Source organism: Hirundo rustica, chromosome Z, assembly GCF_015227805.2.
Source record: "Hirundo rustica isolate bHirRus1 chromosome Z, bHirRus1.pri.v3, whole genome shotgun sequence".
NCBI lineage: Eukaryota > Metazoa > Chordata > Aves > Passeriformes > Hirundinidae > Hirundo > Hirundo rustica.
This window is the reverse complement of record NC_053488.1, coordinates 57380615-57903777: the sequence shown is the minus strand read 5'-3', so window position 1 is coordinate 57903777 and position 523163 is coordinate 57380615. Positions and strand designations below refer to the sequence as shown.

The following is a 523163-nucleotide window of genomic DNA, read 5'->3' as shown; positions in this document are numbered from 1 at the left end:
CCCCGGCCGGTCGGCGGGCAGAGCCGGCCGGCTGTGTTTACTTTCTCCCCCCCGCCACTCACGGCGCCCCTTTTCTAGGGGGGGGCGTGTCCGCCGGGCGGCCTCCCCGCCAATCACCGCGCTCCCTCCCCAGGCCGCGTGCTACTCCGGGCACCCCGCCGCGACCGCTTAAAGCGGTGATGCCGAGGCTCCGCTGGGGGCGGGACGGCGAAGGCGCCGCGGCTCCGCTCGCCGCCGGGGTTGGGAGGTCGCGCCGTCGGCCCGGCCCCGGCCCGGAGGAGCCGGCGGCCGCCTCGGGCAGGGGTCTGCGGCGGGGGGCGGCGGCGCCGAGCGGGTTAAGCGGCTCCCTGGAAGTCCTCCTGTCCCAGCAACGGGCCGGCCAATGGGAAGTGAGCCGGCTGATGTCACTGCCAGCGCCCCGCCAATCAGCGCCCGGTCCCGAAAGGTGCGCAGCGCTCGGAGGCGCGGCGGGCGGCGGGCGCGCGCTCCGGCCGCGGTCCCCCCCCCGCGCCGCCGCCGGGGAAGGGCGGGAGGGGCGCCGGGGATGCCCCGCCCGGGCGGGGTGTCCGTGACCCCGGCGCGAACCCCAGCTGGTTCCCCCTTCCCTGCCCGCGGCACCGGGACCCGCCAGATGGGGCTCCCCGTACTGCCCCGGGACGGGGGCCCCGGTCCTCGCGGGCAGGAGACAGGAGGACGGGCCCTGTGTAGGAAGCGGGAGCCCGCGAAAACCTCCCGGAGAAACGCGGTGGCGGCGTTAGGCGCTCCATCGCCGCGGCGTCATCGTTGAGACGGGCGGCTCCGTGAGGCGGGGCAGGGGGGAATCCTGCGCGCCCCCACGATGAGCGGGGCAGGTATCTCGGCGGCGGTCACCAGGGAAGAGTTTTAGAGCTGCATGATAATGTCTGCCTTTTTGTCAGTGTTGGCAGAAATGAAGGTCAGATTGAATTTGCCCTGTTCCCGAGTAAGTGCCATCCAGACTAAACGAATCCCTCAAATCTGTCATCTCTACCCAAATAACACGCCCCCGTCTCTGCCCCATCGAACGCACAAAGCTCATAGAATATGGTGAAAACGAACTGACCCTGTGCTCAGCCAGAGAAGGGTTAAAAATTGGCTTCTAGATCAAGCGCTGTTTAAAAAAAGGAAAAGAAGTTACCACCGTCTGTAGGCCAGCAGTACTGAGGTGTGAAGTATGTCAGTGTGTTTTGCTGTTTTCCAAGCATCAGAAGAGAGCACAACAGAAAGAATTTGCCTTTGAAATAATGCACGTGAGTCTCTCTACAGCATTAGGCAAAGTAACACAGGTGCCTCTGAAATCATCATCTAGATGGAGAGGCGCTCCTGTCAGACATAAGAGCTTTTCCCTGCTTTTGTGAACTGCATCCCAAGGAGACTGAATCCTGGCAGGCCAGGGTCCCTAACTAAATCTTGCTGTCCTCAACTGCAGGCCACATCTCCTTGCAAAAACAGACAGGGCCTGAATGGTGAAGAGCTTTATGGATTAATCTCATTAACCGTATGTGGAAATGATGAAGATATGGCTACTGAAATGAGGCAGTGTTGTTCTTTTCCTGCAGGAGATAAAAATTAGTGATGTCAGCCATTTTGTATGCTAGCACATTAGATCACTGCATGTAACCTCGAGCAATAATAACTCTTTGCCATGGATAATTGGCATCAACCTGAAATAATTTTATGTGCCGTTACTCAGAGAAAGAGAGAGAAAAAAAAAACAAAACCAAAAAACAAAGCAAAACAAGCAAACAAACCCCCCCCCCACACAAAACAAAAACAACAACAACAAAAAATAAAAACAAACAAACAAACAAAAACCCCAAACAAAACAACCCCAAACCAAAGTGCACAAACAAAACAAAAGAACTAGAAGCTAGGTCTGTAAGTGGATCATCTGTAGGCTGATGAAGATCAAAGAGAGAACATGAATAGAGCAATGTATCTAACAAGGTGGTCTTCAAGTCTCAGTCATCAGTCAGCAAGTTACTCTTACCCAGTTCTCACAGCATTTTCCCAGCTAGTCCAGCATCCGTTGGCCTCCGGTGCTTAAGAGACACCAGGCAGAATAGGAGGTGTGATCTCCAGGTCTGATAGGAAGGAGGAACAGAAGGTATTGTTGTTTCTTTACCACTAAAGCTGTTGATACATGTCTGGTTTCTGTATAGTACTGGTGCCTACAGCCTTCTGTTTCCTTCAGAGGAGCAACAGCATTTTACACAGAAAGCTGCATCCCTGGCTTGTTAATCTGGATATTCAGGATGTAACTTCATAAGTTGCATGTTTGACATCCTTTTTCACGGCACTTTCAGAGCTTCTTTGGCTGACAGTGTTCAAAAATTCCTGCTGGGAGATGTCCTTATCCACATTTCAGTGACATGCAAGTTGCTTCCCAGGTGACTTGCTTATTTACTTATTTTTAAGAGGTATTTACTCACATTAGTAAATACCTCTTACATTAATTTGTATAGTTCAGAGAGGAAAGTGTTAATAACAAAATAAAAGAGACATACCTTTTTTGTTTGCAAACTTGTTTTGTTCTAAGGTAACTCGTGGCTAGTTTAAAGATTACAACATAATCTGTGCCCAGTTCCACAATGAGGAAGCATACCAAGCTTTTAAAATAATCCCAATATGCTTCCAAGAATATACTGCCTTTTTAAGGCAATAGGCAGTATATTCTTGGAGGCATACATTGCCTTTTTTTCTTTTTTTCTTTTTTCTTTTTTTCTTTCTTTTTTTTTCTTTTTCTTTTTCTTTTTCTTTTTCTTTTTCTTTTTCTTTTTCTTTTTCTTTTTCTTTTTCTTTTTCTTTTTCTTTTTCTTTTTCTTTAAGTATCGAGTAGGCAAAACCCCCAAGACTCCAAGCAAATTAGGTCCAAATAATACTTAAAAAGCAATGCCAACAGCGTTTGCAAGAAGCCAACAACTACTTGGAAGGAGTATCAAAATGACCATGTCTGTCATCTGAACAGCAACACATGTGCCTGGAAATGGGATTGTGTTCTGAAACCTCTTTATCTCCAGATGATGGGGGCCCTCACTCAGATTTGACTGTGCTGATGATAATACCTTGATATGGTTTCAGAGCATGCATTTAGTCCATAGCTCAGTTTATAATTCACAGCTAATTTTTTGCAATAACGAGGCTAAACAAGGATCACAGAATCACAGAATTTTTAGGTTGGAAGAGACCTTCAAGATCATCGAGTCCAACCCATCTCTAATACCTCAACTAGACCATGACACCAAGTGCCACATCCCGTCTTCTTTTAAACACTTCTAGGAATGGTGACTCCACCACCTCCCCAGGCAAGCCATTCCAGTACTTTATCACTCTTTCAGTGAAAAACTTTTTCCTAATATCCAGCCTATATCTCCCTTGTCACAGCTTGAGACTGTGTCCTCTTGTTCTGTCTGTTGTTGCCTGAAGAAGGAGACCAACCCCCAGCTGACTACAGCCACCCTTCAGGAAGTTGTAGAGTGTGATAAGGATGTTCTCTTCGACTGTACAGATGAGATGTTAAACTTGACAGAGGGGTAGAAACTAGGTGATCTTTGAGGTCCCTCACAACGCAAACCACTCTGATTCTAAACCCACAACAGCACTTAGATAGAACCCTAACACCTTTTTGTCACCTGAGGGCACTCGCTTGTGCCAAATTCAACCCATGGTTCACAGCTCTAAACCAGCTTCTGATGGGCAGATATTTGCCCTCCATGCAGTCGTTGGGTACAGGAATGTAGCACATCTGGGTGGAGTCAGGGTGGAAGTTGTCAGTGGCTGCTTTTGAGGCAGCTGCGTGTTCTGTGGTCCAAAAAGACAGTGTGTGGACAGGAACTGTTACGGGGAGTTGTGAGCAATGAAGACTGTGACCTCCAGGTGAATGGGAAAGGCTCAGATAAGAGCCAGGGGCTCATGCTTGAGGGGAGTGCAGGGAGATGTTACAGGGGAAGTAGCAAAGAGAAGAATGAGATATGAGATTCAAGGGCCTGCAAAGAAGGTGAGTGAGAAGAAGTCTGTGTTTGTGAAGGAGAAGGACTCCTCTCACCAGAGGGTTGGGCACAGGTTCAGTGAGAGATGTGAGGTTCAGAGGAAGAAGAGCTATTTATTATTTCTGAGGCTTTCAAAAATGTCTTCTGTTTCCAAACCCAGAACTTTGCAGAATAAAAGCCATGCCAACTATCCTGTACTCCATGCTCCCCAAGTCTTGTGAATCCTGACACTGTGCCTAAAACTTTGCACCCTCTTTCTGGAGGATGAAGCTGACACACCCCTGGCAGGCACACTTGGAGAGACCTAGACTGTGGGAACCCTCAAATTTTTGCACCAAAAGCCAATTTATGTGATGACCTTTAGTGCCACTGTGGCCGAAAAGGCTTTCTTTTGAGGAGCAAATGTCTCATAAAGACAGTCTGAATCAGGTGCTCTGCTTCAAACTTTGTCCTGTTGCTTTTTGTGGGCTGTTCTATGGAGTACAGAGGTGTCTTCTCTGGTGGTCTTCTTCTGCCAAGACAAAATGAAGAAATTAATCTTTCTTCTGTATTAATATTTCCTAGTATTTTGAAGATCACAGGCTCTGAACCTTATTCCAGATTCCGCTTTGACTTTTTTCATTCTCCAAGGCTCATGGCATATGGTCCGAATGATTTGACAAGGTGCTGAGAGATTGATCAATAGTTAGTAATGGCTGAAATTATATATCAAGATAAATGGCCTGTTTGCTGATGTGTGCTCTTAAAGTCTGTGACCATGCTGAACATTCATGACTGATATTCTGGCAACATGACAGAATAGTAATTCAGCGGTCATATTAATATGAATACATTGTACTTGACATGTGTGTAGTATCTTTCATACCAATGCATGGCCCAGATTTTCTGCATGTATTATCAGGAAAATACAGCAACCTCTTCCACCCAACAACTGCCAAAACTCCCATTGTGAAGTCTGGTGTGGTAGGAAGGAAGTGCTTTAACCTTTAACCGGTCAGTCACTGAACACACAGAGCAGACAAAAAGGTTCTTTATGTGATGCAATAGGAACCTTCAAATTCAATTTTTGTAGATCAGAAAGATTCAGTGGAGTTGCTTGCTATATAAAGGCTCGCAAGACACAGTAAGTATTTGCTAGCAAACTGTCCTTCCATTTTAAAGGCAGTATTTTAATACAGTGGAAGGGCTGCTGATCGAAGACACTTCTGGCCTGAAAATCCAGGAATATGAGGATTATCACTCTCAAATTCAACTTCCTTTAGAAACAAGTATTGTGGAAACAGAGCAGTGCTCCTTTCCTGTTACTACTAAACATACTGCTTACTGCTTGGAGACTATGCTCTGTCCTTGTCTTTAACTTCTTCTGGTCTAATTCGGCCCTTACTCTAAATCACAGGATTGATTTGGGTCTTGGTCTTGCGGTCCTTCCAATACCTCTTGAATCGTGGCTTAACGGTGAGCAATCACCTGATCATGAACCTCTGTAATAAGGATGGCTGCCCTCTCCTGAATCTTATCTCTGCAGGTGGTAAGCATTACAGCCTGCTTGGCATCGGGGATCTGCATCGGTTTGTGTGCCGATAGTGCTGTAGCTATGGCAGCATTGAACTCAGCATGGGCTAGCTGCTTGAGCATGCACCCAGGATCCCAGATGGGTTTTAAAGCCTGCATCAGACACCATCCTTCAGTGTGCATATGGGTGTGTGAGTCTCAAGTTCAAAAGTAGAAAGCTAGACTAGAGTTAATTTGGGAACGTCTACCTTTGACTGTAGCAAAGACATCCAGTAAAAAATGAGCCGGCAGCAGAACGGCCATAGCATATGTGGGGAACGTGGACTAGAGGTCAGCCTCAGTTGGCAGCACTTGGTCAAAGCTCAATCAGGTCACTTTGCTGAGTGCTGTTGAATGCAGGGCTTTCAAAGCTTCCTAATTAACATTGGTGCAAGTGTTGGTGCAGCTCTGCTGTTTCACCCTGGAAGGCTGTCACAGGGAAAGGATGCTACGAGACAGGTAATAAGTAAGTACCGTCGGGCAGCTCATTCCCTGGATGAGGTGTTGCGAAAGAAGAGAAAAAAAGCAGAAAATGGGCGGAAAAAGCAGTGAGCTGAAGCGCAGTCCATGTGCTTCGAGGATAGTGCGAAGTCCTCGAGGGTGGAGAGGCGGTCAGTGCAGGCAGGGGCTCGTGACAGGCGCCGTCGCAGCCCCTCGGGCTCCGGGCAGCGCGGCCCGCAGCCCCGCTCCGCACTGCGGGCTGCAGGCGTACGTGCGGCGCCGGCGCGGTGGGGCCCGTCCTGCCATCGCCGCTTTAAGGCGCCGCGTCTGTGCGAGGGCCGCGGCGCCGGGTTCAGCTGAGGACACAGCCCCAGTTCTCAGAAATCCCCGCGCTGCGGGAACATCGCGCTCCGGTACGGAACGCGCTGCCCTAGATCGCGGGTGCCGGGCCCGCCCCCCGCCCGCCGCCCGCCCACGTGAGAGCCCCCCCGCACACCCCAGCTTCGGCCCCCGCCACACCGGGGCTCTGCGGCTGTTTTCCTCGCCGAGATCTATCGCTGCTATTTCATGTTATTGTTTTGTTTATTCCTTGGGTTCTGCTGCGTGGTGGTGTTTTTTTGTTTTTTTTTTTTAATTCACCGCGGGGAGGCCCCTGCAAGCAAACGTCGTCATCTTTTTCAACCCTCTGCCTCCAGAAAAAAACCCAAACCAATAAACCCTCACGTTATTTTATACATAGGTATACTTTAGATTACTCGTAGAAAAGAAAAATATGTAGCGTCTAGAATAAAACATGTTATATATGATCTACGATTTTAAAATACATACCTATATTTTTGTTTTATATTTCGTATCTAATAAATGTGTACCTGTTGTCTATATTATTACATATACACATGCATGCCTACATCATATTCATTTACAATAAATACAATATGTGCGTGTTTAAATAATAAACATGCAAAATGTATGTTACATTTAAATGTTTTATTGTTTTCGTTTGTTTATTTGTTTGTTTGTCTCGGTGGGAAGGTGTCCGAGCGAACCATCGGTCTGCGGGCGGGCTGGGCAGTCGGGGAGCGGGGAGCCGGCGGCGGACCGGGAGCGCCGGGGCCGGCAGTCCGCGGGAGCACACTTTTCCTGGGAGCTGGAGCTGGGGGGGCGGAATTACAGCCAACCGCGGTTTATTAATAGCGCCGCGCCCGCGCCAGTACGTGTGCGGCAGAGACACCCCACGCCCAGCGCCTACCCGCCATAGCCCATCCTCCTTCTCCCTGGGAAGGGGACGGGCGTCCCCGCCACTGGCTCCGCCTCGCCTCACCTCGGATGCCCTCCGCCGCCTCCATCTTCCTTCCTCCCGCTCCCGCCTCCTCCGTGCGCGCCTCCCGCACCCGGCCCCGACGGGAGGGAGCGGCGCCGACCCGGCTCCCGTTGCCCGCCGCCGGTGTCCTCCGCCGTCTCTCAGGGTCCCATTTTATTCCTTTCCAAAGTCTCCCGGTCTTCTGTGGGCTTGTGGCTTCCTTCGCTGAGTGCTGTGGATTTATTTTTGAGGAAAGTGGCGTTTCTCTGCAGGGGCACCTGAATGGGTTAAATCGAGCCGAGTTAACCCATCACTGAAGGACCTTCAAACTGAGATGGTGTCACATTAGCTCCTCAACAACCCGTTGCCAAAACTGAGATGTCACATTAACCCAGAAAAAAAATAGAGAACTTGCCACATTAACCCACAGCCAGGACTTGAGATGCTGCCAAGACTTGAGGCATCACCCTGCTGCTGCAGTAAAGCTGCAGCGCCCTTCTACCACGGCACCAACACCCTTCATGTTACTGTGTCCCTGGCCTCTGTGTATGCATCGTTCCTGAAACCGTTAATTTTCTGCAAAGCCAAGGCAGCAGGTTATTCTCCTTCAACTTAATCATCCAAGATTTTCTGAACAACAGGTCTTGACAAAAAGGTTTTAGGGTGGGTGAGATGCAGGGAAACAACTCAGAGAATGCTTGTCTTGTATACCCTGAAAATCATACTTATTAAAAAAAAAAGTTTTCACGTACAGTGTTTCAGTTATTTACCTAATTTCCTTCCAATTTATTGCTGTTTTTCACCAGGAGGGGAAAAAAAAAAAAAAAAAAAAAGGTACAGGGAGAGGGTGCATGGGGGTGAAGGGGATAAAGGAGAGATGGTGGGTGTTTTCTGACTTTACATTGGACTTTCCCTGATGTGCAAGCTGAAATTGAAGATGCCTGTATTTTTCTCCTTGGATGATTCTCCTGTGGAAGTGAGGATCTTTTGAAATCAATCTCTCACCACTGTGTTGCTACTACTGCAAATTCTCCAGCAGTGGGAATCCTGAAGCATTAGCGCAGGCTGGCTTTGGAGCTTTCTCCACTGTAGCACACGGGAGACATGCTGGATTGCTGTAAGAGTAATGGCAATTAAATTTACAATAATGTGTCAATCGCCACTTCTGCTGGTGTCACACAGTTCACTTGTGAGAGTTTCCCTTCGGAGGTTTGATTCTTCTTCAGAAGAAATTCTTCCCAGGCAAAGCGTCTGGGAAGCAGCTTTGCAGTAAGAGCCCGGGTGTCCTAGTGCGCACCGAGAGGCACAGACATCGGCAGTTCGCTTTTGTAAAAAAGAAGGTAAATGGTGTCCTGAGCTGCATTAGGAGCAGTGCTGCCGGCTGGTGGAGGGAGGGGATTCTGCCTCTCCCGTCAGCATTGATGATGTCACGCCTGGAGTGCCGGGTCAAGTACAAAAGAGACACGGCCATACTGCAGCAAGTCCAGCAAAGGGCTGCAGAGTTGTCTAGAGGACTTTTCCTGTGAGAAAAGACAGAGAATTATGACTGGAGAAGGGGAGGCCGTGGGTGGGTGGGCGTGTGTGTGTGGGGGGTGTGTGTGTGAATCTTAAAAGTGTATACAAATATCTGAAGGGAGGTCACACAGAACAATTGGTGCTGGGCACAAAACTAAAGCACAGATGGTTCCCTCTGAACACCAGAAGACACTTTTTCACAACGAAGGGTGACTGAGCAATGGCTCTGGTTCTACAGAGAAGCTCTGAAGACTCAGTTCACCAAAAGCAGCTGGAACGCGGCCCTGGGCAACAGGCTGTGGGAGCGTCTGCCTGACCAGGCGGTTGAACTACATCCCCTCCCCTCCAAATGTCCTTTCCGACTGCAAGCAGTCTGTGGTTCTGTGGACTCATAGCTGGACAGGTCCAGTCAATGCAGGTTCAGAGTCAATATTTGGGAATATGTGACAGAAAAAGCAAAGTGTTTAAACCTATGCCCTGGGTAATGCAAAATGTTATTGTATCCCAAGTCTCTCTGTGCCCAGACTTGCTGCTGTCCCTTTCAGACCCTGCAGCCGCAACACGGAAGGGCGGGGCAGGGGCTGAAGGTGCTGGGGTCCCTTTAGAAGTCGAGGCACTGAGCAGTGACTCTCTCCCTCTGTTCTCTTTGCCTCTTAGCTCTTTCCTACCTCTGCTCGCAACAGTGCCAGCTCTAGAAGCTGCATTTCACAATAAAAAACCGTTTCGAGTGGGTATTTTGCAACATCTGTCTGCAGCCGCAGCCCCGTGCTGGAACGAGCAGAGCAGCTCCACTCCATGTGGTCACGGCAGCCATCCACTTTTGCTTGTTAATAAACTCTTGTTTTCTGTTGTATCTAGTCATATTTGTTTCTCCTTTATGGTGGAAAGGGATTGGTTAAAACTAAGGGGAGGTAACTAATTTTAAAATGTCCCCCTCAAGTGTATTAAAGCAAGACAATATATTAACTTCTTTTCATAATTTTGGGTACTGTTGAGTAACATCCTCATGTTAATTCTTCTGTGCTTACTGGTGCTGGTGAAGGGGTCTTGTGAATTCTACAGCTCATGTCCCTAGTGCTATTTTGGCTTTTAGGATTTGCTTACTACAACTATACACAGCCTTTGCACGTGTAGTACAACATGAATGGAATGGTTCTTGAGTATGCCTGTGCTTGCATATTTGCACCATATCATCATAAACCATCTCTAGGGACAATAGCAAGACTAGAAAGATGTCTCTGGCCTTAACCCATTTTCCTAGTCCCATTATATTTTCTAAAATAAGATATCCCCATTAAAGAAAGTTTTGTCTTGGAAAGCTGTACTTTTATGATAGTAGGTCCTAATTTTATGATAGTAGGTCCTGTTTTGTAGGTTCTTCTGTACCAGCACAGGTTTTGTTTAAGAATCAGTTAATAATCTTAACTTGCTCTTTAACATTATCTTGACTGTTACATTCTCCCCAGTATATGAAAAATGCTGCTATAATCCCAGACTGAGGAAAATGCTGAGTTGTTTTCTTATTTCTAATTGGTTTCAAGGGGAGAGAGCTGTGGGTGTCAGTCTCCTCAGGGAACAGGAAATTATGGTTTTCTCTAAGGTCTTCTAGAAGGAGCCACATCTTCAGAACACGCCGGGGCTGTGGTACTGGGAGCAGATTGGGAGCTGGGAGAAGCCTTTCACTGACTCGATGGAGTAAGACTCCTGATTTCCAGAGAGAAGTGTGGCTAAAGGTAATTGTGTGATCCCTAGTATTTTCTGGGCTAAAATGTGCCAGTTAGTATGTTTTCTCTGAAAGCCTTTCCAAGGCTGCTGTTGCTGGGCAGACAGAAACAAGCTTTGGCTTCCAAGACAGTAAGTTAGGAGTGAGCTGCAGTGTGGGTAGTTAACACAGTGTTATATTAAAGCCAATCAGTACTGCTGGGGTGAAGAGGATATTAGGTTGTGCTGATTTGCTCGCATAACCTCTAGTTTGGGGCATCGGCTGTGCTGGAGCATGGCTGTACAGCACAGCCTGAGTTACCAAGCCCTTCTCTCCACTAAGTGTGGAACCTCTAGTGCACCTCAGAGCTCTACCCCGCCTCAGTTCTGTGAGAAGCACATAAATATTGTTGCACACAGAGCATGCAATGCTTTGCTGTTGCCTCCGTAACTAATTGGCAGAACAGGTTTCTGTCAATGCAAAAGAATTGAGACACTTGTCACTGCAGTTGCATCTCTGTTTGCACCAGAGTCCCCTTTCTCCTTTCCCTTTCCCTTTCTCGTTTCTCCTTTCCCTTTTTCCTTTCCCCTTTCCTTTTCCCTTCCCTTTTCCTTTCTCCTTCCCTTTCCCCTTTTCCTTTCCCTTGCCTTTCTTAAATCCACCCAGTAATTCCCATCTGTTCTTCCCAAATACTAGTGTCTGTAACAACGGAGGATCTCTGCCATCATAAATGCAGTGCAGGCTTCAGGTTCAAACGATTGTTTTGTGTGTGTATGACTTCCCCATGGTGGATCACCATGCACGTAGGCATTGCAGACTTGCCTGGTTCTGTAAGCAGAGGAAAAGAAATATGCAGATAATGACAAAAATGTTAACCAAGATGTCAGTTAGCTGAATTTAATTATGGGTTCAAGGACTTGGGCAACCAGATGGCATAAAAGACACTTGATTTCCACGGCATAATTTCTGAAAGGACATGATTCCCTTATGAATGTGTGTTCCTTCTTTCTAACGCATCTATTTACATATCTGTGCAAATATTTGTATATATTTAACTTGTATGAAACCTAGGAAGAACAGTAATTGGTACTCATAGCATTTAGTTGAGTGCTAACTATTTTTGTGTTACACATTTAACACTGAGTCAGACAAATGGCACATCTTGCTACGGGTTCAGAGCTCTATGACGAGGTCAGAATGTGGGACTTGAGGATTAGCAAGGTGCTGTTCAGCATTTCAGGTAAACCTTATTGTTCAAATGAGTAGCCAGGCCTTGGCTGGGTAGGTCTAGCTGACCATAAGCCAATTTGTTACTTCAAGATACACAGAGGACAAATCTTTTTAAAGACAGAATCAGACAGAAACACTGAGTTCATGGTGGCCTTATATTGTACAAATAATGGTGCTGACATTCAAAACCAAATAATTTAACTCCATATAACAGCTGTAGAGAGCTAGTTTTGGACTGAAGCAATGAGACAGCTACAAGGGATCTTTGCAGGGTAAATCAAGCAGTCCTTCTAGAACCATGTCTAACTTTGTCTTCTACACAAAATTCCTCTGTGAAAAAGGTGGTTTTGTCTCACTAATACCGTTGAAGGAGCAACTAATGCTGTTAGAAGTACAAAACTATTATGAAATATTCATTCTTATTCTTTGAAGGAGTCAGAAGAGACACAAAAGTCTGTTATTTAGTCTTTCTTAATTTTGTCTACTGCCATGAAGCTCTCTTCATTTAATGTGGCAGACCTGGAAAATTCTCCTTTTATGTTCCAGATTTACTCTGGCTGAGAACCTCCCCTCACAAGCGCATATGAATCAGAAATCCAGCTATGGGTAGCATATTTCTGCTTCAGTCACACCAGCCAGAAGCAGAATTGAAAATATAAAATATTGTCTAAGGGCCTGTAATGCAAACATATGTTTTGTGTGTTCAGTTTGGATTTAACATCATAAAGTCTAAAGACATTCAAGTATGCTTCTGCTGGTTGCAATAAAATTAGCACTTGCTTGCTGCCAGCATTGCACTTTAAGTCCCTTATAAATATTAATTTAAATTACCTAGCTTGCTAGTTAAGTAATTATCTGTGTACAGCAAGTAGTACTTCATGGTGTGCAGTGGTTGTTTAGCCCTAACTAGTATGTACACCTGCAAGGGGCTTATGGCCCATGATGCTGAATCTGCCAAGAACTGTTCAGATACATAATGCTTAGAATTCAGTATAAGATCAAATAATAAAGGTCCATTTCAGCCAACATCTGCCCATAGAGAAAACATTAAATGACTGTGCTGTCCCCCTTAATATCCATAATTCTGTATTTTGTGTGAGATTGTGAATGGAAAATCCATTTACCTGTTGATGTTTACACCAGGAGATGTGTTGAGGATTTCAGCATTCATTTCATCAAGTAAGTAAATATTTGTTATTCTATTTTTCCTAAAGCAGCATTGACTGATATTGAACGATAGCAAAGGAAATTTTAGTATTTATCCAGAAATTAATACATATTCACTCCCAGGAGGCCTCCCCTGACTATGAAAGGTGGGGAAAATGTTTATATGTGCACTTTTGTATATTTGTATGTACATACGACTTTGAGAAGCCCATTTCAACATCAACACAAATAGTATTCCTCCTGTTTTACATATAAGCATTTGCTGACTTCCAGCCTGCTGTACCAGAGGAGATCCACAGAGAACAACACTACTCAGCAGGCGCCAATAAGGACACAATCTGTGAACTGATTTTATCTGCTTCTCGGGTTGCTGAAGGTAGGAGTAGGAATTTCCCTAATTATCTTCTTCCCCTCTTAGATTATAAAAGAAACGTGTTTTATGGAATAAGTATTGATACTGGAGTGAATACAGAAAGAGTTTGTTCTTTGCAACCAATGCAAATTTCATTTTATTTTGATCAGTTTTTACAGACCTTGCAAATGCTCACAAGTGCCATTGGGAAGTTTGTGCATAGAAGATCACATAGTATCTTCGCCTTCTTATTCTGTTGGGATACAAACCTTGGGCTTTTTGGGACTGCAATCCACTGTTCTCATAATGCTATTCTAAAATCTTGACTTTTAGTTGTTATTCTTACCTTTGTTCATTGTCAAACTGCTTCAAAGTGATTGCTGCCTTTCTTAGATGAAATTATTTCACTGTGGAGTAGTCTGTCTCCAAGAATGTAAAAGATGTGGAAGCACTCTGATAAAGCATCATACCAGTTCAAGACAATTCTCTTCAAATTAGGTTAATATATTAGAACATTCACTAACACGACCTGCCTTACGTGTATTATGGTAGTGGAGCTCTAAATTACACATACAGTGCTTCTCCCGGCATGCAAGAATGTACAGCCTTAGCAGTGGTTAATGCCCCCACTTTGGGAACAGCTCACTCAAGAATTCTCTTAAAAGATGGCATATCACATCCCTGAGCAGCTTTCCTGTAGTCACAATGCCACAAGTTGATTACTTGATATTTTTCCATGAATTTTACTTGTTTTCTCTATTAAATACTGTGTGTTGCTGATGTTGTCACTGATGTTCAGAAGGATTTTTACTTTTGCACAAACATAGTACTATACTTAGAATTAGCAGCATTTAATTTTTTTTTTTCAGTGTTGCACAACGTTTATTTTCAGGTGATACAAACAATAAACATTGCTCTTGAGTTTGGTGGTGGTGTTTTTCACAAACAGCATTTAGTGAAAAATTCTTCCAGGACAAATATTAAACAGGTTCTGATTCTTTAAGTTAATCCCTTGAGGTATCCAGTTACCTGCTAGGGCCTAATAATTGCTATCAACAAGAGAGATGAAACGTTATGCTTTTTGAAAGAGGTTGGATAGATACATAATAACCATAAATCAATGTATTTTTAAACAACATTTTGTTTCAGTGAATATTGCTAACTGACCTATCAGAATAAGCAATTAATGGAACCTTAAAAATTAATATGAAAAGAATTAAAAATTTAATTTGAGCTATCCTTTTTTTTTTTTTTTTCTTTTCCTTTTTGAACAGATGCATTATCTCAAAATGCCAGCAGACAGTGACGTTCTTCAGTTTCTAAAGCATTACTTGCTCTAGAAGTAAACTTGCTCTATGAAAGTTAAATAAACCTCTGGATGGACTCTGTTACTTCCACAATATTGTTTCTGTTAAGTGGCTTATTTATGGAATTATTGACAGAGTTTGTCTTCTGCATGCTGTTTCATGCCACATTTTTTTAAAAAAACAAAATGCAATGAAGGAAAGAACTATAAGATATCATGAGGAAGAGGGCATGAGTATGCACTGCCAATTTATATTTCACAGATAGTTAAAATAAATAAATAAATAAATCCTGCAAATGTGTATTGCATCCCTGACCCAAACATATTTGCAATTGGCATTTGGAAAAGAAATATCCTTACAGAGCAGCAACCCTTGGGCCTCTGAGAGGCAGCCCAGATAAACTGGGAGTTAGCAGAGATCATGATATTCTTTCTGTATTGTGCCTTCCTGAGGAATCTCCAAAGACTTGAAGAGAAGGCATGGGTATTGTCATTTCATCCTATGCTGAAAGGAACTACTTACTCACAGGAATGGAATCAATTCTCAAACAGCATCAAAGTGTAGAGAAAGAACTGAAGAATGCTTTTAATTCAGCTGCAGAAATATCTAAGTATTTCTGTTGGAATTTGATCATGAGGTTTCAACTTCCAATCTTTTATGCTGAGAAGTACAATGGCAGCTTCCTAGCTTCCTCATATGGACATGGATTTCTCTGCACTAGCAACTGAAGACCGTTTCTTCTCTGTGATTCTAATTCCTGTAATTTCTAATTCTAGTCTCGTTCTGATCAATGTGGAACAATGCTACCTTTTAATTATTGATTTCCCCCCCCCCCCCCAGCTATCTCCTTATTCTTTAGGAATTTTGGTCCAGTCATTGACCAGAGCCATCATTACTCATCTGATGAGATCTTGTCAAAAAAGCATTGTTAGACAGTGCTTTTTATTAAAAACACCTATGTGCTTTTGATGCTCAAGTGGTTAGAACCCTTGTCTTTCCTGATCTGTGAGTAGAGATGGTTCTGCAGCACTGCAGAGCTGCCTTTGGATAGTTTTAACTCCCATATTTTGAATACTCCCTGCCACCATATTTTCTGTGCCTGTTGTATGTACATCCATCCCTTTTCATTCAACCATACACTCCATTCTAAGCCAGCAAGCTACTAAAAAAAACTCCTGATGAGACACTGAAACCAGTACCAGCAACACATCTTCCTTCCTGCTGGAGAAGACTGGGGTGTTTGATAAGCATGAAGCTTTATGCAGGCAGCTACAACTATAAATTGCCATTGGTTACTGTGGAACAAATAAGTGTTGTAACTGTTTAAATATGCTGCTCCTCTATAGCGAAGGATTTATGTTTCAAAAAGAAAGTAAAACCTAGTAAGTACTTGGTTTCACCCACACCTATGTGTGGATGCTGGCTAATGAACAAATTGGCTTGATTATGATATAAATAAGTGAGATAAAATGGTTGTGACCTGAGACCTAGCCCACTAAATGCTTCGGCTGTTCTATATTAATACTGTGCCTGTAAAATACTTAAACCTCTCACATAAATATATGTTTGTAGAGTTTGCTATTAATATGTAACAGAGTTCTTAAAAATCTCACATGCCCTTAACCAGTTTTCCTTACAGCTATGCAGGGAGTGCTGTGTCTGACATACACGCTGTAGAAATTTGAGAGGAGAAAAAAAAAAACCAAAAAACCCACAGAAAACCCCCAAACCAACCAACCAAAACAACAACAAAAACAAACAAACAACCCCTCCAACCAAAACAACAACAAAACAAGCAAACAAACAAAACCAACAAAACCCCAAACTAACAAACAAACCACAAAAAACCACCCCCCCTCAAAACTTAATTGCAAAGTACTCCATAGCAAAAATAGTTTGTAGCCATTTTGGCAACATTCATATGCTCATTTTTATTCCTGCAGCTAAGAATGAATATTCATGCTAAGAATTAATCTCCCTAAAACAGAAGAAAAGAAATGGAAGATTTTAGCATTTGGCTGAGCAAACTCCTACAGCTTTTAATGATCAAGGCAATTGCTGAGCAAAAGTGTTTACTAGGCCAGGGTATCTCACAGTGCACAAAAATAAATAAACAGAGAGGAGAAGGGAAACTGAAATGTGTCTCTGAGCATGCATTATAATCTATGTCATGTTCCTTTGGGATAACTGGTCTGTTTGTAATTTCTTACTGCGTTGTAAGATGTGCAAGTTGCAGTGAATATAATTCTATGTGGGTGGATAAACTATGGTCTAAATATGAATTGACACTTAGATGAACATTTTATTTCCCCATTCTTTCCTATTAGGTGTTTTAATTCATTATTCTGGGACAATAAAGCCTGCTAACCCCATTCTGATTTAGAATAAGACTATGGATCAGTTGAGACAGAACCATTCACAGAAAAATCCAAACTTCCCTTTACAACTCAATGCCATCAAGAGCTGCAGCTTTGCTGAAAGGTAGTAGTCTCACCCGTGTAATAGGTTGTTGCCCTTGACAGTGTCAGAATGGATTAGTATTTGGATATGCTTACAGACACTAGTGTGGGAGGCTTGTAAGATATTTATTTCCTGTCTGCAGCACTAACATTAAAGTAAAAAAAAAAAAAAAAAAAAAAAAAAAAAAATTACAGTCCTAATAGCTTTCATAAGCTTCCTCAGTATTTGTATACTGAGGCGAAGGAGGGTGTCCTCAGAGCACGAAAACCAGAGGCAGAGAAGCGGTTGTCCTGAGAGGGTATTAGTGAATAACAGAGAAAACACTGAATAGTGGATGAGAGGGCAGATTTACTGATAGGGCTACAGGATCACAGCCAACTGCTTGTTAAGACCTTATAGCTCAGCACAGATGTCATGAGATAAATAATCAGCCAAGCTATGGTTTTAAGGGGACTGTAAACCTAACTCTAACCCCCTTATTAGCACTGAGTAATATAGTGGATGTTCTTGTGCTACCAAGCAGTACTTGTGATCTCTACAGTCCTTCCCACCATTTAGATCGACTGATATCCACCTTAAAAGGCTGTATCATTGCACAGCCTCCCACTTCACCACTGTGGCTGCATTTGTCTCATTTCCAGTCCCGTTGGAAAATGCAGATTGATAAAAGATGTTCTTGTTTTGGAGTATCTGCTATATCCATGTATATATATCTCTGCTGGAAAGAGCAACAACTCTATTTTTCCTTTGTTATGCTGCTGCCACCAGGTGTTCTCTAGCACGGGGACATGATAAATGTATATATTTCTTACTTTGTCTCTATAGTAACAGACTGCTAAAGGAAGTCTGGGATCTCAGCCATGGGCATAGGAAAAATGGAGGAATATACCCGACCATCAGGAAAGAAAAGTCTTTAGATAAAGTGTTATGAATGGAAGACTGGAAACAGCGCATGTAAATTGAGATGATTTTAAAGAGTTCTTTGAGTTCTATTTTGTTGCATGAAAGGCAATTGAAATGTTTGGCCTCACTTCTTAGAGGAAAGAGATGGGCCTTCCAGTCTCAATGTTTGCTTTCATTGTTAATGCTTTACCACATCTCATAGTGTTGCTTTGTGGGTGACCACCATATGTTTTTCCTTTTCTTCACCCTTCATCTCCATCCCCAATCTACTCAATGCATGGTAGTGCAATCATACTTCTGAACAATTCAGATAATTCCTCAAATTTCTTGACCAGTTTGCTGATTTAAGCTATACAAGTTCAAACACCATTGCCTTACTTGTAGCATTCTCTGTGATCCAGCGTCTTACATCCACTTTCATTTACTAAGTGATGCTCTCATCCACTTCCCCACAGATCATCAGATCCAATTTAATCCAGCATCACCATGTTCATAACTAAATCCTATCCCCAACTGCTGCATCCACACTTCTAAATAACCTCAAGAATGGTCACTCAATCACGTCCCTGGGAAGCCTGTACAGTGGAACTGTGCTTTGTATTAGCATTTTTTAGCTACACACATATGTTACCACCTGGCGGTTTCTGGGCTTCAGCTGCATTTCAGAGTGAGTCAAATATGCTACAGCTTTATCTTGCCTTCAAAGTTCAGCATTAGGATTTAAGGAAACAACAGCAGAGTATGTAGCATATCAAATGTTTTGGCAGCCATTGAAACTAAAGTAAGAATTAGATAATTAAAATGATGAAATGCAAAGAATCCAAAGGCTCACCAAATCCTTGCTGAGAGGTAAAAGCTGCTTCCACTTGAGTTTTAGACAGTTATATGTTTGGCTGAAAAACGGATGTGAATAGTGAGACCTTGTTTTCCTTCTGTAGGCCATAAATGTCTTTCCTGCAATTCCAGCCACTGTGCAGGTTCTTGGAAAGTGTATGTGAGTTGTGTGCGCACATATACACAATTATGTAGGTTTGCTACAGTATAATAAGTATCGATCTTTGAATTTATGTTATGTGAAAGCAATAATTGTCTTTTATGTTCACTACAATTTGTTACCAATATATAAAAATTTTGAAACCCCTTGCATTTTACCGCTGTCTGTAGAACTGGGGCAGCATGTTAGCTACGGAAAATAAAAGACACAGAAAAAAAATTCATGAAATCATTTCTTTGAAGCTGAAATAAAAATATTGTTATGCCCAGAGATAAATTATGAATAATCGGATTCTGAATTTAATCTGTTCAGTTAAGGGGGAAGCATAGATGATTTGAGGAGGAATATTTTTCCATCTTAAAATGATCAAAGTATTTTCATATATTTGCAGAAATTGGTGGAGACATGACAGAGATGGGGGGAAAGGGTACCAGTTCAGAATAAATAGTGGCATCAGATGAAACATGGAACAAATAAGGAAAGAAATGGAAGGAACTTGTACTGGAAGTTATGCAAACTCCTGCATGGTTTTGTAGAAAATACAAAACTCTCAGTTTCTCCATAATGACCCAGGTAAGTCTGTAGGAAGCCAGTTGTTTTCAGTTTTCTTCTCTGCAGATATAAAAATATCACAATGTAAAATAATACATACACAAAAAAAAAATGTAACAACGGCCAAAGGCTGTTTTCTCAATCTGAAAGTCAATGCTATGCAGTTAGACTTTGTATATTATCTTTTGGTTGTAGATTTCATTATTAATTTCAAAGGTTCTCTCCGTCCTTTTTGAAACTCATCCACCAATGAACCAGAAGTTGAGTCCTGGAGGAGAGGAATGAAGAAACAATGTGTTCAGGCCAAAGATACATTTTTATAAGAGAAAGCAGTACTGGGAATGAGTAATGTTTGTTGATTTGTTAACATGCTGACAGATCCAGTAAGTTTAAGGCAAAGCTAGAGATAACTTTGTCTCCAACAGGCTCAATTTCCTAGGCAACAAGGAAACTGCTTACATGCAGGCACTGTAAGATTGAAAAGACAGAAAGTACCACAAACTTCTCAACACATGCTTTGGAAACTGTCCCTGTGTATAGAGCTGTCACCTTGCAGCCCAGAACCAGAGCCTAAGCCTGTTCCTTGTAGTAATCCACATGGCACATTGGCCTGAGCTGCATCTCTACACAGCCTCGTGATTGCTCCCTGCCTTCCCTATCAGGCACCTTTCGCCTGCAATTATTACCTACACCGTTAAGGACAAGTATCATTCCTTCTTTGTGGCTTTTTTCTACCTCTCAGCCTTCACTGTGGTGACCTCTGGTTTAATTTCCTTGGCATAACCTTACACTAGGAACAAACCGTCAGAAAAGTGTAGATCAGTTTTAGAGTCAGTTTGGCTTTCTGTAAGAATTCATACTTTTTTCATACCCAGGTTTCAACTAGAGGTTATCATGCAACAACAAGCCTCAGTACTCTTATGTATGTGGAATGCTTGTGGCTTTTTTAGTTCTCTGCATTTCTTGAGAAACAGGAAAAACCAGCAAGATTAAATAATGAGAGCACAGTACAAGTCTCACTTTCCTGCATTTAAAATGTACCAAGACCCAGTGACTGCTGAAGCGATGAGTCACCACAATTTACATATACAGGTCAGCAGGGAACGTTCTCTCACAGCTGAGCATCCCTGCTATCAACACTTTGCTACTCACATTGCAGCTGCCTCTTGGCAAATCCAGCCCAACACATATACATTCCTATTAGTGGTCCCTTAACCAGTGCTCAGGCGGCGTGATGAGGAGGCCAAACTTTTCATTGCTGGGAGGGGACCTGACCCACGCAGGACCTCTCGAGAGATGTACCAGGGCTTGGCTGGCTGCAACCCTATGAAGGAAAGAGGTGTTCCCCTTTTATGTTGTCAGTTCTTTTGGAGGCCAGTCAGAAATCAGTGGCGGACCCAAGGTGCAGTCTTGGAGTTCAGGTGCTGGTGACACGCAAGAACACATTATCTAGTCCTTGTACGAGCAGCGTTTGCAAAAAGGTGTTTGCGGAGGTGTTCCCACCATCCATCCCAAGGTCATGAACCTTTCCGTGGAAGCGGTTTCACTCTAACTGAAATCGGTGGAGGATGAATTGGGAAGGAAAGGACCTTCTGCACCCACCTTGAAGCGAGGGAGAATCTCAGCGCTCGCACCGCACATGAGGGAAAAGGGGCTGCAGCGGCGGCGGAGCTGGGCTGGCTGCGGGCGAGCGGAGGAGCCCGGGGTCCTGCCGCCGAGGGTTTATCACAGCCGCTCGAGTGCTGTGCCGAGTACACAGTATTCCCTTCCCGCCCCTGAACTGGGGTTGAACTTCCTCAGCCCGCTGGGGATCGCGCCGATGTCCTCCCGGGGGGCGGAGAGAGAGGCAGGCACGAAGAAAAGTAAGAGGGGTGGAGGGAAAGAGGTTCCAAAAGGATTTATTTCATCGTAAGTACTTAAGGTGAGGTGTTGTTTTGGGTTTGCTTTTTGTTATTGTTGTTTGTTTTGGTGTGGATATTTTTTCATTTTTGTGGATATTTTTTCCCTCTCTGTGTGTTTTTCTTTTTAAGTTGTTTGTTTGTTTGTTTTTAAAGGCAAACAAAAATATGTAAGGCAACCAGCATCCCCAAGCAAACATACTTTCAGAGAAGATGTAGAAAAAGAAAAAGACATTGCTTTTACAGAAATAGCTTTATGGCACTTTTGTGTTTTTTGCCTTCCTGCCATTGTTAAATGAGTATTTTTCCTTTACTCTTTTCCCTGCCCCAAACATTATAATTATGTTTCCTTCCTAAAGGAAACTGAAAGTGCTGTGACCCCATGTAAGATAGAAAAGGCCTCATCCCCACAAGTTGTTTTATTTTCTTACGAGTGCCTTTACAGCAGATGTCTCTCAGAGGTTTTGTGCCGTTGTGGTGCAGGTCTCAGGCAAAGCTGTGTGCCCAGGAGAGGTGCAGAGGAGCAAATCAAGACGTTTCAGCCAAGTTTCAGACTGTAGCAGGTCAATGTGTCAGCAGGCTCAGAAGCGTGGATGTGTTCTTTGGGACTGCATTGCTACAGTTGTCTCTGTGAAAGCTTTGTTAAAAAGGATTAGCAGCGCGTTTGGGTGTTTTCTTTGTTTAGTAAAATTCAGGTCTGTGCCAATCTTGGATCAAAATGAATAATAAATCTGGAGAGATTTTGGTAGATATTTAGTTTAAGTGCCTATATTTCATGCAAGCATCACAGCATTTGGAAGACTTTTTGCCTTTCTCTGATTTGGCTTCATTATGGAGAACAGAGAGGTAACCCACTCTTTACAATTGTTGTATGGTATTCTTCACTATAGCTAAAGTCACCACCTAGTAATTTTAATTCACTTTCAATTTATTATTCAGAGTTGTCTGGACACCATCTGCGTATTTTGGGTTTGTTGTTTTGGGTTTCTTTTTGTAGTAAATTTTTATTCATATTACTGATATGTTATCTCCTTAGTGTGTTCCAGTCCATTAACCACCTCATAAAATCCTTTACAAATATTGGTTTTAGCCTGTTCAATAGCTAAATAATGCAGCCTCTTGCAGTCTGCAGTTCAACCTGATGGAGCAAGAGCCTTTTTTCTCTTGTTTTACTGCTGCACTGCATTGAAAATAAGATGAGCCTCTTGCATGTCAAATGCAAAAACATGCAAAAAACCCACTCCACTTTAGAATTCTTTGGAGTCTTTCCTCTCACTTTGGAATTCTTTCCCTGTGTACTGTGAGATGAGTTTTGTCAGGTCCGCTTTAAAGTCTGTGCAGGTTGCATCCTGGCAGTTGCCTTTAGCAAGTGCAAGGGCAACCTCTCAGCTAGCACTTGCTGGAAGCCTTAGTCCAATAGGGGGTGGGCACACAGCAGCACCTTTTGGGCCTGATTTGCACCCTTTGACAGCTGAGCCCCAAAAGTGCACGGGAGCTGAAGCTACTGATGGAGGCTTGTTAGAGGCCTTAAGGCCATGCGCTGGTGGGGCCTGCGTGTGGGCCCTGCCTGATGCATTCCTTGGCTGCCAGAGCAAGAGGCTCCCACTCTGGTCCCTCGTTGGAATACATCTGTCTTCCTCATTCTCTTTCTAACACAGGATCCCCTTGCCTTTGTCCTTGTCCCACAGATATCCTTCTCCCTCTGCTTTTCATCCTTTATCTTCCAGCTGCAGTACCTTTTGGCTTTTCTCAGATGTTAATGCCTAGCACTGCACTGGGAGCCACTTCTTACGAATTCATGTGTCTGTTTCATCAATCTTGTGATTTTGTATTATCCACAGCCCTTTATTTTAAAGCTGCTTTAGGTGGCATTCCTCATGTTTACAAGGCTGCTGTGTCAAAACTAGGCCAAAAGTACTGAAAGGCTGCTACCTTTCTTTGAAACAGTAATTTTCCATGTGCTGTGGCCCGGGACTTATGACCAGAAATGACCATTGCCCAGGATGGGGTGACAAGTGGACTCAACACAGCTGGAGTGTTGCAGTGGCTGTCGATAAACCCTTCAGAGGAAATAGACGGGGAAGGAGTCGTGGTGGGGCTGCTCTCCTTGCTCATGGCTCTGCCGCAGCCCGAGCCGCTCCCGCGCTGCTCGGCACACTGCGGGCCGCCGGCTCTCCCTTGCACATCCTCGCGGCGCTCCGCTGACACAATTTTGCCATTTTTAGCCAAGTGAGTGGCCGCTGGATGTCACTGTTTGATCTCCGAGAGGCAGACACACGGACATTTTCCTCTGTCTCGAAATAGAGGAATTGGCGTCCTTAAGGACAAAACCAAAGAAACAAACCGAATAAACCCAGCCAGAAAGACGCAGCTTAGCGGCGCACCCCGGGACGGCTCTTTGCGGCATTCCGTCCTGCAAGAGCAGGTGATCCCGGAGCACCGGGGGACAAGCAGGGCCCCTGCTCTCAGAGAGGTGACACTGCAAGGCTGGGATTGCTGGCTGAACCACGGGGAACCTCGGCTGAGGTACTCGATCCGTTTCAGCTCCGGGAACTTTGTACAGTCAGTACACTTTAAAAAGTGATGAGGACTTCTTTACATATGCAGCACTGGGAGACGGTAGATCATTTTGGCACCGGCTGTGCGAGGGAGAAGCACAACATTGCTCCTTCCAGTCCTTTCTCGGTTAACTCCTCTAGCAGAAATCTTTGTGGCAGATACTCGGATTTCCACTTTGCCCGTCGTTTTCCCGTCTTGGAAGCTGCAGTTGCAGAGCGCTCAAAGATTGGAGGCGCTGGACTCAAGCAGGTCGTGCAACCTGGATTTGTTGCTCTGGCCTGTGAGATGTAAAAATTTCACACAATCCTACACTATTCAAGCCACAACACCTTCCCCTGCAAAGGCCTGCCCTGGCTTTAAACCGGTCCTGGGTGCAGAAAGGCTGAATAGTGAAAGCTTCTCTGCATGAAAATATTTCTCACCTCAAGGGACTTCTGGACATCTGTTGAGACAGGGAGCAACAGAAAAGGCTATCCTGACCACGTGCTGAGCACCTGGCATCTCTCTTGCACTGGGGAGTGCTGAGGAACCCTGTCCTTGGGGCTTGTTATTCAGAAGACGACATCCTTGGAGGATGAAGAGATATGGTAACAGTGTCCTCCTCATTTTTTGAATTTCTGGCACCGTTTTCTTGTGTGCCATAAGGCTGAGCACTCAACGTGTATGGAAGTCAGTGGGAGTTGCCTGCTGAGCCACTCAGCAGGACTGCAAAGATGTCATGAACTTATGCAAGGAGAACATTAGAAGGGACAAATCCCAATTAGAACTGGATGCTGGGGCAAAAGTGGGGACAAAGGATGAGGAAAAAGGCTGAGGTGCTTAATTCCTTCTTTGCCTCAGTCTTGAAACACAACCAACTTGGTTCCCTGGGCTTCCAGGACCCAGAGCTGGAAGACAGGAACAAGGAGCAGAACAAAGCTCCCAAACTCCAAGGGGCAATGATTAGAGTCACACCACTTAGACACACCCAGGTCAGTGGGGACAGAGGGAATTCACACAAAGGTACGGTGGGAAATGGCAGAAGTGCTCACCAAGCCACTTGCCATCATTCACCAGCAGTCCTGGCTCACTGGAGAGGTCCCAGGTGAGTGGAAGGTAGCAAATGTGGTGCCCATCCATAAGCTTGACTTGGGCCCTGGGGAGGTCAGGGAGCAGATCCTTTTCAGAGCCATCACACAGAACATGCAGAACAAGCAGGGGATCAGGGCCAGCCCACACAGCTTCCTGAAAAGCAGGTGCTGCTTGACCAGCCTGATCTCCTTTTCGGACTGGGTGACTCATCCAGTGGATGAGGAACAGACGGTGGGTGTTGGCTACCTGGATTTTAGTAAAATTGTTTCCTACAGAATTCTTTGGGAGCAAGTGGCTGGTGTGGCTTGAAGGGGTACCCCGCCCACTGAGTTGAAAACTGGCGGGTTGGCCAGGACTTGCAGCCAGCTGGCAGCCAGTCTCCGGTGGCGTTCCCCAGGGCTCAGTCCTGGGACCAGTGCTGCCTAACACCTGTGTCGATGGTCGGGACGAGGGGATGGAGTCCCCCCTCAGGGAGTTTGCAGTGACACCAAGTTAGGTGGGAGTGCTGATCTGCTGGATGGCAGGAAGGATCTCCAGAGCGCCCCGGACAGACTGGACTGATGGGAGGTGGTCATGGTATGAGGTTCAACAAGGCCAAGTGCTGGCTCCTGCCCTCGGGTCACAACAGTCCCTTGCAGCATTACCTGGGCTGGGGCAGTGGCTGGAAAGCTGTTCAGCAGAAAAGGGCCTGGGGGTGTTGGCCCACAAGTGACTGCACACAAGCCAGAGTGTGCCCAGGTGGGCAAAGCAGCTGCTGGCATCCTGCCTTGGATCAGCAATGGTGTGGCCAGCAGGTCCAGGGCAGTGACTTGTCCCCCTGTACCTGGCACTGGTGAGGCTATGCCAGGACCCCGGCCTTCAGTTTTGGGGCCCTCAGCACAAGACATTGAGGGGCTGGAGCAAGTGCAGAGAGAGGCCACAGAGCTGGGGAGGGGTCTGGAGCACAGGTCTTATGAGAAATGGCTGAGGGAGCTGTGGGTGTTTAGCCTGCAGCAAAGGAGGCTCAGAGGGGAGCCTATCTATCTATCCCTCTCTAGAACTGCCTTGGGAGAGCTTGTAGTGAGGTGGGGGCTGGTCTCTTCCTCCGGGGGAGAGGTGACAGGACAAGAGCAAACAGCCTCAGGCTGTGCTGGGGGAGATTCATTTTAGCTATGAAGAGAAGGTTTTCACTGAATGGTTTGTCAAGCTTTGGGATAGGCTGTGCATGGAAACACTGGAATCACCATGCCTGGAGGTACGGTATATGGAAGCTGCTTGGATTTGGCATTTGGGGACATGGTTTACTGGTGACTTGGCAGAGTTAGGTTCACGTTGCACTCAATGATCTTTGTGGTTATTTCCAACCAAAATTATTCCATGATTCTATTATTCAGAAGGACATTACTCTGGAAGTTACCTGAGCTTTTGTGCCTCTTATCCCTTGAACCTGGGCAGCATCCTGGACATTCTGAGAAAACAAGAGCTTTGTTCTTCATACTCTGAACCTGCAACCAGTTCTGATCAAGTCTCTGCACAGCTGATCTGGGTGAGGGAGTTGATCTTACAGAAAAATGGTATTTTCTGGGCTGTTGTTCTACTGGAGGGGGCAGTGATGTGATTGATCTCAGAGACCACAGCATGCGGGGTAGAGAGGAATAAGATTTTAAGTGAATTAGCATTTGACAATATAACTTTTGTTTAGTATATTTTGCACTGGTTTCAGCTTGGAAGAGACTGCCCACACAAGTGGATAGGCTTAAAACTCCTTTGAAAGTGTCTCCCTTATCAGGACCATAATCTCCCAACAAAGCATTTTTCCACCTGTCCTTCTGTTCCAATATACAAGAGATAAGAACCTTCTTTTCACAACATTCATCCTGGTCATAGAAAAGTGGACTGCAATCCCTCCTCTACATCAGCTTTGTTCATCAGCAAACATCATGCTTTGTTTCAGCATCTCTTCAGTTTTCCATCTGTAGGTGTTCTTGGGCAAAGCACTCTCAGTCAGGAAACTGTTAGAAGGTATTTCTTGAGCCAGAGGGTCCAAAGTTACCTTACAGCATTCCTATAGTGCAATTTGAAGAGTCTTAGGTAGAGCCATTATTGCAAAATGTTGGATATCTTCCAAAGTTCAGAGTGCTTTTTATATGATGTATTAAAAAAAAGGACACCAATGATATAAGCAGCTGATTTTCCTGCTCCCTTTTTTATCTCACACTTTTTGAGTTGGCTTATTTTTAGCCTCCTCATCTTGGAAATAAAAGAAAAAATAGAGGCAGGAAGAAACTGTTTAATGATTCCATAATGGACTCCATATATTGGCCAAGCTCCTTGTTGCCTGAGAAAATCATATGTCAAAGGTAACGGGTACGTCTTCCCCAAAAGATTTTGGGAGTACACAGGTAGTTATGGACTCCGTGCATCAGGCAACTACTAGGCAGATTTATCAATCTAACTTTTGTGACATAGTTGTTTTAAGCAGTCATTATGATAAGTTGTTTTTGAGGTCTAGTGCTAAATCATACTTCCTTCAGTTTCATGTTTGCCACCAGAACCATTGTAAAAGAAAAAGGACTAATGATGGTCAAAGATGGCACCAAAGATTTTAATACCCTACAACAGCACATTTTCACCCAGTCTAACAATCTGGAATTTGGGTGGGGTATTTCTAGTATCTATTTAATGAAGAGCAAAAGCTTAATGACAAGGAAACTCAACTATTGCATACACTCAAGCAGCTGAGCAACGACAAGACTCAGGTTTATTTCTCTCTCTGTTGGGGTTTAGGGTTTTTTTTTGGTTGGTTGGTTGGTTGGTTGGTTTTGGGTTTGTTTTTGGTTTTTTCCTATAGAATTTTTGCCCCTCATAAGTTGCTAAGAGACTAAATACTGATGCTTAGAGGGTGCTTGACCCACACAAAAGAAGTGACCAAGGGTGGGAGAAGTTCAGTTAAGTTTCAGGGAGGGAAAAGATCACTTAAGTTTGGGGGAGGGAAAAGCACAGTGCTGCGGGAGCTGAGTGTGCTTTTTCCGGCTCTTGGCATTTTTGCGGGGAGGACAGTCAGGCTGTTACTTTGCTGCAGGAGGAGTCCACTGTGGACATAAAGTCCGATCCGGGGAACTCTACCACCATCCATCATCTGCTGGGGTGCCCAGGAATCCGGAGCCCCCTTCGCCTGCCCTGTTGGAGCTGGGCCAGCCCCGTCCAGCTGTCGCAGTTTCTTCAGCACTGCTCACTTTGCCGGGACACCCCCCTTTTCCTGTCAGGACACCCCCCTGCCTGCTGGGGACAACCCACCGTTCCAGCCATCAGTCCCGGAGTGTCCCATTGTTCCAGCTTGCTGCTGTTGCGGGGGGGGAGGGGCGGGGGAGCGGTGGGGCAAGAGATCAGACTGCCCCGGGCTTGTGAAACAAAGCCCCTCGGTGTTCTTGGTTCTGTTTATTATAATTATTATTGCTGTAGTTGTTGGTTTTTGTCCTGTTATATTTACTAGTAAAGAACTGTTATTCCTTTCCCCATAGCTCTGACTGAAAAAACTCCTTTAATTTTCTAAATTATAATAACTTGGGAGGAGGGGATTGGAATTACCCCATTCCTAGAGAGACCCCGCCCCTCTCTAGCAGATACCTGTCTTTCAAATGGAGACACTCTCTGAGACACATAGGGCCACTTGTAATATATCCACTTCTGTATATAAATAATAAAGAAAAAATAAAATTAATAATAAAAATGGAGACTCTCCAGTATTACAAAGGCATACTGAGAATCCCTGGTTGCTAGTCAGTCCTTCTGAAAATCCAATACTCAAGTCAAAACAAAGTTCACCTAATTTTACAACAGGAAGTTGGATAATGTGATATATGTCCTAAAGTTAATTCGTGTTAAAAGATGTAAAATGTAACTCAACCTCTATAAGTTTTGTTTCTAATTCAGTATGCTTAGAGTTAACTCAGATGAAAACAGCCCGGCGAAGGGTACAGGAATTTCTTTTTCCTGAAAAGACATGGGAGGGACACGAGAAACCATGACTGGAATTACCAGAGGAAGGGACATGAGGATGCCTCTGCTGGGAATCATTAAGGGGAGAACAAAGACAACGGAAAAAGGAGATGAGAGCCCGGAGAACCAGATGATTACATCAGATTGACATCTCATCCGTCTCCTCCTGAAATTAACATCTTCACGCCACACCTGGACCCAACCATTAACGGCATTGTCCTCTCCAGCTGCCCTATTCAGAATCCCAGAACTGGAACATGAATGTCTAATGAGACTGCCTCAGAAGGAGGAACCTCGGAGTCCCGAGTTTCTCTCAGCGATCCAGTGTATAAAAAGAGACTGCTCCAAGCCAGAAATGTGAACTTGGGGGGTGACATACTGGCTAAGTGTGGTACTGTGTTCACCCAGCGCTGATCCCGGGCTCGACGCTGTCCTTTTAATTGTGGCTGTCTGAGACTGTCATTCTGTCTCTCAATAAAATTCCAAAATTTTGGTTTATCGAATTTGGTTGATTGTCTTTATTACAATAGTCTCAAAGTTATAAGTTCCTCTGCTTTGCACTTTCCTCAAAGATAAATTAGTTAAAGCAAGAAACCAAATGACAGCACTCAATCATCCTCACACCTCATATCTTCCTCCTTTTGCAATCAAAATATCAAAAATAGTACTAAATGAACATTCAGAAACATTGTTAGCAGCACCTGTTATTAACAACTGTGTACCAGTTTGTGTTCACACTGTGCCCAGTAGAATAGGCACAGACTAATTGAAATAGGATCCAAAAGTGCATGTCCAGGCTACTTAGCAGTCACTTAGCAGTAGGGATACACAAATAGCAGGTAAATCTTGATGAAAGAGAACATCTGACAGGAATGGAGATCAAGATCAATATTTTACTATCTAAATAAAACAAAACTTTCAAAAATAAACTCTACACTTAAAACTGTCTTCCCCTAGAAAAAGAAACAATAATACCAGCGGTATCTGAACAGTGTATCAAAAATGCAAATAGAAGGAGAAACGTAATATGAAGACCAAAACCCCACCTTGTTTAAGCCCAAATTGCTCAACAGTTCCTCCACTGAAGTGATGAAGTTACTCAAATTGGGCACATAAAAAACTAACAGCAAAACTTGGCACAAAAAATGAAATCAACCTGACCAGCAATGCAGTGGGATCAGTAACACTGACTATTTGTTCCAAAGAGACAACCATCTAAACTCACATGACTAGTAGCTACCTCACATTTCTCTTAAATGTATCAACCTTGCTTTTCTTACATCTTTCTACAGGGAAAAAAACAAAACAAAACAACAACAACAACAACAAAACAAACAAAAAACCCACTACAACCCAACTCTGATATAAAACACTGAAACTAGTGAAGCATAAAACATGAGGGCTGCAACGATTCATCACAATTTACATAGTAGATGCATGCAAGGTTTCATCTCCTTTCAACAGGCAATCAAGCTTAATATCCTTGATCTGCTCTGTGAAAGTTATGAACATCATGTTAAGAACATCAAGGCAAAACATTGCCACCACAAGAGTTGAAGTAATCAGGCCTGAAAAAAGAGGAGTGATAATCATCTTCTCCTCCAGGCATAGCAGCAAACTTAACGGATATACTTTTATTACCGCCATTATTGATGGCCACATTTTGAAATTTAACATCAGACTTCTAGAACCTACTTGTGCCTACAAATTATTTTAATTCATAGCAGATGATTAGCCAGGGCTATAATCGATGAAAAGGTAAGGGTAAACATCTTTTTTGCTTCTCCTTTAAGTCAACATTTTCGAGTAACTTCCCAAGAATCATCTTGGAAATAAAAGGAATAGAGCATTTACCTGTTGATGCACATACACAGATGGTACACTAAGCCAAACAGCAACTCATGAGGCCAACATGGATGTGCAGGGTGAACTCTGCTAGCCAGCTGCCACCTTTCCTCCTGGCAAAATTAGTTAACATTGGAAATGAGGGTGAGGGGGGCAGAGAGTGTCTGATTAGGCAGCTTTTAACGCCTGTAGCAAACCACTGTAAAGCATACCCCAAGCGTCCACCTCCCTGCAAGAAAAAATTAGGTCATCACAGAGTAATTGGAGCAGTGCATGGCACAAATTGACTTTACAATGCTACAGAGACCAGAAGATTTGGCCACAATCCCCTGGGACTCTCGGCCTCCTGAGTATGCAGAGTCCCAGGCACGCCTGTCTCCTTGTTACAGTAACCTGGGATACCTCAGTTCCCATTTCCCATCTGCTCCATCTGCATGTTCCCCTGCATGGCTGCCCATGCAGTGGCCAGCTGTAGGGCTCAAAGTTCAGAGCACGGCACCAGATTCCATCAGCAGAGTCACCAATGAGCGGAGCAGAACACTGCATGCCTGTGGTTCGCTCATCAGCACAACTCTCATTACCTGCCCTTGCGCTGCCTTCCCCTGAGCCTCACTTCAAGCAGGGCTCCGTGGTGCCAGGTCCCCGTCTGATTAGGCCAGTGTCCCAGTGCTCCAGAGTGGTAATGCAAGGCTCCCATAAGGCCAGAGTTTTCATTTGCTGAGAGCTCTGCCTCACCCCTGAGGAATCTGCACTGCCTTTTGTTCATAATATGTGCAATTAAACAAACTGAGGAGCTTCAACAGGTGAGGCTCTGGGGAGTTCACAGGTTGTTTGCTGTAAGTTGCATGGTCACTGCTGTCCTAAATGGAGCCATAAGATTAACCACCAATTCCTTTCAGTGAGGAAGAGTCTCCAAGGGAAAAAAGAGCAGCTGCCAAACCAAAGGCCCAGAGGTAGAAATGGACAGCTGTAACAGAAGTGTTGGGCACTAGTTAAGGAGGGTGCTTTAATGAGCTTGTACCTCATAGGTACAGACTGAGGTTAGAGGGTTAAACTGTGATTAGAGTCCCATTGCTTCCGTTGCCAGTCTTTGGGTCACAAGTGATCTTTACAGATAATTTCTTACCATGCTGTTGCCTCAGATACATTCATTTGCTCCACTGTCGCTACCATGAACCATTACATGTGGCCCACCCCACATGTGGCCTCAGTAAGTAGATTGTTGATAACCCTTCTCGACATAGATCTGCTTGATTTTGATGCACAGAAGGAGCACCATTTTGTTGAGTGCTTTACAGACCACTAACAATGCTATAATAGTTTTCATCTGCACTGCTATCTGCTATGGGCGTGGTCATATGTGTTTCTTGAGTTTTGTACCTGTTTCTGAACAGCTGAAAGGGTCATACCACTATCACATCTTCCCATGTTAGAAAAGCATTCTCCAGAGTACTCAAATCAGACTTCTCCCCTTCCTCTAAAACCACAGACATGCTCATGCATCTCTATGGACTTCTTACCTGCATTTGTTCAACATGCACCTCAAAACCCAAATGCATTTTTCCCCACATGAAATGTTGTTAGATACCCATCAGCTTTATTCAAACTCCAGAAAGAAATTAAATCTGACTCCTGCAGACAAATGGTTCCTTTGCTGCACTTACTCATCCCTAGAGCAATTCCATCTCATGTACAGTTTCAGGAAAAATCCTGTGGACAAAATGGTATATAATCATATAATTAAATCTGCTGAAGACACACACCTCAGGGTGTGTGCAATATGGGCACCCCAAAGTGTAGCCCATTCATATGTAGGATATAGAATTACAGCATAGATGGGGCTATGGCAGCATTGGAGCTTTGTGTTTGAGCTAACGGAGTGACTGGTAGAGGCTGGCATCACCTTCAGGGTCAGCAGTCAGTGCCAGGCCTTCTCCTTTCACATTTAACACTCGCAGCTGAACAGCTCCCCACCACCAGATCCCCGTGGCTGCCCCTGCCCAGCTCCCAGCCCCTCCTCCATCCATTCATCCTCTTCCCTACGTCCTGCTTCTCAGGTGTCAAAGAGGGCTGAGAAGAGGAAAAATGGTTCTATGAGCAATAGTTCTGTTTCTGAGTCTCAAGCAGATTACTTCAATTGCAAGAAATCGAATTGCTAGAAAGTGAAGGTTTTCTGTGTTGTCAAAAATCTGAGAGGGAATATGCCTGAAAGGACTCCTTCTTACCTTTTAATTCACATCAATTATATTTCATTCCTCTTCAGCCCTCCTAATCCTGATTTACCTTGAGATAAAAAGAGAAAAAAAATTAGTACAGTATTTGAATTTGTGTGCTGCAAACTCTAAAAGGAAATAGGCAAGTCAAAATTTACTTTGTAAACAACTTGTAATAAGTTGCCAAGACAAATCCAGTAAATCAAAATTTAGAATTTTATTTTGAGCCTTAAACACAGTCTCCGGTAGCCACAATTAAAAGGGACAGCGTCGAATCCCGGGATTTCGGCACTGGGTGAACACGGTAACTGACTGTCAGCCTGTTACCCTCCGTTCACAAACTGGGTCCAATACTGCTGGTTTTTATACAGTCCTCCGCTGAGAGCGGACCGTGACCGTAAGACTCTTGCTTCGTGGTAGTTTTATCCAGGGTCTGTTGAATGGATTTTCAAAGCAGAACAATGTCATGATTGCCATGTCTGGAGAAGGTTTGGAAATGTTAACATCGGGCCGGAACAGATAAGATATCAATCTGATTTAATCATTCCGTAGTCAGGGCACCCATCTCCCTTTTCCTTCCTTTTGTGCCTTTCTGCAGGATTGTTCCAAAGCGGTTCCCGGCAGGAATTCCTTGTGTCCCTCCGTGCAGTTTTAGTCTCAGTTAACCCTCTGCACACCTTTAGGTTTACTGATCTTAAACCAAACTTAAAGTAGATCAATTTTACATGGTATATTTTTCCATTTTACAGTGAATCAATTACATATAATGTTGCTTAACACAAATTAAGTTTAGAACATATATCACACAACTGAAATTAGTTTTAAAGACTTACACAACATTCTGAGTGTCCTTAACTCCTGCACTGTTGTGAAAGACCTATATAAAAGCCAACACAATATCCTGAGAAAAAAATAAAAGGTAAATTAATCTAGAAGTTACACCTAATACAGAAAAGTTAACTAAACAGTACAGATGGTGTTGAAACTGAAATAATCTTGTCTTTCTTTCATCAGCAACAATATGGAAAATTTTGTCAGAAGGAAAATAGGAATTTCAAATTGATTGCGACCTCTTTAATTTATGACTGGTTTTAATATCATAGCCCATACTGCAAGAATCTGATCTTGTCCATCAGCAGAACTGGGGGCTGCCTTCTCCTTTGTCTACTGCTGTACAAAATTATAAACTACAACGGGAAACCCCAGAATGGCTAGGGAGAGTTTAACTCCAAACTTGTTAATTAAACCATGACCTCACAAATTCTAAAATCCACAGTAGACAATTACCTGCTGGTCTGAGCCACATTTGCCTTACTGCCATTGCAGACTCTCAGTAGTGACCAACAATCAGAGGAGGAACATACGTGGAGCCCTGTTTTGAGGAGGCTGAAATCTGATCTCCCCTCATTGTCCTAAACCTAAGACTCCTCCCCTAAAATACCTGATAAAACCCACGAGCCTGCCCCTGCTCGCCTTCTTCTTCTTCACCCCTCTTCTCTCTCACTCCCTCCCCGGTCTGGGGTAGGGGGGAATAAATGGATTCTCGTGCTTACAACAATGACTTGTCTCGTCTGTTTCCCTGCTGGTGGTTGTAACCTCCCTGAACACGATGGTCACTGTTGCCACACGATGCAACAAACATATGTTACGGCTATGACTGCATAAACATGACTGCCATTCTCGCCTCTAGATCTTGTATTTGTTTCCAGTCTCATGCCCCTGCCTGTTCTCTGTTTCTCCAGTCAGTCATGATGCCAGCCTCCCCCACAGGCTGCTTTCCACACCTGGGAAGGACTTCTGAGGGATCTCATTAGTCTATCACAAGTCCTTTATCAATGCCTACAGAAGGCTCAATGCTTACAGAAAATTCATCTAGTCACGTTGTTGATGGAGTGGTGTGGTGCTGTCAAATTACTTCCTTCTACTTGTCTGTTCCCTACACTGCCTTATCACATTTGCTTGTTATATCCATGTCTGTTTTTGTAGCTGATACGTGCACAGGTGTTGCACAGATAGGTCCTCCTCCCCACCCTGGGCTCCTCACCTCTGTGATAACACAAGCACAGGGCAAGAATGGCAGCTCTGCTTCACCCAGAGACGTGACCCTGAACAGCAACAGCCTGGGATGCAGCTCTATCTCTCCCTGAGAGGATCCCGCTGGAAGCGGGGGCCCCGGCAGGGGATATAACCAACAGTTTGGGTAAATGACCTGGTATCTTGTTCTTGTCAGTGTAGTATTTGAAATAGACAGGGAGTTATGTTCTCCTGTTTGTCACTCTCAGAGGCGTTTGAGCACGAGGTGTTAGTTCAAGTGGTACTGGAGAAACCTGGGAGCCTAAAACAGCATCTTTGGTGGCAACACAAAGAAAGAATATCCAAATGTAACAAACCTAGGCATAAATCCATTAAGCATCCTGTTCTCTTTCAAGCACATTTTGTGAGCACACCTGCTCTATATACAGGCTGTATCTGATCCATAAAAGAGCTTTGTCTATTGTAGAACATGACAGTTATAGAGGTCCTAATGACTTCTTTTTGTTCTTGGAAAAAAAAGATACAAAATTAGTTTCATTTTCAGGAAGAATCAGCCTTTTATCTGCAGCTGCAAATTATTTAAAAGTTCCTCAGCTGTACTACATAGCAAGAGAAAGAAGGTAAATGGCCAGAGTTATCCTTCTGCCCTTTATCCACAACTTCCATGTGTCTGCTATAAAAAATGTCCTTTACAATGACTCTAAGTGGAAGATACCTTCCACCTACTGTCACTGTAAAGATATGATACAAATCTCATAGCTAGACTTGTAAAGTATTACTACTTTAACTTCTGCTTGGTTGAACTAATTCTAAAATAATATTAAAACATTTTCAGTGTTATCTGTAGCTGAAAGATTATTGGTGGGGGGGGCGGGGGGGGCGGGGTGGGGAGGGGAGGGAGGACAAAGTAGTTCCAGGTAATTGGAACATGATTTTGTATATATGATTTTGCTAAGCAAGTCAAAGATAATCGCCATAGTCAAACATGTTTAATTCAAAGTTCACATCATGACACGGATACAAAGCACAGTTTGTAAAAATTCCTAAGTTTACTTTATCTTGGCCAAAGATTTCAAAATGACATCTATATTCACATTCACATATTTGAGTAAGTTCCCCAATTTACCACCGTGAGCAATTCCTACTGATTATTTTGCAGCTTCTTCTCAGGATGAAGAACCCTTCAGAAGATTCTGCCTTGCCAGGCCTGTTAAGTCTGATTTCACATAGATTCCACAGAATACACATTATATATTCAAAAAACCTGGCAGAGATTAAAAACATCCCTATAGCCATATTCAGAAGTTTTAAAAAAAAAATTAAAATTACATGCTTTAACATTGTTCAGCCTTCTGATGCAAATTTGCATGAGTTTCCAATTAATGATCACAAAAGAAGTTTTCTGGAAGAGGAAGAATAGTTCAGCCAGACCTGTATGTTGTCATTAAGGCTAAAGCTCTCATGTGAAAACTAAGGCCTAGAGATGACTGTAGGGAGTGCAAGAACTGGAACTGTTCTGAATAAGCAATAAAAATGAGGATTAGTAAACCATTCTGATGGGCTAATTATATCAGAAGCTTTCATAAAGTTATCAATTATTGTCTGTCAAAAAACATGTAGAGAGAAAGGTAAAGCTCTACTATAGCCATATATTAAATATGTATGCACATATATTTGTATGTGCACATATACATTTAATACGCATATGCATATATGTTTAACATCTAAACTATATTTTTTGCATTCCAATACAAACAATCTCTATTACAAAAATGAAATATCTTACTGTCAGGTCTTAGGGAAATTGTTAACTTGGTTCCTTCAAACAAAATACGAAGTGGAGGGAAAAGAGCTGTAGATAGCCATCAGTACTGCACTTGCCTCAACAGGAGACAAGGATTCAACAGTTGAAAAAGCCAGAGAAAAGGGTGGAGAATGCTGTCATAGATGGAAGCACTGGACCCTTACCAGAAAGGAGCCAGATGACAGAGCAGAGATGCTCTGGAAGGGGAAGGACACTGTATTCACATCTACAAGTGGCATCAAAAGAGATTGCACTGTGTACTACCCCAGGATCCTGCACATCTGAGTTCACCCTGACCACAATGCCTCATATTGATATTATACAGCTGCTGCCTTCACAGACACAGATAATAGCCTCACTTCTGAAAAAGAAAATAATGATGACCTTTACGTTCATTTACATCTGTGGGCCTGCAAATAGAAACAAGGGGCAAGAGCAGGCATCGATCCTCTATCCCTTTCTGCAATTCACATTTCCGTTATTTTTACTGATGCTGTAATACATGGAAGGCACTGTTGCCCTCTCTCTCTCTCTCTCTCTCTCTCATTAATGTGGACAGCATCAGTTGTCATCACAACAGAGATTACTAACTCCAAGTGGCTGTCCATCCTGCTAACTCTACCTCCAACAAGGTAGAGAGCAACAAAGCACCGAAGGAGTGGTTCCCCCACCCAGATGGAGGCCCTGGCATTGGGAAAAATAACAGCTTGATGTGAGCAGTCAGCTGAGCCAATAACTCTCTCTACCTTGAAGAGTTTTACTCCATGTTAGACAGTAGGACCATTCTGGTTTTTGTGCCAAATTTATAATGCAAAGATAACTGAAAATGGAGAAAATATATTTGTCTGCAACTTTCTGACTGGGAAGAAATTTGACAAGATTGTCAGAAACGGTTGCAACCCCTCCCATTATTCCAAATAAAGTGGAACTGAAGGAAAATAATTAATAATGAGCTCTTCCACAGTGCTGCATATAGCAAGCCCTGAGCTGTTGGAGACTTACAGACTACTTCCATGGGTGCAAAATTTGGGACTTGATCCCCTTTTGAAAGAATTCACTTGGAGAAGAAATATTTTCCTTGTAAGATTCAGGTACCACAACACCCTAATGAATAAGACAAAGCCCTCTGAATTTAAAGAGCTATCAAGTGGAGTAATTAGGTGTTGTGCTCCTCTGAGGAATGGTTTTTCCTCTCAGAATCCCCCTGAAGCCTGTGCTATGTAGTTTAACCCTTCTTCCCTATTATACCTACTCCTGACCCTATTGGCTGAGGGCCAATATCTTTCCTTGGCCCAAAACTAGATATACCCCTGTCTCTTCCTGGTTCTCTCTCTCTCTCTCTTCTTGGCCTCCTGGAACATCACATCGAGAATAAAGCTTGGACAGAAGCCTGGGGGTGAGAGCCACTCTTTTGAAATCTTTATTCTGTCTCTATGAAATATATTTCCCTAAAACCCCTGAATAACTGAGCTAGCTATAGCCTGGGGAGAGGCTAGAGGGGGTATATTTCAATTAGGGATTAAATTAGTTACTGTCATAGCCAGTAGTCAGGACTAAACAAAATTATTATGACAAATAACCTCATCTATCTGAAGAATATAAGATCTTTGCAGGATTTGTGGAAATTGGGAATGTAAGAGTGAGACATTATGAAGTGTTGGAAAACTGAGCCTAGTTTCCAGAGCAAAAATGTGTGCAGAAAAGGACATGAAGGCGAGGCAGAGTTGCAATGAAACTCGCCAACTCCTACTGCAGATATAAAAACAATCTATTTGATGAAGAAAACCCAACCATCAGAAAATGCCCTTGTTGCAATTAGCAGGAACACAATGTAAAAACAACACATAACAGAACAAGAGTTCTGTGAGGGCATAGCCCTGTTTTAACAAAATTTCAGGAAAAACACAAAACATTTGATCCATAAACACATACCTAATATACTTATGTATATATTACATACCAGAAAGACAGCTGTGCCTTAAACCCTGATTTTATGTCCAGAATTTAAGTTCAATATTGCCTGGTACTAGAAATCCAAATCCATGTCATGGAGACCAATGTGCCTAACCAGAGACCCTTATCCAGCCCACTGATTAATTCCAGACCTCTGATCACCTAATAACCTGTTCCTCTCTACCCCGCATGCTGTGGTCTCTGAGATCAATCACATCACTGCCCCCTCCAGTAGAACAACAGCCCAGAAAATACCATTTTCTTGTAAGATCAACTCCCTCACCCAGATCAGCTGTGCAGAGACTTGATCAGAACTGGTTGCAGGTTCAGAGTATGAAGAACAAAGCTCTTGTTTTCTCAGAATGTCCAGGATGCTGCCCAGGTTCAAGGGATAAGAGGCACAAAAGCTCAGGTAACTTCCAGAGTAATGTCCTTCTGAATAATAGAATCATGGAATAATTTTGGTTGGAAATAACCACAAAGATCATTGAGTGCAACCGTGAACCTAACTCTGCCAAGTCACCAGTAAACCATGTCCCTAAATGCCACATCCAAGCAGCTTCCATATACCGTACCTCCAGGCATGGTGATTCCAGTGTTTCCATGCACAGCCTATCCCAAAGCTTGACAAACCATTCAGTGAAAACCTTCTCTTCATAGCTAAAATGAATCTCCCCCAGCACAGCCTGAGGCTGTTTGCTCTTGTCCTGTCACCTCTCCCCCGGAGGAAGAGACCAGCCCCCACCTCACTACAAGCTCTCCCAAGGCAGTTCTAGAGAGGGATAGATAGATAGGCTCCCCTCTGAGCCTCCTTTGCTGCAGGCTAAACACCCACAGCTCCCTCAGCCATTTCTCATAAGACCTGTGCTCCAGACCCCTCCCCAGCTCTGTGGCCTCTCTCTGCACTTGCTCCAGCCCCTCAATGTCTTGTGCTGAGGGCTCCAAAACTGAAGGCCGGGGTCCTGGCATAGCCTCACCAGTGCCAGGTACAGGGGGACAAGTCACTGCCCTGGACCTGCTGGCCACACCATTGCTGATCCAAGGCAGGATGCCAGCAGCTGCTTTGCCCACCTGGGCACACTCTGGCTTGTGTGCAGTCACTTGTGGGCCAACACCCCCAGGCCCTTTTCTGCTGAACAGCTTTCCAGCCACTGCCCCAGCCCAGGTAATGCTGCAAGGGACTGTTGTGACCCGAGGGCAGGAGTCAGCACTTGGCCTTGTTGAACCTCATACCATGACCACCTCCCATCAGTCCAGTCTGTCCGGGGCGCTCTGGAGATCCTTCCTGCCATCCAGCAGATCAGCACTCCCACCTAACTTGGTGTCACTGCAAACTCCCTGAGGGGGGACTCCATCCCCTCGTCCCGACCATCGACACAGGTGTTAGGCAGCACTGGTCCCAGGACTGAGCCCTGGGGAACGCCACCGGAGACTGGCTGCCAGCTGGCTGCAAGTCCTGGCCAACCCGCCAGTTTTCAACTCAGTGAGCGGGGTACCCCTTCAAGCCACACCAGCCACTTTCTCCCAAAGAATTCTGTAGGAAACAATTTTACTAAAATCCAGGTAGCCAACACCCACCGTCTGTTCCTCATCCACTGGATGAGTCACCCAGTCCGAAAAGGAGATCAGGCTGGTCAAGCAGCACCTGCTTTTCAGGAAGCTGTGTGGGCTGGCCCTGATCCCCTGCTTGTTCTGCATGTTCTGTGTGATGGCTCTGAAAAGGATCTGCTCCCTGACCTCCCCAGGGCCCAAGTCAAGCTTATGGATGGGCACCACATTTGCTACCTTCCACTCACCTGGGACCTCTCCAGTGAGCCAGGACTGCTGGTGAATGATGGCAAGTGGCTTGGTGAGCACTTCTGCCATTTCCCACCGTACCTTTGTGTGAATTCCCTCTGTCCCCACTGACCTGGGTGTGTCTAAGTGGTGTGACTCTTATCATTGCCCCTTGGAGTTTGGGAGCTTTGTTCTGCTCCGTGTTCCTGTCTTCCAGCTCTGGGTCCTGGAAGCCCAGGGAACCAAGTTGGTTGTGTTTCAAGACTGAGGCAAAGAAGGAATTAAGCACCTCAACCTTTTTCCTCATCCTTTGTCCCCACTTTTGCCCCAGCATCCAGTTCTAATTGGGATTTGTCCCTTCTAATGTTCTCCTTGCATAAGTTCATGAGTACTTTGCAGTCCTGCTGAGTGGTTCAGCAGGCAACTCCCACTGACTTCCATACACGTTGAGTGCTCAGCCTTATGGCACACAAGAAAACAGTGCCAGAAATTCAAAAAATGAGGAGGACACTGTTACCATATCTCCTCATCCTCCAAGGATGTCGTCTTCTGAATAACAAGCCCCAAGGACAGGGTTCCTCAGCACTCCCCAGTGCAAGAGAGATGCCAGGTGCTCAGCACGTGGTCAGGATAGCCTTTTCTGTTGCTCCCTGTCTCAACAGATGTCCAGAAGTCCCTTGAGGTGAGAAATATTTTCATGCAGAGAAGCTTTCACTATTCAGCCTTTCTGCACCCAGGACCGGTTTAAAGCCAGGGCAGGCCTTTGCAGGGGAAGGTGTTGTGGCTTGAATAGTGTAGGATTGTGTGAAATTTTTACATCTCACAGGCCAGAGCAACAAATCCAGGTTGCACGACCTGCTTGAGTCCAGCGCCTCCAATCTTTGAGCGCTCTGCAACTGCAGCTTCCAAGACGGGAAAACGACGGGCAAAATGGAAATCCGAGTATCTGCCACAAAGATTTCTGTTAGAGGAGTTAACCGAGAAAGGACTGGAAGGAGCAATGTTGTGCTTCTCCCTCGCACAGCCGGTGCCAAAATGATCTACCGTCTCCCAGTGCTGCATATGTAAAGAAGTCCTCATCACTTTTTAAAGTGTACTGACTGTACAAAGTTCCCGGAGCTGAAACGGATCGAGTACCTCAGCCGAGGTTCCCCGTGGTTCAGCCAGCAATCCCAGCCTTGCAGTGTCACCTCTCTGAGAGCAGGGGCCCTGCTTGTCCCCCGGTGCTCCGGGATCACCTGCTCTTGCAGGACGGAATGCCGCAAAGAGCCGTCCCGGGGTGCGCCGCTAAGCTGCGTCTTTCTGGCTGGGTTTATTCGGTTTGTTTCTTTGGTTTTGTCCTTAAGGACGCCAATTCCTCTATTTCGAGACAGAGGAAAATGTCCGTGTGTCTGCCTCTCGGAGATCAAACAGTGACATCCAGCGGCCACTCACTTGGCTAAAAATGGCAAAATTGTGTCAGCGGAGCGCCGCGAGGATGTGCAAGGGAGAGCCGGCGGCCCGCAGTGTGCCGAGCAGCGCGGGAGCGGCTCGGGCTGCGGCAGAGCCATGAGCAAGGAGAGCAGCCCCTGCACCGTTCCTGAGGGTCTGAGCCTCATCCCTGCCTCTGAGGGAGAGCAGATAGCTAAGGAAAAGTGTTTGAAATAAGTGTTTTTTCCTTACCTTGTGTAACACACGTTTTCCATTACGTCTCCTTCAGCTTTCGACAGGCTCTGACTTTCTGTTTAAATATCTTTAGGTTTGGGTACAGCTCACTGACACATCTCTGCCAAGTCTGGCCGTTACCAAAATTCAGAGATGGCAGTACTTAATGTGCCACACTACCAAAATGTATCTGCGATACTAAGATCTAGTCAGTGGGATAGAGATGTTCTTTCCTGTGCACTATCCTGTCAGGTTGTCCTGTCCTCAGAGTAACATTTGGAGGCACAGTGATCAGCTCTGAATGCATCTTTAAGGGAGGGGAGTTCCACAGAAATAGAGGTGTGGCAACCAGAGCATATATGGCACCACATTTGATCAATCTTCCTTCTATCCAAAGTGTTACTGTTTCCTGTACTGTGCATTCAGGGCAAAGAATGAATGACTTCTCCCAATCACTTTAGATCGTAACTTCTATTAAAACATCTAAGCATTTAAAAATTATTTCTTCTCTTAAAACATAAAAATATTTTGATTCCACCAGAAGAGAACAGAGCAGTTATTAAATGCTTCACTCTTAGTAGAGGCAAGATTAAATTCTTCACCTCTCCTTTTCAGAGCGGTTGTAACAAACAATGCATACTGTGCATTATTTTGTATTACATTTTAGTGTACAATTTGGACATTGCTAAATTGAATTCCAGTGTTAAGCTTCCACAGAACAGCAACTTGTGTCAGTATTCATCCTTTCTTGATTAACATCTTTCAATATATATTTATTTTATGCAACTTCTTCCAAAGCTAATAACTTCTTGATCTGCTGTGGCATTTTTCCTGCCAACACAACGCTGAAGCTGAGACCCACTGGATCCATCCGTCCATCCATCCATCCATCCATCCATCCATCCATCCATCCATCCATCCATCCATCCATCCATCCATCCATCCATCCATCCATCCATCCATCCATCCACCAAGAGGATGGCTTGCACCAATCTGTGATGCTGGTGCAGGGAAACTGAAGCATGCATTATACACCTTAATTTATCCTATGGCTAGGACTGCACTCTGAGACTTTGGAGGTGCTCTGAGGTGAGTAGGATCAGGTACTATGAAGAGAACTTGTTTTGCTGTAAATGTCCATGGTGCTGTGTTATCTGAAAATACTCAGACATTTTAGAAGAGATGGACTATGATCCACCTAACATAATCCTAAGGTAGGCCTAGTTTATTTTCTAGGCTTATTAAGGATCTGAATAAGTACACAAAATTTCAGATAAATATTTTAGTGACTGCAGTAGTAATGTAGTCCCTCCCTTGGTGTGATTGCACAGTAAGGAAGGAGAACTTCCCTGCATTGCTATGTACCTCTCACTGTGGCTGCTTTCTGACTTAGCTGAACTGGGGTGGGAATGCAGGCCAACTTCTCTGGTTAGAAAGCCAAAATATTTCAGGGAGAAAATGACCCATGGGGAACTGAGGACCAGGCTATGTTTTCTGTAACTTTGGCCCTTTCTTGCAACAGGGCAGCAACCACCCCTCAGATAAGACTGGGGCAAAGACACAGAATGTTGTTTTAGACACTCAGCAAAAGCCACTCAAACTTCAAAGCTCCCTGTCTTCAATGAATGGCAGTCCTGAGAAAGAATGAAATAAAATCTGATTAAGAAGTTTAACATCTCCTTCTTAGATACTTGAAATAAAGAACAGCTCTTCAAACCATTCCTCTCCTGAAATATGACTGATGTGTGCAGAACTGTTTTCAGTATCTGATATCTTTCTGATTAAATTGGATGTTTGTTTTCCTGTGCTTCTTTTTAATTTGGCTAAAACATGTTATTATCTCAGTGAAGGCTTATTTCTGGCGGCAGAAGATTCTGACCTTGGCAGATTTTGTGTCAGTAGTGTTTTTTCAGCATTTTTGTGAGGAAGTATCAGAGCTGGTTGTAGCTGCATGAAGAGGGAGATAATGATTTCTTGAGTAAGGTGAGTTGCCAGTTCAGAGTTGGCTGTAGCGGATTACTTGGTGTCCTTTTTTTCATGAAGCCTCTCTGGCAACAAGAGCAGGCAATACCACCAAGTTGCCATACAGAGGAGCACGCTTCTTCCATGCTTTGTGGATGCAATTTGGAGAGGCTCTGCAATTGATGCTTTTGGTCCCCCTTTGCTGGAATAGTAGCGACAAACAAAGAAATTACTCCCTCTTTTAAATAAACCTTTCTAGAAGTACTTCTGTCATCGTTCCAATATTGGCCAGAATAAGGGACATTGAATCAAACCTGATCTCAGAGCAGAAATAAATTGCAACATTCAAAAGGCCCATATGCAACATATTAAATATTTTGGTTTCCTTTAAATCCGTGAAGTTAGAACCGTGAGAGATCTTAGAGAAAAGCAACTGCCATTGCATCACTACTTTAATGCCTTGAAAGCAAATGACCATAAATAAATGCTCCAGCAAGAACAGATGTTTTGATCTACATCTCTTTTTTTTTATTGCAAAACAATTGTTACAGAAATTTCAGAAAGTTCTACTGTAGTATTTGCCAACTTCTTCTTTTTATTATTTTATATCTAAACACAGTCTAAAAGTGCATCGTGAATCCAGTAGACCTTTGGAAAGGACAATTTTCCCTAGTTATGTATATTTAGACAAATGATACTTGAAAAGGTTTGTATTAGTAGGAATTTGTTTAAAATAATATTTTAGTAATTTGTATCCCTTTATAAATGATTGTGATACACTTACAAATGATAGCCCAAATAATAAATGATTAAATAGCTATTAGTATAGAATATTGCAAACACTGTTCCAGACAGCAGTAGCAGCAAATAGACTCTTGTCCTGTACAACAACTGCAGTGGTGGAAAAAAGATATAACTTTAATAAAATTTTCTCCTGTGCTGGCATAAAACTTTGGATGTATTTCACATCCAATTCCCTCTTCTGTCCCTTCCCCTTCCCTCCCAGTTACTAAAATAAACAAGAATTATCCCTTCCCTGCAGCAGAAACAGCCACAATTTTATAATCAGATGCTTTTTACCTAACAGCCTTTTTGAAATAAGTATTGTGTGGCTCTATGAATGATTTGAAACATACAGCAAAAATTAAAAGGTTAGAGACTGTTTCACAACCAGACTGGCTCAATGGCTCCATCATTAGACTTCCAATTTGAAGATGATATAGTGTAATCCATGCCATGACTCAAAGTAATATTGAGTAAGAAATGCAGAATAAATCAATCCCCTGACAGAAGTCAGAGTATGCCACTGAAATCAGTGGATTTTCTGCAGATTTGCACCATCACCAGTAAGACCATAATTGTAGTCAATCACGGAGAAGAGAAGCCTGTGTGACCTGTAGTGTTCACTGTATGACTGGCTATAAAGCAGGGTGCAGAAACAAAGTCCCTCTACATCCAATACTACTGCTCCCATGCTGATGTGTGGAAAGGACAGTGAATGGGAAGGGTTTCACTAGGTAAGCAGTTACCCCCAATGTGTCACTTCTCATCCCTGTTTGGACTGTGATTTTATCAAAGGTGGTTGAAGGGAAAATTCATGCTAGGAATCCTAACTATTTTTTTTTTTTTTTAAAGATGATCTATACCTAGTACCTCTAGACAGAACTGAAAATGTGGACTTTATTGAATCAATTATGCATATTCGTGCAAAAATGCAAATATATTATCATTTTTAAGCAGGGGAAGACATTACAACTACTTAAGTATTCCAAGGGAAATCCAGGAAAAACCAGCTCACACTTTCCCTTCAGGTGATTATCAGATCCTCTTCACTGTTAAACCTGAGCAACATAACAAGACATTTATGCTTGTCTTGAAAACCTGCACCATAAGTTTACAGAGAATTTTGTATCACTGGCTCACTTTGATTACTTCTGCTCTCAGAACAGATACTGGCTTGCCCCCACTGCAGTCTTCGGACTAAGGCTGTGTGCTGCTACCAGCACTTTTTTTTTTTTTTTTTTTTTTTTTTTTTTTTTTTTTTTTTTTTTTGAGCAGTTATTCATGTAGTTGCATTTTCCATGTGCTGACAGTTTCTAACAAACAAATAATTTTCTTCTCATACAAAAAATATACCTAACTAAGACATTTATCCCCTGACAAAAGGCTGTCCTTTCTGCAAAAGGTACAAATCAGTTTCATTTTTTTTTTACCAAAAAAAAATCTATAAATGGAAAATTAAAAAAAAAAAAATTTGTAAAAAAAAAAAAAAAGTAATCTATATCTGGAACCCGGAGTTATTTCTGTATGTAGATGAATGGATGTTTTGGTTCTTCATTATATTTTCAAATTATCCCCTCACTGCCATTTATTAACTGGCACTTGTGCTAAGAAAATAGTGTAGCACCCGATCTCTTCCAAAAAAAAGAGAGAGCCAAATGTCTGAGTACTGCTGTAGGTTCGCATTTTGTGTTGAGTATCCAAATTTCATAAAATACAACTGTATTTTAAAAATAATAAAAAACCTCTTTGCTTAAGATCAAAAACAATGGAAATAATGTAAACATCCAAAAGTTTGAATTCATTCCTAACTGGATTCATCTTTACAGGCAGGCAATAGCAAAATGTTAAGTCTCCTAGCAGTCCAAAGAAACTCATGGAACAATGCATGCATTTTCTTTGACACAAAAAATGACTGGACTGTAAGGAAGAGAAAACACTTCAGTCATATCACACTGTCATTGTGAAAGAATAATGTGCTATGATACAATACCTAGGACAAGTGTATACCCCTACTGTAGAACAGAATCACTTAAACTGGAAACAACAAAATGAATTACTATAGGAAAATATTTATAAAATACTGCACACTGCTTCCTCAGTCAACCAGCATATGTAAACAAGCAGCTAAGCTCAGTTGGGTTTTAAAATATTATTGAAGTTCATTTATCTTATAATCTTTTGCATAACATGCCAGTTCATCTTTCACACCATCACAACCCATCTGTCACAGCCCACAGTGGCTCATTAGAGGTTTATACATCAGCTCATACAGACGTTTAAGTGGAGCTATACAAAGAAATGTGTGAAACATACCAAACTTACACACTGTGACCAGAAATGCATATTCCATATGTAAGATAATAATTGGATAGTAGAACTTAAAGTTTGATGCAACATGTGCTATTTTATTGAAGGTTACAGATTTACAAACAAGACCATGTAATGAGATATTAAAACTGTCCTGTAACATTCACTAATATTACCACATGTCACAACCATATATGTGTCTATTTCATAAGCTATCCTTTGATACAGAATACATCATATGGCACATGCTATAGCTACATGATGATGGATGATGAGATTTCTATCTCACTAAATGGTCATAATATTGAGAATGGGAAGTCTGGTACCATTGCAAGAAATGGGTGTTTTGTCATCAAATTCAAAAAGGAGCATTTTGATGCAATGTGCAAAACCCAGGTGAAAATAAAATAATCTAACATCCATCATAATATGTTCTATAGACACCACATTGTAGAATAAATGGGGAACATTCAGGAAAAGTAGTGTTCCGACATCTTGCATTCACACTTTTAACATCTGAATTTACATTTTATATATAATGGCAAATTTTAAGAGGTAAATAAAGTGTTCTGTTTGATTCAACCTGGAATGTGTGCTCCAGATCAATAAGGTGCTGTATCCTAAACATTTATACAGCTTCTGGGCTTGGTAAATTTCTTTACCCTGATGAACAAACCAACGGAATCTACCTTAGAGGAGAGCCCTATGCCTTGAACAAATTCACTAAGCACTATGGAGGAATTTCTAATCAATCTGAAATTCCTCTCAAGTAGACCGGTAATATGATGAAGATGAAAGAGTCCACAACAGTTTTAGCAGACATTCATAAAAGTAACAAAGAAAATGAAGAAAGAATATCCCCCTCTACTCTCCATAGATAGATAGATTTGGAGAAGCCTTAAGAAAAGGCTGCTAACAGAAGGTTGGCACATTTGAAGCATATTGTTAAACACAAGTTCCTTTGCCCTTGGGCATTTTGCTATTGTTCAACAATCAGCCTGCCACAAGCATGCTTCATAATGCACAGAAAGGTTTCTGACCTTTCTTGGTATCGCCATGTGACCGTAGGGCTGCACATGGGCTGCAAGGCAATTGCATAAACATGGTGTCATCGTGGACTTAGTTCACTGAAAGCCTGATCAAACAGAAGAAAGCAAGGAACAGGTTGGTGCAGGAGGTGTGAAACACATTGTTCTTAACATCCCCTTGCTGCATTTCCTTGTTTCCTGAACTTTCCAGTGCAGTGACTTGTTAACTAAACGTTTTCACCTTCTTTGCCTCTTTTCTTGAGACTGATGATTATTCTTCTGTCTGGATTAATTGCCTTTCGGACTTTACTCTCAGATGGTGCTCAGAGTCTCCCAGGGTGAGGTCTCAGTGAGAAAACATCAGCTTGTATTCTCAAAGCTGCCTTTGAAAGATAGTTCACATTTAAATAATGTGGAATATGTACCCCACTTGTTTTCAATAACAAAAAGGACCTGGTTCTACACAGATATTGGTAACTGTTGAGATATTTTAACTTTTAGAAGCACTACTGTCAACTTTTTAAAAGCTTAAAAGCTGTGCCATCATAAAGGAATGTGAATTGTTTTTCCAGTTGCAGTTTGTGCTCCTCCACCCTTTTCTGGTCTTTTGTAACTCTTCCACCTGTGACCACTGGACACAGTCTCATGGGAAGTTTGAAACTCTGGTTGACAATGTGGACCCTTGAAATGTGGGTGGAGTCAGTGGAGTTACAACTGTCTTCAGCCAAAGCCTGTGACTGCACTACTGTTCAGACACACTTTCTCCTACTAAAAATGCTCATTGTGTGGTATGCTGACGAACGGTGGATGCCTACTCACAACTGATGGCTTTTGCTGCTTACTGACACTTGCAGTTTCACTTTGGTTCTTCTACTTACCTTAGAAGCATATAGAAATTCTAGTGTTTTCCAGTCCTCTGCCAAAAATACTTTCCTTTAAGCAGCTTCAGTCTAATTACATGAATCTGGATTCAGATTTCTTGATAAATCCTGTATAATTTAAAAAGTCCAAATACAGCTATGTTCACATAAAAAAAAAAAAAAAAAAAAAAAAAAAAATGTGTGTATTTTTAGGTGTGGGAATGATGTGAAAAATTGGCAGCTTAAATGAAATAACAAGAAGAACCTGGTAGCAGCATTGTGGATAAATCTTCCCAATTTATATATAGAATTAAACTGAGCAGTGAGAATTGGACACTATCACTACGCTCTGCTCTGCTCATCCAATTCTTATTGTTTCACCACATCCTTTGATTTAGTGAGACAACATATTGATGGCAAATGTGGTAAAAAAATAAATATATACTATTCCACTTAATTACATTCATCCTGAGCTTGCCCACCTGTGCTAGAATCTAAAACACCTGTTTTATACAGGAAATCACCTGATATTTTAACATAAATTCTTCTTCCATTTAAGTTGCAGTAAAAAAGGCATTTAATTTCCCTTTCTGCTCTTGAAAATATAAACTTTCTGTGGCACTAGAAGTTGATACAAAAGGACACAATGAACATTTATAGTTGTTATTGTGTTTCTTCATTTTCATAAGTGTGGGATGCGAGGGACTTGGGAGACTTTAGGTTTGTTTGCTGCCAGTTCCTACAGAAATAACAAATGCTTTTCACAAGTCACCATTTCACAATGGTGACACAGATGAAAAAGAAGTTGTGATTGAAGTCCAGAGCATCTGTTTTGTACGTCTCTTTTTTGCCGGTTAATTCCTGCATCTTAAAAACTTGAATAATGATAAAAGGTCTTAGGGTGCCTTTTGAAAAAAGGCAGATATCTGGACCTAATAATTTATTTCTTCTGACTGCATTATATGGGCTTGTTATTCCTCTTGTTTACGGAAGGTTTTGTAAAGCTTTCATCCCTCCCTTTTTCTTAAGTGCAAATATCAGCTGGGTCAAGATGCAGTACCTCAGTGGTGATGCTGAGATTCAAAATGTGCTCCCTTGACCAGTCTCTAATGCCAATTGGACTTGACACGGGGTGATGTGAGGGTTTTCTTAAAATTCTGCTACGAAAAACAGACTGAAGAGCAGATGACCCTTAAACTGCTGGTGAGCTTTGTATAAGCCTAGCTGTGCTTGCTTTCAAAGCTGCAGAAGGCTCCTGCTCTTGATAGTCTCCTTGTGGACAGGCTGTCCCCACTGCTCTCTGGCCTTGAGGACTTATTCCTCTCCAAGGGGTTCCGCAGGCCCGCCGTGTTTTGCTGTCTGTCAAGTTTGTCACTGATGGAGTAGCTCTTTCGTGTGTGCTGTGCATATAATATGTTGGACTCCTCTGCAGAGTAGCTGTTGGCTCGCTCTATTTTTGGGAGTGGGATGCTGTTGGGCAGAACTGTTGTAGCATTGCTGTCTTGAGGAGATAAGGAGATTCCCTTCTTGTCTCTGACCTCAATATCCTCATGATCAGAGCTCGGGTGGGTTAGTTCAGCTTCTCTCTCTGGGTGGCAGCATCCCGAGTCTTCCACTTTGCCCCTGAGACTTCCAGGGAAGCTGGCCCTCTCTGCAATGGCCTGGGGAGCGCTCACACACCTCGTGTCTATGCAATCTGTAATACTTGTGTACTCTGCTGTTTTGACTGGGACACCAAGGCTGCTGAAGTAGCTTCGAGAAGGAGAGAACATGAAGCTGTGAGATTTCACAATTGGTGTTTCCTCCAGAATAAATGGAGTTGTAGCCAGGTAACGACTGCTTTTAGATCGCTCTAAAGCATGATACAAGGGAGGGTCTGAATCCCATGGGATTTGGCAGTCTGTGATTTGTGAATAGTCAGAAGAAAGTGCTCTTGTTTCTATCCCAGAGGTTTCCTCATAATCAAGACTTCTGCCAGAGATCTTTTCACCAGCTGTACTGCTGGTGTATGCACTATTAGTTAAAAGGGAAGGGGCTAAGTGAGCTGGCAGAGCTGTGTCTTCAGGACCAAGAATATTTATGGAGCTCTCGAGAGGTTCCGTGTCAGAATGCATCTCATCCATGGCAGAAACATAGATGTCTATACAAGATGAAGGTCTTCTGGAGTCTGGGGCGATTGACAAAGTGCTGGTAGGGGGTAAAGGAGCCTTTCCTTCTTTTGCTATTGAGTGGGAACTGATTGCCCGATGTAGGCTTGGAGATCTTTCCTTAAAAATGCTTTCCAACTTTTCCAACCCACACTTGTCCTTCAAATTTGTTGCATAGAAGGAGTGGCTTCGCATGCGGGGTGTGATCGTAGGTGATGTTGGGGACATGGACTCCTCTCCTGTGGGATCAATGCTCTCTTGAAGCTTGTAGGCATTTCCTTCCTGACTGTTGAAGCTACTCTGCCTCACAATGTAGGCTGCATCAGTACAGTCAGATGAGGTCCTGGATCGTATCTTAGTCGTCTCGCCTCTCTCAATGCCAGTCATTTTTTCTAAGGCAGTCACCATGCGTCCCATCATGTCTTCCAGCTGAGCAAGCCTGATGTCAACAGTCTGCAGAGAGGCCTTCATGCAGTGTTCTCTCTCATTTACTTCTTCCAGTCGCATGGCCATGTTTTCCACCCTTTAGAAAGAGAGGAATTAAATGGGTAAATTTCTGCAAAGCAGTGATGTTCAGCTAATAGGTCACCAAACCCATTGGAAACAAATATGTCTCAAACCCCAAAGGCAACATACACCACCACAGCTGCTTCAAAATCCTGCAGAAAGAAGTTTTGGGGAAAGAAAAAAAAAAAAAAAAAAAAAAAAAAAAAAAAAAAAAAAAAAAAGGGAGCTGCTCCAGTGGGTTAAAACCAGGGGCATCAGCTGTCTAATGCAGAGGAGGGTTTGGGTGTGTCTCATTCCAGGGACAGGAATTTATTACAAAAATGTGAATATGAATTACTCCCTCTTTGCTTTCAAAGCTTCTAATTAGGTTATTATGAACGAATAATATTTAAAGCAGATGCCACTTGATGTTGTCCCCAGTTGTGCCACAGGCAGGATCATCACAGTTAAACACAGAGCTAGGTGAAGCAAAGAAAGCAGGCAATGTGCCACAGAACAAAGGCACTTTTGTAATTGTTTTCCTAGGGTTTGGCCCAGATTTGCACTACCTAGTCCTATGTGTAACTAAGGAGATAGTTTCTTTGTTCTTTGATTAATTTTTATCTCAGATTTGTAGGAAAAAAAAAATCAGCTATTTTGTTGAATATATATAATATTGAGCTAAATATTAATGAAAACTGCAAGGACGAGAAATGCTGATCAAGCCAAATACAGCCTTCAACTTGGTACATGTGCTAAGATTGCTCTGTTACTATGACTGTGCTTTGGGTAGTCTGCGTTCATAGTTTAAGGATTGAAATGATGGATTTTAAAGTTAGTTTTCAGCTGCTATCATAATATATAAATAAAAAATTAGATTAAAATATTAATAAGTAATAATTGAATGTAAGATTAAGTATTTTAAATCTAATTTAATTTAAACTTTAGTATGTCTTTTCTAGACCATTGATCTATCACATTTTAAAATATTTTTGATTTTTAGGGAATTGTGTACAGATTTATGCCAGTGGCTTCTAACCACTTAAATTTTCAGATTTTTAAAATGTGTCTTCTGAAGGACTTCCAGAGTCTGAAAATTTTACATTATGAAATTGCCTGTAAATAAGAAGGAACATAATAAACTTCTATAATTATTTTCTCTGTTTGTAATCCCTGTGACAGGCTGGGATTTCCACTTCCCAACGAAGAAGTACTAAGAGCACCAAGTTTATGTAGTTATCTTTATCTAGTCTGATAGATTATAATTCTGGTTTTCCCCATTGCTGTAGACATAGAAAAAATATCAGAGAGGCAAAAGATAGCAAACGACACCATTTCCACACTCTTTTTCGTCACAGTCCTCTTACTCTCTTCCGGTTAGTGCAATTCATGCTCAAATATTGCTAGGCACACTGCCATAGTTAATAGGCACACAAATCAATGCCAGAATTTCTGATGAGGTAAATATTATTTTCTACTACTGCTAGATATTTTTTCAATAGGACAAGTGATTTGGAACTGACAACACCATAACCACTCTTATTTGCACACAAGGGAAGATTTCAACAAAGAATAGAATATTGGACAGCATTAATGCCTTGTTACCTAATGCTCAGGACTTTTGCTGGTAAAACACTGTTGTCTGACTACCTTGTGGTGATGAGCAGGAGAGGAGAGGAGAGGAGAGGAGAGGAGAGGAGAGGAGAGGAGAGGAGAGGAGAGGAGAGGAGAGGAGAGGAGAGGAGAGGAGAGGAGAGGAGAGGAGAGGAGAGGAGAGGAGAGGAGAGGAGAGGAGAGGAGAGGAGAGGAGAGGAGAGGAGAGGAGTGTGACTCAGCTTCCTACAGCAAGTCTCACATTCCTGGGAAATACAGGCTTTTCCCGTAAGTCTGTGAGTTTTGAAGGCACAAGCACAACAAATTAAATGTGCAGCAGCAACTGTATTGCTAGCATCAGTCTTCAATAGAAAAATGATCAAGTAATCACTGCTAAGAAATTAACTGATAGCTTCAAGGAATCTCATTCTACTCCCTATCGTTTAGGCACTAGTCTGTTTCTAGTTCTACCAGCTTCTCCAACAAAACAGATTAATGTTATTGCAAGTACAGGATGGAATTTCACAGTGAGAGCAGTTTCACATGGGAAGCAGTTGAATTTTCACTCATGTTATTACTTACATGAACTGCTATTTTGTAAGAGCAATTATACTTTTGAAATATTTATTAGCTAATAATTGAGTTCTTCATCTCACGTTCACATTCTATAATAACTGATCCAAGATGGTGAACAGATAAAACATTGCAATTTTAGGACTGTCACACATAAGGAAAAATTTTACTGGACAATTACAGCTCAGATTACATCCCACAGAAAAACCTTTCACCCTAGAAACAGTTACCAAGAATTGGAATTTATAACATCCTTTACAGATAACTGGATAATCTGGTCGTGGTCTTGCTGTTTTGTTGTTGTTGTTTTTGACATTGTTTAGATTTGTTCTTTCTTTCCTGCTTTGACAGCTGTACATAAGTGGAATAATTTCTAATACAAACATAGCTAGTTCTGTGAGTGAATCTGTCCATAGTGAGGTAAGTTTTGCGTCTCACCTTCACATGAGGGCTATGCAATGCTACTGAACACAACTAATGCATCCCAAGTAGAACCTAGAATAATACCTTCCTGGTAGGTGTTCATGTGTTTGTTCTGCCTTCCCTGAATGTGATCTAGCAGCTACTGTCAGTGGCACAGAGCATCAGACAAAGCAAAGAGAGACATTTGAGTTACATGGTCTGTTGGTTGCTATGGAACTGATGACAAATGTGATTGCATTGACAGTAGTGAAAAATATAGAGAGAAATGCAATAAGAGCAGTCTGGGTTTGGAAACCAGGGATAACCAGAGATAGGAAACTGAAAAATACATACATATGTTGTACACTTCATGAGCCCCAACTATAGAATTTTAGTCACAAAAGGAAAGCTTGAAAGATGATGGCCTCCTCCAACCCCGAAGATATTAGCTTAGTCATCCTTAGTTATATATATTGCATATGGTTACTCCAGAATGTTTAACAAATATTTATTCTATTAGTGATATTTTCTTGTATTAATTTGATATTCAGTTCTGTAATCATTCATCATACAGAACATCACCATGTTCTGGGAATGAACCTACAAGAAACATGATAAAATCACATCAGCCAAACACTGTGGACATAGGAGAATATGGTCTGGAGAAATACAGCAATAATCTGGTCCTTAAAATGTTTTAATAAATGAATTTTTCTATTTTACCATATTCTTGGGAAAATATTCTTGCGCTCAGTGAATAGACAGCCTGACCTATATTTCCTTCAGGAATAGTTTTAAATTAAAACACAAATTCAAAATAAGAATGCACAAGTTTTGCTTTGAATTTTTCTTCTCCATGCATATTCAGAAGCAAGAATAAACCTTTTAGCATATCTCACAATATCCATCTATGATGCCTCCTTTGCACCTGTGCTTTTCCTTGCAGCAGGACTTATTCAATGTATTAGAAACTGCCAAGCCACGCTAACAGAATGAGAAGAGAAAAAGAGGAGGCTACATGTAAAACACGCACCAAGGTGTGCTGCTGAAGCTCAAAAATTTCTAATAGTGAAACAAATGTGGACTTTACCAGGACAGTATTCAGTAATGAGGTCAGAACTCAGAACCTGGCAAAGATTTTATATTACTTGCAATAAGACTTTTTAATTATGTTTTGGGAGATGATTACTTTTGCTGGCAATAATTTTTGCTTATTTATTTTTAACTTTTGCACATTAGTTCATCAATAAGTTATTTAAAATAATTCTTTAATGGGAGTAAGGCACTCTTTTCAGAAGCAGACCTCTTAAATGAATGCTAGAATAAGGTTCATAAGTCTCTTTGTTGACCTAGGTTTATTTCTAAGACATCATTCATACTTCAAAATCCTTTTCAACAGCCACAAAGACTGTTGACATGAAAGTCACTTACAGAGATACCACTGAGCTTGTGATGGGTGATTGTGGAATGGTTTTATTTAAGTAAAACACAGACAGCAGTTCCCAAGCCTGTAACAGGGTACTTTGCCTGACATCTCTTGGTAAAGCAGTGCTGATTCAAGCAGCCAGCCAGTTTTCCCAGGTGCAGTGGTTTTTCCTGGCTAAGGAAGTTGAGTAGTCATGGCTGCATTCCCACTGGAGCCTAAGGCCACTTAACTCTAAGACCACAGAGAGAGGCCACCAGAATCACAGACCTTTCCTGCTGTCTATTTCATAGGTGGGTGGGCTTGGTAGGATCAGCCCTTTTTACCAACACAAAGCTATTTCTGTGCACTTCAGTCTGCCAGCTCTGAAATCAAGATAATAACTATGTCATCACCCACATGGATGCTGTCTGTACATGTAATTGCACTGCAGATTATAAAGTGCTGTACTAATGGATACCAGAGAGTACCAAAGATGGCGTACTAATATCTGCTCTAACCAGCTTATCTGCTTTTCAAATACTGTTATGATGTGACCCTTCTCCTTTTGAAATCAGCATGAGGTTTGGCTGGTATGAAAGAGTTGAGACATATTCACATGGAACAAATGCCCACTAAAGTGATTGTTTCAGTGGCTTCATGCCAGATCAAGAAAAATAGTGAAGCCTTTTTTGATCATATTACATGTCATTGTACTGGTCAAGATGCAATACAGTGATTAGAAAGGAAGCGTCTCCACAAAAGGTCATGATTTTCCCACTGCAATGAAGTGAATTTGTCCAACTTAGCTTTCCTCACAGGTCTCCAGGAGATTCCCCATGCATGCTTTGATAAATGCATTCAAGGGAAACACCTTGCAGCTTTTGTACTGCTTTATGTTTTTTCACTTAGTCCATAAGTTCATCTGATATGTATCAGTAACTAGATGCTACTTCCATGTGCTTGTGTGAGATCCCAGCTAGCGGGCTACTTTAGCAGAGCATCTCACCCCCCTCGAGAGCTTATCTGTTGTTTGTTAGCCAGCCAGATAACTCAAACAGGACAAGCTGTCTGGCATTTCATGGGATACGACCTTGTAAAATCACTGAGTGATTTTGGTGCCATGGTCACTGGCCTGGAATTTCCCAACTGCCAATAAAAATCTTACTGTTGAAGTGAGATCTGGCAAGCCAATCACTTTACAACTATAAAAGCCACACAACACCTTCACAAAGTAGAAACCTTGTATACATTTTTCTGGAAACCTATGGAATTTCTACTGTTAACGGGAACCTATTTTGTGGTTATTCCCCAGGGGTTTGTGGCCATTATCATCATTTCGGTGGTAAGTTACATTCGACTCCTAATCAATACTGTTTCTTTTGCTAGTTTTAATATAGGTACCTTGATACAGTGCACTGTTTCATACTGTTATGTTCATCTAGTTATTTTAGTTATACACTAAAGTAAAGTGGAGTAAGTAATTCTGATTAAGATTTTTCATCTGTTAGCTTTTGTCTGTTTAATAAATAATTCATTTTTATAGCAATATAAAAATACATCTGATTTGCCATCAGTAGAACTTGACAGACAAAGGCATTCCTTAAATTTAAACTGTTGCCAAAATATGAGGCTAAGGAGGGACTGACCTTCATTTAGACCCCTTTCTGTGAAGCAGTTTAAATACACAGTGGAGTTCTTTCTTCCCATCAGCGTCACAAGTCAGAAGAAGCAGGGCTTCTTTAATAAACTTTGTAGTTCTCACTCTCCCAGCAAGAGCTATTCCTCTGAGTTGCTTAGTACTTGAGGTCAAGGAAGACCTTATAGCTGACATCAAGTGTTCTCTGCTTTTAATTTCTGAATATGAAGCGTAAGGTAAGGGAGGGATCCTGTCTGGTGACATCAAATACGGAGACATCTGTGGTGTCCATTGTTACAAGAGAAGTAAGGAGATTCCTGAACTTAAGCAGACCAACAGGATGCCAGAGTGGACTATTCCAAGGTGAGAGTATAAACTGAAGCTTGTTGCAGGTGAGTCAGACAAAACATTGTCCTGCCCCAACACAGCCACTGACGACATAGCAAAATAATTCACTTACACCCAGGTCAATGCATCAATAAACAGGATCTCTTCTTGTTTTGATAACTTGTCTCTGTGACCCATTGAGGCTTGAAGCAAAACTCTGTTCCCATCTTACATTTCCCTTCCAGCGCTACCCTCTACTCCTGCTTTCAGGTACACCGGGCTTTGTATGCAGGGTGTGCAGCTGTTCCTCCTCCTAGCAGAACCTGGAGCACTTTGATGAACTCAGCTCCAAGTAGGAGCTGCTCAAGGGAGGGGAGCACTATCACATATGCACAGAGGTGAGGGAAGACAGTGACTGGTCCAGGCCCAGTTATGTCACACAGGGCTTGTTCCAACACTTTCTTCTTGAGCCTAACAGCATGCTTAGCTTCTTGCAAATGGAAGGCCTTTACGAAGAACTTCACTCAAATTTGCAGGATTTTCTGGTTCAATTTTACACCACATAATGCTAGCTTAATTGGACACATGACTAAACTGGTAACTCATGGCTTTAACATGGGTATTATATTTGGTCTGCTACAACAGGCTAATGACTGGGTGTTGGAAAAGAAGCTGTAGTCTTGCATCTTTGCTTTCTTTGCTCTGCATCTTGTTACTTGTGCAATGATAACTCTATAAGGAAACACTAAAGTGCAAATCTGGGTTTTATATATTTGAATGTTCCACAGGTTATAAAAAATAACTTTAGTGTTGTCATGGCTTAGGAATGATACTCTACAATTTAGAAACCATGCTGCCACTCCCCCTCTCCTGCTCCAATTGGAGGCACAAAAGGCCAAGTTTGAGATAAGAACAACTTACTGGAAATAGCAATGAAATAATAAAATAAACAGTAAGAGCAATGAAATTACAACAAAAGGCGGAAGGAGAAGGAGAAGGAGAAGGAGAAGGAGAAGGAGAAGGAGAAGGAGAAGGAGAAGGAGAAGAAGAAATTATTTACAGTGAAAAGGCCCTGACAACAGTACTAGAAATATCAGACTGTTCCATCTACCATGTTTTCTTGATCAGAAGGAATCCCTCCTTCTCAGAAGCAATCATTCCCCTGCCCCTGGCAATGACAAAAGGTGGTATCAAACAACCTCATGGTCCTCCCACCCCCTCCTGGCGACTGCAAAAATTTACCCCATCCTGGCTGGAACCAGAACAAGCATTTTAGATTTAAGATGACTTGACTGCAGGCAAATTGAAAGACCCAGGCATTCTGTTTCTAAAATATGTTATGTATGATACTCAGATAGCCCTGATTCCTCAAGCATCATTTAAATATTCCTCAGACCTATTATGAGATAAGAACTGCATTCAGCTGGGATGTCATTGCTGAAAGTCTTATTAGTGTGCTTGGGCCCAGTAGTGACCTCTGTACTCCAAAGGGTCACTGCCTGGATCTCTCTTACAGAGTTGGGGCTCACTACTCTCCACATTAAACTATTGGCTAAGGTAAATGGATTTTTAAAGAGCTATTTCTCTGTGAGGCTCAGGTGTTTGTTTTCACTTAGGATTCATATTCATGAACTTCACTCTGGAACAAGGTGCTTTAAGCTTTTCATTTAAATTAGAGATAAAGGCTCTTTTCCTATAAAATAGGGCCATCACAGAATGAAAAGGCAGACTGTTACGTTTTCATTTTCAAGGACCTACAGCACTTGCATGATACAGGGGAGGACCTAGCTAGATTACTTCTTATTTACAGGTCTTCAAATATACCAATTCCTTCCTTGGCCACCAAAAGAAAAGCTATACTTAGAGATTTGAACCTGCATCTCTGATTTTTCAGTTCAGTTCTGTGGTCACTGGACTATCAGAACAGAAGAAATAAAGGTATTCAGTTGAACCACAGACCAATTCATCTACTAATTTACTTTGAAGTATATGTAAATATTCCTCCTGTATATTTGTCTAGTCTTGTTTGAATGCATGTAGCCTTATAGCTGACATCATCAGCTTCTTTTAGACCTCACCATCTTTCAAAAACTTTTTCTGTTATACTACTTATTGCATTAAAAAAATAAAAAAATCACCCAGTTTCCGTTTATTTTGAACCCAGCATCCTGCTAAATTATTCTGTTCCTCTCCTGTACCTTGTTCTGAGTGTGACAGCAAATAATTGATTTCTGGTCGTCCTTTCCTTACACTCACAGTTATATAGACCTCCATAATTTCATACCTCCTTTGTCTTGGCCATTCTTTACAAGGCAGCCATTCCATGCCTTACCAATTTCCCCTCTAATATCCTTTTCTAAAATGTGTGTTTTAGGAGTGCTTTCATTTTCAGTAATGCAGATGATTAAATGATATTGTATCTTCTCTTCCTGCTCTGATAGATTTATTTCAAAACCAAATTAACAGTATGTTTCCCTGCCTACAGAAAACATAATTTAGGCACAGCTGAATCGGAGGCAGTACTGGAAGTTTATGAGGAAGAAGAAGCGTGTTATATCTGTGTAACTGATGAAAATGACAACTCACCTGTTCTGTTACTCGAATTAAAATGGAGTTTTCCAGGAGTGGAGTACTCACTGGTTCATTAATTTTATGAATATCTAACAGGATATTACCCTAAAATATTTATTGGCAAAAGTGTTATGAATAAAACACACACTCTTGTCCTCTAAAGCTGAGCTCAGCAGTGTTCCATGAAAGCATATGGGCAATTGACCTAGAAATTTTTAGGACTGATGGATTTGGAGACTAGCAACTTCCACTAAATTACTGTATTGCTTTTTATCTCTGTACATCACTGTAGGTGAAATGTCTTTTTCCGTTTAAAATCCATGTTGCTATTGGTCCCAATGAAACTAGTTTACCTAGCCAGGCTATCCTGAAACAAGGCTCGCTTTTTATCTGAATGGTTCACAGATAAACCCTAAAATCATGGTTTTCACTGAGGAATTCTAGTTTACTGTCCCATTTTTTTCTGACTACTTGTGCCCTGAAATTCTGGTTTAAGAACTGCTCTATCTGCATCACTTCTACTTTAATGCAACGGGATCTCTTTTACAAAACTTATCACACAATGATGTCAGCAGGAAGGGACCATAAAGATCATTCAGTTACAACCCTCCTGCCATGGGCAGGGACACCTTCCCCTAGACCAGGTTTCTCAGAGCCCTATCCAGCCTGGCCTTGAACACATTTGCTTTAGCAAAAAAAAAGAGAAAAAGAAAAAATAAACTCATCACATTTTATCACTTTACTTTTTAATTAAGACTTACAAAACTATTTCATTTCCTTTTTCAAGAAAAAAAAAGAGTAAGACTGGTTACAGAAACACATTTCCAGATCAACTTATGAGAACAAAAAAGGGCACCTTTCTGAAGTGACACGGATTCTTTCATCATTGGAGGAGTTGAACCTGTCATCCTTTTCTCTGAAATACTCTTCTATGCACTGCTCTTCAAAGTCATGGACCTTTTTCAATTCATCCTCAGTTATGAAAAGTTCTGTTGAAAAAATTTGAAAAATATGAATTTCGTAAATATTAACATGTGAAACTAACTACATTCTTGTTTGTGAAACTGAATTGGTGGCTTTAGTTATACATGATTCTGGAGACAGAAGCACTTAAGCAGGCAAATGATGAGCAAACGTGGATGTATTTTGATTACATGAGATCTAAACACAGCTGGTGGTCAGGTCCTGAACAGATGGTGAAAGCCAAAGTCTACCTGTAACCTAACAGATACATAATGAGATTAGAGGGCTACTAAGAAAGAGTCTGAGAGCACTGGGGTCTGTCTGATGTGGCAAGAACAGACATCTGCAGGCAGCAGTGTGATGGCAGTGGGAGGAGAGCTGTCTGGTTGCATCTCCAGTGCCACGCGTGCCACTCCTGCTCCCTCCTCGCAGAGAAGTGGCATGGGCTAATGCTGGGAAGGGATACACATCCCTTAGCTCCCTGCCTCTGGTGTGTACATTGGGCATGGTGGAGATATTCTGCCTTGAAGAATTAAATAGAGAAGAGGAAAGCATTATGAAAATAATCTGACAGGTTTTCCCTCATGATTATGGACTTCATTTAAAGCACGTTGAGGAACTACTCCTCAAGTCTAGCCAGAGTCAAAGAGAGACTGTGCCTTTTAGCATCTCTAAGCTTATCTAGGCAAAAAGTGTGCTCAGGGGAAGTATGTGCTCTTTGCTCTGTATTTTCAAAAATAAAGCTGGAAGTGTGATGGAGTGAGAAGAATTCCAGCAATAACAGACCTTTAGTAACAGCAAAACAAACCTCTTTGCTTTGAAGGAACAAACAGGGCAACAACCCCCAAAAAGTTCCAGAAAAGCACAGCCTCCTTAACATTGCAAGGAGAACGAAGGGTTGGGCAAATCAGGTAAAACTAACTTATTCAGGTAAGGTTTTTGCAGGTAAAAGCTGTTACTTTGCTGGGAAGGCTACCAAGGTGCTGGACTTAGACTTCATGAGTGTCAAACACCAGACATTATGAAAGGCATTATAAAGTCCCCTTTGTGCATTATCTGAGTCTTACTCAATCCATAGTCTCTCTCGTCCGGGTCACTTTCATGCTTCCTCCATCTGCAGCAGAGGTGTTGAAATATCATCGTCATGTGGCTGAAAATGATCAGAGGCGGTGGGAGAACAGGTCTTTCATGGAAGGTCATGATGAGCTGGTACCTTTGAAACTTCCAAACTTGGTTCGATATAGATTTGACTTCAAAAAATGTGTTACTAGAAGGCAAGAGGAGGAAAGACTGAAAATGGTTTTGGGTGCTTTGCCAATGATGATATGACAGTAACATTGCAAGATATGTTTCAATAACACCCACAAATATTTCCTTGTAACAAAAACAGGAAGCAGAACAAGAGTGAAGTTTGTGCCTGGGCAAAGCACAGAAGTGATAATTAACCTTTTTGAAGTACCTTACAATTGTAAATGTCTGCGCTGTACAATCCCTGAGTCTTACAAAAACCCGTTGAGATGGGGAAGTATTTTTACTCGTTTTCCCTACTGTGAATGAATGATGCCATAACTGAACCTTATTTGGCTTCTTCGCCCTGGTTCCCATTAAGTGTCTGTCCTTGGAAATGAGCACAATGTGAAAAACTTGGCATTTCCCTTGTTTCCTGGAGACAAGCCTCTTTTCCTCTCCCCCTTACATCATTGGAAAATATCTCTCAGCCAAAACCCAGCAGTCTTTGTAGGCTGTGAACAATGTGCATCCTCCCCAAGTCTACACTTCACAGTGTGTCACTCACTTGAAAACCGCAATGAGAAGATTCACCAAAAGGATGTTTGCTACCAAGAGGTAGCAGGCCATGATGGCAGGAACGATCCATGCTCCTGTCTTGCAGGGAGGTAGCTGGATTATTTTGCCATCTTCTCTGGTTTCATTTTGACCACAAGGTGCTGGGGAAAAAAATTAAAAACAAAAAATTGCAAAATGGCAATGAATCTTATTTTTTCAGTAGTTTTTGCAGAAATATTTAAATATTTATAATGGCCTGCCTGACAAGGCAACATCTTGCAAATAACATTGGCACTGACATTCTCCCCTCAGAAGTTTATGCTTGGTATCAATGATCGTACAGGCTGCAGTTCTTGTTATTGTGTGTTATGTGCCATGGGTATCAAGATATTTCTCTCAGGTCACATGCCTGGTGTGAGTAAGCTGCCTGTTTGCATATATAATATGGTAGTCTGGTGGTAATTAGTGGCTGTGAAAATGAAATTATTGAATTGTTTAATCCTAAAAAAAAGCTTGCGTATTATTTCTCTAATAGTGAAAACCTTGTCTTGTCTTTTTTTATTGATTTAGAGGGATATGATAAATAAGGAAAAGGAAGTCCATGAAAGTAAATTAAAGAGTAGACATTTATTGCTGTACAATGCACAGTCTCAAGCCCCTCTAAGACATACTCATAATGACTTTCTCCTATTAAGGGCTCTTGACTGCATGCCTAGTAACAGTGGGGGAGATTATCAAGCCTTTACTCTGCTAGGTACAGGGACACATATGCAGCAGAGATGCCACCTGTTTCTTCCACAAATACATTGGAATCAAAATGTTCTCAGTATTAATGTTGTAGAATTGAAGCAAGGAGAGAAAACATGGTTAAATAGTTTTCCCTGCTTGTGTTTTTAATATGCCTTTATGTGCAGTGATGGGTAATTTGCCTTTGCAATCATGGGTTCAGTTTATGTCTTTCTAGCTTCAGTCCTTGTGGTTCTATGTATCTCCATAATCAGCTCTTCAGGAAAATAATGGAAGCAGCAGATTACATATACAAACCATCTTAGTAAATTTTGCACAGCACTAGAGCTAGCTTACCCTCATCTCCATCAAAAAGAAGTTTAAGTGAGGAATTCCTCACTTTTTCCTCACTTAAGTGCTCAGCACTGGCTCTGACTTCATGGAAAATGAAGTTTGCTGATGCCCTATGTAAAATCTCATTGTATAGCAACAAATCCGTATTTCCAGTACCAACCATTGTATCTTCTCAGAAAAGTTCTTCTTAAATTTTTTCACTGGAACTTGACATTCACTTGTGGATGTCTGTACTGGTAATCATATTACATTATGTGTGATTTTGGTACTTTGTTTTGGGCACTACACATAGATCCTAGCCTATTACACACAGAAATATCGTGGCCATTTGGTATACAAGATTACACGATGTCTCCAAAAGTATTCAACTCACCGAAAAAGAAATTGCAAAGTCAAATACAAACAACACTGCTTTTTACCAGCAGCTCCATTATGCTTGGACACAAAGTGTTACAAGTCCTTCCTACTTATAAAAACACATTTTATTACTGGAGCAGGCTGAGACTACGCAATTCTTCATTTCTCAGTATGCATCACTTTGCAGATCATTTTAAGGCAGTGCCGCTCTATACTGCTCCAAGCAGCAGTTCCATTTAGACCACCATCAGGGAGGTGCTGTGACTGTGGGGCTCTCTGCTCTTAGCCTTCACCCTGCAGAAACAGCACCATTCAGTACCTCTTGCTATCAGCACTCAGTGGGAAACACATCTCTGTTTGTGTGGAAACATTAACTTGCTTATATATTGAGTCAGATGTACAAAGTCCAACACAACAAAGTACCAAAACCCATCATGATTTCACCAGTGATGAAACAATCACAGTATCAGCTGATGAAACCTTTGTCTTTCTTTGTGCTGAAAATAGAACAAACAATATCTCTTCAAGCAATGACAAAAACTTTGAAAAGCATTTTTTAAACCTGACATAAATGAGACCAAAAATTCAGCTCCAACCCTGCTTCCAACTATTATCCCCTCTCTTTTTTTTTTTTTTTTTTTTTTTTTTTCCCATAAAAACCCCATAGAATTTGATCTGGAAAAAAAATCAGTTAAGAAGACAAAAAAAAATTCTCCAGCTCTACTTGCTTACAACTGGATAATCTCTGTTGGTTTATGCCACTCAGTGATGGCCAAATTAGATTTCCTATGCTGGTATGTTCCCACAGTCTATTCTATATACCTGTTATGGTTCCTCTTGTCCTGAAGTTTTGCAGAAGTTTTTCTCTTTTGCATGTTCTGTTGTGGGCACAGTTTTTAAATAATACGGGAATACTAATTTCTTGCCTTACTTTGGAGAGTTAAGCCACCACTTAATTGTTACATCTTCAGCTGCATAAGGAAATGTATGATGTGTGTCCAAAAATGCGGAAGTCTGTGTTCCATGGCACATCACTGAACATCTTCTTTCATCTTTAAACTATGACAATTATTTTCAAAGATTTTTCCCCCACTATTAAATAAAGGTGTGTGCTCTGCCTCACCCCTGAGGAATCTGCACTACCCTTCATGTGTAACATCATTAGATCACTTTAATTATTTTTGGAGAAATGAAATAATTTTTGTAATATGTGCAGTTATATATTGTAATACATTTCAAAGCACAATATTAACATGTATGCAAACTTGACTTATCTGTTTTACATTATAGCCTTGCTCTAACAAAAACCACAGAACACTTAACTCTAGCAAAATGCTTTACTGAAGGAAATTCTGTTAGCATAACAATATGCTGATAACCTGACGCTAATCTCAGGTAACTGAAAAAATCAGCAACTCTGATACCTACAGGCCATTGGATACAGTTCAGACATTAAGTCCAGAGCTTAGGCTATAAAAAACCAGCAAATTGTTGGAGTTTTAATTTCAGTTATATGAATTAACTCCACTCAGCTTTCAAATATTGCATCCTGACTCCTGTAGATGTACACACTTTTTGCATCCCTTGTTTCCTTTTTCACGATCTCTTTCCATGCTTATTTTTCATTCCTGAGTCCCACTTACAGTTTGCTGCTGGGCTTTTCCTGCTACATACCTAACCCTTCCTTTTTCCTGTCCAGGAAATAGTTGCAAAAAACCCTAACAGTAATTCAAGCCTCTCTGGGTTTCAGGCCTAACATGGAGGCAGAGCTCAGGAAGAATTAGTTTCCCTGCTCTAATTACTGTCATGACATGCTCACTTCTACTGTGTGTTGTGGGGAGGGTTTGGCAAAGGATGCTTGTGAGTTTCTGTATCATGACTGTTCCCTGAGCTGCACCCTTCTCAAAGCAGGTGGGGGAAGTAATGAGGAGACAAAAGTGCATAATTGAACAGATCTGCCACAGAATAGCTTTTTGCCTTTGATGAAAACCTCTCCTACAAAAATGGATACCACTTTTACTATACAAGCTTACTTGTTTGAAATCACAAGAAACTGAGGAATGCTTTCCTATGTTCACAGTTCTAAATAAAGTAGAAGCAAATAAGTGCAACCAAATAAAAAACAACTTTTTAATTTTTTTTTTTTTTTTTTTTAATTCAAGTCTGGATATTTTTAATGCACTTTCATTATCCTATTTATGAGTATACCGGCACCTTCCAATTTTGACCCAAAATGAACCCAAAGGATGTGAAAGTGTTTTATAATTTCTGAATCAAATGTCTAAGCAACCTTACCAGGCTGGTGAATACTGAAAACCTCACCCCAAAAACACTAAGCGGCCTTCCTAAACTTGTTCTCTTCTTCACAGGTGGAGAAAATACAAGAATCTGTGAACCCAGAATTTCACAGAATTCAACAGTAGAAACATCCAGGGAGTTGAACTGTGTCTCATTACTTCAAGAAAGTTTCCTTAACTACAGCATCTTGACCTTCCATGTTACTTCTTGCCCCAGGCCACATTAAACATGACTTTGAAGGGTCTCACCTATCTGCTAGCATTTTAATAATAATTTATAGTAAATCCCTGCATTTTCCTTGTTTACTCTAATGCTTTCTTCCTCCTCCTTCCCTCATTAAAAATAGCCAACCAAACAGAATCCAAATTACAACACCAGGAATGCTAGATATGCGAATACTGATGCAATCCAGCCCACAGAGACTCTCAAAATTGTTTGCAGTCTGCGCAAAAAACTTATGTGCTACCTTCGTCTAATAATGTTAAAAGTATTGCCACAGGTATGATTTATTCTGTTTTGCACAGTGCTGCTCTGTTTGTTCTGATTCCAGAACAGTCCATGCAAATGACAGGCCTCGTAGGAAACTCCTATCAAGTAATGAAAAGCATGCATCCTGTAAGGTCATAAAGAGTTTAGTATATAACTTTCATTTGTACTAAGAAATTTTCAAGAATTATAAAACTCCAATAAATCTAACAGATTAAGACATTTAAAGAATTTTTAAAAAGTTTTTTGTAGTAATTATAGTTTCCTCTGCAGTTCATTGAATAGTTAGAACCTGTGTATAACGGTCCCTCATCTTCTGAAACGATTGCATTCTGGTTTCTTGATATTCCTCCAAAGAGAAGGGGGTCCCATCTTTTTCTCTTAAAATAGGTAGGTTTTTCCAAAACAGAAATAGACACAAGAAACAAACACAACTCAGACTGATCTTCAGATTCCAGGTGGCATGTGAAGTGCTGTCAGCTGGTAAGAAAATCCAGATGGAAATCCGACCTGTGAGACACTAGGAAAATCTGAAAAACTTCCCCAAAGCCATGTTGACTAACAGCAGGTTCAGTTGCTTAAGCCTTCTGAATACAGGAAAATGTGAGCTCTGATATTCATTTTCTAGAGATGACTGCCGTTTCCCAAGCTGGCATTTATTTCCTCTATCTACATGTTTTTTACCAACAAACTCACCTTTCCTCCTCAGTATTTCTTATACCCTTTTGTATCCGTAGTATTCTGGAAGGGCAGATTGTTTTGTAAGGTGAAAACAAAGTTCTTCACAGGTGAGAGTTGTGTTATGAATTTTCCTGGCTAAAACTGCCAGCACAAGTGCCAACGTGTAGTGAACCGAGGGAGAGATTTTACAGTGTTTGTGGGAAATCCACTTCTGGACAGGAATTCACGAAAGCAGTTACATGGCTGACTGCTGCCCCACAGATTCCACTAGGCAGCACAAGACTCAGATGGATTAGGAAAGACAGCTTTAAAGTGAGACAGTTGCATATGCCACCACCAGCTCCCTGATTCAGATTCTCCTTCCTCCCCCAGCTACCAGTGGATAATAATATATCTTTACTTAACTACGTAATTGCTATCAGTCTAATTTTTTTTTTTCAATTTATCAAGATCTTATTATTATTCCTTTCTTAAAATATATTAATTTTTAATTTCCCGACATTTAAATAATTCATAAATTTGAGTAGCTTACTGCTTGTTTTCAATTCTCTGGTTTAAGCCTTTATCTGAATCCCAAGAGTTGCTGACTGGGGTTTTCTAGGCCCAAGTCAAAACTCAATAGCTCAAGGTAGTTTCAGTCATTACTGATGTTTCACTTGGACTGATATTTTGGCTGGTTGGACTTTTCCATGAAGCAGCCTGACTATTTCTTGATCTTTACTTCCAAAGACTGTTTCATGTAATTGCTAAAACTTCCTGAGTAGACAACATGGTATGTGTAACCTTCTGTCCATGCCAGAACGGCTAAAAAGAATTAGCTGAACAGCTGGATATACTTGTGGGAACAATATGTTCTAATTAATAGTAAATGCACCTCCTTTGTTTATGGATCATATTCTACTAATTTCCTGCTCAAAGACCTAGAGGAAGACCATTATGATTGCACTGTGATAGTAAAGTCTATTTTTTCTAGTTATCCATTCCCCAAGCTCATATGGAGCTGGGCTGTGGACTTAATGGGTAGCTGTGACTGAAAGAGCACCAGGAACTCAGGATGTCTCCATTGCTAGCAGTGGTCACTCATCCATGTGTTACTGTCTGTGGTATGTTCAGCATGTTTTAGGGATATTCAGTGGTTCTCACTTCTCAAACTCTTGTCCTCATGCAAGAATTACTGAAGCCGGCCATTCTAGTTCTACTTCTTTTTGTATGAAGCACCTACTTAATATAACAAGGTTTTTATACATTTTTGTGGTCATATTATGATGAACTGTCAGTCTGAGAGGAACTGCTTAGAGAGTGGTTTTGCTGGTTTTGTTGACTTTACCTGAAAATTTGAACACAGAGCTAAAAGATTTTCTCTCCTTCCCCCCACTTTACAATTAATTCTTAGTCAGAAATTTGTAGGAATGGAGTAGTTATGGACGTGACTGATAATAAACACCACCACTGAATAACGTATTCATAATCCCAGAAGTGAGGATATAATCTGTCCTCACTTTTGAGTTGAAGATGAGATCACATACCAACAGGACACTATCACATACTCCAGATAACATGTTTTTCCTGAAAAAGTGATATGAATACAGAAATTAAGGGTAAAAATGCAAATATACACTGTTTTTAAGCAAGGCAATTAACAGTGTGTTGAAATAAAAATCAGAATAGACCCACTGGATGAAAAGGCTGCCAGCTGATGAGATGGATCCAGATATTGTGTCTAGTCAGCCTTAATGGCATGCTTCACCAATAAAATGAAAATAATTAATTAAATAGTTAAAATTAATTTTTCTTTAAAATGAGAATTAGAAAAGTTACAGTAGCCTACTTTTTTGTACATTTTTCAGATACCAGGATGATTTCCAGGAGTGTGGCTCAAATCAACATACCTTTCCATGTTCAACACATTTGCTGAAATTCAAGCCTGCCAATAATGTAGCAGTATTAAGCACAAAAATATAAACAAAGTCACAAAGCAACTTTTTTTTTTTTGGTTGTTAATATAATACTGACTAAAAAAGAATGTGCTCCAAGCCATAAAGTTAAATTGCAATTATGTAGCATAACAATTTTAGAACATGCTTATCTTATTTGAGAAAGTACAAATGCTGTAGCACTTTAACATGAGTCCAGTGGCTGATTTAGCTTAGAACAACATGGAAAATATAAATAACAGCAATTGTTTAAATAGTGAAAAAAAGTGAGCGAGTATACTAATAAAACTTTCTGGGTGTCCATCAGCTCATTGCAATTGTGTAACATCACCACCAACCATTGCTTGTGCTCCCAGTCTATTCCACAGATAACAGTTTTGAGACAACTGAGTTTCAGACAGACATGACATACAGTACATATTTTGTGCTGAAAGAGTGGCAGATTCTAATTCCCTGCATCACCTGCCTCTCAGGAAGGAGGAAGTAGGTGCTGCTTTTCATTTTGACATCATCACTTTTGCTGCAACTCCAAATCTCCTTGACACAGGCAGAAAAACAATATGTCTATATTTAAAGCTGGAGTTTAAGTCACAAGGAATTTTGCTTTCCCTAAGCTTCAGAAATAATTATTCTGCATCTTTTTGCATTTAAACACTGTGTGTCTAAATTACACAAGTCCTCATGCAAGGGTGTGCAGCCTGCCACCCTGTTTTCATACTTAAACACCCCTCAGTTTCTTAGGTTTACAGGCCCTAACCTGTAATCAGACTTTCATTTAAAGAAAACAAAACACTTTATTCAGCCAGTTGCCACGTTTGTTGCACCAAGGTCGTTACTTAGTACCAAATCAATAAATGGCCACTTGTAGAGGGACAGACATAATTCTGCTTGTAGAAGAAAGTTATAGTTTAACGGTACAAACCCTTAGCCCTCGAAAATATGCTTTCAGAGCAAGATGAAGTTTTATATCCCCAACCATTACACCTTTGGAATTGATGTATTTTTAAAAACAGAAGAGAAGGGAAAGGATAAAAATGAGGGAATTCCATAAAAAGTGAAACACAGTAAGAAATTTTGTGATTATAGGTATTTGTTTACTTCCTTGCATGTCATGCTGCCACTGAAAACCAAGGAGGGAAGCAAAGATAAAAAGGAGGTTTCATCTGTATCCACAATAATGATTCCATGCTAGCCAGGAAGAAGAAATTAACATGAAACTGCTGAAATATCTGCCATGGGATATGTATACATCTATTAATCTGAAATTATATTCAAGTGGGGGCATTATTTGTGATATAGATACATTTACCACTTTTAATCAGCTCAGGAAAATTAAACTTTTTTTTTTTTTTTTTTAAAATATATATATATTCCAACTTTGTCAATACTGAACAAACAGCACATAGATTTTGAAAGTACTGCCCTTCCCTAAGACGGTACACAGAATAAAATTAAATATCCTAAAGAGAGCTTTAATGGAAGCCATCTGCCATTGGAAAAGGTACTGACTTCCAAATGCTTCCAAGACTTACACATAATTAAGTAGGAATGATGAACATCAGTTACATGACAGTAGTTGCAAAAGATGACATTGTTTTTGATTCTTAGTTTGCTTATCTACTGCATTGTTTCCATGATCAGCTCTCTCTTTTGGTGGTAATGCAACAAAATTAATCAAACCATGGCACCACAAGATTTAATCTAAACAGAAAACCAGCATTTTCCTGATCACGTACCCCATGAATCCTGAGGAGATAATATATTTCATACTGGTTCTTTTCCTGTTTGCAATGGTGTGAGCATGGTCTTGCCTTCTAAAAATAAATGCGGCAATATTCTAAAAATGGATCTAATTATTAGACCCAAACAATTGCATCACAGGCTTTAGCTTAAATGTGGCACTGAGAAGGTAAGAGAGAAAAGAAAACTCATTGGATTAGATCCCCATGTAGTACAGGAGCTGAAATCTCAATTATTAAACATGATGTTCAATATAAAGTTAGAAAATAAACCAAGGGATGAGAAAAAAAAGTAACTTTTTGTGTCCCAGGTATACCCCCAAATGCTGGATACCTGGAAGGGGATTCTTTCCACCAATCTGGTAAAAAGGACACATTTATAACCTTTCCTATATGCATGATAATTTAGCATTACAGATTTCCAGTTAAATGATTGCAAAGTGATGCCAGAAGCATGTTCTTAAACTGACATTATTAGCTGAAAAAATACTTCTGCAGCCATTTTCTGTGTTGAAGAAGTTCCTCTACCCAGAGCCATTTATTGAGCAAACACACATGATCTAATAGGACATCATCTGATCACAGCTGGGTACCTGACTTTGGAGTATGAGAATCATAAACTTGCTTACGGTCTATCTGGTCTGCAAACACTTCCCCATAGATCATCCAGTAAGGCATGTAAAAAATGTTTTTCGCCAGCTTCCATGAAGGCTCCTCATTGGGGAAGAGAATTGCCTGTCTTGCCACACCAAAACTCATCAGAACCACCAACATGATGATGACAAAATACATCATGTCTATCATCTGAACATGAAAAAGGAGAGAAAGAGAGAGAGAGAGAAAGGGCAAGAATTAGAGGAAATTATTTATCCACATTGTTATTATTATGTGCTGCAAAATTTTCAAAAACAAATTTTGAAAAGCTGTTCTCATTTACACTTTTTTTTTTTTTTTTTTTTTTTTTGGACGTGGAGTGGTATTATTGTGTTCTTTGTTTTACCCAATGTCAGTTTTAAGGACAATTCAAATGTTATGAATAGACTTGAAAATACAATGTACCATCTGTCACATCAGTCACATCAAGAAGAATACATAGGTTCACTGGAATCAGCAGCCTGGTCTGGACAAGGGTCGTGAGATGATGTGTTGTTTATAGGTACCAAGTGGCAACTGTACATTAGCAAAAGGACTGACAAGGATAATTTTATTCACTGGTAGACATTACCTTAGAGTAAAGGGAGCTGCAACTAACATAAGGAGGAACGGGTGGCAGAACAGCCTGTTACTGCAACATATGGGACACCATGGTGGTAACCAGTGAGAAATGAAAGCTGTGATTACTGGCTGGGCTAAAAATCCACTTGGTTGAGGAGTCTGACAAATGCCGTATTAAATAAAACCCAATCCGATAACAGACAGTGAACTCTGTTCTTCTTCACTGTTGAGGGTCTCATTAGCATATGCCCAAGATTAACTAGTGCTTGCAAACAGTACCTTCCCATTCAAAATGTTTCTGAAAAATGTGGGACAGCAATCCTACAAGATGCTGAATAGATCTGAAGATTAGAAGCAGCACTGTTCTAGAAAAGGCCCTGAAGGGAGCAGAACAATGGGCATCAGGCAGGTACAGCAGAGATAACCCAAAATGAATGTGAAAAAAAACTGGGAGTAATGTAAAGGCTCTGGTAAGATCCCTTTAAATCTTACAGACTTGCCAGGTCTTTAGAATTGTTACAACTCCACTGTTTTTCACAGTTCTGGACATAACTTTGGTCTCTAGTCAAAAATCAAGTTAAGAATCCTCTAAACCTTATGACTTTTATTCCCTCCAGTCTCTGCATTTTCTGGCTCAGCTGAATTCAGCCTTCCTTGCAAGAGAGGTGTGAAACCAACCTGCACCTCAGCTGGTGGCCTTATGGCTCCACGGAACACTTGCTGCAGCCCAAGGGCAAGGCTGCTCCTGACAGGAGCTGCTGGAAGAGGGACCTACTTGCAGCAGATGGATCTGGCACTGCTGCAGGGCTTCTTTGATTTTAAAGCAATCTGAGGTCAAAGTAACACTGGGAAAGTATGCACCAGAGAAAACAGTGTTACAGGGTAGCAAAGAGAAAAAAGGTACGCTCATGTTTAACGAGACAGGCTGTAGGAGAAAAGCAGGGGTCAGATGAGAGAGGATCAGGAAGACGGAAAGAAGGAACTGAGGACAAGTGAAAAAAAACCAACCAACAAACAAACTCCACAAAAAAAACAGGGAAAAACAAAAGTCTTGAGGTTCATAAAAAAAGCAGGAAAGAAAGAAAAAAACCCCACCACCACCACAACCACCACCACCACCAAAAGTTGGGGACATGAGAGAGGAGAAGAAACGCTTTAAATAATTAGAACCCAGTGAAGTCAATCATCATCATTCCTATTTAATTCAGGGCATTAATCTCTCAAAAAATATTCCCTCAAGAAGAGGAATTCCTGATCATTCTACTTCAGAAAGCATCCTGAAATGGGAAAGCTGAATAATAATATTTACTTCTCACTGTTTTTAGGGAACAAACCTAGAGGTGAAACCTCATTCCTCCTTTTTCATCCGACCAAAGTTTGTTCCAGATGGCAATATATAACTTGATATGATGTAATGTAATAACTATTTTAAAATTTTGTGCGAAGTAATAAACAAAAATAGTATTTTGAGGCAATTTAAGGCAATGTTTTAAATGTTTGAAGTGTTTTTGATCAGGAATCATGCGGGTGTGACCTCATGTTGCAAGAAAAAAAATTTTAGTGCTGTTCTCTATTCAAGATGCACATTAGTTTTCTCCTCCTTCAGTTGGGTATCTTCTAAACTCCCAGTAACTTGTCTGAAATACAATAAAATACTTGGACAAGTTTCCACTGACTTTAATGAGCATTGTGTCAAGTCCTGCGGCCTGTGGTGTCAAATTACAATTGCTGCTTTTAGCAAGGCAACGGCTATTTCAATCATTCTGAAGAACTCATCAGTCACCTTAAAAAATTATAAAACATATTTTTTGGGAGTAAAATTTCATGATGAAGTTGGCTGTATTTTGACTTCTGTATTTCCAGAAAGGCTAAGAAAATGCAGATATTTCCACACATTTAAGGAACTGATATACCTCTGACTCTCTTGATATTCCACAGTCATTTAATTTCGTTCCTGAAATTTCCTAAAGGAAATTAAATCTATCACTATGCAAAATTCAGAAAAGCACAAGCACATTGTGTTACTGAATCAGTAGATAATAATAAGCTTGGCCATTCAGTTTCCTCCCTTGTATCTTCATCTTCTCTTAACCTATTTCATTTAAACCATTCAAGCCCATTCCTGCTCCTTGCTTAATTTCACTTGCATATTTGTTCAGAGTGGCCAGAGATAAAACTTACAGCTATTTTGTTGACTGCAGTGTAGAGGCAGGTGATGAGAAAGCTCCTCAACACTTGAAAGACAGAAGAAGCCATCCTTTTCCTCCTGAGTCTAAGACTTAAAATAGGAGCCCAAGAAAAAGGTCCCAGGCATCAAATATGGTCTGTTAAGGACCTCAGTAGCTGTGATGTCCTTACTCTGTAGAAATATGTATAACCAACTTGATGTCCTTCATAGTGCTGAACTGAACTTTCAACATCATTTGGAAGACAGAATGCAAGGAGGCAGAGACATGTGATTTAAACAAAAATACACAAGAGAGCTCTTGGAGCAGCCTAGAGTCAGCAGATGCAACTCCCAGGGAGTACAAGAGTTGGTTATGAGTTGAACAAGAGAGTAAGCTGGTCAGAAAATAGACGTGAGAGGCTGATCTCTGTAACTCAAACCTGTTGCGCATTGCATGTGTGGGCAAAGGGGATGAGTCAGAGTGGTTGAAAGTGCAAGGAAAGTTGGACAGATTATGAAAACCAAGCAACAGAAGGCACAAAATAGAATTTGCCTTCTTTAACAGCTGCCCAGAGCTTCAGAACAATTTGGCAGCTAAATTCAACACCCTTTAATGTAGATACTGAGCCCACAGAGGCTAGTGATTTTCCTGCATTTGTTTTCCACAGAAAGTAGAATGAGGTTTGATTTGTTGTATACAAGTGAAAGTGACAAATGAAAATGTTATTAATTTTAATAATTTCCTTTCTGTGTGACCTAGAAGAAAAAGAAACCACTCTTTTTACTACTGGTGGAGTTTGGCTCTGATAGGCCACCTGGAACACTGACTACTAGGAGTTATATACGGCCCCTCTATTATTGAACTGTTGCTCACACTGCCCGTATTAGCACCACAGTTCTGAAAATTTTAGTGCACGTAACGGTGAAAAAATAAATCAGAGTAAAAGGGTAGCTGTTTTTCACAAGTTTTATACACTGGTTATTGTGTAAGCCCCAGTGACCACCAGATCCACTGGCAGAAAGAGAGTCCAAAGGTAGCAGGAAAAAAGCCTGCTAAGACCGTGTATTCCCTTTGATCTGTATTTCTTTCTCTGGTCCTGCTGTCTTTTTACAATAACTTCCAACAAGAACTGTTGAGTATTTTCACTCTGGAGCTCTGCAAAATCTCATGTCAACCTCCTATAGGTTTTCTTGAAGGAAGGGCATTTCAAAATCGCCTTTCCAGGACAAAACAACTCAACGTTCATGTTTTCCCTCAATCTCTCCCCTCGATTTTTTTCCACTATGCTGTTCTTTCTTTGTCAAACCCACCACTGTGGCCTTGCAATACAAAGCTGGTAAATTGAGGAGATAAGACAATGGTTCCCTGTTTGGTAACTGAATGTATATTCTGCATTTCAGGTTTTTACCTGCTCACTGAACCTGTTGTGACTAATATCAAGGACATATTGTAGTCCATGCACTCATACATGTCCCCTTTGCTTATGATGGAGAGGATGAATGAAGCTCTTCTTTAAGGACCATCATAAGATAAATACAACAGACAGCCTGTTTGGACTTGCTGATTATTTTCACATAGCAAACAGACAGCAGTACTATTTAATCTACAGGAGTTAATATTCAGTTTACTTTTTTTTACTTAAAGCCAGCTTCAAGGTGCATCTCTTTAGAAAACCCCAGATCTTAAACCCTAAAATGCATGAAACAGACGTGATTTACACAAGAAAAGCTGGAAACTGCATGTGAAACATGGACACATGTATTAGCTACATGTGCAGATATCCAAATATTAGGGATGTGTATGTACATGCATCTGTAAATCCAGACATTTTCTTTAACTGAAACAAGCAAAATGCTGCTTAATTGAAACATTTCAATTGAAACATGAATATTAAAAATTGCAAAGGCAAAAGTCAAGCATGTGGAAACAAATGACTCTTGATGTCCTCATGTATGCATTTACTGTTACACAAACTGTTAATATTCCTACTATGGGTTGCACTTAGCAAATGGATTTCTCATCTCACAAGGACACCTGAACTTAAATGATGGAAGAGCATGTGGATGTGGCTCAAACTATAGAAGGGTCAGTCTTAAACGTAACCATTATAGTTTTGGACACACCATGACTATTACAACACATTGAGAGTCTCAGGGAACTACACGTTTGAACAAATTTTTTTTTACCTTAACAAACCAGCTTCCTTTATAATCACCAAATCTCTTTTGCACTTTCTGCAAATGAGGTGCAGAGGGTGTAGGGTGGCTCTGCTGTTGAAGAGTGATCTCAGAGAAAGACAAATGATACATCCTCTAACAGAACAGGAAAAATCTAATCCTCGATTCCGGAGGTTATGATTCAATAAAGCACTGATTTTTAGCCTACATGAAAACACTAACATGTTAAAAAAAACACTACAGGTAAATCTGCAGCAATGTCATTGGCTAATGACACTGAGCCAAGAACACACTGTCAAACAGAAGAGGTTTGCCAGCTCCTCTTACCATTTTCCCGATCATCATGACATAGGGCCCCAGGTATTTGTTCACGCCAAAGATGTCCAGCAGCCGGATATACCAGTAGATGATGTTGACGCAGTAGATCACACGTCCGTCGCTTCGGAGAGGCAGGTCTTGCAGACGGAGAACCATCCCAACAGAGAACAGGAGGATAGCTATGAGGTCGGTAACATTCCAGTACTCCTGGAGCCAAACTTTGACTTTTTGCAGCAGTTTCCCAGGCTCTGACATGAGGATCTGAAGGACAGAGGAAATGGAGAGGAACTGAGCAGTCTTAAAGTTGAAGAAATCTATAGAAAACAGATTGATATATGCCACACAGGCTACAACCAAAGCTGATAGATGCTTACCATCCAAGTATCTCAGGTACTCTCAGTTTTTTTTTTCCCCCAAAATCTTCAATTTCAACCATTTTTAAAATGTGCTTGTGTGCAAGATTCTTTAAAAGACAAAGTGATCACCCAGTCTAAAATCCTCATGAAATCAGAAGAAATATGTATATCTATTTCTGTTTTTCAGAAATGTTTTAACCCAACTTAGTCTTATAACAGAAGGCAAAACACAGAAAGATTTCTTTTAATCAGAAAATTCACATATAAAGAAGCTGTAGATTTAAAGAAAGTTATATTCAAATGTGTATCAAATGACCAAGGAATAATTAATAATCATAAAGCTGTGCATCAGAAATTTAATACAGAGAGGTACTAGATACTACTTGGGCCTGTTTTCAGAAATTAAGTTCCACAGCCAAGAATAAAAGTCACCAAAAAAATAATATTACCTTATGAATTTATTGTCATTATTCTTGCAAGATCATTTGTGAAACTTGCTTGTTTTCCCAAACTACCCTTAAAACTATTATTCAAGTGATTTCCATGAGTAAGTCCTACCTTTTAGCAAGTTAACAAGCTGTTGGGTTTTTTTCTCTATTTAGCCCAAGAACACTTGAGAAAAATCATACAGTTCCTCAAAAAAAATGGATGTCATTCTTGTAATTTGTTTTTGGAATGAATTTTAGGCTCATCTGTGAACAATTCCAACATCTGCTTAGAAATCAATTGTGACAAAAGTTCTTGGTAAACTTTTGTGGAAAGGAGAGTTTGACGTGAATGATTAGACAAAAATCAGTTCAAACAACTCCGGTCTGCAGCATCCCACCAGCTGAGCCAGCAGTGCATTGCCTCCATCAGTGTTGTAGAGTCCTCGTGTGGCTACTGCCACTGCTTTCCTTTCACCTCTGCTTAATGACATATACTCATGGGCCGCTCAAATAGTGTCTTTTCCTGTGTTCTTTTTATTTATATTGTAGCATTTACCATACAGTGTCAGAAACCTGTCTTTCAAACTTAAGCATAACAAGTCCATTTTAAGTCCAGTCTTCCAGAGCACTGGTTTCAGAATGCACAAACATAACTGGTAACAGATTCAGCCCAGGGGTACAAATGTGCTATTTCAGCTGAGGTCAATGGGACTCGCATTCACTACATTAGGGCTGAATTGGGCCTCTGGTGTCACTGTGGAATAAATGCACCTTTGGCTAAGTGAAAGAGGACAGCATTAGGTGGGAGAGACCATGAGGGGCAGGGTTAACAGAGCCTGTTTATAGGCTCAGGTTTATAGACCGAGTGCTACCTTAAATGCTCTGTCTCTGCTCTGTGTGTCTGCTTTGCACACTGTTGCTTGACAAATTAATAAAAATTTTTGAGTCACATTTTAAGGAATTTAGCAGACCTTTAAGACTTGTCAGAAGATCAGCCTGCACTTGTGAATGCTATTAAATGAGCATCATACTGAAGTTTGAACACAGAAATTTTGTGGGAGGAGAAGAAGGAAAGAAGGAAAGAAAAAAGGAAGGAAAAAAAGGAAAGAAAGAAGGAAAGAAGCAAAGAGAGAAAGAGAAGAAGGAAGAGAGAGGGAGAGAAAGAAAGACAGAAAGAGAAGGAGAAGAAGAAAAAGAAGCTGCTAATTTTAAAATTAAAGAAGATAGATATTTTTCCTGCTTTTTTGTAACAATTCATCTCCCCTTCTGAAAAAGAAGAGGCAATTTTATGATAAGCTCATTCATAAAAACGTACCCTGAGAAAAATAATAAAAACAGATATTAAAACAAACAAACAAACAAACAAACAAACAAACAAACAAACAAACAAACAAAACCTCAAACCCCATGCTTATTCCTTTTTTTATTCTTTCTTTGTTGGGGAGACCTTACCTCTCTCATCTTCTCTATTCCCAGAGTGAAAATGTATGAGATGACAATCCACTCCTGAATAGATGGCCAGCGATCCATTTTCACCAACACAATGTAGTTGAACAGCATCAAGTAGCCTATGTAGGCCAGCTGTAAAGAAAAAAATGAGTATCAATTGTCACTATCTGTACAACTGAGCTAATCTCTTGGATTTGATATTTCTGATTCTACCAGGGTTTCACAGACAAAAGAACAATGAAACTGTCCTGGGTTGTTTGAGAAAGCTCACATTAAGTCACATACTCTATGTAATCTGCAAAATACATGCACATATGTCCAGCTATATCTATCTCCTCTATCTCCTCAAAAGAAATTATTAATGCAGTTCCCTTGGATCAGCCCACAATCATGGAAATTCTAACACCACTGTGTCAATTACCCAATAAAGCTACATGAAGATTTCTCCCTCACCTGCTTCTAAAAGCATTTAATCTTCTAACACCCTTCCTTTGTGTTATTCTCCCACGTTCACCTAATATGGACTGAGTCTGGCATTCTGAGTCCCGATCTGAAGCATTATTAGAGGTCTTAGCCACTGTAGTACTGACGTAGCCTATAGTATGTTTCCTCTGCAAAACACTGCTACTCCTACACACACTGCTGCAGCAAGGAGCCAGGCATAGCCATTCATTCATTTGCCTTTTATTTTTTGCAATTTTTAAAGAGCGAATGTTCTTTTCCTTCCTAATATATTCACCTTCCAGGTTAATTTTTGATCCAGAGGGAAGAGTGAATTCAGTTTTTAGTTTCTTTCTTCTTCTGCATGCTGAATGTAATTAAATGGTCTCTCAGAAAAAGCCAGGTCAGGCAAATTGCATCATCAAATTCATAAAGTTCAGAGAAACCCCAGTGTCATTCTGCAGCATGGGCTGTAGCAAGAATGCCACTCTGGTTCGCAGAGGCCAGAATCCAGCCTCCTGTCTACTTTACCTTTCAAGCAGCAACCCTATAAGAAAATGCATCTTAAGGCTAAATGTTAAGTCAGAGAAAAGATGACTCAGTTCTGTGTATGAACATTTAGTCATTGTGACAGAAAGCTGTAACACATACATCTATATTTGAATTAAGATTTTATTTCTCAACTGTCTGCTGTTCACTGTTGTGTACATGGGATGTAAGCTGAAAGAACCTCAGAGGGCCTTGAGACTTTTGTCAATATTCTGCACATCACAGAATAGGGTTTATAGTCCTATTGTATTTGTTAGAGAATGCCACTTCCACTCTCTGTAAAAGCTATAGGATTCTGGATTTTGTTCCAGTTGCTGGCTGAGGACACCCAAAAGAATTTGTTCTATTGGCCGTAACTATCAGTATAGAGGAACCAGACAGCTGAAGCACTACTTCCTGCCTGCATAAAACAGAGGAGGAGATGATCTCATTTGTCTTTCAGTTTGTGAGGTATGATGGATTGCTATGCACAGGTCTGGAGGCTGCTCTTTCATTACAACTCCTAAAGGAAATGGAGAGCAATGTTGATACAGACCAACACTTAGGGTGATACTGGAGTCAGGCGAACCTCTGTCTGGGCAGGCAGAACTCTTCCCTAGTGGAAACAGCACCTTCTAACACAGAGCAAAAATCCAGGTGCAACTGTTACTTAACACTCCTCTTAGACCTTACTAATTATAAGGAAGTCTACTTTGATCTGCTTCAGCAGCCTTTGGTGAGCACTTGCAGTCAGTAGGGTGAAGGAATAAGGACACTGAGGTTACAAAAGTGACAGAAACTACAAGAATCTCACTGTAACCAGGGGGGTTTGCCTCTTCCTGGTTTTCCTTTGAAATGCTGTCTTTTTTTTTTTTTTTTGGTGGGTTTCTTTATGTCAGTTCAAACTTACTCAAAATTGTAAAATGATTTTGCTTGACAAAAGAATCTTGATTTGTGAGTAAAATTATACTGAAATGTCTCCACTTTAACCCAAGAAATAAGCCCTTCAGATAGTGAATGACACCCTTCTTCTCCCTCCCTACACTTCTAACTTGCTCTCACCTTCCAGGAGGCTACATTGATCCAACATTGTGGTCAAACTTCAGTTTAGCTGTTCATGCTGATGGAGTAGAGATTAGATTCTTTAAAAGTGCTACTACACAAGTAGCTGAACCCAGGTTTTTTCTTGTTTTTACCTGGCTTGACAAACAGCTAGGAGCTGTCATTGTTACCTTTGAGAAGGTACAGGTAAGGTAATTCTACCTTACCAGAAGAAACAAAGGAAAGAAGTGCCTACTGAGAAGTTTCAAGGGTGGACTGCACCTGGCCCTTCAATGGATGCAGTCCCATTCTATAGAAAATACTGGAATATTCATTCCAGTAGAGGACAAACGCGGAAATTGTACCAACATGTTAATGTTTCAAGGAGATCACCTGCCTCTTTTCTGGTTCATTGCAGTAATTCAATGACCACAAACTGAAGTGGTCCCAAAATGCAAAACTTAGGGCAAAGCTCTTTTGATGTTTAAATGGTCAGTTTTACTCGGGGCTCAATTCCTCTGCAGCTTTCCTCTTCAGAAGAGGTAGAAGCACAGCCTCTTACTTCCGCTAATATCTCAGTAAATGTGTCTTGGTTTTGAAAGACAGTTGTGTGCCAAGGAAAACTAGAGCCTCCCTTGGAATGGAGAATGTAAACCCCCTCCCCTATAATTATTATAATTTTGCAATTGGGGGCTTTCAGGCAGAGATATGGAGATAGGAGCAACACTTCTTTGCTAGCAATATTAAAAAACAAACAAACAAACAAACAAACAACAAAAAAACCCAAAACAAATGTAGTAGTACAAAAAAGCAAGCAAGGAAGCAAACAAAAATCCTGGGAAAAACTCTGACAGAGTCAGGGATACAACCCGGCACCCTGGTGGTCAGGGTGTTGGAAGCAGTCCAAGTAAGTCCTCCTGGAGTAACAGATGTGGTTCTGTGGAGTAGAGATGGTCCTGTAGAAAGTCCAGTGGTGACGAGATGGGTCTGGTCTTCCTCCAGGAATGCTGTGGAAAACCCGGATCCCTTGTGTCCTTCAGTCCCGGTTTCTATCTATCTAGGAACTGTTGGTTCCTCCCCCACTGCGTGGAGCATCTCACAATGGGATGATGGAATATGTCATGTCATTGGTGGGCCCTAATGGCCCATTATCAGAAGATGTGCCCCTGGAGGATGGAGGGTGGTGAAAGAGATAAGAAACACTGCCCCACCTGGTTTTAGTGGCTGGGCCGTTATCAGAAGGCATCCACCCCCTCCCCCCTGGAGTTACAAGAGGATAAAATGTCTCCCAAAAACCAGCTTTCAACAGCTGAAATAGAATACACATTTTTAAGTTACATAATCCAAGACAAAATGCTAGTTGTAGTAATGCCTGAAGATTTTGCTTTTTATGTATTTTTTAATATATTTTTATCTTTTTAGACTACTGTTAAATACTTATATAGATCTTTGTATTTTTGCTACCTTTTCTCTTAGATTTTAGAGTAGTCAGTTAACCTTCTGACACATTCCTGAAATACTCTTTAGTCTTATTCTTCAGAAGAAGAAGCCTGACAAGGAGCAGGCTTTGGTTTTCCAAGCAGAATCTAAGGAGGCACAATATGAAATGGGGCAAAGAAGCCCTAGAACAACTCCGGCGGGACAGTACCCAGGGAAAATAACCAACTGCTCTTCTAAATGGACAATATTTGTTAGTTATGCTGATTTGTTAAACTTATAAAAATTGTACAAAATCCAGTGCCATGTGAGCACATCACCACCAGGATATCTGGAAGCTTCCAAAAAAAGGCCTACTTTTTATTTTACTATTTTAACATGGTTTCAAGAATTTTCCTCTTTTGATATTAGGACAGTGGGAGTAGGCAACTGTACAAGAAGATCATCATCCTCTTCTGCACAAGAAATTTGTGGGATGAAACATTTGCATCATGGTTTCCAATGTAACGAAACAGAACAGAGTAGTTGACTTTTGAAACTGCTGCATGTCTACAGAGAAAGGCTGAAGTTGGTGGGGAGTTGTTTTTTGGTTTGTTTGTGTCAGTTTTGTGGTGGTTGTTTTTTTTTTTTTTTTTTGAGAAAAAGTCATCTACTGAGCCAAATGTTACTTACTCAAATATCTCATTTAACTCACTGCTTGTGTATTTGAAGAATGAAGGTGAATACAGCTATATAGTAATAGAGATAGGTAAGTGCAGAATATTCAAATTGTTTTAAGTGGTATACAATAGCCATAGTATCTTTTACACACATTTTTTTCGCATTCCACAGTCCATGAATGGAATGTAAAATTAGAATGATTTCTTTTGTGCCTGTGTATTTGCAAAAATTGTGATGGGTTCTGCAATTTTAACCATGCAATTTTAACCCTTCTCTGAAACTTGTTTTACTTTTAGTCTCCAGGAGTTCTCAATATACACAACAGGTCAAGCATGGCAACCACATTGCTCTCCAGGTTCAGTGTATCCAAGATCCAGTTTTAATAAATGACCTTGAATAAGACCTGCCTCAGGACATAAAACTGTACTAAAAAGTTTAAATGGAAATACAATATTGATTTCTCTCTCCCATTTATAAATTGAACTAACAGGGAAAGCCAGGATGCCTCTTTCGATTTGCAGTGTAAAGACTTTTCTGTTTGTGCATAATACACACTGCAATTGACAATGAGACTAGGCTGCTGATGAGTAGTTTCTGGGACTTACAGGCTTGATTAATGTTCAGTGGCCACCGAGTTGAGCAATAAGTTACTCCAAGATGTTAAACTATCTGCTAGTCTACAGCATCTGCTACAGTTAAGACTGGATGGATGTGAGTTGTTCTCAATGTCTTCAAGGCGATTTTTCTTGTAAGAAGTCACTTGCAGAATAATCCACTCTTTGTGATTTGCTTTGCTTTCAGCAGAATGATGGAAAATATGACTGGGAAAAACCATCTGAAACATGCAGCCAGTTCCATCGGGCTGAGGCAGGATGAATTCCAGTGTACTATAATAGAAGTATGTCTTGATAAAATAGTTTAGAAATCACTAATAATGGAAAATCTAGCATGTCCTCACACAGTTCATGGCAGTACTTCTTGGAGCACTTACAAACTGTTTCCTAACTTCTAACCCAAAACTGTCTGGGTTAGAATTTTTTGTTCTATTCAGCAAAGATTTGGAGGTACTCACACACATTTGAAAACTGTTACATTCCTTCTGCGTACCTTTTCCTTTTTTTTTTTTTTTTTGTTTAAACAGAGATAACATTCTCACTTCCTTAATCTTTCCCAAGCTCTGCAAACCTCTTGAAACATTCCTGTTTTTGGGGGTCTTTCAAACGAGTCCATACTTGTCACATGATGCAGAAGCTGAACTGGGATGGAATATTCAAGCAAAGAATACTGAAAGGATAATTTTCTGTGATCTTTTGAGTCTTATCCTTCTACATTCCAGCACAATTTGCAAAATAACTAATATTAACTAAATAACAACAAAAAAACCCCCCTAATCTCTACTCCATCATCCAAGTTTTGAATAAAAATATCACATAGCAACTGATACAGAAGAGAACTTAACGGCATCCTTTCTAATCCCTGCTTCCAGATTGATAATGAATAATTAATCTCTACTCTAAATTGTCAAAAAGCTTTTTATTGACACAGTAACTTTAATATAGCAGTTATTAATTTAGCTGTGAGAAAACCCTGGGAAGTTTTTGGTACTGTTTTACTGTAGTTGAAATACATGGCATAATTTTTTTCTGCTCCTTTTGGAAGGTCCATTTCTTTCTAACACAGGGGGAATATACTGAATTAACCTAATTTGTTCCAGAAAAAATGTACGGTGGATGTCAATCATATCTTTGATATCTTGTGGGCACTTGCAGGCACATTTTCTCTGAGATATGCTCCACCGACTGGTCAAAACAGAAAAAAATAAAAATGTTCCAAGGAAAGAAGTGCTGTTTTTTCATCAGTTATTAGATAGTTCATATTTTGCCTCAGACCAGCCTCCCACTGGGCTTACAATTGGAAGTGATCATATTTTGAATTCTCCTCTAGGGAATTCCTTGGGAGCACTACAGCAAACTGCCCCTTTCGATTTTTTTTTAAGAAAAACATACAAAATAATTCAAATTTTAGCCATTAACTTCCTGAATGAAATAGTAATCTTCAAAAGTCATTGAAATGTTTGCAGTGCTAGCAGACTTCCACCAAATATTTTATTAAACTATTTATGTCTAAGTCCTCCATTACATATAAATGTAGACATCAGTGAAACATGAAAGATGACCTTAATCCAGTTTCAGTATTTGCACAAACACTATTAATATGACAGGAAAGATTTCTTACAGTGTAAAACCAAAACTTCACGATGGGAGCATTGTAGAACTCGTAAATCTTTCTTCCAATGGGGATCATTCTATGCCTGCTCTGAACTTCCTCATCTTCCTTCTTTCTTGAGGATTCTCCACTCCCCCGTCCCAGCATTGCCTACAAGAAATGATATACTTGTATTTCTTTGTGAAAGAAAAATTGCACTTTTTTTTGAAATGTCAATAGGAAACTGTTCTTGATCTCTAGATAAAACCAGGTGATCATAGCTGGGCATAAAATGCTTTGCTTTCAAATTATGTTTTTTGCAGGAAGGTTTCTGTTTGATACTTTGAAAATGGAAAACTATAGCTTTAAACCCAACCCTCATCTTGAGAGTGGAATTCCTTACTAATAAACAAAAAAGATGTGGACAATATTTCTCCTTTTTGCTGTATGGACAGAAACAATTTTACCTGACAACAGCTTTTTGTGGTGTACTTCTATACAATAAACAGATGCAGACAGAAAACAGGTAAATTTTGGTTTTAAACAAGGAGAAGTTCATAAGACTGTTGAGAGGGAACAAGAGGGGAAAAGATGAGTTGGTAGTCACTGAACTAGAAGCAAAAAAGACAGTGGCACTTTTTAAGGTAATCACTGGACCTGTCCCAGGCCATGATCCCACAGTGAAGCTTACATGGATGTAAGAGGACTTACTAGTAAAGCACACTGCAGCAGAAAGGCCTTGAACTGAAATATCCATGTACATAATTGTAGCTTCTTCCATAGTGAAGTTCCAGGCTGCTCATGCATTGCCTTTGCTAGGCTTGATCTCATGGTTACCATTGCAATTCAGACCCACTGAGAAGCTACACCAAGCTCGAGAAACATAAGAAGTCCTCAGCTATGAATGCAAACCTAACAGTCAAAAGAAGGTAGTATTTTGTTTGTTTACCCTTAATTTTTATTATGAGCTGCAGAGAAGTGGAAGAACTAAACTACAATCACTGAACTTAGGCCTTAAAAAGAGTTCCTTTGTATTTGAAGTGTGATGTGACCTATTAAATGTTCATTCCGAAGAAATTATTTAGTGAACAGTAGACTAAGACTGGATTTTAGCTCACTGCGCCCTTTGCAAGTTCTTACTATTTAGTTTGTGGATGCACCTCTGGAATGCAGCACCCTGCACATGAAATATTTGCAAGAATTGAGACAAATCTAAGTATGCAGGGACTGCATGATGATGTATTTGTTTCAATGCCTCTATAATACTTTTCTACAAGTAGATGAAGGCACCCTTGTGCTTTTATGTTAACTGAAGCAAACTTTCACCAGCCATGAAGATAGCATTGTCCTCATCTGCAGCTTAAATGGTGGAAAACTAGTGGAACAATTAGATGCCAGACGTGTGGTCTCTCTATAAAAAGGTTCTTCTTGTCTCTGTATCTGTGGTCACAGATTCAACAGGATGTACAGCGCATACTTAACTAATTGGCTTCAGGTAAGCTAAATGATCAGGTTCTAGAGCCCTGTAGGAACTGGTGATGCGCTTCTCACATATTTAAAAGTAAGAATCAGAATCCAACATTTTTTTCCTTCTTTTTCCAGCTTCATGTGAAACCATTAATAGGTCTTTTTCCTGTGAAATAGTAATTTGTAATGATAAATTTTTTGTCATTGAGTGTAGATATTTGTAACATTAATGGGACTGCGCTTGGTCCCATACAACTCCTTCTTTTAATTTCATTTATGCAGTTAGTTTTTCCTCTAGTACTATTACTTTCCTTGTGGACCCTTATATTCCTGAATCTGAAAACACACAGATGTTGCTCTGCGCACTTTCAATAAAATACAACAAAGATTCAGGACAGAGGTATACTGCACTGAAACTAACCTGCTGGGACTGTCTCAAAAACTAAAGCCTGATTTGACCAAATTAACCCATTTCCTTTAGCTTTAATGTCAGAAGAATTTTAATTTAATTCCCATAAATACAGATAAAACATTACCTATTAAAAATTTAAATGTACCTCCTGTTGGCTCTCACAGAGCACATAAAATACCTCAGAAATCCATCAAGAGTTTTATAGGAAAGGAAAAAGACAAACTGGCTGTTAAGCAGAGGGGAAGGATTTTTATGGTTATGAAACTTACTGAATATAACTACAGTAGCAGAAATTGCACAACCTCCACAGAAGATACCATTACCTGAACTCCACAAAATCAAAATGATCTTTGGATCCATATCATTGATTGGGGTCTTTTTGGGGAAAAAAATGAATATGATCTGAATGCTTTGGGAGCACTATAGCCCAAGAAGGTGTTAATTTGTTTGCTTCCCTCTACTTACTGATGCTTTTTCGGGAAAACTGCCATCTGGAGCTACAGAGTTTTCTGTAGCTTTTCCAAAAGCTTTGTCTCTGCTGTCCTCTGGTGCTCAGGAATTTTGCAGCAGAATGAAAATGAATGCTGCCTGCCTTGACAAATGAGCAATGCCATGTTTTAGTGAAAGGGATTATTTTACAGAGTTCAAATCCTTAACCATTTTGCCAATTTACAAATTCTGAGACAGACTTAATTCTCAATCAAATGAGTGACTTGTGGATGTTTATATGATAATGCTCCTTCAATATCTGGATTTATGCTTCAGCTTATAAATTCCGATTTCCTGCTTACTATTGCTTTCTTCTTGATAACAATGCCATAATTTGATCTCGTTATGATTATTTTTGATTAATTCTATCATATAATACTACCTGCTCCCCTCCCCCATACTACAGATGGGGAATTTCTCTGAGATGTCTAGGGATTAGGTTTGACCTGATGTTCCTGACTGTTAATTACCCCTCAGTATTAAAAAATTGAAAAGCTTCCCCATTAGAAACATACAGAAATAACCTTAGTAACTATGTTAAATAGAATAATTGCAGTGCCAAATGTGAGCAAATGTTTTCCTTGGAGTGGGATGCAGTAGGGTGGGAACAACTCAACACACTGCTTTGTGTGGGTGACATCTCTTTCCCCAATACATGATTTTGTCCATGATTCACCATGAGTCATGCAAGGTAAGCTGACAGCAGGTCAATCTCATTGTGAAGTTCAGTACCACTGCATCATTTTAGCCCGAAGGGATTGATGTCCGCATAGTTTTTACAGGGAGATTTTTTGTTTGCGTGTTTGGTGGTTTTTTTTTTTTTTTTTTTTTTTTTTGTTTTGTTTTGTTTTGTTTTGTTTTTGTTTTTGTTTTGCTGTTGTTGGGCCAGATTTTGTTTTATGTAATTGAGGACTGTTTGCTAATAATGAACTATCAGGGAAGAGTGTTGGGTTGTACATTTTTGCATTTATATTACATGTTAACAATCCTACACTATGTTTATGTGTTTTATAATTAAATAATAGGCATTTCAGTCTTTCTGGAATGAATACAGGCCCTTCCAGTTTCATCCTGAATGAAATCTATATGCTATATAGAGACTTATTCCAGTTCACAGAGAAGTGGTGTGGAACTGATGAATAGCAGTGTAGGGACGCCTCGCACAGCACACCCCGCTGGTGTGTCAAAGTGCTGCCCCCGTGGTAGCTGTTCTAGGATTGGTGTTCTCTGCCCTGAAACACTGGTAGAAAAATGCTTTAATGTCTTTGATTTACAGATGGGTAAAATTAGATTTTGCATGTGCTTGGTGGATACAGTGAGCACAGAGGAACAGGACTAAAGCGTCAGGAGCTCAGTCATCCTGTCTGCTGAGCAGGGCAAAGAACACAGACTGTGCCAGGGCACTTATGTGGTGGGGGTGGTATGAAGGGTTTCCAAACTTCTTGAGGAAGGAAAAACCTCTCCTCATGCAGAGGGTCAGCACTTCTGCCTAGAGACCACCAGCAGTGCCTCCCAATTCTGTTTTCCAGGAGAGCTGAAGGGGTGCCTTGCTGCTGGCATGTGAGATGCTGTGGGAGTTGTCTTCCACTGGAAGGGTGAGTTGGGCCAGGGGCACTAGGGCATGGATCTTCAGACTTTTCTGTGTTAAGAACTGTATTTTTAGTGATATGGTTAATATCTGATTACTTCTTGCCACCGAGAAAAGGCTACACACACAGATGAATTTATGTGATCCCAGAGGCCAAGAGAACTAGCTTTGCTGTTGCTGAAAAGTTCTCAGACTAACACAGTGACGCTCTCGGAAGTCCAAACTTCCTATTCATTGTGGAAAATCAGAGCAAAATGAACAAAACGACAACAGAAATACCTTTTAAAGGACTTAGATGAGTTTTCCTGTGTTCTGAAATAAAACTATTTACCAGGGAGCTCTATTATCCAAACAGTAAGGCACTGAATAGGGTTAAGGATGCTCCTAGTTATGACTTCCAGAGTAAGGGTTATTCTGGGAGGAAGCTGGACTTCTGGGGTTCCTGACTGACTTGAATTTCAGCAATTAAGGCCTTGATTAGGACACTGTACAAATAGAAAATATTCCTGGCATTTAGACTTTAACACCCTTCCACTTCTCTGTGTTTAGTATTCAGGATTAATGACTGTGGTAAATTTCTTGGTGCCGAGAAGCATTGATGAGAGCAGTATTAAAATGTGTTTTTGTGCTATAAGCCTGTTTCTTAGCATCTAGGTGTCAAAGAAATGTGGGCCTTTCACTCTCATGTATCTGTTATGAAGTTAAAAGCAGGTGTGAATAACAAGTAGTTTACAGTGAATAAACACATCTTCATACTATATCCATATATTCAGTTACCCACCAGATCCTTTAAGAGGAGCATAAAGCAAATACATACTCGCATGCAGATGCATCCATGTGAAGACTTCACTGTTGCTGTAGTCTACTGATCACATTTTTCTGTGCAAATGAGGTGTAAAATAGGGAAAAGGTCACTGTGGCCTTGTACCTCATGCACTCTGCATAAGGTGTAAAATAGGGAAAAGATCACGGTGGCCCTGTACCTCATGCACTCTGCATAAGTGCAGTACAGAAGAAGAAACTGACTCCTTAGCCTGTCTTTAGTCACCCGGGCTTAGCAGTGCAAGACACACAGGAAATCAATGAACAGACCTTGCCTAGATGAGATCTCTTTGTCTTCATTTTAGCAGAGAGAATATGGGTGTAACGTGATGAATGCAGAGACTTGAGAAGCATTGATTTGAAATTATTAGAAAGAGAATAATGAAGATTATTTCAATGATATATTATTTGCCAGAAAAGGAACTTTGAGATAAAAATTAATTTTTAAACATCACTTTTGTTTGTTAATCTTTATGCTGAACAAAATTCAGGTTAGGTGAATGACTGATCTATTGATTCAAAGTTCATCAATGGATTAAACATTCATGACATCCCAGCAAAATAAATTATTAAATTTATTGAAGTATTTATAAGGTATCCTTAATGTATTAAAGGATACCCTGGCTAAGGGGAATCTTCACAAAGGCCCTTCTCTAAACATTTTTCAAGCATCGTCTGATCCACGGAAAGGAAACCTGACCTTTATGCCAGACCATTTGACTAAGGCTGGAATAACATGAAACTTCAGTCTAAAGTATTTTCTTATATTTAAAATATGTCAGGTGACTAAATGCAACTGCCTGTGGCATCTAACCATAGACATACAAAGATCTCTCTGCTACCAGTTCACCTCTCCTCACCACTGAGGGGCACCTGAGTGAAACAGCTGTGTTAGAAGTTCTACAGTATGGCATAGATTATGTGCAGAAATACTAAGTGAGCAGTGCTGTACCAAAAATATTGTTTCCAAACTTGCTGGACTTCACTGGAAGAAATATTACCTTATAGAAAAGGTTTCAAGTGCCTGAAACTTCACTAGAGTGAAACATTGAATTTGAAGGAATTAAGGGAGGTTTCATTGATGGAACAGAGCAATAGGACTGTCAGCACATGGAAGGGAGAAGAGGGGGAACATCTGAGGTTCATTTGGAACAGCAGATCCACTGCACACATCACTTGCAGCAGGAATCAGAAGGGAAAAAGTACTGTAGACAAGAAAGCAGGATCTGGGATAACTACAGTGAGATGGAAAACACATCTTCCCCAAATTTTTCCCCATTGCCAGGTAAGAGGCAGCTTGCAAAGTGCTTTGATTTGAATAAGCTCTTCATGAGGGGATCAGAAGCCAAGGGTTAGTAAACTGCAATCAATAGCTAATGAGCAGAGAATGCCCCATTTTTGCTATTCTGGCTTCTGGTCCTTCCCAACAGCCAGGTTCTTGCCTGCAAACGGGTCCTGTAGGTGGGTCTTGTGGGCTGCTCCTTCGGCTTGCCTGCATATTGGATCCTGTAGGCAGGTCCTTCTGCCTGCCTGCAGTCGGGGTCCTTTGGACAGCTCCTGCTGTTTGCCTGTGGGAAACAGTCTGGGTTTTTTTGTTTTTGTTTTTTTAACTTAACCAGGCACATCCCTTTTATGTCTTTGCCTCTATCCTGACCAACCAGAGATGAGTTTCAAGCCTTTCAAAGACACCACAATCAAACCAAAACAAATCCAAACCAAACTAGACTAAGGCAGATGTAATAGCTTGTATGATAACTGCTCAAACTAAAAAGTGTAAGAACAAGAGACAGGAGGTAGATGACTTGTGTAGTTTTCAGAGCTTTAGCTCTCTGATTCTTTGTGGTGTAAATTATTCTTCAAAGACTGTGTTACTAATACTGACAAGTCCCTGCTGACACAATTCTGTTGAGTTGTAGAAGTGGAGCTGTCTAGCTGTTTGCTAATGTCTTCAGTGGATTGAAAACTGGATGAGTGTTTGTGTGAAAGGCAATGACCACAAATACAAAAATAATTTCAGAGTAAGTTTTCATAATTTTTCTGGCCTGTTTGCACACTTTCTTACTCTCTAGTAAGCTTCTAGTTGACTTCTCTAGTGAAGTCAACTAGAAGAATAAAAAATCTCTGGCTTCCATGAATCTTTGGGCATTTCCAACGAAGATGAGCCCTTTTTCACCAGAGAGGTCATCTTTCATGACTGAGTGCTTCTAAAATCTAATTCACTTAGTTCAGATTCAGACAATGTGGGGTCGAATTGTGTCAAAATATGAGGATATTATAGCATAGCATCACCATGCACTGCTGTAGCATGAAGACAAAATGACAGCAACTTGTGTGGCTTGAGTCCCATGCAGGAGAGGGGAGTGTGAAGAGTGGTATCCTATCATGTACTATATTTAGCCATCAGATGGTCTGCAATGCCCACAGAGATAGAAATAACAAATTGATAGTGCTGAGGCTGATGATTCATTGTGAGCACTTACAGTGAGTTCCATGTCTTCCTCATCTTTTTCTTTCACTGGCTTCTCTGGTTCCTCTGGATCCTTCTCTTGAAGATGGATCTCATTGGCCTGGGTCACATAGGGCATATCATCTTTGTTCTTGAACTCCAAGCTGAGGATTGAAGGAGGAAGTAGAATTCCCAGAATTACCTAAAGCAATAATAATGATAACAATAATCATCACAGAAAACAGATTATGGTCATAACGGTTACTTGGGATCAAATGGAACAATCCTCTCAGGAGATTTAGGAAAAGAAAGATACACGTGCCTGTGAGTTTCTATTTGTCATTGGGGGTAATGTTACCAGAGTACTGAATCAAAGCGTGTAACTTCTACTAGTGTTGCTGTGAATGTTCTTGAAAGTTTCATCTGCTTGTGCATTACCAGATGTGTAGGGTTCCATACTAGAATATATTTACAAAATATTATATAAGGTCAAGAGCAGGTGTGACCACTTGGGTGTACAGACCTGCAAATGTCTGTATTTTACCTAATACAAAATATCATTATAAATGACACACAGAGAGTACTTATTTCTACAGAGAGGGTTAATAGCTCTCTGTGCCCATGCTTAATGCACACTGGTAGTAAAAGAAGTGTAACTATGTGTGAATCTGAGGAGATAAGGCAAAGCCAGCAAAGCAAATGACATACATAGATATACAGCCCCTTAGATTTTGTTTCATTAACTGGGCAGCTGTGTAATGGTCATGTTAATGCCACTTCTTTCTTTTCTGCCTTCCCTATCTTAGATGCAGGAGTGTAGAAACCACTAAAATTACCTTGTTGGGATATATAAGTAATGAACAACGCTTGGGTTAAAACATTAGTACAACTGAATAGATATCAGAGTAATACAAAGCAAAGTCTGTTTCACAAGCATGGTAACTTTTCCTGGTTATGCTACAATTTGACGGAGAATGATTTTCTTATAAATCTGTCCCTGAATGAGAGTGAAACCAGATAGTTAACTTCTTGGCAGGTAAGGGAGGGTGTTTGTGCTCATCATATCATCAGACAGCCTGTGTGCTGTTGAAATCAAAGTACACAATGAGGAGCAGTTAGTGTAAGCAAATGCTGTACCCAGCCTTGAAAAAGCTTCTTGCACTGCTCCTGCGCTCACAAAAAGATGGGTCCAGGGAGAGGGGGTTCCAGGCACACCAGGCTTCACAGAAAGGCTATTTTTAAGAGCTGGCAGGATTAACAGCTGCCCCTAACCCTTCCATTGGTGCCATACATCCCCAGCAAGAATCTAAAAAAAATATTTTCAATCTTCCTACCATTTAGCAGTTTCAAAGGGAAAAAACTGTTCCTGGGAAATAAACCATTACTCATGCTTGCAAATTTATTTCTTTGTCATGCTGCCTCATGTAGCATGTAGCCTGCTTTAGCTTTAAACAAGTTCTGCTAATGAGCTTCAATGGAATAAAATACAGACTATAAACTGAGTAAAGGATCCTTGTGAAGCCCTGGTGTTAGAAGAAGCTGAAAGGAAACAGAGCCTGTAGCCTTCGGTTAGGCATTATGAAATAAAAGGCTATTTTAGGGCGTAAGAAATATGTGCTGAAAAGTGGAATGCGTGAAGTAGGAAATCAGTTGCTGCACTGCCCTCCATGTACCTGGGTTGAATATCTTCAAAGCCAAACAGTGAACAAAGCAGCTGTCCCTCTGAAGGATAATAGGCCTGTGAGCTCAGGAAATGGTAGTAGGAATGTCTCCAAATGTGAGAATGTTTTCTCTCAGTAGCAGAACATGTGTATGCACAGGTCCTGCATAGGAATACTATCAGCCACTTGTTCTCATTCATCACTGTCACTGGATTAAGAGCCAGTCTGGAAGCAATGCATGTACTCCTAAGCATTCTTGCCACTACTGAACATCTTTTCACGTGGCAACATAGATGAGTAATTACCAATTTTCACATAGGCAATTAGTGCAGAAAAGAGAATCCCTTCACTGAAATATTTCTTGGCAATCTGGGAGGAAGAGGTATCCTGGGTATGTTCTAGCTGGTGACTGCTTTGGTGAAACATGCCATGGACTCAAAATTCATCTCAGAAGTTACTGTGCATTGTTAGCAGTTTTTTCAGCTGTAGAAGTGAAGCCTTAACAGCACTGAAAACTGAATTATCCTTTAGAACCTCTAAAGGAGTCCCTTTAGATGCCATCAGGAAGATTTGCAAGGGTTTGAAAGAAAATTTGTGCTGCCTATTTTGCCTGTTCTGGAGAAGGTTGCCAGATCAGAACCTTTCACTAATAGTTAATTCACTTACACTCCCTTTTCCTTTATTTATCTTTAAAAGTCTTGACTGACTCCTCAAGTATAAAGGCAAAGTGACACACTAACCTCCTAGCTCAATCTTAGTCTGATAAATGATGCCAGAGGGGACTTTAGGAAAGGGAATGAAAAAAATCTAAGCCATGTGCTTTGAATTTAGGCTTATAGTAAGCCCCAGCTGAAAAACTGAACGCAGGAAGAATATATCCTGCTTAATGTCACTGCAAATAAACATCTAAAATATGGTTATTCTAAAGAGTTATTACTGATTTGTGGTGAACCCTGTCACCATCTATTAGAATTCTCTGAATGTTAATTTTATTTTAAAACAGGAATGACCTTTAGGCCAGAGTTTTTTCGCATGCGGAGACGACCCATCCACATGTCAGTGAGCAGCATCTGGCTGCAAGTGTGAGCGATGAAGTCCCTGTGCTTTGCTGCCACTGCAAGCTGCAGGCACGTGGCATTGCTCCAGTTCTTCAGCTCATAGGTCAGCAGTTTCATTGCCAGTTGCTCGTCCTGCTTGTACGACTGGTCCAACAGCTCGACTGCCAACTGGCCAAAGTCCCTGCAACAGAGGGACATCCGTTCAGCACACACAGTCTTGTGCTCAAAACACATCTCTGCAACTGCCAGCCTCTGCAAGGGGCACATCACCTGCCATCATGCAAATCGTGATGTTGACTCTACAGGGAAACCCACATATTCAAATGTGAGTGGCTAATGTTAGGCATATAAATAAGTGCCCCAGCTTAGCAGTGATGAGCACCCACACCAACCAGCTGTCTGCTCCCACCTCCCTGCCCACCTCCCTGCCGTTTTCTAACTGAAATCCTCTGGTTATTTGCAGCTAAAGGGATTGCTTCTCTGCTGTTTGCCCATGGTTTCATGGTCAAGCCTCCTGCAAGAAGGAGTGTCCAATATCCCTTCTAAAAGCCTAAATTTCTAAGATTTTAACATCAGGAAAGATTCTTATTGAATCTAGTATCTTGCCTTGCTCATCTAAGCATAACCTCTTAGTTAATTAACACTTCTGCCTGAATATTATGCTCATAAGGATTTCAGTAATTGTTCTGCTGGGTATGTACCGAGTATCCTGACAAAGCACAGAGAAATGTTGCAATCTAACTCTTGAGGCCTGAGGGAGAACACATAAACAATATAGATATTTCACTGTCTTCTTGACATCTTCTCATTTCAGAAGTCATATTGCTAACAACTTTGCTTCTCTGGCAGGCAGACAGTTTGTTTAAAAGCCATTTAGATTCTCTCTAAGGGGGCTGCACTTCCCCTACAAGTTAGAAATGAAAGCAAGGTACAGATAAGAAAATTTCAGGCAGGTTCAGAAATCTCTCTTCCCTTTTATTATCTATTTTTTTTTTTTTTTTTTTTTTTCCACTTCTCCCCATCAGGAAAGTGTATGTGAAAAGAAATTCACCTGGAATTGTGGTTCAGCTCTTGGGATATGTCATCCACCATGTCATTTTCTGATGCTTCGTGGGCCATGGCCTTGCAAAGTTTGCAGGCCACCAGGGCTTTAGCCATAGCCTCTTCCCCGTGTTGCCAAAAGAAGAGGGCCATCTTCTGGCGTTTCATCAGCACAGCCCACACCATCAGCTCATGGAATGGGAAGGGAAAGTGATTGATCTCAGGGTCATCCATATCAATATCAACTTCTTCTTCTTTTTTCTTTGTTGGTTTTCTCCCTCGGCGCAAAGGGACATCATCCTGTGGGAATTGTAGAGAGTTTTTTCGTCAATGAAGGAACTGAATCAATTAACACACTTCATTGAAATCAATACCTAAGATGTCAAACATGTTTTCTGCAGGCCAGCCCATTCATCATTTTTTGGACAAAATATGTAACATAGGCAAACAATAAAAAAGGTATTGGTGCATACACTGCAATTAAGAAGACAGTAAACAGGGAAACAGAACCTTGGACTGTCTCTCTGGACTGCTCTTTCTCCCTAATAACAGAGTACAATCACACAATATCCAGAACCATTTTGGAAAAGCCACCATTAAAAAAAAGCGAAGAGCTCACTGCAAATGTAACATCTGCTGTAATGCATCTGCCTCTTTTCACCTCCAGAAGGTACATCTCCAGGGAATTTTCTGATCTGCTGAAGAGTCCTTTTATGCTTATTCTTGTGTTTTCTCACTATTATCTTCTTACAAAGGTAACAATCTCCCTTCTTTACTCCTATTCTACATGTTTATTCCTTCCTTCTCCATCCCTTTGTTGCTTCTGTTGCCTTTAGTTTCTTTCCCATTTTAGCCTTTTGCTGTTATCAGATGAGCTGACCTATTCTGTCCTGTGTCTCTGGATGGAAAAACGGAAGTGGTTGTATAAAATAAACAAACATGAAAATATTACTTTCCCCTTGAAGAACCGGGGTAGCCAAAAGTGCCAATAAAACTGAGATGACTTTGGCCTGTATAGAGATTTCTGCATCATTCTCTGTAAGTGTTTAATTTCTCTGAACATGCTTTTAAGTTAGATGCCATCTGTATGAAATTCTGCTTGTCCTTCCAGACTGAAACATTTTGTTTAATTATTTTTGAACAAAAACCCCAAAAGATCCACAGTTAGGGCAGAGCCCTTTTTTCCTTAGCTATCTCCTTGACTTTTATTAAGAACGTTTCTTAATTTTCTCCCCGTGTAAATAAGTCATCTGGATGAAAAATACTATTTATACTTTCATTACAGTTAATTTAAACATTATCTGGATACAGTTTATATTTGTCAAAGAAAGAAAAGACATTAAGATTTGCCTACCTCCATTCCCAACAGCTTCAGGGCTTTTGGCTGTACAAAAAAAAGTTAGAAAAATGTTATTTCTCACAGAATAGTGATGAAAAGGTATTTGTGTATACATATGTACAGGCACATGTTGAGTGATGTAGAAAATACAATAAAATATAGATAATATATACATAATGAAATATAATGTAGTGTAATGTAATAGTGTATATATATATACACACATACAAGCATCAATCAAATAATTACATATATGTAGTTATTTCAATCTTGAGTTTGACATTATTTCACCAAAACCACAAGAGAAGACATATATTTGGGTTCAGGTACTAATTACAACTGGTTAGGATTGTTCTAGCAAGAAAGTGATAGGTACTGCTGATAAGGCAAGAAAGGATTTCTTTGGAGTATCTCAGTGTTTTGGCCACTTGCTTGGAACACTTTTACTGACTGTTTTACTGTGGAGCTGTTCTGTGTGTTGGTTCAGTATCAGTGAAATAACTGCTCAAATAACTGCTTTTCTCAACAGAGTGACTATGGGAAGGAAGTCTCTCCCACCAGCTACAATCACTGTCTTTCCTTTCAAATGTGAAGAACCATAAGGAAAAGCATAAGGAAACAAACCATTTTAGGTAGTTGTCTGCAAACATTTCACAGAGCCATTGCTATTGATAGCCATTTATTAATACCTTCAGTGCTAAGTATTGATAAAATCTGAAATGTGAGGCAAAATTAGACAAAGAAGGAGCTACAAATCTTACTGGGAATAGCTGAACAGACTTCTGTTCATGCTGGATTGGGTCAGTGGCAATACGGATGACAATAAACAGCTTTTGTGTTTTAAAAAGACCTTACTTTGTATTCACAGTGGCATAACTTATCAAACATTGAACCCACAAAACTACTTAACACTGGTGTTGCTGTGAACCCAATGACTGCTGGAGCCACATTAAAAAAAAAAAAAAAAAAAGTTTTGAATTATGGTTTCTTTGCCATGAAAAAGCCTTTGCCCTGAAACCTTCAGCTCACAATCAGGAGATGGGCCATGAGATCGGAAATGCATCTAACAATGTAGAAGTTTTCAAATCTAACTCAGCAATTAGAATTACAGTATTATTGGTACAGGTCAAAAGACTTGTCTTTTAACAGCTGTGAATACTCATAATTACAGGTTTTAGAGTCAAAGTAGACTTTTTTATGTGCTGTTTTCAGCAAGGAAGCAGAACGCAACAATTTTTAAAATTAAATTAATAAAAACCATAGCTTGTATCAGTGTCTGGCTTGTGATGTATTATGGTGAGATAACTGCAATGCACATAATGGAAATGAATCTGTAGAATGAATAGTGTGTGCACTGGAACCCGGCAGTCTGGAACCAAGTAAGAAGCTATGGTAACCCCTGGCACTTGCTACAGTCATGAGGATGACAAATAACTTGGTTCTTACTCTCTTGGGCCCGAACAAATTGTGGTACAGTGTTCTGAACCGCTTTCGGGTGTAATTGCAGCGATATGCTCCTCCCATCAGGTACTCTATCACCAATCCAATATCAATCAGACTTATCCGATAATCAGGAGGCAAGTTTCCCTGCAATGAAAATATGGATGGTGGGAGAAGAAATGCTTATTACTGACATTGTTTAATGTATTTAAAATGATGTTAGAATAAAACAAATTAAATAGGTAAAATCAGGAATGTATTATTATGCTGGTTAATTAATTCACCTTAAAATAGATCCAACCGAAACCTGGATATTCTTGCTTGGAAAGAAGACATAAGTTAAATAAGAAGGTGAAGAACTTGTTGGAAGTAACAGAAGACAGATAATGTCAGTACACAGTACTCATATTCTTCAGCTGTGGAAACAAGGAACATGACTGCAGAAACAAAAGCATGAGGATCGATACACTTGAAAAATCAGTCACAGTTGTGGGACTCTAGTTCTGCAAGATAGCACTTTTCCTGCACCAGCTCTCACCCACAACTCATCCTGGCATCTCACATCTCTGCTGGCATCTCTCTGGACTGTGTCATCTGAACTGTCAAGGCATGGTGAAGTGACATCACAAAAAATCTTTTGTTCACATGGGACCTGCTCCTTCCTATTCTGCAGTGTTTCCTTCCCATGTTCCAGGAAAGCAGGGGCAGGAGATAAGATTGTTGTTACAACCCTAGAGGACTTACACAGTATGTGAGCTATCATTATTACTAGTTGCTAGGAGCAAGGAGAGCCTATTAGCATTCAGTTTTGGAGCTATGCTCAAAGGATACACACCCTTGCTTAAGTCTCACACCAAAAATGAGGAAAGCATCTGTATGTATGAAAGCTGCAATAAACAAAATATCTGTGGCTAATTATTTTGGGGTTTGTTTATGAAGAAAACTACAGGCCTAGCAATTTTTCTACATATTCCCTACTTGAGTACCTTACATATTTTACTAAAAGCCCCTCTAGACACATTATCTAGTTATGCAATTTACAGCAGAGCCATGGGGATTGTCTCACAAGAAATGAACTGAGTTTGTGGCAATGGTCATTAGGAGGATCCTGGAAAAGATGACTACATACTTCTCCTTCCATTTCTTTTCCTTTCTTACCCTCTGTTAGATATTTTTATATATCTATATCTAAATAGATATGCATATGTATGTGTATATGCATGTGTACATGTATGTGTATATGTATATGATGTCTATGTCTATGTCTATGTCTATGTCTATGTCTATGTCTATGTCTATGATGTCTTCAGCATGTAACATTTAACTTCAAAGGAAAAAGAATGACAAATATGTCCACATCTTACTGTCATTTTTATGGGAACCCCCTTGCACACATCTTCCTTCTCTTCACTTTCAAATCTGAAAATGGCATCACTAAGGTTATGAGTTCTCCAGTACTTCTGGGTTGCAAAACTATGAAGAGAGATTTCAGTACATATTGCCTCTCACTGCATACGAATTTGCTCTGAGTTAATGGGGCATTTCTATTCTCCAGTTGCGGTAAACCCAATGGGACATCTTGTGTGCTGAATTATTTCAGGCTGGGCTGCACTTACAGATGTGCCAGTCAAGTCTCTTGGGGGTCTCTGGCAATGGAGGAGCAAAACCCTAGTGTGGGCACACTTGCTCTTCCATTCCCTCCAGTGGAACTAAACAAGGTAAATTCTGATCCTTTTGCAGGAGGAAAGGATTAATGAGAAGGCAATGAACCCAAATGAAAATTTGCTTCCTTCTCTAGCTCACTGCTTCTGAATTGACTGGATGACAGCTCATGTTTCAGTAAGCATTCCCTGCTAGAAAAGAAGGCATGATGAAGCAAATTGTGAATAGATCACCTGGCTCTAGAGAAACTAAGAAACCGTTCAGATTTACAGAACCCTCTCTGTTCTGTAGGTCACTGTGCAAAAGATATGACTACAAAATAAAGGTGGAAAGAGAGAAAATTATTCTTCTGTGTCCTATGAATAGTAGCCTTGAAAAAAAAGGATTCCTCTAACAAAAATTTATTTAATATATTCAATATTGCAGAAGGACCAGAAATTGTACCTCTTAGCTTCACAGTTTTTCAGTGCACTGTAATAAATCTAATGTTCTACAATGATATACAGTATAGATTACAGTGAGCCTGTAGCTCTTTTTATGTTCTCATTAGAAGAAGGTTAGTAATTCACATGCAGCAATTTTATGATGTCTATCATGTCTTGCTGGAAATATCTGCATGTCTGGAGATATCTGGTTTCTCTAGAGATGTGCTTATTAGATTAGAGCAAAGAAACACTAAGGGAGAGCAGATGGATGCAAAGATCCTCCTTCCTCTTCTACTTCAGCCATGAAGAGCTTATTTACTGCCCTGCTACCATGCCACAAGCAGCATGCTGAAAAGGCTGAGGAGGGAGGGAGGGAGGTTGCGCTCTCATAGAGTATCATGCCCAGCAATCGGCTGGCATCCAAACGGACAGAAAATCAAGCAAATTTAGTGGAAAAAACTGAGCTGCCAACCATTTTTAAGTAATATCCTGTAGCATATCCTTTTGCAACCTTCCTAATCTTGTCTAATTTGATGGGTGGGGGAATTGCTATGGTTTGCAGGAATGTGTATTAGCTTAGATAATTTGGACATGGTAACATTTATACTGAACAGTTTAAAGAAAAATAACATCTAAAAATGAAATAAAAAATAAACCTCAAAATTTAAAAAATTAAATCCTTCTAGGTTTGTTTGGTTGGTTTTTCCCCCCAAATGTTCTTCTCCTTCCAGAATGCATAAAATGATAATTCTACTAGAACAAGGATGAAAGCATTAGCAGAAATGGGAGTTGCAGCTCCAAGGCAGGTTTGTAGTTAAACAGACTCCTTCCATCTTAAGGTCTTCTCTCAAACTGAATGCTTTAATATTACTAAGTGGCAAAAAACATTTGAGCAGTTAAGAAAGAACAACAGGCATCAGGGTGCTACACGTGTTACGAAGTGTGAGTTTCTTGATGCAGTTCTGATTTCTAAATTATCATAGAAGATTTAGATAAAAAGTTCTGGTAAAATAACTTTGCATCTAAACCTCCCATATAGTACTGAAACACTTCACTAAAGAAAACTCACAAATCCACAGCAAAAATACATATTTCATAAACATTACTTTTCCAAAGTAAGAAGCCCTAGTAAATAAAGCTCGACCATCCTTGTTAGAGGAGTTACACACGTGCCAAAGCATTCACTCTCTCAGCAGACAGCTTGAACCACCCTGGCAGTGCTAACAATGCATGTAAATGAAGCACAGTGGTGAAAGTGGGACAGAGTCACCCCAAGAACAACAAGAATTTGGATGAACTAATTCTAGTGCAGTCTAGGTGGTCAAGAATGACTGAGGAGAAAGTTTGATTTTGAGGTGAGATAGTTATCCTGGTTAATAATCAAAAAGTCTTTTAATGCTGGGACAAACTCCAGTGTTAATGCACTATTCTTCTCATGAAGAAATTTCAGGTTTAAACTGGAGCTAATCAGTTGTGGTACATTTTTCATTTCAAGTACATTTTTGCGTCACCACGTATCAAGCCTCTGAGTCTGCGTGCTGAGGAAAAAATAGTACAGTCAAAATTCTATATATTGCTAGTTTGTTCTTTGGAAATGCAGACATACAGTGCAGTCCAAAAAACCCCACAACTCTGGAAATGTAAATAACTTTGAAGTGGAATTGAGATCTGTTAATTAGATACAATATTGTGGATAAATGAAAAAAAATCCACCTGTTAATTTCTACTGCTCTTCATCTGCTAGTTGAGGCAGGGAAGGATTTTTTTTCTTTTTTTAAAATTTGTAGAGGACAACCTTCACTTGTAGACAGGGCATCCACCACAGCCAGGTTCTGATTTTTTCTGCTTAGCCTGGGTACATTGCTGGGTATGTCTATGGAAGGAAGCCAGATTTAAATGTGAAATTCTGGACCCTTGACAGGAGATGTCAGAACAGCCATGAGGCCAAAAATGCAGGCAGGTTGGCCTCACTATGTAGCTATGGAACTGAGAGGACTGAAAGGTGGTCTGAGGCAGAGTCATTTGTCTTGTTAATAAAGGCAAAATTTATGCACATTTTGATTACTGTAAATTCTTTAAGATTGTGTCTCCAGGTTTTTACAATATGCTGCCTAGGCTACCAGTCTTCACAGTAGTATTTGGAAATCCAAAGGGAAAATGCATTGTTGTATTATATGTTCACATGCATGTGTGTGTGTGCACGTGTGTCTAAATGCTGCCACAAATGGAATCTGATAATGCGACTTCTGTTCTAATTATTTGCTTTATTAAGCAGGCAAGATATTCTTTAAAGCAAAACAAAACACAAAACAAACAACACCCTCCTACTGATTTATACAGCTATATAGTACAATATTAGTAAATTACTGCTTCTGTGATTTTTAAACTTCCATTTTCTATCTGAGAATCCACAATGATCAAGATGCAAATAAATTTTTTAGCATACACATTTTTAAATAATGCAGGTTTTAAAATTGAGATTAACATGTTTTTCATATTGATTAGGTATTGTTTCAAGGTGGCATATTGCATACTTTTATATTTATAGTCTGTGATGCTGTAATTAAATCTGAGAGATTAGGTGTCTGGCATCAAAATATACATGAACTCAATCACAGAATCCCAGAATCACAGATTGTTTAGGTTGGAAGAGACCTTCAAGATCATCGAGTCCAACTTAGCCCTAACACCTCAACTATATCATGGCAACGAGTGCCACATCCAGTCTTTCTTTAAACACGTCTAGGGATGGTGACTCCACCACCTCCCCGGGCAGACTATTCCAGTACCTTATCACTCTTTCCCTGAAAAACTTTCTCCTAATATCCATCCTGAAAAAACTAGCATCATCAGTGTGGTCTTTCATGCTGTCTTTCATGCATGATGTGCCACTTAAAATGGTGATCTCTGTAAAGGATAATAAAAAATGTTTCTACAAATATATCAATGGTAAAAGGAAAGGTAAGGCCAACCTTTATTCTCTGTTGGATGAGGGAGGGAACATAGTAACTGCAGATGAGGAGAAGGCAGAAGTGCTTAATGCATTCTTTTCCTCAGTTTTCAGTAAGAAGACCACTTGCCTTCAAGACAACTTGGTTGGTGGTTGGTTGATGGCGTTAATGAACAGAATGGTCCCCCATTATCAGAGAACTGCTGAGACACTAGGATACTCATAAATCTATGGGCCCAGATGGGATCCATCCCAGGGTGATGAGGGAGCTGGCAGATGAGCTTGTTAAGCCACTCTCCATCATTTATCAACAGTCCTGGCTCACTGGTGAGGTTCCAGATGGCTGGAAACTGGCCAATGTGACACCCATTCACAAAAAGGGTGGGAGGAAGGATTCTGGTAATTACAGACCAGTCAGCCTGACCTCAGTACCTGGCAAGATAATGGAACAGTTTATACTGAGTGTCATCACACAGAATTTACAGGATGGCCAGGGTTTCAGGCCCAGCCAGCATGGGTTTAGGAGAGGTGATCATGCCTGACCAACTTCATCTCCTTTTATGACCAGGTGACCCACCTGGTGGATACAGGAAGGGCTGTGGATGTTGTCTATTTGGACTTCAGCAAGGCCTTTGACACTGTGTCCCACAGCACGCTCCAGGATAAGCTGGCAGCCCGAGGCTTGGACAGGAGCACTCTTTGCTGGGTTAGGAACTGGCTGGATGGCCAGGCCTAGAGAGTGGTGGTGAACGGTGCTGCATGCAGCTGGCGACCAGTCACCAGTGGTGTCCCTCAGGGATCTGTGCTGGGGACAGTTTGGTTTGATATTTTTATTGATGACATGGATGTGGGTATTGAATCTTTGATTAGTAAATTTGAGGATGACACTAAGCTGGGAGCGTGTGTTGATCTGTTGGAAGGTGGGATGGCTCTGCAGAGAGATCTGGAACAGTTGGATGGATGGGCAGAGTCTAACAAGATGAAGTTTAATAAGTCCAAGTGCCAAGTCCTGCACTTTGGCCACAATAACTCCCTGCAGCGTTATAGGCTGGGGAAGGTGTGGCTGGCTGGACAGTGCCCAGGAGGAAAGGGACCTGGGGGCACTGGTGACAGCAGCTGAACAGGAGCCAGCAGTGTGCCCAGGTGGCCAAGAGGGCCAATGGCATCCTGGCCTGGATCAGGAATAGTGTGGCCAGCAGGAGCAGGGAGGTCATTCTTCCCCTGTACTCAGCACTGGTCAGGCCTCACCTTTGAGTATTGTGTCCAGTTTTGGGCCCCTCAGTTTAGGAAGGATGTTGAGATGCTTGAGCGTGTCCAGAGGAGGGCAACAAGGCTGCTGAAGGACTTGGGAAACAAGCCATATGAAGAATGACTGAGGGAGCTGGGGCTGTTTAGCCTGGAGAAAAGGAGACTCAGAGGTGACCATATAACTCTGCAACTTCCTGAAGGATGGTTCTAGGCAGTTGGGGGTTGGTCTCTTTCCTCAGGCAGCGACTGACAGAACGAGAGGACAGAGTCTCAGACTGTGTCAAGGGAAATATAGGTTGGATACAAGGAAAAAGTTTTTTCTAGAAAGGCTGATAAAGTATTGGAATGGTCTGCCTTGGGAGGTGGTGGAGTCACCATCCCTGGCTGTGTTTACAGAAAGACTGGATGCGGCACTCAGTGCCATGGTTTAGTTGAGGTGCTAGGGCTGGGTTGGACTCATTGATCTTGGAGGTCTCTTGGAGGTCTCTAAACAATCTGTGATTCTGTGATCTGACTGTCAAATGCTGATGTGTACATTAAGAAGTTTTTTTCCAAGGAGGTATTTTCATTTAAACTGCTGTCAGGTCTGCTGACTGATTTATGGCTTGGTTGACTGGTAAGGAATCTGCTCAGTTGGCAGGGCTATGGTGAGCTGTCACTTCTCCTTGTGAACCCTGGCTGTTCCTCATTACTGGCAAAATGAGAAATACAGCCCCAGAGGTCTGTTCTTTTCAGGAAGGTGCTGAAGAGCTGCACCAGGCTGTCTGTTTTCAAAGCCCTCACGTATGTTCCTAAGACTGATTCAGTGTAGTTGGAATCACTGAAGATTTTAGATATTGACTGAAGAAAGAAAGATAAATTTATGGAAAGATAATCATCATCTACTAGTTAGAAGTCACCGTGGAAAAAATAATGTAATCAAATATAGTGTAAGTTTATCTAATGTCTATCCATACACATCCATAATTATAGATCATATTTGACTACTTTGATGCCTTTTCTTTCAAGAGTTTCTTTAAAAATACATATTTAATTAGGGGCTCAGAAAAAAGAGATTAATATTATTTTGTTACTAAAATACAATTTGCTATGCCTTTGAAGAAGGACTTGGAAAGGTGATTCTAGGGGAGAGGAGGTATTTGGAAAGGTATATACTTTAAAGCAGAAGACAAATTATGCTTCTTTCAAATTCTTATAGGCACATAAATAACTGCATATTGAGTAAAAAAATATTCTGGAAACTTGGGCTTCAGGAGTAGTATCCATTCTAAATAGTTTCTACCTTTACTCTGCTCAATCCAAGAGGATTTGTACATAGGTTCTTTTTGTAGGCATTTCACACTCTTCAATGGTCACTTAATACACTAAACATAATTGGACAATGATGATGCCATTTAGCACACTAACCAAAGAATAGCACCAGAACCTTCCTACACATGCTACTGATTATTCTGTAGAACTACTTAATAAAAAGGTGTTCTATGACACATTACTACTCTCCTCCCTTAAGTGACTTAATTCTACTCAGCTGTCACTGATGGAAGAAACCACTAAAATCCGTGCTCTTAGGGAAAAACCAAACCAAACCAAACCAAACCAAACCAAACCAAACCAAACCAAACCAAACCAACAAAAAAGGTCCTCTCCCTTTTCAATTTTCTATCTAGTCCCACGTACAGAAATATCCTTTCTCAAGTACACTACCCTTGAGGTCTGACTTACATAATATGCAAGGTTGTAATCTGCACATGCTTTGGGAGAATATTCAAGCTGATGAGGTGATTTGCAGACTCAATCTCCTTACTTGATCCGTATATTTAAAGGATAAGGGATTCTTATTTATTGCAGCTGTTGTAACTCGTAATCCTGAGCACATTGGTAAAGGTACTTGGTATCTCCTTTCTGCCACTATCTCTTTCAGTATTTCTGTCCAGCTCTTCTAATGGATTTTTATAATTCAAGATTGTTGAAATTAACATGACAAGGGTCAGGGGAAAGTTGCACTACTCTTTTTTTTTTTTTTTTTAATTTCTGCTGAGGATGATGGCTACAATGAACTATACAATACAGAATGAGGAACTGTTTCAACAAGCCAGGATACAGAACAAAGGTAACAGCTGTTTTACAGGCTCAGAAGTAAACCAGCAACACGGAAAGTAACTTTGACAACAGTTGCAGGTATAGAAATATACAAGTAACAGCATAAATCCACACAGTATGTAAGAGTCTATAATTATGGCAGCAGACACACTATTACTCAAGCGTCTAAAACCACAGAGAAAGCAAGCCAAATAACCTGCTAATTGTGCTTTGTATGCAAAAAGTTCATATTTGGAGCACACAAACAGGACATTCTGTACTGGCAGGAAGAAGAAGGCTCTGACTGAAAGCTCATGCAAAACAGAGATTGTATCTAGCTAAAAAAAAAAAAAAAAAAAAAAAAAAAAAAAAAAAAAAAAAAGGCATTATTTTCAACCTACCGTCTATTGAAGTCTTACCTTTTTCACGTCCCTGACTAGATGATGCAGAGTGTTGGATGGTCCATGTCTCTGCAAAGAATGAATGAAGAAGAACAAAACAGTTTGCACAAAATACAAGTGTTGAGATAAATTTCTCACCTTGGTAGTTTAGAAATCAGGCAGCTGAGAGCACTTCAACTGTACAGTATTATCAATTAAAAAAAAAAAACAAAAACACAACAACAAAAAACCACAACAAAAAACCAACCAAAACCAACAAACCCAAACAATTACAAGAGCATTATTTGACCTGTTTTCTTTTTCTGTAGAAAACTCTTCCCTAAGAAAACCCAATTAACCGCCACACTGGATGAAAACTGAAGTCGTGTGTTATCAGGTTAGGCTCCTGGCTTAGAAAAGCCAGCACAACCTCTGGGGAAGATTGGAAGCAAAACCAGCTGCTTTAGTCTCAGCCTTCCTGCACTCAGGACTTCCACTTCCACTGCTGGTGGCTCTGAGACACTCTGAGCCTGGCATTGCATTGAGATTGTCTCATCTGAAAGCCGCTGCCCATGAATGCATATGCATTTGAATGCAGAAATGCACAATCTGTGAATTTATCCAATCTTCTTTAGACTCCAGCTGTCATTGCAAAAATATTCTGCATAGGAGTTCCACAGTTTTGATACTACTACTACTACTACTACTACTACTACTACTACTACTACTACTACTACTATTATATCTTATTTTATTTTCTGCTTTGTTTTTTGACTGTTGCTGATATTTTAAGAGACTTTTATGAGAGGTCTTCTTGGTTGTAGCTGATGATGGATGAGATGACTACATATGTAGAGTCAATTTTTCTGTGTGTGCATTGCTCTGCACTTCCCAATGCTTAATTTTACGTAACCCCACCTCTGAGCATGATGAGATTTACCAGTGATTCTTCATATGCTGCTTCAGATTTTCTAAACTGCCTACAAAAATTATTGTCTCTTCTGTAGGTACCATTTTTCAGATCTTACCTAAACAAACTGAACAGCTGTGGTCCCAGGACCGAGTCTTCCGTAACCCTGGTCATAATGTCCTTTTGTGGTAAAACTGAACCATGTATTCCTTCTCCCTGTTTTCTAACATTCAAGTAGTCTCTAAACCAAAAACATCAGTGATCTTCTAAACCATGGCAGCTAAATTTCTTTAATAACCTTCAAAGTTTTAAAGTACTATCAGACAGTTCTTTTTTTTTTTTTTAAAAAAAACCCAAACAAACAAACAAACAAACAAACAAACAAAAAAAAAAACACCAAAACAAAACCAAATGCACAAGCACAACATTCTCCTGCATGGCGATTGCAGAAATGGCAATAGATAATAGATTTCTAAGGCTTAACATTTTCCTATAGAAGATGGGTAAACTCTTTGTTGACACAAAATTGATTCCCTTGACTATATTTCTATACATTAATCTATTTTTACAAATTTGCCATGGCAGAGATATGGTTCACTGGTTTGTAGCTTCACAGGTCACTCCTAGGTCTCATGCTGAAATATAGTATTTTTTAACTGGTGTTGTGATTTTTTTTGGTGCTAAGGCTACTATGAATGCATTTGATCATATAGTATAACAGGTAGTTTAGGCATTTCAGAGCCTTGGTCTTTTGGATTTTGTGCATGAAAAAATGTATGCTGATTTCTGTAGCAATAAATTTGTTCCAAAAGCCCTTCTTTTAGATGTAGAGCTGAAAACTTCTGTCAAACTTATTCCCTGTAAAAACTGGCCTTGGTACAAGAACTACAATACTTATCCCTGTTACAAGAAAGCTCATAGGCATTCTGTTCTTAATACATAGATGCTAGTCAATAGCAAAATGTAAGCTGACCAAGGATCAGATGGGAGTTTGGCATATATATACCACACACAACACTCACACATCTATCTATCTATCTATCTATCTATCGATCTATCTATCTATCTATCTAATCTATCTATCTACTTGTTCCTCTTTATTTTGCCCAAATTTAATAAATCCTTTTCATATTTGATATTTTGCAAGACTGACTTCTGGTCACCATCAGTGTGAAACACCTCCAGATAACGGCCCAGTGTATCAGCTTATGACAGCAAAGGCTTTGAAAAGTACTGGCAGAAAAAAACCTTTTTGAAAAGAAAAGCCCTATCACAGCCCTTCTACAACACACAAAAGTGGGAATTCTAAGAACTAGACAGTGCTTTAAGAATTTTTTCATAACACATAAGAAGTTTGAACTTTCTGAACTACTGCCTAAGTAGGCAGTAGTACTGAGAATGTTGGAATGTGTTTTGCATTTGAGAATTCAGAAGCAGACTTAACTTGTGCAGTTTTATGTTCATTTTAACAGCAAGGATTAAAAACTTGCAAACAGGTTTTTAAAAGTGAAAGATCTAATTTTCAGAACTCAATGTGGGCATGGGGAAGTCCTTCACTGTAACAGAGACAGTGATTAAGAGTTGGAAGATTTTCTGAAACAGCATTTTCAGGAGTCATATAACACCACTGTATGGGTCCGAACTTGCCATCTGCCTAAATCTTAGGTTTGTCATACTGGAATTACAATGACAAGAAATTAGCTGGCACTGTGTGAGGCTTATTTCATGTCTTACAAAATCCATACAGCAGCATGTTACATTATATGAGAGACAAACAAGAGAGACAATATGGACACTGAAAAATTTCTGCAGCAGGTGTTGACTGCCTGCTGCATCATCATCATGTCACTACAATAGAAGTGGAAGCTAGAACAGTGAATATAGAGACAGAAAATTTGCCTTAGGCTGGCCCTACCGTATTGTACAATTCCTCTAGCCGGGAGATGGTGAGAAAACGATGCATGCTTACTCCATTTTCTATGAGTAATTTCACAAAATCCACTCTGTCCAACACCAGTGCGTCCAGCATTGCTTGCTCAAGGGAGCCCACCTGCAAAGCAAGTGATTAATTGAAACTCTTCCTGGGCGTGGCACGCTACAGCCAGCTGGTTCAGTCAACACTAACACAAGCAGGGAACCCTGACAAAATTCTGAGGGTTGCTCTTCTATGCTTGAAATGGGATAATCATGGTTTTAATCTGTAACACTTTTTTCTGATTCAGGGCTGCATTTCAGAAATGAAAATCAGTGTGCTAGCTAAAATACTCTAGAAAAAACTGATTAGGACAAATCACTGTGAACTGGTGATCACATCTCTACCTTATTTACCATGTCTTTATTATCATTATTTCTTTTCCTGTCAAACATCTTATTTGTACTGGATATATTTGTTATGTGCACACAAAATCACTTTAATTCTGTTATTTCTATAGTTTTCTTCTGTTTGTGGTGTGGAGCCTCAGGGACATTTAAACACTGAGGAAACTGAAATAGCTTCATAATTTGCATTTCTTTGAAGGCCCAAATGCAAGAGGTCTTCTTACACAAAACCTCTCCTTCTTATCTCTTGTAGGTCAGGCAGAGTTAGAAGGATGAGATAATTTCGTCCAGCTTTTAGCTTCCAAAACAATTGCAGTTTGCAGAATTTATGCAAATTTTTGCTATGATGTGCCGATGAAGAGATAACAAAGAGGACAGTTCAGTGCCATGTTTTGACACATACTTATGCCCAATATCAAAACCAAAATTTTCTGTTCACTCAGTGACAGAAAAGGCAAGGATTTTTGTACTAGCTTTTAGGGGTAGCAAGATGCAGAAACCTACATTTAAAGCAAGGATACTTAAACAGAAGCTTTCCCCATTGTTATTATTTTTCCATGGGGAATTGTAAATGCTCATGTAATGGTAATGTGAAATTTTACTGACAGTGATGAAAAAAGTGTCATAGTAGTGACTATTGTGGTGCAATAGTCTTTTGAGTGAATAACTTCAGCTTTAAGGACAGGTAGAGATCAAGACCTTCTGTGTTTTGTTTTATATATATATTTGTATTTTTTTTTTAATTTAGGTTGTTTTGTTGTTGTTGTTGTTGTTGTTTGGTTTTTGCTTGTTTGGCTTTTTTTCTGTGTGACTTCTTTCGCTTCCTCCTCTGCCTGACACAGTATTTGATAACCCTTCTGTTTACAGCTCTACCACTCCTAAGAGAATCCATGCCCCTGGTGCTCCTTGGGAATGCTATTCCTGGGAACAACTGGAGCACAGGACGGTGCAGATGTGGAGCAGGCAGACCGATGCAGAACATCAGTAGGCAGAGAATTAACACCATCTGAGGTCTGGACCACAGCCCACCCGTGGTGACACTGCTGATCACCTCCTGCAGTCCACCTGACCTCAAACATTTGCATGGTGTATTTTTTATGTAAATTATTCACTTTAAATTTAGTTTTTGCATATAAAAGCATACTGCTTGAAGAGTAAAAATAAGTTTTGATTTTGCTTGAATTCATAGCCTAGTACTAAGACATAGCTGTACACTTGTTTTCCTCGGCTTGCAGAATCATACTTGGTAGCATCAATCTGGTACTTCCTGTTTTTTCAGCCGAATGGTTTCCTGATCTTAAAGCATCGCTAGATGTCACCATTTCCTTGGACAACAGAACACCTTAACCTCTGCAACTGTGCCTGCCTCCAGCAAGCTGAGATTGGGAACCGTGTTTTTGGCAGGACCCAGCGTGTTTGAAACCACCATCACAAACAGAGTGGATTTAATACTCCGTAGAGTTCAAAGTGTTTCCAATAGAAGATGTTGTGTATATATACATATATAGATAGATAGATATACTGTACCGGCCACTGTTGCCCATAAATAAAGATCTGGCTGCGGGCGATGTCTACTCTGTTCCAGGCTAGTGCTAGGCTCAGCTGGTCAGGAGCAGATGCATTAGCTCCTGTGCATACAGACAGGGGTGCAGGGGGAAACGAGGGGGAGAAAGAAACAAGACATTAGACTCATTATTCCCTTGTAACTCCTCTTTGTGAGAAGTCTCAGAGATGTCCATGTCGTTTCTGCAACTGATCTCATATTAAAACAAAACAAAACCTTCCATTACACTTGCTAAAAAAAAAAAAAAAAAAAAAAAAAAAAAAAAAAAAAATTAAAAAAAAAAAAATCTGGATCTGTTGTTCTCAGATTGTCTTGTCAACATTAATTATTTCCTCATATTCCCTTCAATATACAGCAGATACAGGCGATATCAGAAGAGGTAATTTGTGGTGAACTAAACTGGTTGTTTCCCTCCTATTGGATGGGAAGCAAGAGAACAAGCCAATATACAGATGGAGCTGCAGGAATACATGCACACCCACACATATCACGAGACACACACACACACACACACACACACACACACACACACACATGTTCCTCCAGCAACTGCAAGTAGATCCATTTCATACAGACACCACTGATTTCAGTAGCTGTGCATTTTTGGCATCTTATGCCTTCCAGCTTGGTAAGAAGCATAGGAATTTCTCCTCTATTGGTATGGAGGTGTTGCTGGGACAAATTTGCCTTCACATATGAAATACCCATGAAAGAAAGAATTCTATAAAGCTTGTGTCAAGGTATAATATATCCAAATTAAATGAGAAATTATGCAGACAATAAGATGGATTTGGAGCTGTTTGTTTTTGGAAGGGAGGGTATGTTTTTCCTGCAGTTTTAATGAACACGGTGGGATATTCCTGTCCTGCTGTGCTTTTTTAATATTTCACGGTTCTCAGCCAATTTGTAATAATAAAACAGCATTTGTGTTTCAATGTCAAAGGGAGAACTGGCCTGAATGGACTGATCAACCAAATAAATAAAGGGCCCTTTGACTTTTAACTACATATCTGTTTGCAGTGGTTAGGTGATTGTATAAAGGCTTATTTTTTAAAGACATCATACCTCTACTGTTATTTTGTCTTCATTAATTCTTATACTGATATCATGGAGTGAGGATAAATAATAGCTTTTCATTACTTCAAAGCATTTCTGTCCTCATTTCAGTACTATTCAAACCCACATAGTGTTCCAGTGAAAGTGGACTCTGAAACTGGAGGCAAGGAAAACATAAAGCTGGCTTCTGAAACTCCCTGTGGAGACCTTAATAAAAACCTTTGTAGAGCTTAGCCTATAGTTTAATTTCATAACTATCAACTTTGAAGTCAGCTTTCTGCTGCCATTGCAAATACTTGTCAATACCTACAATAACTATTTGAGAGATGGTGGATTTTGGATCATCCAAATCACATTCATACAGAAGTGAGCTCTGATAAAAAGGTGGACAATGCAGGAACAGAACAGAATTGAAACAAAAGGAAGAAGGAAAAAAAGAAAGTGAAAATACTTCTGTGACTTCTGTGGCTAAGAAGTATCAGGAATGCCCCTTTGCATAAGATACAACTGCTCATTGCTATGTACTGCAACCCAGACAAAACGTCTCACAAGAGACCTTGGGGGGGGGGGGCGGTGGGGTGGGATGCCAACAACATCTGAAACTTTCAGTTTCTTACACAACCAACATGCAGCATTCAAGAACAGAAAATATTTACCTTTGGGAAAGGCAAAAATGTCTCTACATTTCAACATCCCAAGATTTATTTATAAAAACAGAAAAAAATAATACCTGCAGTGAGTATGATAGTGTAAGTAAAACACAGAGAGCAAATAATGTTCTTCCCCCCTCCTGAAGCAAACAAGAGATGGTCTCATTGGACCTCCTACTTCCCAGTCATATGCCTGCAGGGGAAGTGAAAGCTTTAGCAGGGATTCAGGCAAGGCTTTTGGTGAGCCATGGAGGAGGCACATGGGTGAACTCTAAAACCTGGAGGCAGTGATGGTGATCCCACAGCCTGACAATCTCAGCTTCAAATCCTGATTTTCCTGCTGCAGCCTACAGTATAGGTAGCCAGGGATGCCTTCTAGTTAGAAATCATTTTGGATCAAGAGTGAATCAGATGGACTTGAGAAGGCAAGTGGGCTATTTACACTGCCCCCACTTCAGGCAGAAGTCAAGCTAAATCACCGAAGTTCCAGGTGAATAACTTCTGAGCCCTAGCAGGGAATGTTCTCTACTTTATGTCAACTGACCCTAGCAGTCCTGGGCCATTTCATGCTTTAGAAAAGATTCAGATAGTGGATGAATAGAGGGTCTTCTGGTGCATTTGGTCATAGGAAAGAACAGCTGGCTGGGGGCATAAGGTGGTGCCTGCTCATTCATTCACCAAAATTTTCTTTTGAGCATGCTCGTTTCTCCAGATACTGAGCAGAGGGGAAAGCAAGCCATGGTCCAGTCTGGGTCCTCCCCATCTCCCTTCATTGTATTTAAGGCTACCAGCAGCAGCCAAATTTTCCTGTTGGTACATATGCAGTCCCAGAGTGGGCCCTCTTCTCAGTGCTTGTTGCCATAATGTTTGATTTCATTGCCTCACAGAGCACTTCAGGTATCTGGCAGTTGAAAGAAATGTGTGGTTTCTCAAGGGGATGTTGTACTCCAGGTCTGAAGCTGTCTATCAGCTAGGATGTAGACTGGGCAGTATGGGTGTGCATGCTGGGGCTCTGGTGCATTTGGTTGGATGGGTGCTTACACAGTACAGTTTCTTGCTTCCTTCTCTATCCCATCTTCTCTATGGGGTTTTCAGATGAATGTGAGTAACACTGATATTACTTAAGAGGAGAAGGAAAATCAAAGCTATAAATGTTTGTACCAAGGAGCATATGGGCTGTGGATGCCTTTTAATTGATTTTATTCTACAATAGAAGTGATGGCCTTTGCCTCACATGAAAAAGGAAGTATTCAGGCAATTTTAGGTGGAGTTCTACCCACTATTAACAAGTATGAGTGATTCCACTCATATAAGAAAAACTCCCAGAAAAAACATGATATGGCCTTCTTAAGATACTGTCTCCTTTCAATCATTTCCTTGACTGCATTCAGTGCCACAGTGCATGGACTCATGTCAGTAGGAAGAATCCATAAAGTGATCTTTCTGGGGATGCCTGTCACTCATGAGTGTCACTGTAATGTGATCAAATCAAAGCCAAAGAATATTTGGGAAATAAATAAGTAGAGTTAATAACCCATTGCTTTGTATTATTTTAAATATCATATCACACTTATTGCGTTTAATAATGTTTTAGGTAATATGACTAACGTCTCTGTAATATTTACTCAGTATTCTGGTGTCTGGCTGGTTGTAACATATGCTACTCAAAAGAATGCTTTGAGACTATGTCAGCATCTGCAGTGTGACCCTTCCTTACATCTGCTCCTAGAAGAAAAGTTGCAGTTGGGATGCAATATATTGTTTTGGCAGTATTTTATCTTTGTATAGATATAGGTAGACTGCTGGGACAGCTGTTAGTTCCTGCAGATGTTAATTTTATGTTCTTAGTCTGCCATCCAGAAGTGCTTGCATAGGCTCTTCTGGTAAAAAGTCACACTGTCTACTCAATATTTTGGACCAAAAATGCAATACTCCTAAATGGTAAAGCCTGGGGCTATAAACCTGATGCTGTCTCCTCGGTGAACCAGGGTACACATCAGACAATGAGTGTTGTGCACTTACAGGATTACTGAAGAGCTTTTATAAACTTATTACTACAGCCTTGTACATACTGGCTAATGTAACCAATGTAAATCCCTAAAGGGTTCTCCTAGAATAGTCGATGATCTTGGAGCTCAGATATCTGGAAAGATTACATGAAACATCTACCTAGACAGAAATGGTTGTGGGATATCCATTTCCACAGTGCATTTAAACATGTCAGTGTCCCATTTGAATCAAAATCTAAAGAAAAGAACTAGATTAGGGAAAATAGCAAACCAAATTAACTTTTTGCTTTGTGTCTCTGCAGGTCTGATGTTGTCTCCTGTTTCAGCAGCTCTTTGGTGCAAAAGCTGTGTTTCCACAGCTTTTGCTACAGAATCATCCTGGCAATTATGAAACCAGTTTGCGATATAAAAGCAGATATAAAAAAACAAATACATGAGCAATAACCAGATAGCTGACCTAACTCTGAAACCTTTTTATGTCTGTGATTTCATGGTTGGCATACTATCCTTGACCATCTGATAGTTATTCAGGCTGTAAAGTATGCAGAGGCTTCAGCTCTGCATTAGCCTAACATGGCTTATCTCAGAGGGTACATGGCAGTAATATTGCTGAATGCACATACCACACAGGACCTCTTTCCCAGTGCTGACAATTGTACTGGGGAGGCTCCTGGAGCACCGTCTGAAACATGGCTGGTGCTAGACTACTCCAGACATTGCAACAACATTGTGAACTAGGATCTTTGAAGCCACTTCAAAGCAAGTATTTTTTCAGACCATCTCCATATGCTGTCTTTAAATTCCCTGTCATATGCCTTCTGCTTCACTAGCAGCTGCAAAAGGACAAAATCAATTATGGTGTGAATTCCAACTGTTCAAGTTAAGAGAGCACAAACAGTTAAAGTGTATTGATAAACTTGCATGCTATAAACTCATGCCTTTGGAAACTTACTTCCCACATTTTTGTCTCACAACATTAAAAAAAAAAAAAAAGAAATTTCAAACCATATGCTGTTGTGACATCCATGCAATGTAAATTGATAACCAGTTTGGATGCCATTCTGTAGTTTATTGAACATCATTTCCAAGAAAGATAGATCTTGCTGACTTGTGAAAACAAACAAAGAAATAATACGTGGTGCTGGGTTTGGGGCTTGTGGAATATGCTGTCAAGGAGAGCTCCTGAATTGACAGTGTGTCTGTATCAGAGAATCACTAGGTTGGAAGTGACCTCCAAGATCAATGAGTCCAACCCAGCCCTAGCACCTCAACTAAACCATGGCACTGAGTGCCGCATCCAGTCTTTCTGTAAACACAGCCAGGGATGGTGACTCCACCACCTCCCAAGGCAGACCATTCCAATACTTTATCAGCCTTTCTAGAAAAAACTTTTTCCTAGTATCCAACCTATATTTCCCTTGACACAGTCTGAGACTCTGTCTTCTCGTTCTGTCAGTCACTGCCCGGGGAAAGAGACCAACCCCCAGCTGCCTAGAACCATCCTTCAGGAAGTTGCAGAGTTATATGGTCACCTCTGAGTCTCCTTTTCTCCAGGCTAAACAACCCCAGCTCCCTCAGTCATTCTTCGTATGGCTTGTTTCCCAAGTCCTTCAGCAGCCTTGTTGCCCTCCTCTGGACACGCTCAAGCATCTCAACATCCTTCCTAAACTGAGGGACCCAAAACTGGACAAAAAACTCAAAGGTGAGGCCTGACCAGTGCTGAGTACAGGGGAAGAATGACCTCCCTGCTCCTGCTGGCCACACTATTCCTGATCCAGGCCAGGATACTATTGGCCCTCTTGGCCACCTGGGCACACTGCTGGCTCATGTTCAGCTGCTGTCACCAGTACCCCCAGGTCCCTTTCCTCCTGGGCACTGTCCAGCCAGCCACACCTTCCCCAGCCTATAATGCTGCAGGGGGTTATTGTGGCCAAAGTGCAGGACTTGGCACTTGGACTTCATAAACTTCATCTTGTTAGACTCTGCCCATCCATCCAACTGTTCCAGATCTCTCTGCAGAGCCATCCCACCTTCCAACAGATCAACACACGCTCCCAGCTTAGTGTCATCCTCAAATTTACTAATAAAAGACTCAGTACCCTCATCCATGTAATCAATAAAACATGAAACAGATTTAGTCCTAGCACTGATCCCTGAGGGACACCACTGATGACTGGCCACCAGCTAGATGCAACACTATGGGCCTCGCTATGCAGCCAGTTCGTAACCCAAGTTCTTAAGGCTGCTGTGGGTTTAAAATACATTAATCACAAATTTTGCACAGCAAATAGGCAGTGATACTTTGTGTTTCCAAACCCTTGTCCCACTCCTCCCTGACCAAATCACTCACACAAGGGTAGGATGGGTCATGATATGCTCCTCTTGCACTATAAAAAGCTGCAAATTCCTCATCAGGAAGACTGAGAAAAAGTTACTGCTAGTCACTCACCAGTTTCATACATTGCTCTGCCCCTTTTTTCACATAGTACTGGTGAGTAGGAAGACATGAATTCGTAAAATTAAATTTATGAATTTCAAGGTAACTGAGACCCAGTCTTGAAATCTCCTTAATTATTTTACTTATTACAATTATTATTTTTCTTTAATTTGAGAGAAAAGCAGCTGTGGGAAGTAAGTTTCCAATGTCATGAAAACGCCAATGCCATGAAAATTCCAACAGCATGAAAAAATAATTTTGATTTATTCTACCTATTACAAATAAATTACTTATTAAAAATCAATAGACAAGTGGTTCAGCATTGTTGCCTTAGACTTTGATGAAAAACACAAATATCCATCAGTCTAGTGAGGTATATTTACAGAAAGAGAGTATTTCTTTCAAGGTGGGCCGGAACACTTGTGCAATGACATGGTGTGAATAAGGATGACTGACTTGGCTGAGATAACACAGCTCATCTTTGCACATATTAATTAAAGACCCAATGGTCAGGAGGCTTATATGAACCAGGTGCACCTGATGAACCGGATCTTCATTGAATACTTTAATAATCAGAAAGTCCTGAGGAACAGGGAAGATGAGATACAAGTCTTAGTTCCTCTGGCTCATTTTTAAGCAAAACTGCCATCAGCAGATTTTCAAATCAAGATTCTCAGAAGCATGAAAGGAGATGTCAAAAGTACTTACACAGACTCAGGCACCGCCTGAGCTAACAAAAGCTTCATATGATGACTTGCACCTTTAACATGAAAAGGAAAGGAAATTTTATTTTACTAAGGGGCAAACAGCACCAATTAGGTAACTTGCAAAATGGATACTCCAAATCATGGAGGACTGCTCATATACTGAGATTGCAGCCACTAAAACAGTTGCTCATGTGAATACTGCAAAAGTGCATATCAAATATAAAACAATCCCTCACAGGCCTATGCTTTATTTTCTTCAGCTTCCAAGGGTCAGTTTTCAGAAGACTCCAGGGATCCATACTGGAATACAGACCTTGAAAACACATCTAGAAAAAATGGAATCACAACTCTAAGACATTCTTTGCCTTATTAATAGAAAACAAGAGGAATACTTTCAGAGATGAAAGAACAAATGTGAAGAGAATACCTTGACACTGAGGATAATGAAGGCTTCAGTTACATTTAAGATAAAAATGAAACCTGTAATTATATTATTTCCAAGGGACAAAAAGGAGAAATTTGGTGATGGATGAAATTCTTGATCCTTGTTTAGAATTAATTTATTAATTAATATAGACCAGTGCCTATAATGAACTCTAGCAAAAGCAAATTTATTTCATGCCAACATTTTAAGAGCAGAACTGTAACATGTAATGGCTTAGAAAGATGCAACAACCAGCCAAATTTAAGATTAAAAAACCAATCATCTCCACTCTGCAAGTGGAGGCTGAAAGGAACCCCACACTACTTCCAGAATTTCTTAGGAATGACTACAGATAACATCTTACTCTGACAATAGAGCCTTTTTTATCTAAATGGATGTTCTATAACTACCGAGGTAATCTGAGTTCTTTGGCTGTCTTCCTGTGAATACTAAACTTCTCAAGAACCTAGTGTGGGGATCGCCACTGGTATTTCTTGTGGCACATCTGATTGTGTAGAACCAAATTTCAGAAAGGAAAACCGGTGGTTGTTTAAACATTAAAGCTGTTTAAACATTAAAGAAAGAGCTGGATTAGATTAAAGCAGTTAGAGCAAGAAGAATACTTCAGTTTCACAGTATAGACTTAATCATCTTGATAGATATATCAATAAATGCAGGTTTCAGCACATTAGAGACACAAACTGGATTGATATAGACTCACTGTGGAGTTTAACTCTGTTACCTTTCAGTAGTGCTGTCAGGATAGCTAGATCAATATCCTGGTGTCCTTCTGATCCCATTCGAAAAACTGTGATCTGCAATGTTAATAGACAATACCATTATTGAAACCAGGGTAATTTAAAAAAAAAAAACCACAACAAAAACAAACCAACTTAAATGAGGGCACCATGACTTGTATCTTAAAATGTCCTGATGTCTATGAGATAATCTTACTTTATTTGCTGTATGAGAAGCTTATTAAAAAGGAATAACATACAGTATCTCTTGTGACATAAAATTTGCTAAGATAGAAATTGTATTAATCTTCATATGGAAAAATGGTGTTCAGTGACACTTGCAGGGTGAAATTAGAGATGAAGGAATGTTCCTGTATTAGAGTGACATTAGACTTAGTGTTCCCAACAGATTATGAGGAAGATTTAGGTGTATTATGAGTGTGGACCTAATTGCTGGTATATGACATAGAATAAATATTTTCAAGTGGTACTAGAAACTCATTCAACCTTACGATTCTATGTAGGAGAGAGTTTGATAAATAATACAAGAATTACGCTTCTAAGAAGTCTAGGAATGTCTTCAGCCACGTACGGTCAATGACCTATCGCTCTAAGTTATAGACTCTGAGGCAGTGAGGTGAGATAAACAATTCATAAGTAATAGGAATGAATATATGTGCAGCTGTTCTTTCTAGCCAGATTCATTCTTGGTTAAGACTGCATTGAAATATACAGAAGTGTAAATCCCCTTGTTCCTTTTGTTGCCATAGCAATAGCTTTTTTTGAACCTCTGCTTCTTACAAAGCAAGAGAGATTGCAACTTTTTACTTGTGCCTTTCCTTTACATAATTTTGATCTAAACATTTGTTACCCATTTTTTCTTTTGTCAGTATGGACTCCTCGATTCCTTTTTTCCTAGAGTAAGTGGCACCTTTAATTAGGAATTACATAAGCATTTTTTACATTCATATTGAGCAACATCTGTTTCCATGTTCCTAGATTCTTACTCATATAGCACTGAACAGCAGCAGTATCTGATATTGAGCCAACATCAGGGCAACAAGAGCTGTCTGCCATCACAGAAGAAGGAGGCATACGAAGTCCGAAGGACAAGGAAGAACTTCAGTGATAAGCTTCAGTCTGACAGCTGAAAAGTGCTTCCGAGCATATCCCAGGAAATCCAGTGCAGCCCTGTTTTGGCAACTATTCGACCTTAATTTGATCCTAGAGCTCCAGGAGTTTCAGAGGCTTTGGCCTCAGTGACAGTAGTACAGCATCCTAGAGGCTAAAAAGCAACTGGATAAAGTAATAGGAAACTGGTTTAGCTTATTTAGTCAATTGAGTTAGGTGATGCCCAAAAAAACTGATGTAAGATATTACTTATGTTAGGCAACCTCCTCAGCTAAAGTACACTATTTCCAAGCTAGATTTAATTTGATCCTTCAAAGCGTTCTCAATAGAAAGCCTCATACCACATACCTCATTCCTCATACCACAACTTCAGAATGGAATAGAATAGAATAGAATTAGAATAGGAATAGAAGAGTAACAGAATACATTATTTCAGTTGGAAGAGACCCTCAACAATCATCTAGTCCAACTGCCTGACCAGGGCTGGCCAAAAGTTAAAGCATAGTATTAAGGGCATTGTCCAAATGCCTCTTAAACGCTGACAAGCATGGAGCATTGACCACTTCTCTAGGAGCCTGTTCCAGGGTTTGATCACTTTCTCATAAAGAAATGTTTTATGGTAATTTTCCAATTTTTTTTCTATTTCCCTGATGACCAGTAATGAAGATTTCCCTGCAGACAGTCTACCCACAGGTAATATGAATAGAAATACACATTTCCATGTATGTCTCATCTCAAAACATAATCAGTATGTGAGGAGATCAGATTAGACCCTCTGCTGTACATGGTCATGATGTGCTTCCCATGCCACAGATTACAAACTTGGAGGTAGCATGAAATGGCAAAATGTCCTTCTCTGTCTTTAAGGCCTCAGGAGAAGCAGTCTGCACATTGGCAACTGAACATACTGAACAATGGAATTTGGAGGAGGAACAAACACCAGCTCAAACTAAACACAGGATCCGTGAACTCCCAGCTTAATAAAAAGTAATCACATAAATTGCGAGCACTGAACAACTTATCACCACAGGAAAGAAAATAGTTTTCAGACACTGGACCACATACAACCTTAAACTTCCAATTTCTTTTTCAACCCTCTTCTCTGCATGCATCAGAAAAATACCCATCAGAAGAACAAAGTATTGCTGAATTAAAAATAAAATGGACTTATGTAAATTAGTGACATTAGAATAAAAAGGCTGCCCTTCCACATCAACTACTGCTTTATTATTATTTTTAAAAGACCTAGCATAATTTAAGTAGTAAAATAAAGACAAATAATTGGGGAAAAAAGATAGAAATTGAAAGATTGGTCACACTCGCACTAGAATTATAATTTTTGGGTCATGTCTGATTGAACTAGAATTTCAGACAGAACCAAGGGAAAATATGCTACTTCATACAATCTCATAATCATAGGATATTTTAGTTCAGAAAAGACCTCTAAAATAATCCAGTTCAACTATTGACAGAACTGCCAAGTCCACCACTAAACTATGTGCCACATCAACTCATCTTTTAAACACCTCCAGTAATCTCCAGTAGCGGTGACTCAACCACTTCCCACTACAGCCAGGTCCAGTGCTTGACAAGCCTTTCAGTGAAGATTTGGTTCCTAATATCCAATCCAACCCTGCATCTGGTGCAACCTCAGGCTGTTTCCTCCTGTCCTGTTACCTCTTACCTGGGAGAAAAAACCCCTGATCCCTGCCTCACCCCAGCCTCCTTTCAGGCAGTTCTAGAGAGTGATAAGGTCTCCCCTGAGGCTCCTTTGCTCCGGGCTAAACACCTTCAGGTCCCCCAGCTGATCATCATCAGATTTGTACACCAGACCCTTCCCTAGCTCTGTTGCCCTTGTCTGGACATGCCCCAGCACATCACATTATCACAGAATCCCAGAATATCCTGAGATGGAAGGGACCCACAAGGATCATTGAGTCCGACTCCTGGCCTTGCACAGGACAGCCCAAGAGTCACACCATGTGTTCAAACTTATTGTCCTAATGCTCCTTGAACTCTGTCAGGCTTGGTGCTATGACTACTTCCCTGGGGAGCCTGTTCCAGTGCCCAAGCATCCTCTCAGTAAAGAACCTTCTTCTAATATCCAGCCTGAACCTTCCCTGACACAACTTTTGGCCCAAAACAGAACACAGGACTCAAGGCCTCAGGGACTGACCCTCACCTAAGGCTGAGCACAGGGGGATGGTCATTGCCCATGTCCTGCTGGCCACACCGTTAGTGATATAAGCCAGGATGCCATTGGCCTCATTGACCACACGGGCAAACTGCTGGTTCATGTTCGGCTGGATCTCAACCAAATGCTAACTTAATTTCAAAATGCTCTGAGTTTAGGACTTCAAAGACTCAGCTGGCACTGTGGGCTTCTGTCTTTTCTAGATGCACAGAGGCAGTAAGCAAATATGTCCAGCTTCTTCTTATGGCTTAGGTTTACTGTCACTGTCTACCTCTGCTTGCTCTCTGTGGCAGAGACACTCCTCCTGTTTGAGGTAATTGAACTTTTGTCCTGGCAGATACTCAGCAAGTAGGAGTAACTGAGGTTAATCCTATTGTGTGAGGCTATCGGTGAGAACACAGAACCAACCCCAGATAAACAGTCTGGCTGGAGCCTAGGCTGAAAAGCAGAACACAGTAGAAAATCTGAGTATGTATCAAACACTTTACACGATAAATATCTGCAGACAAAGGTCCGTTTGAGCTATCCATCCATAGCAGCTGGCTGGGTAGCATCCGCCTCTCCTTCAGAACAGATGCCTCTCACTGTTACTCCTTGACACTGAGAGATTTTTTACCTGGCACCAGATATAGATGGGTTGATAACAGACATTTTTCTGGAAGCATGCAAGGTTTAAAATACATACAGCAACCTTTAATTTCTGTAGTCAGAGGCAAGAGGAAATGCAGACATGTCTTAAATTATTTATGCAGAACTCACCCTTAGAAATATCTTCAGGTCTTAAAAACCCTGTCTGTTTTGCTGGAGACCTCTTCTGTTATTTTCTTTCCCCTGAGCTAACAGGTAAAGAATTTATGTTTCCAATAGGGTCATCTAACTCCAAGAGCCATTAATGTATCTCACAACCTGCCAGCACTACTTACAGTACATCGGTGGGTACCAGTGTTCTCCCTGCAGAGAACTGATAAGCAACACACTAAGGACATTGGCTGTAGCCCTGTTAGAAGGGGATACAGATGCCACTGCACTAAAAAACATGCTGTGCTAAGGGAAAATATCTGAGTCAGTAAGCTCTATTCCCAGCTACCTTCTTTTAGATAAGTATCTTCCATCTTGGTAGATGCAAAACTAACAGAAAATAAAAGACTTAGAAACCCATTTAATAACTCATTGCTAAGAAAAAGAAAAAGAAAAAGCTTTTCTTCTTTCAGTGAAGATAAAGTGCCTAAGAGCTTTTCACCTACCTACTGTAGACCCTTTAAGCCTGTCCTTGTGTTGTACCCCCTGGACAACTTTAACAGAAAATAAATACAGAAGGAAGAACAACCTACTAAGGTGTGCATTTGGAATCCAGCATATTTAATTAGGAAATAATAAACCCCAAGAAGCTTGTATTAAAAAGTAATATTTGCTAAGGACTCATTTATATATCAAAAGGAAACAAGGGGGTAAGAGTTGCAGTTTTAGTCAAACTACCACCAAACATTCTTCTGTATTGCTGTGAAAAACGTCTTGGATTATGCAACATAAAATGTGTATTCTATTTCAGCTGTTGAAAGCTGTTTTTTGGGAGATGTGTTATCCTTCTCTTGTAACTCCAGGGGGGAGGGGGCGGATGCCTTCTGATAACGACCCAGCCATTAAAACCAGGTGGGGCAGTGTTTCTTATCTCTTTCACCACCCCTCCATCCTCCAGGGGGACATCTTCTGATAATGGGCCATTAGGGCCCACCAATGACATGACACATTGCATCATCCCATTGTGAGATGCTCCACACACTGGGGGAGGAGCCAACAGTTCCTAGCTAGATAAAAACTGGGACTGAAGGACACAAGTGATCCCATTTTTCCACTGGATTCCCGGAGAAAGACTGGACCCATCTCGTCACCACTGGTTTTTCTACACGATCATCTCTGCTCCACAGAACCGCATCCGTACTCCAGGAGGACTTATTTGGACTGCTTCCAACACCCTGACCACCAGGGTGCCAGGTCGTATCCCTGACTCTGTCAAGAGTTTTTTCCAGGATTTTAGTTTGCTCCCTTGCTGTGTTTTTGTACTATTTTTTTTTTTTTTTAAATATTCGTAGCAAAGAACTGTTACTCCTCTTCCCATATCTTTGCCTGAGAGCACCTAATTGCAAAATTATAATAATTTGGAGGGAAGGGGGTTTACATTCTCCATTCCAAGGGAGGCTCTAGCTTTCCTTGGCATGACTTATTAAAGAAATATGGGTATTGATCTAGTATTGATACCCAACTGAGACGGACAAAAACTCTCTATCAGTTTAAAGTTAGAAAGTGTATGTTTATTATGACTTCGGGCAGTGTGCGGGATAGCTCCCAAATTCACACCGCAATTTACAGGTGATTACAGAGTCCTTTTATTTACAAAAGCATTGAATACCCAAAACACAAATGCATATTCATAACCCTGGTGCATCCCATTCCACGCTTCGTATGGTAATTAGCTAAAAAGCTATTGAGCATGTGTAGTTTGTTCTTTGAAATCAGTGGGAGGCCCTTTTCATGGGGAAAGGTCCCCAAAATGAGGAAGTAAAGAAGTCTTCCTCATTCTGACCTTTCTACTTTTCAATGCAAATGTGATAAATGAACCCATGGTAGGACTCCTATTTCCTGTCTTCGTGACCGTTCAATGGGTTTCTGGGCAGAGGAGGCCTACAATTGTCTTATGTTCCTAAAAGCTATTTATCAGTTTCTGTATTCTCCATTATAAACACAGCTAACCAAACAAAGTTGACAAGTAATCAGTTATTCTAATATGGAAGAGTGATCCCAAACCAAATTTCTCTTAGTTAATTACTAACTTTTAATTTCAGCAAAGCCTACCTATCTACTTTAGTGAATTTCAGCAAAGCTTATCTGTAACTAAAATCTTAACCCCTCTAAAAAGCCTTAATTCTCTGAAGTTTATGTTTCAGGCAGACAGCTGCCTTTCAAAACCAAGATAAAAAGCGGAGATTAGTTTAAAAAGAAATTTTATCTATGCTGCTCTGTTTCACATTGTAGCTATGAAAATGTTTCCTATTTTTCATAGGAGCATAATTAAATGGTTAGAGAGTAAAACTACCATTTACCCTAGTCAGATTTTTTTTTTTGAGCCAAAACCAAATTTACATCCAAAGAAGAAAAAAACCCCAAAATCAATTACTACGTTTTTTTCTGTAGGCATTTGGGACCACATTATTACCTCTGTGTAGCTGGTATTTTCAATAGTTGGTGTTAAACACAATTATTTTGAAATAATATTTTTTCTGTTCCACTGCTACCTCATCGGGTATTTTGGGGATGGTATTTTTCTGATATCCTCCTTTCCCCAGTGTTCACACTATTTATAGGCTTGAAACTACTTTTTCAGGTAATTTTCTGAGTCATCTCAGTGAGGAACTGTGATTTCTGCCAGAAAATATTTTTTACAAATGTATTTTTCTTCTTTGCAAATAATAGTAGAAGCTGGGGTTACGATTCCTTACAGACACAAAATTGTATTGTACTGCGCTGAAGAGATAGATCTTCAGAAAGACATACCTGAAACGGGCAAATGAATCATCAGTAGACGTTGCCCAACAAGCTGCAAAGCAGTCGTTAAGCAACTAGATTCTTGTAACTGGATTCTTGCTAAATGCCTTGAATCCCTTTGGTGTGCCCATAGTGATCTTGGAAAGTACAGTAGCGGATACTTTCAAAGCTGGGGGCAGCTGGACTCCTTTCAGGTGGAGGTACTTGGAACCTGACAGTCAAACTTTTGCTATAATAAATTACCTCTCATTTCCCACCACAAAACCCACCTAAGTAAAATGCATGAGATCTGCCCTTAAAAAAAAGATGCTCCGCTGCCCCCAATAACTGCCCCCCCCCCGAAACAACAAACCAACCTACCAACAAAAAGCTGGGAAGGTCTGCCTTCTACCTTATTGCAGATTTTACTGAACTATGTTCCTGTGAACAGGATTAACTTCCAGGAAAAGAAACTAGCTGCATCCTCATTTTGCCTATGAAAATATGGTAGGAAATCACTGAGGCAAAACAGACCTTCTTTGCAAGCATGATTACAGCACACTGTGATAACTGCCAACAATAATTACAGTCCAGCAGGGCAGAAACCTAGTTTTCAGGCAGGGCAGGTAGAAAGCAAGTAAAAACCAAGAAGACAGAGTAAAGAAGAGCATCAGGATAGAAAGCAAGGTGGGAGGAGACTGGAAAGGTGCTAGGGGGAAGCAGAAGGAAAGTATTATCTGACCTTGGATGCTACCAAAAGCACCTATTTTAAAATTGTTTTGCTCTCTGTCCATAATCTGTTCCATCCTTGTCTGACAGATTACTTTCTCTTTCTTTTTCTTGTACACAGTTTCTGGCTCAGCAGAGTCAGTTTAGCCTTATGTGTTTCAATAATTCTTCTATTTTTTTCTGCCTTCATGCTGATATTGCATGGAGCACCTAATGACAAAGTCAGGTAACAGTATTTTACCTGAGAGCAGTGAATACCACACAGACTTTCAGAAATTAATCACACACTGAAAGAGAGAAGAGGCAGAGACACATTGAGGAGAGGCAGAGACAGTACACTGCCATGTGAGATTTCCCAAGTTCTCTATGAATGTACCTGCAGGATCAGGTTAGACATATAAATTACAGCTGTCCATATGTAGTCCATAGCAGCACCTACCAACCAAAGGACCAGCAAAGACAGGGATGCCTTCAAAAATTCTGAGGAGGGAAGATGTTGTGAAACAGAATGGCTTGGATTGCAATACGTAACCAAAAATGTGTATTCTATTTGCCATCTGTTGAAACCGGTTGGGGAGGTGTTTTTCTTTAGCTCTTGTATAACCCATTCCTCCCAACTCCAGGCAGAGAGGGAGTGGGTGTCTTCGGTTTTTGGACCAGCTGTTAAACCAGGTGAGGCAGTATTCCTATCTCTTCCACGACCCATCCTCCCTCCGGGGGATATCTTTTGTTAATGGGCCATTAGGGCTCACCATATGACTGATATAATTACATTATCCCATTGTGAGATGCTCCACCCAGTGGGAGGAGGTCAGCATTCCTACCTGGATAAAACCTGCAATTCAGCACAACAGGACAGCCTGTTTTCCACTGGATTTCCCAGAGGAAGACCACACCCATCTTGCCACCACTGGACTTTCTACAGGATCATCTCTACTCCAACAGAACCACATCTGTCACTCCAGGAAGACTTAACAGGACTGCTACCAACACCCTCACCAGTAGGGTTTCAGGTCATATTCTCACTCTGTCAGGGTTTCTAGGATTTTTTCTTTGTTAGCTTGTTTGCATTTTTTTTGTACTACTACATTAGTGTTTTTTAATATTCCTAGTAAAGAACTGTTATTCCCATTCCCATATCTTTGCCTGAAAACCCCCTTAATTGCAAAATTATAATAATTTGGAGGGAGGGGGGTTTATCTTCTCTATTCCAAGGGAAGCTCCAGCTTTCCTTGGCAGACACCTGTCTTTCCAAACCAAGACACAGAAGGAAAATACTGTTTTCACAGGTCATAGGTGAGACAATCCCTGGAATGGCAGGAGCACTGCGACATTTTAGAGGACAAGAAACTGGCTGTAGTAGGTTGTAAGGATCCTAAGCCAAAAATTCCTGAATTCTTCAAGCTTGCTCTCAATAAATGTTCACCTTCTGTCCTGTACTTATCTGAGTGAAGTAGACCTATTGTTTGTGAAGAGGACAGGACTTGTGCAGAAGACAGACATAAGCAGTGCCAGTGCCCAGATTAGCAAGTTGTAAGACACAGAAGTTTGTTTTGCTTTATAGAATGCTTCCTAAGCCATCACACCTGTGTCACAGCTTCCCATATTCAGGCCTAGCTGGATAGATAAATGGTTAACTTCCATCAATATGAGATGCTATGCATTGGGCAATATGTACAAGTTTGTACTCCACATGGGCAAAGTTGATTTTACCTCTAGAATGAGAGGAAAGAACAACATATAATAAACACAAACTGTAAATTTCCCAGGCCATAGGATGGTAATGAATCCAAAAACTGTCTTGAAACAGTCTAAAGCAGTGTTTGGTAAAACAAATGACAGTTCATAAATATTCTTTCCTCCTACCAGAATATTCAATTCCTCTTTTCATGCCTTTACTAGCCAAAAAATGAGTCTTTCCCTCCTAACTCCCTCCCCCCTTCCTCTAGAATTTATTCTGAAAACTCCACAGAGATAGAAGAGCCTATTATGTTTGAGGTAATTGTAAGGTGCCAGGATTAAATCTGAATAGCTACGCAGCACAACACTGTACCTGGTATTTTTTTCTATAACATGTGAACTTTTTTTTTTTTTTTACACTACACTTAACCTCAACCACTTCAGAGTATGAAGAATGAGCTGAAAAATGCTCAGATTTTTAGCATGTATTTGTTTGGAGAGGGAAAATCACCAAAATTAGAGGGAGTCTGAGCTGCATAACTTCACAGAAAGATGTTTTACCCTGTGTCATGAAAGAGACAAGAGATGAAGAAGAAAAATAATTCTTTAAACCTCAAATTGACTGAAGATGAAGGGAAAAAAACCCATGACACCAGTGATAAAAGCAAAGGAAGCACCAACTGTGCTGGATTTACAAACTTAGCATTCTAAGAATGCTGCAAATTATTCATGCTTTTAGAAATGTAATTGTTTCTCATCATCATTTCATTATGACATCAGGAGAAACTATGTGGTGCCTTAAAATATATTTGAAGTGGTTTTTTTTTTGTTTAGCTACCTCCAGAAAAATTTTTAGTGTCTTTAAATTTCTCCTCTGACATACAAACTTTTCTTATGTATCTCAGTTACATAAGTCAGGAAAAAAAACTCTCCCTTTTCTAAAAAAACCACACACAGTTGTGAGTGCAACCTGATAGTCTCCTGTTTTAGAACACAGTTTGGTTCAGCAAAAATAGGAAATTGCTTTGAGAGTACATGTTGGCATTTATAATTTAGCTAGGCCTACCTTAATATTTCAGAGGAAAATTACCCTGAAAATAAAAATAAGCGTCTGATAAAACAAAACATTAAAGGAGGTCAGTTAAAAGCATTTCCCTTTTTCTTGGAAGGAATAATGCTATTTAACACAAGGGAAAAACTGCTTGATTTGGAGGCAAAACAAAGATCAAAGCAAGCAGGTGAGTCAGTGGTCATACCGCAGAAGAAGGGGGATGGCCAAATTAGAGGAAAATCAGAATAGAAAGATTAGAAAGAATTGTGTTTAGGGAAAAACTAAATTAAGTAGTTTGCTATTTTGAGGAGTACAGAAGAGAATTCCAAATGAGGAAATATGAGGGTGCAGATACAAGGGAAGAAGTTCGAATTTGGCTGAAACATTTTTAAAGTTTTTAAAGTTTTGAAAATTTTACACCTCCTTCTTCTTTTTGCCAGTACCACAACATTTCATGTTTTAATTTTATTTTTCATAGATTCAATGTCTAGTAAAAAACAGGGGGAAAGAAAAACAATTAGAGATTATAAGAAAGGCAGCAATTCTGCAATTGAGCCATCAATTGACGTAAGTTACTGTAAATGATTAGCTTTCCCTGTACTTGGTACCTTTTTTCCCAGGCTGGACATCTGAGATACCCTTAATGACTGAGAGAACAGATTATGGAAATCCCACAACTCTGTCTAATTTAAATTTTTTTTTATATTTTATGATGTGCAAATACACTTTAAGTCTTACAGTACTATGAACATTATGGAATAGAACATGCATATTTTCCAGTAGAAAAAATGACCAAAAATGTTTTGGTAGTAAACCCATTTCTTTTCCCCTACACAACAAGTTTCATACTGGTGCATTAGGATATTTCACTGCCCAAATAAACAGTCTCTGTGATTAAAGCCATCGATATATGAGTAAAAATAAATTGTAGGTCATAAAACATACAGGCAGAGTAATAGAAGTCAGACATCATCCCTTAAATCACTGGGCTGTGCACATCACAGACTGTGAAGGTAAGCAGAGATGTGATTTTGTGTAAATTTGCAGTGTAGAAAATAGTTAAGATCACCCAGAAAGAGAGTAATGGTTTTAACTGCCGAGATAGGCATTTTCATTCACACATTGGTATAATCCAAGGTCTTTCATTACCCTGAATCAGACAAGAAATGTGGAGGAAGTGTAATGTGGTTCACTTCCTGCAACTCTTCTAGTATAAAGAGAGTTTTTGGAGGTATTGGGAAGATACTGTCATAATAGATATTCTTCCGAAATATAGAAGTCACAAATTAAGAAGAAAGTTCATCACTGAGATGGATATTCTGTTACTCCAAGAAAACAAAAATTCAGTTTGGTCATTCCCATTGCTGCGTATCCTGAAAATTGCATCATGCAAGTCACATCCCTAAAAAATACTCTTTGCCAGACTTACATGCACACCTTTTCTAACCAAACTGAAAATGCTGACCTTAGAAGGAAGTATTGTGAGTTGATTGGGTGGCAACAGTATTGATGCTGGGGACTGTTACTTCATTAAACTTCAATTTCTAGTCTTCCTTTGCAACAGCTTTCAAATATTCTGACGGGACATAGATGCCCAGATTGCTTTGCTATAGATGATGCAGACATATGGCTATTCTGTATTGAGGCTGACAGTGTCATGACAACATGCAGAGACCAAGCAATAAAAATAGCCTCAAACCATTTGTTTCTTATCTGGTTTGCCAGTGAGACCAAATAGGCAATACTTGGAAAAGGCAGTTTACTTAGTGTGAGAAATTCCTCCAGGACAGTAAATTTGTATTTCATGCTTTATCCACAGAAACCCCGCACCACATATAGTGAGCTCCTCGTCTCTGACTGAGATATTACAGCAGTAATGAATGGGTCTCTGCACCCCGTGTGAAGCCACATAAAGGATAATTTTATTTTCTAAGAGAGATAAAAGAAATTATGACTTCCCAGACACAACAGTCTGGCAGTAGGAAAGGTTTCTGAACATTATCATAGAATATATAAACTACGTTGAACCCTTCCAGTTCCCTGATTGCAAAAATTGGTTTATATTATCTAATGTAGAGTTCTGCTGTGCCACCAAGTAATGCTTTGCCTTCAATTTCCTTATACAGAAAATTTACAGAGCTGTATAACTATTCAGTGTGCATTTCTCAGTATATCTGTTAATAGTGTAAATGGGGTAATGGATATTTTCACAAGCTTATATTTTTAGAGGGAAAAGAAACACTCTAAATTTTATTTCTGTAGCTGCAATTTTAACCACAAAATATGAAGGAAGATAGTAAGTAAAAAGACTGGTAGTTAGTTGCATTAGTATCTACCAGATAACTTCACGGTATGCACCAAATAAAACAGAAAATGTTTGCTTACTGAACGTAAGCAACAAAAGGAATATTTGTCTTTGCAGATACGTTAGAGATGTGAGGATGGCACAGCAAAACTTCAGGATGGACCCAATAACTAAATTGCACACTTCTGCTTCTGTGGTAGGTCTGACATTTTTCTAGTTTCTAAAAGCAGATGCCCTACCTCATCTGGGAGTAGTTGAAAAGCAGACGGTATGATCAAAAGCTTTTCCAGTGTCCAGTGTAATACAACAGCTGTCTTTGAGTTTTTTATGTTGGGGTTTCGGGGGATTTTTTTTTTTTTTTTTTTTTTTTTTTTTTCCCTTATATTGCTCTTTTTCTAGTGAAAGTCATCCTCTGAATTACTGAAATGAAAAAAAACCACTCCTAGGAGTCTGAGATTTTTATTTTCTGTGGAGTCAATCATTAACTTCAGCTAGCTTCATCTGCCATCTTGCCAGATGAAAACGCAAAATATAGTCTTAGTTCTTTACGAAAAAGAAATCAGGTGGGGTTTGCAGAATTAAAAACCAGTACTCATTTACTCATTATCTTAACACTTCCAGAGGTAGAACACAAGTACTAGATTAATCCTATTGATTTGTATGGGTTGCATAGGAGGCTTAACCTTCTCCAAAACTACTAGAGTTGCACAGTAAATCCTGAAGTGGATTGGCACATCAATTTGGACACAGAGGACAAACTGTCTTTAGTACACTTTATGCTGGAAATCTCACAGACTGTTTCCATGGGAGAAACAAGAGCTGTTTTAACAACCAGCCAGCCAGCAGTTACATTATGCTTTCCTACTCCAAATGCCTTCTGCCAAATTATATGCTGTTCATAGCAACTATGCCACAAGAACTACAGCTGACTTTTAGTGTTTGAGGAGACACCAAGCCCTCTTCAGCCTCCTCTGTAACAGAAAAAATTATATGAGCATTAAAAACATTAGCTGAGATGTTTTTAGTGAGGAAAAATTTCTTGGAAAAAACAGACCTAAATGAACTTCTAACCTGTGTGAAGAAATCAAGAGACAATATACTAGCAGATTCTTAAAAGTCCATCAGATTTAGCTAATATTTCATTCAGATCAAAGTGTATGCTTATAAAAATTTGCAACCAGCATATGAATTCACTGAGCCTGCACATCCAGCTGAAAAGCACAACATTTTTTGCAGCCAGTATATGATCAAGTCACGCTCTTCCCTGTATAAACTCTTCCAGAAACATGGACAGGTTTGCACATGAGCCTTTTCCATCACACAGATACGAAGTCATCAAAGATCAATAAGCTTTAATTGTAGTCCATATAGAAAAGAAACTGCAAAATCACTGTGAGAGACTGGAATGTTAACGGCTGATGATTCAAACAATCAACCATTTGCAAAAGCACAGGACACCTTGCTGATGATGCCCCCAAGTGACTGCCCATGTGCAGAGGAGGTGCACACACATCTCTGGACACTACAGCTGGGTGTTGATAAGGGAAAAGGCTGAAAGGAGGCAAATCCTGGGAGGTGGGATAGTGCTTTTCATCATGCCATTGTCCTTACACATGGCTCAGCTTCCTGTGGCTAACCTTCCCATGTAGCAAGCACCTGCTTGATGCGGGTTGTCTTGATCTCAGCTCAATGCAGTCAGTTACTATAGCATGACACCTGCTTTGTTTCAATCTGACAGCACCAGAGCTGCAAGTTACACATTAAATCACCTGGAACTACCTACTGCCATACACATCAGCAGCACAAAGCTGAAGTAAAGTTTCCAGTGTCCCTGAGCAGCCACCGTGATTGCCACAGCAACCATACACTGTGGTACAGGAACAACAGAGGACAGTAGAGGCAAGAAGAAAATATCTATTACTAACTGCCATGAGCTAGAGATGGGATTTTATATTTTTTTCTTTTAGTGGCAAACTAATCAAATTTTATCTCTTGCCTTTTTATGGGAGTGTGTTCCATGAATGAATGGATGCACACAAAATTATGCTCACTGACCACACTCTCTTTGTTGTTGTTTGCAATTCCTTCTTGTCATGGAGTAGCATGCAATGACACTACTAGTTTGCTTAATGTAGTCACTGAAACCTCAAATATTCAAGGAAACAAATTAAGTGGAAATGGCCATGGTAGTAATAAGAAAACAAACATAACCAGCAGGTGGTACACACTTTACTGCTGGAGTTAATGTGCCATTTTTTATTATGAAGGTGTTTATATTGAACCTATCCTGATTCACAACAATTTCCATTTTCTATTCAATGGATAAAAGATTAGGTGTATTCACTCTCAAAAGAGTATTTTGGAATAATTAGTTTTATGCCAAACATCCCTCACTGCCACAGATGTGGCTGTTTTCAAGGACACAGACCTTTCTGGCTTGCCAAAGTGACCTTTCCCAGTGAAGCTCCACAGACAGCTTGCTGGAAAACTCATTCTGGTTTCTGAGAAATTCACATCATGATTTGTGAAAAAAAGCACTCCAGCAATGTTATAAACAAGTTCTATTCAAATGATCTATGTTACAGTTACTTAATTGTTAAGTAATTCCTTTAAGATTGTTAATGCTAGTTCTGTTTAAAGAATTTGCCTTATTCCTGTTTTAATATTGATTAATCATCTTATTTACTTGTTTGTTAATTAAGAATTCACCTTATTACCTGTATCTCTGCTCCCATTCGTCGGATAGTGCCTGAATATGCAAATAAAAAGAACACTGGAATTCTGGGAATGACTCAAGAATGAGAGACTATGAAAAGCAGGGAACCAAAGTAGAATCCAGGACTGAAGTCGCACTTTAGACTAGTGCAAGGGGTAGGGGGGGGTCTGCCGAAGCAGCTTTATTTAGTCACCGTGACCTGAGAAGGAGTCCCCCATCGCTGGATGACCCCGATCAGCGAAGCTGGGACTCCCCGGCAAGGGGAAAAAGCCCGTGAGGGGTGTGGGAGTCCCCAGCTTCGCTGTGAAGCGAAGCTGTGTGTACCTCCTCCTCCGTGTTGCCAAGGGAGCAAGCAGGCTGTCCCCCAGAGCCAAGCTTGATAGTAAAAACATAAAAAGGAGCAAGTCTCTTGGCTCTGACTCTCTTTTTTTTTCCAGAACAAGCAACGTGCTAGTCCAAGCTGCAAAATGAAGCGTTCCCAAAAGAATAGACCAGCCTGTATTAGTCAGAAAACTCAGACACCAGATTTACTGTCTTTAAGGGAAAATAGTAAGAGTAATTTGTTTATTGAGACAGAAGTAAATACTCCGTTGAAAGCTGAAACTAGACTTCTGAGCTATTATCCAACACAACATGTTTTCCAGGGATGTTCTGAAAGTGGAGTCTCTTAGCCTGCATTCTGACTCCTTAGCTTTGGTGAGCCCTTATCATGGGTTGGCACAATTTTGTTTTCTAGATACAGAGAAATGTAAAATGTTTTTTACTGCCCTGACTGTGGAGTGGGTTGGGGGTGGGGGGGGGGGCGGTGGAGTGGAGGACAAGGAGCTATCAAAAAGCTGGCTGAGATATTGGCAGCTAAGTTAACCAATGAGAAGTGTCGGTGTGACTTTGGAGGAGACATTGAGACATTAAAAAACTAACCGTGGGAGATCAGTCTCTCTCTCTTTGGGGATCAGTGTCTTCCCCCAACAATCAGCCATGAGGTAGCATTGTGGCTGGGCTGCGCCGGGCCCGGGGTCGGGCCCCGCTGCCTCTCTGGGCGGCTGGGCCGGGCCTAGCCAGGCTTCTGCGGGCCGCTGCCTGCACAGGGAAGGCCTGAGCCAGCTGAGCCCCTTTCCCTTGCTTGCTAGCAGGGAAGAGGGGTGGCTGCAGCATGGCAGAAGGGGCCAAAACGTGGCCCAGCTTAATCGCCGCTGGCAGCAGAGAAAGAAAGCCTGCAGCTTCATAAAAACTCTGAGCCAAGCCGCCCTGGATGAGACTGAGGAGTGGAAAAAAGGGCATCTACTAGTTTCTTCCATCAGCACAGCTTTGTATTTTCTTCAGCTCCTGCAGCCTTGCGTGGTTTCTGCAAGCCCGAACTGATTTAACCTTTTTTTTCTAGCAACATGGAACTTTTAAAGCACAATTCTTCCTTAAAAGAAAGAAGAAAGAAAAAATAAGGGAACATAGAACAGACACTGCATGAAGTCAGTTAGATGAGAAGTTAAAGAACTAATTATATTGGAATAGGATTGAAGAAGTGGACATTTTTAACCAGACTTTTCTAAGGTAAATTATGAAGAAATAAACTGTTCTTTGCAGCATCTTAGTATTATTTGGGTAGAATGCTATTCTAATCAAAATTAAGGACTGATGTAATTGAGATTTATTTGGGAACTTTGAAGCCCCTGCTCTTGGGTTAAAAAAGAGGTCTCAGCCTTTGAGACAAAGATGATTTTAGACTAGAAGAAGTATTCGTAAATAATACCCCAGATACACTGAGAAGCTTTGCTGATAGAACATCACAGTCTGTGAAAACTCCGGGCAGCAGCAGATGTGTGACACTGAGAGCACTGGACTATTTTGTCTTGTGGCAAACGTCTTCATAAAAGATCTTAGAAAGACTCTTCTCCTTAAAAGCAATGAGTAATTATGTCTAAATAGTGAAACTGACTGAAAATCCTAATTTGTGTCTTTCCATGTTGTTCAATAAGAAAGTTAATAGTTTGTTAGAGGAAAGAAGTGTGTTTTAAAGTGTATTTCTGTTTTAGTTTAAGTTTTCTTTTTCTCTTTTTTTTTTTTCCTTCTCATTCTTTTAATATAAGTTAATGAAACTATTTTTGTTCATTTTTAAGCTTAAGCCTGCTTTGTTTATTTTTTCTCCAAATCTCTCCCTCCCACAAAAAACTAATACTAAACCCCCTACATTAATTGGTGTTTCTGCCTGGTTTTATGAAATTAAAACCGTTACAGCCCTCATGCACTTGGAATAAACTTCTTAAAAGAATTCTGTGTTAATGCAAAATGGAAAATCTCCATACATAATCTACAAAATACTATTTTACCCTTGTAATCTACAGCTATATGTACACAGATATGTGTACTCTACTCCATTTTAAATAGATCTTTATACCATTGACTTTGGTCATTAAGCACCTTGGTCCACATACATTTGTGAACAAAACTGATGCTAGTAATGTCAACTCAGATAAATATGTAATTTCATAAGAATTATTCATTGAATTGAGAAGTGAAATTTGCTGTCTTCCAAATCTAACACACCTAGATCACTCTTCTTGGTCCTCACCTACTTATTCATCTTCTGTACTTCATATTTATTCAACAAAAACTTTAAACTTAATCAAGTAAATGGAATATTACACATAATAAAAATAAAAATAATGGTGCTTCCTGGGCATACAATTCAGAGACCATTATTTAAAAGTGAAATCCAAAAATATCAGTACTTGAAAAATCTTATGATTTGAGAAAAGGGGTAATTTTTACTATGATTATGTTTTTTCCTTGGCTGCAACACTTGCATCAGATTTATAAAACCGATGACTGTTTTCATATATTTTAAGCAGGTAGAGAAGGAACAATTATTTCCAAGGAATTATTTTGTTCCTTGCATTTGTTACGTGCATTTTATTTTCGTTCTTCTCATCTGCGATTCAGCTGTATTGATGTACTTTACAAACATCTTCCTGCCTGTACCCTATTTGCACTCAATTATTTAGTGGCATAGAGAAATAAGACAAGCCTCTCCTTCACTGTCTACATTGTTATCTATCAATCCAGCAGCTGCAAAATCAGATAGGCAGGCACACTGACCACGCACATAAAGAAAATAGCCATGATCAATTTGGCTGCTGAGCTTTCTGAGACAATTTTTGCATCTTCCTTCTATTTTTTTGATGGGTTGATCAGACTAATGATGGTCAGTTCATCAAGCAGTGTTTTGCCTAAAATACAACCAAATCAGAGGGTCAAGCTTGAGGAAGGACAAGAGCTGGGGCCGATGTAGCAATGTGAAGCATCTGGCTTTGTAGGAATGGTGATGTCACCAATCACACCTGGGAATACTTCACAGCCTTAAGGTCATCCATTTCCTCTGGCTATGCTGCCTTCAGCACCATGAGCGCCGCCTTTCTTTTACATATATATAGGAGGTTGTGAGTTTTACAGGACACCATTAGCCTAGCAATCACACCTCAGACATAAAATCTTTCTAGCATGCCAATATTAGAATTAGTTGAATACAACTTAGGTACTAGTCAGAAAAAAACCTGTTCTAATGTATTATCTTTATATATGGTTAGGCTAGTGTTACAAATTCAAATTCAGAATACTTAATTTTGGGCACACCATCTCCTGACTAATAGCTCTTCACAAGATTAGTAGGTAGAGAACATCAGTGGTGACAGATGTTGCATCTGCAAAGATACTTGCAACAAATGCACAACCTTGCTTGAAGTAAAAATATTGGTGTGAATACTGCAGATGAAATCTTCAGAGCTATTTTTCAGTAGCAGGGTTTTGTTCAATGCCTGACTACTCATTCTGGCTTTAGATGTCTGGAATAATCAAGAAGTGCATTTTTCTAGTCTAAACAATGCAATTTCTGCCTCTGCTTTCTACCTGTCATTCCTGCTTTGTTCCTGTCTTTGTGCTCCTCTCTCCCTTCCTCCATCTCTTCCTCATTCTTTTCTTTTATCTTCTATTCATGTTTTTTATGTCTATTTGCAGAAAAGTGATTTACAAATATGTATAATAATAATGATGATAATAATAATTATTATTATTACTACTACTACTATTATTACTGCTACTGAAGTGGCCACAAAATAATTAATGCTATTGCCCCCAAAAAGTCACTCTGCTAATCACTGATCAGAAATGTTACAGCAAAGTCATTTTAGGGTGCCATCATCAACCTGGAGTTCCCAGAAGCTGTGACATGAACCAAACTCAAACCTTAGAAGAAAGATTAAATTATAAAATTGAAGCATGTCTGTCCAGTCAGTTTGTGACAAATAAAAGCCTCCATAAATGAACTGCAAATTTTTACAATGAGCTTTTTCTTCAAAAATATTTCTGCAAAAGCAGCCTCATTGATCTCCAAGAAACTGTTGAAAGATCTTGTGCTCTTCATGAGGATACAAGCATGTGCTCAAGGGAAAGCCTTGCCACTGCAGAACACAAGCCTCAGAAACAAGTTGCTTTCCTTTTATGTCACATATCTCCACAGTAAGGTAATAGCCCTTTTGATACTTCTGCAACTCTACGGCATCTCTAAAATCCAATCCCAGGGACAGATGGATAATTATGCCTTCTTCTGCTCTGTGGTTGCATGAGGTATAATTTTAGTCATGATATGCCTGAGGATGACTGAAAAATAATAATATCCATACCCTACTGGCTGGATTCTGTTCTGTCAAAGGAAATGTAGAGGAATTTACAAAAGTGAACAGATTTGTTACATTAACCATTTTAAATGAAAACATATTGGGTAAAGCAAACAAAAACACAGCATGATATCACTTTAGAGTCCTGGATAACAGAGATCAGATTTGTGATACCTTCCAACAGGCACATAAAATACTTGATCAAAACAATGCATTGAACTCAACATACCAGCTCCTTCTTCTTCATGCACTCCATGAGGATAATGAAGAGGTGCTGTGCCTGGGTTCGGGTGTATGTGAAAGTCTTCTGGATGGTAACTAGCAACTGGTCCCTCAAAGACTCGTTGATAAGTCTGAAATTCAAAAATAAAAGATTAAGTGAGAAAACAGGCTTGAGGGAACATTGTAACTTAATTTCAACTGTTTTCAGGGACAAAGGTCAAAAAAAAAAAGAGTCAACAGATCACTGAAGGTTGTTTTGGGCAGGTTTCAAGATCAGGAATTGCGGAAACCATAAGAAAAAAAATGGAAAACACTGTTCTAGGAAAACATGTTGAGTGTGCTGAGGTCCCTCATCTACGAAGTTTTCATATCAGTTCCCACATATTGCATGACAGAAGGTCATTCAAACTATCAGCTCTGTGGGATTTCCTAACAAAAACAAGAACCACACTGACAGTCTGAATTTGAGGGGGACCAACACTTCTAAGTTAACTGAAGACTGCTTTCTATCAGTGAGTTAGAAAAATTCAACTTGTAGTTAATTTCACAAAATTGGGAGCAATTACATTGTCAGTGGTTTTGGTTTTAGTTTGAGTACGTCAAGTCACCCTACTGATGCTACGCAGGACCTCATAAGCAAACAAACAAATTTCTCTGTTCCTCACTCCACTTAAAGAAAACATTTTGATTTTGGGCATGTTGATCTTCTCAACAACAAACGAGAGCTCAAGAGTACCCATTTTATATTTCTCCTCAGTGCTAAGGTCAGTACTTGCAAAAAGAGGCCCAACTAGTAATGGCACATGAAATATATAGGTACTTGAACTCTACCTCTTTATAACAAAAAGCCTATTCCTCAGGACTTTTCTGGGTGAAATATTTCTGTTCTCAGTGTCAAAATGACAAAACAGTGGGCTTTAATTTAGAATATGTATCCTTTGATGCTTCTACACTACAGTAGTTTTCTCACTTAAAAATTATAACAGTGCTTCAAGTTAGCTAAGTTGGAATATTTTATGGGATAAGTCATTCAGTGGAGTGAAAATAAGATAAACTTCATGTCTCATATTTTAGGGCAGAAGATAAAAAAAAATGTTTAGTCCTGCAGCAACTGTAGAGAAATATCAGAAGCGGCAGGACTCAAAAAGCCATTGTTAGCTTATGGCAGCTGCTTTGGGAGAACAATGACCAAATCCTTCAGTTTTGCATACTATTGGCTAAAGTTGCCTGTACTTCTCTGGAGGAGGCACAAATGAGACTGCAGGATATTCATTACACCACTGAATTTCAAATCTGATTTCATTATCTCATCTTTATACCTACAGCAAATGTTAGAAGAGGCAACAAATGGGAATGGGAAGAAGTGCATGGAAGTATATAGAAGATCTGGTATACGGAATGCATATGTTCTCTACCAAGTGAATTTGATTTTGGCTGTAAATATTCCTGTTGAATAGAACTTTGACTTCAAAAAGAAGCTTGGAAGGCATATGTCTATGTGTTTGGATTAAAATTAATCTACATGGGATATTAGACCATGCTGTATTTAGACTGTACTTTCTAGGCCTGGCTTGTCTTCTACTTTATCACAGACTCCCTTTGAGCAGTGAGTCTGTCTCTAGTCTTCCTGTTTTAATCTAGGAGCATTCTAGCCCTAGATGTACTATTTCCTGGGATACTGGAGAGGCAGCAATGTTGCATCTACTGCACTTCTTCCCTGCAGCATGACCCGACTCCCACACAGAAAGGCAACCCATGATGAATTAAAACTTCCAGCCCTCTTGGTGGACAGCGCTGGAGTTGGCAGCAGAGGACTTGCTGCGTAGGAATTATAAGAGAGATAACCTGACCTCCTGTACAGGAGCACGGATGTTGTAAGCACGTGGCGAAATGAAACAAGATGCCAAGAATACTGGTAGAAACGTAGGACTCTGTGCTAAAGAGAATCAACTTGGAAAAACTGATACCTGGCAAGTACTAATACACTTTGAGTGGCAGATTAGTAGGTTGTATATGATATAATTACTGATTTTAGGCTCTTAGAAAAAAAGTGTTGGAAATCTGGTTTAATCAAGTTTAAGCAAAATGGTGCTATCACTGTTTTTATAAGTGGGTCAGAACTGTGCAATTTTCCATCCTTCAAATCAGAAAGAAAAAAGACGTTATTCACAATGAACAAGTTTCCTAAAAACATCACCTGGAGAAGCTAAAAAGATTCATATAAATATATAATTTCCCTTGGAAACTATACATGGAAGTGAAATATATGCAAGTATGAAAATTGTATGAAAAAATACTTGGCCTTGGAAGGTCCTCAAAATAAAAATTTCAGAAAACATTTCCAAAGTTTCTACAATGGAAACCATCTCACTTTCTTACAATAATCTAATTTTCCTTAAAAAATGTGTAGAATCCAAATCTGAAATTTCATTTCAGAAATTGTCTCTCTTTCAGGCTAACACACACAGAAAGCAAGAGAAAGTTGCATTGAGTGAAAACAGAATTGTGTCCTGACCAATCACTCCTTTTCTTTCTTGAATTAAAACTCTCAGAAACTGCATAATACCATTATAGCATTAGTATAAGTAGCATGTAAAGCAAATGTCATGTGAAAGATATGGAATTTAAAAAACCCGAAGAATAAGTGCTTCCCTAACTACAGGGTAGAACATCTGTTGAAGTACTGCTGCTCACAAACTTCCTGTAGTCATAATTTGATTTATGCAGTTTTCCACCCTCACTAAATGTTTTTCTTTAACATCTTCTTGGTCTGCGAATGTACATCAAGCCTATTCAATGTCTTTGTTAGATCAAAAACATGAAGTGATTAATCAGAGGCATAAACAATAATAGCAATCTTGTGTGCATTGAAATCAGTTATATCAAGAATGCATCACTTTTATCCCTTAGGAGTCTATAAATGTTGGAAGGTGTTAAATCAAAGTTCCCAGTTGTATAACCAAGCTGACACAAACACAAATTGTTCCATGCTATTAAAGGCTAAATCTACGATGCAGACATCAAATCCAATTTGTGTTAAACAAGTAATTTCACAGAGTACTGTGAGTAAAACAACTGAGACCTGCGGGTTGGGTGATGATTTATGTCTTTGCAAACACCACCGCATTTCTTACAAATACAGACCTAAAGTACATGCTTTTTAAAATCATGGATTCCTAGTTTTAGATTCAGGGAAAAAGTGATGGACCTACTTTACCAGACTGAAATACTACAATTGTGACTTCCATCAAAGTCAGTGTAGACTGAATAGTGTCAGAAGAAGACAGTATTTTTACCATCTTTCTAGTGGGCTTCAGATCTAAAAATATTTTGTAACATGTCAGTAAAATTTTTTGGGGGAATTTTGATGGCATGATTCTCTGAATTACACTGACTTGACATGGAAAAAAATACTGCTCCCGCCTAAACAAAATGTACTACAAAACAACTGTGCAACCTGTTATTTTTCTTTTTTTTTTTTTTTTTTCCTTCCTCATGTAGTTTGAAACTGTTCTTTCATTTCTTAAATAAATAAGATATGCCCATTATCCTACCAGTCCAGGTGTATTCAGCTTTTTTTCTTTCCCTTAGGTTCTAGATTGCTGATGGAATTTGGGTACCTAATGTCAAAAATCTGTCATCTAAAGTAGAGCTATAGACATTTACATCTATTTTCAGAAAAAAGATTTACTCATAAATGTTGCCTAAGAGTGTGTGGATCTGTTTTGGTTGCTTGTTTGTTTTCAAAACATGCCAACCTTAGTTTTGACACATCAAATTATCAGAACTGAACTGTATGGCTCTCCACAAAAGTCATGACCTTGAATTTTAAGGAAAAAACCCCTTTCGTGGACTCAAGGAGTTAGTGAATAGGACCCCCTGGGAAACTGCTCTCTGCGCAGCAGAACTGCCCTGGGAAATTGCCCTCAAGGAGCAGAACAGAGCTGGTAGATCTCTATGGACACTTCCCGTGAAAGAAATAGGGCAAAGAAGGCAAGAGGGCAAGAGACCACCACGGATGAGTGGAGACCTGCTGGTTAAACTGAAAAAAAAGAAAAAAAAAAAAGAGAAAAAGGAGAAAATGCACCATCAGTGAGAAAGGTACAGGTAACCTGGGCAGAGTTTAGGGACATAGTTCAGTTATGCAGGATGGGGTTAGGAGGGCCAAGACAAAGAAGAAGCTGAACTTGGCAGAGGATACACAGAATAACAGGAAGGGGTTCTACAGGTATGTCAGTGAGAAAAAGAAGGCTGAAGAAAGCATTTGCCCCATTTGGTAAGCAAGGCTTGCAAACTGGCAATAATGTACAAAGAAAAGGCTGAGGTACTTGACAGCTCATGAAGAGATCAGAAGCATCCTTCTGGAGAAGGACTTGGGGGCCTGGTGTGGGAAAGGTGGGACAAGAGCTGACAGTGTGAACTCACAGCCCAGAAAAGCAATTGCATCCTGAGCTGCATCCAAAGCAGCATGGGCAGCAGGGCAAGGAAGAGGATTCTGCTCCTCTGCCCTGCAATGGTGAGACTGGAGCACCTCTCCAGTCCTCTGACTGTGAGGAAATGCTGAGAGAGTTGGGGATTCCCAGCCTGGAGAAAAGAAGGCTCTGAGGAAACCTCTGAGGAAGCCTTTAACATTTGTAGGGTGCCTGTAAGAAAAATGGGGACAAACTTTGTAGCAGGGTTGGTTGAAATAGAACAAGGAACAAGGCTTTTAAAATTAAAAAGTGTTGATTTAGATTAGATATAAACAAAAAGATGTTTACAATGTGTATGATAAACTGGTGAAAGAGGTGTCCCAGAGAACTGATAGGTGCCCCATCCCTGGCAACATTTGGGGTCAGGTCAGAGAGGGCTCTGAACAACCTGAAATACCTGAAGATGAACTTGCGCAGGGGAGGGGAGTCAGATTAGACGATCTCTAAAAATGCCTTCCAATTAAAACTATTCTATGTTCCTATGATTCACTGATTAGGATCAATCAAGAGAGGCCACTTCAAAAACCAGAACTGACAAAGTAAAAAAGGCAATACTCTGTTTCTGTCCAAGATATATCGGATGATTAAACAGTGAAGAAAAACTTTCTTCATTGCTTTGGCTGATGCAGAAGACAGATGACAACATTTTGGCCTACTCCCTCCTCAGGAAGAATATTTCTTTTAAGCTATGCCTAATATTTGAGGAGATAAGAGACATTTCACTTAATCTTTCAAACTCATGGGATGTGATTTTGTAGTGATCATTGGAGAAAGATCTGGCCTATGGTCCACCACCTAACTTGCTTAGCTTTCCTTTTCTTCAAAGATTTTTAGTAGCGGAATCATACGATGTACTAGAGAGTTACAAAGATTACGGTCTAACCCACTTTCAAAATGTATCATAGATTTAAAAAATGTAGCGTTCTCAAAATGCTTTGAAATACCTTCAAATAATACACTTCACTCAATGAATTGCACATAATCCGTTTCTAACTTTTCATTTTTGAATTTTTTTTCCCTATATATATAAAATATCAGTGGGATATGAAAACTATTCCCTGCCCTTCCTTACAGGAAGCTTAGGGGATTTTTTGTTTTAATTATGATTTGCACTCTGTGTAAGAAACATGACTAGAGGCTCTGCTCATATTTTCTTCCACTGGAATTACAAATAAGACACAGTTCTGCAAATTTGTGGACTGGCTGAATTTCTTACACATTTGCAAATCCACACATTTTGAATACTATGTGTTATGAGGAAAGACAGCAAATAAATGTAAACATTCCTTCACTGTATTGAAACGGGTGACTTCCATGTGCTTTTATGAGGAATCAGTTTCACTGCAGATCTTTCCTGGTAGTTATTCTACATAATTCTTCCTTGCCTACAGTTTATTGAATGGTTGTTTCTTCACCAAAAGAGAGATGAATATATTGACACTTTCAAGGTCAATCAAAATGACCTTCTTCTGTCCAGGTTTTGATTTGCAAAGCGCTTTTCTAGAAGAGAAAGGTAATGGTATAAAAATAGGCAATGTGAAAATAATTTCACAAATTAATTCAGACATGATTTGGATCCATGATCCCCTATGATGTGGTAGACACCACGGGGAATACTGAAGAACCATATCATACATTATGATCTCTTTTGCTCAAAGTGGAAATTTTCCGTATTTTGCCTATTACAAAAAAGCAATTTAAACAATATTCTTCAGATTTGAAGCCTAAAAATGATCCAGAGAAAGATCAGTCCGAAGGCAATCTTTAATGATTCTCATATGAGGATGCTTATTTAAAGCACAGAGAATGTTTGATATTTCCTTGTGAACATTAGGCAAGTAGTACATTTTTATGGCATTAAACTGAATTCTAAAGGGTCTCATACTTGCAGGAGTAGAAATGATAGAGTAGTTAATGAGCTATAAAATTCAGCTTGGAGACTGCATTCAAATACTACAAGTAATTTCTCATTCCATAAGGAAATATTTTTCTAAGAAGTGACATAGTTATAACCTAGTGTTTAATAGAATATCTCTGAGAATTAAAAGCTTCAAAATATTAATTTAAAGTTGCACTTTGAATTTGTTTTACTTTCAGCTTTTGCTTTTAAGCAAGTAAATGAAATGAAAAGGCACCCATCTTTGATTATACAATCCAAAATACTCCAGCTGTATGTGGAGGAGAGTTACAACCAAAGAAGAGATTTACTTAGGGCTTAGTAGGGACAATATTTACATGTTTATGATTGATCTTATGTTCTCACCCCTCAATGCTGTTCATCGTATTTTCAAGTAAAAGAAAAAATAAGTGTTTCAGAGCCTGGAAAACCTGACCTTTAAATCAAGGCCAACAGTGAAAAGCAGACAATAATTCTTTCAATTTACTATATGATGAATGTTGCATTTAAGATGCCTTCTTATTTAAGTCATACTGTGGACATAGCTTGTTTGTCATTAAAATGTAAAAGGTATCAGGAATTCACTCAGCTCTACTAAATTACTTCTGAGAATTTAATTTACTTGTACTGAAATGTAGCCACCTAATGCATTTTTAGAACTCTGTTTCAGACTTTTCCAGACCAAGGCAAAATTTAGTCTCTGATATTAAAGTCTTAATAAACTTAAAACCTCCTCCCGTGTTAGTTCTACATATCTGACACTCTTAATGCTGAAACCTCAGCCCAGTGGCCAACTGCACACATGTCTTACCTCCTCCTGAAACTTAAATGAGAGAGATGAGACAATGAGACCTCAACACTGATTTTCCCCCAAAGACATTTTTCCTTCAAGGTGTGCTTCACCATTCCTTCTGCTGTGCCCATGATGCCTCGCAGAGTGGCAGGCAGCACCTCCTGCAAGGCAGCGCGGGCACAGCTCTGGGCTGTGCTGGCAACTGAGGTTGCACTCACTGTGAAAATGTCTACCCAAAAATTGTCCTACGGGAGTGAAATGTCTGCCTTGTCATGAGGAAAGCCTCAAGTTAGGCCTTAGAAAGGCAGATTGAAGCTTGTCTCCTGCCTTTTCAAAGATGCATGGGCATTGGCATTATAAAGGGCTACTGCATCTTCATTAATAAAAGAAATCATTAATTTTTCTGCTATGCGGAATGTTCTAGGAAGAAAAATTAACAAGGAGGGAAGACTGGCACAACACAGTTCCTTGAAACCCAATACAAAAGGGCCTATTGGTCAGATAGGCAATTGTTCAACACATTAAATTTCTTTAAATTGGCATAACACTGATCAAAACTCAAACAGAGAGATGTATTTGCTCTCCTTCATCTACAGACATAGTTATTCTCCCCATGGAAACAAATTTTCAAATTAACTTAAAAGCTCACAGAACTCACAGCAGCGCTTAGTAGACATATGCACACATTCTTATGTATAGAAAATGAATCCTTGTTGGGCTGCTGTGAGTTAGAATTTAAGATTGTGCAAAAGCAGCACAATAATATAAACATGCAAGTGAGTTTGTTTCTGCCATTAATGATGTAAGTTTTAAAGTATTTAAATCGGGTACCCAGTCCATAGCAGCTGGAAGATATGTTGTGTCTCAGAGAGCACCTTGCTTCTGACAAGCAGCCAGAATTAAAATAGGTTTATGACTTGATAGTCTGATTGCACGGACTGCAGAATGAAACTTTGCATGCAATTTAGACATATTACATTGATTTAGAGTTTAATAAACACAGTTTTGTATAACCTACTTAGATTCTATCCAGAAGAAAAAGCTACTAGCTGAATTCAGCTAACATGGCAATTATTTGGTATTCTCCTCATAATGCTAAACACTATTCAAACATAGGTTAGAGAGGGGAAAAAAGGATCCAGTTTTTAGCTGAAGTCTAATGTATTTTGATAAAATATTTTTATGAATATAAAGATATTGTTTAACTTCTGATATTATTAAAAAATATCACTGCATGCCAGACTGATGTTTTCTGAACTAGGATGAACACATATACATTTCCACTAGCTAGTTTAGCAAATTTCACAGTTTGTGCATTTTATTTAGGGCAAAGTGAAGAGCATTTTGTAGGTTGATAATACTGCAGGAAACAATCTGGAATGGAACCCACACAAAAAGAAGACCCATAGTAAGACAGAATAATACCTTTCACAAAGCCAGATATGAGCGTCTGAGGTAAGAAGCTGCTCGTTCTGCCTCTATTGATACTATAACTTGCCTTTTCTACTGGCATTTTGTGATGATGAAATAGAATCACAGAATCATAGAATCACAGAATCATAGCATGGTCTGGGTTGGAAGGGATCTTTAAAGATTATCCAATTTCAATGTTGATGCCCAAGGGCAGGGACACTTTTCACTGAACCAAGGTGCTCAGAGCTTCATCCAATGTGGCCAGCAACAATTCCAGGGATGGGGCATCCACAGCTTTTCTGGGCAGCCAGTACCAGTGCCTCAACACGTTCACAGTAAAGAATATCTTACTTATGTCCTGTCTAAAGCTACGCTCTTTCAGTTTAAAATCATTGCCCTTGTCCTGTCACTAGAGGTCTTTGTAAAAAGTCTTCCATATAAACCCCATTTATACATTGAAATAAATTCATTCTCCTCCTGTATTTTCATTTTTTTATGATGATATCAGAGCACAGAAGAGGTAGATGTACATAGCAAATAAGTAGATATAGCGTATTTGAGTAAGGTTATGTGAAGTGTTATCAGTGAGGTCACTGAAAACAGAGAAATAACTTCTCAAAGATTCACTGAAATTCATATGAATAATCATATGCATCACACATGCAGTGCTGGACTAAGCATGAACCTGAATATAAAACAGATTTAAGTATCTGTAGAAAACTATCTCTGTCCCAGCAGGACTTTTAGGTTGAGTGAGTTCATTATGACATTTATTTCTAAAACATGTAATATTGCTTGGTCCAGAGCTCAATGTTTATAGATTTATATTTTATTATTTGCTTACTGTGTGTGTGAATACATATACTCCAACACATCCTAACGCACACAAAAATGAGTCCCAGGGAATCCTGATCATAAGATTACTGCAGCTATTTTGACAAAAAGCATGGAACAGCTCTTAGCTATAAGAATCTATGGGATTTTTGCTTCTACTTTTATGTTTTGTTCTAAAATAGTTAAATCTTCTATTTGTTATTTTCTGCTCTGGGCATCAGACTGAGTTCTGCTTTGGGAACTTCATAGAGGACAACGTCCATGGTCATTTCCGAACACCTGGAAACCCTCTGAGGGTACTTGTGGCTGTCAGGTAAGGAACAGGTTAGGGCAGTCACAAGGCTGTGCACCAAGACAGCTTCAGCATTTATAATGGACATGCCGCTACTCTTGATCTAGGATGCCTGTAATCTTATTTGCAACTGATCCTGTATGAGGCAGGGCTAAGCCCTTGTTAACTGGTGCCTGGGAAAGACCTATCCAAGAACCAGACCAAGAGTGTAGCCAAGCTTGTGCAGCAGCTTTTGCAAGAAGATGCAAAGAAGGGGTTCTCAGATTAATTTGTTCCATCATAAACAGTCTCAGGTATGTAATTTTCTCCAGGTCTGGACTAGCTGCCCCTGTCAGAGCAGAGGCTTTGATGTGGATATAGTTTTCAATGGTGGATGCAGCACTTCAAGTCCGAGGCTTCAGTGTTCATTCTTGATGCCAGGAGAAAAGGCCTTTTTTCCTGTCAACCTGTGGTCTTGGAGGAGCCGCACCATCAAGCATAGGATTATGTACTTAGTGAAAACAACAGTGTTGCCGGAAACAGCCCAACAAGATGAGCACTATCCTTAATCTTTCCCAGATTAGGACAATTTTGTGGTAAATTCCACAAAAACACGGGTGAGTGAGTCAGACATATGTGCACAGGCCCTTATCCTTACAGAGAATTTTAACCACTGTGTTACCTACTGGAAGGACAACACAGTAGAGCACAAGCAATCCTGGAAGATCCTGAAATGCATTGACAAGAACTTCCAGACTCAAGTAACAGAGCAGACAATGAGGAGAGATGTTGTGCTGGACCTCCTACCTGCAAAGAGGGATGTGATTGTCAAAGGCAACCTTGGCTGCAGTGACCTTGAGGCGCTTGAGCTCTAGATTCTGAAAGGAGGGAGAGGGCAAAAAACAAGTCCCAAGATCCTGGCCTTGAGATGAACCAATTTTGTCCTCTTTGGGAATCTTTCAAAGGGTCTCACAGTAAGACTAGATGGAAGAGTGGTGCAAGAAAGCTGGTTAATATTCAGTAATTGCTTCCTCCAAGCTCAGTGAATGGGGCAGGGGACCTGGTGACAAAGGAAATGGAAAAAGCTCAAGTACTCAGTGTCTTCTTTGGTCTCAGGCCCCAGACACTGGGAGGAAAGTCTGGAGGAGGGAAGTGGAAGATTATACTGTCACCAGTTCACGGATCCTGACAGTGTGTACTCACAAATGCTGGGGGAGCTGACTGATGTCATGGCAAAATCATAGTATTTGAACAATCAGGACAAATGGAAGAATTGTCTGTGAACTGGAGAAAAGCAATGGTCACTCCAGTTTCACAGCAAAGCAAGAAAAAGGATCCAGGGAACTACAGGCTTATCAGTTTCCCCTTGATCTGTGGGGTTGTGATGGACCATTTATTCCAGTCACATGGAGGAGATGAAGATGATCATGGGTAGCCACACTTGACAACCTGATAACCTACTTTGAGGAAATGACAAGATTGGTACATGAAGGGCAAGGAGTAGATATTTGCTATGTAGACCTCTCTAAGACCTTTGACACTGTCTTCCATAAGATCCTCACAGACAAGCAGATAAAGTATGAGATGATGGAAGAGACAATGAGGTGAATTGAAACTAGGTGAAAGGTTTGGACCAGAGGTTTACGATCACTTGAAAGTCAGCAACTTGTGGCATATTTCAGAGTCCAGTCCTGGGTTACATACTCACTGAGGATCTGGAATATGGGACTGCCTTTAGGCTCAGCAGGTAATCCTTCCTCTCTCCTTACTGCTTTTGAGGACACATCTGGAGTCATGTGCTTGAATATGCCTTCCTCAGTACAAGAGAGGGTTGCATATACTGAAGAGTGTCCAGCAAAGGGTCACTAAAATGATGAAGGGACTGGATCACCTCATATATAAGGAAAGTTTGAAGGAGTTGGGAATCTCCAGCCTAGAGCAGAGAAGGCTTAGAAATGAGGCTTTTTTAAGGCTTGTTTTTTTTTTGTTCTGAATACCTTCAATGTTTCACCCATATCAACAATGGAAATGGCCATGTGAGGTAGGTGTAGCTTTTGTACAGTATTATTAATAATCTCCTGTGCTCTACTCTACCACTGAATTTCTCTATCCACTATGGGTAGAGAAAGAGCATACGCTATGAAATGACTTACCCTCCTTCTTCAGAATATTTGTGACCAAAGGCAAGGATGTCAGATGCTCGGCCACTGCCATCACATATCACAACCGGAACAGGAGGAGTGTCTCGCAGGTACTCCAGAACAATGGAGATGACATTGGGACCTCCTTCCACAATAAGGGCCACCACTGGAACCCCTTGGCCAATTCCTGGAGCAAAAGAAAGAAAGAAACGAACCAAACCAAACAAAAACAACACAAAAAACCCAGCCAACCAACCAAATAAAAAACCACAAACACATAAAACAAATAAATAAATAAAAAAATGCAACAGTAAAGAAACAAAGAAACCGCAGAGCCAGCAAGGCAAACAAAACATAACAGAAGACAGAAAAAAAAAAAAAAAGAAAAATCAGACTGAAATGACTGCATTGTGACTACAGTGTTATGTTAGAGAAAATGTATTCAGTAATTCAGGTATTTTAAGGACAGATGGGACAAGTGTCGCCATCTCATCAGTTCCACTGCATAAACCAGTATTTTCTAGAATTATCTTCTGTTTCAAATGCAATAGTTATGTTTAAGTAGACCTTTTTTTTTTTTTTTTTTTTTTTTTTAAGATCAAATCTTGTTTTGAAATCTTAAAGAAGCTACTGCATTTCTTCCTCACGTATTCATAATCATGACTGGACTCTTGCTTTTAGTATAGCTTTTGCATGATATCAGCTTCCCATCATTGAGTCTTCCAATAGTTTTGCTTGCAGTTTCAAAATTACCTCTATGATATTTTTCCTGCTGGAAAATACTGTATGGGATCCACTTTGAGGTTGCAGCTGGGCAGCCCTTTAACCTTCTCTTCAATAAACTAAACAATTCTCTTGCAAGTCAATTCTATATTTGTTTTTCAGTTCCAGTCAGTCTCACAGTTTTTCTCTGAATTCTCTCCAGTTTTGCAGCATACTCCTTGATTTGCAGACTCCACACCAGGGACATTGCTCCAAAGAGAGCTGAACAAGTGCTTAACTAAAGGAGAGGCATCTTCATTTTATGCACTATTGGTGTAATTACATGAGAGCCCTCTGCAAAAGTTGTAACACCAACTGCCAGGAAAGTTGTGGGGATTTAGAGAAAGGCAATCTGATTCCAGGCTGGTGTTAACACAGCTGAAAAAGCTTTAATGGTAGTCACTTGACCAGTTGAGACTGGGAACATTCAAGAGGACTCAGGCAATAGAAGAAGTTGAAAATTTTCTATTAGCTTTTTTTCCTGACAAAAGCTTTTCTTCCTTTTCAAGTAGCTTTTTCTAAGAAAACCTACATGCATTCTGCACAAAATTCTGACATTTTACTGGAAAACAAAAATAAAAAGAGTGTCCTTCACTATTAATAGCTGGGTTGGATAAAGTTGCACAAAGCCATCTAACTGTTAATATGTCTGGTGAAGTTTTCATTGAGACAGTTGAATTCTCAGAAGTAAAGGTAAGCGTGTGAGCCTGGAACACTAAAATGTGGTTAGACTCTCCAGAAATATTCACAGATCAAATGATTTTCAATAATTTTAAGGACTTGAATTACTGTCAAAAATGAGATGAACTATTCTTTAAGAAAGAAAGAAAAAAAACCTACTTTGTATATATAACAGGAAAATATTCTAGGTGTTTCCTCAACCATTTTGAAGGAAACATTATGTTTCCTGAAGTGATTCTCAGCATGCCTTGTTATGCCTCTATCTACTGTTAGTCTGTGGCTTTTTTGTAATAAAGCTTAAGTAAAATGTGGGGTGTTTATTTACATGAAGAAAACTACAGGTAGAATTATGAAAGGTAGAATTATGAATGACGGAGCATAAGAAGGGTGATGTATAACAAGGTGATTAACAGAATGATTTACACAGAGATCAAGGATTAATTTTTTTCTAATAATAAGGACTTCCCTTAATTGCTGTTCTTCCCAATCTAGACACCTGCTAATAATATTAAAAAGTATTTTAGTAATGTGTCAGATTGGGTCTGGATGACATTGAGGATTAATAGAAATTGAGAAAGTTCACAATTTGAAATGCAAAGCTGTTTATGTGGTGTTTAATAAATATTTCTGTAAACTGGGAACTCATTAGGAGGAAATACTAAGAAGCTGATGACAAGAGAGCTGTCTTTGGTATAGCAAGACTACTAGGAAAAGTTATGATCCTGGAATACATACAGCAAAACATTTTCAGGAGGAAACACGGGCAATTCAGTACCATTGTGCAAGCCACTCAGGAAATTCCATCCAAAATACTACCTGTACTTGTGCTCAGGCTTGTTCAGAAAGAACAAACTGGAATGAATGGAGGAAAAAGTCAAAAGGAGTGTACATGGAATAAAGATGTCATCTTATGAGACAAGATTCAATGAGTTTGACTTACCTTCCTGAGTAAATTAAGGGGGAAAATACGCTATGACTGAATACCCTCATGACTTACAGCACATTAGAAATGAACACTTTTAGAGAGAGTTCAGAAGATTCCCAGTTATTAGAGGAGTGAAATCTTTACAGCCTTCTTGTAAGACTAAAAGGGAAAACTTTTCATATTGAAATGATGCTCTGATGCTCACTAATCATAATTACAGTTGCCTTATGTATCTCAAACTGTTCCTGAAGCAGGTTCTGTCCTTCTGCTGGAAGCCCGTTCACTCCCTTTGGTTTTAAGTGCTTCATTTGGAAGGATAACGGCAGGCTGTGAGGTGAGATGCTAAATGTGGAGGTAATACACTCCTTACAATGTCAAGAACATCATTACAGAAAGTTTCTTGCTCAAGTTGAGATTGTCAGAAAGGAGGCAGTGCCAAAATGAAACCTTGCTGACATAAAACTGGACTATAGTACCAGAACTGCTGTCTCCTTGCACACATCCAGAAGGTGGGTACTTTATGCCAATCACTACAATAGACAGTCGAATAAATCGACAAAGAAAACATTTTTCTTTCATGTGTTTTTGTGGAATTTACCAAAAAATTGCCCTAGTCTGGGAAAAAAACTAATGATAGCACTTGATGGGCTATCTTCAGCAAGACACTGCAGTTGCTTTCACTAAATAAGTACTCTAAAAGTATATAATCTTTTGTGTTTCACATTTTATTAACTGGAATGAGAGTAGCATAAATGCACTACATTGAAATATTGCCCAATCTGAAGCTGCAGAGAACCTTCTTTGGTACAGGGCAATGCATTATTATCAGGAAAGACTATCACTTGGTGTTGTCTTCCTAACACAGGAGAAAATACAATTAATTTTTACATATCTGAGTCCTTTTTTCTGTTTCCTAGAAGGTACTAAATTACATCTTGATCAGCTTTTTATTTAATATCCTTTGTAGATAAACCTTCTAAGTTCAGGTGAATTATTTTTAAGTATTTGAAAAATTATGGACATCTGATAATTACATGGAATATTTATTTTTAAATTTACTTAGCTGACCTTTTAAAGCATTTCTAGGATGAGCTTTGGTTTCAACAAATCTTTTTTTCTTCTTTTGGAAGATGGAGGAAACTTCTTGTCTAGAAGTACATCTGCAGGCTTAAATAGCTGTGAATGATGACTAATGCATGATCACTGTGTTGTTTACGATTCAGTTAACTAATAGCTCAAGATGGTAAATATCTGATTGCGAAACCAAGGGTCTTCCATCTTAAGAGCGGTCTCTGCATTTTTATTCGTCTTAAAAATAGTTTGTTAGACAGGAGACTTTTTTTCTCTCAGGTTTACAAAAGAAATATTAAGTTTGTATCCAATAGCAGGTATGTGTGAAACATCACATACTAACTGGCATATAACTTTTAATAAGCTCTTCAATTCACATACTAAATTCTTAATATTTCTGCTATAAATTCAAAAATACAGCTAGCCTCTCATGACTTCATTAATAGAATACAGAAAAATAAGTAATAATTTTCACTCAGTATAATGATTTATGCAAAAAGAAGAAAGTACCAAGGACCTGACTCTCATCACTATACTGATTTCTAGAACATTAACTTGTATTTTGAGTATTTCAGTAAGTATGGATTTTTGCAGGGTTGATTAGACTGCTTAGTGCTTCACAGTGTCAGGTATTGTGGATACTGCTGGTGAAATTAGACTGCAATATTGTGTGAAAGATTTATGTAGTCAACTTAAAGCTTCATTACTGTGTTATTGCCTTTGTGGTCAGCAGCAGAGCCGTGAGACTTTCTGACAATTGTGGTTCCAGGAACATATGTACACATCAGAACATTTTTCCCAATGTGCACCAAACAGCACTTCTAGGCTTTCCTTATTAATATACAAGAAACCCCAGTATTTTTCCCTTGACACAGCTGTAATGCATAAATATGTAAATTAAAATAATAAACTAGACAAAATGAATGAATTTGGAAATGGAAAGAAGGAAAGAAAAGCTGCATAATGTTTGTGTTACACAAAAAGGGACTAAAAAATATCTACCATGCTTTGCGGAAGCCCTATTTCTTTTCCCAGTTCTTGGAAAAACATGAATATTTTATACTGTGAGTATAGTTATAAATAATGTATAACCATCTTATAAATTATTAGTAATTCTTTTAGAGAAGAGCTAAGCATGAGTTACCCACATTTTTATAGTCCAAGAATTGAATAAAATGCTTCATTTATTACAAAGTGAATTTACTACTCATGTTTTTCAGCATGGTTTTAAGAGTAACTGCGACATCACTATGTTGTACACTATCCTTAAGTTCAGTCCTGAGTTCAGTCAAATAAAACAGAGGTTCTAGTTGACTAACCTGACAGAAATGTGTTCAATTTCAGTATCATAACGCTTGGTGGTGGTGGTAGGCACATCTGAATTGATTTCCAGCTGGCTGCCTTTGTTCCTTAACCAGGTCAGACATTTTGGTGTGAGTTGTCCTATGTTCATTTTCATTTCCTAGCTGGAAATTTTGACTGGAGAGTTTGGTAATTATTTGGATTTTTGTTGTGATGTTGGGGCCTGTCTGTGATGTGCATGTCGTACTGGAGGAGTTACTGCACAGCAGCTAGCACAGGAGTGGTGAACAGCTGGAAATGTGTGTCACATGTCATGTACAATGTGCAGCTGGACAGTAAGATCTCCAGAGGCTGGATACAATGGAGGAACATCAAGCTTAAGGTTACAAGTAAGACAGAGTCACTGTGGACATACCGAGAGAGGCCAAACTGCCCCAGAGGGAGAGCAGAGTACGCCTGCAGAAAACTTCACAAGGTACGTGAGCAGTCAACTGACAGCTCAATGTCTTTTCGTAATGCGTCACACACTGCTCATCTGTGCAACGTAGAAACAGGACTCTCAGCCTTCCTAGAAAAACTGAGCCTACCCTAGGCATGTACAGGGATGTGTGAGGCATCACTGAGCTGGAAGGGCTCGTCATGTCTTCAGGAAAGCAGGTATATTTGCATGATCAAGGAGCCTCTATGGTTTTGCATGGGACTACCCTTCAGGTCCACAGATTGCTAAATCTTCCTGGACCCAGGTGTACTGAAGATGGTGGGATACATAAATTAGCAGCTTTCTCCACTGGTCATCATACCCCAGGTTTGCATGTGCCTATCTCAGATAATGAGACAATAGACTCTTAGCAGTAGAAAATTCCTTATGACAGGCTTTAGATTTGTTTCATACCACTACTTGTGTACATCCTGCAAATGGTCTTTCTTGTGGGCAAGAGCTATCCTAACTGCAAAATTCTCCTAGGACAATGACTTCTGTTAGTGGTAAACTCAATAATCCCTTACTGACTGACAAATAAACAAATCCAAAAATACAAATCAACGGTACATCCATGTTAGAGTTCCTACAAGTGTTTGCCAGTGCACAGGGCATGGAAAGGCATGTAGATAGACCATTTTGCACAAATGCTCCACAGTGAAAAAAACCCTTTAACTATATCAAACAGATGACATGTTCCCAGGCTATAAATTCAACAGATTTTTTTATTCAACAGGGCTTTTTAATGTAAGGAGTGTTAATTTGAGGTATTAAGTAGAAAATCTCATTAATTGTCAGTGGACGATCGATAAAACTGTTGCAAAATTCACTAATACTGATGTGGTTACAAAAACTTTGGCAGCTTTAAACTACATTTTGATCAAGTCTGATCTTAGTTTTTAACTTCAATACATATGATGAACTATAATTTTTGAGGGGAAATTGACTAACAAGCCCTATTCATTCATATTTGAAACTCCAAAATAGCATTTCCTTATTATTTTTTTGAGAAGCTTAAGGGTGTCTTGAAACTCACTTTAGAATTTAGCGGTTCTGGTAAGTTAAAAAAAATAAAGAAAGTCCTTAGCTCAAGAAGTTTGTCTTGAAAGTCCAGTTTCTAGGCTATTGCTACGCTTCATGGGGCAAGCAGAGTATGCAGCAGTGTGATGCATTAACAATGGCTGAAAGAAACACCACAAAAAATCTGTGGCTTCCAGAAACATTTCAGTCCAAGTGTTTACACAGTACTTGGATATCCTAGTGCAAGCTACCTACACAGAACGAATAAACAATTAAATACGACCTGGAGTTTCAATAAGCAGAAGTCCAGGTGAAAGCCTATAAGATTAAGAAAAATAATTTTAAATTTCTCAACTGATATTCACCTTACAGTCATACAGAGTCAACAAATATTGCTCTTCAGCTCTTAATACAGTATGTCTAACCACAGGGTAAGTGATGCTTGGATACGTTTAAAATTGCGTTGAATTTACAACAGTTGTTAAAAGGTTTGTCCACACAAATGTGTCTGCTTTACCTCTGGACATCTATGTGGTACTGCCTATGGTCCCAGCTAGCTCAGAAAGGCTAAGTGATGACAGAGGACATCCTAAAATAATTTAGATGCTTCATATTAGGTTATACTGAAATAATATTACAACTCGGGTCTTTTTCTAGGCAGTTGTTTTTAACCTTTTTGGAAACACCTTCTGAAATGTGTATGACACCTTTTTGACTAAAATATCAATAGCAAAAGGCAAAGAGATAAGATCACATGTACATACAGTGTATCTGCGTGCTCCAGCTCTCCAAATCACAGCGGCTATATGTGTACCACTAGAACAATTACATTATTAACTACTAAATGATCATAACTGGAAAAAGGGGAATGGATCCTGCCTTTGCAGGATGATGGAAAAGAATGTTGGGTTTTATTACCTGGAAGTACAGGAACATCTCCCAAATGTCACATCTAGTTCAAACCTAATTTCACACAGCTGCACTTTTTACAGTCAGTTTTCCCTTTTCCTCATCCCCTGTCTCAAGCATATTCACTAGAGTAGAACATCTTATTCCAGGAATGGCAAAGATAAGATGGGTATTTCTTTTAATCCTTCAAGAACTGTTCAGTAACAAAAGGAGAGAAACTTAAAAACAAACAAAACCAAAAATAAAAAGAAAAAATAGGAAAAAAAAATATTAAACGTATTCTTTTCTGAACACCTTTAATAAATAAAGTTTCTTTTCAGAAATTAAGGGGAACTTCCATTTGTTTGGAGACTCATTACCAGCCCTATGTCTAGAGAAATCACACTGATCTGGTAAGCCAGTACAAAAAAGTCTAAGAATATTTGCTGTGCTCCTGAAATTCACAAAATTATAGGATTATGGGAATGACACACAACCACTACTAATAAAGGAAACCTTGCAACAATTTGACTTATTTTTTCTTTTCAACTTATTTTTTGACTTTTCTACTACAGGATTGTTGAATATCATTTGCTATAATTTCTTTTTTTATTTTCCCAAACACAATTTAAAATCACTACTATGAATTTTATTTTGTTCATCTTTGTTTTTTTCTTTGTAATTTTCATTCATTCTCCTTGGACCCTTTGTTATGCTCACTTCCATTCTGCATTCTTATCTTTATAATTTCCCTTTTGGTAGCCCAATCACATTTTCACTTCCTATCTGTCTCCTGCTTAATCCATAATCTTCTTTTATCTCCCCTTTTTAAAATTCTCCTCTTTCCTAGGAGAAAGAGGAGAATTTATGCCAGTCTGTTCACTTTTCTCTCCCATTCTACCTCGATTCTTTCATTCTCATTTTTAGTTGTTCAGTGCTTCTTCCTCACATCTCTGAATCTATCTACTGATGTATCTGCCATCCTGCCAGACCTGACATTGACAGACAAATCTGTGGACCCAACACCTGGAACCATAACTTTGTTTAAGAGTGGACTGATCCTAAAAACTTCTCAAAATTAAATCCAGCATGGTAACAAGAAAAGATTTGTGGTATCTTCTTTGATTTTTGTACTTATCTTTGCAGAAGGATAAAGAGAGTCCTCAGAAGAAACGTGACATGGGAAGAGCCTATGCAAGACTAAACCATGGGATTTGTGAGCCTCATAAGCGTCCAAATAACCACTCGGTTACCTTCTATACAATGGCAATACATACAGTTCAAAGCTGGTACTTCAGGTTCAAAGACATGCACACACACAAACACACGCGCACACACACACACAAGAATCTTTGTGGATTTCAGTCAAAACTTACCCTATCTGTCCTTGCAGAAAACTGCTTCTTAGGGCAGGATAAGAGGACCTAACTGGTTTCACTCTTCTTGGAGCTCATTACCCGTAGGCAATGGCCTAAGACACACAGGAGCAACTACAGCTTCAGAAATTCTCACATTCTGTCTGATCTTCCCTGGTGATTCCCTGGCTCCCTTTAGATAGCTTTCCTTTAGAAAGCTATCACATTGTAACATAACCAAATTCTACACTACCTCATGTTACATATTGAGGTGTTTTTCCTGGATAAATTTTGCTTATTTTTCAACATATTTGACTCCATGTAATCTCAGAAAATTATCCCTTATTCTCACCTGTTTTAGAAAACAACAACAGGTGAGATACAAACCAGCAGAAATTCGGCTGTAGTGGATTCATCCTAAAATAATAATTCTTAGTTTTGCAGCTTTAGAAATTCAATAAATCTAAAATGTCAAAAAATTAGGGAGCTGAAATGACCTGTACTTTTTTTCTTCTATATGAATCATATGAAAGCACATGTTTTAAACAAACTCATCTGTTTAAAGTCAAGTTTGTGAAAGGAATTTATAGATCCACTTGCATGGATCATTGTGTGCTCCAAGAATGATTTTTAACCTTGTGTTTTCTCAGCCCTTTCTGAGGTATCTTTGTCTCCAATGCCAGAGCAACAAACATCATGATGTTTTTCATGAAAAAAACCCAAGTTTCTAATCTGAAGCAAAATCTGAAACGAGTCAAAACCTCAAACAATTCTGGGTTTTACTGAAATTTCAAGAGAGTCAGATTTTCAACCTTGTGGCAGACTTCCTCTCCATAGAAAGCAGTGTGTACCTAGATCTTCCCAGCTATGTAGTTACGAAAATACATCTAGGACTGCACAGAACATGAAAGAAAAATCTGAATCAAATGAGAATTCCAATGCATTTGATGATGATGTAATGGTCAGAGAAGGTGCCAGTGATGACAGTTGAACGTCCCTTTGCCTTCCCAGCCCCCTTCATATATTCTCAGGCATAGGATGACAAAGGGAAGTCCACGGGTCACATGAACAGATAATGCTGACATATTAAACTGTCTAAACTGCCTTCTATACCTAATCAAATCAACCAAATTTATCCATCAATTCCTTACTCAGAGGTAATTTCTCCTCATGGGCCTACCAAAACTCAGCTACATTAACCAGCTCTATAAAGAAGAAAGAGTAAATACAAGGTCACAGATTCCAATGCCTATGGTCTGTCTGTTTTTCAAACAGCATATAGTGGAGGTAGAGCAAACCTTCAGCACTAAATAGCACATTCAGAATTAGAATAACTAGAGCATGATAATGAACAGTAAAATTCTGCACTGAGTCCTCTGTGGTCTGGGAGACAATTCTTCCAGAAATGCACTGCTCAAAAGAAGAGTATTGGTTTCATGTGGTGGATCTACACAGCCTAAGGATTTAGCATGGTCATCTTTCTCAGAAATATCAACATGCTTCAGTGTGTAGGAACAGACCTAGCAGTGTAAAGTGGTTCTTGTAAGCTTCAAAAAGGCTAAAGAGTATATGACTTAAAAGATTTATAATAGGTTGAAAACTTAATAAAATATACTAAAATAAAGCAAACTATTTCAGCCTTTTGGATTTTTTTGAAGGGGTCTATTTCCAGTTAAACACACACTGTCTCTGGTTCAACATTCTGGTTTCAAATATGTTTTTGGTTACATATCCATATTTTTATATTATTTCTGGCTCTCCTGGGAATGGAATTGTTAAAAATGCAAGAAAAGGGCTTTCTTTTCTTTGCCTTTTTTTCCTCCACATAACTGATTCCGAAGAAGAAGGTGGTAGCTAATTTTATGATGAGAAAGGAGTTTTCAATAGCAGAAAAAAAGTTCTCCCTCCATATCAGCACAGGCTGGACTCCTGCTGGCTAGGTGACATTATATATGCTTGTTATTCTCATTCCTCACATTAGTGAAGTCCTTTTGCTGCATTTCATTCTTTTCACCTGCCTCTTTCCTTCTCTGAGGCCATGTCTAATACTATAAAATGTCGGAAATCTAAAAAGTAAAGGATCATCTTTTAAACCATTGGAGGAAACATTAGATTTTTTTACATTTTAATCTATGATGCTAGCTATTAACTCCGATTTGAACGTCACTGCCTCACTGACTGGACTTCAACTATTTCCAAAGCAAATTTTAAGAATGTAAAATCTCTTTCAGATACTATAGAGAACAGAAAATTCTGGAAGTCTTCTGACCAAGATTTTAATATTTTGATGTACCAAGCCTTCAACATAAGCAAAATATCTGGATTTAAAAACAAAATGTCATTAGCATGTGGTCAGTATGTTTTCAAGGCCATTTGTCATGCAAATACCACACAAAGCTTATTTATTCTGCTCTTTGAACTGCTACTTTACCATTTTCTGACACACGCTTCTTACATGCTGAACAAAAATGTGGTGTAAGACATGAAATGTACATGAAAGACAGAAAATTACTCTATCTTTTACCAAATGGTTATGCTTACACAAGAACATGCTGTGAATGCATGCTATGCTGTGCTGTGGTGTGTCATGCAGTGTGTCACGTCCAGATTCTAATTCTGCTGATAAAATTATACACGTTCTTTTAAAGAAAAATGTACAACATTCTTATTAATTCACCTTTCATTCAAATTAAAAGTTTTCACATGTGCAATACGCAATGCTTGTTATATATAAAAATAATCTGTGTTCTTGTCTTGCTCCTCTGCTCCAGTAAGAGCATTCATATGAAGGAAAGTAAGCATTTGGATGGAAGTGCTTGGTAACTTGCTCTAAGCTCTTTAAGGACTTGAGGATATTTCAGTCGGCAATAACAAAATCGTTAATAGCAACAACTATATCATGCGAAAGGAAGGCCTTAGTGCAAACAGAAGGAATGAACTGCATATTATAAAAATGCAAACATGAGTGCAGAGCCAAAAGGGAGAAGCTTTAGGTAGGATTTTTGAAGATTCTGCAAGTACTGGTAGAGGCCATTTTAATGTAATACGAAGTAATTCTAGACAATGCTTGTTAATGAGGAAGCATTTTTCCGTCTAATCACAAAATTAGTGAAACCCATGGCATGTCAACCTATTGGAGAGACTTTGTCTGAAAATGATTAAGTTCTCTGGCCAAATGTATTAGCTGAGTTGCTACATTGGCAATTACTCTAATCTAACCATCTGTGGAGTAGCAGGAATGAATATTTTATGACTTGTAACTTCCAACGCACATTTTGTAGACTTTCTTTTATATTTCTGGTTCAGGGCATGACTGATGTGCCTATTGCGTTACTCAGCAATGTTCAGCAGAAATGGAAATGATGTACATCTTAGCAAATGACCAGGCCATTCTACAGCACTTTGGAAAAATTGTTTTTTATTGTCCAGGAATGTTATAATTGGAGACTTTGCAACAGACAATTTCTAGCAATGAGATGCTTCATTTATTTCCTTTCTCTGTTTACAGACTACATCTTCTGTTTGGTGACACATTAAGTTCTTGTTCTGCACTAGTGTTTTCACAGGAAGGGGAAAAATAGACTAGCTGCACTTTTATGCCTTGAGCGATCATAAGATATCCATTGATTGTGGAACCAGTGACAAAACTGGTGAAAATTGTTCTGCCTTTTTTTTTCTTTTTTTTCCCCCAAACAGCTTCTTTGGAAACATTTTTTCACATCATTTTCACCCATTGGAAAGAAGGTCTAAGCATACAATATTTTGTATAGGGTTGTAAAGGGTACAAAAAGTTTACAATGTACTGAAGACTTCCCATGCATCAGGGAAAGGAGAAAAAGAAAAGCAAGTCCATCTATGACTTCTGAATAAAACTTAGCATTGAAACGTAACACTTCCTAATTACTTAAACCAAGGAATACCGTAGATGAGATAAGACCAAGTACAAGAACTTTAGAAAAAGAATAATTAAGTGCTAGGTCTACAATATCATGGCAGACTATCTCCTGAGGATGGAAGCCTAATGACTTTTAGTTATTGTTATAAAGATAATCAATTAGACTACTTTATTTTAAACGGATTTTAGGTCTCAAAGACAGTAAGGACTCCTATGATATTTAGGAAAATCAAGTCCAAACTTGAAAAAATCCCACATAAATTGCAATTTTTCTGTGTTGATATTTAAAAAAAAAGAATTCCAAGGTAAATTATGGCTGTTCAGACTAAAACTTACATCTTTTGTTCTAATCAGATAACCACATCCTTACGTCATGGAGTCAGGGTTTCAATGGGCGCCCACATGAATGTGAGGCACCAGAATGCTCTTGGTGCACATGAAGCACGCTGGGTACTCGGGCTACATCAGAGCAGTGTGTCAAGTGTGGGCTTTTGCCCCATGCTCACTCTGTTCATCACTAGTGGGGCTGTAGCTGAGGCACTGGATTCAGGAAGGATGAGGAGAAACTGGAAAGCACTCAGAGGAAAGGTGCTAAGGTCTGCAGTGACCTAGAGCACATGCCTGAGAAGAGTTTGAGACAGCAGTGCTTGTTTAACCTTTTGAAAAGGAGTCTAAGGAGTTATCCTATAACTGTCCTACAACCATCTGCAGGGATGTTAAAAAGGTATCAGATACATTTTTTTCTTGATAGGGTGAGATCCTCTGAAAGGAAAATGTCCAGCAATAGCAGTTTGTGGGCTTCAGATAACACTGGCTAATTGTTGTAATGCGTTAATTAGGTTTATATTTCATTGGACTTGCAATGTTTTTTCTATGTACCTGTCCTCTGATCTGCCCATCCCCCACACTGAGACGTAACCCAGCCCTGTTCCTGCCCACGTATCCCCGATCGGGTGGTGCCTTCTGCGCCCTGCCCCTGGGACCTGCCCCTGCGGGGAAAAGCCACGGCAGGGGAGGGGCCGGGGCACTCGGGCACCGGTGCGCCATCGGGACAGTCCAGCTAAGCATAGCAGGACTTGGGAATAAAAGATGTAAAATCCCATCGGGAGCCAGAGAGCCAGACTCTCACTTTTGCCATCGGCGGCCGTCTAATCTCGTGGGGAAAACTACACGTGAATGGGTCGGAGAAAGTTTCTAAACCTTTTGCTGGAGTCTCTTTAGATGGTTGAATATTAATTATTGGAAGTTACTGGCTGAATGAAGCTACAGACAAACTTACTCAGCATTGAAAATACTCCTCTTTGAGAAGAGACTCAGACTAGGGACCTTCAGAGGTCTGTTCCAGTTTATGTGCAATCTGTCATTTTACAGACAGCTGTAGCTCTGTCTTGTGTTCAAGGCAGTGAGACAGAGTTTGGTCTCTTGAGCACCAGAAGCTGTTAATCAGAAATCAGTAAACTGACAGTGGTGGATTACCTCAGCCTCCCATGCCATAGATCCCTTCCTGCCGTGGAACAGTGTAAGCAGAGCATCAGAGGTGGAAACACAACTGCCTTCCAGGTACTGCATCTCCTTTTTGAGCTGGGGCATTTTATTATGCTAAAATTCTCTATACTCTTATCCTGAGAATCTTCTGCTCATTAATGCAATATTTTTTGAACAGGACGGACTCCATATTTCAACTTTCACATGAACTTTCGAATTAACCATGTAATGCTATACAAATAAACTCTATGGAAGAGATAGTTACAAAGATATCTTTCCTTCCTTCCTTCCAGTGTATATCTTCAAATGAACTCTGTGCCTTGAAAATTCTGCAAAAAGTCCAGGACCCAAAAATTTGTGTGAATTGGAAACCAGAAACGTTTCTGATCAGATCACTTTGAATATTTCCTTTTGATCTTGAAACATTTTCGGAAAAGTTCTTCTTACTTTCAACTTTTCACACTAAAAAATGATGCACTTTGAAACTACAGGACTTTGAGACAGCTTGAGGGTCACTTAAAGAGATGGTTGCTGGGCTGTGTTAAAATAGTATTCCTTTGTGAAAATAAGAAAAACCTGTGCTGAGCATTAAAGCATCAAATTTAGGCAACTGCACAACTGAGTGATTCTGTGCTGGACCTGCAGGCTCAGGGCCAGAAATGTCACCCTCTTCTTGAAAAGAAATTTTTTAGTTCCTGAGTATTTGCTGAGGACTAAATAAGAGCAAGACAAGTGGTAAAACCTAAAAAGGTAGTGGAAAACAGAATACTCAATAAAATATTTTCCTAGTTCATAGAGGGCATAATTGGAGATTCTTCTTCTTCCTATTATTGTTCCTGTTCTTATTTTTATTTTATAGTACACTTATTCAGGAAATTAGATACTGCTGAATGACTGAGAAAGATGCTGTATCAGGAACAAGAACAGATGATACTTTCAGAATTATCTGACATATTTAGTGACCTAATTTAGTCTTAAATTTTATAAAAGAGACTGCCACTGTCCAAGTCTATTTGAAGGGAATACAATTTTCTTTGTCTTTAATATATGAGGACACATTTAAAGCTTCCCTTTGTGAACAGTATGTGACCCCAAATATCCAGAAAAGCCATCACTGCACTGGAGAAAGACACAGTTAAAGCAAAGGAAAATAAATAAGAAGAAATGTCAAGCCAAGTATCTAAAACTCAGGCAGGCTTAAAAATAAGAATAAAATCTACTTTCAGCACTATTGTCAAGGGGCAGGCAGTGAAATAAAAAGCTATCAATTGTTTACAAGTTCCTAAATCTGTTCTGTTTTCTAGAGCAGACTTTTTTTTAGTGATTAAGTAAAAATTGCACTTTCTCCTGACTCTCCCACAAAGAAAATTGTGATGCTGTCAGTGTTTTCCTCCACTCCACATGCTTGCAACTGGAAGATGGTAAGTAAAGACATATATGCATGGCTGCACAGATTCCCATTTGGATAAAAATCCCTTGGCAGCAATGCCCTGTCATGCGCAGGATGGAGGATCTACATCGCTCTGCTATAAATAAAGGTAAAGAAAAGCATAAGAAATTTGCCATCTGTTTCGCTGACCCAGCAAGGCAGGTGGTCTTTCTCATCCATATGGTCAACTTCCTAATAACTAGAGGTTGGGCAGGATGCAGTCAACCTATTTTAAAGCATGGAAAAACAACATTGTAGAAACATTCTGGATGTCACTGAACCAAGATGTACAAATCTTACTGGCAGCCTTCTTTCTGAACAATTTTTTTTGCATTTCTATTTTGAGGAAGGTTGTGAGATCCAAGAATCTTTGTGTGTATAAGAGGGAGAGAGGGAGGAAGTGGTTAAATGGTGGAGGGTCTCTGTCACAGAGGAAAGTGAAAAGGATGATTACTTTTGTGTGGGGCATACTGCAGAAAGAAACCAGAGAAGAGAAATTCTTCCTTTTTTGTAGATGTTTGAGGAAGTTAGGCAAGCATTTGACTTGAACCACCAAACTCTGTGGTTTCATCCATCAGTCACTTTTTAAAAGATAAGCCTCTAGACCAAATCTGAATTAAGTTAAATCTCTCTAAAGAGATTTATTTTTTTAATATAAGATTTTGCCACCAAAATGTTGTGCTGTAAACTGGAAAAGCTCACACTTTTTTTTTTTTTAAATGCCTTCAAAATAACATCTATTTATGCCACAACTTTATGTATTTTTATGATACGCCATTTTCAATTTTGCCTTTTTGTTGCTGGTCAAACCAGGATAAGATTATACTATCTTCGTCTGCTAAGGAAGCTCCCAGGCATGCACCCACTGCTTATGATGCACACATTTTGTGCATTTCTACGTAGTGTTCCCTGAGAAAAAGCAATATAACTATGATATCCTAAAAACAATAAGCCTGTAGTGAGTGGAATTCATGCAGTGGTGTTGAAGGCTGTAAGTGGCACATCATTTTAATTTAAGCACAGATTATATTCATCATACAGAAAACTTTATCAAGCATGAGTAACATTCTAGGTTATGGTCACCCGATTTGGCCTGCCTGTAATTCCCTGTCATCTGATGTCTGAGAGCTAAATGCTTCTCCTAGTCTCATTCCAGTTCCACATGCCTGTGTCACAAAAAGTTTCACCATTCCTGAAAATTGCATGTTTAAAGAGAGTTATTAGCAGAAAGGCTGCATATGTTCACTCTCGAAAAACTAGATCTGTTTTCATTCCTAAAGAATTCTTATGGATGTACAATACTGATGCTTGTTTGTGAGACCAAAAACAGAATTGAAATGATGCCATTTTCAAGCATCAGGTGTGGGTACACTACAGAAATAATACTAATAATGAGATATCATATTTTATTTTATCCATGCAGAAGTGCTTACTTAGGTGACTATTTTTTTCTTTTAGGTAGGAAAGTGGTACATGAAAAGAAAAACAGTAACTTTGTGAGAAAAACTGGGGCTTCAGTCTGGTCATGAAGCGTTATCATCAGGGTTACAAAAGATGAAGTGGAAGGAACACCTAACCTCTTAACTCAGCTTCTGGCTTTGGCTAACAACAGCTGCCTAGGAGAAAGTAATAAAAACCGTGCAAAGGTATAGTAGCACTTCCATGGAACACTCCCACTGCCTATAAATATCAGTGTGTCTTCAACCTGCAAAACATTTATGACAAAAAACTCTCCCTTATGTTTTGTCACGCTTTATTTTAACTGTACTAACTTCACCTTATTCTTTACTGAATGAAGGAGAACCTAACTGTATACGGTTCTAAGGAAGAGAGGCTACCAAAGGCCTGAGTGGAATCTGAACCTTACCAAACATTGCTTGAAACTTAGCAGAAACAAATCCAGCTATTTGTGCAGTGTCTTTATCCACTGCACTCTATAACAAAATTTTATTATCTTTTTTCATCATTATTTGCTTTCCTTAGCTCATGGTCACCAGAGATGGCAGAACTACTCCCCCAAATATGCAGAATTACTGCTTCCTTATACTGCGTGGTTTTTGCAACTCTAAAGCAACACAATTAACAGGTTACTCACTTGTATTTATCTTCTGAAGTGAAATGTGCTTTTCCAGGTGTCTACGAAGCTTTACCTCTGCTCCATATTTACCAGTAGTACCATTGTCAGCCAAAATGAAATGAGAATGCATGCTGTTCAGCACTGTCAGCTTGCTCATGGGATTGGACATAGTCTGGTATGGTCGGACCACCTGCATTTTAGAGACAGAGCAAAAAGAAGGTACACTAAACAGAAAAGAGCCTCTGAACTAAATCATTTACAAGATACGAGCTGACAAGATGAAACAAAAGAAAAAAATCAAAATTAAGGTGTTGCACTTGAATATTTCTGTCTTTTACATGTTAAGTAGAAAATGACCTTAACACTGGCCTTTCAGATGCAGACATGTCTTAAAGGCTTTTTCCATGGTAATCTGTTTCAGTAGTATCAATGTCCACTGCTTCCTTCAAAATCCAGTGCTCCAAAGGTCTGGGTGACTATACACACACACTGTATACCCTCTCTGCTGCCGACAATCTAGAGCATTTCTGTAAAATCTCACCTTGCTCTGACCAAATTGTTTGATTCTTCCTTCACAGACCCCACCCAGCTTCATGCCTCTGCTGTTGGATCATCCAGAACCACCAGCACTGGAGACACACAAATACAGGTGAGTTCCAGTCTTGCAGATGTGTACACATTACATTCCACCACATTTTCAATTTTCATGGGAAAACTATTGGCACACTCATAGCATCAGTAAAAGGACAGTTGTTTGTGTTCACAACAGCATTAGAAAGTTTTTGTTCAATGGGGAGTTTGCTTCACTTCCTTTGATTTGATTTCATCAGGAGAAACTGTGCAGCAGACTGAGTAAATTGCCCCAGAGTTACTCCACTTGTATCCACCAGACAGACTAAATAATAGCATTGGGCCACATTTGGCTGTCAGCTGCTTTGGTGAGTGCCTATTGACATAATGAAGACTGTACTAACACAGCAAAAGAACTAGTGTTGTGTCAAGGCATCCTGACTTATACGTCAAATGTTTTCTAGCAATACTATTCCCTGCCTTTCTTATGTATGTCTTGTCTTTTTGGAGAGACAAAACTGAAAATCTGTAAAATGAAGCCCTAGAAATGCTGTAATGTTGTTAGAAAACTCGGCTGGGTTATCCTTCATTTACAAGGAATATTCTTCAGAGTTCTGACATGGTTCATTCTTCAGGCCTTGTGCTTTTAATGCACAAATAGGTACACTCAAAATCTGACATAAACGCTTGCAGACAGAAATACAATGTTATTAATTTATTCATAAGCTTTTCTCCCTCTGTAATTCTAAAGAAATCTCTAACTGAGATACAATTCTTTAAAAATACTATGTGTTAGTAATTCTTTAGCCAGAGATCTCTCTATATACATTATTTTCCCTATGTTTCCTTCTCTGCCTAATTTTGAACAACTCTTAGGCAGCAAGGAGAAATACACAGACTTCTTTTCCTGTTATAAATTGTCATGCAAAGGGTACTCTGTAAGCTCTTCATCCTGCAAAAGGGAGGGAATAGGTCTGAGAAGACCTAGAGGGCAGCTGGCCAAGAGCAAGGCAGTACACTACGCTCTGTGAGAACAGGCGATAGATCTGCCTCATATTTTTTTAATGCTGTTTCCTTTGGTGCCTCATTCATAACAATTTATTCTACAGCTGCATGTGACTTAACAAATATCAGTACACTCTAGAATGTCTTTAATATCTAGCTTCTGCAGATATTGCAGAAAGCATGTACTCCATGCCGCTGTCAGAAAGAAAAGGCAAGTTCTTCCTCACATCCCTAAGAATCAAATAAAATCAAATTAAAACGGAGATCTTTTAAACTGATACCCACCCCATCTCTCAAGAAATGGACAGCAGCAAGGCTTTACAGCAGAGGAATCCCTTGAGTTGCCCATTCATTGTATGAGTACAGGCCACTGTGCAGACAATTCTACTGACAGCTTGTGGTTTGTTCCTGAGAGCCACAGCTCAAAACCTTCTGTGTCAGCTTGATCTGCAGTTCTAATGAGTTGCAGTACAGAAGCCTTCACAAATTAACTCGGTAATGGAGCTCCAGGACAGATTAGAAGCCTATGATTTTGTTCTGCATTTAGCTACAAGTTGAATTACATTAATAATAAATTTTATGGATGTAAAAATGAGACTACAATTATTTTCAATTGAACTGTTCACAGCATGCACAGTTCAACATCTGATTTTTTTTTTTTTTTTTTTTTTTTTAAAAAAAAAAATCTCAAACCACACTGTTAGACTTTCCCTGAGAAAAGGATAAATAAAATCTTCAGGAAAGTTAGAACATCCTAGGCTTTGAGGTTACTTCCTTGAAGTTACTTTCTCTTCCACAGCACTCAGCAGATTTTTGATTTCTGACTCATGCTATTTCCATTCCTCTGTTCTTTTCAACCCCTTGCATTTTACAGGCAAGCTAAATAGTTGGAAAAAACTTTGAGTTTAAGCTGTCTTCTCATCCTCTTTTTACAGCCATGGAAGCATATGATGTTTTGGGCTGGAAGTGACCTTAAACGTCACCCAGTTGACCTTAAAGACCCCCACCATGGGCAGGGACACCCTCCACCAGACCAGATTATTCAAAGTCCCATCCAACCTTGTACTGAGAATAGGGAGAGTAGGGAATAATGTCCCTTAACATCTTCCTCTGCAGAGCTGAAAGGAATAATTTCTGCTCAAGACAGTCTCTCCAAATACAGCTTAATAAATGTGACAGCAGCCATGCTGTGAAGCAGTATTCATGCTGCATGGGCTGAGGGAATTCTGTCCAGCCCCAGCCCTTGCTTTTGCACCCTGAGGTGGCAGCAAACTGGAATGAAAAGCATTGTTGTTCTCCTCAGATTTCCTGTAGGCACATGACATTCAACATAGAGTCAGCACTTGCAAATTCTCTCAGGGTAACTCACCGTGACAATGAGCCTGCAAGTGCCCTGTGAACCAGTGCATAAATCTGAGCAGTCTATGTGGAGGCAAAGAATTTGAGACATGAAGTCAAAGTAGTGATGGAAAAAGAAAGAGATGCATGCTTTGCTTCTCAAGGAGTAGCAGCTGTTCAAACCAAACCATTTCTGCAGCCCTGCTGCTCCGGAGAATACCAAGGAAGAGAGTAGTTCCTGATTTAATTCGGAGGTTCCTGGAAGTATCATGGTCCAAATTCTCCACATATGCTACAACTATGCGAGTTCTTATCTTTGCCCCTGGTCTCCTACTGAGAATTAAACCCAAATGAGGATAGAACTGACACTGAAAGTAAAGACATGCTACAATGACTTAAAAATGTACTGTTTTGGAAAGGAGAGTGGTTCTGTGTGTAGGAAGAAACCTGTTTATAATCACTGTTTTCTACAAGACTGAACAAGACACTTTACTTTCTCAGTTCTATCAGAAAATATGGGGAAATAAGGCAACTAACTCCCTTGTGTCCTTTATTTTTCATTTAGAACCTGAGAGTGTTAAGAGTTGCACTATTTTCTGCTGTATTGCTTTTACAGTACTGGAGTAAGGCATGTGTCTTTAGGGATCTTTAATCATCACAATATAACAAGTAGCAAACAGCAACAATATTTCCTTTGACTTGGTCAGTTTTCCTTATGGTTCTGAGGAAGTCCCCCAGGATTCCCAAAGGCTGACTGATTTGGAAGGGCTGGTAAATATAGTTAAACCCCTCAGCTATGGCTTCTGGATCCATAAGGGATGGGCTGAGGCATTAGCAGAGGAGCACCTCTGCTGAGCACGCCTCACTTGCCATGAGGCGCAGGGAGGCTGCATGCACTGGGGCATGTGCAATGACCACAGCTCACCCCTCTGTACCCCTGTCCCCCCAAATTCCATGACTATGACAGTCTTCTGCCTCTATCTGATGCCGGAAGGGTGTGTATTTATAATTCTTCATTTCTGATCATAATTTAACTAGACATAGTGCATATAGGCATAAATCCACATTGATGCCAGAGTTCACCAAGTCTTTTACTACTGGTTGACTTTTCCTCCCCCTCGTATAATCCTTTGTGCCCTTTGTTTCTTGCTTAATGATGATTCATTTTATATGCTTATGGTACTATTTACATTTCCCTTCTCGGTTCATTTCACAGCATTCACCTCTAATGAGCCAGTCAGTATAGCACACTTTGATTTTTAAGAAGCTTCCAAACCAGTTTCCTCACCAAATGCTTCTAAAGAAACTGCATGCATTGAATAAGACAGAAAGTCCTTTGAGGCATAAGTAACTGAGGAACGCTGGGGGGAAGGGTGGGAAAACAGTGAAAGGGAAAAGGTAATTTTTGTGAAGACTCTTGCTAAGAAGAGTTAGTGACATAAATGACTACCTCAAGCTGTGTTATATTCCGTTCAACTTAGGTGTAAGGGATTTGTGATTAACTGGAGGGTGAAAAGCTTGCAAATATTTCAGTGGACTAAAGTCTTCATAAAGCAGCTTGATGAGGCAATAAAGTGGAAAATGAAATTCAATAACAGTAAGCATAAAGCAGTATCATTTACATGTGCATTAGAGATGGATAAAACCAGAAGCGCTTCAGCATTACATCAAGCCATTGATCAATAATTTTATAAAACTATTAGGGGCTGGGAGGTTGAGAGGATAAATTTTATTTTGTCTATCAAAGGCATATTTTGAAATATTTTTGTCCTTTTTGATGTCCTTGTAATTGTATCGTAACCCTACTGATATAATTGTGTCTACATTAATAGATGACCCAAATTAGTTGTAACTTTTTATTAAACTTTTTAAAATTTTCTATCAGATGATCAGAGTAAGTATTAATTCTTTTATGATTTAATCAGAAGTTTTGGGTTTTTTTAAAACTGTTTACTTTAAAAATAAAGTTACAGTACAACTTCTTAGTTTCCTGTTAAATTAGAAGAATGTTTAGAGGAAAACTTTGCTTAAAGGTATCAGAGGTCAGGGGAGCTGCTCCACTTGGCTGGAACACCTGGGCAATCAAGTTCTTTTTTTTATCCTCTTTTGCAAAACAAGACTCCAGATCCCCTTGAACAGGCAGTGACTACCTGAGAACAGAGATAGCTTTGCAACAGGAGAAAAAAAGTAATAAAGGAATAGAAATATTCCAAAATTCATGGCTAATTTTACGTTTTTCTTAACTTCTTCCTCTTATGTTTCCAGAACCTCATACCTAATCACTAAAGACTATTTATTTGAAAATGATGTGTACATTACATGCCTCTAAGAAGATACAACACATCCGTGTGCTTAGCTTTTTCTGCTAATTACCTTCTGCACTGCACCTCAGAAGAGCTCATCGGTGACTCAGAATTATGTGGCAAAGTCTGATCCTGCTTCTTTGTGTGCTATTAGAGTAAAAATCTCCATGCTAATACAGTTCTGCCTAACAGCTATACTTTCAGAGCGAATTGCAATAAAGTCCAGTTGGATTATTTTCTTCATAATCATTGTAACTCTTCTGACTTAAGAGATACTTGACTCTTCTTCCCCTTCCCAACTTGGTCATGGATATGGAATACAAAGAAGAATGAATTAGACTAATGAAGACAAGAAAGAAGTTCTTTATGCAGATTGAAAACTGTATCTCTTCCACTCACAGTTAGTCACTGGTTCTCAGACAGATTTCTCAGGAATGAAACCGAAGTGAGAAAAAACCAAACCAACAAACAAAAAAACCCCCCAAAAAACAGGTTCAGAAAAGCTTCAGGCAACAAATAACCAGAGTGGACAAACTACTCATGTATTTAAAATTAGGGAGTTAATCTTACTGCATTAGAGTTTTATAAGAGAAGAATGGTGTGAAAGAAAAGGAGAAACACCAGCCCTGTCGTTCAGAAAGTGGCTGAAGATGAATTATTTGAGGTTGCTCTTATCTAAAATACTCAATAGCACCTTTCAAAATTTCATCAATAATGTAATAATTCTAAGGAGGATAGCCTGCAATTTTGAATTCAACCAATGTATTATAGTATTGCTTAAAAATAAGCCAGATTTCAAGTTTTGCAATCAATGCTTCTTAAGCACTTTTCCATGTTCATAGAGTTCTAAGGATAAAGCTTTGATATATTTTCAAGAATAGCTTTTAATGAATTGCCCTTATAATTTATTTTTAAAGAAGATACAGTGTGGGAATTTTTTATGGCTGTCATGTCAAAACCCACCATCAACTCTAATGGAAAACTTCTGTATATATTGACTTTTTGCTGCAGACAATAATTCGAAGAGGAATTGCTAAGTGAGGGATGGAGAGGATAGGAAAAGTAACTGGCAGATTTATAGATACTGGAGGTCATCTATGGCTATATAGGTCTTACATCTTTGCCAATCAGATCCTCTTGGTTTTCCACAATCCCCCAGGGAGCGATACCAATGGTGCAGATCTTCCCTCGAGATTTTGAGGCATGATCTTTCAGGGCATCTCCAACATGCCGAATGACCCCTGGCAAAGAAACAGCATAAACCAGAAATTCATAATTATGTCTCTTTTATTCAATATCATATGGATTTAGTACAGACTTGTTTTTTAAGGGAATACCTATGCCTATCATTACAATTAAGTAAAGCTATGCATATATTCCTATTCTTATTATTAATTTCTGTGAATCTATTTTATTCAATCCAAAAAATTACTAAATTAAGTAATAAGAAAAAAAAATACACAGCTTTAGAAAGAAAAATGGACATACTGACTGTTGACTGCAGCTTTCTTATCTGCATGTCAGCACTGGTATATTTCCAAGCACAGAAAGAAGCATAGGAATTAATTGTGCTCCCTGCTCCCCACCCCCCAGCTCCTTCAGAAGTGCAGCTTGTACACAAATGATCCAATCAAGGATGGAAATCGAAAACATCATTATCCTACTCTGTGATAAAGCTATTTTTCCACTCTTTCCAAACAAACTCAGTCACCTGAGATAGCTTCCAGCAGGGTATTAGAACCCACCCTGGGAATCAGTGAGAAAACAGAAATTAGTACAGAGACAATGGCTGCTCTCCAGCACTCCTCCAAGGGCTGCTTCCTTACCCTAGACCTTTGGCAGTGTTTCAGTGGTATCTCAGTGCAAAAGACAAGTGTTATTCCTCCTTCCTTTTAATAAAATAATCTTTTGAAACCTGTCTTTAAACAAATACTTCCAGGATATCGTTGCACTGAAGCAGACCTGTGGGTTTGCTGCAGATGTTATCTGATTCTCAGTTGCAGAGTTTCTGTAGCATTAAAATGTCACAATTTCCAGATGACTGGAGAGAAATTACTGTCACACAATTGTTAGGATTTTGGTTGTAGTTTTGTGAACTGTAAATGACCCAGGGTAAGAAAACTCCCCACAACCTAACAGATCCTCTATGTCCTTGAGTCTAGTAATTCTTCCTGTGGTGGAAAGTTAAAGAAACTCCAACCCTGTACCTGCCATCAGCTATGAATTAAGCTATGACTCAACAGCCTAAAGGATTTAAAGCAGTACATCTGTCCAGACTGCAAAAATTTCTGCTGTTTAGAATAATCAGCTTTCAGCATGACATGAATATTCATAGCAACAGTCATGTTTATAGCCAGGTATGCTCTCTCTCTCTCCCACAACCCTGATTCTCAGTCCAACACCTGTGTTTCAGGACTTTTCAATTATAATTTTTCTTAAGAGAAATCCAGTTTTAAAATTTGTCTTCAACAAAAAAGACTGTACCAAGAAATTCTCAATTTTTATGATTTCACAAATAATTTTCAGCTATACAATTTGAAAACCTAGTCCCAGAGCAATCAACTGCTTTCCTCCAGAAATTAAAGACAACAAGAGATTACGGATATCGCAAAACCACTTCTGGAATTGTTTGTTCTTAAAACAGCAGAGAGCCACTTGAACTACATTGTTTTGTCTAGATAGTTTCTGATTACGGGAAAAAACAGCCCTTTTCAACAATATTTATGATGACTTTTCTGCTTCATTTTTATTGTTTTGGCATTTGCAACTATGAGGATTTGAAAAATGGTAGGAAGCAGTTGTGAGTTTGCCAAGTGCAAGTGCTATTGTCTGTCCTTAAAAAACAACAACAACAACAACCCCTGTAGTTTGATTTCTACAGTTGCTGTGGGGTAATCCACTGCATTAAGTGTACAACGTGTACATTTTTCTGATGTAATTTTAATGTAAAATTTATATCTGCCTGCCATCATCATGACAAGAGTATCTGACAACTAATATTATTACCACCACAGTGCACAGATCAACATTAACTTGATTTATTCCTTACTTTGAAGAGATGTGGGGCATATTACATTTGTGTCTATATATCTAACACACCAAAAGCTATGCCTCTTTGGCCTCTTCAGGGACCAAGCCTGCCAGAATAAGAAGAGTGTTTAGACAACACTCACAGACCCATGGTATGATTCCTGGGGCTGTCCTGTGCAGGGCCAGGAGCTGGACTCTTTGACCCTTGTGGGTTGCTTCCAACTCAGCATATTCTATGATTCTGTGCTACCTGTATTGCTGCTGTGATACAACTGAATACTGTTTTAAATTTGATGTGCTCTGGAAGCCAAGTCCCAGACTCCTATTAAGCATTTATATTCAAACATGTAGGAGTTGATCCACCATGCACTAAAATTAACACATGATAGAACGATTACATTGTTTTCCAGAGACAGTAAGAAGATACACTCTTACTAAAGTAAAAAAAAATTATAGGTTTGTTACTCCAACAATGAGAATGACATAAGAATTCACAAGTTCATGTCCTAGCTCAAAACTTTTTGCAATTCTCCCTAGAAGAACATTTTTGACTTTCCCCTGAATCTCTCCCCCTTTCTGCCTCCTTCAGGGAGTGTAACTGAGATGTCAAAGCCATAATTTTTTGTCTGGGGACTGATGTTTTGCAACTTATTGCCAAAGTGTACATGACATGCTGTCTACTAGTAGAGCTGAACCAGCTGCTGTCTTGGATCCCTAGGACACCTGTTTGGTGTATCACAGATGCTCTTTGACTAGAAATGACAGATATCACTCTTGATGAAAACGTAACAGCAAAAATTTAGGTTGAACTCTCTACAAGTAAGAAAGAATTTTCCCACCATATCCAAAACCCAGAATTTTTCTCCTTTAATACTTCGGGTCACCTGACTAAATGAAACAAACAACCTTTCTGGATGGAAGTGTTTTCAGTTTTGTGTATTAAGAGTTGGACTTTGATTAGTCCCTGCAGCTTACAGTTGATCTTATAAAGTCTTCCTCGGCGATATAATACGAATACCCTAATACAAAAGCAGGAGGCTTTATTTTCAGCTCCAAAGTGTGTTTTTTACAGTTTAGCAGCCTTTTATTCTGTTTTATACCCATTGCCAGGTTGGTTTGAACTTGGTATTTTCTTGTTTTCATATAGCACAGAAATGACAAAGAAAATAAAACATAGAATGGCTTTCTAATCTCATAATTCCTACTTTCTTTTTCCTTTTTTTTTTTTTTTTTTTTTTTTTTGGTGATAAAGTCTCCTACATGCCACTGTACTTTTACTTCAATGATGCTCTTACCTGTGTTTACTCCTCCAGTGAATATCCATGCTCCAGTTGTCATTGCAGCCTTAATAAGTCCTTTTCCAAAGACTTGTTTGAGTTTTGGCTGAAGTTCAAAATTCTGAAGGCCCCCGTGCACAGAGATGAGAAGTTTGGGGAGCTCAAGTTGCCACTCTTTGGTCATCAGATGCAGAAGAAGGTCAGGCTTTGTGTCAAAAGACACACGTACATACTGCAGAAACAAGAGCAATAGCAAGAGTAGAGAAAAAAAAGATTAGTTATACCCACTGGTTTCTAATGCATGTTATCAGTGCCAAATAGATCAGATTTTTTATGACAAAACCAGTAAACTATTTGCTAACCTGATGATTAGTTTCCTGGTTAAGAAACTAGGAATAATGGAACACATGGAATTCACAGGCTGGATAATTTTCTTTATTTAGGAAATTAAGACATTAAATGGTTCAAAATCTTTAGCAATGTTTAAAATATTAATGTCTACCATTTAAAAATGCAAAAGCTGGACCAAAAATGCAAGAATTCTGCCAAAGGTGACCTAGGTAGTCAGGGCCACAGCTGTGTATTTACTTGTACCTCATTTTCAAATGAATGATGTCAAAACCTCAAAAGGTAAGAAATAACAGATAGAAACTCAGTTCTTCAAGCAGACAAGTTTAAACTGAGCAAGACTACCAAACTGATACTTTCCAGATGAAAGACTGCTAACTATGTGATTTGTACAGGTTCATGATCTTGTGGAAGATTAAATCCTAAAAGGGCTGTGAAACAAATTCCTGCATTTCCTGTTGCTGGTTGTTCAGTGCTACACATGCAGCAATTTGTGCCAGGGGAGATCATGCCCATCTGTGTGTGCACATGAATGACAACTGCCTTCAAAATTTTCCACAGACCTACCATGTCACACAAATACCAGCCTCTCTCTGTTACGAGACTTTCTCCTGTTCTTTCTGTTGCTGCTTCACAAAACCTGTGACAGGGCAGGTGATACTTTTTTCATTTCTAGTTACATAGCAGAAACAGGAAAAAGTTTTTTTATAGCTGCTAAGATCTGGAAGGACCCTCTTAATAAAATAAAATTGGTTTCAGAAAGCATTCATCTGTGAAACTTCTGATTGAATCAATGTCTGTAGAGCAACTTCAGCAGTCTTTCCCTTGATGGGCTGTCAGCACAGACATCAGCTGTATACCATTGACTTCAGCCTGAGGAATATCTAGTCCTGATTTGTTTATTGTAACATGCCAGGTGGTATAATACCCATACATAGTATGTAATAATTTTGTCTCTTTTTGACACATTTAATCAGGTTTTTTTTTGCCAAAAGTTTGTTCTTTTTTGGCAATGCCATATGGTAATAAAGTGGATTCCTTTCTAGTTGAATGCAAAATAAGGACTTGACATTTTCCAGAGGAAACCGCTAATAGACAGTATGTTTTGCAACAATGGATTATTGCACAGTTACCATCTATTGTTATTTATGGAAGCAGAAGACTGCACAATTAGTTGGGGGCAGGGGGGCGCACAGCCAAACTGAAAGCTAAGCAAGAACTTGTGAACGCACTTTCACCCCCGTGCATCAGTAATGCTTTCTGCAGCAGCCAGGACAACTTGCAACAGCCACTGGACACAAAATACCCACAGTATTCACATCTGTCAAGCTTATTAATATAGATGAATTGCCTCCTCAGTAGCTACTCAGTCAATTTCCAGTGTGAGACAAAATCTTGTATGGCATCTGATTCCACTGACTAGATTGAGACTTTAATAGTTTTTAAATTGGGATTTGAGGGTTGTCAAAGTTTTGACACAGCAGATGGAGTGTATAAGAAAAATGATCCTTATTCCTTTTTTTTAATGTCTTAAGGGAGATCTGAGACTGCAGATCCTTACTGGAGGCATTCACAGACAATGTCCTTCATGGGGCCTACATGAAAACTCTTGGTCAAACTACGGAGTCTTTGGTTTGGAATCACTCCTACCTTACTCTGCTTTCTGCTTTTAGGTGAAGGAAGACTGCAAGTCTTAAGAAGATAATTAAGGTGAATTCATACTGGCAATGACCATACAAATATGTTGAAAACATGCCACTGCATCATCTGGGATGATATTAAGATGAAGGCACAAATAGCAGCAGATGTGTATGATCCAATCTGGACAGTGACTACCTTTTTTTTTTTTTTTTTTTTTTTTTTTTTTTTTTAATACCTCAGAACGTGTTATTTCACTGTTCTACCTTCTTAAGGCTATGTCTCTTATACATGAAAACCTCTGAATTCCAGTAAATATAAATATATAAAGTGAAGAAGAAAGAAGTATTTTCTTGTATTTATTTGAAATGTAGACAACTTATATTGGAAGCAACTCCTTTATTTTTTATAGCAGGCAAACCTCCTTTATACTCAGGATAATTTTACTTTACAAAGTGGAAATTTAAGGAAAATAATTATCTAAGGTTTTTTCATGTAAATTAAAATTTAAATCGAGTGAGATATAATTTACAGGTTTAGGAGTTTTTGGCAATGGTGCCAAACATATTTTTTCCAGTGCACAGAGCATTCAATTTTTATGACTATTTGAAAAATTTTTTGCTCTTACGGAGGCGATTTTTAGTTTGGCATACTTGAATTCATTCTTTTGCCATTACTTAATATGTTAGCTAGTAACTAAAAGAGAATTTTTCTGTCCTATTTTTAAGTTTACATTAAATTATAAATCACACCTTTAAGGCCACTTTTGCCTATAAAAAAATCTCATGTCTTCCAATCTTGTAATAAAATATTTATCCTGAACAGTTCTTGCTTAGAATGTTGCTAAATGCTGATGAGTATTTCTGCTGTTCCTGAATTCTCTTGCTATAGCCTCTGGAGGCAGATACAAAACCTGAGACTAAGCCAAACCACTATGCTGTTGTGCTATGAAATTCCATGCCTGGTGTATCCGTAGCTATAGAAACTATCAGTTCTAATGGGAAATGATTTGGCCCTTTCTTTATGGGAGAAGTATATGGACAGGATGCAAAAACTCAGTTTTTATGTGACAGCAAAGCAGGGCAAGTTAAAAAGCAAAAGTGCAGTTCTGAATCACAAAACCTACAGACTGACTTGATTGGCATCAATACAGAACATGAAAGGACAAAGCACCAAGCTTGGGCTGTAATGCTTATTTCATCCCTAGGCTAGCACAGTGGTAGCCAGCAAGAGTGCATTTATTGCCAATTGTTGTTTCATGTTTTTTGTCAACGTTCTCTAAAACAAACCTATGCCCACCATCAGTCAAACAGACACTTCCAAGTTTGACTCCAGTGCCCTGGGGCAAAAGTCAAAGTTCCTGAGAGATAGAATTGCTACTCTTTACTCAAGCTCAGCTGTCTCATTAAAGCTCTTGGTGAATGATTGCAGATGAGAGTGTCCATGAATAAATTAAAGAGACTCAGAATTTTGTTGTGCTTCTGAAATTAAATCTATTCAGACAATATTTTGTGATCTGCATTCTGACATTGATCCTGTGTTTCTTTTTGTTAACTTACTTAAGTTTCTATCACTACAGATATGTCTTCAAATTAAAGATTGGTTGCCTCAAAATGTGAGCCTCACCAAAAAAAAGAACCCCAAAAAACAACAACAAAAACCAAAACACAACAAAGCAAAAAAAAACCACCCAAAAAAATCAGCCCACCACAACAACCCCCCTGTCACCCTGGTTTTTCTGAGTTTTTTAAAGCCTTTTGATTGTTCATAAAATGGAGTCAGATCTTTTAGCTACTGCACAATATTAGGAGCAGTTTTCACTTTTTCCCACATGTGTAACATAAATACATCCTTTGTTTTTCATTCTCTGTCCTTTGTTTCCATATTTCTAATCTGAAAACAATTGTAACTGACAGTTGGTCTGGCCATTTGGCTAGGAGGTGAAAAACTCCAGAAGCCAATCCACAGCCAGACCCACAAATGTATAAAAAGTAAGAAATAAACAGGCAGAGGGGCTCTCGGCCTTGGCTCAGCCTTGAGCTGGCTCAGAGGAACCCTCTGCCCTGCGAAATCTCTCATCTCCGTGTGGTTGCTTTGCATTTCCCAGTCACACCCCCCCCAAAAACAACCCCTCCCAAAAAACCAGAAAACAAAACAAAACAACGACAAAACCAACAAGAACCGCCCCTCCAAAAAATCCCGAAACCAAAACCATGCAATTCTCACTGAATTTAAAAATCCCCATCCTACTTAGACTGAAACCAGATTGGTTCTGTATAAGTTATTTCTTTGTAACACCTTAAGGCCTGATCCAAGTCCTGCTAAAAAATCACTGAAAGGACCCTCATTGATTTAAATGGGCTTTGGATAAAGGTTTTTATGTGTTATTTCCTCATTTTCTCCATGTAGAACACCATCTTTTAAATTTTGTAAATATTTTTTAAGAATTAATTTACTATAACAGAAACAATCTTGTTTGCTGCCTTTTCATGGTTTTTGCAAGTTACAGGATTATCTTTTTTTTCCCTCTCAAAAGCCCTGATGATTTTTTGGCATTATTTTAAAACAGTTTTCATAAAACTCAATGCATTTTAAACCAAGAAAAATACCTTTTTCTGTGACTGACTTCCAAAGATCTTAAATAAAGTTTTAAGGATCTGAATATTAGCAACTTTGCCTAAGTAACTGTTAATGATCATTGGAATTCTACTGATGTTCCTTCATGTTTCTGTGCACCATAAGAAAAGCAGATAAAACTGAAGTAAGCTTCCTTTTGCAGCTGCAAGCATATTTTAGGATTTTACTCTGCATATGAAATGTATCATTGAAATGCATTCAGTGAGGAGGAATCTGTTTAACTCACCAAAGACTTTTCAAACAGCCATCTTCCATTTAACCCTGAAAACCCATGATGAAAGAAATTTCAATTCAGCAAAGAGCAATCCTTTAAAGAAGTTTATAGACAATCCAGGCACACCAGTTAATGACAGAACATTAAGGTTGTGTGTGTATGTGTGTGTGTGTAAAAGCAGACAGTGCAGAGAAAAATTGGTTTAGTTTGCTCACAAGTGCCGTGCAAAATGCATCACACCTTAATTGGAATGGAATCACTCACATTAGTTTGATAATTGCTTTCTGACTTAATAAAATGCTAGTATAAAGCTAGACAAGTGTGTTACTTCCTAAACTGCAGAGACAACAAGCATAAGGAGATAATATTTTATTAGTTTTCTTGTATTTTTATCAATTTTATTTGCAAAACCTATTAACAAAATTTATGTACATCCAAATACTTCTCACATATTTTTACAGTTATTAAATTTGAAAATCTGCTATAAAAACAAAATAAATGCAGACAAGAAAAACTGTTAATTGCATTTCTTACATATTAATGAGATGAGTCACTTGTAAAGAAAATATGAGATTGACAGAGATTTAAACACCATATAATCTTGTTGCAGGACCATCTGTGGTTGCATGAAATTGAAGGAAAGGCCTTTTTAATAGCTGATCTTGCTACTCAGTGTTACCTAATCTCAGGTATGTGTTGCTATCTAAATTTGTCCACAAATTATTGAGCTATTCACATTATTGATTTAAGGGGGATAGTGCAGTTGCACTGAAGATACTTTAACAACTGCATGGCATTAGCAAAAGTCATGCTGTTTAGGAATTTTTGTTCCACATGGCTGTGGAAATGAATTTAATGGTCCAGTCAGTTCTATTGACATTATGTAGGTCATCTTTGCTGGTTTTTTTTTTCCAAATTCAAGTGTTTTGTTATAATTTCAGTATAATTTTCATTTCCACAGCTAAAGATCTGTTTGTTGTTGCCTGGTGGCAACTGATATAATATTGTGTCATGAAAAGTATAATTATATTTACTATATATTTTGTATTAAAATCTAATTCTGTTACTTCAAATGGAGAAGTATTTATCTGCCAGTTTTACATGCACTGATCTGTTCCATTTGGTTTCCCAAATATAAATCTAAGGTTATGGCTCCTATTAACAAATCCCACCTAATTCTTTGTCGTTGAATTCCAAAAAAATTAATTTTTTTTCTGTTAGGACAAACCAAGAAAATACTACTCATTTTGGTGTTTCCCTTGCTTAGTAATTTTCATGTGTGGGCATCCATTTCAGGAAATAAAATAGGGAATATGTGGAAAATGTAATGCCATTTTTTTTCCCCTGAGGTTTTCCTTGATTTGGTCAGCTTGCCAAATCTTGCTGCTTTGTAAGGCTATTTTATAGCCAATAGGCACAATATAAACCTACCGTGATTGCCAGCAAAAAAGAGCTTGCATGCTATAGCGTTATATGGTAGCCAGTACGTAGAAAATGACTAACACATTTTTAGAAAGGAATATATCTATCATGTTTTCTCTCATTTATCTTTCTTCCCTTATCCACACTGATCCGCTTCTCTGCATTTGGGTTTGAGAATGTACAGTTGAACAAGAGTGAGACATAAACTTCAGAGAATGAAGGCTTTTTAGAGGGGTTAAGATTTTAGTTAGAGATAAGCTTTGCTGAAATTAACTAAAGTAGATAGGTAGGCTTTGCTGAAATTAAAAGTTAGTAATTAACTAAGAGAAACTCGGTTCAGGATCACTCTTCCATATTAGAATAACTGATTATTTGTCAACTTTGTTTGGTTAGCTGTGTTTATAATGAAGAATACAGAAACTGATAAATAGCTTTTAGGAACATAAGACAATTGTAGGCCTCCTCTGCCCAGAAACCCATTGAAGGGTCATGAAGACAGGAAATAGGAGTCCTACCATGGGTTAATTTATCACATTTGCATTGAAAAGATAGAAAGGTCAGAACGAGGAAGACTTCTTTACTTTCCTCATTTTGGGGACCCCTCCCCATGAAAAGGACCTCCTACCGATTTCAAAGAACAAACTACACATTCTTAATAGCTTTTTAGCTAATTACCATACGAAGCGTGGAATGGGATGCACCAGGGTTATGAATATACATTTGTGTTTTGGGTATTCAATGCTTTTGTAAGTAAAAGGACTCTGTGATCACCTGTAAATTGCGGTGTGAATTTGGGAGCTGTCCCGCACACTGTCCAGCGCCGTAATAAACATACACTCTCTAACTTTAAACTGGTAGAGAGTTTGTCCTTCTCAGTTGGGTATTGATACTAGATCAGTACCTATATTTTTTTAATAAGTCAAGAGTATTTCCAAGAGCTACTATGTACTTACTCCTTTTTATTCAAGCCTTATTTTATCAATATAATGTTTCTTTTTTCCTCATCTTTGCTGAAAAAGTTGGTGGGTTCCTTTGTCTGAGCAAATTATTGGCTTCCACAGAAAGCTTTGGATTTTTAAAGTTTTATTTATTATGGGAAAATCCTAGTACCTAGTAAATACAAAGGTAGGACTTTAATTTTCTATTAATAAAATGGCAACAACTAGTCAGACAACATTTTTGACTATAGTCTACCGTAAAATAATGGCTGGAAAGAAGAACACAAGGACATCTTCATGCTGCTTTCTGTGGCAGACACATTATAAAAAAATTCTTTAATCCATTTCCATTGAAATGGTTATGCAAGCCTCCTTATTTGTGTTTTGGTCTTATGAAAGGCATTTTTCTCACTGGCAGTAAGCAAGCACAAAACCCATTCAAGAGATATTTACTTAATTGTTTAATTTGAAGCACTTTTCCCATTAGTGGAATAATCAAATTTCTGGAGATTTAATAGATTTTTTAATGAATGAAGAATTTGTTTTATTTGCTTATTTTGGGTGGGGTTTAATGATTACAAATAGATGGCATGTGCAACTACCTGACTCTAGTCTGATGAAATGAATCTGGAGACTTTCCAGCAACAAATTAATTGTCTTTATTTATCCCTAAGTTTTAACTGCTTTTTTCGATTTCTGAGAGTTTAAGTCCCCTTTTCTGTTCTCTTTTTTTCTTTCTTTCTACATAGTTGATGGTTTCACTCCTGACCACTCTGTGACAATGTTTTTCTTTCCTTTACACTGACTTCTGGTTTTATCTCCACAGTTTCACTCCAATTGTACTTCTTTGAGCATATAGCATGAATCTTAGAGCACATCCTGTCTCTTCTGGCACTCTGCCAGGACATAGGAATCCCAGCAAAGATGAGAAATCCTCTAAGAGAATTGGTGTCAACAGCTTCCCTAAAATCTTCATCATTTCTTGGCTCTCCAAGACTACTTTTGCCTGGGCAGGGCTGTTTATTTCTTTAATAGAAATCTTCAAGGACATCACTGAAAAAGCTGTAGTGATTATCCCTTCTCATAAAACTGATTCATTGCAAAGAATAGGTATATGGTTAATAACATTCATTACTATATCTTTGGACCTCTGGCCTTGCAGATTTTTAGGTGGTTGGTTATAAATTGAACATATGATGGCTGTGATACTCTCAGAGAAACTACCTAATTTTCTGTTTCTAGGTGCAGCAGTGCTTTCTAGTTTCTAGCAAAAAAAAGCCATCCATCTGCACAAACAGAACCATTCAGTTGAGTAGTCACTCTAACTCCAGTACCTCTGTACACATCTGAGGAAAATACTTTGCCCCCACTAGCGTAGTACCTGAGATTTTCGCTGTCTCTAACCTCTGTTCTTCATGACAGATCGGAGACACCTGTTGGGAAGAATTCATGCACAGAAAACAGTACTGGATTGCTAGACAAGTTATTCTGCAGAACGCCCAGGAGTTCAGCTTCTGCCCTCACTGCCAAAGCAGTGTATTGGCCTTAAAGTGCTAGGCACATACTCCACTGTAATTCCCAAAGATCCAGGTTCTGCAGGTTAGATAAAATCAGAGAGATTGTTCCTTTCATGTAATATTAAAAAGGAGAAACACACATGTGGGTTAGTGTGTGTTCTGGAAATGTTCCTCCAAGTTAGTGGAGCAAAGCCTTGGTATCACTCCACAGTGAAGGAGTAACTTCTTGCTCAAGGGATTTCCTAGTTCCCAGATTAGACACTTCCTGCAGCCTCTTATTTCACCGAAATATGGACCATAAGTCTACCTGGTCTGTCTTCCAATACTTGTCTGGAGGACTATTAAAGGGAATTTTGTATGTTTAAAATTTGTCAGCTTTGCAGACACAGCCAGCAATGGGAAATCATAGTTGAATTCTAAAATTATTGAGGAGAGATGAGTAGTCATTGGAATAAAGTAAAGACAGCAGCACATTAATGTGTTTTCAGCCTTCTTAAAGGTAGCTCCTTTTATACTGCACTCCAGCTTTTACAGTTAATTTTGTTCACCCACTCTTTGGCACATGATACATAAAAACATACATTCCAGTCATACACTCAATACTACTTTATCATGAAGTTAAGAAAGAACGTTGTTCATTCTTTGTGAACGCTTACTTTTAGCTACCAGCATTATTTATCTAAGAGAAAAACAGGGTTACCATGGCTTTATTGGAGTGGCCTCCTCCTTGGAACTCAATGGTTCCAAAAGCGTCTGTCGGGCTGAGCTGCGTGTGCTTGTTGATAGACCACTTCTCCGACTGGATGTCATTACGAGTAAGCCTGGTTTCATTTTTCTCATTCTGAGTTACAGAGGCGCTTGGAGGTTGTCCAATGTGTTGACCTGTTAGACGCCCACAGCAACATCTATGACATTGAACAAACAGAAAACCTGAGTCACGTGCATGTATAAACTGAAGAGGGGAACAAACTGCAAGAAGAACCTAACCCCTTTTCAACTCTGCTGATTCTTTTCCTGAAGCCTTTATGTATGGAAACAACACTGTATATATATATATTACCTTTTTTTTCCCTTTTTCTTGTTTAATTTGGACTCTCCTGTATTTTAAAAAAAAATCATGCTTTGTTCTAAATATGTACAAAATGAAATTAAATAACATCTCTTTTCTTCAAGTAACATCAGGATAATTAATCAGCTTTAGCATGGATTAGCATAAATTTTAAATTGCTAGTTGAATGCATCTATTTGCATTTGTCAGTGTTGTGTCCAATTGAAGTAAATATTCAGTGGACTGAATATTGAGCTAAGAAGATAAAGAAATTAAACACAGATGCTGACCCACCCTTGATTTATCTTTTTTCTTATTAAATAAGTTTTGAAATGTAAACAAATAATTTCCACAGAAATCCATCACTCTGGATGTAATTCAACCACCTTCTGAACAAATCAGTTCACAAAATATTTATATCTGTGTCCATTATATGCATTTATATATAGAGAGATTTTTTTTTTAACTAACTTCCATTTTTCATAGAAGTAACATGCAATTACCTATGGGGGTCTTTGGTGCTGGGTATGATATGAACACATTCTCTCTTGTAAAATGCTCTTTCTATCCATGATTTCTGTGCCTAAAAAAGAGAAAGAAAATGCCTTGAGCTCTGTTTGCTTCGTATATACGAGTCATAGTACAACTGTAGAAAACCTTCAAACAGAAGAGAAAATTTCACTGACTCTTCAGATAAGCAGTGCATATTTTGCAGAGGGCAAACATTCCCCTAGAACTATGGTTCTCTTCTAGAGCTAAGCACCCCATAAGCTTTTAATATCCATCTCTTTTTCATTAGCCTGATGACCCTGACACTGTTACTGATATTCTCATAGCAGAGGAAAAAATCTCTGGCGAAGAATTAACTCAAACTCTAAACCTTTCAGCATGGCAGAAGAAACTTTACACCTATTCATTAAAAACACCTCTTTTTCCATGTCAGTGATACAGCCAAGCCAGCTCTAATTAAAGCAAACCTACAACCAAACCAACCAAATTACCCAGAACATTTTTACACAAGTACTGAGAGTGCTGTTTAACACAGAGGCAGAAAAGACAGTTTCTATGTGGAGAGCCAAAAGAAAGGAAAAGAAAAGAAGAGAAGAGAAGAGAAGAGAAGAGAAGAGAAGAGAAGAGAAGAGAAGAGAGAAATAAAAAAATAGGAAGATCAGGTTTTCAAACAAGACATGCAAGATTTTAATACATTGAGTCAAATAATTGACAGGTAGCCTCTAAAACAGTTCAGCGAAGCTATGTTTGCTCATAACACTTAAGCTCTTCCGCCACATATTCAGAGAAAAGCAGGAAATCTCTTGCAGCATGGCCTTAATTGTCAGATACACAAGAAGTCTTTCTAAACAGAGTTAGGTAGGAAAGAAAAAGGGAAACGAGAAAAACAAGCACAAAACAAAAAATGGAGATAATTTCAGAGTTCTGAAATATGTTTAATTATCTAGGAAATCCTCACTCCATATAATACGAGTTCTGAAAAACTCTCTAAAACATTCACACAGATAGAATTCTATTATTTCATTTAATAAGGAGATGACGTGAAGCTTTCCCTTGAAAATTAATTTTAAACAGATTAACTTAATATATTTAAATAATAAAATTAACCACTTAATAGCATAGCATAAACAGAACTATGAACTATGAACTAGGACAGAATTATCTGAGAATTAAGTAATGTGAGTTAAACTTTAAACAGTTTAAAGGAAATATGAGCATTTTGCCTCTATGAAAAGAAAATTTTTGGAATTGCCTATGTAACATTACCTAATTAACTGATGTTGCCTTTTACTGTGCAAGGATATATAAGTCATACCTGTTTTACTTTTACTAACTAATGTTACATCACTATCTAATTTTAGCTTCTTGTCAATTCAACCTGCATCTCATTTTCCAGAGCCCTCTGCTTCTGAAACGTGTGAAAATCACTCTGAACGAAAGAAATTTCTTGGAGTCAGTGAATGTCACCAGCACAAACTATAAAATAACATAACAAGAATTTCTAGCTACATCTAATGCTTACCAGTCCAAGTATATAGAATATATTCTTCTGCTTTTTACAGAGAAAGTAATTTCTTGCTGGATCTAGTGGTTACTGGTGCTATTTGGCAATATTTTATCTTTGCTCTCCTCATATTTTTATTGGAAATGTTTATTTGCTAGACTTCATATTTTGTAGGAATAGCAGATTCCTAGCATCACTTTTACAGTCAGAAAAAAAAAAAGGTCTCTTGAAACCATTAAATAAAACTGTATTTGACTGGTTTTTCTCACAGCAGCAAACAGGGTTAATGTATTATAGAAGGGTGGGCAAGATTTGTTTTGTTTAAAAAAAGTATAGTTCAATAGACAATCTGAAAGTTAAAAAAGTTTTACTTCCCTAAGAGAGACCTTGAGATTTAATTTATAATAACTTCTAAATATCCCTTATTAAATATATTATTATTTCCAGACTTTTTTGCAAACAATTTACCGTGGTTAATTTCCTGGCTACATAGAGCTAATATGTCTTTTCTAAAGGTGGTCACTAGCTAAATTTATCTCGAGTTCTAGCATGCAAAGATGCCATAACAGGTACTTCACTGAAATTTTTTTTTTTATGTATAAAAGCAAGCTTTCAAAACCCAAAAACCTGACATTTCAAATTTGTTTTTCTACTCTTCCTCATATTGTCTTTGCATGTGGAAAAAAATACAGATACATTAAAAAATAAATTATTAACAAAAAAAATTTATATTTGAATTTTCATCATATTTCTTCACAGACATTATTGCAAAATAATAGTCTGGTTTAAAATCTCCTTTGTTCACATCAGGAAAAGATACCTTCTAGCTTTTAGATCTCAAACAATATACTATCCTACCCAGCAGAGTTGTGATGACAAAATACGTATTTACTAATCTCATAATTCCTTGTCCTTCTAAATTTAAAGGAAAGCATCTGGTTGCACTGCCCCATGCCAGTTATCTTTTTGTAACAGATATAATTTGCAATGAACTATAAAGTTCAGAGATATAATAACTTATGCTACTTGCTGTAAAGTCTTCATAACAGAGTAATTTCAGGAAATCAACATATTCCTAACTAAACTTTTATAATGCAAATTAATAAAGTAATAAAAAGTTTAGAAGACCACAGCAAAGTATTTTCAAGACTAGTAGAGCAAGAGGCTTTTCTTCTCTTTCTCTTATTCCATAAATACTCCCTCAGTAACAGTTAATGAGACAATTTAAAGTCCACAGTGAATTCATAAAGTACGCGCCATACTTGAATTTAGTTTATTCATAGCTCAACTCCCTGGGCAAGTTTCTCTCTTTATTAACCTCTCTGAAAAATCCCACCAAGAACATTTTCTTTCTCTCTTTTCTTTACCTGAGTATCAAACCTGGCATTTAAGGCTGTCCTGGAGCAAATCCTGCTGCCCACGTTTCTCCACGGCTGGTCATTGCTAATAACACATTCGTGCCTGGCCAGGGTGCAAGGCGCTCGCTCTGCCTATGGTGCACCAATGTGAAAACCAGCAAAGCCCTTGCACCCATTAGCTGCTTGGAATGTGCTGCTGTGGGATTAGCCTTGTTAAAGGTTCAGTGGGCATTCACCCATGGCCCCACAACACCGCTGGGTTTGAACGTCTAATTTGATACCAAAAGAAAAACAAATCTCTTGAGAGCTTGGATTTAACTGGCACAAGCCTTGATGGGCTCTTTGTCTCTCTTCTTTGCCCCTGAGAAAGTGAGCTGGTCAAACTGTGATAAGATGCTCTGAGTTCTTAAGTTCAACTCAGGAAAACCAATCCATCAAAAGAAACACTGTGCTAAGCTGGAAGGAGCTTGAGGATATAGTAGAAACTGTTAAGTTCCAAAGAATGAAAGCAGTGAATTTATTGGACAACTGAGAGAAATCTATACACAGTTGAAATATTTTGCATATAATCAACAATGGCATTTTTCCAAAGAAACTGAGGTTTTCTCACTGTTGCCCACCACAATTGCTGTACTGTAGTGCATATAACTGTTCATAAACACAAATCTTTGTCTTTCAGAGACAAACAGCTGCATTGGTTTCATTGTAATTAAAAGCTGATAACTTTAACCAAAACTTGAATATTTACAAATTTAGGCACTACTTCCTTACTGTGCTCTCTTGATATTAACACTGATAAATGACCTTCTCATATGAACAACACATTAATATTTAATTTAGTACCTAACAATAACATAGGTTTAGTTATTTACTTCAAGAGTTTTCAACACCAAGTATTTTGACTCTTAACCCCTACCACCATTTCGCATTAGTTCCTCTCTACTCCTACATATGCCTTCATCCCTTTCTTTCCTTATCATTAAGGATGCATCTAATGGGTCAAAAATACTCTGTCCACCCTTGGTACTGATGAACACACAAGCACTACACTGTTCTGCACATACATTGGCTGTGATGGGCAAGACTGAGAATATGCATGAACTTTTAAACTTCTTACACCATCACACATATGGAGAAGGTCCTGCTAGGCTGGCTAACCCATGGGATTTCCTTTGACTCTCTTGCACAAGTTTTTGTGCAATACATAGATGTATTTTGTAAATATTAATGTCTATATTAAGAATGTACATATACATACTCTCTGTGTGTGTACACACACACAAACACACACACACACACACTCACACACACAAACACACATTTTCTTCCAGCAAACCTGTGACCTGTGAGGTTTCTGAACCAGAGTTTGTGTGCTTATCTCGTCAGATCTCTTAAACACAGGATGGGACCAAACATGGTCTGTGGAGAATGACAGAGGTGAAGTTGCAGCCAGGAAAGCAGCTAGTAAACAGTTCAGTGAGGTAAAGAATATAATGGGGAGTCAGCAGGTAAAGACAGCTTTTTAACACTAGGGAATGTGATTTGGTTGAGAGGGTGGAGAAGGAGTGAGGTGAAGAAAGGAAAGATCTCAAGACTGGATAACTAGTTAAAATCTTAACTGACTTTGAAGAGAAACATCAGTGTTTGAACCTGACAAAATTATGGAGATTGATCTTGGATTCACGTTTCAGCCTGCAGAGCAACATGGGGTAAAAGCCACATCTTTTGTCTTAAGAAATTGACAAAAGAAACAATGGTTATATTAATTCCCATATATCACCCAGTGGCCCTAGGATGTTTTATAGGTAGGGACTTTAGATTTGGGGAATACAGCTCTTGCTACAGGAAATTGAAACTTGCTTTGCTTGTTTAAAGATGCATTAGCTTAGGACTCTCTGGAAATGCAACCACCCTGCAATACAGACTTCAATTTTTTGAGGAGTAATAAAGAAAGAGTTAGTACAGAGAAAAAGCTATTTTTCAATGTTGTACAACTGCAAAATAGTGCTTTCAGAGGTGGATGCTACCCATTTCATGATATAAACATATATATTCTTTAAATCATCCACCCAGCTCACTGTTTATGAAACAGAGCTAGTACTGATTGCTCATGGGAAGTAAGGGTGAATATTTAAAAAGAGGTTTCATTGGGGAAAGAAAGGTGTTTAAAGCCTTTCTCTACTTTCCAGGGGGACAGAACAGCTGGAGGCAATGGAGGCAATAGAGTATTACTGGAGATTACAGTTACAAATTACAGAGAAGATTTAGAGGAGCATATGGTGTCGGAGCATCAGAGCTATTGCAAACTGAAGTGATTGGTATTCCTTAACCAAATGGGAACATTCACAAATTCCACTGTCTCTGCATAACAACCCTGTATCTGTAAACTTCTATAGCTACATCAATACAAAGGAAGGCAATGCTTCAGTTTAACCTTATTACAAGGTGTGCCTGGGATGAATTTCCAAGCCTCATTTCAACACTGTGCAATTATAAGCATTATTAGAACTTTTAAGTCATTCTTGACACATTAGAAATTCACCTGTCTGGACATTTACTTGGGAATCATTGGACTGTCCCAAAAGAGTTCATTTTCTAGCAGAAGTATCTAGAAGCATCTCAGAGACTGGCAATGTGATCTTTATCCACTAGAGCTGTACTTATATATGTTGTGTTCTTTTTCTAACAGGCTTCTCAAGCACTTTATCATTAGAGTTGTTACAAAAACAATCCTGAATTGTCTTGAAAATCAAGTTGTATTTAGTACAGAATAGGAGGGCATAGAACACAGACATTTATTTTTACAGTACGTTACAGAAATTATCTCCTAGCATAGTTTACCAGATGTAATTTTTACACTGTACTTAGAAGAAATAGAGTAATTTAAAAATAATTAGGAGCTTTCATTCAGTAGTTAATGATTTTAGTAATTATAGCTGACATTTTTCTTACTGCAAGGACACAGAAATGAAATGTTATGTCTCTGCTAATGTTACAGTGGAAATTTGCATTTATGCTTTATATAGATATTACATGGAACAAGCATATGTCATTATTATCCATGCTATTGACGGATTAACTGAAAGCTTAACAGATATTTTTAAAGAACTAGAGAGAATTATTAGATCCAAGATTGGTGTAGACATCAGGTTCCTACAGGCCTCCTTAAAATCTGTAGAAGTGTAAGGGGGAAATTTTAGAGAAAATGTCATTAAAATGAAGGATGGAGATATATATATATATATATAAAAAATATATATAAAAAGAACACTTTAAAAAAGTGTTTTCTTCTTATGGGTTTTAGCATACAAAAACAAGAATGAAATCTATGAGCTTCATTCATGAGGTTTCTTCAGATACATATTTATGATTTCACCGAAATTGCTGTGAGTTTAAAGTTATTTAAATAAGTAAATAAACATTTTCTCATATGAAAGCTTTACCTTATCTAGACCTCTGTTTGATCTCTACCAATGTCATAAATACAGGCTATTAAAAAGGGAAAACAATCTTTTGTTTTCAACAAAGAACAAAGAAGAAAACATGTATAATGCTTTCCCCTGAGTTTCTCAGCTAACAATTATTTTCTACTCGTGGACTTCTGTGTAGTTGTGATTTCTACATACTCTGTAACCCTTAATGGGATTTCTCCTACCAACTTGCCAGCTGATTTCTTGCAAGCTTTCAGCAATTTCACATCTTTCTCCTTGCTGCAGAGGGAAACACTTCCTTCTGTTTGTTTTGAACGTGAATCCTCATGCTTCTCCATTGCTGAGAGAGGCAGTGAACACTCAGTTCCCATCCATCCTCTTCATACCAGTCATGGTTTTCAAGATATTCTCTGAAGAATTTTATTTTCCCAGATTAACCATTTAGCAAGTATTTCCTCACGCAGAAACTATTTATTACCTTTTATCACCCTTGCTGCCCCTCTCCAAAACTTTTTCAACTTGACTGTTCCTTCTGGGAGGATTCCGAACTGTGCAAGTATGGTGGACTGACTACAGATTGCTTTTGTGGCAAGTGGACATTCAGTAGTTTGGTATCTATTTCTTGCCTAATAACTTCAATAAAAGATTGAGTTTGTTTTCTTTACCGTCTCAACTGAACACTGTGGTATACTTTCACAGAAGTATCTAGCTAAATCCCAATACCTCCCATAAGTGTAGTAAAGAATTTACAATACTAATAGTAAAGAACTGTTATAAAAATCAAGCTGTTTTAATCAAATCTTTATTACAGATCAGCAATGAATCTATATAAAGTTCTAATTTATGTTAAATGCAGCTTAAAAAATCATAATAAAAAATATACCATAGAAGTCTATAGCTGCACATACATCATTAGAAAGCCAAATACACAGGAAATATTGTTCTGCCACTCAACACTGGTAGATTATTTCTGTTTTAAACTACTATGCTTGTTTCTGGATTCTGAAAGAGTACAATATCATTCCTAACTCTCAAAACTAAGGAAGGAAAATACCTTTCACATTAAGCAAGTTCTCATGCTGTCTAACAAAAATCGTGAGGTTAAAATGCACACCTAGTAGTTAGGGACTGAATCTAATTCTGGTCTGAACAATTAGGTTTCTAAACTAGTCATTCTACCCCATAAAGGTATGACAGCTATAACGTTGTCTGCTCTTTCATTAGATTGAGGTGGTTTTGTTAGCCACTGAGTGGGTGCTGAGCTGATGAAGGAATTAAAATTGAATTATACATAGCTGCATGAAAGGGCCTGAAGAAATGAGGATTCCAGATGTTGCCCAAGCCTAAACATTCAGCTGGATCAACTTTATGTTCACATTTCATCTTATCTAACATGCCTGTAGTTACTCCCAAGTCCCTTTTGAGCCCCCTGAATAAAGCAGTCCCACAGGCATCCTTTGTCACAAGGCTTTGGTTGAGGCCATGGTTTCACCCCCTCCAGCCTAGCCACATCATGTCAGATGTCCTCAGACTATGGTAAAACTTCAACCACATCTGTAAGCTATTCTTGTAACTATCTTTGTGTCGGATTCATCAGTGTGTGCAGACTGCATTGGAAGCCTCCTGGATCATTCTTGCCATCTTTACAATGGAAAACATGAGTACTAAATTGCACAAGTCTTGCATAGATGCAGCTATTTCATTTTGTGTCCTACAACTTGTGTTTCTCATTTTTCTTCTCCTGATGCTTTAAGCACCAGATTTTACTGAATTCTGCCCTAGAGAACAACAAATAACAGAGAGTTATGTTTTAGGCATGTGCCAAGCCCATGTATTCTTTAGATTTTCATAGCCAAATGGTGGCATTGACAGGAGTACTTTTAATGCTACCTTTTTAATGCTACCTTTTTTCAAGAGTTGGTGGACATATTCTGAATTAAGTTACAATATTTCTCCCTTATTTTCTATTCAAATTGCATTATAAAGAAAAGCTTCAAAATTTGTTTCAGATGTTATTTTTTGTTATATGGGCAGTTGTGACCTTTGATTTCAGTGATACTTGAACTGAAAATAAATGTACTACTTTAGCTCTCTTAAATATTACAGGGAAAAGTTTAACAAAAGATGCCAGTGATTTATCACTTGAAACAAAATTAAATAAAATCTTAGGAAGTCTTAATAATGTCATCAGAGCTAAGTAAAACATTTCTAGCACATTATCAGAATGGATATCTTGACTTTGACTCAAACAGCTGTCTTTCGCCAAACAAGCTGCTGAGGAAGCAGACAAGTTTTTAGGTTTGAGAGCTTACATCCAAATCACAGCTATTACTCTGATATCAGCATAAAGTGTGAATGGAAAAAAAATTCAGAAATATGATACTTAAAGAGAAGTAAATGCTTTATTTTCAATTTTGTTATCTGTACCTTCTCACACATGGTCAGAACAAAAAGAGCCGATGCACCTCAGGAAGGAGGCAGAAGCCTCACTGAATAGGGGAAGAGGGAACAGCCCTCCAGCCTCTGCAATAGCTTCTGCAGCCAGGAACCCAGCAGCTCTTTCCCCCAAACCTCATTCTGGAAGGCATGGATCCTTCCACACCACTGCTTGAACAGCTGTTCCTCTCCTTCCACTGCAGACCTTCCTTCTCTCTTCCTTGTGTGACACAACGTGTAGAAAAATATTAGAGAATGTTCCAGAGCTGCTTGATAGAACTGCTGCCACGCAACTCTAGTGACCTTTGATTTTGGGCAGGGGTAAAGCAGAAGCAAACAAACAAAAAAAGTAAAAAAATTTTTCTCGTTACCAGCTGCATCAGCAAACACACAGGAAATCTCTCATAAACCTGGTTTGGAGAAACAAAATTTGTTCCCTGCACTAAGTTACATTTCTTTTAGAAAAACCCCCGCAAAGTTTGGAATTACAGTATTTTATTTCCTAGTTATTTTGGCATTATAGTATTTCAGAATTATTATAATCTAGGCTTAGCTCTATAGTTAGCATTTTTTCCCCTGTTAAGTCCCAGAGACTATTAATACTTGATTTTCCTGAAAAATATCCAAGTTTCAATTGTCCACCTAATGCAATGTTTTAGTTCAGCAATATGTAAGTAAACAAGAAGAACATGACTAAAGTATTTTCTAATGATTAAATTCCTGAATTAATCAGGAATATAGTAATAACATATAGATACCTTTTTCTTGCAAAAAGATGGTTTCATTGTATTGTCTACAGCAAATTTACAAGAATATGAGCATTGCTGAAGCAATGGGAGTGAATGATCAGTTTGAAACACTGTCAGATAAAGTCTGGTTCAGCTGTTGTGAGCAGTGTGAGAAACCGTTTCTTTGCATTTTGCTTATGCTTTAAACATACAATGCTGTTGTGAGGGAAGAGTGTACAATTGTGTGATGATGCAAGAAGCATATTTAAAATACTGTAATTCAGCAAATCTGAAACACTCAGACAGACCACCGCAGAACTAGAAACATTCTATACCTCTGACCAAAAGTTTATAGCGCTATGTAACTAAGTAGTTTTTCAAAAAAAGGCTTTAGATTAGATATTATTTTGTAACCTACATTGCTGCATCCATGTAAAAATGAGTAATGTGAAAACTAGTGGCATATTTATTTTTTTTAATCATATTCAGCCCATAAGAATTCTATGTCATACACACATCTGTGAGGGCCAAGAGATGAAGAAATACTTTTTTTTTTTTTTTAATGTCAAGGGATTTTCCTTATCTTTCTAGTATTTCTCAGTTAGAATCACAACTACATGAGAGAACTTGCAGGCCTTTGTCTACTACACTATAGTATTTTTCATGCAGGTTGATGCTCTTGCGCTGATCATTGCTCCTTTACTACCCTTGGCAATGCAACTTTGCTTTTTCCTTTTCTTTATCACCAGTCTGATTCAACTTCAAATGAAAAACAAAGACCACTGTAACTACTGCCGTCAACTCTTCTCCCTCTCAAATGAAAGCAGTCACACTACCAGATCCAAGAGCCCTTTAACATTCTGAAAACAGGAAAAATTTTCCAGAGATAGAATTAAAAAGGAAATAAATCTATCACATTTTGAGCCCAACTTTACATGTGCACAAAATGTAAGGTATTTTTTGCCATACAGCTCTGTGTGTACATTAATGTTAATGGTCTTCCTTGTGGACTGTGGAATTTTACGTTGTTCCTCAGCATGCACTTCCTTAATTGGCAAAGGAAGTAAAATCTTATTAGATGTAGTCAATGCGAGTTATTCCAAATGTTATATGACTCAATTATGACTGTAAAAGCACACCCACTTTTCTAAGATGCTTTAGTCTTACCACATTTTTTTCTTTCTGCACACATAAATCCATTATTCCTGTTTTCTGCTGATGTTTAGTCCTAACCACGTAGCTTAAGCAAAAGTAAACACATAGTATTCTTTAATAATAATCACCAAATAAGAATTTATAAAGTTTCATGACTTTTCTCCAGTCAATTATAAGGGTCAATTATAAGGAAAAGAAGAACCTTGAGGCTTAAATTCTTATTAAATCACAGACTAAGAAAAGAAGTCACCAAAAATATAAATTACACAGGTACTTTTCATATTTCTTGTTTGATCTGAACAGAGGGTCTTACCTTAAAAGGAATGTTGCAAAAAGAATCAGCTAGTATTTCTGTTTCAGTAAATTTGAAACTTGGTTAAATCTGCAGAGTTCCTTAAGGAAAACAAATTATATAAAATCTCAGACAGGATTATAATTTTAAATTCTTGTGTAAGAAATTACTTTGAAGGTGATCTATATCAAAATTTAATCATATTAATCATGCTGTGTTTGAACATATAATTAGGACCTATATTATCGATAACAGAAAATATTTCAGTTGGCTTTTCATTCTGTTTTAATTTATAGAATGAGCTTTGTTTGGTGTTTGAAAGACCTTCTTTCAGCCTGTTCTGGCTTTGATTTAACAATGTTATTAAGACAGTCCTAGAGTTTAATTTTTAATCCTTGAATTAATATTAGGATTAGAATTTTTCAGTGAACCTGGGTGGGCCTCATTAAATCTCAAATCCTGCAAATTCTTGCTTTTGGGCAACCCACAGTTTCATGACTTTGGAAAATTTGAAAGACTGGAGCCCAGCAATGATGAAAACAAGCCCCCCTGCTGTCACACTGCTACCATAGTTTCTTGTGCTTTTAGCAACAACTGGTAATTCTTTGTCCTAGCTTAGTTAACCAGCTGCCAGAAATTATATTAAAAAAAAAAAAAAAAAAATCATTCTTCTTTGGCATGTAATGTTCCTTACATGCAGTAACTCCTGCAATTGCATCTATATATGCATAACCACAAACCACAATTGGGGTGGAGGATGCCCACTACACCAACGTAGAAGTAAACAGCAAGCATGAATACTCTTGTTGAAGCCTTGGAGAAGGACTCAGACTCAAAGGAAAAAAAAACCCAAACCTGTAAACATTCATCATCATCTGATATTCCCATTCTGTGGGATGGAATCCCATTTTTTCTTTCTCCATAAAATTTTGAAACAAATAGTCATGGTAAAGGCTACTGATTGATGACACAATCTGCAGAGGATTAGGATTACTTTTGTACTGCCACAGTAAACAGCTTGGAAAGCCACTGAGAAGTCATTTTAACATGAAGACAGGAAGAAGACAACTGTGTCTACTTTTTGGTAGACCTTATCTTCTGGGGTTTTTTCCTCCAAAACCCAGTAAAATATTTTCACGTGAATAGGCAGATTTTGTGGAACAATTGCTTATGAAGTATTGAAATATTTTCTACAGGCTAGTCAGTCCATCTTCTGTGCCCCTCAGAAAAGCCAAATAACTTCCTTAAACCATTCTTGACCTCACTGCAACCTATGGGCCTAAGAAAATAGGCGCTGGTATGGCTTATGAATCAGCTGGTCAGTCTAGGTAGTCACAGCTGACTCTTCCTACTTGAAAGGTTTACAAGAGAAAGAGAGCTTAGATGATCTAAGATGGCTTAGATTCTGTAGTGTAAAATGTTAACACCACTGGCATGGACATCGCAACTTCCACCGTCACACCATGAAAGTCGGTAGGGGTTACTGAAGGGTTAGACAAGACTGCCAAAATTGCCATTGTGCTCATCCACTGATAACAGGGTTGGAGTTTAAATTCCTGAATTCCTAGACAGAAAGTGACTGATATGAAATCTTATGATAGGGAATTCATTTGGGGTTTTTTTAGGAGTTATTTCACTGAGGTGTTTGGGTGGTGGGGTTGTTTTTTGGTTTTTCTTTTTTTAATTTCTCCATTCTGCGAGACTTACTCTGAGATTTCCGGTCACAAAAATCATAAGCCTGTCTGAAGAACCGTATTCCTTGAGATGGAAACAGTTTGAAAAGTATGGTGGTATGGACCTTTCTTTGAATTAATACCAATCAGATATTGTCTGTTAAAAGACAATGCAGTGCTTATAGTAATAAACTTGAACTGTACAAGGTTATTCAGAACTATACACCCAAATACATGTAACTGAGGATAACAATCCCTGCGCTCTTCAGTGCTCTATGTTGAATGTGGCTTGCAATGTTCTAGAGGGTTCTGGAAGGAATGAAACATGTAATTTGTGATTAATAAGAGTTTCTGATTTTAATAAATTCTCATAGTACAGATAAGGAGAAAAAACAGTTAAGAAACAGGTCTTATTATTTGCAAAGTTGTAGGATGGAGGTCATTCACAATGAGAGCATATAAGCAGTTTTCAATTACTTTCTTATTTTGGCTTGACTCTGAAATAAAGACTTTGATGTAATACTTCTTTTTTTTCTTTCTTTTTTTTTTTTTTTCCTATGCTGAATATTAAAATGTACTGACTGGGAAGAAAACCACCCAAACCCTTTTTACTTTAAGGCGGCTTGAGAATTTTTTTCTTTTTTTTTTGTTTAAATCTCCTAGAATTTGATTGCACAGCACATTTCAGCTATCTGCCCCAGCTGGCCCCTGTATCAGGACTTTCTGATTACTACTTACACATTGTTTCATAGTGAACCCTTGAAGGATTTAATTTAATAGAGATTAGTATCTTTATTAAGCAGTGGTTAATTGAAGCCTCCTAGTTCTGCTAAATGTTGTTTAGTGAAGTGGATTAGTTATTTTAATTTTTGCTATCTCACACAAGAAAATAACATTGAGTGAAATAAATACCTTTTCAATTGGTACGCTAGGGGTGACATTACTACAGGGTTTTTACCTTATGTATTTTAAGCTGGCAGTTTTCTAATTTACAGAGGTACCCCTGGTTCAGCAAACTTACAAACTGTGTTGATCCAAAAACCCCTCTCTTAGACTGGTTTAATTTTAAAAAAGGAAAAATGAAGACCACCATCAAGAACACCTTATGAAATGTATGACCAAAATTTGTCACTGCTTTCTCTTTCTGATCCAAAGAGGGGAAAAAAATCAGAAAAAATGTTATGGAACATTTATAAATTTTGTTTTAAGTTTGATTGCTTCCCTAGGCTTTCCTGTGAATAGCTTTTTTATGTGACAATATTATCTTCAGTTGAGCAGCAATATTAAGAGAGATTATAAAATCTTATAGAGTGTCAGTAACTCATGAAAGAATATTAGTGACTCACTCAAGACCAATTTATGAAAAGATTATTTAGAAAATTTTAGATTCTAAATGAAGATGTCTGCCTCATTAATTTTACCTGTTGACGTCTCAAGGAATGATAACTTAGAATTCAATTAAATGCAATAGGTCATATCGATTTTACTGCACTGTTTGTACACTGGAAATTCTTGCTTAAAGAAGAAAACTAATTCTCAGTAAGATCTGGAGAGAGGATTATATAAAAGAAATTAATTCACCAAAAGCAACTGCATCAAAAACACCTAAAAAGTACTTCTGCTTCTATGAGAGTTGTGGTAACAAAGCAGCTCCTATTTTGTCAAGCAGAAGAATTCCTGCTGGGCTCCAAGGGGCCCAGCAAGGAAAGGGTCAGTTCAGAGTTACACAGGGATACTTCTGGTTGCTGTCTAGCACAGGGAGGTAAGAGGTTGCTGTGGTGGCTGTGTTCCATGGGCACAGCCTGCAACACCACCCTGGCTGCAGGACTCCAAGGAGCTGCTAAGTGTGAAAGATGCTCAGTACCAGCGTCAAAGAAAAAAATTAATAAATATGCTTATTTAGCTATTATTGCTGTTGTCAACCTCTTCTCTATTTACCATCTTCAATATACCTCCAAATAAGTAAACTAGTTATGGCAAGATAGGTTTCCAAGTTTAGAAGTTCATACTCTAAGAACAGTTTTTAATTTCATAAATGAGACTTCACACTAAGTAATCCTGGAATTAGTAACAAAAAGGTTTCAGTAGAAATTATTGATATTTTACACTGTTTTTGGACAGATATGAGAGAGGAAAGAAATACTATAGTAGAGATGACTTAAGTAGATTTCACAGGGAAATGCAGGAGGACCCAAATTTTAGTTCCATCTTTGAAAAACATTAGGTAAGGATTGCATTTGGCCAAATTTTACTATTGTTTCTGACAGGCAAAGCCATGGTAATCAGTGGTATAGCCTCACTGAAATGCAGAGACAAATTTGGCCCTGAACTTCTCTGCTTTTATGTCAATGCTGGAAATACATTATATATCAGACTTCATTTGTGGCATTTAGCGCTTTCTAGTGTCACTTCCTCGGGCCTTGCCAGGCAACGCTCATGGATTAAAGTGTAATCAACAGCACTAATCTGCTACTTAATCTCCAGAAAAGGGTCTGCAACAGGAGATATGACAACTCAAATATTATCCAGCTTGAGGAATTTACAGATTCACAGCATGAATGAGGGTCAGATCAGTCACACCTGCTTGAAAAGTCTGCAGATAGAAGTGACAGGTCAAGCCAGAGTGGCTACTGATGTGGAGGGAAGCCTGACTTCACTTCTCTGCAGCCCAAAGGACTGCACTGTAACACTGTAACACAACCAGGAATGTTACTCTCTTTCATGTTTCCGCAGCAATTTTATACCTTTTCGAAAGAAAAGAAAGAAAGAAAAAAAAACCCAAACCAAACAAACCCTTCATCTCTCAGGATTTTCAGTGCACCTGTCAGTTCATGATTATGCACAGAGAAAACACAAGAACTCATTGATAGTTTGGAAAGGTTGCAGCTCCAAGGCCACACATCTCTGTGTTAGAACAGGCACATCAGATGAGCAACCCAAATCAACAGTGGCAGTGAAGCAAGGAGATCTGAGGGAGGAGCATACTGTCTCTTTCAATGTCTCTAAGTGCCAGATGGAGATGGGTTTTCTCTACTCCTCCAGCTCTTGGAGACGTTGGAAGCTTGTTGCGGGGATGATGCTGGTGAAGGTGGCTGATTTCTACTTCCACGAGTTGGAAACTTTTCATTACAAACACAAATCTGATATAAATCTCCTATTTTCTGTGTTCATACTTGAATGTTACTAGAGGGCAAATCACTCATTTTCAGTAAGCATCTGCACTGTGCAAGCCTCCCATTCTTTAATTACTGATCTGCATGTTATAATATTCAAAGACCTCATAGCAGAGCAATCTTGCACATTAAGATAAAATGCCAACAACAGTAATTCAGTATCATGGCTCTGCATGTAGCATGTTTTGAAGCCTCTGAAAGCTGGGTCCTTCACCAAAGAGAAGAAATCTAAATGGTTTGCCATGAAAGTTCCCCATGGATTCTCCCAAGTGTCAGTATTTTATGGTTGTCCATGCCTGGAAAATGCTCAAGTTAAGGAAGAATCAGAAGCCTGCATTTATGAATATCACACTGCGAGCCTCAGAAGTACAAGGTCTGCTTGTGAAAAATGCTCATCTCTGTTATTTGCTCATATAATAGCTTGGTCAACACAGAAATTTTATGTGCTTCTTTGCACTAAAATGAAGTTTTTAAGAGCCTGAATGCTGCTGGACAATTTGCTTGTCCAAATAAAGGGTATGTAAAACGCAAACTGTGATACTGAAAAGTACTTCACAGTGTTCTTTGGTTTAGGCTTCCTTTTCAGCACACATAGCTGTATGCTATGATATGTGTTCCTTTTGTCTACATCATACAAAATAAAAAGTTAAGATACCTCCAAAAACTCCATAGCCACAGGGTAAGTCCAAAACCTGGAAGCTACGACCTCAAAGCTGAGCTGTCCTTTGCTTTAAATGTCTCTTTTTCACAACTTAATGAAGAATAAGACTGCTCTTATTCTTATTCTTATTCTTATTCTTATTCTTATTCTTATTCTTATTCTTATTCTTATTCTTATCCTTATCCTTATCCTTATTCTGTTGCCTTATTCTACAAGGCAATGCTAACAGGATCTAGGTCAGCCAGCTTCCTATATTACATTCATATCCAGACAACTAGTGAGCTAAAACATGTGCAAATTATTTTTTACAGGGAAAAAACTCACAAGCTTTAACAACAGAGAATAAAAAATGAAAGGATGTCACAGGAGTTGAAAACTAACACAATATGTCTTAAGTTTCTGAATATTTTATTCATACTGTTTTTCCATTTCCCCTGCAGCTTCCTCATCAATGTCTTAGGCCTCAAATATTGTGGGAAAGTATAGAGAAACAAAGAAAAGAGGTTATTTTACAAAGTCATATGCCCAACAGACTTGCAATTTTGTAATGTACATTTGCAGTGAGAACAATTTTTTCTCAGTATGCTTTTTCATGGTATCTTGACATTTTTACCACAAAGCGCATATTGTAATATTAACATTTTAGCTAACAGAGCTGAAGACACCAAATCAAAAATTTTTGGAGACCACCATCAAGCAGACTTTCCCTGTAACGATGGCATGGGAAAGAGTTAGTTCTATTAATAGAGAACAGGTTCTGCTTATCATAATTTTCCAATACCTGAAAAAAAAAGACACATCATTACACGCGCCAGACGGATCTTCCAGACAGTAAATTTGTGCTCAAGGCACAAAAGCAGAGCATTTCCCGGAACACCTTTCTGCTATGATGGGATGGAGCCCATTGGTGGAAAGCAAAGCAAAAAACTTTGCACTTCCTTTTCAAATGACCCAGATACTGGGTTACCACTTCCCATGCATTCCACAGCTGCTTTTTTCAGGGGAATAATGCTCTTCTGCAGAACACAGTGAACACGACAATAATAAAACCTACTTGCACCCTGTGCTTTACCAACTGCATTTGGAAGTGATTCTCTTTCCTAAATACCTTTCCTAAAGTTCTTTCTCAGCTGCAACCAAAAGGCTACCTAAAACTGGCAACCTCTTGTCACTGTTATGAGCTTTCCAAACTGAGTCAGAGTAGGTTTTTGAGTGGCAATTCCATTTATGTTTTTCTTAAGCATTTTCCCACTCTCAGTATCATAGAAAAATAACATCATCTAGGAATCTTTTAATAGCAAATTGTGTCCCATGGTATACTTTCAAGCAAGTTTATGCAGATTTCTCTTTTACTACTACCCATAAATTCAATTTTTTTTTTGTTGCAACAATGGAGAAACAATTCCCCCAGCAGTATGATGGATTTTTGTTTAACTGGAACTTTTTCATAGGCAAAAAGTTATTAAATGTACATGTCCTCCCTCCATAATTCTAAATCTACTCTGCTATCATTAATTTAAAATTTATCACTTCTATCTGTAGTTACACTGTACTTAAATACAGCAACTTTCATATTTTTAAATGGTTTATGTAACAACCCTTCTCTGTGCAGATATAAATCTACCAATGTTCAGTGTAAGCCTCAGATGTCCAAGTCTTAACATTTAAGCACAGACCACTTGATTATCCTTAGTTAAATGAATGCAAAAAGCAAACAATGAAAAAAACCAAATATCACAGGTTTGAAAAAGAATGTCCCGACTTATATCTATTTAGCTTTGTTATAACTGAGTGGGATTTTATTTGTGTTTGGACACCTATGGGTTTATTTGGTTAGAAAAAAACCCCATTAACTGCTATTAAAAAGTAAAGCGATAACACCTCTCCACTCCCTATAGTCCTCTCACTAAACATTGTCCAAAATGAAGACTCTTGAATCTGATGTAAGTTAAAAAATTTTGATTAGCAGGACTTGACAATACAAAGTACATTGTTTCACCCTGAAATATTTTATCAGTATTCAGAAGGCAAATACATATGCCTCTGTAAGGGCTGTTGCTGTTAAATGTAATTGTTTGTCATCAGGAAGACCATCTTGTTATTGACTTCAACAGGCTGAGAATCTGTGATTAAATTTTATATGGGGTGTTCATGGAACAGAGAGGAGGAAGACCAAGGCTGTGTTTACTAGCTGCGGTAGTTACACACACAACCCTATGCTACAGAGTTGAGTTGTTGTCAGAAATTAAAGTTAGCTATCAATTCCATATCTATCTCAGGCATTTGCATCCAATCTTTTTTTTTTTTTTTTTTTTTTTTTTTTTTTTTTTTTTTTTTAGGAGCTTAACTCAATTAGTCAACGTAAGCAATTAGCAATTAGTCAACATTAAAAAAAAAAAAAAAGGCTTTTTTTTTAGACTTAAACCAACATGACCTTCACAGACGTCTCCAGTGACTATAACCCACAGCTTGAAAAATACTGTTTCAAGTAAATACCTAAGGTCCTGACATTTTGCAGGACTGTAAAATGGAACAGTACAGGTACAGGTGACATGGAAGGCTGCTATATTTAGAATAAATTCTTCAAGACATGTAGCATCGCCAAACATAGAAAAAGCTATCACTGACTCATCCCCACCCACAAATGTTTACTTAAAAGCCTGAGAAGGACTTCCTAATAGCAAATCATTACCAAATGGCAACACATAGAGTGCAAGTGAACATCATGGAATTTGGGGGGTTTTGCATATTTATGTATGCATTCAGATTTAACCACAGATGATCGAACTATGTATTCCCAAAACATTAACTGTCATAGATTTCAGTGCACAAAGCAGGCAAGATTCTACCATTTCTTGACATCTGACATATTTCAGTTCTTTTAAAACATTAAGTTCATACTTAGCAATTAATCAGGATAGCTTCAGATATATCTTCAGCCATATTCTACAGCTATTTGTTCTGTGATACTAGCTACCCATTTCACTGCATGTTAAGAGTGTTCCATCTAGTGACTTGAATCTAAGCACAACATGAAAAGTTTAAAAATCTTAGATAATTCACTAATAATTAGAAAGCATGTAGAAATTGGTTACTGCTCACTCTAGTTTTCAAAACAAACACAACTTAGCAATTAAGATCAATCAAAAGACTAAAAAGTTACCTTAAGCCTTCAATCACAGATTTTCTTTTGTGACTAAATGTATAAATTATTGGAATCTGGATCTAAACACACTGAGTCAAATTAACTTTCAATCTCTTGACTCAAGTGAGATTTGTGTGCTTACACGAAGGTGACTCTGATCTGTAATACAAAAGACTCAACTATTTACCCATACAGCCTTAATATCTTGCAAAATTAATTTTCTTTGCTCCCAAATATACAAACCTTCTTACTGCTGTATTAAATCTTCCAGGCCTGTGCTACAATATGAATGATTTACACAGCCTTTGTGCAGGGCCTTTCAGGTAATCTGCTTGGGGGGGGTGGAAAAAAGGCTGTACGCATTTATTCTAACTACAGCCAGAAATTAATTATCCTTTTGTATTTGTATCAAGGGAGGAAACTGAAGGTTATTTTTAAACCTTCAGTGCTTATTTAATGTTGGGGTAAATGTCTTTTTCCCTATGGACTCTACATGTGTCAGAGCTGTGCTCCATGATTTCTGGTTTCTCACTTCCAGGATGTGTAGTAAACACATCATCACACTTTCAACACACTGCCAGAAAGATCCAAAGGGAAAAGTGGTGAATCCTGCAAGAGGACAACTTGAACACCATGTGTCTGTAACTATTTTTGGAATAGAAATCAACTCTTTTGGCTTAGGATTATGAAAAATAAATGAAAATCCTTTACTGAAGCTGGTTCAATATTTCAAGAAGCAACACATTTGGGATGCTTTAGCTCAGAAGTTTTAGTTCAATTTATTATACAACGTGACTACTACAATCAAAATGTTCTAAATTAGCTATCAAGGAGTTTTCCAGAAACCACAGAAATATTCTTAAAATTAGGTTTCTTTCCCTTAATGTTTTAAGAGCAGCATATAATAAGCAGCCAACACCAACAGAAAAAAAAAAACAAAAACAAGTGAAAAAAGAAGTTGTCCAAAGCTATCCTTCTACTGTGCCTTCAGAAAGCCACAGAATTCACACAGAAAATTTATGGAGAAGCAGTATGCTGTAGTAGCTATTTTACAGCTGTTGCAGCTAATTCACAACATTGCCAGAGAAGCAGATTTTTTTTCCAGTTGTATGGGATGGTTTCTATCCTGTTCTTTCTACTCAATTTCCTGTCATGTACAGCTGCATGACAGATCCTTGTGCTCTTGTGGCTGCTGGTCACAGGAGCCAAGCTGAAGGGGGCTTCCTCACATGCTGAAAAAGAAACTGATGCTTTTGTGAAAATGAAGTAATATAATCAGACCTCATACATCCTACCTCTACCCAGCAAATTTGGTGAAATCACAATGCTTAGTCCCTGTATAATATTTCTGCCCAGCTACACACATTTAGATAAATGGGTTCAAATGTCTAATGCTGTGCATTAAGATTAATTCAACAGCACACAAGACTTTAATGGATATAAGTCCTTCCCACTTCCCAGTATTTCCCTCCATCAATGTCCTCCAACCTACAATAATCTAACAAACCAAAGGACACATCAATTTGTTTTGCTGCAAATGAACTGTATTTCAAATAACCTTCTGAAAAAAACCTGATACTAATGTAATTATAGGGGCATGATCTGCTGCTTTAAGCTCTGAAATCATAACAAAGGCACTTCTTACAGTAAGATTTTATTTTAGTGTACCTTTACAGAGGTATGTATAGAAAAATTTCAACAATTTATTGCAACTTACTAATCTCCAGTTTATCATAAGTGCCTCAGGATACCACTGCAGCTCATATACACAGTGATACTATTTTTTTAACAATCTCACACTGAAAAAATTTGTGTCCTTCTCTTCAGATTACTATGCTGATAGGTAAAATTTTCACTGCAAAATGCAAAGTCTGTTATGGGTATGAGTGCTGGCCTTGAGAAAAGGAGCTAAGAAATAATATTAGCAATTTTGCTTCCAAAGCACAGTGAGCAGGATGTGTATCTGAACCATGCAGTACTGCTTCAGGCTTGCAAAATAAATTGTCACAGGCAAAACCTCATGTTTGCTTCTTTTCTGGCTTCAGTGGAGATCTGAGCAAGTTTACCACTGATAAAATAACTAATGTGATTGTCCAGCCTCTGAACAGGAACCTCCACCCTGAACTACGTAACTTAGAAAATAGTGGGGATAGCTGTAAACACTTTTTTCTTTCACATTCATCTTCCTCTCCCTATGTCACAAGACTATTTAATATAAACTCCACTATAAAGGAAGTATGTTATTGTGAGACATGGAAATTGTGTTAGAATTGAAGAAAAATTAAGAGGAAATGAGAAGAAAAGTAATCCAGCAACTGAAAACCTAAATGAAGGTATTAGGTTTTTAAAACCTACTTAGGCTTCTAAAAGCTTCAAAAAACAACAATTAATGGAGACTATTGAGTGCACTTCTAGAAAAGCTAATTCCATTACGAAGGATTGATATTGATCAAACAGATGTATAACTAGCTTTGCATACTGTGCATGTAGATACAGCGTACCAGTCACTTTTTAAAAAAATCCAAATGGTGATAGCTAAAAAGGAACATGCAAAATCTGACCATGGGTCTATTAAAAATGCTTAGGCATCTTAGTAAGTCAGCTAAATCTTCCTTTTTTCTTAAATCAAAACATGCTTTGAAAACTACAGCTGATCAAAGGATCAGGTCTTAAGCAGCAAATTATAAATTAGCAATTGTTGGAGAAGACCAACTGTAGACATGTAACTAAAAACCATTAGGTCAAATTCAAATCAAGACTACTGGAAGTCACTGATTTTATTTTTATTGCTGATTTCTTATTCAGCAACTTCAATTTTCTCTTCAACTTGGTTACATATAACAGCATGTGAAAATTGCTTGGTTTTGTATGTCATAAGTACATAGCTTATCTTTCTCATTCACATCTTCACAGGCATTTTCCACATGAAACATAGATATTAAGTGCCTCCATATAATATTATATCACTTGCTGCAAAGCAACTGTAAGTGAACAAGTGATGCCAACAATTGTGCAATCATGGGTTTCAAAATACGAATTTCACAACTGGTCTAATGGATCAGAAAGATGAACACAGATTTAGTAGTGTCACTTCTAATACATTATGGCAGTAAAGAAAAACTGAGCAGCTTATTTCCCACAGATATTTCCAAGCCCTTAGAAACCTCTGTTTGAACCATTTTTTAATTACCTCTGGCACAGACTTCAGAAAACTCTGTGCAGTCACAAGTAAGAGTATTAACTGAATTTTGCTCTGGTTCAATAACAGTAACTAGGATTCTCATACAACATAGGAGGCAACTTCGTGCGGTATGTACTTGTAGTGGTTTCACGTTCACTAAATTTTAGTCTTAGTACTTACTCTTTCTGTGGGAGAGAGACTAGGAGAAAAACAAAGCAGGCTTAACCTTAAAATTAACAAAAAGTTTATTAACATATACTAAAAGGATAGGAAAAAGAAAGTTGGAAAAAGCTAAAACACTTTTCCCTCTCTGTCATAGTTTTAATTTTAAACTGGGTGGAAACACCAATTAATGTAGTGGTTTCACGTTCACTAAATTTTGGTCTTGGTACTTACTCTTTTTGTGAGAGAGAGACTAGGAGAAAAACAAAGCAGGCTCAACCTTAAAATTAACAAATAGTTTATTAACATACACTAAAAGAATAGAAAAACAAGGAAGTTGGAAAAAAAATAAAATGGAATGAAACTTCAAAAAACCACTTTTCCCTCCCCTTACAAACTGTTCACTTTCTTAAAAAACAACATAAAGAGACAAAACTTGTAATTTTCAGTCAGTTTTACTATCTGACAATAGTCTTTCATCAATTCATTAGGGGAAGAGTCTCTCTTAGAGTCTTGGGTCCCGCTGACAACTTAGAACAGTTCTCTTGTGGGTTTTAAACTGTCACAAAAACAACCGCCTGGAGAAACCTGCCTTTGTGACCCTCCCAGGAGCAGTTTCCCAAGCTGCTTATGGGTCATGGGTCTTAGACTTTTGCATACTGGGGTTTCACCTTTTAAAAATGAATTCCCCTCAAAGTACAGAGATATCTTCTCACTTCTTCACTGGCGCAGGGGGCTTCTCGTCTTTATCTCTGTTTGAGCATCTTATAGAATATTACTTAGTTCATCACAAATACCTTTGCTTAAATCTACACACAAAACAGTCATCTCCCCAAATGCATATCTTTCCCATGATTTAAAGGAATGATCTAAATATAGAGTTCATTTCCATGGCTCAAGTAAGAATAGAGCAACCAACTCTTCAACCCTCTTTCTTAATAGTCTTTTTACTCCTGCTACTGACTTCATGCTGTTGTTCTTTATGTTCACTCTGTCTTTCCTTACTCTCTCAGAGAAGAGCCAAGCTCTGGAAGCTTCATGTTGCCAGGAAAAGGTTAAATCTGCTCAGAGTCTTTGTCTCTCTCTCTCTGTAGCTCGTAGTGTTAGATGTTCAAAGCTGAGCTGATGAGAGAGGAAAAACTCACACAGAAACATTAGAAATTAGAGCACTCAGGCAGTCCAGAATCACAAAAAAACCAGGCAAGATCATAAATGCCTTCTCAGCCCACTCCTCGGTGTAAATTAGGGTGGCCTCAGCCCAAATGGTGCCCATAGCTCCCATCAGAGGCCCAGTAGAGATCTCTCCCTGCTCCAGAGAAGTCTGAAGAAAGTGGCTGTTGTAAAGCAGCAACCTCTCCTTTCCCCCACCCTCCCCAGGAGCCAATGGAATCCGGCCAGGCCTCAGGCCAGATCCCCTCCAAAAAAGGGGGGAGCAGCAGGTCCAGCTCGATGTTACCTGTCTCTCTCTGGCCAAAGGAAAGAAGAAAAAGGATCCACCTACAGGAAATCAAGGGGTTTTATATGGTACTTCCCAAAGTCGTAGCCAACAATTTTCAGTGGTCAGAACACAGATGCCAATATTCCAACTAACCCTCTGATAGATCCCTGTCTTTTCTAAAGCAATTCCCAGGTCCTGACCTGAAGAATTATCCTACATTCTTCTATAACTAAAAAACTAAGCTGTACTAACCCATGACAGTACTGTTGATGTGAACACTAAATAATACTGGAGATTAGTTGAAAGGTCACTACTTTTCTTATCCTAGAGTTCCTAGTCTGGAAAACCCTGAACTATTTCAGTACCCATTGAAAGGAATGGGTGTTGTAGCCACTCCATGCCCTGTGGAACGAGTATTTCAGCTCTGACTTCTACCACTGTGACACAGCTAAGCCATCACAGAAACACTGGGTTGGAATCTCCCTACTGAGACAAGTTTCCACTTCCAGTGAAAATTCAGAGGACATGTGGCGGGAGGCTGCTATTCTACACATCAGACATACAGTTTAATTTCTCATCACATTTTTGGCACTACACATGGGCTCGTGGCTTTTCCATAAGAGAAAAAAAAACAAAAACAAAAAAACAACTTTTGTTCGATGATTTTCCATTGACCATGTTTCTGCAGCTTAAAGTAAGTGGAATAGACTATAATTTCATAAACTCTATAACAAAGTAACCTTATAAAGTTAGACTTTTTAATGCACTTTTTGCTAGCATTTTCCTCTCATCTTGGTTCTCATTCATTCCCTTCCCTATAAGATTACGCCTCATCTTTTCCTAGAACATTTTCAGCATATCTCTTGCTTTCCCCTTTCTAGATTTACTAGTTAAACCATCTACCTCCTCTTTTCATTTATCTCACACCACATTTGTTCTGCTCTTTTCTATCTTGTTCTGTCAGCCTCTGAGCTGGCAACACAGGCAGCTCACAGCTGGCTGAACACTGCTTCTACTCAGTGGTCCCTGGTCACTCCTTGCATCATTTCCTGCTGGCTTAGCAGGCTCCACTGAATATCTAATAGGCCACAAAGCAAAGCTTTTGCTGATGAATGCCACAGACTACAGTTTGAGCATTCTCCCCAACACATAGGTGGGGGTTTTTTTGTTTGTTTTTCCTCTGAGTTTCTTTTCAGGATTCTCAACTTTAATTTCAGGCTCTTTCACATTTCATATTGAAACCATTAGGCCAGAGGTATGCAAATTTGCTGTGATTTTATCATGTGTGAAGGACTATAAAGAGTAAAAGAATAAATGTTGTCTGCCAGCGATGCTGCCTCAGCTATCAGCAGCTTCCAACACACTCCATGGAAAACACACACACACACACACACACACACACACACACACACACACACACACACACACACACACGAGCACAGCTGCGCGGGCCTGGGTTGGTAGCCCATAGAACAACAAACCAATGTTGGCAATGTGAAATGACAGGACAACCAAACCAGCAAAAAGAACAGTGTTCTTGCATGGCAGTGATGGGGTTTTACTCTGGAAACGTGGATACCTATCTACAAACAAAACTTAATCATTGTGTAGAGGAGAATGTAACTCTCCTGAAGCAGACTGGTGGTTATGGTATGATGTAAATAACTTCTAGTTTTGAACAGCAGCTGTTGCCTAAGGTCATAAATCTAGACCTTCGTAATTGTAGCCTTCAGTCTCCTGACAGAGGCAAGACTATCACCATGAGTCTGTGCAGTTAAATATGAACCAGGGTTTGGTGACTGGGCAGCACACAGAAATCTTAAAGCATATCCAGGAATCACAACGTTACTCCTACAAAACATCGAAGACAAATTTTTAAGTATGCTGCAGTATTATGCTTCTTTAAACAACAGGCTCTCAAATGTCTTTCCTCGCCTCCCTAGGTCCTATTGCAGGTTTTAACTTTTCACACACGAAAATAAATAGCAAACCAGTGGTCTGTTTTGCTCTGTAAAAAGCTAATGGACTGAATGCAACTTGTGCTCTGGTTGTTTCTCTTTTACATTCTGTTGATAAGAGAGTTGTATATCAAATAAATTTAAAATCCATGGCTCAAGTGGCTTGGCACATAAGAGCTTGTACTTAGCGTATCAGTCAGAGGCCAAGATTTATAAACAATCTTTAAATACTCTAATAAGGTCAAGATAATTCTCCCACATGAAAGCAAAATCTCTTTACGTGAGGGCATTTCTAAATCAGATAAATAATTTTCTGAGGCTCTTAACGATTAAAATTTCAGTTACTTTTAAAACTATTTCCTAGCTTATATTTAAGCAGAGAAAGGACACATTTAAAAGTAACCTTAAAGAAAATTTGTTTAGTGCTATTGAGCTGATTTTTTTCTCAAGTTTTACATAATATTTGTCCTGTCTTTTTCTTCCTTCTTTTCTATAAAACATCGTATCATGTGCTGTTTGTTCCATTAAGGTGTATAACACAAATGCTCAGAATTGCAAATCAGATATGTGCACTGGATACTTACATTCAACTTTTTCTATTTCTGATAATTTGTCTTTTTTTTTTTTAAATTAGGTGCTCAGATTATATTCCCTAAAACACTCTTTCAGTCTCCCTGTTCATTTGGTAACAGGAGGAGCTGAAAACTACTTTGTTAGTTGGATTTATTTAATGAAATCATGTAATATTCCTTATGCATCCCAGTTTGCCTTTAATTACTAAGTGGCTTATAGTCACACAAACATAAGTTTGCCCTGTTTTTTTTTGGCAAGATAATCTTTCCATCTGTTGTATCTGAGTGGTCCTTTTTGCTGATAGAATTTAAACGGCGTATTTCCATGGGAAAATTACTGTGATCCAATTTTTTCACCAGCTTTCACCAGGGGTGGTATTTTAGGTAGAGTCAGAGGGGTTCAGTTAAATTAATCCCTTTAGAAAAACAATCTAGTGTTCAACCCAATCAATTTATTAGAGTGCCAAAATAAAAAAAATCTCCAAACAATCTGGGATTTTAAGTATTGTTATGGTTAGGTTCACTGACAAAGATGAAGGTGAGCACCGGGAAGGGATTAAATAAAAATGAAGTAATTTTTATATGAACAACAATCACAATGGATTATCACAGCTCTTCTGCTCCACTTTGCAGATTGTGATATACTCTCCTACTAAGTGAACACAACAGGCAGAGTTATGGCATTACAGAGTTGATGTTTTGAAGCAAAAATATTGCTTTTTGCTGTATAGACGATAGTGGACAATCCACTGCTGATTATTTTTTCTCCAGCATTTCTGTGATGGTGCAGATGCATCTTCATGTCTGCCAAACACAGCTGGGCAGGCAGACACTTATTTAGGCACAGGGCAGTGAGGGTTTCTATTACACAACAGGAGAAGAGCACTGTGTTAACAAAGAAGATCATCTGCAAAGAAAAGTCTTTAAATTCCAGAGGCAACTGTCACTTGTGTTCGAAGCAGGATTTCCATGGACAAGTAGTCCTTGGTCTCTTAAGAGATGTGTATAAAGAGAGCTGTTTGGTTTGATCCAACACAGCAGAAACACTCCATCGTGAAGCACATATATACAGAGTAAAAAGGAGAGAGAGACTTGTAAAGCCATTTTACTTTTGAGAGTATCTTGTTGAACACATTACCAGAAGAAACAAGATTGTAATAAGATAGTGCAACTTTAAAGTTCTCTATAATTTATATTTGCTTTTTTAATTTTTTAACTAGAAGACATCTTACGAAATAAAAACTGTGGCATCACCATCTTTGTTTTGTTTTGTTGAATCATTAGCATACTCTATTAGACTGCATATCTCACTCAAAATTTAGAATATGCTCCTTGGTACCAGTCTATTTATAGTCTCAATATAATTAGGCTGCTATCCTGCTGTGCTTGAGGCAAGTTAGTTCTATCTGACAAAAACAGGTGATTAAAACAACCCCCAGATAGCTCTCGTCCCACTGGTATTGTATCCTAACTGGGATACTAAATCATTTTGGCTCAGCAGCGAGTCCCTATCTTACTTGGACCAGAATCTCAAAGCAGCTGGTCTCTATGGCTGTTTACTTTCTTCCTCCAGGTAAGGACCATGTTGTCCTTTGCTCCAGACTGGTCAATACTATTCTGCCAGAACTGCATCCAGAAGTTTCACCAGTACTTTCACCTAGAGTCAGGAATATCAGTAGTAAAGCCTTGGGCCACCCTTTAGACAGAATAAAGGATGTTTCATATTACATTCTTCTTTGCAGTGAGTTTCTGATCCAAAGAATATAAAAGATTCTGCATGCTCCTTTAACTGCGAAATTAGTTTCTTAGTTACTGGGAACCACTTAAGACACTTTTGCTCATCCTTAGCAAGGACAAAATCTTTGCATTTCCGGCAGTTTGAGCTACTGGTTTGAGTCTCCTGGGAGTTAAACAGCTTACTGCCATATGCTCTAAAATTCCTCATTTGAAACATAGGATTTAATGGCTACAACAACAAGATGCATTCTGAATGGGATTGTTCTTCTTTAAGCCCCACTCCACACGCATTTCTGTGGTTAACTGAGGTTTAGATTTTTTCTCTTTACAATGACCTGCTTTTTTATCCTGAGATAAATACATATATGTCACTTTTAAAAAAGAATAATTATCAATTAAATTAAATTTAATTAAAAATTAAATCTTTCTCAGAAGTTATCAAAATATAACTGGAAGATATATTTGATATGATGATAGTGGTTTGGAGGATGGCTTTCAAACACAAGCTTTGCCTCAGGATTTTTTTTTTTGGCAAATAGATATAGGACCTAGAACTTATGGTATTGAAACAATACATAAGATTTCTTTACAAGATACAGTAAACTCTCCACTAAAAAAAAAATAAAAAAAAAAAAAAAAAAAAAATATATATATATATATATATAAAAATCCAGTAACTTCCTCCAATAATTTTCCGGTAACAATTTCAACATCCACTTCCAGATCTTCCCATTCACAAGTTCTTCAAGAGCAGAGTATCACTGAGAGTTTTTACCAGTACTGGCAGATCTGCAAACATTTTCACCCTTACACATAACCTCCTTTATTTCATCACCAGCTGAGTGCCCTCCTGCCCTCTTCTATCTGCCAGAAGTATATAAAAATAGATGAGGAACTGGAAACCATGGAAAGATTATTCCTACCCAGTCTTTCGGTTTTCTGTGCCATTTTGGTATGGAGACCAGAATCTCAGGCAAGACTAAAAAATAAATAATAATAAATAATAATAATAAAAAGAAAATTCTGAAAAAAATACTGCATAAAAGCAATTGCATAAAATGCAAAAAGAGAAATCAAGTTTTAAGCTGTAGTTGTCTTTATGAGATTTTCACTATCTGAAGTCAGGGTGTGTGATGCAAACACATTGCACATCATTTTCTGTGCATCTACTTTGTAGTATTTAGTCCTTTCTCTTGAAAAAATAAGTAAATTGTTCACTTTAAATATTATTTTTTGAATTTGCTAGTTGAAAAAATCTATCATTAGAAGTTATTGAAACAGTGGAACTCATATGCTGAGCAAATACATAATTTTCTGCTTTTTTAACTGAAAATTATAAGTAATTTATGCCTCACTAATTAACAGTGTTCTGAAGACTACGGCCAAAGCACTGGAGAAGAGTAATGTCCTGTCTTTCTCACTGTATATAAAAGAATACTGCTTGTGTTACCTAATCAATATAATACTTTATTAAAAAAAAAAAAGAGGCACTGAAAATTATATATGAAAATATGAATACTTTACTCTTATTTCTTTTCCCCTGTCAATGTGCTTATTGAGCTGAGAATGATTTGCCTTTCTTTCTTTGCATTTTCCATTTGCAAGTTCCACTAATATACACATCAACTGATGACAGGAAAACATACATGCATTATAGACAGTAATTTCAGAAACCATCAAGCAAAACCTTGTAGCTTGAAACTATTCAGGGCCTTATTTGTTTGATCTCTCCAATGATAAGCAGCAAAGAGCATTTGGAATTTGGGGTGATAAAAATATGGTCTTTAATAATAACACTTTATATCATCTACCGTAATTTCCCTTTCCTCCTGAAAGCGACATCCAAATATGAAAGTTTCTGAAAGAAAGGAACTCAAGAGGGCTGTTTCCTTTTCCTTATCATATCAATTTTACCTTATCATATCAATTTTCTGAAGTGATTAAAAATCTCCTACAAGCCATTTTCTTATCCAAGAATACTTTTAAATACCTAATTCTCTAGTCATCATGATCATCTACTACAGAGTAGTAAAGATGGAAGATAGTTCAGCAATATTTAGTCCAACAAACACTATTTCCATTACTTGAAGTGTAGAAGAAAGTAGAAACTTATTAGCTCTTTTTAAACTATCAAAATCAAAGCAGTCTTGTCGAAGAAGGAACATACAGGAAGCAGTATCTTCTGAAAAGCACAAATGTGCTTCTTGCCACTCACGAAATAGTGCTCGGAGCTGGTTTCTCTGGTTGATTTCTTATGCTACACTGAGCAAACGAGCTTGTTTCACATTTGTTCCTCAGTAAGCTGGGGTTACTATTTCTTGAAAGCATTACAGACGGGAGGCATTGTGTCTAAAGGGTATTAATTTAGTTATGCAATATTAATTGGATTATTAACAATTTAGATTGCACTAACTCATAGGACCACTGTCTGAAAACAGAATCTAGTTGCAGGCACTGCACACACAAATACAGGGACTCAGAGCTCTACCAAGTCTAGACATTGAACAGAAAGACAAGCAGATGTGGAGAGCAGGAACACAAGACTGCACTGACAGCACGAAATATCTGAAATTGATTTTGATCTATTTCCACTGATGCCCTAATATAAAAATTTATCTTGTAATCTGATATCTTTGTTAACAGCCACTGCCTGTTTTCAGCTACAAACCTGTCTCCCAAAACCTCTCGGATATTTCTGTCTCTATTACTTTTGGTTGCACCTTGCTTTCTCCTCGCTAGTCCCTGTATATATGACAGTTGTTTATTGTTACAGAAATTCCTTGCCTTAACAGATACACAGACACATCCTTCCACACAGTTTATTGCTAATTGCATATTTATCCTGTTCTTTGGCCGTGGATTTCTATTAGCTCAGCTCTTGCATGCTATAGAAGTATTCCTACTAGCTCAGCTTTCTTATGCTGTAAAAGATCATAAGTTGGACAAAGGCCTGAGGTTACAACCAGTTTTCAGGGACTTCTAGTATGATACTTGTATATTTTTAATGTTTATGCCCTGGGCATTTATATACAATTCTAATACACTCTTTTTTATTTTAACAAATCGCAGCAAAGGAAGAGGTCAGTCAACAGTAAGAATCCCAGAGGAGGCAGAAAATGTTTCACAGAGATACATCTGTGGCACTGCTGGGTCCTGTATCATGGGAGACACATCTTGAAATACGCCCACAAGAAATGCCATAAATATGCACTGATACATATGGCTTTTGAAATAAGCTTCCTCAATACTAGGCAACTTGGTCAGGTACAAATCTGCTCACCTGCCACACTAGGAGTGGATATGCCACAAGAAAGATGCATATATATTACATATTATACATATAGATATAGTATACATGTACTCCAAGAAAGGAATATTAAAATTTATAAAAATCTAGACACATCATTGGTTGCACTTGAATAAAGAGATTAAATTATGCTATCTTTTGAATCACTCCAGATGAAAGTAACCTAATAACCTACCCAAGTTCTAAGTTTATTGACTGTATTATCCTGAAAAGAACATGGAATCCAGATCATGACTGGATCTCGTATACGTTGCCCACACTAGCCCAGGGCAGTTTCTGCGACAAAAGATAGCTTGCTATGCAAGCATTACATGGATCTCATATGCCACTGTAGCAACAAATAGAGCCTAGCACGAGTCCAAGAAAGAGGCACTGTACAAGGCTTACTGAATATTTAATCATATAGTTATTTTTCGGTGCTTCTAGCTAAAAGAAACTCCCCTTTTCACCTATTACATGTGTTTCCTGCTAAATAGAATTGCCACTGAATGGTAGAGTCTGAAAAAGTTCTGTTGACTGGATATTTCAATTCCATGTCTTCTTCAGCCTTCCTTCTTACCAGGACAACTACAGAGTATTTTTTCTCGGTGGTCAGAAATTCATCTCCATTCACATACCATTACCATGTAATACTGAATCAACACCCTCAATTTAATCAGAATATATTTACTGAAACATGACTTTAGAGTTAAGATTTTAGCTAAGGGTTAGAAGCAATTTATATTGATCAAAATTAGTAAATGGTAGGTTAATGATTATTAGATGCCTAAGCTAGAGCTAACTGTTATATTATGAGCTTGTTTATAGAAAAAGTGGAGTAAGTGAACCGTCATAAGAACAGATTGAAACCACTAAGAACAATGGCCAGCACCTGGACTTGGTATCAATCAATCACAAAGCAGGGGACCTTGGATCGTGCCAGAGGGTCACAGAGACCTGATGAAGACTCTCCTGACTTCATCCTTTGAGACCACTGACTCAATTCGAGACCACCGACCCAATTCAAGAGAAGAATTGCGCACGCGTGAAGGACTAATAGCCTCATTTTAATACAGAACGGGGATGGGAGGTGCTGGGGTTATGCATATGTATTGTATGTAAGATCTTCGAAAATAAATAGAGGGCAAAGAGCCTTGTTCAGGGCGGCCACACCTTTCAGAGATGACTCCCCTGATGCCCGCCGGTGAATAAACATACCACTTTCTAACTTTAATTAGTTAGAGGATCCTTGTCCGTGACTGTATCAGTTTTCAATGACTCATTACAAACATCATATACATAGCAGAGAACAATCAGGTACTCTGCAGTGTTTATTTTAGGCTAACATGGATGTTTTATATTGCCCTCAGGCATCTCCTTTCTCCATTTGGCATATACGGCACAAAGATTCTTTGCTTAAGGAAGCTGAATTGTATCTCACATTTGTAATGCAAAGTAAAATCCATCTCCCGCCAGCAGCTGGAGGGAGGTAATGCCAACCATGTCCACTGCACTGCTGATGCCACATTTGGGGTGTGGGGTTCAGTTCTGGTCTCTTCAGTTTGAGAGAGACATGGACATACTAGAGAGCATATTCAAGGGCCAAAAAATTATTAAAGGACTGAAGCATCTCTCCTATAAGAAAAATCTGCGGGAGCCAGGACTATTTGCTTCTAGAAGAGAAGACTCATTGTCTTACCAATGTATATAAATATTCAAAGGGAAGGTGACAAGATGGAGCCAGGCTCCTTTCAGTGGTGCATATAGACAGAAAGAGAGGCAATGAGCCCTCACTGACATATATATGCTGCTTAAACACAGGAGCATTTGAAAAATGGAACAGGTTGTTCAGAGAGACTATATAATATCCATCCTTGGAAATACTCAGCCCCTGATTAGACCCAGAGCTAAGCAATCTGCTGAAGCTCACCATGCTTGAGTAGGAGAAATTGACTTCAAAGGTCCTTTCCAACATCTCCTATAATTCAATAAAAAAGATAGTATCTTAACTTCTGTTCATTGGTTTTTACTTTGCAAAGTGTCACACTTTCATCGTCTTGGCTCAGCTGCACAGGGTGTGTGGAGGCTTTGGAGTGACTGTCACTGATCTGCATAGATGCAGAGTGTGATATAATCTGCAGGGTGATAGCAGCTCCTCTATGCTATCACAGGGAGTGGTTTGTCTAGTAAACAGAACTTCTCATCTCTTGATACGAAGAAAACTGTGTAGCATAGTAAATACAGTTATAGTTCAAAGACTTCAGGCCACGTAACTGATTTTTATTCTTCTTTTTTTTTCTTTCTTTGACTTCACAAATACTTTTAGAGTCGTGCTGAATATGCATGTCTCACTTTATCCTTTTCCAGAGGTCACTGGTTGTATGCTATCACCTTTTTGGATAAAGCAAGAAATCATCCTGACATGATGGAGAAATCTTTGCAAGATTAAGTACCTCAGAATAAAGAGCAGCCTGAGGCTGTGGAACTTGCTACAGTCTCAGAAATTTATCCACGGAGGATCTAAACAAGGAAGAAATATTTGGCGGCGGATTGTGGCGGGAGGAGTAATAAAGGGCCAAGGCTGTGACTGACGAACAGGCAGTGGTTATCACGAGTGTAAGGTTATTCCACCATGGATCAGTTTAGGGGTATGTTGTTAGAAGAGCCAAAAGCCTGATAGCAGGCAGAAGTACAAAGCACAATTCAAGTGTGCAAACTCAGGTATTGATAGTCATGTTATCACTGAAATCAGTGTAAAGTATGGGATGTAATACAGATCCTGACCAAACACTCAAGCAGCGAGCCATACCAGCCTTCGGGATGGTTTAACTTTAGCACTGATATTAGCTAGCAGAATGCTCACTTGAGTGCATCAGTGTGAGTTGAATCAGCCCTTTTATTAGAGCATACAAATATGTAGAGTCTGAATTACAGGTCATCAATTTTCATAATCTTTCTCTTCCAGTGCTTACCAGGAATAAAGGCCAGCTTTATGTCTGGGGCTTGGAAACATATAAATGCATATCATTACCTAAGAAACCTCAAAACTGACTATTTACTGGCTTCAATACCTTCTTTCAGTTTTCCCTCATGGAGTTTCTTCTTACTGTGATATATGTCCTAAAGTTAATTCGTATTAAAAGATATAAAATGTAATACAAACCATATAAGTATAAGTTTTGTTTAACCTAGCATGTTGTGAGTTAACTCAGGGGAAGGTGGCTCAGTAAAGTACAGGAATTTCTCTGTCCTGAAAAGGCATGGGAGTGACACGAGGAAAACATGATTGGAATTACCAGAAAGAGGAACGAGAAAATGCCGCTGCCAGGAATCGGTGAAAGGGAACAAAGACGACGGAAAAAGGAGATGAAAGCCCAAAGAACCAGATGATTACATCAGATCAGTATCTAGATCGTCTCCGTCAGAAATTAACATCTCCACACCACACCTGGACCCAACCATTAACAGTATTGTCCTCCTCCGCCGATCTATTCAGACTCTCGGAACTGAGACCTGCATGATTAATGAAGATGCCTCGGAGGAAGGACCGTCAAAATCCCGAGTCTCTCTCCGCGATCCAGTGTATAAAAAGAGACTGCTGCAAACCGAAAATGTGAACTTGGGGGATAACAGACTGACAGAGTATGTTATCAAGTGTTCACCCAGCGGCGACCCCGGGCTCGACGCTGTCCTTTTAATTGTGGCTGTCCGAGACTGTCATTTTGTGTCTCTCAATAAAATTCCAAATTTTGATTTATCTAATTTGGTGAATCGTATTTATTACATTACTAAACTATTCCTTACAGAGAATTAAAAAAAAAAAAAAAAAAAAAAAAAAAAAAAAAAAAGGTTTTGCTGGAGCTTCTTTTAGGAAGCAAAATGTTAGCATCAAGCTACATGCAAAAAGCTCCATGTTATTACTCTGTTGCATTCACTATATTGAAACTCCTGGTATTTCAAGTCCCTCTGTTAGCACTGGAGTTTTGATTTATAGGTCATTGAGCATGGAGAATGTGGAGGACTTGCACAGAGTCTGCAGTGTAGCAGAGCTCTGCACTTGAAACTATTATCAGAGTTTTCTTTGTTGATTAAATGAGATCCTACTCATCACCAGAGTTTTAAGAACCTCAGCAGATTATTATGGCAGAGAATGACTGACAGTTTTGGTTGTGGGGATTACAGCTGTTATATGTAGGTGACAAATCAGGACCACTCAAAAGAAAGAAAAAAGGAGAGGCTGGAGAAAGATATCCCAGATCCTAAATGAGAACTTGGTTGTGATGACTACTCTGCTGACTGATAGTATCTATAGGATCTCATTTTACTCTTGGTTATTGTAAATCATGGATCCTGAACAACAGGGCTATGAACCAAATTATTTGTATTCACTTTTCCAAAGTAAAACTAGAATTTAGAGACTACACCAGTAGTCTCTAAATTCAAATATAAATTCTAAGTTCTAAATTCTAAAGAAAAACTCCACCAAATGTTCTGCAAAAAACATGAAGGTGTTTGTAGCCTTTGTTTTGCTAATAAGTATAACTTTTATCTCACTGCCAAAAAGTTGTACTAGGAATTTGTAAAATTGAGTTTTGAAGAAATGTAGGTCATTAATAATTATATATGTGTAAGCAAAAAGGGGAAAATTGTCATAAAGCCTAATTGCAATTCTGAATTTCTGTTTATTATTTTTAAGCACTTTCCACACCACTGAATGGCTGCATTACTATTTTTATAAAAAATATTTGTGATTGCTAAGTACCACACATTTTCACCTAAGTTTACACCGATGCATTTAAGCATGGGTCAATTCCAAGTCATAACAACCCTATTGTTCCTTTGTCCATGTACTAAAAAAGCTGCATCTCGCAGGGCAGACAAGAGAAGTACACTTTTTCCTTCACAATAGCTCTCTTCTACCTCCTTGTTGAGACTGCAAAACAGTCTCCCTCTGGAGGTGAAAGGCAAACTGCAAACATTAAAGAACATGCTTTCAGTACGTTACTGATGGATGAATAACAATATTGGATCTTCGAGTACTTAAGCAAGAAAATAACTTTTCTGCCATGCTGTTAGCAATTTTAACAGAAACAGCCTTTGGGGCCTCATGATACCAGTTGAACAGTACCCTCTTCAATTCATTTGAAATCCTACCGGTGCCACATTTTATTTTAGCTTTCATTGAGAAACATGCAAGCTTCCATCCTTTTTAGTGTGTTAATACCCATCTGATTGTTAAACTTAAAAACACATTGTTGATTTTTTCTGGAAATTTGCATTATTCAAGATTAGCTTTACAAACCAAACCCCAAGAAAATGTGGTTTGTTTTTGTTTTTTTTTTCCCCTCAAAAGGCACTAACCAAACACAAAAGATAGAAGACACTTCCATATTTTGCCACCTATTATGTAACAACATTAGCACATTCAGAAACAGTGAGTTTCTAAAGTTAATGCCAGTATTATTTTCCTTACTAACCTGTGATATGAATCAGTTTCAGTGGGTATGAATTACATTCCTTTTGTAAAACAGTGGAAATGGAAAGAGCTATTTTCTGTGCCTTCCAAATGCATGCAAGCCCTCAGTGGGGACACAAGGCTGGCGAGTGGATTGTATGAGTGCCAAGTTCTCCAGATGCAAAGTACACTGTGTGTGCTAGCAGACATCTTCAAACCTTCCACTGCCACAATAAACACATGACAGTGCTTAGCATGCGTAAAACAAGCCAAATTACACTGGTTATTTCATGTTCTCATACGCTTATCTCTACCATCCCATGACCCTCATAAGGACCAAATCTCATTAATATACCAATATGGAAATTCTCCTGCTTTGTGTACCAACTCGTGTACCCACGATGGCCTTCTCTTGCCATCGTCAATTGACAAGCCATTGTTTCTGTTATTTTTTTCTTTTTGTAATATTTTTCTGATGGCAAAGTCAATCACATTGGACTCCTAATTGACACAGCCTGATGCAGTCTGTGGCCCCAAGCAAACAGAAAAGTTCATAAACTGTGGTGAAGGGGAGATCAAAGTCTTCTCTGATACTGGGTAATATACTTAAAACACTAAGAAAAAAAATTGATAAATGATCAGTTAACTTGAACAACAAGAAGAGAAAAGATCTAACAAAATTCAAGAAAAGGAAAATCACAGAACTTGTGATCTGGGCCAATAGACACACTCTGGAGATGTGCCCCTGCTATGGCTGTGCCGGACAGATCTCTTGGTAGAAGTACACCACAGATCCTGCTGATGACAGACAGGTGCTTGCTTGTGTGCCCACAATTGCAGATTCAGGCTTATTACATTGGAGAGTCTAGAGGAGATCTCATAATCTGAAGTTTGCATTTCTTGATCCTGTACTGTCTCTCTATGCCACGCTCGTAGCCACTGCTAATGCCAACAACTTCCTGTGCCAGCAATCACAATTCCAGAATAAGTTTTACACATTTTAGAAATGGAGACATTTGGTAGGAGGACTTGAGGCTTTATAGTAGCACATCAGTACCTTGAACACACCACGGTTTGGGTATTCAGTCATAAACCGAGGGCACACGCTATCATGTAGCATTGCCACAACATGGATGGGTACATTCTCCAGATGATCCTGGTGAGAGGAGGTGTCAGCATCCTCATTTAAAGCCAGCATGATGAACATTACAGGGTCTATGGGTCCTCCCAGGACAGGCAGCAGAGCTGTGCCCAAATTTTGCCTAGTGTTCTCCCAAGGTCTGCAAAACAACAGCTGTTTTCAAACCTGCTGACCATCCTGAACATTTTAGCCACTGATCTGTACACTCCAACAGTGCCAAGATTTCTTTGGTAGGGTGAGAGCAAATATAGGCAACCTCCCAAAATATCATCACGGGTAGTGAAGTCAAGGCATTGGCCCTTGGCAGAAGTTTTCAGCTGTGCTGCTCCACATCCGAAAACTTTTAATTTAATTAACCATTGATTATTCAGTATCCTTGGGTCAAAGTAGTACCAACATGTTAATATTCCCCGTCCCTCACTCCCCTTTTTCTTTACTATTTTACCTCTGCTTCCTCAGAGTCAGGAAGAGATTCAAGCCACAGATACTGTTGTGTCACTTGGCAACTCACAGGGACAAACAGAAATCATGTGAGAAACTAAGCAGGAACATGTTACCATGGCTTCAGTAACATGTACCAGCATCTGCAGGAGACAGAAGAAAGAGCAGTGTGCTGCTTCTTGGACCATTTAGCATTAACAATCAAGTGAGCGACTTTTCACAGTCTCACCCCCATTCATGACAAATATATTGTACGTAGGGGATTGGTCAGAAGTTTGACTGAAGTAAAATGTCCAAAGTGTACATCACATTAATGCAGGTTCTCAGCACCAACTGCAGTAGCGCACCACACTCATTCTCAGGAACATCTTAGGAAGATTTCTCTGCTCAGTAGTTCCAGGATGATGTAACATTTTCTTTAGTTATTTTAAACTGCTTATTTAAGCAGATAGACAAACAGAAGCTAATACAAAATAATTTTAAAGCTTTTGCCTTTTCCTACTCAATGACCCAGATATAATCATACTTACATTATTTTGATCAAAATGTGTAGAAAAGTATATATGCACATTTGTTATAAATTCTCTTGATCATCTTAAAACTTTAAGAAAATTCTAGTCCTATGACACTTTTGAGTTAAATTATTCATTGAAAAACTGAGGAACAGTAACATTCAGTAAATAAATAAAATTTGATAATTAACAATATATTTACTCAGTTACATTGTTAACTGTATATATACGGTATTGTTATTGTATATATACGGTATATATATACATTACTCTCAGGCTAATTTTATTTTGCTTGGATAGACAGATAAGCACTAGGTAGGTGACCACATATCAGTTTTGAGATGCACATCATGTAACATCATTTTAACTTCTAGTTACTTTCGTGGATCAAATACCTTCACAACAGACATCTCAAGTTTGTGATATTGCTACAGAGGACTAAATAATTTTCTGAAGCACAGGTACAAAAGGTTCCTAGAGAATTACAACACTGTATCCACATTTTTGGAAGAAAAACAATCCAAATGTTCTCTAAAAACAGAAATAAACACTAATATCTCAAACATGAAATGTAGTTCAGAGTACAATCCAGTATTTTCCTCCTGAATTACAATGTCCAGATGAAAATATTTGAAGCATCTTGTAAGCAAAATCATTAATTATTGAACATCTTAAATCTTAATTGTTGTATTTACATAGCTGATAGCGACAATAGTAATTTTTATGCTATATATTGTGCTGCAAATATTCAGCAGCATTGTGCTTTCCTGAACAAAATAGCTGCCTTGACAGACATCAGAAATTGCTGACTAAATGGAGAAGAAAGCAAATTGAAATTGATAAAAGTAGATCACAGCTCACAGCAAACTGAAATTTAAAACTTGAAAAAACCTAAAAGCCAAAATTGAAATACACCTGTGAAATTGAAGTTAACAACACTCGTTTTCCTTTATTTTGAAGTTATCCACACTCATGTCAGGACCCTTCCTGACCACATAGGGTTTTAAGTTCAGAAGTATAGCATGCCTGAGAAGTAAAGCCACATAAGGATGACAACTGAAAGAAAAAAAGAAAGATTAACACTTCAGATGTCTTGCTTCTAAAAAGGGATCATATAATCTATCAGATATGAGCAAAAACTTTTCTCTCTAAGAAAATCTAATCATAAAAGTTTCTCCAGTAGCTGAAAGCTCAAAAAAAGGATTCAGTAAGTTTACTTAGCCAAGTATACATATCTGCAGATAAAGAATCAAAAGAATAAAAAATAAGTAGTTACCTAAATAAGTTTCTAAATATATTTTACCAAAACAGATCAAGTGACATCTTTATACAAGTAAGAATTTTGACCCATCAAGTACAACAACTCTCACCGAAGCCTTTTTTCACTGCTGTTGAAATGAGAGCTTTTGAATACTGGAGGACATTTTGTAAACTTAGTTGGCCGCTCTAGTATTAAGGCCTGTCCTGGGGTGACTTTATGATGCTCGTATCCCCAGCTGTCTGTTCTGTGTGTGTCGGATATTGTGTTCTGCACCTTTAAGACTGGTTCTGGGAGCGAAGGTGGGAAAGGAAGAAGCACGAAATTTGTTTTCCTAACTCCACTCACTCCTCCATATTCCTGCTACTGGACTGTGTTGTCTGCAGCATGGACAGACAGCGGGACAGAGATATCCTTTGCTTTTAGTTAGTTTTAGCTAGCTAAAGCAGAGAAATTCTCTGGACTGGTGGGGTTTTTTTTGTTTTGTTTTTTTTTTCTCAGACTGACTGGGGAAGGGGCTCCTTGGGTTTGCTTTTCCAGAGGGACCTGATTCAGAGTTTTCCTCCCAAACTTGCCCTAAACCTGGACAGGCCTGGAGTTAAAATAGGCATAATCTTCTCTGGTGAAAGCTTTCTTCCCTTTATTAATTGGATGGTAAATTAATTAGAATAATTTTTTTACTTTATTGACTCCAGCTGTATGGGATATAGAGCATATCAAGTTTGGATTGTTAAGTTGTTCTTTTTCTAATCTGTTTATGAAGATGCTTCTGACAAAGTTAGCTGGGCTTAGCACTATGCCTGAGAAGGCTGAGTAAGAAAAACTTTGGGAAGTTTAGATAAGAAGTCAGTTAATATGACACTAATTTTTCCCAGTGATCCATTTTTATTGCTTTCTGCGCGGCAAAATGATTATTTCAATGCAAACAACTGAACAACAAGCAAGCTATTTTAACCAGCACCACAAAAACACATGGCTCTGAAAATAAAATAAATGACAGTGACCATCTGCTGACACAGCCATTAAAACTAACCATCTCCTTCAGGCAAAATATTTTCAGATAATGTTATAATGGTTTTGCTGTCAAAGAGTGAGAAGAAATCCCTGGTCTGACAGGTAATGGTACAAAAAGGTGTCCTGGAATCTGGCTGACCTAATGTTAAAGCAAGAAGGGAAGGATTAAGGAAGGCCAACAGTTTCCTCTGCCTTCATTACCTCCTGTCTCTCAAATAAGATGAGGAAGGAGGTGAACATGCATTGTTTACCACATGAACCAGGATCTTTGTAAGCAGGGCTGATGCTAGCATGTGCTTATTATCTTTATGGAAAGAAAATATGTTTCTTCCAGTCCAAAAAAGATTAAAATCAAGATCTGAAATTTGTAAACTACTGTGAAACCAGAACATGAGTCTCTGGTCAGGTTAAGCCATAAAGACATCTTTAACAAATATGCTGAGTCTGTTTCATGTGGAATATGCCCTTCCAAAGGTATCAGTATGATCAAGGACTACCCAAAGGATCAATTTCCACTACGGTTATTAATTCAGCAATTCACCTCTATAAATACTTTCTGTTGTTTGTGGCTTTCTGCACCACTGGGGTATATTTTAACAATGTAGTGTTCTTTGCCCATATACTGAAAGATAATTTTACATCACTATTGTTATTACAGCAAAACAGATGGAACATTGTTTCCTGGTCCTAGAATATAAGTATTTGGACACAAGGCTTCTAATGTTGCCTTTTGGATGCCTTGCACATTATATTGCTTTCTATGCCAATGTTCTTGTTATGATTTATCCTCTGCGCTGGCAATATTATATTTAATCAAAAAAGGTTATGGATGCAAAAGTCTTGAAAATGACTGGCTGATTTCTGTTATCAAGGAAGCACAAATGTATTTTTCCAATAAAGCGAGCCTTACAGTCTTGTGTTTCTGTTTGACAAAGACTTGCAATGTTTTGCTTGTGTATTTTCATTTGAGCTGATACAGGCAGAAATAACCCATTATGACTAACTAAGGATTAAGATTGTCAGATCATGAATAGCAAAAGCACTGGCATTGATATTTTTTAAGACCATCAATTTCCTTTATAAGCATTTAAATTTACCACTCAGCATTTTGTTAGAAGCACATACTTCACTCTTTCTTTGTAGTAACCAACAAGTCTATCCATCAACCTAAAGCCCACTGTCAGCTCTTTTCTAGTTACTGATTAAGAGGAGGTTATTTTATTGAAAAGAATATTATAACAGGTATCATGGCAAGTGAGAGCAATGCCCAGGAATCCCTTTCCTAAAACAACTTTTGAAGCTCTGAGTAAAAGAGACCGAGCTGCTCCCACAGCACTGACATCATTGTTCTTAGGTTTAGAGAGACATCACTAAAAATGATGCCTTAGAGACACATTTAGAGCTATGTCACCCACCACCCAGGGAGGTGGTCACAGCACCAAGCCTGTCTGGGTTCAAGTAACATTTGGACAATACTCTCAGGCACATGGTGTGACTATTGGGAATGGTGCTGTGCAGGGCCAGGAGCTGGACTTGATGATCCTTGTGGGTCCTGTCCAACTCAGCTTATTTTGAGATTCTGTAATGGTTGTTGTCTCCTCCCTCACAGAAGCTGTTAAGTGGGGAGGGTGCAGCCCCTGCTGTGTCAGGAGGCCAGTGTCCATACCCAGACTTGCTCCACCACTCCTGGCACTCCACTGTGGGGCACCCCGCCCAGCTGTAGCTATGTTTCTTGGGGTGGAGGTAGCTGTAGCCAGTCAAAAAGTAAAAGAATGGCAAGAACTGAGTGCAAAGACTATAACAAAAATGAATACAGACCTTATCCTAAAGGCAGATAGTGCTTTCACAGGGCACAGACCAAAAACCCCCCCCAAACTAAGCATCCCATCTCAGACAAGAAATCCACAAAATTTGGTGGTAACAAATAACAAAACCAGGGATGCAGAAAACAGAAACCACTACCTGATTTACATTGCCCGTTTTCTTCTAAATCTGTATTTGGTATCTCAGAGCACAATGAAGCTACAAAAAAAACTTTTCTGGCAGACTGATGTGAAATCTTTTCAGTCTGTGTCCTGTCTTTCCTGAGTTTGCCACTTAAACACCATTGAACACTGCAGCACAAATGGTTTTATGATTGAGATCCCCAATGAGATTCAGTATAAAAAGAAAAGAAACATGATAAGTCAGTAAGAGAGGGGCAACTGTTGGCAAGCAGAGAAGCATAAGAGAAGTGAGGATTTGCCATCTGAGATCGAAAGGGCTATTTGGAAACTTCTGCTCAGGTACCAGTGGGTCCTCACTACTCTTCAGCAGATGGCACTACAGCCCTAGTGTTGGACTTTATATGTGACAGTCACTTGGACCCCCAGAAGAGAACTGCCTCCCTGTTTATGCATGTGGCTTCAAAAGGGGATTTCACACTTGTGATTGTTTGAGAAACAATGGCCAAGCAGAACTAATTCTCTCTATGAATGCAAATAGTTCTTAAATTGTAGAAGTCAGCAAATGTTTATAGTCAAACAAATTATCAATTATTTTGCAAATGTAATCTGTGCTCTATTTTAGAAACACATTGTGAAAATAGTGTCAGATAACACTGGTTATTTACTAGAACACTCTGTGAGCTGTCAAACAATATAAAAGCTCTGGAGAAAGAATAAAATCTCTTTTGACATATACACCTATCAAGACCAAAAAGCAAATGCAAATTGCATAGATTCTATTAGGGTCTTACAAGAAAATGACACTTTTAAAAAGAAAATAACATAGTCTACTGAGCAAAGAGAAAATGCAAAGAAGCATTTTTCTGCTAAGAGCAATAGGCATTACAATGGAAGAAAAAATCACCCTTATCTAGGGCAAGAACATGCTGCATCTTTCAGTGGTGAAGACAGGAAATTCCAAGCAATTGTTTTTAATTACATGAGGCAGCTCTCCCTGCATATTTTAAACACATTTTCATTTTTTTTAAAAGCTTGCTTCTTGAGGTAGATGCAACTGTTCACAGAAAATTGGTTCAGCTGACTAAAAACCTAATTCCAAAAACCCCGAACCTCTGGGTGTTCAGCACTGATTAAAATAATACTTTTGAATGCCACCTAACCAAGATCACTTGATATTACACAGAGAATGTGCACTGTGATTCATGGTAGATCATTTCTCTCACTCCCAGTTTAGTTCTTTGGCTGCTTGGGATTGCACTGGATAACTAAACTGCAAGACATACTGTAGATGCATCGACACTGACTTCTAGAAAACACAAAATCATTATTTGAGTGGCCTCCAAGAAAGTAAGAAAGTCAAAAACCCAACAACTGGTTCAGTTTCTTTTTATTTCATATGATTTCTAAATAAAACTCTTCACTTTCTTTTTCTCTGAGACTTTCATGGTTTTCATGTTTCTATAGAGACCAGACTCCCTAAAATGATGGAAGTAGTAGAGTTTTTATAAAATGCAAATTCCAAATTTTCCCCCAGTTCCAGCCATGATTTTAAGGGAAAAAAAAAAAAGAAAAAAAAATTACCCTAGATAAGAAAAGGAAAATTGCTAGTAAAAAGTACACTAGGGCAGTTTCCAAAATACATAGATGATCAAAGAAAATATATTAAGACGTGTACGTCAGAATCAGTTTAAAGTCCTAATAATAGCAGCATAAAATATGCCCTACATCTATACACTGATAAAAGAAGCCTTAGTATTCTGACATGACTGAAACACAGCAGATGCATTTCATAAAGGTCTACTAATCAAGTTAGACTTAAGGCAGAGATGCTTCTGCTTACACAGAAAGCAGGACAGGTAATTTTTCCTCCTTCACTCATTTAAATTTTAATCTGTTTTGCAGATTTTACCAAGCAGTTAGTATGAAGACATAGCTGAACCACATGAAATGCTCAGCATCAGATAATGTTAAGATACTTGCTTATAATCCAAAGCTGTTCTTTACTGCATTTCATGGTCCAGCACCCTCTGATGTGTTATTTCTTACTCAAACCCTCTTCACAGCAGGATTTCTATGATTAGCTTTCTACAGGGAGACTACTCAGAACGCAGGCTAAGTGCTGTTGATTTTCTATATATACCAGATCATAATCTGCAGAGACCTCAGCAAACTAGAGGGCTGGACAATCACCAACCATATGAAATTTCACAGGGAAAAGTGCCAGAATCTGTGCCTGGCACAGAAAGGGCCAGTCCTGGATGTATGGACAGACTGGGGAAGGAGAGGTTGAGGAGCAGTGCTATGGGAAGAACCTGGGGGTCCTGGTCAATGGCAAATTAAACATGAGCCAGCAGTGCCCTGGCAGCCAGGAGGGCCAAGTGTGTCCTGGGGGCATCAGGGACAGCATGGCCAGCTGGGGCTGGGATTGTCCCACTCTGCTCTGACCTGGGGCAGCCTCACCTCCAGTGCTGGGGGCAGTTCTGGGTGCCACAATGCAAGAAGGATATAAAGCTATTAGAAAGTGTCCAAAGCAGGGCCATGAGGATGAGCCGTATGAGGAGAGGCTGAGGGAACTTGGTTTGTTCAGCCTGGAGAAAAGGAGACTGAGGGGAGACCTCATTCCAGTTACAACTTTCTCACAAGGGCAAGAGAATGAGCAGATACTCTTCACTGTGATCTCTTCTCTGTCATGATCAATGATAGGGCCCAAGAGAATGGCCTGAAGTTGTATCAGGGGAGATTTAGGTTGAATATTAGAAAAAGGTTCTTTACCCAGAGGGTGATCGGGCACTGAAACAGACTTCCCAAGGAGGTGGTCACAGCACTGTGTGGGTTCAAGGAACATTTGGACAATACTCTCAGGCACATGGCATGACTATCGGGAATGGTGCTGTGCAGGGTCAGGAGCTGAACTTGATGATCCTTGTGGGTCCAGTCCAATTCAGCTTATTTTATGATTCCGTGATCTGAACTATAAAAGCAGGAACTAAAGCAGTGCAAGACAATGTGGTTTTGTTTTGTTTTTTTTTTAATTTCAACAGACTTCAACTAAAAAATGAGAAGAGTGAATTTGAGGTTAGGAAAATATTTCTGAAAGCAGTTCTCTTCCTTTACTCAGATGAACTCCTCAGAGCACACCAAATTTGTATAGGAGTGGGTATTTCTTAAGATTCAGCTTGGGCATTGTTTCTGATTACTAAGGAAACACAGCAGAAGATAAAGCCAACAGGAAAAATTCTCTTTCATAAAGGGCCACCTTAGCTTGCTTAAGGCTGTATTTTAGCTCCAGGTAATCCAGTTTTTTCAAATTCCATCACCAGGCTAGATAAATACAATTTTTCTTAACTCAAAACTAGCTAAAAGTAAAGCTGAGATTATTTGAATTGCCTAGTGAGCTCTCATTCTGAAATATGGAATTCACATTACCTATTATATTTCCTTCATATTCATTCTCACATTGCAATTACTTTCCATTTTTTATATATATATATATATATAATTTATTTATTTATTTATTTATTTATTTATTTATTTATTTATTTATTTTGCCTATTACTGTGGAAAGAATGGCATCTATTGATTTATGCCTGTTTATATTGCAGTTCAGGCAAGTATTTTTTTACAAGTGGCCTGACTTTGTTAGCTTTTTACTTGATTCTCTACCTAGATTAGAGGGCAAGCAATAAAAGGAGCTGGTAATACACTTACTGCATTGAGCTCTCACTTCAGTCACATATGTGGAGCTGAACCAGTACCAAGCCCAGTAGATGTAACTTTTTGACACTCTCCCCCACATCCAAAAATGTGCCTGTACATGATGATATTTAGTAGATTTTCTGCAGGCACCTGCTGATAAACATATTCCAGACTCAGGATGTATTTGACCAGAAAGGAAATTCACCTTTAACAAAGCACAGCTCTTCAGAAAAATAAACTCCCAAACACTACTTGAAGGGGCTAAAACCAGGAAGTGGTCTTGCCATGAAACAGTATAAAAAGGTAAATAGTAGTTTACAAGTTGGTACATGTTGAATGATTGTGTGGCTTTTTGCCAGTGGAGGGAAGTTTTTGAGTTACATAAGCTTGGCTGTGTCTGTGTTCTGAGGTACCTGAAGAATCACGTAAGTTTTTCTTTTTTATGAGATGAATGCCTTTAGCATCTGCCTTCAGCTCCTAGTACATTCTCCTTGTGAGAGTTTTCTTCTCACACACAAAGTCCTGTACCAGGATGAACAGAAAAAGATGAACAGAACTTGCAGCTTTACTCTTTAGAGATGTTTATCCATTTCTTATCTCAAGGTCTGCATGCTGTCAACACCTGGCTTAACGTGCTGGAAAACACAACTGGCAAGAACGCCAGCCAGAGAATTCCAAGGTTTTTAAAAGGTTTCTGGTCTAATTAACTCTTAAAATGTACTATACTTACAGTTTTGTGCCAATAATTGCTACCCATTTTCAACATGCACTTTCTGCATCAAACCCATTCTACCAATGTCATTGTGCCACTGTCACAGCAGAAAATGGAGAAGAAGAAGAAGAAGAAGAAGAAGAAGAAGAAGAAAAGAAGAAGAAGAAGAAGAAGAAGAAGAAAAAGAAGAAGAAAGAAAGAAGAAAGAAGTAGAAGAAGAAAGAAGAAAGAATAATAATAATAATATGATGATGATGATGATGATGATGAGACACCGCCCAAAATCCTCCATCTTGCTCTCATCTATCTCCATACTAAAAACCCAAAACTACAAATTTTCACCCAGTGACAAACTAAACTACTCTTTATTTCAAATCTTTGTTGCTTTTAATTAATCTCTAAATGTTGGAAGTTTTTCCCATGGACTAAGGTCAAAGGCAATGCTTTCCTGGGGTCCCAGCCAGGGTATCAGACCCCCTAGGGCAGCTCGAGGGATTTTCCACATGCCCTGGACTCCAGCACTCCTAAATAATCAAAAGACTGTTTACAGTTATGGCAGCACAGATTTCAGGACAATTAATAATCTGCCCAAAACCTGAATATCTTGTTAAAGGGTGAGTGATCACTGATCAAGGTATTCATCTAGTACTTACCACTAAAAGATTTGTAGGCCAGGTGATACAGTTATAGTATATGCTTATACTAAAAAATAAATTAAAAAAAAAAAAAATCCTATTTGCCTTGCTTATTTTTTAATAGATTTTAATAATTTTAGAAATATTTTCTATTTCTATAAAAATATTTAGAAATATTTTTTGTTGTAATGCATGAATTGAGTTTATACTGTGTTTCATCGGATTTGTAATGTTTTTTCTCTGTATCATGTGGTTTGTCCTTGCTCAGCAGTGCATCCCCCACACTGGAATGTAACCCAGCTCTGTTCCACTCCCACTTTATCCCTGATTGGGCAGTGTCTTGTCCCTGCCTCTGGGCCCTGCGCCCGGGGGAAAAAACCCCAGGACGGGCGGGGCCTCGCCTCTCTCTGACACCGGTGAGCCCCCGGGAAAGAGCTCAGCCAAGGAAGGGCAGGACTCCAGAATAAAGCAAATATTCTCCGGGTGAGAGAGCAAGCTCTTTCCTTTTGCCATCGGCAGTTGTCTGGTCTCATACAGAAATACCTCATCATACAATTTTTATGCAGAATAATAAAAGAGATAATTTATAAATAGACTATTTGGCATAACAAGACATAGAAAGCCAGTGAAACAGCACGACACATTCAAGAGCTTCTTTATATATTTATAAGATATGTATATGTGTATATAAATATTTATACCTTTATGGTTGTTATCTGGTAATTAAAGCAGTTAGTATGCCCTGAAACTCTGAGATTTCAAACACTGAAATAAAGCAATCATAGGCTTATAGGTTCTTCAAGTTTGGATGTTTAAGATCATCCAGTTCAACCACCAGCCCAGCACTCCCCCAAACCCCTAAACCACATCACGCAATGCCAGATCCTGATGCCTGTTGAACAGCTCTAGGGATGCTGCCTCCACCACCTCCCCAGGCAACCTATTCCAATGCAAGACTAACCTAACAGCAAAAAAGCACTTCCTAGCATCTAATCTGACTCTCCCTGGTCTCAGCCTAAGGCCATGTCCTCTGGTCCTCTCACTGCAGGCACTATAGCAGATATGGGCCCCCGACTCACCGCAAACTCCTTTCAGGGAGTTGTAGAAAGCGGTGAGGTCTCCCCTGAGCCTCCTCTTCTTGAGACTGAACAGCCTCAGTTCCCTCAGCTGTCCCTCATGAGAGATGTTCTTTAGTCCTTTCAGGAGCCTCCTTGCCCTTTGCTGGGCAGGCTCCTGCCCCTCAATGTCCCTTTTAAGGTGAGGGACCCAGAACTGAGCACAGACTTGGGTGAGGCCTCCCCAGTGCCCAGTACAGGGGCACAATCGTCCTGCTGGCCACGCTGTTCTTGACACAGGCCAGGAGGCCACTGGCCTTTTTGGCTACCCGGGCACACTGCAGATTCATACTGAGCCAGGAAAAAAAAAAAAAAAGCAAGACACTTGACAAGAAGAAATAAGTTTGTTCCATACCCATGGTTACTTCTGGACAAAATTCTTAACTTTGGCCATGCTACACAGGGCTATGGTAAAACTGCTTACTCTAATTTAAGGATAATCTGTAATCAGTAGGTACTTCAGCATACTCAAAACATGAAGACTAATTTTTTACCTAATCACAGTCTTCTATTTTCAAAAATTTTGAGAAGAAACAACCATCATTTTGCAAATCCCACCCCTCAAAAAAAATATTCCACCCTATCACATATGAGAGATACCCAAGAGCCAGTGATTATTTCTTTGTGGTGTCTCACTTGATGCTTCATTGCGGACAACAAACTGGATTTTTCTCAGAAAGCATCAAAACTGCTATGCTCTGTGAATATGATGATATAATGGACAAAATTTTATAGCATTGTGGGGTATTGCATGGAACTGCTTATGATAGCTGGAGTATACTCCTGCTTCCTGAACTTGAAGGAATAGAATAAGCTTGTCTCCAGGACAGTTCTATGCTACAAGTTAGTGATTTTCAGATGATACATCTCTCTCAGGCTATGTCCATTGTTGTCTCAGATTTAACATCCTATATAGCTGGTCTGTACCTGTGGCAGGCTCAGCACTCGAGGAGTGCTAGAGCATGACAGAAGTTTTTCCTGGAAAAATAAAATTCTGTGTCTACCTTGTAACAACTGATACATCTCTTCCTTTCGTTCAGTGTTCTCTTCTTGCAGAGTAACCAGCAGAAGGCTGAGCCATCAGTGACAGTGATGTGACAATGTATTTAAGAAGGAAAAAATGGCAGCACTACAGCAGATGTAAAAGTGAGAATATGTGACAGAAAGAACTCTGCAGACACCAAGGTCAGTGGAAAAGGAGGGGCAGGAAGTGTTCCATGCTAGGACAGAGTATCCTGTGAAGCCCATGGTGAGGAAGCTGTGTCTCTGCAGCCCCAGGGGGAGCAGATATCCACCTGCAGCCTATGGAGGACCCTATGCCAAACTGGGCGGATGCTCAAAGCAGACTGTGATCCCACGGGAAGCCTGCACTAGAGCAGGGTCCTGACAGGACCAGTGGAGAGCAGAGCTGACACAGGAGCTGGTTTGTTGGCAGGACTTGTGAAACTGCAAGTTCCCCATACTGGAGCAGCCTATTCCTGGAGGACTGACACCATGAGAGGGACCCACCACAGGGCAGCTTGTGAAGAACTTCAGCCTGTGGGAAGGACCCATACCGGTGAAGTTTGTGGAGGACTGTTTCCCATGGCAAGGATCCTACACTGTGGCAGGGGAACAGGGTTAGGAGTCTTCCTTGGGTAGGAAGAAGTGGCAGAGATAAGGTGTGATGAATTGACTTCAGACCCTATTCCCCATCTACCCGTGCTGCTCAGGGGTAGGAGACAGAGAATTTAGAAATTGCATTGAGTCCAGGAATAAGGGAGGGGTTAATGGAACCTACTTTCCTTTGACTGGCAAGAAATAAAATAATGTCCATGAGTTAAGCCTCTTTTGCCTGTGAAAGTAACTAGTGAGTGATCTCTCCATGTCCTTATCTCAAGTATAATGAGCCATTGGTTAATTTTTTTCTGCTCTATTCAGCTGGGGAGTCATAGAACAGCTTGCAAGGGCACTTGACATCCAACCAGGGTCAAACCAGCACAAGTGCACATGTGTAACACTAATGCAAACTCCCCCCCCCACCTATATATAGAGATTTTTTTTAATAAATAAATAAATAAATAAATAAATAAATAAATAAATAAATTCTAAACCCCCACATATTTATTTGTCATTTTATCTATATATATTTAATGAAAAGGTATTTCAGAATTTACGTAGATTCTTATTGAATTATGACAACATATGACGACGCTAGTATAGGAATAAAATATTTGTCTGAAAAGAGGAAAAAAGATTTCCTCCTCTCCTCCATCAAAGCAGAAACTCTTCTTTGCCAGAACGCACTCACAGTAGCTGAGAGATAAAGGCCCACAGCACTTCATGCAACCAACCCATCAAGGATGGAAGATGCTCCTTCATACTCATGTCAAGATATGCATTTTGAGAAGCTCAAGCCTAGTTTAAGAAATGGAGCTACCAGTTTTGCCAGAAGTATCACAAAATATGCCAAGGTGGACGAGATTGACAAGGATCATCAAGTCTAACTTCTGGCCCTGTACAGGACCATCCCCAAGAGTCACGCCAAATGGAAGATGATTCCATTACAAGAGTAACTAAAGCAGTTGCTCCTTTGCACACCCCATGTTACTGCTTCCACTGAACATGGCACAGTTACACAGAAAAACCCAAATGCATTTGAAATTTCTCAGTGAGAAATGAATGTGTGTGTGAAAGCTGTACAATGGAATCTTTTCCACCTGAAGGAAGAGCGCAGGATAAATAAGGAGATAAGTATATCTGGAAAAGAGGACACTGCTGTAACAGTGATTTGTCAGAAAGTGTTGGAGTCTGTGAAAACCTTGAATAAATCGAAAGGAAATGTTTATGGCTTTTTTTCCAAATACAATTACAGAAATAAAATTATCCAAAAGATGTACTTTTTTCAAGTAATTTCAGAACAAGACTAACTTCTTCAATAAAACTTCAACAAGAAAACGTGGAAATTCTCCTGACAAGACAGAATTATCCTATAAAGAAATATTTTGTGAAAAAAGAATTGCTACTGAGTTAACATTACCAACTGCTCTTACACTTTGTAGACATATGCAACTTACTGTATCATTGTGATTGTGGTTGGATGGCAGAAATACAGACCTTGGAATCTAAACCCTGCTAATCTGCCAAAAAGCCTTAGGCAAGCCTTAGGCAAGACTGCAAAATAATTGCAGTAGACAGGTTTATATATTTCTTTATAATATAGTACAAAAATATTTCTAATTAAAATACAGGATCTGAAGAATAATAAATTAAGTTTTGAGTTTTCCTTCTTGAAGACTGATCAAGCAGTATATTTTGGTGTAAGACATTTAAATCTCCTTACTCTTTTGGTGTGAGGGGAAACCTCACATAGCATTACACTGTATGGATCACTAATTATCTGTGATTTTCAGTGTAAGTTAATAATTAATTATTGATTTAGCTAATTCCCTGCTTAACTTAGGGCTACAATAATTTTGAATTAGCATGTTATAAACTACTACAGTAATTAAGAAAATTTTCAATTCACTGTATATATGTCCCTGAGGTAATTTTTGTGTATTTCAAGAAAATATATAATAACATAGATTTAAAAACCCTGATAAAATACAAAGTCCTTAAAATAACTAGTGATTGTCACATTCTTAATGGAAAAAAAGGGTACAATGCTTAAAGAAAGCCTTCCCAAAACCAACAAAAATGTAAGAAGTGGTGATAACTACAGAAAAAAATAGATATTTAGGAATTACTAATACTCTTCTACAGCAAAAGTGGCTTTTTTCCCCAAACTCTTCAGACTGAGTGGGAATGTAGTTTGCAGGTGGGTGTGGTGAATTTCACCTGCTATTGCCCTGAGACCACTTTTACCAGCAATCCAGTAGTCTTCCTCTCACCATGAGTATATTTTCTTTGTAAGCTATTGATGTAAAGTGGGCCTAAAATTTTGGAAAAATAGTTTCTTCACACCTAGCCCTTGAATTAATTATTTTGAAGAGCATCTGTTTCTCTGGTATAAAATGTGACCTGATGAAACTGGTAACAACAACAACAACCATCATCATCATCAGAATGACTTGCTGAGACTTTGGACAGTTTGCAAGGGGGATAGAAATGTAACAACAGTGTTACACTTCTGACTCTAAGAAGCACTAAATAATTTAGATTAATTAAGCCAATGTTGGCGTCTCTTTCCAATATCCTGAAAAGTAATCTAACCAGCAGACAGGTAAGAAGGGTATATCTGCCTTTACTTTGATTTGTCTTTTTACTGCCGTCTACACCAAGTCTAACAGAATAAAAATGAAGCCTTTTAAAAAAATTCTGCTCAGAAAGATATATAAAAAAGATATGATTTTCAGAGTATTTTTTATTAAATTGATGATGCTTTCATTTGAGCTAATTAAATATCATCAACTTAATGCAATGCAATATGTACAATGCAGTATGCCTTTAGAAGAGTAGGGTTTTAATACTTCCTTATTCTGTGCAAGATCTTACACTATGAAGTGTTTGTCATGAAAAAAAAAAAATTAAATGCTACATTACTGAAGAACTGTTAGACAAGTAATTCTAAATCTTGGTGAACACAATAATTTTGGAGTGAAATGTCTGAGAGAGGACCTCATCAGTGTCCATAAATATCTGCTGAAAGACTGTCAAGAATTGAGGCTCTTCTTGGTCATGTAATAAGACAAAAGGCAATGGACAGAAACTGATGCACAATATGTTTCACTTGCATATGAGGAAGACCTTTACCCTGCAGATGACTGTGCATTGAAACAGACTGCCCAGAGAGGCTGTGGAGTCTCCCTCACTGGAGATATTCGAGAACTGTCTGGACAAAATCCTGTGCAATGTGTTCTGGGATGGCTCCACTTGAGCAGAGGAGTCAGACTAGAGGACTCATTGTAGTCTCATCCTGACCCATTCTGTGATTCTGGGAAACTGACATTTCTGCTAAAGATCTCCATTGTACTGATCTTTTTCCTTTGCTTTTATTTATCTCTATAATTTTTTTTGTTCATACCTTTTCTTTTAAAGAAAGCAATCTGTTTTAATGAAATATGCCCCTTCCCTCACTTTTTCTTAGAAGTATGTTCATCACCAGAAAAGGTAAATATTAAATGTTCCTTTTTATTAGTATTGTACATTCAACATTGTTTCCACACTGTTCGGGGTTGTGACAAATTGTCTTTAATTTCTACACACAAAAGACTTTATTTACTTTTTAATATTAAATACATTTCATTACCAGCTGGCACAAATGCTCTAAATAAAAGATCCTTGGATTAAGATTAGCAGTAAAAGCAGTAAGAATTCCTTATATTCAGTGAGGTATGGTCTATTCCATTTGTTTCTGAGTATATTCCACTTACAGGCATGCTAACTCAATAAATGCTTGTAATAGCAGCTCCCTTTAAACTTTGATTCATTGATTTCTCCTGGCTATGGGTTTCATAGGTATTGTAAAATATGTTCATGAATAGTAAAGAAATTCTAAATGACTGTAAGTACTTGTTAATGTTGGCGTATTTTTCACTTGTCTGGAGGTTTGATAATCTTAAAAAATTTATAGTTCACGTGGCCTTGGAAAATACTAATTCAAACTATTTTGTATACCATAGATTATGGTTTTCCAAAGTGTTCTTTTGCTGTAACTACCCAGAAAATTCATCTGAAAGTCCATACTTAGATCCAAATCTATCCCTTTACAGAATTTGTGATAGTTATTTCTCATTTAAAAACCCTCAAAATTTCCTTACTTTTGATATCAGCTTTGGTTAAGACAATACACTTCAGTTTTTTCTGCTGATGTGTCAGTACCTATAAGAGCTGAAAATAATGGACAATAATGTAGACATGCTATTTTCAAGAAAATGTAACTAGAAAGACAAATGGATCTATGTTGTATAATACGCTATGTTGTATAATATGCAGTTTGGGAGGAAGGACACAAACTTATATCCATCCCAAGCACAAAAACATGCCAGGCAGGAAATGGATTGAGAGCAGCCCTGTGAAAAAGGACTTGCAGGCGCTCGTACACCAGAAGACAGACATGAGCCAGCATTGTCAGCCCAGAAAGCCAACCATGCCCTGGGCTGCTCCAAAAGCAGCAGGGCGAGGGAGGGGGTTCTGCTCATCTCCTCTGCTCTGGTGAGCCCTCACCTGCAGGGCTGCATCCAGCTCTGGGGCCCCCTACATAAGAAGGACATGGACCTGTTGGAACTAGAGCACAAGAGGGCAACAGCCATTATCAGATTCTTGAAGCACCACTCCTAGACAGGCTAAGAGATTTGGCGTTCTATTAAACCTGGGAAAGAGAAGGCTTCAGGCAGATCAAGGAGGATCTTCCAGTCTATAAAGGGGCCCCGCAGGAGAGGTGCTGGAGTCCAGGGCATTCCTTTGGTTGCCCTGGAGGGTTAGGACCTGGGCAGGGGGGTCTGGGACCCCAGCCCAGAGCCCAGAGCTCAGAGAGACACTGGATTTGATTTCAGTCCATGGGAGAGGCTTCTTGCACTGCAGGAAGCATTGCAGGCCACAAGAGTGTGAAAAATAGTAGTTTAGTATATCACAGAGTGAAAAAACAGTGGGTTTGAGATTTTTGGCATTGAAGTGAATGGGGCAAGACGGAGAATTTGGGGCGTTGTCTCCTTCTTCTTCCTTCTTGTTCCCTCACTCCATTTCTGCAGTGACGTTGGCACAAAGTAGTTAGTGAGGATTGAGTCAGAGTAAAGATGACCCTTTTGGTAATAGTGATAGACATTGGTAAGAAATAGTAAATAGAGAATATGTAGCAATTAGTATAAAAAATAAAGACAGCCCAGAGACAGGAGGAGTCACCAGATGTCCGAGCCGCGGCAAACATCTTGCTGGACACTGAGAAAATTGTAAGATAAGAAACAATAAACACGAAGCATGCAACCTTGAAGACTCTGTCTCTTTTATCCGTTTGGCTCAGAGCTTTGCAGAGGGCAAAAAAGACTCTAAAACCACCTGAATGCTGGGGAATTTAAACTCCTGCAAAGGAGCCCCTGACAGAGAGGTCACGGAATGATAAGAAAAGGGGGAGTGGCTTTAAACTGAAAGAGGCCAGATTTAGATTAGATATTAGGAAGAAATTCTTTACTCGGAGTGGGGTGAGGCTCTGGAACATGTTGCCCAGAGAAGCTATGGATGCCCCTCCCTGGAAATGTTTAAGGCCTAGCTGGATATGGCTGTAAGCAGCCTGGTCTAGTGGAAGGTATCCCTGATCATGGGAGGCTGAAGCGAGAAGGTCTGTAAAGCCCCTCACAATCCAAAATATTCTGTAGTTCTGTGATCCCTTACTGAACTACAAAAAAAAGATGCTTACTCAAAGTAAAAACCAGGAGCAATTTAAACTCTGCTGAAGAACCAGAACACTATTTCCTGTTTGCTTCTTTCCTCAAACAGCTTTTGGCTTCGGCTTTGTGAGCTTCTTTTATTTCCTTCTCTGAAACACCTTTAGGCTTTATGGATTCACTTTTATGTACACAAGCACCTCAGAGGGATTCAGCTGGATGAATACCACTGATTTAGTCCAAAAAGGGATTCCAACTCTTTCACATTCTTTTACAATTTTTCAGGCTGCCCGCCCTCTTATTTTCCACCTCATGCTCCGAGTTGACATAGTGTGAAAAGTGCATATAATATGGCTCTACGCAAGATATTTACTATATGTATTATGTTGTATTAATTGTTAATGTTGTATTGATGTTTTGATAGTATGGTAAATATAGTTTTGTAGTTAAAGTGTAGTTTTTGTGTGCCAACCACAGGAAAATGTAAATCTTTCAGAGAAAAGAAGAATTTCCTACTTCCTTATCAGAAGAGACCAACTCCTCCTGCCTCTCTCAGCCTTGAGAATGCCACAGAGATTAAAGGAAAAAAAGTAATACTAACAAGAGACGGTTCTTTGTTTGAATGGAGTTTATGCATCATGTATGAAATATATGAATATTCAACAGGCTATTGCTTTTAAGAGATAGTCCTTTGTTAGCAGGCATCCTTCTTCGGAGCTTTTTGCTCGGGGAGGCACCCAGACGTCTGTAACTTTGTTTTTTATTGTCTCGTATTGTCCTAACTCTAATTGTTCAATTTTTTACTCTAATTCTATTTTTATAACCACCTTATTTACTATAAAACTTTTAAAATTTTAAAAACAAGTGATTGGCATTTTTCACACATAGGAAAACCACAACACCTTTGTTTGTTTATGTTGGGTTGGACTCACTAATTAGAAAACCAAGGACTCAAACTAACAGCAAAATTTGACATCTCATCAAAATGTCATAGAAAGGTTCATGATCCAGATGTATATTAGAGCTTCCACATTTATCTAGAACTCAAAATGAATAAAGAATACAGGAGAAATGCAAAAAACCAATTTTCAACATATCATTTAACAGGAATATGTTACTGAGAAATGTTATCGAGTATTCAAGAATAGACACCAAGTGATACTTGATGTCTATATTGTTAATCAAAAACCATGGAAGAAAAACCCCCAAAACTACAGGCAGGATTATCTAAGTAAATGGTGTACAAAGGCTGTAAGATATTTTCCACCACTTTATTCTTTGTATTTAAAGGCTTTGTTTTGCTTAAGGCTGACAAGAAAAACAGCATTTGTAAAATATAGAAATTTGATGATTCTTAACAGAAATATTTCTGGGAGTAGTTCACAGCTGTATGCTTTGGCTTGCACCCAATCATTCCTCATCTCAAACAAGAAGTGATGGCCTGATTTTAAGGAAGAGCATTCAATGCAGCTGCCAGGAGAGGAAGCAGGGGACCACTCTGTGCCCTCTGATACACAGATGCTCTCTAGAACAAATGCATTCACCTTTTATACAATCTAGACATGTTCTGGCAACACCTCCTTTCCTATGTTAACAACACGACCAGCCAGAAGAGAGCAGAACCTGCTGCAGCAGTTGCTTCCCATGTCGGGGTTTTCTCACAGGGCTGGTGTCCCTGCCTGCTCTGTTGGCCTCACACCAGCTGTTTGCAGGCACAACAGCTCCCAGGCTCACAGGCAGGGCGCAGCCCCTGTGCAGGATCCGCTTCTTCCTGAAGGCTTCCCGTGAGAACATGGAGATGCCAGTTTTCAAAATATCCCCTCAAACTTTGCTGCCTCCTCAAAAGCCTCATGCAATATGCGCATACAGGTTTCCAGCTATGTGTCTGCTTCCAACAAGCTGATGCAGTTAGGACTCCTGCTTCAGCAAGGTCAAAATGCCACTCAGGCACTGTGAGTTCCCTCAGAGCACTGCATCTCACCCTGGCATTAAGCTACCAACAATACGCAGCGGCTGGGATGGGAAAGATAGGTCTGCTAGCAGATACCAGATGGATTTTAAAAAAGTAAAAGGAATTTTCCTTCTTTCCTGATAGCTTTCAACTCTATACATTGCTCTTTTTTTTCACAAATTAACAGAACAGATATATTCACACAAGAATGTTTGGTTAAAAATGCAATCATCTGAACAAGCTACAATTTATCACAAATCCCTAATGGCCTTGGTCAAAATTTCCAATGTGATGAACTCTTCAAATCACATTTAATTGCAGTGTTACCAGCTCAGTAATAGCACAATTGAAAAAGAAACTGCATGAACCCCTATATTTCTTGCCTGTCAGATTTTCAACTGTATCTACATCATTATCAATACTGCTATGGAAATATAGTGTAGAAACAAAGGGTGAAACAGCTTCTTATGGGGCACTGTTTTTTATGAAAATTAATTTAAACAAAATTGAGGACGCTAGCTTCAACACTGTGGAGTCTGGCCTTCAAAATAGTCTAAAATGCAAACATTCCTCCTATCTCTGATACAAGAATTACTAGGAGACAATGGATCATTTAATTAAATAAGACCAGAGAGGAGCCAATTGTCCAATATTTAAATGTCCTCCTTTCAGTGCCATGTCTTATAGTGCATGGAAATTGTTTAGTTGCTTTTAATGGCACATCAGTCTACTCTCAGAGGTAAAACAAGGACAGCCTGTGAGACCTACAGCTAAAGTAAAGATTTTTGAATACTGGACCCTAAAATAAGGCTGCAGAAAATGAAGTGCAAAGGTAAGTGTGCATTAGAAAGGGGATCACCTGAAGCCACTTCTCAGGGAATATGTGAAGGTGCCTAATATGGAATTTTATGAGAATAAATAGATTTCAAGCCTAAATGTTATGTTTATGTTAGGAGCAATAAGGGTGTATTACCTGAGGTCAATCAAAGATGAATATTTTGCAAAGGTATCTAATTTGTCTACTGGGTGCTAAATAATATAAATTATTTTAATAAAAACCTTGGAAAGATGTATGAGGAAGTTTTGACAGTAAATTTTCACTGACGACTTTAAATCTTTTGCTTAAGGACAGCAGAGCTATGGGAATGGAGAGATCTGAAGGTGAATAGAAGGCAATTCACAGATGCAAGCTCAGATTAAGTCAAGTAAGCTGGAAGCCGTTGGGCTAGTCTTCAAAATGTGACATTTTGCTTAGAAAAGAAATAAAAGTAATCACATATTAAGGAGTAAGAGTGAGAGGGAGGAACGAGATTATCTGCAGATCATAATTATCAGCACAAAAACCCCACAAAAATTCCATAAATTGCCAAAACTTACATGGTTTAACCCCAGTTCACAAAAATGTACCATGGAGTCACTTGCTAATGACCTGTGCTCTGCCCTATCTGCAGTGCAATGGGGAGGAAAGCAGGAAAGAGATAAAACACTTGGGTTGAGATAAGAATACTTTAATAATTGAAATAAATATAAACAAACAAACAAACACATTAATAAAATTATCAAAGTAATATTAAAAATAATATTAAAGAGAGTGAGGAAGAAATCCCCAAACTGTACAGGCAATGTACACTACACTTGGTCACCATTTGTTGATTGATGCCTGGCCTGGACCTCAACATGCAGTTTCCAGCCAAATCATCCAGTTTATATGCTGGGAATGACCTTCTATGGCATTCAATATCTCTCTGGTCTGTACAGGTCAGCTGTGCCGGCCCTGCTTCTCCCAGTTTTCTGTGTGCCTACCCAGTGGCAGAGCATGGAAACTCCTTGATTTAGGGTAAGCACTGCTTAGCAGCAAACAGAACATCAGTGTGTTGTCAAAATTATTCTCATACTGAATCCAAAACACACCACTAAACCAGCTACTAGGAAGAAAATTAACTCTATCCTGGCCAAAATCAGAACAGTGAGATAGGACACATCCCTTAAAACATCCTGCCTAGACCTCATTAGATTCCAGCAGAGTTTCTTACCACTCTGTTTTGATCAATTGAGATTGAATTTCAGGATCCATGATAACTTCTTTGAATTTATTCAAATAATGACCTTTAGTGTATGGTTATGAATTTCTGTAAATGAGCCTTTTAAAGATGTACATTTATTCATGCAAAGCCCTGGACAGTTTCTTTAGGGATAATAGGATAATTTTCTCTTCATTAAATGGGTAAAGTGGAATAAAATCAGAATTCACTGTGAGAACAATAAGTTTAAACAATTCTTTCTGAAATTATTTTTCATATTTACTCCAGCAAATTTTTATTATGGCTAGATATTGGCACTGTGTGAAGTTTACACAGCATCAGCAAAACACAAGAAGCCTTATGAATGAGGAAGTTACATAAATTATACTTTGAGAATACAAATAGCCCATGCACACTCACAAGAAGTAGAAGAGGACAGGAAGGAAAAATAACGACAGGAGCAGGGCTAAACAGGATTGCATAATATCCTAGTAATGCTACAGATTATTTAGATCTATGACTAGTCTGATGACATTTGCTACATGAAGAATGGTGCAGGAAAAGCCTCAGAAAAGGTACACCTTCAAGAAAAAGATGCTAAAAAAATAACATACATGAGTACTCTTGCTGGTTTGTGAACGACTTAAAGTATCTCTAATTAGAGTATAAGTGGAAAACCTGGTTCACAAAGAATCAATGAAAAGGGTAATTCTCAAAAGCAAAGACCTTTTTCCCCAAGCAGAGCATGCACTGTCTGATGAGATGTTTTTTGTGTTCAGGTTCTTTAAAAACAAAACAAAACCAAACCAAAACAAAAACAAACAAACAAACAACCCCCCAACAACAACAAAAAAAAGGAAAACAAAAAACAAAACACCAAAAACCCCCCAAATCCAAAAACAACAACAAAAACAAACAAACCCCAAACCCCAAAAAATGGAACAAGCAAACAGAAAAACTACAGACAAACAAAAGCAGAATACACATGACTACAATGCAAGATTTTTACAGATACCTATGGAAAACTTACTTACTAGATTTACTGGTTTTAGTCCAAATTCATGCAGTTTGAAGTAAGAAATACTTACTCCTTAAGAGAGGGACAAAAAGAATGTAATGAACTATAGCTGAGAACACTGAAATTTGTAGCCAACAGCTGGAACCAAGCCAAGACCCAAACCTTCAAGCCACGGAAAGTTAGTACTTAGCAGGCTTCTACTTGCCCTGTCCTCAGACCCTGTAGCGGGAGCCATTCTCTTGGTGGGATAGGTAAAACCTTCATGGCTGAAGATGTCTTGGTTTTAAGACTAAAATTTGATTAAACAGCCTTAGTTTGCACAGTTAAAATGGTGACCTATCATGAAAACATACAAATGAACTGAAGAAAATGAACTATGAAAGAAATGGATTTTGCAAGAGTAAACAGATTTGCAAAAGCAATACCAAGCAGAAGCTCTTGGACAAAACCCACAATTTAGTAATAAGGACTACAGCATGAAAGGAGCTGCATTTAGTGTCGCCTTCAATTCAAATAAACAAATTGTTCCCAAGGGATTGCAGAGCACTGATTTAAAATCATTCAGACAAAACTATTTAGGAAGTCCAGATTCTGCTATTTCTATATAAACTCATTTATCACAAAGTAAGAACAAATAAAATTTGTCTCCTTCCTTCCCCAACCCCCCCACCAAAAACAAAAAAGAAAAAAAAAAAAAAAAGAAAAGAAAAAGAAAAAAAAAGAGGTCTAACAAGAACTAACCAAAACTAAGCTTTCCTGGCAGCCTTGGGAAACAGTTATTTAGTAAACTGATGGCTGACTTCACAGAACAGCTGGTGATTGCAGGAGTCACAGTGTTTCAGATCTGCACATCTGGTTAGCTCTGATTTTCTCTAGGATTAATGCTGACATGACAGGGAACAAGCCTTGGTGACCACAGCCATCCTGTAGTTCCTAGGCCCTGTGTACTGATCATACACATTCTATCCCATAATCGCCTGGCTGAATAATGGAATGTGTCCTTAGAGAAGCACAGTCTTCTCATCTACAGCTCTTGTTGTCAGGATATTTCATAATATTACTGTTGATAAAGAAATGGTATTTTCCCCATGCTCCTAACATACATAATATTCTGCATTTAATAATGTTCTGCTTTTTTACCATCTGTTTCTTCATCAGTTGCCTTAAATGTATTTTAAAAACATCCTTTAGGCTCCCACAGATCATCAAACTTCCTTTTCCTAAATGCCTTCCAAGTTTGGCAATGCAACCTGCTATACTGTTTTGTAAAATAAAATAAACCAACAAAAAATAAAACAGCCCCCCCTCAACTTAAAAAAAGCCAAACAAATAACAAAACAAACAATCCAACAACTATCCTAACTGTCCTTTCCTAAAAGTTATAATCCTCCATTTATTATTTTTCAATTATTATTGTTGGTGGGATTAATCCCAGCAGAGAAAAACCTCATCCTCTATTAACTAGACATACATCTTTATACTCAGTAAACACAGACTAGAGTTATGTCCCTACTACCATACTTATCTGTCCTAGGTTACAATGTAAGATGTGCCCAAAGTATGTGTTCTATCACCATCTACATGAGCTGTTGAAGCTAGGTTGTGCACTGTTTCCCTTGCCCCCTCCCTCCAGACCATCTTCTGTTAATGGCCCATCAATGCCCTGCTGCATGACTCATAGATAACTCCCTCCAGGAGCTATCTCTGTTTAATGGGCAATCAAGGACCCACTGCAAGACTGATAAAATGTTATCAGCCCATTGTGAAATGCTCCGCCCAGGGGGAGGAGCCAAGCATTCCCAACTGGATATAATCTAGGATTTGGGACAGCACAGGCAGCCTTACCCACTGGATTCCCAGAAGACAAGAGCTACCAGACCTTTCTGCAGAAACACTGCTTCAACAAGACCACTTCACCTGGACTGCTACCACCACAGTTTCAAGTTGTATTCTGACTCTGTCAGTGATCTTCTGTACCATTCCATGTGTTTCATTTTATTTTACTTTTTTTTCTTCCTCTCCTGTTAAATTGTTTTTTCTGACTTAGAGTCTCTTGCTAATTTTGCCTTCAAGCCAGCACATCATCTCTCCCTCAGAGTATTACATTCTTTATAAAGAAGAATTAAGTGTGTATTAATTCAAAGAATCTTCAGATGTTTAAGAAAGAAAAATGGAAGTTTATGTGAAAAAATTCAGTAAAAAATTGCTTATACTTACCTCTGGGATTTCGCACTCTGGAACATTCTGATCTCTCACTTAATTGCTTCTGACTCACACCAAAAAAAAAAAAAAAAAAAAAAAAAAAAAAAAAAAAAAAAGGCAACAGAACTATTAGTTTTAGATATTAGTCTCTTTGTTCCAACCTTTCGTTGTTGGTTAAGAAGGATCTCATAAAGATTTGCAACTCAGTAGATTTACCTCCACATTTACACACATGAGATGTAAGTTGGGGGCTTTGAAGATTAAAGGCCACTGGGAACTTAAAACAGAACAACAGCAAGACAGGAAGACAGAGAAGGATTATAGATGCTGCAAAACATGCACTGCTTCAGTTCTAGAGCTAGTTATATCATCTCATCCAAAGCTAAAAAAACAATATAATCCACCATTAGGAGTAAGTTCAGCATGCACAATGTTTTCTTTCCACAGTAGTGCTTTCTGGGACTTGAAATATGCAATATGCTAATAAAACCAACAGCACAGTGCCAATAAGTCTAGCAGGCCACACACATGCTGCACACCACAAAAAAATAAGCTTTTTTCAAATTCTTCCTCTAAACTCACTCCTGTATTTTGGTATAGTTACAGATAATTGAAACAGGACAGAAAAAAAGAGTCATTGCTCAATGTACCCAAAGGCTAATGATTTTTCAACAGTTTTTAAAGAAATAAAGCAAACAGACCTCAAAACCAGTTGTTGGTTTAGATCAAGCATTCAGTGCGTCAAAAAGTTAGGATGGAAAGTTCAGAATGGTCTGAGACTGATTATCTCAATTACAACATTACCAAGAGACCTACCTCCAGTGATCTGAGTGAAAATTATGAAAGACAAGTATGACTCCAGTCTTCCTAAAGAGGCAGATTACCATAGCTGAGATTTAAGGAAGTTAATTCAGTCCTTTCGGTATTGAAATTGGCAGTAGGGTAATGCTGGATTCTCTCTCATCTTCCCCAAAGGAGCAGAGGGAGATGCCACCACAGGTGAAACAGTACCTCAGCAAGAGTTATGTTTGCTACAGGACAACCAAAGAAGCAGGAAGCAGCACACGCCAGCATTGAAAATATTCGTGCAGGCATCTGACAACTTGGAATTTCCCATTTACTGCCAGCTCGGTAATTTCTGTAAAAAGTCAATAATCAGCTTATTGTTTATAAATTGTTTTTTTCTGGTCAGACCTACAGACAAAAGCACATACGGACACACTTCATTTCAGAGCACCACAGTTCTTTAGTAGCAAGTAGAGCTGTCCACGTATGTCCTTGATACATTTCCCTTGATACAGAGACTAAAATCTGTAAGCCTGAACCACTGAGAATGACAAGATATTTTTCATTTTGAATGTATGCTTTTCTTTTTCCAGATACCAAACTGCCACAAATGATATTTAATATCAGCATTTCTTGTTTACAGCTAACAATATACATACTCACATTACTGCTGCCTCCACAAAGGAGGTCTCTTCACTGTCTCTTACCTCAGGCAAGACAGTGGCAAAGAGCAGGCAGCAGCAGGCTGAGCACTAGAATTCCAGTGCCGCACGAAAACTTCAATCTTATCATACCATACCTTTCTTTACATTTTTGATTCTTTATTGAAAACTGAATTAGAAAATTATAAATAAAATATAATCTTAATGAAGGGAACCAGAACAAGAGACAATAGCTTCAGTGGTGGAACATTAACAAGCAAGCAGCTAAACCTAAGGTCTTAAGGTCTGGCTACACGATCAGAAAAGTCCCAACTATCCAATGGAAAACATTCTCACTTCCAAGCCTCTCAAAATAACATTTTCTTTCTGCAGCTTCCATCCCAGTGAAGCCTTCTCTTTTGCTTTGAAAAGGCCACCCAACAAAGAGTCAGCCTAGAAGAATAATGCTGGTTGCAGGCCACAATTATTTCTTAATAAAATAAGCAAGCCAGAAAGAGCTGCACATGGTGAGAGTTATTAGTGAGGCTGTCTGAAATTTCTAAGTAAATGGGAATCACCTTTCAGAGGACAAGCAAATCAGACTTCATCTAAACCCATGCAGCCCTCTGCTATGACCACAACTGGACATAGTCAGAACTCTTGCAAAACAGTAAATGGCTCCCCAGAACTGTGTCAAGATGGTGTGTGACATAAATGCACTTTAGTTTCAGCAGAACCTGGTTGTTAACAGTCTACAATTACTTCTGTTTTTCTGTGAAAGATTTCCTTGGTAATTATGATCAGATGCCTGAACTGAGTCGCATACTCCAAGCACTTTTTTTTTTTTTTTAATTAAAGGTAAATACCTCCTTCTGCTAGAGCTGTTTGTTTATTAAATTGAGCACAACCACTGTGACAGTTATGACCTTCCTTATAAATATTGCTACAATATAAATTAGATCATAATTGTCATTTAAAGAATATTTCAGGGCTACCATTTTACTGTTTCCAGTTAGAGCCTTCTGTTATCACATTAAAATGTGATTTAAACATAAACTCACCTGAATTAAAAGACCTCTTAAAATAGTTCCAGAACCTTCTGCATGTTTTGGGCTAGAGCATCAAATAATAAAACAGTCTACAGTGCTGTCAGTGACATGGAGAATAAAAGCAGCTAGATTATATGAAAATTGGAAGGTCAGACACAAGTGAACTGTCTCCAATTGCAGAGTAAACACATGCCCAGACAGGTGTCTGATGAGCAGACTGTCACTTAAAATAAGTAGATGATGACATACAAAAGTATTGATGCAGAGCAGCATATACTCCCCCTCAAGGAAGCAACACCAGTTACTTCTGAGACAGAAACAGGAATGGCAGAATTGGACAGTTCACATGTTTTCCTGATTGCACAAAACTGTGCAATATCTTTCACCTGGGTGAAAGCTCCAATAAGCTCCAGTATGTACTAAAATCACTGTCTGCTTCCTTGGCTATCTATATAAAATGTCCAAAATAAGGAAATTAAAAGGAACCAGTTAACTGCTTGTTTAATAAGCACACTTCAAAATGCATTTTTGAGGGGATTACTGTATTCTGCAAGAATATGTAAATATATGTAACTGTCATCTATGTAGTACCTATAATAGAAAATTTACAACATGAAGAAGGGAGTGCTCCACTCACAACTGAGTCATTCTCAGAGAGACTGTGGTTTTGGCAGGTTTGCATTGCTCTTGATAGTCTCCATATAGACAAATAAAAAATAGGCATTTAAATTGTATGGAGGCAGTCTTGGAGGAATTCAGAGACATCATCTGAGCATCTGGAGATGAGGTTAGGAAAGCCAAAGCCCAGATGTAACTGAATACAGCATGGGATGTCAGAAGCAATAAGTAAAGCTTCTCTAAGTAGCTAGGTGAGTAGGAAACCTAGGGAAACTGGTGTTGAGCTTAGAAAATACTTTTCAGACAGAATCACTATTTACTATTTTTTTACAAATTGAATTATACACCTTTACAAAGTTTTTGGGGTGTTGTGTTATCTCAAATAAGTGTAACTTGGGTTTTGCTTTTATTCTTTTGTTTAAATTTGGATAGGCAAGGGTTCAAGCCAATGGTGGCTTTTTTATGTTCTAAGACAAGCAAATTACTATGGATAGGAAAAATGCAAACTTTCAGGTGGTGAATTCATGTCACATCAGTAACTACCAAAATTCACTGTACCTTTCTTATGAAAGTCATTTGATGTTTAGCAATTTTAACAAAATTTTAAAAACCACACACCATATTTACAGCATCATAGATTAAAAAAAAAAAAAAATAAAAAATCACTGTTTTGGCTTGCACTGCAGCATTTATGAAAAACACAACCCTTGAATTTAACATTTTCTCATTTCCTATGTATGTGTGTATGGAATATAAGTCTTGCAAGTCTTCGCTCTGCAATCTAATCCAGTAGATAAATCTCTTATGACAAAATTGAAATCAAATCTCCAAAGGGAAGCAAAGGAAGTCAGTTTTCAGAATTAATACTAAACACCTGATGCCCTTTTAGTTGATCAGTTACAGAACTTTGGAGTCTGCTTACATCGCCCCTGATTGTTCGTTTAGCCAAGATATACTCCCTGAAGAGCATTATAAAGATATAAGCATGTAAAGATCTTGCTCTCATTCCTACCCACAGCATCCTTAAATAATATGAACCTTTTGTCCTGCTGGCAAGGCAGGGCAGTTCTGGGAAAATATAGAACAGAAGTTTGACAGAGCATGTCACACTGTGTTCCCTTCACTGTAAGAGACTGCATTTTTTTCTTGTTAGTTTGTAAAAAATACACTACTGAGCTTTCTTTTCCCTTTAGCCTACTGAAAAAATGCCTCATCAAAACAAAAGAAATGCTCCAAAGATGAGAAAGGTGAATTACTTCTTTTTCAGATTCTGCATTTAAGGAGAACGTGAACATGACTTCAGGGAGGGATCCTTGTCCAAAAAACCCAACTCCCTCTTCTCCCCCTTCTGACCTGCCAGCAATATATCCTTTCAAAAACTGAGAGGGAATTCATCAGTTGTCCAACTTTTCATGTAGTTACTTTGCAAATGGAAAGCTAGTAACAGATTTAGTTAAGTTTTCATGGACACTTTTGTAGAGACCTGTGTACAAAACAATAGCAAATTAAACTCCATGAATATTGCCTCACAGCACTGTAACAAAAGAGATGAACAGAAAAGTCAGGGATACTATCCAAACCACACTTCTACTGATGACCCACCTACAATGATTCTTAATCATAAAGATTCCTTCATATCACAAATACATAGCTAAATAGTAGGCATTTATTTTATATTTGTAGTTAATATTTGTGAAGTTTTATCGATTTATCATCAGGATACTCAGAACATCAGGTCCAATCCCTGCTTATGTTTTAGAACTTATTATTTACTCCCATTTGTCTGTCCTCCCCAAATACTTTAAATTTATAAATAATCATTATTCAGTTGCATTCTTCTTTTGCTTGTGTCTGTGAAATTCAACATATCTCAATCAAGTAATTCCTAATTTAAACTCTTGTCAGGGAAAGGAAACTGACACTCATGAGCACAACCAAAGCTATGAATTTAATATAAAATTTGCTTAAAACTTTTTTTTTCTGTTGAAATGCTTTTTGCCTGGAGCTAAATTAATTACTTTCTTTTAGTGACATTGTTATTTCTGTTTTAATGCTTTCATATTGTTCATTTTCTAAAATTGAAAGTACAAGCACAGAACACCAGCTTTTCAAAGTAGGACTGTGCCTAAGTCTCTCTTCAGATGTTTCAGTCAAATAGCAGACATCTGTAAAACATCCAATATGGAACACAAGGGTCTTGAACGGCAAAGTGAAGACCTGTTGACATTTCACTGAATTTTTTGAACGTGGATCCTTTATCTTAGACACATCATGGATTATCCTAGCTCAGTTTCATAAAGAATGTTCTCTGCCGTAGAACTGTTTTGCCCATCTGCAACCCAAGTACATTTTCATTAAATAATTAAAAGCCTCTGAAAAATAAAATTAACCCTGCCACAGGCACGTGTTTATAACACACTAGATGCACTGGAAGGAAAAAAAAATCTGCTTTTGCCTCAAGTATCCACCTACAGATAAATTCTCTAGCAAATAATTTTAAGTGGGTTCACAGAAGATGATTTGAAAGAGGTTTTGTGATTGCAGTGTTATCTGTGGGGCCTGAAATACTGTAATTAACAGCTGTACTACAGGCAGAACAGACTTGGTTTCAATTTAACCAGCAGCATCTTACACCATCAATTTTATCATACGTATTACTTCAGGAAACTAACATAAAATATTACAGAAGTTTCTAGGAAATAAAAGTCATTTAATAAGTGTATCATGTGAATCAAGTACAACGTAGCCCTTCATGAGGTGTTGTTCCATGAAATACTTCACTAGATAATGTACACCAAATGAATAGTAAAAGACTGCAAAGGGGAAGTGAGAATTTTTCTCTTAGAGTAGATATAACCTGAAATTTTTGCATGTAAGAACTGTAAGTAAAATGTTAATCTAATCAAGCAACAATTAAAGCCTCTTTTCATATGTGTGTAAGCAGAACTGACAGATTCAATTTCATTCTTTTTTGCAAGATATTACCATGCTGAAAATGTCTGAAGATTGCTCCCAGTGCAATTTCTAGAGGAGTACATACAGTTTCTATTCTCATTAAACTTGATTCAGCACAATGAACATCCAGCTGCTGCTCTGCATGCAATGACTCTTGGGAGCATCCATGGAGCTAGCAAGGAAATGTCTACATTTTATTCTCTTCCTCCATTTAACAGTCTAAGCTCAGTCTTTTATTAAAATTGTAGAGGAGGAGGTGATAGATGTAAAAGTAAGCAATTGAATCAGCTGGTGGTAATGAATCATGGGACAAGATTATTTTTTTAAAGTCTTCTAAAAATTAAAAAGAAAAATCTGGAACCATGGTGTCTTAAAAATTAAAAATAAACAAACCAACAAAAATCCATCTGAAAACAATTCTTTTACCTCTTGTCTTTTTTTCTTTTTTTTTTTTTTTTCTTTTTTTTTTTTTTCATGATCCTTTGTACATGACCACACAAACCTTTCCTTGAGTTATTCCAATTTGAGAAAAGTAGTGAATAGGAGAAAGGGTCATGATGACCATTGCTTTGTCACTTCATTGTTTCTCTTTTAATTTATATGTCATCCAAATCTTCAATTAAAAAGAAAAAAAAAAAAAAGGGTTGGGAAATATTTCTGTCTGCAGGTTTTCTTTTTTATGTCCCTTATATATGACCTCTCCATAGAATTCCCTTCCATAACATCGGGTTCTCCATCTAGCTTTTTCTTTTACTATTTCCTTTGCTCATTGTCTCATTTCTTTCCTGTTACAACTTAATGCTTTACATTTGCCTTTCTGGACTTACGTTATTTGTGGATGCAAATATGAAGTAGCCAAATTTTACAAGCCTTTGACTGTATCTGCACAAATATTCAGTATCTGTCTGTGGAATTCAACAGAAACTTTCTTCAATGCTTTGATAATGGTACAAAATATCTGAAAATAGGAAGAAGCTCAATCCTTGAGTAAAAACCATCCTCATTAAATGATTTTTATTTGCAAATCAAAATGATAAATGTGTTTTCAAGGAGGCTAGTCCATTAATCTAGGTAATGGGAGGACTGAAATACATCAATCGTTGACATCCAGTCTTAAAACAGAGTAACAGCTCAGCTATTAAAGCAAAGAAACAAAACCCCACATTGAAGAAACAGCTCTTGGAACCCTGGCAGCTGGGAATTTTAGGCTTTCGGTGCTAAGAGGCACTGGACCTCAAGAAAACAGTACATTTGACCTGAGGCCATGGAACAGGCTTCCAAAGTTGACCAATAGCACTCAGATTATGGGTATGTAGTTGAATGGAAGAGTGTAATATAACAGGGTGGAAAACTTAGATTTTAAGGTTTTAGTATATAGTTATATATATATATAAGGCAAGATGAAGGTTTTAGGGCATAGGCTAAATTGCTCTTTTCTGCTTTCTTCTTCCTGGGTTTGGGTGGTGTATTGTAATTGGGTAGAAAAGTGTGCATTGCGGACCATGGGTGTTTGGTTATTGGGTTAAAAGTAAAATAATTTAGGTGTCCTATCATAATTGGACAATTTGTGCTTAAAAGACCTTGGAAAGAGGAAAGAGAAAAGAGCCATTTTTCACAACTTGTGAGACTGTAACATAGATAAGAATTAATAAACATCTGAGTCCGAACACGAATGCACCGCCCGAGCACTTAATCCCAGCTTGAAAAGAAGATGAAGAACCACGACACCCCAACTCCTCAGTTATTCAAAAGAGTGTAAAGGTGATTTAGACCAGATTTTGTCAAATGCAATCAGATTAAAAAAATGTTCACAAAGACCTATGATGGTAAAGCCACTTCACCTTGTTGCTAGAGGACACAAAAAGAATTATACTCCTACAGCCAAGTTCAGAGCAAAAAGAAGGGAAGTTTATTTACTTGACCTTGCTTATATAGATTCTGGACAATGACCAGGGATTGGAGAATAAGTCTGCCACCTCTCCACCCCACTGGCCACACTAGAAGTCTATCAGTTGTCCCTCATCAGAGAGGAATGCAAAAACAATCACATTGTTTATGTTACATGTGTGAGAAACTCCACTACAAAAATGCAAACAAATCAGAAGGCTAAAAATAATATGGCAACATCACTTCTCTAAATGAATTATTCAATTTCAATACCGTCCTCAGCCTTAATGAATTTGATTCAAAATTTATTGGTTCTTGGATGCTATGGGATCAGGTTCTCTAGGATCTTAACTTTGTATTCTCAGACACGCAGGTGTTCACTGCAGTCTGACATTCATCTCCTAGGTGGATGCACTGCAAGAACTGAGCTTGGTCTCTCACACTCACTTTTGGGTCAAATGCATGCAAAAGCCAGAACAAATAGGATAATTGCTGGTAGTTAATGAAAGAAGAAAAGAGCACCCCTGAATGCATTACCATCACCTGAACAAACCTTTCAGGCCCAAGGTCGTAGGAAACACCATTTGCATGCCTCGCCAAAGAACAAACATAATTCAGTGTCTGCCATCCTTCCACTCTGCAAACCCCAATATCTCTGTTTCAGGAGGCTGACAAGTACTTCAGTCAAGTACTTTATTTTCAGATTTACCATTTCCGTTGCTAGGTGTTGTCTAAACTTGAACCATTCACCCCAAATATCAGTATTGCTGATTTCCCTTTTCCAGGGGCTTAGAAGCTGCCTTAATTTTCAATTTTGTTGAAAAAAAAAAAGACAATCAAGGCATGTAAGTATTTGTTGGAGGCAACAATTTCAGTTGACTGCATGACTACCCTTTTGATCTAACTCAATTTAACAGGAACATCTCATCCAAGAATCTGTCAGTAGAGTGACTTTCCCTTATATTTATCTATTTCTTGTCAAACCCTCAGATCCTGTTGACTCTGAAACAGTTTCTAAGCTTAACATGAGGTACAGGATTATCATAAGCAAGTAAAATTCAGGTTCAGAAAATGTGAAGTCAATAAACGTGAATTTTACAATGGTCTCCAGTGTGGATACAGACCTAAATAAATTTTGCCTAAATCAATTCAGATGTAAGACGTTTTGTGTTCCCCTGGGAAATTCACTATTTCTCTGTTTCTTTCTTGTCTCCAACACCACAAATACAAAAAGATAAAGTTTCTAAAGGAACTGTAGTAGAAAGTATCTGAATAGATCTGGAGCTGGTATGTGACATTGCTGGATAGTCTAGAAACTCTTGAACTGTGCTATTATAAAATTTCCATTAATTTCAATCCTAGGCCTTCCAGAGACTAGAACGTAAAACAAGTCAGGCAAGTGTTCTTCCTATTTTTAGCTTGTCTTCTCAGACTTATGTAGTCAGGTTTTCTGTTCCCTATATCCAAAACTTATGACCCAAGTGACTGCATTTACCCACACTGGTCAACTTTAAAGAAGTCACAGAGCAGTGAGGTCCTAAAACAGCCTGCAGAGGAGAAGGAAGTGACCTCCTAGGTGTTGGCAATGGTAGGAAGAGTGCAGAAGCAGCACATGCGCTGCTTGGCACAGTGGGACCATTGAGAAGAAGAAAAAAAAAAGACAGGGAAATGCCCTCGAAAAAGTTTGAATTAATTTTTTCTTTATCTTTAAGACTAAAGTCAGCCACCACAGAAAGGCAAATCTGGAAAACTCATTTAAAGGCTTACAGAAACCGTTGCTTAAATGACACTGTTAGGAAAATAGAACAAAATGTCTACAGAAAAATGGAACAAATGTCCACAGGCAGGGAGAAAAAGAAACAAAATCTGGTTACCACAAAATGCAGATATCCCTATATCAAAGCAATTGAAAGTTATCTAACATCAACAAAGCATATAAAAAAACACTCCTTAGAAGCTTAAGATTGAAAAAACACTGTAGGATATTTTGAAGGTGCTATAATTTTGTGCCAAAATACTTTGTATCTTCATTACATATACAATGTCAGTTTCCCCTCTGTCAAACTGACAGCTCTTCTAACAGTAGTCCATTTCCTGCCCTCAAAAAATGTACTGTGGTGGGAAGTGTTTCAGAGGGGATCCCAAAAGTCTTCCAAGTATCAAAGATTTGAAAACCAATGACTGAGTGGCAAAATGATCCATGTACTGTTCATTATGAGGAGTTATTTTCGCATTGCTGTTTGCTTTTCAATCAGATATCTCAAAGGCCAAAGTTAAATGGGTAATGCTAAAAATAGGCAGATACCATGTTACTGCATCAAAAAACAGAAAAAGGGAGACAGACCTTGAGTAAATTTTTCTTTCCCATGGTAAGAAAGAGCATGACAACTTTTAAGAATGATCTCTAACCCCAGCTGCCAGAAGTGAAATACAGACAATAGAAGCATAAGCATTTATACTGCCTGACTGGAGACTGGAAGGTGATTTATCACCTTGTCAAGGTAACTCTTGATTTCTTCCAGAACAGGTGGAATATATGATTGCACAGTATTTTTGCTGTTGGATATACACTTTAAACTTTTACGCTTTTCATGGAGGGTGATTACAGAGCATGTCATATTTCATAATAAAATAAACAAGGACATTAAATTCTGTAATCATTAGGACATCAAAAAGTTACTAGTTTTATGCTTCCTGGGTCAGAACCTTCAGACTTTAATGACTTTCAATTGTAGACAGATGGGCAACCATGGATTGTTGTGACAGAGCAGAAAAGGTCCCATTCTTCTTTGTAATCTCAACGCATCCAGAAATCTATATTGCTTTTCTGCAGGATCTGAAAGCTGAAAAACTGTGTCTCCCGAAGGAGCTTACAGAGACCTATGAATGAGCAAAATCAGAAGGAAGAAGAGGATGGAATCAACTTTTCTTTAAACAGTATTTGTAAACAATGGGTTTTTTTAGTCTAAGTTTTATTATTTCCAGTGAGATCATATTTCTATAAGAAAAGACACCAAAAGCAGCATGGGTAGCAGAGCAAGGGAGAGGATTCTGCCTCTCTGCTCTGCTCTCATGAAAACCCACCTGGCAGTACCATGTCCAGCTCTGAGTTCACCAGCAGAAGGACATGTAAGGACTTAAAAAGCACAGCTGTCTGTCTAAACACTCTTAAGGACACAGAATGACTTTGCCGTAAGCACAGAACAGAACGACACAATGTCACTAACTCCAGGCCTGATGGAGGAAAGATCTGATTAGTCACTAGTGCAGCCAAAAATTCCTACTCTGGCAAACTGCAAAAAAAGCAGCTGCTTGTACACATATGACTGGTCAAACAAAGATTCCCCCAAGTTATGGGACAGACTCCTGAATATGCCCACCCCTAAATGCCTCCAAGAATACCTGGAACTTGGACTGCAAGTTAAGCCATCATTACAGGAACTTGAGATAAGATAAAGGCGGTACTGTCGTCAGGGTGTTAACTCAGACCTCAGGGAAGATTAACAAAGCTAATGAAGAATGTCTCACTGACAATGGACATAAATAATGCAGAATTTATGGGTCAGAAGGAAAGCAAATTCACTAACCGTGCTGAATCAGCTCTGACTGAGTAACAGGTTGTGTATTAAGTTAGATACAAGGAAGAAGTTTTTTACAAGGAAGCTGATAAAACACCGGAACAGGCTGCCCAGACCAGTGGTGGATGTCCATCCCTTGAAACATTCAAGATCAAATTGGATGGGGCTCTAAGCACCTGATATAGTTAAAGATGTTCCTAATCATTGCAGGGTGTTGAATTAGAACTTTTCTAGGACCTTTCCAACACAAATATTCTAAGATTCTATGTTTCTATGATCAGGAGGTTCCCTCAAAAAGATTCAAGTCTGTTTCTGGAGAGGCATCATTTGGGGTCACAAAGGAAATTCAGAATGTTTTTATTCCTCTTGGTTTTTCCTGAGAAACTTGAAAGGGGGAAAAAAAATTAGTTAACTCAGGAACACTTTCCAGACTGTCATCCTCTCATAAAGAAACAATGACAAACATAAAGTGAAGAACATTTCCCTCAAATCTTGGAGTCATCAGCTAGCAAGTCACCTCTAAGTCATCCATCCTTTTGATAAAAACTCTATTTACTTGGTTAATAATATCACTTTATCTCCCAGAATGAGACCTGGAGTCCCACAGAAACCATCTCCAACTTTTTTCTCAGTCAAAGAAGAAAAAAACTAAAGTTATTTGAACAACTCCAAAAGATTGACCTGGTTAACTTCAAATCACACCCCTGTTTCAGAAAGGTATTTGTTAACATGGGAATGGCTATACCCAACTGTCCTGGTTTGGGACAAATTTGGGAGAAAACCCCTGTATAGGATCCCTCTAAGGAAGCAAGCCCACGTGGCCCCTCCCTCCAACCGGTCCGGAAAAAAACCCAAAACCCTCTTTGGAGAAAAGTGGAAAAAACTATTTTACTAAACAAATGAAGTGCATACAACTATAAAGAATGAATAGCATGAAACAATAAAACCTCTCCTTCTGGAGTGAGATGGCAAACTGAGAAAGTCCTTGCCGTGGGTGTAGCTCGGCTCTCTCTCAGTCTCTCCTCAGTCCCAGTCCCTCCGGCGCTGCTGGAAAATGCCGAGCTCCAGGCCCCGGTGGGCCGCAGGTGCAGCCCCCAGTGCTCCCCTGGGTTTTCAGTCCAGAGCAGGTTTAAACAGTTCCAAGAAAAAGGAAAAAAACAGTCCAGGGAACTTCTCTGCCCTAGCTAGCTGAAACTAACTAAAAGCAAAGCAAAAAAATCTCTGTCCTGCAGTCTCTCCAAGCCTCCGCCGAACACGCTGTCCGCAGCAGAATGTGGAGGAGTCAGGCAGTTTTCTCAAAACAAACTCCGCGCTTCTCCTTGCTCTTAGAACCAGTCTTAAAGGCACAGGACTCAATATACAGCACAAACAGAACAGACGATTGGGGATACAGGCATCATAAAGTTACCCTAGGACACCAACCCACTCTAACCTTCTGTGATCTGGCAGGTTCAATTAAATCCTGCATGTATTGAAAGCTTCAAAGCATTTTTTGTATGTGTACAAATGGAAAAAAAATCTTTACTAAAATTATATAACTGTTTTGATTTGTTTTGTGAATGACATGATTTCTCTTCATGAGAAGTTAGGGCTGGTAGATTACATTTCCCTTGCTCTTCCTGCATTCCTATATTGTTTTCAGAGTATTTTTGCATTTATAGCTTGATATTATTTATTTTTGGAACATAAAAACTTTACATTTCTCTCATTGTTTACCCAATGTGGCAGTCATTTTGTTTCCAGTCTATCCAAGTAAAATATACTCAATCCTGTCTAGGAAGCAAATGGAGATTAAAGTACAGTCTAAAATTTCTTATCATTATTAAAGTGCATATCCTTTTTTCTTCACAAAAGTCAAACCATTCCTATTTTCATAATGAAAAAGTATTTTGACATGATTGGTACCTAAAAACCTCAAGCCAGTGACAGTCAGACGTCATCACAGTTTGGAGGCGGTCAGCACATGCAGACATGCCAACATAGCAGAAAAAGCTCAAAGCAAAGGGAGCTTCCACACTGGTCCAAATGAGGTCAAACTTAACAACAAAAAGCAAAATTGTCAGAGAACATTCTAAAAAGTTCACTGAGAAACATACAAGAGTGCACACTGCAGACATTTAACTCCACACTTGGATAAACACTGCCCTGGCTATGATCCCATATGGAGGGGAGCTTGGTACGTGAGTGGATGGGGAAGAATTGTGTGGATCTAACTTCTTAAAGTATCACAGAATTTGCATGAATTTTAATTATATACATAATAATTAATATTTTATAAGGCAATCTCTCTTAATAAAAGTGGTGTGGGTTTTTTGTTTGTTTGTTTGTTTGTTTTTTTATTTGGAATAACCAGAACTTACAGATATTACAGATATCTTAGTAGGGGCAGAGAAAAAGAATTATTCTACATATCTTTGATCCATCTGTGCATAGCAAGGGAGTTGGACTAGATGATCTTTGAAAGTTCCAATCCAAGCCATTCAGTAGTTCTCTGGACACTATACAAGTAATATATATCCTCTTTACAGCTTCTATTAGCTCAATGTGAACCCCTTGCAGGCAGTCTTTCTGGAAAAAACACCAAGTTCTAGAAGACAACACTTCAGTTTGTAAGACAATCAATCTACCTAAGAATTTGATTTGCAAAGGTCCATTATTCATGACTGCTGGTAGGCAGGAAAGTTATAAATAATGTAAAGAAGCCTGACGTCTCAATTTCTCAGTCCTACTCTGTCCAGATAGGGCACCACCAAAATCTTTCTCCTGAACTACAGGTCTTAAAAGGCTAGCAAGCTCTACCTACAATGTGTGAAATTTGTTTGGAGGTGTAAATTCAGTTGTCAGACATGACAGTTTTACAGTGGAAATAAGTGAGACTGGTGCTGGAATTTACTCTTAGTGAAGAAAAAAATTAATCTTGCAAGCAAAGAGAAAGGGCAAACCTAAAGCTGCAGACAGGTAAAAGGGTATGAGTATGCTCAAGGCGGAACTAAGGAGCTGCTGTGCTCTTCCAGGCCAACACTTAACTGTGTAGATTTAGACATAAAGGATGAAATTCTGCTCTACGCTCTATCCTTAGAAATGAACGCAACAAGCAGATTAAAACTGGAAGAGTAGATAGCTAGAATTTCTGGCCATTTTAAGTATGCTCAATTGTGAGAGTTGAGTGTTTTCTCTCACACAAAGTCCTGTACCAGGGTTAAAAGATTCTGTTAAAAGAACAGAACTTGCAGCTTTTTGGAAAACACAAGTGGCAAGAATGCCAGCCAGAGAATTCCAAGGTCTTTTAAAGGTTTCTAGTCCAATTAACTCTTAAAACGTACTATATTTACAGTTTTGTGCCAGTAATTGCTACCTATTTTAAACACGCAATTTCTGCATCAAACCCATTCTACCAACATCCTTGTGCCGCCTTCACAGAAGAAAATGGAGTAGAAGAAGAAGAGACACTGACCAAAATCCTCCATCTTGCTCTCATCTATCTCCATACTAAAAACCCAAACCTACAAATTTTCACCCTGTGACAAACTAAACTACTATTTATTTCAAACCTTTGTTGCTTTTAATTAATCTCTATGTGTTAGAAGTTCTTCCCATGGACTAAGGTCAAAGGCAATGTTTTCCTGGGGTCCCAGCCAGGGTCTCAGACCGCCCCCCCTGCACCCCCCCCCCCACCCCGGGCAGCTCGAGGGATTTTCCACATGCCCTGGACTCCAACATGCAACAGCTACTCAGTCCCTGAGCCTGTTGGTATGTGGCATATAAAATAACATGAATCTCATCCTCTCAGTATCTGTCTCTACCTGACGGAGCCTTTTAGTTTTTGATTGACACTTGGCATTTATCATACTGTTTGGACAGATCTAGTGACAATTTGGAAGGATATTTGCTGGGCTCTCTGTCAGTATTTCATGCACACACAGCAGACCCCATTAACACGGAATCAGAAAAAAAACTTCCCTTGAATGCAAAAAGAGAAACAAAATTATTTCCTTTCAATTAACTCCATCAATTTTTCCAAAGATTTTTAACTCAATTCATGTGACATGAAAATCTAAAGCAAAGGTTTATATGTTATTTACCAATGTTGACTTCAGGAGAAAATTGAACAAATTACATTATTTTATTCAGCAGTAGAAATGTATTTCCAAGAGCTCTGATCTATTCCAGGTTCTTGGATTTTAAACTTCATTTGGAAAACAGGAAAATCACATAAGTAAATTACAGTTAGCATAGGACAAATATTGTGTAAATGATCTTCGCACAAGCAGAAAGCCTACTCCAAGAAAAGTTAGCAAATGTAGTGAGAAGAAAGGTAGAATGTAAAGCAAGATCAGAAAATAATGTTCCAGGCTTTTTTCTGCAGTGTATTTTGGATGAAAAATACCTCATTCATATGATTTATATAATACATGACCATGGCTTGTATCACCCAGAAAATTTAAACTTCCAGTATACCTGATAACAGAGCCCTAGATCTGAATTAATTGTAAAGATAATGCCTGCCTGATTCATGTCACATTTATTTCAGTTCTAGGTAATGACAGAAATTTTAGTATATTTAGTGGATTCAGAGATGTGAAGAAACTAAGAAATTATCATACTTTACATCATTTTAGATTTTAACTATTTTAAGAAGGTAAGGGTTTTTTGTTGTTTGGGTTTGTTTTGTTTTGTTTCTTTGTTTTTTGGGTTTTTTTTAAGTTGTCAGTTTTCATTACTGACGGAAAGATCTGTGATTAAGTATGGAAGTTTTAAGATGAATGAAGGAGAGATGATTTTTTTACTTAGAAAGTGGTCAGAAGTCCTAGTTTAAAACTTTCATCATATAAATACTCTTGGTTTCCAATTTAGAAATATGTGTACGTAAGTACTGTTATTTATGCAGTTGTCTCATTTAGTTCAGTGAATATGTATTCACTTGAATGATTACATAATTAAGCCTCATATTTTTGTAGCACTTCACTCACTATACTATCACACTCAAAACATATATATTACTGTTTCATTTTGCCTAATTGCATTTTATGAGAATAGCCACAAGACGATTTACCTTTTTTTTGATGGATAGGTTGTCACAATACTTGTTCACACCACTAAATTCTATGAAACTTCTGGAATAGGTGAATGCTACAGTACTAAATTCTGATCTATATAGTTTTTAGTCCTCAGAAAATGTAAGGAAAAGAGGTTCGCTGGCTTACCCAGAAAGTATATCACTCATGCTGCACACTATATTTATAATTTCTACAGAATATTCTTCCTGTATTTACCTTTGTGCAAATTCATACAAAAAAACCCCCCAAACAAACAGCTGATGTTCTCCACTCTTTCCCCCCAAGGAAGTAATCCAAGTGCTTTCAAGGCACACAAGAACAAATAAAGAAAAACAGCATTTGCTGCCTTCCAACTGTACAAGGAAAACCTAACAGGGTTTTGGCTGTAATTCCTAGTTTTCTTTAAATCCTACGTGGCTTTTAAAGTTACTAATTTTCAGAACACTTCATTGTTTTATTTTGTGATATATTCTGGTTTTACTTATACATATCACATGAACTTAAAAAAAAAGTAATTCCAGAGTATTCTTTTCTAACAAGGTCATGGAAGAGAATAAAACAAAGAAAAGCCAGATGAAAATTTCTGAAGCTGGTAATATCCAGTTTTTAAAGTTTTCAGTATTTTAAACTAGGACAGTGAGTCCACATACTATATCAAAGGTCAAAATACATTTAACTTATTTACAGTTCAAAAGATGTTTATTTGGCAGCATAATCATTGGAGCAGCCTAACTATTTGTCACAGCAGCGATGTCTCGGAATATCTTCCTATTTTCTTTGGGTTTTCCACTTTTCAAATCATTGGTTGATAACAGTTTCACTGTCTCTGACAGTAAAATCTATCTTTTCTGTTCATTTATCTTCAGACTGTTCATCAGCAAGATCAGTTTATTACCAGTTGTTTGTAAACAAAAAATAAAAATAAAAGAGGACTATTAATAATGAGGAAATGTTCACATGTGAAGTGTATTTAGTGAATGTCTGTCAGAGCTGGAGGTCAAACAATAAAAACTCATTAACTGTCATGATAAAGCAAATGTGATGTCTCTATCAACAGAAAAAAGTGTAAAATAAAACTTATATAAGGTGTGTTCATGCCAAACAGCAAATAAAGAAAAAATGAAATACAGTTATATTAGATTCTGTACCAAACATGAATTTCAAGATCTTCATCCTAGGTCTGGAGAAAACTTGAACAAAATAATAATTGCAAAAATAATTTAGACAAAGCCAAGTAATAAGTAAAAAGCTCTTTTAAAAACACAGGTATATGAGGTATGCTGTTCCAAATGTAGGTTGTTGTTGTTGTTTGGTGGGAGTTTGTTTGTTTTTTGTTGCTGTTTGTTGTTTTTGTAACAACACGGATTATATCCGATTATTTCAACTCTTTTTCCCATACATGAAAGGGTGCGTAAAACCATTAGAACTCTACCTCTGCACGCATAATATTAATCAAGACATGAGCCTTGACATGATCACCTGCAAAAAATGTTAGAAAGACTTGGTTTTACCCCTGAAGTCTCTGTCTAAATAGATGGAGTTAGTGGTTTCACATTTTGCTAAATTTATCGTAAATCTTTTAATACATATTATGTAAATTTATTTGGACAGAAATATGAAATTTATGTGTGTTCTTTAAAAGAGCTCATTGTTCCTGTAAGTGAGAGAAAAGTCACTGATTTCTGAAATGAAAAGCAGTACAAGTGAGTGCCATGTAAGTTTACAGAAGGTTGCCAGTTCACATGTATTGCAGTTTCTGGTAGCAGTTACAAGATTTTCTTTCGGGAAATGTTAGAATTCAGATTTATTTACTGCTCTCTGTTGGCTTTGTGACATAAGTGGGTGTTGAAAGGGCATAGTTGTTCTTCATTACATCCTCAGTCCTTCTAAGAAGTGAGTGAATGATTTAACTAACTAAACCCAGACTGAGTATCTGCCTTGAATCACCTCTTGATTAAAATACTATCAATCACTCAAACCTTGCAACTAACGTAAAATAACGGAAATACTCCCTAAATTCATTTTGTTCAACAGTCCTGATTAGAAACTAATCTTCTCAGGTGAAATATGGAAACACGAAAACCTTGTGTAACTATATGCTGTGCTTCTATTAAAAACTGATGTCCTAAAAGGTAAGGGATTATCATTATGATTGCCAGCCAGAAAACTATCATTGGTCAACCAATGCTGTGAAGGATTATATGAACTGTAGGATTGAATGTGTGAATTTTGCAGTGTGGATGTTAACAAGTTGCTGTAAAATGTTTAAGTGAATTTCCTGTATATAATGAGTCATTTGCACACTTCAAGGGAAAGTCATGTGTCTCAATAGGCTGGAAGATCTGAGGACCCCACAGCTGAGCTCCAAGTGTACAGATTGATCAGAAGAAAAAGATCAAACGGAAACTACTCCACTGCTTTAAAGACCTGCCCCATACACCTCAAGAGGAAGACTCAAACGAATGAACTGTATTTGCATGTGGGGTCAGGGTCAAGGACGCACATTACTTTGCAAAGGAGGGAGAGAGAGTGAAAGGTGAATTTATACACTCAATGAACAGAGATATAGTGAGTAAAATGTATCAGGGTGAAGATGCAGAAGTAATAGGGGTGGCAGTAGGGAAGGGGGAAAAAACGGGAAATAGAACACAAAATTCAAGGAATGACACCTATTGCTTTTTGGGGGGGTTTTACAGTTCTGAGAGGTTAAAGTGTTTATGTTCAGGCATTAATACTGAATTAGGATGTTATTTTCTGAAGATCGAAGTTTAAAACGTAAAAATCAGTTTTTGAAAAACATATTTTCAAAGAGTTAGTCAGTATGTGTTACAAACCTGCATTGCCTCAGAAAATCAGACATGGGACTGCAGAACATAATTTTAAGGAAATCGTGAAAATTTACTGATATTGTTCTGCTCTAACCCCCCGAATTGCTCCCTCCACCCAAAAGAGAAAACAAGAACCTCAAAAAACCACCACCATCACTAAAAACCAAACCAAATAAACAAACAAAAAACCCAACAAAAGCATGCTAAACAAAAACTAAACAAACCAATTAAAAAACAAACAAACAAAAAAACCCCACCAAAACACACACACACACAAAAAAAGAAGAAAAAACAACCCACCCACAAAACAAACAAAACCAACAAATACTAAAAGGGCACCATTCTACAGGCTCCATTTCCCAGCTCTGTCTGATCTAACACAGTTTAGATTCTTCACCTTGATCCTGCCCAAACCAACCACCCTTCCGGCCAGAGCATGAAATCCCTCTTCCCCATCTATAAAGCATCTCCCCATAGATGATCTGGCCTGACTGAGCTTGTAGAGAATGCTGAGTTAGCCTTGTAAGGGCCTGAGATAAGAGCAGGATAAAATTATATCAATTAATCATCAGGCTCAACTGAGGCAGCTCAAATAACTCTTGCACCAGTAAGGGAGAAATGATAACTTTTGCTCAACTGCTTTCACCATTTTTGTGCCTGAAGTCCCTTGGAAGCACTGTAAATTCAGACATTTCAGAGGCACTTTTTTTTTTTTTTTAATAGAAGTGAAAATTGCTCAATCTCTATACTGACTGAAAGTGCACTGGTATTCCATGCAGAGAAAAGTTGCTTTTTAAGACTCAGGATTTGAAAACAGTTGGGGCTTTCTACATTTAAGTATTATTGTTAAAATTTAGAAGCCAGCACAGAAACATCCCCATAGCCCAGTGGCTACATAAGCTGTAACAGTGCTACACATATTTAATTTTGGATTCATGGACAGAAAGCGTTCATGTAAACATGCTACAGTAGGTGATTCTTGAGAGGAAGAGTGCAAAGAAACAAAGGTGTACTATATCTTAAACAGGCAGCAATGTTAGAACAAGGTTGCTTAAAGATCATTACAAAAATGTAAAACAAGATACTACAAAAGAAATTTGAAATTAGAAAGTCTGACAAGTATCTGTTACAATAAAATTAACAAGATAAGCAATTGGTTTCTATATATATAGTTGTTGTGGATCTTTTTAAAATTCTATTTTCTATGTAGAAACTTGTGCTAATTATGAAAGATGCCATAACAGGAGTTATATCCAAAGATCAGGAAAACCATTTAATAATCCTCTCCTATGACATGTAAATTCTTTCTCTGCAAGTTCTCCTACTATTTAAAGAAAAGGATTCTCTAGAATTAATTGCAAACATCATAGAGACAATTCAAATTCCCCTGTTAACGAAACCAATTAAGGGGGCCACTGTGTAATTTACAAGTATTGATTGACTGCAGCTGATTGAAAGTTCACAATTTTTCTGAGAAAAACCTGGGTCCTGATAGTGAGAACACTATAGTCTTTTGACAAGTATTCTTCAGAGTCTTGTCACCACAACCATAAGGAATAAAATTTTCAGTTTTTACCTAAAATCAGAGATGCTGTCTTGCATTTATGTTTTGGGTTTTTTTTTAACATCAAACATCCGTGTGTCATATTGAGAGGGAGGTGTAGACTGTGAGTTGTTGGCTACTGTGGCAATTGATCCAACAATAATTCATGAAAAAACACTGGCAACTGATATAACCAAAGGAAATACATCACCAAGTATTACTGTAGTAAAACAAACACCTTGCATATATCACATCTGACTGTATTTCCTCTCTGACACAATGATCGAAGAGGAAAATCCTGACCCAGTGCTAACAAGAGAAGATTACTAAATCATGCTTGGCAATTACATGAAAAGTCAAGACTGGTGTGTTTGTGATAGTACCAAGGCAACAAGTGGAAAGTGTACTCCCGAAATACAGAAAGCAAAAGCATGAAGACACTCTGTTGGAGAGTAGTCAATACAACTCTGCAGATAAAAATGTCTCAAAAATATGGTAAAGTCCTTTGACAAATTCAGTGATCAGTCAGTGTCTAGGAATATAGTGGGAAGTGCTGTGAAGCCATCATGTAATGGAAGGGAGTCCACATTCACCAGTGTTGAGGTATTAAGCAGACCCCACAATGTGGGAAAGATTTTAGGCACTGCCAAACCTCCTGTGAAATGACCTGGAAATGGGATGCTACACCGCACAGAATTATTTTGAACACACAGCTCCTAAAGGCATCTAGGGAATAGACACTGCAACACTGAATAAATTGGTAGTAAGATTGAAAGCACAAGTATGGCCTCTGATTCAGTCTTTCCAGAAAACAAATATCATCAGAAAGTCAAATAGAATCTTACAAGTCACTGGGAAAGAATATGAGTGCAGAACATTAAAAGTTATATAGCTCTAATTAGTAAATTTTACGAAATATATACTATACTAATAATAAAAAAATAGAGAATGACAACGAAGATGACTACAGGTATGAAATACTTTTATAGTACTACCTGGCAGAGGAGACAAGATAGCTCCCCAAATAAAGGGGGGAGAGGGTACAAAAGATAAACCCCAAAAACTTTATTGTGAACATCATTGAGATGTAATGGGATGGTAATTCCCTATTTCTCATAAAAGCAATTAAGGATTAATAATTTCACTCCAAGTGTAAAAACCTCCTTCAGCTAGTATTATTTAAACTGTAAACCAGTTTGATACAGTAATTAAAGGAAATAATTAAAGACAGATGCATTAAAAGATTAATAAAATTATAATTTAATGAAAAGGATCATTAATGTCTCTAAGCAAAATTATCTAAACCACACTGCCCTGGAAGATGCTCCTGACTGACCCCTTAAACTGCTGTCTATCACAAGCTTGAGGGATCTACAAAGAAAAATAATTTTATAGTTGTCCTACTTTTAATATCTTTTCCATTTGTAACTGCTGCTGCTTATCATTCTCACACAGAATATTCTTCCTGCAGACATTCAAAGCCAATTAGCACAGTGCTGCAGAAATCAAGAGATCTTGATGCCGGTTCTGACTCTGCCTAAGGGGTCTCTGTACAAACAACTAATTTTCTCCTTCAACTTACTGTGATTGCTGATGTGTGATCTGTTTTTTGGCTCTAACTCAGTTTTTTGTATAATCTTATTGCTTAGAGGTTTTTTGCCTATTTCATCTGAGCAGTTGTTACAACACCCTGTAAACTGTGGGACTGACCCCATTGACCGGTCCCTTGACTGGGATGTATTCATACCAAAATACTTAATGGAAATGCAAGAGAGGCTTCAATTTGTATTACTCTTAAAAGTCTTACCATCTGGTAAGCTAAAATAGCTAAGTATAAACTAAGAAAAAGTGAAGGGCTTTTTTGAAGGAGGATCACTCACTTCTAACTGTGTCCCTTTTGATTAAGGAAGAAGAGTTCAGAAGCCAGTAAGGGGCAAACCACAGAGACTGAACTGCTGGCCAGGTGAGTGAATAGCCGCACTCCCATTTTTATTTGTTTCTTCAAGTGTAGCCTTTCTGTCTAGCACTGTACCTTTTCAAGAACACCTGCATGTGCCAATATGGTGTGTGCTAAACAAAGTGTACTGTTAAGACGAAGATACCTCCTGAATGCATCACATCTTTTTTGAAAAGGATTGTTTCCTTCAGACTTTATGAAGTAATGAAAGCCATAAAACATGGATTTGTAAAGAGGCATTGACACACACATAGACATTTAAAATGCTTCTGCAACCTAGAAATACACAGGGAAGAAAGAAAGAAGGAAGGGAAGAAAGAAAGAAGAAAAAGGAGGGAGGCAGAGAGGGAGAAAGAGGGAAACAAGGGAGGGAGGGAAGAAGGGAGGAAGGAAGGGAGGGAGGAAGGAAGGGAGGGAGGGAGGAAGGAAGGGAGGAAGGACTTCAGAGCTTTTAGCAACACAAGAAATGTGTTCCAGAAATTCAGCACCATCAGTGAATTCGGACACAATAGGTAAACAACCTAACACAAGAATTTGTGCATAAAATAGCCTGAAGAATCTGAAAACTTTGCCAAATAAAACACTTAAATTTGAGGGGATCTAGCTTCAACAGCATGACTCGTGCTGTGGATTCTGCTTCAGCAGTACCAGGTGGTACCATGGCCAGTGTGGCTGTATTTCAGGGTCCTAAAACCAATTTAAAATGTATATAATATTCTTATTTTTTTATTCCATAGAATAAATTTTGCAAAAGAATATCTTGAGTGAAATTCAAAGAAAACAGAACAAAGAAAATATGAAATAATTTCCCCATTAAAACATGATCACTGTCCGCAAGTTTGAGTGAAAATATTTTTTAAACAAGTAAAATCTCTAACTTAATTTACTCAAAATTGCTGTACAGGTATCTTAATAACTATTTAAAAAGACAAAATCTGGCTTTGAACGCAATGTTTACTTCTCCATGACCGAACTGATATATTTAACTTCATTGTGCACTCTCTACTTTTGTTTTCAGTACTGTGTTTTTGTTCCTGCTCAACATCTAGGTGCTCACTTGCATCTAGCTTCAGTAGTTGCACATTTGTGCACTGGCGGGTACCAAATATGGAAGGATGCATCAAAGAGGTCTTGTGCTTGCATGAAGAGATGAGGTGAGCCCGGCCAAAAAGGGGTAAAGCAGTAGCCAGTGGTGGCGTAAACACTGCTGGGTGTGTTCTTGCTTCAACACTGTCTTATCACCAGGTTACAAGGACCTCAGGAGACTGCCTACTCATGGTGATAAAGAATGCTAAAACTGATTCTGAAAAGACTAAAGCAGGATCAGATCTATTTCAAAGGACTCACAACTGTATTAACTGATAAGAAATCTATGTTCAGAAAACGCATTTTCTATGCTAATATCCATTACTTCCTCCAGAGCCAAAATAAAACTGGTAAATAACAGCAGTCACGATGAGATCAGTGTAATAACACCAAAGCAAATAACATGCTGTTATCTCGGATGGACCTAAAATGATTAAACCAGAAGGAAGAGAGGTAATTTATTTATCTGTATATGAAATGCAACACTTTGAATATCTGCACACTAATCTTCTTTTCAGTACAAACCATTTATCTTAATTTTCATTTTTACTAAGCACTGCTTACCCTCTTGATGCTACTCAAGAGATCTACAGTAGAAGTACTATTGATGAAAGGAAATAATTTTTCAGCAGAAGTGCTGGAAGTTTTTGACAACTGTGGTAGGACTGTCCTTAAAATCTGATCATTTTTAAAAGATAGCTGCACACTCCCCACACTGAATAACTCATTTTAGATGTAAGATGCTATTGCAGTGATTTCCTTTTTCATTTGTAGTAACTCATTACCTCAAATTAATGAGTGGAACAAAAGCTATGCACTGTCTCTCATCCATTCTCTAGGTCACAAGAACTACAGCCGTTGATTGTGCCTCTTCTCTGCCTTCATTCTTAATCTGACATAAAATTACTAGAATGTAGTGTTTCTTGTGACTAGCAAATGTATATTTGAGGGACAGGGTAATTAAGAGGACTCCAGACCACATTTCTGATTTTTTGGAAGTAATATTAACCCTGATTAACTATTTCAGAATGGAATTATCTTTTTATTTAACAACTAATTTGTCTTCTAATATTTAATTTTTCTTTATTTTTGTGGAGGAACTAGTTAGCAAATGCAGTGATTTGCTTTCTTTTCTTCAGCTGTCTAATATAAGCTCAGACACAAATAACTTCTCCTTGGGAGAAAAGTAAGCATCTATCCAGGGCATTCAGCAATATTATACAAAGAATGTGTCAGAAACATGCTCTGTTTCCCTTTTTTGCTAATATGATGATTTGGTCCTAGCTGGAAGCCAAGTGCCTACCAAAGCCACTCTATCACTCCCCTCCTCAGCTGTGCAGGAGAGGAAAAACATAGGAAAAGGCTCATGGGAGAAGACAAGGACCAGGAGAGATCAGTCACCACTTGCCATTGGGGCAAAATAGACTCAGCTTGGGGGAATTAATTGAATGTATTTACTCAAACCAGAGTAGGATAATGAGAATTAAAACTAAAACTTCAAAAACCTTCTTCCACCCTTCCTTTTGCCCCAGGCTAAATTTCACTCCTAGTTTTTACCACCTCCTGCCCCAAGTGGCACAAAGAGACCCAGAAAGGGCTGTGATCACCTCATTATGTGTCTTCCACTCCTTCCTCCTCATGGGGAGGACGCCTCATATTCCTCCCCTGCTCCAGCACGGGACTCCTCCCACAGGAGACAGTCCTCCATGAACTTCTCAAATGGGAATCCTTCGCACGGGCTGCAGTTTTTCCCAAACTGCCCCAGTGTGGGTCCCCTTCCATGGGTTCAGTCTTTCAGGCACAACCAGCTCCAGCCTGGGTCCCCCATGGGGTCACAAGTCCTACCAGGGAACCTGCTCCAGCATGGGCTCCTCTCCCTGCAGGACCACAGGTCCTGACAGGAGCCTGCTCCAGCATGGGCCTCCCACAGGATCATGGCCTTGTTGAGGCACCCTGCTGCTCCAGTGTGAGGTCCTCCATGGCTACAGTTGGATATGGACTTCACCAGGGACTCCCATGGCTGCAGAGGCACAGCTGCCTCACTTGTGGTCTGCACCACGGGCTGCAGGGGAGTATCTGTCTGTCCTTCCCCACTCACCTGGGTGTCTGCAGAGTTCTTTCTCTCCTGTATTCTCATTCCTCTCCTCTGACTGCTGTTGCACTGCCAGTTTTTTTCTTCTTAAATACATTATCCCAGAGGTGCTACCACTGTTGCTGATAGGCTCTGTCTTGGCCGGCAGTGGGTCTGTCTTGGAGCCAGCTGCTGCTGACTCTAGGACACACGGGGAAGGCTTCTAGCATCCTCTCACAGCAGCCACCTCACTGGCTGCCCTGCTACAAAAATCTTGCCATACAAACCTAATACAGCTAGATGATAACAATATTTCATTATGGTCCTAATAAATGGATGATTATTTTCTCTCTCCATCTTAGATCCCTACTGCACCATGCAATGCATGCAAATATGAATATATAGAGCAGACTCACAGTTACCAGAAAGTCCACTGAAGGATCCCATCCTGACAGTTCCTAAATATTATGCAGGAGGCTACTGATTGTACAATTAAGCTTATCCAACACACAACTGTCCTTTTATTCCTCCCCCACTTTTATATAAGCTCATGACTTACGTGATTTGAGTCTTAAGAAACCAGCACCTCCATACCGTACACTCACACAAACACAACCCAAACCACTTCAGATGAAAAATTAAGAAAAGGAAACAGTATCACAGCTATCTCTGTGAAGCCACTGGAGTATGGTTATGGAAGCTGAAGCGAGATTAGAAAGTCACTGGAGAAGTATAATCAACTATAAAGTCAACTGTACTAGAAATGTACTGGAGGAGACTGTTACATGAGGACTTCAGGCAGGCAAAGACAGACCTAGTGAGGGAGTGAATAAGCTCAAAGGGAGGGTGATGTTTATTCCTTTTGAGGCTTAAAGGAAAAACAAGCATGTTGAAGCTGAGGAGTTTCAGCCCCACAAGGGGAGACTCTGCATGTCAATGCAGTTACACTTTGCCTTCTGTACTTTGCATATACCAAGTGAAGTAAGGGATATCTTTAAATTCAAGCTTTTCCTGGATTGCTATTTTTCGCATTGGAAAAAATAACAACTTGCTCACCAGTTATTTACCTGTATTTCAGTTGCAATTTTTAAGCCCCTTTAATTGATGGTGAAAGATAACTTCAGTTCTAGAAAGGAAGGATTTCAATATATCCCACTGATTTTCAATGCATAATATTCAGCCCAAAGAATGCTGACTTCACATTGTGCATAACTAATATCCTCGCTTACATTAATCATGGAATTATTAGTCTCACCCCAAAATCCTATGTCTACTCATAGCAAACATTAAAAATTACATTTATTTATTTATTTATTTATTTATTTATTTAACATTTAATTTACTTAGCACTCCTCAAACATCACTTCCTCGGCTATGCAACATGCCATACAATGTAATTTTGTGTCATTACCCTCAGTGATAAGACCCTATGTGTTTTGCATAGCTGTAGTGACTTTTGATTTGTGCTAGTAATGACAGATGTGACAAATACAGCCTTAGTACATACTTAATTTGGAAAATGCGTTGACATTTTTCATGATAAAAGGTTCTCTACAAACAGGGAATACTGCATGCAACACTACATTTCTGTCATGGCAATTATTAGGCTTACATTATTACTGCCTTAAATGAAACATGACTATTTTGCCACAAAATGCAATGAGAAAAAATTTTAGTCTGGAAGATTAGATTGGGCTTGCAGTCAGAAATAATAATCAGTGGTTACCATGTGATGTTTTTCAATTTTCTGTGTGACAAAAACAGCAGACTAAAATTGTTTTTTATAGTTTCCTGAGGGCATTAGCTCCCTCCAAAAATAAGGGCACTAATTTTTCTAGGCATACACGTAAGAAGAAATAACTGGTAAAGCGTGCCCAGGAAAGCCCATGACAATGGATCTATTATTTTAATGCACCATGTGCAAGGCAATAATTTTTGTCATAACTATTGTGGACCATTTTCCCAGTCCAAAAGATAATAAACCAACAGACACACAGATTTAATATTCAAAATTAATTTGCAATAGCCATTGCTTGCCTTGCCAAAAAGGCAGCTCACCCAAAACAGGAAAAAGAAATTTGACCCTCCAGCTGTTCTGAAGATAACCAAAAATAAATTCCTTTAAACTGAGTTGGGAAAAAAAAAAGTGTGACAATCTCCATAGAACTACAAGAAGCAGAAATAAACTTAACAAATACCTTAACTGCACACTCTGAATATGAATTTATATACATTAGTAACATGGGTGTCGAAGCTCAGAATTCTGTTTATATGATGTTTGATTTCACCGCTGCAATAAAAATTAAATTTCTTCTATTTATCTGCTAGCCTTACCTGGAAGAATGTTTTTCTATATATCTAATTAAAATAGTATTTTTTAGGAAAGTAATATCTCAAACAGATATACCCCTTCTATTTTCAATTCATATATCAATGAAATCTAAAATATAGTTTCACTTCAGACCAGTTGCTAAAATAAAATAGGTTATTTAAGTAATTTGACTAAGTTATCTTTTAGTCCTGACCTAGTTATTTGAATGACCCCATATTAATTGATTAGATATAAAGTGAATTACAAACTTGACAAATAGTTTCTTTAACAGGAATACATATCAGGTGAATTTGTAGGGTCAGCCTGGTAACAGGCAGTAATTTACATGTTAATTAGCAGCTGTTGGACAAAGAATAAAAAGGCATGAAATGTAACTGGCATATTGAGAATAAACAGATTGATGATGTTTCTTTGAAAGAGATAATGTCAGCTTTTCTCTTGTTCTCAACACACCAGAGTTCCTATTTTTCATTTCTATAAGAGTTTCCTCTCTTACCATGTACATTTTCCATCATCAGTTTACTCCCAAGCAATACAAAATAATTATCCATGTGTAACACAGCATTTATTTTAAGTCCTGTTCCCCCTGTATTTCCCTGTTGTCATCACTTTGCCTGATTTTAACAATTGATAAGCAGGTTTTGCTATGTATGTGATCTGTGGGGATTTGCTTCTTTTGGTAAGGGTAAAACCACTGTGTTGTTAGGAGACACACATGGCAACGACTAGATCTGACTGAAAGAAAGTAGTATTTAAGGACAGTTAAAGGAATAAGTAGCCTGTTTGACAGACCTGTATTTCTACTCTATGGATGGCCATTCCATGAGACACTCCTTGAAGAGTGTAGACACTATGCTCACAGCAGAGTGGATTTATTGTGGACAGATGTGGTCACATGTTGCAGTATCCTCTAGGGGAATTTTTCTCCTAAAGTGCATAATAAAATGGAAAGAGTAAAGCATCAAAGATCACTACTAGAACATGAACATAAAGATGTGCACAGACACACACTTACACATCTCATTGCAAGCTTTCAAAAGGTCTGAGTCAGCCAGAAAAAGGATCTTAGCCCTGTGAGGCTTTGATCACCAATCCAAAAATACAATCTGTAAATAATAATCAGCAGAGACATAAAGCAATAATAGCAACCAAAGAATTTCAAAGCAGTTCTGATGCCAAAATGATTTCATAGACACTGAACAGTTTTTTGAGCAACACACATTTGCCAAGATGTGATTTTCCACAGAAGATGCTAAGGAAAAGAGGGGGAAAAAAAAAAAAAAAAAAAAAAGGGTGGGGCTAAATTAGTCTAGTCTATACTTGGATTACTGCTACTTGCCCAGAGGATTGAAAAGTCATAAATAAAACGGGTCTGACTACTGGATGTCACTCTTGACTTAAACCTTAAACGTTATTACATTAACTGTGTTTCTAGCAAAAGGAAATTCTGGAAGCTTCTGTTATTGAATCTAAATTGCAACACAGCTGAACCTTCAGAGGGATGACTGAAACTGCTGCTCTGCCAACAAATTCCTGAATAATCTTACTTAGATCTTCCTGGATTTTGCCCCAGTTTCCCAATCTGCAAATCATTAGTAAAATGAAACCACTCTTTTTTTATCCCTAAGAGATAAGGGATTAAGAATAAGAACTAATAAAGCAGATCTGTGGCTGAGAAGCACTGTGAAAATACTGTAACCAATACATACACAATCTAGGAAACCTAATTTTTACAACACTATGGTAGCACATTGTGGTATAGTATAGAATGACAGAAAGGTTTGGGTTGTAAGGAGCCTTGGAGATCTTCTAGCTCCAACCTCCCTGTCAAGTGCAGGCACACCTTCCTCTAAGACCAGGCTCCTCATAGCCCCATTCAACCTGGCCTTGAGCACTTCTCCAGGAATGGGGCATTCAGTTTCTCTGGGCAACCTGTGCCAATGCCTCTGAATCCACACAGTAATGCCCTGCTTATGTCTAACCTTAAACTACCCTACTGCTGCTACTGCAGAAGTACTTTTCAGGACTTTTTAAGTACCCTTGTTTGTACTTTGACTACTACAGTACTTTCTGATAGGTAACAAGCACTTTTGGACAGCAGAGAGTCCCACTTTTAGTCAGGGTAGATATATAAAAGCAGAAATACGAAGTTTTGTGGAATTATGCTAATAGAGGTTTTTTTTAGATCTGATGCTTGTCAAATGAATATTTCATTTGACAATTGAAAATAAAAATCTCTATCATATTCAATTCAGTCACTTCACTAAATTTTGTTGAAAACTTAACAGTCACAATACCAGCGTAGAATTTTTGTGAGATTTACCAACGCTTACTTACTGGACCTTACTAGAGAACTTCTCAGAGAAAATTTCTCAGAGTGATTGCCCATTAGACTGAGGACCTCTATTTCAAGATGGTCTTGGATGGCAAATCAGCTGCAGGTGTTCCTAAGCAGGTGACCTTGCAGTATCAAAAACCACATCCCACTCTGTCTCAAGTCCTTGTTCTCACATATTTTAGAGCACCTCGCGTGGTAGTAGTTTACTATTTATCAATGAAATGGATTTTTTCCTAAAGAATCCAGGTTTTGTTTCTGTAGCTGTTCTCCACAACAAAAAGAAGACAAGGGAAAATCAGGTGGGGGGTCCATGGTGACCCTGCTGATTGGGCTCCTCAAGTGAGGGCAGGAGAACAGCCTGCCCCGCCAACAATCCTGAGATCCACTGTCACTGCATCCTCACAGAGGCTGTGGGACTGTGTACAACAGAACCATGGGACTTCATGTTGGGGAGAATGTTTTGGACTTGCAAAAGATTTATTATGGGATGTTCAGCAGAAGAACCAGGAGGGACGTTGTTGAACGGAGGGGAAATAAGCATGGAGGGGAGCCAAAAGAGCATGCAGGACAGCCAAAAAAAGGCAGGGGCTGGGGGGGTGTGGTGCTGAAAGGGTGCTAATCAGTGTGGTCTGCTTTGTCTTCTCATTAAACCCCATTTCTAATTCTTCCCTTGTGCTAGGGACCCTATTCTGCATGTGTCTGAGCATGGCAAATCTGCATGCCAAGCAGCTGACACGGAAAACTACTGATCATGGGGCCTCACCTGTCTGAAAAATCTACATGAAGATAACACTTCCCTCTTGCTTTCCCCCAGTACGGTAAAATGGAAAAGGCTTTTGAGAGCACTGCAGCCATTTACAGGAAAACTGACTTTAACAGTGTTAGTCTGTTAGAATCACAGGTATTTCCCCTTATTGCTTCCTGCATGCAAAAAGAAATTTATTGTCAATAAGCAAAACGAAGGGATGTGTAGTCACAACTCCATAACAGTTTTGTTTGTGTCAAAACCTCACAGTTCATTTGGGACCATTAAGAGATGTATCACATATAAAGACAAAACTCTAACGATGGTAGCACCTCACTTCCCAAGTAGTCAGTGTTGTCCTTCAGCATTTGGTGTCTCCTCCTACTTGCTGCTTACAGCAAACACACTGAATAATATGTTTGCTTAAAGCAATTAACCATGGCCTAAAATATGACCAAGCCTATACTAGCAAGCACCCTGCAGGTATTATTCAGTGGTCGTGATGATAACTGGGTTGAACATCCCAGTTAATGAGAAACATTGCGTAGGGTAAGTGACCAAACTCATTGGAACTAGAACCAGGAAAAATGGGCAGGAAGCCAGAGCTTAAGGAAAACCGGTAAAACGAAATACTTTTGTTACAGATCTTACCCACAGAAATACCAAACATCTGTTTTCTTCCATTTCTCATTTCCACAGAAAATTCTATTTAAATTTCTTTCTAAAATACTGCCAGTCCTACTTTTTCTGACAGCAACTTCTCAAAGCTCTGAAATGAAAATGTTAATATATCCTATTCACACTAGCCTTTTGTGAATGAAAAACTCCATAGTTTAAGCTTCTCAATTTCCTGTTTATTCACCTTCTCTTCTCTCAAAGTACAGAAATCCTACTATGTGTCTAAAATTATAATTTACTATGCAATATTAATAAGCAGTCAACTGGCTGATATTATCTGCCCCGGGTATAGTCATTGCACCTGATACATGCAAACAGTTATCTTACCTATAGAAACATATATATGCAAAAGTCCAAACTGGTTGAAGGTTTATCACTGATAGTTTGACCAGCTTGATTTTCCTAAAATCAGTCAAAACATTGTGTTTCTTTCTCATGGAACAGCAGAGATTTCCTATAATGGCAAGTTTACATGGAGAACATATGTAAATTTTGTCAATTTGAATTTTCAAACTCCTGGGCAATGAGACTGGTTTGCTAATTCAACATCAGAAGCAACAATAACAACAACAACAAATAAACAAACAAAACCCCAAACAAACAAACAAACACCCCCACCAAAACTCAAACCAAAACCAAAACAGACAAAAACCCCCTTCAACAACAACAAAAAAACCCAACAAAACAAAACCCCACCAACCAAAAAAGCAAACTAAAGAAAAAATAGAATAAATTCCTTTTCATCTATAAAGAAGAAACAGTGGAAGCTGCAGGGTGCTGCCACAGATAGTGTGGTTACTGCCTTCTATATTTCCTAGCTTCTACAGGATTCCAACAAGTGGACAACATGGAAAGCCACTGCTACTGCCACCAGGCAAATCAAGCATTCCAAGGCATGCATACCATTTCTGTGTCTTCACAGATCTAAACATGAGATAGATGTATCTGTAGAAAACATTAGAATTATGTCAAACTGGCTGTAAAACTTGCTTGTTTACACATGTGTTTTGGTGTCAAGCAGATTACTCAGACACAAAGATGGTGTACTGAAGCATCAACCTCAAATTTTACACTCGGTCTGGCTGAACACAAGATGGGATTTGCTGTATGTTTCAATTTGGGAACTTAATGGTTGTGGCTGGTACTATGAAGTTTAATTTAATATAAATATTATACACCTACCAATTAAGGAAAGGGGAAAGTCATAAACAGATCATCAGAAAACTCCTCAGTGTGCTAAAATCTAAGCAAGAAGTTGAGATGTAACATGGACTAAACTCCTAAATTGAATTCAGAAATGAATACATCGGCTGTGGAAAGAGATATAAATATATTTTCTGTTTCTATACATGATTACACTTCTATTTAGTGACTTATATTTCACTGCCAGCCTCTAATTGGGCTATACTGGTTTGGAGCTATTTTATTTAATACTAGTAGGAGGCATGAAAACAGAACTGGAAAAGAAGCAGGATCAGAATGTGTGTAAAGATTTTGATTCATATGCACTGGCTTAACATTGTGCTTAAATAAAATTTAATTAAATTACTGTTGCTAACAGCTGATTTTAATGCTATCAATAATGTAATAAAGAATGTCTTTACATAAAGCAAAGTACTTTTAACTCCCTTTGAGTAAACTACACAATGTTAAAGCACAAGCTATTTCCCATTCAAAAAGTAAGTTTTAGAAGATATTTTGTTATTTCTGAAGGCTAGTATCTTAGATTTTCAGGAAGGAAAAAATATCATGTATTGTTTTCTTTAGATCCCTGCTTCCTTTGATTAAAAAAAAAAAAAAAGGAGCCACTAAAAGCAGTATTTTGCTCAAAGAAAATAACTATTATTGCCATCACCTTCATCATATAAAGCCACAAAAAGAACAAAATAACAAAATCAGAAAAGGAGTACACTTCATTAGCATATTAAGTACTTTACCCTTTCCCACACCGACAAGGCAAGTATACTGCTATGGCCTAAGAAGGCTGCATTTCTACTGCTTAAACTGAAGAACTGACTTGTCCTGTAGGTGAACTCCTATATTACATTATAAAATCCACTGGCCAAAACCATATCCATCAAGTCTCATGCATTCAGAACAAGCATTATGCGAGTGTTTATCATCCTCCTCAATGCCAGTCAATGCCTTCTGAGTTTGGGCTGCCACAAATGCTGGATGAAACTTAAGCTCTCCCACTATTGCAGCAGTTTCAGTGCGGCATGAATCCTAGGAGATCAAGGTGAGAATCCAGAAGATCATCTACATATATGTGAAAAAATATTTCCTTAGTATTGGTGGGGTGGATACACCTCAATCCAACTTCCTCATACTACTGGGGGTGGGGGGCGGGGGTTGGTGGGCTTTTTTTTTTTTTTTAAGTTAGTTAGTTAGTTAGTTAGTTAGTTAGTTTGTTTTTAATTTTTTTTTTCTTTTTTTTGGTCTAAATCTGAAGTAGTAATACAGGTCCCAACTCGCCCATCCCATTCAAGCATGCTCCCAGTTTGAGCATGGGGAAGCTACGCTGACACTACGTCTCTAATATATGGGAGTCTGCCACAGCCCTGCCAGCCACCACTTGCTGCTGGTTTTAAGTATCCATTTGAAGCTAATTCTCCTATTACTAATCCTTTGAGTTCTAAAATTGTTTGAGAGAGAAAGTCAGAAGACAATTCTACACCTGCAGCCAAAGACAGTTTTTCATACATCAGTAGGAAAATGCAATTAATAACTTTTCATTATGAACTATAATGGAATTTTAAAAATAACTATTGACAACTTCCAGTTACAGGAAAACTCAGCCTTTTAGCACATAGCTATTTCTCATTTATATGCATAAGAACGGTTTATGGAAATCAGTATATATCCATTTTCTTCTCTCTTGCATAAGATTGTAAATGAGAAACAGTCTATGCTAATAATTTTTTGCAACTATCTTTGCTGGTGTCTGAGAGCTTCACGGACAATCAATTTTCACAAGACTTGTGAAATAAGCAGTTGTATGATCTATGTGCCAGAGACAGATTCATGCCAACATACATTTTATTTTGGGCACCCAAAAGAACAAACACTTTGGGGGTTTGGTTTTATTTTGTTTGTAGAACACTTGATGTCACAGACAAAGCTTTGCTATTTAAAACATACCTTTCCTTTGACTGCAGCTGCAAGGGTTTCACATCTCTGCCAAACAAAGCCTAGATTTTCAAGGCAGTTAGACAGATTCTATTTTGAATTAGTATCCCAAACATCTGTACCTACAGGGAGCCAATAGGCAGTCTCCTCAACTTCCAACAGTATTCTTAGTCCTATACAGTGCAGATATGAAAGAGAAAATCATAGCAAAAAGGGACGGTTGAAATTTGTAACACATAACATTCTCTCTTCACGTCGAAAGAATTATCTAGTATCTTCAGTAAAGAAAGTAATTGAAAATAAGTAGTTCAGTCACCCATTGATCTGATGATGCCAGATGAAACTCTTCTAAACACTTCTCAGATTAAGTATATTTTCATACAACACAGTAATTTGATTTGTCTCAGTGAGTATTTAGTCAAGACCTTTTCAACTCAGCCCAGAAACAGTGAATAAATTATATTAATTTGAATAATTAATATAATAATAAAAGACTAATAGAATAATTAATAAAGAATAATTAATAAAGAATAATTAAGAATAATTTGAAATTTAATGAAAGATAACAATTATCTACTGCTGGGGACTCCGGCATGTTTTGCCTACTCAACGTCTGTGTTGTTAGATTAAAATGTTCTTTCAGGCACAGACTGCTTTTATGCCTTATGCAACATTCTTCATGCTTAGCAAATAAGCAATATATGTTTTGCATATCCACTATTGGAAAGTAGTTATCACCTATTAAAGGGTAGTTTCTTTCCCTCTAGTTTTAAATGGCATAATAGAAGAAAGCAAGATTTAACTGTGATTCGTATTAAAAGAACAACTTTCAGTTCTTTATTGTGATATTTCCAGTTCATATTTAAGCTCCTGTTTAGAACAGGGAAATGGTTCATTTTCAGCTGCATTAGGTCTATTGAGGTAGAACAATTCAACTTGTAAGCTCAAAACCCAGCAATTTAGGGGCACAGTTCCACTCCTCCTTGCTCCACTTCCCCCCCCCCCGCCCCCATAAAAGCACTGTCTTTAAGAATGAAAAAAAAAATCAGATGAATTTCATGTGGCCAGCCAATGTGAAAAAAATCCTTTTTTTTTTTTCTCTTCTCCCATGTTTTGCAAACACAAGAAGGAATAGGATCACTGTTAAGCACAGACATGGAAATTAATTCCTGCTCTCATAAATTTTGCATAGGCAATTAAGTCATCCATGAGAATTGAATCTAGTGGGAGAAATCTCAAAGCTCCAAAAGCTTGGGATTTTTCTTTAAGGACAGAATAATGAATTCAGCAGTTCCTGCTGGGACTGTGATTACGACCAAAGTGATCTATAAATCTGTGTATGCGCAAACTTGTGAGAGCTACTGACTTTGGCTTGGGGCTGAAAGCATTTTATTCAATGGTGTTTTAGGAAAAACCAGACAAACAGCCAAACCAAGTCTTAAGTGACTTCTCCAGCTCTGTTGGTCATGGGAGCTAAGGGAAAGACAAGGAAAGCAAGAAACTTGTGTTCAAGACTTTGCTATGTTCTATTCTCAGGAAATGACTCAGGTCTGCTTGTTACATTATTTTTATATATACAGCATACATACATATACTCAGATAGAAATTTTCCATTTTCTATATCACAGAACTTACATACACACACACACACACCACATTTAAAGACTAATTTTTCTAAAAACTGATTTACGACTACCATAAGAGAGGAAACCAAATAGGAAGTAGCTGACAAGAACGTGTATATTGAAGAAAGTGCTGTAATGCTCCAAACTGAATTTGAGACAAGCTACCACTCTTATCATTTCTGGTTTTGTTCTTCTCACTGCTAAAAATTATAATCTAACAATAAAATCTTTTATGGGTGACTACCTTATAAGCATGTCTGTGACCAGGGAAAATGATGGAATCCATAGAAGAAAGAACATTTTTCCTTCCATATAATCTACAAACTGATGCAAATTTAAAACTCAGGATGGTATTTTTGGCTTGATTTCCTTTGTCTAAATTCAAACTCAAATGAATAAAGCTGCATATAAGATCTTGTAGAATTCTATACGTTACACTCAGGATCTGCCCTAATTACACTTAACACACTTCCCTGAGAGACTGCATGTGTAATTCAAAGGTGAACCAGGTTATTGTCTTAGGCAGATTTGCCACTGGCTCATTATGAAAACCATAAAGAATACTGTGACCTAATGGCAGTTGTACCAATAGACTGATGCAGAATGGTCTGCCAATACCCAAAGTTCTGTGCTCAAAAGAAGTAGTCTTAGGGAATTCTGGTCCTCAAATACTTCTCAAGCATTTTGTCTGGTTCAGCCATTCAGCCTGATTTTGGGGGGAATTTGAGTGACACTGGTATAATAGGTGGAACAAGACTGAATAGACTGAACTCGATGAAGCTAGGTGGTCAGACATAGCAATTACATCTATGTTTAATGCAAAGCATACAAGCTGAAAACTGTAAGAGGAGTTAAGAAAATAGAAGGGCCAGGGCTATTTTCATTTTAGAATCTGAATGGCAATTAGCAGTTACATAAATGTTACTTCTTTCTTGGTTTTGCTAGCTAAGTCAGTATTAACAAGGGATCCTGTTATTCAATACTCACATTAATCTACTCTGTGGAAGTTAACTTCAGTATTAGGAAGAACATGAAAAGCACAGTACAGGAGCATATGACATATGCTCAGCAGATAAGGGAATTGGTTTATGCAGACTAAAGAAGGTTAAAGGCAGGAGGTAACTGATGTGCTCCACAACAAAAAGAAACTTGTAGAAAAGACAGTGTCTGAGGTACAGTAAAAGGACAAGAGGTAGTGGTTGCCAGTAGCAATAAGCACAATTCCTAATGTACAAAGGTAGAAATATCCTGTTGGGGTCATCAAAATGAGGACCAAGTGCCCAAGCAGTACCTCTTTGAAGGTTCTCACAACTCAGGTGAGCAATCTGATCTTATTTTGAAATTTGTTTTGCTTACCAGGAGGCTGGGCCAGATGAGCCCCAGATGTCTACAGCAGTGAGGAACTTCTTTCTCATTATGTTCAAGACATTAAGTAAAGTTCTTCACACACATGCATCCAGACAGAGGAAAATAAAAAAGCCTGTGGCCCTGGAAGAAGGCAGCGATTCAAATATAGGTGCACTTCTCCAAATACCACTGGTAGCTGATACAAGAAAAGACATTCTACATGCCTCACATTCAGGATTTTTATCACTAGATAGCTTGAAATCCATACATGGCAGCCAGCATGGATACAGCAACACCACTAAGACTGGGGGTCGTGCATATTTAGTGTTGTATGAGTCTGGCTCAGCCTACCATACGGCTTCAGAGTAACTGTAAGAAATACAAGTTTTTACTTCATTGGGAAAAAACCAAAATCCTAAAAGGCAAAAATCTGTAGAGAAAACTAATACAATTGGCTAGACCAGCACACAGAAGCAATAAATGTGAAGACTTTTGTGCAAAAAATACATTGAACTCTGAAGTGGGAGCATTATTTCTGTTCTGTATTTTGCTTTAATGGGAAAGGCTTGAAAGTTATCTGCCATGAGGTGAATCACATTTTAGAATAAGCATAACCTATTGTATTGGATTATGTAACTTTAAATGTGTATTCTATTTCAGCTGTTGAAAGCTGGTTTTTTGGGAAATGTTTCATCCTTGTAACTCCAGGGGGGAGGGGGCGGATGCCTTCTGATAACGGCCCAGCCATTAAATGCAGGTGGGGCAGTGTTTCTTATCTCTTTCACCACCCCTCCATCCTCCAAGGGGACATCTTCTGATAATGGGCATTAGAGCCCACCAATGACATGACACATTCCATCATCCCATTGTGAGACGTTCCACCCAGTGGGGGAGGAACCAACTGTTCCTAGCTAGATAGAAACTGGGACTGAAGGACACAAGGTATTTGGTTTTTCCACTGGATTCCTGGAGGAAGACCGGATCCATCTCGCCAGGATTTACTCCACAAAACCACATCTGTTACTCCAGGAGACTTACTTGGACTGCTTCCAACACCCTGACCAATAGGTTGCCAGGTCATATCCCTGACTCTCTCAGGGTTTTTCCACGACTTTTGTTTGCTTCCTTGCTTGTTTTTTTGTACTACTACACTGGTCTTCCTTTTTTTTTTTTTTTTTTAATTTTATTTATTTATTTATTTATTTTTTAAAATATTCCTAGTAGAGGACTGTTACTCCTATTCCCATATCTTTGCCTGAAAGCCCCTAATTGCAAAATTATAATAATTTGGACGGAAGAGGGTTTACATTCTCCATTCCAAGGGAGGCTCTAGCTTTCCCTGGCAGACAACTGTCTTTCAAAACAGAGACACCTGTAATTGCAAAGCCTGTTTGTTTCCTTGTGCGAGATATGTTGCAAATAAAAATTTGGTTTGAATAGTTAACTGTACTTCTCAGTTGTACTTAACCGCACTTTTAAAGCTGTAGCTGTATTTATGTGAGTATGTGTTTTCTTTCACATATTTCTAAGGACTAATGATAACAACACTAAGTGTTGTAAAGAAGTAGCCAAGAATGCTGTATGGTAGCCTGTTTAGAGGGAGAAGAACATGCTTCACAAGGGAATCACATGGGAAGTGCAAGCTGAATCCAACCTAGTTTCCAGGTTTGCCATGACAGCAATTGCAATATAGCGGCATTGCAATAGCAATGTTATATTTAAACATAAGCTAATATGTTGTAGTAAAAAAACCAAACAAACCGAACCAACCACCACCAACAAAAAAAACCCCAAAATGCAAAGAAACTAAATCAAACAAACAACAAAATAAACCCCCAAACCCAGACGTGTAAGTGGGTGGACAAAGAATGAATTTTTTTCTCCTCATTGTCCTTAGTATGTGATAGGATTAGAGAGTAATATTCAAAGAACATCCACTTTTCCAGTCCCTAGTGTACTATTTAAGAGAGAAATATTTCAGATAGATTACACAAACTGCTGCTTATTTAGTAAAGACAGAATCTGAATAATCTCTTAGGAGAATCATCAGCTTTGATTTCCTTTCTGCTTCTAGAGGTCATTGCTTACTACCTCCTGCATTTAAGCACAGCAGTTTTGTACAGGGCCATTACAGAAAATTATAAAAGAAATCCGGATCCTCCAAATTCATTATCTCCATTTCTCCTGTCACAAAAGCTAGTAATCCGAGGAGGCACCAGATCTGCTCTCTGCATGGTACAGATGTGAAACAAGATGTTAAATATGTGCTCTATTTTGATGTAAAAATACATTACCAGACACAGCAAACAAAACATATATTCAAATTACGGGTAAAATACTAGTCCTTTATTCATATAGGAAATGTAGTTGAACTAAGAGCAACTATTCAAATATAATTGAGAACTATTTAAATTTTGTAAGCTTTTCCATTGCATGTGGCACTTCTTTCAGTTACAAGACCTCTGTAATTTATTTCTGGTGAAAGAAGCAAATCAGTTCTTGCTCTCCCCCAAATGCTATCTGTTACTAATTGCAATCCTTCCTTCCAATGCAACATTAAGAAGATGCAGGAAGCCCAATTCCTAAAGCAATTTTAATGCAACTTCTATTCTAGGCAATCTAATGACATTAAAACTCTCTGATGTAGTGTGCCAATAGATAGAGATGCACTATGCCTACTCTGGCTTCTCAGGGGGATGGAAAGCAATACAATATTGATGAGGTGGGATCTGGCAATGAAGAAAATTCCCTTTTTCTGAAGCAGCCAACTGTTACAAACTAATTCACAGAGCTAGTTCTCTTCTGACAAGTCCCTTCAGTGCAGCCTCCACTGAGACAGGAAGTGACAGGCTTAGGAGCTCTGTCTCCTGCACCATCTCTGCTAATGTCCTCATGGGCTACCCTGGCAGAAGATAAACAAAACAGAAACACTGATGTTACCTCAACATTGAGCCCAGACAACAATATCTGCAAGTGCTGCACACACACAGTTGGATTTTTTTTTTTTTTAATAGCAGGGGGAGAGAGGAATGTTATTAAAAAATTGGGTCCTGATTAACAGTGTAGGCAAGACATTCACTGAGGAGTCCCAGAAGAAGAGGGTCTCCTGGGAACAGAGAGCAGCTGTGCTGGCAGCTTCTCGCTGCTTGTTGCTCTGTCAGCCAGCAGTGGGGCTCCCAGGGCCAGCTGGAGACAGGACAGAGACATGGGCACATCTCTTTTGAGCAGCCTCCACTGCCAGGGCCACACTCCCTGAAGAGCAGAAGGCTGTTGACTGCAATATGAAATTGGAGTATGAGCTGCTGGTAGGGAGCTCAGGGAAATCACGCAGATGTTGCTGCCCTGGCAGGCAGAGGAGGGAGGAAAATGCTTCCTGTGTTACCAAGACAGAAAATCACTCACTTCTTCTGATGATGACCCGCACTAGGGGAGAGAAAGGAAGAGCACCCATTTATGGTAAATATGAAGTAAATATGAATAAATAATTTATATGTAATGCATTTCAATCATGTAAGTCTATGTGCAAAAAGAAGCAACAATATATAATAGTTTTTCCACTGCTTTTTCCAACCCAGTTGCAAGAACTTTGCAAATCTGACTCAAAAACCTCCCATGCAGAAACAATAATGCATGGAGAAAACTTTTATACACAACACCTATTCAAAATTAAGCTGCTCACCTTAGCAAAGGGTCACTTGAGTCCTACCTTCAGCAGGATGCATGTAGTCAATTCAATTATTCAATTACTGAACACTGTCTGAAACAAATTTGCATCATAACCAAAACACAGTTACAACTGAAGAAAAAATCTTCCCCCCTTTGAAAGAAAAAAAAAAAAAAAAGATAAAACCACAGCTAACTAGTTTTATAAGAAAGCCTAATTACTCAGATAAATGTTCACGAGAAGATTAGTCAAATCTATAAAGAGAACAAGTTGTGCTGGATGGATGGTGAAGGTCAAGTATTAAACAGAGGTGGCTCACTCAGTTTCATTTAGAATGTTTACTGCATTCCAAAACCCCGAGTTGTGATGCAGCTGAAGTTAAGTATGGAAAAGACATCTTGTGTATGAGAGTGATATCTGAACTAATTGTTTTGAAGAAGAGATTAAGATAAATGCTCATAAAGATCACAGATCATAAGTGAAAAAACCCCACTGAGATACAGGTGAAATTTAAATCCAGTAAAAAGTAACTGTAATTAACCAAAAGGATTTTTTCCTATCATATGGAAAACAAGAGTTAGGATTAGATATAGTTCAAAATAATTGTAGTGTTCACTCTTCCGTTAGACATGACTGCTACATATGCACATGATTATGCCTCTGCAATATGCCAGACATTTACCAGCAGGGTAAAGTTGAAACTTTTCCATTTATGTAAGATATTTGAAGAGTTGAGGAAGCAAAAAGGTAGAAGCATTAGTCAGAGACAGGATGTTGTTTGGAATGTGTCTTTGCTTTCTGAGATTTGTATACCTTAAGACAAAACAACTTGCACCTCACTTTTTACGGTCAGACTCACAATACATCTCCATATTCAGGAAAAATTTCACAAACACAACCTGTGCTCACAGGCAGAGAAGCTACACATTAGCTTTACCAAATGCATAGGATTGGCATCATCAGGTTAAGAGATCTCAAACTTAAGCCTCTTTATGCTCAAGTCTATTTAGGACATGTATACCAAAGATTCACTGCCTGCTCCAAACTTTCAGCATGACTCACTTTTCACAAAGAGCTGTGCCACATTGTTTAGAAAATGAAAGAAAGGAAAATGTAGGACTTCTATGAACAACCCTTTACACACTGAACAGTCGTTCCTAGAAATATGTAGATATGCTATTGATGAGAAGCTATCTGCAGCCTTAGCAATCCTCGGGGTACTCTACACCCAGGGATGTTGTAATCCACTTGAGCCTAGCTCTTGAGGATGTACAAAAGGAGATTTTATGCACAGCACTTTCACTTTCCTCAAATGCTGTGCAAGGTGTATTCAGTCTGTATTGCTGGGTGATTAAACACTGTGCTACAACCTCCACTGGTGTCCCAGTGGGTAAGGTACCAGTTTCTTCAAAAATGAAAAAAAGGAGTTTAAAACTAGGATAATGTCCTTCACTTCCCTGAGCAACCAAGAAAAGGTGTTCCTGTGGAGGGCATGATCCTTTCTTTCAGTGACTGAGAAGGAGTTGTTACTCCTGTGCAGTTGGTGAGGGGGAAAGAAAACTACTGCAAAGCACTCTAAGGACACCAGTCAGCAATAAGGTATCAAGCCAACTCACATGCATTTACATCCAAAATCTGTAACCTTCCAGATATAGTCTGGCCTTTAAGTTAATCAGTGCTTAGTACTCAATTTATTAAATGAAAATTTGTATTTCAGACAGTATTTCAAATGCCTAAGCAGTTGTGAGAATCTCTCTCACTAAAAGGCTCTGTAAAAAAGATCTTTGGAGACAGAGAAAAGGAATTTTTTTTTTAAGATGCACAGTATCTTTGTGTTATGAATGCCATGAAAGAATGAGAATGAAACACGTAAATATTTATGTAGCACAACATTTCTTGCCAAAAACCCCCTCAAACCTCAAAACCAAACAAAACACAAAAAGCCCCGAGATATGAGTGAAATCAGCAGAAACCAAGTATGCTGACTGTGGCTTGTGTTCTAGCATTTCTGGCTGCTACATGTTTTACATGCTATGAGAGATCATAAAAGATGCATGCACTTTTAACTTACATGAAGATCACTTTAACAGTGATTAAAGTGACCACTTCTAATTCTATCTGGTTCTGAATTTAATTTTCACTCAAGAAACAAACAGTTAAAATAGCCTTCCTGTTTCTTTGTGTCTTTGAAATATCTGTTTGGGTTATTTTTCATCAGGGACAAAATCATCACGATTTCTGTGCTAGTGATTTTTAAAAAGTGCCATCATCTTCTCTAAAATAATTTATGGATTTAGATGCATTAATTTCTGGGGGAAGTTAAATGATTACTAGGTTTGGGGTAAAAGAAAAGGGACAGGGGAGGAAGCAAGAACTTCCACAATAAAGGACCAGTGAATCTTAGAAAAAAAGGCCTGAAAAGCATCTAATAGCCTTTTTTTCCCTTGAGGCTTCTTTCAGAGATGGAAGAGAACTAATGCTCTGTAGAGTCTCCTCACACTACTGACTCACACATCGTATTTTTCTTCCTGGTACCCATGACAGAGACAAAAAGGCTACTCAGACCTTTCATTTGGATTCCAGAGTTTTGTCTGTCCCAAGTTTCCCTCAACTTCTTTTTGAAATGATTTTGGACTTTTTTTTTTTTTTCCTTATCAACTGCATGTTGCCTTATTTTGATGTTCCCAGATTTGTTTTCTATATACCTAACAATCATTCAGCAGAACAAAGATAATTCCCATCTAAGTCATAAAGAGAGGTCAGGTACTGAATTTTAAAATCCTGACTTGAAACACTTTTCCTGCTACTCTAACACAGCACAGCAAATGAGTAAGTGTACAAAGTGGAACAGTTGTAATGAGGAATTTGATTATTTATGGTCTTAACAGCTGTAGTCTTTCTGGTTCCACCAAACCTCAAGATCTCCTGGATTTAGTACAACTGTTCACAGTACTGCACACTGTGTCTGGTTTTGCTTGCAAAATCCTATCCTTCTTCCCACCTTCATGGAAGATGTTAACACACAATGAGCAGAGCAGAAATGGAAAGCCTGGATAATTCTCAAATGAGGTTCTTAGCCTGAATAACACTGAGATGATGTTTTACAATTTTTTAATGTTGTAAAAATAACATTATTCTGTCTGGTTGATGTTAGTTGGGACAATACTAGTTATAAGTTAGTATAAATTAACTTAAATTGTGAGGATTATTAATACATACTGCTGTATTAAATTCCACTGCAATTTGGCCTGAATTTAATGAACAGAGAGATGTGTAATACAGTATACAAGTCAATAAAATACAGTTTCTTCAGATAGATGGAAATAGAAATATTTGTGCATGTAGAAGGAATAATTCATGGCATATAATGAGTGGATGTTTCCCTTATTTTCCATTCAAACAACTTCAGCAATCAGCATTCTTCCCTACCATAGAGCAGTGGTTTATATATGAGTAAGAAATGAATGGGTTAGGGAAAATGACCAACAGGGAAGCAGGAATTTACAGCTGACACAAAATTGTCATTACCACAGTATGAGACTGTACATGGCTTTTATGGAAGCTGTCCGATTTTCTCTCTGCTATCAGCTCTGCTCCTGACATATCCACAGATGGCTATGGCAGTAACATTTCCAAATAAGAGGTCTAAGTCTTGGTTCAATATTGACTTACTCTATGCAATGTGGAACCTTTGAATAATCGAGAGACCAGCATTTGCTTTGACCAGAAATAGCTTCCTGTTACCTCAATACCATGTAAAATTTTGGTTCAGCTATGTGATCTATTATAAATTACTCTTCATTTTTTCTCTTTCTCCTTTCTGGTACACTAATTAAAAAAATATATAGTCTGAAGGCTTGTGATATAGCTAGTAAATATACTTCTCTTGCAGTAGAAAATGATAAGAAATCCCTTGAATTCTGAAGTCTAGTTGTGTGCTGTCAATTTTTTAAATTATTTTTTTCATTTCCACAAAAACAGGTAACCTGGCAGAGAGTCAGTATTCAAGTTCATACACTTAAATTGAAATATCTCTTTTAAACTAAATGCTCCATCTCTATCTAAAGTAGCTCAAAACTTAGCCATTTACATCAGTTCCCTGAAAACAAGTAATCAGCTTTGTCATTTGTTGAAACTAAGAAATAAAGCAATTTGAGTAACAGAACGTCTATTCTCAGGAAGCCATTTTGCTTTGTCTTCAAGCTGAAGTATCACCAAAAAGACTGTTTAAAATTTTGAATAAAACCCAAATTCAATATTGCTGAGAACTCTGTGCTGCTCAAAATTAAAGGGCATGTATTAAAAGAACTCTTCTTCGTCAACCTGTATGTATATGAAGAGAAGAATATTTATCTGACTCCAAGAATAAAAATCACACAATCATAGAATCACTCTTGTATGTGCAGAAAACTTGCCTCAAATTCCTGTCAAAGATTTAATAAACTTTCATAGGTAAGCTGTAGGTGTCAAAAATATGTCATAATATGCTAGCTTTTAACAAGAGCAGTATATTTTTATCCATTTCATCACTTTCCAAATTGAATGTAGTTCTGAGAAACCTTCATTCTGTACCATGAAACTAGAAAGCAAGGACTTCCTTCATGATGACATCTCCCTAGAGGAAGTCACAGTTCACTTCTAAGAAGGCCTGTGTTAAAAAGGAGGCTGCTTCACAAAACCTGCAAACAGAGTTCGTGGTATTTGCAGCAGTGTTAAAATCTCCATGTATATAGGAATGATGTGGAAGGGCAGTAAACAGTACTAGCAGCAGTAATCTGTCTAGATGACCCAGACTCTTCCACTCTGAGAGTACCGTGTTTTACTATTTAACTAGAGCAATGACAATGGAGAGAAAGCCCTGAGAAAGACGAAGGTGCTTCCAGTTTGTTTTGTCTTGCTTCTTGTATCTGGTGAAGTTAGCAGCATTCCAGTGCAGGAAAGCAAAAAAAATGGTTTCTACCAACTCTGAGGAATCTGTACAGGCTGTTGTAGAGATTCCCGGCGATTTTAACGCATGGACAATATTTTTGGGGACCAATGCTGATATTCTGAGGGCTTTGCCACTTGTTGTGTTTGAAGGTATCTTTGAAGCATATCTACATGCTGTTTTGATACTGAATTTGATATGGGTATGTTATGACACTTTCATGTTCCTTTGTTTCTGCATAGTACACGTACATGAAGGATAGCCATCTTCTGTCTGGTTTATTATAAACATAAATGAAATCTAAACAACTCAACAGATGTAAAGAAGTACCGGCAAATTTTGTGGTGAGGCAACAGATGATTTTTTGTTAAGGACTACTGCAAATTGAAAAAGACACTCATGATCTTTTTAGGAAGTACTGGTTCTATGAATATAGATGTTTCACAAAGTCTTCCTTATCTAAGAGCTAGGAAAACTGTTCTAGCTGATGTTTGATCTCAAAGAAATGACTACTAGAAATGGAGCCATTAACTACCTATAGAATGAAAAAAGTAATTATCATTTTGATACACTCCTTTAAGTATCCCTCACTTAAATTATATTTTAAATCCTGTTCTACATATTCTGCACACACAAAACAAGTAACCAACTTGAAATCTTAATTTCCATCTAGTTTGATAAGATGATATTCAAATATAATATATGTATATATATGAATGTTCTCAAGAGGTAACAAATTCAGGGATAACAATTCTACACTATCACAATTCTACACTTTTCCAAGTCAGTTATACAAAATCATACAAACTTGAAGATATTACAATTTGTTTTTTCCTCCTCAGAAAAGACACACAATAATATTCTATCTTCCAGAAGGAGAAACACACCACTATTTTGTTTACTTCCAGATGATATCCTTCTTGGGGCATGAGTCCTTCTTCTGACATCCAGCACTTTTGTTAGTTCCTCATGCACTAACAAGAGTAGCAATGTTTGAAAGATAACAATAGAAAAGACCTTACACTTTCTTACCAAAAAGAGTATTTCACATGATGTCTAACTCCCATGAACACCAACATCAAAGGAAGTTCGACCAGATTCAAAGAAAAAAGCATTCACCAGGCAAGACTGGAGGAGCAGAGGCCAACAAAGTTAAAATAGCAGACTGTTCTGAAAACATTTGTCTTTTTTCTACAGTCTATAGATACACCATAGTTGCAACAAAGGTTAGCTCACTATTAAAAACCTATATTCTGAAAAGAAGTCATTCAAATTGTTTGGCAAGGATCCTTAAATTATTATTATTATCCTGTGGATGAGAACAAATTCACTTCAAGACCACCAAGATTAACACCTTCTTTGTAAGTTCATACACAGAGGGTTTGAAATACAGAAAGATAGGCTTACTAAACAGATAATAGAAAAAAAAAAATATTTTAATAAATATTTTAACAAAATGTAGCAGCATATTAACAGCAACTTCTGTTAAAATTGGACCGGTACTAGTAGAGTGAGCATAAAATATAGTTTAAGTATTGTATTATGTTAAATTGATGCACAATGTCATTATTTTGAGACCAACCTCTGCAATGGTACTTTCAAGTGAATTATTCTGTAGATAGTACCAAGTTCCACAGTAACCACATACAGTTTACAGCTCCCCTGGAGAACCAGCTCTTTAAACATGTAGGGAAAGCAGCAAGGTTTCAGCTATGCTAGTCTGTGTGTTACAGTTTGGGGTATGAGTTATACAGACACCCAATTTCTGCATCTCTCTGTTTATTTCTTGGCACTTTCATTGCAATAATTTTAGATTCATTCATTCATGTTTGTACAATGCCCATCACAACGTCCTGCTGAACCATAGTTTTCATGCATTTTTACAATGTCAATGTTTGTAAAAATCACCTAGCATCCCAAACTGCATTTGGATGCCTGACTACAAATCTCAGCTCTCAAAACATACAGAATTCCCAAAGTATTCAGGGTTCTGGCAGTCCTGGGTACGCACTACAGGAGTGCCCTTAGTCACTCCCTCTCTTGCTCAGCACTTCCCATGTTTTTAGACAGATCTCTCACCTCACTCTTCAAGGATAGAAATGGAGTACGAAGGGCTCCAAATGCTGCTTCTGGGAATGATGGGGAGATGGGGGACAAAAAAAGAAAGAAGCATTTACCAGTGGCCAGCATTTTTCCTACTTTTCCATCTTTCCTGTAATCAAGATTTACAGAATCCTCATTTTTCTATCATCAGACAGAAAACTGTACCTGCAGTCTCATACTTCATTCCTAGTTATGCAGTTCACTCATGGAGGCGGGGGAGGAACAAATCTCCTTGGACGTACTTTCTAACACTGGGCTACAGTGTAATTTCTCCACCCTGTCAGGATAAAAACCCCACCTTGATAATCTTCAGATTTCTTTAGGGGGTCTAAAGCCCTTAGGCTATATTATTTCAAAAGGTGCACAGGAAGATAAAACCTGTGTATTACAGCAACACAGTGAAGAAACATTTATGTGTATTTGTAAATGGCTTCTGCAAATTCATATGGTTTTAGTGAAGGGTCTTTTCATTTTTTTAAACAAAAAGATTTACTGAGAATAGAAGTTTCAAAGGTAATATAATGGGTTGGCGCAATTTTGTTTTCTGGATATGGAGAAATGTAAAATGTTTTTCCCTGCCCTGACCGTAGAGTGGGTTGAGGGGGGGGAGGACAGGGACCTATCAAAAAGCTGGCTTGGATATAGGCAGCTAAGTTGACTAATGAGAAGTGTTGATGCAACTTTGGAGGGGACATTTAAAACTAATCTGCTGCTGACAGCCCCTTCTCTTGCTTTGGGGATCTGCCATGAGGTAACATCGCAGGCAGCCGGGCCGGGCCCTGCTGGGCCCCTGAAAGCCGCTGCCCTCACAGAGAGGGCCTGGGCCAGCTGAGCCCTTTCCCCTGCTTTGCCGGCAGGGAAGAAATCGGCTGCAGTTCGACAACGCTGACCATGTGCTCAGACTGCGGCAGAAGGGGCCAAAACAGGGCCCAGCTTTATCGCTGCTGGCAGCAGAGAAGGAAAGCCTGCAGCTCCATAACAACTCTGAGCCGAGCCGCCCTGGATGAGACCAAGGGGTGGAGAAAAGGACATCTACCAGCTTCCTCCATCAGCACAGCTTTGCATTTTCTTCAGCTCCTGCAGCCCAGTGCTTGCACGTGGCCTTTGCAAGCCCGAATGGATTTAAACCTTTTCTAGCAACATGGAACTTTTAAAGCACAATTCTTCCTTAAAAGAAAGAAGAAAGAAAACAAAGAGTACTAGGACAGACACTGCCTGAAGTCAGTTAGATTAGAAGTAAAAGAACCAATAATATTGGAATAGGATTGAAGAAATGGACATTTTTAACTAGACTTCTCTAAGGTATAAATTATGGAGAAATTAACTGTTCTTTGCAGCATCTTAGTGTCTTTGGGTAGAATGTTATTCTAATCAAAACTGAGGACTGATGTAATTGAGATTTATTTGGGAACTTTAAAGCCCCCACTCCTGGGTTAAAAGGAGGTCTCAGCCTTTGAGACAAAGATGATTTCAGACTAGAAGAAGTATACATAAATAGCACCCCAGATACACTGAGAAGCTTCAGTGTAGACTGAGACATCACAGTCTGCGGAAACTCCGGGCGGCAGCAGATGTGTGACATTGGAAGCACTGGACTATTTTGTCTTGTGGCAAAAGTCTTCATAAAAAGATCTTAGAAAGGCTCTTCTCCTAAAGTAATGAGTGGTTATGCCTAAATAGTGAAACTGACTGTAAATCCTAAGTTGTGTCTTTCTATGTTGTTCAATAAGAAAGTTAATAGTTTGTTAGAGGAAAGAAGCATGCTTTAAAGTGTCATTCTGTTTTAGTTTAAGTTTTTCTTTTTCTCAACTTTTTTTCTCATTCTTTTAATATATGTTAATAAAACTATTTTTGTTCATTCTTAAGCTTGTTTTATTTTATCCTCCTAATCTCTCCCTCTCAGAAAAAGAAAATTAATACTAGAACCCCTACATTAATTCGTGTTTCTCCCCAGTTTTATTAAATTAAAACCATTACAGATAAAAACTACCCAAAAGAAAACAAAAATCACTGCAAACCATACGGAAATAAAGGCATTAGTGTAGATACAGTTGTCATTCTATTTCTCTCCCTTTGAAATAATTATTTGTGTCCATGAGGTTTTAAGACAATGATGTCTTAACATGTTAACATCTGCAATATGCTTACTTGTCCATATGAACACTGCTGATGACCCTCCTGCCGGCCACAGTTTAAGATGATTTAATGAAAGAGAGAAGCATCTGGACTTGATTGCTTATCCAGTCTTTGTAATAACACTTTCACTACTGATAAACATGTAGTATGAATTGCATTTAAATATTGAACTTCCATACAGGTAAACTGCACAATTAATTTTAATGTTTTTAAAACATTAAGCAGTGGACTTTGAACTAAATCCTGCCATTTTCCAAAATCTACTCCTTTTATTTACCCTTTTATTCTTGCAGAAACCATCCTGTTGATCTGTTGCAGAGACACGTAAATAAAATGCTTTGTCCTTTTAAGAGACTGAAACTGCTGACTTAGTACTATAACGGAAGGTGTCACATACATCTGGATGACATTCTCAGACACCAGTCCACAGAAGAGCAGGTAGGACTAGCTGTAGAGGACTGCTTAAAAAAAAATATTAGAAAAAACCATTAAAGAATCCCTAATTTAAAAGATGCTTCCCAATGGAGGCTGAGAAATACAGTTGGCTGGTCTGAAAAAATAGACTAAAACCATTTTCGGGGATATTAAATGTCTGGTTCCTTTGCTCTTTATTGAACAGCAAAAAGATACTGATCAAGATGAGAGCAGGCACAGAATTTGAGTGGCAGAAACAGAAGCAGCTTACATCACGTACAAGGTTTGTGTGATATGACCACAAACTCCTGTGACCTGTTCTCTCTGCTCTGTCTAACCTGACCGGGGTCCTAAAGTACTGATTTACCATCATTCACCTATTGTTAATTTCCATTTAATAAACCAGAATTTAATTTAGTTTTTGGAAATTGCAAAGGTACACTACAAGGGAAGTAGTTCTCGAAATATAAACTCATCTCAAAAAAAAAAAAAAAAAGACATTCAAACCCTGATTGATGCTTCAACTACTCAGTGATTTATATAATAATCTTTTTTTTTAATTAAAAAGAAAATTTATCTTATAAATTCATTATGTTTTAATTATAATAAAAATTAATTAAATGACAAGATAACTTGTTAAGGCCTGGATAAATGGCAGGAATTTACCAGCATGTACGTATTGGAACACATAATAAAGACAGCTGATATAATAATTTAATATTGACTAGAAGACCCTTTGAAGTGAGGTTTCTCAGGAGCTATCATGTGAAGAGAGAGAGATCTCAGGTGTCTTCTGGAGTAGAAACACTTCATGAAATAACAATGCTTCCATCAGGATAAGGAAACTGCTTTCTGTTTAGGCCTACTGAGGACTGTAATGATGAAAAGATTTATGCTAGAAAAAAATATTAAAAGAGAAAAAAAGCCATAAAATGTAAACAGAACATACACTTTATGAGTAGAAGAAGCAAACAAATATTTTCTACTCAAATACAGCAGCTCATCATACGATGTATTTCCATAAGACAACTGAATGCTGGCTTCATAGTCAAATGTGAATATATGGAAATCAAAGTCAAAAAACCATAAGTCTCACAGAAAAGAATATGATCTGAAGAAATAATTCTCTACATTTCTATTGTAAATAAAGCACAATGTCATGGCAAAAACAAAAATCAGCTTTATAAATCTCATGTTACAGAGTAGACAAGCAAGATTGCCTAATTTATAGAGCTTACAGGAAAAAAAAAAAAATGCAAACTAGGAATGTGCAACCAAGTGCGTGTAACCTGAAAAGACAAGTCACTCAGGTGGAAAAGATGCTCTATAAGAGTAAACCATTCAATACAAAAGCAAATGTTCTGTATAAAGGAAATTTATGGATTTGCAGAGATTTGCATTCTTATAATGAAGGCAGAAGTCAATTGTCAATGTATGTCATAAATCCTCACATTGTGGGATTTTAGTTAAGATAATCAAACAAAAATGGGTTTCTTCAAGCAATGTCTCCTGATAGTCCATAGGGTGATAACAAAGAAATCAACTGTATCTTCATATAATGTATGCAACCCAATGAACTGGAACCACTGTCAGCCTCCAGAACAGCAATTAGCCAGCTGATCTGAGCAGAAGCACAGATCCTTCCTTACACATCAAGTGCAAGAGTAACCAAAAGTCCACAACCCTTGCCAGTTGAGATCAGTAACACTGTATTTGGACTAGATGTTCTCCAGGGCTCGGCATAGGGGCTAGCTCTGTTTAACTGTTTAAAATCCTTGTTAACAAGGGGACCTGGACATGGGCATTGAGTGCACCCTTGTGAGGCAAGTTTGCAGAGGACAGGAAATTGAATCCAAGCATTCATCTGCTAGAGGGTAGAAAGGCTCTACAAAGGGATCTGGACAGGTTGGATCAATGGGCTGATGCAAATTGTATGAGTTTTAATAAGGTCAAGTTCTGGGTCCTGTCCTTGGGTCACAACAATCCCATGCATTGCTACAGACCTGGGGAAGAGTGGCTGGAAATGTGCCCAGAGGAAAAGGACCTGGAGATGCTGGTTGACAGCAGCTGAACATGAGCCAGCTGTGCCTGGTGGCCAGAAAAGCAGTGGCATCCTGGCCTGTAGCAGCAAAAATGTGGCCAGCAGGAACAGGACAGTGATCAGCCCCATGTGCTCAGCACTGGTGAGGCCACACCTTGAGTCCTGTGTTCAGTTCTGCGCCCCTCACGGCAAGAAAGACATTGAGGTGCAGGACCAAGTCCAGAGAAGGGCAACAGAGCTAGTGAAGGGTCTGCAGCACAAGTCCTGTGAAGTGCAGCTGGGGGAAATGGGGGTGTTTAACCTGGAGAAAATAAGGGGGATGGAGGGAAGGACTTATCACTCTTTACAGCTACCTGAAAGAATTTTGCTGTGAGATTTGGTCTCTTCTCCCAGGTAACAAGTGACAGGACAAGAAGAGATAGCTTCAACTTTCACCAGGGGAGGTTTAGATTATATAGCTGGGGGAAAAAAAAAAAAAAAATCACACAAAGGAATGTGAAGCATTGGAACAGACTGCTCAAGGAAGTGAGGAGGCTCTCAGGCTGCTCAGGAACAGACTGCTCAGGCTCCCCTCAGGTGGAGTCATCATCCTGGAAGTGTTCAAAAACTTTGGGGATATGGCACTTGAGGACTACGGTTGAAGATGGTGATAGTGCTGGGTTGGACTTGATGATCTTAAAGATCCTTTCCAACCTTAACAATTCTATGATTCTATGAAAAGGGAAGTCAAAAAATTACGTCACTCTCAAAACCAGAGTTTATTGTCATTAAAAAAATGGAAGCTGCTTTGTCTTCACTAGTTTCACCCAAGCAACAATCACAACTGAATTAAATTTTAAATATACTTTAAATCAACAAAAGGTTAAGAATGCTTGTAAGTCCACTAAAATATCACATTTCCATCACATGTTTCCTGTAAAATAACACACAGCAGACTTGTGAGAGAAAAGATTTTCGCTAGTGGCTCAAAGTAATTTTTTTCAGTTGGACATAAATTATTTGCAGATAAATACACGAAAATGGATCAAATAAATTTTACAAAATAAGACTACATCTAATGAATCCCTGTCTTATCCAGACATAGAGACTGAAAAATTAGCACTATTTGAGTGTGACCTCAGCATAGTCTGTACAAGCACCTTCTCTAGTCATCTCTCTAGGATTTGAAGTAAAATTCCATAGAATCTGAAATATTGCAAGATCCATCCATGTCTGAAGATACCACACAAATGCATCAGACTAGCAATACCATTCTGAAAAAAGACAACTTTATGTCTGCATGACTTTACCTTATGAGAATTCTGACAACTGAGTATGTTACAACTTGTGTTATGTACAAGGCCAAAAGAGAAGCAATCAATATATCAGATTAGGCAGTACATTATCTATTAAAAAAAAAAAAAAAAAAAAAAAAAAAAAAACAAAAAACAAAAAAACAAAAAAAAAAAAAAAAAAAAAAAAAAAACAAAAAACCAAAAAACAACACAAAAAACACAACCAAAACACCACCCCACAAAACAAACCCAAACCCCCAACTTAATATGGTGCTACCCCTGAAACTGCCCAAGGACTTTATTTTTAAATCACCATTCATATTTCATCAACTTAATTCATTTTATGCATTCATATCCAAGCACAAGAGCAAAACGTTTGTGCCATAGGTAGAGGTAATCCAAAGTCTACAAAAGGACAGAGACAGAACTGTGGGACTAATTTCACCTAATTTCTGTTTTGCCATTATATGGCTCCAGTCAGGAAAACACTAAAGACTAAAAATTACAATGAGATGACATCGTACTACAAGAGTCAAAATCAGTCACGATTGCAACTGCAAACAGTGAATGTTTTCAAAACTAGGTCTCTATGCTGGTTGTACATGTACCTCAGTGAAATCATGACTCAGCACTTTGAGGACAGTTATTATTGCATTTCTTGGGGTGATATAACCATTTCCTAACAAAAAGTCATTCTGAAGAGGGTGACATTTTCTCTTAATTCTTTTTCCTTTATCAGGAATCTGATTGCAGCAATTATGAAATTAAAACAAAATTAGTGTTTCTCTTAAGATCATTTTGTTTATATCTTTTGTTTGCTTCTGCACAGATACTGAGTGTGATATACATGGCTTTCTTTTGTTAATCTCATATATATGTATTTTTGTGCGACTGCTGTAAGGAGCAGGCAGATTATTATTTGTAGTAGTACAGCTCTTTCATTCTGATGAAAATTTTAGTTTAATCAAGGCTTTGTAATTATGTAGATAATTTTTGCATTAAAAAAAAATCTAAAGTAGCTGTATCAGAAAATTAATTATTTAGCTAGAAACTTATACTTAGTAATATTTTATTTATATCTTTATTCTTCACAGCCTTGGAAAGAATAACTTATATTTATCACCTTTCCCTATGAATAGTAAAAAAAAAAAAAAAAAAAAAAAAAAAAAAAAAAAAAAAAAACAACACCAGCTGCAAAAATAAAAATTATTTCTATTTATGTGAACCATGTATTCTGTCACAACAAAGCATTAAGTCCGGGCTGAAATATGCAGGTGATTGGGTGAACTTTCTTATCAATGAAATACAGGTACATCAAAGCTGAAAAATATTTACTCCAAATTATATAGGTAATGTGCCAAACAGTGTATTTGCCTGAGATGTAATTGAGGATTTGTCCCAGGTTACAATGTAAGATGTGCCCAAAGTAGGTATTCTATCACCATCTACATGAGCTGTTGAAACTAGGTCGGGCAATGTTTCCCTTGTCCCCTCCCTCCAGACTGTCTTCTGTTAATGGCCCATCAATGCCCTGCTGCATGACTCATAGATAACTCCCTCTGGGAGCTATCTCTGTTTAATGGGCAATCAGGGACCCACTGCAAAACTGATAGAATGATATCAGCCCACTGTGAAATGCTCTGCCCTGGGGGAGGAGCCAAGCATTCTCACCTGGATATAATCTGGGATTTGGGACAGCACAGGCAGCCTTACCCACTGCACTCTCAGAGGACAAGAGCTACCAGATCTTTCTGCAGGAACACTGCTTCAACAAGACCACTTCATCTGGACTGCTACCACCATGGTGTCAGGTTGTATTCTGACTCTGTCAGTGATCTTTTGTACTACTGCATGTGTTTTATTTTATTTTATCTTACTTTTTTTCCTCTCCTATTAAATTGTTTTTTTCTGACTTGGAGTCTCTCGCTGGTTTTGCCTTCAAGCCAGCACAGGATTCTTAGTGATTACATAAATTAGCTGAACCTTATTTTTTTATGCTCCATCAGAAAAACCTACACAGTCCATCTAACTATATTAAAGTACTGGTTCAGCTCACTGGCTCACAACTTGTAGAATTACATTTGAATCATTAATGCTGCCTACCTTCCTCCCCTGAATTCTCTCTCAGTCAATTAATCAGTCTTAAATTTGTTGGCTCACACAATGTAAAAGCATCACAAACTAAGAAGCTACTGCCCTAGGTTCCCACTACTTTTCCTCAGTACAAATCCAAATATGGGTTTATAAAATACTGAGATGAATATGGTATTTCTTAAACAACAATTGGAAATGGAAATAATGACAGAGTACATCCCATTTAGTCATGATAAATGATCCAAACATTAAGAATCCAAGATTTTTTAAAATTTGAATTGTATCAGAACTGCTGTACTTTATCACACAACAGACCATATATTTACTAAGAAATATAGTATTTCTCTCTTTTTTCATCCAAATACAGAGTAAATTCAATCCTAATTCAATGCAATGAGTTTTTGTTTCCAGCTCCTGTTGAGAAAATAATTTAAGAAGAAAAACAAGATCTGTTTCTATTCTATTTTAATAATTGAAAGCCATTCCAAAATCATATGATCTGACCTTCAACAGATTACATATATCCATGTTTCTCTCAATTATTTTTGATTAAAACACTTCCAACTTTCTTGTGGTTTGACACTGGCTAAAAGCCAGGGACTCACAATAGGCCGTTTGTGGCTGTGCAAGTTTTTGTCTTATTCTGCTTAATATGAATTTTTATAATGGACTGCTCCTATGTACCCCCCGGTTTTCCCTAATGGTTTCTTCCCCACCTGCTGTTTATTATATAACTAGTTGTTATTTGTCAATCATCCCTACCCTCACCTGCCCCTGTCAATCCTCTCTCCCCTCTTGGGCACCCTGTCTATCACTCTGGGGCCCTTCCCTGAGTTCTGGAAAGTTCCAGGGAGGGCGCTGAGTGATAGGCTGGGGCCCGGGAGACTCCCCTCCCACATGTTGTGATTTGTCCCCAGTTATGAAGTTGACTCCCCCGTTACACCCCTCTGACACCCCCATTGGCTGACCTGTTGTCACCACCCCTTGGTCCTCCCCCAGTTATAAGCTTGGGTCAGAGCCCTGATCGGGGCTCTCCTGAGTGGGTGTGGAAAGGTGCAGGGCTCCCTGCCGGACTCCTCCTCAATAAAATACCAGCTATTTCCCCTCAAGAGAGTAGACTCTTTTCTGGTTATCACTGTCGTCTGAAATACCACCTAGTCCCGTTGCTGGTGTGGAGATCCAAGGCCCCACAGGGAGGACGCTGCTTGTCCGGTCCTGCAGCCCTGACCTTAGATGCGTCAGCCGCAGTGGAATGACTGAGCTAGCCTGCGGTCTGCGCCTCACAGGTGTCTCCGGGACACTGCGACAGCCATTCACTCATTCTCTGCTATAGCTGAGCAGAGTAAGGGGAAAGAAAAACAAAATGGCTTATATGGATTGGGAAGAAACACTTTAAGGACAAAATAGGCTCAAATTTAAATGGAATAAAGAAAAATTATTAACAGAATTTAAAGAGGATAATGAGAACTAAAAGAAACCTTTAGAACACCTTTTTTCTCTCTCCAGCTCTTCCTCCCTTCCCACTGACAACACAGGGAGACAGGGCGTAAGAGTTTCGGACAGTTTTTCCTTTGAAATCTTTCTTCAATTCACTTAGGGAGAGGAGTCTCATCTGCTATGGCTTGAGGTCCTTCCCACAGGAGACAGTTCTCTGAGAACTTTTCCAACATGGTTCTAATTTTCAGAGTAGCAGTCCTGCCCAACCTGATGTAATGTGAGTTCCTGCTGCAGGCAAACTACATTGCGTAGGTCATTTCAGTTCATGGAGTGTAGTCTTTTAAGGATAAAATGCTCTAGTTTGGAAGCAAGGCTCCTAGTTTTCTATTTCTGGAAGCAAGGGTCTTCTCTTTCTGTTTGGGTCCCCTACTAGATTACAGCTTTTCAGCATGCACCTGTTCCAGCATCAGCACTTTTTCTCATGGGCCGCAAGTGGGTCTCTGCATACTCCCATGCAGTTCATGACTTACAGGGAAACTGTTGTATTACAGTCCTCACCACAACTTGTAGAAGAATTTCAGCCCTGATATATAGAGCACCTCTCCCTCCCTCCTTTCACTGACCTTAGTGTCGCAATGTTGTTCTCCTCATATATCTTCACCTTTTCCTATTCTCTGACTCAGGAAAAAATTGGTGTCGCTAGGTTAGTTTATTATCAAGTTCTATCAATTAAAATGTTCTTATAGGGTTTTGCAGCTGAAAGGTCGACCTTGTTTGGGCTCCATATTGGGAAACTGATCTCCATGCCCCTCACTGTAAGCCACATGGTCCCCTCTGGCACTGGGTGGGCAGTGCAAGCCACTGTGGCACTGGCTCCATTCTGCGCCTCTCCTCACAAGTGCTGCCAAAAAGGAAAAGTCACTTCTGCCACCTCTGCCCTTCTGCTCACAGCATGCTGGCTAAAAGAGGTTAATCAGGCAAAGGTCACTGCAAATTGTGCTGAGATGTTGGCCCTGGCTGTATGGCCCCTGCCATACACCCTGTATGGTGCTGGCTGCATGGCCACTCCTGGTGCCAGAAGGTGCCAGAAGGGCCCTGGCCCCTGCATGAGGAGATGCGGGGGCCAGGGCCCCTCTGGCACCAGGAATGGGTGAAGGCTGGGGCCCTTCTGGCTCCCATGGAAAAAGTGTGTGGGAGGTTTTTATTCTTCTTAAATATGTCATCACAGAGGTGTTACCAACTTCACTAATTGGGCCAGCAACATGTCCATCACCAGAGCCTGCAGGGACTGGTTCTGACAAACATAGTAGAATCTTTGAGGAGCTTCTCTCAGAAGATGCCTCTGTGGCTTCCCCCACCCCCCTAGAAATCCCCTAGAAAGGCCATTTTAAACTAACACAAATCTTCACAAAACCCTCTGCTATGTGCTAAAGGGAAGAAAAAGCAGAGCTCAAAGTATCATTGATGCCCAAGGCCTGGTGAGTAATTGGTGAATGACTCGTAAGTAATTTAGATGGATAGAGCTGCATAACCTTAACAGGGGATTAAATTTCCATGTTTCAGAAGTGGGATTACCTCACTAGATCTTCTAGCTTTGGAAAAAATGCGGGCGTCACTACTTCAGTACTTCAGAAAGGATCCTCCAAGATCCTTCAGAGGGATCAACTGAGTTCGTACTTTGCTTTCTTTCAGGCACTAGTTCATCTTTCAAGGAGAGAAGAAGAAAGAGAAAGCAGTCTTTGGCCAACTGCTGAAAAAACGTAAGGAAGATAATTCTCCCAGAGCATTTGAAACCATTTTGGCTCATGCAGTCTGAGTTTCAGTATCTCAGTACAGAGCTATTAGCAAGCTGGAGACTTCTGAAGACTTTTTGTTCCCTGCACCGAACAAACAGACCTTTGGCAGACACAGATTTTATTTCATGTATCTGTACAAGACAGGATTGATAATTATACTTGTGATCTCCTACACTGTATGCCCTCCTTCAGATTGTACCCACAATCATTCTAAAGTGCCATGAGGCACAATCTACAAGGAGATCTATAATGGGAATATATTCAACCCAGTTGGAGCTGACTGACTCTTCCATAGCACCGATTTACTAATGCACAGTAGGCTTAAGAGAAAGTGACTTCAGATATTGGATGTATAACACCAGGAAATAAAAAATAAAGCCCACACTACAAATAGCAATTGATGGGTGTGATTCCCAGTGTCAGTACTGAAGAAATAATTCCTCAGGTTTTCAGAGATGTATCATTCATGTTTTCCTTTGAGAAAGGAACAGTGAGGTTGAAAATGAAGAAGAACATTGAATTCCTAATTTCACACCTGATTTCACTAGAAACACTTTTGCTTCTATTTTCCGTATTAACACCTTGATTAATGGTTCAAACACTGTGCAGATTTTTGAGAAGAAAACAGTCTAATGGCTGCTTAGCAGTTTACCCTGAAAATTTTGTCATATCAGTGCACTCTGCAAGGGGGATTATTTAGCCATAAAATTATTTTTACTATATGTTTTTCTTCATTGAAGACTAAGGAAAATAGAGCTCAGGTTTTAAAATAGGTGGGGTGGGTTTTTGTGGTTTTTTTGTTGTTTTGTTTGTTTGTTTTTTCCAAAGTCTGCTTTAACAGAGTGTAAATGTACAATTTGTACAAATCTGTAGAAATAAGGCTGTTTAAATTGTCCATCTAATGAAAATCAAAAGGGAACTAATGTACCATTCAGATTCCTCAGCTGCTTACAGTTCTTTTACCACTCAGAATAATTCAAGTCAGACTAGTCTACAAAGTCTCCCACAGCTCCCCTTTGTGCTCTGTTACTTCCTCCTCCAAAGAAATAATAAATAGATCTGGTCACTTTTGCGTCCCCATGCCAAGATTTTTCCAAGGCCTTGAGCTCTGATTGCCCCAATCACTACCCTGATCATGAAGGTGACTGTAAACTAGGTGTCAAGCCCACCACAGTTTAGGGCTGGAATGAGACCATTTATATTGAGATGACTGGGGACAATCTGATGGGGTGCACGAGGCCCCTGTCAGAGCTGCCTCTCAGAGCTTTGTGGCCTTTCAGTTTCCGCCCAGTTGTGTTTCATGTCAACCAACATCAACCACTGTCTCTGCGGAAGACAGCAGAAACATCCAAAGGAGATCGGAAACACATGAGATCCCAGAGCCTTTGCTCTTCACAATTCTGCATACCACTTCCTAGCACCCTTGCAGCCATGATTGCAGCAGCACAGCCTTGTAGTTAACTGACAATAAGGATCCTGGTGCTTCTCTCTGGGAAGGAGATAGATGGAGCCTGAAGACAAAACTCTACCCCAGGATGCTTAGGAATGCTTTCTCCAACATAGCTGTGAGTGGTGCCTTAGACCTATTCATAAAGAATCAAAAGAAGTCCTGCCAGAGAAAAGGATGGATAGCCTCACTGTGCGTCGCTGGGCAAAACAAGTAAATATTCAAACTGAAATGAAGTAGGTCACAGAAAACAAACAGCTTGACAGCATGAGGCTGATAAAAATTGCCAGCTCAACTGCTAGCATGTGCAAGAGTCAGAGACACAGCGACTCTCTGAACTTTGTGAAAGCTGCCAGTGGCAGCAAATCAGTTTCTTCAATTGTGATACAATGAGCCATCCCAACAAATTTGTAAGACACTCAGCTGCAAAGCCATTCCTGGAAAAACAACTCCAGAACATAACTGCAATGTAATGTGTACCTAGAAACCACTTTGCTTCATATCTACAGGTACATACAAAGTTTGTCACCTTCCTCCCTTGATGTATCTGCTGCAACCAAACACTGAAGGCAACTTCAGAAGATTCCTCTGACAAGTCCTGAACTCAAGAAGCTTCTATGATAATAGCCTCACAGTTGCAGTGCTGTTCTGCACTACTTAAGTGTTTAAAAATATATCTTTGTCCACATTTTAAAACAAAGCAGACACCAGGACATTCTCTTTGAAAATTAACATTCTTTGCTCCATTTTGAAAACTCAAAAAAAGTTTGAGTGAAAAATCAAATCAAGAAGGCACAAGTTTTAAGATTTCTCCAGTTATATGAGGCTTCTCAGGGCCACAAAACCTATTTCAGTCCCTACACATGCTTGTGATAACAACTTGTTTCCATTACTCTTGTCCTAACACTCACCATCCTGGAAAAAACTCTAGCTTCATCTCTTCTGGACCCTCCTTCTAGGTATATAAAAGCAGAAATATGATTTCCCTTCTACCTTCCTTTTCTATAGTTGCACAAACCAAGTGTTTTTTTGCATGGCATGTGCAAAACTCCCTGACAAGTTTAGTGGTTTCCACTAGAAAACTGGTTAACTTCAGAGAGTCCCTATGCCTCCTATTCTTGGGCACCTAGAACTGGACACAGCACTCAGATATGTTCTCAGAGACAGAGAGATGGGATTACTTCATACTGTCCCTAGAGTAATAGAATCTTTTAGATTTAATCACTTCCCTTGACCCCTGCTGTCGACTACCCTAACAGAGTACAGGATGCAACTGGTCCTCTTTGTTGAAACAGCATGCTTCTGTCTCCTCTTCCAACTTGCTGTTCGCTATGAACTCCAATTTCTACCACTGTTTCAAGTATTGAAAGTAAAATAGCAAATGGGAAGTCAACTCATGTTTTAATGTTTGTATAAATGATCTAGATGCAGCAGCCAAATATAATTCAGTCATTTGCCGACCATACTAAACTAGGAGGAGCTGTGAACACCCTTGAGGATAGAGAGGCCTTAGAGAGAGCTCTGGACAGAATACAGAGCTGGGAAATCACATTAAATTGAACAAGAGCAAGTGCTGAATTCTACATCTGAGAAATTAACATCCTGGCTTCTCATCCCAATCTAGGGATGAGAGGGTGGAGAGCACCCCCCCAGCAAGAGATCTGTCAAGATCCCTCAAGACAAGACTGAGAAGGAGCAGTTAAGGTTACTTTGTTCAGTTTGAAGATGAGGGGCTGAAGGGTGACCCCATTACAGCCCCTGGGCTTCCTCAAGGAGAGCATAAGATAATGGCTGATCTCTTCTCCCTGAAAAACAGTGACAGGATCCAAGGAAAGGGATTGGAGCTTCCTCAGAGGAAGTACAGATTGGATGTTAGGAATAGGTTCTTCACCCAGAGGATGGCTGGTCACTAGATCATGCTCCACAGGGCAGTGGTCAGGGCACCAAGTCTGTCAAAGTTCAATGACTGACTGATTAAGTCGTATGATTTAGTTTCAAAAGTTCTGCGAGGACCAAGAGTCTTGGAGTCAATGGTCCTATGATGCTTACAGGTCCCTTCCAATCCCAGATATTCTGTAATTTTATGATTCCAAGTATATGTGGATGAGCTAATTTTAGTTTAAATCAGGAATTATTAATCTACCCTCCCCAGAATGAGATTGGGAACCAGACAGCAAACAGCAGCAAGTGAAAGGATTAACTTGATTAGATAAATTTTCTGCAACAAACTGATATTAGTAGTACAACATTCTAAAATGTATTTGTATTTTTGTGATGAAATCGAGAGACATTTCTTTAATATTAAGTGTTCTATTTTCATCTGCTTTATTTTGTTTATAAAGTCTTGTCAACATTTCTGTTGCCAACTGACTTCAGGTTTTATTTTTAAATAAATCACTTCTATGAATGGAATTAAAAAACCCCTAAGTAATGAGAACAGAGATCTGCTAATATGTACGTTATCCAAAAAGATGGGATGTATTAATAATCAGTGCTTTAAGCATAATGTGTTTTAGCATTTATGTATTCACAGAGTATTCAAATCACATATCAACTACACAAATGATTTATTAGTATCTCATCCCATACTGAAACTTTTCTGTGGTTTTTTTTGAATACTGAAATAAGTATGTTGTATTTTGTTGCCTGTGACCTCCCAGAGAAAACTGAAAGTCCTCACAGCAGAAGGCAAGCGTTTTGATCGTTGATTTGGGTTTCTGAGAAACGTATCAAGTGTAACATTCAGAAGCACAGCCTATTGCATCATGGAAGCACATAATAGGAAACACAGAAAGATACGAAATTTTAGTGGAAATTTTGATATAGACCCATTATAAGTTCCTTATCTTAGCAATTTCGACTTCTTCAGCCTTCAGAAACAAGTTAACAGGCTGTTATTGCAAATTGGGACTGTTACTTCCAGAGTATGTTGACTCAGCAGTTTCTGCAAAACTAGTTTACATTCAAGGACTACTAATTCCAAGCACACAAAAATAAGGCGCTATAGAGCAACTTTGAGGATATTAATGGTAGCCTTACTCATGATGATACATAATACATGGTTCCAAAATGGGATTTTTCATTGGCAGACATCTTTTCTACACTATTCATACACATCCATTGCATTCAGCAGCATTGTGGTAGAAATGCCATGGGAGAAGAGACATGTGCAATCTCAGTTCAGATTGTGTTGCAGTATTAACCTTGTTTTGATTAAGGAAGAAAGTGTGAACTAGGGTCAACAGCCATGTCAGCAAGGCTTAAACTACAACTTGAGAGAAATCCTTCCTGACATGAAATGACCTCTGAGTTTCAAATGAGCATACCATGTGCTAAGAGTAGAATTAGGCTTGGGATGACTGCCACAAAGATTCTAGGTATCAGTGCTTCAAACAACATCACATAAAGTGATCCCATTGATACTGAATAAAATGCATTTTACAAAACAAGCCAAAGGAAAAGTCCACTATGCATTTTCAAAGCACCACGAGCTAACATTCCACCACTGATATGGTTTTACTATGATAAAATCTCATTTTCTGATTACATCAGTGCAACCAAGAATTGCCATGGATAGTGAACATATACTTTTTGCTCAAAGAAAATGAAAAAGCAATTTTTTTCTGTGATGCTTCTAATCAATTTAATTAATATTCCACACATTTCTCTTCAGATACTCATATTTAGCTAATAATATTCAGTAGTTGCTTCAGCTGTTTGCCCTCCTCATTTATTTTTAGAGGAGTGTGCATGAGATTTGATATGAAAAAAAAAAAAAAAATTGCAGCATTGGTTATCCACACAAGTATTTGCAGCAGAGAAAACCTGAACACACAGTCAGTCATGAGCCAAAATAACATAATGTGCTTTATACACATCCTCGAGTATTGAGCTTCTTCCCCTTCAAGCTTCAAGCTCTGCTATCTAGCAAATAAGGGTCACACCCTGCAAAAAATGGGTGCATCTCCATTGATACAACTGGATTTCAGATGAGTTGGAAATAAATTAATGGAAAATAACTGTGCCAACATATCCCATAGTGCCAAGATGCTAAATTTTTCAGATAATTTTGTGCAAAGTATTTGCTCATTTCAGTAGTTGCTTAAAGACTTCCTATTGTATTCATATCTGTGGCAGACTATAATATTGAGTGAAAAGTAGTCCTCGTCATCTTCTCTAACTCCACAGACTGATGCAGTCAGAAGCTACTTAATATTTTATCAAGTCATGTTTTAGTGAAGAGTTTTTGAAAGTTAAATATGACAAACAATTTCCACTACTTAGGAAATAGAAGTAACAAAAAGAAAATAACCTCATCCTTAGATTTTATATGTTAGTAATAGTGCCTGTCAGATTCTAAGATCAACCAGCCTGTGACAGCAAACAGCTGGACTGTGAGCCCACAGACTGCTGACCAACCTGATAAGCCCCGAGATGGCACTGAGGAGGAGGGGTTTGGCTACAGAGAGCAGATGCCAGCCAAGCCCTGACGACAATGTAAGCAGGCAGCTATTGGCCAGTGAGCTGGGTGGTAATCAATGACAGCCAATCAGGTTCAAACATGGAGTCTTAAATAGCCTACATAAGAGCTGTGCACGCCATCAAATTGTGCACTCTGCCACGTGAACGTCAGTGTCGTGTTGTCTCTCCATCTCCCTTGACTGCGACACCAACCCTTTGAGGAATTTACTATTCCCATTCTGAATAAGCTAAAATTCCCACAGTTACCATTAATAAGGAGCTGCACAGGATATTTTCGTCTTGATAGATCAGATTTTTATCTTTAAATTATTCTTAAGTAACAGCATGTATCAAGATAAAATAAGCTGATCACATTTAATTTCCCACTAGGATATCTGTGAAAACAATTTTTTGTTCCCCTCCCCTCCCCTGCCCTCCCCTCCCCTCCCCTCCCCTCCCCTCCCCTCCCCTCCCCTCCCATCCCCTCCCCTCCCCTCCCTCCCCTCCCCTCCCCTCCCCTCCCCTCCCCTCCCCTCCCCTCCCCTCCCCTCCCACGCAATTGTGTTAGAAGGCTCAAAATCATCTTTCTATTCCAGAGAAATACACATACACTTTGAATTTCCTCATTTGTATATAGTAAAGGTAGCACAAATGTTTGAAATTCAGTGTCTTAATAAATACTGTGCTGCCGATTGTCCCCCATTTTGAGTTTTAAAATTTCTTTGCTAATGTGGTCATTAAAAAACATTGGTTTTATTGCTACATGAAGAAACAAGAGTATTTCTGCTGTGCAAATAGAAAGGGACTGAGCTTTCCAAACACTCTCCCTGAAGTCATATTCTTAGTCAACTCATATTCTTGTAAAGTCAGTTAAATGAGAAAGATGTTGTAGGAAATTTAACAGGAGTGTTACTCAGTCTCTTCAGGACACTGAAAGGAAGGAGGATTGTGATACCTTTTGTTTCCTTATGAAACCTTCCCCAGTTTATAGAGCTAGGATTGGAATGGAAGACTGAGAAGTCATCTCACATAACCATGCTAGTCTTTTCAGTAAGATATCTGACATCTAGAGAAAGAGAGAAAAAGATGAGCAGCAAGGGGACTCTCAGTCTAACTTCTGTGGATGATGTGGAATAAATAACCTAATAACCTTTATTGGAAGATAATAAAGAACCATATATCATGGATCTATTAAACTAGCCAATTTCCAAACACCGCACAAGAATTTTTCAGCAGAAAAAGCTGTCACATCTGTCCCCTCTGCTCATAGTGACAAAACCAAGAAATCATAGACTTTAAGTGCAGCAAGAAAGATCCAGGCAGATGCCTCAGAAACATAGGGTCACTGAAAAGATTGCCTGTGGAGGTTACAGCTTTAGGAACTTAGAAAAACACCTTTAAGAAATCATGTATGTTGAAGCAGTACTAGTGGTAGAGTAGAATAAGCACGTCTCTTTTCACAGTGTATCTCAATTTATCCTGGTCTCACAGAAGAAAGTAAGTGTAGGACCTCTAAAAAATGGACACCATATTCTTATTTAAGACAATTCTGGATTTGAAATGAATAATTTAGAAAAGTACATGGCTTCCAAGAAATATCAATTTGCAGCCAGCAGTATCAAGGACAGTACAAAATTAAAGCCACCACATCCAAACCCAAAGGGATACCTTTCACTACTGCTCTACTTGTCTAACAAGCATTTTGAGCAATCTTGATACCTGATCTACCTACCCATTGTTCAGCCAGTTGACGTCTTTCTTGGCTGGCTCAGTCAAGTTGTAGGATTGCATGTAGCAATTTCATTGTCACCACTATTGGCATCATAACCTGGCACCGCTAGCTTCTGTGAGCATGGGCTAAGAAGATAAATATCTGAAAATCTCTTTGAGCAATGCAGTTCAGGAAAAGGGCCAGCAGAGAGGTAACCAGAAATGTAGGGAGAAAAAACTGAGAAAAGCTGTAGTATCATGTCTGGGTTGTGTAGATATTCACAGATTTAATGTAAGAGTGCACAATTTGCAACCAGAAAGAACACTGTTCATCAAATATGTTCTTGTCCTGAATAAGACACTACCTAATAATTTGAAGTACTGAATACAAAAATTGAATAGGAATGTATTTGGAAAATCCCTTCTGCTATTCAGAACACTAAGAAAATGCTACATTGCAATCACAGCAAAGTCAGTCTGAAAGGTCCCCAGGTTACCCTGCAATTAATTTATCCAATCCTTTTGGTCTCTCTTTTTACCTATAAGCAAATATGAACATTCAGCCATTGCACTGCAAAATAGCTGTGATATTTCATTACAACAGACCCAGTGGCAACATGGCACACCAATTCAATACACCAGTAAGTTAAAAAAAGGGCATCCTTCTGAAAAAAAAACCCCAAACGGATCCTCCCTAAATTCTTAATTATGATGGCTCAGTAAGTTGAGCCATCTCCTGTCTGCATTTACAAGCAATAGGTGAAGAAAAAGGTAAATGAAAAACAGTGTTTCACTCAACCACCTTCTCACTCATGAAAAGTCAGCCTGGTGATTTTTCTAATTACATAACAGAATACTGACATTTTCTTCAGGAACTTCCTTGGCACTGTTAAAAGCACTTTGTCAGACTGTTTCATGTCATTATATTAATTGGGTGATCAAAGATATTTTTTATGAAGTGATTTTATTTCATGCTTTATTACCAGCTTTCACATAAATTTCCAGAGAACCCCAAAAGCCTTTCTTTTTACACTGTAGCATAGTCTTGTTAGCAATTCAGGTGGAATAAAACCACTCAGCTTCACTTTGTGAAGCTTGTGCCCTGAATTTTTCACTTGGCACCCTCTCAAAAATAAGGAACAGAAGAGCAGAACAACATTAAAATATAATGCTCTTAGGACAAGATTCTTCTATAACACATTGTACCTGGAATCCCTTGATTGTATGACTTTTACACTTAGTAGCATTTTTCAATTGTTTTAAAAAAATACTGTGCTCATGTAGGGGTTTTAGTATTTATTCTCCTTTTTGTGGGAGGGAGAGATTAGGAGAAAAATAAATAAAGCAGGTTTAAGCTTAAAAATGAACAAAAAAATAGTTGTATTAACATACACTAAAAGAATGAAAGAAAAAAAAGTTGAGAAAAAGAAAACAAACTAAAACAGGATGACACTTTAAAATACGCTTCCCTCCTCTTACAAACTATTAACTTTCTTATTGGACAACATAGAAAGACACAACTTGAGATTTTCAGTCAGTTTCACTATTTAGACATAATCACTCATTGCTTTTTAGGAGAAGAGCCTCTCTAAAATTTTATGAAGAAGTTTGCTACAAAACAATATAGTCCAGTGCTTCCAATGTCACACATCTGCTGCCGCCCGTAGTTTTCGCAGACTGTGATGTTCTATCAGCAGAGCTTCTCAGTGTATCTGGGGTATTATTTATGAATACTTCTTCTAGTCTAAAATCATCTTTGTCTCAAAGGCTGAGACCTCCTTTTAACCCAGGAGTGGGGGCTTTAAAGTTCCCAAATAAATCTCAATTACATCAGTCCTCAATTTTGATTAGAATAGCATTCTACCCAAAGACACTAAGATGCTGCAAAGAACAGTTCATTTCTCCATAATTTACCTTAGAGAAGTCTAGTTAAAAATGTCCACTTCTTCAATCCTATTCCAATATTATTGGTTCTTTTACTTCTAATCTAACTGACTTCAGGCAGTGTCTGTACTATGTGTACCCTCTGTTTTCTTCTTTCTCTTAAGGAAGAATTGTGCTTTAAAAGTTCTCTGTTGCTAAGAAAGGGTTGAATCTGCCCGGGTTTGCAAAGGCCACGTGCAAGCACCAGGCTGAGGAGCTGAAGAAAGTGCAAAGCTGTGCTGATGGAGGAAGCTGGTAGATGTCCTTTTCTCCACCCCTTGGTCTCATCCAGGGCGGCTCGGCTCAGAGTTGTTATGGAGCTGCAGGCTTTCCTTCTCTGCTGCCAGCGGTGATTAATCTGGGCCATGTTCTGGCCCTTTCTGCCACTGTCCGAGCACGTGGCCCTGCACTGCCAAGCTGCAGCCGCCTCTCCTCCCTGCCATGGCAGGGGAAAGGGGCTCAGCCGGCCCGGGCCCTCCCTGTGCAGGCAGCAGCCCTCAGAGACCCGGCTGAGCCCAGCCCGGCCAGCCAGAGGGGCAGCAGGGCCCGACCCAGGGCGGCCCACCGCCTACGATGTTGCCTCATGGCTGATTCCAAAGTGAGAGAGGGCGGTCAGCAGCAGATTAGTTTTAAATGTCCCCTCCAAAGTCGCATTGACATTTCCCATTGGTTAACCTAGCTCTCAATATCCCGGCCAGCTTTTTGATAGGTCCGTGTCCTCCCCCTCAAACCACTGCATGGTCAGGGCAGGGAAAAAACATCTCACATTTTTCTATAGAAAACAAAATTGTGCCAACCTATGATAGTTCAGAACAAGTGCTCTTAACTTTTCTATTAATATACATCAAAATACCTAAAAAATATTTTTATTTCTCTGTAAATCTTGCATCTCCTTTCTGATAAGCAAGTTTAATGCAATGATTCACATATTATCAATTAAAGGCCAGTGGGAAATGGCACCATTTGGCACCTCTTGTAAGTAATCAAATTTGAAGAGGCTGAACCCCATGAAAAGAACAGATCAAGACAGAATCTTCTGCATGCAGAAAAGAAATGTAAAATCCTAGAGTACTTCTCTGATACCTCATCTTTGTCACTGTAACCTATTGACCATGTGGCACAGAGGAAGGCAAAACCTCAATGGATTATTTAAGATGAGGGTAGAGACACTAATGAAAGTTAGGTTAAGGGAAAACACTGAGAATAATATTGAGGTGCAGGAGAATAACCTGTAGCAGTTGCAGATTCCTTATTTTAAATAGCCAAGTACTTTTCTACTGTAGCTGCCGCATCAAGACTGAAAATTTAACAAAATTTTTAAAAAAGCTCTCATATGGTAGTGACATACCTAGAAAGAAAAATCTTTTGGTTTTATCCCCTAAAATTTTTTTGGTTTAAAATAAGAAACTTTGGATTCACAGAGCCCTTTCCAACTTGAAAATCAAAACATTTTTTTCCCTTTGCATGACATTGGTAGACAACAGTCTCTGCCATCAAAATAAAACTGATGTGTCTACCTCTTACATGTAGGTTTTTCCATGGAAAGACTACACTCTTTGTTTTTATCCCTCACTCTATTTTTTCTTAATTGGGAATATATCCTTTGTTGTGGAAACTAATTTAGTGCTACATCTCTTCCAAGTCAGTGGCCATCAACCCAAGTCATACTCATGGAACAGATTCTGTCAATAAGGCAAACAGTGAACAAGCTCTGATTTGCCCTGGATCACATTAAAAAATGTACACTGCACCAAAGAATTAACCACAGAGTACTTGATACAAAGTGGAAAAATAATTATAAACATCCACATTTCATTTCCTTTCAGAAGAAAAGAACTGGCATAATTTTTCAGAAAATCCTTATACATGAACATGCCCAACAGCCATATCAAAGGAATCAGCTCAGCTTACTGCTGATGAGAAGCATGACTTCAAGAAATAAGCAGATTTTTGAGAACGTGCAACCTCCAAAAAGCATATTATCAGTTCTTCAACCTCAGCTGCAAAATGTCACCACCATTATTTGGTTATAGAATATAGAATGGTCACTGCCATTACTTGGTTATAGAATGTGAAGTACTAGAGGCACAGCTGACAGTTGAACACAGTAATGCAAGCACACTTTTGCAAAGGCGTTGTGCAGCTGCATTGCAACACACATTGCGCCCCTGATCTGGGGTGTAAAATTATTTTTTCCATTAAAGTGGGAGATAGCAAAGACACAGCAATGCTCTAGCCCCAGGTCTCTTTCCTGCCATCCTTAAATGGTGAAACTGGTGGCACAAGGAGCAGAATGCTGAATATTTCTCTTTGCTGGAAACATGGCTTTTGTGCTTCTAAGGACAAATAATACACTCCATAAAACCTGTGAATCAGTATCAGAAACATGCAACATGTATCACAAAGGTGACATATACAACTACGTTCTTTCTGACAGGAAAACAGAAGTTTATCAAATAATTTCTTTCTGAATAAAACTTACATGCATACATAAAATTCATCTGTATTTCACACCATACACGGCATCCCATCGTACACAGAGGTGTGACTAGTTTTTCTGTTAGTGAATTTATAAAAAGATTGTCACACTGATTGATACTTTCTCCATGCCTGTGTGTCAGTCTGATCTTCAGGGCTTACCCAAAGGGAAAGCCGAGTGATGCATAGTGTTGACTCATTCATTATTACATTTTAACTCAGTAAGCTGAGTGCAGACACAGGTAAACTACTACCCCAATTTTAGTGTTGGTATTGTGCATACTACTTTCAAAAACATTTGGTATATAATCTCAGTAATGCTAACTGTATGAATTAGGATCTGTTTCAAGAACCTCAGTTTTTCAGTCAAGACTCAGTAAACCTGTCCTCTCATTTTGCTGCAGTTTGAAGGGTGGATGTTGCATATTAACTAAAATAATAATCAGAATTCTTATTTATTAAGCATAAGCTAGAAGACCTCACTGCAAACTGGACATCAAAAGAGTAGCATAGAGCAAAAAAACAATCTTAGAATTTTGACTGCTTAGTGTTTAAATTTTTTGCTCATTTTCTCATTGATTGTTAATAAAATAGCATAAAAAGCTTCTGCTACTAGTTTTGAAGACACACAATCTAACATTACCCTCTCATAATTATGGCACACAAATCCACCTTTCAGTTTTTTTAAAAAATGCTTTATTAAAAGTATCTCTTCTGAAATATAGGGCTGTTCCATCAGTTCAATAACCTTTCTTTAAAAAATTTCCTCAATCCTTTTGAGAAATAAAATTACCACTTAAAAATGCAACTTTCTTCTCTCTTACAATCACTTTTTCTCACAGTAGCAGCCTCAGAAATATAAATATTTACTGTTTAATAAAGAACACACTTCATTCTTCCACCATTCTGCAATATTCTTCACCCAATTTGCCAAATCAGATTTTTTTTAAATGATCCTGAAATAAAATTGTATTTGGTAATCAAACAGCAGTGCAATTTTATTTCATGTAAGCCATTGAACACTGTGGTGTTTCACCATATACCTTAATAAAGCCTGCCTGGTATTTCCCAGTCTTAATTCCTGCAGACACCTTCTTTATGGACATAACCAAACTTGCAGTAGCAGGAGAAATATTGTCCACCCTTTTTATTCACATATATCAGCCCAGTGAGAATCTCACATCAATGTACATTCAAAAAACACTGTGTCTCATTCCAATGAGCTATTTTTCAAGATTTTAATTTTCTTTTGGGTTGCCTTGTGCATTCTTGGTAGGGTGATTAAATAAACACGATTAATAAAAAGAAGACCTGTTTTTTCATTTAGTATGAAATTTACTGTCTGATCTTTTTATCTTCCACCAGTTCAGGAGCTAGGATAAACTACTGTCCAGGTCAAGGAAAAAGTTCTTACTTATTTGGTAAAGCTAAGGTGTAATTTTTGCCAAGCTGTATGTTGGAGAAGAATAGCCAAAGCATTTCCCTCAGTGTTTCTTTCTTGCCCAGTCAATGATTGATTCTGGCACTGGGGGAAGTCATTCTCACCCAGTGATTGGCTCTGTTTTCTTTCCTCTGGTCCTTCCAAATTTCCTGCCTTTACAGGCCTACTTATAGACATGCAAGCCAGATTCATTATGAAAAAAAAAAAAAAAAAAAAAATTACTAGTCTTATTAAGAAAAAAAAAAAAGTAGGTAAACTGTTGCTTTTCAAATATTTCATAAAGTATTTCTACACTTTCACATCTATAAATCTGTGGTGTTAAAACTTATCGCATATTACAGACACCTTTTTAGTTAGTCCTTTTCTACTCTGTTTATTTACTTATTTATTTTTCTTGAGCATATTGCTTGTTTCTTGATCACATAGCATGTCTTATATCTGTTTCAAGCAGAAGTACATCAACTGCAGCCGCTCCTAGAGCACACTGCCCTATGAGTGAAGTCTTTAGCATGATGTCATTCATTCATTCATTCATTCATTCATTCATTCATTCATTCATTCATTCATTCATTCATTTTTTAAGAACCCAAAACATTGTTCTAAAATGTAAGGGTTCTTTAAAACTAACCTGATTATCTCAGGAGAATAACAGTTCTGCACAAAACCACCTGCTCTGCACTAAGCACTTCTTAGTCCTTACTTCAGACAGGGAGGCATTAGGCAGTGTGTTAGCATGTTTTAAGCATATTGAAACTACAAAAAAATGCCAGCATGGAATGTGCTACAGGAAGCAACTAATTAGAGGAAAAAAATGGAAGCAGTGAAGGATGAGCCAATGATACAAGTGGTAAAAATCTTCTCCAATAAATTGTTTCAATCTGTACTTCCAATGCCGCTCCTAGTACTCTATGTGCCTGTCAGAAAATGAAAAACTGAGAAAACAGGGTTATACAACTATACCTAAACACTGAGGGTATTAGTGAAGTGGGTTAGAACAGAATACATGCCTGGGAGAAAAGCAAAAGGAGCAAAACTGGACGCATCTACAAATTTAGCTTATCTAAATTAAATGAGACCACTGCAGCCAGAGCTCTACCTAACATCAGTTGATGCAACTGAGTACTGCTCATCCATTTCAACAGGGTGGAACAAGAACTTAACATATATACTTAATGACTCCTTTCAGTACCTATTTAAAAAACAGTAATTTCAAGACAAAACAAAGAGCCTTGCCTCCTAGTAGTTCTAGATTTCAGTGTTTATTTAGATCCATCACTATTAAAGCACTGATGCTACATCTAAAATTGTATCCACAGAATAAGAACTGTAAACTTTTCATTGAAAAAACATGGAAATAATTGAAAAGTTCATGCCCTTTATTAGGAAGGTCCAGGTAATATCACTGTGAATTTTTGTGTGTTGTTAAAGAGGAAATCTGCTATGTCTCATTCTTACAAGTTCAGGAAAAAGCTTATCTTGGAATTTAATGGTCATTTAGTTTTGTTCTGGTAGACTAAAGTAAGTAATGAAAAAGACAGAATAGTGTTTTACATTTTCTTACTCTAAATTTACAGTGTACATTTGAAATAGATTTTGACAATGCTAGATAAAGCATATCATAATAAAAATATGCCATAACATATCAGGCTTTGCAGTGTATTTTGATATTGTATTTTGTTATTGTAGAGCACTGTCTGCAGAGAAAAGCTGTGTAGGAAAGGATCTATTGAACGTCTACTTAGAAATAATATTTCATTAGCCCTAAGACCATTGGGAACTGAGCAGTTTGAAAAAATGAGCTTAGATAATTGCACTTGCCTTTCCAATGTTTTTGGATTTAGAGGAACAACTTTCAAGTAGTAAAAGAAAAAGAAAAGTTTCTTTATTTTGGGAAGAAAAACATGAAATAGAAAAGAATATTTTGTAAGGAGGAAAATACTTATACTCCTCTGATAATTTAATGCTGCTGTTACTACAGTCTTTCCTTGATGACAGGAGAATTTCCTCAGGTTGGCTGATGGAATTCAGACAACGGGCCCCTGTTCCTATGTCAGTAATTTCCTTTAAATACATTAAATAATAAAAGATAAAGAGAACAGACAGAAAAATAAGCTTTGAAGATGCTGATACATGCATTTCCCTCTCCAGTCAATAAGCACTGCTCATGAGCTGAGAGAGCAGCCAGAGTTCCACCTTTGCTGTGGTCTTTCCCACACCTTGCACACCCTCAGCACAGAGCTTGCTTATCTCTGGTTATTTTCCCTGCTCTTTTTAACTCTGCAGGGTCCAGTCACTATCTTTCCCTAATGGGCTATAGCTGTAGCTTCAGAAAATCCTTTTTTAATAATCCTGTTTTAATAATGAATAATAATGTTCATCCTTAATAAGCAATGAAGAGAAACCATAAACATGGGGCAACATTCATCCACCAAAGAAAAACTACTGCAGATTACACCCCCTGATCCACAGGTATTGAGAATGACAGTAAAACTCCCCACATCCGAGTACTCACACTTTGGCAAAATTATGTTGTTCTAAGAGCATCAGACTTGTAAAGTTTGCATACTCTTATGAGTGCTTCTGGAGCTGGGGAGGAAGCCTTTACAAAACAATCAACACCACTTTCTGTTTTTTTTCTTTATTGGTTATATTTTGATTTTTCAGAAATCTAAGTTTTATCCTTCTTTTGTTCTTTGGAAATGCTCACAATTTACCACCCCAGCAGCCATACATCTAGTTTGGAAAGAGAAATATTTTTCAACTGTAGCCCTTCCTGTGAGGATGTGAAAAGTAACCTGCTAGGATACACAGTATGGTCACTTGTGAATCATATATACAACAATTATACATACAACATATGTCTGCTAAGTGCAATGTCATACGCTATACTACTGCTCAAGCGTCTTGCAGTAGTAAGAACTGACCTAATTTCCAAGCTACTCACACAAAAGCAAATGGTTATATCAAACGTTACCATCTAAAATACTGTCAGACTAGCCTTTCTTTATCTGGCTGCATATTAATTTCAAAGCCAAACTATCAAACACTATGGTGAAATGAGATAAATATTATAATGAAAAAACATTTCATAAAACAAAGCCTACAGGGAAATTTGTATATTGTTTAAAATTTCATTGTACAATCCAAGAACAAAGAAGACTTTTCAGGTTAATGAAACCTATTTTTTCAGTTTAATGTAACCTGTTTTTCATCAAAAAGTTGATTCAAGATATTTTCCTTTCCAGCTGCAAATGCCTCCAAAATGGTTTCAGTGGGGCACATGGTAGTAACGGTACTTTGCATGCTGAGAATGAGTCCTCCACACTATATAATATAAATATAAATATTTTTTTCAAGCATAAAATAATTATTTCCTTGGACAGGACATTTAAAAACACTTTTAAAAGCACCTTCAAAACTGTGACGCTTAGTTTAAACAAATAAAAAAATCAAAAAGTTTCACTGATGCTGTCTGCACTACCAGTCTTTAACTGATCCTAGGTACAGCTTTTAGCAAACAAAGGTTTTTGGTTTTGTTTTTGTTTTTTTTCCCCCCCACATATCGCTCCACTTGCAAGTTGGTCAGAGTGGTATTGGATCTTCAGGTAATGCCTAGGGGCTAGATAACCCAAAGAACAGATAGCAGAGGGCGGCTCACAAAGGAACACTCCTTAGAAACAGACACCTTCTTTATCCCTGGAAGTTCACAGCTTGGTAAGACAAAGCAAATTGAAGCACAGATGATATCCACTGTCCCTTACTTTCTTTTTTACCCCTTTCGGAGACCTTTATCGGCAGGCAAACACACTGAATAGAGTACAGACGCACAATATCGGTACCTTCAGGTGCTCAGAAGCGGTTTTACAGGTAGCAGGCAAGGTAATTAATAGTAAAGTTGGGACTATTTCTAAATTAACTTTCCAGCAACAGCTACCGCAGCCCTCCAGGAAGGTGCTTAGCGCCAGACACCGGTTCTCGAACGCAAAGCGGGCTCTCACCGTACCTTAAGGAGTCTGACAGAGGGGAGGAAGGCGGCATGGCACAGCTTCCGGATGGTCCAGTTGAGTGGCCGGGGAGCCTCGGTCTGGTTCATGACTGTCCGCAAATCCTACCGGGAGATCAGCCGCAGACCTGACAGCGCCTAGCGCGAAAGCCGCCCTCCGGGGCGCGGGCATCCCACGCTCGGCGCGACCCGCCCGCGATGCCGCAGGGCAGAGACTGGGCTCGGCTGGGCTGGCTTAGGAGGAGCTGGGTTAGGATGGGCTGGGCTGGGCTGGGCGCGGGGGGGCCGTGGCAGCCGCCGAGCCGCCTGCATGGAGCAGCAGCCTCCTGCGCGGGGCCGGCAGTGCCCGTGCATGCCAAATGCGGCCGGAGGGATGGAGGCGATCCGCCCGCGTGGGGCAGGCAGCTCCCGGCGCGGAGAGGGGCAGTCGGCAGGAATACCGGGATGCAGCCGCGAGCGGCCTTTCCCGCCCGCCTCCGGGAGCAGCAGGGCTGGCCAGGCTCGCAGCCGAGCCACCTGCCTCACTCATGCGCTTCCCTGGGCCAAAAGCAGGGCAGAAGGAAACGAATTTAAATAAAGCAAGGGAGGGGTACCTGCACTTTCTTTCCCAGAGCATTGCGGGGAAAGGGAAACGGCATGAGGGGAGGTGGGGCCAAGGCTCAGACAAGAGAGAGGGGGTGAAAAAATTCGCTCTTGAATTACTGATAACAATGGCTGTAGGAAGCATTTAATTGATCTGGCATAGCAGCGGTGTGCTAGTGGCAAGTGGCAGTGGTTAGAGGCTGTACTATAAGAGCATGAGGGCTAACATATGCATCCTGGCAAAAAAAAAAATGCCCCTCAGACAAAGCCAAACCAATTCAGCTTGTTTGAATATTAAATATGTGCATTAAATAATTCTATCAAAGACATGAAAACACATGAAGTAATATTGCGCGGGACATTCAAGCATGGCAAAGCATGTTTGGAGCAGTAGGGCAGTAAATGGCCTTCCCAGGTAATGGAGGAGCAGGTTTTTGTGTTTTGGTGGGTGTTTTTTGTTTTGGTTTTTTTGTTTGTTTGTTTGTTTTGTTTGTTTGTTTGGTGTTTTTTTTTGTTTTTTTTTTTAATGAAGATTTCATGACGGAAGAGTTAGGAGGTGTAAAAGAAACATTCTGTAAAGCAATGGTGACTTTTCATTTTGCCAGTAATTACTCAGATTTTTTACTCAGATTATGGATGAAAACACCTGCTTCTTCTTTCAGTAAAGTTTAAATCTGTCATAACTGAGGTTAGGAAATAAATGTTCAATTTACTTGGCTAGGATTCACTGATCTGCCACTTTCACATTTCATTTTAATCCCCATAAAGTACATATATTTCGCCTCTATTTATAATTTATTCTTAGTATTGTACCTACATTCATCAGTAAAGATGAATAATTGTCCAAATGGGGTGCAAAGAGATGGAGACTACTGCTTCTTTTGAATATAGGCATACCAATCAGCTCCTCTTCACTGTAGCCTCTCAGGAACTGTATAAAGGTTCTTATTCAATGCCAGTGGTGGATTCAAAACTCTTCTGCCCATAAAATTAAGTCCAAGAACAAAGTGCAAGACTGACTGTGCACCAGAAGAGGTCTCACTTGTTCCAGCCCACCGTACATGGCAAAACTATAGAACCTCAAATTTACAGGGACTAGACCATGAGCTGTCTGTAGAATGGAGTGGGTAGGACACCAGGGGATATAACTTAGTGACAAAATTTGTGCAGATGAATTTCTGGTTGTGACCGAGCAGCTAAAATTTTAAAATTACACATATTTAAATGCATCTTGTTTGATTTCTGAATGTTTTTTTTTTTTTTTTTTTTTTAATGAAAGGAGAAAAAACCCCTTGCATTTATGGTGGAATTAAACTTGAGTAAGAAAATATGATTATCTGCAACTGCTTTTCCAAGGCTGTATAAAGGAAAGAAATTAAACAGGTAGAAAAAAGCAATCCTGACTTAAAAGAGGAAGGTGTATAGCATGATGACTCTATTCAGCTATAAAGGTAATCATATCAAATGATTAAGCTTTTGGGGTTCATAGTTCAAAGAAAGAAAAATCAGAAACAAGAACTCACAACAGTCAAGACCATGGCCTTCCCCTATCCCACACTCCCTGAAGTAATGCTTAGAACTTTTTCTGCCTTTGAAGTTCAGGAAAGAGTTGAAAGAATTTCTTGGGAAGGTACCATACTCATCATTACCATGTCCCTTTCATGCCCGCTTTGCATTAGGCATCTGCTATAAAACAAAATGTTCAGCCTGTGTGCTCATGTCAAAGAAGACAGAGGAGTCATTGCATACCACCCTTCTTTTCAATGAGTAGAGTAATAGCTCTCTCAAGATGCTAGAGACCTAAACACAATGAAGAAACATAACGGATAGCTTTAATATACTAAAAATAGTGAGCTCAATGTATCTTCTAACTTCCACAGAGCTTCCTGTCTTTGAGATGGGTTCTATCATTGCCGCCTTCTACAAACAATACCTTAGGGATGAAAGTTGTTTTATGCTGCAGTGTTTAATACACACCAATCCTTATTCACGTGCCTGTTTTCCTTGGCTTTGTACCTTGTCTGATCATTTGTACTTGTACAAAGTGAGTGCAAGAATACGAACTTCTGTCAGTGGCAGTGAGGAAGCTCTGATGGACAGGATAATATCATGAGATAGGAGCTTCACTTCCACCACAAAATCCTTGGATGTCTTTGGGAACCATTTAAACTGCTTGTCCTTAAGGCCAAGCCTGAATTAGTTTTATTTTTGATGTATGTTTCTTTCCTATAATTACCAATACTGGAATGATTTTGAGGCTATTAAGTGTAAATACGAGGAAACTGAAGCAAGGAGATCTCTTTGAATTCCCAGCACACCCCCACTTCCCTACCGCCATATTTGGTAAGCACAGATGGTGAGGATATGGAAAGTGCAGAAGGAAATTCAGAATTCCCGCCCGCCCCCCCCCCCCCCCCCCAGAGATTCTGACAACAATGATTAAAAATAGTAGTGAAATATTAGGAATATTATTGGGGGGGGGGGTGCGGTGTTGTGTGGTTTGGGGGACTTTTTGTCACTTCAGTGAAAAAGTCAGTGTTTGAATCTCATATTTCTGTTGGAGAAAGCAAGTGCTCAGATCAGATCAGCTCCTACAATCTGAGGCCTATTAGGTGATGCAAAGATGTAGCAATCCTACTAGAATTTAAGACCTGCTTTGCCAGATATAAAAGACAGAGGTGCCACTTTCATATTAAATCATTTTGTCCTTGAAGCATGCTCACTGCACCATCAGTATTCACCTCTAGTTCTTTGTCTCTTGTGAAGGACCACCCTTGATACCACAGGAAAGCAAAGCAAATAGAAGACAAATTCCACTGCTTCCTGCATCACTATTCTTCTTAAATCTATTGTTCATGGCAAACATCTTTTTTGACCAACTCTTTTTGTGTTCCTGCAATCTAACATGACAATAATTCTACACTTAGAAACCCCTGATACAGTAAAACTTAATACCTCTGGAAATGCTATAGGATGAAAATTTTCTGAGAAACATATTAACACCCAGACCACTCTTCGCATATCAGAAATGTCCAACACTTTCAACCTGAGAGCAAAATTAAACAAAAAGGTATTTTAAGCAAACGTCAACACTACACTCCCATCCAAGTAAGAATTCCTTTATGAAATAAGAGATACTGTGTAAATGAAAGACAGAAAGGGCAGGACCAGTAAATGAGAGAGATGTGTTGGTCAGCATGGTAGAAAAATTCTTCTATATGGCTACTGTCTACTTGTGGAGAAACATCAGGCAGAAGAGTTTTCCCATGATATCACACCTGTTTTTCCCATGTACATCATAGAGCAGAATCATAAAATTAGAATAGTTTGGTTTAGATGGGACCTTTAAAAGACATCTACTGCAACATCCCTGCAATAAGCAGGGACACCTTGAAGTAAATCTGGTCAGAGTCCTGTCCAACCTGACTTTGAGTGTTTCCAGAGATTCGGAGTCAACCATGACTCTGGCAACCTGTGTCAGTATTTTACCCCCCTCATTCTAAAAAACTTCTTCCTTATATAGATTGATCTCCTTCAGTTTAAAAACCACAGCCCCTTTTCCCATCACAAGAGGTCATGATAAAATGTCTGTCCCCATCTTTCCTATAGGCACCTTCAGGTGTGGGAGACTGCTGAGAGAGACTGTCTGCTAGGAGACTGTCTCTGTGGAGCCTTCTCTTCTTCAGGCTGAATAACAACTCTCTCAGCCTTTCCTCACAGGAGAGGCTCTCCAGCCTCCATCTTTGTGGCCCTCCCCTGTGCTGGCGACCTCCAGAACTGGATGCAGGACTCCAGGTGGGGTCTCAAGAGAGCAGAGCAGATGGGCAGAATCCCCACCCTGGCCCTGCTGGCCATGCTGCTTAGGATGCAGCTCAGGACACAACTGTTTTTCTGGGCTGTGACTGCCCATGGCTGGCTCTTGTCCAGCTTCTCACCCACCAGCATCCCCAAGTCCTATTTTTGCCAAGCTGCTCTCAATTTGCTCATCACTCAGCCTGCTTTGATACTGGGGCTTGCCCTGGCCCCGGTGTAAGGCCTTGTACTTGGCCTTGTTAAACCCCATGGCCCTGCTTCTCAAACTTTTCGAGGTCCCTCTGAATGGCACCCTGTCCTTGAAGTGTGCCAACTGCACCACTCAGCTTAGTGTCATTTGCAAACTTGCTGAGGGTGCACTCAATCCGGCTGTCCATTTCATATTTAAACAAGACTGGTGCCACTACAGACCCCTGGAGGACAGTTCTTGTATGGATGTTGGTCAAAAAATTGATCACTACCCTCTGGATGTGACCATCCAGCCAAGCCCTCATCCACTCAACAGTTCACCTATTAAATCCATAGCTCCCAAATTTAGAGAGAAGGATGATGTGGGGACCAAAGGCCTCAATACATCTTATGTGAGAAGAAAAACATTTTCACAGTGTAGCTAGAGAGCTGCTTTGTCAAGGCTTCCTTGCTCTCAGACCAAAGGGCTTGCACTTCCCAGGGGGATAGTGAATACTAGAAAAAATAGAGCTACCCACGCATTTAAAAATAGAACTACTTTGCTTGCAGTGGCCATGATGGGATTACACACAAACATGCTGATGGCGGTGCTAGTTCTTCATAACACATTTTGGCCATCTCCTAGGTTTGTGGAGGGAATGGCAGGATGGCAACAGAAAAAGAAATAATTTAGAAGCTTTTGTTTCAAAGTCAGTGCTAAAAAATCCTTCCATTGGTATAGGAAAGAGAGTCTCTTAGTATCCAGTCACTTTGCAGGTCTATAAGCTGAAAAAAATTGAAAAGTACATCAATGAATAGAAGGCTACACTAATAACAGCAAAAGAGTTTTTTTCAACACAGTCATATTTCAATTTACTTATGTCCATTTCTTGTGATTTCTTGCAAATCAGAGGATAGAAAGATAAGTTTCTGTTATAAGATTTGGATAAACTACACTTAATTTTATGCCTGCCATAACTTCTTAGGAGACACAAATTTAATTGATGCTTAACTCAACTGATAATTAAATTATAAAATTAATCCACTTGTCCCACATCTTTTCTATTCTTTGCATGCCTGAGGTGGTTTTTCTGCTGTTATCTCTGCCAAGGTATTTTACAGGTCTTTTGCCACATGCTCAAAATTCCCTCTTCTTCAGCCACAGACACACATACTAATGTAATGTCTATATATTTATTAAATAATCTGCTATAGATGAAGACAATTCCATAGAGGATTTCAAGCATATATGTAAACATTATTGTATGTAGCTACAGATCATTGTATGTAGCTTTAAAATATGTATTTTGGCAACTGACTGAAAATCCAAAATAAAGGGTATTCTTTCTTTTATCCCAAGTTTTATAAGGATGTGATGAATATCAAAGGTGATTATTTTATATGCCTACTACCTTGAGATTTCCTTTCACAGATCTGCATCTAGCCTGGAAAAGCACCTAGATGGGCTACCACAAGAGATCTCAGAGGTACCATAGCACACTGAACTGTGGAGAACCAGGGAAAGCAGACTTGTGAGAGAGCAGGTGAACTGGGCAGTGCAGCACACCCACTGCTCCCTTGTCAGAAGTATTTTTCTAGAGACCCCATTTGATGGTTCCCAGTTCCAAAATACACAGTGGAGGAGTCTCAAAGTCAGACTATGGACTGAAAATCTAAGTTTAAACAGATAGGTCACGAGGAGCCTTCACCATTTTTTGTGGTTTCACTTCTGCAGCTACTGATAATTTGCACTACTTTACCTTCAGTAGGTCTCCAAGTATTACACCTACCCTTAAATATTGAAGTTGTATCTTTGAATGGTGTTTTACACCAGAAGTTCCTCTTTAATTGAGGGCTAAAGCCTTTTAGAGTTTATCTTTGGAGCAGGTTAAGACACATAGGGATGTAACACTTATATTTTGGGACTAGAAATGTCCATGGTTGATTGTTACTTAGGTACAAATACCTCATTTTAAATTGCAACCTATCTTAGTTTAAATAGAATTTCAAGTGTAGGCAAGCTATCAGTTCTTTAACCTCTGCAGCATATGACAGAAATAAGGATGCTCATTTAGATTTATGTTTGTGCTAAAAGTCTCTTTCCATTTTAGCCATTATGTTCTTATCTGCACTGTTTAACTTTGTGTAAATACTTTCTCAGTTTTGACTTATAACATAATTTTCTTTATAATTTCCCATTCAGATATCAAATTTACTAAGTTATTGTAGTTTAATGTTTTCTAGTCTTGATTATTTTGCCAGAGAATATGCAGAAAAAAAATGCAGTACTTCATGAGACCAATTCACCCTGACTGTTACGCCTTTCAATGAAGACCCTACAGAACAACTCTCTTGCACTTCTGTACTTCACTTGACTCAGGCAGATGCAGTATATCCAGCAAGGGCAACTTCCTCACTTCAGGTCACAGTACTGCAGAACTGGAAAACAATTTACTACCCTTTGAATGCAGCAATTAATTAAAAAAAAAAAAAAAATCTTTAATGCCTTCTGCTATGGGGTTATAAAAAACCCCAAGATAACAAAATTATATTTTCCACAGATACTGCATTTCTGCAACACCTCACCCCCACAACTTCTGCCCTCCTCCCAAAGGTGAGGAACCCTAGTGGATACACCAGCTCTGTTGTTTCAGATGGATTGAGCACAGTGTTTCACTACTGACCCATTTGCTTTCCTGAGTATGCCCTTTCACTATATTTTTATAATTTTCAACATGCATCAGTGCAGACAGCTAATCCTGCATTGCCTTCAGTACTCTCCCCAGCTACTCAGTTAGCTGTGTACCACTGTGCATGCTGGTTTGAGGAACTAATATGTCCAGCAAGCCCTTGTGGTGAAGGATCTCTCTCTCAATAAATGGTTCAGTCACCAAAACTGAAAAGACTGCAGAGAGGCACCCTCACACTTGTGAAGAAACACCCCAGTGGCTGATAGCCCAGAAGAGACACAGCAGGCAGCATGACAGAAGCAGCTGCAAGGAAGACTGCCAAATCAATGTAACACAGACATATATACTACTAGCAGATAACAGCAAAAGGACCTGGTAAAGAGATGAAATTATGCTTATTACACAGGTACTATGAATTAACTAACTGTATACTTGAACTTCCACTAGGAAATCCTTCACAGAAATTTCAGCCTCAATTAAAGAATAAAGCTTGACTAGAGTTGTAAGTAATTTTTCCACACACATTTTGAGTAGCAACGTCTTCTACTAGGCAATAAGAGGACGATTTACAGAGTTGGTGATCCTCTGCATCCCCTGAGAAATTTGTGATTTTCTTTCACTGAATAACACATGAAATTGTGTAAGGCTGAGCTCTTAATGAAATTAAACAAATGAGGAATGTCAAAATCTGGACAAATATACTGCAACAAGCACTATTATTCAAAATTACATTTATCTTCACAAATAGATACAAATTACTCCAGTGGTCTACTTTAAAATAAACTTTCAAACTGATTACTTTAATTGGGTCTATTTTCACCACTTTCTGGATTTTGCTTTGATTTATTTCTAAAGTCACATACTAAGTCTACATATATTCTTGTTATATCCTGGTCTCATGAACACCTCCAATTCTACACCTACTTTTTCCCTGTAACAATTATAGGCACATCTGGACAACAACAAACTCTGGATGGTGTTTTCCATATAATCTGTTGCAATTATTACGTATTTGCATACAGAGTTTCACTGGGAAGAAACCAAAGCTTGGGGGCTTTTAGACTGATCACTGATCAAAACTGTAGGAAGAGTAGTCAAGGCCTCTGAAGACAGTTAATCTGGTTTCCTAGCCAGACACAACAGATGGGTGACATAAAAAATGCCAGATGAGAGCAAGAGCAACCACATCAATTGTATCAAATAAGATGTAGTCTCAGCTTGAATTTGTCTAACCACTTCCTGAGACTGATTTTTTTTTTTTTTAAATCAGTTTTGTTATAGAATTTGCACCCTTTTCCTTCTCAGATGTAAAGTGTAAGGTAGTTCCTTGATCAAAAGAAACCACAGAAATTTAAAAAACAAACAAACAAACAAACAAACAAACAAAACCCCCCAAAACAAAACCAAAAAACCACCAAAACCAGAAACTAGATCTTCATTGTTACCTTTACATTGCATCATATTTGTTTCACAGTTTATAGACAAATTAAATCAGTCCATTTGAAAAGCCATCACTCATACACCAAAATATCTGCCCAAAATGTGTTAATTTTGATGTCAATTTTTAAGTTGTTTGTGAACCCCCATATACTAAGTGAATAACAGCAACAAACCCTTGTTCAGGCAGTTCTAAACTCTTAAACCAGACAGCAGAGTAAAATATAAAACTGCTCTACAGAAAAATCCTTTTTTTTTTTTTTTTTTTTTTTTTTTTGGTACAGCACAACTAGTACTACTCATGACAGACTAACTACTAGTTTATTTCAAGGAGACAAGTTGCCCATACTTCACTTCTCCAAAGAAAATACACAAAAGTATTGAGACAGAAGAGCAGAGTCCACAGGAACAGGAAAACAGGGCAAAAGAAAATGGAAGAGGATTGTTTTTTTAAAGTGTCACTCAGTTATGCAACTAGTCTTTGCAATAGCTTTAATTGAGCATTGTCTAACACTGCACTGTGCTCGCGGCTCCCCCATCACTGCTATAAAATTCTAGCCACTCATACCAATACTTAAGGGACAGATTCCACTGGCAATATAAAGCTGCTGGAAGGCTTTTCTGGAGGAGCTTTTTTGGCTTACCTAGCAAGACTCTGACAGGTCAATGTCCCCACTGTAGACTGTTTTGTAACATCCAACTGGCATAGCATGTTTGTTATTTTTAAAGTGCTCTGATATTTGAGTCCCATCATTTGTACAACTTCAATGATCCTATTGATACTTACAAACCCTTATTAATAAGATTTTCAAATCACCTGCCAAGACGACACATGCATATTGTATTTTAGACTCCTCAGTACTAGAATCTGAAAAGTAAATTTGAGAGAGAGCAATTTCATAATGTAGTAATGCCATATTTTATTTTATCAAACAATGGCTATCCTGCCAGCCTTAGCCAATAATAGATTCTCTAGAGGACTGTGTGATTTCACCCTCTCCTTCATTTTTTTAGCACTTTCTTAATATGCTAGGTCAGAAATATTGGCTCTGTGATTTATGGCTTAGTCCCAGAAGGCAAACAAACACTTTCTTCCTGTACTGTTGGCACTAAACTTGATGCTTCTATTGTGTTTTGTATAAAGTGTCTGCTGTATTGAGGACACAAGTCATGAATTATTTTTCAGATTTATAACAAAGACTTTCTGATTCATCCATGGCTATGATTTACATATCATTTCACTGCAGCAGTTAAGCTAATTTAGAAGAGAATAATCTGAAAACTGTCCAACAGACATAAGCAAGTTAGAAGTTCTCAGGAGAAAAACCTCCTGGAAAATAATAATGAATAGGTATTTGTATCAACATCTTTGATAACCATTTTTCAAAATTATTTTATGTCTGATATAATCTTCTAATAAGTCAGCACGTGGGATTATATTTTCATAAGTGAAATTTTTAGGAAATTTTTAGTTAACAGTATTTCTGTGAAAGGAATTGCACAAATGCTAAATACAATCTGATTTTCTACCAAAGTTCATGCAACAAGCCAGAGACAAGAACATTTATGTACTCTGGGGAAAATTGTGACATTTTAGATAATTCATAATATTTTGTGTTTATTCTATGGAAATCCTCCATTTATCATCTTTAATGGCTTGGGGGGGTTGTTTTACTTTATATTAATACACATAAAATTTCAGACCTCTGAACTAGCATCTTCTTTATTTTCTGTTTTATCAAAATCTACTGATAAAATGTGTTAAAATAATAATTTGTTTAGTACACTTTTATGACTATTAATTACTCCCAGCAATCTATATTTCCTTTTTAAATTATGGGGGTTTTTTTCTCGTTTGTTTATTAGAGGCATATAACTTTGTGTTTTACAATTACTAGTAACAGAAAATCACATATGAGGGCATTGCTCCTTGCACTACTGATGCAGCAGAGAAGAGGGAACAAAATGGAAGACGTCTGATATAATCTGATATGTCTTATACCAGAAGGTGTCTCCTGACTTGGAAGTTCCATGAATTATTTTGTTTATCCAGATATATGTCATAATCACTGTATTTATTTTAACTAATGTGAGAGAAAAATGCCAGCTGAATGGGGTTTTTTTTCAATTCTGAAAGCACTGCTTAACCCTGTGCTAGGTAAAAAACTCTAACTTTCTAACTGGTGATAAACAGTATATAAATTCCACTTCAGGCATACTTGGTACCAAGACAGGGTAACATAACTGAGAAAAAGCCCAGGGCCCTTATCAGCCATTTTGACATCCACATAAACCTTCTTGTTAAAAGACATTTTGAGATAATGAAGAGGAAGAAACAGAAATGTATTGAAGTGCAATCAGAATAAATAATGGCCTTGGTTATATACTACATCTTTTTTTTCTTTTTTGAAAATTCTGCTAAAAATAAATTGTCAGACTCCTAACATATTTATAAAGGAAGCCTTCTCATGTGTGTATCCATGACAACCTAGATTTATATTTTGAGCTTTGGAAAGTTGTTACAGCACAGCTTACATAAATTACTTTGAAGAATGTAGCAAGATAAGATGGTTTGCTACCTGAGGTATTTTATTTGGCATAATATATAATATTTTGACTACATTGAAGCAGAAAGAAAAGCAAAAGTATTACGTAATGGTTTGAAGCCAATTTTGCCATAAAATAAACCTATTTTTATTACAAGAAAAAATGAATAAGCACTTTATGTCAAAAAACAAGAAAATTGAAAAAAAAAATCACTGAAGGCTTAGCAATTGAATATTAGCATATCATAATTAGGAAAACAAAGAAATGTAGCAGAAATGTGAAACATACATTGCCTGAAATAAACAAAACTTCTATTTACACTAGTGTGTCTCCTACTGGGATTCCATCTGGACTGCTTTGGGCACAAAACCTATTATTTTCTCTCTTTCTCTTACCTTGGGAAAGGCTCCTTTCACTAGACTAAGCGTTATTAAAATTTATTTTCTGTTACACGTTTTCTTTTTTGCATTTGACTTGAGAGTTGTAGTATATTATTTATATAATAGATTAACACAGTAAACAATTTCCAACTACAGCATGGAAACAATAGGAATGTAGTTCAGAGATTTTTCCAAAACAAATATCAATGATTTCCCTAGCATCTTGTTGTCAAATAAATGCATTACCTACATTGGAAAGAGACTTTGAGTGAACACAGATATAGTCACATCAATAATTGTCCAGTACACTGCTAAGAATTCAAGTGGTGTTAACAACTACAGTCTCTACGACCTTCTTTTTCTGAGCAGAGCCCACAGCTTTAGATTGTGAGACAGGAAAGAAAAAAAAAAAAAAGGCAGACAAGTTCGTAACAAAGACTTTCCATTTTCCTTGAGCTATCTGCTAAGAGAAAAAGTTCTTGACCTCAGAGACACAATGGTTGGGTGACACACCATTTGTGACATGGGTAACCTGGCACTTATATCCAGACCCACACCACCACCCAAGGGGCTCTGGTCATGGAGGATCTCCAGTGGAGAAGTACCCAGCTGAAGGCTACCCAACAAGATTAAAGTGAAATTCAACACTTCTATAAAATGCAGCAGCACAAATTCCTTCTGAAAGCCCATGACTGAAATCCAGCCATGATGATATGATGATATACCCTGAGATTATCTCAGTTAGTTAAAGAATGATGCTAAAACCACCAAGGCTGATCCCTCTATAGGCCATTCTCATAAGAGTTAGACGTGATGAACCTTGTGGAACTCAGAATATTCTGCAGTTCTGTGACAGAAAAATAACAGAAATTAAGCTGGTATGGGGATGGCACAAGCTTTCCAGCACGGGTTCCTGAAAGAGAGCCAGTAAGTGAGAGGGTAGTTTACCCTGCATGTATTCCCAGCTGGTCAGTTGTGGTCTTCTCTGGCATGTTGTCTCCTCCCTAATTTCCTCATAGATGGGAAATTATTACTCTATGATTCCATTTTCTTGGCTGGAACAATGGCCAATGGCAACATAATAGTCCTGAGGGTCAGAACCTTTGCTCTTTTTTCTTAACTGTATTAGGACAACTTGAGGGCTAATTTTCTTCATAAGACAAATTTAGTTTTAGGCACTTGCATAAATATTTCTGCGCACAGTTCATGCAATTTAGAAATACTGCCAGAGTCTCAGGTAGTCAGAGAAAATACTTTTTTGGGAAGGATTTCATAATGAAACATCATTATAAACATATAAATTTTTCACTCAGATTATTTTTCTTTCATAGTACAGAACATTATTCTCTACAGTGTAGTATTATGTTTTAGGTAATGAAATATCATTTTTACCAACCAAAACATTCCACCTAATACAGTAAAAATTTGAATCTGCCTTCAGTTTCAGTTCTCCATGAGAAGAAGAAAATGTGCAGTAAAAATGCAGTGCCTTAATCAAAAACCACAGCATGAAAAATATCTTTTGATATTTTGTTACAATAATGTGCAAATAAGTAAGATCCCATGATATGTAACAGAAGGTACTTGAGTGATTGATTAACCAGAGAATGACACTACATTTTAACTAAAAATCTTGGGAATGCGGCTACTTTTTGCACGTACAAGATGATCTGATGTCCTGCGCTGCCTCACCATGACTGAAGCAGACACCTGTGCCTATAAAAAAAAGTTCATCCTTTCTTAAAAGCCTGAAAAAACATATAAAGAGGCATCACAAAGGCCATATTTGAACATAACAGTATTTGAATTTGTTATTAGTCAGCTAAAATCAAGTGATAAGTAAATTTACTGTGGTGAAAAAGTTATGCATTGCTGTATATTTGGTAGTTTTAGAACATTGTAATTCAATTTCCACTCTTCATATTCTCAACGGTAGGTTTATCATAGCTGATTAAATAATCTTTTCCTCTGATAGCCAGTAGTTTTCCATGGAAATTAATTTGTGACCCATTAAATATATTACCTAACATATGCCCATCAACCAGCACAATTGATGTATAAGGTTTTTAGGCAGACAACAATGGCTTAAGGGCCATCATGTATAAACACTTATGACAGTTAAAAGCAAGAACAGACGCCATGCCATGCAAGTTCGATGCTACATAAAATTCTGTGAAATTTAAATGCATTAATTTAAATTATCAAGCAAACTTATTTGATGTGTTTCCTCTGGTGTTGATTAAAGAGTACCAGGCAATTATACATTAAGAACTGGAAAATCAGACTTTTGTACCAATATCAAAATACTAAGAAGTTACAGCTATATCTCTTGTCTATAGTTATCCTCTATACTGCAAATGAAGAGCTTTTCCTTTGCACTATTTCAATGATAAGAAAAAAATCACCTTGTTTTGAGGGTTAAGTTTACTGTAGAATTTTTTCCCCCTCCCAAGTTCCTAGGAGACTAAATGCTGAGTGCTTAACCTGGACAAAAGAAGCTGATAACTTAGTTTGGGGGAGGGAGAAAAGCTCCCGGAGAGAGCTGAGGGTGGGGGGTGTCTCGCGGCTCTCCTTCCGCGGGGAGCACCGATTGGGCCACGGCTGGCTGCTGGAGTCCACGGGTAACGGAGGGGTCTGGCCCTGGGAATTCTACCATCTGTTGGAGCGCCCAGGAATTCAGAGTTTCTTCGCTGTCCTGCTGGATTTTGGGTGAGCCCGGGTCCCGCCGCTGCGGCTTCTCCGGCACTGCCACCTCTGCCTGCCAGGACACCCCGTGCCTGCGGAGGACAGTCCACCGCGCCCGGCTTCCAGCCATCAGCGCTGGAGCCGCCACCGTTTGCCCTCGGGGTTCTTGGTTCTGTTCTACTATTGTTATAATTGCTGGGTTTTTGTTTTTTTTTTTGTCTGGCCTGTTATATTTACTAGTAAAAGACTGTTATTCCTTTTCCCCATAGCTCTGACTGAAAAGTTTTGGGTTTTTTTAATCTTCCAAATTATAATAACACGGAGAGAAGGATTTGAATTCCTCATTTCCTGGAGAGGCCTGCCTCTCCTTAGCAGACACCTGTCTTTTCAAACCAAGACACCTTGAAAATTACAAATTTTTGAAGACCACATTGAAATATTGTCCCTGTCTAACAGTTTTTATGAAGCAGTCTTGAACAATGCCACATCATAAGAGCTGGTCACAATGAAATGTAAAATAGAATTAAGTGCTATCAGTAAAAATTTCAGAGCCCAGTTTTCTGCTTTGGTGCTGCTTTTCCCTGTTCATCTCAGCTAGAAAGACCAACTTTGTGAAGTCACATCTGGCTCTACTTGAAATAGTTGTTAGTTACAACTAATCAAATCCAATTAAAGAAGGAAGAAGACCTTTTTCAAACAACACTGTGGGAAATTACTGGGGGTTAGGAAATTATGGAGGAAAATAAACTTGCTGCTGCCAGTTGGAATGCAGTTGGCATACCCAACCTCCCAGACAGAAGACAATTTATCGGGTCTAAATGGACGGTGGAGTGGAGACCCCACAGCCAGGCTCTGTCAAAACCCTTGAGAAGAGGGAACTCAGTGTCTTTTCCTGCTGAAAACCCTCCCAGCATCTTAAAACCAAGAGAGAGAAAGGGAGATGTCCTGCTCTTGAATCAGCAGCTGTGAGGAAAGTCACTGACACAGGTCCCCATCATGGGTTTATCTGTAGTAATGTATTTCCACACCCAAGCAGGTGTTTCTAGATAAGGAAAAGAATTTCAGTTTACCTTTGAACATAAAAGGGAAATGGACTAGAATCTTCTGTGATACTCTCATTGTGATTGGTCCAGTGCCAGCACAGGGGCACTGGTTGGGCTTAGAAATGTCTCTCAACACCTGTACCTGTTTCTACTGACAGCAAGCCGAGTTGTCCCTCCTAAATTGTTAAGTATTTATAAAGGTGCACAAAGGAGCTCAAGTGCTTTTTGGGATGTTTTAGCAAGATGTCAGGGGCTTCTCTGACACCTGTGCTCAGCTTTTCTGTTGTTTCTGTATTGTTTGTTATTTCATCTTTATTAAATCTTTTGCTTTACAAAACACACCTGAAGAGCTATCTCACAAAATTATTTTGATCCATTCTGAGAAGTGCAGGACACCCTCAGAGACGGATGCATTTACACGGGGCTCATAACACTCTGGCCATGTGTTAAAACTGTATCAGTTATCTCAGGTGCCATCCTGAGATATCTGCCCTCAGGGTACAACCACCTCTCACTGGGTAAGATATCTGACAGCCAGCAATGGGTAAAGATTTGGAGAGGCAGGAGGGAGAGTGTCCCTGAACCACCCTCTGATCTACTGAACCGTGCAGTGAAGGGTCCTCACAACAGGATGCTGACAGACTGGTCAGGCACAAGGGCCGAGGCTTTCCTGGGACACTGATAAATAATCACATACTGAGGGTTTGAATAAATCTCCCCTTTTCATGTGACAGTAACACTGCATACATTAATTGCTATTTTTTAGCATTTAGGATGACTTTCAAGAAACAAAATAAAATATTTTTAAATCTTATAACTGCTTTTGAAGAATCAATAAGCATATATTTCAATATATGGGGAAAAATACAAAACCTGCATATGTAGTTAGACTTGACAAACATAAAAACTTTAATGGGATAGCTTAATTTCTTAAAGAAAAATCCATATGCCTGATCAACTGGTCAAAGTTTTTGATAATTTCCCCAGTCAATTTTTTTTTTTTTTTTTTTTTTTTTTTTAACATGGGCATGTTGTGATAGGACAAGGGCAAATGGTTTTAAACTGAATTAAGGTAGATTTAGATAAGACATTAGAAGATAAATCTTTACTAAGAGAATGTGAGTCTCTGAAGCAGGTTGCACAGAGAAATTGTCAATGTCGCATCCCGAAAAATGTCCAAGGCCAAGTTGGATGGTGGTCTGAGTAACCTGGTCTAGTGAACAGTGTCACTACACATGGGAACTAAATGGAATAGTTTCTGTAATGATTTTTTGATAAACATTCATTCTCCAAAACGCTCTCTTGCTGTATACCTGTATAAGCAGCATATTCAGTGCACTGAATAAGCAGGCACAGACCAGGGCCAGCAGGTTACCCAGAGCTCCATACATGTAATTCTCACTGTGCTATCAGACAACTCTCTCTGCCTTTGCACATGCATCTTATCAGTGTCCATGTATTGTGTGTGTGACCAATATGTTTAAATACTTCCTACCTTGATCGCCATCTACTAAGGTAGTTTTTCTGGACTTTTCTGGATTTGCCCACCAGTCTGTGTGGCCATGGATTCCTTATAGCAAGACTTACTGGTAAAAACTAAAGCAAAGAAAACAGCAAATTTTCCAGCTCCTCTGTCATCACATTCTCTGCCCTATTCACTAGTGGGCTCATACTTTTTCACTTCTTCCTTTTTGCAGATACATCCATAAAAGTCTTTGTTGTTAAATTTCTTCACTGGATTAAATTCCAAATGGACTTCTTTTCCATCTCTATCCCTGCATGCTCAGAGTGTGTCTCTGAATTTCTCCAGGACCACCTGAACCTACTTTTGCCTCTTATGGACTTCCTTTCTTGTGTCTTTTTCAGAAATAACTTGTTGATTCATGCTATCTTTGCTTAATTCTGTTATCAAGAAGTCATTAGAGCACTCTGGAAACCTCCTGGATTACTCATGTTTCCTGTGCTGCTTCTCCAGCACATGTCAATGTGTTTTGTGTCTCTTCTGAGGACCAATGCCTATGAACATGAGTTTTCCACTCAAGTTCGAAGGCAACTCTAAGTGATAAGGTCCAGTGTTGAAGAACAAAATTGTTCCTGTTGATGAAGCTGACAGTTTTTACAGAAGGGAACTGAGTATTTTCACACCTTCAGAATCTGCAGAGGAATACTTGAAGATAAACATGCACTCCTTGGCTCACAGAAATAGTATCTGAGTAGTTTGCCATGAGTAGTTTGTTTCCTGCCTTCTGCTGTTGCAGGACCATAAACTCTAAGATGAGATCGAGTCAGGTGCATTCACACAGATGGAGGCCTGGTTGTTCTTCTTTTGCAAACTAAACCCATATTTTGCAACTGGTAGCCTTTACACTAAGTCCATTTCAACTCTTGAAGTGTTTTGCATAGGAACATTTTTGGGTTTGGCTTGATTTGGTTTGGATTTCAGCAACTCTAGGTATTAAAGAGTGTGCTTAGAATGGTCAAATTTTTGACAGTGGCATTTTACTGACTGTAAATTTATATTCATACAAGCTTTTCATCCTGAAAATTAACAACACTTAGCAATTTCAAATTTAAATTTTTAAATGCCCTAGTCATCTCATGTCCCCTTTCTTTAAAATGTGGACTTGTACATAGGATATGAATGTTTTGCATAGCAACTGCATGCCATAGATAGTGAAAGGAAATTAATCCACTAAGTAAATTCTTTTCCATAATCCTTATAATTGGAAGGTAAACAGCATGCAGAGATTTCCTCATGGAAATCCTCAGGAATGGTGACAGTAGAGACACAAGAGATTGCTCTGAAATGTACAAGTAACCACACAGTAGAACTTCTACTTATGGCTTGCACACAAGGTTCACAAACCTTCTGGAAGACTTGATTAGCAAAGGATCATTGCAGCCATGCTAAGAGCTTTCATAGGTTTCAGTATGACCACACAGAGACTGCTGTGGTTTATTAATTAGCAGCCAGGTAATAAAGACCAGGAGGATTTATGTGTTTTGACTTTTTAGAGGAGAGGAATGAGGATAAATAAATCTAAGTGAAAGCCTGTAGGCTTACCATTAAAATTAAGGACTAGTTTAATAAAAATGTGGGTAAAAATAATATTGATGATTTTATTCACATCAGAGCCCTAGCTAAATTTTTATTATTGTAGAGCTTCTTCAGTTTGTAATTCTCGAAGAGTCACTGAGAGTGCTTTGTAAAAAGTGGTGGCTTGCCTTATATATGTTGTATATACAAATGTATTTAAACTGTACCTCTAATCAGGAAATGTCATTCCCACACCATTCCCTGTGCCAGTATAGCCTGTCTGGCACAGCAGCAACAGCATGTACTCTCAAGGACCTGTGTGAGCACTGTGCCTGCTTACAAGATGCCTTCACCCACTATAATCCTGCAGGCTTGATTCAAACATCTGTTTTAGCCCTGGATTGTATTCTATAAGTAAGGACTTAATGGCTGATGAATTAATGGATGTGAGGAAGAATGTGAGTTTTGCACTAATGAGAAGTGATCACCGGTAGCAGCACACAGGTTGGTAAATCAGTGTCTATGGATGAGCTAGCTTTGCTGTATTGCTGTGCATGAGGATGGCAGCACATGAGCAAAGTCAGACTCCAGTGTGAGCCTGTTGTTCAGGGGAAAATCACAGAATCATCAGTAACATTGTTGGGGGTTGGGTTTCTATCCTTTCATTCCTTTTACTTGTGGAATTTTTCCCATTGAGTTGCTGGGAAGCACTGAGAGCTGGGTGCTTGAGATGGTGGGAGGTGACCAGGCCTTGGGGGAGAAGTGCCTCTGGTGGCACTCCTCTGGGTTTTGGGAGTTTCTCTAGGAGGGGCAGAACTGCCATGAGAGTGGGGCAGGTGGGAGACAGGGCTGGGGCAGCTGCTGGCTCTCTTTCACTCTTGATTTTTGAGAAGGACAGTTGGAGCCGTTGCTTGGGAAGGGAATTCATTGCTACTGCCAGAGCCCCAACCAGAGCTGCTGCTTCTGCCATGGGGTGAGCCTCTGCTTGTGAGACCAGCCACTGAACTGGAGCTTTATTAACACCTGCCTCATTAAAACGGGGCCCTATCCCCATCTTCTCTGGTGCCTGGGATCCTGGGTTCGCCCCGCTCTGCCCTGCTGGGAGCCAGGCTGCCACTGTCCTGCCCCCACTACTTCTTCGGCACTGCTCTGAGTTTTTGCTGCACTGTAGCACTGCACACCTGCCCTGCTGGGATGTCCTGCATTTCCCATTTCCAGCCACAGCTCCAGAGTCTCTGATACATCTCGTCTACCACCCCAGCATTTTTGTTCGTTACTGCTGTTCCAAATCCTGCTGGGGCACCACGACTGGCTGTCCCAGGGGGTTTGTGAAGCAAATCCCCTCCTCCATCCCTCCCCATCTCGGCCCAGCCGCCATCACCGCGCGCTCCCTCAGCCCGCGCCACAGCGCCCCCTGCAGCCGCGGGGGAATCATCGCACCCGCCCTGCCCACCGGGAGCCACCAGCGCCCCTGGTGGTCGTGAGTGGAACTGCACCGAAGGGGAAAGCGCCTGCAGCGGAGAAGGGCTCACTGGTTCTGTTTGTTATAATGGTTGTTGGTGGTTGTTTGCTTTATTATACACACCAGTAAAGAACTGTTATTCCTATTCTCATCTCTTTGCCTAAGAGCCCCTTAATTACAGAATTATAATAATTTGGAGGGAAGGAGTTTGCAGCTTCCGTTCCCAGGGAGGCTCCTGCCTCCCTTAGCGAACACCTGTCTTTCAAACAAAGACAAACGTGTATTTAATGTTTCATGAATAAGGAACCTAGGAATGTGCTAAAAGGAGAATTCTGAGTCTACTCAAATTTTCCCAAATATTACCTATTTAGCTTAGTGGATTGATGGTGTCTAAATAGATGAAATGAATTGCCTCCTGAAATATAATTTTTTTAAGATTTAGAATTTAAATTATTAGGTGTGAGATAAATTATGGATGTATCATTAATTCTTTCTCTGTAAAATAAAGCAAAGGTTTTTTTTGTTGTTTTTTTTTTTTTTGTTTGTTTGTTTGTTTTTTTTGTTTGTTTGTTTGTTTGGTTTTTTTTACATCTACAATCTTATTTTTATTTTACCAAGATGGGAAAAGTGATTGTGATTTTTTTTTTTTTTAGGGAGATCAGTGTATTTAGGAGGTCAAGAAATGTGGTAAAAGAAGATGAGTGGGTTTACCTCCAATTAACTTTAGTTACAGGAAACCTAGGAGACAAAAAGCTATCCTCAGTACTACACAGGACATTATTGAAAATGTTGGTAGTGAGAAGCTTTTGAAGGGTGGAAAAAGCATATTTTGATTTTGTTTCCTTGATGAGGAGAAAAATGTAAAAACTTCATTAGGGTAAAGCTGAGAAAAGTCTGCATGGCACTAAGGGATAAAAGAGGAGGTAAGAAATAAGAGGGCATCTTTAAAAAGCTGAACTCATGTTTGAAGGAGACTAATAGGAATGGTTATAAACTCTGGCAGATTAAAAACAAGGCATCAAAAAGAGAATTTGAGAAGCCCTTGCAGAGAGTATAAATAAATAAATAAATAAACAACCTTATTTAAAGATTTAAGAAATGGGGTTTTTTTATTTTTCCCCCCAGTTTATCTGAAATAACTTCTTCCCATAACTACAATCAGCTGGCATATAGCTGAGAGAAATTGTCCAATTAATTAATACTGCGCTATGTTCATTGGCAGAAGCTATTTAAATTATCAGAGTAATAAGTTTGTGCTGAATAATCAGCTTGACTTTGCATTATTTTCCAACTCTGTATCTTGAGCAGACATCTGAGTATTCCCAGTGTGAACACATTCTCTACAAATTCTACAACACTGATCTTACAGTGATAGAGAACATATCAAATTTAAAGGGTGACAACTGAAAAGTGGGAATTTTCTGTGAAATCACAGATGGGAATTACAAGACTATGTGGGCACCATGTTGATGTGCACACAGATATAAAGAGCATAAGAACAGAAAAACAGTCAGACTAAAAATATCCTACATCTGCTAAAGGCAGTGCCTATAGAACAGTGTAATAGGGCAAATACGCTTAGAATGGTGAGGGGTGATAGTGTCCTAGAACCCTTACATTTACAGCTTCCTAGATTTGAGATGGTGCCTAAGTTCTTAGCAATCCTGAAGGTGGCTTCTGTTCTGTGAACATTATCCAGTCTGCAGCCAAACTCATTTAGCCTTTCTGTATTAGCAGCACCCTTCAGAACAGATTTGTGAAAATACTTACCACAATCCCAAAGGGCCAGGGATCAGTTATGTGAAGGTACTTAAAAACCCTTACTATGACACTTAATAAGTTTCAATGAATAACTTAGAAAAGCCTTAGCTTTGTAAAAATTGGGAAGAATCTGCAAAGAAAAGCAAATTATTATTTTCTTTTTATGCTTACACACAAATATGTATTTACATTAAATACTATGCAGCATATATATATTCACATCCAGCATTGCTAACATCTTAAAAAGTTATTGTCAACTAAACCTGGAATCTAAATAAAACTGCAGAAATACTAATTATGAGATTCTAGAAGAAAATCCTTCTGAAGAAAATTCTTCAGAAAAAACTTCTTTCCTTCTTTAAGCACAATTAAGGAGAGTTTACAGCAACTTACTCTTCATCCCACTGCTGATTACATGGTTTCAGAGCAGCAACAAAAAGATGATAACCAAAGGCCAACACTAGAGTTTATTGAAGCTGGGTGATTACTCCCTTCAATTTAAATAGGCATTAAAAAAAACTTATGTCCTAGGTTACAATGTAAGATGTGCCCAAAGTATGTATTCTATCACCATCTCCATGAGCTGTTGAAGCTAGGTTGGGCGGTGTTTCCCTTGCCCCCTCCCTCCAGACTATCTTCTGTTAATGGCCCATCAATGCCCTGCTGCATGACTCATAGATAACTCCCTCCGGGAGCTATCTCTGTTTAATGGGCAATCAGGGACCCATTACAAGACTGATAAAATGATATCAGCCCATTGTGAGATGCTCCGCCCAGGGGGAGGAGCCAAGCATTCCCACCTGGATATAATCTGGGATTTGGGACAGCACAGGCAGCCTTACCCACCTAGAGGACAAGTGTTACCAGACCTTTCTATGGGATCACTGATTCAACAAGACCATTTCATCTGGACTGCTACCACCACCACAGGGTATCGTTGCATTCTGACTCTGTCAGTGATCTTTTGTACTATTGCATGTGTTTTATTTTATTTTATCTTACTTTTTTTCTCCTATTAAATTGGTTTTTTTCTGACTTGGAGTTTCTCGCTGGTTTTGTTTTCAAGCCAGCACAACTTAGGAGGAGCAACACAGCTCAGAATGTCTGTAATTTTATATCCCTCTGTAGGTGCAATTTGGAAAGAAAGCAAATTTTCAGTTTGCCCAGGTCCCCTTCAGCAACTTATTTTGATGAGTGAACAGGATAATAATTAAGTTTCTAATGTTTGTGCTCTATACCCCATTTCTTTTGGGAATTATGATTTTCAGACATTGTGTCCAACAACATAATGCCATTTCTATGTGTAAGGCCTCACTCTCCTTGGTCAAACATCCTAGAAAATTATCATAGAACTGATTTGTTAAAAATAAACATACTGCAAAGTCTGTCTTAATCAACAGAATGTAAATTAGAATTTGTATGGAAGAGTCTGAAAGAAGCCTGCTAGCATGTATTAACATACTGTCTTAATAGTAAAATTGTGGCTTTTAAGCCTCTTCAGGTCAGGAAACGCAATTCACTTTGCATCACTGAGAAATTTAAAACAGTGCAGAAAATCGGAATACTTCTCATAGAGGAGAAGGATGCAGAAGTGTCCTGGTGCTACCTGGGTGGATTTTAAGAGTGTGATGCAGAAAAGAGAATTGGTTTATACATCACTACTTAGGAGACTGCTTCCTTCTCCATGATGTATTACAATGCGATATTCAGTTTACAGGAACCTTTCTATTTCTTTCCCACTTCATGAAGAGAGCTGGTTGGCATTGTCAAGCACTCTTTGCTTTGACAACATACTTAACCGAAACAGATTGGAATGTCTGGCTTACTGAGTCTCTTCCTGTGCCATGAGAGGCTTCTTTAGTTTATGGAGTATTTTTCCCTCCTTCCATTGGCCATCCAAATGGTCTGAAACTGCATTAACACTCAGAGGAGTAAGGCACTTGAAGATGCCTTGTAAGCCAGTATTAAAGGATTTGAAACCCTTAAGTCTCCAGGTTACTTATTACCTGACCTGTGGTAACAAGCAAACTACTTTAGCAAGATGATTTTTTCTTTGTAAAGACTTCATGCTGTCCAGTCCGATGCTGATAGTATTTACTTATCTGTATGTGTGTGTCTGTATGCGTGTGCACAAATTGCATTATCTACATGAAAATAAATATATTATACCTCACTGAGTGAAAGTGATGCCATGGGACAACCCTAAACTGGTGCACAATTCTACAGCTTCTCTTCAGCTCCTTCCTTCTAGCTCAGCATGGACAGGATGAAGAGAGATATAGCTATTACTTTTGGTCTATAACAAACACGGGTGAACCAAAAAAAATGTTCTCCTGCATAATCCTGTACCTCATATTGGGGTTCTCACAGAATTACAGAACCACAGAACATCTCAAGTTGGAAGGGACTCATAAGATTCACTAAGTAAAACTCTCAATTACTCACAGGACTCCTTAAATCTAAATCATATGAGTAACATCATCCAGATGCTCCGAATTCACTGTTTCTATTATATTGGTATTTATTACAGAAACACTGAGTTGAACTAGCACAAAACTAGTTTTATTCATACAAATATAGCCCTTTATGATGGAAGGAACTTATTGTGTATATGCCATACAAGTTTCACAAGAGCAGCAACTAGAAAGATTCAGACAACCTACTGTGTCTGTAGGTATTTTGAGATATCTGGTATATATGTGTGTGTGTGTGTGTGTGTATGATTTATATTCATTAAAACTTAAAAACAAATACCATTAGGAAGTTTGATTTTTTGAAATGTGCATGCCAAGCACTTTTCACTGATACATGCTAATCAGCGTTATGGACAAGTGCAAGGACTGCAGAAACACTTGTCAGTACTGAACATTTCACTGCTCAATAGTAGTATTTTCAGCATTCTGTACCTTCACATAAAAGACTGAATTTTCTCCATAGCAAACGTGGCAAATAGGCATGCAAATAAAATTAATGAAAAATGCTTAAAAGTGTGCTAACGCTTTTGAAAAGAGAGCATAGTCTTAATTGATTAGTCTGGGTTTTTAAAACAGAAAAAAAATGGTGTACAGATTCTATGGCAGTTAACACCTCCATCAGAAGTTCATAGAAACTGTTCCCTTTGATGCTTGAAAGCCGAGTTGGAGACAGTATCTGCAACCTTGCTAAATTGGATTACCCCCAATAGAATACTCTGTTCCCAAACACAGGAGCAGGAGAGTTGAGGAGCAGTGAGTGGCAGGATTTTCCAACCCATTGGAGAGACCAGCATACACTGGATATGACTTATAAAGTATTAATTAGCATTTTCATATGCGAGAATGAGAAAAGCTTCATTGTATTCTTCTAATAACTTGCATTATTTTTCTAGAAAAATATTCTTGTTTACCAAAAAATACCCAGGAAATTGATGAACGTAAATATAGGAAAGGTAAGAAGGAAACTAAGCAGATTATAATAGACTGACAACTGAAAGATGTCAAACAATAAAAATGTGTACAAGATAAATTATATTTGAGACAATCATATTACTCAGAAGCTACCACTTAGGATCTACATTATGTTGAATCCGTATTGTATCATATTTCAGCTCTAAATGTGTAATTAGCAATTTGCTTTCTCTCTCTTATGTGCATTTATAATCTTGCTCTCAACAAGACATGTCAAAGTAAGTGGATCAAAATTTTTTTTTTTTTTTTTTTTTTTTTTTTAAGGGAAAGCAGCAAGTTGCATGTAAGCCTCACCACTCCACCATTCCCCTTGTGCTGGCCATCTGAAACATGTAACAAGAATTTTTTATTATTTTTTGTTAAAAGCCTAGCCTACTGCTGGCATATTACACAAAAATGAAACATAAAGAAATGCTAGTAGGCTCATCCCTTTTTCTATTTTCATTTGTGCTTGTTAAAAAAAAATAAAAAAATTTGCATCTCAATGCAACAGAATTCTGTTTGGAGTCTACTTCGGTTTGTTGTTGTTGTTGTTTTTGTTGTGCTGTGCTAATTGCAGCTGGGATACAATTAATTTTCTCCAGAGCAGCTTATATATGGATCTATGTGTTGGGATTTGTGCTGGAAACAGTATCAATAATGGAAGGATATTTTAGTTACAGCTGAACAATTCTTACCCAGAGCCAAGAATTTTTATACCCTTCACCTCCACTCTAGTGAGTGGACTGGCTGTGCACAGGAAATTTAGAGGGGACACAGCTGGGACAGCTGATCTGCACTGACCACAGGGATATTCCAGACCTTATGGCATCATGCTCAGTGTATAAAAATGGGATAAGAAGGCGGGGATGTTTGCAGAGCTGGCATTTGTCCTCCCAAGCCACTGCTATGCATGATTGAGCCCTGCTTTCCTAGGGATGCCTGGACACTGGTCTGCCCATGGAGAGTGGTGAATGAATTCCTTCTTTTGCTTTGCTTGCATGCACAGCTTTGTCTTAACTTGCCTGGTAAACTGCCTTTTATCTCAAGCCATGAATTTTTCCACTTTCACACTTCTGACTGTCTTCCATGTCCCACTGGGGAAGACTGAGTAAGGGGCTGGCTGGTGTTGAACTGCTACAGGTGTCTAAATTGAAGGGAACAAAATAATTTAGGAACACTAAAGTGGAACTGAAATTTCAGAGTACTCTTTCTCTCTTGATCACTGGTGCTTAGATGGCCAACAGTATATATAATAACACAAACAAGGAAATGTACAGAAAAATGTTGAATTAGAAGGGAAAACCACTTGATTTTTATGACTTCAATTTTAATGGTAAAGGAATCTAAGAGAATTTCTGAAGGTAATTTAAAATACCATTTTATTCTAAAAGAATGGTTTGCTTCATTTGTCTAACAGATGTCTTTGACAGACATCTATGTAGACTTTGTCCGTACAGATTATCTGCAGCTATTCAGAAATACAACTTGTTCCAGAGAGGTGTGAAGAAAGCAACACTCTCCTCTGAACTTCCTCCCTGCAAGGAAAATTTTCTTTCTATTTCTAGTCTGTTTCTGGTTCAGCTAGCATTTTGTTTGAAGGCCATTTCTAATTTTGTCAGGTCTAGATGGCCTACATTTCCTTTAAATTTTTTAAGAAGAATCTAGCTGAAAGCATTTAATAATTAATATGCTTAACTTTCTTTCCTTTGGAGATAGATTTCCATGGGTGACTTTAGCAGTCACCCTTTTGGCTCTTGAAACACACAAGCTACTGTGAAAAACAAACAAACAAACAAAAAAACTTCTTGCAGATATCCACGAACAAGAGCATTCAGATCTCAGAGTATAGCCAGGTATTTACTTATCATCTTTCACTGGCTGAGTCCTGTTAAACAATATCGGTGCCCTAATTACAAAAACTGCTCAAGAGTTTTTTATAATTTATGGATGATAAAAAAAGATGGATAGAAGATAGATTTTTGGCACAAAATTTGTTGTAAAAAGGATTATTTTATTTTCTGAAGAGAAAATCTGCAAGATACACATTAATCACTTGGTAATTCCTTAAGTGAAAAGGAGAACTAACACAAAGGCAAGAGTCCCACGGTCATAACTTCTGGCTTTTGCCCCCACAGAAAGGTAGGACCTCATTAATTTTATTGTGTAAAATTAAATCAATGCAAAGTAGCTTCCTGCTGCCTTTGTTCCCTGATAATATGTGGGATGGCATATTCCTGAAAGGAGTAAGAACTTTCATTACACCTGAGAAGGTTATATAACAGAAACCAGCCTGAACCAGACATCATGATTTTTATTTACAGTCTTTGAGAAGTTTAACTTTTCACTTTCATTAGTGACACATCACCGATACTGGCTCAAACTAGAACCCAAATATTAACTTGTGAAGTTAGGGAACATTGCACTGTCCACACATTCTGTGGATGAAGTCTACATAAAGGAAAAAGAGATCTCTTTATGCAATGAAAGATTTACAAGTTGGCACCAATGAACAGAAGGCAGTCACTGAAAGATTTTATCAGCCATCCTGGCAAGACACTTGGTGTTTTACCAAAATTGTGCTTACCACTAAGTACAAGTCACTGTTTCAGATTTTAAGGGTATGGTAGGCAGACATTAGAGCTATCATATTATTTAGGTGCACATGTTCCACATAAGCACAACAAAAATACCCCACTACAATTCTCATGCATTGGACGCTGTCTACATTGGAGTGGTGGGATAGAAATATGAGTGAAGTCTGTGTACAAGTTCTTTTCCTCAGGGCATCTTGCAGCATTTTGCCAGCTTCCACCTCCACAGCTCTCTGCCACCCTCAGCAAGGCAGCTCCAGTGCATCTCAAGCATCACATGCAGTCCCTGGAGGTTAGGGAAGAGTGTGGTACAGCAAGTCAGAAAACCAAGCTAATGTCAGGACCACAATGGAGCCTGGGATAATAGCAACAGCGTCCTAAAGAAATTCAGGCCTCTGTTTTTAAGGACAAGTATATTTAGCTGTTTGTGTTTTTCCTTTATGTGGTGTGAACATAATTTTTACAATAACCTGCTTATACTTGAACATTATACATATATTGCCTTTTAATAATATGGCAGGATTGTAATTTCTAAAATGGATGCCATACTGATAATTAGATTTTTAAAGATGTCTTCTTCTCTGTCTTCTCTTATAAATTGAATCTGAATTCACAAGAGGAAAAAATGAAAGATGAATACTGAGACAGCAACTCAAAGTGAGTTTAATTCTGCATCTGGGAACATTTCTGTTTCATTCCAGCTAGAAATAACATTTTCCTATCTGTTCTGAAAATCTTTATAATGTGGTTTCCAAACTCTTTTCAGTGAAAGATGTGGGTACTACTTATTACTATGTATGATGAATTAGTGAGTGAAAGGAACATACAGCTCTCTGATTATCATCTCAAGAGTTCTTTGCTGTTACACCTTTTTTCCCCTCTGCACAATAACTTTGCTCTATATGTCTTTTATGAAGTTATAGGACTTACTGCTTGGATTATTTAGGATTATTTTATGTGAAGTTGGCTGCAAAGAAGGCTCTACTCTCTACTTTCCCCACTGAAAACAGAGCTCAAAGCCCAGCATTTTATCACCAATATCAGATAAACAGGAAGTATTGGACAGCCCATAGTAAAAAGGTAAGAAAATAAGTGAGGAGGCGGCGTAAGTAGGCTCCACAGAATTATAGTACAATTCCAAAATGAAAAATTGTAGCATACAAGAATCCAAGCTACAAAGCTTCCTTCCAACAAAACTAGCCACGTTATTTATACTAGTGGTTGACAGCAAATGGCAGTGAGGAATGCAATTTACTTCTTTAGATAGCTGTGTAATCTCTTAGTCTGAATTCTGATTATGCTAACTGCGATCCTACATAAGTTTGCCTTTTTGTTGTTGTTGTTGTTGTTTTGTTTTTGTTTTCTTGTGGGGAGGGGGGTTGGGGTTTTTTTAAGCTTCATGGAAAACTGTTTGCAGTATTTCAGTTATGTGTGGAGGAGAAATTATTTGACTAGTTCCTATTTTATATTTGACACTATCCTTCTCAAAAAAGAAAACTTCTACAAACATTTAGGAAAAAAATTCCACTCATGTTGTAAAAAAGGGTTTACATTTTGAACAGGCTTCAATGCAGGATGAGGATGGTACATTTTGTAAAACTTTGAGAAGGTCTTTCACCATTCTATTAAGAAGGGGAATTAATTTTTCCCCTTTAGTCTTTGTATGAAGTCATGGAGTTTCTTTGGGGTACCTTGTCCCACATTTTCTTGAAACACAGGTCTGCATTTATGGCAACAGCATACACAGCAGAAATTCTAGTACAAATAACATGAAAAGTTCCCTAATGCTATGCTATAAACAAAGCCCGATGCATTCATTTTTAAAGCATGAAGACTAATAATGCAGGAGGTTTATTTCTGCGGGGAAAAATACACTTTAAAGCTAAATAACATACTGAGTTAGAAAGAAAGAAAATATTACTGCAAACAGTTCAGCCTATCTGAAGTGATTTAATCTGTTGGAACTAGTAGTAAATGTACTTCCACATTTTTTATTTAGAGGGAAAACTATTAACTTTGGTCTCAGATGGCATTGAAATCTCTCCACAGCTGAAATTATTTAGCACATTCATCCATAGTGAATCGTTATCCGTACGAATCCGTATCTGATTTTCTTGCCTCCTCTAAGCCTCCTTCTGCTTTCCTGTTTTGCTCAGTCCCTAACTTATAGGTCTGAGGCTGTCCTACTCTTCTTTCTGTGGATATATGTAGGAACTAGACATCAGGAAACATTCAGTGGCATTTCCATGGTTTGCAACATGCATAATACACTGGAGATTATGCAAGATTTACTAGATAAACACAGGCTTCTGCTATAATTTCCTAATGAATATTATAAGTGATATTTTGAAGAGTTAATAAAAAATTTTGATATTGTTTGTATTCCTGTAAGAATACCCTAATCTCTGGGAAGTTTTCTTACTTTGCTCCTTCACATTGGTACCACAGATATCTACAAGAAACCCCTCCTGACCTGGAGGAAGCAAGCTGGAATCCATGCAGAAGGAAATATTGCCGATTCTGAGTCAGTAAATAAGCAGCTTTGCATGCAATCTTTCAGAATACAAACCATTTGCTATCATTTCCTAACTGTGTTAGAATTTAGTATTTATTGACATTATTATTCTAACATCCTTTGCTTATGAACAGAAGTTGATACTGGATTTGGGGATTTAAACATTATCTTCTTTTTTTGGATATTGTAGTATGGTTCTGATGTTAATATAGTTTGTCAAATGCTTTCAGTTTTCAATGCATAATTAGATGTGAATCTATTGTTATCTCTATTTACTAACAGCTCTGCTGTAGTGTAATTTTCTCTCTGAACATTGAAATTAAGGAGGATTACTGTCAATGTTACAATACTGTTATATACCCTCACTGAATTCCCATGACTAACACTGTATGAGACAATCTGACTGCTTAGCTGAGAAATGGCCACTGAGCAGTGAAACTAATATTCACCAGGGACACTATTCTTCAATAAATGACAAGCATCAAATGGATCAAATGTATCTCAAATATTAAGGCACTACCTTTTGCTTTGCAAATGTTTCTGAACAAATTATGGCTACACCTATTAAACAATATTTCAATATTAAATTAGACTTAAAATTTTTATATTCCTAAGCCATCCCCTCTGTAACTCATAGAAATTACCCTTTAGGCAGAGACTTTCAATAAGAATTACTGTAAATCAAACAAACAAATGCTTTGGACTGTGGTTCCTCTAACCAGTTCTCTGTTCACTTGTTTGTTAAAATCAGACATTTTACATGTACATTTACGTGTACATCAGCTACATGTAAGTAGCTAGGTTTTCACATTTATTTTTAGAGAAAATATTCAACATGAGGTGGTGTTACACTGACTGACAACCAATGCAGGTTGACAATCTGTACTATCCCCCTAAAACCTGCCCCCAGAATATTGTCATTTTGTCATTGGTAAAAAAATCAGTTATTGGTGTTTAAATAAGTGAATTCTGAATTTTGTTAATAGTTATCTCTAAATGAGCTGTGCGTGTATTAGCTATACATTAAAATAGATCGGCAAATTAAAAGAACACACACTAATGAAAAACTAAGGAAAGATATAAAAAAGATACAATCTTCACTCAAGTGTACACTGCTTGAGAAAAATGAGATGTGTAAAATCCTTTCACCTCATCAGAGAACTCTATTACTTCAGAGAAAAAAGCACCCTTGTGATGCAATAAAATCAATTGGGTTTTTTTTCTGTACAGAGCTTTATTACTTAGACCATTTAGACTACAGCATGTCTAGGACATGAAAAATTGAACCAAATTAATTTTCTTAACATTTGTAATAGCAAGTAATTGCAAACACATCATGTTGTTCTTTCTTTATAGATATGTTTCAGTTTAACCAAAAATGCATCTAAGATGAAGGGCTTTGAATCACCTGTAGTTTTGAATTCTACCCAGAGCTTTATTCTAGCCAGGAACTGAAAAAAGTAATGGAAAGGTATCCATTCCAATCTGCCACTGTGTTAGGCTATTATAGGTGCTGTTAAATTGGATTCCATACAAAGCTGAATTTAGTGTCCCACATGACAAAGCAAATAGCTGCAAGTTACAAATAGCTGCTTTAAGAGATTTATTTCAAGAAAGTGCTAGTAAGAAATAATACTTCACTGATGTTAAATGTTTCAAGAGGGCAAGACCACCTAACAACAAAACATGTCAGAGTTCTATTATAGAAAGGATCACCCAAGATACTTAGAGAACAAATTCTAAAATTAAATGTTTTATTTAAAGCAGATTGATGAAGGATGCAGAAAAAAAATTACAGTGACATTTGAAAATATAGATATTTTTGTCATCCCATGACTTCATTAGGTTATTTTAGCTGCTATTTATCTTAATATAATTTGGATTACTGACACAACACAAACACCAAGGAACTTCTGCAATTTTTTTCTTCTCCAACAATCTCTGTTTAGTATTCTAAGGGTAAATCTTCACCAAGTATCAGCACAACTTCCATAGGGGACCTTTTCTGCTACTGTCATGCTCTGGGCTTGAAAGGAATCCTTCCCTTTTGGTCCTGCTTCTCAGATTCCTAGTGAACAGCATCTTATGACCAATCACGACCAAAAGACATTTACCCAATTTTCACCACACCTTTACTCATGTGCCAGCATTTTTCTCTCTTTCATTCTTCTCCATCATCAGTTCTTTCAAATACAATTGCAGAGTCATGTGTTTACAGGTAAGACGAGATAGGAAAGGAAGAAAGCAGATGACACAAATGCTAAAATTCTTTATTTATAGTTTTCCTTTTTAAGGAATGGATTGCACTGATTTCATTTGCAGCTTTAGAAAGTGGCAGAAGCTGGAGCAGTAGACAGGAGGCCTAAGAGAGCAGAGAAAAGCAATAAATTTTATGGGAATATTTAAATACGGGCTTAGTGTGGCAAGGAACAGACTCAAGGAAGTCACAGCTCAACTTCCAGTCCCGTTGTCGATATCTATCACTCTGTTCTGCAGCCTCATCACACTCATATTCCGAAATTTCTCCTTACAGATACTGCATCCCTGCTACCTCCCCTCAAAATCCTGCACTTCTCTCTGTTCTTCATTGATGAAAGGAAGATAAATTAAATGTGCACCTGTTAACTTCTAACCACTATGCTTTAATTGTTACCCACTCTTTCAAGGCACTTCAGAGCACACTTGCCATACTCAAAAGCAGAATGTCCTGCATATTGCTCTGGCATCAGTGGCATTCCACTCAAAGCGTTTATCATCACTGTGGCTCTTTGATCCTTCACAGGATTGAACTTCCCAGTGTGACCCTCTTCTGTACAAAAACCTTAGTTAATCAATACTCATAGTACGAGAGCTCATGCTGCACAAATACCAGTATTATTTCGTGGTGAAGCAGATGTTTTAAGAATTCACATAGCAACTTCAGGGAGGATAGTTCTACAGCTTAACTTCATTTAAAAATACACTAAGAAATCCTCAAATAAAAATATGCATATCAAAAAATGTATTACTAAATGTACTAAATTTTATGCTGTATCAGCAACATAAACTGCTTCATAACAGACAAAAAATGGCAGAAAGAGAAGCCTAGACACCAATTTAGTAACTACCTATTTTGTGAAGCATGACACTTTCAAAGAAACCCCAGACCCTCTATACCTTGAAAACCTTTCTTTTTCTGGTATGTGTTATAAACCAATCACAGAATTTAAATTTAAAAATCAACGTTTGTTTCCCCTTAATGTATTTTTTCTTGTATTCCATTATTTAATGCACAATTTTCTGAAAAAAAAATTTAAAAGTGGAAATATTTTTACTTTCACTAGTGTACTGTCAAACTAAAATACAATAACCAAAAATTAGAACAATTAAAAGAAAAAATATAAAAGCAATTATTAAATTGGAAATTAAAACACATTATTATTTCTGAAAGAATATTGATTTTACTTTTTTTTTCCAAAGAAAACAAAAGAAAATGTATCTTTTTTCTTATCTTGAAGAATGAACAACTATTTTAGTGCTGCCTGTGGTTCAGGAATTCTTTTCTTCTACAATCAAGACATTCTGTCATCCCATGCAGAACCTCATTCCCTGGGAAGGATTTAGGTCTAATAAGTGATCTTACTGATCTGTTTCAGGACTTGCTTATTTAGCAGTTTCTTGAATATTGTAGGAGGCTTACATTAGCTTTGAATGTCATAGGGAAAGAATATGCAGAAATACCCGTGAGTATTGAACTTCAGGGTATTGTTGAATTTTATACAGTTCAAAGCTCATTTTTTAATAACTGGGTGAATGCTTTGGAAATGAATAGTGAAAACAGCATAAGAGGACTGTAAAAATAAAATTATGATAATACTTAAAACAATAAAAAACATTTTGTGATTGCTTATTGTTAAAACAAACAAAAAAGAAACAAACCAACCCTCTATATTTCCTCCCTGAGGGACAGTGACTTGGTTACAGCATTCATCTCTAGACAAGAGAAATAAATTTTATCTGCACACATTTCTCTTCAGCATTTGAGGGAGTGGAGGCATTTATGAAATTTGAATCATAGTGCTCTGAATGCTGAAGTATGCTGAGGTGCAGATAGAAGCTCCCACTCTACACGCTATTGTGCACAAACAGTGCAAGGCAGGTAGTAATCCCACTGGATTGCTCAGTGGGAAGATCAGCAATGCCCAGTCACTGACCCCTGTGTCAGTATGGTTAGCATAGCAATGGCCTAAGTCCCTGACCATGCTGGACATGTCCCTGACCACTGGCTTTCCAGATAGAGCAATCCACAGAGCTATGAAATAGATTAACTTGTAACACTACATCTATGCAGTATCATGACATAAGCTGTTAATACAAATGAAGATTTTCTCCCATTTCTTGAGATATTTTAGCGTGCTGTTGAAATAACTCCTGCAAGATTTTTCTCACAATATGTCCAGTTGTTCTGCCAACATTGTATCTGTGTTCATTATTACTTAAAAAGCCAACCCACTGAGGTAGCAAAATTCAAGTCTGAAGTACTGACTATTTGTTTAGAAGCAACCAGAAATTATGGAAATTTAAGCAGCAGCAGCTCCTCAGAGCATTTTTAAGTAGAAAACCTCTTGCTCTATATAATACACCCACATTTTTTCCATACACAACTCTAGAATAAACAGCGATTTTGTTTATATTTCCTGTAACTTTCCAGGCAGCAGAATCCCCATGATATTTTGAAATTCTCCATCATCTAAGGCAACCCTTTTAAATGCAGTACCAGGGTGACCCAGACTATGGTTATAGCTTTACCTCATGAAGTTGCACTGGAACTTCCTGAGCTTAAAGTCCATTTATCCAATTTCTTGCAAGGGCTTTTTCAAAAAGCTTTGACAGGTAGCTAAAGTAACAGCCAAATATGAAAACACCCATGGCTCTGTTCCTTCTGGAGCAGCTACAGAAGTTTCACCAGGAGCACATACCAGAGGAACTGTCAGCAGCTGGAGGTAGTGGGTAATATAATTTGGTATAGCAGCCTTCAGAACAGAGACTGGCAATATTGCTACCATAGCAGAACTGTCTGCCCTAAGCTCTGCTACAAACCTCTGCTTCTGTTTGTCACACTGTAGTGCACCAGAAGTGACAGTACAGTAACTGTATGTCACACAGGGCACTCTGACCAGAGTATGCCCACCTACCCTAAATGAATATCCTTTAGAAGATTTCTGAAACCAATTGGATGTCAAAAAGAATACAGGTGAGCTCATGGGTATACAAAATTGTGCCTAAAGGACTTGTCATTTTTTTCACCTTGATGTCGCCATCCTCATTAGAGGTTGTTACCTGTCCAAAGAGCTTTTGTTTTGAAAACTGCAGAGAGTTAGGCTCCTGGTATGAGGTATTTTTTCCTGAACTGACATTTCACCAGAACATGTATCCACAGGGCTGTTCTTTAACTCTGCCATTCAGTGTTTGTGTTCTGTTTCCTGGAATCTCTAGAATGTTTTTCAAAATATAGATGGTGAAAGCTAAGCTGGCAATTTTAGAGGCCTATCCTATAGCCAAGGTGAGATGTAGCTCTGTTCATGGCTTAGACAGAACTTGTAAAAGAAGGAGAGCAACCTTCTTATGCAGAAAGCTAGTGATATGATAAGGGGAAATATTTTAAATTAGAAGAGAGATTTATATTAGATGTTAGAAAGAAATTCTTTACTGTATGGGTAGTAAGGCACTGGCACAGATTGCCCAGAGAAGCTCCATCCCTGGAAGTGTTCAAGGCCAGGTTGGATGGGGCTCTGAGCAGCCTGGTCCAGTGGGTTGCACTCCTGCTCATGATGTGGAAATTCAAAAGAGATGATGTTTAAGGTCCCTTCCAACTCAAACCCTTCTATGTTTCTATGACTCACATCAAAATTATTCAGACTGTGTACCTAGGTAGCAAAAGACAAGGAAATTATTTTTAAAAAATACCAGGAAAGGCCATTAACATCTCAATCTTTCCAGGACACTGAAGATTACTAATGGCTGCCATAGTTAAACCCAAATATACTTATCACAAATCAAAAGACATATATGGGAAAGCTACCAGGCTCCCTTTCTCATAAACAAATTACAATCAATATGGTTCATTTAGGAGTGGAAAGCTTATGTCCGGTTAGGAAATGTGATATAGAATGAGTAAGAGGCTCAGCTGGGTTCATTAAAAGCAGTGAATCAGACCTGGCTCTCCACAACTTACATATTTTTCTCCCTTGCTTGACTCAGCCGAGTCTAGCTGGCCATTGGAAAATCTGTAGGATAAGATTTTCAGGAAAACAATAATTTCAGCTACAAGTTGCAGCTGGTTAAAGCTGGTTGTTCAAACATCTCATTTCCTCTGTCAGCATTTAGTTTCAGATATTGTAGATGTGAGCTTTTGGGTTTTTGTCTCAATTAATTGCAGTTACTATACTTAAAATTTTTGCTGCCTTTTTTTTTGTTTGGTTGGTTGGGTTTTTTGTTTTGTTTTGTTTGTTTTGGGTTGTTTGTTTTTTTGTTTGTTTTGGTGGTTGTTTTTTTTTTGGGGGGGGGGGTGATGGTTTTTGTTTGTTTTCCTGTAAAAATTGGCCCAATAACAAGAAGTAAATTAATTGTCCAGAGGGCATAGGTTTTAACAATATCCTGCCAAGTAGAACTGTAAAACTAAAAAACAAAAACCAAACTAAAACAAAAAAAAACACCCTCCAAACCAACCAACCAACCAAAAGAAACAACAACAACAAAAGAGTTATATATTTTAAGGATCTTAACTAAGATGAAGAAAGATCCTTAATACTGGTTACATACAGTGACAGAGATGAATAACATCCCAGAATATCAGAAAGTCAAATTAGAAACTTTACAACAATCATAACAGTGTTATTGTTAATAAATATATATTCCCCTAACCCAGAGAAATAATCTGAAAATATTTGAAAATGTATGAGGAAATGAAGGCCATATGGGTTTAAAACCTCCTTGCTACCATTTTGCTAGCAAGTTTTGCTAAAATGCATAAATTTTGCACATAACAGAAATGGTGGCACTGGCTGAAAACTCAAAGGATTATAGCAAAGTTCTTGCATTAACAGCAATCTAAACTACAGCTATAGGGTGAAGGAATAATAATGATGTGTCAGAAAATACACCACTGACAATTATTCATTTTAAGTGTTCTCATTAACAAGGTTTGTACCACATAAATAATTAATTATTGCTGAACACGTTCAAGTGTTTAAAAATTCACCTATGGAGGTTATTTAAAAACTGGATGACTACAGAACTCCCAATTAAAAAAACCCAACCAAACCAAACAAACAAAACCCCGAAAACCCCTAATGACATTATAAAGAAAGCAAATTCAGTAGGCAAGGCCACTTTTTAGTGAAATAGTTAATCTATTGTTCCATGTGTGTATTCCTGTTAACAGCACAAGTAGTAGCAATGTGAGCAGCAACAGAACAAAAGTATACTTTATTTATCCCTAATGCTGCCCTATGGAATGTTTTCTTTTAAGGGATAGATAGCAAAGCAACAAAGTAGCAATTTTTGTTAAATTAAGAGAGGAAGAATGGTACATTAGTGATAACAAAAGCCACATCCCAGCAGATCACCTTGGCTGTCTTTGCAGTCAATGAGAAAAGAGTTGGGTTTTCTAACACACGAAAAATAAGATTTTGGAGGATTTCCCCACATGTGCATTAGATGCTTTCCAACTATATAACAGTAGCCTAGCTGTGTAAACTCTTGGTCTCTACAGTATTGATAATACTTGTGCAACTTTTAAAAATCTGTAACTCTCTGTATCTACCTATCATATTGTAATAAAATGTTTTCAGAAGTCAGTTCTTCTGGGTACAAAGATCATTAGAAACAAAAAAGACCTGAGGCTCAAATCTTTCAGAAACCATGTTAAGACATATATTTTTGTATGATGATGCATCCCAGAGTCTTGATGCTATTAGCTGATGTCAAGACATCCCCCAAAATATAACAGCAATTGTTAATGACATTCAGATTTTCAGCTTGCTGTATATAAATACGTTATAATCACTTTCTTCTGGGTTTAAATACTTTTTTTAAAAAAATCCCTCAAAACCTCATTATCTAAGATGACAATTTAACTTTTTTTTTTTTTTTTTAATCCCTTTTGACATAGTTTGCCTAATGATTTTTTTTTCCAGTTCTCAAACCACATCCATCGGTATCACCTCCCACCATCATCTTTTTCAGAGCAGCAGTCTGAGGTGGTGGCTGATTTCAGCACAAGACTCCTTGCACAATTCATCATTCTCTTCCTGCACCAGAGAGAAGAAAGAGATGATGATGCCTTTAACCATACTGTGCTCCTTCTACACTGTGCAGAGGCAAACAGCCTGTGCTTTGAAGCATGTCAAAGGACCTGCTTGGTGAAATGCAGTGATTTTTATTTTTTCCTCCAAAGGCTCTCCTCACTGAACATTTTATCCCACAGTCTAAACCAGAATTAGTCTTTCATGGGACATTCATTTTGTCGTGATAAATTTTTGACTTCCCTCTTAGATCTTAGTGAAACGCTCTGTCTCCATTTTTTAACCTCAGTGAAATTCCAAAGCTTATTGCTCATATTTTTATACCAATATGCTTTTTAGAGAAAATTCCTCAAGTATTAATAATGTACTTTCACTTATTCTTCTTAGTTTGAACTGAACACCCATGTAGGTGCCAGTAGCTTTGGAACTATCGCTGCTAAATTATTTTCTGGCAGAGTAAAGGATTCCAGCATCCAGTGTCATGGCATTCTGGGGAGATTTCCAAACTAGGTGAAGTGTTTAAATTGCACCGTTCACTGAACATTTTTTAATTTCATTTTTGTCTTGCCAGCTTATATTATTCAGACCTTTGAAAACCAGACAGATGGATTTCTAGATCTAACTGGTGGACCAGTAAGAAGGGAAGACATGGAACTGTGCTAAATAGGTGCTGAAGTAACCTCAGAGCCTACAATAATATATCAACCATTTTTCCATTCCAGCTGGGTGCTAGGCACCTTTACTGGACTGTGTTGCTCTCACACGGAATTCTTCTCTGTACTTCCTTACTCTACACCCACACTCCTTACCATGAATTTCTCTGGAAGAGTAGAGGAAAGGATACTTCCTATATTCGCCTTGAAAATCAATCAAATAATCACAAATTAGAACCTGGAAAACAGGAATTAAGTGAATAAGTGGCCTTCACACCAATAAGTTGTTCTGCTTCTCATATGACTTAAAGTGCTTTCTATCTTTTAAAAATAATTATGCATATGGTTTCTATGACAACCAACCCAGATTCCTAATTAGCTTCCCTTGGTACTACTACTACTACTACTACTACTACTACTACGACTACTATTACATGAAGTAATCATAATCATAATCATAATCATAATCATAATCATAATCATAATAATTTCCTGTGGGTGGATTAACCATGTCTATGCTCTAATTCAAAGCCTGACTTGTCCTGGATTACATACAGTATACCAAGAGCCTCCAGCTTTGGAGAGCTTTTTCCTTCCAAAGCCTTTCTCCCTGTCTGGTTTGGAAAGAGGCTGGCAGCTGAGAGATGTTGCAGCAGCATGGAAAGCAGCTAGAAAACAGCCATAAGGTGAATTTATTCGGGTTCAACAGGAAAATTAATTCTAGTCATATGACCAAACATTTATGGATCCTAAGGGAGAATCAATATTTCCATTAGAGAAGGTTTCTGTGTGATTCCAAAATCTGCATGATTCCTGCCTTCAAGGTCTTGTGTATTACCAGGACAGCGACAGTATCACTGTTTTATTTTGGTCTTGTATCTCACATAAGAACATTCAGCAACTTTAAGAGTTTGAGCTGCAACATGGTAACAAAAATCCACACACTGTTCTATATAAAGTCCTTCAACTTCTTATGATAAACTTGTTTAATGTCCCCTTATTCAATGATAACAGTAAAATTTCAGTCTGTATGCTTAGCTAGGAAAGATTATTTTGTTGCTGGCTTGTGGTATTGTTTTTGTTGGGGTATTTTTTCTGAAAAATGGCATAAAACACAAGCAAGACTTTTCACTTAGAAATAAAATCAAATTATTTAGGAGAAATGTGATGAGGTCTTAAAATGTGAAAACTCAGTAATTATCAAGTGAACATTACTGGACAGTAAATTACTAAAGTATGAGTGATCTCACTGGAAAGTTAATAGAAATACGGCTAGTCTAGATGACCTAGTGGTGTATCTTTTCTCCTGCTTCTAAAGCCTGCGATGGTAGGCTGAAATCTTTTCCTGAGAGAGACCTATGAAACGTCATTGATTTCTTGTATTCTCTCTCAAGTGCTTGATACAACAACACCACTGAACTGGTGATGCAAAAACCTAATTCTGAGCAGTTCTTAAAAAAATCCAGATATTTCCCTTATGCCTTCTTGTTCATTTTTTTTCTCAAATGATTGTTTTTGCATGTCATACATCTGTGAACATGTGTTTTTCCTTTAGAGGTCTCATGTTGAATGGAGGTGAATTTTGATTTGTGTTTCACAGTTAACCAGTTCCACTTTCCTAAACCAGTCTTAAACTTTGCATCCATTTATATTCATTCCTAAATCATGAATTACTTCAGAGATTATAAAATGTTAATTATGACTGGCATAAAAAAAATAAAGGTACTCAATGAAAATTTAGAAATAAAATCCTTAAAATAATTTACTTTTTATACTTCTAAATGGTCATAAGCAGTGCTGCTATTTAAAACCAACCTATGATGTTCTCAAGGCTTGGATTATACTTTCCCCAGGTCCCTCTAGAAACACTTGGATGTATGTTTAAGTTGCACTTTATAGTGCAACTTATATTCTGTATTTCAGGGTGCTCCATAACCTGTGCCATTCTCCCATCACCACCACTGCCACCGTCTTGTTTTTGGCAAGGATGGGGTTCTTTCCTTGAAAAAGCCTTGAGGGGGCAGAGCCTGGAGCAAGCATGGGGGATGAAGCAGTCAGGGTGAGATGCTGCTGGCTGTGAGTTGAGTGACATTTTCCATGACAATTGGCCTCTCTTATTTGAACACTTTAGTTATTAATATTGATGCTGCTATTGTTCATTTTCTTATCTCATTGGCGCTACCAATGAATTGTTCCTATCTCAATGCCATGATCTTTGCCTTTTGTGCTTGCAGACACAGGAGGTGAGGAGGGAAATGGAAGCAGGTGACTGGCAGTGTGGTTTGGAGTCTCTGGGCAGGGGAGAAGTAGAGGGGAGCATTAAATTTTGGGGAGGTGTGTACCATTCCTAAAACAAGACAGTCACAGTACTTTCTGGACATGGCATGAAGAGTTAATGATAATTGCTTAGAACATACATTTCTTCAAGGATACTCATATCAAAACTTGTTTTCAAATAAAATGATGATGCTTACTGCATAGGCAGTAACTTAAAAAAAATTCCAAGAACTTTTTCTCTTATTTGGCCTCTCAAAATCACAATTTTTTCTAAGCCTCATCCACCTTACAAATTGATTGAGACCTTCCTTCCACCATCACACAACTCCAGTGAGAACTGAGAAAAAGAAACCTTTGAAAAATTGTGGTTTTGTAAATCTTTAAGAAAAGAGGACTAATCACATGACCTCTCAATGTCACAGAAAACAAGAATTTTTCAATTACTTGCATAGCACAAACTGTGTACCTCTAGTTCCTTGATAAATCAGAAACACATCATCTTGGACTGCTATTCAAATTTCATTGGAATTTACCATGAAATTAAATCATTTATTTAACACTAGTGAGGATAATTTGAAGATTTTTATTCTGCTTTGTTTTATGCTCTGCAAATTTGAAATTATTCTCGCTACCATATAAACCAAAAAGGAATTTCCTTCTTAATGTTGGCTTTCCACCTGCAGAAGACCATCCAGTGCAAGCTAACTCTGCTGTGACTTATCTGTCAGTGAATTTGTCTGGCTTGGGTCATACTGGATGATTTGATCTTTTCTATCACCACTCTAAATTAAGCAAGCCTCAGTATTCCCAACACCTTTGGTGACATTTGCATGCACTATTTCAAAAGCATGACACAGCTTCATTGCAATCAAGAAATACTCATAGACACCCCTTAGTGCTCTCAGTTATTTCATTGCAAGTAGAAACTAATAAATTAACCTTAATCATCATCTTAAAGAAACCTTAACCTTAAAAGTTGAATTTTTTTTCCAACAATACTCTAAATAATAGATTATTATTAGGTGAAGGAGAAGTTATTTATCCCATACAGTATAAACCAACTCCAAATAGGTTTTCATGTGGGATGTTCCATGTAATTAGGATTGGATTTGTCATGCTAAAAATATTAGCATATCTTACTTGGAAATTTAAAAGTATTTTTGTACAACAATCTTTAAATATTAGCTGGGATATTATAAAATGAAACATAATTCCTTCTGATGGTGGTTGTATCCAAGAATTTTAAAAACACTTGAATCTGACTCATGTCAATATATCAAATCAGATACGTTTTCTGAAAAATTGGTAAGGATCCTCATTTATCATGTCCACTTAACCTGTATGCATAAGTTACATCACCAGGGTTTGCTATGAGCTCAAAATGATACAGTTTGTAATTACCAAAAGCTTCCATCTGCCTTCATATCTACTAGAAGTGCATCCTTTTCCACCATGCCCTGGTTCACAGATAAGCTTAATCTGAGCTGTTAAAACCAAACATCTCTCACACATTCCTAGCACATGGGGGTTTGGTTTTGACACTTGAGAAAGTAATTTGCTGCCTTTGCACAGTAGTCTTTTCTACTTCAGCTTGAGAAAAATATCACCTTCTGTCTATGTAAAAGTAGCAAAAATAAGTACTTGAACAGGAGGCTTCAGGAAATAGTGTTAATTAAAGCAGTATGTTAAAAAAATAGTGGCACAATATCAACGCCTACTAAAAGAGAAAACAAGAGTTTGTGAACACCATTTCCCCTTTATTTTCTGGAGCTCATTTACAGCCTGATTATCAGCTGTAAATGAGCAGCACGCAGCTCACAAGGACTGAGAGCTGCAGCTGGGTATCCAGCATACTTGAAAATAAAGCTGCAAGCACCTTCCTTGTGCTCTTTTTATCTACTCTGAAATCCAGGTCTGCTGCCACTGCTCTTTTTACTTCTTTGAAGAAATGCATTTTAAAGATAAATCTCTAGAAATTCATTAAATATATATTTCTTGGATGAGTTTAATAATTGAGCTTAAGAGCAATTTTGACATTAAATTCTTGGAAAGGTGCATGCTTACCTGCCTTTTTCCTGTTTGAGGGTCTTATTTTAGGCTGAAATACATCAGAATCTTTTAAACTATGTAATATTTTGTGAATTATGTTATTTACAAATATTACTTAGTTTAAAAAATGGTTTGGGGCAAAGCAACAACTATTATTATATTTTTGTTATATTGTATGATTATTTATTTTTTGTCAAGACCAAAAATAACCAGCTAAACTTTTCATATGCAGAAAATATTTTCTAGTTTTTACCTCCTCTAGGGGTGAGAGGCGGTGAGCTGAGTGAGTCATAGGTGCAGAAGCAACCAGAATTAAAATTTCAGGGAAGTAACCAAAGGAGAGGGGAGACGTACTTTAAAAAGTTCTGAAACATCTGCTGACTAGCAGTTTCTCAGTAGTGAAAACGAAGGAAAATCAACGCATTTTATTTTTTTATTATTTGGAAAAATCAGGTTATTGAAGCTCAATACATTAAACAGAATGGTTTTGCATGTTAAGACACATTATTTCCACTTTTTAAACCCATATCTTTGACATAGAAATATATCACGGAATTTATCTAGTGCATGTCATAATATTAATTCCAAATTCTGCATCTATCATTTAGCTACTCATTATCATTCTACTTCAAAATCAACATGAGAGTCACAAGACAAGGGATTTACTATTCAAAATATTATAGCTCTGTAATAGGGCCACTGCAGTCTAATGAACTTGTACATCAACACTGAGATTCATTCTAAGAAGTTGAAAGTAACAGTAAAAACCATCACCATAAATGCATCATTCATTCAGCGTGGACATTGTGGAATATCTTAGATCTGTACCGTGTTAAGTATACCCATTAATATTGTATTTCAACATTTAGCAAAAGTAAAACTGGTTACTAGGAGCCAGATTAAAAAAAGAAATTCCACTAAGACCTCAACACAAAGCCCATATCAAGAAAGGATCAACATTTTCTTGAACATACTGCAGGGAAAACAGAAAATCAAACTTGGTTTAAATTTACTGAAAATTTTCAGTCTACCTAAAAAATATTACATCAAAAAATTCTTAATCTACTTTATTGCTGCACAGACATCTACAGAAATAATGATCATGAGTAAAGAGTTTTCCGGCTTTAATTCTTGTTGAAATAAGTATCTGGTTAGATGAAAAGGTTTACCATAAGTCTTAGACTTTAAACTACAATTTGAATTTGTAAACACAGCTGTCTGATATTTTTGCCATGAGTTAAAATGAAAATAACAATGCTCAGATATTACTTTTTTTTTTTTTTTTTTCAAGAATTAAAAATTGGAAACTCCACACTGTCCCAGGAAGACTGTAAGGCTTCCTTTAATTAAAAAAAAAAAAAAAAAAAAAAAAAAAAAAAAAAAAAAAAAAAAAAAAAAAAAAAAAAAAGAGGAATAATAAGTGAACTGTCAAATTCATATTTTCAACAACTGTATTCCCTGTAAGGCTCTTCCTTTTTAAACCAACTTGTTGTTGTTGTTGGCCACTTTAATTTGGAATGTCTAACCAATTTGTAGGTTTTTTCTGGCAAATTTGTGGAGTTCTGTTAGAACAGCAATAGACAAACAATTTCAAGATGTATCAGTATTTTTTCCTGACTTCCTTACTGTTTTCAGTGCATTATCCACTGACCATTTCAACTCCCTATCATTTTCTCACCCTCCTTTGCACCAAAACACTCAAGCACCTTCAGCTAATGCACAGGAATTCAGGTAGCAGATTTTAAAGTAGGAAACACGGATTGAAACAAAAGTCATAGCATGGAGCGAAAGAAACATGGGAAGCTTCACAATGTCATGGGGAGCTTTAAACAGCAGACAGCAATAATCAGGAAGTGTACCATTGCATAGGATCCTTAAAAAAGGATACAAAATTTGGGACTGGAAAGTCTCTTGCATACAGTAAGACAAGCTTACACAGCAAAGCAGATGAGAGTTTCAGACTTCTACCTCCCTGGATTTACACCTCTCTGTAAACAGAGCCACACAGACCCACACTACTTAATCCAACGTCTTTTCTCACTGGGGGATATGAAGACCATAGGAAGAGGCCATAGGAAGACCATTGACCTTAGGTTTCCCCTAAGGATCTTTCAATCCTCTATCTGCAGTAATTTGAAGAAAACTTGTTCAATTATCTCCAGCTCAAAACACTATCAACAGGGTTCTGAGCTGGAGATAATTTAACATGCTCTCTTCAAATGTTTAATCCCACTATGCTCTTAGGGAAATACATCACACCCACTGTCCATCATGCCTGAAACCTATGAGCTTGGAGTTTGGTTTTCACAATTTCATGTAATCCATTTGCTTCCAACTCAAGACAAACTTACTGTCTCACATCAATAAACCTTTCAGATCCTAGCAGCTGTCCATCCAGTAGTTGTACCTTAAGCACAGCATAGCATTGCTATGTTCATGACTGGAACACCTTTTGTCATACTTAGGGGGGTCAAACACTCGCATCCATGCTCAAAGCCTTAAGGCTCAAAACCCCTAAATCTGCCCATTTCCTTCAGAATTATCTTTTTCCAAGAAAAAAAGTCTGCCAACATTTTACTTTTTTTTTTTTTTTTTTTTTTTAATTTTCATTTTTTAAAAACCCACTAATTTCTAAAGTTGTAAATTTTCCCCCATTTCTATACTCAAAATGTCACTTCTCAGGTCTTTGGAAACTGAAATTTTATACAATATTGAGTGGGATCAAAAGAAATCAGTATTATTAATTCGCTTGTTAGCTATGCCTGGCCTGAAAACTTAGAATGTGAATGGAGCACTCTGCACTCATGAGTTAAAAGATATTTTACTTGACAGTAAAAATATAGTCTATGTTAATACATAGTATTGTCAGTATATACAACAAAACTTATTTAGTAAAAATGGGGTTCAATGTTGTGATTAAACTCTTCAAACTCTCAGACTTAAAAAACAAGCAAAATGGCTGGGTTTATGAGTCTTGTAATAAATTGAAGAGGAGCTACTGGTACTTTGCATGCCTAGGGAGAAGCTAGATTATCTCTACCATAGTAAACACTTCTGCTTCTTGTGTGCTCGTCCACTCACAGGCATTCACTGCCTACTGCATAAACTTAACAGACTTTGATCTCTTGATCTGCTTCAAGATGCTAGCCTTCTCTCTCCACAGAACAGCTCTTCAGACATTTTTCTATTCTTTGCTTCTTTGCAAACATGGATGTACCTTCTCCCTAAAAAAATAAATCTGCTCCTTATTCTAAAGCTCCTTTGCTGGATTCTTTAAATAAGTCCTTATACCTCTCCTGTGCCTAACCTAACTGAATTTGTTCCATCAATATTCTAGGTTTCTCTTTTTCATGTTTTTAAAAATAATAAATTCTATTAATTTCACTTTATTATTTCACTCATTCACTTAATCTTTTCACTCATTATTATAGCTTCAATACCTTTAACTTAAGTCTTGTGGTGTTAGGGCTGGGAGTGGGGATAGAACAATGTGTTGGCATGTATTTGAATAACTATTACCAAGATCTGTGAATGGTGATTTTAAGCAACAACTTAATAAAAAATGCAACAAAATAAGAGCAGGAAAATGGGAAGGATAGTACTGATACAAATCAGCTAAAAAAGAAATAGGACAAAAATCAAAGAAACTGGGAAAGAAATTCAGGGTACTGTGAAAAGAAACAAGACATGACACCAAAGCTCCTATTCCCCTATATTGTTAATTCTCCTATGAAAAAAAATTAATAGAGAAACAGACTGTATTTTTTTTTCAGCAGAAAATTCAATGAAATATAGTATTGTTTCTTTTGAGACAAGAAGATGAAAATCAGTAGCTCTAAAGGCACAACTGCAGCTTCCAGATCTCTATTTTCTTATTTACCCAGAGGTGTGTGGATGGAAAGGATTACAAAGTACATCCTAAGCTTACAGTAAGGACATTTATCCATGAAATAACTCCTCTTTTTTAATGATCTGAAGAGGAAATCTGGCCACATAATGATTTTTTTATCTCTGCTTGTTCTTTAAAGTATCTTGAATATATTTACTAGCTTGAAGTATTATTTTACATCAGGAAAAAAAGACAGGTAAAATGTCTAATTGTATCTATCCAAATAACAGAGAGACAAGAACATTGTTCTGATTCTTGCCTAGGAAGTTCTCAGCTCCTCTGCACTAACATAGACTTTATCTGTTAAACTTGTAGTATTTATTTTGTCTTTAATTCATGTTGCAAACAGAATGCAAAAATGAAATGTTTGTATTATATTAATAATAGTGATACATGTGCAGTAGACACAGATACATCATGTTCATGTCATGCCCCAGCTTTTCCTGAAACAACACATCACTTTGTTTGGAGACTACCCTGTTTCTTGACTTGGTGGTTCATCATTCAAAATTTTTCTGTGGAGTGCAGCAGGCATTTTGCTGGCACAAAATCTAACATCTACCAAGTGGAAGTTCATGCTTGGCTATGAAAACAAAATTAATTTCCAATAATTCTGTTAAAAAGAGGAACAAATTATTTCATAGGTTGATTGCAAAATTGGGTACATCTGTCATTCAGCTGAATGTATGCTAAAGGATGCACCCACTGAGATCCTGACGGAGTTTCTTGATTCATAAGAGAAACTCTGTAGAGCAAAGTTCAGAGTCTAACAGGCTCTTGTGACAGCTGAAGAAGGGATCCACCTCTGCATTGTATCATTTCCCTCCTTCCACTGAGAAAGATGTACATCTCATATATCATCATTAAATTGGTAAAGTACCATTAAATCAGGACCTTAATATATGCATAAATATGTTCAGTGGACTAGGACACTGAACACACTAGACCAATGCTCCTTTGGGAGTTGAGAAAGAAACATGATTAAGCAGCAGAAATCATGCTGGAGAAATCAGGCTTTATTGACGTGCTCCAACTAAAGACTGGGATGAAATTATTTCTATTATATAAGAGCTCCTGTGTGTTGCTTACTATATTTTCTCAATTTTCTCCTAGATATATAATAGTGCCCTAGTGCTCCAGCCATAGAATAAAAGTCATTTTATGATGACCAACAGAACAATACAAAAATATTTATTTAATTTATTTGATGTAAAGAGAATGCTTTGGGTTTTTCTTTTGCATTTTTAACTTCACAGCATTTTTATCACTTGCTCTATCAGTACTTCAATGTCTAATAAAAGTAAAGAACAAAATTCCATAGGTATATCTAGAGTACTGAGAAAGTATGAATGTGACTTTTTTAACAGAAATTTTTAAGCCACTAATATCCTGCTAAGCATCAACTCATTCCTCTTATTTCCACAATAAATGCAAGCATCAATTATGTTAATGAAATACGAAGGAGAAAAAAAGATAAATTAGCATTCAAGTCACAGTTATGAAGAATCTCAAACTACTTTGAGTATCTTCCCTATTCACCTAGCCTCAGTAACGTATATAATAACAAATGCCCATTTTTTCCACACATAAGCCACCTGTTAATAAAAATTGTCTGTTTCTCTAATGAAGTGTTTATAGCAGTTCTTGCTGGTAAGAAGTGTATCAATAGCAAAGACATTAAATTCTGTATTTCAGAGAGCATCGTGAATCCTAAAATGTTTCAAACTGTTTCCACTTTCCTGATCCCCACCAGCAGATGAATCCTGGTATCATGTTTTACTGGAAGTAATCTTGACAATAATTTACTACTAGAAACACTCTAAACCCCAGGTCACTAAAAATTTTTAAAATGGGAACTAAGTATGTATTAAGCATACATCCTACACAGAAAGAGCATTCACCCAGCATTTTTGTCACCAGTTCTTTGAACCAGTAAGTTCAATTCTAAGATCTCACACTCTGTCAGTTTCTTACAGTTGATTCATCTTTGTACTCTGAAAATAACATCTTAGTGGCAACTGAAATGTAATTAAAACATTTCAGCATCTAAGGGAAATATAAAATGGCTGGCTAGAATGTAGATGCTTAAATAAACCCACCTTACTGCAAGGGATTTGAGGTGTACGTAGAGTTCAGCTTTTCAGAAAACTTAGACAAATCCTCTGTAGCTCAAGTGACCAGAAAGCACATCATCCATGAGAGGACAAATTTTAAAATGCAGAATACTTGGGGACAGGTGGAATATGTTTGGTTTGGGCTGGGTGGGCTTTATTGTTGTTGCTGTTGTTTTGGGGGGGAGGGGGTTTAATATAAATAGTTTATTGTATCTTCAGAGTGAAAAGTTGCAGTAAACATTTTTTAAAAAATTAAAGAGTGAAAGCCATGAGCCAAAGCAGATAATGAGCTGATTAAACTAGCCACATCCCTTAAGTATGAAACTTGAGAGAAAGCCTTAAGTTTGTTTTTCAAAAAAAATTCCTTTCCTGTAGCTTGCAATTGCTAATGGGATGATTCTATCATCCCTGTGCATAAATAAATAATGCCAATACATTACTTTAGCCCCTGAAAAGGGCCAGGAAAATATAATTAACTCAACAAATGCTGTAGCATATTTAACAAATAATTACATGCTACCTGGGCACATTCAGTATAATTTTAGATTTCCCATAAGTTATCTATTGTAGCTTTATTCAGCCTTGATATTTTCCAAGGTTCAGAAAACAGAAATTTTAAAAAATTCAGAACCTTCCTGAAAATATAATCAGAGCTACAAGTGTCATTAATTGAAAATCAAAATGTACACTTAAAACCATTCAGAAGTTGGCCCATCTCCCAAAATTTGACACCTGCAAATTTGAACAATTTTGGATCTACACTACAGCAAAAATATGTTCATAAATATTTACAAGCAATGTGGCAGCCATGCACAATATATTCATTATTTAAAAACAATTTCCTGCGCAGTCCTAATGCTAGAGATACTAACAAAAAGGGAGTTTCTGAACATTTTAAAATATCTTGCATTACAATAGTATCCACTCAAACCAAAATTTTTACACTAACCCATTGTTTCTTTTAAACAAATGGTGCTGATTTTCCTGAAGGAGTATCCTTTTCTTTAGTTTAGCGTTTCCGTCCATCTTGTGTTTTAAAAATGCATTTACGCTGTCTTTCAAAAAAAACTAAGTATTTTTACTGCCTTGTAAAATCACATTTTCTATCCATGAAAGCAAAATATCTGTTGAATAACAAAATAATAATACATCTGTAGAGGTAATTGTTCCATCTAAAAATGTGTTTACATGCACTTCACTTTTGCTCTAGAAACTGTTGCACCACTCCTCTGTCCTGTGGATTGATGCAAGGACTGATACAACTTGGACACCTGACTACAATTTATCAGCACTGATCGTGAATGTGGTATTCATAACAGAGGTGGTGCATAGGTTCTCTCTGTGCATGCCAGTGTCTGTCCTAACAGCATCCTGTGTAGGGTGGCTTCCCCCAAAACAACTCTCCTGCTTGTGAAACAATACCCATAAGAATATGAGATGTAAACGAGTCCTGCTAATGCATAAATATCTCAACTAAGGGGGCTGAATCCCATCTAGAGAGGGAAAAGTGGGCCATGACAGTAATTTTACATGCAATTATATTGAAACCAACCAGAATTGCACCAGTGCCTTGCTATTCAAATAGATGCATGCTGCATTTAGAAATATCAGAAAAGGATATTTAGTTCAATTTCCAGTATGTATGTGAACAGCAGCTCTTTCTTGAATGAATCACTGCTTCCTGGAAATGCATATATGACACAAAACATTTATTTCTGATTTTAAATTGTCAGCAGAGTGGCTTCTGGAAACTTTTATATTTTGCAATGGGCAGTGCTCTGATTTTTCCAAAGATGTGTTTTTATTCGCTGTAAACTTGCCATCTTTCAACCACAACTCATGGCATACATGCCTTTAGAATATAACATCTTACCTAGCCTTTCCTGACACTTGTCAAATCACCTCCTAACTGTCCTCTTTGAGCAGCTGCTGAGTTGATCTTTGTGGGATGCCTTCCTGACATAGTGTATTCACTATGTCTTTAATGTCACTCTATATTCTAGGATGGGGGAAAAAATCCTCTGCAAGAAAAAATAGCTGGTTTTGACAAGGTATTTTAGTTCTTAGTTGGGTTGGTACAGCATTTGTTTGTGCATATCACTCTTGCAACATCAGATTTTGCTCCTCTGTTTTTAACTGAATCATATGAGCATACAACCTGCACTGCAGCTGAATTATGGAACCAGAAAGCTAAGTCTCAATTGAAAGAGACACTTCCCAAGCCTCATGAGAGCAGCCACTCAAAACAGTCTGTACAAAGTAAATTTTGTCACCAGTTTTGAAAGTATTTACCCACAAATCCTGACAGCTGCCAATATTGAAGCTAAGCTTCAGCACACATCCTTGAAGCATCACACAAAGACTGACTTTTCAGTATTGCAAAAATATGCATTTATGTGGGGAAAAAAAATCCATTATGTCAGGAATGAATCAAATATACAAAATTGCTAAAAAGAAAGCAGGCAATACTTGCAAAAGAACCACATAAAAAACCCAAGCAGCCCTAGGCCTAGGCACCTGTAAGATTCACTGCAGAAATGCGACATTCACTAAAGTCAAGCCTTACATGTAAAAAGGTAAGATTTTTGGGACAAAGACTATGGTCTTCTGACTCTAAGCACAGTCATGCAAAGCCCTTCACTAAGTGCCAGTTACCATAAAGTAACAATGCTGTCTCGAGCTGCTTAATATAAAATTCTGTTCCTAAAAGTATAAAAGCAGTCGAACAATGTCTGCACCTAAGAAAGCCGTTTAATTTCAGAAAGGAAACAGCCTTCTGCAAATAGGCACTCCTGTGACCAGCAAGTTAAAGTCTCCTACAGCGTTACTTATGCAGATTTTGTAAAGAGATGTGAATTTCAATGAATTTAAAATACAGTAAGACATTGAACAGAGAAAACTTACTAATGTAGCAGATAAGGATCTAGTAAGACACTCATCTGAGGATAGTGTTTCAACGTCCTTCTCTGTAAAAAGGCTTTCTAATATATGGAATAGAGCCTACTTGAATAAATAAACTGCAATCGGTTTCTGAGTGCGCTTGGTTTGCTTCTTTTACTATCGTGTTATCACTTACTATTTAAGTCATATGAAACATGAAAGACATGAAAATGCAAATGATGCATTTTCTTCTCTGCATATTTTAAAGGCATTTTTAATTCCCTAGTTTCTCAATTATTAGCCAGCAGATAAAGATCATGAGTTTCTTCCTCTGAAAGGCACCAGAAAACAGTAGGTAATAATTCTCCCATGAATTACATTACAGCAATTGTTGGATCCCTGTAAATCACAAATTGTGTCAAAAGTATGATACAACTAGTTTTGTATGTCCTATTTATTTAGCAAAAGCATTATTTATTCTGTTTTAATAGGGCAGCACTCATCAGTTACAACACCCACAAGGGACTTTACAACCAACATGAAGGAACATTTCAAGGTTGTAACAGCAAACATGTTTGAACATGATAAAACAAAATTTGATGGGATGCATTCAGGGCATCTTGCTATGAATTAGTGCATGAAAACATGGCAGAACAGAAAAGGCTGCCTGAAAGCTCCTTAGCTCTGCTGCTTTCCAGAATATAATTCAGTATGGCAACAGACAGGGTTCATGGAGACACTGAAGTGCTGCAGTCCTGTGTGGGGCATATCAAACAGCATGATAGTAAATGAAAAGACTAAACATAAAGCAGTTGCTAGAATAAAGCTATTTTTTCTGACCTTTAAATACAACGCCTTACACAATGGGTTGATCCGGATTTCTTTTCTATGCCCCTTTTTCACAGGGAGCTCTCAACTGATTCCTCTTAATGTTCACTGCTATGTATAAACTTCATATGGTTCATACTTTTGCATTGTGAGATTGCATTAAAAATACTTATTATGGTTTTAAACTCTGCACAGTAGATGGGAATTCAGTAAACATAAAAGTTTCCCAAAGACTCTAGAGTATGGTTTAAATCCTTGAGCTTTCCTTTAAAATCTTACAAAGGAGGAGAGTTCAGACCACCAAGTTTATACAACTACCTTATTAAAATCCCAGATTTTAAATATTGCTCTTTTACCCTCAAATACTCAAATATTACTTTTCTGTTTCTCTTTATGGCAAAATAGTAGAGCAGTTGCAGAACAACTGCAAGAAAAAAAAAAAAAAAAAAAAACCTGCAGAAAACCATGGAATAGACATGGAATAGACTATAGACTTTCACAGAGGATTAAATTATAAAATTCAATTCACTGACTGGTATCCCTGTCTCAACAGAAATGTTATTTTTCTATTGTATTAAATGGTTTATTAGCTGGTAAAAATAAAGCAAAACAGATTAAATTCTGAATTTGTTTTTTGGAAACTCAGCATTTCTTCTTGAAATCTTTATACAATTTCTGGAAAAAGAAATCTACCATCTAAAAATGGCAGTAAAAAAACCCATACAATTTTACTGGACACAAACAAAGTTTTAGAAATATGGGGATGAAGAGAATAAATAGCAGACTTTATTCATCTGTGCTGAAGAGTCAGTAACAGCAGAAAAAGAATTGGTTACAGAGAGCTGACATCACTCCCAAGACACCTCAGTAATGTCAAAGGAACAGACAGGAAGGCCCTGGCCTTCAGTCCAAAAGCTCCTTGTTTTATACAGCACCTGCCACAATGGAAATGGTGACCTTGAGTGCTGCAGCAACCCAGCCAGGAGGAGCAGGAGAAGGAGAACTGAAAGCTCCAGCAGTGTAATTCCTGGAGGCTGCCCAGTGCACCACCACTTCTGCCTGTTACTGCACAGAGGGCTGCATGGAGGGATGGAAGTTGTAGCTGGGGCTGGAGCACCAGGTAGTGGGCATGGAAAGCTGAATACAAAATAGAAGAGTCATTCTTGCCACAAAGAAAATTGCCAGGTCATGATGCACACGTTCCACAATGGAGAAAGCAACCAGACAAAAATAAGGTAAATCACTTTAGATATTATAAGAGACTGGATTCGCCAAATCTCATTCAATTGTTTGAAGACTGGAAATGCTGCAGATGCTAGACTACAATCCATATATTAATGTATTAAGTTACTCTGATCTTATGACTAAAATGATCAGTGACTGAATTGCTGATTCAGTCAGCTTGTTTAAATTTTTATTAATTAATGCGTTCAATTTATTGAAACTTTTTGCTTGAAAGCATTCCACTGAGGCTTCATAATAGTCCTCTGATTTCCTCAGGTATTCTCAATTATGTTGGCTATTCAAACATGAAGAGATGCAGTTGACAGGTTCATACCTCTCCCATTAAGCACGCTGATGTGTCCTTGTTAATAATTAAGGGTCTTTGCTTTCCTCTGCTTCTAGGTGTAACACATAGATCATTGCAGAATAGACCATACTTTAACTCTTAAGGAAAGGAAGTCACAGCCATGATTACTCTATGAAAAAAAATACCCCGTTTCCAGAAACAGAGGTGTGCTTGTGGGTTAAAGTTTTACTTAGTGGCTGAAAGGAGTTCTTCTGTTCTGTTTTTTAAAGGCAGGTGATCAGTCACCAAGTTCTTACACTAGACTTACAGATTACATTAACCTTACAGACCACAAAACCATAGAAGGCTTTTTACCAATTATTTTTGTATTCTAAACCCCTGGCTAGCTAAATATACTTTACATAGAGGTGAACCTGAAGACACTTGGCACAAAAGTGTGGGCTAGAAAACATCAAGTGTTTCGGCCTTGTTCAAGCATAAAGAAGGCAACAGACTTAAAACCTATGCCAATTTACAGCATCTTGTAAGTTTTATTTCTGCTTCAATAACTACTTTTTTTGTGTGTAAGAAGAAGTCCCTGAAAGCAAACTGCATGTGACATTTTTAACACGCTTATTTGCTTAGAATACCTACCTTGAGTAGCTAGCAAAATGAACATTTAAGGAAGATTAATTTCACACTGGAAATGAAATTGCTTACTATCTTAGAGACATTTTAAAAGCACACTTAAACCAGTATAAATGTGAAGGCAAGTGATACGTTGAATTTCTGTCTTTGAAGGAAGGGGTTTTTACATTTCCCTGCAGGTAAATAAAAGAAACACTGATGTATAACTAATTGATCCTGCGAATTTGAATTTTAAAAAACTAGGCTGAATTTAGCACTGTAGCCCATGGGTCTTGTTAAAATCTGTGTGAAGACCTAAGCATCATCTTCCCATATCTCAATGGGCTTTAAAGTTGCTCTGATGTAATATTAAACAATGAATAAAATGATTCTTTAACACAAGAGTATTACAAAAATAACTCCACAAGAAGAGCAGAGCTTTGAGATGAAAGCCATGCACACCCTTCTTGTGCACTTTTGCTAAGAGTCAGAGCCCATCAGTGTAAATGGCTTGTGCTCACAGGTATGAAAGAGGAGCCTGAGTGTCCTCCTGCCTCCAATTTTAGGGAAGCAGAAGTTCTTGCAAAGCTGCTGCTGTAGAGCAATATGCCCAAGAAAGATCCTGTGTGCAAGGTTGCAAAACTTCACTCAGTTATGCATAGGGTTAACCTACAGTCAAACGTAGTAAGGGAGCAGTATAGATTACCAGGGAAGCCAAGGCAAGGGAAGAGAATTTCTTGCTGCCTCTGAAGGGAGGAAAGAGCAGACATAACTTCTCTCTCCAACATCAGCACAGGGGGGCTTCTCTTGTGTATGTGAAGGGCTCCAGTCATCTCTCAACTGCAGGTGACTGTCATTAGGCACCATCAGCTCACCTGCCCACACAGCTAGAGCAAGGTGTTCTACCAGAGCTGGGGGCAGGACGTCTCGTCACTCTGGCCAGACAGTGCTGCAGCAGGGAGGCTTTGGGGTCTTACTCCTCTGGTCTGCTTGTTAGTACCCACAGCAGTTTGCAGGAAATCAGGAAAGTGAGGACAGTGAGAAGAAGTGAAGGAATTAAATGTAAGAGATACATCCTTGAAAAACCTTAGACCCTTCAAGAAAACCAAACCTAAATGCTTTTTCAAATATTTGTGTCACTGAAAGGCTACACTTGTAAAAGAGCCTTTGCCTTCTTATCTGTCCTAGTACTAGAAGAGGTTTTATTATGCTTACTGTTCAATGTAGATGATAAATAAGCAAGTACACAGAGGCTTTTCACACCACAATAAGAACAGTACACAGCATGCTCTTTTAATAAACATGAAATCTCTTTGCTAGTCCCAGAGAATTCCTCACAATGTCCCTGACCCTCACAGAAAGTGCAATACAAGAAACAGAAGAAACTTCCCCTCAAGCAAGACTACTCTATAGCCAACAAAATGTACATCATCCAAGTTCTTTTCCGAACATTATCTTTCCTGGCCTCATTAAAAATCTCAAATTCAAACACTCTTAATTGTTGTTTTTTCTGCAAACAGAACACAGGCTTTTAGAGATACCGTGGCATTAAATGAAATATTAAAATAATCTGCTTTGTGTGAATCTGCTCTTTAAAATCCTTGCACCTGAAATCAATGGTAAGGTGCCATCCAGTGGCTGAAGGCAGCACAGAATTACCATAAAACCAGGGGGAGGGTTCAACTACAAGGACATCTAGTGGCAAGATATCAAACCGGTTGAACAAGTTTTTGAAAATGCAAGTTAAAAAAGGACGTTTCAATAACATTTACTTTTAAATTTAACTCAAGTACAGGTGATTCCACTGTATGACTGAAGATACACTCTGCTAATTCTCTTGTATCTTATTTCTCTTTCATAAAATAACATGATATATCATGTCATCCAGAATTATAAGTAATTCTGACTATTACTTGCAAAATAAAGCAAAAATTCTTTTAAAAATTATTCTAATAACCATATTAGAATTGGAATTGCTTGTAAAGCTAAGTGTCATATAAACTGGTTAAAGGTAATTTACTTGGTTCATGAATCCTCTGTGGTCTCACCCAGAATCTTCCTTTGTAGAATGCAAGTAATAGGAGGCTTTAGAATATTTTTTTAAAGATATTCTTAAGGATTGGCATATTTTATAAATTACCTTCTTACAGGATCACATTTCTTGCATTTTTATATATTTTTCATATTATTTCTTCCATTGCATAACTTTCATTCTGATTTCTAATAAAAGCGAGGGGAGGTGGAGGGGAGGTGGAGGGGAGGGGAGGGGAGAGGAGAGGACAGGACAGGACGGGACAGGCTGAGTTGATGCCATGCAAGTATTGCAGATCCTGAGAATATCATGCCCAATGAAAGCTCATCATGTGTGCAAGAGAGAAAGAAGAAAACAAAACCCTTTACAAATGCTCCATTATGACACAAGGCTTAGATCCTACTTACTTCAAGTATAAAATATCAATATTGATTATATTTTATAGCAGCACAAAAGAAACCTGACCAATACTGATCCTAGAGAAACAAAATGAATAAGGGCTTACATTTTGAAAAACCTACTGGTGAAATGCCAAAGTACACTGAAAAGCATTTTTAAAGATAAATATTAGCTGAAGAAGAGAGTGTTTTGTCTTCACTTATAGACTTGACAATTTGTACAAAATACATATACATTGTATTAACCACTACATGTCTCTGAACTGAAGATCTGGTTCTTCATCAATAAGAATAACACTTCAACACGTTACACTGCTGAAATGCTGTGCAAATAAAGAAATTGTAATGAGGAAGTCGAGGAAGTCTATGCTTTCTTGCCAGAGATGTGGCATCACTGTCAGCAGCCCCCAGTGACCCAGTGATGTAAACACAGACCAATTCCACAGGTGCAGTGATTTACATTTTGGAATATGGGAGATAAGAGGAACAGCACATAGTTTGTGAACCAAATCCTGCAGGAATCATGCAGTTTCAACCTTAAGTCTCAAGTTTGTAAAAGCATAGGAGTAAGAAAATAATCTTGTTGAAAAGTAAGCAATATGAAGAATAACAGATAACCAGTCACTGATGTCCACACTGAAAAATAATATCCATATACATGCACAGATTTTTTTCCTTTGGATTTAATCCAAACCAAACTGCATATTTAACAAATCCAGGAAAAACACCCAATAAACTGTCAAAACATGCACATAAAACCAATGGGGGAAAAGATCAACATAAGAACAAAGGAGTACCAGGGGTGAGGAGGATGAAAAATACAACAGGAAATACAATTTTTAGCACAAACACAGTACATCCTACAGTTTGGCCATCCTAACTACCTGATATCAAACAACAGTTCCATTCTAGTAAGCTGGGGTTTGTTTAGCATTCACAGTTCTACACAGCTAATATTTTAGGAGCTTTGAAGCTGTATTATTGCAATTAATGAATCACCATTGTAGAAAAACAATCTCATAAAAACATGGTCCTTTTATAAGGGGCTCACCTTTAATACAAATGCTTAATTACAGGACTTCAGACTCTGTATATCTAACTGGAAGTGCACCCTACAGCAAGATTTCACAGGTAAAGAAACCTTAGCTGTATTAAAGATACTAAAAGCATAAAAGGTTGCCAAAGGAACTTGATGCTAGACCCCTTCCATCATCTAAAAGCTTTTCTGTGGACCAGTCTTTGATTGTGGCAGATGTTCCAATCTGTAAGAGCAACTTCTCTTTATAGAAGATCAAACTATATATAAATAAGGTAGTTACCTGAAAATCAGCTGTGTCAACTTCCATGAAAGTAAAAACAGCAGAGGTAGCTGTTTTTTATAATAAACCATTAGTTTCACTTAAAGAAATATTCAAGCCTAAGTACCATTCATTTAAAGAAACAAAGGGAAGGTAAGAGAAGAGCCACTGCTGGCCTTGTGCAAAGCATTTGGCACTGTCCTGCACCTCTGCGTTGGAGAGGTGTGGGTTTTCAGATGGACCACCCAGTGAATAAGGACTGGGTTGGATGGTTGCACTTAGAGAGTTGCAGCCAATGTTGCAGTATCCAGAGAGCAGTGATGAGCAGTGCTCCTCAGGGGATGGAACTGGGGCTGGTGCTGTTTAATATCTTTGTCAGCAGCATGGACAGCATAGCATGATCCACACCACAGGGAAGGAGGGAAGAGATGCCACTCAGAAGACAAGCTTGAGATGCAGGTCTGTGTGAACTTCATGAAGCTTAACAAGACCAAGCACAAGGTCCTGCACCTAGGCCAAGGCAATTCCAAGTAGAAGTATAGGCGAGGCAAAGAATGGATTTAAAGTGCACTAAGGAGAGGACTTTGGTGGTTTTGATAGCCAAAAAGCCTGACAAGTCTCAGCAATGCACACTCACAGCCTAAAAAGCCAACTATACCCTGGGCTGCAGCATGAGTAGTGTGACGAGCAGGGTGAGGGAGATGATTCTGCCTCCCTAGTTTGCCCTTGTGATACCTTGCTGGAGTACTGCATGCAGTTTGGGGGATCCCAACATAAGAAGGATGTGGACCTTCTCAAGTCAGTCCAGAGTTGGGTTACTGTCGTGGGCTTTCCCCGACATTCAGGTGGTTTTAGAGTCTTTTGCCCTCTGCAAAGCTCTGTGCCAACCGGAAGAAAGAGACGGAGTCTTCAGGTTCTGATTTTTCAAGGTTGCATACTTCGTTTATTGTTTCTTATCTTACAATTTTCTCAGTGCCCCACGAAAGATGTTTGCAGCTGCTCGGGCATCTGCCGACTCCCCGACTCCGACTCTGACTCCTCCCGAACTGGGCTGTCGTTATCTTTTATACTAATTGCTACGTATTCTTTATTTATCATTACTTGCCAATGGCTATCACTTACACGGAACAGGTCATCTCTACTTTGACCCAAGCTCTTTGAACTACTTTGTGCCACCATCACTGCTGAAAATGGAGTGAGGGAAGAAGAAAGAAGAAGCAGAAGACAACGCCCCAAATCCTCCATCTTGCCCCCATTCACTTCAACGCTAGAAATCTAAATTTACTGGTTTTTCACCCTGTGATAAGCTAAACTACTATCTTTCACACTCTTGTGGCCTGCAATCCCTCCCGCAGTGCAGGAAGCCTCTCCCATGGACTGAGATCAAAGCCAATGTCCCTCTGGGCTCTGGGCTGTGGTCCCAGACCCCTCTGTCCAGGTCTCTCACCCTCCAGGGCAGCCAAAGGAATGCCCTGGACTCCAACAGGTAACAAAGATGTTCACAGGGCTGCAGCACCTCTCCTACCAAGGCAGGCTGAGAGCCAGAGTTCTTCAGCCTGGAGAAGAGATGGCTCTGAGAGACCTTAGAGCACCTGCCAGTACCTAAAGGGGGCTACAACAGAGATGGAGAGAGATGTTTTAAAGGACAAATAGAGATGGGACAAGAGGGGAATGGATTTAAGCCGAAGCAGGGTGGATTTGTATAAGATATTAGGAAGAAATTCTTTACTGTGAAGGTGCTGGGGCACTGGCACATCCACAGAGAAGCTGTGTATGCCCCATCCCTAGGAGTGTTCAAACCCCCAGACTTGGGGGTTTGGGAAACCTGGTATAGTTGAAGATGTCCCTGCTCATTTGTAACTAGCAACATATTTCCAAAGTTATTTAGACTGGCTCCGTTCCTGAATTCCAATCCGTGAGTCAAAGTGCATTAAATGTCTTTCTGAGACAGAAAAGCTTAATTTCATTCCTGTAGCTGTGAATTTGGAAATTAAAATACTGAGAAAATGGATATAGTAAGAATAATTTAGCACTAGTGATAGTTCTAAATATATTTCAGTATATTAAATTGTCACAACTGTATAATTTGCCATAAACAGGTAGTAGGTGCTTCCTAAAATCTTTCCCTACAAAGTGTTGTCATCAATTGATCTACAATTCATTACCACACACAGATGTTTTTGGCATGAAGTGCAATGCACAGACAGTATGAGGGGCTAAATATCATAAAAACCTTGAGAAAAATTTAGAAGAGAGTGGGTGTATTATTTTCTGACCGAAGCTTAAAATAGGAAGATAAAATCTGGTTGTGAGGCATTTTGTCAAAAAACAAAATTCTATTTGCATGATAACAGAACAAGTTGTTCCTTCTGCCTAGCATGTAACACCTACCCAAGTCTCTCATATGGAAATTGATTTCGTATTTTGCTTCAGTATGAATTCAGAAAAAGCTAACTTTGAATTTTCTTTATGTAGAAGCTGAAAACATTTATGCCGCAATTTCAGGTTTCTTTTCATTCAATATGAATGACTTTTTTTTTGCAAAATATTAGTCACATAAATTATTTATCTTAAGATATCTTTGTGAAAAAACCTTGAATGTTGAAAAGAGTTGGTAATTGTGTTGTTCAAATGTCCTAAAAGTAATAACAGAACTAAAAAAACCTCTAGGACAAAATTTAAAAAAAAAATCCTAGGAGTGAGTAACGTGAGAAAACCGCTTAAAAGGCAGTCTAAACCCATATGTTTTAATTCAAAATTGGCTACTGATTCAAGACCATGCTGTATAGAGTGAGTCATGATTTCTTCGATGACTTGGGTATTCCTCAGTGTTTTCATTTTCTGTACCCTCAGCACTCCTTTGTCCTATTTATTCAGATTTTTTTTCTAAGTTTTCTATATTCAGGTCTCTCATCTCAATAATCCTATTTCCTTGATCATGGCCTCTTCCAATTGTAAAAATGAGCTAGCGGTTCTTAAGTTGTCTAAATCATCTTCCAACCTCAGCCCAAGAATAACACAGAACACATGTGACACAAGCATGGAAAACAGTTTAACATCAGAAACACCACCTTAGAAGCTGGTGGTGCTTTAAAAAATTGTATTGTAGGCATAGAAATATTATTTGTGGAATAGTCATACTATTCAAATTCAGAGTTTCAGAGGTTGCCAAATTTTACAGGAAACCCATATTCATTTTCCAGTACTAATACCTATCTAATTCTCAGATAGGTCAATGTTCAACTTCACTGTAAATAGTTAGGACAACAGAAGTTAAATATGTCATCTCTACACTTCCACAGAATGAGATACAAAAAGGTAAGAAAATAAAATAGAACAGCAGACAAATAATGCACTTTTCTAGCAGCATACAGGCTTTTCCCCAGCAAAAATAAAAGGAAAAATCATCAGGGACCTGTTTTCAGATCATAGCTTGAATTGGATGGAGGAACAGGATGAAAAGGGAGGATGGGAGGCAACAATTCACACATTCTCTCCCTAATTTCCACTTCTCCAAAAGCCATTACCAATCAAACAGAAATTCAGTATGACCAGGCACCAAGTGGTTTTTTGCTCACTTGGTTTTATCGTATGTTTTTCACAATAACTTAGCTACTTACTTATCAGAAGATTTTCAAAATCTACAGAGGAAATTGCACAAATGAAAATATTTTTGTGGAAGATTGTGAGAAGTGGTAGGAAAGAGGAAAAAAGAATGTTGAAAATTACTGAATTAGTGGGAATTATTCAGGGACAAAAAAACCCCAGTGTTTAAAGCAGAAGAGCCCATTTTCAAAGATTTCTGTGATTTTCAGACATGTAGAAGTATCTCTAGAAATACAGTTACTGGATTTAATAGAGAATGAAAGAATTCATCTAATTCTAATAAATAAAATTCTTCATTTGTAATAGCATATGATTTTTTGATTCAGTTATTACTGTTTGGATGGGTAGTACTAAAACCAATAAATGGTGCAGATTACAAAAGGAAAAGAGTCACATGGACATACTTTTTTCTCTTCACGAAAAAGTATTGTTGGTCTGCATTTCCACCCCTCAGAAATTCTTATAAAATTCCTCTGGCTGTAACTAACAGTTAAGAAACTTTTTTTTAATGGTGGTGTAGTCGTTTCACATTCACTAAATTCTGGTCTTAGTACTCACTCTTTTCTGTGGGAGAGAGACTAGGAGAAAAACAAAGCAGGCTGAACCTTAAAAATGAACAAACAGTTTTATTAACATACACTAAAAGAAGAGCAAAAGAAAGTTGGGAAAACCCTAAAACAGAAAGGAACTTCAAAAACACTCTTCCCTCCCCTTACGAACTGTTCACTTTCTTGCAAAACAACATGAAGAAACAAAACTTGTAATTTTCAGTCAGTTTCACTATCTGATAATAGTTTTTCATCAGTTCTTTAGAAGAGTCTCTTAGAGTCGTGGATCCCACTGACAACTTAGAGCAGTTCTCTTGAGAGGTTTTTAACTGTTACAAAAACAACCGCCCAGAGAAGCCTGCCTTTGTGACTTCTCCCACTAGCAGGTACCCAAAGCTGCTTATGGGTCATGGGTCTTAGACTTTTGCATACTGGGGTGTCACCTTTTAAAGATGAATAACTCCAAAGCAAAGGATTCTTCACCTCAAGGTACAGAGCTATCTTCTCACTTCTTCACTGGCGCAGAGAGCTTCTCATCTTTATCTCTGTTCAAGCATCTTATAGGATTAATATTACTTAGTCTATCACAAACAGCTTTGCTCAAATCCACACACAAATCAAAACAATCATATCCCCAAATGCATATCTTTCCTATGATTTAAAGGAATCATCTAAATATAGAGTTCATTTCCATGGCTCAAGTAAGAATAGAACAACCAACTCTTCAACCCTCTGTCCCAATAGTCTTTTCACTCCTGCTTTACTGACTTCATGCTGTTGTTCTTTATGTTCACTTTATCCTTTCCTACTCTCTCAGAGAAGGGCTAAACTCTGGAAGCTTCATGTTGCTAAGAAAGAGTTAAATCTGCTCGGAGTCTTTGTCTCTCCCTCTGTAGCTCCTGGTGGTAGGTGTTCAAGGCTGCACTGGTGAGGGAGGAAGAACTCACAGAAACATCAGAGATCAGAGCACCCGGGCTGTCTGGAATCACAAAAACCCAGGCAGGATCATAAATGCCTTCTCAGTCCACCCCTCGGTGTAAATTAGACCTCGGCCTGAATGGTGCCCATAGCTTTTATCAGGGGCCTGCAGAGATCTCTCCCTGCTCCATGGAAGTTTAGAGAAAGTAGCTGTTGTAAAGCAGCAACCTCTCCTTCACCCCCGCTTCACCTGGGAGCCGATGGAATCCGGCCAGGCCTCAGGCCAGATCCCCTCCAAAAAAGGGGGGAGCAGCAGGTCCAGCTCGATGTTACCTGTCTCTCTCTGGCCAAAAGAAAGAAGAAAAAGGACCCACCTACAGGAAATCAAGGGGTTTTATATGGTACTTCCCAAAGTTGTAGCCAACAATTTTCAGTGGTCAGAACAGATATCAATATTCCAACTAACCCTCTGATAGATCCCTGTCTTTTCTAAAGCAATTCCCAGGTCCTGACCTGGAGAATTATTCTACATTCTTCTATAACTAAAAAGCAAACTGTACTAACCCACGACAGGTGGTTATTCTGTTTTCAATGTTTCTTTAGTAACATAAAAAAGGATTATAAGACAGAAGGGAAACAATCCAAGAAGACTAATCCACCAATGTATTTTTAAAAAAATCCTGAGTATAGTAGTACTATCATTTCAGAATATTTTCAACACCTAAAACTGTAACAGCAAACAAATGAGATCTTTCGTATAGCCATTCAGTAACATACACTTCATTCTTAGGCCATAATTATATTTCTTGCTATTCACAGGAATTTTCAATATTATTCAGAATACCTGAATTAATTAAAAGTTAAGTGCTGATTTATGCTCCAAAATATTTATTAAACTTAATGAAAGTCTTCTAGAAAATAAGGAGAAGAACAGAAGCTTTGAAGCCCTTGCTTGTTCTCATATTAGAATGCACTTTAAAATGAGTTGGCTCACATGCTTTGAGCCGGCAGCTGGACTAGCAGACCCCTTGAAGTCAATGGCAATATTAATTATCCTATGATCTTATCTACAATCACATACATTTGTTGCATGTTTATCAGTGAAGTCTCTGAGCATCTCCTTTCATATATCTCTTGAAATAACATCTGATAGAAATAATAATAATTTTTAAAAAATCTTAAAATAATGGCTTTGAGATCTTAAAACTTCATAACAGGAGATTTGGGCCTCCTTGATAGATGGAGATGCATCTCATGCATCTCTCTGCAAGACAGATGTGCAACTCATTTTTAGCACTAAGTAAAATAATACTTTCAATTTCTGCTTCTCTTGACATAAAGGTTTATATTCACTGATTAAAAAGTAGTGCTGGCCAGAAATAGAGATTATTCTCTTTAGCTAGTCTTCCCAGACATAAAATATGTTTTACTTAGGTATTTGTGTCACTATTACTGTAACCGATATTTTAAATGAGTGAAAACAATTGCTGCTGTTTCCCTCCTATGACTTAGCAAAGTAGGTGAGTGGAAAGATTTAACATTCTCAGTAGAAACATATGACCTTATATTTTTATGAATGTTACTCTGCATTAAGTCTACATATTTTGTTTGCCTACTATTAGTTGTTCTGTACAGTACAATAAATTAAATAGACACTGTTCACCATTTCAGTGACATTATGTAGAGTGCAAAAAATTATCTTGTACTTTAAAAAAGTCAGATATTGTTAATTATATGACTGAAAAAATATTTTAATTAAAATTAAATAACTTAAAATAATGTAAAAATTCCAAGAATTGCATTTCAAAAATTCCATTTTAATTACTGCTGATATAGTGTTATATATTCAAACTTGGTTTATATTTTTAACATTATTCTTGGAAGTTTTTGTTGTATTATGGTTGTGTTTTTCTGTCAAAAGTTTAGGTTTTATCTTTACTGCAATGCTAAATATATTCTCCACAATATTCAGTTCAGTTCATAGATTTTAACTGTGTGTTGTTCAATAGCCTGTTGGTTATTGCTAGTTTTGTATTTTAAGTAATAACATATACCTTTAAAATGAATTTAGATTCACTTTGTATAAGTCAATGAAACTAAAATGTGTTGATATGAAACATTAGATTTTGCTTATTTGTTGAAGCCACTTGTTACAAGTTTTTCTGTAGATTTTTATAGCTAACATTTTTGATTAAAAGATGTTATTAATTTTATATATATTTTATTCTGACCATTTATTCCATCCAGAAACACTTTAAAAATCAATTTAGTGCTTTTAAAAATTTCAGATGGCTCCTCCTCTCACCTTCTTTACACCCTGATATCTATGTTGCAGGAAATAAAAGCAAAATTTGAAAGCTTTTAACTTTTCAGTTAACATTTGATGCTAACAGATGTTTCCAGGCATAGTCTATCAATCTTACACAAGACTGTTTTTTGGTATAAGCAGAAATCTAAATTTTAAATCTATTCTTTCTGTAGAAAATCAGAAAAATTACAGAATTTAAAATGAACACAGGCCTACAAATTCGTGTACACTGAGAAAAAGAAATAGCAATATTGTGATGGGGACTTCAGTGCTTTGATGGCGTCTTAATATCAAATAGCAGGGTTGACTCATCTATGGATGGTCACATTTCTGATGGTTCCACCTGCAGTGCCTGTTCAACATCTCTATAAACTCAAGTACCCAAAACCTCTCTTAGAAATAGATCCTTTCTATCCATTCTTTTATTGACACTCACATGGGAAAAGCTCCTGTTCTTTGTTTTAAGCAGCCTATATGTACAAACTTTCTCAACAAGTTCTCCCTGAAGGTAGTTGTTGATTTGTGCCTTATGTGGAATTTTACATATTACTAATTTATAGTAACTGTGATGAGTATACTGACTTATGACCAGTGGGAATGATGCAGAGAAAACAGAAAAGATTAAGGTTAGTTAGTAAAAGGAATGAGAATTGGGAACCAGCAACTTCAGTGTATGAATGAGAGAGGTTTTACCTTGTGTTTCTCAGCCACAGCTCTGAAAATGTTTTAGAATAGGCTGAATGTATCACTGTCATAAGGTCTTCTTCTGTATCCTTACTTGCAGCACCACTGTGAGTGGGGTGAATTTCCAAACGGGATAAGGAAGGGAGAGAATAGCTGGAGAGGCCAGCAGGAGAACCATGACATTCTCTGTCTGCTGATGCAAATGTCATGAAACATTTCAACAACTGGTTCATCAAAGTATCCTCAGAGCCACCACTGGAAACACACCAGGAAGGAACCTCAGCCAAAAGACTTAGCGACTGACTAGCAATTCTCCACAAGATTTTTCACCTCTAAGGAATCTTCTTGGGATATAGGGTTTGACTGCAGCTGAGTCTGGTCACAGGTCAAGAAAACAAAAATGAGAGTCACCAATGTCAGAGCATTCGATAAAGTGTGACTATGTCAAGACTGTTTCTGAAATACTGTTCCCAGATCAACCAGACACACACATGCTGCTGAGTGGGTTTCTGCTAGAAAAGAGATTTTTCAACATCAGCATATCAAAATTAATGTCTCCAAAAACATTTAACTCCAGAATTCAAAACACAGGTGAGGAGATTTCTGAATATATCTCTTCTTCATGCAATACAAATATGAAAAGAAAAAAAAAATAGGAAAAAACAAAGCAAATGTTTAAAAATCCAGCTTGTATGTCATTAAACCAGCCATAGTACTGATTTTACAAAGTATATATGCTTGTAAAAGTTAACATTTACTACAAACTATATACATAAGGTCTACTTTAATGCTCTGAAGAAAATGAAAAATTGTAATTAATTGTGAGCAGTTTCTACAGATACCGTTCTCTTCCTTAAATCTTAAGATAAACAACGTAGACATCTAATTTCTGGAAATAGGTTGCATGATATTACATGAGGAAGTTAACATAGAAAATTATCTGCCATTGTGTTTGATAAGGACAAAGTGCTGCAATTTCTAGCACTGCAGGTTTTCAAGGACGGGTAACTAGGCTGTTGTAGTATGTCACAGAAATACTGAAAGAGTACAATAAATTAAAAGTTTTATCTTAAAATGTAGAAACATTTTAAGCCATTTCTGTGGAAGAAAAATATGACTTCTGGAGGATCCTTTCCAGGAGCTAAACCAGGAGTTTTCTACAATATCACGTCTACTGAGTACAGGACTGAAAGCATCATTTACACAGCTTCACAAAGGAGGTCTCCTGCTGACAGACAGATCCTCTCTCAAGAGCACATGAATTTAACATTGGATGTAACTTCCTGTGAGTTTACTCTACAAGAAAAAATAAAAATACTGGGCTCATGCACGTTGTAAGACTAAAAGTTCAATTTATTGAATAGTTAAGGGCTCCTTAACCCAGCAATGAAGAGACGACTATGTAGCAAATACCTCCTCCAGAATGTGGTCCTGGTTTTCTTTCCTTTTTATTTATAAATCTTTTTAAAATGTCTCAACCTTTCTCTTACAGCCTAGATTTAGCAAGTTTGTCAGAGACCTGAATATCATATCTCTTTGTTTTGTCTCTTAGTAAATCATTCTGCCTGAGTTTCTGCCAGGAAAGATCAGGCGCAGGTAGGTGTGTGGCAGAACACCAATAAATAAAATAATGCACTGTGAGTTGTTTTGGCTTGAAACTAATTTGTACGTATACACAGTTTTCAAAAGACTTAAAGCAGATGGTAAGTATTCTTTAAGAAGTTTTTTTTTACTAATATATGCACTTAGAATGTAACCAGGCAGCAACGTGAAGATCACAAATGCACTTTAAAATACTAAGAACAAATTATGTGCCTGGGTGGCAGCATCCCAAACCCAACTAAAATCAGAAGTGCTCTGGTAATCATGAAAATTTCCATAGGTTTTACAATTCTGATTTTAGAAGACCTAACAAGTAACATCAGACAATTTACTAAAGCTTCAGCAATAGAAGAAAATAGATTTGTTTAGTGGCTGGCTTGTTGGCATCCTAATGTTTGAAATACTGGGGATTTTTTTTGGTTTTTTTAGGGGCTTTTAACCATCAGCTTTGACCCTATGACTACTCTCTTTGTTCCCATTTGCTACATGCTTACCTCCATTTTCATAGCCATTCATCACAAATTTCTTTACTACTATATTCTTTATACCCATCTCTCCTGATTCCCATCAATGTTTTCTCTTAAGACATCAAAGAAGCACCCTTGTACCCAGCCAGTGATGCTTTCACAGGATTCTGAGACTTTCTGCACATTTTTCTGTACACATACTTGCTGAGTTTGCTCTACATAGAGTAAATTCTGGAGTGAAGAGTCACACTCTGGCTATAAAAACCACTAACAACATAACAAAAAGGAAAATGGATTAGCAAAAAAAAAAAAAAAAAAAAACCGAAAACCAAACCAAACCAAACCAAACCAAAACAAACCAAAACAAACCAACCAACCAACCAAACAAACAAACAAAAAACCCCAAAAAACCCACCACAAACCACCCCAGAAAACTACCAAAACCACCAACCAAAAAAACCCACAAGGTTAGTTCTGAACTTGCACAAATGCATAAATACAAACACTTATATTTAAATGTCTAAGCAATCTTCAAGTTCAGTGGCATAACCTCTATTTTAGCAAGGTGAACAATTGTGATTTTAATTAAATGAAGCTTTTTTTTTTAAAGTGGATGTACTTGTGCATATGATTTGGAGATGTGGTATCCCCCTGATGGCAGGCTCACTCTGGGCCAGCAGGGCCAGGGTGCGGACAGCAGATGGATCTTACTGGACTGCTGACAGGTGCCACCTCCTCCAGCACAGAGAATGTGTGTGGGAAGTCCTACCTGCCAACACAGGTACCGTAACACCTACAGCGAACCATCCTGGTCTACTAAATAAGTTTTATCCGACCTACAAGAAGTGCAGAGTTGAACTATATTTAGCTGAATTAGTCATTTATGAAAGTGAACAAATTGAAACACATTTGGAATTTTGGACTCCAGTCTGAACTCTTATCATCACATCAGATGGCAAAATCACATTGTGGGAGACCTTTTCAGTGAAGAATGGAAAACAGTCTGCTTTACCAGTCTCTGAAGAAAGCTTTGACAGATTGTTTTTAAAGTGTTCCTGGAATACTGCATTTAACCTTCCACTGATGTTTTAGGCAAGCTGTCTCTGTTTCTACTAAGACAGCAGGATGTAAAGTAGCAGCAAAAATAATTTATAAACATAATTCAACTTTCACCTTGCCTATATGGATCAGTGTATTTTCTCAGTACATGTTGTGCCAAAAAAACCCAAACAACAACAACAACAACAACAACACCCCCAAACCCACCAAACCCAAAAGTGCTTCCATATTTATCTACATATGCAGAAAACTTCAAAGCAGAATTACAAGTTTAGAAACTATTGGCAGGAGACATCTGTTATACCATCTGCACAAAAATCGAAGATTTAAGTCCACCTTTCTGAAGCAGAGCATTTCTCTTTCCTTTCAGGCCTTATAAATCACTTATATCTTAGTCAGTGATAATGACATCTCACCATAGAATAATATAATTTTAACCCAAAAGCATATTTTAATGACAGGGTGAAGAAGCACTTGAGTAGACTATAGTAGCACTGATGTGAGAACACCTTCTGACTATGGATTCTACTAATATAATAGCTAGAAGCAGGAAAAAAAATTAAAAGTGGATTGCAGCAGTTTCTCTATAGCCTGAATTCACTTTCTATATTGTCATCCGCAGCCTTCCTGTTGAAGTCCTTGAAGTATCAGGAAGAAACTGAAATCCTCAGAAAACAGCAACCAGAAAGATGAGTAAAATCAAAATAGCAAAAACTGGAATAAAAATGGATGTTTGTTGTGCTGAAGCAAATCAGGTATTTTACAGAAAATACTGAAAACAAGAAGAATCTATACAATCAGTGACTTTATGAAAGGCTGTATCATCACTTATGGACAAGCTAAATAAAGGAAATACATCCAGTTCATGAATGAGGAAAAGAGTCCACTCAAACTAATATATTGATACACCATGTGTCAAAGGGCATATAAAAAATGACTTATAGGAGGTTAAGAGAAGTATTAAATCTTTTGATTTATCACTAGTTATGAGCAACTGTTCATTACAGTTGCAAGACAAGAACTGTTGGGCTCTTCTGGGCACAGGGAAGCTTTCCACAGAACAGAGAAAAGAGAGTAACCTAAGAGAATTCATTAAAGAGGCAACATTTATAAAATCATTAAAAGCTAGTAAACATCTTTAAGTTTGTATGGCATTGCTGCAGCTGATGTGCAAGGACACAGATAAACCTTTGATTACCAAAGTGAACATCAGAAGGAATCCTTTTTATAAGTTCCTGGAAGCTCTCAGGTCCAGTTCATAATTGGATTAGAACTAAACTGTTCAGATAGAAAACACAGCAGACAAGAACAAAAGTGTGCAGACCACTGTGTTGCCATACCCATCACCAAATTGCTGATAAACCCACGTCTTTTCTGGTTTCTTATAAAAAACCTAAACCAAACCAAAAAGCTCCAAACATACTCAACCAAACCAACAAAGTTTTATATATTGGTGCCCACCTAAAATCACTTAAAGAAATGTGCCTGCCAATGAAGAACTACCAAGCAGTATTTTTAACTCCTGGTGGCTTCTCTGTTATAAAAGCAATTTTATTATTGGATCTAGCTTCAGCATCTGGTCTTGTCAGCAGTCTTCATATCAGACCTGCTTTTGAGCTGGCAAGAAATGACCTATCAGACATCAGTTCCTAAAAAATTGACAAAAAACTGTTGATAGTTATGAAGTTACAAGAATCTTCGGCAATACAGTAAGATTGCTGATGAAGAACTGGTACTGAACAGAGCTGATTAGGGTGATGATCAAGAAACTAATGTAAGCATGAAATTGCTATTCATCTCTAAAATATTTCCTGTTACTAGAAGGAAGTCTCACAGTGGAAAGCTGTGATGTAATGAGCCTGTGATTTGCAAAAGAGAAATTATATTCCTTACAGTTCATTTAGCTTGTCCAAGTAGCAGATACGAGTAAATAAACTGACAGTACCTCTGAATTCACAAAGGGGGCCCTAATTTTTCTGTGTTTGTTTATTTGGGTTTTTCTTCCAAAAGAGACTGGTAAAGAATTTAAGGGTATTTTAGTATTATGTATAATTTTAGTCTTATGAAGAGTGAGTTTAGTATTATTTTGGACCAAAGAGTGGGAAAAGAACAATAAGAAAGGTAGTATTTAGTTGACCAGTTTTCATGTGGCAAACCAAAATATTCTGTTTCTCTGCATCAACAGCATAGTATTATCTAGCTCTCCACAGGAAGTCCAGTGTTCCTTAGGATTTTTTGTGCTGGCATAAAACTGAAAAATTTCTGGATGATAGTTAAAGTTAACCACAACCACAAAATTACATGCCAGCACCTTAAGGCTGTCCTTTGCATTTTCTTGCAAAACTTGGATAAAGATCTATCATCAGCCTCACAAAGCAGCACCCTTATGTGATAAGATACTTAGAAATGAAGCCATACTGACAAAGGTACACAAAAAAAGGAAGACATTACCTGAGCCATTTTAATAATCAGATTTATGAATGGAAATGGATTTCATTATGTCCCCACATGTAGAGAGTTGTTTGAAGTGACAACAACCTATTCTAGTGCTTAATTATTTTCATGTCAAAGACCTGCTAGTAATACCCAGATAGAAATTCCCCTTAAACAATTTGTGTTTGTTATCTTCCATGCTGGCAAAGTCCAAGTAATAGCATATACATTTGTTTGCATCTTACATACCCAGAAACTTTGAATGCATAAATCCCCCAATTTTTTGGCCAGATAAACTCACTGAAATAATTTCTGAGTTAGGACCCACAACAATATATATTACAGATTATAGCTACATCAGGAGTCACATTAGTTATTACTCTGAGGTGTGGACATGAAAGGTAAATCCAAAAAGGAGCTGATCTCTTTGCCATGTTAGTAGGAGTATGGGTTTTCTTGCAGCATTATGGCTGGTAATTACTGATAATGACTGGAACAAGTAAAACTTTCAAGTACTTCAGGATGTAAACTTCATTATTTTTGCAGACAGATTAAGAAACATATCTGTATAGATATTCTCTCAGATGTAAGGAGAAAACAAAGATATGTGCAGTGGAATCCTTGAAGTCTGCCTTGAAGTGGCCATGGGGGGACTATGAACATGAGCTTTGCTATAGGAAACTGACTGCTACATGAAAGCTTGTGCAGCTGACATGTTTTGTAAACTACAAGTGTATGATATTTTTTTGATTCTGTGAAGCAATTTGTATTGTATCACTAAAATAAAAGTGCATTTGAGATCTGAGGTGATGTCTACTTGCAATTCCAGTTACTTAGAAAGGTGAGTCAAAAAAACTTGCAAGTTTTCAATATTCTCAAAATAAATAAGTAAATGGACTAAATCCATTCATTCAAAACAAAACTGAAAGTTCTAATTATATATGTGTTAATTTTTTTATTATTATATTGTGCATATGCTCCTTGCAGTGCTACTTTGGTAATAGCTAATGCAAGTTCCGGCTCTGTGTAATTAATTACTGGCTGCTGCAAATTTTCTTTGTTTGTTTTTTGATTGTTTGTTTGTTCGTTGGGTTGTGTTTTTGTTTTTGTTTTTTGTTTTTTTTTTTTTTTTTTTTTTTTCATTTTAACCACTAGATGTCTCTAGCTCTATTCACGATAAAGGCGAACTAGCAACTAAATCTACTTGGGAACACTCCAGCCGTAAAAGCAGAACCCACAAGTTTCTTGCTCTGACTCCAATAGCAAAATCAGTGTTCTATATGAAAGGTGCTATCCTGTTTTTTTAAAACAGAAAAGGAAATTTAAAATACTCTGGCTGCAGAATAATTTTTAGCTGCTAGTAAAAAAGAACAAGTGTGTCCTGCAAACTGAGCAAAAATTCCAAGGCTACCAGTAATTCCATTCACCTTTTAAAGCTGATCCTAATATGAATGAGAGTCTAGATCACATCATTTCCAAACCAAATTATTTTATGCTTCCAAAATATATGGCATGTAAACATTGCCAGTTAGATTCTTATCAGCTACCATAGTCATCCCCCTATCTAAAATGTGAAGCATTAATAATTGGAGGAGCTCAGAATGACATTTAAGTTATAAATAGCTTGACAGTTCCCATATAAGGAATATTTATGCTAAACAGGACATTCAATTTAGATGTATGAAATTACTATACACACAAAACTCTGATTAGCCTGAAAGGAGGACTTTCTCAAGAGAAAAAATAAAAAAAAAAAAGAGGGCAAAAGATAAAAAAATTTATTTAACTGTTACTATGAAACAATCAAAAATAAAATATAAGCTGAGTAAAGGGATCATGTAGCGGAAAAGTATTACAAAATCATCATTTAAAAATATCAAATCATCAGCCAAAGCCCCCCAAACCCCCAAAACCCAACTAAAAACCCCAAATAAACAACAACAACAACAAAACCCCCTGAGTCGGACTCTCAAAACTGCCTTGTTCTTCCTTTTTTAAGGCAGCAGTTGAGACAGGAATTTTCAGTGCCTTCACATAAAAGTCTGTCTATAATTTTAATGCTTCAGAAAAACATTAAGACAACACCGAAGTGAGCAGACTAGATACTCAGAATATTCTCCCCAAATGCCTGAATTTTTTTATTTTTTACCCTCGGTTTTCAAGAGAACTTGTCTCATTTTATGGTGCTACTTCATGACACAGCATGAGGTTGGAGAAAAGCATCTTTTTAATCCTGGATCCAATAGCTGCAGGTTCATCACATCATTAAGTGTGTTTTGGTTTTGAACTTTTTCAGTTCCAAAACAAATGATTTCCCTTCTGACGTGACTTTTAGATCTGTCAGTAGGTGTAAAGATAATAAATAAAATAAATAATTATTTTTTAAAAATGGACAAAGAGGTACTGTACATTTTTGTCATAATTATTGAAGAAGCAACAACCAATTATACGCAGTACTGAAGCTATGCTATAAATCGAAATTTATAACACACACACAAAAATTTAAAATTTAGAAATTAATAAACACAAAATTTACGAACACAAAATTTACAAATACTCTGGGAAACATCTGCATGTTTTTTATAGCTTAACCCAGGTTTGCAATTCTAGAAATAATGGCATTCTACCAATGAACTGAATTTTTCCAAAACATACTCAGATCTTATTTTGAAAGCCAGAGAGTAAAATGAGGTAATGTATTTCTAGTAGGCTATACTATGCAGAAGACAATGGACAATTTCTTTTGGATTTGGAAGTTTTGCTCTAAAATTAAATAGAGGACTATTTCTTAAATTAAATAGGATCATCACTTAATGCTAATGTCTGATAAGTTAAATAAAAGTAATTATTCAGTGTATAATGCAGACTATTAGCTTGCTAAAAATTAACCAGTACTTATCTGTGCTTTTAATTTGTCCATCACTAATATTTATGTACTTTTACTAGAATACTAAATTTTAATCTGGACAAATAAACCAACAAAAAATTTAACTAATTCTAGAAAAAGCAAAAGAAATCAAATTCAGTTCATGATTATCCTGATGTCATATTATATAAACCCCCAAACTACGCAAAGGCCTTCACAGCAGGAGCAGTCTTTCCAATCTTAAACCTCTTATTACTTACAGCACTACTGAAATATCATGTCAGAGAGCAATGTACAATAAAATGTAGTGCATAGCAAATAAGAACATTTTAAAGCATATCAGTGTTGTTAACAAAACAACACTCTACCTCACAAAACTTATGCAAATATTTTCCTAAATAAAATTAGTTGCTGAGCACTCAGCTTGAGGGTGATTCACTTCTGGCAGGCATGACACTACAGAACAAAGATGATGTCCTCAAAGGCATAAATTCCCTCCATGTGTTACACATCATGGTCTTTTAAAAGCAGCATTAAAATACAAAAGTATGGCCTGCACACAGATCAGAGTGCGGCAAAGACCACTATTGCAAGGGTCATAGATCTCATGTATATTTACACGGTTGTTGCTTCTTGGAGAAGAAGAAGTGGAACCAGGGGAAAAAAATCAAAATAATTTAACAATGTCATCTGCTAATGAAAGGAAAGTCCATTCTGAAGGCACGTCTGAGATTTCCTGAAACATAGAGCATGAACACCACGAACATTTCTCTTGCTGTGTTTTGAAACACAGCTATCATTGTGAAACTATCAGAAAGAGTCTTGCCCAGCAGTTTTTAAGAGTAACAGCATGCAAAGATACCCCTCTGCTTGAAGGATGTCTTCAAAAACACCTATGAAATGTCACAGCAGTCAGACAAGCCCCAAATATTTGGAGAGAAGGGAAAATTGTGTGTATTTTTTAAAGGATAAAAAGAGGACCCTATGAACTACTGACAAGCTCAGAAACTGATTAAATAATAGAACAAATATTCCTGGGAGACATTCGAAACATATGGAAAACAGGGAGGTGACTAGAGAAAGCTTACATGGCCTTGCCACTGGCAAATGACATCTGACTAAGTGACTGCACTCTATGACAGATTGACTGCATCAGTGGACAATGAAAGAGAATTTACCATACACTCAGACTTCTTAAAGGCCTCTGACATGGTCCCACACAATCTTCTTTCTGCTAAATTAGAGAGCCATGGATTTGATGGGTGAATTATTAGATGCATAAGGAACTGGCTGAATGGCCACATCCAGCGAGTTGCAATAAATGGTTCAATGTCCAAATGCAAACTGGCAATGAGTGGTGCATACTGACACCAATACATTTTAAAATCTTCATTAGTGACATGGACAGTGGGCCTGAGCTGCAGCCTCAGCAAGCATGCAGATGACACAAAGCTTGAGTTGGCACAGTTGATGAGTTCAAGGAGAGGGATGGCATTAGATGGATCTTGGTGGACCTGAAAAGAGAAAACGTGTGACCCTTTAGAGGTTAATCAAGGCCAAGTGTAATGTCTGGTGCCTGGGTCAGAGTAATCACCAGTTTTAGCACAAACCAGGGAATTAACTGATTGAGAGCAGTCCTGCAGAGAAGGACTCAGGGATACTGGCAAGTGAAAAGTTAGATATGAGCCAGCAACGTGCTCTTGGAGTCTCAAAAGCAAACCTTTTCCTGGGCTGCACAAAATGGGAAATCTGGTGAGCAGGTTGAGAGAGGTGAATCTGCTCCTCCAATGTGTGGTCATGAGACTCCATGTGGAGTACTGAATCCACCTCTGGACTTCTCAGTACAAGAAAGACGTCTGTTAGATTGAATCTTACTCTTGGGATAAAAAGCTGCAGCAGCTCCCTCAAAAGAAAGGGTTGGGGTTATTCAGCCTGGGAAGAGAAGGCTCCAGGGAGACTTTAATGTGGCCTTTAAGAATGTACGAGGGAACATAAAAGAAGGACAGAGAAAGATATTGACCAAGCCCTGCAGTGATAGGATAATGGGGAATGGCTTCAAACGGAAAAATGAAAGGTTTGGATGAGATAGGAGGAACACCTTTCCTACAAGAGTGGTGAGGGACTGGCACAGGTTGCCCAGAACAGCTGTGGATGCCCCATCCCTGGAAGTGTTCAAGGCCAGATTGGATGGGGCTCTGAGCATCCTGATCTAGTGGAAAGTGCCCCTGCCTGTCATGGGGGTTAGACTCCATGGTCTTTAAATGTCCTTTCCAATCCAAAGAATTTCACGGTTCTAATTACCCCACAGAGTTTACATGAATCATCATCAGCCCTTGAACTCCACATTTAGGGGAATAAAGCAACTAGATGTCCGTGACTATGCAATATTATACTTTCCTTCTAGATATCACTATTACATTAGATCTGAAATACAGAAAACTCTTCTGTTTCTACCCTAACAAAAAGTTCTAGTTAAGCAGATGTGAAATTTGTTACAGTGACACGAAATTCGTTGACAAATGTCTAATACTTGGAGAATACTCTTAAGAAAAGTATACTGCAATTCCACATTCAAAATGCAAATGAGCCTGAAGAGCTTGATTAAAGTCAAGCACTCTGTGTTATTTCTCTTCTAATAACGTAAGTGTTCAGATCACTGACTAGATTTAACCTGAAATTTTAATAAGATATCTTTTCTTATATTCTAGGTATTTGCTTCAAGGCACATAATTATGTTTTCATCAGGAAAGAAACAGAAGCACAGCAAGTGCCTGCACATTAACTATAATAACATATAACTTAAATTCTATTGATTATATAAATACTCATAAAGGATCAACAAGCTTCTAGTCAATGAGTACCTCTTACATATTACAGTACAAATCTCATGGCACATTAAAGTGCTATTGTGTCATTCAAAACAAAATCTCCTATGCGATGGCTGCAAATTAGACTTTGCACAACACCTATATTTTAATCTAAAGATTTAAATAAAATTTCTTTTTATTTCAGCTAAGATTTTAAGTGAGATTAGGTGTCATGCTCTAGCTTTAACTCAAACTAATTTATTTCAGCAACCAAAGGAACAAGTTCTTTGACAATAATAGTATTGCTGCGCTCTGTAAATTGAACTAACAGATGACAAGTGGGGAATAAAAAGAGCTACAAACAATGTAAGGAAGGTTTCGATTTTAAAAATCCAGTGAGATTAAGCAAGAAGGGGCAACAGGGTGGTGAGATAATTAATTCCTTGGGATTTGAAGTCCAGACAACTGTTTCTGTTTATCTTGATATATCCCCAGGACAGTTTTTCTTTATTTTGATTACAATAAGTCTTCATGGAATGGCTGAAGATAAATTCTTTGCACTAAAATCCACAATTAAATTCCAAGGCTTATTTTGTCTGTGCTGTAAACACAGACTAAGCCACTCAGCCCAAATTTAAAGTCAATCATGTTGTATCGCTTCTCTGCTCTGACATATTAAAACACACAGACCTTGGTCATTTTATGTGTGTCACTTTCAAAACCGCTGTCTTAGACTAGATTTCCAATGAATTGCTTATGCATAAGGACACAGAGTAAGGCTAATGTTGGACACAACCATAATGCTTTGGTTATCTCTGACTAGCTACAAAAGCTTTAGGGGAGGTACGTACCTTAAACCAAACCCATAATACTTTTGTCTTTACCTTCCTTGCACTACACATCAGTTCCTGCAATGTCTTGGTTTTACTTTCGATGTTTAGAGTAGATGCTCTTGGACAATGGGAAAGTAGGAAATGTGGCTGTCGCTATACTATGCTGCTCTGTGAAATACATGAAATAAAATGAAAAAAAAAAAGTAAGAAAATAAATGTCTTTCAGTCACAGTGACAGTAAATATTTATGCAAGTAATAAATGCAATGGACTGAAAGGAAAATGCATCCATGTACATCTAGGCATCTTGCCTAGTTCACACATTAGATAGTGTGTTTTCTCCCTCACTAGATTTTAATAGACGTCATTACAATTTTTCACACTTAGGGGACACAATCCCATTAAAAAAGGTGCTACTTCACTGAGGTATTCCCAAACAATTAACATAATTTATATGAATATTAATATATCCTTTATATTGATCAGTACATCTACAATATTATGAATTTAATTTTACCAAGACGTGTGTCTAAAACACATCTGCATATGGAGCCAATAAACAACAGATTTTGGACTCATTCTGCTTTAATATTTGAATTTGTAAAATTTGAATTACATGGGCTGCCAAATTTCCAAATTCAGGCAACAAGACAAATTGTCAACAACCCCAATACCAACAGGTAGAATAATATTTAAATCATTGTGCATTCACCACTGTCTAGGCCACCTAGAACCTATGTGACCCACATAGCTATGAAAGTACAGGGCTGACTCTTCCTTTTATATTGCATTTTCCTGTAAAAATCAGCAGAGCCAAAAGTCTGCGTACCCATGAGCCTTGCTGGAACACAGCAAAAGATTCGCACATCCCATGAAATCTTGGGCCCTAAATTACATGCCCAGGTTCCTTATGTTTGAATATGGAATAGAACCACCCCGCCACTGTTCTTAGCCCTCAAGATGGGCTGTATTAGCTGTATTTCGTTTGTGCGGCAAAGCTTTAGTAGCAGAAGAGCTAATGAGCTCCAAGGCAGGCTCACCACTGGCCATGGCCCAGATGACCAGAGATGAATGCAGCACCTCTGTGATAATATGTTTAAGAAGTGGGGAAAGTTGCTATGTACAAGCAGTGAAAAAATGTGAGAAGAACAACTCTGCAGATTGGTGCAGAAGGAGGGGAAAGAGGTGCTCCAGGTGCCAGAGCTAATTCCCCCACAGTCTGTGGTGAAGGCCATGGTGAGACACCTGTGCTCCTGCAGCCCATGGAGGACACAGCAGATGTGGACTTGATTGAGTGACTGAGTCCTGGAGGACTCCATGCAAGAGCAAGTGGATGCCCAGAGGAGGCTGTCACCCCATGGGAAGCACACGCTGGAGCAGGTTTCTGGCAGAACCTGTGGTCTTACCAGAAGGGGAGCCCAGCCTGGATCAGCTTTGCTGGCAGGATATGTGACCCTCAGGGGACCCGCACTGGATCAGCCTGTTCCAGAGAGACTTCCCTATGGGAGGGTCCCACACTGGAGCAGTTTGTGAAGAACTGCAGCCTGTGGGACGGACAAAACTGGAAAAATTCATGATGGACTATCTGCTGTGAGAAGGTTCTTGCCCTGGAGAAGGGGAAAGCATGAGGAGTCCTTCCCCTGAGGAGGAAGAGGAAACAGAAAACATGTGATGAACTCGCCACAACCCCGATTCCTTGTCCCTCAGTGGGGAGGAGACAGAGGAGATGAGGAGTAAAGGTCAGCCCAAAAAGAAGAGAGGGGTGGAGGAAACGTATCTTTAAGATTTGTTTTTATTTCTCATTATTCTACTCTGATTTGATTGGTAATAAATTAAACTAATTTCCCAAATTCTAATCTGTTTTCCCCATTATCTGTAACTGGTAACAGCTCTCTCCTTTCCTTTGTCTTGGCCCCTGACCCTTTCATTGTATTTTCTTTCCCCTGCCCAGTTGAGAAGTAGAAGTGACAGAGCAGCTTTGATGGATACCTGGTGTCCAGCTATTCCAGAAATAATTTTTTTTCAGTCCAAGTGAAATGTTCTTTTGCTGTTTTCTACTATTGTAGTTACTGAGGGAATCTACAGCCTTTTAGGATTTAAGGCAAATCAGCATCTGTCAGAGAAGCAAGTTGTTATCTGTTGCATAGCATTTAAATAAAGCTGCAAGATGTTTATAGTTTATTATAACATGTATTTTGGATGCAATTTGCTACACACACTTCTTTTTGAGATAAAATTCAGTTTAAAAATGCCAGCTTATCCAGATATTCTAAGCTCGGAGTTTTCATTTCATAATTTAGTTTATCTGCTGCTTTTATAGCAATCTAGAATGGAAGGGAAAATTATAACGTAGACAAAGAATCATATTCATTAAGTTATCAGTTGAAGACAGAACTGTTATTACAAGACTTGGATCAATTCCTAACCAAGACAACAACCTAATATATCAAGTGAGTCATAGAATCATTGAGTCCTAAAATAACCTGAGCTGGAAGGGACCCTTCCACCAAAGTCCGACTCCTGGCCCTGCACAGGACTACTCCAAAAATCACACCATGTGCCTGGGAGTGTTGTCCAAACACTTCTTGAGCTCTGTCAGGCTTGATTCTCTAACCACTTCCCTGGAGAGCTTGTTACAGTGTCCAACAGCCTCCGGGTGAAGAATCTTTTCCTAATATCCAACCTAACCTCACAGACAGAGCTTCTGACCATTCCCACTGGTCCTGTCGCTTATCGCCACAGAGAAGAGATCAGTGTCTGTGCCTCCTCTTCCCCTCTTGATGCAGCTGTAGACTGTGATGGGGCCTCTCCTCAGCCTCCTCTTCTCCAGGCTGAACAAGTGACCTCAGGCACTCATCATAAAGCTTCCTCTCTACACCCTTTACTTGGGTTAAAAAAGCGTCAGTTGCTCTTCCAAGAACTGCTCACTTTTACTGAGGCAGGTTTCTGTCTTAGGTAAGACCTATCTGTTCCCCATACTCTTTCTCTGAGTTTGACTGTGGTTGTCCAGTTTTGAAAGAACCAGGCTACTGCAGGTGTCCAGCGCTCTGAACTCAAACCCATCTCATCTCAGTGAAATTCATCTTAAACTGAGGTGGTCATCTGACATTGTTGCCACTTGTTTGGTTGTTTAACCAGTTAACTTGTGGTTTGGAACTATGACAGACTGTGTTAACACCAGGCTAGCACTACATTGTTTCAAATCCAGAAAGGAAGGAAACACATTGGGGTCACATGAATACAAATTCAGACCATTTGCAAGTCAGAAATAACAGAGTGAACTAATACTTGTATGGTATACAAGTGTCCAGGTCTCATAAACTTGAGACAGGTATTAGGCATGTTTAGACTGCTGTATCTTCTGTTTGCTAGAGACAGTGATTGCACTGAAACGTGAAAAAACTTACTTCCCAGTAAAACTTCCTGCAACCCAGGGAGAGCCAGATGCCTCACCAAGTCAGAGATGGCGCATGTGACTGTGAAAATGATTTAGGTTAATGCAAATAGCTGCGAGTCACACTGGAGGCTAGCACGTCGCCAAGGCAAAAAACATAGGAAAGCAATAGGAAAGCAGCACCTTCAACTTTTTTTGTTTGATGTATGGTAATTTTAGGAAAAAAAAAAAAAAAAAAAAAAAAAAAAAGCTCCTTGAGATAAATATCACAGCAACATCTCTTGTCTCTTCACATACTATTTTTTTTTTTTGTAAAATTGCTCTTTCTGTTACATTTTTTCATGCAACCTCAAAAACAAAAAAACTCAACCAAATCCTCCACTCAAACCAAAAAGGAAACCATGAAACCCCCACATAAAAAAAAAAAAAAAAAAAAAAAAAAAAAAAAAAAAAAAAAAAAAAAAAAAAACCCACACACAAAAACAAATCCAAAAAATAACCTTATGAGCTAGACTGGAATGTTGAATATTCTTTTAAAAATTCAATACATTTGTGGAATGCTATTCTTGGAGTGGGAGAAGCTCTGTTTATATAAGGTTTTCCACCTGTGCATAATCTCCTGTTAATTATTCCTCATAATTTCAATTAATATATGGAACACTGCAGCTGTAGCTCTCAAGATCCAATTTTAAGTAAATACATTAGATGCAGCCATATTATGAAAGCTGCCGTATTGTTGTTATTTCAAATACATTATCTTAAACCAATTAATTTGCTAAATTATTACCTAAATTTATCTAAATCTGCCACAGACCTTCAAAGGGGATTACATTGTCCAGACTGCAGAATTCATCATAAAGAAAAAAAAAAAATCCAGAGAAAATAAGAATGATAACAGAGTTAATAGAAATATGAATAGGTAAGTTGTTTTAATCCACAGACTCTTACTTTTGCTATAGAGCATGGCTTTCTTTGAAGACAGCAAGCATGAGCACTGTTCTCTAAACTTCTGATAGGGCAACAGGGTGCAGGTGCCTCTACCAAAATACATTTGCATGGACTTGACTATATTGTCCAAAAAAATCTTAAATGTTCTATAGACTAGTAAAAAACTGTATCTGCTTCAATGGTGATCATGTAATAATTACTCAAAGACTTGCTTTGTAATATTTAACAAGCTTAATTTGTGTAATAAAAGGCTCTCTCTGGCTGTAAAATAAAATATTCCTTGAATAGTGGTATCTGTGTCTCAAGAGCTAAATAAATGAGGTCATTTCTCTCAGAGCTGTTCTGTTAGGCTGTGTGCAAGCTCACAAATATATTTTGTCCATTTATATTTAAAACATGGTTTTTATTACTATAAAAATGGTATTTTTTTTGTTTGTTTTTAAATAGCCCTTTCCTCCGTATAAATTATTAGCTCATATATAGCTAATGAATTCCCTGCTTTAAATAGGGCTTCATTATTTATATGTTTTGATGGTCCCAAGTGAAAACTTAATCACTGTATATAATCCATCCCTACATTCAGGAAAATAACTCTTGCTACACTAATATATTCACGAGAATCTACCTTACATTTACAGAAATCTACATTAAATAATAATAATAATAATAAAAATTTCTCATTTTACGAACTATTTCCAGGCTTTATTTCCTTCAGATATTCAATATGGAATCTTTTTTCATTATTCATGAAGAGTTCCTACATACTTCATAACGTGTGGAGAAAGAAAAATGACACTCCAGCATACACTTCAGGGTGTTTAATTCTATTAGATATTGAAAAGAGTGTTTGGATTTTCTCTTCATTTAGTACTCATGCACATTCAATATACCCATAACTCCTCTGCTCCACCAGCTTCATACTTTATGGATGATATATAAAACAGCAGAACCTGTCCAGGAAGCTGAACAAACTTTTTGAACCAAGATGCTTTTCTGCTCTTCCAATGTCTGTTCTGTATTTTTATAACTTTCTTTCTGTAATTCCTCTTCAGTCAATAATGCCTAGCTGTCATCAAAATGGAACTTCATCTGACAACTCAAGGACCAAAACATGCCATTATGTCTTGACCTAACTGTCTTAAATTTTCTAGCTGGAAAGAGGCAAGAGGGAAGAGCATTGCACTCCTTAAAGATATAGCTGGATGTTTCCAGAGCAACAACAGCAATTATTGGCTGGGGCATAGATACAGATGAGCCTCTGTCCTAGGAGAAGGCACAGAAGCATGAAATGAATGAGAAGTAATTGCACCATATCAGAAAAGTAATACCCTCCCCTAGACTGGAAGTACAAAATAAGAGGAGTCTTTTCTTTTGATTGTGGTAAAAGTACATCTTACTGGAAAAAAAACCCAAACAAAAATAAACCCAAAACCCTATATTTCCTTAGTAAAATCTATTTATAGAATAGATATAGAATATAGAATAAATATTTATTACATTACAAAAACATTTGTATTGCAGAATCTAAATTCCCTGTTCTAGTTCAGAAATCTCTTTAAGTTCTCAAAGATGCTGAGAATTTATTTAAATCTCTCATTTTCAACCCATTATGTACGTGAGCTATTAAATGCTTATGACACAGGATAAAGAGAGAGTAAATATACATCAGGATATGGTTTTGCTCTTAAATGCCTAACTTCAACTCAACAGAGATATTTCATGGGTTATTGCACTCTCTGTGCAACTGGCAGTAGGGGAAGTATTATGTGGCTAGTTTGGATTGACTCAGCAGGGATGAGGTACCCAAAGAAAGAGGCAGGATTTCAACTCACTGCAAAATTTAACAACCTTGTGCCATACAAATCCACCTCCCTCACTTATAACAATCCACAGGCAGGTAAATCCTGCTTGGGACCTAAGTGCATGGTCTACTAACCTACTCCATGTGTCAACATTGTAAAGAAAAACAATAATGAAATACAGATAGGGCTTTTTTTTTTTTGGTGGTCATGGTGCAGCACACACAAAAAAAATCTACCTTCAGCACTGGCCTGGTGCTGGTTATGACCTGAGTCCACTTACGAAAGGGTAGCCTTCCTGCCAGGAAAGGCGGTTCAAATGGTAGGAGTGTAGGAGGGTTATTTTTCTTTTCACTGTTGTGGTTTGACACTGGCCCAGTTCCAGGCACCCAAAAAAGACACTCACTCAGCCTCTCCTACCACTGCTGGGCAGAGGAGAGAAAAAAAATCAGTGAAGGGTTCATGAGTTGGGATAAGGACCAGGAGAAAACACTCCAAGGGCAAAACTGGCTCAGCTTAGAAGTACGAAGTTAATTTATTGCTAGCAGAGACAGAGAAAGATAATGAGAAGTAAAATAAGCCCTTAAAGAACACCTATTTTCCCCACACCCCCCTCTCTCTTTCCTGCCAACAGTGCAGGGAGACAGGAGAGTGGGGGTTTGGTCAGTTTGTCATCTGAGGTTTTCTTCTGCTGCTCCACGAGACGAGTCCTTCCCCTGTGAAACTGTGGGGTCTGTCCCACAGGAGAGAGCTCTCCATGAACTTCTCTGATGTGGGTCCACTCTCACGAGCAGCAGCCAAACCACACCTGCTGCAGCATGAACTGCCCACACAGGCAGACAGTGCTCCCCAAAGTGCAGCCCATGGATCTTTCTTTCCACGGGGTGAAGCCCTACAAGGACAGGCTACTCCAGCCTCTCTCTCCACTGGGGCTTCCACTGGATCACAGCCTCCTCCAGGCATCCACCCACCCTGGCATGGGCACCTCCCCCATGGGCTAGGGGTCTGGATCTCTGCACTCCCCCTGGATCCCCAAGGGCTGCAGGGGCACAGCTGCTTCACACCACTGCCTGCAGAAGAATCTCGGCTCCAGTGCCTGGAGCTTCTCTCCCCTTCCTTCTCCACTGACCGCGGCGTCTCCTTGTCGTTTCCCTCACATGTTCTCACCTCCTCCTCTTCTCTGACTAGAAGAAAAAAGCTGTAATTTGTTTTGATTCTCTTCTTAAATCTGTTATCACAGAGGTGTTACCAACCTCTCTAACTGGCCCAGCTTTGGCCAGCAGTATGTCCATCTTCAGAACCATCCAGGATTGGCTTTGGATATGGTGGAAGCTTCCAGCAGCTTCTCACAGGAGCCACATCTGTGGACCCCCACTACCAAAAACCATGTCATGTGAAACCAACACATTCACCCATGCCATGTGTCACTTATTTAAATAGTAGACTATTACTATAGCAGTCTACAAATCTAGGTGCAGGCAGCCATGGAACACACGTATGAAGCCAAAGTGTTCTACAAGAGGCTAGGTAAGGAAAAAAATCCAGAATTATTAAGAGAGGAAATGTTTTATCTAAAAAATGCTTTGTTGGGAAACTATTGCATCTACAGGAAGTACTGCTGAAATTTTTCAGAAGAAACTGTTTTAAAGTGTTACTGTAAAAAGTATTCTCTCTCACATTAACACTTTCTGATTCAAAGCGCAATTATCCAGTACATTATTTCACTCCACAAGAATGGTAGTGAATGTAATGAAGGCACACCTCACCTCATATTTGTAGAAATTAAAATTCTATTAATCAAAATTTTATATCCATTTACTAAAGAGACACACACATTTGCACTTCTCACAATGTAATGTTAAGTTTGAAATCTGTATCACTGAATTACTCAAATAAGAAAAATTCACATTTTAGTTTATACTCCTTTAGAGCAAGGATTTCACTTTTTTGGGGATTATATGATTGTGCAATTTGGAGTCAATGGAGACCTTAAAAAATATACTAAGAGAATAACATTCTTCTTCTGAAAATATGAATTCCCCAAAACAACCCTGAGAGAACAACCATCAGAGCAAACACTAAGGAAGAAAAAATTTGAAGCCAACTCAAAACTGAGTAAAAATTCCTGGCATCTGAAACAATATTATATTAAATAGAAAATTTAATCAAATAAATTGAGTCCTACAATTAAAATTTTCTATGTTTTAGAAAATTAATTTGAAACACATACTTCAAAATTTTGCTTTCATTTTATCCATGCATAGAATTAATATTGTAGCTGTTGCTCTATTGTCTGACTTGACCACTTCAATCTGATCATGATATCATGTCTTTGCTGAAGTGTAACGAAAACTGAATGCCAAAAGCTGAAAAGAAAAGAATGTGGTCTATTATTCCAGGTAGAAGAGAAGAACTGAATTTAAAACTATATGAAAAACTTACACAGGGAAAATGTATAAATATTTATTTTAAACTTTAGAACCTATCCCATCTACAAACACTATTCTCAGCTTAGGACTAGCTCACCAGTTTTAATAAAATAAAGGTAAATCAGGATTGGTGCCCTGGGATAGAGATAATTTTTTCTTTATAGCTGGTACAGGTCTGTGCTTTGGATTCAGTGTGAGAATAATATTGAAAGAAACAATGATGTTTTGGTTGTTGCTATGCTGTGTTTATTCTAAGTGGAGAGTTTTTCAAGTCTCATATTCTGCTAGTGAGGAGCTTCACAAAAATATGGGAGGGAGCATGGCCAGGGAAGGCAACCTGAACTGGCCAAAGAGATATTCCACGCTACAGAATGTCATGCTCAGTATATAAACTGGAGGAGCTACCCAGAAGGGAAGTAGATTATACTTGGGACAGGCCTGGCATCACTCAGAGAGTGGCAGCTGTATTGTGCGTCCCTTCTTTGCATTATTATTTACAACAGAGATTTTTCTCTCTTTCTCTCTCTCTCTCTCTCAATTTTTATTATAATTTTCAGCAACAGCAGCAACATTACTACTGTATTTTACTTTGTTTCAATTATTAAGCTGTTCTTATGTCAATGCACAGGTTCTACAGGTTTTTTTATTCCAATTCCCACCCCTCTGGGGTGAGGGGGAAGTGAGTGAGTGGCTGTGTGGTACTGAGTTGCTGCAGTTAATCCACAGAAGTTGGGTCAGTCATCTTTCCTGTCTGTGACCCTGTCCAACAATACACTGGATTGGGATAATTTTATTTTCAGACCCTGGTCTATTCTTAGTGTTGCCACAAATGCAAAAAGGGTCACATTATCTGCAGCTGTAAGATGGGGCATGCACTGTGCATGCATGCATGGATGGCCTCATGGCTCTTACCTCACTCTACCAACCTTGCAGAACAAAACAAGGTAGTGGCACCTGTCTCAGACTTGACTTAAATTAAGGCTAGAAAGAGAACTTAATTTTATTGCACACTCACCACAAAGCAGAAGTTCTCTAAAGTTTCTAAGACCCCAATTATACTGGCGTGTGTCCGCCAGGCAACACACCATCTGTAATACAACACCTAGCATTTAAGTATGAGATTAAAATGGTAATTTTCCAGCTGTTCTCCCTTTCCAGGTATTTGCATATAAAATTTACATAGATGATAAAGAAATTAGGTTTCTTGAGAAAGATCAGTTTGCTTATTTACAAAGATTGGAGACTCAGATTATAGGAAATTATTATCCTGGAGTTAATGTTCCTTCATTATTGTTTATACTCTGTAATGTGAACAACACGAATTCACTGTAAAATACAGTATTGCCAATTTTAACTCAAATAGTTGATTAGGTATTTTACATTATAAAAAACCCCAAACCAGACCTGAAATACGTGCGGGGAAGAGGAGGTTGTTTTAGAATGCTTACTGCCACAACACTGAATATCTTCAAGGATATCCCTGAGCTATGAGTTAATATTATGTGAGCAGATTAACTTTTACACCATTTCAGCCCACTTTTGAACTATTAGTCTTCAGTAGTCTGTACACTGTGGCATTTCAGAGGCGTAAAAAGCAGCCATTTTTAACATTTTCTGTCTCATAACCTGTTAGTGAAATACTAATCAATTTGGCAGTGTTCTACTATGTGTCTTTCACATAGTTCTAATTAACCCTATGTCTCAAAACACAGATTTTGGAGAAAGAATTCAGAACATTAATCTAGCTAAGCATGAATCTATCTCTTTCCACTGTACAATAATACTGTTATACATTATTGACTACAAATAAAGACAAATTCAGTATTTTCCTCAGACTTAACTCGCATATCGTGGGACTACATATTTTCTTAAAATAATGAAAAGGAAGATAATTCAGCAGGAAGTGAATAAAGTAATGGATAGCTACATCACATTTGGGACTCCTTAGAACAAATTAGGAGACAAAACATAGTAAAGATAATAAATTTAACAAGTCTGTCATAGAGTCCTAAGTTGCCTGAGACCTGAGTGGTGAAGTACTTCTAAAAATTTGTTATTTAACGCAGAATTTGGGGGATTATGTGGGGTTTTTTTAAAGCTATACTAAAATATATATGTATTATTTTCAAAACAAACAAAGACAGGTTATGAGGCTGTCATAACTTAAGGTTATGAAATGATAAATTTAATTTAAACTGTATTTTGGGGGAGAGGGGAGGTGTCAAGGGATATGCCAGATGTTAACAACACAACAGAAATTCAGAGAATATATGCATTTCAATTAATACATCACATCAAAATCCATCTATTCAAAGCATGTGGATTTCCATGAAATTCTGACTGATACTAAAACAAAACAAAACAAAACAAAACAAACAAACAAACAAACAAACAAACAAGAACCCAAACAGCCCCCCCTCCCCAAACCCAAACAATACAACAAGAGATCTCTTAGTAAATATTTTTGTTGTTGTTGCTTTATTGTTATATTGGAAACAAGTTATACTCCGATAGGTTTTTATTTTCCTCATTTTCAGTCTATGGGGACGTTCCCCAAAACAAAAAGAATTCAGGGTAGGCTCACATACATAAACTGAAAATTTCTGAGGAGGGGATCACTGTGGGGAAGGGGGTTGTTTATACATATATATCAGAACCTTCATTAGCCCAGAACATTTACAACATCACTACCAGCTGCTATAGAAGTAGCTGTCAGTCATAAAACAAAGCATTTTGGACTTCAAAGAAATCATTATGCTACACAACCAAAAGTGTACTTCAAAGAAATTGTTACACTACACCAGAAAAAAAGAGAAAAGACCTAATAAATTCAGTGTGCCAGACATACTTTCTTTCAGCACCGTCAAGCACTGTACAAAAGAAACTTTTGGTCTGGCTATCAGCAGGTTACCCAAAATCTTAGCTATTAAGACAAAACTTTATTGCAAAGTGACTGTTTTAAAGATGAGTCTCCCAGATTGCCCTAGAGCATTCCAGTAAGGTTTTGCTGTCAGCAGACAGGTCTCATCCTTTGTAGGACCTCACTGCCCCTCTATAGACAAAGAAAACTTCTGCTGTTGCAAAGCATGCTGCCTTGGCTTATCTTCCTCCCAGAGATGTCACCACCTACAGTGACCTACTGAGGGCCTTCAGAAACTCTAGTCAGGGTGGGAAAAAAAGTTTCAGATGTATGTTTTCATTTTTGAACAATTCTTATGGAATTGTCATGTTAACACTTAACTTCAAATTTTCAAGAAATTAAGTACGAACATGTTAAAAACTATGTTTTCTAATTCAGTGAAGAAAATGGAGTAGAATATAGACAACATAATCAGATCCTGAAGGGGTAGGGTGTAGTATGCATGCACGTACATTCCCCATTTTAAATGCACTCACTTGTTTTCAAAACAGCATTGATACGGAATTTCCAAAATCCCAGGATGTTTCAGTAGGTATCTATGGAAGATTTTTTTTTAAACATTTTGGGAATTCAGTTATTTATCTACCTGGACAGACTGTGAAACTGATGAGTAAGAGCCAAATTTATTATTCTGTTTAGACATGTTTAAAGGGAATAACAAGCACATCTAAACATAATATTAAGTGTATACACCACTTGTTGAGACACATACCTGGCTCTCTATGAAGGAGGGTGGGAAGAGGAGGAAAATAACATAAGGAATAAGAAGGCAAGATAGCTAAATTTTTGCACTTACACACTTGTGGAGGTAACTTCTCAGACAACAGGAGGGAAGTGGGTGGATAAAAATGTTAGACAAGACCCAGAATAAACAGCATAATCAAAATAGAGCAGGCGTATTAGGAGACCTTTGAATTTTAACAAGAAAAGGCAGAGAAACAAAAGGTGAGTATTGAATAAGGCTTGTGAAAACTGGATAGGGCAACAGATCTGTGGGTGAGCCACAAGCAAGAGCATGCAGTGAGCTACTTGTATGCCTACCCAACAGCTGAACAGCCTGAAAACTGGCAAAATGGGCAGGAGAGAATCACCACGAAGACTGATGCAGAAAACATGCACTAGTAAGGACCAAGGCTTTAGATTTTAATTACTCTGAAAGATTCTGACTACAGGAGCGGCTGATAGTGCACTGAAGAGGGTGGTAAGAAGATCAGGAAGAGGCCCTGAGCTGGAATACAGAAAAAGACACCAAAATGAAAATGTGACCTGTGACAAGTAAATTTACATTTGTTCTGTGCTTTTTGGTACAGAACAAATGTAAATTCCTCTGAACTCCATACATTCTGTCAAATTCTGCAAGAATTTGAGATGAGCTCCATATTGCTTTTACTTGTTCTACCTTGGAAGGGTGTGACTAAGACAAAGGTTCACATAGGGTACCCCTCTATACCTTTCCCTTCCTTCTAGTACATTCCACCTTTCCATCTGTATATCATATTTTTTTTTTCACCACAAAGCACTAAAGGGATCTTGGAAGAAAGAATGAAGAAATTGCTTGTGGAGACTTCTTGCTATTTGTGACATCAAAAATAGAAGACTTATCCATCTAGTGTTCAATTTGGGATTTTTCAACATAATTCAGGACATTCACATAATTACTCTATTCCCGTACTGTGCCCAGAAGACCTTTATCACAGAAGAACTTGTGTCCTGACACAGTAGAATAGAAGCTTGATTTTGTGAAGTATAAAAAACTATTTACAAAAGCTTTGGAGGCTTGGTTTTCACTGATTTGCACCATTGAAAGCAATTGAACTTCATCTTCTTGTCCTGATCTGAAAGAGTTTACATCAACAGGTACATGATAATTACATTAATAATGAATAATTACATAATATTATAATTTGTAACATTGGAGATTTTACAGTGTGCAGATAAACACTTGTACACATGCACATATTTACACACAAACTGAACTATATGTAAATTAGCTGAATTTAAAACCATGCATCAGTACAGCCTCATTTTCATGTAATGTCAAGCACCCAAGCTCAATGAATTCCTAAAGTCTAGGAGGTCTGTTCATGGTCTTACTTGAATAAAGACTCAAGCACAGACAGCCCTTCAAGCCGCTCTTTTTCTGTGGAGGTATTCCCTTAGTTTCAGCTACTCTCTTTCCAACTCCACTGAACTTTGTAGACATACCAATAAAAAAAAAAAAAAAAATTCAGACTCTAGAAAGAGAACTGACAAGAATAGTTATTATGTGGCTATTTTACACTAAAAGAAGACATATATTTAACAAATAGGCTACTGTACTCACAGGGAAAATATAGTATTTTCTATACTATAGAAAATCACTTAAATCTACAAAGTCTTAATAGCCTAGTTCTCATTTAGTCCAAGCAAATTATGTTCTTAGAAGTCAAATTCTATTAGAGAGAGATATCAAAGCATTGATGCCCTCTTTTGTGAACAGTGAGTGCTCCATGCGACTCTAACATAGCCAAATACTGTCAAGGAGGAGTTTCCTCCCTCTGGACATCCATAAAATATTATAAGCACAATTAGCATGATGCAATATCGATAATTGTCTCTTGTTTTTTACAATACAAGATCATACTGAAAGTAGTGCTAGAGCTAGAAGCTGAACACACACAGTCACACACACAGATATCATGCCAGCTTGCTTTGCATAAGAGCTTCCTTCTCCAGCTGTTTGCTTTTACAAAATTCCATTGCATCTTTATATTAGATGACTATTTCAATTTCTTCTTCTGATAAATTCAAACAAATATTCTAAAGAGCTGTTAAGGTCCAAGGTCTTGCTTCTTTTCTGTATACAGAGCACCATTTTAGACAGCCTGGTCTTCATCGATCTACTTGTTATACAGCTTATGTAATGATACAACCAGTGTTTGAGAACACTTGTCTCACAGTGACAGCCTGCTCAAGGCAAGGCTAGCTTTAAGGCTATATCAAGTAGCCTGGAGACTTGCATTGTCAGGTTTCTTATACTTAGATATCCACAAAATTATTCAGGGATCATTAAACCCCATGTTTTTAAATCCTTACATCACATTATGACTAAAGATTAGGAAGGTATGTAAGAATGAGAGCTGCAAAGGAACAACCTGCACCTGTTCAAAACCTTGAGAAGCGCAGATGTCTTGGGAGAGACTTGGGTGCTTCTTGCCAAGCAGTAACTATGATCACATTTCCATGCTTACTTTTCAGCATGCTACATTTTCTTTGAGAATCCACACTTCCCCCTTTTCCTGCACAGGTCTCTAATTCCCCTGACTTGCCACAATGGTTTCCTGTTCATGCTGGTTCTTCACAACATATGCCAAGAAGCAGGCATGAAGTTCCAGGGTAGGACATCCTGCATGAGTCTTTCCACTGTATCAATTAGGCTAAGAAAACGGACAAACAGCTCAAGGTACCCGGTCACTGAATATCAAACAGTGACAACTTCCTTCTAAGAACTCACTTTTAGCATGACTAACTACCTCACAGGTCTCAAACAAACTGATTTTATCAAATCTAATCTGATTCAATTTTTTATTTCCAGCAAGTGTAATGCTTTTAAACCTCTAATAAGAAATGTAATACAGCAGTAAAAATATTCCCAACATTCCTTCTGAGCTCTTGTTTTCATCCAAATTCTTCAGCAGAAAAAATGCTATATATTAGAACAGTATTTTCAGGGCACAAAATGTAAAGATATACATTCTTTCTTCACAGTCTATGTCTGATGGGTTTGTTGTCCTGACTTGTATAATGAATTGAATATTTTTGGCCATTTTCCTTTTAAATATGCTTGTTCTCTCTGAAATTCAATCATTACATCCACTGTGGTAAGTACCCAGCTTGTTCTGCATAGTATAAAGATGAGTGGACTACTCAAAAGATTTTTCATAGCTACGAATAATTTTTAGTTTAGTATTTAAAACCTGTTCAAAAATGCCTCATGGCTGACTTGCAAATGGATCACAGAATCAGTGAGTGGTGTGATATTTCATTTCAGAAATCTTTTGAGGAAAAAACCCAGCAGCATAGAACAGTATTAACTCCTGAAAACGGACAATGACTTCAAAGTTTAAGTTTCATTGAAACGCAGACTGCATTTCACATAAACCTAATACAATTCCGTAATTATGGGACTGATAAAGTGAACTGAATTGCTGCCCTACTAGGAGAGACTGAGGAGGGTAGAACTGTTTGTTTATAATGGAGAAAGCTGAGGCGAGCACATCTGGAACTTAATATGCCCTTGATGACACAGGAGAGTGCACCTATGTTTTTAGTTTCTCCCTGACCAGCCTTTCCCCCTGCATCGGACAGAAAGGGACCTGCTGGAGAGCAGCTCTGTGGAGAAGGACCCGGTGGACAACAAGCTGTCCATGGTCCAGAAGAGGGATCTTGTGGCCAGTGAGGTCATGAGTGCTGTGTGCAGTTCTGGGCTCCTCAGGACAAGAGACACATGGAGCCCCTGAAGGAGGTCCAGCAGAGGGCACAAAAGATGATTAAGGGATTGGAACATTTCACAAGGTAAAGCTTACTGGCTGGACTTGATGATCTTAGAGGTTTTCTTCCAGCCTAAAAAAATTCTACAATTCTATGGAAAGCTGAGAGTCCGGTCAAGTTTAGCTTGGAGAAGGGATGACTGAGAGGGGATCTTACGAATGTCCATGAGTATCTGAGGGGAAGATGTCAGGATGGAACCAGGCTCTTCTCAGTGGCACCAAGCAATGGCACAGAAGACAGCAGGCAGAAACGAATGCACAGGAAGTTGAAGAACATGAAGAATTTTACTGTGCATGTGAGGATGCACTGGAACAGAATGCCCAGAGAGGTTGTGGAGCCTCTCTTACTGGAGATATTCAAGAACTATCTGGATAAAACCTCATGAAATGCTCCTCCATATTTTTTTTCCTGGCAGTAACAAACAATTAATTTTTTTTTCTTTCAGCATCAACATTAAATGAGTTCATAAAACCTCTTCCCTCAAGAAATCTGACTTCAGTCCTGTGTTTCTTGACAGTGGTGTCACCTACTTGTGAGAAATTTTGCAAAATTAGAGAGAGACGTCAGCTGTTCACCGCCACTAAGTGGAGCTGGATAACAATCACAGACTACATGAGGAACCAGAGAAAAGTCTGAAGTAAACAGGAAGGTCCAGAGTCATCCAGCTCATACTGAGCAAGGAATGATGTATGTGATCCATGTCACACCTGTCTGAAGCAGTAAACAGCCAAGCAGTTTCAGACGCTGGAAAGTCACTGCCGAGAAGAGCACTGTCTCCACAAACTCATGTTGTCCCGCATGCATGTGTCATACAGAAAAGAGAAAAAACATTTCCTCTACATGGGTTATCTCAGTCTATAGAGGTCAGCATTTTATTTCAGAAAGTTTTCACAACAGTTTTTAATAAATCTAATAATGGCACACTAGTCTAATCTGCAGCATGGACATATCCTTTGTTAACATAATTCCTCAGGTTTTTTTTGTTTCTGACTGTGATGCAAGATTATTTTAAGAATTCATTAAATCAAATACACTAGTTCATTAAAAGTAATATATTTAGGAAGCAATAGGAGTCAAAAGGATAAAATTACCTTCAATATTCAAAAAGAATTTTTTTATAAGTGACTGAAGCATGGCTGAAATACATTAGGAAAATAAGTAATTTTTTAGATGTAGAGGTAACAGATTTTAAGTAGATGCTTGTAATTGCACTCAAAACTATGGTATCACCTGAGAAGTAAACAGATAATGAGAACTGAGATGTTACATAGAGACTGGTTAAAACATGGATATGCAAAAGACTCAGTATCTGTAAAACAATGACATACATACATTTAACCAATATTCTCAATTTTTCCTTTTTAATAGTGTTAATTAATCAGGACTTCGAATGTACTTCTGTAATCCACTACATCTTCACAACACTTGTGCCAGAGGACAAGAAGCTCTAAAAACCTATATAAAAGGTTAAACCTTCCAACAACTTTGGGATGATGTTCATATATTGTTAAACCAGCGTGGACTCTCAAAATTGTCCAGACTGACCTCAGCTGTTCCTCCTCTGCTGCACCAGAGGTGTACCACATGGGTGGGAACTGGAAGGGTGATTTTGACAGTAGCAGAGGTCTCTTTGAGATTAACAAAATTTAGATAAACTGTGCACTAAGAGGGCAAGAATGATCGCATTTATCTATATGACCAACTTTGGAAATACTTAGAGAACGAGCAATTCAACTGGCAGAAAAATTAAGTTTCTCGTTTCTTACAGCAGAATGTTATGACTCACCATTTAGAGTTGATTATTACTCCTAAAAAGCTAAGAACATATTCTGCTCCTACTTTTAAGGAGGGGAAGCAAGAATATCTGCACGGCAGTGACATTTAAACAGTAGGTTAAACACCCATCAATGCCTGAGGGAGCACATCCTAGCACATTTCCTATGCTAGACAGGACAGAAAATCAAAATGATCTCTCAATGTGATCTCACAATTAATTTTCATTACGAATATGCACATCTCCCAAATATAGTCATTAAAGTCACCACTAATTCTAACAAAGGTGTTGATGAGCATCACAAAAAGCCAACAGATTTCTGGAATGCAACTTATCTATTCATATTTTGGGGGGAAAAGATCAAATTCAAAACTGTTATTCTCGCCCTGTTGGAAGAAGATGCTTGTATTTACTTGATCTGCTGAACAGGATTAAATTCCATTCTGGTAATTAGATGGTTCATTCTCAACTATATCACATTTTTGAAAAAATATCACTGAAAACAGGTGTTTTCCTTTCACTGCCTTAATCACTTAGACATGCGGAGATGTCTGTATTAAAGTTCTTTTTTTTCCAGTGTATCATCTTCTTTCTTCCACATTTGTCAATTGAGTTTTATATAATTTTTCTAGGTATTATTACAGTTATTGTGGGCTATTGAAGCATAATTGAGTGAAATCTAATAAAAGAACTCTTTCTGTCAATTTCACTGAGATGTGGCAACTTTTGATAAATAGGAGTGAAAATCACTATCAACCTTCAAGATACTTAATAGGTATTTTTGCTCTTACTGTTTTCCAGTTGTGAATATTTGCTGTCTCAGTATTTTCAATTGAAATTACATAATCCATCAGAATGAAGACTCACTATGGAATTCAAACACACTATTTCTGCTAAGAACAAAAGAACATTGAAAGAAAAGATAAATTTGAAATTGTATTTTGTATTTTTGAGAAATAATTAATTTTTGAACAGTCCAGAGTGTGGTCTTTGAAATATGAAATTTTCTTCTCTGCAAATAAAGGCCACTGAATCTTAGCTTTTCTGAACTTGGCCCAACATCTGCAGGAATTAAAAACATAACTTCATGAATCTTTGCCAACCCAAGGCAGCAACTGCATTTCCTCTTGGTTCCGAATCCTGTCAGTCATAACCCAGCATGCTGCTTTGATTGATGCAAGAATGTGAATGATATCCTCTGACAGAGCATGGATTTCGTCTCCCACAAGGGAGTTCCTGACTTCTTTTAGTTTCCATGGGTGCTGGAAATAATTTAAAATGCCATCCTCTGTGTTGTTTATTTTCCCCATGCCTAAATACAGTCTCCAAAGCATTTCTAATAAAATATCTATTCCTACATGCCCAAAATTTGAAAGTGAACTCAAGAAAGCTAAAACAAAAATTAATCCAATTCAGCTTTTTTGATTCAAAAGGGACCTCTGTTAGACAGATATAATAAGCCCATGAACCACTCCCATGGTTTTAATGGACTAATTCAAGATTTTCAACCAGAACTGTATGATGAAAAACTGTCTTGGCCTGTAAAAATATGCATTTAAACATATAACATGTACACTGTAACACTTCTTTGAGGGCAGTACTGCAGACTTAGTGCTGTCAGAATTACATCCTGACCATACTGCTTATCAATGTTTAAGTGCCTTGAGTCCCTGCAAACGTTGGAACAAAACAGAAAATAGATTTAGTTAAACTGTAGGTGCTTGGCAACAGATTTCTCTCTTATGTGCAGGCACTGCCAAGCACATATTTATTTTTTAATCCCCAGAATACCAAATATTGTACAAATACTAGAGGGCTAATTTGTTCTTCCCAACAGAACAGAGGGAAATCCAAGAAATGGTAGGAAACAAAGAGCTACATCATTTAAATAAATAAAAGTAGGCATTGGTCTGTGTATCTATCTGCAAAGCTCTAGATGGAGAACCATAGATACAGTTAACTACAGTTAAGTCTGAATGCTTGAGGACTGTTCTGCTGAACTAGGATGAATGTATGAGATACTGTGGTCATAGATGCAGGGAAACATTTGTAGGAGAAACTGCTTGCCAAATCCTCACTCATGATGTGAAGAGATAAGAATGATTGAAAGTAAATAGGCGTAATAAGAAGATAGAAAAAATTGCGCATGAACTTGAAGGTGGTTCATTTAAGCATAAAGAAGTAGTGAAAAATATTATCAACCCTCACCACCACGCCCTCCCCACTTTTAAGCTGTTGAACTACATTTGAACTGAAAAGCAGGATTGATGTGAAATCTGAGCGAATCACAAAATATAGAATAGGAAGTGCTGAAATCAACAAATTTGCCAAAACTTTTGGCAGTATTTCTGAGAAGAGTGGAATTAGCTTGTGCAATAAGGTAAACCTTTTGTATTACAGTCCTGAGAAAGAGCATGATGACATAATTCACAAAGGTTCCCCAGTTTGTCAAATTGTTGAAATAAAGAATTAGCCTGCTTTTTTTTTACTTAAGCACACTGCACTCAGGCAAAGGCAAAGAAATAGAACAAAGAGTTTTCACTGATAAGTAGTAGGAATCAAATTCCCAGTTACTTAAGTATTCCCAGGTGGTCTTAAATAAAATGCTAAACACTTATGAAAATGAGACACTGTAACTACTACATTTATAATTGAACTGAATATATATTTTCAGAAGAATGTGACATTTTTCCATGAAGATACAAATAAAAAATACCTAACAATAGCATTTTAAATATGTAGGAAAGTGTGTGTTTTTAATAAATATGTAGAGTGTATATATACTTTAATATAATTGCCCTAGATAACACAAGCAACTTTTACCAGACAAATACTACAATACATTCTAATTATAAAATTAACAATGTGTTAAAATGGAAAATCAGAACAAATTCCCAGTGTGTCTGTACAGAGGTGACACTCCTCTATGCATATATACTTATTAAAGTGGAATGAAGAAATTTGACTTGTCATCTGACATGAAAGTTCCATTTGTAGAAGCTGTCAAAGCAATCATTAAGCACAGCAATTTTTCATGTTTTCCACATACATTGTTTTCCGTATCTTTCATTTTGACAATATGAATTGAATAATATGTGATTATATTTCTGATTATACTATAACCTCACACATATTTATTAACAAAGTCATCACTATATAAGCACACATCAACATTCTATTTGATAAGCACTTTGGAGTTCCAGTCCTCCCTCAAAATACAAACGAAGGAAATTGCCTTTTTCACATCTTTCTCAAATTTCCAAAAGGACATGCTGTTTTCCATCATTGCAATATTCACCTGTAGCATTAAACATTACTGTGTAATCCAGTTTTACAAAATCCACCCACAAAAGAGGCTGCACACACCCAGCACATCTCAAGAGGATAAGCCTTCTACATTCCTCAGTTTGCTGTGTTAATGTCACTTACGACTTTCCATGAGGGCTTTACACTGCAAGTGACATGTATGTATAAATGAATACATGTACACAGCATCACCTCCTGATGAAACTGATGATAAATAAACATCAGAAAATACTAGTCCTTTCCTTTGCAAGACTGAGTAATCTTCAGTGCTGATAATGTTTCCTCTGCAAAGTGAAAGAATGATATTTTTAAAGTTATTTTAATGATCCTGCTGTACTCTTGAGGACATTACATTATAACTGAAGGTTGGTTGGAATTATTTTACTTACTAGTTTAATTGAATTTTGCTCAACTATAGATGACATCTGAACTTTTTTCTCTGTATTCAACATAACAATGTTTTATATATATATATAAATAATATATATATTTATTTTTATATATTTTTTATATATATTTTTTTTAATATACATAAATAATTTTTATTTTCTACATCTCCATGTTTCAAATTAGAAGAACAATTTTTTTCCCCGTGTATTTAAATTGGAGGTGTTTTTTCCCAGTGCCTTCCTCATCACTCATGTCTACATCAGTGCATAATACAATCTTCAAAGAATAACAATGACAACTGAAGGGGGGGAAAAACCAAACAAACACCCCCAAAAAACAAAAACAAAACAAAACAAAAAAACAAACAAAACCCCAACCTTTTGAGAAAGTGATAGGTAGATAAGAACTGTTTTTTAATTATGTCTTTAGTTTTCATTTGGCATCTTACCACAAAATCAGCCTGCAGAGTGTAGTGGATGAGCAGTGTTACTGGGACTTTCCTGCTTTTATCAAAAAGGAGAATGGAGGTTTGGAGTTCTATGCAACCATTAACATATGCAGAGATTAAGGACAGTGTATGCCCACAATATTCTAGGGGAAGGGGGAGAATACAACACTCTGCTTAGAAAGGTGATTAGCTACAACTCTCTTCTCATTACCAGTCCGATCCTTGTGTATCACAAAAATAAAAAGCAATTGTGGGCTCCCTGCTATGACTTACATAAGATATTCTTTCCTCTATTTCAGTAGCTTCCCAGTAACCAATGAAGCACAGCAGTATCCTATCACAGCAATGCTGAAGGGAAGACAGCAAGCAGACAACGAATTTTCTTTGCTACATATTAATTTGAAATAGAAATTTAAAACCCCCCAAACCTACACAAGCATCTAGGAAACTATGTTCCTTAGCATAAAAAAAAAAAAAAAAAAAAAAAAATCCAGTATTTCACTTCAGTATTTCAGTATGAACTCTTTGGTCCATTGTTTAGTAGCATTTGCACATAAACCAAAGCAAATATTTTCTGTCAGTTCTGAACTTCAGTTGGCTTCAGTCATCCTGTACCTCCTATAAATGCCAAACACAGTAGCTTTCCCATCAAGATGCTACTGCCTGTCTTCCAAAAGCACCATGAGAAGTGAAGATAGAACCAATATATTCTATGAAAGTGGTAACTTCAAAAAAATTAGGCTCAATTGACGTGAAACCTGACATAAGATTAGAAAATGTCTAATCTTCCACTCTGATTGTAAAAATACCCAAGACACAGAGCAACATCCTTCACAGTCTTCCTCTGGTGTTTTTCGTTGTTTTGTTTTATAATCTCCTTTATATCAAGAAGCAAGCCTGAATTACAGAACCTACATGATGCTGTTACAGAAGGTTCACAGCTGTTCTATGAAGACAAGTTGCCCCTCAGCTGTCAATGAAATGAAGGAATGGAAGAGGAATGAACTGGAGCACTTTAGCACAGACAGGACACGATTTTCTTAATAGAAAATCTGTCACCTAAGTAGAGGTGCATAAGGAGAGACAAAAACCTGCCAGTGATCTTGGAGAGCACATCATATTTTAGTTCTATAAAGCTTGACACAGCCACAGCTCCAGGCTTAAGCTGCTCCTGGGAAAGCTACTCTAGAACTCTGCTCTGACACCAAAGTTCTGATACAGCAAACCTTCAAAATAACCAAACCCACCCACCCCCAAACAAACACACAAGCAAAACCAAACCAAAGAACAAACAAATAAATTACAAAACAACCCCAGTCATTTAGTGTTAAAACACACCCACAACAAACAAACAAAAAATCCCCCAACAACAACAAACCGTATGTTTTTCAGTCTAGAAACCTAGGTGAGCTGAATCATCACTGCCACCTCCAGAAGATGGCACCAGCCACCTTTATCATATTTCAGAAGAGTATGTTTTCACTTACTACTGTCTTCATTAATGTACACAAAACCTGTCATCTTCACTGACTCATTTGTAGAAACTAAGTAGGCTGTAAATTGTTTGCCCAGCTTACATCTGCTTTGTAATGATTTACTTGTTTTGTAGCATTGGGTTTATACCTCTAAAATGCACAACATTTCAACTGACATTGTAAATTTTTCTTGCAATAATGTCTTTATAAAAACAGAATAAACCAGATATCTCTTAAAAGTATGTGTATTTTGTTAGAGAGGACAAAAAAATTTTTCTTAAAAATCATAATATAACCATAGCACTATTAGGAAAATATTTGCTTTGCCTTTATGGAAATAGACTGTATAAAATATCAGTGGATTAAAAAGATATTATTTTCCCCACAGATTACAGTAAATTGCTCATAATTCTGAGTATTGCTTCTAAACCAGAGATGGAATGTCATAACTAAAGTAATGACAATAATATTCTTTTTTGGGATTATTACTGAAATGTCTTGATATTTTTGCTGGATAGAAAGGGCACTGCAATCATTATTTTGGGGTCACATTTGCAATTCTAACTTATCACAAGCCGGGATCATACATGATCTTTGAGTACATGTGTGCCCCACTGGGGGGAAAAAAAAAAAAAATAATTGCAAAAGTAACCATACATATGCAGGAAAAATTTTAAAAATCTACAAATGTAGTTTTTAAACTACAAAAACGTTCCTTCATTCACTAATTGTTATATGAATTCAATGCAGCCACAATGTTATTTATCCCTAATTTCTCCCCTCTCCTTATAGCACAGAGATACAGCATGAGTACAAACACCTGTCTGCTACAGTATCAAAGCTTTACCCAGCTTGCACTGCCCTATTCTGCCCTCTCCTTTGCTCCAACACTTATTTCTGGAAGGTTTCAACATTTCTAACCAACATATAAAAGACCTGTCAACAAAGTCAAACAACAATACTTAAATACATCCTGGATGCAGTTGCCAATACATGCTGATACAAAGCTTCAAGAAACACTTGCAGCTTAGTATACCTTCTTTGGGTTCATTAAGACATTATCTTCTTCCATTGCTCACTAGTGTACAGATTAACATGGCACATACTATTTTGTCTCCACTTTCTTATATTTCACACTGAGGTTTGGGGTAATTTTTTTTTTCCCCCCCATTTCGGCATTTGCCATCAACATACTGCTCTCATCACAGCCATTGGAGGCCCCTGACTGAATGGTTTTCTTTTTCTCCATGATTCTCCTGCAGACCTGCCAGTCAGCAGGTTCCAATATTTTATCGGAATAAAGCCTGTGAAGTTACATTTTTTTGCTTGCGCAAAGGCTCTTGAAGCTGGAGAATGTGTTGGCCCCTGACTGTAAATATCATGCCCAGGACACAGCTCTCAGTCTGCAAATGTAGGTAGGCTCCAGACCTCTCAGGAGTTACACAGGGTAGCTCCCGACAGAGTCAAGATGTTTCTTCAAAGATGCCGGAAGAAAAGGAGCACAGAGGGAGGGGTGGGGGTTGCAGGGCTCCTCTGGCGGCCAGAGCGGTGGGCCATAGTGTAATCCATGAGAGCTGGATCGGGAGTGGAACTTCAGTAGCAATGGTCACTGCAGGCTGGCAGCAGTGCCCACTGGACGCAGACATCTGCTTTGTTGGAAAGCCAACACCAACGTTTCCAGTTCTGCAAGACTGGTTACACCTAAAATCTTACTTCACGGTATACTGAATTTGCAATGTGTGTTTTGTGTAAGCAAATTGCCATGCAGTGCACACAGGCAAGCACTGAGTATAAAAGTAGCCAGGCATTTTCAGGCAATTTCATTTAGCTTTGAAATAATGCCACAATGAAAGATCAATGCAAGAAGAAGGTAATATAAATGACAGGATTTATTTAAAATGGCCTAGTCTAATTTCACATACAATTGTACAAATTAATGCTATTCAACGCAGTACAATATTTTCTTTTCTTCACCAGGAGTAAGAATCACTGAGTATTAGAATCTCACTTTAATTTTCAAAGAATGATAACTCATAATACAATATTGCTCATCTTCAAAAGAAAGGAAGGAAGTAACCTAAAGGCTTCCCTGGAGCTTATCCCAAGAATTTGCAATTAATCTTTCACTGCAATTTAGTCAGATTGGTTTAGAAGTGCTTATTTGAAATTAAGGGGAGCAGACTTTGACTTCTAAGAAGAAAGAAAAATAAAGGCTGCTAAGAAACTCTTCTATTAAATACCTCTCAAACTGAATTACAACATACTGTTCTGTGTAAATTACTGCTAGACATGCTTTTTTCATTTACCTTTGCATGAGCAATATATTAAAAAAACCACCCTTGAATATCCCTCATCAAAACCCACATATTTGATTATATTTAAGGATATACCACCACCACCACCACAAAAAAAAAAAAAAAAAAAAAAAAAAAAAAAAAAAAAAAAAAAAAAAAAGTTGTTCCACTATTTACCAAAAGGAATTTTAAATCACATTTCAAATCACATTGACATCAAATGTTTAAATGTTTTCATACCACGTAATTATGAATGATGGCCTGCTTCAAGGAAAACAAAGATGAAAAAGCCTAGCTATTTCATATAACCTGATGTAGTTTAAAAAGCAATAAAATTACAAAAAAAAGTTACTGCACTGGTGTGCTACTGACAGAGAGAACAAATCTCCTTCGTAGCCTGTAACCTGAGAGCTCAGAAATTGAGTAGATCATAAAACAGGGCCATCTGATCAGACGGTCAATCTCCTGCAATGTCTGAATACCATTAAGAATTTCAGTGGTTGGCCAGCTGCTTCAATTACACATTCAAAGTCTTCTGAGATGACAGGTGATGTAGGATTTGTGCTCAGCATGGAGTGCAGTAGTATCTAACAGACAGAGCTGAAGATATTAACAAAATTAATTCATAGAAACACATTACTAACATCATAGCATGAAACATTTTGAAACATTTTGAAACATTTTGAGAAAGGAATTGAAGTCATTTTCACGCAGCAATTTAGATCAAGGCATCTAGGTTTTTCTGCTCAGACCTATTTGTCATTAGGTGAGATGAGGGGCTGACAGACGAAATGGGCGGCCTCAAGCAAGAGGGACCCCAACAAGCTGCAGAAACATGCAGTTTCTGCACCCTGCAATGTATCTTTTCAGAAAATGCCATGGGGGTTCTGGTAGACAAAAAAACAAAGACCAAGGTCATCCTGAGTGCATTAGGAAGACCACCGCCAGCGAGTGAAGGGATGTGGTCCTTTGCCTCTACTCAGCGCTGGTAAGGCTGCATCTGGAACACTGTGCTCAGCTCTGGACTCCCCACTACAAGAGAGACATGGAACCACTGGAAATAGACCAGCAAAGGGCCATGAAAATGGTGAAGGGCTTGAAGCAACTGTTGTCATACGAGGAGCTGCTAAGAGGGCCAGGCTGGAAAAGAAAAAGCTCAGAGTGATTTTATCCACATATAAAAATACCTGATGAGGTGAGAAAAGAATGTAGGTCAGGGCTTTTCTCTGTGGTTCACAGTGATGGGAGAAGAGGCCACAGGAACACATACAGGAAATTCCACTTTAAAAGAAGAAGCCTTTTCAGTGGTGATGATGGTTATAGACTGGCACAACTTGCCCAAAGAATTTTTGCAGTGTGTCTGTCCTCTGAGATATACAAAACCAAGTGGACATATTTCTAAGCAATCTTTTGCAACCGACCCTGTTCTGACCTGAGGGTTGGACAGCACAACTTGCCCAACACCACTGTGGGATCTCTCATGATGAATTTGGTGCCATTTCATGATTATTTATGGATGAATAGGAACAAAAATTGCTTCTGGATAAATCTTTTGAGGGTCCTTTTGCAAGCTCTTAATTAGGAATCATACTGAAAGAAGTTCAGTATTGTGAAAAGTTAGTCCAAAGTCAACTGGGACCACAACAACAGCCCAATTTATTCAAGGAATTTATCCAGACCCCACAAAATCAAAAACTCCCTCTCAAAAATGACAATTTTCCATACCATGTTTAGGAAACATGTTCAAAATTCAATGTACATTATGCAGAAGCTATTTAAAAAGTCCTTAAACAGAGATGATTTTTTTTTTTTTTTTTTTTCCAGGAAGGGAAACAGCTCTAATCTGGTAGTGTTAGCCTAAAACACTTGTCTCCTCTGCCTTTACTGTGAGTCCTGTGGTTTGAGTCATGAAATGGCAGAAAAGATTAGGAACAGAATCTCATGCTCTAAGTAGAGCAAGTTCATAAAAAAAGACACAAGGGCCTGTCATCTCCCTTAGTAGGGTCCTTCAACCCAGAGACCCTTGGGTTATCAGCAGAGGAAGTCCATGCCGCAACATAGCTCAAAGTAACTCTTCCACGAGTTCTTCATGTGGGAAACAGCACATAAATTTACAGCAGGGAGTTTGGTTTCTGGCACGCCAGCTTGCAGAACGAAATTCAGAAATTTTTCAGGGGCCCAATCTGTTCAGCTATAATATGAATGACAGGCAGGACTGTCTAAACACATCTGTGATTGTGAGAGATTGTGATGAAAATCATGCCGTCACACGCCTCTTGCCATGTGCTGGGTTGAGGGCTGATGATCCCAAGGACTCTGGCAGATTAGGAAATCATAAGAAAGAATGCAGAATATGCATATAACTAAGTCTCTTCCCCTTGGTTTTGATATGGTTCAGTGATCTGACTACAAATTTATTGCTGTTTTTTTTTATAAATAGGTATATGTTTACATTATTGATATCCCTTTATAGATATTAAGATTAAGCCCTGAAAAAGAACAAACCCACAAATTACACAAGGCACCTGCTCCATGTTTAGATTTTCGTCTTTTCCTGGAAGGGTGCCAGCATATTAAATCTTCTAAAATTCTGCCCCCTCTGTAACATAAATAACACATATTATCATACTCCAGAAAGAAAAAAAAAATGTATTTAATAATTTGGAGTGAGGGAAAAAAACCCACAAAAACAACAAAAAAAAAAAAAACCAAACCCCCCCCACAAAACCAACCAAACAAACAAGTAAAAACAAAACAACAACAACAACAAAACGAAAAAAACCCCTACAAAAACCACAAAGCCCCACCTCATCCCTACTGTGGTACTGTTTTAAGTGCTGTTTTACAGCACTCTGCTTGGTGAAACTGCCCATGCAATCTGACCTAATCTAACGTTTTTCTATGCTATATCTTTAGTGTTAAGCTATTGGTTTTCTTCATTGTTTTGGTTTGTTTTTGCTTTTGCTATAAATACACATGTGCAACTAATTCAGAATTTATTTTCAAGGGATTGTGTAGTTGGTGTAACTTGATCATCTTAAAACAAACCAACTAGAATTGCATTTGGTTTTTTTCCCAGTATTGGAACATCAAATTTATTTATTGACAGGACTGAAACAATATTTTCCCAGACTTTTCATTCATAGTATCACAGAATGGTTTGGGTTGGTAGGGACCTTTTAAAGATCACCTCCTTCCAACCCCCATCCTGTGGGCAGGGACACCTTACCTAGACCAGGTTACTCAGAACCCCACCCAGCCTGGCCTCGATGCTTCCTTATTTAGAGGTGTCTTTTCACTATCTGATCTTTTTAAAACTTGCATCCTGGCAGATGAGTTTCCGTAAGTTGATTCTAAAATCAGACAGATGTTTTTCTTAATCCCAAGGTAATTCAGAGGGTTACATTAAACTGCACAATGCACTGATGAGTTTTTCTTTGCAATTAGCCCTCAAGGGACCCTCTGCACTGGAGATGAGTGCTACCAGATTAATATTTGTAAGCACTTATCAACAGTGCTTTGAAACACCCTTGCATAAAACACTATGCGATGTATTTACTATGCTGTATTTACAGCAAAAATATTAAAGCTAAGTATGTAACAACATTTGTAAATGTTGAATTTTTAATTGACTATATTTTATGACTGCAAGTAGATGCAGAGAGGAAAGTTAGGAAAATTAGGAATACCCTAACATTTGAAATCTTTACTCCAAATTATACAGTAGCTTGATGCATATAAAACAGAGAACATATGTATTGAAATTAAAATAGTCATAGAAATTCTGAAGACTCCTATACAGCTTTTGAAACAAGAATCTTAGACTTTCCTCGACTCAATTAGATTATACTTTCATGCACTAATTGATGCTGTTTCTGTCCTTTGCCCATTCTATTCATTCAATTAATGCAATTCTATCTGACGTTTCTTTAAATGCTGACAATTCCCTTCAGAGCACAAGACTAAGAAAAATATTTAAGAGGGAGAAATGTTGTAAGAGAAATAGTTTTGGTTGGATATTTTCATGTTCAGTGTTGGAAGAGTGTAGTGGTGTGAGAAAGAGACCACTGGGAAATCATGTAATCCAACCTCCATGCTCAAGCATGTCCCCCAGGATTTCTGAGAGGATTGTCCTCCCCAGTATTGCACAAATCATACAGCGATATCCATGCAGCAATAAGAACACCCAGGGAGTGTCTTTATCTCTGACAACAGCCAGTTTTTCTGTTAAAGCCTGCTGAATTTAAAAATCCTCATGTAGAAATGTTTTCACACAGTGGTCAAAATTATTGCTGTGCCATTGGTTAACCTGAACCCTGATATGAAATCTGTGGCAGTGAGTCACATGCCAGTAAACACTGCCATAAGGGGGGAAATAATACAATCTTACAAACTGTAGTTTATATCTAGGAACAGTATAGATATGACAGAGGTGACCATAGGGAAGCAAAGATGCAAATAGCATTTCATTTAGAATACAATAGGGAGTAGAACCTGGAATACAGTTTAACTTCATCAGGCTCTGGAGACAACTTCCTGAAATGCTAGGTTCCCCTACCAGCCACAAGGGCTGCACAGGTTACTTTCTTCCCTCTGGCTATACAAATAAGGTAGCTTCTATGAGGGCAAAACCTGTAAATTATACTGATTGACATGTGTATTCGGCGTATAAAAAGACAGTTTTCTACTTGTCATTTATACATACCTTGCCCCTTTCATGAAGACTTTGAAACACTGCATAAAAATAGAATGTAAGACACCTTCCAATGTTATCACTTCTCAACAAGGAGGAGGCACTATGGCTAGAACAGATTATATCTGGCTACACAGTACTGATGTGTCCAAGCTTCTTATCAGGTCACAGAACTAAAAAAAAAAAAAAAAAAAAAGTTGCAACCCTCTGGTAAGTCTGTGGCTCCTCCTTAGCACTTAAATTTTAAAAAACAATTACTGTTAGGTGTGAGTGACTGGTCTGTGAAAACAGCTTTAGGGATTTGCAGTGGTTCCTCCCGAGTACCACTGCATATCCTCTGCAACATCTAAATTACAGCATACAATTAATTTCAAGGTGGATTCATGTTGCGCAAGATGGACATATCAAGGTTTTGCCCACTTACTTAAGTTTGGTGTTACCATGCATTGTCATAATGCTCTTCTTTAACTTGTGCATATAAACCTCCTTTGCCACTTGAACTGCTCATATCTTCCAATTTCAGCTCTTTCATGTGCCCCCTCTACAAAATTCTTCTCCTACTTCCCTGACTAGAATGACTCTGGTCTCTTCCCAGGAACCCTCACACACACAAAAAAGAGAATAAAAGGAAATATTACCCCACAAGAGTGGATGGTAGCCATCCTCTGCTAGCTGAATTTTTGTCAAATGCATTCAGTACTTAAAACCTTTGTTTTATTATGAAGATTCAACTAAGTTGTCAAGCTGGGATCACAAATGACAGTGCCTGCCTTTACAAAGTCTAGAAATTTATGTAACAGCAATGTCAAGCCAAATATATGTCAGGTTTCAGGACTATTTTTTAATTATAAGTTATTCCACAGTAAGCAGAAGACTTGGGAGAAAAGATACACATATGTGGGAGTTTTTAGACATTTTAAAGCAAATGACAATCAAAAGGCTGCTTGAGGAACATAAATGCCATACCTCATCATTGCTGCGGTCTCCCTAGTTCTTTAATAAAATTAAACTTCTTATACAGTTAAATGCAGGACTAAACTTCAGTACTGCTTTTAGCTGGTAATCCTGAGACACCCAGACACCCAAACCATCCCCCCCAAAACGAAAAAAAAAAAAAAAAAAAAAAAAAAAAAAAAAAAAAAAAAAAAAAAAAAAAAAAATGAAAAAAAAAAAGAAAAAAAAAAAAAAAAAAAAAAAAAAAGTCCCCTGAGTTTTTCATACAGTTGTGCAAAAAAACCAAACCAAACCAAACCAAAACAAAACCACCAAAAAACCCCCCCCAAAAAACAACACCCCAAAACAGCTAGCTGCTTCCATTACATTTAGGACTAATAATTTGAAGAAATCTGGCACAAATTAAGATTGTTGGATGGACCAAACAGACACCTTAGATAAAAAAGGACAGATTTCTGAATAAAGGGGAAGCGTCACAATATTTTTTTTACTCTTCTAACTGTAATAAAACATTTGATATGACATGTAGCAAGAGATTAGATAAACTATGGGAGATAAATTTGTTAAAGAAAGTCAAGACTACATGAAAGGATAGTTATGAATAAAAATGTATTAGACAAGAGGAAGATTACAAGCAGGTTTCCTCTGTTATCATTCTGAAGCCCAGTCTGAGCTTCATAAGTTGCCTTCATGTAAAAAACTGTTTCAGCATTGCCAGTCACATTTTTCAAGGACAGAATTTTGGAAAATACCAGTGCACTGAAGCACCTGGATGACTAACCATATTAGCCAGCAGAAGAAAGATCATTTGGTAGTACAAAGGGCAAGATTATAAACTCAACAGCTGTTGAGTGACAAGGGGGATTAGAGAATAAGACTATATGCCACCAAGTCCTAGGAGATATCAAGAAATATATCCAGGGGGGAGAGTAATTTTGAAATTCTGTGTCATAAACTGTACATTTATGACAAGAAAATAGGGTGGGGGATGGAGAGAGGATTTACTTATTTTAGAGTAAAACAAAGAAGAGCTGTTGAGTGGGAAAGACGTCTGAGGAATGGAGAAGTTGACAGAGCAATGCAGAGACACGTCCCACAGTTTTAATGAATTTTGCCCCCTTTTGGTTTCAGGGCAGACAACTGGAAGTAGCTGAGGTTTTGTCCACATTAAACAAGCTCTCAGCAGGTGATCTCTAGCAGGTCTCTAAAGGACATTTCTAATCATAACAGGCCTTTCCTTAAACTGATCCTCCAAAGAGGTGAAAACGTGGTTGTGCAAAATGAGCTCTTGGGCCTATGATGAATCACAGTGTAGATGTTAAAATTACTAACAGCCATGACTAAATTTGCTAAAGCATGATTACACTGTTAGCTGTCATCTGGAAAGTGACAAGTAATTTTCTAAGTCCCCTCTAGATTGTTACTGTCTGCATCTAACAACAAATAAGAGTTGGGACTGCATTTCTCTCATGCATCAGCCCTCGTTGTTTTGGGATATCTAGTACAGCTCCATATATTCAAGGATTCACATGCTCAACACAATGCTAGGAGGTATTTAAGACAAAGGCAAGTTTTGCACAATGTAGACTGTAGATTCATGTAGTGTAACTATATTAGCTCATAAAGTACAGCCAAAGTCAGAAATGGCAAATAATTGCTGTTTTTCTTTCTTCTGAATGTTTAGATTTTACTGCTATTTGCCTGACCACCAACAAACTAGTTTTATGCTTCCATTCCAGGTACTATCCTGGCTAAGCAAGAACAGCCCAACCCACTCGTAGTAACACACTGAGACTGCAGGTAAAGAGGAACCAAAATTCTCCAAGTATCATGGCAGGAAAACTGTGGAGATGACAGTACACTGACAATAGCCTGTATTACTCAGGGTAAATCAAGAGTTGCTGTGGTCACACACAGAACTTCATGAAATAGATCACTGCCATCTGAGAAATAAGCTCTGTCACAGAAGAAAACACAATGAAGCTCTGCAGGGGTCCAGCACCTGTACTACTGCGGAACACTTTTAACAAGTGTTAACTTGTTAACACTTGAGCAAAAAATTCAGAAGAAATGATAGGTGAGAAACTGAAATCACATTCTGCACATAGGTCCCTTGAAGCACAGAAGACTAATATTTGTTCTTCCACACTGCTTAGACAGATTATTTCTGCTCTCTGAGGACTCTGCTCAAGGCTTATTTGCAAGTCAGGAGCTGTTTTCCAACAAGGCTGCAACAAAATTATGTATTACTATGGGCTGTAATCTAATCTTGAATATCTGTGCGTGTGAATCAGTTCTCATGTGATGCTGTCAAGTAGAATTACATTTCAGTGGAAAATTTTATGCGATATGCAAAAATCAGATATATACTTCACTGTACACAAATAAAATTCATTTCAACAGAAAGAACTCTGATTCAGAATTTAATAGCCTAAATATTTGACTTGAAGCATTGAGTTCTTTTTTCATTGTAAAAAATTTGTTTCTAAGTCCTCCTGCTGCCATAGGTAGACTGTAGCCTGTACAATTTATGCATGTCTTAACTGTGTGTTTTTCTACAACAGTAATGAATTTTATTTTTTTTTTGCCAATGTTCTCCAGACACATCCCACAGTGTCTGGCGAATGGATGACTGTGTTCAACAAAAAATTTCGGTTCTCTCTGTGGAGAAAAAAGAAAATAGCCATGAGATATGCCCTTCAAAATATTTTTTTTTTTTTTTTTGTTTCCCTTCTTTCCCAGAAGTTATAGTACTTTTTTGAAAGGGAAGACCTAGCTATATGTTGAGAGCAGATTAACTGGAATTTTTTTCCTTCTGTTGTTGACATCTGCTTACAGGTTCCAAATTCAGTAGAGAATTCTGTCAAATATTTCTAAGGCTACAAATGAAAAATTAATAACAGTATGTACCAAGAGTAACTTTTTCTTCAAGCACTTTTTAAAAATAAGTTATAAGTTGTATATTCTTCTGTAACATTTACACAGTTTAGATTTACTGACTTTGAGACTTACAAAAATCATCTTTGAATTATTATGTTTTAAAATATATTCTAATTATTATTCCCTTTCCTAATTTCATCTTACCTCTGCAGGAGTAACAATTCAGCAGTTCAATTGTGACCTCTCTTGCAATGAAATAAGGCAAAAGATTAGGCCAGAATTTCTGACCTCTCACATTCCTGGTACCATGCTGAAGTAGACAAGGAAAAGAAAAAGCATATGGTCATCTACACAAAAGTAATGTGAAACTAATGGTGTTTGCCTCAAACTTTAAACTAACTGAAATTAAGACTATAGCCATCATATCTCAGAAAAAGTCTTTAAGAAATCAAAAGATCAAGTGGCCTACATTACTGCAACTCGGCGTGAAAAAAATTTAGAAGAGATATTTTAAATGTCCTATTTCTTCCATATTACATCAGCCCCCCAGGAGTTTTAGAGTGAACAATAGGATGCATTCCTAATATACCAAGTCATTGCTTAAAATTTGGGAATGAACAAAAGGTTTCTTCCTCAGTGAGAACTATAGCTGTCCTGTACTGTGACTTTTTCAAGAATGGGACATGTATGAAGGCCCAGAGCAGTCTAAGTGCATCAGATGCCAAATGTACTACTCATACACAAGCTGCTTTTGAAAACATTTGTTTTCCAGCAGATCTACCATGTATGTGCTAGATTTCTTATCTGCCTGTGCACCCCAGATACACTGGATCCCTGAATGGAAAAAGAGCTGTGGGGTATCTAGAAAATATCATTAAAAAATCAAGACATTCCACTGAACACCGACAGGAGCAAGTGGAGTGCTTTCCAGGTAATACATGTTAGCTATACTTTGCATATCCACTTAATTATGCACTGAATCAGCTGTTTGTCCATTATCAGCCCTTAACATGAATTTTAACTGTTGTGTGCATGAATTCACAACCATCACACTAAAAGTATAACAGCTGATTCCAGCAGCATCCATATTTTAACACCTGATTTACCTCATAAAATTTGAGATTTATCATCTCGTCCCTCTCTGCCAGCAGAGCATTGGTTTCTATTTAAGGGGAGCATCAAGATCCAGAGGCCTGGCAGGTACAGCAGCTGAAGTTCAGCCATTAATAAAACAAATCAGAAAAATATATAAGGACTTTAACAGAATGAACCTGAGACCATACTCTCAGTGTTTTGGTCTGATTATGATGGTATGGGCATTTAATCTACTCAGATTACTGGAACAATGAAAGATCCTCAATTTTCTCAATTTGACTTAAATGATCTTTCCTTTGGCATCCACTCTGTACTGACATTAGCAGCTGTTAGTAGACAACTCATCTCAATAAACAACCTAGCAATGAACCATGATCTCCCTTGCTGCCTGTAGTAAGCATTGCATGCAGCAGGATCATTAGCACAGGGGGCACAATCAAACATGGTTTTCTAATGCTACATTATTAAGTGAAGCAAAGCACTCTTATAAGATGGAAGGGTTTAATTTTTTATTTTAGATTCACTGGCAATAGGAAATTAAAAATATTTTAACCTTTATGCAAATGGAATACACCTTATATTTTCTGTGCAAAACTGAAAATTACCTTCAAAATCAGGACACGAAATATTAACTATGAGACTAGTTCTATCAGAGACTATCTTCGTTTCCACTCAGAAGTGAGAGTTACTTACTATCCTGTTACAATGTCGAATGAGCAGCTAGAAGTGTCCTTATACCAATTTGTCATTACATTTTTTTAACATTTTCCAGAAGCTAAAAAATAAATAAACAAAAGAGAAAAAAGCCAGAGAAAACACATACTTGGACAGGCACCTTTTTAAAGCCTTGCCTCCAGCTGCAACATTAAATGGCCTGTTTTATGTCATAAGACCCCCCCCAACTAGGCATAGAAGTACCAGATAGTCTCACTAGCCCTTTCAGTTCTGGCAGGTGGAGTCTGAGACAACTCAAAGCTCCAGCCCACACCTCAACTTGCCCGACTCAGAAAGAGCCAGGTACCAGTCTGAGCATTGTATTAAATACATTGCTGTTGCTAAGAAAAAAGAAAATGAAACAAAAGAGGAAAGGCTGTGAGCAGGGGGGGGAGGGGGGGAAAGGTGGGTAGGAGATATTGAGTCACTTGTGGCAAGGAGACATTGCTTCAGGCATCCTGTACTTGTCTATAGATAAAAAACCCAATTAAAAAGTGGGAAGGGACCATCAATGTTTTTCAGTTTAATAGCACATCTGCTTATTCCTCAAAAATAGCACAATATAAATACATCCTTGTGACTCATCTTTCAAAAATAGTTTGTATGAATATCTATATACACACATTCATACACATATATATATGAAAATTGGAGTGGAAAGAGAAAAATATCCATAGAGATGGTAGTCTCAGTGTTGCAGAAAGTCTGAAGGAAAGAATAGGACAGCTAACTCATGCAAAGAGAACAGTGCAGGGAAGGTACACACAGATGAACCACAAATTTCTAAGAAAAACCTGACATTTTAAAAATACAATTAAGTCCTTAAATGTGCGACTGATCTATGGAAGGTTCAGAGAGTCCTGCAAGTGACAAAAAAATGAAATGTGGAAAAAGAGGTGATTATGGTGAGAAAAGGAAAGCACAGGAAAATTTTGGTGAGTGCAAAAAAAAGCAATCTACAGAAGCTGGATGAGCTGCATTTTTTCTTAAGCCAAATTAACTCATCATGCATAGGAATCTGATTTCCTCTTTGAATTAGAAACCTCTCCAAAAGTATACAGCAGTAAGCATCCCTGTTTCAAAAAATCCAGATTAAACAGCTAAGGCAAACTTCTGCTTTAACAGACATTTTATACAAAGTTGCTACCTTGCTATGGCTCTCTCATTGAGAGAGGCAATGCCAAAGAAAGGGCAGCGATGTACTCAGTAGGTTATAGAGATTCAAGTAGTAACTTGTGCTTATATCTCTGTCATTGTTTATTTGGCATGCAATGATTACCTTGAGTCTGCAAGGGAAAAAAAAAAAAATCCAAACCAACATCTCTGTAGCCTAGAAGTAACTTGTTTGTAACAATGAGAAAAATCCTTGATAAAGCAAAATCACACATGTTTCCTTACTGACTTAAAATTCAAACACTTATTTAAGAATCTACTAATGGGAGGATTTTCATTGGTTAGGTTTTGAATAATATCCTTCCATGATATTTTTGCAATTTTTCTAGTTGTACCCTTTGTAAAGCACGGCAGAAAACTCATGTTATTAACAACACTCTGTCTCAGCTAATGAAATCACTTTCTTCTGCACCATTAAGACTGTTGTGCGTTGCAGCCCACCTCTTGTATTCTGCATTTTCCTAACTAAGCAGCTTAGATTTTCAGCAACTGCAGGCAGTGTAACTACCTGTAGTCTGAGTAATGTCACCCTAGCTGGAATGTGAAATGGCTCCTATACTGTCACACACCGACACAGACAGAGGAATAAATCATTACTGCTGTATTTGCTTCAAGACGTGCCTGATGCAACAGAGTGAAACAAGGTAACTCAAAAGTCCTCATAGTACTCCAGAGAAATAACTACCTTAACTTTTAGTAAGGTTGCCAAATCTACTAACAGAGAACGAGCTAAGGAGCCTGCATTCTTAATGGCTTGTGTAAATCTATTTTATGAACCCACAAAAGCTTACAGTATCCCTAGCCTCTCACATTTTTACATTTAATGGCTTTATATACTCAGCACAAGAGCATATCTCACCAACTTCAAACACATTGTGTCAAAAATGAATTTGAGAATTTTTAGCTCTTGTCCACATGGACTGAAAGCTCGAATTCCAATTTGATTGTGTTTTCATAGAACATAATATCTGTGTTCTTCCATTGTCAATGTAGGAGATTGACAGATATCTTTTAATACTAGCTTTTAAAATAACTCTAATACCAAAACATTAGCAAAATATTTTCTTAAAACCAAAAAGCACATCTAAACCCAAAAGGTTACAATCTTCAAAACAGTTATATTGAATCAAATGCAGCCTTGTCGCAATTTTGATAACCAAATGGGAGAATAAATAAGCTCATGGTATGAGGTGAATTTCACTGCATCCATCTTCGCTGCTAAGCTCATTAAAGTCTCACTTGCCTGCCTTATTGCCTCAATAACTTTCCACTTGCCTACAAGCTTCATTCACAATTTCTGATACTACTACAGCCTTAGTTATTTCCTAAGACAACTTTTTGAGGCACAGAGCTTCCAACTGGGCCCTTTGAAATTCTGTCATTGGGTCACACACATTTCCTTTTCATCTATCCAATTCTCTTGAGAGACCACTAGTGAAATTACCTAGGAGCACATCTGACTGTTAAAAACTTCTGGTGTTAGAGAAACCTTTAACAGCAAAAGTTGTCTTATATTGCAGAACCAGAAAAATCTGAATAAGTAAGTTACTACAGATTTTGACTCTCCATGATAACCATCTTCAAAATAAAAAGCAAAAGAGCAAATAGTGAAACATATTCTAACCAATCAGTGTTTCCAATTAGAAAGTAATATCAGCATTCCAGGTTAGAGCGACCTTAGTTCTACTTTTAAACTGCTTAGCTGGATCTCTACAAATCTATGGGGCCTGATGAGATTCATTTGATAATACTCAAAGAGCTGGCTGATCCATCACAAAGCCTTCCTTGATGACCGTGGAGTGGTCTTGGGAACCCAGAGAGGTCTCAGCTGACTTGAAACCTTGTTCTGATTTCCAAAAAGATCAAGGAGGAGGCCTCTGGAAACAATAGGCTGTCGGTCTCACTTCTGTGTCTGGTAAAACCATGGAAAAGATTATTCTGGGAGGGAGGTATTGAAAAAAAACACTGGGAGGGCAACACAGCCATCACTTACAGACAGCACATGAAGGGGGATCTCCTGCTTATCAAATCTGATTTCCTTATACAACATGGTAAGCCGCTGAGTTGATCTAGGAAAACCAGTAGAAGTAATTTTTCTGGACTTCAGCAAAGCCCTGGAAACTGTCTCTCCTTCTAGACAAAAATGTCCAACATCTAGCTGAATGTTACCTGATGAGTGAGCAATTGGCTCGTGGGTTGGGTGCAAAGGGTTGTGGTGAATGAGGTGACATCAGACTGGAGTCTGCTCATTAGTGAGGTTCCACAGGGCTCCATCCTCAACCCACTACTCTTCAATGTCTTGGACATGGGATTCAAAGGACTACTGAGTTTACCAGTGACACTAAACAGGGAGGAGGTGTTGATCCCCTTAAGGGTAGAGAGGCCCTGCAGAGAGACATCAAGAAATTGGTGAGCTGAGCAATTATCAGCCACATGAAATTTAACAAGTGCTGGACTGCATCTAGGATGAGGCAATCTTGGATGTACAGGCACACTGGGTAATGAGAGATGGGAGAGCAGTCCTGCAGGAAGAACCTGGGGGTCCTGGTCAGTGGCAAGTTGAAGATGAGCCAGCAGTGCCCTGGCAGCCAGGAGGGCCAAGCGTGTTCTGGGGGGCATCAGGGACAGCATGGCCAGCTGGGGCTGGGATTGTCCCACTCTGCTCTGAGCTGGGGCAGCCTCACCTCCAGTGCTGGGGGCGGTGCTGGGTGCCACAACGCAGAAAGACACATAGGGCTGTTAGAGAGTGCCCAAGGAGGGCCATGAGGGTGGTGAAGGGTTTGGAGAGGAAGCCATGTGGGGAGTGGCTGAGGTGCATTGGTCTGTCCAGCCTGGAGAAGAGGAGACTGAGGGGAGACCTCACTGTGGCCTTCAACATTCTCTTGAGGGAGATGGAGGGACAGGCACTGATCTCTTCACTCTTGCGACCAGTGAGAGGACTCAAAGAAACATGAAACCGTGTCAGGAGACACTTAGGTTGGATATCAGGAAAAGGTTTTTTACACAGAGGGCTGTTGAGCACTGGAACAGGCTCCCCAGGGAAGAGGTCACAGCACCTAGCCTGAGCTTCAGAAATTTTTAGGAAATGCCCTCAGGTACATGGTGTGATTCTTGGGATGTCCTGCACAGGGCCAGGAATTGGACTCGATGATCCTGATGGGTCCCTTCCAACTTAGTATATTCTATGAATCGCTCAGGGGAAATATTAAGAAATAAAGAGAGAATAAATAGCTGTAATGAATTAACATATCATCAGAGGATTTTTCTTATTACAGTATTTCTAGAGAGCGAGCACTTAAAATCAGGCGATAATAGGTAGAAAGTTTTCATTTGCTTGTTTATTTAGACAAAATTTCTATTTTTTCCTCCTTTCACCTCTGCAGTCACTGATTTCATAACAGGTCAGTTTTTCTGCAATTCACAGCAAAACCAAAAAATTGTGACAGAAGATTACCTATCTTGAATACTCTCCACAAAACACTTCCATTATGTCATTAAAGCAATTATGTTATCTAAAAGCAAAAAGAACATAAGAATACCAGGAAAATAAATACATGTACCAGGAAATAATAAGACTCTGCTTCTTTCCACATTCATTTTGAAATGTCACAGGATTGTTGAAATGCTGCTTCATCAGAATAAGTAAATTATATGTCTGGAAAGAGTTGCTTTCAGCTATAAACACAGAAAGCAGGTTATAACAGGACACATCTATTACTGCCCAGACTGTTAAACTATGTTATGCAAGTTAAAATATGCTCCTGCTTTCATAATCAATATTACCATCTCCAACAGATTAAGAAGTACTTCTCTGTATTATGTTGTGATGAATACATCTAATAAGCCTCAGATAAATTCCAAAAGCCTACATACATGCCTCACAGCATCTGTGTCCTATGACAAACACAAAGCCATAGAGAAGGAAAAAAAATTGTGAAAATCAAAACTGTTTCCTGATCTAGACAGAAGTTTTCATGCTCCTTGTCACAGGTCTAGAGCTTCCTCATCTCCTTACAATGTTTTTTGTGTGTTGTTTTGTTTTGTTTTTTTCCTTGCTCCTAAGTGTTGTTCATAATAATTTAAAAATATTTCTCTTTTTAATTAATTCCAGTATTTTCAAACATCTGACCCAGTGTACAGAAAGATAACAGATAAAGCATCCTACAGGAAAGCAAGCCTTCAGAGTCCTGCTTTGCCTTTTGTGGATTGGTCATGGACAAAAGCACCTCTACATCAGCAGCTCTCAGACGCACAAATTTATCCACATCCAGCATAAAACTACAAGTGCTCAAGATTTAAAGGATGTCTATTGATTCTGGATATTCTGGAAATCTCTTAATAAAAAGGGAGGCCAACCACCATTTAAAAATCATCAGGCCCCAAAGAAGTAAATGAGATAAAGCCAGAAATCCCCAATTATAAATAATGTTTAAATTCTGCTAATGGAGTTTGACTCCATCATTCTAATTATTAAACCACAACCTTCTTTTGAAATACATGTACTTTCATTTCAGATACAGAATATGCTATACATTAATAATTAATGATTAGTATCTCCATAGGAAAGGAATAAAAAGAGCAAAATAACTTTAGTCTTTGGTATTTTCTTACATACCTTCAGTATAATAATCCCTTATGTCTTTTCAGGGGAGAAAAGCAGATGAGAATTGTGAAAATTGAACTACTGTTTGGCCTTGTTATTTTAATGAGCATTCATTTCCCTTCTTCATTTGGTTTTGGATTTTTTTCCCTGTTTTTCTTATCTTTAGTGCTAAACAATCACCTTATAGCTCTGCAGTGACTTGCATCACATATGACTGCAGTCAACAATATTACCCTCTGCTCTACCAAGTGCTCTTGAAAGCTAAAGTCATAGAATTAATTAACATGGAAGGGACTTTCTGAGGGCTGTCTTATACAAACATTTTCCAGAATTATTTAAATCCAAAATCTGAATTTTTTCCTTCATAAAAAAAATTCAACTATTTCAAAGTCACTTCATACTACCAATAAAGGTTTATGAACGTTTACCCATCATCAGGCAGTACTAGCTCCATGTCTTAGAGAACACTTTCACAAAAATGTTAACAAGAAAGCAAAACCATTTTCATTTCTGATAAAACTCTGATCCCTAAAATCATAATGAATTACTAACCTTTAAAATCACATTACTTAACAGACTAGTCCACTCATGCACCAAAGAAGTAATGCACAGAATCTAACTTTTTTTTCCCCACCACCAAAAGAAATCAACTATTCAGACAAGTATTTAGGACCAGTCTATTGTAGGAAGATTCTTGACAGGCTTTCTCACTGGAGGCCAGCTGCAGGGAGACACTGAGCAATATATTCAGGAAAGTTTCTTAAAAAAAAAAAAAAAAAAAAAAAAAAAAAAAAAAAAAAAAAAAAAAAAAAGCAACCTCATATTTAGGTTCACAAAACCTCATTTTAAGTGAAGCTTAAATAGTCATAATTTCTAGCTTTATTACTAAAGCATGCAAATAAGCAGTGAGGAAAAATGTTGCTCATCCATGGCACACAGAAGTAAATGTAGAAAAAAACCATGAAAACACTCTTCTATATACTAGATTTTAAAAAACAAACAAAAAAAAAAAACCCCACCACTTTATTGTTACAAAAATCAAAAAGAAAGAAGCATCTGCCTAAAATAAAAGCTAGAGAAAATGTACAATTTGTCATACGTGACAATTTTTTCATGGACAGGATTAGTTAGTCTCCCTTCTACTACCAAGAAATTAAAAAAATTAACAACAAAAAAATATTTCCTGCAAAGACAGTAAAACTGAATCAGTAGTAAACTTTATTACATCTCATCCGATGAAAGTCCTACAGCAGCCCATCTGACCTGCAACCTGCACAAACACCTCTTGTAGGATTACTTTGCCCAAGCCCTCACCTCACCTCCCACTCATACCACTGACAAAGATTTCTGGTTTCCAGTCTTATTGAACCCTTTGTTTCTAAGCTTTCTGGACAACAAAGCCACCAGGAGAGTGTTCTGTGTTTCTGTGTTCAAAGATAATGAACCCCTGCTTTTAACTGCCTCCTGCAAGCTGAATTCTCTAGCAAGAGTAGGCAGCAAGGAGCTGGGGCTGGACAGGCAGGCTGATGCAGAGAGGGGTGACCTCCACCCAAGAAGGAGGGTGATCAGCCAGGCAGTGTGTTATTTTCCGTCTTACAGTATTAACAAAGCTGGGATGTGAAACCACCAAGATTGGAAAAAGCTGACTTTCCCCAGGCCCTGGCTCCAGCACTGCTCCTCCCCCACCAGCACATCATCCCTCCAAGACAATAATGTCACAGCCCAACTACAAAAGCCTGGCTAGAGCAAAGGCTTTCACCTCTCTCCTCTTATCCCAATTACATCACAGAAGGCATGAGGGCAAGATGCGGCATGGCTGACCCTTGGCAAATCCTTGCTGGCTGTTTCTTGTCACTGTCAGCTCCTTCATGTGCTCAGATGTGGGTTTCAGGAGGTCTTCTTCCTTGGTTTTACCTCAGACTGATGGTCAGCTCCTCTCCTCCTTCCGCAAAGTCACAGAGTCCTCCTTCCACGAAGTCTGCAGGGGCCTGGCAGACATGGTTGCTGAAGATCTGCCTTATCCACGACCACTGTCACTGCATCACCTTCACCCATAGGGATCCTGATAGGAAGGCCATTGCACATCAAGGAGGCAGTGATATACACACCAGGTAATCTGAGTACACCCTGGCCTGTGCTGTGCTGGACTGCACATATGACTTGGCCTTCAAGCTGCACTGTGCCACACTAATTCCTTGGTCGCAGAACAAGCTCGTTTTAGGATAGAGGCCTGCAGACAGCTCCCCCTCATCACCAGCAACTACAGCACCTGCACCACCTTGCCTTCATCTAAAACTGCAGCAATAAATTCTTACAAGAACATTGTTTCTGCTTGCCAGCAGACAACACAAATATACTTGAGCTATTGTGTGGGGAAAAAAATCATACAATAGCTAAAATTAGCAAACAAGTCAGCCTTGTATGGACAGGGTCACAGTGTGCTGCTCAAGGACCATTCAGCAACAAAATGTTTTCTTTAACCTCCAGCAATCTCTTGGATGGCTGGTGTTCTGATGCATTATGTTTTCCAAAAGAGGATGGAAGTCTGTGTCTCAGACCTGCCCTCAGTTTGTTCAGAGAAAGCTCCATTTGCTTCTTTACCCTGGTCTGTGACCTGTAACACATCCCAACACACTCAACAAACCCTGACTCACAAGGTCTTCGCAAGGGTCTGAGCCCTACACATCTGAGCTGCCCCTTCATATGAAGAGCAGCCCTATTCCTCCTCTTTCCTGCCTGCCTCTCCTGAAGGGCTTGTCTCCATCAATCACAGCACTATCATATCACAAGTATCCCAGCAATGCTGCTGTTCTGGCCATAGGCTGAGGTCTCTCCCCTACTGCTCAAATCCCAATCAGTGTGCAGACAGGTACACACCCTGCGCCTTATTCTAACATGTCCAAGCTCTGCTTTGTTCCCCCCAAACCCGGTATTTTTGCTTTGTGTCCTTACTCCACCATTTTATCATACAACTCCAGGCTACAATGTGGCTCCCAAGTCACTGCTAGTTTAACAGTCTCCTCAGCAGACTGGCCAGCCTCATGGCAAAGGTGCTTTTACTACAATAAATGAGAAAAGGAATATGACATCTGATTTCTTGAATTCATAAATATGAAATTCAGATGTTGAGCTAAATTTTGTTCAATCTGCTCCATGACAAAACTGAAATTCAGCTCTTCACTCAATGGATTACACCTGCACTTATGATGTTCCTCACCCACCTACACATAGTGCTGCTCTGCCGTAAAGGGAGCTGATTACTTCTCATCAGTAATTTGTACTTGGCCCATCTGATTTTCAGCATCCAAGACCAGACCAATGACCTGGTTCACAGCTATAATTTCACTGGCACCACAGTAAAGTAAGGTTTTATTTCATATGTTTGTATGTTTCTCACTTGTCATTTTGTATCTGAGCTACTGTAAATATCCTGGGGGAAATTTACCTCAAAAGCAATTTAATCTTTGAACAAAATGGAAAAAAAAAAAAAAATCTGCTGTGACCAGAAACTGATCCCAGCTGTTGGCAGAGCAGCCAGTTATCTCAATTTTTATTTAACTAGAACACTGTGCAGCATCTGCTTAAAATGGGTTGGAAAACTCAAATAATTCAGAGGCTGTAAGTACAAATGACTCTCAAGATCTCGGCAGAAAATGTCCAAACAATTCCCTTTATGGGTGGAAATTCAGTGTGATCCAAAATGTGATCTGCTGGTTTGCATGGCAAAATTTTTATCAGTTTGAGTAGGGGGGGTTTCACTCTCTTTTTTCCTTTCCAGAGTTACACAAGCAGGTGATGGAGAGAGGGGGGAAAAAAACCAGAAAAGACATAATTTCTATAATAACTATAACCATACTTCAGTCATTCAGCGTGTAATGCCCTTACTCAAAATGAAATCAGTGTTATTCTAAACAAAGATCGCAGAGATCATTTGGAGCCAGCCACATGTGTGCTCTAGGCAGTGTTGGCTCTTGCAAACCTTTTCTATCTCAAATATTGTTCACTTCTTCAGCTCCCAACAAAGTAGCAATTTCTCTATCACTCAAACACTAATATCAAAATGAGGCAGATAAAATTTAACACCCCCCCCCCCCAGCCCCTTCCTGACCATTTTGGTAAAGAAATAAGACTACCAATTATTCTTAAGGAATTAACAAAGTAATAAAACAGCAGCCAACTCTTAGAACTATTCAGTAAGAATGTAACAAGAAATTAATAAGTGTGAAACATCAGTATCAGCAATTTCTACAAGTGTGTAAAGAAAAGGAAAGCCAGAAAAAAAACCCAAACAAACAAACACCTCAACAAAAAGTACACAAGAACATCATCATTTGTACCAACACTGACACCCAAAAATCCTCCTCAGACAAGTGACAACCTTAAAAGAGTAAACTGTGGCAGACAAGCAGAAATTACCAAAAGAAAACTACAGTCCAGGGGACAAGGCTGGAGGAATGAGGCCAAACCACTCATGTTAAAAGGACTGAAATACTACACTTTTTCTTTTTCCCCGTGCCAGGGGTAGTGTGGGTGCAAGTAGGAAGGAGAAAAAAAAAAAAGGAACTGGTGGGAAATGTCATAAGAATTAGTATGTTCTGCATTGCTTTGGAAAATGGTGAATTATTCTTAGTGTTGAAATGTGATTTTAGAATCCTATTCTCTCTCTCAAAAACAGACAAACAACCCCCCCCCCCCAAACAAACAAAAAAAAATAGTTTGCCATTCTTGACAAAAAAACATGTTTCAAAAAACCTGAAACAATTTTTTTTAAAAAAAAATTACCAAACTAAAAATTCAGAATCTGGCATTCCCATCTGTCCTGCACTTTATGAAGTTTAGTGGGTTTAATGTAATACAAATTCAGTAACATAAAAAAACACCAATATAGTAGTAATTTAGAGAAGAAAACAGGAAAAAGTTGCTCATCCTTCCAGAAAGATTCTGGAACAGCAAAGATTAAGCAAAGATTAATACAACCTTTCAATTCTGCCGAAACACTTGCAACCTGAATCTCATTCAGGGTTCTGGCTGGGGTAAGAATTCATCTCAGCTGTAAGCCACAAGAACAACTTTATTTAGAACAACAGAAACACCACAAGCATCCTCCCCCCCCCAAAAAAAAATAACCAAAACACCCTCCCCTCCTCCCACCCCCCAAACCAACCAACACCAGCCCTCAACTACATTGTGCGTTTTTCTGATGAGTTCTGGCCATGTAATTCTTACTGGGCTTAAGCCATCTACTGCAAAAAGAAGTTAATGTTTAACTAAAAACAGCACTCCAACACCCCCACCCTAAATTATAGTATTTCAATCTACAGCATGGCACAGATGAATGCAATGCTACGCCTGTTCTCCCTCCACAAGATAATATTGTTACTTTGTATGATGCTTTCTTGTTGCCATGACATCCTTTATACTGTACATCACTTTACCCCTATATTATTTTCCCTATTGACATTCAACCTGTGGTCATTTTACTCCCAGGTCAAAAGCTTATAAATATGTGTTTATTTTCAAAATTATACATTTGCTCTATTGAATAAGGTGTATCACTCCAGACCTTAGAGAGTGTGCTTTAAGTAGGAACACACAATGCTGTTTCTAAGGACTAGAGGACTGAGGTTGTTCTTGAACAGTGAGCAGTTCTTCCAAAATCTGTGTTGGTGTGTGTTTGTTCAACACTTACCCAAAGGATTCTGAGCCCAAGGAGACAGACCGTCAAGCACTCTAATAAATGTCACTCCTTCTATTCGAATGCTCAGTTTGTTCTCCCAATTTCCCTTTACGCCCGGTCAAGATGTCCGTTTCCCTAACTCGTAATCTATGCTGTAGCATGCACCTCCATTAAAATTGATGGGTTCTGGATGAGGTCTACACAGCCCAGAGACTCCCGGCACATTACCATCCATCTGCTGCGGGCAGATACGCCAACACCCACCCAAGAGGAAAACCTCTGGTTCCCAAAAAACATTTTTGCCTATATGCCTTTGGGTCTTTCGCTTACGATTTCTGCCACTCAGCTGCACAATGTGAGCACGAGTCGCAGGCAGCTACTTTCCACCGCGCCGGCCGCACTCCCGGCGGAGCGCAGCGAGCCGAGCTGCTGCTCCGCAGGGAGCGCACGGAGAGAACCGAGACGGAGACTCGCACCTGTTAACAACTACAAAGTCAGGCTCGGCGCGAGGGAAAGGCGATTCCTCCTCCCAAAGAGCAACAGGTTGCTCCTCACCAGCCCCCGGAGCGAGCAGGCGCCCGCCCGGAGCAGCGCGGCCGCGGTCACTCACCGCCAGCGCGGGCGAGGAGGGTCCGGTGCGCTTGGAGCCGCGCCGGGAGCTCAGCCGCCGCCAGGACTCGGCCAGGCGCCCTCGGCCGCCGCTCGCCGCGCCCTCGGCGGCGCTGCCCCGCTCGGCTCTGCCGGGGCTCAGCCGCCGCTGCTCCATGCCCGCGGCACGGCTGAGCCCCGCAGCCGCCCCGGGCCCGCCTCGGACGCTTTATCGGCGCCGCCGGGCGCGGCGGAGGGGCGGGCTGGGGCGGGCAGGGGCGGGGCGGCACCGCCCGGGCCTCGCAGACCGCGACTGCCCCTTAACTAAGCACAAAACCCCCCGAAGTTTTAGTCTGCAGCGCCAGTTGGGAAACAGGCACAGGAAGAGAAAAGGACAGGTGGGTGTGCTGTGCTCGGACATGACAAGTTATGACACCTGCTCCTCTCCCGTCTAGATCATGCCAAAATCGTGCCAGGTGCCTTTTTCTAAACACACTACGTTAATAGTTCTAGGGAAATAAATTAGCAGTTTCCCTATAATAAAATACGTTCATTCTTAATGTCTAGCAGCAGAGAAGCGAACAGCCTCCACTGTAAGCCAAGCGTTTTACTCTCCTGTTCACACTTCAGGGGATGAAAACTACATGTCAAGAAAAGTTGGCATAGAACCTGTTGTACTGTGACACACCTTTGGGGGGCCTGCTTTTCTTTCTTAAGATCAAGAAGGAGCATCTCTGAAATGAAGTCTCTCTACTTGTAGTGAAAGGGTTTCCTGCAGCGTTGGTCAGGGTCCTGATTCATTTTGCGCTTCCGGGCACTTAAAAACAAGCAGAGGGGTTCATCATCTGTGCGTGCTGAGCGCAGGACACGGCTGCAGTGCCACGGAGGAAATCTGCCTCATCTCTGCCCTCCGAACTCACTGCTAATTTTTCTTCCCAAAGCGAGAGGATGCTCAAGTCCCCTCTGCTGAAATAACAAGGCAGCTAATCTCTGTTTTCCAGGCGTGATTAAAAACACAGTGAGTGTTTTGCAGGTATTAAACCATTGATTTGCATTTATGATTTAACCCTTCTTACAAAGATTTTTAAAAAGATCATTTTACTGACAAAAATCAGACATATCCCTGCTCCTATCTCAAGTAGCTTAACTTTCTATTGTAAAAAGATGTTATGACATTGAAATGAATTATATTATCCTAGTTATATCTTATATGATTCATGAAAGCATATATTTTCTTCACAGTGTAACTAATGTTATAATATTAAACAAGAAGTCTAGGTCAGTATTTCCAAAGAACATGTTAAACTCCTTATTAAATATATGTTGGAAGCAAATGATTAAGGATTTTTTTTTTTTTTTTTTTTTTTTTTTTTTTTTTTTTTTTTTTGGCTTTAGGTAGTCTAACGCTCTGCAAACCCCTAATCACACTCCAGACTTCCATTCAGTGAAGACAGGTATTATTGGGAAGGTCTTTTCCAATACCTGTGACTATAATAGCAACTTAATTTGGGTAAATTATTTTTCATTCTGGGTGAATGATTGCTTTTGTCTTCATTTATTTCTCTCTGAGGCACATCAGCATTTGGTCAGCTTTTCTGATTATATTAATTAGCTAAAATAATTTTAATGTTATATAAAGATTAATAGAGTAATAGATTAATCTGTGGATTAATTTCTCTGATGTCTCCTCCATCTCTTAGTAGTAACTATCAAATTTTCCAAATCCAGTGTTTTTCTTTAAACATTCTTTAGAGGAATCTAGTGATTTTTCAAATCCCATAAATATCTGTAAGCAAGCTAAAAAGTATAATTACATGAAACTCAGAAGACATGCTCTTACAGATTCTTGTTGGGAGAATGGGGAACAAGAATCTCAAGAAATCAGAATAATTAAAGAATAGAATAAAAACATATTTATGTTACTGATTTGTCACTAGTCTTGTTTAACACTTTGCCAGCTGGAATATGAAGTATGCTGCCTTCATCTCTTTAGCAAATATAGCAAACCCAGTAAAAAAAAATAGAAAGGCTATTTTAATAAGATACAAACTGCAAACTAAAATAGAACAAAATCATAACCAAAAGCAACTAAACTTCAGTAAGTTTAATATACAACACAGGTCATTTAAATAACATCAGAAAGTCAAATTGTGTGAAAAGCAATTCACACATCAATAAACAAGAAAATATAGTTTTTCTCTGATGTTAGGATTAAACTTTTAGCAGAGATAACAACTTCCTTCTTACTTCTGTCCATGATTAGACTGAACCTGACAATTAAAGTGCCATGCAGCTTTGTATAAACTGTCAAAAGTTTCAACTTGTTGCATGATCTGACAACTTTTAGTGCAATGCATTTGCTTAAAGACCTGTTCACAGGATTGTTTTCCAACACCTATACACATATTTATACACATGTACCTCATACACCACAAGGCTGTTCCACATACGCTTCTAGATGCTGTTGTTACGATCTTTATCAGTATACTGTATGCCTGAAAAGAAAGTATTTTCATCCCTAACAGAGAAGGAAATGACTGCAAGTTATGAGTACAGTTGCCTGATATCCTCATTTCAGCCCTTTTTATTCCACCCACAAACTTATCCTTTACAGTCATTCACTAGTATGTTCAAGTATTTATCAAGAGCTACATGAAGGAATGTCAATAGGTGGTAATAGGGTGGTGACATTTGCCTGATTTAGATCTTCTAGCTGAGCAGAGTCCAAGACCTACTGAAGTGTTCGGAACAGTTTGAACCACTAAGAGGCTTGGGAGCAGTCATTCAAGGCTGATGAAAAGCTTTCTTTTCACTTCCCATTAACAAGAGAAAAGTTATAGGGTGATTTATGCTGGAAGGGGCCACTGAAGGTCACCTAGTCCAAGCCTCTCCTTAAAATAGGTTTGTGTAGATCAGTTTGTTCAGGGGTTTGTCCAGTCAGGTCTTGAACTGAAGATTTCATTGCTTCTCCAGACAATGTTTCAGCGCTTAAGCATGGTCTCAGTCAAAAAGCTTTCCATTACACCTAACTGGAATTTCTCATGTTCCCACCTGTGTGTGTTTCCACTTGTTCCTTCACCTTATAATTTCATGGACACCCTGGCTCTGTCTTCTCTACACCTTCCCATTCAGCAGTCAGGGGCAGAAATTCAGATTCCCAGTAGGTTCTGTCCTTGAGACTGGACAATTTTATGCTCCCAATCTCATCAGTCATATGGTTGAGACTCTCTGCAAAGACCTGGAATTAACCTCACATTTTTCAGTCCTGGTGCTCATGGAGGAGGTTCAGCCATCCCAATATCTGCTGGAGACACACTATATCCAGGCACAAGCAATTCCTCATGAATCTGCTTAAAAGAGTCCTGTAGGACAAGCACCTGAAGTTCAAAGGCATCGAAGAGAGTTGGTTGTTACTCAAGGAAAGAAAGGATCAGCTCCCCCAGGCTCCAGAGCAATCCATCCTTATGACAGAGGAAATCAGACAAAAAAGCCAGGAGGCCTGCATGCAGACTGGGGCAAGGAGATCAGGGCGAAACACAAATGTAAAAAATAATGTACAGAAGGTGAGCACAGTGACAAGGAGCCTGGGAGGAATCTAGGGATCCTAGTACAAAGGGGTGACATGTTCATAATTGTGGTATAAGAAACAGAAAAGCAATCATAAACACCATGTGCTATTCCTTGCTGTATTTCTGAGAACACTTTTTGATATTCTCTTCTGTTAGTGAAGAATTTATTTGTATGTATATAGGTGTACTTTAGGTGTACTTAGATTGCTGTCACAGCAGCGCAGGTGCTGCCAGAATTGTTACTGAGAGTCTTGTGTCATCTTTGGACTGTCATTTTTGCAGCTTTGCCATTGCTGTGATGTTGTAGGGCACAGGCAATTGACTTTTGGGTTTTTGGGTTTGAAAGTACTTCTGCCTCAAACTCATGAGACTCCTTTTCAAATAATACAAATAATAATACATAATACAAAAATACAAGTTTTTCAAAGGCCAAATACTCTGCCAAGCTTTGTTTTCTTTTTAGTAAACAAATTCCTCAAAATTTCCTACTTGTACAGGAAAAAATCCCAAGAGCTGATGTAAATGATTCACTTCCCTTAAAATGGGAAAAATGTTGTTTCTTTCGTGTATCTACTGCTAAGAGTGGGCATACACCTCTGCTTTTTATAACCTGCACTGCGGTAGATTTTTTTCTATTATCCAGTTTACAGAATTTTAATTAATTTAATTTGATTTTAATTTACACTGAAATCAAAATCTGGCAGGAGTTGCATTCAGAAGTTCTGTACTAAAGTTGTGGCATACTGTCCTTATTTTCTAACACAGAGGTTTTTCTTCTCTTTTTATACCTTTCAATTTTGTAGAGAGAGAGATATGTCCTATACTAATACTTTTTGGTGGATGCTAATAAAATTCTTGTTTACTTCAACAAAATCATGTTCTGAGAGTGGCAAAATACAGCTTTGATTTTGGAAGGAGTGACCAGCCATAACTTGCTTGCACAATGAATGAACGTGATCATACACTTTTCTGCAAGTGCAACAATAGAATCAGCCTTGAAAGTCACTTAGAATTCACAGTCTGAATGTGTCATGAAAATACCTCAAATTCCAGATTTTAGGTCATAAAGCAATTTTTATTGAAATTATTGGAGATTACTACAGTACTATTTGTTATCTAAAGCACAAATCAACAGCAGTCTCTGGGTTTTGAAAGTTATAGTTGAAATATTTTAAATTAAATATTGTTTGTATAATTGACAGAAGAAAAGTTGTAAACTAAATAGGCATAGTCTTCTTGCTACAAAACAGATTAAACATTGGAAAAAAAGGATTAGTTTTTTGAGTTTGTTTTCTTCCATTCAATGTGAAAGATGTGGGTGTAGAGCTTTATTCTACCAGATCACTAGAAAGAGAATTTTGTATTTTTATGTTTATCTGAGTCATCATCGTAGGATAATGGACGAAATAGAAAAGCACTCTTACCAATTTATATCTGGAAAATAAAGTTAAAGTGACCTCTCGTGTGTCACAGTAACTTTAAAACTGAATCAGGTATTATTAATGTCTATTTTTTAAATTGTGTCTAATGCCTTAGCCACTTGATCATTCTTGCCTCGCAGTGTTTAGGCACCCTTGGCACTGGGAACAATCTATGTTTTCTGGGTCACCACTGGAAGAAGCACTATAGAACATTGGTGATTAATAACTTATTTTTCTAAGCCATGCCTGGTCACCTCATTGAAGCATGAAAGGACAAACAATGGGAAAAATTTTATGGTTTCTTAGAAGCCTTTAGTATGGTGTTTATTCAAGTGGAACTCTCTCCACACCGGGTAGTCATTTTGAGCACAGACAGCAAGATAAAACTTTCAACATTTAAGTTTTAATTACACTCAGTTTTTCTTTCTCCCATCTGTTCACATCAAAAGTTCGCAGTCTCCACTACAACATTGTCAGAAACATTTGCAATACCTTAGAAAGTGAGCAGACACCATGAACAAATACTCCACGGTATTTTTTCTAGAGCTGTCATTCATTATGGAAAAAAAACAGGCAACAAATTCAGAACAAAACAAAGAATTGCTCAGCTTGGATTTTAGCTTATTTTTTACATAAACATTAAAATGAATATTCATTTCAAGACATATTTGGCACTTGGTAGTACAGCATTTCATGACACAACATATTTATGCTTAGACCATGAAACTTGCTTGTAACCCAAGTGAACAATTTTTTGTGCCAATACAGATGCTCATTCTGCCTTCAGGAGAGGGGCCTTTAGAGGTCGGATATGTATAGAAGCAATGTTATTCTTAGGCTTCATGCCTAAGACAAAATATCAAGATACACCTTGGCATTTTCGCAATATTTGAATGTTTGTTTAAAATATGCAACAGTCAATTAGTGGAGAAAAGTAAAGAAGTCAATATAGCAAGTCATCAAAACAGAATGATTGGAGTTGAAAGGCGCCTTAACTATGATGCTGGTCTGCATCACAGGTCGGGCCATATTATTAGATACAAATGTCAGTAGTTTTTCTTCACCAATATAAAACTTCAAGAGAATAAAGAAAGTAATAGTTTTTAAAATGACACTTTCTTTAAACTGCAATTACAGTTTATCTTTATACAGTTTATCTTTATACAGTTTATCTTTATACAATCATTATAATAAGTCATGCTTTCACCAGCCAGTTGAATGATGATCCTAGCCTTAAACAATTTTGTGTGAACGCAAGTGCACCGTATTTAATCCTCCAGTCACCAAGTACGGCACAATGGTGTAGTGGGATTAATCTCAATACAATTACTTCACTTTAAAAATCCAGGTCAGTATTTGAAAACTGAGTGGGTTTCCTCAGCATATAACTTATTCACCCCGTATTGTTGCCTAAAAGCCCCAGGCATATTATTTTGCCATATGACCAACATGGAAAAAAGATCTGCAGCTGTGAGGAGTAGTTTTCATGCCTCTCCTACACTCTATCCTTGAATTAATTCCTCTCAATTAAAAAAAAAAAAATCTAACAAACTCAGATGTACCTGTGCTAATTTATCTCTATTGCTTTTGCATCCCACTCTTGTAATTATATTTTTGTAAATTTATGCGAAGATTTGGGGCACACTAGCCTCAAAAAAGTGATAATGCTTGACTCCACCCTGTGATCGTTTTGGGTTACTGAATTAATTGTGACACTAATTGTGAGTAAGAGATTTTTGATTACTATGTAGTTGGCTGTCAGGGATAAAACACTAAAGACCTAGTGGAACAGAAGGGGTGCCAGGTGAATCTATCCAACACTGGGTCCTTTCTCCGATTTTTCATCTCCATTTCCCTTTTAGACTATTAATGCCCCAAATCATAACTGGTTCACTGTTCTGTTCCCCCTGTAGAAATCTATCATATAAATGCTTGAATAGCAGAGCACTACACAATTCAAAGAAATATATGCAAGCAAGGAAGTAAAGTTTTCAGGAAAAGAGAGAGAGGGACAGTATATTTTGATTAATTTTTCAGGTTTTCCTGTACAGTGTACAGAAGTTCTCTGGTCCCTGCAAAGCTTTTTCAATTTTTTTAAGGAAGTAGAGACATTCAGTTCAAAAGTTCTGGAAATTTTGAAGGTAGTCCTAATTTTTTTTTTTTTTTCTTAACTTTTCTTTATATCTAAAAGGGAATTTCTAGCAAGAGGCGCCTTATGGCCCTTTTCCACAGAAAACCTTCCAGTGCAGCAAGTTCCCAAGCTTGAATGAGGTATATATTTTTCTGATAGATAGAACTGGTTTATCTTGCCCAGGAAAGTTATTAATACCCCTTTTTATATAACCACATCATAGTCTTTATCCATCACTGTAGGTTTGTCTTCATTCTTCTAGACATTCCACTGCCAAGCGCTGGAATGGCAGTGATCTGAGAACTGATTCATCTGGCTACCAAGCATCAGTCTTTGCAGAAGATAAGCCCTGAAGAGGATCAATATTGAAATGATCCAGCTATCATTAGCTATTAAATCTATATAAGAGGTATTTCATCATCTTTTAATGTCATTCTTACTTCTGACACCTGGCAGATGGGAGTTTAATAGTTCAGATATTATTCACATACATAAAGATTTTGACTTTTATTCAGTTGACCATCGTAACATTTTCTTTCAAATAAAATGAAGACCTTAGCCCAGAAAGCACTGGACTTACTCTGAACTTCAAAGTCAGTAGGACTGTGAATGATTTTTATTGAAGCTTCATGAAGTACTGCTGAATATGCAAGTACTGCTACGTGGACTACTAATGTGTCAGCTATTAATTGTTTGATTTTCACAGCAGCAGTGTTTTAGAAAAGAAATCTGGTCCTATACATTGCATTCATTAAAAGTATTATTAGATACAAACCCTGAATACAAGAATTATTTGCTGTGCATGAGTAAGTTTACCTCTGGAGCTGCATGCATGCTTAAATAGATTACCACTTGAACATTTGCAAACTTTTGCAAAATAAACCCTCTAACATTACTCTATTGTATTCATTCCTTTGATTATAGCACTTTGGAGGAATTTAAATAATTAGTAGAAGAAAGAAGTATTTTATGCATCTGTCAAAGCCAAGAAAGAACCTATTGGTATAACCTGTTTGTAGTTAATAATCTATCTATAAACCTTAAACTAGTAAATGTTACGGTGCAAGAAAAAGTTGTTGGTCATTCAATGCAGTTAAAAGTAAAAAGGTTTTTTTAGTCTTAAGCATAAAGACTCAAATTTTTTTCATGATTGGGTTAAAAAAATTTAAAAATTGATTTCTTAGACTTTATTTCATTAGCCTATACAAGGTATCTTACATAATTAGTGATAGATATCTTTTTAACTCCAATAGTAACTTGTGAATTCTGGAAATAATAGTTACCATGGTACTCATACTTTTTTGGCAGTTTAATTCTCTCCCATATTTGGGACTTCTGTGTCTTTGAATATGATCATGTACTCAAAAAGACTGATGAGTTATTTTAAGAGGAGAATGTTTGCTATCTCCTAGCCTTCTTTTCTACTGAAGTGACAGTCACTGTGATCTTAGAGCAGAGATATGTGTTACATTAAAATACAGGTGAATCACGTTTTTACCTCTCCTTATGACATAGACTATGACATAGTAGAAAGAAAAAACCCAAAGTTATCCAGTTTTCCACCCCCCACCCCCCCCCACCCCCCCCGCCCCCGCAAGTACTTTGCCATTTGGCACTGTAGATTTTTAACAGAAGTATTAAAGCTGGTGTAGGTATGAATGAAAATACCTGCAGGTCCCCTTGGACCACACACATCTTGGTGCTCGCAAGTATGTGGGTGGGTGGGTGCGTGTGCGTGTGTGTGTGTGAGTGTGAAAAAGAGTGAGTGCATGAAGACCATGAGAAACAAGTGTGAATACATAAACCCAGCTTGCCTAAAGTTTTCATAAAGAAATATAATATTTTCTCACTAAAAGATTTAATTCTGTGTTATCTTGTACTACTTTTCTTGCAACATGTATGCATAGATAGTGGAGATTTTTGGAAAGTGAGAAAATAGAACTTGGAGTCCAAAATTCCCTGTAACCACTTGGTGACCTGGGCTGGAAGAAAAAAGATAGAGGAGACAGACTCTGTGCCACAGTCCTCCACTATAAAGGCTACAAATATGGTCATCTTTATTTTTTGCTAAAACTTACCTCGCTCAGCCAAGGAATTTTAGTGTTTAAAATGAGAAGTCCATATGAGTATAAGGATCTGGTTCAATGTAGATATAAGGAAAGTGGCACAAGAGTTTCTGGTAGAGGATGGAACAAAAGGAGCAATTAATTTTTTTACATGTGTGGAGCTATAAATGTACAGTGTGAAAATTTTCTTCTAGGGAGTGCCAGAATACAAAATACAGAATACAGAATACAAAAAGCTGAATACAAAATTCATTACTTAGGTTATATATATATATATATATATATATATTATATATATATATATATATATATATATATCTCCTAAGTTTTATATATATATATATCACTATCAATAGTTCAGAGTTAACTATCAGGTCCTCTGAACTTAGGTTTATATATATAGGGATATCCCTATATATATATTGCCCTACATGTCCAGAGCACAGCCAGCATACCACTTCATGACAATTATGGAGACTGTGGGGAAATATTGGGATTTATTCCTGCAATCTCCTGCCAAAATACAGATGAGAGCTTGTGGTAAAAGCCATGATTAAACTATGCCAGCTTGCACTGACATTGGAATCCATATAGCAGAAGTTATTTTTGAAAATCCATTAATCACAGATGATAAAGCTGCTTTTAAGTTTGCTGAATGAGTCTGCTAAATACAAATAAAAATTTACAAATACAATTATGCTTTTATTTGACATCAATAAAAAAAGTTAACAATGATTTGCATAACTCCCAAACAACTTCTACAGTATTTTTTTAATTAGCCACCTGCTCTTGTTATGTATAACATCTATTTATGACTCTGCAGTTAACAGTTTTGGGAAGTAATAGTAGTATGCAAAGCAAATAATTTAGTCTGACCTCTTCTGATCCCCATCAGTCCACATATAAAAAATCAGTATGTTGATTTGATAACCTGCTGAAGCTCTCAAAAGGTAAAAAACCTACCAAACACATAAAAACCCAAGCTACTTTATTATGAACACATTTTTTCTATATACTAAAGCAAAATAAAGTCATACAAATACATTGTTCCTCTGCACACTTGTTGTGCTGTTGCAACAGACTCAGTATCCAGAAATGTTAAGCTGTTACAAGAATATGCATAAAAGCGGTTATGTACATAACTTCCAGAAATAAATTTAAAATCTAATTTAAGCATATTAATAAATCAACAACTTTTGACATGTTTCTAGTCTAAAGGTCAGGTGAATTTATCAGAGATTTATTTGAAAATTTATTTCCTAAGTTCTTTGTTAGTGTAGAAAGAACTACATACTTCATTTGTTGTAAAAAACTACAGTGTAATAGTATTTTCTTAACTTAATGACTACCAGTACATTTTGTAAGTTAAAGAAAAAAATCTAAACTGCTTACACCAAAATTCTCATTTATGTTGATCATGTTTTGAAGAAGGAAAGAGCTTTTAAGAGAATTTTCTTAGAAACCTGTGGAGAGTTGAGGAGAGGAGAGGAGAGGAGAGGAGAGGAGAGGAGAGGAGAGGAGAGGAGAGGAGAGGAGAGGATGAGGACGAGGAGAGGAGAGGAGAGGAGAGGAGAGGAGAGGAGAGGACGAGGAGAGGAGAGGAGAGGAGAGGAGAGGAGAGGAGAGGAGAGGAGAGGAGAGGAGAGGAGAGGAGAGGAGAGGAGAGGAGAGGAGAGGAGAGGAGAGGAGAGGAGAGGAGAGGAGAGGAGAGGAGAGGAGAGGAGAGGAGAGGAGAGGAGAGGAGAGGAGAGGAGAGGAGAGGAGAGGAGAGGAGAGGAGAGAGGTTATGGTGAACATTAAGATACTCTATCCACACAGACTACAAAACTTCTGCCATATTTTATAATGCTGAAAGAGGAATGCAAAAAACTCTGTTCCCAACATGTTTTTTGGTACTAGTTGAGGGTGACTTAGTAATACAGAACATTTTCAAAAATTATGTTAAGTTTGGTTGGAATTGAAAAACATGCAAAAAATGTAAGAAATTTAAGCCTTCCGTAATTAGATGCTATGGTAGGTTTCTCTGTTACTGATTGTACTGGAGAACTTGATACATGCCAGAATGCATCTGAGACTGTGTTTGATGTGCAGGCAAACGTATTTCAAAACTGACAAGTGTCCAGATGTCTTATACAGATATTCAGTGTACAGGTTTGTGGGGGTGAAGCACCAGCCACTAACAGGGGTTTAAAGATCAGATTTAAGTGCTTTTTAAAATAATTTCAAGACGGTTGGATTCTTCCTTCTTCTACAACAAATACTCCTTTTTTAATTTTTATTTGTTAATTTAGAAGAAAATTAACTTTGGAAATAAGGCAAGAGGAAGACAGTTACTACCTTCAGTACAAAAAAAAAAAAAAAAAGACACGCAAAAGGAAAATAGGACATGGGAGCTCTGATGACTTGTGCTGTGTTTCTTCTGCTGAGCCTGTTTACTGGTGCAAAACAAGCAGTGTAGCTGCTTTTCTTAAATGTGAAAACTTCCCATAGCCTTCCCAAAAATTCTTTAGGGGTGAAATGCCTCAGTAGAGGGCACCATATTGTGGCTTTTAGTTGAAATAACTTACACATTCTGTTTTCAGTAAGTTCAGTAAATTTAGTATAAGGGACGGTTCCTGCAATCTCCTGCTGAAGCAAAGAGAAGGACATTCCGTCCCTCCTGCCCCAACAATTTGTATCTCTGGAAAGTCATTACATAGATGTCTTTTATTACTTAAAAGCTCTGGGACTTACTGAGAAATGACATAGAACACACTTTCCACAAGAACAGTTAATGTCATTTCTATGCCTCAGCTCTCCTCTTTTCCCACCTTCCTCTGTCTACAGAAAGTTTCTTTGCTGCAGGATGTTCATATCTACATCAGGGCTTGGGTGAAATTAAAGCCCCTAGTGACAGCACAGAGTCTGACTGACATCAGCAAGGGGCATTCACTAGGACAGTGAGAGTAGACCTCAAATGGAGAACTGTTTAGGCCAGGCCGAAACAGTAGTCAGCATGGGAATTGTTTTGTACTTACTGAGCTACTCTAATTTAACACACTTTTCATTTGGAATCCTTCAGCCTAGCTCCAGTATTTTTGTTGTTGTTGTTGTTGAATTCTTCTCTGAAATATTTTTTTACACTGATAGAGCACAAAATCTCATCTTTACATCCCCCACTCTTTTGTATATTTAACACTGTGTTCTTGTAAGATCTCTGCCCTGTCTTGCAAGGACTTAAACAAAAAGAGTGAATTAAATAAATCTCATCTATTCTTGAATTAGAGAGGAAAGTAAATATGTCATCAGTGCGCTCTATGCTTCTCATCCAGCTTTAGGTACTGGAGGACAGCAACCCTTCTTGAAAGGAACAAAGAGCTTTTGTTCCTCACTAAGAAAGATGAAGGCAAAATACCATCTTAGAATGACTTAATATGACTTAACAGTTACTAAGAAGATCAGTATCACTAAATTTATCTAAGAAACTCCCTTTTCATTCTCAGAAAAATACATTATGAGAGCGCCAGTTGCCACAGTCCACTTTCTAGGGAAAATATCCACTCTGTATACTTTGATACCTCCTGGCTGAGAGAAACATTTCTCACAGAGGTTGCAGACTCTTGCCTGCATTCTTTGGGTCACATTCTGTAGGGGACATTTACACCTGGATCAGCACGCATATGAATGTATCTCTTTCAGGGTGATCCCTTCCCAAACCAGTTGCTTTTAAAATTTATCATTCCATATTAAAGACATTGAATATTTAATGGCCTTCTGGTAATCTGTTTTCCTCATGTTTGTGCATAAGACTCACCAGCAAGTATGTTTCAGGAAAAAAAGGCTGTAAAAGATGTCTCTGGGCAAATTAAGCAGCAGCTGTACTGAGTTTACTAAGATAATTCTCCCTCATCAACATAAATTTAGAAAAGGATATTGCAAAATATAGGTTCACTTGTCTCATGATATTAAAATTGAATAGAATACAAACATCTAAGATAATTGAAGTATCTGAGCAAATCCAAACCTGAAGAATCCATTCATCCAAACAGATGAGGTCTGAGTTGGTATGACCTCTCCTCTCCCTCCCTCCCCAGTTCCTTTTCATTAGTAAGATCTTTATTGTAGCAACTACATACAATCATATTTTCTTGACCTCCAGCACAGATTAATCCCAGGCACAGAGTAAGTGAAGCCTATCTTAAAACTCATGAAAGACTAAAAAGAAAATTTTGCAGCTGGTTGCTTAACCTTAAATGCAAGTCAAGTGTGATTACTTTGACAGTTAGTGTTAGAGCAAAAGGATGTATCAAACAGTTTAAAAGTTTTTTTTGTTGTAACTGGGTAAAAATTGCAATTGTAGGTAAATCACATGCAACAGCTAGCCGAAAAGGGCATTAGAAAGGCATAAAAATTAAATGGCAGTGGAAATAACAGTCTGGTACATTATGACATACACCTGCTCCAGCATTGTGATTTCCTTTCACTCAGGATACAGTTAACTGGCCATTATCAGTGATACAGTACATAAAGAAGGGGAGTCACATCTCATGACACTGGGAAAAAGGCAAAATTATTATTTTAGCATACTAGCTGCTTCAGTGAACAGTAAAAACATTACTTCTATGACCATCCAAATCTTAGAATGGTGTAGAAGGATGGATAGGATGGAGTAGAAGGATGCAATATGCCAATATCTTTACATAAGAGAAGTCCACTGCGTTTTTTTTAAACAAGATTTTAGTGCTTCCATATCATTTCAAGTGACTGCAGCAGCACAACCCAAAATTTACTGTGAAAGGAAATCAAGAAAACAGGTCCCAATATGCATCCTTGGAGCACATTCTTAGGCTGAATTTCAGCATGTGGTCTCTTATCCATGATTCATGAAGCTGGCTTGCCATGAGCACCTGTTTTTTCAGCTACAGGACATGGTAAATGTACATCAATTTGATTCAACTTTACCCCCTTAATGAGGGCTAAAAACACCAAGGACATATTCTGCTGCCTGTAAGCACAGACTGCCTGGTAATTAACATGGCTCAGATGCCTGACAGCAGTTCTGAAGGCACAAATGACAGGATCAGTTCTCTGACTTAAAGCACTGGAGGGCCTTGATGCATGGTGTATGTAGACAGGTGTTTTGAGCTTTGGTGCTTTGTTATAGTGTCAGCAGGACAGGTTATTCTAGAGGGGCACACCAGCATTTGTGGTCTTGGGTAAGCTGGTTATGTTACAGCACTGATTTTCTTTGTCTCTGTGATTCCTAAAATATGACAATAAATGGAAAATTCTGTCAACCTGAGGTCTGCTTTCATAGACATGAGTTGTTCCTTTTTTTTCATGCCAGAGGACACCCTTTCTCTCCTCACCTCTGCAGCGAAAAGTAGAGGGAACTTTGGTAGCTCACTGTTTGGATGAGCAGGTTAAACTCTGTGTGGGCAGTTACAAGAAATATTGGTTCTAAGAAATGCTAGAGCATGTTTCTTCCTAAGACCACAATGTTTACTCCTAAGTAAAGAAAACCTAAAAAGTGGGGTTTTTTTCCTAAGCAAAGTTGCATGGAAAATAAACAATGAGTCAAATCATTAAAAAAACCTAAAAGAACTGTAGCTAGCAAATGGAATATTGATTCAGGAAATATGTATCAGTGGAAATGTAAATATGTCTCCCCATTACCTCCAATCAGTGGCAAATAGGCAGTATTCAGAAGAAAGAAATAGAAGCATGAAATGAGTTACATTAATGATATATCATCCTAAGAAGTCCAGGAGCAGGGATCCTGCACAACCTAAGTATTACAGAAGTAAACAACATGACATATTTTACAAAAGGGTCATTAGCACACATTTTAGAACGTGGCATACATGATCCTGTGATTGTAATGAACTAATTTCATACACATTTTTTTAGCCAGAAGTTCCAGAGAATACCCAGAGTTTACAGAAAGATACCTGAAAACAATTTCATCAACTATTCACTGTTCCCCACTTCATCTTCCTGTTCAAATACTGGACTCTAAAGAGCAAAGAAGGGAGGAGAGAGGAGGACAGACAGAGCCTCCACATTCTTTTGCCTTCTCATTTCCAATTCTGAGTGTATGAAATTGCAGCAAGGCAGAACCAAGCTTCCCTTACTTTTAGGTGCCTCAAAGGTTTGTCTCCTCCACGGAGAAAAGGATAAAGTCAGGTCTATTATCTGAAAGTGTGAAGAAGCAGAATTACTTTTCTGCTCACCCCTGTTGCCTCCACCAAGGTGAAGTGTGACCAGGTGATGTCCTGCTACTCCAGCAATACTACTCTGTTCTTAGCTGGTAGATCACAGAATTATAAGATGGTTTGGGTTGGAAGGGGCCTTCAAAATCCTTCTAGTCCAAGGCCCCTCCAATTAGCAGGAACATCTTTGAGTAGATCAGGTTGCTCAGAGCCTTGTTTGACCTGACCTTGAAAATTTCCAGGGATACAGGACTTAACCACCTCTCTAGGCAATATGTGCTTGTGTATCACCACCTTCATTGTAGAAAATTCTTCCTTAAAAAGTCCAAATTAACTCTCTTTAAGTTAAAAAACACTTGTCCCAGTTCAACAAGACCCTGCTGAAACATCTGTTTCCATCTTTCTTAAAGGCCCCCTAAAAATACATGGAGGCCACAATAAGGTCTCCCCAGAACCCTCTCTTCTGTAGTCTGAACAATCCCGATTCCCTCAGCTTTTTCTCACAGGAGAGATGATTTCAAACATCTTTGTTGACCTCCTCTGGACCTGCTACAACAGGCTGAGGCAGCTCCCACTCAGAGCAGGGAATGAGCACTTCTAGGCTGAAAATTTCTCCCAATAGCGGTATGCAACTCAGTTTGGAAAGTGCACTTTTACTTAGTCTCTATCTCTGCCTCAATGCTAAGTAGTTAGTATTCCTAACCTCCAACAACCATCACCTAGAAAATAATATTTTTGTAGTACATTGAACAATCCTAGAAAAGTTCTTTGGTGATTTCAAAACAATCCATAGGCATGAAATATTAAATTGGTACTGATTGTCATAATAGCTGATGAAACACATGCCTCTGTATAACCCCTATCTACAACAAATTCTGTGGATGTATAAACCTGCAGATGAATCCACTGGTTCTCTGACCTCCCTCCCATTCCTGTAGAATTGCTGTTTCCATGATACTCACGTCCTCTCCACTCCTGGGAATCTCTTGGCAAGCCATGTTCATGCACTAACCCTGATCCAGCAACCCATGTAAAACACCATGTGCTTTGGGTTGGGGACTGAAGATCCCCTAGTATTCAGGTGGGAGAAGGGAGAAAGGTGGGAGAGAAGACCTTTCACCTTAACATCTGCTTCTACTCTTTCAAATATTAAAATCAAGATAGACATTTCCACTTTTTTTTCTCCATTTCTGACGTGAAAGACTCACCTGCTGCCACCTTCTGCTACTAAGATATCAGAAAGAGGAAAATTTGCTGCTGAAGCATGTTGCAAGACTGTTGGTGCCACCTGAGCTCTCCAAAAGCAGCAGTAACCTTTCTATATTAACCACCATTGACAAACTCACTGCTGTTTGTTGGAAAAAAAATGAGAAGAGGGGAGAAAAAAACCCCACCAAAAACCAAAAGTTGCAAGCAAGCTTAACAGATAGAATGAAAGATATGGAAATACTTTTGAGGGACACATATGCTTTAAAGCTAAAAGGAACATAAGAGCTTAACTCCATTTACTTTGTTATTCATCAGCAGGAGGGCAGAAACCCTGAAATATATATTACATGTGAAATGTCAATTTATAAGAAAACTCTTCAACACCAAATGCTCAGTTTTGAAAATATTTAAATCTCTGGCTTGGAAAAAACCCCAAAAAACAACAACAAAAAAAATCCCCCACCACAACACAAAAAACCCCAACCAACCAAACCCCAGACATATAGAAGAGCTGCAAGTACTTTTTGTTGCATCAGCCAACATAAATTGAGCTTATGAGCAACTTTTTTTAGCCAGAGTTTATTTGGTGACACAGCTTTGAAAACAATCTGCCTGCGTGACCATTCTTCAGCAGGGAACATTTTGACGAAAATTTTAAAAATCTTTTCCAAATTTCACACAAAATTATATGAAGATCTGAAGTCTCTCCCTCTTATACTTAAAGGAGAGAGTTAAATAAGTCTTCTTCCTGTTTAATTTAATATGCATTTATGATGATGATGATGATGTAGATTTATGACACCACAGCTGAAAATGTCCCATTTTGAATAGTGAGCTCTAATTAAAGCAAAGAGTACTGAATAAAGAGTTGCCTCTCCACATGCTTATTTTTTATCTTCTGTTTTGATTACTATATTTTAGCCCATTCCAGGGTGATTTAAGTGTTATTCCAGCATCTGCCTACTTTGTAGGCAAACAGCTATGCTCATGTCTTTATGCATTATCATCACATCACAACTTTATGTACTTCACAGAAGCCTTAATATTAATTAAGTCAATTAACTTTTTCCAAAATTTACAAGCTTAAAAAAATATGATTTTTTAGATCTTCATTGTACCTGAGGAGGAAATAGCTTAGCTTTTAAAAAGTTACTCTCTTGCATCTGGGATTTGTCTAACAGGTTAATGAGTCACAAAAGGCTTAATGCTCCAAAATCCATTTTTTGTGTCTAAATCAGAATGTATGCCAGACCCTCTGTGACAAGGATTTTATGAAGTTAAAAGCAGTATTTGGTCTGACTTTTTTTTTTAGTTTGTTACAAGTAAGGTGAAGTTAACTCATATCGCATGTATTTGAAAGAGCCAGCTTTGCTGGCTGAGTATGTTCTGCTTGGAGACAAATTCCATTCCCTGATTCTAAAACAGTTTGTGCCAGGATATTAAAGAGAATATAAAAAAAAAAAAGGAAAGTGCACCTCTATAAGGAGGCAGAGAACAGCGGAATTGTGGATAAAGCATCATCCAGGAGAGCACAGTGATCTTTACAATAAAACACTCAAGTGGGAAGTAAGCCCACCTGTGGACATTCTACATTCTATAAAGCCAACTCTATACACTCTGAAAGAAGGTGAAGTACTTGCCCCAAAATCACACCTGTTTCCTGATCATCAAGCAGGGGTCTCCCAGGGGTTACAAAACACATTGACTTGGGCAGAGTAAATACTCCAAACATGACTGGTGGTGTTGAGCAGATCAACCCCTTCTCTAGTGATCACACTCCTCAAGAAATTTTGCTCACATGCAAGTCTGTGCGAGAACAACAACAAAGAATAAATAAATGAGACCTGCTGCATACTTGGGCATCTGTAACACAGCTTCTAACCTGCTTTGGTGTGAAAGTGAACTTTTAGAGGTTCAGATCTGAGCAGACCAGGGCACAATTTTCCAATGTAGCCAAAACAGTCAGACGAACAGCTTCACATACGTCTACATTTATTTATCCACTCCTTGGTGGAATATTCCTCAGTTTGTCCATACTTCAAAAGGACAAGAAATAAAAGCCTAGGTTGTTCTACTACTCTTTGGTTTCAAATGGAAAGTATTGGTTTTAAGAGCATGATATTGATATGAAAAGCAAAATTAAAAAAAAAAAAAATTAAAAAAAATTCAGAAATAGAAATGGTTTACAGTATTTAAGTTAGTGTGGCTGAGTTCTGTGTCAGCCTTCCCTATACAGAAAAAAAAAGAAGACATTTTATCCCAGAATTGTAAATAACCTTCTCAAAATTATCATCCATGTAGTCCTACGTAGGACTGAAGCCATGTCAAACTGGAATACAGCTAAACTATTGTTAACAACATGCTTATAAGAGGCCTAAGTCTTTTTTAGGTTGCTTATGTGACTATTTCGAATCACTAAAATTTCAAATCAGCAAAAGTATCCTGAAGCCAAAGGTTCAGCATTGTACAAAGCACTGATAATACTTCAAAGATGAGATTTTTTTTATACCCTTTATCAGAGGTAGGGTATAAATGGGAAAGCTGCACAAAATAAGAACCCTATGAGGACAAAGAGATTTACACCGATTAGGACATTTAAGAAGCTGACAACAGGTTAAATCAGATTCTCTGAGAAGGGAGATTTTCATTACGTGCTATATAAATGCCAACTCATAATCTACTTACAATTGTTTGCGATTAAGCAGCTGAGCTATAAGGTGCTTCTCAAGTCCACCGCAAATGTTTTTCAATGGCAGGGAACTGTGAAAATTCTTTGGATTCTTTGGTAAAACTTGCAGGATGGTGTCTTAAACTACAATGTGGAAATGATCACTAAGCTTAAGTGACTCTACTAGGGAATTTACTCTTCCTATGCCAGTACAGTAACCAGGAGAACTGGAAGAAGAACAAGATTAAAGAAAATGACAAGGGATTTTACAGATAGAAGGGTGTAGGCATGTGCAGCAGAGAGAATGAACTTGACTTTCCAAACAATATCCCAATTACCAAAGTGTTTGTCTGGGTCTTGCAGGTCTCGGTATTGGTCTTGATTTTCTCTCCTCCTCACTATCTTGCGCATGCCTTCTCAAGTGTTTGTCATAAAGCATTTTCCTCATTCACAATTTTCACCATGTTTTAACCCTTGAACCTCTCCAAGAGCAGATACCAAAATGTAAGCACGTTAATATCAACTTTAAGTTCAACTCTTTATTTTGTCTCTCCTGATTTTCTTCCTATTCTGTCTTATTTAGTCATTTCTCAGCCTTTAGTCATGGTTTTAGATGCTGTACACTAAACATGAAAAGTCTTTCTTGTAAGTATCCACAAGTTACTATTGTTTTTAAAGACACCTACTAAGAAAACTGAAGTGATATCAAAGAATAATTAGAAGCAGCTTATATTTTTGCTTGGAAGTGAATTGCATTAATATTAGATACCAAAATGAGTGCTCCCAAAGTACAGAATACGTGTTATTCTTTCCAACTAACTTTAGAAATCCAGAATCATTGCCTGCTTTGAAAGTCTATATTTACACAGTTATTAATCATCTTTATATTTCTTCATCCTTTATTTCTTTACCCTATGCCCATGGAGAGATGAAATTTTAAGAGAAAGAAGAAGAAACAGAAGTACATTTCTTGTTCATCTTCAAGAAGAGGAATAAGCATGGTGTTAAACTGAGTAGCATTTCAAATTTATTTCTCTTAAAAAAATAAATGCTGTTTTTGAGCAGACTATTTAAAGAAGTAATTCATGCTTTTGTTCAGAATTTTAGTGTAATAAACTGGTAAATTTTAACATTTTAAAGCATGCAAGTGTTTCCTTCCAGATATACAGATGCTATCCAATATAGTAACTCTGATATGGGTTATATCTCTGGTAATTACTTATTTCAGAGCTTTGCAAGCATGGTTGTGTTAAGAAGAAACCCTATTTACTAAAAGAGAGAGTCAAAATTTTGAATGCTAAAATCAGAGCTGATAGTAATGTAGATCCTTTACAGTGAGATAAAAGAGAAATAGTTTTCCTTTTGTTGCTAAACACTAACAAAATTGAAGATGAGAGCAGAAAAGATCTCATTTGACATGAAAATATTCAAAAATATGTATATTTTATGTTTTAATTTATTCCTTCTTTTACCATGGGTACAAAATACCTCAAGAACCCTGCTGCAATTAAATGGACAGCATCATTTTGGAAACACAGAATCTTGTAATTTCTGGTGTAGAAACAACTCTTGAGCTGTGTGACAGGAATGCTTTCTAGAGTTTTTTGGCTTTTGGTGTTTTAGTAGTGCTATGACATCTTTCTCAGGACACCATTTTCTGACCATAGGGATCCTTAGTTTCAGGTAATGTGATACAGCCAGAATAACAAAATTGTACTGTACTGTCCATTTCCAGAACAGTACTTTGCAAGGCTTAAATAATTAAAGTCAGGAGGCAAAACATAAAAGAGAAAACAAAATTTTATAAGAAGGGAGGCATATGTGTTCATATCGATGATAGGAAGGATTATTTTATTGCTCTTTCTTTGAAAGACCATGACACAGAATATGATGACTGCAATGTCCAAGCAAGGCCTGTCTCCTATAACCAGGCTATTTCAGAATGTGGTGAAAAATATGTCAAGATACATAATTTGTGCCATTCCCTAGATTTTATTTAGTAATTCATTAGTAGCAATTTCCACAAATTTATTGCAGTGATTAGCCCTACACTTGCATATTCACTGTACGTATACATTGATTCTCTTTTTACTGGTAATTTCTGCTTGGAAATACTAAAAAAATACTAAAAAAGAGGAGACTTGTTTTGCTTTTTTATATGACTGGATATAGCAACAACTGTTCCAAACTTTTTCCCTAAGACTAAAAAAATCTTTTGTTCAGTACAAAAATATCCATCCTTTCCCTGAAAGACATTAATCTCTTTGTTTCTTAGTTTTAAGTAGAAAGGAAAGAAAGGAAAACATCAAAAACATTAAAGCAAACTGCATCTAAAGATTCAAAATGTGCATATTTTTTGGATATTGCCCAAGAGAATTATTTCCGTCAAACCGCAACATTCTTTTTGTAGTTGCTGCTTGACATCTTATTTACACCTCAATTCTATTCTCAAATAAATATTTTGCACTTCTTTTCTTTATAGGCTATAAATAAGTGGTAGTTTCTTTTCCAAGAGAAGAGGCAGAAGTTTTATTCACACACATGCAGAACTGCCAGCACAAAAACCACCAAGATTGTAAAAATTATAATACTCTCTCCCGTCAAAAATACCTGCCAATTAAACAAAGGGCCATTCCATGAAAGCCTGTTAGAATTACTCAGTGCTTTCTGGAGGATGGTGAGAGGATGTCTCTCATTATAGTTCCCAATCCCCCAAAGTTCTCTCCATTACCAAGGTACGGGACAGTGTTTTTGGGATGTGTCCACATAATCAGGTAAGGAACTGAGCTTCAATAAGACAATACTTGTAATATTTTTCATGTGTATGTATTAGTCATGTCAAAGGATTGGTCAGGGCAGTGAAGAACTGCACGTCAGAAAAACTTCTTCTTGTTAGGTTTACCTTAATGAGGGAGCACTGAACCTTGCTGCCTCTGACTTCTTTGGCATTCACAGCGCTGATGTGTGAGAGACCTTTCCTTCTTTTAGTGCACTTTTATATCCATCACGCACCCCTGCTCACGCACGCCTGCTGTTTCTCCAGATTTTTTCAGGGTCTTCAGAGGCTTTATCTCCCTCGAGCTCAGGGAATCTTTCAAGCGGGTACCACCAGAGGGCAAAGCTGGATCAGGAACACGCGAGCTCATCCCGGCTCCATCCTGCAGCCCAGAGCGTGATGGGGTTTCAGAACTAGCCGGCCAGCAGCGTGCACGCTCACAGTTCACACATTACAGGTGTAACTAATTGCAATGACCAGCCAAAATCCCCTGTCTTCAGGAAGGTCGCAGCATCTCCAGGATATGAAATTAAAGGCCTGGCAGCATAATTAAACAACAGCTTCATTACCTTGTGCTAACCTTTTTCAGTATTTGTGGCAATCCCCAAAATTTTGCTATAAGAAATTAAGAAGAACAACATGAGAAAAAAGAAAGGAATAATTCACATGTTAGATACTTCAACACTTAATTTTGAGCTCATTTAAAGATGCTGGTTTATATATTTATTTAGAGAGAAAAAAAAGCATTGCAACTTCATCTCTAGAGGCATTGGCTCTATATTGGAGTGATCTTCAAGACTAGATGAAGTGTCCATTTCAACAAGACACTGTTCATATTGCACATTTAAAATCGTGGTAGGATAACCAGATGTCACAATACAAGCCACCCTATTTAAAATGCTGATTAGAGGATGCCATTTACTTGAAGCTGATGAGAAAAAGCTAGCAAATGTGCATTTATTCCATAGAAAGTATTAGGTCCCCAAAATGTCAGTTCCCTTTCAAACCATTCATGCACCTGGTCTTCTAAGAGGAGGTTTCACTTAAAAAATTCACCTGCATCTCACTGTACTTCAGACAAAACACCTATCCAAATACTTCACATAAAAGCTGCTTCCCTTCTCTCTTTCTGGTCAGCATCTTCCTAGGATTTTACATTTTCCCCTGAGACTCTGTACTATTCATACTGAAGAAAACTGGTGATCAGACAAAAACAATTCATGATTAACACAGTCTTTTTAAATTTTAAATTAAACTTAAGTTTAAATTAACTTTAGGTGTAATTCTGTCAATATGGAGTTTCTCAGGCAGCAATGCCATCAGTAACTAACCATTTTTAGCGAAGTGAGGAGAGGGTGTTTCATGCCATGAAAACTTCACACCCCCTTCTCAAGAGAACCAGCAACTCCCACACCACACACACATACACATCACCACAGCTGGTTTTAAGTCACAGCCAAATTCTACTGACCCAGACACCAGCGTATCACCCCTCCAGCTGAGAGAGTGAGTCCGCTTGTTGGTTGAGCATTTATTTTCCAGTGAGATGTGATCTCATATGCCCTGAAGATCCATGAAACATACCTCACCAGCAGTTAACACTCCAAAGGCAGAAAGGCAATTCTTCATCCAGTAGAGCAGTGTCAGAAAGGGGAGTAGATTGACACTCAGATGTGTGGAAAATGCCAGCGTTAACAATCACTGCCAGCAAATAAGTTGCTATGCCCACAGTCTAGAAAATGATCCACCTGGTACTGGTCAGGGACTCACCCATTCATTTAAAAGAGATGTTATGCAACAACAGGAGTTTTAATCATATATTCAGCAAATATTGTTACAACCATCAGGAAGCCTTTTTCCAAGATGTTCCCTTTAAACAAAAATAACAGTTTTCAGTATGGTTTAGGGTGTATGTGAAGATAGGGTGACTACTGTTCATGCTATTATTATACAGCGCCACTGAAAGTAAAAAATACAGCAGTACAGGTAGGGACTACACCTGCTCTATTTGTAATAAAGATATTTAAGTTGGGAAGAATGCCATTGCACAGCTGAACTATCGTTTTCAATGTCTAGATAGAAAACCTGCAAACCATTAACCCTTTAATCACTATTATAAATTATATGTTACAAATTACATTCCTAGACATTTTAAAATGTACTTCTGTCCTTCTGAAAGAAGTCTTATCCTTCAGAAGACTCCCTGCTATTGGACAACATGGGCTTTTAATTTTCTTCTTTTTAATATTGTTTTGTTCTCAAGTGAACTTATGTTTATAGTTTTAACAATACTGTACTCCATGTATGTATTCCCTTCACCATTTTTGACAAAACACTCACAAGATTGTTCCGGAGAACACAGAGATCAGCAGGAATAGGGTGTTAAAGTACCTTACGTTTGTACAATTTTTTGAATTAAAAGAGGAAATATAAAAAAAACCCAAAAGTGTATCAGACTTCCACAAGACAACTTCATGAAGAGCCAGTGACTTCTAAAGGGTATTTTTACATTCATACTTGCATGAAGGGAGTGGAAATAGAATATATATATATATATTCTATCACTGAGTTATAAAAAATAAGATCTATAAAATAATTTTTATATATAATTTAACATGCTGCAGAATTATGTGTGGGATTCAGTAACTACAAATCAAAATGCCAGTCCTAACTTCTCCCTGAGCTCTCTTCCCCATACAAGTTTAGTTAGCATACATGCATATGCTAACAGCAAAAACAGCATGTATTTTTTAAAATCCTTCAGATACATTGAGATCTTTTGACCATCCTATTCACTTGCTGGGGAAATACTCCTGGGTATCTTCATCTCTTTTGCTATGCTTTAAAATATGACAGCTTCTGCATCTCTGCCTCTGAGGTTGTACACAAGTAAGACAGACCTGAGTATTTTGCATCTCAAAATATTTCTGCTCTTAAACTTCAATAGTAGCAGAAAAGACTCAGAGAATCCATTTTACATTTAATCTGTACCTTCTCCCAGTAATGAGAATGTTATAATTTCCAGCCATATATATACTGGTCTTAGTGCTGTCAATAAATCAACTTGAATGTTTACAACAAGCCACAAACCTATATTGTAGGTCCCCACCCTTCTATGCCAGATGTGATGGCTGTTCCATATAATGTTTTTTTTAAAACTTGTCAGACCCTACTCTGTCCGAAGAAGCTCCTTCTACCCCCACCCATAACACTGGTGTCAGACATCATCTCTCAGCACTTACCTCACTTAGAATGCCTCTAAACCCAAGTCATAATATGGAAAGTAGAGGAAGCAAGGCATTTCACTTCACAGTTAATCTTTTAGGAAGCAGTAAGATCACTTACCATAGTTGGAACACCTTTCCAAATCAGCCTTCTTAGGGAAAATGTCTTTTATTTGTACAGTTTTAGTCACAGAAGGATATATTCTGTGTAAAACACATTTCACAGAGCAAAAAAAAAATCTATGTTCTTATCACAAAATAACATAAAAGGTTTTACTGCACTTAAAAAAATTATTTTCTCTTTAATCTAATAAACTGTGAGGTCCAAAGCAATAACTACCAAGCCCCCAATGAAAACATTTCTCTCATTCAAAACCAGTTCCAGTTGGTCAAAATTCTCAACATAGTAAAGTATCAGCCCTTGAAGTGTATTTGCATACTGGTACCAGAACAGGGTGCAGAAGCCAGCTCCCATTTAATCAACTTCCTACCCCATACAACAAATGCTGATAAAAAATTCAACAAATTCTATAGGTAACAAAGACCAAAACAGTGGCACTCTCTGCATACACTCTGTGTGCAACAATTAAACATTGAACAATCAGAGCAGAGAAGTCACAACACTAGTATTCTTCCATAACTTAAAAAAAGTAACTTCTGTTTATTTTGTCCTTATTATTTAAAAGCATAATAAATTAATGAACTTATATTACATTAAACTGGGTGGTAGTTTTAAATCTCATCTTTTCCCTTCCATGACAGTGCCAATTTATTTAAGACATTTGAAACGTTTCTGTATTCATTACTCTGTTTGCCCATTCTGGAACAACAAATCTATAAATAGGTAATTGCTGTATCATACAAGGTCCCTATGCTGCATCAGTCAAAACGAGTGACATTTTCAGACATTTGTGGCTTTGCAGTCATTCTACTCCAGCCTGCAGCTGAGCTCAGAGGATCAGAGGGAGCTATTAAAGTAAATTTCTGGAGTTTCCTAGCCATGCCACACTCTAGAGGCTTAGGAAAGAGCAATCACAACATCTGAAATTAACTTTAAAAAAACCCCAAACCCCTCTTACTTCTTTTCAACACATTTAAATAGAACAAGAAACTCACCAAATTCACCTGTTTACTCTTCATTTGGTCAGCCAATGCACTGCAGATATGGTGCTATGAATTCAGCTGCCTTTCCCTCATTCTAGGAGATGTAGATGTGAGAGGTTCAAGTCTATCAGCAGAGTGCAACGCTGGTGCATTTCTACAGCAGAGAGGCGGAAAAAGCAGGGGTGGAGGGAGAAAAATCAGCCCTCACAGCAGTTTAAGTGTTCTGGCATGTTGTTATTGCCACAGGTTGCTATGACTGGCTTTAGCTGATCTCTCCTCCTCTGACATTGCTGCCTGTAGAGCTGGGGAGCACAGAGAAAGGCTAATCACTGTGCACCTAGAGCCCGCTCCTGCAGTAAGCCCTGGGAGTTATCAACACCTGGGGAGGAAAGAAGTTTTGCCATCTGGCACCTGGGATAGAATGATCAATTTCCTAATTCTAGTACTAATGTTGGATTCAAAGCCAAGTGATTATTATCCCAGCTGGTTCTTAAAACAACTTCTGAATGACACTGATAATGATTATTAAAACTGGTGTGAAAGACACTGTGGCATATGAGTTCATTTGGTTTATATATAGATTAATTTTCCTCTGTTTACATTTATGTTGAATTCAGGAAGCGTTAGTTTTCCCCTGTGAGAAGAGCTTCCTCTTTTCCTAGTTGATATCATTATTTGCTAGATGCATAAATTGGCAAACCTTTCACACTAATGGCAAACTAAATAAAACAGTTAGTGGTGACTTAAAAAATCACTTTATTTCTTTATGGCTGTATAAATAAAGGCTTGAATCAGCTTTGCCAGTGTCACAGAGAGATGGAGAAGATGCTGTTTTCTAACATGTTGAGGGGCACAAGCTACCAGACAAACCATCCCTGCAGCCTGAGCTCTCCTTTCAGTCTTTGCTTATTGCCCTCAAAATCAACAAACTCATGAAATCGTTTCACCTCTTTGTAAGCAGGTGAAGGAGCAGTCAGGAATTCCAAGTCACTGTTACAGGAAGAACAAAATCATTTGTTCAAGCTGAAGTTTGCCTGACCGTGCCTTTGGACACGTATCAAAATATTGAAGAATGTACCTGCAACAGTAAAAAAAACAAACCCAAAACAACCAACCAAAAACAAACAAACAAAGCCCAACACCCTGAGCAGAAAGTAATAAAGAATGAGACCCTTTTTTCCCATACATTGTATGTGACTTTATTTAATTTTACTGTGTCAAATATGATAAAGTTCACTCAGTAAACCCAGATCTATGATTTTTTTTTTCTTTGTCACTCTCCAAAATTTTACCAAGTTGCTTAAATGACTCTATTTTTATTTTAACTTTCTAGATACCTTTGGAACCTTCTATATACTAGGAAGCTCTAAGAACCTTGGTTTTGTACCATTGGTCTGACTGACATTCAGCTAGAAGCTCTCTGACCTCTGCTCCCATAGCAATGCCCTCTGTTAGATGTCAGTAATTCAGACTATGTACAGGTACCTTCGAACAAGAACCTCTGTCTATTCAGAACACACTGCTAAATTACCCTCATTTAAAATGATCACTGAGAACTTGCAAGGAGGAAAACATTTCCATCAGTAAGTTGGGTCACCTGTTATATAACAAAACCAAATTCCTTTCCACTCTCTGCTTCTACATAACTGAAATTTCTCTCCCATCACACAGCTGTTACCCTAACCACTTCCCTGCAGTGCATGAGTAAAGATTGATGGAGGACTGAGAGAAACCAAGGACAGTGCTTCAATATAGCAGTGAGCTCAGGTGTCCCAGAGCAGGTACAGATTCTCACTCCCATATGACATCTTATTACATAAGCCATAACATTTTTTTTCCAGTGACTACCTTAATAACCAGAAATGCTAGGCATCCTGGAAATAGGGAGCAGAATTTCCTACTTGCATATCACTTGCTCTTATAAACTATCCCCTTGTCCCAGCAGATCTTGAATGTTTCCTCAGCCTGTTCCTACTGGGATGAACCTCGGTTGCCACTGGCCCCTACCTCTGATTTGCACCCCACAGCAGGCAACACACATTCATACACATTTTGATTTCTATGTGTGCATCTCCACAGCACAGAAAGGAGATGAAGCAGTGATCTGTGTCTTTAAGGAAATTCCAGAATATGCACAATTAGACCCAAACACTACTTTCTATATCTGTAAGTCAGTCTTGGGGTTTTGCCTTGAAAAAGCAGAATACCGGCACCAGGTCCATCCAAGAACTTGCTCTGGAGCAAATGTATACACCTCCCAGCAGTTTTGATTGTAGCTTTTGATTCTGCCTGACTAACTTTGGGCAGTGTTGTTCTGGGTTAGTTTGCTCTTCTTGGCTAGTTTGCTGTTCTATGTGAACGGACTTTGAACTGAGGTCTAATGTGTACCATACATGACGAGTTTTCATGCAAAATTGGATTTCAGGTAAGAAAAAAAATCTGCCAGATACAGAAGATCCAGACCCTTTCTGCATTTCAACTATATTTCCTCTCTTTCTCCCCCTTTTTTCCTGAAGATTGAAGGAAGTCAAAGCTTTACATTTTTGTCTATTTGCAGACTTACTTTTTTTTTTACAGTAAAAGGTAAAAGTTTCTAAATCACATTATTACTGAAGAAAACAGAAAGCAGAGAAAGACTTTATCTTGATGACATACAAGGTTCTTTATCCTTTTAATCTCACTCATACTATTTTCTTCCAATAAAGGTTTTGACAGCTAAGATAACATGTGGCTAAAACAGCAGCTGTGAGTCAGACCTTACTCCAAATTTCATCCTGGAGAGAATAACAAGCACAATCTAGTTTATTTTAAAACAAAAGATAGGAGGACTGGTAAGCAAAATTACATAATGGTTATTTTTTTATTAATATGTAAAGCTACAGTGCAAACTTAAAATTTTACAATACAAAAATATACATTACCTCTCCCACCTCAAATATGTCTAAAATCAATACTAAGAATTTGTCCCAACAAAATGTGTGCTCTTTGCAAATGAAAGTTTCTGACTTGTAGGAATGGAAGAAAATAATGGTATGATTTATGATTTATGATTTTCTCTTTATGTTATGCAGCAGTGTCTGAGTTTCAAACATGTTATTATTTGAGAAATAGTTTTCAATTTTACATGTACTTATATATTTATAGTGCAGTGAAAAAAAATTAAAGCAATTTAGGGTGCTTAAAAAGTTGTTTTTAAACTTCAAATTTTTTTGTAGACTGGTTTCTATGTTGTTTGTAATACAGAGTACAAGATAATAATGAGAATGGCTTAACTATAGCATAGCCACTAGAATTTTAATGTGAAAGAGAATGACCTGGCAAGCTCCAGAAACAATGCACAGACAGCCACTAGCTGTTCTCTGTATTTAAATTACAATAACATAATGCTATGAATAATTACTCTTGTGTAGAAGTAAAAATTATATTTGCTTTTTAATAAGGGTGTTCTTTTTTCCCCTGCAAGCAGCAGGGTCACCCCACCAGAACTTCCCAAACCTTTCTAAAATCTCACTGCTATTGTAAGTGACATGCAGTGGCAGCATAACACAGCAGAAGTAACACACAACAAGGAGACAACATGTAATATAACCTACTCCATTGTCGCTAGAGGACACGAGAAGAATGACACACAGATGAGTCGTCAGAGAAAAAGAAGGGAAGTTTATTTACTTGACTTCGTTTACACAGATTCTGAACAATGACCAGGGATTGGAGAATAAGGTTACCACTTCTCCACTCCACTGGCCAGGCTAGAAGTTCATCAACTGTCCCTTATCAGAGAGGAGTGTGAAAACAATTACTTTGTTTATGTTACAAGTGTGAGAAGACTCCACTACAAAAATGTAAATATTTCAAAAGGCTATCAGAATATGGCAACACTCCATTACTTTTTTTTTTTAGTTATACAAAAATCAATTCCTTTTTCAGGCAGACATAGGCATGTACTGTATTTATCTCTGAACTTTGCTACTGTTCCCAGATTTGTTAAGATGACCACTGGCAGCTTGAGCATACAGGAATAAGTTACAATCTTCTTTATACTACCATGTTATAAACCTCTGTTTTGCTTCTGCTGTTCAATGTTGTTTTTTGCAAATATGCCTGGTATGTAAACATGCACTCACACATTCAAGTCTGACACAACATTTTTTGAGACCTTCACTAGCTGAGAAAGCCTTTGATCCACCAGTGTAATTGGTACAAAACCTTGAAATGATCTTATTAGATACTCAGCTGTGGTTACAATTATTTGTTTTGCAATAATGACGTTAAGGAAGCTTTTTTCTCTCCAAGTCATATATTAGATTTCAAACTGAAAATACATCTTTCTTCATCCTTATGTGCTCAAAGAAACATTCATTGCAACCATGTAACTAAATACAATGCGATAGGCTGAGTAGTTGGCTTAAAATGAAAAAAAGCCCTCAAGAATTTATAAAGCTCAGTCTTCCTTGTCATAGCTTGTACAATTATTTCCAGTGAAAAGTAGCTTTGAAAAGGGTTGCTAGATTATGATTACTGAACACTGAAAATTGAAGTAGAATATTTTACCTGAAGTAAGAGTTTGAAAGTAAAGGATACAAATTCTTTTTTGATTGCTTATTCATGTATTTGTCTTACTATTTGTTACCAGGTACTCAGCAACTTTATTAATTCTCTAATTTCGATATTTTTTCTTCTCAGGAGCAGAACTGGCAATGGGGTCAAATGGATTATATGTTGAGCTGAATAGCTTTTTCATATAGTATCGAGTGCTCTTGCTGAGAGACACCTGAGACCAGTTGCTATAGTAATATTTTTCAAGAGAGCCTGTGCTGATGTTGTTCATATGGGATAGAAATGCAGAGAGGAAATGAACTGCTTTGTTTTTCCATGCACAGGAAGGCCTGCACAACTGTTAACAAATGAGCAAAAAATGTCACAGATTGGTAGCCATTTGGAGGTGGGTGGAGTGGGAGATGAGTGGAGAAGAAACAGGTCAGATCCTCACCGCAAAGCTGGGGGAAGGTGTAAGTAATGACTATATATACATGTAGTCTAATTATCCCATTAGCTGTCAGAGAAGATACTAAGAAGAGCATTAGAGCAGCATGTTTCAGCTCTCAGGTATGAACAACGACTCTCGCTTGAACATCTCATCTCCTTGAACCAGCTCTGGCAGCACCTGACAACCTGATTCAAAGCCTTCACAGCCAACTTTCACATCAGAGATTTTTTGCTTGAGACAAGGAGCTAGCAAGCAGGACAAGTTTCCTTGATTGTCTTCCTTTTCCCCATTTTCCCTCACAAACACTTCCTGTATTTGTTGCCCTTGCTGGCTAACAAGTGGTACCATTGTCAACTTTCTGATTGTGAAAGAAAGAGAATATAGTGTGCAGTAGCTTTAAGGGTATTTTACCGGACTGCTAGAAAATTCCCTTTGATGCAGTTGGTCATTAAGTTTGATTCTCTCAGAACACAAACTTTTCATCTTCGACTTCTCCCACACAATGGCATTCATGCAAGCTGTGATGGTGCAGACTCACACTTTTCTTGAAAATCTCCCACTGAGGTGAAGCTTGTGTAAACAGGACAGGTGGAGTTTCAAGAAAAAATGTCAACCAAAATAATATTTGGTGTTTTAGGCAATGCTTTAGACATGACTACTAGTCTTACAAGCCAGGAGGTGATAATGCAGTGAGAAATAAAGGTGCTTTTTGGTACAGAGCTCTTGTTTAATGATGTGACTGCTGTCAATGGAAAATATATTGGAAAATGAGGGGACAAGAAGGGGAACTGAGACTACACATTGGTGAGGGAACTCCTTGTAGGCTTGGGACTCCTGGATTCTTTAAGGAAGACATGGCCAAGAGTTGTGGAGCAACTAAGATAAGCAAAATATTTGTGGGGACATACAAGATTTTGCTAAATATTTTAATTTGTTATTAGCCACTAAACTTGTTTATTGTCTGTGTTTCAGCCAATTCACAGCTGATGCATCTTCATGGTCTGAGGATCTAATTATAAACCAAGAGTATATGCAAGCTTTGGTCTTACAAAAGGAGCACTAGATACAGGAGTTCTTACAGAATCAGAACTGGTCCTGTGGACTTAACACCTTGGAAATTCATTCCTTATTGGCTGTAGTTCATGGTATGATGGATTAAGGTGGAAGCAGTGAAATGAATGCTGGTCTGCCTTTATATACTGTGCTGTTAACTTTGTTTGAGAACAATTTTGCAACCAGTTAGGTCTTCTCAGGTACAGGCTGGAGGATTACTAACCTTGTCAGCCTTTCCAATGAGATTTTCTTGCTTGTGTCTGAGACAGGAGACACTGAAATCCATCTTGTCTCAGCTGCAGGGACAACCTAGAGAAGTTGAACAGGGAAGAAAGTTGATTGTGGTCATGACAGGCACAGAGAGAGGATGAGGGGCCAGGTTGAATGCTGGCAGCTAGGGCAATAACATCAGGGGCTCCTAGTACTGGACAGACAAGGATCTGATTTTAGATTTAGCCATCTTGGTCTTGGATGTGTACTAGGAGTTAAGCCCCTAGACTCTGAAGAAGGCAATGGTTGATTGTCCTGTTCTGGTTTCCAGAGGTGGGTGGGAGAATATTGCTTATCACTATAGTTAGTCAGCTTTGAGTACCCAGCTGCTGGTACTCCTGTACCATACTTACTAGCAATGTGTGGCTGCCTAAGTGATGTCAGTCTGGACCTCTCTGCCATGGGGCCACTTTCAACATCCTCCCTTAGAAAAGAGGCTCACAAGAAGACCAAGTACCTATGACATTGTTACATCAGGTCAGAGGCACCAGTGAGTTCTGTCATAAGAGGCAACTCTGAAGTAAGCTGCAGTATTCAGAAAATAAAAGTAGAGAAAATAATTTTTAAAAAAGTAGACAGTTTTTTTTATTATCTTTTATAAATGTTATAAATCAATTGCTTATTTTTGTCCCTAGTTTGTTTCACTTCTTCCAGTTCCATCACAGTTTAACTAATATGTATTAAATGAAGCTACAAACTGCACAACTAGGCAAGTCAGTGAGAAGATGGAAATAGATTGTGCAAACCAGTGCTCAAGGCTAAAACTGAGATGTGTAAGTGACATTACCTGCTTGGTTTATTCTCATCAATGAGTGCAACATCATTTTAGTAATACAGATAATTGTAAATGAGAATTATTTTTAGCTACTAAGCTCAATCTGTTTTCATCAGATAATGCCAGTGATAAGTTAAGGAACACAAAGAACATGAAAAATTTTGTGCCAGCACTTTCTGGACATAGTTTCATAAGTGTTACTAAGTGATATTGAAATGCAGGTAAACACAGTTTTTATGCAAAGTTACAGACTGTCATTTCTTTGGCAAAGAAGCATTGAAGAAAGGATCAAAAACAGACTGCATTTATTCAGGCTACAGAAGAGCAGATCCAGAACTATATCCTGGTTATCCTTAGCAAATATGCTTGTTAAGTAATTCTAGCTCTGTCTAGAGTTGGCTTTCAAAGCTCAGCTTTAAAAGCTTTAAAAGCTTTAAAAGCTTTTTGTTTGTTTGTTGGTTTTTTTTTCTTTTTTTTTAGCTCAGCTGTCTGACAGACACCAAGCTGAGTATAAAATATATTGTTATTTCTGCACACTCAAGTGTCTTTGCAATGACATGAAGAAAAGGTAACATTTTAGAGGAAATTGTTGGTTTGATACATTAAAAAAAGAAAAGAAGTGGATTTAGCTAAACAAAATTTTATGTCTGTTTAATATTCCTCTGGTTCTGTGGGATTGTGGAATCACAGAACAGTCCAGATTGATGAAGACCTCAAAGGAACACCTGGTCCAATATTTGTGGGAAAAGGAAGCTATATGAGATTACCTAGCACCCTGTCCAAAGGCATCATGAAAGCCTCCAGAAAGGAGGTCTCCACCACATACCTGGGGAAGTGGTTCCAGTGATGGGTTGTCCTCACTGTGAACAGTTTCTTATGTCAATATGAAATCTCTCCCAGTGCAAATACCATTGCCTCATGCCTTCTCCTTTGTGTTTACTTTTGAAGAGAACTTCCATTCTCTTTGTATCCACCCTTTAGTATTGAAATACTGTGGTGTGGTCTCCATGAGCAGCCTCTTCTCCAGGAAGAAGAGACAAAACTCCTTCAGCTTTTCCTCAGGGAAAGTTCCTCTGTGCTTCAACCACCTTCATAGTCTTTGACTCTCTCCAGCTTTTCTGCATCTTTCTAGATCTGTGGGGCCCAGAACTACATGCAATAATCCAGGTGCAGCCTGAGAAGCACTGAGAAGATTGGGATGATCCTGTATCTGTCTCCAGCATGTCCCAGTGGATACAGCCCAGGATTTGATTTACCTTGGTTGCTGCAGTGGTGCACTGTCAGCCTAGGCAGAAATAGGGCAAGGTTTGATACCAGTACTGGCTGTAGAATGGCTCTTGTCAGATACAAAAGTATACAAACACACTTCCACTTATATACTGTATGCACATTAGCCATCAGTTACAATACAGGAGAAGTTTAAGCATTCAAAATCCCACTAGTAAAAAGTTAATACAATTCTAAATTTTGTCTCTCACGGAAAAAGAAAAGAGCTATCAGAAAAGAAGGACCAATTAAATTTATTTGTCCTTGTAAAGAAGGTCATTCTAGCAGAAAGATTTTTCATTATTTACCCCCTAGTGAATAAAAATTTATGGTATGTAGGTAGAAAATCATCTTCCTGTCCGCTGTGAACTGCCAAGCCTTTCAATTGAGTTTATCCCAATTTCAGACTAGACTAGAGTTGGGTTTCTGTTTGTAAATGGAATGATTAAACAATTGCCCTGATTGTTTCCATCTAGGTTTCAGCATATTTTATGTAACTAGGCTGATATTTTCAAGATGAAAAATTCTCTCAGGTCTTACCAGTGGATTTTTCTCATTTCAGGACTTGTTTTTTAAGGATTCTTTCAATGCCAAATTATTCAGAATAGTTTATCTCTGACCACTGATAATTTCTCTGCTGTTGATAAACTTTCATACATCTCCAAATCACAGCCTGAAGAACACAAACTGAGAATTTTACTTGTAAGCATTCCAAGGATATAAGCGTATGAAATAAGCATTGAAAATTAGACCAAGAAAACATTTGAATATTTCACAGCATTATTGATTCCCTAGGACAATGTAGGTGGTCTGGATTGCTGGCATGTTTTTAAGAGGTATCAGTATTTCTAACTAATCTGATTTTTCTATCTGTAGGTAAGGAAGTAGTGCAAAGAGACCTGTAATAACAATTAATTTATTTTGTTGACAGCTTTTCTGTGACACTTCACATCTTAATTTTTTTTTCTTTAGTTGTTTGGTTTAGCTAAAAAAAAAAAAAAATCTCCCTTCAGGTTTCTATGCTTTCCTGAAACAACATAATATCCTGATCAGTTCTCTGCTCCTCTTGCTTCTTTATTTATGCAAAACAAAACCAGAAGCAGTTTTATTAAATTTGAAGGATACATGGATCTTGTGATTCTCATCTACAGTTGTTGTTTGTCAGGTTTATTTTAATTTAACTTAAGTCTATGAATATGAACTGGAGACCTTCTGATGGCAAAACTCACTTAATTTTGTATCATATCTCTCGTTTCTAAACTACTTTGCAGTCTGCCTGTCTCATTTCATGTGCCCACACACAAACACAGAACATTAGCCATCTCCAGTGGGAGGGTGACAGCCACACAAGCCCACTAGCAGCCAACCAATGCACTCCACAGCAGTGGCAAATGGAAGCATTGGCCAGGGATACCACATCAAGCCCTCCTCTGCAGAGTATCCCACAAGATTTTCAACACCCATGAGGAGCAGGTGTCAAATTCTGAGCATTAAAGTAGAGGAGCATGCCAAGAACACGACTTAGTGGAAGGAGGGGCAAGACCAACTTGTCAATGATCTGGGTTAACAGTCTTCCAGAAGAGAGACAAGAGAAAATAACTGGAGCATAAAAGCCTTCACTTTGTCCTTTATGAACAATCTCAGAGGACCAAATCTATGAGGAAGTCACCACCATAAGGTAACAGCAGCAGACAGACAAATTTTCAGCCAACACGAAGGTGCTTCAAAAACCCTAGAATTCAAAAGCTGCCTCAAAAGTCTAACTTTGGCACAGCCACATAAAGGACAGCCATATGAAACCAATGCTATAATGGTCCTCAGGATTTGATTTCATGCTCCTGCACGACTGACATTAAGCAGCTGGCCTACAGTGTACACTAACATGCTGAGAGTGTTCCCAGCAGAGGGTCCAATCCTCCATGGTAACGCTCTTCAGGGAGCTCTGGAAATGCTTTAATTATTAAAATGAATAATTCCTACTAACACATTTAATTGGAAAATATTACATGTTTAAATGGGCACTAATGGAACGGCTCTGAAAAAATCTGACTATATAATAGAGTATGCTGTTTGAAGTGAATTTTAGCAATATTTTGTTCAGTGAATAACACCATGCATTATTTATCCACTCTCTTTTTAATCCTATCTGATAGTTCATATGAAGAAGGAATTCACTGGAACCTCAGAAATAAAATGCAAATCTGTGAATTGCCCCCTACAAGCTTAACCTGCCACCACTAGATGATCCTCCTTTCTTGCTTCCTGTTCCCTAGCTTCCAAGGAAATAATTCAAAGAATTTATTGCTGCAGGACCAACTAACACCCTTGTTTCTGCCTCAGTGCTGGTAGGACTGTGCAGGACTGACCAGTTACAGGAAGAGTTGTTACCATAGCCTGACAGAGAGGAGACATTATCAAAGGCAAGAGAATGCCAGTGGGAGTGCAGACTTGTGCGAGTCATAAAGGAAGAGGGCAGAAAAGAAGGTTTCAGGACATAGATATCAGCCACACAGAGGAAGCAAGGATAGGTGTGAACAGGGATAACCAAAAGAGTCAGTTTGGATCTTTAAAGTGTTTTATAGCCCTGGTCATTCTGTGATTCTATATTATATGAAATATAAAACTACACAGCTGGAGTTATCTAAAGTGTTGAACTTGCATTCTGTCATGAGAGAGAGGGATTTGTCAAAGAAGGATTTGTGTCTCCAAATTCTACCCAGTCCTGGGCCAACAGTGAGCCTTTATGAAGGGAAGTACCCACTGGATATGCATCTTTGTAAAGTAATCGTACTGTCAGACTTTGCCTGATCTAATTAAAAAAAAAAATAAATCTTCATATTTCTTGGAATTTTTTTTTCCCCCTTGGAGTGAAAATATATTACCTTCTGGATATAAGCATGGTGGAAAAATCAGGAAGCTACTTTTACTTGAAAGTTACCTTCTCTCCCTCAAAGTCTAGTAGGAACATAAAGAGATGCAGGAAAGGGACATTCAGGAGAGGTATTGTCAGAAAAAAGAATTGCCAACAGAAGAGGGGAAGTAGTCAGAGAACATCTTCTACTAAATAAAACTTTGATACAAAAAAGACATCTATTATTTTAACTGACTCTGAGCAGGACGTGTAGACACCAGTGCAGACTTGTTTCATTCTGCCTAGTTTCTGAAGTAAGCAATCTCAGTACTTTTTGAGCTCTTTCTCCTCACCTCAAAGCAGACCATTAGTTTGCACATTTTTTCTGTTTATTGTGACACTAAAACAAAATTGTGGGGGCTTTCTTATTTGTGGCAAACGTGGCCCTTGTCAGACCTGTCTTCTTTCTGTCTTTTTTACTTTTGTTTCTCTGTGCATAATTATTAGCCACAAGAATGTTCTGAAAGTAATGAGATTCTCTGTGTAGCTGTTGAAGAGTTCGCACTCCTGGATAACAAAAAGAGAGATTCTGTAGGCATCTTCCCTGCCCAAGAGATCCAACACAGCAAAGCACAGTCAGTGTGGGAGGGGAGCCAGCTACACTCTACTGCACTTTGCAACATTGACACATTGCGCCTGTTTGGGATTACAATATTCATTGGTATCACACTATCGGCAGTAGTTGCTGAACAGCCCTGCTGCAGCTCACTGATGAAATTCAAGCATTCCCAGAGCTCTGAGTTTAACACAATTCCACCAATTCCCTCAGATTTGACTCCACTGTAGCCCTGTATCTTGTCTGCAGTTTGGCAATTTTTGTCAATAACTCCCCTTGAATTTGTGTCTTCTGCCTAACTTCTTTGTTCAATATTTAACATGCTGTGGTTCCTTGAGTAAACAGCTTGCACATTGGAATCTCTTGTGGCTGCTTCTGCTGTGTCAGACATCAAAATCCAGCTTCTGGTAAGGAGTCCCTAACACATGGACAAAACTGTATTTAATCCAACCCTTGGGTGTGATTTGAAGCTCTGATTGACTCAATTATAACCAATTTCATCAACTCTCAACATAAATGAAAAGAAAAATGAAACAAGGGAAAAAACTAAGGCCAGGATCAATTATAACCAATTTCATCAACTCTCAACATAAATGAAAAGAAAAATGAAACAAGGGAAAAAACTAAGGCCAGGATCTTTTCCAGATGAGAAAAATAAATGGAGGTTCAATAATGGCTTCAATACAAAAAGAACAAAGTTCCTGCAGATATTTGAGTGTTTGCAAGCTCCTGGACTGTGTTAAAACAGGAGCTGAACACAGAGCTATATAGGTCGCAAGAAGAATTTCTGTAGAACATTTGAGCTTGCTGGAAGATAAATGTGAGTAAAGAGAAGCAAAGGAAAGCTGTAGTACCCTGTTCGTTCATACCGCATTTCCCTGCTCACATGGTGACATGTCTTGCCGATTCTGAAAAGCCAGTTTTTCCTTCAGGCCTCAAGAGGTACAAAAGTCACAAGCTTTTGGCTTTGCCTGTTGCTCTTGGGAAGTTTCAACATATACTTTATTTTCTCCACCATACAGCCAGGTTCTCGAGTGTATCAGATATAACATGTCACAAAATACCATATATTGCAATCTTGTTAAGAATGAATTTGGTCAAAATAAATTTTTTTTAGCAAGCCTAAAACTCGGCAGGAATTTCCACGACAGATACTGTTCCAATATATAGATGTTAAAAAAGGCACAAAAAAAGTAAAATTAACCTAATGCAGGCAAAATTATTTTGATGATTATTTTGCATGAATGTATGATTACACTAGAGAAAAGTTTTAATGTTTGTTGGGAGCAAAAAACTAAACCTGGAGGATCTGGGAAGGAGGAGGGAAAAGTTTTGTTCAAAGTGACCTTGCAGCTGGGAATGCTAAAAATGTTGGTATGAAAAAATGCCATTTATTATGCCTAATGTTGTTCATCCTCTACCTGCAGGGAGTCTGTGACCCCGGGGAGCAGGGAGTCCGTGTCCCTAGGGAACAAAAGCCTGTATTCCAGAGAGAATGGAGCCTGTGTCCCAAGGGAACAAGAGCCTGTGTACCTGTCCAGCATTGTTAGTGAGGTAATGACATAAATCTACTATCAGCATTTTGGCTGTGATTTGATGTTGCCCTTGGTTACCTGTATGTGTTGATTCACATGTTGTTATAGGTTAGGCAGAGTAAATAACTTTTATTTAAGACAGTTTTAAATATGGTGTTCTTACAAAGCCAGAAAGCTAAAACAATACTTTCTGTCCGGAAACATCTATTTTCATATCAAGTCTCTGTTTCCAATACACACATGGAGCTAAAACTCTGCAACTAGCATATAGCTTGTATCTACAATGAAAATCAAAAAGCAAAATCCCTGTAACAGGAGAGCGCATTTAAATTACATGACAGTGAAACAGAAATTAATTTAGATGGGATGAATATCCTTCTCTCTTCTTTTATCTTTGATGTTCTAGGAGCAGGTAGGTCTGGAAGGCAAGGCCTGGTCAGGCTCTGGGCCAAAAGATTCTATCTTTCAACATTTAAAACTTGACAAGAAAAATAAATATAAAGTAATCAAGCTAAAATACATTTTGTTTCCTAAGTTAAACATGTTACAGTATTACAGTAGTTCCAGCTGCCTGCTCAATATAACTATGCAGAGTAAAACAGGCTGAGTGTTTATATAAGGTACTGTAGTTGCACTCTGAAGATGAGGCAAGACTTTAATCCTTGCTGTTTTAACAACAAAGTGCTAGCTAGGCCAGCTTTTATGGAGAAGAGGCAGAATAGAGAGATGAGACCTAAAACTGACATTAGGTTTGACATTAGGACCACTACAGAGAGGTTCAAAATTACACAGGGATATCCTTGTGTTTAATCTTGAGTGAATAAAATAAAAATTAAAAACTAATAAAATAATAATTTAAAACAACAACAATTTTTTTTTTTTTTGGGGGGGGGGGGAGTTGTTGTACAGTAATAGAGTTTTATAAAAGCTGCAACACACCACACTTCCTGGGGATTGCAAAGGTGGTGGTGATGCTGTTGACGGAAAAAATGGGAAGGATTTTTGAAGGTTTTTTACACTTAGATTGTCTCAGCTTGACAGTTTGATTTCTCAAGTTCAAAGAAAATCATATCAATATTGACATACACCTTTCCCCATCTCTTTGTCTTTAGCTTGAGGATGTCAATTTCACAACCCCTGCCTCACATTCACTCTGCACCAGGACGGAAAGAGCCCTCTCTAACTTACTCCGAATATTTTAAGATGACATGAAGAAGATGCAAACAGCTGCAGTGGAAGATCAGGGCTTTATTATGATTTTAAAAACCAGCATTTCATTCTTTCTGTTCCTACAGCTGGGGAATGCTTTTTGTATCATCAGTAAGCGACTCAATTTTCTTAGCTATTGAAACAAAACCCCTTGACATTTGTTCTAGGTCTCGCAAGCTCTCCTTACTCAAAAATACGTAAGTATGGCAAAGAGAAATGCATTTTTGAGTCTTTTTCTGACCTCTGTGGGAGAAACAGATAGATCCATTAAATGGTAAATGCTTCTTCCTCACATAGCCTTAAACTGCCTTTCCCTCAATGTGAGTTTGCTCTTGTATTAGTTTCAGTGAAAACTCCAGGCTGCTAGCCTGTCCCTTCCTTTCTTTAAGGTTAGTGAAAATATTCCAGCTGGGATTTATTTTAAAGGTGTGTCCTTTTTCACAAAAAACTGCAGCAATCTTAGGCAAACAGAAGAACAGCAGGCAAGAGGAATTCTTTCGCTAGCCAATGTTCCATATTTTATTTTCCAACAGAGAATCTTAACAATCACCCATTGTGTTAGAAAGCCACATGATGATAATATAAATTCACTCATGCAAACCAAAGAGCTACAAACCTTTCTAAATCAACAAAAACATATCCCCAAATCTGCGTGTAGACCAGCCGACAGGCGTTCCCTCTATTTTCCTAGGAGTCTTGCCCAAGGCTGGTTGTGCTCAGAGCCACGGGTGAGTGTGAAAGATCAGAGCAGAGCTGGGGTTCACTGCAGCAGGGCACCAGCCACCCTCCTCAGCCAGAGAGTTTGGCTTCTTCTTTAGCTGATTACAGCTGAACCATTTCTCCAATGATACATTCACACTGTCATATGGGAACAGAATTCCACCTGTGCACGTTGGGCGTCCCACAAAGGTTATAGTGACATTTCAGAAACCTCTAGGCCTCTTCTCAGAATATTGTTCTGGTCTGTGAGTCTCTATTATTGCAGCATAACTAGTCTGGAGACTCTGGGCAGTGTGTGCTGCTGAAGAGCCCAAAATCTGGGACTTGTGAGTGTCATCTCCAGGCTGAGACCAACATAGTCCTGTGATTTATGGAGAAAAATCATTACACACTTCTCTGCTTTCTGTTTTCCATCAATAAAGTGAAGGGTAAAAAAATTATAAATTTACAAAGGTTAAAATTGGTTATTTGTGTACAAAATTGTGTCTAAGATATCCACTAAAGATTGCTATGTTTGGTTTATTTAAAAACATGCAGGACAGAGCACACATACTGAAGAAACTGAGCCACTCAATATACTGCAAATGTACTTCAGGTATTGAAACATTAAAGAGCACCTATTGCACAACTCTTCCCCACAGAAATAAGAGATCAGAACCAATTACTTAAACGACATGACTTCCTTTGTACTCTATCTCAACACCATATATGAATTCCACTTCCTTGTCAGCAGCTGTTGTCTGGACAGTGGTTGATTCTAATATGATCAGAGTAAACAATCAAAATAATCAAAGTAAAAAATTAGTTAATGCAATTATCAACATAAAATTCTTTTGGATGGTCCATAACGCAAAACACTTTGAAAATGAGATTGAAGGTGTTCGGTGTCTTGAGCTGTTTGAATAATGAGGAAAGCTTCTCTTTTTTACGGTGATTTTATCTTTGACTTATTTTAATCTTATTTATAAAGGAAAAAATAACCTTTTTAATAATCAAAAAATATAATTTTCTCAATGCAGTTTTGGATTTCACTTATGCTAATATTTTTTCCTAATGACAGGACCTCTGTAGATTCTCAGTGTTTTCAGGTGAAAAAGATGAGATGTACAAGGACTAGCTACGCCACAGACTCTATTTCTGATGTATTTTGTGACTGCAGGAAATAATTTTTTCCAGAATTACCATGCAAGTAGTATTGCTTTATAAAGTAATTTTAAATTTTTCAAACACAATGTGTATACGAAAAGAGTGAAAACAAAATAGCATGTGTTACCCAAAGAAGTCTCTATGGGCTACTCTCTCCTTTGACCCAGGAAAATTAAATTCTGTTTTCAGTTCTGAATAGAGCCAGAGCTTTGTATTGGTCAAACACTTCATTTTTCCAACTACCTTATGAGGAAGAATAGTCCTTTGGATAGGCAATATGAGTCACTCACGATCTTTCACTTTTTTCCATTCTTTTAAAATCAGAAAATCATTTGCAAAGCTCATCTCATTTTGTTTTAGCATGTATAGAATTTATCCTTTAAACAGAGATGCATCCAGACCAAGATTTAAGGAGCCAGCTAGATGGCACTTTGGTTTTTAATGGCACTCAGGCACAGACTCTTATATCCAGACCTCCAGAAAGATACCACAGCATTTTCAAACCCTGTGGTTTGCCATTGGGTGGCAAAAGAATACTGCCCATAGCTGAGACAAGAAAAGCAGCTGTCCTAACCCACTACCAGTGTGCATGAAATCTTCAGGAGGGGCTGGCATTATTGGAGATGCATCCCTCAAGGAATCCCAGACTGCACATGTCTTACTGCTCATCTATTCTCAGAGCAATGTTTCTCAATACCATAAGTGAGAGGACACAGACAAAATATTAATAGAGTTTTTCATTTCAGCTTCAAATTAGTAGTTGGGGATTGATGGAAAAACTAACTTGATAAAGAATTCATTTAAAAATAAGGCTACTGCTCACTTTGTTATTAAGCAAGATCAGAGCGACCTTTAAAAATATTTAGTAACATGTCAACATCATTCTGTACACTGATTACAGGTACTTGCCTAATTCTTTAGAGAGTCAATCAATTTTGTATATTTTTAAAAGCCTTCCCTGCCACTAGTTTATGACTATGGACTTTATGACTTGGAAAAGTCAGTCATCGAGCAGAAGGTATCTGAATCACCCTGCATATATGCAATAAAGGTCATGGAGATCACTCTTTTATTTAAGATCATGCCAGAATGTTTGTGAGTTCCATGCTGTATCTCTCCCATTTTTTTCCCTCTACTCCTACCTTGCTAGTATGATAAGAGACCCACTATGTCATGACCGTGCTATGCATACAAGTATTTACATAGTTTGTTTTGCATTTGCAGGTTGTGCTGATTAAATGATCAAAGAAAATTGAAGATTAATTATTGATTGGAAATGATTTAACCTTCTCCAGCATCTAGTCACATGAGAGAGGTGCTTCTGGCACTGCAGATAATGTAGAATAAAACCCCAAAAGAGAAAACTAGATCATACATGTTGAAAATACAGTTAATTTGCATCAAAAATCAGCTGACAGAAGAGGACAAAGAGTTAGATTCACAATAAGGGTCCCCAAAAGAGTATTCTATATATAATTGTCACCAATCTGGAAATATTAATGCATAAAGAATTATACCAGACATTTGTCTTAAGATGTATCTATTTTACACTTCATTTATTTTCAAAATGCCAACTTTTTTTCCCCACAACTGTAGATCCCTTCTTCTCCCATCCATACAATTGCCTAAGATGGCTAATGAAACATCCAAACAGAGATAAAAAATTGAAACAAGCATGTCACATGAAAAAGCCAGACTATGAAGACAGGAAGTCAAATCAAACCTTTGGAGCTCTGCAGAAAACAAACCATCATAAGAGGGTATGAGCAAAGTGATGGAAGAGGTGGAGTTTGAAGATGTGCAGACTGCACCACAAGGCCTCTCATTCCCTCCCAAGGAAATCCAGCACATGCTTTTTTATTCAAAGAGTATCTTGGGAGGAAGAGAAATTTCCATCTCCAGGTAACAAAGATTTCTTGAAAGACAGCAAACACCTTCTGCTCTCACCTTAACTCCCAAGGAAGTTGTGTTCCTCATGGTTTATGCTCTCCCTTCCCCAAAACTATTCACCATTCTCCATGAACTTCGCTCCACTCCTGAACCTAGACTATTATAGCTGCTTCATTTCCACTATCTACTTTCTAGTGGTTGATATCTTCAGGAAACCAAAACTTTCTTGTGCATATGATGCAGCTGTGATTATTGGCATACTGTGGTAAGATTAGAACAAGGCAGTGGATGCTGATTGTGAAAGAGTACATGAAGCTTTCCAGAAGATTTTAAACTACTTTAAAAGAGATGGAAAAATAATCCAAACAGAGAAAGTCTATCCCTGGAGGGATTGGACCGTCAATATAACTCTGATTTAATGTTTACGCATGAAATATTTATGCATGGATCTTTCACCATATAATCAAGGTTTGGGTCCACATAAAAATTAGTGATACCTAAAAACCTCATGACTTTAATTAGAATGAAAATTTCTAACAGCCATGTGCAAGGCGGCAATTCCTGATATTTAAAATTACTAGAAAAAATTGGGAAATTTTGATTTATGCTTCCATCTTTGAAGCCATCCATGTTCCTGCTGCCTGATGTTCTTCCTGAGGTAAAGTTTTAAGTCTACCTTCCAATCAGAACAAATGGAGACTATCATGTGTATGTTACACTTTTGTCTTCACCCCAAAACTCAAATTATAGTATTAATTTTTAAAATACATCTCAGACCAAATTAGAAGACTGCAGTGAGCTGGGCAGTTTAAGCATCCTGCAATGTAAACATGTTCAGGTTATCTAGAATTATAGTTCAATAGTTCCTGTCAAGGTGCAAAATTTTCAAAGGGTTTCTCTAGCTGCACTGCAGAACTTTTAAGATGCATAGTAGTACCTGAGGAAAAAAGTCTGAAGAGTCAGACACATATCTATGTTTCTGTGTGTAAATTTTCTTTTATATAAAACAGGTTTCTACACTGCAACAAATGAAGATTAACCTAGCAAAATTTAAACAAAATTACTCTTTTTATTATAGAATAGAAAAGGTTTCACTAGCATAGATTAAAGTACTAATTGTTAAAGCACTCTAATAGATAGGAAGGAAACACATAGGAGTGAATAAGATAGCTGCACCTCCTACGAAAAAGAGCAGAAGCATTGCTACAAAGCAAAAACCTGTTAAATCTAGCTAGTAGGGGCAGCAGCCCAGTGTGTAATTTAACTAGACAACAAATTTGAATGTTGCAGATTTCCAATGGATGCACCTTGTTTTGCTCCAAAAATCTGTATTTCTTTTGCAGGCACAGCAAAAGCATGCCATATGAATATACTATATTTATAACAATGATAACATTTAAGTAAAAACCACTCACAAAGTAGTCGAGAAAAACCTCTTCACAACAATTCACAGTAGTGGGAAAAAGTTGCTATACAAAAAGTCTTCAAACGGATTTCCATGCATTAAAGCATGTTGGCAGGGTCTGTAGCTGGTGACATTTACTGATTTTAATGGTCAAAATTACTTTCAAAGGAAAACTAGGCAAAAAAAGGGAGCAGGGGGGGCCAGGGAGCAAAAGTGTTGTGATGGCCTCAGAGGAACATCCTCCCAAGTGTTGGTGTCTTTCCTCCCTCCCTCGTGCAGTAGGTAAATTACCTCAAAGCTTTTTCCTGTACTGACACAACAGGTTTTCATCAGGGCCTGTTTGAAGTCTCTGCTGGCTGGCGGTGCTTTTGATGTCCAAATATTCGAAAGATAAATTACGTTTTGGTAGAATCACTTTGTTAAAGTTTAGGGCTTGACATGTTTCAATGATCTCAGACCTAGGTGGGAGTTAACAAAGCTTAAAAAGAAGGATGTATCAAACATATCGGACACCAAGAAGGCAGAATATATGGGCCACAAGGACATCTGGCAGAGCTCTGTTGAGCTTTGTGCTGGTGTGTTACTAGATCCCCTGGGTCTCCAAATGAAAGCTAGAGCAGCAGCTGCGGGATAGGGAGATGGAGGAATGAATCTCATCCCACTGGCAACTGCATCCCAGGAGAATCTGCTGTAACAACAGCACAGGGCTAGTTATGGGGAAGGCCGTGAGACCTACAGCATAGCAACAGCAGTGTGGCCACAATACAGGTGAAATACTGCACTGGAGCCCCTGGGAAACACTGTCCCCCACAGCCTGGGTCAATGGGTACAGAGCTGTGAGCAGAAAGCAGCAGTGGGGCTGCAGGTGGAGCATCCAAGGAGCTGAGCAGCAGCATGACACCCATGTCAGAAGGAAAAGAAGATGGTTATAGAGTCACTGCCAGTACAACCCACAGGGCTGTCTGACGGTCATCTATGGAAATTGGTGAAGAGCAAAGGGCAGTCAGCCTTTAAACCCCTCTGCCTGGAGCATCATCATTCCCCTTTTCTTATTCAAATATCAGAGCAGCGGTTTCGTATCTTTCTGCAGCTGATTAGGTTAGATAACCTGATTAGAAAAATCCTAGTATGTGAGGGCTGCTGATACTGCTCTTTGCAAGGCTTGTCTATTACCAATAATACCAGCGCAATTAGCAATCCTATAATTTTGTTGGTAGGGTGGATTTTAGGTATAGAGTGCACTCTGCAGTATAAGTCTATTTTGTGCCACTTTTGCAAGCAAGGAGAAAGGAAGAACAATAGAAAAATAATGGAAAATTGAGAGACAAGAATAAAAAGGAAGAAGGAAAAAAGGAAAATATATTTGCTCCATAAGTTCCCCAGAAATAAGTCATAAGAAAAATTAATTTACTTATGAAGTCCAACACAAACAAAGGCAATGGAATAGTGACGTGCCTGGTTAACTTGACCAGCTTGAACATAGCTGATGAAAAAAATAAATCTTTCATCAAAATATTTTTTCCCCAAAATCTCCATTCAAGATATATTTACTTGATGCAGAGTGATTTGACAGAAAAATCTATTTTCAGGAAAGGAAGTCTTCTCATCAGCATTATATGTGATGCATGAGGATTGAGCTTAACAGAGAAGAGCCTTCTGCACCAACAAAAGACTGAAACTGGAGTTTATAGATACAAAACCTTTCATGTCATTATATCCCATGTACAAAAGATAATTTCATTAATCCAATGAGTCTTAAAATAGAGTAAATGAGACCCCAAAAGAGCTACTGTGATATATGCTGAATGTGAGGACTGAGAGCAAAAGTTACCACCAGGATCCTGACAAGTGTTTGTATCTTCATATATCTATCTGTCTGCTTTCATTTTTACTATGTCTTATGGAGAGTACCTCAGTATCCGAACTGCAGAAAATAACATGTTTTATAATATTTGTATTGTAATAACTACTTGTCTAACAGTTTTCTCCTGGCAAAAGTAGCCATCATAATTTTTGCTGGAACATAGAAACACCAATTGCAAAGCAAGAACAACTAACTGAGAAATAAAGCTGTTACAAAGCAGTATATGTCAAAATGGATGCTTTTTCCACCAAAAAGTTTTTGCAAAATGTAATATCTTCATCAGATCCTGATAGTACTAACCAGGGTCACTGGAACAGGCTCCCCAGGGAAGTGGTCCCAGCACCAAGCCTAACAGAGTTCAAGGAGCACTTGGATGCTCTGAAGCGTATGGTTTAGTTTTAGGTATTTCCCTGAGGACCAGGCAGTAGGACTCAATGAGCCTTATGGGTCCCATACAACCTGAGATGGTCTGTGATTCCATGATTCTCTGTGAATACGCCTGGAGATTTTCATGCCATCAGCATTGCAGGGCATCAAAGCTGGGTCTTGAGGTAAACATAGTCTGCTGCTCTTGGCTCTCAGCTGTGTTTGAGAGCGTTTATAATACAGGGTTGCCTGCTGGGCTAAACATGTGCTTAGATTGTAAACTGGTGGGTTTGAATGACATACATTCATAGGCAGCTGCTCTTGGGATGTCTCAAGATTTTACTCTCCTTACCACACCACCCTTTTCAGGTCAAAGTTTCCAAGCCTAAGCACAAAGACAATTCTTCTCTTCAGCCAATATCCATCTCAACAAATTTTCATTAAAATTTGATTGCCTTTGTAACCGGCTTAGACTCAGAGAAGCAAAAGTCCTCTTGGAGAATCAAGTCATACGAATCAACATCCAGGGCCTGACAACATTTACTAGCACTCCAGCATAAAGAAAACAGGAATGTAATTTTCAGCTACCTCCCTTTTTATGACACAGTGAAATGTATGTGTGGTCATCCTGAGAGCTCATAACAACTAGATCAGATGTGTGTACACAGCATCAGACATTACAAAAATTTGCAACAAAAAAACCAGTGCTGAGAGTGCTAACAAAAAATCCACATCAAAGACTGGAAGATGGAGAAGACCAGAATGAATTCAGCAAAAATTGCTGGATTTGTGCACAAATTAAAATGAGATACCACAGCCAATGTTAAATGTGAGGCAAGAAATCATATTCACAGGTATCAGATCTAAATTAAGTAAATTGATTATGAAATTAATAATACAATCTAGTAACATGCTTTTACCTAGTATCCCTTTTAAATCAAAACCGTGCTCAGAGAGTCAGCAATATTTCTGAAGGGAAGAGCATTAAGCTCAGAATGGAGCCTTTTAAATCATTTGCACGGCAAGAGTCTGTCGCAGTGTCCAGTTTGCGCTGACCAGCGCAGCCACAGGCTAGCTCAGTGTGTCTCACTGCGGCAACGTGGCAGGGTCGGGGCGGCAGGCAGGGCGAGCCACCTCCTCCCTGTGGGAACTTGGATCCCACCACCAGCGACGGGCACGTGGATGGAGCAAGCAACCGTGGCAGCTGAATGAAAGGCGGACTCCTCTGAGCAGGGTGTAACGTAGGTTTATTGAGACAGAGGGAGCGCGGAGCTCTGCACTCTGTAACCTGCTGCCCAGGAGAGACCCCGAGAGCAGGCGTGCAAGAGCTTTTAAGGTGGGGTGGAAACAGGGGTGGCGACAACCATTCAGCCAGTCAGAGAAACTGAGGGGGTAACCGGGGGTGTGAACCATAAAACCAGGAACCAACCACAAAATGATGGGAGGGGATTTCCAGGGCCCCAGCCTATCACTCGACGCCCTTCCTGGAGCTTTCTAGAAGCCAGGGAAGGGTCCTGGAGTGATAGACAGGGCGCCCAAGGGGGGAGAGAGGGGATTGACAACTGGGATCAAGGGGGAAGGGTTGATTGACATATAACAAACAGGGGTCACTTAGCAGTAAATAAGTCAGAACCATTACAGAAACAGGGGGGTACATCGAACGAACCACTACATAAGATCTGTATAAATTTACATAAAACAAATAAAACAAATCACACACCACCACAAGAATCAAATAGGTTTGATGGTTTAAGTTAAATAGTTTATGCAGAGTCACCAGTCTAACTAGCACAATTGATATGGACACGAGGAGAGAAGCCACCCTGAAAGAAGGAGTATGTAAGGAAATGATGGAAATGGGCAGAGGAAAGCACCTGATGGGGAACAAATGAGCCAGATCATATTTCATATCCTGACATCCCCACCTTAGTCTCCCTGCCCTCTCTTCTGCCCTGCAGGATCTCCTTTGTCTACCAATGGCCACGGCAGAAGTGGGCCACAAGTGTGTAGATGAGGGTGACTCTCAGAAATCTGCTAGGCCACAGGGCACTCCCACCCTGGGGGTACCTGGAGATCCCGCTCTGCCTCTGGGAACCAATTCCACCAGCCATGGCCACTGTGAGCAATGCTGTTTGCCCCACTCCTGCTTACAGCCCCCCAATTGCTTCTGTGGCTGATGGGGCCACTCAAACCTGCACATGTATTTCCCATGTCTCCTCTCATCTCCAGTATTGTTCCCTCTCAGACCAGCTCATCATCTAAGATGCACCTCCACGAAATGCAACTATAGCAAACCCTTTTTTTTCCCTGCAGTGGTCTACTGCAGCCTGACAGGGCTCAGCTGGGCTTTCATGGGGGCAATTTGCATTTTTATCCACAAGAAATACAAGGGGATGACCTTACAAAACTGAACTGCTATTTACATTTCATTAACTGTCAGACTGGAGTTCTAACTAATTTCTGTTGCAATGGATGTGCTCCAAATTACTAAAATTCAATTAAAATTTTTGTTCAGTTTTGGTTTTTTTGTTCAAATCCATAGATATAAATGACTACATGGCTACATAAAGTCCATCTTCACATGAAGAGAAGTGTTTATGCCAGTCATACCATGGTTTGTTCTCATCACTCTGGTCATCAACTGTTTCTTTTCGAGCACAAATATAGAGTGCATCTCTTTTCCTCCTTCTTCCCCCATAATGTTAAATAATTAAAAAAAAAATCTGAAAAAGTTAAACATTCTACCTTACTTCCCATGCTTTCTATTTTATACAAGCCTGGGGGTGACAAGTATAAAGCAGCTTAGGATCTCTTTTTGTATTTTATAAGACAAAAAAGAATGAATAGGAAGTGGCAGCTATATTATAAATGTCAGTATAAAAAGGCAACACTACATTCTTAGAGACCTGTACTACCTATAGTTTCACAAGAAGATACCAGAGAGAGGCTTTCAAACACAATGTGAATGGCACAATTTAGAATCACAAATGGGGGTAAGTATATTTTTAAAATTGCTTGGTTTGGCCATGCAGGGCAGAATGCCACAGAGGTTACTTCTGTTGGGCAGTGGGGGACAAACAGAGTCACACAGTAAAATCCATCAATCTTCTGAAAGCAACAAGGGCGGTAACATGTCAAATGAAAAGCGCAAGTAAAAAAACCAGGCATTGTTCTCACATTGTCACCGAGCATCCTGTTAATCTCAGCTGTCATGTTTACCCCTAAATCAAGGACATAAAAAATTTCAGACAAACTGTACTACTGCAACTCTTCCTGTGGGTGGAATAGGAACAATAATTAGATAGAGGTCACCATTGTTTGACTTTTACAAACAGGTAGATATGTTATTTAGTACATTTTGAAGAAAAAAAAATTGTCTCTTTAGAACGATCCTGCTGACAGCTTTTTGTTAAGGCAACCTGTCAACAAGGTGGTGGGCAAATATGCCATAAAATTTTGCCTAAAAACAGCGCATAACTATTGTGTTTGTCAGGTGTATTGTACATCCATGGGCTAGAAGAAATTCTCAGGACATATGACTCCAGCAGGGCAGGGCTCTACCACACAGCCCCCTTTCTGTATTACCTTTTCCCAGTACTGACATTAGACAGCTGTAAACCACAGACAGCTGTAAACCACAAAGAGCCTCCCAAGGTCTCTCCCAAACTTCCCAAGGTCTTTTTTTGTACAAGCCCTGTATAACGGATCAGAACCAACATCAGCAGGACAACCATATGGAGTGGATCATGTGCCACAGAAACTAATAGGTGTCTAGCACCACAGCACCCTGCAGAACTCAGGTTTAAAACCTGAGGTCTAAAACACAAGGTGCTCATGTTTCTGTTTTGCAACAGTATAATGTTTAATCCAGAGAGGAAGGGAAAGAAGGTCATTCTTAAAAAACAACTTGATTTTCTGCAGACATATGCTACCATCAAAACCAAATGGAGACGTCTTGAATAAAATTTCCTCTCTAGAGAGCTCCAAGCAACCCTGCCAAGTCATGTATGATGTGTGATAAATACAAATATCACTTCTGCATAAAACAGCATTAAATAAAAGTAAGTTTCGGACAATAGTGACTCAATGCAGAAAATATAAAGGATGGATCTACTAGCCTCTATTAGTTTCTTTTTGTTATCCTGACCTAATTTTTTTCATACAAATATACACATACAGTCCTGAAAGATTTGACTGACTTACCTCTTAGGGAATGTTATCAGCTACTTAAACTGCCTCATATGAAAGATCTTTATTGCTGCCCTTTTACTGGCACTTTCTGTGCAGCAGCTAAAAGAATACGATCAGACAAAGTGCAATGATCGCAACACCTTTGCTTCCTAATCACACAGGAGCTGCTCAGCTCACAGCACTTGACAGAGCAGGGGCAGCCTGGCAGCTGGAGGTGCTGGAGGTGCTGGAATTGCAGTGGCCAGTGTACCTTGGGCTACAGCAGGAACAAACTGCTGGTTTTGGTGGCTTTGCCCTTTGTGTTCATATCTTCTGATACACTAGCTTCTGAAAATTCTTTCTTAAAATACCTACATTGTACTGTTAAAATGACTACTCAGTACATTGTTGTACCATGGGAAACTATGGTACCCTAGAAGAAAAATATCCTAGCCTTTACTTAGGTAATTTTTCCCTACAGAAAAATGAGGAGATTATTTTATCTTTAAATATATTAATTTAATAAGTAGTTTTTCTCACTTGCTTTGTGTCTTTTACCTATGATGAAGAGGCAGTGATTAAACTGGGGAATAAGTAAATCCTACATGTATAGCCCAGTGGTTTGAGGACTGAGGAAAAACAGAATAATATATTTCTATTTTCATGTGACCCAATCAATGGATTGAATTCTAAGTATGGTCACAGTGCCCTCTGCTGAAATATAAAGCCCTACATGCAAAAATAAACAACATTAAAAAACTCAAACATAAGAGTTTTTTAAGCTCAGGCATAAGAATAACATAATTCTTAATAGAATATGGATGATAAAAATAGTTTTGAAAAGTATATATTTGGGACCCTAGGCTTTCCCTTCACAGCAATGTTGCTGGAAAACATTTTGTTTCCAACTTTGTTGCTCTGCTGCGAAAACTGTTCAACATAACCCACAACAAAAACCACAGAGAGCCATTCATAAGACCCTGAGAGTCACACTCCCACCACCAGGGACTGTCACTGCTGGGATGGAAGCTCTTTTGTGATGGCCACTCCAGTGACCTGATGGGTCCCCACCTGACCCCTACACATCCTCATTGGATCAGCCCAGGTTTCCTGGTGGTTTCTTAAGCCTTTTTTTCTTAGTGGTTGAGCAAAAAATTATGGCTAAGACCAGGAGACAGAAAATACCGAATAGATGTTTAAGTCTGAACCAATGCCAACTAGTGAGCTTTACACATTAGATGTCTTTAAAAAAAAAAAAAAAAAAAAAAAAAAAAAAAAAAAAAAAAAATTATCTGGAAGGAAGACTCTGTAATGAGCAAGGAAAAAAGGACTCAGATGCCCCTCCTGATAATGGAGTGCTGGGCAATGCATGGGGCCTAATCCCCTGCATAGTATTTAAAGAAGATGTGTAGGCAATGGATTAGGAACAAACAACTCCACAGGCTTAGCTACAAGCATGTTTGGAGCCGGCTGCTGTTGCAATTATTAGCTGGCATCAAACAAGCAGATTGTTGCAGAAGACATGCAGTTGCTGTCCTCTATCTCCATCTGTACTTGCAATCTGCTACTGAAAGGCAGAAGCTATCTTTATTGCCATGCATCTCTGCTCTTCAGAGCCCACACACTAATGTTTGCTGAAAGCGCAGCTTTAAAAGAAAAAAAAAAAAAAAAAAAAAAAACAACATGATGAGAAAAACAGACTCCCACCTCTGAACCAAGTTCAATTTCTCCCATCTCCAGCACATTGTTGCCACGTTTTGTAGAAGAGCAACTGCTTCTGAGGTTTTGTTGTGTTTTTTAATTACAATGTAAAATGACATGAGAGCTATGGCAGAGCTATCTGAGAACATCTTTGCTGGTTGAGTCAGCTTCAGATTTTACTCCAACAGCCGGCTCTCAGGTTTGTGTTTGAAGATGAACACATGTTGGGAATTTTCTGTGAGTAACATCTGCAGTTTAATGCTCAGGTTGGAGTGTGTCATAGGTTGGCACAATTTTGTTTTCTAGATATAGAGAAATGAGAAATGTTTTTCCCTGTCCTGACCGTAGAGTGGGTTGTCGGGGGCAGGACAAGGACCTATCAGAAAGCAGGCTGGGATATTGACAGCTAAGTTGACCAATGAGAACTGTCGATGCGACTTTGGGGGGTACATTTAAAAACTAACTGCAGGAAATCAGTCTCTCTCTCGCTCTCGCTTTAGAAATCAGCAATGAGGTAACATCGGAGGCGGCGGGCAGCCTCGGGTCGGGCCTTGCTGCCCTTCTGGGCAGCGGGGCCGGGCCTGGCCGGGTGTCTGAGGGCTGCTGCCCGCACAGAGAGAGCCCGGGCCGGCTGAGCCCCTTTCCCTTGCTGCGGGCAGGGGAGAGGGGCAGCTGCAGCTCGGCAGCGCGGGGCCCTGGGCTCAGACCACGGCAGAAGGGGCCAGAACATGGCCCAGCTTAATCACCGCTGGCAGCGGAGAAAGCGAGCCTGCAGCTCTGTAACAACTCTGAGCTGGACCGGCCTGGATGAGACCGAGGGGTGGAAAAAAGGACATCTACCAGCTTCCTTTACCAGCACGGCCTTGCATTTTTTCTTCAGCCCCGCAGCCCGGCTCGTGCACGTGGCCTTTGCAGATTTAACCCTTTCTTAGCAACATGAAACTTTTAAAGCACAATTCTTCCTTGAGAGAAAGAAGAAAGAAAACATAAGGGTACATAGAACAGACACTGCATGAAGTCAGTTAGATGAGAAGTGAAAGAACTAACAATATTGGAATAGGATTGAAGAAGTGGATATTTTTAACCAGACTTCTCTAAGGTAAATTATGAAGACATGAACTGTTCTTTGCAGCATCTTAGTATTATTTGGATAGAATGCTATTCTAATCAAAATTAAGGACTGATGTAATGGAGATTTATTTAGGAACTTTAAAGCCCCCACTCCTGGGTCAAAGGGAGGTTCTCAACCTTTGAGACAAAGATGGTTTTAGATCAGAAGAAGTATTCGTAAATAATACCCCAGATACATTGAGAAGCTTCGCTGATAGAACATCACAGTCTGCGAAAACTCCGGGCGGCAGCAGATGTGTGACATTGAGAGCACTGGACTATTTTGTCTTGTGGCAAACCTCTTCATAAAAGATCTTAAAAGGACACTTCTCCTAAAATAATGTGTAGTTATGTCTAAATAGTGAAACTGACTGAAAATCCTAAGTTGTGTCTTTCTATGTTGTTCAATAAGACAGTTAATAGTTTGTAAGAGAAAAGAAGTGTTTTAAAGTATCATTCTGTTTTAGTTTGTTTTCTTTTTCTCATTTTTTCTTCCCTCCTCATTCTTTTAATATATGTTAATAAAACTATTTTTGTTCATTTTTAAGTTTAAGTCTGCTTTGTTTATTTTTCTCCAAACCATTCCCTCCCACAAAAAATTAGTACTAAAACCCCTACAGAGTGGGAGCTAAGAGGCAAGAAAAATCTCTTCTTCAATAACTTGTACTATTTCTTTTAATTCTTCCTTCATTTCCCCAGTTCTCCCATCCAAGATACTCTTTAATCTGCTCTCATGGCAATGCACGCTTTATGTTTCTTATTGTGGTGCTCAAATGATAGCTCCAGCTAAGTTCACTCAAAGGTTATTCTAATTCCCTCCATCAGGATTTCAATTTAGAAACTTACACTAACCCATTAATTAAAGAGACCTTTTTTTCTTTTTTTTATTACAGCAAATTGATCTTAACCAGTTAATGTGGTGGCAAGTTGTTGTTGTTTTGCCTGACAGGGAGATCTCCTGAAATTGCAGGATCTGCTGTTCAGGTGCCAAGTGGTAAAGCAATCCACAATCCCTGCCATTTAGCACTGCCTCTTCTGGCTACAAGCACGCTGGAGCTGCCAATATCCCAACAAGGGATCCCTCACCATTACAAGCTGCAGCTGAGACACACCAAAAACACCTTTTGCAAACAATCACAAGCCTCCCAGGGTCCAAGATACCATGCATTAGCTAACACTCCTGAATGGCTCAAGGAAAGTTGTGTTTCAAAGCCTCATTTCAAAATGTTTCACTCCAGAAACACTTGGCTACAGCTTCTTTTGAACTGAATTTCTGAGCTATTCAGCCATATCCTTTCTCTCTCTCTCTGCTGGCTCCAGCCAGGCAGGTGTGACACTTCTCTTCTGTGAGTTTGCCTACGGTTTCTCCAAATATGAGACCACAGTGCATGAAGGGTTTTTTCTCTATATCTGATGGCAGTGCTTGTAAAATTAATAGGAGTAAATTTTAGTTTTGCAGATCATAGCACTTCTTGCTTCACAAGCATTACCTTGCAGGAGGCACAAAAATGTAAATTCTACTGGTCAAAGTGGTTCATAGCCTGATGCCAATCTTTTCTGGAAAAACTTCCTTCAGAAGAAAACTTTCCTTTTTCTGCTAATATTCCTGAGAAAATTATTTTGCTGGCAAACGTATTCATCTGCCGCCCTTCGCTTTTCCATATCTGTTGCCTTTCGATCTAAGTATCTGTTAGGATGAGAGCATACATTACTCTCTCTGAATCAGATGTGATAACTGTGTTGAAAGCTGGAGCATTTGCTTCTCTGCAGTTCTGCAATGAATTACGCATGACAGAGGAAGGAAATCAGTAGCCACTGTACTTGTTTTGCTTGCTCTGACACTGTCTTGGCCTAACACACTCTGTTCCCTGGCCCTTTTTACGGAAGAGCTGTTTCCTGAACAGGAACCTATTCCTGTTTGTGACATACTTTATCTGAAAAAGAAAAAATCATGCCAACATTTACAGACATTTCTTTCCTAAACTAATTTTCTTCCATGATGAAGCAACTCTCTTTCTCTATCCTGTGATCCCCCCACATGTTCTCTGGGGCAGTCTCTACACACCCAGTAAAAGAAACTTTGGGGATGAGCTTTGGTGACTTTGCTGGAGATTAAAATATTTCTAAATATAACTACTGCATTGGCTTTCAGAACCAGACCTGAAGATCTGGATATCCCATTCCTACTGGATTATTACATGGATTGCATATTTTTGGTATTAGCATAATTGGCTTCCTATCTCCCAAAAAATTAAGTACAACTGTATGCCTGTAACTTATCTGCCACATGAAAAATAAGCCGTACTACAGCAAATGTATCAATGCCATGGAAGGCCTGAGAAATCTGTGAAAAGTCAGTGAAAACACACACACACACACACCCCCCCCCACCTTGCTACCCATTACATGGAGAAAGGTGGGTTTTGTTTGCTTTTTTTTTCCTCTAAATCTCACCAATAGGGCCTCTGGATGCCGTTGGGTTCATTTTTTTTTTTTTTATGAAGAATGTTCACATGTCCAATATAAGAACCTGGTTTAGGAGTAGAATTTAAAGCAAGGAGTACAATTTTAAAGCAAGAATTAATGGACTACAAAAAGAAAAGAAGAATTAAACTTTAGGTACAAATGGCCAAATTACTTCTCCAACAATTATGAACAAAACCGCACACTTGCATTCAAACATTTGTTCCTATGACCTTAACCTCACACAGCTTGTTCACAAGTTGAGCATTTGTTGAATAACAAAAATAAGCTTAAAAAAATTTGCAACAATGGCCAGGGTAATTTCAGTCTTTAGAGATCAAGGATTTGCCTGTATCTATATTGTTGCATCTCTGTCTAGTGAGAAACTTCATCTCACGTTGTACTTTTATTTTGCAGGTATATTCCAGCAAATGACATGTCTCTGCACAGCTTCATAGATTTTGCATAACATTTCTGAGAATTCTTAATGTTTACAGAGTGTTTGAGTCTTTTAAACTCATGACCAGAATTTCGTTAACTGTAGGTGTCAGTTTACATAATGGTTATAATGTATGTACAGTCACCTGTGAGAGAGAAAGAAGGACTTTTACTCAAATTTACCATACACTGTGCTCATAACAGAACATCTGCTTCCCTGTTAAGCTCTGTATTCAGACTTCGTGCTCTGGGGTGATCCAGCAGTGACCTTCCTTAACAACTTCAGTTCTAAGCAATTTGTAATATCATTTACTCTTTCACAGATCAGACTTTCACAGGCAAACAGGGGAACTGTTTGCACACAAAAATATTTTTGTAATTTTTAGGATCTTCTTTGGAAAATAGAGTAATAGATTTATTTACGCACTTTAATGTATTAAAGATACATAAATCTAGAAATTGCAATTCACTTAGGACACTTGTCTTCTACTTGTATAACCAATAACTGTTAAACATATGTGTATCAGTGTGAACTTTATTTATTAGCTTAATTTTGGAAACTGAGCTTGTATGCCACTACTAACGGCAAGGTTGTTTGTGTAGGACTGCCCAGGGTGGGAGATGTCAGGGGTAAAGAGTGCACAGTGATTGAAGTGTGAAAGTAAGGAAGCTGAAGAATAAGAAAAAACCACCACCAATTATTCCTACAAAGAGGGGATATCAGCATTTCTAAGCTTCATATTGACACTCAGTCTAATTCCATTACCAGCACTGCAAAGTGTTTAATCTGGCTCATTCAATGTGATGCCTATGGAAGAATTCAAACCCACCCTAACTGACAGATTATAAAGGACCTGTTTGATGTTGAGAAAGCAACACTGTACACAAAAATAGGAAGTGGAAATCAACATTTTTACACAAGTTCTGTGTTATTAATTTCTTCAGTTTGACGCTGAGAGGTTGTGGAATCTCCTTCATTTGAGATATTCTAGAACTGTCTGGACACAATGCCATATGCTCCAGAGCAACCCTGCTTGAGCAGAGAGGGTGGACCACATCATCTATTGTCGTCTCTTCCAAGGGACTGATTCTGTGATTCTGTGACACAGTGTCCCCACACCTGAAGCCTATTTGCCAAAGATATTTCTATGCATCTCTTTGATTTTGAACTTGTTGCTACAATGTGAATGACGAGGAGAAGAAAGTTTTATGAAAAAAGAATATTTTGAGTGATGACTCTGTTTATAGAGACATGAACGAGTGTAATGGTTGCTCAAGGAATCACTGGCAAAGGTACTGGTGAAGCAGGTTTAACATAGAAGTGAAAGCGTAAAGAAGTTTGTTGGCGAAGTTCACGCTATTATTTACTGGACAGTTAGAGCACACAGAAAAATCAGACTAAAATCTGAATCAATCAGTGTAAAAATAAAATTGATTTAAAAACATATATATAGAGGCTGGGGATGGGAAAAGGGTAAGAATGGGAAAAGGTAAGGATTAAAAAGAATAAGGGAGATAATTCTCCTATTCAATCACAAGGTTCAGAGCTGATGCCCTTGCCAAACTGGGCCTTGGACTCGACCAAAGGTTTAGGCCTTAAGGGGTTTAACATCACTTAAACCTGACAGCACTCAACAGCACTCAATCAATGGCCTGACTTAAACATAGCATATTCACCCTTGTATGCACACAGACCCAGAGGAGTATGTACAAGGTATGTATCTCTGAAAAACAAAGGCCAGTGAAGTACTCACATGGGGTGCCTCTATGCCTTCCCTATAGGCCACAGGTTGAGCCTCGAGGATGGGGTCAGCATTTGCTGAGATCCCTAAGTGTCCTTCACTGGCTCCGGAAGGCTCCCACTCCAAGCAAGATTCCTGGTCACACCCTGCAGTGGTCCAGGGGAGTTCAAAGGGTCTCACTCGGCACCACTGTTTTTAGGGTTGCAAGAGAGTTGGCTTTAGCCACAGTAATTTCCCACATCAAGGCCAAGGCCCAATGAGCATTTCTGAAGTCAGTGCAGCTTGAGGAGGCAGCGGGAGAGATGCACCACCACAAAGAGACAAATTCCATGCTGAAATTCAAAATTCAAAAAGGGTGGGAAAACAGGGGAGGTTCAACCCACTCTCTAAGAAACTTTGTAAATAGATTAAATGGAAAAGAAGGATTGACAGTTACTTAGACAAATCTGCAGGTGGCAAAACATTGGAAATATCAGAAATGGAAAATTCTGTGGGAATAAGATACTTAATCAGAGCATCATCCCAGCCCCTAAGGACAAAGAGGAAAGTGGTGAGAGTCCTTATAAAGAAAAAGAGAAAGGTGTGAACAGCTTACAGGAAATAGAGACGGTAAAAAAATTTTTATTAGATCTTCATTTTCTTCCATGTTCAGCTATTAAACCCTGATGATGAGTTCTTACTGTATGTTTGTCTGCTGGCTAGCAGAATCAACTCAGTGGTGATCCTATCATGCTGCTATGATTCACTGGATTATCAATACTAATATCTTCTAACACTTTGTATTTAATTTTAGTGAAGGACAGAAAATCTTGATAGCAATAGAAGAACACTAAAAAGAATGTAACCAACATATGCTGCATATGGAAATTTATATTACACTATTAAAAAACATTAAAAAGCCAAATATACTGCAATATATACTACTGAATGATGCTCATCATGGAGTAATTTTCCAGAAGCAGAAATGAGACCACAAATAACTATAGTGTTATTTGCTGTTACTACGAACATACACCAGTCATTTGCACTGGAGCTGAAGGAAAACTATTAGATCATGGTTCACACCCCACAGATGGAATAAACCATCTCCTGCTCATGAACTTCACAGATATTAAAAAGATTATATCATCTGAGATCCATCCCCAAAAGCTACCAATTACACAAAACACACCCTGAATTGACTTTAGGCTATCTGTTGAAAATGTCACTGGAAATGCTGCATGGAAAGAGACCGTTGTGTTTCCAGCTGCTTATAGCAGTTCTAGCAATGAACTTTTCTACTTAAAATAATTGCACACACCAAAACAATCCTGAAACGCAACTTTGTTTTTATTTTCCATTTAGAATAAACTATATATAAAGTCAGTTTTTTGTATGTTATATGAACAATTCTTTAAAAAAAAAAAAAAAAAAAAGAAAAAAGAAAAGAAGAAAAAAAGAAAAAAAGTTAGAACATTCACCTGTCAGCCTATTCAACTTGGAAAAAGACGAAACAAAGAATTCACTCTCCAGGCAAGGCAGTTAAATCGGCTTAGTACTCGTAAACACAACAGAAAAAGTTTAAAAGTTCGCCTTTTGGGAGGACCTTTACAGAGACTGATTACTTTGAAATTTCTCTGATCTGACCAAGCCAATTTCTCACTAATGTATCAAATGTGACAGCTACAAGCCTTTCAAGAAAAGCAAAAGTTTCTCTGAATTTTTTCATTATGGCTTAAAAGCACAAGATGATGTATCAAAAAGCCTAGGCTCATCTCAGAAGATCCCAAGATCGCCCTTTCCCAAAATTCATAGATTCATGGAATGGCTTGGGTTGGAAGGGACCTAATAGTCATCCAGTTCCAACTGCCCTGCCATGGGCAGGGACATCTCCCTCTAGACCAGGTTGCTCACAGCCCCATCCAGCCTGGCCTTGTACACTGCCAGGGATGGGCATCCAGAGCTTCTCTGTTCCAGTGCCTCACCACCTTCACACTGAAGAGTTTCTTTCTAATATCTGACCTAAAACTACAGTCTTTCAACTTGAAGCCATTCCCCCTTGTCCTATCACCACAGGCCCCTTAAAAAGTCCTCCTCCAGCAATCCTGTACCTTCAGGTACTGTGAGGTAATGGTAGTTTCTTCTCTGTTTAAAATTGTTCCTATTACATCCAAAAATGACTTTCCCTACCCTGCCAAATTTCATCATGGAAAAAAAATAGAAGGGGAATTCTATGACTTGTCAGTCCCATCACACCCAGTCATGCAAGTCAGTGGCCAGAAAAGCCTTTTTTTTCAATTCAGCAAGTTACAATTGGTAGTACAAATTTAATCTGCAAAATTGCAGTATTCCCCATCTATACAATTAAAAAGCTCATAAATTTTCTTAAGCCAGAGGTGGCCTTATGTACTTCAATATTGATTATTATTTTGGAATTTTAACTAGCCCAAGACACAGGGCAAATAGAAGGCATTAGGAAAGAAAAGTAAGTTTGTGAACCCTAGGAAGGGTCAAACCCTTCCCGTAAGTGCTAGAACAAGTATGACCAGAAGACACAGAAAAATAATGACTGGATAAAGCTCACATTTTGAAGCAGAAAGGTCACTGCTTTTCTGGCACCTTAACCAAATACAACCATGACAAACACTAAGACCTTCACTGACAAGTGCAGCTACAGATCCAAGATAGCATCAAACCCAGCTGAGCTTTTCAGTCAGAGCTGGATGACTATCCTTAGATCTACATCCTTCCTACATAAGGTGAAAAGGAGTTGAGGGGAAGCAGAGGAAATTATGGGACTTGCCCTGAACAGGAAACCCATGGCCTGGGTCAGAAGTTATCTGGGGCCTCAGCTGACACTGCTGTCCCACAATACACAAAATAAGTCTGTGTTTTCCTAAGCATGTCCTTGCCATCATCCTGGCTCTTTGGGGATGGGTTTCTCATCCCTCATATACTGGATTTCCAGTGGTGCCTTTGGCCAGAGAGACGGCCTTATTGCTAGTACATTTAATCTGCTATTGCCTCCAAGGACTTTGTTTCTTGGTTTTTAAAAAATTTCTTTACTGCAGGACAAGATAATTTGAGCAAGAAATGGAAATCTGTCTATTTGTATACAAAGCCTGAGCCTGAAGAAGCAATTACAATGCCTTTTGGAATGGGTTTGGGGACTCACTGAGTTTCAGACACAAGAAATATCTGGCTCAGCCCATGCAGGCTGTGGCAACTGGTGCACTTGAAGAGAGAATCTTAGTGAAAGCAGTGGCTTTAACTGCCCACAACTACAACTTCACATTTCTGGCAATCACCACTGGAGAGGGTCCAGGACACTTGCTGTCCCAAAGCAGGGTCAGTTAAAACTGCTCCTCCATAGAAAAACACTCCACAGGTACTCTGGCAATGAAGCCGGTGCTTGACCACTTACTCAATAAAAACTTTCCTTCTGATTTTGTGGAACTGGCTGCATTTCAATGTGTGCCCACAGCCCCTTTTTCTCTGCCACTGGGCACCACTGAGAACAGCTGGCTTCACCTTCTAAACTCCCACAC

General features: G+C 38.5%; 1 protein-coding gene and 1 long non-coding RNA gene across 4 annotated transcripts; both read right to left on the bottom strand.

The window, feature by feature from the left end:
• Positions 1–49405: 49405 nt before the first annotated feature.
• On the bottom strand, positions 49406–486357 carry TRPM3 (transient receptor potential cation channel subfamily M member 3). 3 transcript variants are annotated; one of them, XM_040089919.2, is made up of 25 exons: positions 486072–486357; positions 190594–190673; positions 189743–189947; positions 180347–180560; positions 177138–177262; positions 170824–170995; positions 153450–153624; positions 141624–141747; positions 121408–121480; positions 113346–113446; positions 111415–111549; positions 108629–108679; positions 99852–99992; positions 98421–98450; positions 97077–97366; positions 95978–96206; positions 93341–93508; positions 86113–86253; positions 79774–79902; positions 77547–77798; positions 72289–72463; positions 63095–63245; positions 62367–62566; positions 61193–61325; positions 49406–51866 (listed from the first exon to the last, which is right to left on the bottom strand). In XM_040089919.2, exons 1-25 carry the CDS (start codon positions 486093–486095, stop codon positions 50417–50419), a joined length of 4968 nt encoding a protein of 1655 aa, XP_039945853.1. In that variant the 5' UTR covers positions 486096–486357; the 3' UTR covers positions 49406–50416. The 3 variants fall into 3 exon arrangements, with proteins under 3 accessions (XP_039945853.1, XP_039945852.1, XP_058280033.1); XM_040089918.2 differs by lacking the exon at positions 486072–486357 and adding an exon at positions 332508–332640; XM_058424050.1 differs by lacking the exon at positions 486072–486357 and adding an exon at positions 332508–332640 and having other exon boundaries at positions 111469–111549.
• LOC120765255 (uncharacterized) lies at positions 444565–459810 on the bottom strand. The gene is made up of 4 exons (XR_005704393.2): positions 459723–459810; positions 458413–458485; positions 446055–446160; positions 444565–445631 (listed from the first exon to the last, which is right to left on the bottom strand). It is a non-coding gene; the product is annotated as an uncharacterized LOC120765255 (long non-coding RNA).
• Positions 486358–523163: the final 36806 nt, after the last annotated feature.

Bases quoted from the DNA above. Each gene is read 5' to 3' on its own strand.
- TRPM3 (XM_040089918.2), bottom strand. From the start codon at position 332,597: ATGAACCAGACCGAGGCTCCCCGGCCACTCAACTGGACCATCCGGAAG. The intron at 141,748-153,449 runs GTAAGTCATTTC...TTTGAATTTCAG, and splicing joins AAATATTCTGAAGAAGGAGG to ACTTATCAACGAGTCTTTGA. The intron at 98,451-99,851 runs GTAAGAACCAAG...TTTTTTGTACAG, and splicing joins ATTTGTTCGGGCCCAAGAGA to CCAAAAGCCCTGAAGCTGTT.